Genomic DNA, 576,716 nt, shown 5'->3' with positions numbered 1-576,716 from the left:
CAATCTCTTCAGGAGGACGCCACGGTCAAGATTATATAAAGATAGTTCTCCTTTTTCAGAAATTCCCCATCTTTGCTCTCATAGGGTTGAACCTGATTCCCAATGAAACAGGGCTGGGAGTTGACATAGATCTCACAGGGCAGAAGCAAGAATTCTGAGTACACATGGCTCTCACATATATTTTCACAAAACACGCTGAGAGTCAGGATGCTGATAAACAAAGGGCTCATGTACCAGAGGACTATCTGATTGGCTTTCTTCCACATATACGTTAATAAAGTGGCTGGTCCTCAATGCATCAATAGTTTGCAGAACTCTCAGCCCTGCTTTCCTGTCCTCACCCTTGAGTTTTAATGGAAGCTTCTCATCCCCTAACAGAGCCCACCTCAACTACAGAACCAGCCACAGGAGTTCCAAGGGCACTCCTGAATGAGTGCTAATAGAAAACAAGACGTGACTATAACACCGATGCAAGGCACATAGAAAATGTGCCATCTGTCATTATCCTTCTGCCTTAAAACCAAAAGTTGTTTTATGGAATTGTAGAGGATGATCCTTGAGCCAGAAAGAGTTCATATGTAACTCACAAATCCTCACAATCCCTTTATGAAGCTGCTGTGATCATTTCCATTGCACAGGTGGAGAAGCAGAGAGAATAAGGGATTAGCAGATTGACCTGCTCTATTCAAAAGTGTGCTGGTAAACAGATGTCTCTGGACAAATCATTTCACTTCATCCTCTCCCCAGATCATTCTTTGTTTTTCTGTTAACATCATCAAGTGTTTTCTAGAGTCTGAGATGGTGCTGGCCTCAGCAATTGCCACATTTGGTGTGCACGTCTTTAGAGTCTTGCCTTTTTAGCTGGGATCATAGTAGGGGGTGCTACAAATCTGTTGAATGAATGGATAAATAAGTGTTGGAAAGTCTCTTGGGGTTAATTACTAAAGTATCATTCATCTCCTTTCCTCTCTGTCATATATATATACATATATACATATATATGTATACCTATATGTATTAACAAATATATAGATATAGTTATATAAATATAAATATGTATGTGTGTATATTAACTTTCAATGCCTTTCATATGCTCTGAACTAAGTTATCTATTTTGGAAGATAACTAAAAATACTATAATAGCTAACTTTTGTGGTGTGCTTACCACGTACCAAGAACTGTTCCAAGCTCTTTAAATGTTTTAGCTCACTTAATTCCCACAACAACCCTTTGTGGGATAAGCTATCATTTTTCCGTTTGACAGGTAAAGAAATTGAAACACAGAGAGTTTGAATACTTTGCTCAAGTTTTCACAGCTACTAAGTTGAAGAGAGAGGATCTGAACCTACAGGTAGGCTGGCTCTAATCCTGAATTCTTAAATTAAGAGATAGAGACAACTTTCGGAATTGCTGAATAAGAAAATTACATGAATTATATTCACCTCCATCATAGTTTGTCTCCCCGGGAGAGAAACCGGTCATTTACCCTGTAGCCCTGAGTAACCTGATTGTTTTAAGTGTAACCCAAATAAAATTGGGTTGCCTTGAGGCCAGCCCCTGTCTCAGCATATCCAAAAGAAACAAAAATCTAATTACCAAAAGCCTTTAAAAGCACTGAAGATCTCTTGAGATGACGGTGGGGGGGGGGTGATTTTATCATGAAACATACAGGAAGACTAATTAAAATCTAATTCACACGCTGTTCTTTCCAAAATCTGTCTTTTTATCTTTTCTCTCTCCCCCAGTCCTCCGGTCCCTGTCCCATCGCTGGTTTGTCTTACTCTCTTTCTCCCCGTTCTTCTCTCTACCTCATCTGTGTTCACAAATAGTGCTACCATTCTTCTTTCCATCCCTCCTCACCCTGAGTAGCCAGCAAAGACCTCAAAAGCCAAAGAAGCAATGGAGAACCCCCCTCTCTCCCCGCCACGGCCAGGAGACACTAAAGGAGGCATGCTGAAAATACCTATAATTCATTTATTCCTGACCTCAATTCCACAACATGGGCACTATTATTATTCTCTTTTTCAGCTATGTAAATTGAGGCTTAGAGAGGTTAACTTTCTTAAAATCACACAGCTGGTGAAGGCAGAAGCAGGACTCGACTCTTGACCTGTCTGAACCTGTAGCCCACGCTCTTAATCTCTTCGCTGTGCTGCAGGTGGTTCATGCCCACACACAATAATCAGGAACCTGCTGATCTGGGGGAAATTTTCTGGTTCCCTGAGCAAAGCTGGAGAAGGAAGCTATGACTGGATTCTGAAGAGTTTTACATGTTTGTTGAAGACTTCAGATTGTGTTTTAGGTTTTAGGAAATCACTAAAGGTTTTAAGCAGCGGAGATTTTCATCAGGGAAGTTGTAAACATGAGCTGTCTTGTTTTTTGGAACAATGACTCTGACAACAACCCACATGTTGTTTTTTTTTTTTCTGCTTGGTCAATAAGTTTATTGTCTTTAGCTGAAAAAAATCTTCACAGAAAATTGTGATTTGGTTTATTAGCTCTCAGCAGCCCACTCCTGAGCATACACTGTGTTCATGGTTCAGGCCTGTTTTCGTACAGGGCTGGTGGATGGGGTGGAACCGCTTGACATAGGATACGTCTGAGGGATTGAAGTGCATCCTGGGAAATAACTCTCTTTGAGGGAAAAAGAATAGATGTGCCATGTTTATTCAAGGGCAATAGGATAAAGCTGTAAGGGAAGGGTAATGATTCTAAAAAAGATCTGTTTATCACTAAGATTGCCTTCTGTCTCAGGCTTCATGGATTCATACCCAAGTCCTAAGGTGACAGGGCTACAATAAAGAACAAATAAAGTATTTTTAAAAAGGATGCAGTTCACTAACATAAATACCCATGAGGCAGCAAAAACGTGTCCTTCGGCAGCATCAGTTTCCACAGTCTCCACAGGGATGGGAAACAATGCCCTGGGCTCTGGCATCAGTAGGAAAATAGGAAAATGGCAACTCCTGGGGAGTAGCCAAGAAGACTGGTTCCCAAGGTGCATGTGAAACACTCCCTGGAGAATACCAAAAGTATTTAGAACCCATCTGAGGGGATCTGGAATTCCAGTAGATGGTTAGGGGCGGAGCAAAAGAAAGGCCGTGTTGTGATAGATATTCTGGCCCTGATTTTTACCCTCATACTGGGACTGTGTGGCCTAGGGAAGTCCAAGGGTCCTCTGCAGTGGTATAGGTCAGAGATTATAAGGGTTGAAAAAAAGAAGGAAGAGTGGGAGCTAAGGGGAGGTGACAGCTAAAAGAAATGGTTAAAAGGAAAATTGCCAGAATATGGTAACTGGGTGTAGAGAGTAAGGGAAAAGGAAGAGCCTTAGGTGACATCCTGGTCAATGATGGAGCCAGTAACCAAAATAGAGAAGTGAGGAAGAGGAGCTTGAATGGAAAGATGATGAATTCTGCTCTGGGACATGTTGGATTTGAGGAGCATGGAGCTGGTTAAAGTGGAGGTACAGTTTATGACAAAAGAGATACATTCAGTGGATATCTACATATAATATAGATTATAAATGAAACCTTGGGATAAAACAAGTCATGGAAGTATGCTGAGTGAAGAGAGAAGAGAAACAAGAATGAGTCCTGGAGTAATGTTAATAGTCTGATATCTGTTAACCAACTGAATATAGACACTGAAAGGCTTTTATAGATCTAAATATCAGGTGAGTATGGGCTGTATGTAGCGAGGTCAAAAAATTGAGGTGGAAAGTAAAATAGTATGATCATGAGTTGGTTTTATAAAGGAGCATGGATAATATATTATAAATATAATATAAAGAGGTTCAACAGACACTTCAACACAATCCCTGTGGAAGGACAGCTCATGTTGAGATCTGCTCATAGATTAGAGTCAAATTAAGAAGATACTTTGATAACTCAAAGCCTGGTGGACTGGATATTTTCAGCACCATCAGTCTCTTCCAAGTGACTCAGCACTTGAGAAATGCGGAGTCACTGGGGAGAGGCTGATTCCAGTTAATCTTTTCTTAGGACCAGGCTCAGCCGTCAGAACAGGGAAAGTTCCCTTTCGCTAAGCCAAACAAGAATGATATCAGGGTTGTATTAAAAGCACAGTTGGGGTGAATCCTCATCATCTAGTAATTTCAACTTACCCTGTAGCATCATCATTCAAGTTAATTATGAAGTTGTTCTCCAGTCAGCCCTCTTTCCTTTTAAAGAAACCTTCTAAATGGGTTTTCCTTCTGGCCTGAAATTTCCACCATAAGAGTCATTAAGTCATAAAACTTTAGGGCAGTCATAGACCATAAGGTCCAACTAGCCTAATCTCTTTATTTAGATGATGTTAGTTAAGTGCAGAGAGGTTAAATCAAATTCCCAATCAAATGCCTTCCGGGATGAGGTAGATAACATCAGTGAGTACAGCAGGCCTTGAATCTGCTTTTTAAACACCTAATTTTCACCAATATGAAATATGCCCCTCTTTTGTTTTTCCTGAAATCATGTGACCTTCATGTTCTAGCTCCCCTCCTCCCAACATTTTCGTTAGCAATATGGAAACAAAATAATATTTCTAGCTACAGGGAAAAGCAGCACCCATTATGAGCAGGATAAGAGATATGACTTCAGTGTCAGGGTCAGTAGGGAGCTAACTGGACAACTAACTGGACAAGTTCCATCCAGAAGGGTCAGCTTCTCCCCAGCTTCAGTCAATAGTTGTCTTCAGGGCTTCCCTGGTGGCACAGTGGTTAAGAATGCAGAGGACACGGGTTCGAGCCCTGGGTCGGGAAGATCCCACGTGCCTCAGAGCAACTAAGACCGTGTGCCACAACTACTGACTGCGCTCTACAGCCCGCGAGCCACAACTACTGAGCCTGCGCGCCACAACTACTGAAGCCCACACACCTAGAGCCCGTGCTCCACATCAAGAGAAGCCACTGCAATGAGAAGCCCACGCACCACAACAAAGAGTAGCCCCCGCTCGCCGCAACTAGAGAAAGCCCGCAAGCAGCAACGAAGACCCAACGCAGCCGAAAATAAATAAATAAAGAAAGAAATTTATTTTTTTTTAAATGGTTGTCTTCAAGACTGTGAAGCAATTGCTGCCAGACCTTCTAAATGTGTTTACTTTTCTTTTTCTCTCTTCCGCCTACAGGCTGCTCCATGCTCTTTCCACAGACCTTAACTCATCTCCTGAAAATAGGCTGTTGACCAGGATGAAGGCATAAATAACTTTCCTAGAGTTTCCCTGTTATTTGGGGGGCATCTGTTGGTTTTCCTGTGTTTCAGATGGATGTAGAATGTTCCAGATTTCTTCAGCCTAGGTCATTTGGTACACAACACTCATGTTTCATTTCTGTCTGCCTCTCCCTGTTTCTCTTCCTACAGACTTTTTTCTGCAACAATTTCAAACACCAAACCAAACAGATTTTAAACAATCATGTAGAAGTTTCTTCATAGTACACAATGGATTAGGTAACCAGAGCAGTATGATAGGGCAATTTTTCCAGAAGTTCATGGTTTAAAAATGCAAACAGGAGCCAGAAACACTTCAACATATATTTATCTCTAAGATTGCCTACTTGAAATTAGAAGGTTACCAGTGTTAATAGATTGTGGGTAAACCCGAGATTAAAACCCAAATATCTGAGTGTATTAGTTGTCTATTGCTACACAACAAATTACCCCAAATTTTAGAAACTTAAAACAATACATACACGTTCATATTTCCCAGTTTCTGTAGGTCAGGAATCTGGACAAAGCTTAGTTGAGTCCTCTGTCTCAGCGTCTCTCACAAGGCTGCAACTAAGATATTGACTGAGGCTATAGTCTCACCTCAAGGTTCAACTGTAGAAGGATCCATTTCCAAACTCATTTATGGAGTTCTTGGGAGGCTCCAGTTCCTTGAGGCTGTTGGACTGAGGGCCTCAGTTCCTCACTGGCTATTGGGTGGAACCCACCCTCAATGCCTTGCCACATGGGCCTCTCCAATATGGCAGTTTGCTTCATCAAAGCCAGGGAGAAAATCTGCTAGCACAAGGGAAGGCACAATCTTTTGTAATCTAATCATGGAAGTGACCTTCCATCATCTTTGAACTATTCTACCAATTAGAAACAAGTCATTAGGTCTGTCCACATCCAGGGGAAGAGGATTATATGAAGATGTGAGTTTCAAGAGGTGGGAATCATTGGGGGCCATTTAGAAGTCTGCCTACCCCAGTGTGATTCCAAATATACTTGTCACTATACCAACTAGAGCTTAAGAACATCAGTTATAAGGAATTTGAACTTCATTGTAGCCCTTGAAATGGTAGGAGGGTTGGGAGATAGAGATGTGTTAGTTCAGATAACACTAGCTTCTATAACAAATAAACCCCAAAATGTCACTGGCTTAACACAAACTAGGTTATTTATTGTTACTATAACCATGTAAATTGGGGGTTCCTGATCAGGTGGGTCTTCTGAAAGTGGTGATTCAGGGACCTAGGCTCCTTCCATCTTGTTGCTTAACTGTCTTCAAAACGTCACCCTGGAGATTGTCTCCATTCCAGGAATCTAGAAGGGGGAAAGGGCATGAAGGATACTGTCTGAGAAGTCTCTGTGGATCCAACTTGGAAATGGTGCTTCCACTGAATTTCCATCAGATAGAACTCACAGGCTATTCCTAAGCACAGGGAGGCTGGGGAGTGAGGTCTGTCTACGTGCCCAGGAAGAATATGAATCATTTTGATGAGTAACTAGCCAGGTTCTGCCACAGAAACTTTATCAAATTCATTCATTTAACAACCATTAACTAGAAGTCTCTTTGTGCAAGACTCTATTCTAAATGTTGGTGATATACACATGAATGTATGCCTATTTGTAGAGTATTCCTATTATATTCTTGAATTTTCTTTCTTCAATTTCTGTGTGTTTTTTTTTTTTTTATTTCCTTCACCATTCCCTTATATTTCGCCCTCCTTGCTGGTAAACTATCACTAAAGATGGCTACCAAAGATTCCTCCCACCCTTTATGTACATGCTGTTCCTTTTATTTAGAACTAGAATCTATTTCCCTCCCCTTGAATCTTACGCTGACTCGGTGACCTGTTGTGACCAATAACATGCTGTGGACTTGGTACAGTTTAATTTCACAGTACTGGGCTGAGACCTTAAGAGGCTGGCACCTTCTACTTTCCTGCTCTTGGAACCCTGAGACCACCTTTTTACAAGAAAGTCCAAGTTAATACCATGAAGAGGCCATGTGGAGAAGAACCAAGGCATCCAACTGACAACTCCCGCCCTGCCATTAGCTGAATGCAGCCACATGAGTGACTTCAGCCAACATCATGTAGAGGAGAACTGCCCAGCTAAGTCGAGCCAACCCACAGAATCACAAAATATAATAAATCATTGTTGTTTAAGCCACTAAATTTCGTAGTGGTTTACTACATAGCAAAAGATAATTGAAACACATTTTATTCATTTTCCTTTCCTTTCTTCCATGTTCTTCACATTTCTAGCATGTCTTCCAGATAATGTTCAGAAGAAATTACGTCAGATAATAGAAAACAGGTGAAACATATCACAGGATACAAATACACATGATACCACAGGAACCCTGAGCAATCACAATACTTCAAATCATTGATGCAGTGTGGGCAGAGTATTTATTTGCCTTGTAGAAAGTGTAACCTGTGAAAAAATGCCAAATGAACTTTGGATGCGAATTGCTCCCCTCCTAGGATATGACCTGTTACAGCCACATTCTGCAGGCATGTAAATATTGATGAATGATAAGTTCTGTAGTTCAAATAAAAGAAAGTTCCAAGCGATATGGTCGTGGATTCAAAATGTCAATAGTGAAAGTGAATAGGGATTGATATGCCAGCTCATGCCTGACAGTATGGAAAGATAGATTCCAATAAGTGCTGATATCCTGTTTCTATTTGCATATTTCTCCTACAATTAACCAGCATTTTTTTTACACAACTTTGAAAAAAATAATAGTTACATAAGAAGAAGTCTCAATTCCAAGAGAAAAACTGACAGTGAAACCTAGAGATGTTGCTACCTCACATCAAAGCCTAAAAGAAAAAGACACACCCTTAGTTTGCAGAAAGGAAAAATGGCTCTTCTCCAAAGAATGAGTACAAATGATTCTACCATTGGTTCCCATCCAGGCTTGGCTAAGTCTACCTTAGTTTCCTCTGTCCTTGAGTACTCTAGGGGCATTTGTCTGGCAGCCCATCAGCTATTTGCCTTGGAAGGGTGGAGGGGAAGTAGGGTGGGACCAGGGTGGAGCCCACAGGTACTCTGTTATTTGCCCTTCTCCCATGCCATTACACTTAACCTCATGAGAGTTGCCCCTGAGTCTCTGTGCAGAAGCCCGGCATCAACCAATAAGACTTGCCTCTTTGCTTCATCAGAGAAACATAGAATGGCCTCCATGCCAAAGCTCTGTAGATAAAATGAGAGTCAAGGCTTATCTGAGGAGGCAGAAGACATCTGGGGGAAATGAGAAAGGAGTTAGTGAGTAATTCAGCTCTAGGGAGTCACATTTCCTGCACTTAGATGAGTTGAAGGAGCTGGGGACCAAGGAGATTCTTTGCTTAAAGATCCAAGCGTGAGAATCTCATTTGTAGTCAGATGGCAGCTGAAGCAGGAGTCATCTGAAGGGTTCACTGGGCTGAACATCCAAGATCAGCTTCTTCACTCACATGTCTGGCATCCCAGTGCTCCTCTACAAGGCCTGTTTCTTCAGCAGAGTAGCCTGGACCTCTTTTATGGACACTCAGGGTCAAGGCTAGAATTAGAAAGTACCAGTCCTCTTAAAGACTCAGCCTACAACTGGCAAAGCATCATACCTGCCATATTCTATTGGTCTAAGTAGTCACAGACAAGCCCAGATTCAAGGGAATGTAAGAACGATTAATTCCTCTTAATGGAAACATAGCACTTCTTTACAGGAAGAGAAGGAGTTGATGGCAGCCATTTGGGGGACAAGGTACCACGTTGTCCTTCCACTCTCAAATTTTTCTTGGTTTGCAAAATAAATCTGTAGTCCTAGAAGTCAGGATAGTGGTTACCCCTGAGGGAAGGGTAGTGACTGGCAAGAACCCGAAGGGGCTAGCGGGTGTTCTGTTTTTGTTTTTGTTTTATCTATGTGTTAGTTACACAGGTATGCTCATTTTGTGAAAATTCTTCAAGCTGTACACTTGTGATTTGTCCATTTTGCTGGATGAATGTTACACTTCAATAAAAAGAAGTTTACAGAAGGTGAAAACAACCACAAATCAAAAAAAGGTGACCCTTTCTAGATGATAAATTACAAGGTCATCCTGCCCATTACCCAACTCCAGGCCATATGAGAAAAGCCAAGTGATTCATTAGAAGTTAAAGGTGGGGAGAGTGGTTGGAGTGCTGGTGCCCCTCGCCGTCATGAGTGAGAGGAATGGGGCTTTTTCTCTTTATCTTAAACCAGGTGATAAGGGCTTTATGAGAACCGTGAAGAGCCTGACCTATGCTCCCTGGAGCTTGAGGGACATAAAGGCAGCCATCTGACTCCCTCCTGGGGAAGTACTAAGGGGAGCCTGTGGCCGACCAGCTGCCCTGGAAGCAGCGTAAGGAGAGCTGACTGCCCTCGGAACCACCAGCACTTTCCGTGTCAAAAGGGTCTGAGATGCATGCATATTTCCCCTGAACCAGACGTGGCCCTTGGAAGGGATCTGGACTGAGTGGTCCTGAGAGGGCTCTGCCCACGAGGACCACTTATGAGGCAGTTGATCAGTTGATCCCATCAAGGGATGGACTGTACCAAAGCCAGGGGGCCGAGGGAGAAGCCAGCCAGAGGATGCTCACCCTCGCCAGAGGCCTTGCTGGGGAGAGATGCCCAGCAATGCAAAGTCCCTGAGGGACCATGAGAGCTGCCAAAATAAGAGTCAACACTGAACATTCTCCACACCTGGGAAGTTCCCTGGCCAGTAACAGCTGCACCTGTCTACTGAGGGGTGCCCTGTCCTGTCCTCAACCCCTTCCTCTGCACCAACTGTGGAAGGACTGGAAAGGGTAGCCAGAGACTGGGGGAGACAGTGAAAGGCGGAGAAGAGAGAACAGAGGACATCACTATGCGTCTCTCCCAGCCCCTTTGCACAGGTCCCAGTCAGAGGCAGGCTAGAGTGTGGGTGCAGGGCGTGGGGAGCAGAAAGTGCTTCAAATTGAATAAAAGATTGAAGTTCTCAGGTTAGACTGGATGGGACGTTTTATTTACTGAAACGAGATTGCGCTTGAGGCTGAAGGGGATTGAAAACCTCTGGCACCCGCCTGAGATTTCATCCAGGAGTGAGAAAGAGCTACCTGAGAAATCACGTCTGATAGGCCGGTGGAAGGAAGAATGAATAACTTTCTTCTTACATCCCCACACAAGTCGGATACAAGTAAAACACAAGTTATAATGTATGCCACGGGCCTTTGTTAGCTGGTGACTTCAAATGAGATTGCCGCCCCGCCTGGTACTCAATATTAAGGCACAGGCCTGTATCAATCCAATTGCTACCACGAGTGCCCTTGAAAGGGCTCCCCCTTTCCCAAGCTCTCTTGGCGAGTTCCCCATGGCACTGACTTGTGGGTGCTCCAGAAGCAGCCTCTCTGTTCCTTCCATCCACACGTCCTCATTTGCATCTTTATGCCACAAGAGTCATTGAGTTTAGTATGTATCGGGGCAAGAGGTACAATAACAAGAACAATAGAGTCCCACCTAATAGTGAGGGAGGTCAGAAGACTGTCCTCTGAGGGACCTGTGATTGAGGTGGGATCTGAAAAAGAGTAAGAGTTAACTAGGGCAAGGGGGAGACTATCCCAGGCAGAGGGACCAGAATGTGGACTGAGCAATAAAAATAGGGGCTGGACTAGAGAGCCTGAGGGGGAACACTGTACCAGCTGGAGAGGTGGGTAGGCGCCGGGCAGTCCTGTAGACCTTGTTCATAATTTTGGAGTTTATCTCAAGAGCGAGGGCGCTAGGAAGCCACCAAAGTGTTTTGAGTATGAAGGAGACATTATCGGAATTAACCCTACCCTCAAAATACAACTCAAATCTGACCACTTCCCCACCCTGACTGCCGCCAGCCTGTTCCAACGTATCACCACTTCTCACTTGATCTCTGAAATCACTTTCCAAGTGGCCTCCATGTTTCCTCCCTTGCCCCTCCCCCTATAGCCTGTTCTCCAAACAACAGCTACAGCGATCCTCCCAAAGTGTAAGACTGGTCATGCCCGCCCTCCGCTCCAACCCCTCCAGTGTCTTCCCATCATCCTCAGAACCCGATACAGAGTCTGCACCATGGTCTACGAGGTCCTTCAGGAAGCGGCCCCTGCCTGGCCCCTGCTCAATCTGCTCCAGCCCACTGGTCTCCTGGCTATTCCGGGCCCCAACCGAGCGTGTCTCCAGCGCAGAGTACTTGCACTTACTGTTCCCTCCGTCTTCCCAGATTGCCGTGTGGCTCTCAATCTCAACTCATTTGGGACTCAAATGTCACCTCATCAGCAAAGCCTTTTCTAAAATAGCACCCTGCCACCCTTACCCCTAGTCACTCTCTATCCCCTTTCCCTGCTTTATTTATTTTTCGGGGCACTCACCCGTACCTGACATATTTATTTTGTTTACCTCTGTTTCCCAACCACCTCCCTAGGATAAGCTCCAAGTGGGCAGGAACTTTCTCAGTCCTATATACTCCATTGCCGAGAACAGTGCCTGGCACACAGCGGTCTCTCAATAACTCCTTGTGTGCGGATGCACGCAGGGAAGGAATGAGATGAGCGAGGCGAGGGTAAGAGTGAACGTGCACGGCCCACCAGCTGCTAAGTTCCCCCATCCCGCCAAACGCGCAGCCAACACGCTGCGCCCCAGCCAGGGGCAGGGAACTGGTCTTCCTGTGAACCCGTCACCCCGACCCATAGCCTACCCCTACCCTCCAAACGTGCCATGACACTAATCTCAGAGCAGAGGCCGCTATAGCGATGCCCCACAGCAAGATGCGCAGGGCACATGCTCCCGGCCCCGACCCTTCCTACACCTGTACCCAGGCCCCCTGTGAAGGCAGAGCGCAGAAGGTGGCAGTGGTCACAGGGTGTGGGCAGGGCAGCAATCAGCCAAGAGCCCAACCTGGGGAAGCAGGGAGGCAGCAAGAGGCAGGACCACAGCGAGCTGATGCTCCACACCCCGGCACCGTTGTGTTGCATGATGCCTTTGGACCCCATTTACAAAATACAAACTCAAGGACAAAATTATGAAGAATTTCAAGATAACCGCAGAGCATTAAACCCCAAGCGTGAGACCTTTCTGAGCACGGGGCTCTGGGGTCCTCCTGTACTGGCCACAGGCCCATGAAGCCAGGGCTGCTGGCCCTCGTTGTATCCGGTGAGAGATCTGTGGCTTCTGAACTGGGATGGGATGGCAGCCTTGGCGTTCACCATCCTAGGGTAGGAGGACCCTGGTTGAGGCTCAGAACACAGCCCTCGGCCTTTTCTGCCCTCCTCCTCACTGTGAGCCTGTTTTCCCACATGCCGTGTGGAGCAAGAGCTTTGACCCCCCCCCCCCCCCCAGCCCTCTCCAGTGGAGCTTATCCACTCTTGCTTTCCTCTGACACTTTGGAACTGAACCAGCGGCCTCCTCCCTACACCCCACCCCCATCACACACTTCAACTTTTCCCGCCTCTCCAACTACTTTGATGGGAGGACGGCTTGCCCAACATTTTAGAGACTGAAGGGGAGGACTAGGTTTGGGCGACCAGATGGAAAGAATGAGGCGAGGGAAGGGGGGGCTCTCAGTGGGAGGACACACAGTGCTGAGAATGCTGAAGAGGTACTTTTTACCAAGATATGATGGGAATTCATGTTTCTATGCTATACTCAACCCAAACTTCCTGCAGCTCTCAAGAAGTTGCCTGGGGTGAGGGAGGGGAGCCACACAATGTCACTGAAGCAAGGAGAATTTCAGTACATTAAAGGTGAAGAGGGATCTTGGCTATTGTTAATTGCTAATTGCCTACTACTTAAGGACTTCCAAAACAGACACTCAGTTGATCAAAGGAAAAATGTAAGTGCAGATAAGACTCTCCCAAACACTCACCCAGATACTCAATGTGTGTGCACACATACTCACAGAGGGGAAAGAAGGCAACTTCAAGTAGAATAAAAGAATAATACTAATAGACAGCACTTAGATTGTCTATTACCATGTGCCTGGCACTCTTCGAAACATTTTACTTGTAGTAACCAATTTAATCCTCACACAAATCTATAAGGCATTACTGTTATCCCCATTTTACAGATGAGAAAACTGAGGCACAGAGGATGACGTAACTTTTTGTGTGCTGTCATCGTGTACACAGAACTAACTAAACCAGGCAGCGAGTCAGAATTCCTAGAATTAAAACATCAGTCTTCAGAGCAGTTCAAGAGAGAGTATTCAGTTGCACAGGTAAAGCTTAAGAGGAAAGTCAGTCCAACGCATAAAACTACAAGCCTGAAAATATATTCATAAGCACTTCTGTCCTGTTGCCTCTCTTCAATTACAGTTAGGGGCACAGTCTCTGACTTTGCGGAAGACTGGAGAGGAGATGATGTGACTACATAATCTGTTAGAGCAAAGACTAAGGCCTTCCCACAATTCCCATCTGTTCCTGCTCCCGAGAATAAACAGAAAGTTCCCACATGAACTCATTTTTTAAACATTGCGAGGAGCATGCCAAAGGCGTCCTGACTCATTGCTCACGGGTGGCCACCCCTGAGCCATGCTCAGCTGCTTCATCAGCATGGCCCTAAAAGTCCCTTCATACCAGAACAGCGACCTGCCAAATATAGCAAGCGCCCTATTTTTAAAAAGGTTCAAATGAGTTAGCAGAGAGCCATCAACACATGCCATCAGCGTAGTTTTATAAAAACCCGGGCCAGGCCATCTGCGCGGCATTCAAATAATGCTGAGGCAACACAGCCACAACAACAGCAACAGCCATGAGAGTAGCTCCTGCTCAGTGAGGGCCTCCATGGGTCAGACCCCTCTAAGCACTTTCTTACATCCACTCTCACTTCATGCTGGTGGCTGCCCTGCATGACACGTTTTATTATCCCCATTTTACAGATGAAAGTACAGTCTCAGCAAGGTCAAATGACTGGCCTGCATTCACCTAGCCAGCACTCCACACCGTTTCTGAGACACCTCATTAAATACCACTTGCAGTTGTACATTTCCAGGCATGTGACACTTGTGCTACTGGAGGTTGACTGACCCCAGATGTACCGAGGACCTAAGAGGAGACAAAACCTAGTGGCATGTTGTGGCCCCTGCACCCAACGGTCAGACCCTCAGCTATCACTGTGGAAATGCCCTCCAAGTTTTGAGAGGTTAGAGAGCTTCAAGAATGGATCATAGACCTAAGCATAAAAGCAAAAATGATAAAATGTCTAGAGAAAAATAAAAACATTTTGTGACATTGGGGTAGGCAAAAAATTCCTAGATAAACAAGCATGGACCATAAGAGAAAAACTAGATAATGGACTTCACTGAAATGTAAAACTTCGGCTCTTCAAAGGACACCTTTAAGAAAATGAAAAAGCAAGCCACAAACTGGGAGAAAAAAGTTGATATATACTTGACAGAGAACTGGCATCCAGAATGTAGAACTCTTACAGCTTAATAATAAAACAAACAAGTCAGTTAAAAAATGGACAAAATATTTTAACAGACACTTCCCCAAGGACAATTACAAATGGCCAAGAAGTGTTTGAAAAAGTACTCAACATCATTAGTCGAAATGGAAATTAAAACATGAGATGTTAGTACATACCCACTAGAATGGCTAAAAATGAAAAGTCTGACAATATCAAGTGTTGACAAGGATGCAGAGGAAGTAGAACTGGCCTACACTGCTGCTGAGACTGTGAAATAGTCTAGCCACTAAACCAGTTTGGCAGTTTCTTATAAAGTTAAACATATATTCACCATATGACTCAGCCATTCCACTTCTAAGTATTTACCCAAAAGAAATGAAGACATATGTCCACACAAAGACTTGTACAAGAACATACATAGCAGCTTTCTTCATAATAACCAAAAACTAGTAACAACCCAAATGTCCAACAACGGGGGAATGGATGAACACATTTTGGTACCTCCATACAATGAAATGCTACTAGCCATAAAAAAGAGCAAACTAATAACGCATACAACGCCATGGATGAATCTCAAAATAATTAGGCTAAAAGAAGGAAACTAAACAACAAAATATAAAAATCTCTGTATGAGTCTATTTATATGATATTTGAGTACATGCAAAATGAATCTATACTGACAGAAAGCAGATCAGTGTCTGCCTGGTACTGAGGGTTAGGGTGGGTTTGGCTGCAAATGGACACAAGGGAAATTTGGGGGGCATTAGAAATGTTCTACATCTTGACTGCAGTGAGTACACATACCACATGTCAGTATATAAATTAGACTAACTGGATGTTTAAAATTGGCACATTTTGCTTCATGTTTATTATACCTCAGTAAAGTTGATTTTGAAAAAAACTACTGAAAAAATGTGTTTTGAGAAAGGACAGGAATTCAGAGGACAAGGAAGGAGGTTTGGTGAATGGGTGGCAGTTAGTGATGGGGCAGGGAGGGGAAAAGGTGAGAGTTTCCAATCCTGAATGAGAACCCGGCCCTGCCATTTGTCACTCGGAGAGCTTCAGCCAGTCTGTGAGGCGTTGGGCAAGGAAATTAACTCCTTTCACCCTCATTGTTAAGTGCAACAATGAGTGAGGTGGCTTTATTTCCAACAGTCCCTTCCAGGGCTAATAGACCTTGGTTCCTGGCTGCCCTAAGACCTGAAGACCTCCAGAGCTATCTGTTGCTTTCTCGTTGTGAGGCCTGATGCTCCTGCTGTCTGCTGGCACCACACCTCTCTAGCTGGGAAAGTGAGACTTCTGTGAAACATGTGGTTGGCATGGAACATAAATCTCATTCCTCTCGGGTCCCTGCAAAAAAAGATCTTCTTTTTCTAAGTACGTAAGCACATTTCTCTCACAAGAAGGATAAATTATTTCCAAATGCAGGAAAACTGGACCTATGTGCTGGTGCTCTCACTGCAGAAGCTCCCTCAGAGATAGATGTTATTCAGCCCTCCGTTTAGTCATTCATCCACTCATTCATTCACTCAACAACCATCTAGTGAGCACCTGCTATGTGCTAGGCCAGCCATGGTGAACACATAGGCCCTGACAGCAAGGAGCTCACAGCCTGGCGGGGTGGGGCAGGGGGCTACAGGCAGTTAACAGGCCATTGCAGCCCAGTGAGGTAAAAGCCCCATAGCAGATGCTGCCAGTCTCTGCCCCTTGGACCGCTTTACCTCATGCCCTTGGACCTCTTTGCCAGTTGTGTGTATGCCTGCTCTAAAGGTACTTTCAGCCTACGGAGATCATCCATGCCCCTTTGTAAAAGGACTGCCCCCAGGCTGCTGGAGCCAGATTTGCCTGCATCAAAGAAAGCTAGAACTACCTGGGAACTTTCCTCTCCCCTCCCCTTAACCAATGACTGAGGGGTGTATAAATACTCCATGAGTATAAAGTATTGATAAATATAATTACTCCAGCTTCCTCATCCCCTGTTTGGGACAGCAGTGAGCTGTGGTCTTCACTGTGTCCAGAGCTCCCCTCCAGGACCAAGCCAAAGTCACCTACTGAGATATTGTGATTTATAATAAGAAATATATAGTTGGTCTTTGTTCTCATTTCTGGCACAGAGCTCCTAAAGCCCTTAGAATTTGTCTTTTGTTATGTTAATGAGGTGACTTTTAAAATAATTTTTATTGGAGTATAATTTCTTTACAATGTTGTGTTGGTTTCTACTGTGCAGCAAAGTGAATCAGCTATACGTATACATATATCCCCTCTTTTTTGGATTTCCTTCCCATTTAGGTCACCACAGAGCACTGAGTAGAGTTCCCTGAGCTATACAGTAGGTTCTCATTATTATCTATTTTATACATAGTATCAATAGTGTACATATGTCAATCTCAATCTCCCAATTCATCCCACCACCACCACCCCCTGCTTCCCCCTTTGGTGTCCATATGTTTGTTCTCTACATCTGTGTCTCTATTTCTGCCTTGCAAACCAGTTCATCTGTACCATTTTTCTAGATTCCACATATATGCATTAATATACGATATTTGTTTTTCTCTTTCTGACTTACTTCACTCTGTATGACAGTCTCTAGGTCCATCCACGTCTCTACAAATGACCCAATTTCGTTCCTTTTTATGGCTGAGTAATATTCCATTGTATATATGTACCACATCTTCTTTATCCATTCCTCTGTCGATGGACATTTAGGTTGCTTCCATGTCCTGGCTATTGTAAATAGTGCTGCAATGAACATTGGGGTGCACGTGTCTTTTTGAATTACGGTTTCCTTTGGGTATATGCCCAGGAGTGGGCTTGCTGGGTCATATGGTAGTTCTATTTTTAGTTTTTTAAGGAACCTCCATACTATTCTGCATAGTGGCTGTACCAATTTACATTCCCACCACCAGTGCAGGAGTGTTCCCTTTTCTCCACACCCTCTCCAGCATTTATTGTTTGTTTGTAGATTTTTTAATGATGGCCATTCTGACGGTGTGAGGTGATACCTCATTGTAGGTTTGATTTGCATTTCTCTAATAATTAGTGATGTTGAGCACCTTTTCATGTATTTGTTGGCCATCTGTATGTCTTCTTTGGAGAAGTGTCTATTTAGGTCTTCTGTCCATTTTTAGATCGGGTCTTTTGTTTTTTTGATATTGAGCTGCATGAGCTGTTTGTATATTTTGGAGATTAATCCTTTGTCAGTTGCTTCGTTTGCAAATATTTTCTCCCATTCTGAGGGCTGTCTTTTCATCTTGTTTATGGTTTCCTTTGCTGTGCAATGAGGTGACTTTTAGAAGGCTCCTAAGGATGGGGGCTAGTTGCCAGGGGAATGAACCCTGTGAGTGGAGGGTAAGAACTTTCATTCCCACTCCCTGGACCTCTGAGAAGGGGGAAAGGGCTGGAGATTTAATCACTCATGCCTGTGTAACAAAGCCCCTATAAACACCCAAAAGGACAGGGTTTGGAAAGCTTCCGGGCTGGTGAACATGTGGAGACATGGGGGGAGTGGTGAGCCCAGAGAGGGCATGGAAGCTCTTTGCCCTTTCCCCACACCTTGCCCTATGCATCAATTCCATCAGGCTGTTCCTGAGTTATAGCCTTTTATCATAAACTGGTGATCTAGTAAGTAAAATGTTTCTGAGTTCTGGGAGCTGCTCTAGCAAATTAATTGAACCCAAGGAGAGGGTCATGAGAATCTCCGATTTATAGCCGGTTATCAGAAGCACAGATGACAACCTGGACTTGCAATTGGCATCTGAAGTCTGGACAGTCTTGCAGGGCTGAGCCCTTAACCTGTGGGATCTGATGCTACCTCCAGGTAGATAGTTTTGGAATCGAGTTGAACTGTAGGACCTTCAGCTGGTGCTGGAGGACTGCTTGGTGGTGTGGGGGGAAAACCACACATTGGAATTGGTACTAGAATCATCTTACCCACCCTCTGGAGGACTTGACGTAATAATTCACCCTAGCTCAGCTTCCTTCACTCTATCTCCTGCTTCCCCAATTCCCTACTGGTTATTCCCAGAAACACTTCCTAGTAAGTTGCTTTCCCAGGAGTCCTTACTTCAGGGTTTACTTCTGGGAAATCCAACCTAAGACAGGCACCAATTGTAGAATACCAAAGTTGGGCTGTGGAGGCCCCTGGGAGGGGCACTGGGATCAGAGAAATCTTCTAAGAAGGAGCAACATTGGTATGTGCTTGTGTGTGTGCATGTATGTTGGGTGGGGTTGGGAAAGCAAAACTGTAAGTGGGGGAGGAGTCTGAACCAAGGCCCCAAGTTGTGGTGAACTTGGGAAACAGCAAGCAGTCTAGTTTGGCTGGAGCGCAGTGCATATATGACAGGTCATGGGGAGAAGTGAGGCTGGAGGGGCCCATAGGGATGGAGGTCATAAAAGTGTAAGTCCCGTTAAGAACTTGATCTTCAGGGTAATAGTGAACCATTGAAAGGTTATAGTGATGAGACCAGATTTACTCTTTAGAAAGATGGCTTTGTTTGAGAGGAGCAAAATGGGAGTCTGGGAGCAGTTAGGAGGCTGTCTCAGACATCCAGGCCATAACTGGAAAGAGGTCATCGGAATGGAGTGGGAGAACATGGGTGCATTCAAGAGATGTTCCAAAGTCACACTCAGTAAGACTCAAGTTTTGATTGAGTGAGTGAGTGATCATATAGGGATGGATAAGGAAAGAGAGGACACAGAGATGTTTCCTGGGTTATCACAGGTCTGGGTCCCTAGGAATCAGACTCTTATTTGGAAACTGGAATGCAGGAAGTCTATTGGAAAGTGCTCTCAGGATTGACCCTTGCTGGCAGAAAGGGAAGGAAGTTGGACTGTGATGAAGTCTCCACAAAGGCCTCAGCCAAACTCATGGGGGGGCTCTGGAGGTGGAAGAGCCCTGCAAGAGCTGTCCTGAGTTGGGACAAGGGATCCAGGCCCCTGTCCACCCACATCACCCAGCCATTGGATGCAGATTACCCTGGAGGACAGCATGGAACCTTGGGGGGTATGGCTCCCTTCAGCTGAAGGCAATTCCTGGAGAGGGCTGACAGCTGAGCCGTCAGCTAACAACCTTCCCAGCAGCTGAGGAGGTAGGTCCTTCTGTCCTAGCAGGGGTGCTGGGGAGTACAGCACAGCACCCACAGCTGACATGTAAGTGTGAGGTACTTGTGAGACCTGCAGTGGGGTACGTACAGAAAGCACCCGGTTCTTCGTGACTGGATTTCAGGAGTGGATGAGCCGATCTCGAGAAAAAGGGTCAGGTGTTGGTTCTTGGCCTCTTTAGGGTCATAGACCCTTTCGAAAAGTTGATGAAGGCCCTTAATATTCACAACTCCAAACAAAAATTTGCATAAAATTTCAGGAACTTGTCTTAGTTTGGGTTCCTCTACCAGCAGACCCCAGGACAAAGATTTGGGTTCAAGAGGTTCATTTGGGAGGTGATCTCGGGCAACTTGGAGAGGGCGTAGAGAAATGAGCAGGGAAGGGAGAAAAGCCAATAAAGGTACATTAATGGGAGGTGGCCAACTGGGGCTCAATCTTGCTGGAGCCCCTCTGAGAGACCCTGAGGGACACACCCTAGAATTGTCCCACCCACCCAGCAAGGAAGCTGGGGAGTTTGTCTATCATCTCCCATCTCTCACTGGTTGAGGATCGCCCCAGGGGCATTAACTCTCTGGCCCATCTAGTCACTTAGTACCCATTCTCCCCGCTGTCCCACCCCCTGCGGGACTAAGAACAACTTGGTTCAGTGGCCAGAGAACACACTCAGGCACAGAGGGTGCAGATGCGTACAGTAAGAAACCATTAGATTGCCGCTAATGGTTTGAGAGCCAGAAGACACAGCTAGGGCACCAACAGTATCTGCCACAGGACTCGTATATTCCTCGTTAAGAATTTTTGCCAGAGAGGACTGAGGAACACCGAGGAAGCAGAAGGCATAGCCAGCGAAGTAGGCGAAAAAGAAATCAAAACAGTATGGTGCCACGTCCAACAGTGGGAAGTGATGGAGACATCTAGGGTACACAGCTTCCTCCAACTGGGTCCCCACTGGAGCCACTGGGGAACGTACTGCTGTCAGTGAGCTTGGTTTTTCTGTTGTAACTCTGAGCTCCCCAGTTCTGACACTGCCTGCCCTGACAACTCAAAGACCAAATGGAAGGCTGGGATTGCCAACTGTCGGAGAGCAGCTTGGGAAATTAGGGTGCGGCTCTCAGGGGGCCAGGATTGAAGGGGATATTTAATCATTCGCGAGTTCAGTGACAGGTCTAGAAAGTATACAGAGGAGGCCAAGCCACTCGCCTTTGTGCCACAAGAATGCCTCAATTAAGATGCCATTCAGTTAGAAGAGGCAGAAAGAAAAACAAACCCTTTAGCTGTAATTGCACACTGGGTTTTTTTCTGTAAATCAAGGGGTGCAAGTGGCATTTTCCATCAGTGATAAGTGTCAAAAAGCCCAGAGGTCTGCAGCTGTTATTGTGCAGTATTACCCAGTGACCATTTAAACAGCCGATCAAGTTCCTTCCAGAAAAGAAGGTTCTGAGTCCACGTTCCTAGTTCAACCACTTGAAATGTTTGACTCGAGTGGAGCCATGAAGTCTCAAAAGTGGCCTTACAACGGGTTTCCTCAAGGTTGGGCTGTATTGGGCTTTGTGGTTGTTATTGCAGTTGGGGTTTGAGTTTGCTTGCTCCTCAGAACACCTCCTGCTACAAACGAATTGCCCTTGGACAAGGTGCTGTCGACCCAGGGGACAAAACACAGTGTACACAAAGCTAAGGAAAGGTTAAGAGGAACTTGGTAACCTTGGGATAGTCTGGAAACGAGCAATGTTAACAACAGCTCCTGCGCACAGTGGACACCCAGTTAGCAGTCCTCACACTTGGGAGAGATGATACAGCTATGCTTATTCATATCTTCACTAAATTATAAAACCCTTGAATGCGGAGATTGTAATCCCTATGCTCACCCCCACCAAACACCCTTGTGTTGACCGAATCACATACGTGTATATTCCAATTACACAGTGCCCACACCACTGTGCCCACACCATCTAGATGACTCTGTTGATCATTTTGCAAAGATTTGGGTAAAACAAGGAGGGAATCGCAGATCAAAAGGGCAGAGCTCCCGCATTATTCTCCTGCCTTTCTACCGCTGAATGATCTTGAATGAATTACTAAATTCCTCTGAGTTATGATTTTCCCAGCCAGAAAATGGATAAATCACCCCCTGTTTACAAAGTGCCCTGGTAAGACAACTGGAAATACAATCAAAAGTTTATCAAGTGAGATCTCTCAACTAGAATAAAAATTAGACCATGACATTTTGGATAAAACTCAATATTTTGTTAGTCAAGTTCCATCAAAATTATACTTAGGTACATTAACTTAATTTAAGAACTAGTGGTAAATTATATTAGTATTTGACACATTATTGCTCTGCATAATTATTCAATAAGAGCTCCCCTGAAACAAATTAATGCTGATGCAACCCAATTTTTTTTTCATTTTGAAATAGTTCAAGAATACAGAAAAGTATCAAGAATAATATAACGAGCACCCATACACCTACCATCCAGCTTTTTGGAAGACTCATATTTTGCCGTATTTTCTTAAGAAATAACACATTAAAGATCCAGTTGAAGTTCCCTGTATATCCCTTTCTCATCCCATTCCTTTCCCTCTTTTCCCAGGGGTAAGAACTTAAAATAGCATGCCCTCAGCCCACTTCTGGCTTCAGCCGTCAGCCATAGTGGCAGTATCCCACTTCCAGGGCCCACCTCGAGTCTCTGTTTCTTTACTCCAAGGCTTTCCTCCAAACCCCCAAGAGTGCACTCAACCCTCACAGGCACATCACAAATGCATGGGGGAATTAGCATCCCCAGGAGAACTATCAACCCAGGGGGACAGAGCCTTGTATAAATGCCCTTAGGACAGACAATTCTCAGAGGCGGGGTTGAGCCCTTTTCCCTAAAGCAATGACCTCAGTAACATACCCTTTCCTGGCTTTCCCCCTTTTCTTGTCTCACCCTCCCTGCTCCTTCACTCCTACTCCCTGGGATCGCCCCTCAGTAAATGCCCTGAACCCAAGTCCTGGTCTCAGGCTCTGTTGGAGGGGAACGTAATCTAAGACATGGCTCTCCTGTAATTGTCTACTGCTTACAGGCAGGTACGGTTCTATCACTGATGTGCTTGCATGCATTCTGAGACAATGGATAGCATTTTTTGCACCTTTTTGAATTCTATATAAATGGTATCATATTATACTTGCTTTTCGTCTTTGTGACTTACTTATGCATTCTGTAGCTCTCCAGAACATGGAAAGGCAACTAGACACAAAACACACTTGGTTTCCAAATGTTGAGCAATTCTATTATACCCAACACACTAAACTCTATGTAAAATCTTTCTCAATTCACATCACATTAACATCTAAAGGTGCTGCTGAGCTTGAAAAATCTCAGTAAATTTTCCAGTTAGATGCAAATGTTTGTATACACAGAAGCCTGAGAATAATATTTTGGCAAAAGTATTAATTTCCTGGGGTAAAGAATTACCTTATTGCATTGAATCAGGCATTCACCATAATTGTCATGTCTTAATAAATTCTTACGTTGCTGTAACTCTTTCTCTTTATAATGTGATTTTACATGGAGAGTCTCAGTTGAGTCTCTCATCTCTGAGTCTGATTCATCTGTTTCTCCCACACATCTACCCTTGCACATGGTAGGCATTTGATAAATATTTATTGAATGACTCTCCATTTTATTCACGAGAATACTGAGTCTTCCAAAGATAAAAACATTGAGTACACACAGCAAGTTAGTGGTGGACCTAGAAGTAAAACCCAAGTCTAGAAGCCAAAATTTGATTCAAAGCATTTTGAAATCTGTGTAATAACATTATATTATCTTCCATAATTAGTGGTTACAGTAGTACCAGCCCAATACTTCCTTTTTTTTAATGTTTTAGTGAATAATCTTTTTTTTTAATTTTATTTATTTATTTACTTACTTATTTTTGGCGGCGTTTGGTCTTCGTTGCTCCGCGCGGGCTTTCTCTAGTTGCGGCGAGCGGGGGCTACTCTTGGTTGTGGTGCACAGGCCTCTCATTGCTGTGGCTTCTCTTGTCACGGAGCACAGGCTCTAGGCACACGGGCTTCAGTAATTGTGGCATGCTGTCTCAGTAGTTGTGGCTCGCGGGCTCTAGAGTGCAGGCTCAGTAGTTGTGGTGCACAGGCTTAGTTGCTCCGCGGCATGTGGGATCTTCCCGGACCAGGGCTCGAACCCATGTCCCCTGCATTGGCAGGCAGATTCTTAACCACTGCACCACCAGGGAAGCCCCAATACTTCCTTTCGTTCAAGGATCAGTATACCAAAGCCACAAGATTGGATATTTTCCTTTAACATGGAATGCCAAAAGAATCCAGAATATAACCGAGTCTCCATGGGAAAGAAACTGCTCTCTTTTTTTTCCTTTTCCAGATATATCTATATCTATATCTCATCTATATCTATATCTCATCTATATCTATATCTTATCTATATCTATATATTGAGAGAGAGGGCACTTATATAGAGCAAAATGGAAAGATCACAGTTACATGAATTTTTGTACCCATTCACCATCAGATTAAGATATAGAACATTTCCAGCTATCTATCCCAAAAATGTCTTCATGTCCCATCTCATTTAATTACCACCCCTAACCCTGCCAAAGATAACTACTGTTCAGACTTCTCTCACTATAATTTTTTTGCCTATGTTGGGACTTCATATACTTGAAATCATACAGTCTGTATCTTTGACGTCTAACTTCTTTCACTCAATCTTATGTCTACGAGACACATCAGCGTTGCATGTATCTGGAGCCACCACTTCTTCATTGCCGCATGGTGTCCCACTGTATGAATACAGTATAATTTTCTTACCCATTTTACTGCTGATGTACATTGTAAGTTGTTTCTAGCTTGGGGACGTTATGAATAAAGCTGCTATGAACATTCTTAATGATGTCTTTTGGAGGATATAAAAGCCCAGATATATTCTATTGGCTATATACCCAGAAGTGGATTGCTAAATTACAGGACTGGCATAGAGTATGCTTTGTTAGATGCATTGCTTTGGCCAAAAGTGTGAAGGTTTCCCTCACCTGGAAAAGCTGGCAGGGAGCAGAGCTCCTTCCTGTTCCTAAATGGCTCCTCATTAAAAAACCATAGATTCTTTGATTAGAAGAGACCCTAAAGGCAACGACCTGGCCTCCCACACAATAGAGAGTCCTGCTCTAGCTCCAGTCTTAGCTGCCCTCACCTGGGCCACCCTCAGTAAGCAGAAGTCACTACCTCCAAAGGACTTGGACAGCCCTGCCGCCTGTGACATCCATCCACTCTTCCCTTTAAATCTCCCATGCCTCAAGTAGAACCATACATACTCCTTTGGCTTGGGTCTTACCCCTCACACCCTTTTTTTGGCACTGAAGAGTAGACCAGAGTTGACTCAGATAAGAATGAAATTTGTTTCAAATTGAAAATTGGTGCCATATGTCATGGATTCTCAGATCCTTAAAGGCTCTCAGAGACCTTCGTGGCCATTTAGCCAATGCCAAATCCACAAGGTGTTTCCAAACCTCTGTTTAAGCATGTCCAAGGCAGAGAACTTCGCTCATTCCAAAGCAACCCATCCCACAGTCACACGGATCCATTTGCTAGAAAGTTCTTCCTGTTAGCTTTGAAGCTACCTTCTTTTAATTCCCACCTACTGGTCCTTGTTTTGAACTCTGAGACTCTTGAAAACGAGTTTGTTTTTCTCATTCAGCCATACTGCAAAGATTATAGGAGCTCCTTCAATATTGGAGCAAACTGTCATCATTTAGTAGGTGAATTTAAGAAGGATGGAAACAGCAGCTAGGGCCTTAGGATGAGGCAAACACTGTCTCATGTCTTAGGTTTTATAATTTGTTATTCTTTAATAGTAACTTTTCTATTTTTAGTTTTTCTATGGCTTCACTGTTCACCAAAGAAGGAATGTGCAGGCTTCTATTATCTATCAAGGCCATGGTGATACCTCCCGTCTCATAACTCAGTGCCTCTGTCCTCTGGCAGTTGACCAGAGCAGCTCTGGCCTATCTCCTGAGCCCTCTGGGCTAATCTGGTTGGCAGTCTGGTGTGTGGTAATGTAGACTAACTATAGTCTTTATAGTCAAACTCATATGCCAAAAATCAGTGTGCTGGTCTAGCCACTTCTTTGAATCTTTGTTTCCTTTACTGCAAAATCTAGCTTTTAATACCCGCCTCAAGGGAACATTAAGAATTAGATATGCTCATGTATATGAGGTACTTGGCCCCATGCAAAGCATACAAAAGATGCTCAATAACATTTTCTTCCCTCATCTTCCTCCCACTGCTGCTTTTGAAATCATGAATATCCAGTCATGAAAAGGAACTGTCATGTGGTACCATGGAAAGACCTATGAAAGTGTCTTCCATTCTAAGCTCAGGTTGCTAATTTTAACCCTGTAAGGCCTAAACTATCAACTCCATAAGAGACAATTTTTTGCCCAGATTATCTGTTTATCTAAGTGTCTCCTAGTACACCCCTAGTGGCTTTTGATGCATCTTATATGATACAACATTTTACATCTTAAGAATATCCATGATATAGAGCCTTCTGAAATTCTCAGAGAGTGCCATGGAAATTCGGCAATCTTTAATACCTATCAGCTGAATTCATTCATGGGACGAGGGGTTTTCAAATACACACAGGCCTGATAACCGTGCTCAAGAGCTGAGCGGGATGGGGCTGGACTGCGAGGGCAGCTTAAGGTCATGCTCACCCCACGCTGCTGACACAGAGGCCCTGCCAACTGTCTCCCTGCGTGGAGCTGGCCCTGACCGCTGGCATGCAGTTGGTAATTTGAGATCTGGGAATGTGTGACCCAGGCACTGTTGGGGTGATAATCAGCCAGTCCTCAGAGTACCTTAAGACAGTTCATTGTACCCCTCACTGGAAAAAATACTCTAGTCAAATGCAACAACCTTGATGGTAAGTCCCAGAGTTTCATATGAATGCCAGCTCAGCTCATCACTCATTTATTTGAAATCAGCCAACATTTATTGAGGGGCCTCTCTGCTTCATCTCTTATATGGGAACTGGAAAATAAATCAGATTGTCTCCAGAGCCTGCAGTCTATATTTCCGCTCTGGGCCTCCTCAGGGAAGTGTCTATTTAAAAGCATGTGCCCCCTTTTCCAACCCCTCCCACCTGCCCCCCTGCCCCCCACCATGGGTTGAATTACTGAACTCCTTAGAGAGCAGAAATCCGGTTTCCTCCTCTGTACAATTCTCGTCTTTTTTCAGGTGCCATTTTTCTCCTAGAACTGGACAGAGGTACAAGGTAAACCTGGACTCTGTTAACATACGACAGCTTTGGTCCCCTCGTATCTTGTTCGTGCTGGGCCAGGTCTATCTACCTACGAGGTCCTTGATCAGGGCAACTCATTCATGGGGAGGACATTCGTTTACCTTGCTAATCCATGCATTTCCCAAGAAAGACAATAAGGATGAAACTAAACCAAATCATTTATCTGCCGGAGCTCAGAATGAACGAAGAGGCTGCAGGGAGGGGAGGGGCGGGGAGGGGAGAGGGCAGAGGAGGCAGTGCAGAGATCTAAGGCGGCATCCTAGCATCCTAACAAGAAGAGGAGCAGAATCAGAGTCCTATTGCCGACTTACAATCTCACTGATTTGAGACCGAGGTTAAGCAAGCCTGACAAAGTGGTTCATCAAATTGGAGGCAAACCCCACATCTATTGGATCTCATTAATTCCCAGACCGGCTTATCGTCAATCCCAATCAGTTCAGCCCGCCACGTGGCACTTTTGTCTCTCCGCGCTTGCTTCCACCATCCATTGGTGGCCTGACTCCGTTCCCCGAAATAATTTCACTGTTCCTGTCACGCCGGCTACTGGCTGTCTGCTGGGAATCCTAAAAGCCCTGTAGGTGGTGAGCGGCACAGCAACTGGCGACTCTCATTTACCAAAGCTTTTCTATTTTTAATTTTTTTTTTTAAATATTCCATGCTAAAGTTTCCTTTCTCTCCCTCCCACCCTTTGTGTTATTTTTAGGCCGTGCAGGCTCTTCAGAACTAGCGTCTCGCTTGCTGGGCTCTGCAAATAGCTTTTCCCCTTACCTGCCAGTCACAGTGTACTACAGGCGTGTGTCATGTGGAGAGCTGGTCCTTTCACTCCAGCCTTTTACGCAGGCTTCGCTTCTGTGTGCCGCTAATCTGTCGAGAAATCAAAGACACCAGCCTCAAAGGGGAGGCCCTGGCCCAACGGCTGCCTGCCAGGGTTATTATGAAGGCCCATCCATCCTGTACCAAGAGCTCACTGGGAGCAACTAGCAGCAGACAGGGGGAAGCCAGAGATCAGGGATCTGAGCAGGGCCAGGCGATTTGGGTGAGAGGAGGGTGGGAAGGGGCACTAGGGATCAGAACTTGAAAGATGAAAGCATCCTGGGGATGCTGTAGTCACGACTGCTTTCAGGCAAGGACAGACGTGAGAATCATCGGAGATGCTTGCGGGGGCGACCCAAGGTCCACCCAGCCCAGGGTCTCCTCTGTCAGGGGTAGCTCCAGAGTTTCTATGGGGAAGAGAGAGGGGTGGAGCAAGCTTGTGAGTCGTCCTCCTTTCTATCATCCTCCCCATCACTCCTGCAGGTCCAGAAAGAGGCCCTGCAGCTGCCCGGCCCTCCTCAAAAACTATTGGAAGAGACTACAAATAGAATCTCTTAGGGCAGCGGTTCTCAAAGTGTGTCTCCAGACTGGCGGCAGCAGCAGCACCTGGGAACTTGCCAGAAATGCAGAATCTCGGGAGCCCCACCCAAGACCTACAGAATCAGAAACTCTGCGGGTGGAGCCCAGCACTCTGTTTTTCGGGGGTTTTTTTGGCTGCGTTGGGTCTTCATTGCTGTGCACGGGCTTTCTCTAGTTGCGGTGAGCGGGGGCTACTCTTCGTTGCGGTGCGCAGGCTTCTCATTGCGCTGGCTTCTCTTGTTGAGGAGCACGGGCTCTAGGTGCTCGGGCTTCAGTAGTTGTGGCACACAGGCTCAGTAGTTGTGGTGCACGGACTTAGTTGCTCCGCGGCACATGGGATCTTCCCGGACCGGGGCTCGAACCCATGTCCCCTGCATTGGCAGGCGGACTCTTAACCACTGCGCCACCAGGGAAGCCCCCAGCGCTCTGTTTTAACTAACCCTCCCGGGGATTCTGATGCGCATTCAAGTTTGACAACCACTGTATTAGGAAAAACAAGGCAGGGTTATCTACTGAGGAGTCAACCAAAGGAGCAATTTTTCTGGATCAGAGAATGAGATAGAAACATTAGGATTCATAGTTGCTTCTCATATGACTTCTGAAATGAAATGAAAATGAATGAAATGAATGTTATCAATATCTAAAAAAAGCAAAATGGCCATAAACCAGAGAAAAAACAAAAATAACTTCTTCAAATTCATGTTATAATGTTAACAAGACCTTATCTGATGTTTCCTTGAGGGAGATGGGGGTGAATTTTCCGTTGAAAAACTAGTCAGTTGGGACCAGTGCACTGGGTTTTGATTATGAAGAGAACATCCCCAAAGACCATGCATACCTGAAATTGCTGAGTGCCCCCAAAAATTGTGCTTGAAAAGTCATAGAAATATGTTACAGTGATTACTGACGTTTCTAAAAGATAAACCTACAAGGACAACTTTTAAATTACAATTCTTGGCTGTTCCATATAGTAGAATAAGATAGAAGACTCCCTCCTTGCTCTCAGCTCAGGGCTTTCTTATTTACTGAGAAAACTGAAGTCATCAGAACTGAAATCTCACATGAGCTGACCACCAACGAGCCCCACCTCCCTGCAACTCTACGCTCTGCTCCACGTTCCCTTGTACGGGGTCTTCTCACAATGCTCTAAGGCCAACTCCTTCTGCTGTGCCCTGGAATCCCACCGGCTCTCAGCTCGTCAAAGATGCTTCTCCTGCAGTCACCAATTTCCCCTCCTGACTGGGTAGTACCATCTGCGCATAAACATTCTAAAGTGCGGCCCACCTTTAACAAGCTCTCTTGACCCCATTGTTACTGCCAGCTACCGCTTAATTTCCCTATTCCATTTTATGGTTAAACTAAAATGAAATCAGTCTAAGCTTGCTGTCTCCACTTTCTCTTCTCCTAGTTTTTCCCGATCCCTCTCCAATCAGGCTTCCGGCCTTATCCACGCCACTGAAATTATCCTCCTCCAGGCCACCAGCGACTTCTGTGTTGTCAAACACAGTGACCCATGCTCCATCTCATCTGGCTCAGCCTCGGCAGCCTCTGATATAGTTCTCACCTCACTGGCTCAATCTCACCTCCCTGAATCCCCCTCACTTCTCCCTATCCTAAACTTTGGAATGTCCCAGAACACTTCAGCTGCTCCGGCCTCCTTGATGGCCCTTAAACCTGCCCAAGCTGCTCCCACCTCAGGGTCTTTGCACTTGCTATTTTCGCTGCTTAGAATGCTCTTCCCCTATATCTATATTTCTTCCTTCCTGTCTTCATTCAGGTCTCTGCTCAAATGTCACCTTACCAGAGAGGTCTTTCCAAATCCCTCTATCTAAAGTCATCCACACATTCACCACTCCATCCCACCCCACCATCTATCCTTTCACCTGCATTATTGTTTTTCACAGCACTTATCACTACTCAGCCTGTTATATATTTATTTGCTTAGCATCTGCCTTCCTCATATAGAATATAAGCTCCATGTTCCCCAGGATCTAGAACAGCACCTGGCACATAGTAGGCTTCCAGTAACATTTTGTTGAGTGAATGAATAAATGAATGAACAAAGGTATATTCTCTGTCCCCCAGAAGGAGAAAGTAAGGGTGGGCTCCTCTCTGTCCTAGAAACTTGACACTTACAGGGCATTTACCAGCTCCCTGGAAAATTCTACATATTCTCTGCTGGCCAAGTATAAGAATTAGTTCTCATTATTTATGAAGACCCTCATCTTTTGGTTCACATTAGAGTCTCCTGTGAAGTTTTAAAAATAAATGTTTCTTGCTCCACTCCAAGGAGCTCTTGATTGGGAGGTCAGTATCAGGACTCTGAAAGGCAGACTCTTGAGAGTGGAGTGGAGTGGAGTGATCTAGAGCATGAACACTGAAGTCTCCATTTTGAATCTTGACGCCATCATAGCTATAGAACCTTGGGCAGGTGACTGCACCACTCTGAGCTTCAGTTTTCTAATCTGCAAAGTAGTGACAATAAGAGGAATCCTATTTCACAGGGTTGTTGTGAGAATTAATGAATATACATAAGCTCCTTAGAACAATACCCAGCATGTAATAAGCAGGAACTATTATCACCAACATTGTGTAAGTTTCTTGGGTGATTCAGGAATATAACCAGGTATGAAAATTGCTGATATAGACTGTATGCGACACCACTGCATGAGAGAGAAAGGAGATTTCAATGAGGAGTAGGGAAAGCCAGGGCTTGAGAAGAAACCAGAAGGCACACACTGGCTGGTTTCTGAAAGGTGACTAGGATTCAGCGGATCACACGACAGGCACCGCGCTCTCCTGAGGGCACTCAGGAACTCTGAGACTGGCAGAGAGGAATCAGCCCCTTCTGAATTCTCTTCTAGTTGGTTATGCTTACCAGCTAACCAGTTCAAAGGCAGATGATTTGTCTTCTCTAACCAAAGCTGGTGATAGAAAGACCCAGGTGCTGTACTCAGGGCTGCTAGGGCCTAGAGACTGTCGCAGGGGTACTGATCAGGCCCAGCTGCAATGGGGGTACAGTAGGCAGCAACAGCCCACCCTCCAAGACTCCCTCCTCATGCTCCTCACAAAAACCTTCCCAACCTGCTCCCTGACGAGCATGCTTAAAATGGAAACACCTCCCCAAGAAGCACAGATGTAAACTGACAACACGTTTGATCAGAAAAGCTTAGTCATTGAGCTAAGGAGGGTTTGATAGGAGAAGGGCACTATAGGCTCTCCGCTCCATCCCGCCCACACTCTACTTCCCACCTCTCTCAAGATCATGAGAGCTAGAGACTTCACCCACCTCAGGAGGTACAATATAAATAGCACAGTAACGCTTTCTATTTTTCTAAGTCACTTGTTTCTTGGGGCAGGGTTTCACTGAGCTCAAGTGAAACTGGCAGGGCTGGCCCAGCCTTTCATTCTACCTGTGAACCAAACCAAGGTTTTACCTGCCAACAGCCAGTGTGAGGTATGTATATAATTCATTGGTTCCACCAGCAATTATTTATTGGGTCCCTTCCATGAACCAGGGTGTAATAAGGACGACATCTTGACACAAGTTCAGGAACTGACTCCTTTCTGTGTGTATCTCCTTGGAAGGTCACCCTTTGCTTTCCTCAAACTAATCTCCACGCTCATCTTTTGAAGACTGCCTCCCTAGCCAGATTTAGGGTCATGCAGGAAAATCTGTTAAATTTTGTCTAAAGCTGATGAAAATATTACCACTTCTCCCTGCCTCTGAGACCTCTTCACCCCCTCCTCCCTCCTCCCACAGTTGTCTCCCTTCTAGCTCCTTCTCTGAATGCCTGCAGTCCCCAGAAAGCCCTCCAGAGTCTCACCTATCTCTCCAGAGCTGGGGCAGCCCCCTGCCCACTGCCCTGGCTGTCAGCATCCAAGTTCCTTCTTCATCTCCTCCTTGGTCTCCGTGAACTCTCTGCCCTTATGGATTTGTTATGTGAGCAGAATTGTAGCCACTACTTGGAAAGGGCTGGTGGAAAACAGTAGAACAGCCCTCAGTGGTTATTTTCTTTCTTAAAAGATAGTAAGGGGCTTCCCTGGTGGCGCAGTGGTTGAGAATCTGCCTGCCAATGCAGGGGACACGGGTTCGAGCCCTGGTCTGGGAGGATTCCACATGCCGCGGAGCAACTGGGCCCGTGAGCCACAACTACTGAGCCTGCGCGTCTGGAGCCTGTGCTCTGCAACAAGAGAGGCCGCGATAGTGAGAGGCCCGCGCACCGCGATGAAGAGTGGCCCCCACTTGCCGCAACTAGAGAAAGCCCTCGCACAGAAACGAAGACCCAACACAGCCATAAATAAATAAATAAATAAATAAACAAACAAACAAACCCAAAAGTTAAAAATTACTAGCACAGCACATATTTCTTAAAAAAAAAAAAAAAAAGATAGTAAGATTTTGTTCCAGAACAATCTTTCTTTTGTGAGGCAAGTCTCTCTCCATTAAATCTAGCCGGATAATTTTCCCAAGCCCTACTTTTGTATCCATTGCTCCCCATTTTGCCCTCATTAGCTTTTCCTCAAGGCTGCAGAAGGGGCTAAGATGGCCAAGCCCCAGGCCACAGCTGGTAACCTGAGCAGCTCAAGTCCCCCTGCCATGATCTGGGACCTAGAAGGAGAGCAGCCATCTTGGGTGGCCCTCCATGGGGTACTGCTTGTGTTGGCCACGGTGCGTTGTGCGCTCATAACAGGAAGGTCAGAGAGCCAGGGACTTTACACAAATGATTCCACTTAATCTTCTTAGCCTCCCTACAAAATAGGTATTATCCTCATTTTACAGGTAATGAGCTGAGGCAAAGGGAAGGGAGAGAACATGTCCAAATTCATATAGTAAGTCGATGCTTTTGGCTACTACCTTATCCTACACTTTGAGGGATGCTGAAAGGGCCATGGTTCAAAATTATCTTTGAATTGTCTCTTATCCAAAGTGCATGCACATACATACATACATATACACACACACCCCACTTCTATTTCACAACAATTAATAAGCAGAATTGTTAGCACATTAACCCAAAAGATCCTTTAGATTCTATAACTTGGGTTATGTAACCTGAAAGATATAAACTAAACAGACTCCCACAGGGGGCTGGTAAGAACCGCTGCCCTTATCCTTGGAAGAGGTTCTGGTACAGAAGAAGCACTGACTCAGAAGTCCTAAGTCCTGGGTTGTGGTTCTTGCATAGCCACTTACAAACCCTGTGACTTTGGCAATATTCCTTCCTCTCTCCAAGCCTCAGTTTCCTCATCTGTAAAAGGGAACTTTGATACCTGCTTTACCTGCCTCATGAGGAGAATCAAATCAGATAACAGAGGGGTGCTTTATCAATACACCTGTCAAGAGAGAAGACAATAAATGTTTTTGTGCATTCAAGCTATTATGGTTTGGACAGTATGAATCTTATAGTCACTGACTCAAGTATACAAAATTGAAACTTTAAAAAATTTCCTATAAACTGGACTTAAATTCTATCTGGTACTCCCATCTGTCTGAAGCAGAAAACATAGGCTGATCACTAATAGGCTGTCAGACATTTCAGTGATTTTCTCAGTCATCCAGATGAAAACTCAAACAAACTCAGAATTCCCTGTGCTGCCCCCTTTCCTTCTCCTGGGCTGCATCTCAGCTCATGTCTCACCCAAATGCTGTCTCACCATCAGCAGGAAGAGAGGCCCCCTCTCAGTCTCCATCTGTCTGTCTTTTGAGATGTGCCTATGTCCTCATTCTTCTCCTGGCTGGGTGGTCCATTCTTTGCTGAGAGGTCCCCCTGTTTGGCATTATATCTCCATCTCTCTGTCTCTCTGTCTCTGTCTCTGTCTCTCTCTCTTGACTTCTTGTAGCTTAGACCCTAAAAATGGGTTTATTTCAAGATTCAGTACTTGGTCCTGTATGAATTTTTTCCACGTTGTTTCTCTCAGGCAATTTATTCACCTTCTTGACTCCTCCAAACTCTCATCTAAGGCGAGATTCCCAGATTAAAGCTCTGGTCCCATTTTTTCCCCTAGTCATCATAGAACCACAATGTTGGGGCTGAAAGGAACCGTTTTCCTGCAGGACTCTGCATCTCTAACTGCTTGGTAGACATCCCCCCATCCTGGCTGCTTCCCAGCCACCCCAAATTCACTATGGCTACAGCCAAATTTATCATCTATTCCCCAGACAGCCAGCTCCCCTCTACACTACCTTACAGTTCCCAAGGGAAGTGCCATTACCTCGGCTGCTCAGCTTCGAAGCTGATAGCCTCTCTGAATTGTTCTTTATGTCTCTCTCCTTACATCCAGTTGGACCTCACGATGCTCAATTCTCACCATTTAAGGTCCCTGGAATCTGTTTTTCCTTTCCACATAGACGGGCACCACCAGAGTTCAGGCGATTATTGCTTCCTGCCTCAATTACTAAAATCGTATCTTGATTTGCTTCCAGTTAAAATGCATCCTACCCGACAAGTCTCTCATCTACTTCTCTGTGACCTCCCAGTCAATACTTGTTGAGACATAAGGGGTTTTTAATGGGTAGCACAGGGTTCACAGACGGGCTCCGGGGAAAACTGTGAACCCTCTGAAATTATACAAAACATTACTTAAACCGGATAATTAGAAATTTGATTTAAAATGCAAATGTTTCTCAGAAGAGGGGGCATGTCAACTTAAACTCACACCTAAAATTCAATGGCTAACATTAGGACCTCTCCTGAGACCAGATTTGAAGGGGAAAGAATGAAGGCCCTGGGGCCCAAAGACTGAGTCTTGGTTCTTCCTCGATTTCCACATGAACATACACGGTAGCCCTTGGATTGATTTCTTGGACTCTAATCAGTCATTCATTCTTTCTTCATTCATTCGTTCATTTTCTATGTATGGAACACATAGTATGAGCCAGAATATTCCATTTATCATTTCATTTCATCTCCACCACGAGCCTCTATTGAAGATTGTATTACACCTACTTTATAAATGAGGACATTGAGGCTTAGAGACGTTAAATCCCTGGCCTGAGTTTCACACAGCTGTACAGAAGGGCTGGGACCCAAACCCAGTCTAGCTTCAGTGCTCACATTCCTTCCAAAATACCTTATTTTTTTAACTCAACTTCCCGGGTGCCAGGCACTGGCCACACCCTAAGAATATAAAAATGAGTAGGGCTTCCCTGGTGGCGCAGTGGTTGAGAGTCTGCCTGCCAATGCAGGTGACACGGGTTCGAGCCCTGGTCTGGGAGGATCCCACATGCCGCGGAGCAACTGGCCCGTGAGCCACAATTACTGAGCCTGCGCGTCTGGAGCCTGTGCTCCGCAACAGGAGAGGCCGCGGTGGTGAGAGGCCCACGCACCGCGATGAAGAGTGGCCCCCGCTCGCCGCGACTAGAGAAAGCCCTAGCACAGAAACGAAGACCCAACACAGCCATAAATAAATAAATAAATAAATAATTTTTAAAAAAGAAACCACTAAAAATGAGTAGAACTAAATAAAATAATGTATGTTAAAGCACCTGGCATTGGGCCTGACCTAAAGCAGGAATTGAAAATTGTTGGTTAAAAGAATGATCTTTGAAAAAAATAGTACTGAGTGCTCAACTTAAAGAACTGGCAGTGTGATAAGAGACGCCATCCAAAGTGGCAAGGGGCACCAAGCAGGAGGGTCTAACTGCTTGGGGCAATCAAGTTACTCATCATCCAATGGGGGAAGACAGGCCAGAGACCAACTGTGTGATACAGTGAACCGTGAGCAACCTGAAGCCAAAGGCTTGACCTCTATCAGTTTCTCTTCCCTTCAACAAATAGCTTCAAATAAATCTAATCCAATCTATAATTTTATAGACAAAATTGAAACCAAGAAAAGAGAAGAAATAAAGAAGATAAGCTGTTAACAATGGGCAGTTCTGGGTGGTAAAACTAGAGGCTAAATTTTCCCTTTCTCTCTTCTTTTTTTTATGTACTTAATGATCTACAGTGAGGAAGTACAGCTTTTGCCCACAGAAAATAACAGTGTTAATTAAAGATACAGAAGTAGAGGAAAGATCCCAGTGTCAGGCGTACAGAATCTTCCCCTCCATTCTATCACAGAAGGCCCCCACTGTGGTTGTATAACATGTCCTTGACCAAGCGTAGCTTTAGTTATCGATAGAGAAAGCTTATTTTACAGATAAACACACTGACATTCCCAAAGGCCTGAAATTTGACGACATTATATAGTAAAAATCAGGCATAAGACTTCAGCCAAACTAGAAAAGTAAGAAGAGTAGCCTGATAGGGACCTTAATGCTGGTTCTAAGCATTTAGCATACTTTCTTTTCTACCAAGGAGGCTGATGGGATTCATTAGTACTCATTTGATCATTTCAGGGTCAACCTGTGTTTTTAATTAATAATCCTCTCATCCTTCTGTCCTCTTTTTACCCAGGGGCCTGGAACTGCTACTAACGCTTGGTGCCTTAGTGGGGGAAATCCTTTCCTCAGACAGAGATTGAAGCTGTCTAGCACACCATCTTTTCCTCCTCTACCTGCCAACAGCACTCTGCTCTCTCAGTGGACAGTTTCCACTGTTAATGTGATACATCAAGAAGCCACCTCAGGGAGTCCTTGCTCAGGCCTCTCGCTGGTGATTTCCAGTTCACCTCCAAAGCCAGCACAAAACTACACTTCTCTCCTTTCTCTGTTTTCAACTCCAAGCGACCTAGTTTCCTCCACACTTCTTTCCCAAAAGTGGCACAAGGGAGTTTGTGAAAACTTCAGCCAGTGGATACAGAAGTGGACATAATAACAGTAACTGCAAAGTTGCAAGGTTTGTGTTGTTTCTTAATCATTTCTTCTGTGCTGACGTGAGAGGCCAGTTTCCAAGCAGGAAAGGCCACGGTATTCTTTATCCTTATCAATGATAAAAGCAAGGAGACATTTTCTTCCAACTTTTGTGGCTTTTTTTTTTTCTGATGTAGGAACTAGGCTTTTATTTTCTTCTTGGATTCTTCATTTCTCTACCTCATTTGTTTCTACAGCCTGAGCAGAGACAAAAATCATGCTTCTACTCAGTTTTCCTGTCCCCCCGAACCTCCAGAGGAGGTCAGGAATGAAACGGCGCTTCCCCTGCATTTCCATCTGCCTGTTACATAGGGCCTGTGGTGAGCCTTTCTTTCCCAGCCTAGTTCACAGGCTACCTGCTTCTCTCGCCTGGCCTACCCATGGGTTGAAACTCTCCTTCCCGGCTAGGAACACCGGGGCCGGGGAAATTGACATGAAGAAACAGATGCCTTAACCGCGGGGGTGTTTATAAATAAAGTTCAGAGGACAAACAGCTTTTAACACAAGTGGCTACGGCTACATTAGAGTTTCCTCACAAGCAAGCCTGGCCATACACACATCCTCCATCAGCAAGCAGAGGCGCCTTATTTTGGACATTTCAAAGGTCTAAGCACACACAGGCCCCTCTGGCTCACGCCCTGGCACATCAAATATACAACGGAGGGGGACACAGGTGGCCTTAAGCCTTGCCTCCAGAATCCCCAGGTGAAGACAAACCCACGACGGCAGCTGCAGGGCAGAAAGTTCCTCAGCCATCACAGACAGGCTCTATTTAGTAACTTTCAGAGAAGGTGAGAGGCGTAGAAATGTTTGTATAAGTCAATGTTATTTAGAGGAGGGGTTTTAAACCTGGGCTCCATGGAGAGATTCGATGATAGCATTCACAGGTCTGTGAACTTAGATGGGAAAAGTCTGACATTTTTATACTCGCTAACCTCTAACTAAAATACAGTATCTTCTTTGTTTATGACTGTAGGAAACAGATCACAGTTTTATTAGTAATTGTTGTGGCTTTGCTACCAATAAACATCACAGGTTCATTGGTATCATTACAGTTGTTCAGAATATCTCAATATATCATTTATGCTCATCTCCACCTCAAAACTATGTAAGTTATTGGATCTGTCACTACATCTTGTCATTGAATATACCAACAGAACATATACATTACTATATCACAAATGTGATTACTAATATTTTGATAACTATATTTCAATATAATTGGCTCCCTTATTAAATCTGTGTATTTTTGTAGCATTTTTAAAACATTTTTTTAACATCTTTATTGGAGTATAACTGCTTTACAATGGTGTATGGTTTCTGATTTATAACAAAGTGAATCAGCTATACATATACATATATCCCCTTATCTCCTCCCTCTTGCGTCTCCCTCCCACCCTCCCTATCCCACCCCTCTAGGTGGTCACAAAGCACTGAGCTGATCTCCCTGTGCTATGCGGCTGCTTCCCACTAGCTATCTGTTTTACATTTGGTAGTGTATATATGTCAATGCCACGCTCTCACTTCGTCCCAGCTTACCCTTCCCCATCCCCGTGTCCTCAAGTCCATTCTCTACATCTGTGTCTTTATTCCTGTCCTGCCCCTAGGTTCTTCAGAACTTTTTTTTTTTTAGATTCCACATATATGTGTTAGCATACGGTATTTGTTTTCCTCTTTCTGACTTACTTCACTCTGTATGACAGACTCTAGGTCCATCCACCTCACTACAAATAACTCAATTTCATTTCTTTTTAAGGCTGAGTAATATTCCATTGCATATATGTGTCACATCTTCTTTATCCATTCATCTGTTGATGGACACTTAGGTTGCTTCCATGTCCTGGCTATTGTAAATAGAGCTGCAATGAACATTGTGGTACATGACTCTTTTTGAATTATGGTTTTCTCAGGGTATATGCCCAGGAGTGGGATTGCTGGGTCATATGGTAGTTCTATTTTTAGCATTATACAGAACCTCCATACTGTTCTCCATAGTGGCTGTATCAATTTCCATTCCCACCAACAGTGCAAGAGTGTTCCCTTTTCTCCACACCCTCTCCAGCATTTATTGTTTGCAGATTTTCTGATGATGGCCATTCTGACTGGTGTGAGGTAATACCTCAATGTAGTTTTGATTTGCATTTCTCTAATAAAAAGAAAGAAGAGAGCAACCACACCAAAAAACTAATCCACCAATGACAACAAGCACTAAAATATATACAAAAAAAAAAGAAAAAAAAACGGACAGACAGAACCCTGGGACAAATGGTAAAAGCAAAGCTATACAAACAAAATCACATAAAGAAGCATACACATACACACTCACAAAAAGAGAAAAAGGAAAAAATATATATAAAAGGAAGAGAGCAACCAAATCAATAAACAAATCTACTAATGATAATAAACTCTAAATACTAAACTAAGATAAACATAAAACCAGAAACAAATTAAATGCAGAAAGCAAACCCCAAGTCTACAGTTGTTCCCAAAGTCCACCGCCTCAATTTTGGGATGATTCGTTGTCTATTCAGGTATTCCACAGATGCAGGGTACATCAAGTTGATTGTGGAGATTTAATCCGCTGCTCCTGAGGCTGCTGGGAGAGATTTCCTTTCTCTTCTTTGTTCGCACAGCTCCTGGGGTTCAGCTTTGGATTTGGCCCCGCCTCTGTGTTTAGGTTGCCTGAGGGCAGCTATTCCCCGCCCAGACAGGACGGGCTTAACGGAGCAGCTGATTAGGGGGTTCTGACTCACTCAGGCCGGGGGAGGGAGGGGTACGGAACGCGGGGCGAGCCTGCGGCAGCAGAGGCCAGTGTGACGTTGCAGCAGCCTGAGGAGCACTGTATGTTCTCCTGGGTAAGTTGTCCCTGGATCACAGGACCCTGGCAGTGGCGGGCTGCACAGGCTCCTGGGAGGGGAGGTGTGGATAGTGAGCTGTGCTTGCACACAGGCTTCTTGGTGGTGGCAGCAGCAGCCTTAGTGTCTCATGCCTGTCTCTCGTGTCCACACTGATAGCTGCGGCTCGCGCCCCTCTATGGAGCTTGTTTAGGCAGTGCTCTGAATCCCCTCTCCTCGTGCACCCCGAAACAATGGTCTCTTGCCTCTTAGGCAGGTGCAGACTTTTTTCCAGACTCCCTCTGGGCTAGCTGTGGCGCACTAGCCCCTCTCAGGCTGTGTTCACGCAGCCAACCCCAGTCCTCTCCCTGGGATCTGACCTCCGAAGCCCGAGCCTCAGCTCCCAGCCCCCGCCCGCCCCGGCGGGTGAGCAGACAAGCCTCTCGGGCTGGTGAGTGCTGGTCGGCACCGATCCTCTGTGCGGGAATCTCTCCACTTTGCCCTCTGCACCCCTGTTGCTGCGCTCTCCTCCGTGGCTCCGAAGCTTCCCCACTCCGCCACCCGCAGTCTCCACCCACGAAGGGGCTTCCTGGTGTGTGGAAACCTTTCCTCCTTCACAGCTCCCTCCCACTGGTGCAGGTCCCGTCCCTATTCTTTTGTCTCTGTTTTTTTCTTTTTTCTTTTGCCCTGCCCCGGCATGTGGGGAGTTTCTTGCCTTTTGGGAAGTCTGAGGTCTTCTGCCAGTGTTCAGTAGGTGTTCTGTAGGAGCTGTTCCACATGTAGATGTATTTCTGATATATTTATAGAGAGGAAGGTGATCTCCACGTCTTACTCCTCCACCATCTTGAAGGTCTCCCTCTAAAACATTCTTTTGAGAAGGAATCCATTGGTTTCACAAGACTGTCAAGGGGGTCCATGGCACAAAAAAATAAGAAGCACCCCTGTCTTTGAGCATCTTATGTCAAGAGTCTATAATGAATGAATATGGACAACTTATTTTATATAATCACCACAAGTCCACAGGCAAATTTATCATCAATCCTATTGTATTAATGAGGAAACTGAGGCTAAAGCCAAATCTGTCTGATTTCAAAGGCCATGGTCTTTCTATTACATCACATATATACACACGTGTGCACACACTCACACAAATATGCATATCTTTTTATGATTCCCAAACATCCAGTCAAAAATTCAATTAGCACAGACACTACTGGCCATCAAACTAAATTAACTAATGATCTGTCTCTACAATGCCACAAGAACTGGTTGAAACAATGAAAAAAATCAATCTAACAGATGTTTTGTCTAATTGCAGTCATAATTTGATGGCCCTCTCCCCCCTTCCCAAAGTGGCTGAGTAGGCCAAGAGCTTCCTGTTATGGGACACAAGTTAAATGAGCCCACCCTTTGGTTGTATGCGGGCATGGATGCCCTCCTTCCCCTGCTAGGGCTCTAACATGTAGGTGTAGAACTCCACACCCGCTCCCCTTTTCACTGTGGACACGTATCCTGTTCTGCCCCACCTAATGGCTTTAGGACTAAATTATTTATGAAGAGAAGGGGAGAGAAGGGGAGAGAAGGGGAGGGGAGGGGAGGGGAGGGCTACAATTGCATTTTGCCCTGAGTGTTAAGGAGAAAGACAGAGAGGTCTCTATCTGTATGGAATTAACATTAAATACTTGAGGACCAATAAGAAATAATTAAATAATGGATTAATTTATGACAACACCAGTGAGTGCCACAAAGGAGGAATTCAGGGCATTATATAACAGAGGGTCCTCACCCAGTCTGGGGCATAAGAAAAGATTTCTCTGAGGAAATGATGTTTGCCAACTCTTCTTTTACAGTATTTATAGTTTTATTATCCTGCTGGCATGTAACCATCTTTTCATTATGATATGAAATACAAGTCAGGCCTCACCTCTGCAGTCTCCTCTGGAGTAGAAGCATGGTTTTCCCACCGTTTCTAGTTAAGATTCTACTGCAGGGAAGCCAGAGCCGGTGGCAAAAGTATCTGTCATACGTGGTTAGTGCATAGCCCCAGACAGCTTGCGCTGCCCCTGGCCTGTGTCACCACAGCTAAGCTGAGCGAGGTTGAGACGTGCAGGCTGCCTAAATTGGCCCAGCTCAGCCCCACCATGGCAGCTTGCTGCAGGGACTAGGGAACACCAGCCACACGCCTCGGTGGCATTCAGATGGCCTCCTACAAATCTGATCAATCAAACTTGACAGGCTGGTGTCCCATTTGCCCATGCCGTACAGCATAAATCCAGTGTCTTTTCAACTAGAAGCATAATAGTCACAGTTACGATGAGGGATGGTCTGGTGTGAGCAGACAGGATCACTGACCCACCCAGGAAGGGAAACCTCCTTTTCCCAGGAGACAGAGAATCACTCATTGAAGGTTTAAAATTCTTACTTGAGAGCAAAATTACAGTGTGCTCAGGAAGTACTCCTTCTGATAAATTATTCTGTGGTATTTTTTTGATCCTTTTTTTCCCTCCCTCCTGACATCACTGATAACGGGTGCTAAGCAACATGGGAAAGGGAAGAAGAAAGAGGAACAAAGACTTATTGTTAATCAAAATAAAAAATAATAACTTGAGTTTTAGATGGCATTTGTAACAAATAAGTACACAAACTCTTTATGTTCGGGATGAAATTTTGTACTCATTTTAAGATTTCTTCCTGAGACGTGTTCTGTTGATGCATAATCTTATGACTTTCGGGGAAAAAAATTTTCTACCCACATAAGAAATATACTTATTCTGGAAACTTCTGATTCTTACACCTTTATTTATTGTCTTGCTAACTACAGTCCAGGGGTCATCTTTGTTCTCTAGAGGAGGCCTTATTTAATGGTCATTTGCAAAACAGAATTTCTTTGGATATATCATACCTAACTCACGTTAATAATAACAAGAGCATCATACCCACAATTCCCTTCATGATACTTAGAAATTTATCCGCTGTTTTCTTAGCACAAGGAAAATAGGATTCCTTCTTTACGTGGATAGATTTTGATTTACTAGCTATTAAAATGGAAAACTAAAATTGCTATCAATCATATATCTTTTCTATAGCCCTCTAAATGATACAACTTAAAAATCTTCTAAGAGCAAAATAGAATTGTCTATCTTTTAAAGAAATCAAATTTACTTTACACATCATTGGGCTTTGCGTTTGCCACTTACAAGAAATCATTTGATTGTATTTAATCTAACTTAATGATTATTCTGATTCTTATTGGCAAATTCTTTCATATACTGATTTGAATCCTATCACTAAGGAAATTGATCAAAGTCCACACTTTTCTGTATTTTTCTAGTTTATTCTTTCTTCTATGCTTGTTTTGCTTGGACTTTCAGCTGAAATCCTGAAATAATGTGTTCTAATTGCATAGCATTTTATCTCTCAAATTAATTCTGCAGAACACCGGTCTTTCATGAATTGTTGACATGCTCATAAAAGGGGTTCAAAAGTTAAATGAGATCAGACACTGCAAACTGCATGTCCCAGGAAAGTTGCAAAGCCCCTTGGCATGACAAATGCTCTGAGGATCCTGTTATGAAGAAACCTGTATAATAATTTGATTCAGCACTCCCAAAGCTTATTTAACCATAGGCTGCCCCTCTCCTCCACTGCACCCGTACTTAGAGATCCCAGAACACTTCTGGTCCTCAGAACATGGTTTGGGAGACTTTTACAGCACAGGATGGTTGTGTCTATATGCATATATGGTTTTGCAGAATATAGCTTGATTCATCCAAACTCATATGCAGTCAGGAGTAGCTAACGGGTTGTCCTCAAAGGAACTGCACATTTGACTCAGCTCAAGAATTGCTGTATTGCTCCTTCAAAAAAATCAGTTTCCATAGATAAATACACTGAGTATCCCTAAACAAAGCTGAAACTCCAATCAAAATAAACTTCTCTGGAACTGTTCCATTATATCAAAAATTTGCCTTTTTTTTTTTTTCCAATTCTGCTATCTCACAGTCAGCAATTTCAAGACAAAATCTTGGGGTAGGAAACGAGAAACCCAGAATGTTCAAGCTTGACGAACTTTAGAAAACTCTAGTCCAACCCCTTCAGTTTACAGATGAAAGAACTGAGGCTCCAGATCCCATAACCATTAGTAGCTGATTGGCCCCAAAAGTCACACCCCCTCTCTAAGTAGGCCCCTCTGACCCAATATCATATTTCTCCTTTTTTTTTAAGCCAATAAGTCAATTATACTGTGCTGATCTCAATGCTGTTGGAAGATTCATGCTCACAAGGAAGACAGATATTTAGGTACACATAATCTATAAGCTGCCAGAGGTACTCTCTTAGGACAAACTCTCCTAGGGAAATTTCACATCACAGTGTGAGGCCTCAGAATCTCATGTATGGACTTATTTCTTTACTAGGGTCTTGTAATTAATTCTCATTAAAGAAAACATGAAGTAATGTCTTCCAATTAGCCCACAAACAGTTTTTGAACCATGGTAGAATGCACGTTTGTTCTTTGCTGGGACATTAATATTATTAAATGCTGATTTAAAAAAACACCATTTGCTGCCTGTATCTTGTGGCAGCTGCAGAATTGCTTTCTATAGAAAGGACAGAGATACACTGCTTTTTCTTGGCTTAAGCATTTATTTGGGGTAGCTGTGAGGGTTGGAGTAGGAGCAGCTAATGGAAATTATGAGGAAGCTCTAAAGCCTTGGGTGTCTGCCTCTCTCTTTCTCTCTCTCCCCCTTCCTCTTCCTGCTGTTGACCTAACCACACTTCCCTAAGCAGGTGATGCTCGCCCAAGTCAAATGCTACACCTGTGGCTAATTCTCAGGCAACACAAGGAAGGCTCTGTCACATTAGAAGCAATTGGCTGTTTGTAGGAAGCATGATGATCTGTAGTCACATCTCATTAGGGGTGCCTGGGCCCTGTGGTGCACGAGTGAAGCAAACTCTGTCAATGTAATTTGTTTTAGATGCCTAATTCTCTTCCTTATAATTAACATCTGAAATGCAAAAACAAAACTAGGGTGCTTTGCAGGCATGTGGGATCCATAGAACACTTTCAGGGAGCCTGAGATTTTAGAGCAGCGCTCACCCTTGCCTTGTCCTTTCCCACAACAAACAACAGTGTGAGCTGGACTGGGACATCCATAGGTTGTCCTGGAGGACTGATTCCTGGGGTACAATACGTGGAGGGAGGGAGGAGAGGACAGAGTAGCGAGAGCCAGCATTATCTGCCACCCCACGCATTTAACTGCTGTCATCTCTGCAATGAAGTGACCCTACAAAGATAACTCAGCAGTAGAACAGAGCCACCAGTCAGGACCTTGCTATACATCACCCTAGGCAGACTTTGCGGTCATTCCTCCACTGTGCGACCCTCCCACGACAGCTAGAAACAGTCAGACACAGAGGGACAGAGACGAAATGTGGCGTGATGGGGTTTCTGCCACCAGCCACGCTGGCAGACAGTCTGTGGAACCAGGAGAGAATGCCGTTCACAACATCTCTGCCACGTAAACGGGGCTGCGCAGAAAGGTTTTGGTTTGGCCATCAGATCTGGAGCCTGAACGTCTAAGATGAGCCAGAGGAGATGGAGTCTATATCCTGGGTGTACCAGGCAGCTCTCTTGGTTACAAACCGCAGAAACTGACCCTAGCGAATTGAAGTTGAAGAAGAATTTATTGGTAGGATATTGATTAGCTCGCAGACTTGACAAAAAAGCAAGAAGATGAGGGCTTCCCTGGTGGCACAGTGGTTGGGAATCCACCCGCCAATGCAGGGGACACGGGTTCAAGCCCTGGTCCGGGAAGATCCCACATGCCACAGAGCAACTAAGCCCGTGTGCCACAACTACTGAGCCTGCACTCTAGAGCCCGCGAGCCACAGCTACTGAGCCCGTGTGCTGCAACCACTGAAGCCCACGCGCCTAGAGCCCATGCTCCGCAGCAAGAGAAGCCACCGCAATGAGAAGCCCGCGCACCGCAACGAAGAGTAGCCCTCGCTCCCTGCAACTAGAGGAAGCCCGTGCGCAGCCATGAAGACCCAATGCAGCCAAAAATAAATAAATAAATAAATAAATAAAAATTTTTTTTTTAAAAAGCAAGAAGATGAGATGATTAAAAGAAGTTCGTGACCACCAGTGTATACGGGTTCATGCAGCAAGACCAGCCTGGTTAAAGAATCCCAGGCACTGCTGCCTCTGAATGCTGCCACTGCCACTGGAGGTCACCACTAAACACTGGGTGCCACCCAGCTCCTTGTCTCCCACGAAACTCCATCCAGAAATATAGGAAGGGGGCTCAGATGTGGGGTAGCAAAAATACAAGTATCTCCTAGCATTGGCCAGCACACTTGGCAGTATGTTGCTTGCTCTTTCAGTTAATGAGTTTCTGCTAAACCTCAGAAGAGTCAAAGATATGGTGGAAGACATGTAATAGCAGAAAAGGCTGTTTTCAACCTCTCTTGGTATCCCCATCTCCTAACTAGCTCATGGCTAATGCCTTTCCTTCACTCTCCTCCCTGTCTTCCTCCTCTTCCTCCTTCTTCCTATTTTTTCATAACAAAATCAATATTTATTGAGCCACAATGCAACTTGTTAGATGATTTACATTTAATCTCCATGGAAACCCATGAAGCAGGTATGATGATTCCCATTTTCAGGTAAGGGAATTAAGGTTTTCAAAGTTAAGCAACTTGCCCAAAGTCACCGAGCTAATATGTGACAGAGGTGGAATCTGAACCCAAGTTTGGCTGACTCCAAAGCCTGAGGTTTAGGCGGGATAAAGGACCCCCTTTCAACATCAAAAAATTCATAGACACCAACAAGATAATAGTGCTTATAGTATGTTTTGATTGAGAAATACATAATAACAAAAGCAATGTTAATTCATATATGTTAAGATATATTTTATGAATCCCAATGGTATCTACACATAATGTTTTATTAATCACAACAGGATCTACATGCATTTGAAAAACATATGTGAAGGACATGTTACTTATCTAGTCTTTCACACGACCCCTCATACATGCCCCTTACAATAACTATGTCCCTCAACCCACCAGCTAGGGGGCAGGCATGTGACCTGAGTTGAGCCAGTTGGTTCGGAACCGGAAGGCAGGAAAGACTGCGCTAAAACCTATAACTCCGTGGCTCCCATAGGACGCCCATGGTAAATGTTGAAGGAGGAAAGGGCAGAAGGAAGGGACGGAGAGAGGAAAGGAGGAAGGAAGAGGGGGGAGAGTCAGGGCAGGTTTAGTTAGGAAAAACTAGCAGGAGAAGCTAAGCCAACTTGAAGGTTAAGGCTAACAGGTCCCTTGTGTTCAAAGGCCAAGTCCAGAAAAGTCAGCTCCTGCTGGAGCAACAGGCTGGCTTCACAGGTCCTGGCAGGGGAACTAAAGCACTCTACAACCTTGAGGACAAAACCAGGAACCAAAGGAGCAGGGAGCAGGGAGCAGGGAAAGGGCTCAAATAATTAGACACGAGCTGGGTCACTGACAAAAAAAAAAGGCACTAAACATCAAACCCACCACCCGCCAGCCACCACCCATCACCCAACATCGGGCTTCCTTTACCATCCAGTCAAGGGGCAGAGCAGGCCTCAGGGTTCCAGCCAGCCTGAGCCCCTCCATGCCTCCTGGAAGACATCATTTCACAGACTGTGTTCTCTGGGACCCACTTGTTCTAGGAGATCTTCGTAGGGCTTTCTATGAAAGAAATTTGTACTCAGATTCCATTCCCCTCTTGGAGTTTCACAGTGTACATGAGTATGTGAAAGGGCCTTGCAAATCTGAAGTAAAGAAACCCATTTTCCTTTGTTGAGCCAAACATTTCCCAAACTTATTTGATCCTGGAACCCTATTTGTCAGAGGGCCCACTGTTGTCTCAGAGAGCACTAAGGTTCCAAGACAACAGCTGTGGAAATATGGGCCACAGCACTGCCATCACAGGGCAGTGTGGATCCTTCTTCCATGGCGTCATGGCCTGGAAGCTCTCTCTCTCCTTACCCTCAGTTTTCTGCCTTGCACACTGATTAGGTTTCCACACATATTCATGCTGACATGGCCAATGGAAGTATTTTTGAGGCTGTTATTTCTTCTGAAGAGCTTCCCTTGACTCTTGCCCATCCCAGGCCCACCTCAATCCCACCCAACCCCTAGTGTCAAGGGGAAGAGCACAGGCTTTTTTTTTTTTTTAATTTATTTATTTACCCATGTCTGGCTGCGTTGGGTCTTCGTTGCTGCCCGAGGGCCCTCTCTAGTTGCAGCGAGTGGGGGCCACTCCCTGCCGCGGTGCGCGGGCCTCTCATTGGGTGGCCTCTCCCGTTGCGGAGCACGGGCTCCAGGCGCGCAGGCCCAGCAGCTGTGGCTCACGGGCTCCAGAGCACAGGCTCAGCAGTTGTGGCGCACGGGCTGTGGGATCTTCCCGGACCAGGGCTCGAACCCATGTCCCCTGCATTGGCAGGCGGATTCTCAACCACTGCGCCACCAGGGAAGCCCCAGAGCACAGGCTTTGAATCTGTCTGACTGCCTTTGTATTCTGACTCTGTGCCTTTAGCTCTATGTTTCCTGTGTCTAGCATAGTACCTGACACTGGCTGGCTATACCATATAAATTGGTGAGTAAATAAATGATCTTTTGTCATTTTGAGAAAAACCAAATGGTGGCCAAAATTTGTTTTCTAGAAAATGATAGCAAATCGAGAGAAACCAGATGATGATTTTTAAAAAAAAGCTCAGGTGTGAAGCTACAGCTGAGAGATGTCTGGTTCATATCCCACTGCCAGTTTCATCTCTCCAAGTCCATAATTACAAAACAACTGGTATGCCTTGTTTACATTGAGCATCTTAGTTTAATGAAGAATTGATTTCCTCTCCCTTAGCAAAAATGTTCAGTGTCCTTACAAAGGGGGAAAATAAACTCTTACATTTGCATGCCAGATGTTTTAATTTTCGATTATGAAATCCCTGTCTTTCTAAGACATTCTAGAAATGGCAGCAGAATGGAAGCCTGGTTGTGGGCTCTAAAATGCTCTTAGCGGCCCAACTTTCCAAAGTTCCATTCCAGGGCAAGCATTTCTTGATTGGGTGGGAGTTCCTGACTACCCAGACGTTTATCTTTCTTCTTCGTTTTGGGGGGAAGAGAGCTGTTTTGATCCCTGAGCCTGGGTTTTCCTAACAAAATGATTGTCAGAAATGCCCTTCCACTCTCCTGCTCCAGCCACAAGAAGAGAGGTAACATTTAATGACTCTTACTTGTAAACGGAATAAAAATAAAAAGCAGAGAAAGTCGTAGAAGTGGGGAGATCTCCAAAAGTCATAGTTCCCATTACAGTGTGTTTCTAATTCTAGCCACAGATACAGCCGCAGACCCCAAAGAATTTGTTCTTAACAATGTAAGCAAGATTGTTTTAAGTTAATCATATACCGCAAACCCTTAAAACAGCCATTTCCAGTCAGCAAACCATTTTTACAGCTCTCTGCTTGTCTGTTTTGCCTTGCGGTGACAGACTTATCTTGCTCTGTCCTTGTCCTAAACTCAGATATGACAGTGGGAATGGACAAAGCTGCAAAGAGAATTATCAAATACCAAAGAAGACACTAAAGTCTGTGCTGGAGTTTGCAATTCACCTGGGAAGTGTTTTGTACTTTGGGGCATGTTTCAAGTTTAAAACCTGTGTGTGTGTGTGTGTGTGTGTGTGTGTGTGTGTGTGTGTGTGTGTTGCGTTTTGTGTTTTGGTTTTTGCAAGGTGTAAGGGAGGATGTTTAATGGCCTAGTTCACCACCTTCAGAAACACTGGCTCCGTTCTTAGCCTTGAAACGGACTTGGCTGTCATCTCTAAGCAAGTCACCCTAGTAATCTACCCTGCTGTTTTCCCAACTCTAGAAACAGAACATACTTGCATCCAGTCCCACAGATACGGCACAAGGACTATTTAAAAAGTTAGCCAATCTTTCACCTCCCAGGGGCTTTTTACAAGGTAGAGAACGTTAATATTCTAAATAGTTCTAGCCCTCTAGCCTGTGCATGTTTCGAGCTGCTTCATCATCCGTACAGAACCTTTCTTTAATCTTCCCCATGAGCGTGTGCGCAGGTTCAAATGGTGATAATTACCATAAAACAATTGTGTTGTCCTTCTCCCAATAAAAATCGCTCTGTTAATCGGCCAACTCGCAGCCCCCTTGTCTGAGGACCCTTATGCCAAACTGGCTGCAGATAAATTAGCCCACGTGTGATTGCATGCGAAAACACATTGATTTAGGGGTTTTTTTCTTCTCCCGTTCAACCTGACAACTTGTCTAAATAGGCTTCTGCCACGACCTGACAGTTCGTGGACAAGCTGTGTACAACAGGCCATTAAAACGAAATGCTCTGAATATGGAGAGTACAAAACACAGACAAAGGGATAAGATTGAAAGATAAAAGGATGAACAAAGGGAGTGGTGGGGCCGTTATGGGGGAGTGGAGCCTGAAGAGGTACCCTTTCATTGTGCTTTCAGTCTTTGTCATAGGCTGGATTCTTTGAAGCAGACCCTGAGATGGAGTTTGGGGTGACGGCTATTTATGAGGGATCCACAGCTATGGAAAGGAGGGGGAAGAAGCAGGATGGGGCAGAGGGAGAAGCTGAAATGCACTGCAGGCTGGACAAAATCTCTGTTAATCTCCCCTCTCCTGGGGAGCTTGGGAGTGGTCCTGTGTTGCACTGAAACAGTAGGGACTTTATTCCCCTCCTTTGGCTCCGTCATTATAAAGGCAAGGGTGTGTTCCTGCAGCTGAGGCAAACCCTGACCAAGGTGACAGCTAGAGTACAGAGACCTTCCTTGGAGTGGGATCTGGGCCTTACATCTCTGTATCTACCACAGAGGTGTTAACAATTGCCCACATGATCAGAGCCCAGCTCCCTATATCTGTAAAGTTGTTTCCCAGCCTTGATCATGTTATAAATCTCCACTGATCACAGCATAATAACAACTCTTTTGATTAAGCACTAATCAGCTCTATGCTATGAGCAATACCTACTTTATCTCATTTACTTCTCATAACAACCCTAGGAGGAAAGTATTCTTATAATCCTCATTTTGTAGATGAAGAAACCGAGGGTATGAAAGATGAATTGACAAAAGTTATATAACTGGTGAATGGCAAAGTTGATATCTGAACTCCGGGCTGTCTGATTCCAAAGTCCATCTGCTTACCTATGACACTGTACTGATTGGAACAGATATAGGTCTGATTGGAACAGATGTAGGCCAATACTGCAACTCCTTCCTTGACCTTCATCCATGACGATTTAACAGAAAACAATTTTATTAAGACTGTCAGAACTCATGAAAGAGCCCACATCTTGGGCTGGGAGAAACAGCCATGTAATTCTAGTGGATCCTTGCCTCTCTTTGACTGCCAGACCCAATAAGTGTTTTATTTAGCATATACTATGTTCCGTTTCTGGTTGGATTCTCTGGAAGCGGACACTGAGACTCAGACAGAAATTAGCGTGCGGGAGATTTATTAGGGCTTGCTCTTGGGATCAACACCTGGGGAAGGGAGGGGCAAGAAGCAGGATTGGGCAGACGAAGAAGTTGGACTACAATGCAGTGCCATTGAAGGCCTCAGCTGATCTCAGAGTGAGCTCTAGAGCTAAAATGGCTCATCAGAGTTATCCTGAGCTGGAGGAAGGGGGCTGAGCCTTCATATACTATGCCAGATAGGCACTGGGTGTGCGATGCCCTAGGAATGGGGCATGACCTTGGGCTAGGTGGCTCTCTGCAGCTGAGACAAATCACAAAGTGCGACTCAGCTGAGGGCTGTCAGCTGTCAAACTCCCAACAGCTGGGGGAATGAGTGCTTCATGATTTAAAAGGGATCCAGGGAGCTTCCCTCATGGCGCAGTGGTTAAGAATCCGCCTGCCAATGCAGGGGACACGGGTTCAAGCCCTGATCCGGGAAGATCCCACATGCCGCAGAGCAACTAAGCCTGTGCACCACAACTACTGAGCCTGCGCTCTAGAGCCCGTGAGCCACAACTACTGAGCCCACGTGCCACAACTACTGAAGCCCCCACACCTAGAGCCCGTGCTCCCAACAAGAGAAGCCACCGCAATGAAAAGCCTGCGCACCACAACGAAGAGCAGCCCCCGCTCGCTGCAACCAGAGAAAAGCCCGCATGCAGCAACGAAGACCCAACGCAACCAAAAATAAAATAAAATAAAATAAAATAAATGTATTAAAAAAAAAGGGATCCAGGACGCAAATCATAGCATCCACTACTGCTATTTTTTTTTTCAAATACCCCAAGGATTAAGTATTATTAGTCCCATATTTTAGAAGAGAAAATTGAGGGTGAGACAAATTAATGACTTATCCAGAGACATGTAGGTAGCACTTAATTATTCATTCATTTATTTAACAAATATTTATTGAGTACCTTCTGTGTGCCAGGCATTTTGCTTGGTCTTGAGAATTCAATAGTGAACAAAAAGGACCCTTGACTTCATCCAAATAACATTTTAGTGTTGACAACTGTCCCAGATACAGAAAAAAGTTTAGGAGTTTGTCCATTTCTTTAGATAGCTATATAAAATTCTAATTGATCCCATTTATACATATTGCCAAACTTCTTTTCAAGAGAGTTAAAAACTTGTAAACGTATATTCCTAAAATTTTGAGAATGGGGAAAGGGGAAACCAACCTGGTGATGAGATTTGTGGTTAGCATAATGGGGAAGTATTCAGTATAAATCAACCTTACACCAGCCAGCCAGTTTTCATCTGGAATCTCCAAAGGCACTGCAGATAGTAACACCTAATTCTTCATCATTTCATTGACAGCAATGAATAGCATCAACAACAAGAACCAACCAGTGAAGCACTAAACTTATTTTTTTAATTGGGATATAGTTGCTTTACAATGTTGTGTTAGTTTTTGCTGTACAGCAAAGTGAATCAGCTTTATGCATACATATATCCCCTCTTTTTTGAATTTCCTTCCCATTTAGGTCACCACACAGCATTAAGTAGAGTTCCCTGTGCTATACAGCAGGTTCTCATTAGTTATCTATTTTATACATATTAGTGTACATATGTCAATCCCAATCTCCCAGTTCATCCCACCCCCCCTTTCCCCCCTTGGTGTCCATACATTTGTTCTCTACGTCTGTGTCTCTATTTCTGCCTTGCAAACCGGTTCATCTGTACCATTTTTCTAGATTCCACATATATGCATTAATATACGATATTTGTTTTTCCCTTTCTGACTTACTTCACTGTGTATGACAGTCTCTAGGTCCATCCACGGCTCTACAAATGACCCAATTTCATTCCTTTTTATGGCTGAGTAATATTCCATTGTATATATGTACCACATCTTTTTTATCCAGTCATCTGTCGATGGACATTTAGGTAAGCACTAAACATTTATCAAGCACCTATTCTCTTTAGCATATTTCCTATTTAAGAAATTACTGTTTAAGAGAGTAAGTCAATTATTTTCAGAAACAGAGTGAATAAACAGTATAGCTGAACCAGGTCTCTTGTACCCAGGAATTTTCTTGTCCAATAATTTCACTCTTGACATCTGTTGAATCTTGGCACAATCAAAATGGTGCCAAACTTACCACCCACAGATGCCAGTGCCCTCAACCCACTCTGTTCTTTGGCTCCAAGGCTTTTTTGGATAGGAAAAGGAGAAGGAGAAGGGAAGAAGTACCTCTGCTCTGGGTTCTGATTCAGGAGGCCTAAGGTATAGCCTGGCATTTGCATTTGGAAAGTGTTTTCCCCACCTCCACACCCTCCAAATGAGAACCATGACTTTAGCATCTAGAATTTTCCCTCTCACTCACCTCTGTAGTGTCTTGTGGTCTATGCCATCAGGGCAGTCAAGGAGCTTGTTAGCCAATTCAAAAGGCTGGTTGGAGCTCAGGTTTTAATGGGTGACCCTAAATCACGTTGATACCCCTCTGAACTAACATTTGTAGGTCAAGTGTATTTGAGGCTTGATCAGTGACTGCATTGTGCAGACCTTAATGGCAGATTCAAGTCACAGTGGGTTTCCTATAGACAAAAAGACATCCGGATTCTGGGACTCCTAGGATGGTGGACATGATAATGGGCATAAAAAGGTAATTTTTCAAAAGACAGGCAGAATGGACTAGAAACACGTCTTATTCACCACTCAGCAGGGGAGAAGTGGTCTTCTCAAAAAGACCAATCAAGGGATGGACAAACGCATCTTTGTGTTGCAAGGATGGTGTTGACCTTGCACAGGGAGAAAAAGCCAGAGAGTTCTGCAACTTGTAGGTAAGTGTAGAACTGTCAGGATAGTAAGAGAAAGAATTCAAGCTGATGCAAATGTTTACTCTAAATAGACCAACAAGTTGTGCAGCTCTCTTATTTCACCTGAGCTGAGCAAGACTTGCTCAGGGCAAGAAGTCACGGATAAACCCTAAGATTTTAACTAACAGAGTAGAAATTATCACAGTGGCCCAGATCTCAGAACGAAACACATATACTTGTATTTTCCATTCTTTTGAATTCTTTTAGATAAATTCCTGCTTGCCAAAAAGCTGTGTACTTGGGAAAGGGTGGCCCCAGGGCCTTAATGATGGCCTTGGATTTTCAAGTCGGCCCTCCGAGAAAGTGTTTGGAATAGTGTTCTGGGACTTCCAACCACCGCGATGAGGTGACTTGTTACACTAAAGAATGATAAACTCAACAGTCATAACAACCAAAGCTCCCAGCAGAAGTCACTTCTGTTCACACCCCCAGGTAGACCTGGCCATGTCAACAAACTGCCCCGTATGGACACCCACCACCATTTTTTCGCCAAGAACCTCAATCATGTAAAGACTTAATAATAGCAGCTTGTGTTCAAATAGCTTTTAGGCTTACAAAGTATATTTAACATATATCTAAGCCACAAAACAACCCCTTGAGGTATGTCCCATATGCCTCTGTTTTACTAATGTGGAAACTAAGGCTTATCTAGGTCAAAGGACCATCCAAAATGTTCACCCAGGCATCTACTTCCGACAAGGCTGGAGTATATTTTTGCAGACTAGCCCTTTCATGAGAGCAACTAGAAGAGTGGGTCAAAAATACAAAGAACATGGGTGAAGACCTCAGAGAGTTTCCAAAGCAGCAAGGACTTGAAAGGCCAGAGTCTTAGTCCTCGCAGGCTGCTATAATAAAAATAGTGGCAGGTGGTTTGAATAACAAACATTTATTTCTCACAGCTCTAGAGGTGGTCAAGTCCAAGATCAAGGCACTGGCAGATTCAATGTCTGCCGAGGGCTTACTGTTTAGTTCACGGATGGCCATCTTCTTTTTTTTTTTTTTTTTTTTTTTTTTTACAGATGGCCGTCTTCTTGCTGTGTCCTCACATGATGGAAGGGGCAAGGGAGCTCTGTGGGATCTCTTTTATGTGGGCACTAACCCCATACATGAAGGCTCCGCCCTCAGGACATAATCATCTCTCAAAGGACCCACCTCCTAATACCATCACATTAGGGGTTAGGATTTGAATATATGAGTTGGGTGTGGGGGAGACACAAACATTCAGTCTACAGCAACCAGGATCCCAGAGAGAAGTGCATTGAGGGGAATCTGAATCTGGCATCTGTACCCAATTTCCCCACTGAGGTATCTGCTGATTCATAAGAAACTTGGGGCCAAGAGTCTAAGAAGCCAAGTATAATGTGACAACTAAGAGACTGGGAAGCCAAATGGGGCTTTTGGAAGTCTCACAGCATGGGGAGAAAAAAACTTGGAGTTCAGGGCTACCCAGGAGGCCAAGATTTCAGAGAGACAGGAAACCTCTTGAAGTGAGCCCAACATTCTCTGAGGCATTTGGCACAATGCCCTTCCTTTCTATAGAAAGATACAGCAAGGTTGAAAGTAAAAGGACGAAGAAAGTTATAGCATACAAACATCAACCAAAAGAAAGCTGGTGTAGCTATAATAATAGCAAACAAAGTAGACTTAAAGGCAAGAAGCATTATAAGAGATAAAGAAGAACATTTGATAAAAAGGGTCAGTCTACTAGGAAGATAAAAGAAGCCTATATGTGTATAATAACATAGCCTCAAAATACAAAGCAAGAATGGACTGAAATAAAGAGGAAACAGACAAATGCACAATCACAGGAAATTTTAATGTAACTCCCTTATTCTTGAAAACCCAAGACTATCAGCAAGACTTTGGACCAACCTTTCCCAAATAAACATCTTTCTGGCAAGCAGGGATTTATCTAAAATACTTCTAAGGAATGAAAAATGTAGGTATGTGTGCTTCATTCTGAGACTTGGATCATTTTTATAATTTCTGTCTTAGTAGTTATTTCCCTCCACAACTGCTAGAGAAAAAACAGGCAAAAAAATCAGGAACAATATGGAAGATCTGAACCACACAAATAAAGTCTCCCCCCACCTCTCTCTCTCACACACACACACACACAGACATCTCAAGTGTGCATGAAATATTTATCAAAATTAAACATGCTGGGCCATAGAACACATCAACACAAATTTTGAGCAACTGAAATCACTTATAATATGTTCCCTAACCACAGCTAAATTAAGCTAGAAATTAATTTTAAAATAGGCATAACTAAAAAATCATCAAATATTTGGAAATTAAATATTATGCTTCTAAATAACCTTTAGGTAAAAGAAGAAATCACAGTAAAACTTAGAAAATACTTTGAACTGAGTGGTAATGAAAATATAGCATAGCAAAACTTGTGGGATGCAGCTAAAGCCATGCTTACAGGGACATTTATACCCTCAATTTCATAAATTAGAAATTAATACTGAAAGTCAGTGATCTCAGTATTCATCTCAAGAACTAGGGAAAAACGCAACAAATTAAACTCAGAGAAAGTAGAAGGAATGAAATAGTAAAGACAAGCACAGGAAACATTTACATAAATAGAGAAATTCTACAAAGCCAAAGCTGGTTCTTTGAAAAGACTAAATACAGTCGGTGAGACTAAGGGGAGTTTCACCTATCCTGAGGCAGAGCCATGACTGAAACCCAGGCCTTGAACAAACACTCCCCAAGTGGCCTCTGTTGCAGGAAGCTCTCCGCAGGTTTGTTGGGATATGGCTGTGCCCTGGTTTGACAAGCTGGCAGGAAGGCAAGTTAGGGAGTGCCACTGGGGATGGGGTTGGGGGTGGGATGAGAGGTCACTGGGCTCGCTTTCTGGAAGCTTCAACAATCTATCAGGGAAGGAGTCTCTCAAACTGCCAGGAGCTCTTTTATCAAAAGTGAACATTTTCACTGGCTGGTAGTTTTCATTTTTTCGCTCTCTTCTCTCAAAGTAACTACAGTATCACATGATTACATTCTAAATCCTCAAATAGCAATATATGAGCTTATTTTCACATCAATTACTCCATTTAATGGAAATAGTCACCCACCACCATTTCCTGTGAAGGATCAGGGGTCAGGGCTTACTCAGAGGCAGGCACTCAGCTGAGGGCTACGATAATTCTCTAGCCTCCTTACCCAGCTGGGAAAACTCAGGCAGTGTTAGTTTCAGCCCTCTGGAAAGCTTTAATCTGAGCTAACACTTCCCTGATTTCCATCTTGCAGTGGAATCCAAATGGCTTTCACAGAGAGAAAGGGAACTGTCTGCCTACTGTGTGCCAGAATTTAAATTAATTAATCCACTTAATCCTCACAACCCCTCTGGGCTGTGTGCATTTTCCAAAGAAGAAAATCAAAGGACAAAGTGTTTAAATAGCCTCACCACAGTTGTAGAGCTTTAACTGGCAGTTTTATTTTTCTTTTATGCCAAAGCTCACTTTCTTGAGAGACGATCAACTGAACTAATTAAGAGAATGGGTTTTGCAGCTAGACAGACCTTGCTTCCAGTTCTGGGTCTGCCACTTAAATGGCTGTGACCCTGGGCAACTTAACTGACCTCTACTGGAGAATAAAGCCAGAACCCACATCCTCAGACTGTTGAGAGAATTAAATGAGATAATCCAGACAAGTGCTAAACACAGTGCTTGACACATACAATAAATGGTTACTGCTCCTACTCCTTTTTTGTTTTTTTGGCCGTGCAGCTTGCAGGATCTTAGTCCCCCGACCAGGGATCAAACCCGTGCCCCCTGCAGTGGAAGCGCGGAGTCTTAACCGCTGGACCGCCAGGGAAGTCCCCTCCTACTCCTACTATTACTATTGCTATTGCTATTACTACTACTGTTGCTCTGGCTGCTCTTCCTGCTGGCATGCCAGTATATCGCACTGCCTATCTCACCTGCATTATCTCCACTTAATTCTAATGCTGAACCCATGGCTGCACTAGCTTCATTGGATGCCATTCTAAAGAGCCAAATTCACCAGCCATAAAAAGTAATGAGGAAGTTACAGCTGATGGGGAAGCACAGGCCTCAGGAGTTAGGTCCCACGGGTTTTGTTTTGACCACTGAGTCACGTAGTGACCAACAATCACACGGAACATTGGCGAGCGCTCCTGTTGTTCCTCAGGGGTAGAGGCATAAACAAAACCTCCCGCTTAGCACATGAAAATTCACTACCTGCTTTAAAACGTCCCTGGGGGAAAGGTTTAGGAACCACAATTAGCAATTTTTCTTGACGGAATCATTTCAGGTTTCCATCAGGCTTTTCTTTTAACGTCTCACCTACGCAGCTGGTCTTCTGGTGTATCTGAGCAGAGCAGTCTCCAGAAGGATAGAAGAGAGGAATGATGCCACTACATAGATTATGAAAATAATCTTGAGGAATCCGAAATGAGTCTAGCTGGTATATCCTGGAGGTGTTCAGATATTTGTCACATGAATGTATAAATGAACCGGCAGGCATTTGTGTGGTCATTCCTTACATCCAAAGCATTAGAATGCAAAATCTAATTTTCTTTCCAGTGTGGCCTTCCATTTGGCCCATGGGCTTCCTGTGTGTCAGAAGCAGCTGTCCCTATGCTAGAAAAACTTCCCAACTCTGCTCCTGGTAGTAGTGAATGATGTGCTAGAGCTCCCAATTTTGGCTGGGTTTGGCTTTCTAACACTCATCACAATTACAGATTGTGTGTGTGTGTGTGTGTGTGTGTGTGTGTGTATGGCTGATTTCCTTGATCGATGCATCATGGAGCACAGAAACTGGCACATAGAGGATACTTGCTAAATACCAGTTGAAGGAAGGAAAGAACGAGCTACTTACTATCTAACAAACCAGTGCTTAGAAATGGTATATGTTGCAGATTTCAGTTTAGTGCTGCTGTACATTCTGTCTTCCTTCCCTAGATTTTACTTCCCAGGCAGGCAAGGTGCAACTCTCCCAGTTTGTTTGATTGAAATGAGGAAACGCATATGTTAGCGTGAGACTGGCTCTCATGTATTTTAAACCCCACGCCCATCGGCACCAGGGTGTTCACAGGCTACTCCTACATTCCCTGGGTGCAGAGTCAGGAAAGTAAGCGGCTTCCCATTTGTCCACACGATGACTCATCTTGCTTTGATGTTGCTTTGTCCTGTGTGAGTGAAAATGTGACTCCTGAGAGAACCATGGCCGACAGAGCCACTTTCTAGAAACCAAACACACACTTGGCACAGGTCATCTGCTTCCATCTCCCACAGAGAAGGGCAGATTATCTAAATGCTGATTAAGTCATGAGCTGTTGGTATGACGACATTTCACTATGAAGCACCACAGATCCAGTGGGTCTCAAATAGATGATGCCCTCTGTATATTTCTTTTCATTTCTCCCACAGGGACAGAGATGGCCAGAAGGCAGAGAAAAACTTAAAGTGGTGGTCTGGAAAGGTGAGTGTCCTGAGAGGGAGGGCTGAGGGAGGGACCAGCTGAGTGGAAGGGCCAGGATTACAAGGGAAGCCTTAATGCTTTAAGCCTGTACCAAGGCAGCTGCTCGTGTGGCAGTGCGTACACTCCCATGCTCATCACTCAGGAGGGCACAGACTACTAGGATTTTGGGTGCCCGTGGACATCTTGTTCCCGACAAAGAATGTCCAGGAAGCTAACCTGCCTTACCACTGAAAGACTTTCTTTAGACTCACTGGTCTTGTGGCTGTTCTGCCCTGACTACAAATAAAAGCCTGGTGAGGAACAATAGACTGTCTTGGTGTCCCCACTGAGATCCGCTTTTTGGCAGGTGCACCCAGCCCTCAGCTGCTGTGAGCGCTTGGCTGCTAAGAGCTCACAGCTGTCCCCTTCTCTGGAGGATTGGCCTCAGCTAACAGGAGCAGAGTCCCCAGTCCAAGAGTGCTCCACCCCCTGCAGCCCACAGCCAATGACAGACCGCAATGGGGGTATAAAAAGCCAACCCCCTTGTCTCAAGGTGGGGCAACTCTGGTGCCATTTATGCTCCAAGAGCCACCATAGGATACACTAAAGCTGGACTCCAGCTTTAGTGTATCCTATGGTGTACCACATCCTTGCTTAGGTCCTTCCCCTGTCCTGTCCTGCTTCTTGACCTTCCTTTCTCCAGAGAATATTCCCTCATTTGCACTTAAACAAGAATCTTCTTCTCAGGCACTGCTTCTAGGGTTCAAGACTTAAGATAGGTAGTAATACAGCTAACACTCACATGGCACATACCACATGCCAGGAGTTCTTCTAAGTGCTTCACATGTAGTCCCAGATTCAGCCCCCTATGAGGTAGATGTTGCTAATACCTTCTCTTGGCAGCCAAGGCAACTGAGACACAGACGTGTTAAGTAATTTGCTTAATGTCATACAGCAAGTGATGGAGCCAGAATCTGAACCCATGCAGTCCAACTCCAATTACAATTCAGACTGATTTACATAACTCTCTTTAATACCTGCTTATCTTCCTTTTCAGAAAGTAAGTTTAGCTTTCATTCATTCCTTCTATAAGCTTTAATATCCGGGGAATCAGGGACACTTTGAAACTATAATCCTGAAAAACAAATCTCAATAGCCAGAATGGTTTCCTCTAGTTTCACCCCCCTCCAATCCCAGCCAGCATCATGTAAAGTTAATTTCATACTTGAGCAGATGCTGAGCAGTATGCACTGCGGTGGCTACAGAAAGTACCCACTTAAGACAGAGTAGGCAAAACTGCTCCAGAGCACAGCCTTTTTCAAGTGAAGTCCTGTCAAACCACACTTTCAGATACTCACAGTGGCAGCAGCTGGAAGTTACTCAAGGGAGGGGGGGAAGGGAGGGATGATAGCAAAATGACAGAGGCCAGAGCTCTCCTGCACTGCTAATAGGAGTGTAAATTGGTGCAACCACCTTGGAGAACTGTTTGGCAGCATCTACTAAAGTGGGATATACACAAATCAGCAATTCCGCTCCTAGGAATATACCCAACAGAAATGGGTGCATAGGTTCACCAAGAGACGTTTAAAGCAGCACTGGCTGTAATAGTAAAAAACTGCAAACTCCCTAAATGCCCATCAAAAGTAGAAAGGAAAAATAAACTATGGTAGATGCACACAATGGATGACTATATGTCAGTGGGAATAATTGAACTATACCTATATATAAAAGTATGGATGAATTTCACAAACATGATGTTGAGCCAAAGAAGCCAGACACAAAAGAGTGTGAACTACAAGATTCCATTTACATTATGTTTTAAAACAGACAGAATGGATCTACTGTGTTTAAAGACAAAGCAGTGGTTACCTTTGGTGGGGGAGATGACTGGAAGCAGGCAGGAGGGGGATCTTCTAGAGTGCTGGTCATGTTCTGTTTCATGATCTGGGTGCTGGTTTCATCAGTGTGTTGACTTTATGCAAATCCATCAAATTGTACACTTAGGATTTGTGCATTTCCTGTATGAATACTATGCTTCAATAAAGAGCTCAGTAGCCAAGACATGGAAGCAACCTAAATGTCCATCGACAGATGAATAGATAAAAATGATGTGGGGCATATACACAATGGAATATTACTCAGTCACAAAAAAAGAATGAAACATTGCCATTTGCAGCAACATGGATGGACCTAGAGATTATCATAGTAAGTGAAGCAAGCCAGACAGAGAAAGGCAAATATCATATGATATCACTTATATGTGGAATCTGAAAAACAAGATACAAATCAACTTATTTACAAAACAGAAATAGACCCAGACATAGAAAACAAACTTATGGTTACCAAAGGGGAAGGTGGGGGAGGGATAAATTAAGAGGAGGGTATTAACATATACACACTGATATATATAAAATGAATAAACAACAAGGATCTACTGCATAGCACAGGGAAGTATACTCAATATTTTGTAATATCCTATAAGGGAAAAGAATCTGAAAAAGAACATATATATCTACACAGATATATATATATATATATATATATATATATATATATATAACTAAATCACTTTGCTGTACACCTGAAACTAACACAACATTGTAAATCAACTATACTTCAATTGAAAAAAGAGAGCCCAAAAAATGATAGAGGACAATTTTGCTAAAAGAGGCAGAAAGCCTCCCCACATAGACAGCCTACCTTTTTATTTTCCAGGAGGAAAATTATTTCAATGAAGACCAAAGCAGGTTTCTAACCCAGTGACCACCCTTAGGGTGGTCTGCTTCAAATGCCTTAGGGAGGTATTACGTTGATCTCTCAGAGATCTCCCCCTACTCGTCATATTCTGCCCTGCACTGCTTCCTGGAATGGTGTCTGTATTCCAAAGAATGGGGTCTAGGCCATTTACTCTGAAATTGGAAGACAGTTAAGAGAGGCCTTCATTAACCACCAGAATAAAATGTCTCTGTTTGCTTCATCCATGTTTACCCAGGGCATGGACTGATGATGGTGATGAGCAAGCAGGGCAGGAAAAGGCTGTGTTACATGGGGCCAGTCAGCGCCAAAGCAGCAGGAGCCCCTGGCAGGCAAAGGGCTGCCTTTGGCAGCTCCTCCAGTGCCCGTCCGTTTTGCTGGAGTTTCCCGCCACCCCTTCTTCAACACAATGAGCCAGTGACCTCAAAGAAACCAACAATCTAGCTTCCAATAACCTTGTCAACTTATTTCAATACACAACAGGGTCCCTGATGTGGAAAAATCAGATTCTCTAGGCCTCTTCAACATCTGTTTCTGGCAGTCGCAATGTGTTATCTTTTTTCATTGCAAAAAGCAGCTGGTGAGTCGTCATGCCATTTCATTTAAAAAAAAAAAAAGGCCAAGTAAAATAAATAATGTCTTCTGAGAGATTAGCTGTGACTTCACCAGAGAGGAGCTAAAGAAATACTCTCCCTTCACTACATGGAGGGCCTCTCTCCTCTGTTAGCATGAGGCTAGCAGGTCACACTTGAGAAAATGTAAATTTGTCACGAATTACCTCTGTCCTTTGCTTATGGGCCTGGGGGTGAGAGATGTCCATTTATTCACTTGTTTGCCTCACAGACATTTATTGAACACCGGCTATGGGTCAAGCATTGTGCTAGGTGCTGAGGACATGGAAGTGAATTAGACAAAGATCCTCTTTTCTGGGAGATTAAAATCCCCCATAAAAGACCTACTTGGGACAGAACAAGGTGCTGTGCCAGGGCCATGCTCCTCCAACAGAACTTGGATCTTCTTTAGCACAGAAGCCTTCCTCCAGAAAAACATGCCACTCTCTCAGTCTCCCTACCACCCAATGCTCCCTGCTCACAGCTGTTGCTGCTCAAGATGCTTCTCAAGCTTTTCCCTCAAGACATACCTGTGGATGTAAACAAAGATGGAGCATATTTGCAATAGAAGGTCCTGGATGATCTGACCCCTGCCAACCTTTTTAACCTCATCATCTGTGACCTTCCCTCTTCCACCTCGCTCACTTTTCTGGGGTTACACTGGCCATCCCCCTGATCCTGAAACATGCCAGGCTCTTGACCACCTTAGGCTCTTCCTGCTAGCTGTCCCCCCAGCCTAGATTCTCTTACCCCAGATCTTCTCAAGACGCAGTTCAACAATGTCTTCTTGGTACTGAAATACCAGCTTAAATGCCACCACTCTGAGAGGACTTTCCTGACCATCACCTAAAATAGCTCCTACTCCATCACTCCCCATCACATTATCTTGGTGTTTTCTGGTCTGTAGATATGTGTATTGCCTGTTTCCCTAGCCCCCATAGATTGTAAGTGCAGTAACATGGGGACCTCATCTGTCTAGTTTGCCACTATGTTCCCAGCACCTAGAACAGTGCCTGGTGCATAGTAGGCACTCCATACATATTTCCTGAACAATTTAATGAACAAAAGAATGAATGGCAAGCTATTAGAAAAAATATAAAAGTTCAACAATGGGAGATCTGTTAAATAATTATGGTATATCCCAAAAATCCTAGTGTTTTACAAACTACAAATTATGATCTATATGTGGGTCATATAATCAATTAGAAAATCATGAAATAGTGTATTCTATCTATTCTATACTATTTCATTTTAATACGGAATAGAAAATATCAAAGTACACCATATACACTAATGGCAAGTATCAGGCAATTATATGTACGAGTGTGTGCACGTCTGTGTGTGTTTACTGAGTAGCAAGGTAAATGTACTTTTTACTATGGATCATGGTCAAAACATTTAGAAGTCACTGTTGTACAAGATTTATGATAAGTAAATATATTCTTAATAAATTAAATGGAAAAAAAGTGGGTTGCAAAAGAGTAAAGACAGTGTATGTATGTAAGATAAAATATTAAACTGAAACATTATTAGGTTAAAAAAAAAGCATAGATAGGCATAGAAAATGAACTGAAAAAAATATTAACCAAAATGTTGAGTAGATTTTTCTGGGCAATTTTATTATTTTCTTCTTTTTACATTCATTTTTGTTTTTTAAATTACCTACATTGAATGTGTAATTTTTAAAATGTAAGTTATCTCTAGAAGATGCTGTATAATACTCTTTAGAAAAACAGGGTTTTCTTTAATAAAAGTACCTCAATGACAACGCCATAAATTATTGCAAATAAGCTTTTAAGTGCCTATAGAAAGCATAATTATGGCTGGGAGTTCTCTATACAAAGTGTTTCATCTCACATTATCTTGTCTCATCTCCATAATGATACAAGGGAGGCAAGGCACAGTCATCCTTATTTCACAGAAGAGGGAACTGAGGAACAGAGAGGTTAACTGACTTGCCCACAGTCACACTGTAATGTAGTGGTTAGCCTGGCGAAACACTGAGAGTTAATCCACTCCCTGCACTCCCTGACACTTCACCTATTATATAGCAACCTTGATACTTTATTGTGTTGTATGGGGTGTAATTACCTTCTTTTTATCCCTGTTGTGAAGAAATGAAGTTTCCTTCTTTCGTTCTTCTGTCCTTCTAAGTCCGCTGGGCTGCCAGCTCTAGAGAATGGCTCAGCCACTCCTTCAGCCATATTCCTGTCCCTGGAGCCACCAGGGTATTGCTATTTCTGTGTCTTCATTGTGGACACTATAATGTGGGTGTTAAGAGCTATCAGAGTTGGAATCCTAGTTGTGCCACTTACTAGCTCTGCAATCTTGGGCAAGTTGCTTAACTTCTCTGGGCTTTGATTTCCTCATCAGTAAAATGGAGACGATGATGATAATAATTGTTTTGACTTTATAGGGTTGTTATGCTGATGAAATGAGTTAATACATGTAAAGTACCTGGCTATCATCCAGCATTATGCTCAACATACATTATTGCAAAGTATTCCTGTTATTCTTATTGTTATTATCACTATTATATAGTTTTGGAGGATACTGTGGCCAAACCACTTTCACACTGTGTCCTCTGATTCTCCTCATTTTCCTCCTCTCCCACCACCCAGAGTGGAATTTCCCCTATCACCCTCCTTGTATTGGCACTGATTTCAAAACTCTCCTTGGTATTTTATTCCAAGAAAGCTCCTGATGTATCCTTCTTGTGTTTGAAGCTGCAGCTTCCGGTGCTAGCTGTTTCCTATGTATATGTATATATGAGTCGCGCTGAGGGGGCAGAATCACCCAAGAAGAAAATTGATAGCTGTCCCTGCTACAGACATGTTCAATCTGCCCCCCAGTATCTGTTATCCCCCTCTTCCAGCAAAGACCCAGATATGCTTGGACATAGATCCCTCCGTCGAGCCTAAGTCCAAATGGTCTGGGTGGGCTCAGCCTCTCACATCAGGGTGTAGAAAAGAGAAAGAGAGAGGGAGTCACTTGCTGAGAGCTCCTATCAAAGTCTCAAGCATCCCTCTGACTGGACTAGCAAGATTTGGAACTGAGAAAATAATGGGAAGCCACTGCCAGTGCCCTGCTACCTTGTGAAATCTGAGAAGCAAGGCAATGGATGGAGAAGAGCGAGGCCGAGCCTCCGGATGGAGAGAAATGCATCTTGGTGACAGCACTGGAACCTCTGAATCAAGCTTTACCTAAAGCCAGCCTCCACGCTGAACTTCTCCATCAGGTAAACCAGTACGTTCTTGAATTTTCCCTTAAGACAGTTGGAGTTGGGTTTTTTGACACTTGGAAAGAGTTCTAGCTGACAAATTTTGCAGCAGAAATGTCCTCAGAACCATCAGTGAAAAACAGCTGAGATAGCCTAGAGGCGAGGGGAGCAAAACAAATGCCTGAGGAAAATTAAACATAAAACATGGCAAATCGGTATTATAGTCTTGAAGTCTCTCTGGGAAAATCCAACTCGAATGTCCTTTGTATGACTCCAGCTTCCATCTGCCTTCATTTCATTTGAAAATGCACCTCTTATTCAGTTTCTACAAGATTTTCCGCCTGGGCCACTTGGACCCCAAGAAATACCAGGAGAACACCACTTTCAGCAAAAACGAGAAGCAAATGTGGTTGTAACAGAATGTAAAGCACGACAGAGTTGTTTACATGAAACACCCGAAGGCTACAGCATTAAGCTCCCGAAGAATTAACAGCTACCCGAGGCCAGTGGTGGGCCTGGAGGACAGCTAGGTTTACCACTTCATCTTAAGGGTCAAAGCCTTTTTAGTCCAAGCCTGTGCTCCTCAGAAAGGCTGGGTTGGCTGAGCTCACGACATTAAACCTATTGCCTACAAGTAGGGATCCGGGAGATTTGTATAGAGGACTGTAAGAAGCAACCTCACAAGAAAATGAGATCCCCATCATTGGAAGCACTTAAGCAGGGTCTGAATGGCCATCAACAAGGGGTACTGTGGAAAGAATTCTTGCCCCGGGAGTGTGTGTGTGTGTGTGTGTGTGTGTGTGTGTGTGTATGCAGATAACACACAGATTAGGAAAACGAGAGAGTGTAAAGTTGAGGGAGGAATAATTGGATTTTGTTGACTTTCGATTGGACCCTCTCCCACCCCCAAATCACACCCATCCCCCACTTACATGCCACATGGTTGTGTTACTTCTCAGAGAGGCGGCACTTAGTCCCAGAATCATTTTCATTCCCCCTCACCTCTGACGTGCAGAGAAGTCGCCCTTGCTCCAAGCTGTACACTTCCATTCTTGAGGGTAGCTGGAAGACCAAACTGGCAGCTGTCTGGAAGAAAATGCAAGTCACCAGGGGCGGGAAAAAGAGGAGAGCTGGGACAGCAGGCCCAGCCTGCTGCTTTTTTGCCTTTTGCTACTTCCCAAGCCACCCCCTAGGCTGCCTTGTTGGCAGGTGTGAACTGGAAAAGGCTGCTCGTGGTGCAAAGTGAAGATCAGTCACAGGCCGTTGTGCAGGAAGCTCACGTGCCCAGCCAGTGGCCTGACAATGGGATTTCCTGGCTCGAAAGCTTTGCTGCAACAGCGATCTCCTATCAATGAAAGAGCAGAGAAACGCCGGGCTTGGGACTGCTTTCAGGGCCCAACACTTGAAATCCCAGAGAATTTGGTGTGATAAGACACGTGCATTGCCCAGAGCGTTCAAAAGAGGGGCTGTCTGTAGAGGTGAGCGTCGGATGCGGTTGTACTGCACAGTCCCAAAAGCAAGATGATGCCCACGTCTGAAGTCTGCTTTGGGGGCCAGAATTTCAACGTAAGGCCACTTCGGTCTCTTCTGAGTGTTGAACAGAGGTAAGGAAAGTAGCAGGAGGAGAGGCAGAGAGTGGAGAACTGAGGGGTTAGGCAGTTCTCAGACAAGAGTGGAAAATTTTCCACAGTTTAGGTGCATTTCTGTAAATGAGAAATTTCTCCTCCTCCTCCTCCTAGTGAACACAGGCAGAATCCCTCCTCCCCAGACTTCAGCCTGGGAGGGGTTTTTAATCATTAGCTCCAGTTTGATAATAAATCACAAACTCACCTTTGATTTTTCGAGATAGAAGTTGGGGACGTGTGTGTGTGTGTGTGTGCGTGTGTGTGTGTGTGCGCGCGCGCGCGCGTGTAGTGGAGGGTGTGAAAAGAAAATATTCCATTAATTCCCCAAATATATCTTAAAAGCGGTCTCATTAAACCTTATGACTAAAAGGCATTTAATTAGCAAACCCTTCCTCAGAGGCTTACAGCTTCCACAGTGAGATATGTGAGAGAGACCCCGACAGCAGTGTCCAGGTGGGTTTCGGTGCTCTGTCCAGGGATGTCAGGCAGTGTGTTAGATTTCAGAAGCTATGCATGGAATTTAACAAAAAGGATATTGCTTACATCTCTAACTCCAAACTCAAGCTAGATCAAAGAAAGCCAAGGCCAAACGATTACCCTGAATTTGGCGGACAACAGAGATTGAGGAATGGCTAGAGAGAAATCTTTTTTAAAAAAAGGTTTCTTCCTTTATTCAGATAACACAGCCTAAATGGATATTTTCCCATTATCACATAATTATAGCTATACAGACTTCATCTTAGTAACAGGTCTTTTAAAAATTCTTTCACATGAGCTCAAAAGTTCATTTTTAGTGGCTTTTTTTTTCACTAGCCTTTAAATTGATGGTTTTTGATTAAGACAGATTTATTGTAATTGCATTTGGAATTGTTAGAATGTTTTATTTTGTAACTATAGTTACATTCAATACACTGTGCTTAACTAATAGATATTGCATCATTCCTCTGTATTCTGTTTCGTGCCTATTTTCTCTCCAACACAGGACTCTACCCATGAAACAAAACAGATACTTCTAAATTATATTAATGACAGTCCTGACTTTATGTAAATAGACAGAAGAGGCGGTCAAGATCCTTATAACTGGAGCCATATCTTATACTTTGGTGGGTTCCCAGTACCCATTACATTCCTCGCTACAGAGCTGATGCCTAATAAATATTTGTTAAATTGAGTGCAGGGGATTTCATGAGCTCCAAGCCACTTACGAGTCACCAGCATATGTACAGCTAATTGACAGCCATGACCTGGGATATAAATTGAACAAGGCCACGTAGGGATTGTGACACCACCTTCTTTCCATATCAAGATTTCTCCAAGTGTGGCCTGCCAACCACCAACATCAGAATCACCAGGGCGTTTGCTAAAAATTCAGACTACTGGGCCTCCCTGTTGACAAATAAGAATTTCGGGGGTGGAACCCAGGGTGCTGAGTGCTAAATTGGAGGACCTGTGCTCTACACCGTGCATTGGGCAGGCGCTTTTGAGAAAATGTTACTTCTGTTACGAGCTTGAATCCCCAAAAGAGTGAATCTCATTGAATCAAACACGCTGTGAGTTGCCGGACGCAGGGTGATTTTGTGAGACACCCTGAGAGGAAAAATAAAGCTGCCAACCACACTCTTTCTACCTTACTGGCTGTAAGAGGCACCCTTACTTCGTGGGGGGGGGGGGGAGGGGAGACGTCTTAAAATTGCTAAAACATGGAAACTGCCCCCTGCAAACTCCCCAAAGTTTATTCGCGTCTTACCTGTAGCCGAGGGTCGCTGTGAATGCGTGTGCGCATGCCCGCGCGCAAGTGGGCGGTGCCTGGATAGGTTCGGCTCCACGTCAGTGCGGCCCTTGGGCGCTTATTCTTATTAATTGGTTCTGATTTTTTTGGTTTGTTTTCTAAGGAACTGTAATAAACAAATGTTAGGATACCCAATGCCAAATAAAGATGTATTTATTTAAAAAAAAAAAGGGAGAACGAACTTGAGGAGAGGCCAAAGGAAGGCTTGATTTAAGGATGGACAAATAGCTCCTATAAGGACATCCTAAAGGAAATTCCCTAAATAGAAGGCCTCAAAGTTTAGGAGTCTCCAAGCACACAAAGGAATGCAGCTTTCAGGAGAGAGCGAAGCAGATGTGCCTCTGTAACTTTGTGTCTCCAGAAGACAAGCAGGGCGTGCTGTGCTGGCAAACCTCAGATGAACCCTCACCCCATCACGAGCAGGCTCGCCCCTAACATCTGCAGAACTGAGCCAATAATACAAAGGGGGGCCCACATACCGTATGCCTGAATGTTGGAAAGTTATATATCAAGCTAACAAATGTTTAAATGAAACAGCTTCTTTCCTCTTATCTTGACAAATAAACTGTCATAACAACTTGGAAGGCCAGGTGTGAATTTAGAATTTGGGCTTCACTGGAGTTCCACACTGGAATTCGGAGGAGCAGAGAGAGCTGGCACTCGACCACCTCCTCCATTTCCCACCCACAGAGCCATCCCGCACTGAGTGGCCAGGCTTCTTCCACAGACCTCCCTGCTTCCACCCTCCAAGCAGCCACATCTGGCTGCATCTCAGGCCCAGGGGAATGCATACTGGCTGTGCAATCAGCCCAGTGTAGGCCTTGGAAGCAGACTCACGACTTTTGGGTAGGGAATTTAGGGATCCAGGAACACAGAGAGTATTCTAGAAGGAGGGCAAGTTCTGAGTGGGCACATCCCCTTGGACTTTCAGAATCTTGCTTGGTGGGGAGGGGCATGGCCAAAGGAGAGGACCTCTAAAACAATGCTTCTCAAACATTAATGTGCACCTGAATCAACAGGGGAGCTGGTAAAATGTAGATTCTGATTCCTTAAGTCTGGAGTGGTCCTCGAGTCTCCATTTCTAACAAGCTCCCAGATGCTGCTGCTGATGCTTATTCATGGACCACACTTTCAGTAGCAAGGGTCTAAAGCCCCAGAACCCAGGGCAGATATCCCTTTAGCTCTGGTCTAAGGATGGACGGTACTTCCCATACCTCTAGGACCAAGAGATGTTTAATGAACTCTTGCTCAATTATTTGGGTTGCTTGATAAAAGAGAGGGGAGGGGAGGAGGGAGGGAGGGAGGAAAGAAGGAGATGAGGGATAAAGCGAGGAAAGGTGGAGGAGGGAAGGAGGGGAGAAGGGAAAGAGGAAGCTCTTTCTCCTAGAACTAGGCATCATTGGTGTGAAGTAAGCATCAGTTTGCATTCACTGTGACCTACTTGATACCACCAAACTTTCATACACTTATTTTTTCCTCTTTTCCCCTCTATGTTTGCCCTCTGGTTTTCTAAGTCCTCCAACGACAGCGAGTGACCAAATACTTTAGCTCTTTTCTTTGCACTAACTCACTTTCAACAAAGCCTAGACTGAAACCCAAGTATCCTGGCTTACAGTCCTGGATCCTCCCCCATCACCACTGTGCCTGCTCAATAGAGGAAACGGTAATTTGGAGAGGCTGTGAATCTTCTGGAAATTTCCATATCACTGAAGATTCACAAAGTCAGTTCGCATTCCCTCTGTACCCGTTAGTTATTAAATCATAAACTTTAATTTAAGGCATTTTAAAGGGCCCAAAGGAATTTTAATTTGATGTGAATGACTTTCAAATCTGAATAAAAATCAGATCATATAAAACTGCAATCTCTATTACTTTTAAATAATAGAACAAGTTTAAAAATAATCAACAGCCAATGTAAGACTCCTGTATAATTCAATGGAAACCTTATCTTCTGGACTAATGAAAGAGGCAGTGAGGGAAGTAATTCCAAATCATTTGTATGTGACTTTGCATAAGATGGACACTCCTACTTCTGTGTTAAGCCAAGTGTCTGTTTGAATTAATGACATTCTTTAAGGAAAGGATGGCTGTGATTGGATAGTCCAGGCAATTCCTGGGAGGCATCAGCCTATGGCTTTTAGCACTGAAATCCAAACCAAGAGGTGAATTGTTCATGAAGCTCCTCGGAAGGCAACCCCCTTGTTAAAATAAATGGTTTGCTGTATAGACATGTCAGAAGGCATTACCCTAGACCTGCTCTGAGAGTAAACAGGGGGTGACCACCCATGGAGGAGAGTTTAGGGTGCTTGGGGGAGGGGAAGAGCTGTCCCCTATGTAAACATCTTTGTCCCACTACCTATCACAGTGGTGTCAAACACACAGACGCCATTGCTGCCACACACCCTGGCATAGTTCATCAGAGCAAAGCACTTCTCCCACTCAAAACACCCCAGAGCACCAGAAAGAGGGAGCCATCGGATCCAGAGAGTGAGTGAGCTCAACCCACATGAAGCTCGTTCACGTGGGAAGGGGCACCCACTACCTTGGGCTCGCAGGCTGGAAGAGTGGCTTCCAAATGTGAGCGGGCATCAGAATCACCTGTCAGGTTTGTGAAAACACAGATGAAAAGCAGCCCCCAGGCTTTCTCATTCAGCAGGTCTGGAGTGAGGCTTGAGAATCTGCATCTCTCACAAGTTCCTAGGTGATCCTTCTGCGGCTGCTGGGGGAACCACGTGCTGAGAAGCATTAGACCATTGAAATCTGACTGCGTGTGGTAGCATCTCCTCCTGCACTTTATCTTGACTGGCAAAATTTGACAGCTACAGACTAGCCCTCTGCTTCTTGAGGATCCTGACAGGTGCCCCAAATTCCACCATTAGCAATCTGCTCCTTTGGACTCGAGAATGGTCTCCCATTAAAGAGGTCACTGTTAAAATATAAAAACACCTGGAAAAGGTCCAACCTTGCCAACCACCACTTTAGTGCAGGGCTTCTCAAATGTGAGCCACTGAAAAGCACCTGAGAAGCATCGGAAAAATGTTTTCTTGGGCCTTACCCCAATGATTCTGTTTTAATGAGGGTAAAGACCAGGAGTTAATAGTTTTCACAGTTCCCCCAGGTTACTGCCATTGCCTGACGTTTGAAACCCACTGCTTTAGCAGAAATTACACAAAGTGATACAGTGGTCAAATCCCAGGAGTGGGGAACAGGGTGCTGCAATTTGCTTGCAGTGAGACTGAAAATCAGCAGGGACAATGTTGACTGCTTCCCAGTTTTATTCAGGCTCAACCTTTGGTCCATACCTATGTTGATTTGAAGAAACTCTCTCTTCAGTTTGGACACCTGCATTGACTGAGCACTGAATATAACTGGTAACACGAGTTGACTTGGCTGCACTATCTTTAGAAGTGCAGTTGCTATGAGGGCTGAAGCACATCTGGACATATGTTTCAGAAATTCTAGAAGCCATCTGAGGAAAGAAGGTCCTGCTCTGTCTGTCAATCAAGCAACTAACACCTCTAGGCTAAGCACTAGCTTAGCTACAGAAATGACAGCAACATGGACCCTTCCTTCCATGAGCTCACAGCATCCTTAGTTGGGAACAGGATGGGAAGAGGTTGAAAAAAAAAATGTACAAAACGATGACCAGTACAGGTTAGGGTATGAAAAACGCCTTGTTGCTGTCATTTACACATCTTCTAGTCACCCATTTTTCCTTGAATTATTTAAGCATGTGGCTCCCCTCCCTCTCTGCCACTGTAACTATCATAATTCTTGGTGATTTCAGTATTCAACGTAGATGATCCTTCCAACTCTCTAGCTTCTCAGATTTTTGACCCTTTTTCCTCCAAGGATTATGTCCCTGCCCTATCTCAGCCATTCATTCCTATGGTCACATCCTAGACCGGGTCATTACCAATGACTCTGTCTTCAACATAATCTCAGTTTTACATGTTCCTCTCTCCAGCTACCACCTCCTACCTTTCCATGTCACTCTCTCTATCCCACAACTCTAATTAACAGTTCTTCTATCTTACTGGGAGTTCTTATTTATCCACTGATCCTACCAGCTTCCCACTCCCCTTAGTACCCTTCCTAGCCTCAGTTCCTTCCTCACCTGGCTTTGATCCCATCATGACACCCACTCCCTTTCCCACCACTTCAGCCACCTCCATCCCTCACAGATCTCTCCTTCCTTCACAGCCCCGTGCTGTTTAAATCCACCTCTCCACTTGCTTGGCTCCTGATGACTGGTCTCACTTTAAATTCATGACCACAAATTTCAAGCAGGTCTGTAATGCTGCCTAGTGTCTGACATTTCCCTAGTCAGTCTCTGCATTCAGTCTCTAAAACAACTATTCCACTCTGTCTCATCTCTCCTCACATCTCCAATACTCCACTTTTCATCTTCACCCTCAGCTGACCATCTTGCTTTTGTCACTGAGAAAACAGAAATCATCAGAAGAGAACTTCCATAACCCATGCCCCATCAAATGTCCCAGCCTCTCTGCATCTGTGATCATACACCCCACCTTCTCTCCTGTCACAGTAGATAAACTGTCCATGCTCCTGTCTAAAGCCAAAATAATCTGTATGTGAACTGGACCCCCTGCCCCACCTCCAGCCTACTCAAGACTTCCCTCTTGCCCCCTCCTACATCATTAAGTTAGCCTACCTTACTAGAGCTTCCCTATCAGCATGCAAACTTTCTCTGGTATCAGAAATCAGATAAAACAAAAACCTTTGATCCCCCCATCCCCCTCCAGGCACTGCCCCATTTCTACACTCCCTCCTACAGCAAAGCTCAAGTTACTTCTATTTGTTCTCCTTACGTCCTTCTCTTCCCTTTTTTGAGCTTGCTCTAACAAGGCTTTGATCCTCACTAACCCACTGAAACTGCTCTTTTCAAGGTCACCAATGACCCCTACAAGTAAGTTCAAGACTAATTCTCAGACCTCACCCTAACTCGACCCATCAGCCCCATTTCTCCTTCTGGAAACATTTTCTTCTTTAGGCCTTACGGACGCCACACCGCCTTGCATCTCTTCCTACCTTTCTTCTTCTTCTTCTTTTTTTTGTTTAATATTTGAACTTTATTAGGATGAAGCTGGAATAATCAACAACTCATTTTATTCTGAAGTTAATTTCATGGGGCTTGGAATTTAATTCAAGCTTGTACGATTTGGCCTTCCATCTTTTTCTTTAAGAAAAAGGCTGGTCTACTCAATTGAGTAAAAGATGATGCTATTGAGTGCCTGTTATCTTGGGCTAAACCTGATATATTTAGCTTTAATCAGTGATTAACATTTTTAGTCAGTCAAATGAACAGTCACTTATAATTTCAATATTCTTTTTGCCATTTTTAGACATAAGAAAAATAAACTAATTGTTTTGCTTTTTTTCTCGCTATTTCTTTGTTGCTTTAAATCTTTATAAGATAAAGTTTAAGTAATAATAAAAAATTTCCTTGATGGGGGTACTGATGAGAAATAAAATGGTCAAAGTTGGTATTTTTCATAGAAAGAAAGGGCCACAAGCAATGTTATTCAACTCTCTAATCAGATCTGGGTCCTACGCAGCCAGTTGTGCTTCTTTGTCCTAGGAACTTTAGCAGACCTGAAGGTCAAGGTAGCTTTTCTCAAATTTGTTGTTACACAAGGATTAGTCTCAGTGCAGCTTGGAGTTTCTTTCTCCTAGTTGGTGCAGCTTTGTACTCACAACCAGAACTGATAAGTATTTGCCTAAGTTATTAAGGTGAACGACAACACTTTAGAAATACATAAAGGCCGCTGGATCTATACGTGGGAGTGTATTACCATTGGCGTTGTTGGTGAATGATCGTTTTGGTTATGTAGATAACCTTACATACGTGTTCCCCTCCCCAGCCTCTCCATAGAACCACGTGAATTCTTCCTACCTTTCTTGATGTTCCTTTTCAGTCTCTTGTGCTGGTTACTCCTCATCTTCCTGACCTCTAAATGTTGGAGTGATCTAGCATTCAGTGCTGGGACCTCCTCTCTTCTCTGTCCACACTTACTCCCTACGTGCTCTCATCTTGGATCTCAGGACCTTAAGTATCATCTATTTGCTGAGTGCTCCCAAATTTAAATCTCTAGCCTTGATGACTCCCTGAAGCCCCTGCTTCTTTTTCCCATTGTTTCATCAACATCTCTTCTTGGATGTCAACTAGGCTTCTCAAAGCCAGAATCTCTATTCCCCTTACCCAAACCTGTTCTTCCTGGGGTCTTCCACAGGGCAGAAAAGAACACCATTCTTCAAATAGCTTCGGACAAAAATCTTGGTATCAGCTCTGAACCTTCTCCTTTTTCTTACATCCTGCATTCAATCCATCTTCAAATCCTGTCAGTTATACCTGCAAAATATATCCAGAATCTAACCACTTCTCAGCAGAAATTACCACTACCACCAGGGGTTCATCTACCATCATTTTTTACTTGTACAGTTGAACAGGCTCCTGACTATTCCCCTTCCTTCTACCATTGACCCCTACAATCTCATGGCAGCACAGTAGCCAGAGTTGTCCTTTTATTATTTTTTTAATTTATTTTATTGAAGTGTAGTTGATTTACAATGCTTTGTTAGTTTCTGGTATACAGCAAAGTGATTCAATTATACATATACATATATATTCTTTTCCATAGTCTTTTCCATTATGGTTTATTACAGGGTATTGAATATAGTTCCCTGTGTTATACAGTAGGACCTTGTTGTTTATCCAGCCTATATATAATAGTTTGCATCTACTAATCCCAAACTCCCAATCCTTCCCTCCCTCACCGCCCTCCTTGGCAACCACAAGTCTGTCCTCTAAGTCTGTGGGTCTATTTCTGCCTCGTAGATAAGTTCATTTGTGTCATATTTTAGATTCCACATATAATTGATATCATATGATATTTGTCTTTCTCTTTCTGACTTAACTTCACTTAGTATGATAATCTCTAGGTCCATCCATGTTGCTGCAAATGGCATTATTTCATTCTTTTTTATGGCTGAGTAATATTCCCTTGTGTATATGTACTACATCTTCTTTATCCATTCATCTGTTGATGGACATTTAGGTTGCTTCCATGTCTTGGCTATTGTGAATAGTGATGCTATGGACATAGGGGTGCATGTATCTTCCTGAATTATAGTTTTGTCCAGATATATGCCCAGGGGTGGGATTGCTGGATCATAGGGCATACAGTTGTCCTTTTAAATACATAAATCAGATCATTTTATTCCTCCGCTCAAAACCCCCCAATGGCCTCTTAGCTCATTCAGAATGAAATCCATATTCCTTTTTGTGACCTATGAGATCCTACATGATCTTGCCCTACTATCTCTAGGCCCTCATCTTTTGCTCACTGAGCTCCGGCTACAGTGAACTCCTTGCCATTTCTAGAATGTTCCATGTTTAGACTTACTGTATTCTCAGCCCCAAATTCTCTTCCCCTAACTAGCCACACAGCTCATTCCTTTGCTGAATTCAGGTTTCTACTCAGAGGTCCCTACTTCACAGAAATCTTTTCTAACCTTATCTGTAGTAGCACTCCTACGGCTCCATCCCTCTACTTGCTCTATTTTGCTTCATAGTGTCTGATATTATATTATGTCTTACCTTGAAAACAGAGCCTGAGACAAGGGCACTGGCACAGGTAGTTTATTTGGGAGATAATCCCATGAAGCAGGAGTGAGGAAATGGGGAGAGTGAGACATGGAAGGAGGAAAAGACAATGTAAGCGTGCTTTTTCAAGGTTGCCCATTGGGCCATTGTGGACTTGGGTCACTTGGGCTCCATTCCAGGGGAACTCTCTAAAAAATGTACAGAAGGCATCCCAGAAATTTTGGCCTGAAGTGTTGCGCTTACCCCTGAGAGTTAACTCATCCACACAGCCAGGTGACTTGCCTTCAGGCTGAACAGTCCCAAGGTATTAGAGAAGCTCCAGAACAGAAAGTGAAAAAACATAGAGTGCACACTTGAGGAGAGATGCTGTGACACGAGAGGGGTCTAAGTTTGCAGGGAACTGTGCCCTGGAGCAGCAGATGACATCAGAGGGGGACAGATGGGAAATGCTGTGGGGCACCAAATAGGTCTGCTCCATCTTCTATATATATTCATTAATATCCCCTACTAGACTAGAAGCTGGTGTTGTTTCTTAAAGTCAGGTTTATTAAGCTGCAAGTTACACACAGTAATATTCAGCCTTCTCAAGTGTAGAACTCAATGAGTTTGCTGAATGCATTCCATCATATAGCCGCCGCCACTATCAAGATGTAAAACATTTCCAGTACCCCCAAAAGTAACTCTGTGCCCCTTTAGCAGCCAATCCCCTATACCCACTGGCAACTACGGATCTGTTTTCTGTCCCTATAATATGGTCTTTTCCAGGATGATATGCCACAAATGAAACCGTACAGTGTGTGGACTTCTGTGGCTGGCTTCTTTCAATTGACATGATAATTTTGAGATTCAACCATGTGGTCGTGTGTATCAATATCTTGTTCCTTTTTATCAGAGTGGTACTCCATCACATGGACATACCATAGCTTGTTGATCCATTCTCCAGTTGATGGACATTTGGGTGATTTTTGTCTATTATGAAAAAAGCTGTGATGAACATTTGCATACCAGTCTTGGCATGGATGTATGCTTTCATTTCTTTTGGATAAATGTGTGATGTTAGCCCTGTTTTGTTCCCTGCTACATCCTTAGTGCTCAGCCCATTGCTTGGCACATAGTAAGATCTCAATAAATACTTGTTGAATGACTGAACATAGACATAGCATATTCAAAGTTATGAAGACCAGTCTTGATGCCTAGGAGGACTCAAGTATTAGTAAAAGCTGAGAATTAAACTACCTATACACTACACAGATGTTTATAAAAATCTTATCTGAATAACTTCGGGGACAGCATCGCTTTCCATTACGGAATTCATGGAACAGCACTCGTCTAGCTCATCAACTATTCCCCAGACCTCAGCAGGCTCATGCTTACTACACAGAGGTATGGGGGGGTGGTGTTAATGCACTGCCCTGTACACCACTCGTGCTTTGGTTTGCTTGATTTAAATTCCAATCCATCTCTCCACCACTTGATTTCTTTCCGGCCCTAGTCCGGTGGACTCATGCTGACTTTCCTGGCCACACTATCAACAGACACAAGAATGACACTGTTAAAACAAACTCATATCCCCCTCCCTCCTCCTGGCCAGTACAACTTCTCACGGGCTAATGGAATCCCATGGGTGGCTAGGCTATTCTAGGGGTTTCTGAACTTTTAAGTGATGTGCCCCATCCTTGGGTGCTTTGTTCATGACACGTTTTCTTGCAGATATTATTACTTGGGTTTCCTTTAGCCAAGCCAATAGTACTAACAGACTTATATCACATGTCATAGCAAAGGTTTCACTCACCCCTGCCTTTATCTGTAGTAGTTCTAGGAGGCCCCAGAGGTGTCTCACATGTGCTCCTGGACAAGTTTGCTCAGATATTCTGCTGGGAGCCATATTTTTCTATTACTTCCCACTGAGCACAACCATTAAAGGCTGGAACCTTGACATGCTGGTAGAGCCAGTTGTCTGGAGCAATAGATGGAGACTGCCTCTCAGACTTCCGAGGTACCCTCTATTAGAGGGATCCCATAGTAATGTGGCTTGTGTGCCACTGGGTTCCCAAATTGAGTGTCACAACTGTTAGTTTTTACTTACAGCCCTTGTGTGAACCAGTCACTTAGGAAGCACTTATTGAGCTCCTATGATGCACCAGGCACCCTTCTAGGGTCTGGGACAAGAAATTAAAAACAGACAGAATCCCAGTGTCAGGCACCTCCTATCCAGTCAGCCTCATTTCAGGTCCCAGTCATGAATATAGCAAACAATTTCACACAGGCGTCAACCCAGTTTAACCTGGGTACAGGTTAGAATTTGCCAGTGAGAGGAACCTAGGTGAGATTGGAAAGGAAGAAGTTAGAAGAGGCTTTTCTTGGGAAGTTACAGAAGGCAGGACAATTTCCCAGAGAACATTCAAGAACCATTTTGGTGCTTTGCTCCAGGCTGAGATCATCAGTGATAGTGTCCCTGACCTTCCAGCTTCAGTCTTCTTGACCTTCACTCTTCTGGGTCCTCCCATATTCAGGCAAGCCCTGATTCCTATATTAAACCTATTTATTTCCATAATACTTAGGGGAGCTCTGTCTTTGAACACAAAGTACATACACCTAACACTTGTCTCAGGCTTTGCTTCTGAAAGGGAAGGTAAAGTTAGACAGACCCTGTCCTCAAGAAGGAAGAAAAAGACAATAATTTAGCAACGAAACAAGATCATGTCAGCTTGTGATAAGGGCTAAGAATAAGATGAAAAGGGTGATGTGAGAGAGTTATGAGGCACGAGAAGGGCTGTCACTTATGGGGCTCAGAAAAGGACAATTTAAAGGAGGTGATATTTAAATTGAGACCTGGAGGGTGAGAAGAATCCTCCAGGGAAGAGTATTCAGGACAGAGGGAACAGCAAATATAAAGGCGGTAGGGTGAGAATGGGCCTAGCTAAGGATGAGAAAGAAGGCCTTGTGGTTGAAACAAACAAGGCAGAGGGGAAAGTGGTACAAGATGAGGTGGGAGAAGCAAACAGAAGCTGCTTAGGATCCTGTAGGCTCTCAGAAGGGGAGTTTTATTTACTACTACATGGAGGGGAAAGCCACAGAAGGTTTTTAAACAAAGGAGTGCCATGGTCTGATGTATGATTTGAAAATCTGGCTGCTGTGTGACATATGGAATACTGGGCAGGGGGGTGGGGGGAGAATGATAGCTCATCTCTCAACAGGACCCAGACTTGAGTTCAGAGGTACACAGGGGTCAGCTTAGAGTGCCATTGACCACGAAGCACGTGGTCATAAGCACACCTCCTTCTCAAGTCCAGAGCTCTCCTACAGGGTCAATCTTCTTAGGCCTGGCTGCTTCCTCCCTGGCTTGTCTTTCTCTTAGGGGTTGTGCCCTCTTAAGAGGCTCCTTAGTTCCTCAAACACAAAGACTTCTGATAGGCTTGTCCCTGGAGCGCCCCAGACATACCCAGGCCATCTGAATGCCAGCTCAGGTGCCACCGGCACCCCACCAGTGTTTCAGGAGGATTCAAGTCAGAGGCACCCATGTGAGCTAAAATTGGTCTGGCCTAGTTAAAAGAAACAAATGAGAAAAGCAGACACCTACGTTCAACAGAACTATAGCTTCTCAGACACTCCAACCATTTTGGCAAAAGGAGATGTGTGAAAATGGTCTTGAGATTGTTAATGGTGCAGAATCACAGAAAATATGATGGGATAGAAACGTCTCGAGTGATAATCTCAAAATGGAGTTTTCTATTCTGGGTTGAGAAACAAAATGAGGAGGGGCTGGCTTTCAGGAGACAGCCCCTATTTCCATAATTATGGGCAATTGCGCAAGTTACTTAGAAAACACACGAGTCATAAGGCTGGACTGTTTTGAGACCATAATTTAGATGTGTACATACGCTGTATTTCAATCTATCAGGAGCTCAAATTTGATCAGCTTTTTTTTTTCTTTCTTTTAAGAAATGTGCAGCAAATTGCTGCTCCTAATTAAGGTAGATGAAGACATAAGCACGCATACTACTTACCACTCTGGGATAAAATTGACTTTCAAATGATATTTAATGGACCAGCCTGATGGTAATGTTCTGCAGTTCCAGGCAGGAGGCCTGAATTTGACTCTCCTACGGCAGGAAGAGAGGAATAACTCTGTGTGTGTATGTTTGTATATGTGTGTGTGTGTACATGCATGTGTGTATATGTGTGTGTGTACATGCATGTGTGTATATGTCTGTGTGTGTATGTATGTGTGTGTATGTGGGGGGAGAGGGGTGTTTACAGCGATAGTAAGTGGGGGGCAAAGGGTGAGTATATGTTCTCAAGAAATCTTTCCCCCTTCTGAAAAACATTTCACCTGTGTCATTCCAAAGGAAGGTAAAGAGGAAAAAGTCAAGTGAAATGGTGGGGTGTATATGGATAGGAGGAAGAGTAGAGAGAAAGCATTATCGTGACTATTTAAAGTCTTTTGTGTAAGGGTTTTCTTAGTTGTTTACTAAAATTTTAAAAAATACTAAGACTGACCTCTCTTATGAGGGGAAGGTTAATATAATAATAATAACAACAACAACAATAATAGCTACATTGTTAATGTGCCACAAACTGCACTAAAAACTTTACACACATTGTTTAATCCTCACCAAGCCACATGAATCAGGTGTAGCTGCTTTCCTCATTTAACATAGGGAGGGTTGTTGCTTGCAGAGGTGAAGGAACTTGACCCAGGTAAGTAGCAGAGCCAGAGTTCAAATTCAGATCAGACGCCAAAGTGCGAGCTCTTATCCACTACACCACATCCCTCACTCAGGCCCTCAAATCCATGGCAGTGTGCCACTTGCGTTGTTACCATCTTGCTCGTACCCAGACATGTCTGCTATATGGCAGTAGCGGACAGCAAACAAATGGCAGTGGAGTGATTCAAGTACTGGGACAAGCAGTGACTTGTGTGTAGGGTCAGGGCAAGAAAGATGCTGCTACTCAGTTAGAATCCTAGTTTCTACCCCTCAGCTCAGCTCCAAAGCAGAAATCTGCTTCCAGACTTCAGAGGGCAGCTGAAGAGGGAGGGCTCTGGGTCCAAATGGGTCAGACTCACACCTCCCGTAGTTCTACTTATTCTATAGAAAACAAGTATAACTGTATATCGTCTGGGGCCCTCTGTTCCTTGGGGATCTAGATAAACCATGCCCCCAGTTCTATGTGCAGCAGGAGTCCAAGGCCGTCCCCAGGACTTTAGTGACTCCACAGAGGCCTGAGGTTCTTGGGGCTCCTACTTTTGCCCAGGTGGCCAGTAGCCTTCAATTCTCAAACGTGTACATCAGGCCCTTCTTCAAGGGCCACAAAAAGTCCACTGTCATAATGCATTCCAGAACGTATCAGACTTTAATGAAAAGTTCAGGGGGAGACAGAGAAGTAGTTGGTATCAAAAGTTGCAAACAACTGAGTTAGAGTACACATCACTGACTTTAGAATGCCCTGTGGCCACCTCACCACCATGACTGCACCGCCCTCACCTTGTGCATTCTTTCCAGACTGAGCCCCTCTTGGCTCCAAATGCTTCCCCCTCCCTCCCTATCTTAACAGAAGAATCTGCTTCCAAACTTAGATAACCAGACAAAAGAGGCTTGCATTTCCTGCAAGCAGTCTTAATCTGGAGCTAAGAGTTCAGAGGGTCCAAAAACTTGGATAGAAAAATGTTACTTTATTTTCAGTAACCTTTAACATTTAGTATTTGCTTCTATTATGAATCTAGGCAGCAAACCCCAGCAGTGTTAGCAATACCTGAGTCTGTTGCCACCATGAGAAATCACAGATATTTTCATGTCAGATTATAGTTGTTACAGCTAAATCATCATCTTTGTTCACCACCACTTTGAAACTGTACCAGTTATTAGTCTTGCCTGCTAGCTCTTGCTATTAATGCATTCATTAAGAAACATATATATTACTGTTTCACTACGTGATCCTTAAAAATTTGACAACAAAATTTCAAAGTAATTGGCTTCCTTTGAAATTCTATGTATTTTATTTTATGCATTTAAAAACATGGTTCTGAGAAGGGGTCCATGGATTTTACTACACTGCCAGTGGGATCCATGGCACAAAAACGATTAAGAAGCCCTGATTTAAAATAGAGAATTTTATGTCAGTTTTACCACAATAAAAAAAGAAGAAGAAGAAGCAGCGCTGGTTCTGGTTTAGTAAGACCCACCCTACTGAGAAGGCCATTGTGGTCATTAATGAACATTTTTTTTTTCTATAACTTGAGTTTGAAAATTTCCCCATAATTTTTTCTTTTTTTTTTCTTTTACTGCTTTTTTTTTTTTGAAGTATAGTCGATTTGTTGTGTTGTGTTACTTTTAGGTGCAAAACAGCGATTCAGTTATACATATATATTCTTTTTCAGATTCTCTTCCCTTATAGGTTATTACAAAATATTGAGTATAGTTCCCTGTGCTATACAGTAGGTCCTTGTTGGTTATGTACTTTATATACAGTAATATGTATATGTAAATCACAACCTCCTAATTTATACCTCCAGCCATCCCCATTCCCCTTTGGTAACCATAAGTTTGTTTTCTATGTCTATGAGTCTCTTTCTGGCTTGGAAATAAGTTTATTTGTAACTTTTTTTTAGATTCCACATATAAGCAATATTATATGATATTTGTCTTTCTCTGTGTGGCTTACTTCACTTAGTATGATAATCTCTAGGTCCATCCATGTTGCTGCAAATGGCAATGTTTCATTCTTTTTTGTGACTGAGTAATATTCCACTGTATGTATATACCACATCTTCTTTATCCATTCATCTGTCAATGGATGTTTAGGTTGTTTCCATGTCTTGGCTATTGTAAATAGTGCTGCAATGAATATTGGGGTGCATGTATCTTTTCAAATTATGCTTTTCTCCAGATATATGCCCAGAAGTGGGATTGCAGGATCATATGGTAGCTCTATTTTCAGTTTTTTAAGGAACCTCCATACTGTTTTCCACAGTGTCTGTACCAACTTACATTCCCACCAACAGTGTAGGACGGTTCCTTTTTCTCCACACCCTCTCCAGCATTTATTATTTGTAGACTTTTTGATGATGGCCATTCTGACTGGTGTGAGGTGATACTTCATGACAGTTTTGATTTGCATTTCTCTAATAATTAGCAATGATGAGCATCTTTTCATGTGCCTTTTGGCCATCTGTATATCTTCTTTGGAGAAATGTCTATTTAGATCTTCTGCCCATTTTTCAATTGGGTTGTTTGGTTTTTTGATATTGAGCTGTGTGAGCTGTTTGTATATTTTAGAGATTAATCCCTTGTCGGTAGCATTGTTTGCAAATATTTTCTCCCATTCTGTAGGTTGTCTTCACTTTGTTTATGGATTCCTTTGCTGTGCAAAAGCTTTTAATTAGGTCTCTTTTGTTTATTTTTGTTTTTATTTCCATTAATCTAGGAGAAGGATCCAAAAAGATATTGCTACCATTTATGTCAAAGAGTGTCCTGCCTATGTTTTCCTCTAGGAATTTTATAGTATCTGGTCTTACATTTAGGTCTTTAATCCATTTTGAGTTAATTTTTATGGATGGTATTAGAGAATGTTCTAATTTCATTCTTCTACACGTAGCTGTCCAGTTTTCCAGGCACCACTTATTGAAGACACTGTCTTTTCTCCATTGTATAGTCTTGCCTCCTTTGTCATAGATTAATTGACCATAGATGCATGCATTTATTTCTGGGCTTTCTATCCTGTTCCATTGATCTATATTTCTGCTTTTGTGCCAGTACCATATTGTTTTGATGACTGTAGCTTTGTAGTATAGTCTGAAGTCAGGGAGCCTGATTCCTCCAGCTCCATTTTTCTTTCTCAAGATTGCTTTGGCTATTCGGGCTCTTCTGTGTTTCCATAAAATTTTAAAGTTTTTTGTTCTAGTTCTGTGAAAAATGCCATTTGTAGTTTGATAGGGATTGCATTGAATCTGTAGATTGCCATGGGTAGTGTAGTCATTTTGACAATATTGATTCTTCCAATCCAAGAACATTATGTATCTTTCCATCGGTTTGTGTTGTCTTCGATTGCTTTCATTAGTGTCTTATAGTTTTTGGAGTACAAGTCTTTGTCTCCTTAGGTAGGTTTATTCCTAGGTATTTTATTCTTTTTGATGCAATGGTAAATGAGATTTTTTTCCTTAACTTCTCTTTCTGATCTTTCATTGTTAGTGTATAGAAATGCAATGGATTTCTGTTTATTAATTTTGTATCCTGCAACTTTACCAAATTCATTGATGAGCTCTAGTAGTTTTCTGGTAACATCTCTAGGATTTTCTATATATAGTATCATGTCATCTGCAAACAGTGCCAGTTTTACTTCTTCTTTTCCAATTTGGAATCCTTTTATTCGTTTTTCTTCTCTGAGTGCTGTAGCTAGGACTTCCAAAACTATGCTGAATAAAAGTAGTGAGAGTGGACATCCTTGTCTTGTTCCTGATCTTAGAGGAAATGCTTCCAGCTTTTCACCATGAAGTATGATATTAGCTGTGGGTTTGTCATATATGGCCTTTACTATGTGGATGTATGTTCCCTCTATGCTCACTTTCTGGAGAGTTTTTTTTATCATAAATGGATGTTGAATTTTATCAAAAGCTTTTTCTGCATCTATTAAGATGATCATATGGTTTTTATTCTTCAATTTGTTAATGTCGTGTATCACACTGATTGACTTGTGGATATTGAAAAATCCTTACATCCCTGGGTAAATCCCACCAGATCATGGTGTATGATCCTTTTAATGTATTATTGGATTCAGTTTGCTAGTATTTTGTTGAGGATTCTTGCATCTATGTTCATCAGTGATATTGGCCTGCAATTTTCTTTTTTTGTGGTATCTTTGTCTGGTTTTGGTATCAGGGTGATGGTGGCCTTACAGAATGAGTTTGTAAGTGTTCCTTCCTCTGCAGATTTTTGGAATAGTTTCAGAAGGATAGGTGTTAACTTTTCTCTAAATGCTTGATAGAATTCGCCTGTGAAGCCATCTGGTCCTGGACTTTTGTTTTTTGGGGAGTTTTTAAATCACAGATACAATTTCAGTACTTGTAATTGGTCTGTTCATATTTTCTATTTCTTCCTGGTTCAGTCTTGGGAGAGTGTACCTTTCTAAGAATTTGTCCATTTCTTTTAGGTTGTCCATTTTATTGGCATATAGTTTCCTATAGTCGTCTCTCATGGTCCTTTGTATTTCTGTTGTGTCAGTTGTAACCTCTCCTTTTTCATTTCTAATTTTATTGATTTGTGCCCTCTCCTTTATTTTCTGGATGATTCTGGCTAGTGGTTTATCAATTTTGTTTATCTTTTTAAAGAATCAGCTTTTAGTTTCAATGATCTTTTCTATTTTTGGGGGTTTTTTTTAGTCTCTATTTCATTTATTTCAGCTCTGATTTTTATGATATCTTTCCTTCTCCTAACTTTGGGTTTTGTTTGTTCTTCTTTCTCTAGTTGTTTTCGGTATATGGTTAGGTTGTTATTTGAGGTTTTTCTTGTTTCCTGAGGTAACCTTGTATCACTATAAACTTCCCTCTCAGAACTGCTTTTGCTGCATCCCTTAGCTTTTGGATTGTCATGTTTTCATTTTCATTTGTCTCTAGGTATTTTTTAATTTATTCTTTGATTTCTTCAGTGGTCCATTGGTTGTTTAGTAACATAATGTTTAGTCTCCATGTATTTATGTTTTTTTACAGTATTTTTCCTGTAATTGATTTCTAATCTCATAGCATTGTGGTCAGAAAAGACGCTTGATATGATTTCAGTTTTCTTAAATTTACCAACACTTGCTTTGTGGCCCAGCATTTGCTCTATCCTGGAGAATGTTCCATGTGCACTTGAAAAGAATGTGTATTTTTCTGCTTTTGGATGGAATGCTCTGTAAATACCAATAAAGTCCAGCTGGTCTGTGTTTATTTAAGGTCTGTGTTTCCTTATTGATTTTCTATCTGGATGATCTGTCTATTGAAGTAAGTGAGGTGTCAAAGTCCCCCACTATTATTGTGTTACTGTTAATTTTTCCTTTTATGTCTATTAACATTTGCCTTACATATTGAGGTGCTCCTGTGTTGGGTGCATATATATTTACAATTGTTATATCTTCTTCTTGGATTGATCCCTTGATCATTATGTAGTGTTCTTCTTTGTCTCTTATAACAGTCCTTATTTTAAAGTCTATTTTGTCTGATATGAGTATTGCTACTCCAGCTTTCTTTTGATTTCCATTTGCATGGAATAACTTTTTCCATCCCTTCACTTTCAGTCTGTATGTGTCTCTAGATCTGAAGTTGGTATCTTGTAAACAACATATATACAGGTCTTGTTTTTCTATCCATTCAGCCAGTCTATGTCTTTTGGGTGGAGCATTTACTCCATTTACATTTAAAGTAATTATCTTGAATTCCCTGACAGTCCAGTGGTTAGGACTCAGTGCTTTCACTGCCATCGGCCCTGGCTCAATCCCTGGTCGGGGAACTAAGATCCCACGAGCCATGTGGTATGGCCAAAAAATACAAAATAAAATGAAATAAAGTAAATCATCGATATATATGTTCTTATTGCCATTTTGTGAATTGTTTTGGATTTGTTTTTGCAGGTCATTTTTCTTCCTTTCCTCGTTTGTTCTCTTCTCTTGTAATTTGATGACTATCTTTAGTGTTGTGTTTGGATTTCTTTTTCCTTTTTGTGTGTATATCTATTACAGACTTTTTGTTTGCAGTTACCATGAAGTTTTGATATAGCAGTCTATATATATATATATACACACACACACACGATTGTTTTAAGTTGCTGATCTGTTAATTTCAAAAGCATTTCAAATATTCTGTACTTGTTTCATATTTGTGTGTAGATGATTTTCTACCTCTACTATACGTTTGCCTTTACCAGTGAGCTTTCCCATTTTGTAATTTTCTTCTTTCTGGTTGTGGCATTTTCTTTTCCACTTAGAGAAGTTCCTTTAGCATTTGTTGTAAAGCTGGTTTAGTGGTGCTGAATTATTTTAGCTTTTGATTTTCTGTAAAGCTTTTGATTTCTCCATCAAATCTGAACAGGAGCCTTACTGGGTAGAGTATTCTTGAGCCCAAACTCTTCCAAAGGAACCTAGAACAGTCTCGGTTCACTTGCACAGAGTGGCTTTATGTGTTAAAGTCTACTCACGGCACCAGAAAGGTTAGCTGATGGGAGAGGATTTGGCAAGACTCTTACCTTCTTTAGGCTACTAGATACTCAAGAACCTGTCTTTGGAGGTGCTGAATATTTGCATCCCCCCAAGTTCATATGTTGAAGCCCTAGTTCCCCAATATGATGGTATTTGGAGGTGGGGCCTTTGGGAGATAATTAGGTTTAGATGAGGTCATGAGGGTGGGGCCCCCATGATGAGATTAGTGTCCTTATAAGAAGAGGAAGAAACCAGAGCCCTTTCTCCACCATATGATGATATAGCAATAAGACAACTCATCTGCAAGCCAAGAAATGGGCCCTCACCAGGATGAGAAGAGCACCTTGATCTTGGACTTCCCAGCTTCCAGAACTGTGAGAAATAAATGTCTGTTGTTTAAGCCACCCAGCTTATGGTATTTTGTTATAGCAACCTGGACTAAGGGGGTTGCTTTCTTATTGACCATTTCCAGATGCTTCAGATACTGTAAACAAACTATGCAGATCACAAGCAAACCCTGTGCTCACCTACATTTCATTAACAGCGCATCCTCTGCCCTTCCAACACCACCTTCTTCATTTGAAATCTGGCTTAGTACTATATTTTAATTTACCTTTGTTTTGGCAACCACTGTGTCACTGCTCAAAACCTGTAGATCCTTCTGATCAAGGATCTAGGCTTAATTAGAAAAAAAATCTGTAATAAATTAAAATTTTAAATATAATGATTATTTCTGAACAAGCCATCAGAAAGTAATTGCTTACCATCTGTCTTCTGTTGACCAGCATTAAATGGTAAATAGCAATAACCCATGCTGGAGAGTCAATGCTGTGGTTATGCATGCCCGGGTGAGAGCCCACTCTAGCCCTGAGCTCAGCTGGCATTATGAAAGCCATCCTCCAAGTATTGAAGGGGGTGAATAAGAAGGGAGGAAAGGTCATTTATAATAACAGTGTGCTTAGTTTGGACACTAATGCTGTCACCAAATTTTTCTAGATTCTGTTATAATTACACTCATTGAACTCACCCAAATTTCCATGTTTAAATTATTTTTATACCAACTAAATTGCATTGCATTACTATTGAGTCCACTTCTTCAGTTTGCCTTTTTAAATTTCTTTTTAAAAATTTTGTTTGTTTGCTTCAAGAAAAGCCATATGAAATGTTGGAGACAATGGAACCATTAAGGCAGAATGTAGCAACCCTTGTCAATGACTGTCTTTGTGGGCCTGGGAAGGGAGAAAGCAGTGGGGTCCCAGTAGGGAATAATATAAATTTTCCATTGAGAAAAGGATACTTATGTGAACAGAAACAATCATCTGTAAAGGCCCTCTCCCACGGGCAGCACCAGAGGAGACCTCAAGAGATTTCAATGCATAACCATAGCAAGGAAACATGATTTGTGGATTCACATGTTATAAAAGCTACTTCTGTTGATTTTCTGTAAATGTCATGTGAAATAAATTGCTCTATATCTTGAAGATTGTTTTGCAAGTAAAAAATGTTTAAGGTGGCATTTTCCTTTAGAGGAATGAATTTATACTGAACTAAAAACCTTGAACAGCTTTTTTTTTTTTGCTTCTTTACTTTTTTTTTAATAAATTTATTTATTTTATTTATTTATCTTTGGCTGTGTTGGGTCTTCGTTGTTACACACAGGCTTTCTCTAGTTGTGGCGAGCGGGGGCTACTCTTTGTGGCTGTGCGTGGGCTTCTCATTGCAGTGGCTTCTCTTGTTGTGGAGCCCAGGCTCTAGGTGCGTGAGCTTTAGTAGTTGTGCCACATGGGCTCAGTAGTTGTAGCTTGCGGGCTCTAGAGCTCAGGCTCAGTAGTTGTGGCGCATGGGCTTAGTTGCTCCACGGCATGTGGGATCTTCCCGGACCAGGGCTCGAACCCGTGTCCCCTGCATTGGCAGGTGGATTCTTAACCACTGCACCATCAGGGAAGTCCCATGTTTACTTTTTTTTTCGTGCAGCAAATGCAGTTTCACAGACCACTGTAATACATACTGTATATGTTTTGCTGTCCATGTTGGAACATGATGGAAGTGACAAAGCTTATGGCCCATGAGCACAGGAGTTGCTTATATGTTACAATGCAGCCACCCCTTCTTCCTCCATTTTAGTATATATGAACATTTTTCTTTGGCTTCTAGCTATAGCCACTGTCCCAAAAGCCTATTTCTTACTGCTACAATAATTTGTGGTCATTTCCTATAAATGCAAAATTTGGCATGCATCTATTTGGCTTCACATGGTAAATATTCGGGTAGCGACAAGTAATGAATTTTGTGTCACTATCTTTTATGGCTCCACTTCCCGTGCTCAGCAGCGGGTAAGGCCAATGATATTTTCTCAGCTCTAGTTACTCAAAAAAGTAGACTCTGAGAAAGGATTTAGGTTCAGGCGGTTTACTTGGGAGGTCATCCCAGGAAACACAATTGAGAGGGTGGAGAAAGTGAGATAAGGGGAGAGAAGATAAGAAAAGGGTGCTTTAATGAATGAGCTTCTGCTATGGGCAATTGGAGCTTAATTCTGCCGGGGACACTGAGGAATCTTGTAGAACATGCCTCAGAATTGTCCCACCTAAGGACCAGGAAGCTGGGGTACTTATGTGCCAAGTCACACTTCTTATTGGTTGAGGATTTTCCTGGGTCCTTGTATGCCCCAGCATTTCTGGGCTGCCTTGCCAAGAAGTAAATAAGCTCCTGAGGTGCCTGAGGAGGCCCTTGGGCAGATAAACCAAGGAAGCCCAGCACTAAAGATGGGAACCCGCTGACTTGCATAGGAACTCAGAGGCAGCTGCAGGCAAACTCAGAGGTGGGCCAAAGCAATATGGGGCAGGATGGCAATAGCATCTACTACAATTGCCACCATTCATCGGGCACTTACTATGTTCCAGGCACTATTTCCTTTACACATATTAACATTTAATAAAAAGATTGTTTTAGTACCATGTCTCGAAGTACCTTTGACGTGGTTACTTACACAATCCATTAGCTTTCTTGAAGACAATTCACTATTGATGCCTTCATCAGGCAACAGAGAAAGCAAGTACTTAAGTCACTCAAAAGACTGGTCAAGATAGTCCAAGCTGCTTTCCCAAAGCCTAAATTAAGTCATTTCTTTTGAGTAGTGAGGGAGATATAGTAGTCAGAGAATTTCCAAAACACCACCTTACACTTTCTGATGGTTTCCTAAGCTTCCTCTGAAACTTTTCCCATTCCATTCTCTCTCTGCTTTGGATTCCCTTGCAAGGAAAATACGAGAATCTTTTCTAAAGGCCTGCTCCTCAAAGAAGACATATTCCTGTTTTTCCAGAGACAGTGAAACGTATCTTTGCCTAACATAGTCATTGTTACACGACACTTCATCAGGAACACTCAGTGCTTTCTATCAGTAGTTTCCCACCTCACGTTTCAGTAGTGTTGACAGGAAAGCCAATCCAAGTTTTTCTGGAATTTGTGTTTGTCTGTATCATCATTCGTGCTGCTGCCCTCTAAAGGGCCAGCTGCAATGGCACAGTGGTACTTATCGTTACCTCTGCTGGATACAGTGCAGAAGCTGAAATTGGGTAGAACTTCCTAGGCGGCAGTAAATCCCAATCTTAGATCAATAGGTATAGAGCCAGGCATCCCTTGCCAACTCTTCTGGGCTTAATTATATATATATGAAAGCCTGATCCTCAAAGTCAGTTAGGAATGAAGTTTTATTGATGATATCTGCTTACCATGATGGACTAGACAACAAGTCAGAAATGTTTCTTCCAAGGCCCCTTTCTCCATTTCCATTGGTGAGGGGAATCCTTGTTGGGCAAGAGAGAAGGTACGAATGTTCTTTGTTAATGTTTTGTTCCCTTCTTAATTATTCTAGTTTTATGCTTGTCTGATGTAAGCCCAAATCATAACTCAATAGTAGTCTCCTCAGAACAAATGTGGAAAGGAGATAGAACCCTTGACCTATATTAATTGCCATCTAACACTTCACCTTCTGGCAATAGGTCAGCAGGTTCCCAATTTTTAAATTCAGAAGGGAAATTGGAAAAACCAGGAAGTATTTGCCACTCTCAAATAGTGTTAGCTATTGACTACATGTGGCTGGTACCCTGGAATGTGGAGTTGACCTTGTGCTAAACATGGCTGCTTTGAGGCATACTGACCAGGTTGAGGTCGGTCAGCTGGTTTAACCATTTAGTCAGTCTTGGTCAAAACACGTCAAATAGTTATGATCAGAGAAGTCTCTGCTCTTGGCCACCTGTGGAGTGCGAACACAGACTTTTGTTTATTCATGATTCTCCCGGAAACTAAGATATCGGCACCTTCAGCTCTTGTTTAGATATTCAAATTCCATAAACAGCAGCAACAGCCTGATAAGAGTCTGCAGAGCTGAGATGCTTCCTTCCGTTCTGTAGTTTGGGAATTTCTCAGCTGAAATCGCCAGATCACATCACATGGGGAGAATACAATGAAACCCTCAAAGCAGAACCTCTTGGTTCATCCAAAGTAGATCTGTATGAAGCCCCAAGCAAACAGCCCAGAGAGGCAGGCAGCATCGGTATGTTTCCCATACACACAGGCAGATTGCTCTGCCCGCTGGTTCAGCAGAGCTCTGCACAGGGCAGGTGCCCCAGTCTCCGCCTCAGGCTGTCTTGGGGGTCTGCTCGGACTCTCCCCGGTCCTGAGGGCACTGTGCAGGCCTTAATCAGAGCCCACTCTCTGCTGGCAGGTTAAAAGGTGTGCTGCACAAATTCTCCAAGAAAAGACCATTGAGACAGAGGAGAACTTTCAAAATCCCCCAGAAGGGCACATTAAGACAGTCATGGCTGTTCCTATCTGCAGACGTCAGGTGACACAGATACTGTCAGCCCCTTGCACACACCTCCGCCACACTCTCCTCTATACACCCAAGCTGCTGTCAGCGATCTGTATCTGAGGGCTTTTGTTTCTTTTTTAATACTTTATTTTTTAGAACTTTTTTATTTTACTTTTTAATATTTATTTATTTGGTTGTACTGGGTCTTAGTTGCGGCACGTGGGATCTTCGTTGCGGCACACAGGATCTTTGTTTCAGCATGCAGGATCTTTAGTTGCGGCATGTGGAATCTTTGGTTGCAGCATGCAAACTCTTAGTTGTGGCATGTGGGATCTAGATCTAGTTCCCTGACCAGGGATTGAACCCAGGCCCCCTGCATTGGGAGCGTGGAGTCTTAGCCACTGGACCACCAGGGAAGTCCCTAGAACTATTTTAGATTTACAGAAAAACTATAGCCATTGAGTTACAGATAGTACACAGAATTCCCATATATCTCACACACAGTTTCCCCTATTGTTAATATCTTGCATTAGTGTGGTACATTTGTGTGGTTACAATTAATGAACCAATACTGATGAGCTATTATTAACAAGCATCCACACTTTATTCACATTTTGTTGGTTTTTACCTAATATCCCTTTTCTGTTCCAGGATCCCGTCCAGGAAACCACATTCCATGTAGTCATCATGAGTCCTTAAGCTCCTCTTGACTGTGACAATGTCTCAGGCTTTCCTTGTTTATATTGACCTTGAAGATTTTGAGGAGTATTGGTCATGTATTTTGTAGAATGCCCCTCAAGTGGAATTTGTCTGTTTTTCTTATGACTAGACTAGAGTTATGGGGAGAAAGACCACAGAGGCAAAGTGCAATTATCATCACATCATATCCAGGGTACATACCGTCAATGGGATTTATCACTGTTGATCTTGACCTTGTGACCACCTGGCAGAGACAGCGTTTGTCGGGTTTATCCACTGTAAACTTACTCTTTTTTCCCCTTTCCATCATCGCACTCTTTGAAAGGACGTTACTACCTGCAGCCCACGCTTAAGGTGAGGGGAGTTATGTACCACATCCTTGAGGGTGGAGCATCTACATAAATTATTTGGAATTCTTCTGCACTGGAGATTTGTCTATTCTCCTGCATTTATTTATTTACTCACTGACTTATTTATATCAGTATGGACGCATAGATATTTATTTTACACTTTTGTTACTAATCCAATACTACTTTATTATGTTGCTCAAATTTTTGCAGCTTTGGGCATTGGGAACTCTTTCAGTTGGCTCCTGTATCCTTTTGACATACTCATATCAACGGATTTTTTTTTTTTTTTTAGCATTTCCCTACTTTTTGGCACTAAAAGATGCTCCAGGCTCATTTGGTATACTTCCTGCCCCAGCCCTAGAATTAATTTGCCCCATTTTCTTTTATTAGAGTACTGTATTAGAAACTACAATCTTGATACTAGATGTGTTTTTGCTACTGGGGTGTCATTGCTTCTAGCCCCTTTCAGCTGGCAGAGCAAAGAAAGATATGTGTATAATAACTTGTGTATATACACATGTCTATAAATATTTCTATAGGTAATCTGTATTGATATAAGCTAAATAAGAGTTCATACCTATGTCTCCACCTGTAATCTGTTACCACATGGATCATTCTAGACTCCTCCCCTTGCTGACTTGTAGATTCCCACTGCAACAGTGAGAGACCTGGCTCCGACCATCCACCACCCATTTACTAAATTGTTCAGTTCCAGTATATATGCGTACCAGGGTCAGAATCGTTCATCTGGGCCCCCATGGGTACAGTGCTACTGTGCAGTCCCTTTTGCCTTTCATCTTAGAGAATCCAATCATTCCCTCAGTTACTTATGTCAGCGCCTCCTCGCCCATCCCCTTCAGTGAGGTTCCTTCATCCATTTGTAATACAGTTAAATTCTTTTTATCACAGTCTGCATTCTATCCTGGGATTCCTACCTGGGGACCTTTTTTTCTCCAATAGTGGGAAACCTGACTCCCATTATTCTCAACATATTTACTCATTTGCTCAAACTTAAAATGCACAAATAACTTCAAAATTGCTAACCCTTACAATTGTACAAAGAAAACCTATTAAGTAGGGTTCAATATTTGTTTGCAGTTTTTTTTTTATCTCGAGGTAAAATTTTCATAAAACCAACTGCACAGATAGTAAGTGTACAATTCGATGAGTGTTTGACAAATGCATATGCCTGTGTAACCCATACCCACATTAAAATGAGAATATCTGCATCACCCCAGAAAATTCTTCATGCCCCTTCACAGTCCAGTTACCTCCCCCGCCCCCAGAGGTAACGCCAACCTGATATTTTTCACCATAGATGAGTTTGCCTGTTCTAGAACGTCATATAAATGGAATCATATAGTATGTAATCTTCTGTGTCTGGCTTCTCTCACGCAGAATCATGCCTATGAGATTTATCCATGCTGCTCCGTAGCCTTTTAATTAGTTTAGTAGTTTCCAGGAATGGAGTCAAGACAGTAGTATGCTGGTAAATGTTTAACAACCAGGTCCCCGAAAGAAAAAAAAAAAAAAGCCCTGATTTGTAGCATTCGCTAATTTTTGTGGCATAAATACTGCCAACATTGCCAATTTCAAGATACTTTCCAAAATTTCACAAATGGCTCTGGTGAGCTGGTACAAGCAGGCTCCAGCACAGCACTGACAGCAGAAGCTAGAGGCCCCCTTCAGTGGTGGTCTACCAACAAACTAGTGAAACCCTTATTGTATTATCTTCTGTAGTGCCGTAGCGACCAAGTGGTTTGCGAGATCGGAAGTCTCTAAAAAGGCTTTTGATGAGAGTATATCCAGTCAGTCAAATATTGAGGACCTATTCTGTAACAGCCACTACTTGGATGCATGTTTATGAGAGGTCTGCTGTCCTTTGTTTCTTTGGCATCTAGGCAATAGAGGGTCCTGCCTAGCTCTCAGTAGGCTTATCACAAGGAATTGTGGTAGATTTGGCCCACTGAAGCTTTTTGGCCTTAAGTCTGTGGAATTCTGGGGGTCTTTTTAAAGCCATATTAGTCCACTTACGGTGACACTAATTCAAACAGCTGAAATTAGGAAGATGCATCTGCCAGCTTCTGCCTCTGGCAAGTTACAAAATAAGGGTCAGGTGCAGCCACATGTCACCTAAAAGAAAGAAGACACATTACGGTGTGGCAAGGAGATTTTCAAAGAAATGGTCTGGGGTGAAATCCTCAGCCACTTGAGCAAGCAAGAGCTCTTTCCGCACGGCCTGGCCCACTTAGCCCCTGCAGCTTCCACGAAGAACATTCAAGGCAGGCCTTTCTCCCGGCTGCTTTTATTTTACATTTTCTAAGTGCTTTTCTTAAAGATGTTTAGAATTAGGGCCAGGAAAAGGGAGGGAATTGGAATAGGGAAGGAAAATCCTTCAAGATCCTCCTCGGGGCTTCCCTTCAGGTGGAAGTCCCTTTATACTGCAGAGCTGTGGGTGAGAACCATTTGAGTTCATTAACACCCTCTTCAAAACAGCACGTGACACGTAAAATAGCTAGCTAGTGGGAAGCAACCGCATAGCACAGGGAGATCAGCTCCATGCTTTGTGACCACCTAGAGGGGTGGGATAGGGAGGGTAGGAGGGAGGGAGATGCAAGAGGGAAGAGATATGGGAACATATGTATATGTATAACTGATTCACTTTGTTATAAAGCAGAAACTAACACACCATTGTAAAGCAATTATACTCCAATAAAGATGTTTAAAAAAAAAAAAACACGTGAAAAGAAAAGCTTCTCTTCCCCATACCAATCCCTGAATTTGGCTTTTATAGGTTAGTGTGTGGCCAGGGCCTCTGAAGGCTGATAAAGCAGTATAATAAGCAGCTAATGCAATCCAAAGACCTTGAACATCTCATGTAGATGCTGCTTAATAAATATAAAACAATGGTTTTCTCTCTCTGCAATCCAGACTTCACTAGAAGCCCTATTTTTAATACAATCGCTCTCTGGGTATTTCATCACCATCGTTACTAAAACCACATGCCCTGGACTTCCCTGGTGGTGCAGTGGTTAAGAATCTGCCTGCCAATGCAGGGGACACGGGTTCGAGCCCTGGTACGGGAAGATCCCATATGCCGGCAAGCAACTAAGCCCGTGCGCCACAACTACGGAGCCCGCGTGCCTAGAGCCCGTGCTCCGCAGCAAGAGAAACCACCTCAATGAGAAGCCCGCGCACCGCAACGAAGAGTAGCCACCACTCACCGCAACTAGAGAAAGCCCGCGCGCAGCAACGAAAACCCAACGCAGCCAAAAATAAATAAATAAATAAATAATTTTTAAAAAACAAAAAAAATACAATAAAATCACATGCCCTGTCTACCCCACCTGTCTCTTTTATATTCCTCTTTGGATACAGTCTCTCATCAGATCACATGTCCCTGTTTCTGATTCAAGACCATGGTTATGATATCACTGTATCAGGTCTCAGCTTGGCACTCTCGGCTTCCCTCTCAGTAGTGCATCCCTGTTCTTGAACTTGCAGTCAAACCAGACTCGATGACTATCCAGTGCTCCTGCTGCCTTTAATCCTACGCTCCACCTGACCCCCATGCTTGGGCCAAGAACACTTCCTTCCCCCACTCATCCCTGCTAACCAGGGTTTCCTTCCTTGCCTCCACCAAAAAGGGGGGAAATCTATTCTTCTCCAACCAAGAAAGCAACTCACATCCCACCCACTGCAGAGTGTTCTTTTCTTGATCCAAAAGTGACACCATGTATTGTCCATGTAGGATATTTCCAAGTCCTCTCTGCCCCCAACCATACCTTACCCCACTCTATGCCCTAAAAGCCACCATAGATGAGCTATTCTGGACATCAAAGGCCAGTGCACATTCCAAGATTGAGGAAAATGATAACTCATGCTGGATGAGGAATCAGCCAACAAAAGGTACAGCAGACGTCCTCAAGATCAAAGATATGAAGTGAGTGGGTGAGGCTCCCTCCTCCCACCTCCCTTTGCTCCACATAGATGCTGATAGATAGTCCGATGGTCACACAGTCGTGTGTGCACATACACAGGCACAGTCTACAGATTACTGTTACTCTTTAGAGACACCCACACCCCACAACCCTCGTAACACAGCACACACCCTGCACCCTCTCTTTTCTTACTGTGGCACTGGGCTTACTAAAGAACTCAGTGCAGAAAAAGGCTTGACCAAGGCTTTCCACAATAGGTTACATAGGAAATTTTTAAATATATATTTCCTACATCAGCTTAATATATTGTGAACTTTTTTTTTTAATGATTATTCTATGTTTATTTTTATTTTTATTTTTATTTTTATGGCTGTGTTGGGTCTTCGTTTCTGTCCGAGGGCTTTCTCTAGTTGTGGCAAGTGGGGGCCCCTCTTCATCACGGTGCACGGGCCTCTCACTATCACGGCCTCTCTTGTAGCAGAGCACAGGCTCCAGACGCGCAGGCTCAGTAATTGTGGCTCACGGGCCCAGCCGCTCCACAGCATGTGGGATCTTCCCAGACCAGGGCTCGAACTCGTGTCCCCTGCATTGGCAGGCAGATTCTCAACCACTGCGCCACCAGGGAAGCCCCATATTGTGAACTTTTGACTGCAGTCTTTCCAGTGTATAAGCTGAATTTTCTTTCACCTGAGTTTTATAGCACTTTGAAATTCATCTCTCTGCCATAGTGCCACCGAGTCGTTGCAGAGCATTTTCTGCCGGACTTCGTTGAGGGTCCCACCTAGGCCTTACCTGTCTTGAATCATCGGTAGTTAGCACAGATCTTCTACATATCGGTTACATAAATGTTTGCCAAATCGCTGTTAACTGTTTTCACACGGCACACTGGCTGGATCAAGTGTGAGTCCTCAGGATGAGGGGACTGTATCTGTTTTATTTTTTGCACAGAACCTAGCCCATGCTATTTAATAAGTTCCTTTGAAAATCTAACTTGTATCAGCTTCCACTACCTGTCTTTCTTGTCTCTGCATTTTCCTTTGTCAGCCAGACACATTTGCAAAAAGGTAGGGAAACCAGGAAGGCAGAGATATCTTGTCCACTGCCTTTAAAAGCTAAACAGGAACAAATCGTTATCCGTGACCTCACTGTTATCGCCTTTGGAAATAAACATCAAGGACTATGGTTTTAGATAAGAAGTGAATGACATTAAGACCAGGAAAAGCCTTAATAGATGATTGAGCCCATTTCACCAGCTCCCTCAGGCCACCTGCCAGTTCGAGAACACGAAGTAACCCTATCAGCCAGCTTCACAATTAGAATGAATTCATAAGAAACAAAAGATCTTGTTTTCATGGGAAAATATCCTTTGTGATATCCAACAAAGGGAGAATAATTTTGAAAGCATGTGACTTGGGGTCCCATCCTGCAGTTCTTGCACAGACAAAACTCTCATTGACTTTATCAATAGAATTGTTGCTACATAAAAGTCTTTTGCAAAATTTCCATGATGCTTCAAAGCGCATTTTAAGTGCATCAACCCCAGCGGCCCCCCTCCCCCATTTTAATAAAGCCGGAGAAGGTTTCTCTTAGATTGCCCTATTGTGCAGCAAGAGACGAACGCAGCACAGGCTTGGAAGCTGATGGACACCCCTCACCCCCACCCCTGCAGACACCATCATACTAAAATCCATGACGATAGAGAGAAGGTCAAATTTCAACTGATCTCTGAGCTCAAATTTTCCATTTCAAATTGCTTTCGCCAGGTAGACAGAAAACGATTTCTTGCAGGCTTCCATAAAAACCACCTCCAAGTAAAATCCACATTTTTCAAATAGATAACAGTATAATGATCCGTATTGCTATTCCAGCTATGGTTGAATAGCAAGCAGTCCTATTCCTTTTTATGTAGTAGGCTCCTTAAGAGCCTCAAAAGACGAAATTGGGCCTTCAATACTGCTGGAATGAAGGACAATGGGCCTGATCTCTTCTTTTGAATTCTCTTAGCAAATGTACTGCATAAAATAGAATGCAATGCTAGGAAAGACTTCCCTTCTCAAAAAAAAAAAAAAAAGGCAGTATGTGTTCTAATAGATTATCCATTCTCACCCATATCTGTGTTGTTGTTCACTCAATTGATGCAATTTTTAGTGGGTAGCATTTTCTTAAACTAAGAAAAAATATTCTTACTTTAATTCATGAGTTTTTACCCTAAAATACTAAGTAATAGTTTCACAAATGGGCATAAAAATGGGGGAGTCTGTGGCCTCTCCCCTGGAACTTTTAAGAATCAGGAGGATGTTTCCCAGTCTGAGATGGCGTAGGCCAGCAGCCAGCTTCTCTGTATTATGCTTATCCTTAGTCATTAGGTGTGACAGAGACACCTATTAGCTTCCCAATATCCATTCTCTTCATTAGAAACAAAGCTCTGATTTCCTTCCCCAGAATTCCTTGCAGTTAGGTATGGCCTTATGGCTAAGTTCTCACCAATGAAATTTATATAGAAGTGTTGTCTGGTATTTCTGGGAAGATCTTTAAAATAAAGGAGACCAACCCGTCTTCTCCTTCCTCTTTCCTGCTGTTCGAAACACATATGTAATGCTGATATTCAGTGGCCTTTTTGAAGCATGAGGTGACCTTGGGAATTGAAGCCACATGCAGCTGAACAAGATAAGAAGGTGTTGGTGCCTGCCACAGTGACGCCATCATACCACCTCTGGTTGTCTACATATAAACTGCTTTTACATAAAAGAGAACGGGATTTCTAGCTTGTTTAAGCCACTGTTAATTTATTTCCTGTTATACGCAGCCAAACGTAGAGCAAATTAACAGTTGGCATATACACCAACAAAAATGTTTCTTTGATACCTGTAACAAAAGGTTATATTCATATTTGAAGGAGATCAAACATTCTTTTAAAAAGTAAACAGTTTTTGTGCTTACTCATAAAATTTTTTCTGATTATGAAAGTAATACATTTCTATTTTGGAAAGCTTAAAAAATACAGAAAAGCAGTAAGAAGAAAATTATACTTGTCTCTAATTCTACCAATCAGAACAAATGCTCTTAATACTTTGGATTTTACACAAATGTGTAAAATTAATATAGAAATCCTCAAATCTTAAAGCCAAAAGGAACCCTAGAAGTCATATTGTCTGGCATTATACCAGAACCCTCTCTGATGTCTACCCAGCTCCTCCTTCAATAGTCCCAATAGTGAAGAGCTTAAAGCTTTATGAAATAGTTTAGTCCACAGCTGGAGTCATTTTATTTTCAGTTCTATCTTATATTAATGAAAATTTGCCTCCCTAACATCTGAAACAACCAAAACTGAATGTTTTATCTCTAGAATATCATGTTCCTTTAAATTCTGAAGATAAACACAAAAGCTATATTTTCCGTAATCAGCCACAAACTATGTGTCAAGCATTACGGCACGAATGAACACATAGCTCATGCCTTAATCCAGGTGACAGATAGCGAAGGCAAACGAGGTGAGGACAGAAGTAAACATGTTCAACAGACTTTTTTTTTTTTAATGACAGGATTTGGTAACCAACTAAATATGGAGGGTCAAGGAGCCAAGGAATAAGGTGGGTGTTGATGTCTTCAATGAAACGGGTAATATTCAAATAGCAGCAGAAGTGCATTTGCAAATTAGTGGTAGTGGTGGGGAATCAGGGTAAGAGGGTTCAAAGAGATAAATTTTGAAAATAAATTTTTGACGTACCTATAGATCACTCAAATAGGGATTTGCTGTAGAGAGTCAAAAACATATGTCTGGAGTATAGGGGGACATTATCTGCTATATTGTCCTCTTAATTCAGCTCTTAGAGACAGTGGAGGGATTAGAGTGCTGTGCTCTTGAGTGCTATTACGGTCAAAGAATTGAAGAATATGGGGGGCTTCCCTGGTGCAGTGGTTAAGAATCCACCTGCTAATGCAGGGGACACGGGTTCTAGCCTTGGTCAGGGAAGATCCCACATGCAGTGGAACAACTAAGCCCGTGCACCACAACTACTGAGCCTGCACTCTAGAGCCCGCATGCCACAACTACTGAAGCCTGCGTGCCTAGAGCCCATGCTCTGCAACAAAGAGTAGCCCCTGCTCGCCACAACTAGGGAAAGCCTGCACACAGCAACAAAGACCCAATGCAACCAAAAATAAATAAATAAAAAATTAAAAATTTTTTGAAAATTAAAAAAATATATGTATGGCTTGCTCTAGACACTGCCATCCTCCCTTGAAAGGTTCATGAAAAAGACACAAACACACACACAAAAATAACAGAAAAGGAAAAATTAAATAAATCCTTATCACTTTATGGTCTTAGACCCCCCAACCCTGCTCCCCCAAAAGACACTCTGATGTTTAGGCTGGGTCATGTGGAACATGTGTTCATTTGGTGCATAACCTTTCCTATGTTACTTAGCCTACATGCCTTCAGCCCAAAGCAGATTGTGAGTGAGCCCTGCTAATGTTTCACCTGCCTCCAAGTTTGGGATCTTACCATGCTGCAGCCCCATGTAAAGAAAAAAGAAAAGTGAGTTAGTTGGTTGGCTATGATTCAAGATGATAGCCCTGAGTAAGCTTATCACTTCCGCCATATGGATGGCAGAGAACGAAGAGAGAGGAAGAAAGTCTCCCATGGCGGGGGGTAGCCCCTGACCCCTCCCACTTCAGCAGTGTTCCAGGGAAACTAGCAAGCCAGCCACACCCTAGTGCTGACCTGTTAACACACATTGACTGTGCCCACTGGCAAACATGGCATAATCATGTCCCAGAATCGGATGATTCCAAAACAATACTCCTCCTCCCCAGAGGTAGATTGAAGGAGGAGGGAAAACAGAATATTCCTCCTTCAGTAACTTATATAGCCAAAAGAATTATAACTTTGGGACAGTTTTCTAGACTTACTGGCTTATATTAAACTTGGGACCAATTAAATCCCCCTGGTTATTTTCATAAGAATCTCCTCCATCATGTACCCATGTAATTAAATTATGAACACTTCATGAGAAATTTGCATTTATCTCTGTTAGTTTTAATCTCATTGTTTTTGTTTCCTAATTCCAGTCTATGACAGTTATCTTTCAATCTTCATTTCATCATCTAACATGTTACCTAACACTCCCAGCCTATTTCTCCTAGCTTTGGTTCACTTCTAAATCTGCTTCATGTGGCTTTGGGCTCTTCATTCAAATAGCTGATAAAAGTGAAAAAAGAAAAGGCCAAGTTCAGGGGTCTGGAACCCACAACCAAAAACCTCATTCTAGGTTGACAGAGATGTAATATTTTTTAACATTCAAGTTACCTTGAAACTCCCCAACCGAAGAATATTTGGCCTTTACTTTTTCTATGTTGACCACAAAGGCAACATGACTACCAAATAGTGGTTTAAATCATGCTATTCCACCGGCCATTCCATTATTCTGTCAGTCTTGGGACTCTATTTTTAAAAAGGAAATGAAAATAGTTAACATTTTAATTATATATAAATGCAATACCAGAGAGATAGGTTTAACAAAATGCTCACTGTAGTCATTGCCTCTAAACATTCAATCTTTCATGTGTATATGTGACAGATTATATCCCTAATCTATTTGCATCAAGCCTGGAAGAAAGAAATTTTATAACTAGTAGCAATATTTCCTTATGTACACTTGCCACACAAAAGCTTATTTTATCTTATTTTTTATAAATTTATTTATTTTTTTATTTTTGGCTGCGTTGGGTCTTTGTTGCTGCGCAGGCTTTCTCTAGTTGCGGCGAGCGGGGGCTACTCTTCGTTGCGGTGTGCAGGCTTCTCATTGAAGGGGCTTCTCTTGTTGTGGAGCACGGGCTCTAGGCGTGCGGGCTTCAGTAGTTGTAGCACGTGGGCCCAGTAGTTGTGGCTCACGGGCTCCAGAGCGCAGGCTCAGTAGCTGTGGCCCACAGGCTTAGTTGCTCCGCGGCATGTGGGATCTTCCCGGACCAGGGCTCAAACCCATGTCCCCTGCATTGGCAGGCAGATTCTTAACCACTGCACCACCAGGGAAGCCTCAGAAGCTTACTTTAAAAAGAAGACATACAGATGGCCAAACAAGTACATGAAAAGATGTTCAACATCAGGGAACGGCAAATCAGAAATACAATGAGATACCACCTCGTACCTGTTTGAATGGCTATTTTCAAAAATGAAAGAAATAACAGTGTTGGCAAGGATGTGGAGAAAAGGGAACCCTCGTGCACTATTGGTGAGAATGTAAATTGGTGCAGCCACTATGGAAAAGTAAATGTACCCGTACATTCAAGGGACACTTAGGTTGACTCCATATCTTGGCCATTATAAATAATGCTGCAGGGCTTCCCTGGTGGCGCAGTGGTTGAGAATCCGCCTGCCAATGCAGGGGATACGGGTTCGAGCCCTGGACTGGGAAGATCCCACATGCCGCGGAGCAACTAGGCCCGTGAGCCACAATTACTGAGCCTGCGCGTCTGGAGCCTGTGCTCCGCAACAAGAGAGGCCACGATAGTGAGAGGCCTGTGCACCGCGATGAAGAGTGGCCCCCGCTCGCCGCAACTAGAGAAAGCCCTCGCACAGAAATGAAGACCCAACACAGCCATAAATAAATAAATAAATAAATAAATAAATAAATAAATAAATAAAATTAAAAAAATAAATAATGCTGCAAAAAATAATAATAATAATAATGCTGCAGTGAAACATGGGGGATTAGGAGGACAGAGAAGCCAGGGTGGTGAAAATAAAATAAAGAAAATCCAGATGTACATACCACAAATATGAGAAAGAGATAGAGATAGATAGAGAGAATAAGACCAACTGTCTCAATTTTTCCCTGTCTCTCCCTTCCTCCTTGGCTCCCACTTAAGGACATCCCTATGGGGACTTCCCTGGTGGTCCAGTGGTAAAGAATCTGCCTTACAATTCAGGGGACGTGGGTTCGATCCCTGGTCGGGGAACTAAGATCCCACATGCCACGGAGCAACTAAGCCCATACGCCACAACTATTGAGCTTGCATGCCTCAACTAGAGAGGCTGTGTGCCACAAACTACAGAGTCTACATGCTCTGGAATCTGTGCGCCACAACTACAGAGAAGCCCGCGCACCACGACAAAAGAGAAGCCTGTGTGCTGTGATGAAGAGCCCGCGTGCCACAACAAAAGATCCCACATGCATCAACGAAGATCCTGCGTGCCGCAACTAAGACCTGACGCAGCCAAAAATAAATAAAATAAATAATAAATAAATCTTTTTTTAAAAAAAACATCCCTATGAAAAAAATTAGAGCAAAACCAGTAAAGGATTTATGTCCCCTGCATGCTATCGACAGAGCAGCCAGTGCTGTATTAACGATTGCTATGTCACATCATACTTCAAAGTAAGGACGCAATTTCCTATTTTTCATCCATGAATTATCTTTGAAACTCTGTGTTTGGGTTTGTCCAGAGCCACTGGACAAACTCATTCTCAGCAAAGTATTTTATCATTTATTCAAGTAAGACTGTGTGGCTTAAACCTTAAGATCAATTGAAACTTCCTTTTGCTCTAGCAGCTCATCAATGCCCAAAGAGACTTTGAGACAAAGGGCAAGATGAACAGCGTTAAGAGGGAAAGTTCACAGTGGACAAGGTAAAAAAAAAAAAAAAGCTCAAGGGCTAGTTCTCTCTCTAGAACTAATTAGATGCGTGACCTTGGAAAGCCACTTAATTCCCCTGAGTCTCAGTTTTCTCATCTGTAAAATGGATATATGACCACTTTTCCTCTGAGAACCAAAACTGTCTACGCCACACTCAGCCTGGACACTGAGAACCCAAACCACACCTTACCGGCTACACTAACGTGACTTCGCTATTCCATTGTCTTCATTAGTATTACTTTACTTTTCCAGGATGGTTTGATTTTTTATTATGGGATCTTGCCAAGAGAACCATCAACTCTTCAATAGAAAGCATCAATAGATAATTTGTACTCTAGTATTCATTGAATCCCTCATCTCAAAAGCATCATCTTGCTGTTTTCACCAATCCAGGACATATGGTGATTCTCATCCAATCCTAGTCAAGCCTCCCTACATTGAAAGACTTGCCTTAAACCAAACTTCCAATTTGCAATAAACTCTAACCTTACCTTCGTCCCTCTGAGACAGTATCAAAGCAAGAAACTCAGCTTTGTCTTATCATGTGTTGGTGATGTTTGGGAAGCCAGCTTTCAACACCTCCCAGAATCATTGTGCTAATATATGTGAAAATTCTTTGAATGCTGTGAATTGGAATGAAAACATGAGTTGGGGACTTCCCTGGTGGCACAGTGGTTAAGAATCCGCCTGCCAATGCAGGGGACTCGGGTTTGAGCCCTGGTCCGGGAAGATCCCACATGCTGCAGAGCAACTAAGCCTGTGCGCCACAAATATTGAGTCCACATGCCACAACTACTGAAGCCCACGCGCCTAGAGCCTGTGCTCCGCAACAAGAGAAGCCACCGCAACGAGAAGCCCGCGCACCGCAACGAAGAGGAGCCCCCGCTCGCCGCAACTAGAGAAAGCCCGCGTGCAGCAACGAAGACCCAACGCAGCCAAAAATAAATAAATAAAAAATTTTAAGTCCCTTAAAAAAAATGAGTTAGTAGAACGACCATGGGCTAGCCTTTCCTCTCTCCTGTGTGATATCTTTGCAGTGGGCAGTAAATACTACCCTGCTAAATTGGAAGTGCCGGTATGCCAGAAGGGGATGTAAACATCCCTGTGAATGATGACTTGCTGAAAGTATTGTAAGATGTTGGGGGCTCCTGTACCCACCATTGGAAGGAGAAACTTTTTCACCGGTACCTGCCATTGGACTGTTCTAATTAACCTACGTAGGCAAGAAAGCTTCATGGTACAGTTGTCAAACCCAAGTTGACCTTTTAATCTAGGATATAACTAGACAATGGCTGTGCAGATGGGTGGGTGGTACCACTGATGCCTCCACTTGAGTTGCCAAATGTAGGACAGGCTTTTCAACCTGAGGATTCAAAGAATACCACTTTAATTTGGATTGAGTGCACAAACTTTACACATGCTAAAATTGTTTAGTTTGGTTTACATGGTTTATATATTTTTCAGACCCTTCTCGTCACCCAAATGTGATTAATTCATCACTATACATGTCTACACTTTTTGTAGTGAGTCCACCCACCCATCTCTGTTTCATGTATATGTATGAAATTTAACTTCATACCACAGCAGTTACTTAGTCCGAATTATAAACATAGCATCCTCAACTCTGAAGAATGTGGCCAAAATAAGGAAGTGGCAAAACAGAGTGTGAATTAGCCAAAGGAGGCTAATCATTAACCAGGAAACTCAAAGTGTTTCACATTATGGTCAAGTTAAGCATTCAGCCCAGTGCTTGACATGAAGAGCACCTTCAATAAATGGTGTGTGATCAAAGCTTGGTTCGGGTCTGTCTTGATACAAATATGTTCCCACGATATATCTAGCAATGTCTGGCACGAAAGAGGTATGATAATATGTGTTGATTGATGGGCAAGACAATTCTCAAAAAAAGAAAGATGTACAAAAAAATATTCAATGTCACTAGGTAACCAACAAGATTCATATTTAAATGAAGTATCATTATTTGCCTATTCATTAGCACAGCTACAAAAGATGGTACACAGTGATCTTAAGGGTGGAACCAGATGACCAGTGTTACACAACACTAGTGTGGGTACAAATAGATACAACTGGTCTAGAAAGGCATTCAGATCAAGCCTTTGAAATGTTTATGCCCTTTACTCCACTGCTAGGAGTTTATCCTGAGGAAATAATTTTGGATATAGGCAAACATCTGACATTACAAACAGCAAAAATATTGAGAACAGGTTCCATTTCCAGCAACTGAGCAATGATTCAGTACTAGCTAATGTATATTTCACATTTATTATCTACAGAGACTATGTAAGGGTTTTGCAGGTATCTCAGTTAATCCTTACAGAAATCATATGAAGTAGCTAATATTATACCCATTTTATAAAAGGTGAAACTGAGGTCAATTGTGCATTTACAGAACTGGAACCTGAAGGAATCAGGATCAGAGTTGGGATGTGTTTGACTCCACAGCATTTTCTCACACAGCACTTCCATACTATAAAATGTTATGCATTCAAATTAAATTTTACTGAGAGGGTAAAAATTTAATGTTGAGTGAAGACAGGATAGAAAAGCATACGTATTTCATCTTAATTTTGTAATACACACACACTGGAAAAACGTTTTCATGAAATGCACCAAATATTATTACCAGCGGTTATTTCCGAGGGGATGTTCTAATGTTCTAAGTGATTTTCTACTTTATAATTTAGGTATATTTCCTATTTCATGCTGTTATTAATAAATTACTTTTATAAAGAGAAAGACAGAAATGTTATTAAGAAAAAAGCAAAGTTGTGACAGGCATCCCTGTCCCACAGATAAGCATGGGCTTATACAGCAGTAAGGAGTCTTTGCCCTGGAGTCTGGTCATAGGAGCACCAGCATACTTTGCTGGGATCCCAAAGTAACGTAGGTTTCTTTGTTTTCATTTCTGTATCTCCATCTATGAGCTATGCATCTTGTGGATGGATCAAGGTGGATTTTCTATACAACCCTGCTTTGCTGTATGGGTTGTAAGAAGCAACCAGATGCCTCCTCTCCATCCCCTTCAAGCTAGCAGGTGTCACACACCTGGCGCTTGTGAAGGCGCTCAACCCTCTCCAATCATCACGTGACACAGATGCATGTGGTGACCTTACGGATGGGGTCAGATTAAGCAGATCATAATCTTCTGAGTCACAGCAGACGTGCCACATGGGAGACCCCCTGAAAATACAGAGCTTTTGGCACCTGTACCCTGAATACAGCCTGAGCTAAAGAAATGTGGACACATGGCAGAAGCCAAGTCCACACAGAAGCATACAGATCATTTTTATGGTTGTTGTCTCCTTGGTTGCTTGAGAGACTTGACCGGAACATGCCAGCAAAGGATAATTGTTAGGTAGAGGTCTGTGGTCCTGTTGTAATCGCATTGTCGTAGAAGCTTCTCCACTTGAGTCATAAAAATGAGATATTCTTTAAGCCATGGCAGAGGAAACATTCTCAACCAGTAGGAGGCTGAGCCACATAAAGTAGGAGGATTAAATTGATTCTTTTGCCATCTCTTTTTCTGTGACTCGATTGCAGAGTCACATTGAGCTCTGTGCCCAAACTATTTGTTCTTATTTACACACAGTTTCTATACTGATGGCAGAGCCATCAATTAAAGGTCTGTGACTGCGGCCTTATCAATTCACTACCCTTCCAGCTGCCAGTTGCCTATAAATTATCTCCCTTCTCATCCTGTTCCTAGTCCATGAACTGGAATTACTTTCAACCTCTATTGCTCTTACTGCTCAGCTTCACTGAACTTATTTTGATGCAAACCTAATTAACTACTTTTTCCCTACGTATTCATGAGATAGTCAAGTTGGGCATAAACCTGCCTTATGAAATTGTACAAAGAGAAAGAAGATGGAGAAAAACAGAATCAACTTTCATTACTATAACAACACCTACACGAGACAACAAAAATAAACACAGCAGCTATTAGAGCTTCTAGGTTCTCATACAAATGGGGAAGTACTATGTTATCTAGAGAAGAAACTATACCAGGTGGACTCTTCATGGAACCTTAGAGTTGGACCAAAGTATTTTTGAGATAATATGATCCAGTGTCCTACTTACAGGACAAGTAATGTAAACCAATCGGGAGAGATCACTGCTAATTCGCCTCTTAAGATACTTCTGGAGTGATAACACACCCCTAGCTCAGAAACCCATTGGGTTCTCTTGCCCCAGTTGACAAAAAGTTTGTGGACCTGATGAAATTAGCCCCTGTCCTATCAAAGTCTATTCTTGCTTGTCTCTCCATGAGCATGGTACAGAACTTCTTAGGACTCCTTTCCACCACCCTTGATCGCTTTATACCGAGGCAGTCATCAGCTTTTGAAAGCTCAGCCAGATGGACAGATGGGGAGTGAGGAAGTCCACAAGAAAATCCTCCTCCCTATGGTGTACACAACTGCCCCGGCTCTGATTAATTCTGAACCCTTAGAGAACCACTCATTTTGAAAAGTAACTTCTAAGAAAATCTAGGTGAGAAGTTCCTGACGTCCCTGCTAGAAACTTTCTCCAAGGCTGGTGGTCCAGTTGCCTATTCTCTCCACATGGCATCATTCTTCAAGGCCTGTCCATGTAGCCTGAACTACTCACAGCATGGTGGTCTCATGGTAGTGGCACTTCTTACATGGTGGCTGGCTTCCGAGAGACACAAAACGGAGTCTAGCACAACCTGATTTCTGCTATATTCTATTGGTCAAAGCAGTCATGAAGTCTGCCTGGATTCAAGAGGAGGGGACATGGACCCCACCTCTCTGTGGAAAGAGTGTGAAAAGCTTGTGGCATCCTCAGTCCATCACAACTGGGGAGTCTGAATGGATTATCTGCCTCCCTGAGACAATGGGACTATTGGGATATTAGAAACTTGCACAGATATCCTTGAGTGAGAGAGTTTTCTGTCTCTACCAGAGTGTCTTCCTTACTGCGTGTGGCAGACAGAGCCTAGAGTGAAGCCCACAGATTCCTTCATTCAACAAATATTTAATAAGTATCTTCCATATGCTAGATACTGTTCCACGTACTTGGAATATCAGTGAAAGACATAAACAAAAATTCTCCACAGGTGAATTCTATCATTTAGAGAAAAGCTAACACCCATCCTTCTAAAACTCTTCCAAAAAATTGCAGAGGGAGAAAACTCCCAAACTCATTCTACAAGGCCACCATCACCCTGATACCAAAACCAGACAAAGATACTACAAAAAAAGAAAATTACAGACCAATATCACTGATGCATATAGATGCAAAAATCCTCAACAAAACGCTAGCAAGCAGAATCCAACAACACATTAAAAGGATCATACACCATGATCAAGTGGGATTTATCCCAGGTATGCAAGGATTCTTCAATATACGCAAATCAATCAATGTGATACACCATATTAACAAATTGAAGAATAAAAACCAGATGATCATCTCAACAGATGCAGAAAAAGCTTTTGACAAAATTCACCACCCATGTATGATAAAAACTCTCCATAAAGTGGGCATAGAGGGAACTTACTTCAACATAATAAAGGCCATGTACGACAAACCCACAGCAAACATCATTCTCAATGGCGAAAAACTGAAAGCATTTCCTCTAAGATCAGGAACAAGACAAGGTGGTCCACTCTCGCCACTATTATTCAACATAGCTTTGGAAGTCCTAGCCACGGCAATCAGAGAAGAAAAAGAAATAAAAGGAATCCAAATTGGAAAAGAAGAAGTAAAACTGTCACTGTTTGCAGATGACATGATATTATACAAAGATAATCCTAAAGATGCCACCAGAAAACTACTAGAGCTAATCAATGAATTTGGTAAAATAGCAGGATACAAAATTAACACACAGAAGTCTCTTGCATTCCTATACACTAACAATGAAAGATCAGAAAGAGAAATTAAGGAAACAATCCCATTCACCATTGCAACAAAAAGAATAAAATACCTAGGAATAAACCTACCTAAGGAGGTAAAAGACCTGTACTCAGAAAACTATAAAACACTGATGAAAGAAATCAAAGATGACACAAACAGATGGAGAGATACACCATGTTCTTGGATTAGAAGAATCAATATTGTGAAAATGACTATACTACCCAAAGCAATCTACAGATTCAATGCAATCCCTATCAAATTACCAATGGCACTTTTTACATAACTAGAAGAAAAAAATCTTAAAATTTCTATGGAGACACAAAAAACCCCTAATAGCCAAAGCAATCTTGAGGGAAAAAAACGGAGCTGGAGGAATCAGGCTCCCTGACTTCAGACTATACTACAAAGCTACAGTAATCAAGACAATATGGTACTGGCACAAAAACAGAAACATAGATCAATGGAACAAGATAGAAAGCCCAGAGATAAACCCACAGACCTATGGTCAACTAATCTATGACACAGGAGGCAAGGATATACAACGGAGAAGAGACAGACTCTTCAATAAGTGGTGCTGGGAAAATTGGACAGCTACATGTAGAAGAATGAAATTAGAACACTCCCTAACACCATACACAAAAATAAACTCAAAATGGATTAAAGACCTAAATGTAAGGCCAGACACTGTAAAACTCTTAGAGGAAAACATAGGCAAACACTCTATGACATAAATCACAGCAAGATCCTTTTTGACCCACCTCCTAGAGGAACGGAAATAAAAACAAAAGTAAACAAATGGGACCTAATGAAACTCAAAAGCTTTTGCACAGCAAAGGAAACCATAAACAAGACCAAAAGACAACCATCAGAATGGGAGAAAATATTTGCCAATGAAGCAACTGACAAAGGATTCATCTCCAAGATTTACAAGCAGCTCATGCAGCTCAATAACAAAAAAACAAAGAACCCAATCCAAAAATGGGCAGAAGACCTAAATAGACATTTCTCCAAAGAAGATATACAGATTGCCAACAAACACATGAAAGGATGCTCATCATCACTAATCATTAGAGAAAAGCAAATCAAAACTACAATGAGGTATCACCTCACACCGGTCAGAATGGCCATCATCAAAAAATTTACAAACAATGAATGCTGGAGAGGGTGTGGAGAAAAGGGAACCCTCTTGCACTGTTGGTGGGAATGTAAATTGATACAGCCACTGTGGAGAACAGTATGAAGTTTCCTTAAAAAACTAAAAATAGAACTACCATATGACCCCGCAATCCCACTACTGGGCATATACCCTGAGAAAACCATAATTCAAAAAGAGACATGTACCACAATGTTCATTGCAGCTCTATTTACAGTAGCCAGGACATGGGAGCAACCAAAGTGTCCATCGACAGATGAATGGATAAAGAAGATGTGGCACATATATACAATGGAATATTACTCAGCCATAAAAAGAAATGAAATTGAGTTATTTGTAGTGAGGTGGATGGACCTAGAGTCTGTCATACAGAGTGAAGTAAGTCAGAAAGAGAAAAACAAATATCGTATATTAACGCATATATGTGGAATCTAGAAAAGTGGTACAGATGAACCAGTTTGCAAGGCAGAAATAGAGACACAGATGTAGAGAACAAACGTATGGACACCAAGGGGGGAAAGCGGTGGGGGTGGGGGTGGGGGTGGTGGGATGAGTTGGGAGATTGGGATTGACATGTATACACTAATATGTATAAAATAGATAACTAATAAGAACCTGCTGTATTAAAATAAATAAATAAAATAAAATTCAAAAAGAAAATTCCTGCCTGCGTAGAGCCTACATTCTAGCAGAATGTAGACTGAAAAAATGGGATAAAGTAACAACTTTCATGATCAGGTGCTTGCTGCCCGCCAGGCACTGTACTTGGCACTTAGCTGTACGTTAATTCATCTAATCCTCACAAGAGGCTCCAATGGAAACCCAGATTATATCCACACAGCTGGTAAATAGCCAAGCTGAGATTTAAACTCAGGGTCTCACTGAGTCCAAAGTCTGTGTTCTTAATGGCCATGCTACACCATCTCCCTCATGCTAATTATTTTCTAAAACTGCAAAGGAGCCTAGGATAAAAGTGCCCATGTAAGTCTCAGGTCAAAATAGGGATCTGGATAGGAAAAAGCACCAACGTTTGAGAAGCACCTACCACTTATAAAGAATTTTCATTTACCCTACCCCAACCATCCCATGAGGTTTGGAATTTTCTTTTCTTTGCAGATAAGAAAATGGAGATGCAGGAAATTTCAGGGAATTATCCAACATCTAATTTGAACCTTCCACAGATCTGTCCAGATGTGGAGACCTGGGCATAAGCACAGCCATCAGAAGACATGGAGGTCAGCTCACAATCAGTCAGAGAAGCCTATCTGGCAGAATACAATTCTTCTTCTTCTATCATACAGAAAGCAAGTGTCATGGCTCACAAAACTCTGTCAACTGCTCCCACAGGCCAACACTAAAAGAGTAATGAGAATGATAGGAGCATGTTGAAGAAATATTTCTACCTCCCATCGATTTGTATTTCTCTCTTCTTCAAAATAGCTTTTTACCACCTAATCCAGGCTTGGGCCCTCCCTCAGCCAGAATCACTACAATCTGTGTTGTGGGAAGGAAAAGGCTCTCCCATTATAAAATAATGTTTTCTACCTTGATGTTCCTGTAATAAATAATTTCACCATTACACCAAATGGTGCCCTTCTTCAAGACTCTGAGCTCCTGGAGAGCAGGGACCAGATAGTATCCATCTTCATGTCTCCAATAACCAGGTCAATGCGTGGCATATAGTAAGTGCTCAAAAATTTTTTATCCAATTTGATTAAATCTTATTTAGCTCCAACATGTCCTGAGCAGATTTTAAGGTCATTTATGACTTCAAAGGTCTAGGGGTAGATGGCAATGATTTAATAAAATGTCTTTGGCATGTTTGTGGGTAAGCAGTATTAAAAACAAAAAACAACAAAATAAACAACAAAAAACATAAATGTAGATTTCTGAACACTCTAAACTCAGTGTAAAGATTAAAAGGGCTTACTTTTAATAAAAGTTTTTTTAAGAAAAGTTTTAGGTTTATAGAAAAATTGCATAGATAGTACAGAGAGTTCCCACACACCCTACATGCAGTTTCCACTATTATTAACATCTTACATTAGTGTGGTACATTTGTCATAATGAACCAACATTGACATATTATTATTAACTAAAGTCCATACTCTATTCAGATTTCCTTAATTTTTATCTCCTGTCCCTTTTCTGTTACAGGATCCCACATTACATTTAGTTGTCATGTCTCCTTAGGCTCCTCTTGGCTGTGACAGTTTCTCAGACTTTCCTTGTTTTTGACAGTTTTGAGGAGTACTGGTCAGATATTTTATAGATTTCCCCTCTGTTGGAATTTTTCTGGTGTTTTTGTCATGATTAGACTGGGGTTATGTGTTTTTGGAAGGAAGATTGCCATTCTCATTATATCCAGTTTACATACTATCAACATGACTTATCACTGTTGATGTTGAGCTTGATCACCTGACTGAGGTAGTGTTTGTCAGGCTCCTCCATTGCAAACTTACTCTTTCTTCCCAAGGGGCTTATTTTTATTTATTTTAGGCAGTATGTTTTATATACAGTAAAATGAGTGCACCCATTTAAAGTGTACAGTTTGACAAGGATTGATGAACCACAGCAGTGGTTTTCAACCAGAGGTGATTTTGTCACCCAGAAGACATTTGACGATGTCCAAAGACATTTTTGGTGGTTTCATCTCAGATAAGGCATCTAGTGGGTGAAGGCCAGGGACACTGCTAAATATTCTATAATGCACAAGTCAGTCCTCCTCAAGAAAGAATTATACAGCCCCAAATGTCAGTAGTAACAAGGTTGAGAAACCCTGATATACACTCATGTAACCACTGTTCCCAATTTAGACCTGGCAGCACCCCAAAAATCTCTTGTGCTTCTTTGCAGTCAATCCCCCAATACCTGTCCCTGGAAAGCGCTATTCTGTTTTTCTACCATTGAGTAGTTTTGCTTGTTCTTGAACATCATATAGATGGAATAATTCTTTCTCTTTTTGTCTCTGGCTTCTTTCACTCAGCTTAATGTTGAGATTCATCCGTGTTGTTTTATGTATCAGTAGTTTGTTCCTTTTTATTGAACAGTACTCCATTGTATGGCTATACTGTACTTTATTAATGGGCATTTGGGCTGGTTCCAGTTTGGAGATTTTAGGAGTAAAAGGAAAACTGTTTAGAAGTCTTTGTGTGGACAGATGTTTTTAGTTCTTTTGGATGAATACCTAGGAATGGAATTGCTAGGTCATATGGTAAGTATACATTTAACTCAAAGGGCTTATATTTTTAAAATAAGAAAGACAAAATAAATCTTTCTTTCTCTTATTTTGGACTACATGGATTCTCTCACTACTTCTACTTTCTCATCTCAGCTAGGAAATAAGTTTTGAATTAAATAAGAAAGTGATGTCAGGGACATCCTCTTCTACTTTTTCCATCCCCAGGCAGAATTCCTTGGAATAGGTGATCAGACTTCATCAATTCCCTTCTCACTTGCACTTTGCCAAGCAAAAGTTGATGTCTCTTAAGATCAGAACCAGAAACAGCTGTGTCTCTGGCTCTTTGGGTAATGTGTGTTTGATTTCTTTTTTTTTTTTTTTTTTTGAGAAGATGTTTATAGAAAATGGCCTGCGGTATTGGCAGTTGTGAGAACAGATCTAACTTCTGCTTGGAACTGCTATAAATTTTTAAAACAAACCAAACCCTAACATCACAATATGGCTATGTAAGGTACCTCCAAGCCAAATCCATTAGATTGGGAATGAAATATTTATTATGATCTGAATGAGACAACGACAAAGAAAGGACTTTAGATTTTCCTTAAAGTTGTACTACCAAAACTTTGAACATTTATTTTCCTACAGTGAGTTGGGGGATTTAATCTTTGATTTAAATAAGGGCTCAATGTGATCATTAAGGAAGAAAAAGTTTGCAGAATAAAGAAAAAGGAAATCTTTTCAAGGTTAAAAGTAAAGACTTGTTTTGCTAATAAGCATTCCTAACCCATGTTTGAGGTAGAGAAAGCTATTTCTTAGGCTTAAAAATTGTCTATAATATACACTATCAAGTGATCCTTCCCCTTAGAAACTAGTAAGTGATAGCCCCCAAATTTTAGAAATTCATATCCAAAGACAGAATTTTAAAAGCGCCTTGGTAAAATTTTTACTTTTCTCAAAAAATTAAATAGTTTGAATAGGGACAATAGAGAACACAGTGTAATGAAAGGAACAAAGATCTAGAAGTTGAGAGACCTAAATTCTAGTCTTGCCTCTGTCGCAGACAATGGAAAATATACTAGATGATCCCTAAGGTTCATTTCAACTCTAACCTTTTATGAATTCCATTGTCTGATTTTCAATACACACATAAATAATAGACTACATGTATTTGTATAAGCAACCTTTTCATCCGAGGGTTTTAACTCCCTTCAAAATAATCCTGGAGATGGGGGGTGGGGGACCTTAGATTAGAAGCATTTGTTAAATTCTTTTCTTGTGTGGAGTTACTATCCTCTTTATAAGACTTAGAATACTAAAGTGTCTTCATCAATTTTTTTCAGTTACAATCTGATGAAAATTTAGCATTACCTTTTACACCTTTATTTTTGGGTAGATTTATGTCTCCTTGTTGTAAGGTTAAGTGCATCACATTACTCTTTTTAGATCTGACTTTTCAGTATTTGACACCTCCTTTCCCACACAATAGCCCTCAGTGAGGTACATCCCTTATTCAGGTGATCATCTCAAGGTCATAAAATCATCTGCTTTTCAACTAGGGAAAAACCTATTAGAGTGGACAGTTCTGATGTTAGCCTAATAGTATGAACCATAGTAACTCTCCTGGTGTGAAGATTTTTTTTAAGACCCCTAATTCACCTGAGGGACAAGTACAAATATACAGTAAGGTCATCTGCAAATTACATTCGCCATGAAAATGGAACCTTGACTTCTTTGACTTAAGTGATTAAAATATCAGATTCGAGTATCACAGTGGCTTATCTTTCTGCATTTTAATTTGCATGGTTTACAAACAAAAGACACTATCCTTTCAAGTTAAAGAAAATCCAAATATAATGGCTGCAAGCCTACGTGAATGAACCGTAGTCTGAAAACCATGATGTTCAGAATGAGTAGAGATAATTATATTGTTAAAATGACCAAAAAAAAAAAATTTGCCCTGCCATTGCCATAAAGGTAACATTATCACCTGAGCCCGGAAGAAAAATTTACCCACAGGGCTTCTTTCTGATATAACAGCGCTGATCATGATGCCATGAAGTGTCAGGGCATCGTGTCCATGAATGCATAGAGTCATAGGCTCACCTCGAAAAGGGAATTTCTACCACAATAAGAACTTACTCTTTTTAGATTAGATTGTTTTCTCAGCTGAAAGAAGAAATGGTTTCTTTGGACAAAATGTTTAAATGAACAAATGTTGACAATTATTTTTACCTTGCAATGATCATCAGATCTCTGTAACTCACTTTGGATAATAGTGTGTTTCCACGAGAGACGAATTGCTAGTAAGAAATTGACCTTTACGGAGACAAGGCTAGAACTCCTACCAGGCATCATATTAGAGAATTAGGCTGTTTCTACAGATTTACAAATACATCTTTGGGGAAGGAATTAGCTTGCTGAGGTGGGAATGTGTTGGATCCTAGATAGCAAGATGTTTATTTCTACCTCTCTGAGAGGCATCTTCCAGAGGAAACATGTTGAGATAGACTCCTGTCCTCTCTTCTCATAGACTTGGCTCTAACCTTGCATGTGGACGCCCCCTCTCGCTGAGGGACTCCCCCTCTTTCCTCAGCAGCAGGAGTGTCCTGCCCAGCTCTGCCGGGCTTCCTCGTGGTCTCCTTGCTATCAGCAGAACTGCCTTCCATGCCAGTCATGCTAGCTCATGTTCTTTGTCTCCATTTCTCCACGGTTCAGTATCCAAGCCCCCATCTTACACCTTCCTCTTTTGCTATCTATGCAACATACATTGAAATGTTTTGCCAAAAGTCCATATCACTGTTGGCATAAAAGTTTCGAACCATCTCCATTTCCCAGTGCTCCACACCTAAAAGATCCCTATTCTTTCCCCAATCTTCCCCCAAAGAAGATTGGTCAATCTTGATACGAGTTGGGCATTTTAGAACAAATCATTTGTGTTGGCTATGGTCTGATTATTGTGCCCTGGGTTTTTGAAGAGAGCCAATCCAGGGACCGCTTGGCTATTTGTCCTGCCTTGGGTTTCAGGGTGAAGTTTTTGTGCACATTAAAAAAAAATGATACAAATTGATCATTTTAAAAGGAGATAATAGGGCTTCCCTGGTGGCGCAGTGGTTGAGAATCTGCCTGCCAATGCAGCGGACACGGGTTCGAGCCCTGGTCTGGGAAGATCCCACACGCCACGGAGCAATTAGGCCCATGAGCCACAATTACTGAGCCTGCGCATCTGGAGCCTGTGCTCCGCAACAAGAGAGGCCACGATAGTGAGAGGCCCGCGCACCGCGATGAAGAGTGGCCCCCGCTCGCCGCAACTAGAGAAAGCCCTCGCACAGAAACGAAGACCCAACACAGCCATAAATAAATAAATAAAATTTTAAAAATTAAAAAAAAAAAGGAGATAATGAAACTAAAATTCCTCTTATCACTCCCGCAGAGATACCCAATGGTTGGAGAATATTGGTTATCCCTAAAGACTTTTTTCTATGGGATATACTAGTCTAAGATGTATACTTTGCCTGCCTTGATTTTAAAAGGTATTTGTGAACATGTCAAATTCTAGGAAATGATCTCTTGGTGTTTATTTTTTTTAACTCCCACAACCCCTCAGTTCTGCTAGTTTATTAAAAGAGATAAATTTATCTACACATTCCTTTTACAAAGAAGTTTACACCTCAGAAAATATATTATTATAATTTGTGGTAACATTAAGTCCTTTCTATCTCTTTGTAGCAAAGCTTCACTCACACTTGGGTCTCTTCTTACAAGTTGCACTAGATAATAGCACATGTGGCTAAAAAGCATTACCAATATCCTAGACTGAAATGAAAATGCAAAAAGAATGGGAAATATGAGAAACTCTGAACACAGACACATTTCAGACGTAGGCCCAGCAGAACACCTATGTCTTATGCCAGATCCCACACAGACCACCCTGAGTGTGAATGATTACAGCGGAAAGAGACACAAGGATAAACATCAACAGTAAGACTCAAACCTCAATTTAGCCTTAGATTCATCAAAGACCAGAACTCTGATTCCTGCGTGTATTTCCCCTCCCACTTCCTACATGTCCAGGGCTTCCACACCCTCTCTCTCAGCCTGTCTGTCCTTCTTACTACCTCACCAGTGTGGCTCGAAACCCAGGCTCCCCACTGCCCACCCACAATGAAGATGGGCAACATGGCATCAGGCCCTGTGGCTGTGCTGGCAGAGGATAAGGTAGCGGTGAAGTCATCAACATTAGAAACAAGATATCTGCGGCAAAGCCTGCTAGCTACCTATGCCAATATCCATTCTCCCCTTTCTCCTTAGGAACAGGAGTCTAATTTTTAGCTGGGCACGTTGCCACCTGAAATAAACAACTGTATTTTTCAGCATTCTTAGCAACTAAGTATGGTCTCTCAGTGTAAAAGCCATAGTCCTTCCAAAGGCTTTCAAATTGCAAGTTGTGAGTAAGATGTAACCAAAGAACTCTACACAGAATTATTTGTGGAAGGGCTAGGATTGCTGCTTATAATGGAACTGACTTGGTTGAGAGCTTCTTTCTGCCTACCCTCCTGCTGACAGTGTAAAATATGAACATGATATCCGGGGCTCCAGCCATCTACCTTGTGCCATGGAGTATCCTTAAGGATCGATGGCTGAAGCTATGGGAGCATAAATTTCTGAGCCTGGAGCCTGATGGCACACCATGGGGTCACAGTAGCATCCCTGGACACCTTGCCTTTATATTCCCTTTATGCAGAGAGAAACGATTCCAAGTCCTTGTAATTTCAGAGTTTTCTGTTATACTGATATCTGAGGAAAGAGTGTTCCAGAAGAGAGGACAGTAAGAGCAAGGGCCCCAAGGCTGGAGTGCATCTCGCAAGTTTAAGCAGAATCGAAGTGGCTGGTGTGGCTGGAAGAGAGTGAACAAGGGGGAGAGTGGAAGATGAGATCACAGCGGTACTGGGAGCCACTCCATGTAGTCTTAAAGGTCCTTGGAAGGACACTGCCTATTACACGGAGAGATGCTAGGAGTTATTGCAGAGTTTGGATCACAGAAGTAACATGATAGGACCTCTGTTTCAACAATATCCATCTGGTTATTGTACATAAAAATGCGTAGAGGCAGAGAAACCTGTTAAGAAGCTATGAAATGATCCAGATGGGATATCATGGTGGCTTGAACCAGCACAGTATCAGTACAGGTGGTGAGAAGTGGTTAGATATCTGGTATTTTATGAAGACAGAGCCAACAAGATTTCCTGATATGAGAGAAAGAGAAAAGTCAAGAGTATCTCCAGAGTTTTGGGCCTCAGCAACTGGAAGGGTGGAGTTGCCATCAACCTCATGAGGAAGGTTGTAGCTAGAGCTGGCTCACTGGTAAGGTAACTAAAATCATCCTCCCCCTAAAATCTGCTCCTTTGCTTCTGGTGCTTAGCTCACAAACTCAATGAAGACCTACTCAGTGACTCCAGGAAGAGTCCCAGAGGTCACCCTGATTCCTCCCTCTCCCTCCGTAACATCCCATCATGCCCTCTGATTTCTACTTCCTAGATATTCCATTTATCCATCCACTTCTCTCATCCATTGCCATCGCTTTATTCAAGGCCACCATCATCGCTCATCTGCATTTTCACAAGAGCCTCTGAACTGGCGATGAGTCCACTGCAGATTGCACCATTCACTGCACTGCACTTGAAAGCACCAATCCCTCCGATGGCCACCGTTTCTTGCTGTCCTTGGATATAGCCCAAAGTGCTAAGTGTATTTTTCTTTAACTTTTTGTTTTAAAATAATTTCTGACTCACAGAAAAGTTGGAAGAATAGTACAAAAGCTTTCCATATACCCCTCACCCAGATATACCATTTTACTACTCTCTCTATATATAGAGAGAGAGCTATAGTAGTAATATATATATATATATATATATATATCATTTGAGAATGCATTATAAACATAACACTCTTTTACGCCTAAATACTTCAGTGTATAGTTTCCTAGGAATGAGAACAATCACTTATATAACTGCAACACAATTATTATAACCAGAAAATTTACCTTGTTACAATACAATTATGTAATATACAGACTTTAGATTTTTTCCAGTTGAACAAACGGTGCCCTTTATAGCAAAAGAGATACAGATATAGATATAGATGTTGTTGACACTACTGGTCCAGGAGCTAATCCAGGATCACACGTGGCATTCAGTTTTCCTGTCTCTTTGGGCTCTTTTATTCTGGAACAGTTCCTCAGTCTTTGCCTTTTATGACATGGACACTTTTGAAGAGTATAAAGCAGCTATTTTGTAGAACGCCCCTCAGTTTGGATTTGTCTGATGTTTCCTCATGGTTAGATTTAGGTTGTGCCTGTGGGGCAGGATGAGCACAGAAGTGATGTGTCCTTCTCAGTGTATCATACCAGGAGGCAGATCCTTAGCATGTTTTGAAAAGTCTCTTCATAACGTTGCTTCTGTTTATGTGTCACCCTCATCGCTCACCCTCTGCCCATCCTCGCTCCAAGGTTCTCAGACATAGTCCCAGATAATCCATGCCAGCCCCGTTTTCACCTGGCTAATCCATGCTGTTCCATCAGATCCCAGCGTAGACAAGACTCGCCCTCGATCCCCAGACCTGGTTTAGGGTCTCTCCTCTGAGCTTGCATAGCACCTCGCACCCACCTATAATAGCGCTTATTAGGCTGCATAGTAATTGCCTGTTTACTCGTCTGTATCCTCCTCTGGACTGTACGCATTTAAGGCAGGGACTGCATGACGCTCACCATCATCACCAGCACACAGCCCAACGTCTGGCGCATAGTAAGTAGTCTCCCAACAAATATTTACTGAATGAAGCATTGCTTTCATGCAGGCTTCCTCCTGCACGTTCCCAGAGCCCTGCATGACTCCATCATGTCTTTCACAGTGTTGCTAGATTGTTTGTCTACGTTTGGTTTTCCCTGCTAGACTGGAAATTCCTGGAACCACATCTGAGCTCTTGCATTTGATTCCAGTACACCTTAACACCGAAGGAAAGAAAGAGGGAGGGAGGAAGGAAGAGATTGGGCCTTTTGTCTTAGAACATTGTTCCTTCTGAGTTTGTGTTGAGCAGGTGCAGAGCGTTTTGGAGCTTCTCTCCCAGCCACTCCTCCCCTCACACCCCACTTCCTGTTTATTCTGCCTTCCAGCATCGCACTGGGGAGGGGTGGGGCTGGGAACCATTCCAGTTGCTTTAGCCATCTTCTCACTCCCTGTCAGCCCCAATTCTGGAATGGTTGCTTTAAGGTTGAGTTTATGCTCTTTGTGAGAGTTATTAACAAGATTCTAAAGCTTTTCTAGGGTAAATTCTCATCAGTGTATATACTAATAAGCAGTGAAATAAATAAAGGAAGAAAACAGAGAAGAAAGAAAAAGAGGCCTGGAATACTCACAGATTAAATAGTCAGAATAATCCAGAACTTGGCTGTACTGTCTTATGAAGCCTAAATGAACAAATCAGGTGAGAGAAGGAGCTCCTTCCCCAAGGGTTTCCTTTTTCTCCTTTCCCTGGCCCTCATATTTAATTAACAACTAGCAAACACTTACTTCAAGATTTTACAAATTATAATTTAATCTTTGTAATATCTTGAAGGTTCGGTTTTCCTTATAACAACTTCTTTAAGCCCTTCTTTCAGTATTAGGATTAGATCTGGCCATGAGCAACAGACATGGCAGTGGCTTAAACAAGATAGCAGTTTATTTCTGGCTTTTGAAAGCAAAGTTCAGAGGTAGGCTCTCCATGAGAATCAGAAACCCAGGTTCCTTCTCTCCTGTTGTTTTGTTGTTCTGAACATGTTGCTGCTACCTTATTAGCTAAGATGGCTGCTGGAGCTCCAGCCATCCCATGTCATTCCATTCAACAAGAAGGAGAAAGGAACAAAGGTACACTTCTATCCTCTAAAGACACCTTTTGGAAGTCAGATGTGAAACTCCTGCTTTCAGCTCGTTGGCTACAGCCTTGTCACGTGGTCACTCCTAGCTGTAAGGGAAGCTGAGAATTATAGCTTTTATTTGGGGTGACCCAGTTCCCAGCTAAAGCTGGAGGAATAAGGAGAGAACAGATATTGGGAAACAACAAGCAGTCTTTGACACAATTTACTCATCTGTAAAATGAGAATAATATTAATACGTACTGCATAGAGTCCTTGTGAGTAGAAAATGAGATAACGCAGGAAGTTTGCATCACTCACAGTAATAATGACTTCCTTCATAATAAGAAGGAAGTATACACCATAAGTGTGCACTGAATGGTAGTTCACTGCTATTACTATGAAGCCTGTGAGCTAGTATCTCCATTTTGCAAAGGAGAAAACTGAAAATCCGAACAGTTAACTTCCCCAGGACACACAGAATCAACTGGCAGAACTGGGGCTAAATAGAGATTCTTTGACTCTAAATCCTGGTTTTCTTTCACCACTGGGTACCACCTTGCCTTCTACCTCACCTCACCACAACCACCTCTCTTAACATCTCTCATGTTCACCAAGACAACATCTAATTATGTTTCTCCATTGAAAAGCTTTTATGCTCCATCCCAGCACTAACTGATCACCATTCAATGAGAGCTAGGAGTACCAGATCCCAGTGGTGAAGACATCGCTAATCAGAAGGGGCTGCATAATTGTATCTCTCATATATTACTGGTGAGAGAGTATATGGTATAACCACTGTGGAAAACTCTTCGGCAGTTTCTTATAAAGTTAAATATATACCCATCTTATGAACTAGCAACTCCACCCTTATGTATTTATCCAAAAAAAAAAAAAAAAGACTTGAACTAGAATGTTATTTATAGATTTATTCATAAAAGCTAAAAGAAATAAGTTAAAAAATGGAAACAACCTAAATGTCCAGCAACAGGAAAACAGATAAATTGTGAAAATTTATAAAATGGAATACTGCTCAACAATAAAAAGGAATGAACTACTAACTTAGGCAAAAGTATGGGTGAACCTCAAAAATATGTTCGGTGAAAAAAGCCAGACCCTAGAGTACATACTGTATGATTCAATTTATATGAAGATCAATAACAGGCAAAACTAATATATGGGGATAGAAATCAGAATAGTGGTTGCCTGGGGGGGTGGGGGGGAGATGATCAGAAAGGAATATAAGGAAATTTCGTAGGGTGATGAGAATGGTCTGTACCTTTATCGAGGTGTCAGTTACATGGGTGTATGCATTTGCCAAAACTTAACAAACTACACACTTAAGATCTATACATTTTATTGCATGCAATATGTCAATAAAAAAGAAAATAATAATGAGATGGGGGCTGCAGAAATAAATGCTACACATAAAGATCCAAAAATATCTTCAGAAGGGAAAGAAGTGAGAATTAAAAAAAAAATTAAAGAGAGAGTGGATCTAAGATCTTAACGACAAAATATGTAATAAATAATGCCGCTATATTTGAATCAAGCCCTTTCAGTGCTACAGTGGCAGCCCCAGAAGTAGTGTCTGTTTATGCAGGGCTACTGTCAACAAGATTAGAGCTTAAAAGAAAAATAAAGTCTCTTTCACAAAAGAAGACTAAAAGTACCATTCAGTCCTATTTTCAACAAGTGGCTGTGTTTGAAATTCTCTATTTTAGCCAGCCCAAAAGCAATGAATGGATTAAGTGCCACAGGCTAGAGGCAGAGTGTTTTAGTGTCCTACTGCTTCCGTAACAAATTCCAACAAACTTGGTGACTTACAACAATGCAAACTTATTCTCTTACAGTTCTGGAAGTCAGAAGTCTACGATGGGTCTCGCTGGGCTAAAATCAAGGTGTTGGCAGGGCTGTATTCCTTCTGGAAACTTTAGGGAGAATCTGTTGCCCTGCCTTTTCCAGCTTCTAGAGTCTGCCTACCTCTTTTGGCTCACGGTGCTTTTCTCCATCTTCAAAGCCATCGAGGGCAAATCAAATCCTTGTCATGCTGCATCACTCTGACTCTGGCTCTTCTGCCTTCTACTTCCATTTTGAAAGACTCTTGTGATTACATTGGACCCATCTGGGTAATCAAGGATAATTTCTCCATCTGAAGGTCAGGTGATTAGCAACCTTAATTCCAGCTGCAGCCAACCTTAATCACCCCTTGCCACGTAGGCGATATATTCACAGGTTCCAAGGATTAGGACACAGACATCTTTGGGGGACCATTATTCCGCCTACCATGTCGAGCTTTAACAGAACTGTAAAATGTTACTTATAACATCTCTCTCATCATCCATCACTTCTAATCCTTCTATTCTCTACATCAGCCATCAGATGAATGTTTCCAAAGGTTCCGGATTTATTTTAAGCTGTTACTCAGGTACAGGCAATAAAATAGACCCTGTTTCATAGATTACATTCTACTTTCAATTGTTTTCACTTATTTCTACAATCTCCTGAAATTTGGAAAAAGGTCTCTGTTCCAATTATCTATTGCTGTGTAACAAACCACTTAGTGGCTTAAAAGAATGAAAATATTTTGCACACAAGTCTAAAATTTGGGCAGTGCTCGATGGGGACAGCTTGTCTCTGCTCCACTTGGCATCAGCTAGAGTAGCTCCAAGGCTGGGGGCTAGAATCAATTGAAGGCTTGCTCACGTGTTTGGCGGTTTGATGCTGGCTGGTGGCTGGGACCTCAGTGAGGCTGTCAGCAGGAACACCTACATGTGACCTCTACATGTGGCCTGGGCTTCCTCATAGCATTGCAGCTGGGTTCCAAGGATGAATATCTCTTAAGAGACAGCCATGTATCTCATACAAGAGGAAGATGTATCACCCTTTATGGTCTGGCCTTGGAAGTGATGGTCACATTGATTTTGTCAAGGCAGCAACAAAGCCCCACCTAAATTCAAGGTGAGGAGACAGAGATTCTACCTCTTGATGGAAGAGCATTTAGGGCCAGAAATAACTTTGCAATCTCTTTTAGAAAATACAACTGGCCACAACTTCTCTGCCACTTTCCCATTTCTTCTCTTCATTTTAAGTCTCCTCTTTCTTCCATTGTATGTGTCTCCCTTATATAGTTGCCCACCTTGGTCTTTTTTTTGTCCCTCACTCCTTCTATCTCAAAATCAGGTCAACCCTGAGTTGGCAAACAACAGTTTCATGAGGTGACGTAAGAAGACTATAGCATGTCCACAGAGGGACATCTAATTGCTGGAATCAGGGATCATTCAACCACTTTGGACTGACAAAAATGGCAATTTCATATGCTTCAACCTAACATTTGCTGCCTGTCTAGGGAGAGGAAAAGATACCACAAGCTACTATCAGAAGAGAAAGGATTACCTCCCCACTCCTCAGGTTTCCAATGGGTGGGAGGGTCCTGAGAGATACCTTGCACTTCTCCATCACTTCCCTTATCACATTGACCCAGGAATGGTGGAGTGACATCTGGTAAATTTGGAAAGGCAGGCGTGGCTTGGCTTTTCCACTTGGGGCCAAACTGGCTGCAGGTATCAGGCCTTTTCCTCTGCTCCCCAACCCACTAAAGGGAAAGGGCTGCTGGTTTCTGAGATTCCTCCTAGGCCCCAATAGCTGGGTTAAACATCTAAGTTTCTGGCACTTTGCCTTCAAACGTTTAAGCTATGAAAGCACTGTCAACAAGTATTTACCACAACAGAAACTAAATTATACCCCCAAAGCATCCATGAGTTTCAAGCTGCAATGTCAATCAGATGCCACAAAACACTACACCTTGTTTTGAATGACCGATGTACACTAGCTACACTCCTTGCATTCTACACATAGTTTGGCTGCTAGGGAACATATGCATGTTCTTTCACAATGTAGATGTTTCATCAAAAAGAGAACCAAAACAGGGCTTCAAATTAACATCACATTGTGAACAACTAGAAAAACTTAAATACCTCTGTCAGAATTAACAATGTGGTACTTTCGTTTTCCTCTTTCCTTGACTACCCAACAGGAAATCTCCTCAGTTAGACGTATGCTAAGTAGAAAAAAATGCCATTATCCAAGGACACAGCAAGTCCTGTCAGGTATTTCAACATGGCGGAAGAGTAGTCAGGTTTTAATTGGTCCTATTGAGCTCACCCACAAGCTACAACCTTCTTTACCTCAGCAGTGTGGTATTCAAAAGGAGAAAAAAAAACTACAAAGTTAGTTTCTACCTTTGAAAACATCAAATGAATCATGTTCAGTTTCATCCTGTTAACTGAATGCTTGTTGATAAAAGTGCACATACCAACACTAGTAAGCTTGGGATTGAAAAGTAAAATAGATTTGAGAAAACGCCCCACCTCCAACATTGTTTATTTCCTCACTAAAATAAAGAGCTGGGCTCTATGTTTTGCTAGTATTTTCCCAGTCTCCTTGTCTACTGGGTTTGAAGGCACTTTCTCTAGACAGTTCCAAGTCAGAAAGTGACCTTCTATAACTCTGTTCTTAACTAAATGATAAGAACTTTCTCCAGTCAAAATTCTTACCAGGGCTTCCCTGGTGGCGCAGTGGTTGAGAATCTGCCTGCCAACGCAGGGGACACGGGTTCGAGCCCTGGTCTGGGAAGATCCCACATGCCGCGGAGCAACTAGGCCCGTGAGCCACAACTACTGAGCCTGCGCGTCTGGAGCCTGTGCTCCGCAACAAGAGAGGCCGCGATAATGAGAAGCCTGCGCACCGCGATGAAGAGTGGCCCCCGCTTGCCGCAACTAGAGAAAGCCCTCGCACAGAAACGAAGACCCAACACAGACAAAAATAAATAAATAAATAAGTAAATAAATAAATAAATAAAAATTAAAAAAAAAATTCTTACCAGTTTGGGATTATTGAAGTTGGACACACCAGCAGATATATTTTTAAAACTGCTAGGCAAAGCGTTCTGAAACAATAGACAAAGAAGTAATAAAATATAAGAAAAAGAATGGGAAGATACACAAATTTTCCTCTTAAAAATAGAGAACGCCAAAACAGGAAGGGCTGATGAGATAATTGTGGTTTTAGCAGGCTTTGTTTAGACAGATGCACACATATTAGTTTTCTGCTTTAACCTGACCAAGACTTTTGACGCCAAAAAGAAAACAGCTAACTCAATAATAATAATAATAATAATAATAATAATAATAATAAAAACAAGATGAAAGAACATTTGAGGAGGCGAAATCGTCATGGTTTTATGGAAGATGTATCCATTTAGGTCTTTACCATAATCACCACCTTTCCAGCACTGAATAGCAAGCAGCTGGAAAAGGCCTGTATACAGATGTGGTTTTCCTTTTCCTTAACCAGCATTTCATTTATTAAATAACATTCTTTCAATGGAGCAAGGAGACTCATGAGGGATGTGGGAAATAGTGAGAAACACCATGGAATCCTCGTTTGTCAATACTGGAAGAGGCCTTAAAGCTTGAGCTGCTTTCACCTCTTATTTCCTTTCTGCAGGCTTTCAAAACGTTTGTTCACCCTGAAACCCAGGGAGGCCAAGACAAGAGAACAGGCGGGAACCTCCAGCCTACATTCTACCCCCTTATCTTTCCACCCAAGTTCCATCCTTGGACAGCCCAGTTTGCATGGCCAAGCCTTGTCCACCAACCAAGCCTGTCCGCTATCGGGAGGATAAACTCAGGGCAAATGCCTATGAAATCCCTGGAATGGGCTCGGGGCCATCTGGACAGGGAACTCTGGGGAGCCAGGAACCCAAGTGTGGCCTAGAAGGAAGGGCACAAGCTCTGGGCATTCCCTTGGCTCTGAAGATTCCTTGCCCAAGGGGAATTGCAAGGCCTTACAAAGAGTCAGTGTGGAGACCCTCTAAAGTGGGGTTCCCAGGGAAGGAGCCCTGGCCGCATGAGGCAAAGGACAGTACTGACTTCCAGATACCGAAATAGTTACATTGGTCATAGACTATCATTATCTCCACCACTTATCAGAAAGTTCTACATAGTTTCAGATGAACTAACTGGAGGCCTAATATTTAGAGTAACTCAAGAACAACCTTGAAATTTTCTTGAGTTATTAAAAAAAAAATGAAACATGGCCTTGAAAGAAAAAAAAGTTTAAAAAATAATTTTAAGCTTAAATTATCTTGCTAATTAAAGCAACTTAGCCTTGATCAGAAACTACATAAAGTTTGAAATTTTAAAACGATTAATGATATTTAATTTTTGAGACCAGTCCAATAGTCCACATGTTTAAATTTTTCATAAGCTTCTGATTCAGAATTTTTTATCTGTTGGGGGTAAAAATTACCTCTAGAATTTTAAAGAAAACATTCTTTCTGTCATTATTTTGTTCAAAACTCTTCAAAATAAATCACACAAGGATGTAATGATTGGTATAAATGTACTAGATGCCCCATAAAAAGATAATTACCTTTGGGCTTCCCTGGTGGCGCAGTGGTTGAGAATCTGCCTGCCAATGCAGGGGACACGGGTTCGAGCCCTGGTCTGGGAAGATCCCACATGCCGCGGAGCAACTAGGCCCGTGAGCCACAACTACTGAGCCTGCGCGTCTGGAGCCTGTGCTCCGCAACGAGAGGCCGCGGTGGTGAGAGGCCCGCGCACCGCGATGAAGCGTGGCCCCCGCTCGCCGCAGCTAGAGAAAGCCCTCGCACAGAAACGAAGACCCAACACAGCCAAAAATAAATTAATTAAAATAAAAAGATAATTACCTTTGAAAAAGAAAAAAGGTATATGAACTTCGAGCCCTCAGTCCACCAGAACTGTATCCAATTTGCAAACATCTGAGAACCACAGGAGTGCGGGGAGCGGGGGAGCGGGGGAGCGGGGGAGCGGGGGAGCGGGGGAGCGGGGGAGCGGGGGGGGGGGGGGGGCGGGGAGCGGGGGGCGGGGATTGGGGGGCGGGGAGCGGGGGCGGGGGCGGGGGCGGGGGCGGGGGCGGGGGAGGGGGCGGGTGGAGAAGAGGAGCCACTATCTGCCAAATGGTTTTTGTTCAGCAATTAAAAGTGAGGAGGCATATGCAAATGACAATAACTTTAATTTTTTTAAAAAACTGTTAACAGTAGACTAGTTTTCAAGTTGGTCCAAAGAAGGATAATCCCAGCAGCTGTGACATGCTAACAATGGGTTCAGGTTCAGAGCAAGAGTAAATCAGGCTAGACCACTAAGGAACACTGTGTAAATGTAAAACACGAAAAGCCCCATGTGAGCAAAGCAGAAAGCTGTTTTTAGAGGCAAACGCAGGCCTTCTCAAAGGCTTTCGTGAGAGGTTTTGATGTAGAAGATTCTTATCAAATGTAAATATCTGGAAGGTAATCAACTCCGATCTAAGCTGTTCCTTTTTGCCCAGCTCATCTATCCCTGCCTTCCCTTTAGTCCCAAATTGCCATGGAGATGGGCACTAGCAGACAACCATGATCCCCCGAGAGCTCTTTGAAGGAGGGGCCACACAATTTTGCAACTTTTAAAATCTATGAAGTACTTTGAGCTTCCTCAGGAAAGACCTAAAAATATGAAGTCACTTATCACTTTACCTCAGAAGTTAAGCCAAGTTTTAAATGGCTTGAGAAGTTTTAACAGGTAAATCTGGTCAGGGATCTGACTTTGCATTGTTGCATAAACTGAACTTGAATAAAATAGTTATATCAGTGGAATAACACTTACTGGGCCTGGGAAACGCTACTGGTTCATGAAAAAATCCAATCCTCTTTTAACAGTGATCATCACTACTCCTAGGTCAGAATCACTATTTATATATAAAAATACTCTCACATGAATATTTTCAAAAAATAAATAGCTTTATTTACAGTTTAGTTTTGCTATCAACATCTACCTTTCTGTATTCTATATACAAGAATGTTCTGAAAACATCGTGTTAACATGTCATAAAATTCTTGTTATCACTTGCCCAAACTATGACTATTTGATTTTAATTCAGCTTCTTCCCTGAGACTTTGAGAAAGGAAATAGTTTACCTGTGGTTTCATGTATGTAATTGAAACTATGCTTTTAAAGTGAACATATTGTCCTAAACTTCATATATTCCCGGAGAAAGGCAAGGAGGGAGATAAAGATACAAGCCACGTTCAGAGAGCTGGAGAGAACCTGTAGTGCCCTTCAGTAGTGCCTAAAGAAACTTCTAAGCATCAGACATTCTATACACCATCTCCTTTCACTCTCACTGCATCTCCACGAAGTAAGCCTTGTAGCTATTATTATGCCTAATTTCAAACGTGGCAACAAGCTTGGAGAGTTAAATTCTCACAGTTAATATGTAATAACAAGAGGACTTGAACACACAATTTTCTGGCTCCAAGTCTTGGTGTTTCTACCATGTGGCTTCTGTAGTTTCCTTTCTTTGTATTTTTTGCTTGCACTTTGGGATTTTCAAGGGCATACAGGGCACGAGGCCATACACCTTACCTCTGGTGCTGCCTAGCTTATCTTTATATATTAACTATTAACTTTCTCTGGGAGCACAGGCACCAGCCTTAACACTTCCCCATTTTTTCACTGCTGCTAAAAGCTGATAATAGGCTTGAGCTGCCCACAGCACAAAAAAAACTTTTTGCCTCTTTTTTTTTCTTAAACTGCAAAGTTATATGTATTTTCAATTCAAGCTCTACGAGCTTAGAGAATGTCTCAGGACTTCAAGATCGAAAACTGAAGTCGATCCAACACTTATCCCCCCTAAACGAATCATGAAATAGAGAAAATACAGAGCATTGTGTTTCACCTGTCCCACCGTCCCAGGAAAGCATCATAATGGCATCTAAGGAAGTGTTCCAAAGGGCCCTACTGCAGTCACGCTCAGATCTGCTGTCCACAGCGGCAGGCTGGGTCCCTGGAAAACTGGAAACATGGCTGGACACTGCTTAACAAAGCTTAGCACTTCACTGGGAACTAGTCAGAGACCACAGCACATGTTATAACACATTTAAGTCTCTCCTAAGATTAACACAAAAGACTTGTAAATAAAGACCTGCAAAATGTGTGCACTAGTATTAGCTGGTGTTTTTCCTCCGACTCTTTACTTCTCAGTAGCCAAGTGAAATTTCTGTCTTTAAAATAAGTTTCTAGGCCTCAAAATGCATAGGTCGTGCTTGAACCTCTTAAAAGATTCAAAATGTTAACTAAGCACTCCAATAAGCTAGTCAAGTTGGTTGAAAACTGTAATATATGTACCTTCCCAAATTCTTTGAATATTTATGAACTTTCTGTTGAGATGTATGTGCTTACCTTGGTACTGAATTATTAGAAATAAAAAGCTTGGTAGCTTCTTCCCAAACAAAACTGAACACTTACGGAGATGATTATCTACTACTTTGAAATACCAGAGAAAAATAAAATTGGCTTTTGCTAAAAAAAAAAAAATCAATTAACTGTATTTTATTTAACTACTAAGCCATCCATTGGTGGATTAGAAAGCAACAAACTTTTGTCAAATTTCGTTAACACATTTGCTTTTTTTTATTTTTTAGAATATAGTCTACATCTGGATTAAAAAAGTTTTAAATAAATTTAAGACATATAACAACAGTGGAACCCTTCATCATTCTATGTACAACACGGATAGAATGTCAGTTGGTTCCATTTCGGGTAAGTCCACTTTCTCATAATAACGTTATTACTTTCACTGAAGTGGCAAGCTTCGTACGAGCTGGCACAGTGCCAGCTTACACACTTTGGGGGGTGGTGGCGTGAAAGGGATGGGATAGGGGTACCACAGGACAACTCTACAGTGTAACAGGAACTCATTAATAAAGTAGTACCGGTTACCGACAGACAGTGCTGTTTGTGCGCTTATCACAATGGAATCGCCGAAGTTTCAGAGCAAGGAGGAGATTGGAAATACTTAAGACGGGGCCACGGTTACAAAAAGAAATAGTGCAAACAGGAAAACTGATGCAACCCTAGCAGCGCTGCGGCCTCCACCAGCCCAACGGCAGGGCGGCGGGAGGCTGTGCGCCCGCCCCGCCTTCCCCAGCGCCCAGCTCCGGGCGGCGCTCCCAAATGTGGCAACCCAGCGCCGCGCCCTGGAATGGCCCCTTCTCGGCCCTTCTCCTCCGGAAAGAACAGAAAAGAAACTCCAGGAAAAGCACAGACTGAATGCAGGGCGTCAACTCAGTCCTATTCCCACCAAAGTAGAACACAGCCCCCTCATTCCCTCTCCCCACCCCCGCGGGAGAGAGGGAAGTCCTTGAGCACTAGCTACCCCACTTCTTTTGCCACCGCTTTCCTCTCCTCTCCCCAAAGAAGCCCCCTCCTCCATGCAGCCCTGCCGCGTCCCCTGCACGTACGCAGCCCCCCAACTTTGCAGTCTGCCCATCGCGCCCTAGAGCCAGAAAGAAAATAGCTTTGAGGAAAGAGAGGGTGAGAGATGGGGCCGGGAAGGGTGCTGGGCAGCCGCGGGGAACCCGCCTCAGTGCCCCCAATTGCTGAAGCCGATCTCCTGCTTGTATCTATTAGTGAGGATGTTGGCTTTGCGCGTGAGTTTGGAGAGCACAGTGTGCAGCCCGCGCAGGTGGTAGTGGAACTGCTGTTCCAGGTCCTCCTCGCCGGCGTCCGCGCCCTCCAGGTGGCTCAGGTCCACCAGGATGTCCTTGGACTTCCAGGCGCTCCCCTCCTCGCTCCCCGCCGCCGGCGGCGGCTGCTGCAGGACCCCCCACTCGATGTCGTTGCGGATGGACTTGAGCAGCACGTAGTGGCTGTACATGTCCCGGGAGGGCGCGAAAAAGCTGCCGTTGCCGCTGCCCGGGCCGGGGGCCGGGGGCGTGCGCTCCTCCAGGCAGCCGCCACTGCCGCCTACCTCCACGCCGACGCCGTTGTCCAGCCCGGGCTCGGCCAGTGGCACGTCGCGCAGCAGGCTGGGCACCATCACCGTCTGGTCCATGTTGTTCACGGCGCCGATGAAGCGATTCATGGCGTTAAAGAGCGAGTGCTTCTGGTTGTAGGTGTCGCAAATCTGCATCATGGTGGCCGCGCGGGCGCCGAAGCACAAGGACGCAGGGGCACGGGATGGCCGGCCGGGGCGAGGTACTGTACGCCTTTCACGCGCTCTCTGAGGCCCGCGCCGGGGTCCTGGCTGCAGCCGGTGCGGCGGGATTCCCGGCTCCTCCTCCGCCCTCTCCAACTCTCGTCTAGATCGCAGCCCGGCCCTGCGGAAAGCACGACTTCTCCTGGCTCTGGCGTCCGGAAGCTCGCGATATCGGCGCGTGGTCTCTGGGTCGAGCCCTGGCCTGGTTGGGAGACGGGGACGAAAGAGCAGATTATTCACGCGGCTAGGGTGCCCGGCGCCCCCACCCGCGCGCACCTCCCTCCCTGGTTAGCTTGTCTGGGACGGCTCCCGGGTGACTCCCAGTAGCCGGACGGTCCCACCTCCTCGCCCCCCGCCCAGGGCCGCGGAGAAAAGGAAGGGGTGCTCCCCACTCCAGTCTCCCTCCGCAAAGCCTGAGTCCAAGCACCCACGCTGACGGGGCAGAGGTGGGGCGGGGGCACGCACTTCCTCCGGCGCCTCGAGATCCCCTGCTGCTGGGTAGCTCAGTGTTCCCGCTGCTGGCTGCTGCTGCCGGCGGACGCTGCTGCGGTCAGTGGCCGAACTGTGACTGCGGGCGGTGGTGGTGGCGTCGGCCCCCTACCCATCCCAGGTGCTCAATTTATAGAGCCCCGGAAAGGTGTCGCCGGCGCTCAAGGCCACCCCCCCGTGCCTCCTCCTCCCGCCTCCCCGGTAGCGCGGAGATAAAAGGCCCGAGCTGGGGATGACCGCGAGTAACACTCCAAGCCCTTTCTACAGCGGGGGCGGGGCGCGCCGGGCCAGCCCCGCCTCTCGCCTGATACCCGGGCGGAGGGAGGGCGCAGTGGCAGGGCAGGGCAGGGCAGAGGAGGGACAGAACAGCCGCACCCAGCCATCGCCGAGTGCAGAGCAGGCCAGCTTGGGGGGAGGGCCAGGCACAGTGCGGGTAAAGAAGGTGCCGGCGTCCGGTCTGGCAAGAGGGCGGGCTGGAGTGCGGGGGGATGGGTGCGCCTTGCTCACGCTCCCAGGGTGGGATGACCGAAGTGCAGGCGCCCAGGTTGTAAAGTGAGGCCCCCAACCCCGCATCTATGCTGGCAGTGGCCCGGAAACTACCGATCCGGTTTATTAATAGCCGTCGGGGAAGAGGGACCCGCAGCAGCAGCAACTCCATCCCGAGACTCTTACGTAAGAAGGGTGACTGGGCATGCCGGGTGCACGTGGACGCGTGGTGCTCCCGCCGTGGCCCTGGCCTTGGCCAGCTGCTGGGGGAGGGGGACCTCGGAGGCTTTTGCCTCCCTGCTGGCGAGGTCTTTCCCAATATTTCCTGTAACAGCCTTTGCCAGGGATGAAGAGCGACCCACCATCGGATCTGCACATTTTTCCAAGAGATCAGATGTGACAGTGCGGTGAAGCAGCCAAATTCCTGACTTTTGTCCAAGTCCCACTACTCAGAGATCCCAGGCCCCAGGCCGTGTGGCCTTTTGGCTGCCAAAGGGCCAGGAGAGAGTGACAGTAGGTAGGTCCGGTGTTGGGTGTCTTTCATCATTTAACAGAAAAGGGGGGAGGTGTCCAATATTTTTTTAGGAGGGGAGTTTGAAATGTACCTTTCCAAAAATAGTTCTTAAAACGCAAGGTCATTTAATAGGGCCTAAACTAGCTACCAAATCGCTGGATTTAACTTTTAAGAGCCTTGCACCTTCAATTTCACTTTGAGACTCCAAACCACAGCCTGTTTTCATTTTTGTTTCACCATCTCAATCCCCATGCCATGTCTGTCCTTCATACACCAGTCTTCTCCAACAGTCCTACAGATAATTCAAGAAGACTCAAGTTTCTAATTTTGAATCTCTTTTCTCTAAAACCTTTCAGGGGTGCTTTTAGTACACTGTTTTTTCACAGGACAAAAAGTGCCAAAAGGGAGAAGCAAATAATAAGAGGTTTATTTTTTCCCTGTTTCTTTCACCTTAATAATATATATTTAATTTTTTCCCACAGCAAACCATCTTTCTAATTGTCTTTTGAATGAAACTGTGACTTGGTGCGACAAGGGCTGGACAGGAGTCAGTGACTTCTGGAGACAGAGCTCAGCCTGGGGAGCCCCCTTCCCAGGGCTTATTAGCTCTGCCAGATCATAGCCCTTGTTTTCTTATCTAGAAAAACTGGAATCATGTTACCTGCTCAACCTATCAGGGGCTTTGGGAGAATCAATGGAAAGGAAAATATAGAGCAAAAAAGCATTATATAAATTTCAAGTATTAAAATAATCTCACCCCCCTCTTTACACACGTGGAGACTTGCAAACTCTTCCGGCCCCAGTTTCCTTATCAATAAAATGGAGCTTCTCCCATGGGCTGTGCCAGATTTGGGGTGAATAAGATAATAGATGTACAAATTATTATGTAAATACAAAGTACTTTACAAAGATGAAATTGTACTTTATGTAGGATCTTATCATGGTCTAAAGGTGTTTATGTGAAGAGTCAGAAACCTTAAAATGTGGAAATGGTCTATGATGATCCACAGACCCTTCCCCCCATTGCTTAGGCAACCGGCAAGTACAAAATAGTCCAGCTTGATTTTAAGCCCTTATGTGCAATGACATACAAAAAGCATTGCAAGAAGTAATCTCGAAAAAAACCCACACACACATCCAGTTTCCAACAACTGATCCTCTATAAATTAAAACGTATTTTGTCTCCCATGACAGACCCTCTGGATATTTTAAGTCCGTATACCTCTGATGAAAACTTAGTATTCAAATCTGAGTTACTAAATGCCGGGATCCTGCCTCTTTTCTTCCCAGTTTCAGCAAAGTGTGATAATGACTCGCAGAAAACGGAAATTCAAGTGATCTAGCAAACGGATCCCAGCAAAAAACGCCCAGCTTGGGAGAAAGCCCCTAATGCCTTCTTTTTGGCCTCCACTCCTCCCCGGTCTGTTTCCTTCCTTCTTCTGGTGTCGAGGTCACTCTCCATCCCCCAGTTTCTTGACTCCTGTTCTTTCACATTTCTTAAACACTATAAGAGAAAGATGGCTCATGCACCTGCTTGCAAAACTTCCCAAACCGGGCCTTCTCGGCTCCCGCAGGGCCAGAAGAACAACTCACGCCCACCCGGGTAACTCCTGAACGGAAAGGTCCAGAGCCAGAGCTCCCGGCCCTTGGAATCACCCCACCACCGCCCCTCCGGCTTCAGCCAATCAGGTGCCGTCAAGGAATATTATGCAAATAAGCCTTCGTGCCCCAGCCAGTCAGGAGCCACGGCCCCCTCCCCCCAGCGTCCTCTTTCACCCCAGCCGAGCCGAAGTGGCGGCGGCGTCCCCGGCAACCGGAGCGCCGCCAATTTTCCCCTCCACTTGCGCCTGGAAAAAAAAATTAAAATGGTTCCTTGGGGTCACCTGGGAGGGGAGCGGGCGGGTGTGGCCCGGCCGGAGGCGAAGAGCCTCTGCGGTTGCCCTAGGCGCTTTCCCGGTTGCAATCCGGAACAGGCTGGAGATGCTGAGCAACCTGCCCAGGCCTCATTTTGCCTCTGGAAAACAGAAGTCGTCTGGTGAGCAAACAACTTTTGAGTACTTTTTGCAGGCCAGCAGGCTCCAGGCCTCTGGTCTCTGCTTCCTCTCCAATACGCTAAATTCTCAGTAAAAGCTTTGTCTGGAGTCTGGCACCCACCCCACTTCTTGGTCCACAGCTCCAACTCCGGAGCTCAGTTCAGATTCTTAATTCCCACATTTCCCTTCTTACTTCAGCAACCATAACATCACGTTTTGCTGGTCCATCTCCCAAAAAGCGTTCACAAATGACCCCTTCTGTGTCCTTTGGATAGTTCCGGGAAAGATGGCATTCAAAGTAACCAGAAATTCATAAACAAAATACAGAACAACAATAAACTGGTCAAAGAAGGCACATTGGAGAAATAAGAGATTTGGCCTAGAGCTGGTGGGAGGGTGGTATCCTTGAAAAGCTAGAAACCAGCCCAACTCAAGATAGTGGAGACTCTGGATTACTTTGAGGTAGAAATTAGAAGGAACCACTTCATGCTAAGTGTCGTAGAAATATGACAATCAGACTGGCTTGTTAAAGGCCATCTAGTCCAGCCATCCACTTGTGCTGAAATTGCTCACAACATCCCCACCAAGTGGTCACCCTGGCCCACATTCTTGTAATTTCCATCTTCTAGGTTAGTTCTCCCATCTTGGAGCCCTCTGGGAGGCCATGCAGCCCACCGTCAGATATCAATAGATAGGGTCTCCAATCCACTCTTTTTCAAGCCAGCTATTCCAAGTTCCTGCAGCAGTTTTTCGTGGTCTCTCTGAAGTTGCTCATCCATCCTGCTCACCGTCTCTGGAAGTAGCTCCACTTTGCTTGTAAGTGTGGCATCTGGAATTCATTCAAGCACCATCTTTTCTAGGACAGAATGGAGTGACGTGGCCACCTATTTTACTATAAATGGTAACTTTTCTAGATCATATTGATTGCACACAAGTGCTTGGAACTTAGACATGTTAACACATTTTAACTTCACAACAACCCTGAGAAGGAAGTAAGGATCACAGAGCTTAAGTAGCCAAAGTAGCAGAACTGGGATTTGACCTAGTTTGCTGATGCCAGAACCAATGTTCCTTCTACTACCCAACAAATATCTATTTCTTACAATGCTGCCTACTATTTAAATGGACTTCTTTTAACTGCTACATCCATATGCAGCTGGTTAACAAAATTCTATGTATCCCGTTCTTTTTTTTTTTTTTTAATTGCAATATAGTTGATTTACAATGTGTCAGTTTCAGGTGTATAGCAAAGTGATTCAGTTATACATGTATATATGTTCCTTTTCAGGTTCTTTTCCCTTATAGGTTATTACAAAATATTGAGTAGAGTTCCCTGTGCTATACAGTAGGTCCTTGTTGGTTATCTGTTTTATATATAGTAGTGTGTATCTGTTAACTCCAAACCTCTAATTTATCCCTCCTCCCCCCTTTCCCCTTTGGTAACCATAAATTTGTTTTCTATGTCTGTGGGTCTATTTCTGTTTTGTAAATAAGTTCATTTGTATCATTTGTTTTTTAGATTCCACATATAAGCGATATAAGATATTTGTCTTCCTCTGGCTAACTTCACTTAGTATGATAATCTCTGGGTCCATCCATGTTGCTGCAAATGGCATTATTTCATTCTTTTTTAATGGCTGAGTAATATTCCATTGTATATATATACCACATCGTCTTTACCATTCATCTGCCAACGGATGTTTAGGTTGCTCCCATGTCTTGGCTATTGTCAGTAGTGCTGCAATGAAGATTGGGGTGCATGTATCTTTTCAAATTATGGTTTCCTCTGCTTATATGCCCAGGAGTGGGATTGCTGGATCATATGGTAGCTCTATTTTTAGTTTTTTAAGGAACCTCCATACTGTTCTCCATAGTGGCTGTACCAGTTTACATTCCCACCAACAGTGTAGGAGGGTTTCTGTTTTCCACATCCTCTCCAGCATTTATTATTTGTAGACTTTTTGATGATGGCCATTCTGACCAGTGTGAACTGATACCTCATTGTGGTTTTGATTTGCATTTCTCTAATAATTAGCGATGTTGAGCATTTTTTCATGTGCCTGTTAGCCATCTGTATGTCTTCTTTGGAGAAATGTCTGTTTAGATCTTGTGCCCATTTTTTGATTGGGTTGTTGGCTTTTTTGATATTGAGCTATATGAGTTGTTTGTATATTTTGGAAATTAATCCCTTGTCGGTCACATCGTTTGCAAATATTATCTCCCATCCTATAGGTTGTCTTTTCGCTTTGTTTATCATTTCCTTTGCTGTGCAAAAGCTTTTAAGTTTAATTAGGTCCCATTTGTTTATTTTTGTTTTTATTTCCATTACTCTAGGAGACGGATCCAAAAAGATATTGCTGCAATTTATGTCAAAGAGTGTTCTGCCTATGTTTTCCTCTAGGAGACGGATCCAAAAAGATATTGCTGCAATTTATGTCAAAGAGTGTTCTGCCTATGTTTTCCTCTAGGAGTTTTGTAGTATCCGGTCTTACTTTTAGGTCTTTAACCCCTTTTGAGTTTTTGTATATGGTGTTAGAGAATGTTCTAATTTCATTCTTTTACATGTAGTTGTCCAGTTCTCTGTATCCCATTCTTGAGCAGGGCAGATCTTTTTGGACCAAAGTACAGAACTTTTAATTATCTTACTTAAACTTTATCTCATTAGATTTAGCCCATTACTTCAGCCTGTTTCAATATTTTAGGTCCTAATTTGGTGCTCTAATGTGTTTGGGTCTTACCCATACATTTGATAACTATCCTACATATTCATCCAAGTTATTGATAATTTACAGGCAGCACTGGCTGGGCAAAGGGCAAAGTACTTTGGAACATTTGAAAAGCTTCTTCAGCTTGATATCAGCCCATTAATTAGCATCTTTAATTAATTAATTAATTAGCACCTTTTGGCGTATGTTGTTTCAGCCAGCTATGAATCATGTTAATTGTATAATCATCTAGCCTATATTTTTCTTCTTGACCACAGAATATTATGAGAGGCCTTGCTAAATGCCTTGCTAGAGTCCCAAGTTAATGGCCAGTTTTTCTTTTATGGAATCGGGAAGAAGGGCATTTTTGTCATCTGCCATGGAGGAGCCACTGTCACATGATACAAAAATGCAGAAATCGCATCATAATATTCCAAGTTAAAATTGTAGGGGGTGGTATTTAATCTCAATGTAATCGTCATTATAGGAAACACCCTCATGAAGATTTAGTTGGGAGAAGATAGGGAGATGCTAAAACCTGGAAACATGGCAGTAGTGAGTCTGCTGGCCTCCAACCTTAAGCTTTCAGGTTCTGGCATGTCTGAATATGTTGTGGTTAGCATTTTGTCCCAATATTATTTTTAAAAAGCCTCTTTATTATTTTTTTGACTTTTTATTTTATATTGGAGTATAGCCGATTAACAATGTTATGATAGTTTCAAGCGCACAGCAAAGCGACTCAGCCATACATATACATGTATCCATTCTCCCCCAAACTCCCCTCCCATCCAGGATGCCACATAACATTGAGCAGAGTTCCCTGTAAAATACAGTAGGTCCTTTTTAAATATAGCAGTGTGTACATGTCAATCCCAAACTCCCTAACTATCCCTTCCCTCCACCCTTCCCCCTCACGCCCCGTAACCATAAGATCATTCTCTAAGTCTGTGAGTCCGTTTCTGTCTTATAAATACGTTCATTTGTATCATTTCTTTTTAGATTCTGCATATAGGCGATATCATACGATATTTCTCTTTGTTTTACAATTAGTAGAAATTTGGAAACAAATTCATGTGTACACCATTAATAAGCGACTTTGTCATAATTATCATGGTTATAATTGTCGTTTTGTTCCTGGAAGAATATTAGACAGGGAAACGTTTTCCATCTTTAAGACACAGAACGTCTCGTGTAATTTCATTTTGTGCCAAGTGGGTGATTGCTTGGCTGGAAGTAGAAAGTGTTTGTTTGTGGCACAGAGTTCAGTCAGCAATATTTATCAAAAATGTTTATTTGGGACTACACAGTATCTTTAGAAACGACTTACTTGGTTTCTATTGGAGGGGCTCAAATATCATTGCAATCCTGATTTAAACTATAGATGAGGGACTTCCCTGGTGGCACAGTGGTTAAGAATCCGCCTGCCAATGCAGGGGACACAGGTTCCATCCCTGGTTGGGGAAGATCCCACATGCCGCAGAGCAACTAAGCCTGTGCCCCGCAACTACTGAGCCTGCGCTCTAGAGCCTGTGAGCCACAACTACTGAGCCCACGTGCCACAACTACTGAGCTCATGTGCCATGGCTACTGAAGCCCGTGCACCTAGAGCCCGTGCTCCGCAACAAGAGAAGCCACCGCAATGAGAGGCCCACGCACCGCAACTAGAGAACACCCACGCACAGCAATGAAGACACAACGCAGCCAAAAATAAATAAATAAATAAAATTTATTTTAAAAAAACTATAAGTGGAAATGCTGAGGTGATTCACATAGTAATTAGATTTGGGGTTTTAGAAAGAACAACCTTGATTTACTTAACGAAAAGTCTATAAGAGAAAAAATGAACAACGTTGCTGTGTATGAAAACTTCTCTCTCTCATTTAGTCTCCTTCACTAGCAGATTATCTAAATCATTGGGCTTTGGATTCAGAATCCAGAATATTACAAATTGAAGATTCCTAGGAATCTACTAAGTATTAAATTAAGAAATTCTAATGTGGGTTTAGGGTTTGTTCATTCCCTCCTGTTTTTTCATTTAGTTTCAGACACCATGTTCAGCTTTGTTAGCTCCAGATTGAAGCAAACTGATGCCGCTAAGAATGACCATTTCAGCTGCTTTTATAAATGTCACTCTTGACCTATTCTAGGGACCAGACCTCTGTACATTCAACCAATTGGTTCAAGTACTTTGCATTTCTTTGTACCATTTGTGTAATTCCTCCAAAGCTGGAAAATAGAGTGCTTGGGTTATTACTATCTAATGTCATGTTTACTCAAAATTCTATTTTTTATTTATTCAAGCATAAGGTATTAATTTGCCTTCCTTCTAGAACACAACTCTTAACCTATCTTCCAGACAGAAAGTCTCCTCTCCCCTCCCCTTGCCCCCGCTCCTCCCCCTCCCCCTCCCCTTTCCCCTCCGCCCACCACTGTCCCTCGCCTCCCCTCCCTCCCTGCTCCTACCCCCCTCCTCTCTCTCTGCCCACCACAGGGCCAGAAATTGAAATGGGAGGAATGCTTAATAGGAGTATGATGTACTCCCAAGTCTCGAACTATTTTGGAATCCTTCTATGATCCATTCCAAACAATGAGGTGTGCAAGGAGGTCAAGTTCACCTACAAGATACTGTATATGATGGTATAATATCAATAAGTTAACCACAGAAAAAATTAAACCCACCACACATTGCGAAGTAAGTGATTAATTCCAAAATTATGACAGCATTCTTATTAAGGCCATAGAAACATCCAAGTAAATTTGTGTTATAATACCAAAATTAGGTAGAAATAGGTTTTCTCTAACAAACATTCTATCTACTTGAGAGGGTGGAGGTGTCAGATCACATAGTGTAGTGGAAAGAGCAAAGCTTCTGGAGTCAGACCCATCCCCATCTCCCACCCCACAACCCCCAGGTGTAAATCACTCCTCTGCCACTTCCTAGCCTGTGGGCTCAGAGAAGACACATACCCTCTGTAAGCCTCAGTTTCCTCACCTTGCAGAGTTAATGGAAGCATTAAAGATGAAGTATGCACCTTACAGAATATCAAGCATATGGTAGGCTGTTAATGTGTCACCTGGCTATGATATATTTTCACTGTATATTGTATTAGTCTATATCATGAGGCTGTATATGAGAATTGTGAATGACAATAAATACCTGTATTTTCTTGTAGCTCATCTATCTTTTGTAGTGTGAAGAACTGTTTGGGGCCTTGGACCTCTTCCGCTTGCAAGTTTTTGGGATACATGATGTCTTGTTTTTTCTTTTCTCCTTCCTCCCCCCCTCCCCTCCCCCCTCCCCCCTCCCCCCTCCCCTCCCCTCCCCTCCCCTCCCCTCCCCTCACCCCTCCTCTCCCCCCCTCCCCTCCCCCCCTCCCCCCTCTCCTCCCCTCCCCCTCCCCTCCCCCTCCCCTCCCCTCCCCTCCCCCCTCCCCTCCCCTCCCCCTCCCCCCTCCCCTCCCCTCCCCCTCCCCTCCCCCTCCCCTCCCCCTCCCTCCTCCCCTCCCCCTCCCTCCTCCCCTCCCCCTCCCCCTCCCTCCCCCCTCTTTCTTTCTTTTTCTTTCCTTCTTTCTTTTCTTTTCTTTCCTTCCTTCCTTCCTTTCTTGTCCGTTCTGTCACTATGCTTTCTCTCAGCACACATTCCTTTTTTTCTTTTTTTTAAAGAAAGTTATTTATTTATTTGTTTTTATTTTTGGCTACATTAGGTTTTCGTTGCTGTGTGTGCGCTTTCTCTAGTTGTGGCGAGTGGGGGCTACTCTTCGTTGCAGTGCACAGACTTCTCATTGTCTTGGCTTCTCTTGTTGCAGAGCAGGGGCTCAAGGCGTGCAGGCTTCAGTAGTTGTGGCCCATGGGCTTAGTTGCTCTGTGGCATGTGGGATCTTCCCGGGCCAGGGCTCAAACCCGTGTCCCCTGCATTGGCAAGCGGATTCTCAACCACTGCGCCACCAGGGAAGCCCTCAGCACACATTCTTAAAACAGTTCACAAATTCCTCATCATACATAACGTGAACATTTACCACATTCATGGTTTAGATCTCTCAAACTTATTTAGCCAAGAAAGGTAGTATTTGAAGAACAAATAATTTAAAGAGAAATCGTAAGTGAAAGGAGGAGAGGAGGTTAGCCATGCAGATAGCTGGGGGGAAAGCAGGGCAAACAGGAAACAGCCAGTGCAAAGGCCTTGAGGCAGAGGCACGCTTGAAATATTCAAGGAATGACAAAGAGGCCAGTGTGGCAGTAGCAGATAGAGATAGTGATGAGATCCGAAAGGCAATGGGATCAGATCACAGAGGGATTTGTAAGCTGTTTTAAAGACTTTAGCTCTTACTGGAGGAAGAGGTGTCATTGGAGTGTTTTGAGCAAAAGCATGACATGCTTTGATTTACATATGAAAAGAACCCTGTATTATTCTCTGGGTTGAGAATAGTCTCCAGAGGAGCAAGGGTGGAAACTAGATGGGCAGTTAGAAGACCACTGAAATCATCCAGGAGAGAGATGAAAGTGGCTTAAACAAAGATGGCAGTGGTGAGAAGTGGTTGTGTTCTAGGTATATTTAAAAAGTTGAGCCAGTAAAATCTGCTGATGGATTGCATTTAGGTGTCAGAAAAAAAGATAATCAAGGAAGACAAGTTTTTGATCCAAGCAACCAAAAAGAGCTAACACTGAAATGGGAAAGAGTCCTGGCAGAGCATGTTTGAATGAGAGGATCAAGAATCCAATTTTAAACATGTTAATTTCAAGATACATATTATACATCAAGCAGAGACACTGCATAGGTGGTCAGATATCAGCATTGAATCATAGTATTTTTTAAGTGCTGCCCCAAATTCTAGTTTTCATAAGAGTGCAATGGATCAAAAAGGTTTTGATTATAAAAAACCCACCACCAGCAGTAACTATCCCTGACCCCCTCACCAGCACACCATCCCTCTTGTTCCCTTCACGGGCTACCGTCCCCAGAGTTGCCTAAGCATCTCTGTCACCTCCTTTTCAGTCCTCAGCCCACTCCACTCTGGCTTCCAGAGCCATCACTCCACAGAAGTTGCTTTTGCTGGTGCTACTAGTGACTGTCCATGGTGCAAATCAAGGTTTCAGTTCTGCTACTTGATGTTGTCAGCACTTGACACTGCCGACCACATCCTCACTGGACTGTGCTCTTTCCTCAGCTTCTATGTTTTCCTCCTTTCTCTCTTGCTCAGTCTCCATTGCTAGTTTATCCTCCTCTACCCAGTCTTTAAATGTTGGAGTTCATAAGGACTCCCTGTTAGACCCTGTTCTCTTCTCCCCTTGTTCTTTTACCCTGGGCAGTGCCATGGTGTCAAATGTCATCCATATGTGGTTGACTCAAAACTATGTGTCTCGGGGCTTCCCTGGTGGCGCAGTGATTAAGAATCCGCCTGCCAGTGCAGGGGACACGGGTTCGAGCCCTGGTCCGGGAGGATCCCACATGCCGCGGAGCAACTGAGCCTGTGCACCACAGCTACTGAGCCTGCACTCAAGAGCCCGTGCTCCTCAAAGAGAGAGGCCACCGCAGTGAGAGGCCCGCGCACCACAACGAAGGGTAGCCCCGGCTCGCCACAACTAGAGAAAGCCCGCATGCAGCAATGAAGACCCAACTCAGCCAGAAATAAATAAATAAAATAAATAAATTTAAAAAAATATGTGTCTCTAGCCGAGACCCCTCTTCTTAGCCTCTGACCCATATTTTCACCCCATTTCTCCACAGTCATGCCTCCCAGGTATCTCAATCTCAACATGTCCAAAACCATACTTTCACTGCTGCCAAGCCTGCTTCCCTTAAGTATCACATTTCTCATGAAATGGCACCATTATCCAGCCAGTTAGTTACATATGCCAGAAACTTGGAAGTCACCCTGGACATCTTTCTCTTCTTCATCCTTCACATCCAATTAGTCACAAAATCCTAAACGTATCTCAGATCTGTCACCTTCAGCTCCCTTGCTTTGTGTTTGGCTGGCTCATTCTTGTCTTTCAGATCTAGACTCAAGGGTCTTCTCTAATCACCCTACCTAAGACAAATCTCTCTCAGCTGCTCCATATCCCAGCCCTGTGGAGCTGCTCTTCTGAGCACTGGGACGCCAGCAGCAGCTGGCAGGACCCCTCTACAAAGGTCTGAGCAGCAACTTCTTGGAGCCTCTTGTCTGACCTCTTAGGTTTGAGTAATGCCAACCTCTCCTTTCTTGTTCCCCCAACCTTATGAGTGGCAGCTGCTTCTTACAGCTATTATCTCTGCACTGCCTCAATTTTGCCTTTTTGTTCTTTCAGCCCTCCACCACCTGTGTAATTAAATTCCAACATTAAAACCTCTCTGTTAAAATACCTAGGGCAGTTTCTGTTTTCTCGGATGGGCCTTACTGACACAACAACTTTGGTTATGAGTCCATTTGGGTTTTTTTAATCTTTCCTTAAGTCATTTTTAATACTTTTTATCTGCCTGGAAAATTATCCATTTTATCCACAGAGTTGTGTCAAGTATTTTCTTCTAGTTCTTTCAAGATCCTCTGTTTCTATGATAATAAACCTAATCTCATTCGTAGATTTTTGTATTCATTCTCATAGTCACACTTTTTTCTCATTTAGGCCATTTAGCTTTTTGTCCCCTTTCTGAAGAAACAACTGCTTTTGAATTGATTTATGAATTCTGTCATTTTTTCTAATTTACTATATATATATATTTTTAACATCTTTATTGGAGTATAATTGCTTTAAAATGGTGTGTTAGTTTCTGCTTTATAACAAAGTGAATCAGCTATACGTATACTTATATCCCCATATCCCCTCTCTCTTGTGTCTCCCTCCCACCCTCCCTATCCCACCCCTCTAGGTGGTCACAAACCACCGAGCTGATCTCCCTGTGCCATGCGGCTGCTTCCCACTACCTATCTATTTTACATTTGGTAGTGTATATATGTCCATGCCACTCTCTCACTTCGTCCCAGCTTACCCTTCCCCTCCCCATGTCCTCAAGTCCATTCTCTACACTTGCATCTTTATTCCTGTCCTGCCCCTAGGTTCTTCAGAACCATTTTCTTTTTAGATTCCATATATATGTGTTAGCATACGATATTTGTTTTTCTCCTTCTGACTTACTTCACTCTGTATGACAGTCTCTAGGTCCATCCACCTCACTACAAATAACTCAATTTCATTTCTTTTTATGGCTGAGTAATAGTCCATTGTATATATGTGCCACATCTTTTTTTTTTAACATCTTTATTGGAGTATAATTGCTTTACAATGTTGTGTTAGTTTCTGCTGTATAACAAAGTGAATCAGCTATATGTATACATATATCTTCATATCCCCTCCCTCTTGCATCTCGCTCCCACCCTCCCTATCCCACCCCTCTAGGTGGTCACAAAGCACCGAGCTGATCTCCCTGTGCTATGCGGCTGCTTCCCACTAGCTATCTATTTTACATTTGATTTTATTATATTTTTTACCTTATGAGTTTCTTCTTTCTGCTTTCCTTTGTTGTTTTGCCAGTTTTTTAAAACTTATTAACTATTTAATTCATTTGTTTTCATGTTTCCTATTTAGTAATGAAACTGCTTAAGGGTATGGATTTTTCTTTGATTACTGCTTTAGTTCTTTTAATTATTCTTCTTTAGATAGACTCTATTTGTGGCTTTGATATCTTCTTTGGCCCAAAAGTTACTTGAGATTTTTAAAATTTCTATACAATATAAGTTATTTTAGTTTCTATGCTTGTTATTAAGTTAAGTTTCATTATTTGGGGTCAACAAATATAATCTGCATGATTTCTACTCTGGGAATTTATTAAAGTTTTCTTTGGTTATGCCTTATTCCTTCAATTCTAATATAAACTTTAATTTTACTGCCCTTTTTATTGATTCTAAGACACATTTTAATGTTTATGAAATGGGACATCTTATCAACAATTAATGGTATCTTGCAGTTACATAATTGGCAGCGTTTTTACTTTCTTAGTGGAACATAAAATAATGTTAGATTTTATAATCTGATGACATCTTAAATTTGATGAACATGTTTTGTTTAAATCACTCTAAAATTGTAACATACCTCAAAATGTCTACTAAAAGAAAATTGACAATTGTTAAGGTTTTTTCCCTACAGCTATTTTTTTTTTTTTTTTGGTTGTGTTGGGTCTTCGTTGCTGCGCGTGGGCTTTCTGTAGTTGCGGCGAGCAGGGACTACGCTTTGTCGCATTGTGCGGGGCTTCTCATTGCGGTGGCTTCTCCTGTTGCGGAGTGCGGGCTCTAGGCACGCAGGCTTCAGTAGTTGTGGCATGCAGTGGCACGCAGGCTCAGTAGTTGTGGCTCGCGGGCTCTAGAGCGCAGGCTCAGTAGTTGTGGTGCATGGGCTTAGTTGCTCCGCAGCGTGTGGGATCTTCCAGGACCAGGGCTCGAACCCATGTCCCCTGCATTGGCAGGCACATTCTTAACCACTGTGCCACCAGGGAAGCCCTCTACTGCTATTCTTGAATCATTGGTGTATCTTATTGTTGATGAAATCTTAGAACTAAAGACAAAGTCTTTCTTATAGTTCTATGGATACATGAAAAAAAGGAAATATTACCTGTTTTCAGGGTATAAAGTTTAATATATATCTATTCAATCAATTATCTTAATTATGTTATTTAAATCCTCAATAAAACCTTACTTAGATTTTGATGATGGTGGGAGGTGGGGAGTTGGTATACTTGGTCTGTGTTACTGCAGAGTAAGTCAAAGTCTCCAATTTTTGGACATGTTATCAATTTCTCATTGTAGTTCCTTCAGGCTTTTAATGTATGCATGTTGAATATATATTACTTGTTGCACAAATAAGTGTTAGTTCATTATTTGAATTGTACCTTTTATCATTAAAAATTGATTCTCTTTGCCATTTTAATGTGTTTTTAAAAATTTAACCTTACAGGATATTAATTTTGCTGACTAATTTTTCACTTTTGTTCCATTTGCCTGATATTTTGCCCATTGTTTTAATTTAAATCTCTGTATATCAAGCTGTTTCTATGGTAATTAGATTTTACCAGCTTCCCCATTCCGTGGTTTTTTAATTTCAATTCATCTCTTGGTTGGCTTGATTTTGTCATCAGGTGATTTTTTTTTTTTCCCAAGAAGAGCTTGTGGGTGCAATATTCTGTGAGTTTTTGTAGGTTTTAAAATATATTTCTTTTTTTTTTAATCTGGACAACAGTTAGACTGACTATAACATTATTGGATCACACTCCCTGCCCCAGAACTCTGAATATACCCTACTATCTTCCATGGCTGAGTGTTGCTGTGGAGAAGTCTGAAGTCTCCCTGATTTATTCTAGCTTTTCTTATGGGTGCCCATAAGATTCTATGTATTCATTGAGGTTCAGTAACATTACTTGTATATGTCTATTTACTATTCTAAATCACTTTTTCCCTTGAATTTAGTATACACTCAATCCACAGATTCGTGTCTTCCTTAATTTCAAGCAAGTTTCCTTTAATTTTATCATTGAATATTTTTTCTCCTCTAGGTTTTCTACCCTTTTCTTCTGGAGCTTATCGGTATTCTTTTGTCTCCCTTTCATAGCTGTCACTTTTTTCCTATTTAGTTTCATTTATTTCCCCTTTTCCAATTCATATTGGACAATTTTTTCAAGTCTGTCTCCATATTACTTTCTTCTGATAGCACTAATACCTATTCTACTTTTTGCCTTTCAAATGTGGTGTTTTTTTCCAGCAATCTGAAATACTTCATTTAAAGAAGCATTTTTAAAAATCATGGTGAATAGGTCAATATCTGATAAAATTGGGTTGGGGGTACCTGGGTTGTTTATTAACATCTATATTTTTCTGTATGCTTGGTTTTTAAAAAATAGACTTTTTAATTTTTATTTATTTATTTATTTTTAAATTTACTTATTTTTTTATTTCTTTGGCTGCACCAGGTCTTAGTTGCGGCACGCAGGATCTTCGTTGTGGTGTGTGGGATCTTCAGTTGCGGTGTGTGAATTCTTAGTTGCGGCATACATGTAGGATCTAGTTCCCTGACCAGGGATCAAACCCAGGCCCCCTGCATGGGGAGCACAGAGTCTTAGCCACTGGACCACCAGGGAAGTCCCCGAAATAGACACACACCCACAGCCTCCTCCACTCTCAGCATCCCCCACCAGAGTGGTACATTTGTTACAATCAATGAACCTACATTGACCCATCATTATCACCCAAAGTCCATAGTTTACATTACAAATGTAGTTGTTATTTCTATAATTGTTTTGTTATTATCCATATTTCCTGATTCCTGTCAGTACATTTTATATCTCTTACTCAGCATCTTATCATCCCTTACTATCTCTTCCTTGAGCCCCTTTCCTTTTCCTTGTCAAAAACATATAACTTATTTTTTTTAACTTTTTACTGGCGTATAGTTGATTTACAATGTTGTGTGAGTTTCAGGTGTACAGCAAAGTGATTCAGTTATACATATACATATACATATACCCCCTCTTTTTTAAGATTCTTTTCCCATATAGGCCATTACAGTGTTGAGTAGAGTTCACTGTGCTATACAGTAGGTCCTTATTAGTTATCTATTGTATATATAGTAGTGTGTATGTGTTAATCCCAGTGTCCCAATTTATCTCTCCCCCCTTACCCCCCTGGTAACCATAAGTTTGTTTTCTACATCTGTGACTCTACTTCTGTTTTGTAAATAAGTTCATTTGTACCCTCTTTTTAGATTCCACATATAAGTGATATCATATGATATTTGTCTTTCTCTGTCTGGCTTACTTCACTCAGTATGACAATCTCTAGGTCCATCCATGTTGCTGCAAATGGCATTATTTTGTCCTTTTTTATGGCTGAGTAATATTCCATTGTATATATGTACCACATCTTCTTTATCCATTCCTCTGTTGATGGACATTTAGGTTGCTTCCATGTCCTGGCTATTGTAAATAGTGCTGCAATGAACATTGGGGTGCATGTATCTTTTCAAATTATGGTTTTCTCTGGGTATATGCCTAGGAGTGGGATTGCTTAGATCATATGGTAGTTCTATTTTTAGTTTCTTAAGGAACCTCCATACTGTTCTCCATAGTAGCTGTATCAATTTACATTCCCACCAACAGTGTAGGAGGGTTCCCTTTTCTCCACACCCTCTCCAGCATTTATTGTCTGTAGATTTTTTGATGATGGCCATTCTGACCAGTGTGAGGTGATACTTCATTGTAGTTAAACATGTAACTTATTTATAATTGTACATTTCTTCTTAATTGAGAGCAGTTTCATTTTTCCAGTTGTGTATTTTTTACTTCTTTACATCTCTCCTAACTTCACATTGAACTCATCAATAAATCACACTGGCTCAATCTTCAAAATATCTCTAGGATATGATTGCATTTTATGCCCCCTTGCAGCTAGGAGAGGTCAGGTCTGGCCAATGATGTGAAAGATGGAATTTCTCAGTGGCTCTCAGGAAAAACTTTTTAAAAGAGGACAGACCACACTGGCATCTGCCTTTCACCTTTTTCTATTTGCCCTTCCTCCCTTCCTACCATTGGAAAAGCAGCTTGGTGCCTCAGATGCAGCATCCATTTGTCACCATAAGGAAGATAACCATATATACCTATAATAAAGCATGAATCTATAAGAAAGTGGGTGTGGTCAGTTTTATGGTATTTGCAAGCTGAACACCATCTTGACTGATGAACACCATAGATAGAATATGTATTAGTTTCCTCTGGCTGCCACAACAAAGTACCACAAACTTGGTGTTTTAAAACAGAAATTTATTCTTTCACTGTCCTAGAGGCCAGAAGTCCAAAATCAAGGTGTCAGCAAGATCACTTCCTTCTGTATGCTCTGAGGGAGAATCTGTTCCAGGCTTCTCTCGTGGTGTCTACAAGCTGCTGGCAATCCTTGGCTTGTATATGCATTACTCTGATCTCTGCTTCTGTCTTCACATGGCCTTCCTCTCTGTTTCTATATATTGTCTTTTGTTGTCTCTTATATGGACACCAGTCTTTGGATTTAGGGTCCACCGTAATCCAGGATGATATCATCTACAGATCCTTACCTTAATTACATCTGCAAAGACCTTTATTCCAAATAAGGCCATATTCTGAGATATGGAGTGGGCATGTCTTTGGTGAGGGGCACTATCTAACCCACTGCGTGTGTGTGTGTGTGTGTGTGTGTGTGTGTGTGTGTGTGTATGTAGATACATGGGATAATATACATGTATTTTTGTTTTAGAGCAATCCTTTTATTTATGTATTTATTTCTTTATATTTTACTTTTTGCTTGATTCTTCTCCCTCTCTTCCCACATCAAACTACATGATACTAATAATCCATAATCCTGGTTAGCCTATTGTGAATACTTTTATTTTATTTTATTTTATTATTATTTTTTTAAAATTTATTTTTGGCTGTGCTGGGTCTTCGTTGCTGCACGCGGGCTTTCTCTAGTTGCAGCAAGCAGGGGCTTCTCTTGTTGTGGAATGCTTCTCTAGGCGCTTGGGCTTCAGTAGTTGTGGCTCACAGGCTCTAGAGCGCAGGCTCAGTAGTTGTGGCGCACAGGCTTAGTTGCTCCACGGCATGTGGGATCTTCCCGGACCAGGGCTCGAACCCGTGTGCCCTGCATTGGCAGGTGGATTCTTTTTTTTTTTTATAAATTTATTTATTTATTTTTGGATGTGTTGGGTCTTCGTTTCTGTGCGAGGGCTTTCTCCAGTTGTGGCAAGCGGGGGCCACTCTTCATCGCGGTGCGCGGGCCTCTCACTATCGCGGCCTCTCCCGTTGTGGAGCACAGGCTCCAGACGCGCAGGCTCAGCAGCTGTGGCTCACGGGCCTAGCTGCTCCGCGGCATGTGGGATCTTCCCAGACCAGGGCTCGAACCCGTGTCCCCTGCATTGGCAGGCAGACTCTCAACCACTGCGCCACCAGGGAAGCCCTGGCAGGTGGATTCTTAACCACTGCGCCCCGAGGGAAGTCCCGCGGATACTTTTATTTTATCTACAGACATTTAATCCTATGCAGACAGAATGTATATACACAGATAAACGCATACACATGCACACACACACAGTATTGGTTAGTTATTCTGCATAATGAACTACCCAAAACTCAGTAATTTAATATGGCAGTTACATAATATTATAGTTCATAAATAATGAGATTGGGGTTTGGTCACTCTTGGTTGCTCATACATCTCAGGATCTGCTAGGGGCTCTGCTCTAGATTGGGTTTGTCTGGAATAACTTTTATCTTTGCTAGAGTTGCTCTGATTCAAGGATCCCTCATCCTCCTCCTGGGATCAGTGAAGGAACCCAGGAATATCCTTCCCATGGAGATAGGAGAAATATAGGCAGGCAAGTCCAATCACCCAAGCACTTTTTCAAGAGTCTGCTTGTGTCACATCAGCTAACATCTCATTGGCTCACGTCATAATCAATGGGCAGGGAAATCTATTTCGTCTCTTGATGGAGGAAACTGTGAAGTTACATGGCAAAGGCATGAGTACAGAGAGGAGCACAAAATTGCAGCCATAATGCAATCTATCTTACAAACAGATATGATAAACAAACATACATGCCTTCATCTGGTGAGTGTTTAAAAACATAGGTTCATACTATGTAATTTGTTTGCATCTTCCTTTTCTCAGTGACACCTCATGGAAATACCTCTAAGTCATCTTATTTATCTCTGATTCAGTTTTTTTGGGGGAGGGGGGGCACGCCACACACATGGCTTGCGGGATCTTTGTTCCCAGACCAGAGAGCAAACCTGTTTCCCTGCAGTGGAAATGAGGAGTCCTAACCACTGGACCTCTAGGGAATTCCCTCTCTGATTCAATTTTTAAATGCTGCATATTATTCCATCTTGTAAATCTACTCTAATTATTTAACTGTTTTTCACCTGATGGGTGCTCAATTTGTTTCTTGTTTCTTTTTTGTCATTCATTTTGAACAGTACAGAAAAAAAAATCTCTCCTGGGTCAAAAGATATTTGTATTGTTAATTTTAATAGGAATTTCCAGGTTACTTTTTAAATAAGGCTGCAATGCTTCAGTTTAATCAACAATTTATGTCATTCTTCCCTAAATTACCGCTAAGAAGTGGTGGTGTTGTTCTTTATTAATCTTTGCCACTTTGTTGTATATAAAGTGGCTATTGCTTCTTCATTTTTAATTTCTCTAACTGCTTATGAATTTGAGCGTCTTTTCATATGATTTTGCCATTTAAATTTGCACTTCTGTTACTAGTCTGTTTATACCCTTTCCTCGGTTTTCTATTGAGTTGTTTTTCATTTTCTTGTCAATTTATAAGAGCTCTTTGTATATTACAGAAAGTATGCCTTTGATTGTCTTATGCGATACAATATCTTTCCAGCTCTTTGTTTATTCACTTTGTTTATGGTATCCTTTGTCATGCAAAAGTTTTGTTTGAGGCTGTTTTTACTGTTTAAATACTTATTGAATTAAAGGGTTTTAGAAACACTGCTGTGCTCACTAAGCCACTGTAATCATTAGGAGGCTGAGCGGGGGAGGTGGATCATCTCTTGACACTGCCCGGAGCTTCCCCCAAATTCTCAGTGCATGCAAAAGAGAAATGAAATAGGGCATTTCAATTATACCTCTACAAAATTGAAAAAGGAGAGAGATAAATGAGAAGTCACAGGCAAAGGACATGTGACGAAGCCCCAGCAACTGTTATTTAATAGAAGAAAGCCCACTTGGGTTAACTAGCACTGAAGGGGAGGCTCAGCTAGAGCATTGTATTCCTTTCCTAGGGCTGCTGTAACAAGGCACCACAATCTTGATGCTTTCAAGCAACAGAAATTTATTGTCTCACAATTCTAAACATCTGAAACCAAGGTGTTAACAAGGCTGTTTTTTGCTTTTTATAAATTTATTTATTTATTTTTTGCTGCGTTGGGTCTTCGTTGCTGCGTGCAGACTTTCTCTAGTTGCGGCGAGCGGGGGCCACTCTTCGTTGTGGTGCGTGGGCTTCTCACTGCGGTGGCTTCTCTTGTTGTGGAGCACGGGCTCTAGGGACGTGGGCTTCAGTAGTTGTGGGACGTGGGCTTCAGTAGTTGTAGCACGTGGGCTTCAGTAGTTGTGGCACGTGGGCTCTATAGCACAGGCTCGGTAGTTGTGGCGCATGGGCTTAGTTGCTCCGCGACATGTGGGATCTTCCTGGACCAGGGCTCGAACCCGTGTTCCCTGCATTGGCAGGTGGATTCTTAACCACTGTGCCACCAGGGAAACCCAAGGCTGTTTGTTTTTTGGAGGCTCTGAGGGAGAACCTGTCTCCTGCCTCTCTCCTAGCTTCTGGTGGCGGCTGGCCATCCTTGGCTTTCCTCAGCGTGTAGACACATGACTTCAGTCTCTGCCTCCATCATCACCTGGCCTTCTTCCCTGTGTGTCTTCACATGGCCTTCTTATAAAGACACTAGTCATTGGATTTAGGGCCCACTATAATCCGTTATGATCGCATATTAACCTAACAAATTACATCTGCAAAGACCATATTTCTCAATAAAGTCACATTCTGAGGTTCTGGGTGGAGATGAATTTTTTAGGGACACTATTCAACCCAGTACAGTCTGCCCTCTGCCTGCATCCTCCCCCCAAAAAATCACATCAATCTCATGTGCAAAATACACCCCCCAAAGTCTTGACTCATTTCAGCATTGACTCTGAATCCAAAATCTCATATAAACATCATCAACTCAAAAAGTTTAAAATCTCAAAAAGTTCAAAATCTCATCTGGTAAATGATCTAAATCAGGTATAGGTGAGGATTTGGATATGATCCATCTTGGGTCTAACTTCCTCTACATCTGTGGACCTGGGAAACTAGAAAATAAGTTATCTGCTTCCCAAAATACAATAATGGGTTGGGCATTGGATAGACATTCCCATTCCAAAAGAGAGAAATGGTCATAGAATCTAGTAGTCCCTCAGTGGAGAGCCTGATTCTGTAGCCCGCCCCCCTCCCCTAGCTTTCTGTCCCATATAGAGTGATGCAATCAGCCCCTACCAGCAACAAGTGTCCTTGCAAATTAGACACATTTTTTTATATGTAAAGCCAAATACATCTATCTTTTTCTTTATAGTTTCTGTGTTTTTAATCTTGGTTAAAAATGTTTCCTCTGACCCTATATTGTACATGTAGTCGCCTAATTTTCTCTGAAGATTCTAGTTGCTTAATTTTATATTTACATCTTTAACTCTTCTGAAATTTATTTTTTATATCATGGAAGTTGGAGTCCATTTTAATTTTTTCCATATGGATATCCAATTGTAATATACCACTTATTTGAACAAATTCATACTTTTCAAAAAAAGTGGTTTGAACTATGACTTGGTCATTTATTAATTTCTCATATACACGGGCTATAATTCTTGATTCTCTATCCTTTTATACTGATTACTTTGTCTCTTCTTATGTCAGTATCATATTGATTGGATAAAAGTGACTTTTCAGTATATTCTGATAACTGTTAAAACAAGTCTCTCACTGACTTGATTGTCTGAAAGTCTCCCTTTCTAAAAGTTCGTATGAGAGTATAGAGTGATACTAAACATTTGGTAACCACTAGCCAAAATTAATTAATATAAGATTAGTTAAAATTAAATGATATTTAAATTAAGTATCATTAAAAATTCAGTCCCGGGGCTTCCCTGGTGGCACAGTGGTTGAGAATCTGCCTGCCAATGCAGGGGACATGGGTTTGAGCCCTGGTCTGGGAAGATCCCACATGCCGTGGAGCAACTGGGCCTGTGAGCCACAAATACTGAGCCTGCGCGTCTGGAGCCTGTGCCCCGCAACAAGAGAGGCCGCGACAATGAAAGGCCCGCGTACCGCAATGAAGAGTAGCCCCCGCTTGCCGCAACTAGAGAAAGCCCTCGCACAGAAACGAAGACCCAACACAGCCATAAATAAATAAATTAAAAACAGTAAAAAAAAAAAAAAAGTTGTAGGACTCACACTATTCAATTTCAAGGATTATTATAAAGCTGTCAAATCAAGACAGAAATCAAGGCATAAAGACAAATAGATTAATGAAACAAAATATAATACATAAATAGATATAGACACACAGTCTATTTATTTATGATATAGAAGCCAAGACAATAGGAAAAAGGAAAGTCTTTTCAAAAAGTTTTGCTAGAACAACAAACCATCCATACATTAAAAGAAAAACTTACCTCATACACGAAAATTACTTCTAGATGAACCATAGACCTAAGCAGACAAGCTAAAATTATAAACTTCTAGAATTAAATGTAGGAAGCTATCTTTATGAATTTAAGAAGGCAAAGATTTCCTAATCAGGACACAAAAGAAACTAATCATTAAAAATTGTAAATTGGGCTGCATCAAAAGTAAAAACTTCTGCTCATCCAAAGTCAGTTAAGAAAATGAAAAGGCAAGCTATGGTCTAGATGAAAATATTCATAATGCATATGTCTCACAAAGGGTTTGTATCCAGAATTCATAAAGAATGCCTTCAGTAATAAAATAAGAAGCAGCCCAATTTTAAAATGCATAAAATACTTTTGAAAAGATGCTTTGCAAAAGAAAATATATGAAGGCCAATAAACATATGAAAAGGTATTCAACATTACCAGTCATCAGAGAAATGCAGATTAAAACCACAATGTGATACTTCTTCACACCCACTAAAATGGCTCAAATTTACAAGTCTGATAACACTAAATTTTGGTGAAGATGTGGAGTAACTGAAATCCAGCATTGCAGCTGGAGTATAAAATAGTACAACCACTTTGGAAAAGTGTCCGTTTCTTGTAATGTGAAACACACACCTGTACTATGACCATTAATTCTACTCCAGTTCATTCAAAGAAATAAAAACTTATGTCCACAGAAAGATTTGTACAAGAATGTTTACAGCCCTTTTATTCATAATAACCAAAAACTGGAAATCATACAAATGTCTGTTAACAGATGACTGTATAAATAAATGTGCTCTAGTCACACAATGGAATACTAGTCAGCAATGAAAGTGAATGAATTGCTTATACGTGGAACAACGTGGATGAATCTTAAGGACATTATGTTGAGCAAAAGGAGCCAAATACAAAGGAGTACGTACTCTATGATTACGTTGATATGAAGTTCAAGAATAGGCAAAACTAATCAATGGTGACAGAAATCAGAACAGTGATTGTGTTGGCGGGAGGAGAGAAGGGGAGTTAGAGTTTGACTGCAAGGGGCCACAAAAGAGCTTTCTTGGGTGATGGAAATGTTCTATTTTATTCTTGATCAGGATGGTAATTACCGAGGTGTATACATTTGCCGGAACTCATTGAATTGTAAACTTAAGATTTGTGCCTTTTATTGTAGGTAAATTTTGCTGCAAACAAACAAACAAAAGGAACACTGTGAGGAAGATGAAAGGAAGTATGCTGTGGTAGCCTGAAGCTTTAAGTCAGGTATGATGGCTTAGAAAACTGTATCCAAATCTGTATCTCTTCCGTGGGGGAAGGGGAAGGTATTGTTTCCTGGGGAGATTGGTTAGTTTAACTTTTCAGCTCATTGGAATTTTTTCTTTCATGGACTTATGTTTTTTGTCTGGTTTGGTTTGGCTTGGTTTGACTTCTCTTTGCTATCCGACTCTGGCTACCAGTTGCCTTACTTTCTAGAGAACATTTATCTGGGCTGGGGAAAACAAAAATGGCATATCCACGGTGTCTTTTCTTCACCATTGCTTTCCCTATAGTTTTTCAGGGTGGAAATAAGTCTATACAGCGATGGTCTCTATTCCACCATGGCCCACTCACACCCCCCCCTTCCCCAGCCCATTCTCAAGGAACCCATTGCCTGTAGATGCCTCAAAACCCTCTCACTTATGTGCAGAGATATTTACACCCTGCTTGAGATCTGGAGAGTTATTTGTTAGCTCTCCGCACCCCCCTACTCCCTGCCCCACATTGGCCCATAACTTCGCCCAGGGTTCACTTTGCTTGGCAAATATCCTTTGCTGTTTGGGGCATAGTAGCCATGTCTTAGTTTCAGTATGGATGGAATTTTCCTTTGTTTTCCTTCATTCAAATCTGTGGGCTTGGAACAAAAGAGTGTAACAAATATACCTTTACTTCACCATCTTTTGTTGGAAACCCTGAATCTAGTGTGAACCCTAACCCATGGTTAAAACCTTTGACTGGCCTTCCATTGCCATTCAAAGATAACGAGTCTCAAAGCCCCGAGGTAGCTTACAAGGCTCTACGTGGCCTGCCTTCTACTTAGCTCTCCAGTGTCATCTCACTTCTGGTTCCCCAAATCTAGGATGCCCCAGTCATTCTCACCTTCTTTTATCCTTTTAAGATAACATTTATTGTTCTTTTTCAAATTATTAAAGTAACTGCATTCAGTGGTAGAGAATTGGAAAATACAGAGAAGTATAAAAAAGAAAAGAAAATCACCTGTAATCATGCTTCCTAAAAGATATCACTGATAACATTTTGTCGTATTTTATTCCAGTATTTCTTCTTTTTTAGTATTTATTTATTTATTTTTATTTATTTATTTTGTCTGCGCCAGGTCTTAGTTGCAGCATGCGGACCTCCTAGTTGTGGCATGAGAACTCTTAGATGCAGCATGCATGCGGGATCTAGTTCCCTGACCAGGGATCGAACCCGGGCCCCCTGCCCTGGGAGAGCAGAATCTTACCCATTGGGCCACTAGGGAAGTCCCTATTCCAGCATTATTTCTATTCATAACATCCAGATATTATTTTTATGTTATATATACATGTGACATGTGTATGTGTGTGTGTGTGTGTGTGTATATATGTATATATATATATATATATATACATATAATTTTAAGGTAATTAGAGTCATTTGGACTTCTTCTTCTACTCCACATTTTATTATAAGCATGTTCCTGTGCTATCATTTCCCATCATCATTACATTTTAAGTTCTAGTGAATATTAATAAGCATTTACTATGCACCCAGTACTACTTGGCTAAGCACTTTACATGTATTTTCTCCTTTAATCCTTGCAACCATCTGTGAGGTACTAGGATGTTCCCATTTCACGGAGAAGGAAACCAAGCCTTAGAGAGGTTAAGTAACTTGCTCAAAGTCACACAGCTGGTAAGTATTGGAGCTGGGATTTGAACCCTGGTAAAGAAAATCTCAAAATTCTCCTGAGGTGTCAATAGAACAGTCTTTTAAACATTGATTGAATATTGAATAGATAGAAAGGAATAATTGTAACCTATATGTAAAGTATAAAGGATCATGATGCAATGAACAAAAATATTACCCACCACCCAGTTTAAGGCAAATACACTTGCTTTTGACAGTTCTTCAGAGTGGCCTTCACTGAAATGATCACAACTGGAATTAACTAACATTTGGGCCCTAGGATTAAAATTCCTCAGTGTAAAGAAGACAGTGGCAGACTTCCCTGGCAGTCCAGTGGTTAAGACTCTACGCTTCCAATGCAGGGGGCGCAGGTTCGATCCCTGGTCAGGGAACTAGGATCTTGCATAACGCGCAGCACGGCCAAAAAATTAAAAAAAAAAAAAAGTAGGCAGTGGCTCCCCCAATCCCTCAGAGTACAGCAGGCCCTTTGTCTCTCCAGACAGTCAAATCAGTTGGTTGCTGTGAGCCCAGTTCTGGTAGCTGCTGCTCGGGTGTTCCCTTCCCCAGCCTCAGGAAACTTGTGCACTGGGAGAGGCTGGAGAACTCAGAACGAGGCCACCTCACTGGGGTCGACTGAATAGGCTTGGGAGCAGTGGCATCAATGTGGGCAGTGACAAGGGGACACGCAGAGTCAGTGCTGGTGGCAGGATCAGCTCGTGATGGGTGCTCTGGAGGGACAAAGCAAAGCCCCAACATAACCAGTGACAGCCCCTGTGATGGCAGTGGGAAAAGTTGAGCAGCTAAGGTGAGGGGGTAACTTTCATTGCTACCTAATTGAGTGACTCTGAATCATTCTAGGAGAAGTGAAAGGACATTGAGGTTTTAGGAACCCTATGAAGTTCAGGGGGCTCAGCGCCAAAGGTATTTTTGTCACCACAGCCATTTTACCCACACCCGCATCTGTCCACCCTCCTGGCTAGTGAGGGCTGAGCAAGTAAGGATTAATCAATATTTCATAAAATACAAGTTTCACTTCCCAAACTACTTCCTTCATTCAACTATGGTGGCTCTCCCATTGCTCTCTATTGTACCCCTGGGGGTAAACTCTACAATTGCGTGAATTGTCTTCAATCAGACAGACACCTCCAGTAGACATGGGAAAGCAGCATTCAAAGGTGATGACTTTGCCACCACCAGTGTCTGCGCCTCTTCTCCACCTCCTGCCGCCCTTATCGTATATGGGCTGAATTCTTGCAATAACCTCTTAAGCAGCATTCTTGTTTCCAGTCTCTCGGCTATATTTGCCACCAATTTGTTTCCTTTTTAAATTGTTTTTAATTATCTAAAATATATCTCTATTTCCAAAGTCAAAATAATTTGACAAGCTGTGTCCAAAAAGTTTCACTTCAATTTTTGTCTCTTCCACCCTGCTTCCTTCCTCTCCTCTATAGGTATTTTTATTAGTTTCTCATTTGTCTTTCCAGTGTTTTCTTTTTTGGCAAGTACAGTCAAAATGTGTATCTGTACATGTGTTTAGTAGTATTTTCTCCCTTTTTAAAATATAAGATAGCATGGTAAATACACTGCTTGGTATCTTTATTCCTTAATGACAAATTCTGGAGATGTATTATGTATAGAAATTGTCCTCATTCCTTTTTATGGTGGCTTATTATCCCATTGTGGGGATGGACTATTCTTTTTCTAACCAGTCTCTGTAGTGAACATTTGGGTTATTTCAAATCCTCTTACTGACAACAAATTTAATAAAAATATATTTGGTGGTCATGTCACTCCCTGCTCAGAAACCTCTATGGCTTTCCATTGCCTACAAAAGCCAAATACCCTAGGAGTCCTTCTAAGGTCCATCACAAGCTACCTTCCCAAACTTGTTTCTCCCCCTATGCACCTTGTGCCCTGTGTGGCAGCTACAGTGGAACCTGCCTTCTCCATTCCCCAAAAGTACTGCACTGTGCATTGTTCATGCAGTGCCCTCAACTGAAATTACCCTTCCCTCCTGTTCCTCACTCTCCAACTCTTCCCTCCACATTGGTTGGAATTTTTCCTCAATCTCTAGAAGGAAAGCCATCTCTCCAGGACTCCTTCACTGATTCCTCCCCATTCACACCTTCCCCCAAGTGAAATTAATCACTTCACCATTGTCCTTCCAAAGCATTGTGCTTATATTTTTATATTTCACTTTTACAATTTATGTCATGCAGTGTTTTCTGGTTATTTATGTACATTTCTCCTCCCCCCCAACCCCCTTCCCAGTAGATTATGGAAAAAACAATTCCAGCACAGAGCTTTTACATGGTTAAGTGCTCAGTACATACTCGTTGAATTGTTTGTCTTTATTAAATGTCTGTAAAAATAAAGCACACATAATAACTAGGGCCAACATTGCTTATGGCTTTGAGAAACAAATGAATGTCACTCATCCTTTTACTTGCTTTGTTTTACTCCACTGGGTGGTAGGTGAGGGCCCAAAGCAATTCCTGAAGAAATAAGGATTCTCGGAAAACTGAAGGTTGTTATTTTTGTTTGTACAGCATATTTATGTAGTTTTAAAATTGCCACACTTTAACACATCAACCTTCCTCTTAATAGCTTTTTGCCAGCTACACTAAATTTCAAATTAAGTTAGTTAGGTTCTATCCAGAATGACTGCCAAGCACTTGTAGAGTTCAAATGGTTTACTGATAACTGAAAATCAACGCTTAAATTTAAGGACATGGATTATCATTTCCCAGTGAAATTGATATGGCACATTCAAACCATTTATGAGGCCTCTTTAAAAGGTATACAGATCTAATCTCTTGGAATCCATTAGAAAATCCTTGGAAATATTTGATTTACTTCTTTTCTGTTTTAAGAAAAGAACCCACAAATTTTATTAAGCATCATAAGACAGAGTTATAATGAGCTCTTTCAAGGGAATTTTATCAAAATTAAGACAATGCTGTACAGAGTTTCTGATTCTAGAGATAAAAGTCTTTTCAGAGTTTTTGGAAGACCTTAAAGATTACATCAACACTGATGGGATTCTGTCAAGTTCTAATTGACATGAATATTTCTGGTGGGTTAAATGTTAGTTGTGGTGTGTCACCTATTTAGTCCATGTATAGAACATAAAGTCTATACCTTAAAAGGCTTACAATCTCATTAGATATATAAAACCTCTCAATGGGAGAACTGTCAAGGAATGTGTGGCCATCTTTAATCCAGCACAGACTTGGTCCAGGATAATGACAATGAAAATAAGTAGATCTCAGGCCTAGCTCGAGCACAGAACCCCCATTTGTAGCTTGTTCCTGTCACTTAATACATATTTAGTGAATTAACAAATAGAAATTAGAGATATTGTGGAGGAAAAAAATAAACAGCTGGGCTTCATAGTAAATTGTATGTGGGAAGCAAAGGGGAAGAGGGAAACAAAGAGATGCAGTTCTGAATTTGGGAAGTTGATGGGCCCTTTGATGGTAATACTGATAGCAATCTCAAGAAAGGAATATTATCTCATTAATCATTGTGATGGATTAACTTTCAAAAACCACTGAGAGACCATCCCCAGAAATTTTAAGTTTCAAATAATAAAAATAATAATGTTAGATCATGTCTTCAAGATAAGGAGCATAGGGGAAGATTTGGAAATCCTAGAATTACCAGCAATGGTTAAAAATGAAACAAATGATTTCATGCATGGGAGAGATGGTAGCAGGAGCGATTTTAAACAGTCACTGAGCAGCGCTGTTAATGAACACTATTACAGGAACATTTGTGTTGACCTTATAGGGGCTGTTCTCCCATTAGCGGTAGTAGGGACTCCATAGAGATGGGTGGTAAAGATACCTCAATTCTGAGAAAGAACCATCTTCCTGCCAGAATTTCAGAGGCTTCCCCAGTTGTCTGTTAAATTTGTGATCAGATGAAATATGGGCGACTCGTATTCCATTCCACGTTTCAAGTTTACATTTTTCCGTAAACGTTGATCCGGCCGGCTCGAAGGCAGAGGAAGCAGAAACTTCATGTGAAGCGGGGCTGATCTGGCTGAGGTTTACGGAGGGGCCCTTCTAGCCTTGCATTTAAATCCCTCCCTGCCTAACTGGAGCGCAAGTTGTAAAGGGCTCCGTCACCCCGTGATCAGGAGAAATGAGAGGTTCTGCGGAGACCGTAATCTCGCTCTAAACAGGTCTCCGGTGAGGGCTGGTGAGCGGTGATACATCAGGCCAGTCGCTCTTCTGAAGGCGCCCAGTGTCACCTCCACGGCGCTCCTGCTCCCCTGAAAGATCGGAGAGCTTCTGGGGAGCGTCAGATTGGGGTCTCCCGGGGGCGGCACGCACAGGGCGTTAGCTTCTGAGCCGTGGGCCTGGCCTGCAGCCTAATTATTAACATCTGAAAGTCGGCTGCTGGGCGACTGCACGAATCGCTTTTATGACATTTAAAAATATGGATTTTTCTCCTCCTTCTTCCTGGACAGGCCTATCGCATATTAGACTCTGGATATACTGTCAGTGTGGCTGAGGAAGCCAAAGCCACCGTGACTTCCGTCACTACTGACCACAGCCAGGACGAGGCACGTTCTTCCAGAGACAATAAACACTAAACACATTTTGGAAAATAAATGAAAGAAATATTCATATTACTATCATTATTTAATACTAATACTAATATTATATTTATTTAACCATTTAGGTTCTAAGTTCTATAAAAAGCAAAACACTAGCAACACCCTATCACTATAGATAGTATGCCTGCCCAGAGGACATTTTCTATTCTGTTTAGATAAGGCAGACGGATGTATTAGAACTGTATCTCACACATTCAATCAATAGGCCATAATGATTCATAAATAGAGAGTTCACTGAAAATTAGGACCTCCCAGCCTCTGAAAACGCCTTCGGAGTTCCAAGGATTTGCAAGTATGCATCTAAGAGAGTATTTTGGACTGGACATACGATTGAATGCTAGAAAATGTGGGTTACCTTTCAGAAAAGGAATTTCCTCCACGCCCTGTCCGATAAATGAACCTAGACTGAACGTGGCTCTGGGGAGAGACAAGGGCTGAGTTACGCTCCATCCGACATTTCCCCTCAGTCACCGACAGATTCTGAGATAAGTCACATCCTGAATGTGGTTAGCGCTGTTGTGTCGCTGCTTTCTCCAGGGAAGGCAAGGACCAGTGTATCCACTGAGCGCTCAGCGGATCATGGGAAGGAAGCATCTGTTACAGAGATGCGCCCAGTGAGATGGTTTGGAGCCTCTCTTCTTAACCCTAGATCACCCTCTCATTAAGGGCTGGTGCTTGCCTGATCTCCGGCTCATCGATTTGAGAGTCATTTGTACTGTGGCTGCAAGAGGAAAATAGACATGTTCGAAGTTATTCACTTCATTATCCTATGTCTCAGCCGTTTCACCTAAAAAGCTAAAAGAATCAGAGGAAGAATACTCAGCCCAAAGTGGCTGTAAAAAAGTAATGAACACAAATATTTTTTAAAAAACACTTTTAAGTAAATAATAATAAAAATAATCATTTACATCTACAGAAAAATTTATACTAGGTCATGCTTTGTAAATCACTTTGTATACATTACACAGGACGTTAAAATCTCCAAGCCAACCTACATAGTGTACAAATACTTTATAAGTAATAAATAACTAATACCAAGAGCAGAGTAGCTTAAAAATTAACTTGATAGCTGACATTATTTTAAATGAATAGAAAATCATTCTTTTAGCAATTTAACATTGGCACCAATACCCCAGAAAGACAGACGATTTGACCTTAGCTTTAAAGTTGTCTTCATTGTTAATTTCCAAAAAAAACCTTAACATTTGTCTAATTATAGGGTTCTGCATTCATTGATCTCACTAATTCAACTGTTTTATCTGAGTGCCTCTCCTGAATTGATAAATCTAAATTGCACATTTTCTAAACTGCTAAGCTCAGGAGAAATCTTGAAGGTGGCCCAAATGGCTGTTGGATCTTTTGCACCCGTCTAGCACCATCTACTGTAACTTTGTAATATTGGACTTACCGTTCTTTTCTCAAAACCGTGATGTTCAGATTCCTTTACTCTGTCCTGGCAATACTCAGTCCACCAAAGTTGTATATTCATAGTTAAACTGAAAACCAAGCAATTTGGTGGCAAAACATATAAAAAGGAATGTTTTGCCATTAAAATGAGTTTTAATCATCCAACTGCATTTTATTATCAAGGAAAGTCAATATTGTATAATCATAATTTATAGCAAGGAATTTAAATTTCATGGCACTGTTCAGTTTTATCATCAAGGAATAGGTTTCTCAGATCTGGGTTGTCTTTAAGTCTATTGCGCCATGAGCTATATTTCCACTAGAAATCTTTCTAAAAGGAGTGAGTAGTTACCTATGAAAAAAACTGTGGAGCCCTGGCAATTGCTTTGTCCTGGGAGAATGTATTCACATGATTCACACAACTTATTGTTTTATCATTTATCTACCTCCCTGGAAATAGCAGGACATAAAGAGAATGAAATCAATATTCTTTTCTACTTACCTAGCACAAGTGGATACTTACTTGGGGTCAATAGTCGTTTTTGAGAGTTTTACGTAATGTTCAAAAATACCTCTACTCCAGGTAGGGAAAGGCTGGAGGATGGAACGATGGGGGAAAACATAGAGTGAGCTGTATTTATTACCAAGGTCCTGGCTTTCGTTTGGGGCTGTGGATTTGCAGGTGATCATTACATTTTTCAACCTAACCAAATAAACAGTAAAAAAAACTAATTGAAGTAGACCGGGAATGGACCAGTAATAGAGTCCATTGTGGACCAAGGATTATGATAAGTCCAATTTCTTGCTCCCACAATCCAAAAAGTGAAAGGAAAATATTCCTACTTTGGTTTGAATATTAGAAACCAAAGACCTTCTGCCTAGTGAGTTTTTGACAAGTGAGGCAACATCCTGAGTCAGATCCTCAAGACTAGTTAGGAGTTTCCTAACTAGTTTCTTAATCTTTAAAGGAGTTTCCTTGTCACTAGTCTCTGTGTAGTCCACTCCTTCTTTAGGTGGTGTTGTCATGCTGCCAACATTAGGAGATGGTATGTGCATCAAGACACAGGTACAAGAAGGTTCCTCGCAGCACTATTCATGATGGCCCCCAACTAGAAACAATCCAGATAGCCATCAACAATAGGATGGATAAATGGGATATATTCACAACACAGGCATACTCTAGAGCAGTGAAAATGAATGAACTACAGCTACCACAGCAACGTGGATGAGTCTCACAAATACAACACAATGTAAGAAGCCAGACACACAGAAGAATATATACGAAATTATAGCATTTATATAAAGTTCACAAAACAAGCAAAATCAAACTATGTTTAAGGAGTGCATGCCTAGGTAGTAAAATTATTTTAAAAAGCAATGGTGTCATTATCATAACAGTCAGGTTAGTGGTTACCCTTGAGGGGGTGATAGAGTGACTAGGAGGACACATGAGGAGAGGCCTCTGAGGCACTGGTAACATTCTGCTTCCCGGGTGCTGGTTTGACAGGTGTTTGCCTTATAATAATTCCCTTAGCTATACTTACGATTTATACACTTCTCTGAATTTGTTGTATTTCACAATTACAAAAAGAGTTTAAAGACAAATAATGAAAATCCTGCTATGTATCTCCATTGCCCACCCAATTCCTCATCTTATTAATTAGAGCTCCTCATATCTACTCCCAGATCCTGGCCTTGTCTGGTCCCCTCTTTTCCTCATCATGTAATTCATGTTCTGACCATATTTTTTTTAAATAAATTTATTTATCTATTTATTTATTTTTGGCTGCATTGGGTCTTCGTTGCTGCGCGTGGGCTTTTCTCTAGTTGTGGCGAGCGGGGGCTCCTCTTCGTTGCGGTGTGCGGGCTTCTCACTGCGGTGGCTTCTTTTGTTGCGGAGCGCGGGCTATAGGCACACGGGCTTCAGTAGCTGTGGCTCGCGGGCTCTAGAGTGCAGGCTCAGTAGTTGTGGCACACGGGCTTACTTGCTCCGCGGCATGTGGGATCTTTGCAGACCAGGGCTCGAACCCATGTCCCCTGCATTGGCAGGCGGATTCTCAACCACTGCACCACCAGGGAAGCCCATGTTCTGACCATATTATGCTCTTCAGTGACTTTGTACTTTTTCCACCTCTATGCCTAAATGCACCTCTTTTCCCAACCCCATTCCCACCCATTGAATTCACACCCATCTTTCAAGGCATAGCCAAACCAAGACTTCCTTTAGGAAAGCATCCCTGAACTCCTTAGTCAAAGTAGTATCTTCTGCCTCTGAATTCTCATTTCCATTTGAGCCTCTCTTACAGCAACTACTATATTCTTCTTGGCTTGTTAGGGTGTGTGTGTGTGTGTGTGTGTGTGTGTCTGTGTCCTCTTTGTTCATAAGCAAAACAGTTTTGAGGACAGTAGGTGCTCAATAAGTGTAGACTGACTAAATTCATTCTTCAATAGATGAATGAGAATGATTATCCGTTTAGCTGCTTGGAACCTAAAATACCTTTGCAGAAGCTTGTCTAAGGAAAAGGGGTCATTGTTTGTTATGGACACCTTGAAGAATAACTCAAGCCCTACAGTAGAGTTTATGAGAGTTGGGTTGCACCACTCTGGGAACTGGCCTGCAGCCCCCAACTAGGTTACACAGGTCATTCTGTGCTGTTGGCCCTGGGGTAAGGGACCCGAATCAGTTTTGTGGAACATATCTGGAAGGCTTGAGAAGCCACTGGGTAATCCCTAATGCATATATCAAGACACCCTGTCTGCACGTGAGTGAACATTTAGAGAGATCGCACATAGAGCCACGACTTTGTGAGCACGTGTATAAGCATGTGTACTGGGGTGGGCGTGTGTAATCACTTTGGTGGAATTCAGCATACCTCACCCCTTCCTCCTCTCCCCAAAGTCTGTGGATCAGTCTGAGGAGAGAATGAAAGTGGGCAACAGAGGAGACTCTTAAGGCTGCTAACAAAACAGTTGATGCCATCCCTGGTTAGCTGTTTGTATGTGTAGGAAATTCATAAGTTAGGCATTTCTGAGCCAAGAAATACCTACATTATGAGTATGTATGTTTATGTGTATGTGTTATGGCCTATATTTGAGAACCTGTTCACTAGCAAATCAGCATCTCTATTTTGGTTGCTTCAGAGAATCATGCAAAAATAACTTGAGTGTCACCAGATTTTGAAGGTGGGCTTGTAGTAATACAAATGTTGACTTCGGTAGAACTTAAAGCTATACAGAAAAAAACAAAACAATGAACCATTTAGAGAAGATTCTGGAGGACTTTCCTTGGGTGACTTTGAAAGGCACAGAAAGTATCTTTGGATGATAAACCCTGTTAATCTGTTTAGTTCCAGTCAGAACCAATTGTTCAGATTTGGGTGGGAGGGAGGGTCGACCTTAGTGGTTCTGGGCAGGGCCATTACTAGAGTTATAGGATCACAAATAAGTTAGTTTTGCATGTGGACTCCAAAATGCACATATGAAGTATTAGAGGCAAAATGTAGTTAATGGCTAACAAATGTTTGAAATTCAAAGCTATTCCAGGAAAGGAGGAGTGAAATGAGTCCATGTTATATTCATTAGGCAAACGGCCTCAAACACTGGTATGTTTCCCAAACATTCTCTGAATTGCTTGTCTTTAACATGTTGCAGTTTTGTTGGTTAAAAAATTAAGGAAATTCAATAGAAGTCATTGAAATGATACACGACACAATAATCTGTGAAGGAGTACTTTTAATTTAGAAGTGGTAGAATACTCCCTGCACTTTTTCTCAGGTCCTAGATGAAATGTAATCCAGGAAATGAAGTCATGCGATTAAAAAAATATCATTAACTTTCTTTGTTATTATGTCATGATAATTTTTTGTGGTTTGTATAATTTCTTTACAAGTCCCTTATGCAAACTATAAGCCAAATAATTATTTCTGTTTTGGAAAAATTTGGAACTGCCAGTGAATTTTATCTAGTTGTCCATAAGGAAACACAGAAAAAAAAATGGGTGGCTGTTTGATTTTATCTTGAATTTGTTAGTTTAAAAGTATTGCAGCTGCGGTGCTTTGTGACCACCTAGAGGGGTGGGATAGGGAGGGTGGGAGGGAGACGCCAGAGGGAGGGGATATGGGGATATATGTATACGTATAGCTGATTCACTTTGTTATACAGCAGAAACTAACACACCATTGTAAAGCAATTATACTCCAATAAAGATGTTAAAAATAAAATAATGTTATAAACAAAAACAAACAAACAAACAAAAAGTATTGCAGCTGCATTTTTCATTGGGGTTCTCTGAAGAAATGTGGAGTTTTGATTTTGAATTTCATGGTTGTTCATTCTTTCTCTCTCTCTCTCTCTCTTTCTTTCTTTCCTCTTTACCATTGTCATTGACTGTTTACAAGTGTTTTTCAGTTGTGGATGCTGGAGAAAATGAAATAAACCGTAATAAAAATAATTTTGTCCAGGTGGTACATAAATCAGTTGAGGAAATACAGTTCTTTGTGGCAAATAAAAAACATATGTATTACCTAGTGCACCAAAATGTTATTATTCATCAAATGAATGTTATAGATGCGTTAGGATTTAGAGACGTAGGAAGAAGAATATTAGGGTAAAACATAGCAATATTGCACATTTTTGCCTAATATGGAATAATCGGAAACAAATACGTGGGGAATTTTACAAGAATTTGGCAGAGCTGATGTTCATTTCAGGGGTATACAGGAATTTCCCCATTAGCAAGATTATCTGTTATTTCTTCTTAATTTACGATTTGTTGAATACTGCTGAATTACTATCAAACACCAACTAGAGAATTCAAAAATAGAAACTGCAGTGGATACAGTGTTAGCTAGAAAAATACCTGATTATCAGTGTAATCTGGAAGCAACAGGAATGTCTAATTATATGTATGTGCGTGTGTATGTGTGTATATTTAGAGTGTATGTGTATACAATACATCTTTTTTTATTTAACTAATTACTAGGGTTTGTGAATTCTTTTTCTAACCTGAAATCAGACATTTCCATCTATGTTCTTTCTGCATTTGTCTAGACAGATTATGCTATATTATTTTATGTTTCCTTATTAATGTATTATTTTATAATTTTCTGATTGTTTTATGTGTATTACTTCCCAATTTAGTTACAACTTAGAAATGATTTGAAACTTCTCTTGTAACCCTCCTTCAGCTATTCCCATAAAGTGCTTAATACGCAAGACATGCAGGTACTTACAACTGCTTTTAAACAAGGGAATTAATTAATTTTTTTTGGTATTATTTACCATCGAGTTATCTTAGTAGATTATACCGAGTTCAAGGAATTGATGCAGGAATATTAAAAAAAAAAACTTTAGAATGCTATAATTTCTTGGCTTTAGTTATAGCAATCATTTTCATATTTTAATATTTTCTTCAATTGTGTTTTTCTTATATTTTTATGCCAATTTTACACAAAAGCTAGATGTTTCAGACTTTACTGAAAATAAATGAAAATGTAATTTTGCTCCTTTTCTATGACATTTACTAAGCAGGAAGGAGTCATTTCAATTTTAATTTTTAAAATATTTTTCATGCATTATTTTTGTACTCAAAATATTCCTTGATTTAACCAGAATCATTATTGTGTATCACAAAGTCCAGCATCTGATAACTTTTTTAAAATGGGAATTTTTTAGTTATTTTTCTCTTAAGCCCAAATCTTTAAGTTATTTTGATGAATTTAATGTTGATTAAATGAATGCTACCATCATTTACTTTTTTAATGAACTTATGTATTTATCACTCAAAATTGACGGAGGTTTGACCTATGTCATTTGTTGATTGAATGCACATTTGTTATTCACAAATCGTTTCTTCTTTGATAATAAATTCCATCTCTTTAAATTTCACCCTCTTCCTCCCTCTCCTCCTCCCCATCCTCTTCCTCCTCCTCCTCCTCCTTTTTGACCTGCAAATCCTAAAGGGGGCAGAGGTAATAGAAATAAATCCTCAGAGGGTTATGAACATTTTGAAAAATAATATGAGTTAGAAAAGAGCTGTGTGAACAATGACCTAAAACAAAACCAGAATGTTCTTTCTGGTGTAAGAATGTTTTACATTAAGACACATGTTTATTCATCTCAGCACACAGGTCAGACTATGGTTAAAAAAATATTCCATGCTTTAATACAGTCAATTAATACAAGTTAAAATTATCACATGCACAAAATTATATCTTCCAGCGTCAGAGTTTTTGATGTAAACCTGTCATTGGGTGACAGTTCAGATCTGAGGAACATGTGTAGTCCCTGTGGTTGTCCCTTAAGTGTGTGAACATGTCACATGGTCAAATATCAAATGGGGACTTGGTTGAAATAAATAGTCTCACTTGACTTGTCACATAGTCAAACTTCATGTAACACGGGATTTAAAAGTGAAACCAGCCAAGGGGGTGGGGTGGGGGAGGGAAGGATTGGGAGTTTGGGATTAGCAAATGCAAACCATTATATACAGGATGGATAAACAACAAGGTCCTACTGTATAGCACAGGAAACTATATTCAATATCCTGTGATAATCCATAATGGAAAAGAATATGAAAAAGAATATATTTATGTATAACTGAGTCACTTTGCTGTGCAGTAGAAATTAACACAACGTTGTAAGTCAACTATACTTCAATAAAATATTTTTAAAAAGTGAAACCAACTGGTGATTAGGCTATGTTGGCAGGAGTACTGATCCTGATTCTATTTTAGTGCTTAAAACATGGTCAGACATGCTAAATGAATGAACTAATGTTTGGCCGAGGTGTGGATCATTTTTTAAAGAATTAAGATTGGCCTATTGCCCTTCCCAATTCTGCATCCTCATTTACAAATAGAGGAGAGTATCAATTTTCGAAGTGCTTTAGGAAGTTCACAGTTGGTGTGTATTGTGTCAGGTGTGTGGGAAGGGTAATCATGACCGGGCACATTCTCTACTCCGTTCTCTTTAGGAACCGGAAAAGGAACAACAAGTGCTTCAAGGAACTTGGGAGATCAAAGAGCTGATAGCTTCTTGGTGGTTCAGGGTGCTCAGATTTTATGACATTTTCAACATCCTCTAGTTAACATAAGAAATGTCATAACATGTGAGATCAGTGGTCCACCAATCTTGTGTTCTCTATCTGAAGGTGATACCACTCCTTTGTAAGAATGTGGCAGTTTGCATCCATGACATCAATCTCGGAGGCTAAGGATGTAACTTGAACTTCCCTAATTTCCCCTTAGTGAACTGTTATGGTTCTGTTATCCATGAATTGATCCAAATTCTCCTTGACCACATTTACCTTCTCATCTTGCCCAGCTCTGCAGATATAATGAGTTCCACGTGTTTACATGTCACTACAAAAACAAATTCTTCATGTTTGTTCCAAAACCATATCCCATAAGTTTTAGGGTACATTGCACATTCTAGACTTTCATCAGTAAGTTCATCTTCATGCTGGCCATACTTTCTTGGTGTCTTACATGTTGATCCTATTCCCTCTGTTTTAGGGGAGAATCATTGTACAAGGGAATTAAGATGTTCTAATACAATCTTTCACAGCTAAGCCCAAATAAAATACATCCATGTTTTTAAAGTTCGGAAAAATTCTTTCAGAATGGAAGTTTTTCAGTGTTAGATTTTCGAAACTCCCAACATGCTTACAATAGATTGGTTCTGTAACAAAGAAGAAGATTTGGTATGCAAACACTCCTAGCCAGAGCACATACAGACTTTCATAATTCACTCAGATATACCAGCCTAACCCTCAATATGTGATAAAAATTGATTATCCATTTAAAGTTGTTTCATGGTCCATGCATGTGTTTCCACTGGTGTTTTAAGTGGCTTTACACAGAGTGAAATAGCATTACTTAAACAGTAAAGTATAAACATAATATGGCTCGTTTATTAAAGTCCCAATGCTGCAGCTGGAAGGCATCCCAGGCAGTCCTGATGCATAGGAAATGTCAGTGTCCTTGGCTTCATAGCTGCTGAGACAAGTGAGGCACCTTGATGTGGACTAGGACCCTTCTCTCCTTCCTCTTCAGTAGTAGAGGAGACACTGTGCTTTCATCTTTCCTTCTAATCCAAGCCATTTCTTGTCTGTTGTGCATTGTTCACCTGAGTTGTTTGGTAATAAGTGTTTTCGTTAAAATTTCAGAGTGGGTTGAAATCCATTTCAATGTAAAAGGTTGGAGTTGTCATCTTTGTTGGTGGTTGTTGTCAAAGGATGGAGTGTGGTCAGCAAGATCATGGGGAAAAAAATGGTAAATAAAAACTATTGAGTTTTTACATAAAATCCTAGTGAGATTTCCCAAATCTGGTCTCTTGTGAGCCTTGGCTATATCCAAAACACCAGGATGCTTGTTGCAGCTGACACTGTTAGGGCCTACCTGTATCCCCTGGACATTCACCATCCCTGTGCAAGCCAATCAGCTGGCCTCCAACTGATCACATCTGCAACTCTTTGCCTTTGCCTTTGGGCAAGGGGGCCAGAGCCCCCTTGGTTCATCTGTCAGTCAGGCTGGCAGGGCCAGGTAATCAACGATGGAAATTGACTAATACCCCAGCTTATACCTACCTTGGGTGGAATATTTCTAAGATGTGATTTCCCACAGTGGTAACCTGCTCAATAACACGTCTTATTGGACTTCTCCCCTTCCTCACTTCCCTATCATTTCCCCCGGAATTACCTCTCAGATAAACTCCTTGCTCTCACATTTTTCTCAAGGTCTGATTCTGAGAGAATCCAACCTTAGACAACTTTTAAAAAAAATATATGTTCTCTGGCTCAACCTCAGATCAACTGAATCAGTATCTCAGGGAAGTCAGTCGCAGGAAATCTGTATTTTTAACACATATAAGTGATCCTTATGTGTAGCCCAGTTTGGGAAACAGTACATCCTTTCACCACAATCCCTGTCTCCCAGCAGATCTCAACAGTCAGAAAGGGAGCTAGGAATGTGTTCCAGAACATGGTAGCCATCAGTGGAGTGGTACTCACGGTGTTAAAATGTGGCTTTCACCACCTTCTTCCTGCTAGGAATCCCACAAACTCTAGGGAACTGTAGGTGAAGTTTGGACTGGGGCAACCTGCCCTCGTATTTTTAGACTTTCAGGAGGTCATTCTGTTTTATTTCCCGCTTGGATGCCATAGGTTAAGCAGAAGGTTCTCAGTTGCCTAAGGACCAAAATCACTGGGATGTATTTAAAACCAAACCACATAGCATATTTACAATTGACGCTGGTTGTTCTCAAGAAAAAGGTGGTCTTCTGCTCTGCCTTTCAAGACAAAAGCCCTTACTACTTAACAGTGAAGAGTAATGCTAATTGAAGTTAGGGGAAAGAACCTCATTGTACCTGTTAATATCTTTTAGTAACCAGAAGGAAAAGCTATCCAAAGCCAATCCCAAGCCTGTGCCAAACCAGGAGTAGAGAAGCATTGATGGTTCAGAACTCACTGAGGCCTTTTCTGACTCCATAACACTAAATGTTTAAGAATAATTTCAAGACCTCTGAACAAAATCACTTTGAAACCTAAAGAATGAAAATACATTTTCTGAGGAAAAAAGAAGGAATTATGTTTATTTAATCTGAAGAAGATACTACTAATGGGGCATGAGAATAAATTGCCATCGAACTGGGTCTTGAAGGATCAATAGGATTGTTTTAAGCATATACTTTCAACAGAGATTCATTCATTTAGTTCAACCTATGCCTTTGTGCTGCTAATTGGGGCCAGGTGCTATGTTAGACAGGGTTACAAAGGTGAGTCAGGTGCAACGCTGCCTTTTAATAAACTCACAGTCTAGTAGATAGAATGAACATCTAGTTTTTGGGGCATATGAACTGATAAAGTGTTACATTCCTGTAACGAACAGAGTGCTATATAACTACAGAGGAGAGAGTAGTTAATTAAGATAACGTATGTAAGAAAAGGTATGCGTGATTGCTTTTAAGCTGTAAAGCACTACATAAACGTTATTATTAATGAGAACAGCTGTGCCTGGGACGGGCGCCCAAGAAAGATTTCAGAGAGACAGTGGCTTTGGTCCTGGAGCTTGAAGAGGAGAAGGCTTCCAACAGGCAGGGGAGAAGCTGAGGCAATATAGGCAGTGGGCCCAGTGTGGACGAAGCTGGGAAGCTTGTGTTTGGGGCCTCTTGTTGGCTGCCAATCAAATTCTGCATGTTCCAAACATTTTCCATTCTCCCAAAGACCACCAACCTCTTCCTGCCTCCATTTTCCTCTCCTCAACATCACAGACATCTCTGTGAGCTTGCTGACTTTTCTTTCTCGCCACTTCAACATCTCTGGATCTTTTTCCACCTTCTCCTCACCAACCTCAGAGATGACATGCTCAGAAAGCGTCAATTCAGCCCACCTGCTGACACCATGGAGATGAATCCTCTGCTCCTAGACCAGCCCCTTCCTCTGTGTCCATGATGTCACCTATCCCGGTCTTTGTGATTTTTGAGCACTCCCTCAACCCTCTCTGACGTCTTAAGTCTTTCCTATTCCACCGAATTTTTTTTTTTGCTTTTTCTTGAATTGCATATTCAAAGTTTTCCCCTACCTTTTAAAACAAGACCCCCCAAACACCCTTCCCTTTCCCTTCCTTCTCCTATGAAACGCTAGCCCACCTCCCTTTCTTTCTTCCCTAGACTTCTAGAAAGCTTCATCTATACCTGCTGCCTCTGCTTCCATACCCACTCCCTCTGTAATTTCTTATAACTTCATCCCACTTCCTCATAACCGATCTTTCCCTCATACCCCCCAGCTGCACATGCTTCCAGGGCTTGCCAGGGACCCTCTATGGGTTTGCAATCCCCATACCAACTGGCATTACTCGCATCTCTCTGCCGTTCTCTGGTCTGTCTCCACCCTCAGCTTTAAGGGGTGGAATTCACTCCTTTGTTCAGTAAAAATCCTAGGTCCACCCTATCCAGCTTCTCTGCTGCGTGCCAGCTTGATACATATGCAAATGAGCTTGTTTTTCCCTTAAGATGCTCACCCTCAGACCCCGACACGCACGTCAATGTGTTGGAATAAAAGTATGTGCCGAGGGCTCCTGGAACACTGAATAGGCTGTGATTAAGTAAGTCTGGGGTTGAAAAAGCTTCGGGGATGACCCCCAGGGCAGCTGTTGCCTAAATGGCAGTATAGACGGTCTTGCCATTAACAGAAGTCGAGAAGGCAGGAGAGGAAGCTGTAGTTTGTGGATGGTGAGTTCAGATTCAGCTGTACTGAGTGTGAGATGGCAGCTGGACATCCAGGAAGTCAAGCCGGTCCGCCTGGTGCAAGATACAGCCTAAAGAGGTAGGTTTGGTAGTCTCCTGCCAAGGGGGCGGCTGACGCCAGGAAAGTGGGTGAGATCACCAGGAGACAAGGCTACAGAACAAGCAAAGAGAGCTGGGGCGGGGTTCGGGGGGGAGCTTTGTGGTGAAGGCAGAAGAGAAGCTAGAGATGCTCCGAAGAGGGGGTGCCTCCCCTCCTTCCACGTCCTCCTCCACACCGTCCTGAGAGTGATGGATTGGAAGCACAGATTCGTTCTGACCACTTCCTTCCTTAGAAACCCTCAGTGGCTCCCATACTGCCTACAAGATAAAACAAACAGGAAAAAACCAATCTCCTTAGCACAAAGCCCTTCAAGGTCTAACCCCTGTGTAGCTTCCCTTGTCTATCAACCCTCCCTGGCAGGGGCCATACTCTAACCCTGTGGTTCTGGACCTTAAGCGTGCATTAGAATCACGTGGGGGACTTGTTAACACACAGATAGCTAGGCCCCAGCCCCAAAGTTTCTCAGTCAGTAGATCTGGGGTGGAGCCTGAGAATTTACATTTCTAACAATTTCCTAGGGATGCTAAGGCTGCTGACCAGACCACACTTTTTATTTTTTAACACCTTTATTGGAGTATAATTGCTTTACAGAGGTGTGTGTGTTTCTGCTTTATAACAGAGTGTATCAGCTATACATATACACATATCCCCATATCTCTTCCCTCTGGCGTCTCCCTCCCACCCTCCCTATCCCACCCCTCTAGGGGGTCACAAAGCAACCCTGCAGGCTCCCCTGACCCGGACAGAGTTCTCTGCCTCGGTGTGGATAATATTCTGGGCCTGTAATTCCACCTCCTCTTCATTGCTCATGGCAGTGTTCTAGAAAACTTCCTGGATCAATTCTCCTCAATGTCTGTACACCATGATGCGTCCCTCCCTCCTGCTAATAGTTATTCTGCACTTCTGATAAGGCAGGGACTCTGCTAAATTTGATTTGCGCAGGCAAATCAGAGAGCAACACAAACTCAGCCCTGAGCCCCTGGATGGGGCTGCTCTTGATACGCTGATGTGCTGCCTGCCCGGGTCAGGACCCTGGGTGGTCCCAAGGCTTGCAGGGGGTGGGGGAGGAAGGGGGGACCAGCAGCTTTAACTGTGAGGCTCCGGAGAAAGAATGATTCAGGGGCTGATGGTTGACAGTAGCGGCACATTTGTCTTTTGTCCCCCTCTAGAACACAGATTTCTTAAAGGCCAGAATAGAATTCTCTTTGTATTCTGTGCTGCCTACAACTGCCTCGTACATAAGAGGTGCTTATTCTTGAATGAATGAAATGAGCACGAGCAGTGTGTCCAATTTGTTATTGGCTTCTATGTTTATTTAAACAAAAGAGGCCATGACAGATGACATCTGTGCCGTATACATTTGTCACATTTATGTCACATTTCTGTTAACATGCAGCTTTTGAAAGTACATTTCATACTATCTCCATTATCTTCTGTTATCCTCCCGTTTTTATCTGATCAATTAGGAGGTAGCTTTTGACCAGCTGGCCATTAGGCAAAGAGACATATATTTACCTACTTGATAGAGCCTAGGAGACTGAGACCATCCAAAATAGGGCATTTCTAAACAATGATTTTTAAAAGTTAAGATATTAACTCCACATAGAACTTTATTTTCCAAAAATAAACATTTTTTAAAACATTTTTTAAAAAAAGGACAGTTCAGCAGATTTGGATTTGGGGGGAAGACTTTTACAGCAGGCTTTTTCCGATAACAACACAGTAACATAGCACCATTTTGCCATCTAGTGTTGCAGGTCAGTATTACCTGTGATGGAAGCACCATGCAGTTTTCTTCAGCCTTTCTGAAAGCTCGCCAAGAAGTGGAGAAGGGTAAGCTGTGACAAAGTGAGAGAGTGGCATGGACATATATACACTACCAAATGTAAAATAGATAGCTAGTGGGAAGCAGCCGCATAGCACAGGGAGATCAGCTCGGTGCTTTGTGACCACCTATCAGGGTGGGATAGGGAGGGTGGGAGGGAGGGAGACGCAAGAGGGAAGAGATATGGGAACATATGTATGTGTATAACTGATTCACTTTGTTATAAAGCAGAAACTAACACACCATTGTAAAGCAATTATACTCCAATAAAGATGTTAAAAAAAAAAGAGTCTGAGTCTGCGGGGGGTAAATATATGTTAGAACCCCCAAGGATTCCGACCTCCAAAAAGTCAGTCTTCTTTCTCATCCTTCCCTTCTCAAAGTAAACCGGGTAAACAACCAGGCTGGGCTAACTTCAGACCGGATTGCAGTTGTGTCCTTAGAAATCACCCACATGCGTCTGCCAGATTTCCTTCTTGGTGGCAGTGGATGGTGGAGAGGACAGCGCAAACGGAAGCGGGTCTAAGTCACTCAGCTGCGGCAGCCATGGGAACTGAGCATGGCTTTGGAAGTGAACCTCAGTTGACGAGGAAGCCCAGAGTAAAGGTTTACTCAGGTTGCTTCCATGCGGTGCTACCAGGGTTCAAATCCTTGTTCTGCCATTTACTAGCTATGGAGCTTTGGGGAAGTCATTTGACCCTCATCTGTCAAGTGGGGACAATGATACTGGTTGTGATTAGTATCAAATGAGTTCATAAATATAAAGGATACATGTTTTCTGCTGACTGTACAATATTGTTTGAATCCTTGGTGTCTGACTTGCTACTTTTGTGAATTTCAGCAAATTTCTTCACCTCTTTGAGCCTCAGTTTCCTTATTTGTGGAGATGATACTTTTTGGTTACATGCAGTAGCATATCTATCGATATTTGACACCCAGAGCAGATTATTTGTAAAGCTCCCTTCCTCTATATGACAAAATCTTTTTCAGTAATAATTATGAAATAAAACAAATGATTATAACGGCCAACTAAGAAACACAGAGAGTGAAAATCTTTCTTTTGTTGAACTTTCCTTCTAGTAGAAATAGAAAATCAAATACAAATAAAAAATAAATACTTAAAATAAACGAATAAATAAACAAATAAAATAAATATAAAATAAAATAAAAATAAATAGTGCCAAAAAGGAAAAAGAAATTGGATTAATTGGATTAATACTTTTATTTATGTTAATGTATTTTTTAAAATTTTATTGTAGTGTAGTTGATCTACAACATTGTGTTAGTTTCAGGTGTACAGCAAAGTGATTCAGTTATACATATACATATATTCATTCTTTTTCAGATTCTTTTCTCATATAGGTTATCATATGTTAATATATTTTTGAAGGAGGGGGAACCACATGAAAAAACATGTCCAACAGAGTGAGCACCTCATGGTTCAAAGTCACTGCACCTAGAATGACAGATCAAAGCATCTCAAGTTCTGTTTCTTCGTTTTCACGGTCACCGTGCCATCGCTGTGTTTCCGAATCTACCACTTGAATGCAGGAATCTGTAGTACTGCCAGGACTGGAGACGCAAACTTCAGCCAAGGTGAGCCCAAATGATTCTGAACCAACACGAACTTACTCTAGGATCGAATGTGTGTAGCTGAGTCCACTGTGTGTGTGGCCTACTGTATAACTGGGGTGCTTTGCATCACCTTCCCATGCAGAAAACAGTGTTTCTTACAGGGTAAGTAATGAAAATGTGCTCATTTGAAGCTTACATATATATTATTTAAAACTCAGCTGTAACCTTGGCAATTTTAGAACTTAAACCAATATGACATTTGGAGTTTGAGGGGAGGAGTATTATCACTGACATCGTTTAGAATTATTTGGACATGTTGATAATAAAAGATACCAACTTTTAGTAGGTTTTATTATAGTTTTTAAGTTCTCCACAAACAATGCATCCACTTCTTGCCTGCACCTGGGGCTGACTGCTCCTGGGGCCCTGCCCTCGGTACTCCTTGCCTGCAAGAGTTAAATGAGGAAAGCTGCCAGGACAATACATCCGATACTGAATATTTAACACATCCAGTATTTTTCTTCCATGAGTTATCTCCTTGTTCCCTTCCTCCCTCCCACCCAAAGCCTGCTATCCATCCTCCCATACATATATATGCATGAATAAATGATTCTGAACCTTCAGCGCAAGTGAACCAACCAATCCAGTGTTCTATACTGTTTGATGATAAATAATCCATAGCTTAGGTCTTCATTTGGAAACGTGGGCCTTCTATGGATTTCCTCTCAAGACATCTCTCAACGCCAAAAGGTAGAGCTGGTCCAAGTTGCCTTGGCATTAGGGTGTGGAGGTAGCCCTGCAGGATGGGGCCCATGAGCCTGTCATTTGCCTCTTTGTTCTCAGATCTCCTCCCTGCCCTTCGTATCTCCACTCTGTATCACAAAGCACTCCATTTCCCTGGCTTCCGGACAGGTTAGGGCAATTGGAGGCCCAGGCAGAAGACTGGACGGAGAAAGGAGAGGAGAAGCCTGGTGATTGCCTTCTCTCCTCACCGCCTCAGGCAGTGTCTCTGCAATAGCTCTATCTTTTCCACGGAGACAAATTTTCTGAAAAGTTAATGAAGCCTCAGCTCCAGGGCCTCTCACTTGCACAGGTCCCTTCCAATGCCCTGTGTGTATAATTTTTTTAACAGCTTTATTGAAATATCATTTACAAACCATGAAAATCACCCATTGTAAGTGTATGGTTCGATGGTTTTTAGTAAATTTATTGAGTTGTACAACCATCACCACAATCCAGTTTTATAAAATTTCCATCACCCCAAATTTCCCTCATGTCTTTTCAGTCAATCCTGGCCCCCAAGCCCAGGCCCTGGTAACCACTAATGTGCTTCTTGTCTCTATGGATTTGCCTCTTCTGGACATTTTCATGTAAATGGAATCAAATAGTATGTGGTCTTTTGTGGCTGGTTTCCTTCACCGAGCAGCATGTTTTTGAGATTCATCCATGGTGTAGCATGAATCAATACTTCATTTTCATTGCCAAATAGTATTCCGTTGCATGGCTATTCCCCATTTTGTTTATACTTTCACCAGTTACTGGACCTGACTGTGATTTTTATATTTGTAATTTTACATGCTTTGTCTTCAAAGGGCTCCCCAGATTGCATAAGCTTTAGGCCCCCAAACCAAGAGCTGCCTCTGCCTCTGTGGCAGGCTACAGTCCTGTGGCAGGCAGCCTCTAAGATCTTGCTTCTTGCTATTCATGCCCTTTGTGATCCCTTCTTCTTGAGTGTGGCCTGTACCTAATGACTCTGTTCTAACAAATAGAATATGGCTAAAGTGTTGGGAAGTCACTTCCAAGATTGGGTCACAAGAAGACGGTGACTTCCATCTTGCTCTCCCTTTTTCACATGCTCTCTCTCTCAGAGCCCTTGCTTTATAGGCAGAAAGCCACCATCTTGTGATCAGCCCTAGGGAGAGGCCCACGTGACTAAGAACTGATGTCTTCAACCAACAGCCAGTGAAGACCTGAGGCCTGTCAACATCCATATGGGGAACAGATCCTTCCCAGTTGAGCCTTGAGCTAACTGCAGCCACAGCTGACACCTTGATCATAGCCTTGTGAGAGACCTGAACCGGAACGACCCAGCTCAGCTGATGGCTCCTGACCTGCAGCAACTGTAAGGTAATAAATTTATTGTTTACAGCTGCTAAGTTTGGGGATCATTTATTACACACCAGTAGACAAATACAAGCCCCCACCTGGTAGCCCCTCTTTCCTGGCAGCCTTCAGCATGTCTCTAGTTCCTGACATATGACCCTAGCTTCTGGTCTCTGATGACACCAGCTCTTCCCATGTGCCCCCCGTCCTAAGGGTACTAGCGCCTTTCTGCTGTGGCTGATCTCTGTGTTGCCTTATGGACCCCTCTTTGGCTTCTCACTCTTCTCTGACCCATGTAACCAGCTGCTGGTATTAACCCCCCCTCTGTTTGAAATACCTAGGGTGGTTTCTAGCATTGCAGGGGAAAACATTTCATCTTCTATGACATGTAGGCTCAGTTGAGCCTTCACAAGTCTGTTTAGAGAGAGAAAGAAATTAGTGTGGGACGGAGAGTCTTGTAGGTCCTGGAATCAGTCTTCATGAATAAAATAGGTTAAGACAGAAGGCCACCCGCTGCGCTACCAGATAGCACAGCAATAGCTCTGTAAGGTGATGACAGAGTGACAGAGCAGCCCTTCTCACCATTCCAGTCCACAGTGAGCATTCTCGGGTACGGAGGGAGGGTGCGTGAGCCAGAGTGTGTATTCCCCAACGGCAGCAGCCGTCCTGGGGCTTCCCCTTTGCAGGGTCTCCCTGAGGCTACAGCGGGGCTATGGGAGGTCTAAGGGCTGTGGACACGATCGTGATCATAGAGGGCTGAGCCCACCTGTCTGGGGCTCGGACGGCTTTGCTGAGGGCTCCATACTGCTTACGTCATGTTCTGGCTGCTCTGGGGATGGAGTTCAGCCCGCAGCGTGGTGAAGCAGTCTCTGCAGACTGCGGGCGGGCTGATGCACAGCAAAGGTACTGTTTCCTCTACCCCTGGTGGACAAAGAAGCCGCTCTTTCCTAGACCAACCTGGGAAAACAGAAGAGAAGCCTTTGGGCTTGCTTCCTCGTCTTTCAATCCCTAGCTTGTTCGAGAGCAGGGGATCTTGGCTGGGGAACTATTTTCCTGGGAAATTCTCTCTGCTTCCAGCCCCTAGCACTGTTACTGCCTCTTCTGGGTGGGAGCCCAAGAGTAAAGTGAGCAACAGATGCAGCCCCGGGCATCTTTTGGCCTCTCAGGGGCTCAGTGTCCTGCACAACCAGCTGTTATTCTCCATCACACCCTGCAGCCCGGGATTCGCTCTCCCCTGCTTCTGGAGGCTTCCCCCTCTCTCCCGTGCAGTTTCATGGACCAGCACCTTCAGACCCACCCTGCAGCTCTGACTGAGGAATTGGCAGGTTCTTCTGACACAGTGAGCTCGGCCACTCTCCCCACTCCGCAGAGGTGAGGAATTGCCTTGGACTCATCACGCGCCTCTCAATGGTGCAGACACCCAGCTGACAGAGGGACAGACAGAGTGTTGGCAATAGGCAAGTCTAATGTCAGAAACCCTATGTGGAGTTTGTTTCAGAGTGCACGGTCTGAACAGAAAGGGCGGACAAAGAGGGAAATTAGGAATACAATGGCTAGAAGGATTATAAGATTGATTTCACTCTAGCTGCAACTGTCAGCTGTTGGGGGAATCTGAGCCAAGGCCTCGGCTAGAGCTGGAGAGAAGTTACAAAGAACAATGGCTCGTAAGCAAGACAGTTCCCCGCCTCTACAGACCACTGCTGCTTTCTCTTGCTGGAATAGATTTCACCAAGCAATTCAGTATTGACTCTAATCATTTACATCTTCGTTAAATATTAATTTGGTACCCTGTAATTGTTGATTACTTTTCAGTCTGGGCTGGATTCTGTGAGGCACTGTGCTGATTTCTTCGGGATGTCATCACCACAGGCTGTTGGGCATGGGGCTTGGATCCAATGCAGGATACAAGCTCAGAAACAAGGGAGTCCCTCAGTACCCACCAGTGTGTTTGATGGTTATTACTCATGTGATGATGGGGAGGAACGGACATTATGCAGCCTCTCAGGACTCTGTCAGTGAATTACAGGTCACTTTGTCCTTTCGCCTGTTAGCACATCCATAAATTACAGCACAGCCTGGGCAGAGCTCATATGGCAAACTACCATTTAAAAAAAAATCTTTTCTAGTGCCTTTAATTTGGGAACCACAAATAAATTAGGTTACCAGTCATCATAAACACTTAATGAGTTGAGAAACAGGAACCATCTCCATTTTGTGGATGAAGAAGACTTGAGGACACACAGTACTGAATGTGGAAACGGATGGGGGTTTGGGAAGGACCTGTTCCCCTCAGTGGCAACTTATGCACATTTTGTCCGGCACATTAAAGAAAAACTGGGTTTAGGTTCTATTGAGGTATTTGAAAAGGAGAGCGCTCCTTCAGTGTATTAGTTATGCTTTTAGCTGCAACTAAAATTGCTTCAACACAAGGATCCTTCTTATTTAATATACCAAAAAAAAAAAAAAAATCCAGAGGTGGTTGGGATCAGGGTCAGTTCAGTGGCTCCACAATGGCACCAAGGACCCTGACTCCCTCCATCTTCTGCTCTGCCTTCCTTGGGGTATTAGCTAGGCACCTAGGCTCATCCCCTCAGGGTTGCAAAGTAGCTGTCACGGTCCCAAGCATTGAGTGCAAACACAACAATGTCCAACTGAAGAAAAGAGATGTTTCTACTCATGAAGTATTTCTTATTAGGGAGGAAGTCCTCCCCAGAAGTCCCCCTTCCTCACTTATCATTGGCCAGAATTGAGTCACATGTCTGTGCCTTAGCTACAAAGGAGGCTGGAAAGTGAGAAGCTGGCATTTTCAGTCTCTGGGTTGGGAGGTTCTCTGCCATCAAGAAAGGCGGAGGAGATGGCCTTTGTGCTTATAATCAGCAGTGCCTTCAACACTTAGATTCATCTTTCATTGAGTGCTTAGCACAGGCTTAGCACGCTGTTAGGCTCCTTCACCTGCATTACATTATTTACCTAATTAAGCTGTAATAAAGTTAGGATGGTCAATAAATTACCTGTTGGGGTCTTAGAAACCACTTGTTCATCTGTTTATCTCTGAAGCCCTGAGCTGTTCATTGGCAAATAAGAATACTACCCAACTGATTCTAATAACCAAGTGAACTGAAAATCAGTATTAGAAAGACTGAAAAATTCCATCAACATGGGTTCAAACAATCTGGATTGGTGAGACTTGGATTTTCTATGTTTCTAGCAGGGAGTTAACCTAAGGAGACTGAACAGGCCACTCCTAACATCCAGAGTAAAAGTCACAAGCTAAAAGTTCTTAATTCTAGTTCTTTTAAGTTGGGTAAGAACCAAAATTGGCCACAGATCTAGACCCACTACAAGGAATGGCTCAGAAATAAGGAGCCCAAGTACTGCTCTGTTCCAATTTATTAGCTTAGGCCAACCCCATTGGCTGGGCTTATTTATTCGAGCCCAGGGAGAATACATTGCTGTTCACCTGTGTTTTGCATTGGAGTTTCTGTCAACAAGTAATCAAGTCTCTCCAGATGTTTCACTTGCTATAACAAAGCTACTGTCACAAACAATAACACACAGATGTTCCCTTTGAAAAGCAGATTAAGAATGTTTTTGTTAATGTTTCAAATTATCAAATGAATTGTGAAGAATACAGACGCAAATTGGTTGCCAGAATATCTCCTTGAAACTGGATTTTTAAAAAGTTAATTAACTATAACCTCTTTGGGTAAGATTAATCAAACTTCAACAAATAAAGGAGAAAAATAAACTTAGTGTTTTTTGTCAAGTAGGATTCAAGTGGTTAGAGATTATGAAATTTGCTTTTCACAGAAGGATTTTATTTCTGTTTGTTTCATTTTCTTTTCCTATCCCGTTTCTCTTACTGTACTTCAACATGGAGTCTATTCACTCTTGTGTTACTGAGTCTTTGTTTCCGAAATGGTTTTTTTCTTTATTTGCTAATTCGCTCCTAAGTCCTGAAAGCTTTTTTCAGACCCTCATGTTAGTTAGCCATAGCATTTCAGAGATTTGCCTGTTTCCGATCCAATCGCTGCTTTTGTAAATGAGCAGGACCTTACGGGGCCTTCCCGGGACAGACCCCTCCCCCATACCCCCTGCTGTAGCTCCTCTCTGAAGTACCCAGATAATAGTATCTGATGCATATTCCCTGAGTTTTTCAGATGCTAAAACCACCACCAAATGGAAGAAATTAACTACTTGATGATCATGAGCACCTTGCCTTTAAAAATGTTTTGCTGAAACCCTTCAGGGATTTGCAATCAAAAGGGGAAATGATGGAAAAATCTCCACATTTTTGAGGTATGGGGAAGTCATTCTGGCTTATACCTGGTTTAACTTATCCTTTACTGACCAAAGCCGCCTGTTTTATGACCTTTTGAACATGCATTGTACATCTGCTTTGGCCTTGGGGAGGGGAATGCTTTTGAATATCAAAATGGAGTAGCTGTGGTTCAGACATCCAAGGTAAAACTAGGTTGCCATTGTGGACGTGATTTCAGACATGTTCCTGTATTGTTGAGAACTCGAATTTTCTGAGCTGTGTCACACTCAGGACGCCACCAGCCATTCTCAAAGCAGTGTCTGCTGGCAGATGGCAGCTGCAACCTTATAACCTCAAGGTCTCCTCTTGTAACTATTAGATTTTTAGACAATAAAATGGCTTTAGATCAGATGTTAGCAGAAAAAAGGAGACATATGTAGTGGCCAATAGCTCCTGTTATGTATATGTTAATACCACGTCAGAAGTGAAAATCGGCTTAGATAATAGGAGACAACTGGCTACCTGCCTACAAGTCTCCCCCAAATTGGCAGGTCCAGACTGGTTTTCAGACTTATTCTCTGAATTCCTCAGGAAATGACATCTCTCTTGGTATGTGGTCAGGCCACTCAAGATGGCTGTTCTCTTGCTCTCTGTACATCCCCTGCTCGACCAGTGCCTGCTTCACCTACACCCTACTCACAGAACTCACCTTCCTACCTACTCGCCCCAGGCCCCAGCTGGTGATTGTTCTTATCAAAGGGGCAGTGAGGGGCGTGCCCCTCTACTGGTTTCCCTGGTAACTGATGAGTCCACCTGATGTCAATTCCCCTCTAACTGGTAATCTCCCCTTCCCCCTAGGAGCAAAGCCTGCCACCATGTCCTGCCCGCCACCTGCCGTATATGGTGGGGTGTTGCTCCAGGACCTTGCTTCAGATGTGTAAGCTCCCCCATCCACTAGACCATTGATGTCTCTGTTGCTGACTCCAGGCTCTTTCTTAGGTCTTAAAACAGCAAGTACAGGCCTTGTAGGCCTGCGGGATGCAGCCCAATACTTGTCCATTAAAGTTCCAGTGGTCACTCCTCCAACTACTTCTAATTGGGTCGGCTGGCACCAAAAGGGTGGACTAAGTGACTGAGATCATACGAGACTTGGATCGGGACTTGAAACTCGGGAATATTTCCAATTCTGTGTCTATGTTACCGAACCAAACTTGGGTCTGCTCACCCGCGTGCAGTGAAGCCAATCTGTTCACACCGGGTTATGGTGAAGGAAAATGCAGCTTTTATTGTAAAGGTGCCAATACTAGGAGGACGGATGGCTGGTGCTCTAAACTCCCGAGCTCCCCGAAGGGTTTCAGCAAAGCATTTTTAAAGGCCGGGTGAGGAGGGGTGTCCCAGGGTATGTGATCAGCTCATTCTCAGTTCTCTGATTAGTTGATGGTGATCATTCCTTAGGCGCCAGAAGGTCTGGGTGCCACTGCTCAGATCATCAAGCAGTTAATTTCTTCCATTTGGTGGTGGTTTTAGCATCTGTAAAACTCAGGGAATATGCATCAGATACTATTATCCAGGTACTTCAGAGAGGAGCTACAGCAGAGGATATGGGGGAGGGGTCTGTCCCGGGAAGGCCCCATAGGGTCCTGCTCGGTTACATCCATTACCCAAATTGAGGCAGGACTATGCCCCATTTGAGCAGGAAGTAGCCAGCTGTTGTCACCCCATTCCCTGAAAGATTTGGGGAAGGATGAAACGGGATTGGAGATTGAAACCGAGTTCCTCTGCCGAGTTTATGATGAACCTCTATCCAAAACATTATTCCCTTTCTTGTCCAACACCTGTTTTCAAGATTGAGAGGTACCAAAGAAAAGGGGGGAATTGTAACCGAGCAGGACCCTACGGGGCCTTCCCGGGACAAACCCATCCCCCATATCCTCTGCTTTAGCTCCTCTCTGAAGTACCTGGATAATAGTACCTGATGCATATTCCCTGAGTTTGTCAGATGCTAAAACCACCACCAAATGGAAGGAATTAACTAGTTGATGATCCTGAGCCCGTGGCCCCCGCACCTTCTGGCGCCTAAGTGATCACCATCGACCAATCAGAGAATTGTGCACGGGCTGATCACGTACCTTGGGACGCCCCTCCCTCACCCGGCCTTTAAAAATGTTTTGCTGAAACCCTTCGGGAAGTTCGAGGTTTCTTGAGCGCTAGACGCTCAGTCTCCTTGCTCCGCCCGGCAATCAGTCTCCCTCTGTTCCAAACTCCGACGTTTCGGTTTGATGGGCCTCGCTGCGCGTCCGGCACAAGAACGTGCGTTCGGAAACACTTTTTCATAGCTTTATAATTTTCGTAGTTTCTTTTAACCTTATTTTGTATGATTGCATAATAGGTTTTGTATTATAATTTTCTGCTGCGCTTTCATTATCTGTTGGTATGTTGATTCATTCCTCTTTTTCCTTATAATATCCTTGTAAAGGGCTTGATCGACCTCTGTTTCTATTGCTCATGTTTAAATGATGTGGGTTTTCCTGTGCTTTTAGAAGGATCCTGAATAGGGAGAGAGCAAACCAGAGCTGCTTTCCTGGCTTCCCTGTTCAGGGGTTCCCTTTCTGCTTTGGCTCAGAAGCAGGGCTGGCTTCATGGGCATGTGGCCCGTATAGCCACACAGGGTCCTGCTCCGGGTTTCATGCTCTCCTGTTACCGTCTTGAAATTTTTAATCATTTGTGAACAAGGAGCTCTGGACTTTCACTTTACACTGTGCTCTGCGAATTACGTAACTGGTCCTGCTGGGGAGTATTAAAAAAACACAGCCTCTCTGTAGCCACCTACTCAGTGTGGAACTCTCTTGGCCAGTGTGAAACTTCTGTCTCCCACCAGCGTCTCTGGCTTGCTCAATTCAGAATCCACTCCCAACAAGACTCTTTTTCAGGGAGGCTCTCAGTTCTTCGGGATGGCAGATGTTATTGTGTATTTGTGAAGTTGTTACGGGCTTAATTCACCTTAGTACCCCATGACAGCCCCTTAGTGGGTTCTTGTGGTCCTTTCTAGACTTACTGGCAAATGGAAACTATGAAGATGTCTGTCAGGTTGTTCTCAGACTTGCCTACTGAACATTCCACTCAAAATGGAATACTTCTTTTGGAAGTATCTGGCAATTTCTGTGTCCTGGGTCTCCTAAGATGATCAGAACACCACTTTATCCCCCCTCTATTAACCTCCCACAGCTATTAAACCCATAGGGGTCCTGCTGATGTCAGGGTTTGGATCCACTCACCTGTGTTCTGGAGTTCATGGATGTACAGTCACTTGCTTTGGTTGAAGATGGTGCCTGTGGACTGTTTATTTTGCTATCCTAGTTGTTTTGAGGCGATTTGGAGAGATTAAAAAAACTACATTGCCATCATGATCTTGCCCCCAACTAGAAGCTATTATAAGAATGTTTAGGTTTGGTGTATTTATTACAGAATCATTAACCATTAGATAAGTACAACACCAAATTTCCAAAGACTGCTTTCTATAACCATCTTTATCCAGGCATATATTATCTAAGAGGCTGAAGTATACAATAGGAAAAGAAGTAGTATAAATATAATTGGCAGGGCACATGTGCTCTCATTTAAGTACTGAACATTACAATTTTAAATTTGGTTTAAAAAGTAAAAACCTTCATAAAAACTTCTACTTACAAGTCTTGTTAGCTGAGAACATAAATATGTCCATTACATTCTCCAAATCTGGCAAAGTAGTAAACCCTGGGATAAGGAAAGCATCTGAGAGGTACCCAATCAATACCTAGAAAAAGACACACCAGTGTTTTAATTTTTTTTATTAAAGTATAGTTGATTTACAGTATCATGTAAGTTTCAGGTATACAGCACAGTGATTCAGTTATATATGTGTATATATATATATATTCTTTCAGATTCTTTTCCCTTATAGGTTATTATATAATATTGAGTATAGTTCCCTGTGCTATACAGTGGGTCCTTATTGGTTATCATAGTAGTGTGTATATGTTAATCCCAGCCTCCTAATTTATCCCTCTCCCCATCCCCCTTTCCCCCCTGGTAACTGTAAGTTTGTTTTCTGTGTCTGAGTCTCTTTCTGTTTTGGAAATAAATTCATTTGTCTTTTCTTTTAGATTCCACGTATAAGCAATATCATATGATGTTTGTCTTTCTCTGTCTGGCTTATTTCACTTAGTATGATAATCTCTAGGTCCATCCATGTTGCTGCAAATGGCATTGTTTCATTCTTTTTAATGGCTGAGTAGTGTGTGTGTGTGTGTGTATGTGTATATATATATATATGTGTGTGCATATATATATATATATACACCACACCTTCTTTATCCATTCATCTGTCAATGGACATTTAGGTTGCTTCCATGTCTTGGCTATTGTAAATAGTGCTGCAATGAACATTGGGGTGCGTATATCTTTTTGAATTATGGTTTTCTCCAGATATATGCCCAGGTGGACACACCATTGTTTTTAAAAAGTCATTTATATCACAAAATGAGGCAGTAATATATAATTTTCACTCAGTATATGCAACAGTATTTTGGCAGAATAGGATTGCGGAATAGGTACCTGTCAAAAGTATTTAAAATCATAATATATGATATCACAACAAAGTCCTTCTTCATCCAAAATTCACCTGCCATTCATTCATTCACTAGACAAATGTGAAATGTACCATGTGCCAGAGATGCTTAGATGAGAAGACAGAGTCCCTGCTTATTAGAAACTAGGCAGGCAGCCTGGTAAGTTCTCAGGAAATGTGATGGATGCTCAGGCAGGGACCAAAAGAGGGAAACCTGTGTTAGTTTAGGGGGTCAGAGAGGGCTCGGGTCCACACTCTGACTTTGGTTCCTCCTATTTTCTAAAGCCAAGCTGCCCTCCAAGCTGAACTAAATCACACTCTTCTCAAGTCTTAATGATTCTACTTACCGGTTAAGCCTTACCTCCTCAATACCATTTTATAGTGACATTGCCCTTTCTTTGAATTCTAAAGTCCTTAACACACCATTTCATTTGTCTATATATGATTGTAGAACCAGTCTACAGTCTTTTTTTTTTTTTTGGCTGCATTGGGTCTTGGTTGCTGCACACTGGCTTTCTCTAGTTGTGGTGAGCGGGGGCTACTCTTTGTTGCGGTGCGCAGGCTTCTCATTGCAGTGGCTTCTCGTTGCGGAGCACAGGGTCTAGGGCGTGCGGGCTTCAGTAGTTGTGGCACACAGGCTCAGTAGTTGCGTCTCGCAGGCTCAGTACTTGTGGCACACGGGCTTAGTTGCTCCACAGCATGTGGGATCTTCCTGGACCAGGGCTCGAACCCGTGTCTCCTGCATTGGCAGGCGGATTCTTAACCACTGTGCCACCAGGGAAGCCCAGTTGTTTTGTTTTTTAAGTGTCTATTTGTATATTGCTTTTCTCCAGCTGAATTATAAGCATTTCCATGAGAAAAGGCAACTGAAGATATAACTTTTATCTTCTCTAACATTGAATGTGATACTGGGCACACAATAGACATCTAATAAATGCTTGTTTAAAAAGAGAACAAATAAGTAAACGAAGTTATAGAGCTCAATTGCTGCAAACTAAAAAATAAGATTTGTTTATGTTAAGTTTGGTTTGCTACATGAAATTTGATTAAATTGGTCATACATACTTCCAAATGTAGGAGAATGGAGCTGCTTCTGAGACTTAAATGATACAACCATATTGGCCCATTCTTTTGCAAGGTAAATAAGGATTCTGGTACTGATACAAAATGTACCTTCAAGTGAATTAAACTCTTAGCTCAAAATATACAGCTTGTGGAGCATATGGCAAGATCGTGTGGTGGGAAGAACATAAGCCTTGGAAGAAGGGACACCTTAGAGTCAAATGCTGAGATGTCATTCACCAGTTAGGTGGCCTTGGAGAAATTAATGAGCATCACCCAATCTGCCTCATGTCTGTATGTGTATTTTGTGTACAATTACAGGTCTGCATTCTTCATATACTCTCAACTCAGCCCAATATAATAGGTTTACGAGTCTCAACATTATGTATCAATTGATACTGTAAGCTTTGCATTGATGTTCTAAAATTGTGTCAGTGCCCCCAAAGTTTCTACAGTTATGGGACAGATTTAGAGAATAGGTCTTTAGCTTCCTGTCACATAGACGAGATCTTTCATCCCAAGCCCCAGTCATGTACCATTAGGATATTGTTTGGAAATTGTAACATCTGAAACTTTTTAAAAAGACAATCCTAATTCTTAAACTTGTCATACATGCAAGACAGTAATTATAGGCTTCAGAACTATAGAATTTTGTACTGAGTTTGATGTAAAAAGGAACAAAAATGTCTTTCTACCATATCAATACGGCAACTCATCCTTCGATAGAGAAAGAGGTCAGACTCAATTCATTATTTGTTTGTCATCATTCTGCCAATACAGGTTCTCTTAGGCTGTCAGGTTAACAGGCCTAAGATCAGGGGAGTGTTTAATAAAGCAATGAGTTTCTCTATTCCAGCTATTTTCTTCTCAGACTACAGAGCTAAAGAGACTGTTTAAATATGTTGACAAGAAAGAAAAAATATTTTTAAGAACTCATATTTTTGTCTGCTGTCCTCCATTTCATCCTTGCTACCAAAACTTTCAGTTGAGGTCCAACTGAGAGCTCACAAATTTCATTCATAGATAACGTAGAACAAATGTTGCCAACACCACCCTTCTGATGAACAGCTCAAAAACACAATGAAAATAGCAACACATGGGCAGTGAATCATATGAGACGGTATCTCGAGCAAACAGGGAAAAAAACCTTTATTTCTTTTTAGAAAACTTTCACTCTCCATCTGTTCTCCGAAGATATGTGCATTTGGTGTGCATACACATGCATGTGTGAGCAAACACTAAATAAGTCAAATGGTAGATGATGTAAGGTAGTGTAATGATTTCTCTATGAAAATTTTTGCCTGGTAGTGAGATACTATTTGAAATTTTAAAGACATTTTTATAATAAAGTACATAGTCAATTTTTGTAAGCATTCTCCGGTGTTTGAGAAAAGTATCTATTCACAAGTTGTTGGATTCAGTTCTACACATTCCATTAGCTCAAGCTTGTTAATTGTGTTGTTTGGCTCTTCTATACACTTAAGTTTTCCTCTTCTTGATCTGTATCTCTCTCAATGAGATGTGTTAAAATTCCTCACTAATTGAATAGGTTTAAAATTCTCTATGCAGTATTGTTTTTGGTTTTTTTGGCTTTGTATATTTGGAAGATCTGTTGGATGCATTCCAATTCATGACTGTTTTATATTCCTGTTATATTTTTCCTTTCATTACTATGTAAATGTAATGAGTTACTTAATCTCAAATAATGCCTTTTTGACTTGAAGATTATCCCATTTGACATACATATTGCTTTGTCTGATTTCTCTCTGTTCTTTGCCTCCTTTCTGTCATCATATTTAAGGAATTTTTCTGGATTAAAAAATCTGAGGTGAGAAACTATAGGTGAGTTGAATTCCTCCATATTTTTGTGGTTACTAATATATCTTCTTTTGCATTTTCTTTGTACCATACCTTCTCACGGTTTCTATTTTTTTAATTATTTTTTCTCTTTTTTCATTTTCTCACTTGGAAGTTATCATTCCATTTCTGTTCTTTTAGTGGGAAGCCTTAATTGCTTAACATACATACTTGACCTAAAAAGTTACTATCTTTACCCTCCACCTGAACAAGAGAAGACTTGGGAACACAAACTCCAAGCCTCATCCTCCCATCTTTCATGTTTTTGTTGTCTAATGTTTAGTCGCTCCTTGTTTTTAACCTCCCATCACTCATTTTCATTGTCACTGTTTTTATAGTTAATATTTATTTAGATTTTGAACTCTGTGTTGAGCAGTGACAACTCACATTGCCTCTCACATCCCACTTCTTCATTCTGGATTCAGTTTCCTTCTTATTGAAGTATATCCTTTAGAGTTTTTCCAGCAAAGTTCTATGCACGTCAACTCTCTCATTCTTTGTTTTTCTAAAAATGTCTTTGAGTTCCTTCAAGATCGAGTCAAAACAATCTAGCTGAGAATAGAATTGAGGTTAACAATTGAAGATAGTATTCAATTATCTTCTGACATTATTGTTGTTAAGTCCCAGTCTAATTTTTGTTCTTTGGTCTTCTCCCTGATTACTTTACAATTTTTTGGTATTTTGCAGTTTCACTGTGTTGATCTCTACCCCATACTCTCTCTACCCCATTCTCTCTAATCTTTCCTTCTGGAACTCTTATTAGATATATGTTGCTCATTCTTGCCTCCATATTTCTTAGATTTTTGGCTATATTTTCCACCTCTTCATTTCCCTTTGCTGAATTATAACTAATTTTCACAGGTTTTCAGCTGTGTCTAACATAGACATTGGATTTTAATTCTAATAACTCTATTTTTCATTTTCCTTCTTTAAATACTACTTTTTTCATGTCTTTTTTTTTTAATGGTTTTGTTTTTATTTATTTATTTTTGGCCGCATTGGGTCTTCATTGCTGCACACGGGCTTTCTCTAGTTGTGGCGAGTAGGGGCTACTCTTTTTGCGGAGTGTGGGCTTCTCACTGCGGTGGCTTCTCTTATTGCGGAGCACGGGCTCTAGGCGCACGGACTTCAGTAGTTGTGGCGCATGGGCTTCAGTAGTTGTGGCGCACGGGCTTAGTTGCTCTGCAGCAAGTGGGATCTTCCGCACTGAGGGATCGAACCTGTGTCCCCTTCATTGGCAGGCGGATTCTTAACCACTGTGCCACCAGGGAAGTCCTCATGTCTTTTTCTTTAACTCCTATTTTAAAATGTCTCATAGTCTCGTTTTATTTGTATGGCTTAGGGTTCAAAACAACACATTCCTCCCTCAATAAGTAACTTCATTTAATAGTTTCCTATGTATTCTCCCAATGTTTCTTTATACAAATATAAGGATTTTTGAATATATATTCTGATATTTTTTCTCCTTTGTTTACCATGAGGCAGCACCATATACTATATTAACAGTGGCCTGTTTTACTTTTTGCACATAAAAACACGACCTCATTCCTTTTTCCCATTACATAGCATTCCATTGTGTGGGTATATCATGGTTAGTTTAACCAGTACCCTACACTTGGGTTGTTTCCAGTTTTTTACTCTTCAAGATAATACTGTAGTGAATATATCATTTTACAAGCACTCGACTATATTTATGGGATAGAGTCACAGAGTGGGGTTGCTGGGTGAAAGGGTGACTATACTTGTAATTTTGATAGATATAACCCAATCGTTCTTCATAGCAGTTAGACCATTTTGTGCCCCACCAACAATCGTGAAAGTGCCTGATTCTCCACAATATCACTAACAAGAGTATGTGTGAAATTTCTTTAATCATTTAAAAAAATTTTTATTTTATATTGGAGTATAGTTGATTTACAATGTTGTGTTAGTTTGAGGTGCACAGCGAAGTGATTCAGTTATACATATATCAATTCTTTACCACCCTGATAGTGCCTGATCTTGTCTTTAATCATGTTTAACATACCTCACATAGTCTCTTTCAGATTATTACATTGTCTCCAGTTCTTGGTATCTTCCTGCATATTGTCCTTGGACTTCTCTCTCGTTGAGGATCCCTTCTTCTCATGTTCATAATTTGTGTTGGTGAGTATCTCTTCCCCAGAGATTTTCTTCCCCCCCTTTTCTGGTTATCTGTTGCTACAAACAAATTACTCCAAAGCGTATTGGTTTAAAATGACTATTTTATGTTGCTCACGATTTTGTGGGTCAGAAATTCAGGAAGGGCTTGACTGGGTAGTTCTTGCTTGAGTTCTTTCATGTTTTTTGCAGTCAGATGCCAACTGGGCCTAGAATCATCTGAAGGCTTTACTGGGTTACACATCCAAGATGGCTCACATACAGGGCTGGCAGTTGATTCTGGCTATCAGCCAACAGCTCAGCTGATGTGTAGGTGGAAACAACTACATGTAGGTGGAAATAACTACATGTGAACTCTCCAGCATGGCAGCCTCAGAGTGGTGATACTTCTTGACATGGAGGTTTAGGGCTCCAGCATGAATGATTCAGCAAACAAGGTGATAGGTTCAAGACCTCTTAAAGTCTAGCCTTAGAAATCATGTAGCATCACTTCAGCTGTACTCTGGTCAAAGCAGTCACAAACCTGCCTGGAATTAAGTGAAATAGCAGTGGAATATCAAGAATATTTTGGCCAATATTTTTAAAACCACCACATTTCTGAAGTCCTGTGTGTCTTGGATTGTAGAAGGATCCCTACAGGGTGTTTCCATTTCTCTCAGCCTGGTGGCTCAGATTTTATTGGTCTGGAACCAGTTTTTGTTTTTTTTTTTAATTTATTCATTTATTTATTTATGGCTGTGTTGGGTCTTCGTTTCTGTGCGAGGGCTTTCTCTAGTTGGAGCAAGCGGGGGCCACTCTTCATCGCGGTGCACGGGCCTCTCACTACCGCGGCCTCTCTTGTTGCGGAGCACAGGCTCCAGACGCGCAGGCTCAGTAATTATGGCTCACGGGCCTAGTCGCTCCGCGGCATGTGGGATCTTCCCAGATCAGCGCTCGAACCCGTGTCCCCTGCATTGGCAGGCAGATTCTCAACCACTGCGCCACCAGGGAAGCCCTGGAACCAGTTTTTATATTGATTTCTCAGCTTAGGGATTCTCATATCATATAGGTAGTAAAAATTCATACTACACATCTTCTTGTAGCATAAACCTGTGACTTTATATTCTTAGAAACTTTAAATCCATCTAAAGTTGTGGGTGGAGACCACCTCCTTGTTAAATCCTTGAGCCAGAGTTCTTCTAATCTACCTTCAATGAGGGGACAGCTCTTTTGGAAATCTGGTTTTACAAAACAAATACATGCCAACTCATTGTCTTGCATTGACCCAAGGCCTTATCTTCTGTCCCTATATGACCATTAAATCCCAATACTTGGCCACGAGGACCTATAGCTGGATCTGATGCTGCACCCTATCCCCACCCCAAACCCATGGAGCCTTGCTTTTGATTCCCTTTTAGTTTTGTACTTGTAAGGATTTGCTTTCCTTTATTTTGAACTAAGCTATATATTTACACGTTATTGTTAATTTATTCTATCCAGCGCCTCTATGTGTTTGTAGTAAGAGGGTTATCTGTAGTAACTCGGTCCAAGATGGTCCCAGAGGCCCTCAGTCCTCAAATTTTGAGGTTAAAAAACGGAGCATTGTTGAATGACTGTCCTTGAAGGTAAGTTTAAGAAGTCATCATTAGTGGACAAGAATAAATGTTTTCCCTCTACTGGCCTGCTTTTCTGTAAGGGCATCTCTTTCTTACTTTCTGATCTAGATCAACGGGCAGATGCTCTTTCAGCCAACCTCAAATGGCAGCTGAAGCATGTGTACTCACTGCCTTTCTGCCATCCAGCAAAGCTATTCTTCTTGTCATAGATTTGGCAGGATAATCAATAGGATCCAAATGGCAATCAATTTTATGTGATTGCACTTGGTTTCCCATTGATTTCAATGCTGACTCTATGGCAGAATAATGAGGGAAATCTGATGCCAGTCATTGCCTATGAATGCCACTGCACATGTTTCTAGGTGACTGAACAGCGTCAAAGAGATGGGGAGAGAGAGAGACATGCTGGCAAAAAGACAGAGTGAGGACGGAGCAAAGCCCCAATGCTTAAGATGAAGAAAAAGATGTTAATAGAGACGTGAAAAGGAAAGCCTGAATTATGATACTCCTCTGATCCAGAACGCCATTGAGAAACCTGGGTTGGTACAGTGGAGGATAAAATCAGCCTCAAGGCCACATAGCCTGAACAAGATTTCAAGGTATGTTTCCCCAGCAATCATGATGTTTAATGGCTTAATCTTAGTGAGGAAATCTTGGTTGTAAGTTCACACCTGGAAATGTTTAATCGCTTCTTGGCCATCAAATGTCACTTTCTTGAAGCCAAGAATCACATTTTTATTTACCCGCAGAGTACTCAACTATCCTCTACCATATGGATTCTCAATGGATAATTGATGGAAATATATGTTATACTTTTTATGGATAGATTTTTCTAATCTGTGGACCTAAGAATGTATTATAGTATTCTCCAGACTTATCCAGCCAATATTGACATCCTAGTTTTACATATGACAGAGCCATCACACCAAGCAAAGGATCACAGTAGATTCTAATAAGGAGGCAAAGTTAATAATACAATAAAACACATTTAACTTGGAGCTTATGCTTTAGAATAAATCTACTCCACCCTTGTGTTATTTAGCTCTGACTTTGGCAAAAGTTTTCTGCAGAGTATTTTTTTTAAAATTTATTTATTTTTGGCTGCATTGGGTCTTTGTTGCTATACACGGGCTTTCTCTAGTTGCGGCGAGTGGGGGCTACTCTTCATTGCAGTGCGTGGGCTTCTCATTGCAGTGGCTTCTCTTGTTGTGGAGCACGGGCTCTAGGCACGCAGGCTTCAGTAGTTGTGGCTCACAGGCTCTAGACTGCAGGCTCAGTAGTTGTGGCTCATGGGCTTAGTTGCTCCGTGGCATGTGGGATCTTCCCGGACCAGGGCTCGAACCCGTGTCCCCTGCATTGGCAGGCGGATTCTCAACCACTGTGCCACCAGGGAAGCCCCAGAGTATGTTTGTAAATGTTATTTCTATTTTTTGAAAAGGAAATGTATTCACAGTAGTCAAAAGTTAAAGTAATATGGAAAGACATATATTAAACCATGTCCCTTCTGTCTCCATCCACTCCTTTCTCTCCTGTCCCTTTTAGGCAATCAGTCATCCTACTTAATTGTGTCCCAGTGCCTCCTTATGCAATCACAAGCAAATATGAGTAATTATTCTTATAGTCTTCATTTCTTATACAAAAGGAAGCATACTATATATGTTGTCCTGCCTCTTTTTTCACACTATAACCTAGAGATTTTTTTCCATATTGGTACATAGAGAATAATACTTTCATTCGATTTGAACAACTGCATAGTATTCCATTGTATGGATGTGGCAAAGTTTATTTAACCAATACCCTATTAATGGGCAATTGGGTTGTCTCCAATCTTTTGCAATTACAAACAGTGCTGCAATGAATAATCATGAACATATGTCATTTCTTACATGGGCAAGTGCATCTGTGCAATAGGTTCAAAAGATAAACACGTTTGTAATTGTGATAGTGTCAATTTGCCCTCGATATGGGCTATGACATTTGCATTTCCACATGTAATGTGTGAGCATACCTGCTGCCCCACAACCTTACCAGTAGGATGTGTTGTCGAGCATTCAGACTTCTGCCAATCTGAGAGGTGAAAAAAAATACCTCGGTGTAATTTTAATTTGCATTTCTCTAACGATGACTGAGGTTGGGTATATTTTTACCTGTTTTAGGGGCCATTTATGTTGGGGTTTTTTTGGTGTGTGTTAACTGTCTGTATATTCTTTGTTTGTTTACCCATGTTTCTTGGCATGCTTTTATGGATTTCTTGTTTCTTTTTTACATTTAAATCTCCAATCCACTTGGAACTTGTTCCTTTGTACACTTGAACAGTTTGAGGTATAGAAACAACTTTGTATTTTTTTTTTTCAGCTCACAACCCAGTAGTATAAACTCCTTATGAGTCTACCAACTAGAGATGACATCTTTATCATATGCTAATGTCATGTACCTCGTTTAATTTCTGGACTTCTATTTCTCTTCCATTGGTCTCATTCTTTATTCAAGCACTTTCTCAATTGCTAAGACATCCCAGTATATTTTAATGTCTGGTAGGGTCAGTGTCCCTGTATTGTCTTTCTCTTTCAGAATTCCACTGGCTACTCTTGCTTATTTTGTAGTGAGTGTTTCTTATAGTTTTGTTATCGTTTAACCTTGGGTGTGAGGACATGAAGGATGAAGCAGAGTTCTGCATACATCATAGGAACTTCTTTCTATAGATTATTTTTCTCTCCTTGTTAAAAATGAGGCGGAATGTTTTGATGGAGTTTTCTTGTGAATCCAAGGTTAAGTTTGCATTGGCCAACATAACCCAATGGAAGCTTGCTCTGAAGAATGAACTTATCTCACCAAGTAAAATAAAATATGTGAACCCATGGTAGTCAGAGCCCAATCTTCCCTGGCCCTAGGATGGGCTAAGCCAATAAGACATAAGCCCCTGGCTTCAGGTCTAACAGCCTTAAGGGAAAGGGTTCAGGTAGCAGTTGTCTGGCTCTGAGTGAAAGCTGGGAGAGATGCCTTGACATATGTGAGTGAACACTGCACCCACATTGGGGCGGTTGTCACATGCATCCCATATCCTACTTTAAGCCATTCCTTCCTCCAATTGGAAAATGGTGACCCAAGCAGCTGGCTGACCTGGGAGGAGCCCTTCATAGCACATCAGCTGAATCACAAGCATTCATCCCAGGGAAAGCACTTCTGAGCGCATACCTGCCTGGGGAGGGATTGGGGTTTGGGGCGGTCAGGAAAGACATCCAATAGGAAGGTGCATTTGAACTAGAACTTGAAGGAAAAGAGGGAGTTTCTGACAGATGAGTTTGGAAAGGGCATTCCTGAGAGAGAGGAAACAAATAGCACAGAAATTCAGGGCTGCATAGTGCATTCTGGGAGCGGCAAGTGGTTTGGTGGGGCTCTAATGAGGCACACAGGGGCACGCGTGAGACCTGTGTGGCCAGATAGATCCTGCAGGGTCCTCTGCGTTCAGTGCCTGAACCCTAACTAACTCCTTTCTCCAGTCTGTGGAAAATCACTGAAGGATTCTTTATTTTGCTTGTTTTTTACTGTTAAAAAAAAAAAAAAATCGTACTTTCACATACTAAAAATAGTGCACCTAAGTCTTTCGTGTCCCTACTCCTCTCCTCCAAAAAGACCACTGCTACAGTTGCTTGTACATATTTTCAGAGTTTTCTCTCCAGAAACATGTATTATGGATATAAGTCCTTTTTAAAAGGAGATTGTACTATGTTGTCCTGCAACTTGCTTTTTCTTCTTCACTTAATTACTAATCTTTTCTCTAAGTGCTGTTAAAGTCGCACCATTTTGGGGGACAGTGCCTTCTTCCAATTGGTATAATGACTTTTCCTCCCCAAAACATCCTAAATAAATGCACTGTCATGAGAATTTGGACATTATGGTTTCAGACAAAGAGACACTTCCCAATTTGCTCGCATAACAATGGTTTCTAGTCAGAGATTATCAAATAGAACTAATTTAAACTGCACTGTGTTGGAAGCCCAAAGCGTCTGGTTTTGTATATGGAGACCCAGCAAGAGGGGTGAAGCAGTGGCACCTCCCACACATCTTCAGCGTGGAGTTCAGGTGTGCTGCTTCCACGGGATCAAAACACCCTGCGTCGTAGCCTTCACCTCCTCTCCACAATGTTTTTCTGTGCTATGACTTTATTTTTCAGAACAGTCTCAGGGCAAGGTAACTGTGAGCCACAGAAAAGTGAAGAAGATGGCGCAGAAAGCAGAATTCTTAAAAGGAACAGCACCCTTGCGCCCACTCCACCACCCACCATCCACTGGGGGTAAGAACAACGAAACGATTATGTGCACACTCGCAAACTGATGCGTATTACTTACACAAACTCGTTTGCATAGTTCAAGTCATTTCTCATTCTATCTGCGCAACGTTTTTGGGGTATTTGAAGTTGGATTAGAGCCCGACACAATTTACGCAGTAAGATTCATGTAGGTGTTCTTTCATGAAACAGCTTTTCACTTAGTGGCCAGGCTTTCAGGAACAAATGGGAGTCTATGAGGGAGGATGTAGTGGGTCTGAAAGGGTGTAGACGACGGCCAAGGCCACAACAGTGTCTGCAGATACCACAGTCTCTCTAACCACCCCCCCTCTTACTAGATGACCGAGATTTTATTTCTTAAAAAGAAAAGGAAAAAAAAACTCAACAGAAATGCTGCAGTGGAGATTCTTTTACACACATCTTGAAACCCTTGAGCAAGAATATCAGTGGGAGACATTTGGGAGTAGAATTGCTGGGTCAAGGAGTGTACAGATTTACAATGTGAAAGCCAATGTCAAATTGTCCTTCCCAGAAGACGCACCCATTTTACACTCTGCCATTAACATCGGACAAGGGTCCCTACACCCTCACCTATGGAGGAGGATAGCAGATACTTTCAGATGTGAAAGCGGTGATTCGTCTGTTTTTATATGCATGTCTAAATGTTAGTGAAGTATAAGAGTGAATGAGAAGCATTTTTCATGTGCTTATGGCTATTTGCAATTGTTTTCTTTGAACTGCCTTTTCATGCCCCTCACCCACTTTTCCATTAACTTGTTAGCCTTTCTTTTATTGAATTGTAAAACTTAAGGATTTTAAAATAAGGGTGAAATACAATCATATTTTAGAAAGTTCTTTTGCTATTCAGCACCACATTGATATCCCAGTTTATCATTCACTTGACTAAAGTACCCATATTTAGTGATTTCTGAAGATTCTGGGCATAGATTTCTCTGAGGCTCTCTGAAGGAGGAGAAACTACTATAAAAGTATGAAGTTTATAGAATCTCACAGGCTAAAGCTCACTGAAGTACAATTTTATTCTTTTTTTTTTTCCTCAAGTTTGAGAGTTAGGCAGAAAATAACAGTAACCAGGAAACTTGACAACTAAAAATAGCACAGGAATTATACCTTCTGAAAATAAAAATTTGATTTGTAAGACTATTTCAAAAGTAGAAAATAAGAGAGACACCAGCATTGAATTAATTTCTTAAACACTGCTTTCATTTGTCTCTGAAGGTCAGAAAGATTTCTTCTTACTCCCTCTGTGGAGAATACATACCTCGTAGCTGTTGTTAACGAAGGCAATCCTTTTCCTGCACTGAACTTTACATTTCCCCTTAAACACAATCTGCACTGCCCAGGTGGGCATTCAGGCCCTTTCAGTCCTAGCTTTGAGCTACGTTTCCAGTAGTACCTGTCTCTGTTCTCAGATGTGAAGTGGCTTCTCCATCCACAGTAGACATTACATTGTGCTCTTCTTGGCCTCTGTTGTCAAGTTCTCTTTCTTTGGAGAATCTCCACCTACGGCCCGTCTGGCCCCCAAGGTCAGCCAAGTCCTGCTCGTGGAAGCCTTGGTTCCCTCACTCCCACAGGGTCCTCTGGACCTTGCCCACCCGCCCCCCAGCTGTTTGGCTCTTCCTTACGCTTTCATTTAACCTCTTTTATGAAGTGAGTTTTGTTTTCCCAACTAGATTATAAGGCTCTTGAGGTCAAGAGTCCTGTGGTAGATTTCTTAGGTCCCACACAGGAGGGGGCCACTATCACACTGCTGAGCATTCAGATAATTCCTAACTGAATATTATGGGTAGGACCTTGGGTGCCCCTAACCTGTAATCTGAGGTCCTTGTCAGCACTTTCTTCCACAAGATGCTTGCTTCTGGCCGTTCCTTCTCTACCCCGGCCTGGTGACCCATGTCCTCCGCCTGTCCCTTCACCCTTGGGGTTCTCTGACCATTCAGTCCTTGCCTTTCTGCTCTACTCATCCTATGGCAAAAATCTCATCCACCCCGTCTCTTCTGCCACCAGTGACAAGAGGCCTAACCAACCTCTGCAGCTCAACTCAGACTCACCTGGCTGATAGTCACGTGTCTGTCAGACATCTGCACGTGGACAGCCCTGAGGCACCTCAAACTCAGCCTATCTAAAACTAGACCCCTTGCTGTCCCCCAACCCTGTTCCTGTGTTTCCCGTTTCTGCTGGTGGTCCCACTGCCCTCCTAGTCATCCAAGCTAGAAATCCAAGAGTATCCTTGATTCCTCCTCAAATGCCAACACCTGTCCATTTGAACCCCCCAATGTAACCCCTTTCCACCCCAACTCTCAGCGCCTTACCTAAGGTTGGCATCATCTCTGGATAACTGTAGCCTCCTCTTCACTAGTCTCTCTGACCTTAACCTCGTGCTTCTCAATTTCCTCCAGAACGATCAGTTTCCCCCATTCAAAACAATTCCCCAGGGCTTTGTTGCCTACACGGTGAAACCCCCAGCTCTCAACCTGTTGTATAAGGGCCCAGAGAGCTCTGTTCCTGGGTACTCCTCCTGCTCTGTCCCCAGCTCCCAGTGAACACAGAACTGATGATGGTACCTGCCCTCCCACGGACCACCACACCCATCCTATTCTTACCTCGTCTCTTGCTCCGAACGCCTGCCTTGGCTCCAACACTCTTCCACTTCCTCTTGACCTGGCCAGCTCTATTCATCCTTTAGCACTGGACTCCGGGTGTCCTTCCCCAGGAAGCGAAGCGTTTATTTATATCAGATCCCTCGCATTTCCGTCCCCCACTCCTAGCTAAGCAATACCCCATCCAAATCACTGGGATTTCACGTAGAATGCAATATTCTATTTATGCTATCTTTCCTTTTCTGTATCTGTCTTCCAACTCGACTGTGAGCTCTATGAGGACAGGGTTCATATTTTATACATCTTTAGTCTAACACATGTTAGGGGCCCAGTTTGCCGAACGGAAAAGCAACAGTGTTTACTTCTCCTCAGCATATAGACAATTACAGTGATATATGGATGCAGTTGTTTAGGGTGCTTTGTAATCCAGCTTTCTACTGCCTTATAAAACATATTTCTGTGGGTTTATGTGGGGTAAAGTTTTCAGAATTGACATCAATGCCATGTTTTACTACATATATTGGGTACTTGTTTATTTGTTCCTTTGCAACTTTTCCTGGCTAAATTTCAACACATTGTGACAGAGTGGGAGTGGGAGGCATGAACTCTATGCCTGTTGTGAAATGACTATGGTATACGTTAAACGTGTGTGGTAATGGGCTGCTTATATAATCAGATTTGTCTGGATGTTGCTTCTGGGCTGAGAGCACAAGTTGCCAAGTATTGAGGGGTAACCACACGCATAAGCCAGAATAAACCAAGTGGCTGTCAGGATAAAACGGACTGTAAAACTGGAGTTGGAGAGGAACAGAAAACAAAACAGTAGTGCCTTGTATTCATGTGGCTGCTCTCACGGCTCCTGGGTCAGTATTTCTTACCAAATGGTAACTCAAGCATCAGAACAGAAAAGAGAGAATTAGGCAATTTTATCTTGGTTTCTGGTTCTTAGTAAGAAAATATGATGAATTTTCAAATTCGACTTATATATAGGAGGCAATTATCAGCAGTCTTTCAAGTCACTCCAAGTGTGAATGGGGTCTGAGGTGAACCTGTTGGTCAGCTTCTGTCTGCTTCTGCCCCCTAGTGGTTCATTTGGAGTTGTTGACACTCTTAACCTTGAGCAGTTTGGGGCCCCTTGTGCAGGAAGACAATTTTGCCTAGAAATGAAGAAGAGAGTATCTTTGCGTATAGGCTCTTACATTTTTAAAATTAGGATTTATGGAGCATATTTCTTTTCTTTTGTAACTATCCAGAAATCACCCACTCCTGAAAGCCTAGTTTAACCTATAAAAAACAATATCAACTCTTAATTTACATAAGCCTGGCCATGCCCTCAAAAAATACTGTGTCTTGATTCTGGTAGAATGATTGACACATTGATTTGATTACCTTCATCCTGTCTAGTATTATTAATAGTTTGTTGTTCCTTTTTTTTGTTGTTGTTAGTTTCTGCTTTATAACAAAGTGAATCAGTTATACATATACATATGTTCCCATATCTCTTCCCTCTTGCATCTCCCTCCCTCCCACCCTCCCTATTCCACCCCTCTAGGTGGTCACAAAGCACCGAGCTGATCTCCCTGTGCTATGTGGCTGCTTCCCACTAGCTATCTATTTTACATTTGGTAGTGTATATATGTCTATGCCACTCTGTCACCCTGTCACATCTTACCCCTCCCCCTCCCCGTATCCTCAAGTCCATTCTCTAGTAGGTCTGTGTCTTTATTCCCGTCTTGTTGTTCTGCTTGATCTTCCTTCCCCGTTAATCTTTGTGAGATTTGTGGTTTGTAATCGCTTTGTAGCCAGAATTCTCAAACAACGTAGTTTTCATTTTACATTAGTCTGAAATGGAATGTTATTGGGTAAAATACCCCTTAGGAGTATAATGAAAAGGACCTATTAATTTTCAGGGCAAGAGGGCTAATTACTCCCCTCCCCCTTAATTCTGTATTAATTCCTAATAACTTTTAATAGAATTGAGTACATGAAGCTAATTTTGATTATTTCTTTTCAACATACACCATATCTGAAATGCTTGCCCAGAACAAGAAAAAAAGCTTTAGAAGGTCGAGTGCTTAATAAATATGCTTTATGATATTGCAGTTTGTAAATGAATCAAATTGAAAGAAATTTGGGGCCCCAAGAGGGAATGCTCATCTTTTTAATTAAAGGGGCGTGTAGTTGGGAGACCTGAACATTTTATGAGCACACATATGAGCAAAACTCCATAGGAGATACTTTATAGCATCATTACAGACAATAAAGAAGAGGCAATATAACATGGTGGTTAAGTGTGTGGTACTGGTGCCAGACTGATTCATTGAGAGTCCCAACTCCACTGGTGTGACCTTGGGAAAGTTGCTTAACCTCCTTGTTGCTCAGTTTATTAATCTGTAAAATGGGGATAATGAGAATGCTTCCTAATTCATATTATCACTGTGAAGATTAAATGGGATAAAGCCTTTAGAACGTTCCTGACATGACTGTCATCAATCAACGTTAGATACTTTTAGTACTAAAAGACATTCTCCTATCTGCACTCCCATGTTCATTGCAGCACTATTCACGATAGCCAGGAGGTGGACACAACCCAAATGTCCATCACTGGATGAATGGATAAACAAAATGTGGTCTATCCATACAGTAGAATACTATTCATCCTTAAAAAGGAAGGAAATCCTGTCACATGCTACAACATGGATGAACCTTGAGGGCATGATGCTAAGTGAAGTAAGCCAGTCACAAAAAGACAAATACTGTATGATTCCACTTACAAAGTATCAAAAATAATCAAATTTATAGAAACAGAAAGTAGAATGGTAGGGGAAGAAAAAAATGCAGAGATGTTGTTTAATGGGTATAGTGTTTCAAATTTGCAAGATAAAAATTTCTGCAGATTGCTTGCACTACAATGTGAATATACTTAGTACTACTGAAATGTGCACTTAATAGTTAAGATAATTTTCGTGTTTATGTGGTTTTCTACCACAGTTAATAAAAAGTGTTCTCTTCTGAACATGAGTGAGTTTCCAGGAAGCTGGGAATGTTCTATATTCTTGATCTTGGTGCTAGTGAAATGAGTGTGTTTACTTCGTGAAAAATCATCAAAAACACGTTTGTGATACGAGCACTTTCTGTTCACCTCTTACACTTCAATGAAAAGTTTCAAAACGAGGATACTCCCTTCAGTGACTTGAGCTTGCAATCTCATAGCCAGGTAAAGCACACAATTGCTTATGGAAACAGATTTTTAAAATATTAACATATACAGAAATGACTATTCTGTCAAATAGAAATGACTATTTGGCAAGCAAGTGACCTAAGAATTCAAGGAATTCAAACAATCTTTGTATAATGTTACAACCTGAAGAAACTTGACTTAAAAAATGTGACACAGGCAATGGTGAAAGAATTCTTGCTAACCTGCACAAGGATTTTATTTACTTTTTCAATCAACCATACTTAGGGGAGGACCCAGAAGAACTAAGTGACACGAAATACACCTTTTAAAAAATAATAATTGACATATATATTTTTATAACAGCTTTATCGAGATATAACGCACTTACCACAAAATTTGCCTATTTAAAGTGTACAATTCAGTGATTTTAGCATATTCAGAGTTGTGCAACCATTGCCACAATCAATTGTAGAACATTTTCTTCACCTCAAAAAGAAACCCTGTGTCCTTTAACGCTCTCCATTTCTCCCCAACATCCATGCCCCCGCCCGTCCACCCACAGGCAACCACTCATCTAATTTGTGTCTCTATAAATATGCCTATTTATATTCATATAAAGAGAATCATACAATATATGATCATTTCTGACTGGTTTGTTTCACTTAGTGTTAACGATCATCAGATTCAGCCATGTTGTAGGCGCATTTTATTTCTTTTTCTGGTGTGATTGTTCTGGCTAGAACTTTCAGTACAAGGTAGAAGAGAAGCGCTAATTCCTGGGATAAACCCTACAAATTAAAACATATTATTGTTTTTATATATTGTGGGATTCAATTTGCTACAATTTTGTTTAGAATTTTTCTATACATGTTCATTGGGATATTGGTCTGCAGTTTTCTTTAATATCTTTTTAAGGTTTTGGTATAAGAGTAATGCTCTCCTGGCAGAATGATTTGGGAATTATGCCTCCCTCACCTTTTTTTTTTTCTCAGTTTTCTGGAATACTTTGTGTAGAACTGATATTATCTCTTTCTTAAAAGTTTGGTAAAATTCACCAGTAAAGTCATCCAGACCTGGAGTTTTCTTTGTGGGAAGATATTTTTTCCCTCCTGCCCTATATTTATTTATTGATACTTACTGACTTGTTTACCTACTTACTTACTTAATTTTTGTGATAAGAACATTTAATGTAAGATCTACCCTTAGCAAATTTTTAAGTAGGCAATGTAGTATTGTCAACTGTAGGCTCTATGCTGTTATTCTAGGAGTTGTTCATCTCTTACAACTGAAACTTTTAATCCTTTGACTAATCCCTCCCTGTTTCCTTCCCCCCGCCCCGCCCCCAGATCCTGGCAACCACCATTCTATTCTGTTTCTATGAGTTTGACTATTTTAAATTCATAATGTCAGCAGTAGCATGTAGCCTTCGTCCTTCTGTGTCTGGCTTATGTCACTTAACATAGTGTCCTCCAGGTTCACCCATGTTGTTGCACATGGCAGGATTTCCTTCTATTTTAAGGCTAAATAATATTACACTGTTTGTGTATACTACGCTTTTAAATCCAGTCATCCAATGGTAGACATTTAGGTTGTTTCCATGAATTGGCTACTGTGAGTAAAGCTGCAATGAACATGAGAGTGCAGATATCTCTCTGAGATCCTGATTTCAATTCTTTTTGCTATACCTAGAAGTAGGACTGCTGGGTCATGGTAGTTCTATTTTTAAATTTTTTAGGAACGTTTGTACTTTTTTCCATAGTGGCTGCATTGCTACCAATAGTGTGCAATGGTTCATTTTCTCCACACCCCTGGCAAAAATTACTTTTTAAAAAATAATAGCCATCCTAACAGCTATGAGATGATATCTCATTGTAGTTTTGATTTGCATTTCTCTGGTGATCAGTGATATTGAGCACCTTCTCATATACCTGTTGGCTATGAGTATGTCTTCATTGGAAAAATGTCTATTCAGTTCCTCTGTCAATTTTTAAATCACATTATTTGTTTTTTTTGCTATTGAGTTGTAGGTGTTCCTTATATATTTTGGATATTAACCCTTTATCAGATTTATGGTTTGCAGACATTTTCTCCCATTTCATAGATTGCCTTTTCATTTTGTTGATTGTTTTGATGTAATCTCACTTGTTTATTTTTGCTTTTGTTGCCTGTGCTATTGGTATCATATCCAAGAAATTATTGCCAAAGCCAATGTCAAGAAGCTTTTTTCCCTGTGTTTTCTTCTAGGAGTTTTACTGTTTCAGGTCTTATATGTAAGTCTTTAACCCATTTTTAAAATTTGACTTTTGAGTAAACTATAAGAGTCCAATTTCATTCTTTTGCATGTGGATATCCAGTTTGCTCAACACCATTTATTGAAGAGACTATCCTTTCCCCATTGTATATACTTGGCACCTTTGTCAAATATTAGTTGACCATAAGTGTGTGAGTTTATTTCTTGGCTCTCTATTCTGTTCCATTGGTCTATGTGTCTATTTTTTTATGTCAGTTCCACACTATTTTGGTTACTGTAGCTTGTGCACATGTGTGTTTATATATATATATATATATAATATGAATATATATAGTATATACTTTATTGAGGCATAGCTGTTGTACAATATTATATAAGGTTCAAGTACACAACATAGTGATTCAGAATTTTAAAGGTTATACTTCATTTATAGTTATTATAAAATATTGGATATATTCCCTGTGTTGTACAATATATCCTTGTAGCTTATTTATTTTATACATAGTAGTTTGTACCTCTTAATCCCCTACCCCTGTCTTGCCCCTCCCACCTTCCCTCTCCCCCCTGGTAACCATAAGTTCGTTCTCTAAGTTTGTGAGTCTGTTTCTGTTTTGTTTGTTTAATATTTATTTATTTGTCTGTTTGTTATTTTATTTATTTTGGCTGTGCCGGGTCTTAGTTGTGGCATATGGGATCTTCGTTGCGGTCTTGGTTAGTATAGTAATTTTGACAATATTATTTCTTCCAATCCAAGAACATGGTACATCTTTCCATCTGTTTGTGTCATCTTCAGTTTCTTTCATCAGCATCTTATAGTTTTCAGAGCACAGGTCTTTTGCCTCCTTAGGTAGGTTTATTCCTAGGTATTTTATTCTTCTTGATGCTATGGTAAATGGGATTATTGCTTTAAATTTCTCTTTCTGATATTTCATTGTTAGTGTATAGAAATGCAACAGACTTCTGTGTATTAATTTTGTATCTTGTAACTTTACTGAATTCATTGACGAGCTCTTGTAGTTTTCTGGTAGCATCTTTAGGATTTTCTATGTACAGTATCATGTCATTTGCAAACAGTGACAGTTTTACTTCTTTTCCAATTTGGATTCCTTTTATTTCTTTTTCTTCTCTGATTGCCGTGGCTAGGACTTCCAAAACTATGTTGAATAAAAGTGGCGAGAGTGGACATCCTTGTCTAATTCTTGATCTTAGAGGAAATGCTTTCAGCTTTTCACCGTTGAGTATGATGTTGGCTGTAGGTTTGCCATATATGGCCTTTATAATGTTGAGGTATGTTCCCTCTATGCCCACTTTCTGGAGTGTGTTTGTATCATAAATGGGTGTTGAATTTTGTCAAAAGCTTTTTCTGCATCTATTGAGATGATTGTATGGTTTTTATTCTTCAATTTGTTGATATGATGTATCACACTGATTGACTTGCAGATATTGAAAAATCCTTGCATCCCTGGGATAAATCCCACTTGATCATGGTGAATGATCCTTTTAATGTATTTTTGGATTCGGTTTGCTAGTCTTTTGTTGAGGAATTTTGCATCTCTGTTCATCAGTGATATTGGCCTGTAGTTTTCTTGATTTGTGGTATCTTTGTCTGGTTTTGGTATCATGGTGATGGTGTCCTCATAAAATGAGTTTGGGAGTGTTCCTTCCTCTGCAATGTTTTGGAATAGTTTCAGAAGGATAGGTGTTAACTCTTCTCTAAATGTTTGGTAGAATTTCCCTGTGAAGCCATCTGGTCCTGGACTTTTGTTTGTTGGGAGTTTTTTAATCAAATTTTCAATTTCAGTACTGGTAATTGGTCTGTTCATATTTTCTATTTCTTCCTGGTTCAGTCTTGGGAGAGTGTACCTTTCTAAGAATTTGTCCATTTCTTCCAGATTGTCCATTTTATTGGTATATAGTTGTTAGTAGTAATCTTATGATCCTTTGTATTTCTGTGGTGTTGGTGGTAACTTCTTTTTCATTTCTGATTTTATCAATTTGGGCCCCCTCCATTTTTTTCTTGATGAGTCTGGCTAAAGGTTTATCAATTTTGTTTATCTTTTCAAAGAACCAGCTTTTAGTTTCATCAATCTTTTCTATTTTTTTAAAATCTCTGTTTCATTTATTTCTGCTCTGATCTTTATGATTTCTTTCCTTTTACTAACTTTGGGTTTTGTTTGTTTTTCTTTCTCTAGTTGCTTTAGGCATAAGCTTAGGTTGTTTATTTGAGATTTTTCTTGTTTCCTGAGGTAAGCTTGTATTGCTATAAACTTCCCTCTTAGAACAGCTTTGCTGTGTCCCATAAGTTTTGGATCATTGTGCTTTCGTTTTTATTTGTCTCTAGGTATTTTTTGATTTCTTCAGTGATCCATTAGTTGTTTAGTAGCATATTGTTTAGCCTCCACGTGTTGGTGTTTTTTGGAGTTTTTTTCTTGTAGTTGATTTCTAGCCTCATAGCATTGTGGTTGGAAAAGATGCTTGATATGATTTCAGTTTTCTTAAATGTACTGAACCTTGCTTTGTGACCCAGCACGTGATCTATCCTGGAGAATGTTCCATGTGCACTTGAAAAGAATGTGTATTCTGCTGCCTTTGGATGGAATGCTCTATAAATATCAATTAAGTCCATCTAGTCTAAGGTGTCATTTGAAGCCTGTATTCCTTATTGATTTTCTGTCTGGCTGATCTGTCCATTGATGTAAGTCGTGGGTTAAAGTCCCCCATTATTATTGTGTTACTGTCAATTTCTCCTTTTCTGTCTGTCAACATTTGCATTATATATTGAGGTGCTCCTACGTTGGGTGCATATATATTTACAATTGTTATATCTTATTGGATTGATCCTTTGATCACTATGTAGTGTTCTTCTTTGTCTCTTGTAACAGTCTATTTTAAAGTCAATTTTGTCTGATATGAGTATTGCCACTACAGCTTTCTTTTGATTTCCATTTGCATGGAATACCTTTTTCCATCCTTTCACTTTCAGTCTGTATGTGTCTAGATCTGAAGTGAATCTCTTTTAGGCAGCAAATATACAGGTCCTGTTTTTGTATCCATTCAACCTGTCTGTTTCTTTTGGTTGGAGCATTTAGTCCATTTACATTTAAGATAACATTGAAATTTGATTATTTTTTAATATAGGCATTTAGTGCTTTAAATGTACTCCTAAGTATTGCTTTTGCAATATCTCATAAATTTTAATATGATAAATCTATTTTCATTAAACTCAGGATACTTTATAATATTGTTTTTTACTTCTTCTTTGAACCACAGGTTATTTAGAAGTATGTTTAGTTTTGAAATATTTGAGGAATTTCCATAGGTCTTTCTGTTATTGATCCCTACTTAAATTCCACTGTGGTCATAGTATACTTTGTATAGGTTTGACTCTTTTTAAACTTATTGAGACTTATTTTATGGCCCATATGTTCTGTCTTGGTAAAGTTGGTTGATTTTGTTCTTCAAGTCTACTATATCCTTGCTGATTTTTTTTTTCTCTTTAAAAAATCGATTGTTGAGAGAGGGACATTGAAATCTCCAACTATTAACTGTAGATTAGATTTGTTTATTTCTCTTTGTAGTTCTGTCATGTTTGCATGATTTATTAGGTGCATAAACTTTCAAGATTGTTATTCTTCCTGATGATCCCTTTATTATTATGAAATTACATTCCTTAACACTGGAAATATTCTTTACTCTGCAATCTAATTTGCCTAATAGTGATATAGTCACTCCAGCTTTCTGTCAGTTAGTGTTAGCGTAGTGTATCTTTTTCCATCCTTTTATTTGTGCCTTTATAGTTAAAGTGTGTTCTTCTAGGCACCATATAGTTGGATCTTGGTTTTTTAATACAATCTGAAAATCTCTACCTTTTAATTGGGGCATTTAGACCATTAACATTTAACGTGATTATTGATATAGTTAGGTTTAAAAATTTCATCTTGCTACATGTTTTATTTTTGTCATATCTGTGATTTGTTCTTTTTTTCCTTTTTTCTACTTCCTTTTAAATCAAATACTTTAAAAATCCTATTTTATCCCACCTAATGACTTACTAATTATAACCTTTAAAATTTTATTGGTTGCTTTTGGATTTACAATGTATATCTTTAACTAATCACAGTCTAACCTTCAAGTGATATTATGCCACTTCACATATATAGAAGGAGCCTTACAATAGTGTTCTTCCATATTTCCCCTCCTAATCTTTTTGCTATTGTTATACATTTTGTTTTACATATATTATACAACCCATGCTACATTGCTATTATTTTTGTTTAAACAGTTATCTTTTAAATTTATTAAATAACAGAAAAAGTCTTTTTTTACATTCAATGGTATTTATTTTATTTATTTTTTATTGAAGTATAGTTGATTTACAATGTTTTGTAATGATATTAATTTTTAGTTGACTACAACTGGGTCATATATAAGTTTTGATATCTAGCATTCTCTCTATTGTTTATATTTAAATAGTCTATATTTAGTTTGTTTTTTTTGTTTGTTTGGTTCTTTTTGGCCACACCACACAGCATGTGGAATTTCCCCGACCAGGGATTGAACCCGTGCCCCCTGAAGTGGAAGCGTGGAGTCTTAACCACTGGACCATCGATGAAGCCCCAGAAAAAGTCTTATATTTACCCAGGTAGTTATCATTTCTGGTGCTCTTTATTATTTTGAATAGATACATATTTCCATCTAGTATCATTTTTCTTTTGCCTAAAGGACCTCCCTTAACATTTCTTACAGTGTGGGTCTACTGGTGGTGAATTCTTTCAGATTTTTTTATATCTGAAAATGTCTTTATTTCCCTGTGCCTTGAAAGATATTTTTGCTGAGTAAAGAATTCTAGGTTATTTGTTTGTTTCTTTTTTCCTTTCAGTACTTTAAAGATGCCATTCCATTGTTGGCTTAGTCTGCTCCAGCTGCTATAACAAAAATATCATACACTATGTGGCTTAAATACAAATACTTATTTCTCACAGTTCTGGAGGCTGGGATGTCCAAGATAAAGGTACCAGCTGATTCATTGTCTGATGAGTATCTGGCCCACTTTCTGCTTCATGGACAGCCATGTTTTCACTGCAACCTTACATGGTTGCAAGGGCTAGGGAGCTCTCTGAGGTGTCTTTTATAAGGGCACAATCCCATTCATGAGTGCTTCACCCTTATGACCTAATCACCTCCTAATACCATCACCTTGGGGGTAGGATTTCAACATAAGAATTTTGGAGGGACATAAACATTTGGTCATTTGCAGCTGTCTTCTTACTTTACATTTTTCTTTCCAAACAGAAGTCATCCTTATCTTTGTTTTCTGTGCATCACCTCTTTTTCCTCTGGTGAATTAAAATTTTTTCTTTTTATCACTGATTTTATACAATTTGCTTATGATATGTTCCTTAAAGTAGTTTTCTTCATGTTTTTTGTACTTGGGGTTTGTTAAGCTTCTTGGATCTGTCAGTTTATAGTTTTCAACAAACTTGGGCAATTGTATACTTATAGGAATACAGAAATATCCAGTACTTGCCTCAGTAGTGGGGAATAATTAGCCTTAGGATAAACAAGGCTCTGATCCCCCCAACAAATCTTAAAAAAAGACTTAAGGTTATTAAATGGTTTTGAAGTAACTGAACTATGTCTCAGACCCTTTTGAGTACTCTGCCCGATGCCCTGTGAAATTGTGAGTTTTTCTAGACTTGCTGATGTGTATAGGCACTATCCCTGTACCTGTATGAGCCCCAAGTACTGTTTCGCTGTAACATTTAGGATGTCTCTTCCACCAGTCTCTGGTAGTTTTCCCACATACATGCACCAATCCCTATTCTACTGAATATTTAAGGGAGTTCCTCTGTGATCTCTGGAGTTCTCTGTGCAGCTCTCCTCTCCAGTACTCTGTCCTGTAAACTCTAGCTGCTTTGGTCTCCCTGGACACTGAGGTTTGTCTGCTCAACTCAGGGATTCTGCCTCAGGATGTTTCCTCTCCCTATATCACAACCTGGAAACGCTCTCAAGTCGGTAAGCTGAGGGAACCACAGTGCTCACCTTCTTTGTTTCCTGTCTCTCAGGGATTACTATTCTTCTGTGTCTGATTTCAGTGTCTTCAAAACTGTTGTTTCATATATTTTGCCTGGTGTTTGGTTATTTGAGGCAAGAGGGTAAATCTGGCCCATTGTATTCCAATTTTGCTAAAATTGATAGTTCATTTTCTGTACCTATTAAATAATTTCTTCCCTGTTAATCCTTCCCTGGTAGAGGATGTGTTTCAATATTACTTTGTTGTATTTTATTTATCGTTTCCGTTATTCCTAATTCTACAAATTTATAATTCGTGTAGTCTGCATTTTGGTTCATGCTTTCAAAATTGCATGAATTTCTTCCTCAGGCAGTAACTCATGTAAAAAGGTAAAAATATTTAAATCTAAGAGATGACGTTCACTTAGAAATGTGATCTTCTATAAATTTTGCTGACAATGGTGTGTATGTGTGGCATCCCATAGATGCTGTGTGGATGTTGGTGGGATTGCCCTCTGGTTGGTGAGGTCTGACTTGACTCTGAACTGTCTTAGTTCCAACGAAACCTCAAAGTACTAGGGTGGTCATTGGACTGACCAATCATTGAGCTATAAGATAGCAAAGTGATTTTGAGAGTCTTTAGAAACATCTGTCCATTCTTATCATTTTGTAGATGAGGAAAAAGAATTGTTAAGCATTTTAGAGGCTTACACAAGTCTCCTAGGAAATTCTGAAGCCTAAGCTGAGACTTAGTCTCTGGACTCCCATCCTGGCAATGCTTCCACATGGCTCTTCTCACTAAATATGTCCCTGTTAGTGCAGTGGTAATATTAGCATTTATCAGGCCTTTCTGAGACACCGTTATTGTTGACTGGCACTTAATTTACCCTACTTTTTTTAAAATTAATTTTTATTGGACTATAGTTGATTTACAATGTTGTTAGTTTCTGCTGTACAGCAAAGTGAATCAGTTATACATATACATATATCCACTCTTTTAGATTCTTTTCCCATATAGGTCATCACAGAGTATTGAGAAGAGTTCCCTGTGCTATACAGTAGGTCCTTATTATCCATTTTATATATTGTAGTGTGTATATGTCAATCCCAATCTCCCAATTTATCCCTCCTCCCCCCTTCTCCTTTGGTAACCATAAGTTCGTTTTCTACATCTCTATTTCTGTTTTGTAAATAAGTTCATTTGTACCATTTTTTTTTAGATTCCACATATAAGCGATATCATATGATATTTGTCTGACTTACTTCACTCAGTATGACAATCTCTAGGTCCATCCATGTTGTTGCAAATGGCATTATTTCATTCTTTTTTATGGCTGAGTAATATTCCATTGTATATATGTACCACATCTTCTTTATCCATTCATCCACTGAAGGACATTTAGGTTGCTTCCATGTCTTAGCTATTGTAAGTACTGCTGCAATGAACGTTGGGGTGCATGTATCTTTTTGAAGTATGGTTTTCTCCGGATATATGCCCAGGAGTAGGATTGCTGGGTCATATGGTAGCTCTATTTTTAGTATAAGGAACCTCCATACTGTTCTCTGGAGTGGCTGTACCAATTTACATTCCCACCAACAGTGTAGGAGGGTTTCCTTTTCTCCACACTCTCTCCAGCATTTATTGTTTGTAGATATTTTGATGATGGCCATTCTGACTGATGTGAGGTGATACCTCATTGTAGTTTTGATTTGCATTTCTCTAATTTACCCTACTTCTTACTGTCACCCTACTTCTTGCTTATTAGCAATTTAAACTTCAGGGACTAGGATGGGTATGTCCAGTATGAAAGTAGAAGAATGAGGCACTTCCTGATACCAAGGCAGAGTAGTCTAGAAAACTACTTTCACCAAGTAGTAACTGGTGAAAAATGAGTTTGGAATATTTCACAGGAATTTAATTTGGGAACTAGAAGTTCTCATGATACGTTTTCTTTTCACCTTTTATTTCAAAAGTTCTATTGAGATTTAAAATACATAAAGTGTAAAAAAAAATTTAAGGCAGCTTGAAGTTTTACTATTTATATAATCTTTTGAAATGAAATGCTATTATGTTAAAGGAAGTGGGTAGCTATAGAATCCCTTGTAATTATCTCCAAGTGGATTGGCTACTCTACGTTTACCCGTTGATCACGTGTGCACTGGTAGACAAGCAATGGGTATTTCCATGATTAATTTGTGTGAAATGGTACTCATATATGGAGTAGAAATTCTAGCTTTGCAATGTAAGCACATTCTGGCATTTCAGCTGTCGTGGACACTGGGTTTGGAAGATCACAACTCTTAGAAGTCTTAGTACCTTCATCTATTAAATGAAAAGAATACCTACCCTCTCAAGGTACTGGCTTAGATTTCTTGCTCGTTATTATGAGCAGGCATGCTTGTCCTGTAACCAAAAGCTTAGAGTAGCCTACTTCTTGAGCAACAAAGCAGAACTTCACACACACCTTCAGCTAACTCAGCTCCACTTGTTCTGTTAAAGCAACTTGGGAACCACAGATAATGTAACATACGGGAATTTAAAAAATAGAGTCCAGAAAAAAACATAAAGGAAAAGATCCTTTACATTGGTCTTAGCAACGAATTTTTGGATACGAAACCAAAAGCACACAAAAAAGCAAAAATAAACAAGTGGGACTACATTAAAATAAAAAGCTTCTGCACAGCAAGAGATACAGTCACCAAAATGAGAAGGCAACCTACAGAGTGGGAGAAAATATTTGCAAACTACATATAAGGCGTTAATATCCAAAATATTGATATATAAGGAACTCCTACAACTCTATAGCAAATAAAATCCAATTAAAAAATGGGCAGAGGATCTGAATAGGCATTTTTCCCAAAGATGTACAAATGGCCAACAGGTACTTGAGAGAGTGCTCACCATCACTAATTATTAGGGAAATGCATATCAAAACCACAATGAGTTATCACCTCACACCTGTTAGAACAGCTATTATCAAAGAAACAAGAGCGAACACACATAAGGATGTGGAGAAGAGGGAACCCTTGTGCACTGTTGGTGGGAATGTAAATTGGTGAAGCCACTATGGAAAACAGTATGAAGGTTCCTCAAAAAACTAAAAATAGAGTTACCATATGATCCAGCAATCCCACTCCTGGGTATATATCTGAAGGAAACATAAACACTAATTCAAAAAGATACATGCACCCCAATGTTCATAGCAGCATTACTTAATTGCTAAGGTATGGAAGCAACCTAAGTGTCCATCAACAGATGAATGATTATAGAAGATGTGGTCCATATATACAATAGAATATTATTCAGCCATGAGAAAAAAAAGAAATCCTGCCATTTGTAACAACATGGATAGACCTGAGTGCACTATGCTATGTAAAATAAGTCAGAGAAAGATATACTGTATGATCCCACCTATATGTAGAATATAAAAAAACCAAACTCAGAGAAATAGAGTAGAATGGTGGTTACCAGTGGCTGGGAGGTGGGGGAAATGGGGAGATATCAAAGGGTTACCAACATCCAGTTATAAGATGCACAAGTTCTGGGGATCAGAACTATAGTTCAGCATGATGACTATAGTTAACAATACTGTATTATATACTTGAAAGTTGCTAAGAGAGTAGATCTTAAATGTTCTCACCACAAAAAAGAACTGGTAATTGAGTGAGGTGATGGAGGTGTTAACTAATCCTACTATGGTAATCATTTTGCAATGTATCAGTGGATCAAGTCATCACCTTGTACACCTCAAGCCTACACAATATTATATCAAATATTTCTCGGTAAAGCTGGAAAAAAAAGAATTGACTGTATGTGAAAAGTCAAATGACAGGCTGAGAGAAAATATTTGTAATAAATACATCCAAGTAAGGATTTGCATCATGAATACATAAAGAATTCCTACAAATCAATTAAGATAACTGAATTTTTAAAAACACACAAGACTTGAACACCTCATAAAAGAGGCTATTGGGACTTCCCTGGCAGTCTAATAGTTAAGACTCCATGCTTCCACTGCAGGGGGCACAGGTTCAATCCATGGCGTCGGGGAACTAAGATCCCACATTCCTCGTGGTGCGGCCAAAAAAACAAAGGAGGAGGATATCAAGGTGGTCAACGACAAACTGAGTGTTCGGTATCACTAATCGTAATGTGAAGGCAAATTGAGATACCACCATGCACACCGAATGGATAAAACGTAAGTCTGAGAATAACAAGTGTTGGTGAGGATGTGGAACAGCTAGAACTTTTCTACACTGTGGTGGGAGTATGAATTAGTATACGACTTTGGAATAATGTTCGGCAGTACTGTCTAAAGCTAAATATACCTTATTTCTGAGCAAGGTTGAAATGTCAATATTTTAAAGTTTTAAAGTCAAATCAACCTTAGTCAAAATGTTTCACATTGAAATTATATAATGGTGAGATCTGAATTCAATTTAGAAAGTGTATAGATTTCTTGTTTACCAAAGTATAACAATATTAGTATCAGTATACTAGTGAATGCATAGTTTGCAAAAAGGTGAACCATGGGTGGGGCTCTATGTAGGATTTTACAGAAAAGCCTCATTTTATTATATAATAGAAATTTAAATGAAACTTTGAAAAGTTTTGGGCTACATATGTTTCCATAGAAGAGATCTACTTAACTCTCTAAAAATGCTGACCTTTTGACGAGGCAGTATCTGAAGGTGTGGGTCACTAGCCTTCATAAGCCTTTTAGGGTTTACCTCATGCAGAGTTCAGGCTAATAAATGCATATAGTTAAAACACCATCTCCATCCTAATTACAGAGAAGAGGGAGGCTTTTTAGATCCACTTATTTGGGAACAGATCAATAAATGCTTTTACTAGTTTTTAAGGATGGTTCATTAAGAAGGAAAAAATAGATTGCAGATAATATATACTGCACCTATTGCTAAAATGCTCTTTAAATCAAGCGTAAGGATTTCATACTTTAGTACAAGCCAGGGCATTGGGACAACTGAATGGTATGATGTCATCTCTTCTCTAGACAAGAGTTTATTCAATCCAGAGAAGAAGGAAGGAAGAGTAGAATACATGCTCGTTAGGAACAATAAAAGGAAGAATACATGCTCATTTCCTTTTTTTAAAATGACATCCAGACTTTAAAAAAAAAAAACTCTGAAATCTTCCTCTAGCCTGAAATATGAAGGGTCTATTTTTGCAGCCAACAGTACATCCTGTTTATAAGTGATTCAAGTTCCTGGAATGTCCATTAAAAAAAATCTAACCCTTCAGTTTTTACACTGCCCCATGCTATTTCAGTGGAGTGGGAGCTTGTATGGGGGGATGTGTCATTGTGTAAGGTGGTCCACCTCCAAATCCCCTGTGGAACAAGATGGAATATAGTAGAAATGTGTTTAAAAACTTAACCAAAGAACAAAACCAGAACACAGCAATTTGTAATGACTATTTATTAACACATGTATCACAAATGTTCACAATATCAATGCATTCTTGTTGGCATGCGAGACAGAGGAATTGTTTTTTAGGATCTTTTAAAAATATTTTGACTTTTGTTCCCCCTTCACACTCATTTTTAAATTGATTTGATGAGGTCCTCGATGTCTGTAATGTCAATGCAAAGAAAAAATATAGAAAGAAGTAAAATAACAATAGCAGTTAATTGGGGAAAAACAGAAGTAATATTATTTCCTTCACAGGAAGCAACAATACAGCTTTGTAACAGGATTATACAGGTGCACTAAACTGTCTATAAGTTCCCAGGCATGTAACAGTAAGGAGCAAGGATGCCACCCAAAGCTCGACAACTTCCTTCGTGCATGACATGTGCCTTTTTCTCCTCATGGACAATTACCAATGTATCTCTTTACATGTCCTAGGCAGCCTGAAGAAGGTAGGAAAGAGCCTTAGTAAAAGGGAAAACCCAACCAAAGGAGATTAAGCCAAAAGGACAGATAGCTATCTGCTTATCTACATCTAGGGGGGTGCGGCATTTATCAATCATGATCAAGGGCTAACAGGAGCCTCCCACACTACATGCGGGGTCCCCTAGGACTAGATGCAGGGAACCTGGCTACACTCTGGCACAACAGGGCTTCACAAGATGGAATGCTACGCATGATGCAGGCTCAAAGGTGGAGCAGAGACTGTGTGGGAGTGTCAGTTGCACGGGGTGAGGGGGTTAGGACAGGTGTATTATGTACTGTGCTCTAACATTCTTTGGAAGTCTTTCAAAGATTGCTGCAGTTCCTTTCGAAAACAGGTCTCTTCCTCCATCATTCTTGAAAGACTAAGAGAAATTAAAACGTGTGAGTGACTCACCATTAATAAGGCCTTAAAATAAGGTAACAAGCTGAAGAGAGCGTTTCGACGTTTTCCAGAGCAGTGATCACATCTCCTCCCCAGCACCACAGAAATGAGGCTTTGGCCTGTGGCCAAGTGCCACCGAGATCAAAGGGTGAAGTGGCCAGGCAGCACTCTTGTCCCTTTAAAGGGGAGTATGTGCCCCAAAGGGAGAATCCTAGATTTAACCTCCCCCCACCATCACTCACCTTCTTACACCATCTCATACTGGTTGGCCGTGATGAACCGGGACAGACAGCAGGCCAGCAGCATGCCAATCAGCTGTTGGCAGAAGGAAAAAGAGAACGAGGCTCTGAAGTCACTGAGCTAACACATTTCTAACACACCCCCCCTCCGATGTAATTTTTAACAACTGAGGGCTTTTGTACGTGAATGGGGAAAGGGTGCTAGGGAAAACGATCAAACCTGATTTCAGTAGTGGGATCTAAGACTTAGGGAGTCTAAATGCTGGTGGAGGTCAGCTGGAGGTTCTCCAACTGACCATAAGGTTCCAACTCTAGCTCCCTCTGGCCATTAAAACCAACTTTTGACATGTAAGTAGTATTAAAATGTGTTCATGTGTTCTGAGAGTAATGAAAAAAATTAAGTACCCCAGAATTAGCAAGATAGTAACAAAATGCCAGAATTCAAAACCATAAGCGCATGCATTGGGAAGCTATCTATCTCAACATAGGATGATACCCCAGCCATAGCCGGCTGACAGGATAATAATAGTTCTTTCCTTGGGACAATGGGACGCTAATCCTTGACTGGGTGAGTTTGCCAGAGAAGTAAGTCATGGCTTGTGAGAAGTGGGGCGGAGGGGGGCTTTAATTTCTCTTTGTCTCTAAACCATGTAGATATTTTAGGCCCAAATGGGCCCACCTACACCCAAGGTCTACCCCTTGGTTTTTCAGGGGCCCCAGCACAACCAATATCTGGGTACCTACGCCTCCTCAGAAGACCTGTCTTCTGCCCACTTTGTGCCTTGACTTAACCTGTAACACAGGTGGATCTGATAAAAAGCTGTTGTAACACTAGCAAGACATCCTTAAGTGCAGATGCTTAAGGATCTGCTCATAGGAAACCAAAATTCCCATTCCTGCTGGAGAATCAGCACTCTTTGGACAGGACCCTGATTGTGCACTGGAGTGTAGAGGGCTGCAGCTTCTCTTGGCCATGTGGGGTCACTTCTCCTTAAGCAATTGGCCATGTTTTATCGGTTCAGAGGTGGCAATGAGCTTTAGAGATGATCTAGTACAGTGTCAAATGTGGCCCCAGGACCAGCAGAATCAGCATCATCTGGGCCCTTGTTAGAAACACATTCTCAGGCCCCACCCCAAACCTGCTGAATCAGACACTCTTGGGGATGGGGTCCAGCAACTGGTGTCTTAACAAGCCTTCCAGGTGAGAGAACCACTCATCCAGTCCATCTGTTCACCCTTATCTTATAGGTGACACATTGGGTCCCACCGTTGGTCAAGGCAACACCTCAACTCTGTTCTAGCTCTCCACTCAATCCTGCAGGTTCCAACCTGCCTCCCTTTCTTGGTGAAATACCAGAGTCTTATCTTCCTTTTTCAAATGGAAATCGTGCTGTGAAATCTGCAAACTATAATTTCTGTCAGGTAAGGAAAATCACCCTATTGGACTTACCCTATCTCCTACCAAGGCTCTGGCCACCATCATTTTGTGCCACAAAATACGTAGTATCGTGCACGTACCACCAAGTGGTCAGAGGAACCATGGCTGTAACCTCCAGAATATTGTGCCAAATGAGAAACTAAAATCCCCTCCGTGAGTGCAAGGACTTTGAACCTTACAGCTTGTCTCTTTTCATTAGAACTACCATTTTTTAGGACCAACATACACCAGATCACACTTGATACGCTCAAAATTCAGATGCCAGCCAAAACCCAAGTATTAGAGGCACATAACACAATCAGGAGTATCGAGTTATTTAATCCTTACTACATGCCTGGGCAGTATTACCATCCCAACTGTCCACAGAAGAAAATGGGTTCAGGAGAGGTTAAAGAATCTCCCCCAAACCATACAGGTAACCCACACAGAGTTTAAGGCTCCACCCTCTTCTAGCCATGGATAGCCCCTTTTCCAGCCCCCGCTCCCACCGTGGGGCCTAGACCCTTTTCCTCTCCAGAATAACTCCTCTGCCTCACGCCACCAAGGGTTCCTTCCTGCCTTACATTGCAGACTTCAGGGAGAGGACTGTCAGTGGGCATCTCTTTATTTGATCTCAAGTTCCTAGACCCTCCTTTCTTTGTAAAGCTTAGCGCTTTAGGTTTTTCTCGTTGACCTCATGTGTGTTTTAGCACTTAACAGTAGCCAGCATTCCATTTCACAGTTTGCAATGCTCCTGGCCCCTATGGCAATTCACGAGCCACACAGCCAGAAAATTCTGCAGTACGCTTCACTATTTCTTGCATCTGAGATGTCTGCTTGCAAGGGAATACAGCATGTCCCTCCACCTTTTTTCCCTCAAACAGAAACAGCATCATCCTTAAGCACCAGACAAACTTTCTCACAGAAATAATAACTTTAAAAAATATAAGTAAAAATAAAAGCTATTTGCTTTCAAACTAACTACGTTTTGTATTTCTAGGGCAAGAATATACCTCCTGTTTGCCCATGGGAGGAGACAGATTTTTTTAAAGTTATTTTTTAACATCACTGTGTGAAGTTGTTAGAGCTTAAAATTGATCAAGGGTTCATTATACAACTTATGATTGTCGTTATCACATTTTGATCCATTAGGTTTTTGTTCCAACCTTATGTATACTATGAACGCAATTTATTACCGTAAAATTTTTAAAAATGATGCATCATGAAATTTTGAGTGAAGAAGAATTTTTCGGTGAATTTTATGCAGATACTTTCTCTGATTGTCCAAGCGATATATATACTAGTGTCTCAGAAGATGACAGTTCTTCAGAATATAGTTCTGATTCAGACGATGTGAATATTAGACCAACAAAAAGACAAAAAACCTTAGTGATTAATTCTGATACGGAAAGTGAAAACGAAACTCATGGCGCTGGAGAATGCTCCTTTGCTTCTACATAAGAGTGGATTGAAGACAACATTTTATGAAAATTAGACTTTACAGGAGTGTCCGGTGTAACTATTGACTGTAATAACGCACAAAGTGTTAGTGAAATAACAGAATTAATTTTTGGTAACGACTTTTTCGAGTTGGTCGCTTCTCAAACGAACCTGTATCACCAACAGAATGAAAAATCGTATAAAAAGTATGAGGCTTTAAAATGGACTGATGTAACCAACAGTGACATGAAGAAGTTTCTTGGATTAATAATTTAGATGGGACAAATAAGAAAGTCACACTGGAAAGAATATTGGTCGACTGATCCCTTACTTGAAACACCTACCTTTCCAAAGATTATGACGAGAAGAAGCTTCAAACAAATAATGACATTTCTTCACTTAAACGATAACTCAGAAGCTCCACTTCCCACGGACAGAATTTCAAAAGTTAAACCTCTTTTGGATTATTTTCTACCAAAATTTCAATTGATCTATATACCTAAACAAGAGCTATCACTTGAGGAGGCAATGATAAAGTGGAGAGGACGACTCAGATTCAAAACCTATAATCCTGGAAAACTTACAAGATATGGAATTTTGGTCAGGATGGTTAGCGAAAGTGAAACTGGATATATATACAACCTTGAGATTTACACGGGTGAAGGGAAGAAACTGCAAGAAACAGTATTATTGGTCCTACAACCTTATCTTGGTTCATGGCACCATATTTACCAAGACAATTATTACAACAGTGTGTCCACATCTGAAATATTGTTGAAAAATAAAACCAGAGTTTGTGGGACTATAAGAGAGAGTCGTGGTCTACCAAACCAATTAAAGGAGAAATCTGAAAATCTACAGAGGGGAGAAATGACATTCTTCCAGAAGGGAGAAGTGACTCTTCTTATAAGGAAAGACAAGAGGCTAGTCCGCATGGCGACACTATTTATGACGCCTCCACAGCATCTACAGGAAAGGAAGACAGGAGGACTGGCCATCAGATAACTCAGCCCACTTGTATATTAGAGTATAATAAATATATGAAGGGAGTTGATCGATCTGATCAATATCTGGCAAACTTCAATATCCTCTGGAAAACTCGAAAATGGTATAAGAAAGTGGGTTTCTATTTGATTAATTGCGGTGTATACAATGTGTTTAAAATTTATTGTAGCCTTATTACACAGAATAAAATGTCTTACAAGCAATTTTTGTTAGCAGTAGCTACAGAATGGGTAACTGCATTCTGGTGAATGTAGTGGTAGTACCGTACCTCGTCCTTCTTGTGGCGTTTCTGAAAGAGCCCCCTGCAAAGACCCACGTTGTCGACCATCAGGTAAAATAAACGAACATCTTCTAGAGGAAATAATACCCACAGGACTAAAATAAAAAATGCCGCCAGAAAGTATAAAGTCTGCTCTTCCAGGGGAAAGCACAGTGAAACACAGTGTATTTGTAATAGATGTTCTGTTTCCCTGCACAGAGGTGCCTGCTATACAGCCTACCATGCTCTAACGAAATATTAGAATGCTTTAGTAAGACATGAACAAAGTTTCAAATAAATACATTCAGTGCAAAAAAAGTTGTTGATATTTACTCAAACGCGGGTGTTTCAATATTCACTTACAGAACAAATCGCCGGGCCACAGGCGTTAGTTTCTGCAAAAATCCCCCAGTCAATAATGTTAACGTCTACTCAGAAATTGTTCCGAAAAGAAGTCCTGAGCTGAGGCACATACAAGCTTTGTGAAAACAGCAGTTTACATATATTGGCTTTTATTTTAGTTAATTCTAGTGCAAGAAAAACTAGGATTTGGGATATGGTGGGTGTTTTGAATTGTTCGCAGGATTACTGACGTCAAATTTGCTACAGTGTTTCATCATATTCGAGAGAAAACTTTGATCTCTCATTTCCGTAAGCACCAAGTTAAGGGAAAGCGGGGAGGGGGGGAAACATCCTATACTTAATACCATTTACTACCAGATTATTTCCAGGTACATAACTGAAAGCCTGTTAAAGGTAAAGACATAGCCTCTTCCTCAGAGTCAGGACCAAACGCTCGCTTGCCACTAGACCCAATTAATCTGTACACAGAAAAATCCATCTTTATTTAGATAAAACCCTTTTTTGTTTTAGGTTAAATATATGTAAATAGCGCCTCAAAGGACAGAGGTATGCTCTGTGGGATTCCAGGCCGCCCCTCAGAAGCACACTGCTGATGTGTCTTAAGGCTGGAGTATGTGGGCACCGGAACAAACTTCTGCTTTAAACCCCGGAGGAAGACAGGAAAAGGAGAGCTTGCCTCTTATGCTAAACAGCCCTCAGGACGGAGACCCCAGAGCCACCTCTCCCTCTCCCCGTGGCTGGCGAAGTGTCAAATGCCGTACAGCCTAGGGAGTCTGAGATCAGATTATTTATATTTGGTCGTCTAAGACTTTGTAATTAGCCTTCATCTAATTGTTGGAAGTAACATTTTATTTTTACCACTCTTGGCCTTGTCCGTACTATATATTCTGCTTTCTTTTGGGTCATGAAAACCTCCGGGAGGCCCTTCGAGAACTGAGAAGCCAGAGAGGGAAGGAGAGACTTACAAAAGGTCTACTCTAACCTTCTCGAAGCATCCCCACAAAGAGAGCTCCAGTAACAGGGATCACATCGCTGGGGCTCTGCTAATTACCAGGAACAGGATGGACTCCGAAAGGTGGGAGAGGGGCTGAGAGAGGGGTGGGGTCCAGGTCAGCAAAGGCGACAGGGCAAGGCTGTCTTCTCCTGCGATCACCATGGGAGGTAAACGTGGCCGGGTCCCTGATTCCTGAGGGGCAGAGAGAGGCCAGCAAACAAAGCTGTAAAAGGCAACTTTCTTAACAAAGTGGCAAGCAATAGGTCGAAAATTTTGATCCTTATAATGCCTGTGGAGATTTTGTGCTGATGACCTAACTGGGAAAGTGCCAAGTTATCTGGTTTGAAATAAAACTGTATAAATGCTTTTAGGGACCGTTTCAGGGCCTGAAAATACTAGGGGAATAAGTAAAAAGTTCCGTTAGCCTTATTCAGCCATGTCTCATCAAGGCTATTGACAGCTTTGTCCCTGCCCTCTATGCAGAAAAGGTAAACAAGTCCCAGAAAAGAATCCTTGGTCCGTAAGGAATCATCTCAGTCGCCTGTGGGCCCTGGAGGAGGCCCTGCAGGGGTGAGGGTCAGGGGCTGGATGGGTAGGAAGAGGATCTGTATTTTTTTTATTTATTTATTTTTGGCTGCGTTGGGTCTTTGTTGGTGTGCGAGGGCTTTCTCTAGCTGTGGCGAGCGGGGGCTACTCTTCATTGCGGTGCGTGGGCTTCTCATTGCAGTGGCTTCTCTTGTTGCGGAGCACGGGCTCTAGGGGGGGGCCGGGCTTCAGTAGCTGTGGCGCACGGGCTTAGTTGCTCCGCGGCATGTGGGATCTTCCCAGACTAGGGCTTGAACCCGTGTCCCCCTGCATTGGCAGGCGGATTCTTAACCACTGCGCCACCAGGGAAGCCAGGATCTGTATTTTTTGATGAGTACCTTCGTCTTTGCAATTCCACAGACTCAAATCCTTTCATTATAAAGGCAGAAACTGAGTTCCATTTAGGTGCTACGTGAGGCAAGAGCAAGGGTTATCTCTGGCCTAAATGTTGAATACAGCAGACCAGATGAGATCATCAGAATTGTAATCCTGGATCTACAGTAGCCGCCCAACCTCAAGCAAACCACTCAACTCTCCCTTCTGGAAAACAGCTCCACTGTCCTTACTCAGGACTGTAACATTCTGTGCTTTGGGGGATTAATCCAGCCTAACAGTCTCCAAGTCTAGCGAAGCTATTTATGTTGGATACAGAAGTGCTAAATACAGAGACCCATAGCAGAAGGCCAACCAAGGCGGGAAGCAGTGTCACAAACTGAGCAATACAAGTGTCCAGACTCGGACGCTTGGCTTCCAGGTCATGTGAGGAACGAGGGAGGTGAGGACATTTCTCTGTGTGTGTGTTCCCAAGACGCCTCGGATAAAAGAGTAGCTGCCAAAGATGCAGGGAGGAGGTACCCTATAAAAACACACTCAACCACCTGCTATAAATTCATAGGGCAGCAGGACCTGCCCATCAAGTCCAGACAAATGGCCTTTTCCTTGAGAGGGCAAAGGCACCGGGACTTTGTGGAGAGAAATATTAAACACCTGCCAAAACCCTGCTATCCAAAAACAGCACTCAAGAGCTTTAAGTTAGCTAAATTAGGTAACAGGACAAAGTTCTCGCACAGTCTATTAAAAGGCTAGACTCAGCTTAGTTTTCCTTGTACTTTATACCACCTTTAATTTCTAAGACAACAGATGTGCAAGGCCGGTTTGTTCCAACAGAGGATAGCATGGACATCATGAGAGCAGGTGAGGAAAAGGGCAAGGAGAAGGTGGAGGGCAGGTGAGGAGTGGGGGCAGGGTGCTCTGTTCTTTCCTACCCACTTTGGCCTCTACTCAGTAGAGCTTGCTTCATTATAGGAAGGCTACCACATAGGCCACTGTGACTGATTTATCGGTATCAGCCAACATCTGCTAAGTTTTACTATAACACTTCTAGAATGTTCTAGAATTTTTGAACACCTGTGGCTAAAGCTTTGGTGGCAGGTGAGTAAGGCTGGTTCTTGAACAGGCATCTGGTAAGTGGCCACCATGGTCCCAGAGAGGCCCTGGATCTACTGACAAATGGAAGCCAGCTTCAGCTTCCAGGTACCCTGAGGCTGCTGGCTCCATTAAAAGCTGCAGTTCCTAGTGCGTCTGGCTAATAACAGCTGGCCGTGGCCATTCCTTTCCCTGCCCCAAGCTGAGCACAGCAGATCTCAAGTTTCTGCCCCACTGTGGTTGACCGGCCACGCGGGTGAATGGTACTGCCTCTGCGATGCTCCTGGGCTTTGGGTTTTGTTTTCTTATCCCAACAACTCTGTAGTACCTTGAAGAAACCTAAACTCTTTGAAGAGAGTCTGTCTGGGGCTTCCTTGGGGCCAAAGCCCCTTTCTCGTTGCCCCAGAGGGCCACAGAGCAAACTTGGCGAGCCCCATGTCAGGGGTTTCTTCCACGTAGCACACAGAGATGAATGCTCATCGGGCCAGATAACCACTGGTCTACACCTAAATCCCTCCACGGGGATGTGAGAAGTGCGAGAGGTATTAATCAGATTCTTTATGACCTGGTTCACCTCACTCATGAAAGTAGGACTGTCTTCCCAACCCCTCGTGGCCACATGGAAAGATTCTTGGATGAAAAGATGTTTCAGGGCTTCCCTGGTGGCGCAGTGGTTGAGAATCTGCCTGCCAGTGCGGGGGACACGGGTTCGAGCCCTGGTCTGGGAAGATCCCACATGCCGCGGAGCAAATAGGCCCGTGAGCCACAATTACTGAGCCTGCGCATCTGGAGCCTGTGCTCCGCAACAAGAGAGGCCGCGATAGTGAGAGGCCCACGCACTGCAATGAGGAGTGGCCCCCACTTGCCACAACTGGAGAAAGCCCTGGCACAGAAACGAAGACCCAACACAGCCAAAAATAAATAAATAAAATCAATTAATTAATTTTTAAAAAAAAAAGGTGTTTCATCCACGAGAGTCCTGGCTCTCTGAGGCTCTCTTTTCCCCAGGGAGAGTACCGGCTTCGTGTCCCTTCATGGGTCTAGGGTAGCCATTAGGGCCGACTGCAGCCATATTCCTTCCTCCAAGGGGACGGTCCTCCTCAAACGCAAGCACAAGCCTGTCCTGTAGGTGGTTAACCCAACACTGCACATACATGTGTAAAGTAAACCATATGTGCACCTGCCAGATGCCTCCTGCACGCTGCATCGGACACGCGGTCCGGAATCCTCTAAAATGTCCCCTGGCCATTACTGATATGTCACTGAAGTGTTATTACTGAAACAGGATAGCAACCAGAAGAAAGTTCAGGGCTGCAACTTCTTTTGATGTGTCTCTCGAGACCGAGTTAATCAGTACTGTCTGTGGCACCAATCTGGTTTGCGTGTGTTGGCGTGTTGAGGGTTTAAGCCCTTCCCGAGCCGCAAGAAAACAAAACGTGGTAAAAGATTTTTAAAACTGCCACGAGAAATACACACTCGTGCTGGCTGGGCCCACATGCCCTTGTGAGAGGAAATGTCACACACGGTTTGGTAACTGCTTAGGAAGGAAAGCTTTTTAGACTTATCTGAGGCCAAGCCCTCCATGTGCAAAAACTACCAGGCTAACATGCTATGCCTTGATCTAAGTGATGGTCAGTACACAGGTAAGCTCATTTTGTGATAACTTATTAAGCTGTATACTTACAAGGTGTGCACTTCTCTTTATATGCCATATTTCAATACAGATGTTTTAGGAACAAACTTAAATAAGATTAAAGTGCAACTGCATTGCTCAGCAAGAAGGAAAGCGGTATAGGGGCCGTGGAGGGAGGGGTAATTATAGTCCGGGAGAGCTGATACAGAATTCAGGCAGATAAAACCAGAGCCATGGCAACATTACTGAGGTAACGCTAATTGGGCTTTGTTGGAAAAATGATCTGTTGGCCTGAAAAAAATTCTGTGTTAAAGATAAATCGAGTTTTTTTTGGTTGTTAGGTATATATGCTGATCCTTCCACCCACAGCAATATTATAGCAACTGGCTGGGAGATCAGAAGCCTGTGGGACAACACACTGCCTGGTGCAGGTGGGCAAAATTTTAGATTTAGCTTAATCATGTTCCATCCTTGAGTATGTGTGGCTTGCTTAGTTTGCATAATGGCTTCTCCCATTCTTTTTTAGAGGCTGGGTGGAGATAAAGGCATATAACATTTCATATACACAAATTCAGTTTCCTCTTAAGAAACAATAATCAAACCTTGAGATCAAATAATGATGACAGGATGAAATGTGCTACATTTAGGCTTTCTTTAAAAGGGAGCGATCTCATGCACAATCCCCGGGGACTAAGAACCAAAAAGGGACAGGTCAACCAGGAAAAGAGCCCTACCCCCTCCCCGAATCCAAATCAGCCATTTGATGTTTGGAGTTGTTTAGGCTCCAATTAAGGCAGCACTTTGTTCAGCTAACCTCCATTTGACCTACAGAAGAAGGGAGTTGTTTTTCTGGAGCTAGTCATTAGTTGAACTATTAACCAATATTCCCTTGATGGCAAAACTTCATTTAAGTTGAAAAAGGAAAATCAATAAACAGATGACCTGAGGACTAATGAGCAAGGAGTTCTGACCCCATCCATCAGCCTTTCCCCAGGCACGGGGAGGCCGCCAGAGAATCTGGAGACCAGGGAAGGAAAGGAGAGCAGGAGACAGAGGAAAGGCTAGGTCGGACCGCAAGATTACCTGGGAGAATGCGATCCCAAAAGCCACTCCAGCGATGATTCCCATGTTGGTCTCCATGAAACTGGTCACCAGATCATAACAACCCTGAAAACACAGAGACACGGTCTCAGAGACATGTTTCACCCAGACCAGACCGGCTGGGTTACCTCGCGACACTCCCACATACACCCCAACCTTCATTCCGCAAACAGAATGAAAAATCTCAAACATACAAACGGTACAGAACCCCCAAGTGACCCTTCCTCTAAAATCACAGTGAACATATGGCCAATCTTGTTTCATTTAGATTTCTTCAACACTCATCCCCTGGCTGGATTATTTTAAAGCAAATCCCAGATATACACTTTCATCCACAAACGTTTCTGTTGTATGATGAAATTGAGCAAGGAGTCTGTAAGATCCATGAGGCGAATGCTGTAGGGATACAGAAGCAGACTTAAACACGTGAAAAGGCATTCTGCATCCTTGATCAGGAAAACTCAGAATCATAAACATAGTTACTAGCATTTTGACAACAAATGACAGAATCTTAGATAAATAAAGTGAAATCCTCTGGTTAGAAGGAGGTGTTTGAATACCTGCCAACTTTATGGCATTTTAGGGTTCTTCCTACGGAGACCATTAAGTTTTTTTTTTTAGTAGGGAAAAACCCATGTTCTAGAGTCATATTTTCCACAGATTTACTATGGGACCTTGAAGAAGTCACTTCCCCTCTCTCTATTATGATGTCAATAACCTCATTCGTGAAATGAAGTGAGTTTCCCTTTAACATCCTGTGAAATCTCCACATGTTGTGATTAAAACCAACACCAATTTTACCAATTTCAATGTTAGTTTAATACTGATAAAGTTTAATTTCTTTAAAAGAAATGGTCTGGTTGGAGTTCGACAATGTTGCTAAAATAGTTTTGTTGTTATCCTGGATTACATTTTATCAACCCAGTCCAGGTAGGACACCAAATTTTGTGCATCACTCGTAACGCAAAGGCAAAAGCTGACTCTTCCTGTTAAAACGCCTGACAGCTCAAACAGCAGGAATTAGCGAACATATATGTGTGTCAGTGTGTGAGTGTATTTTTATAGTTTGGAACTGGGCCAAATCAACCTAGACTTCTGAAGTGACGTATTCAGCTTTGGAAGACATGGTCTTTCTCCAGTTTTCTGAAAAAGGGCCTCAACTTGAATGTATGAAGTCTGTGAAAAATCAAGACAATTTCATAAACAGGGTAAAGAGGATTATTGTTTATCAAGAAAGGCCCACTAAATTGTAATAACATCTGAAGAACAAGAACAACCGAAAACATGTCTCCCATTTTTAAATTCAAAGTTTAACGATTTAACATTTCTCCTAGAGCTTGTGAAAATTCTGCCAATGCTGTATCTTCTAATAAATGATATTTTATGCATTCACAGTCTGTTTGCAAAGACAAAGATGCATTAATTTAGCAGCAGTGCTTTGATACATGTTTTCAATGCAATGGACAAACTATGCTCCTTAGTTACCTGATGCAAATTTGAAGGCCGGGGCAGGGGTGGGAAAGGAAATGCATTATTGCTCATGGGAAGTTTTGCAATTTGATTCTCTCTTTATAGGAGAAGCTTGCTCACTGATTTCATTTCTACTAGTGAAACTATATATCACACTATTTTCCAAAAGGTAGTGGAAAGAAAGTCAGTTCTGGTTAGGAAGAAGTCAAAGCCAGAAGAGAGGTGGATATTCTAGCACTTTCCCAAATGGCAGCAGCTAAGATAGAGTTTTTCTGTGCTGGTCATCGTTCACTGCTGTATCTCCTCCCCACAGCAATGCTCGGGCCAGGGAATGAAGTTCAGACCACCGCCAGTGTTACATCAGCTCAAAATATGGAAACACAAACCCAGTGATAAAAACCAGAGAGAAGTGAGGTGGGCTATTTTCTTACTCTGCAAAATAGTTTGGGATAGGTGTTTTTGTTTGTTTTGGGGGGGGGGGGGAATAGGGTTTTTTTTTCTGTTTTTTTGTTTTTGCTGTGAACTTTAATTCTACACATAAGGTGAATATGTTTTTCTAAAGTATGAAATCTCCTACAATGGAGTAGAAATCAGAGTCAGTCACATTTTTTTGGAAAAGCCCACTCCAACCAGTAAGAGAAAACAGAAAAATGAAGTAAGGGCCTGGCATTGGTACAACTGTGGCAAAATCGTTCTCTCTAAACCTTGCTCCCCGCAGTGGGGTTTTGCTAACAGCAGCAGCAGCAGCATTACTGGGGATTTTGTTAGAAACGCAGAATCTGAGACCTCACTCCAGACCTACTGAATCAGAATCTGCCAGGTCCCGGGGTTACCCATTTTTAATGAGTTTTAACGAATGTTAACAATATCTCCAGATGTTTCACGTGCCCATTAAAGTTTGAGAAGCACTCTTCGCTAAGAAAAGTTCCTCCACTCTTTTTCACTCTAAACAGAGAGCAAATTAATAAATTATAGCAGTAAGAGAGTTACTTAAGGTGAGAAGATGAAAGTGATTTAGCTTCTTCATTGTTGTTTAAACGATACAAGACCCAGGTTGCAATAAATGCTTTCCTTCTCCAGCTTTTTCTCTGTTATTCACTCTATGGACCCACAAGCCCATTTTCCAGGTCTCAGCCTAGCTCTGCAGACTGCCCGAACTGCTTTGATCCTACAACCCCAGTGCACATTTGTCTTCCACCTCAAATTCTCCCCGAAAATTCTCTTATCTACCCACAACGATCTCTTTTAATTTCCTAAAAGGAAAGCCTGATTGTCAGGTGTGAGATCAATCTACAGAGACCTGCTAAATGTCCTAGGAAACACCCAGAAACAGAACAGGTAATTCGCTCACCCTCTCAGCAAGTCTAAATCAACAGGGCCTCTGATGGGAAACACCTGCAAGTGGCAGGCTTTTCAGTAGCAGGAGTAGCATGGCTGCTTCCAGGCAGGTACTGGGAGGAGGTACCTCTGGAGCTGCCAACCAGAATAACTCTCTTCCTCTTGCCCTGGCTCTTTTAAAAAAAAGGCGAGGAATTCCTAGGCGGTAGGGGTCAGTCAATGCTATTAGCTAACTGAACCTGTGGACGTTTGATCATCGTGCTTAGCAAAACCAAAATCAAAGCTGTCCTCAAAACGAAGCGATAAATATCCTGCTTAACCGCTCTCACCTCCTTCCTGCTCTCTGCCAGCGATTGGTACAAGGTAGGTTTCTCAGGCTGCCAGGTAAGAGCCAAGAGCCACCTTTCTGTGCTATCGGGGCACAGGGTTCAAGACACTAAAAGATCTATGGGGATTTAGAATACATGTATTTTATATAACAGGATTCCACAGAACTAGGACATGGTGGGAGTTAATCTTCCTGGGGGAGGGAGTCAGTTTGGGGAGGCTAATCTTTATGAGCATCTACTATCACTACACATCTCCACCCCATCCGCCTTGCTTACCTTTTATAGATGAGGTGTCACAGACTCAGGCCTGGGAAATAATTTGTCTGTGAAGTTCAGGTGGGCATTAAATGAGAATATCTAATGAAACTTCCTAGGCAAATTTCAGTTTTCATTCACTTTCTCTCCACAGAGGGAGCCAGGCTGGAGGGTAAAAGGCAAGTGGGAGAGAAGTATCTCTTCCAGGTATTTGAGGTACCCAGGAAAATGTAAAGTACGATTGTCAGGGGGGAGGCTGGGAGTGAGGCCAATTTGTAGGTTATCAGTGAAGTGAAAAAATGCTCCCCTATCTTTCTGGAAATCACTATAGGATCTGCCTCTAAGCCTGCTTTTGAATACAAACAAAAGACCCTCCCTACAAGGACCTGCTGCATCATTTCTAATAAAAGGCACAGTGTGATAGGGTGGAAGACAAACATCACCGTTATTGTCGTGACATTTACACCACAGCTACCATTTAACATTACAGTTAACGTTCATCTTGTCCTTACTCTCTGCCATGCGCTGTGCTTTAGATACTTTATCTCATTCAATTCTCCTATCAATCCTAAGGGGCAAGAACTGTTATTCTCTCCATTTTACAGATGAGAAGAACAAGGCTGAGAAAGGTTAAGTAACTTGATCAAGATCACACAACCAGCAAGTGGCTGAGCCAGAATTTAAACTGCAGTCTGACTCCAGACCCTGTGGTCCTGACTTCGAAGCCCTCAACTTTCACAAAAGAAGTAGTTTGGGTGAAATTTTCTTTTAGAAAGAAGGCTTTTATCAAGGTTGATGATTGCTGCCTCTACAAAGGGCCTCCTGAGGCTCTGCTGTGCCAATATCTCACTCCATAAGGCACGTCTTGCCTTCTATACACCGGAGCATCCACTGAGCGCCAGGTCTGCTCAGCACTTCATAAAATGGCAGCATAATGACATATACGGATGCTCAGTGGAGGTGTCCGTGAAGAAACCAGAAGTCACCTTGCTGATGAGAGGCGAAGGAGGCCTCAAACTTTGGGTTCATAAAAAATTCCAGTCGGAACAGATGTTCTCTTAGCTCACACAAGAAGCTGTCTGTACTGAACATCTTATCTCACCACACCAACAGCCAAGTAATAAACCCAGAATGACAAAATGAGCTTCCAGAATGTGGCAACAATGCCTTGCAGGGGTTCTGCTACAAATACCAACATTACATGGGCAAAATATAGAAACCATCTTAACATTCTTGTCTTGAAAGGATGGCTATCTTCTGTGAATTATTCAGTAGTTGGCCCAGATCCCCTAGAATTTTGAAGACCTTAGAAAACTAGAACTTTGGGATTTCCCTGGTTAAGACTCCAGGGAAGTCCAACGGTTAAGACTCCAAGCTTCCACTGCAGGGGGCACGGGTTCGATCCCTGGTCAGGGAACTAAGATCCCACGTGCCGTGCAGCGTGGCCAGAAAAGAAAACTAGAACTTTACCTTAGTAAGAAAAGAAAATTTACCTGATGGCGGCATAACCACAGGTAAACTCAACAGTAGGGTTTTTTTTCTCCCTTTTGTTTCAGCAAGACATAGTTTCTATCTGGCATTTCCCTAAATGTTTAAGAATAGATAGCCCTCACACACAGCTGTATCATGTCTTCATCAGTTTCTCTGCAGAGTGGAATACAGAATTGATTTTCCTTTTCTCTACCTAAGTTTCATTTCCCTCATTTCTACTATGTACTAACTTTCAAATTTCTCTTGGCCAGTTTTTTTTTTTTCTCTAATTTCTTTGGGAGTCAGGATGTTGAGAGTGAGTTGAAGTTGTTGATTTCTTTTCCCAATGCAGTGAAGTCCCTAAAATCAAGGCCACCCTCCTCTCAGAAGCAGATGCTGTCTGTCAACTCGACTCCCTCTTTCCGCTGAGGACTGGCACCCAGCTGGGAATGATTTCATGTTTCGAAAGCATATTAAGCAGAAGACAGACACCCAGAAGGAAGAAAGGCCACATTCCCTGACATCAGCATCAGGGTCAACAGGAACCACTTGCTAACCCTTCCTAACTATGCCTCGTAGAGTCTCGCTGAGGCACGGCTTTCTCCTTCAGAAGTGGGCAGCCCAAGTGCCTCTCCCTGGCCAGAAAGAACCACAAGGGAAGATTCCTGACTCTCTCCAAGACTACCATTTCTAACCTATTTGTCATAATTTCACAGAGACACAAAAGCCCTCCCCAAACATTCACCACTGAGTCCCATCAGGGCCAAGAGGGAGCGAGTACCTTCTGGTTCACTTTAGTGGCGGCCACGGTCAGGTTGTGCAGATCCTGGGGATTACAATCGGTGTCGTTCATGCAGCAACTCGGGGGGATGCCGTGCTCCAGAAAGTAGGGGCTGGTGCTCCAGTTGGTGTAGTTCTGCACCCCACAGCAGCTCAGCTGTTAACGGGGAAAGGAAAAGAATTAAGTGTGGCAGATCAAAGGCACTGTGGTCTCTGCACTCAGCGCCTTGCAGCTTTTAAAAGAAAAACATGGGCCCAGGCCCTAAGTCGACAGGCACAGCTTTGGTGAGTCAAGATGAGCTGAAGCTCCACTAACAATTCTACTCACTGGCATACCCACGTGAACTCAGCGAACGAAGTGAGTCCTAGACGCCATATCGCGTTGGTTTCCACCTCCCAAAGCCAAGCAGCTGCTCTCTGGCCTGGCTAAGCATCAAAATCACGTGCGTGATTAGGTGCTGCTAAAGAGACAGACGTAGAGGTCTACTGAATCAGGACTGTCGATGGGGAGCTGAGGCCAAAATGGTTTTAGAAAGCTCTCCCCAAGATCTGTACTAATACGTACATAAATGGTTTAGGGGGAAAAAAAAGATGCACATGGAGGAAGAGAGAGAGTTGGTGTTGGTAAACTACAGCCCACCAGCTACCTGGTTTTGTAAATCAAGTATTACTGGGACACAGCTGTGCCTCTGTGTTACCTGTTGTCTAGGGCAGATTTTGTGCTACAAAGGCAGAGTTGAGTAGTTGTGACAGAGACTGCATGGCCTTCAAAGCCTCAAATAGTTACCACTTGATGCTTTACAGCAAAGATGTGTCAACTGCTGACATAGAGGATACTGAAGCAGATGGGGCAAAATATATCATTAATTGGTGAATCTGGGTAAAAGGGGTACAGCTCCTTGTACTATTCCTGCAGTTTTTCTGGGTAACTTTGAGATTCTACCAAAATAAATTACCAAAAACATAAAATTAAAAATACTGCTTCTGAAGTAAAAACGAAACAACACAACAATAAAAGATACCCCTCAACCGAAAACCTTTCCAGATGATCCTGACAGGCAGTCAGGCTTCCAGAGCACCTCCAGGCAGGAAACAACTACTTTCCTCATATCCTCTGCGAAGCACCAGGCAGCCTAGGCCATTCACACGCCTGCAGGATCCTCAGTTGCTCTGAGATCGGCTCTCCAACCCCACTGCACTGCCCAAGCCGGTGAACACAGCTCACCTGAGCTCTCCGCCCAGCCTCAAGACACCCTTTCCAGAAGGCTGGTCTTAGGGAGCCAACTCGAAGTCAGGCTGTCCTACACTCACTGTTCCAAGGCTTCAGGTTTTAAGGGCAAACTAGCTCTCCTTGGGATGCTCACATCCTTAAGGATGAAAAGCAAACCGGAGGGAGTGGTCCTTCTTGCCACTAATCACCTGGATCCCTGGACCCTGAAAAAGTACTGGATGTCCACTGTTGGAAAGGGAACTGGGCCAAGAGGCGGAGAGTGGGGATCAAGAGCAAACACTGCCAGTCTAGCGTCACTGGCAGCCCACAAGTCCAAGGCCCGACCTCGCAGGCCACTGCCAGCCCCATCTCCTTCCTGGCACTTACGCTGCGCTGCACGTGATCCACCGCCCGGCTCCTCTCGTCGTTGCCATTGTAATTCTGCATGGCGTCAGTGTAAGTCCTCAGGAAGGTGTCCTTGATCTAGGGAAGACAAGGAGCGATGTGGTTCTGGTCCACTGCAGCCCAGATGGACACAGATTCGTACCAACTTCCACCCCAAAATAGCCTCTTCTGAAAGTCTCCGAATAAATGTAGGCCAGGGAGGGCATGCCCTGTTTTCTGAGACAAAAGAGCTCAGAAGATTGGCCAAGGGGTTTGTTAGCGCAGGAGTTTAAAAAAATGTTCCCTTACCCCCAATCCAGAGGAACCCTGCCTAGTTAAATGAGCCACTGAGGTGGCTAGTCAGATTCGGAAAGGGCTGTGATGGTTTTCTAGTTATTTTCTTGGAATTGGTTACTGCCTTTCTTTCTATAACTTTTTCTGCCCTTACTCAAAGAATGCCAAAGGACAGGCCATTGTGTGTGGGGCGGGCAGGAAGACCAATGTTTTGACCAGAATCAGATCCCTAGTCTACCATACAGGAGTGGGGCAAAACCAGCTTTCACTTACCTGTCTTTATTGAGATGAAAAAAAGAGGGCAAAGGACATGGACTTTACTTGTTAATAAATGGTTAACAAAACCCTTTCTCCTTCTCTGTGAACACATTTGACCTTGGGTTATCTTTCAAGTTCTGTTTCCCTGGAAACCTGCTGAAGGCGGAGCATCAGGTATGTTACCAGGCAACCCCGCTTATGGTAAAAAGTGCCCCCTGATTGGTGAAATGACTCTGGCCTGGACTTCAGCAAATGACAGTAATTACCTGGTGGGAAGCTTAGGGCTAAATATGGTGACTCTTCTAACTAGGCGCGTTCCTTGCTGAGATACTGGACGCTATGCCCATCGGACAGTTACAAGAGATAAAGAGACACTATTTACATGGAGCTTCTAAGCCAAGGTGGTTGCCACACCCAGCTGTGTCCTCTCGTTTCATTGCACGTGCATCGTCTCTTAGGCATGGGCAGGCCTACACAGACTAGAGCCTGGACCACTTTGAGGACTCCCACTGAAGAAACAAGCCCACAGCTGCCCTGCCTGCAAGCTATGTTTCCTTTACTGTATCCTTCTCAGTCAATGCTGCTAGGTTGTGACCTCTTCTCATCATGTGTGTTTGACTCTTTAGCCAAACTCAAGACCGCTACTGGTGGCCAAAGAGTGGCACTGCAACCCCTAGCCACCACTTCCCTAAGTGGTTTTTCAGTGAAAAGAGGTTAGGCAGGTGAGGATGTTCAGGTCCTAGGTATCAGGAACCATGAAGAGAAAACCCCTACGTGGAGCCCGGTCCCAGCAGCACATGGGAAGGAAGTAGGCAAGGGCTCAGGTTGGAGCGAGCCAGGCTGGGCCTGGGGTTCACACATGCATCGGGGGCACCTCTAGGCCGTGACTTCATCAGGTTTTACCTCAGCTGAGAATAAGAATGGGGGATCTAACTCTGGATGCAGTGCCCACATGAAATGGTTCTAGAAGTCCGTCTTGGCATCTGAGAAGCCACATCTGGTAAAGGGGAAGAGGGGGCAGAAAGCGCCTAAGGCAGGCTCACTGGGAACTTGACTTGGCCAAGCACAAAGGCAGGGCCTGGAAACAGGTGATGCCAGACTTCAAGAGCCACAGTTATCACACTCGACCTCACTGACTTTCCCACCTCCATCTTGCTATTTCTTTCCATTCTAACACATGTGTAGCTGCTTCTATCTTTACTGTTATTTACAGGGAACAATAATGAATTTGGGGAGTGGGGAGTTAAACCAGAACTGTACTGTAGCGTATACACTTTCTGACCTATCATCAGTATACACATCTGAAAAGTGATACCACGGCAGCTACAGACAGCATGAGAGCAGCTTGTCCCTGCATTAGCATCTATACGTTGTCCAAATAGAGCAGCCTCAGTGACAGGACATGGAAGGATGGCCACATGTGACAAAGGACAGGTGGGAGTGTCCTTGAAACTAGCAGTTTTGATCGCAAAACCGGATTCAAAATAATTTTCCCCAGCTGTAGAAATCTCAAATTTTACATGTAAATAGAAAACAAAGCACAGCTTTGTAGGGGTTTTTTTTTTTTTAAAGATTTATTTATTGATTGATTGCTATGTTGGGTCTTCATTTCTGTGCTAGGGCTTTCTCTAGTTGCGGCAAGCGGGGGCCACTCCTCATCGCGGTGCGCGGGCCTCTCACTGTCACGGCCTCTCCCATTGTGGAGCACAGGCTCCAGACGCGCAGGCTCAACAGCCGTGGCTCACGGGCCCAGCCGCTCCGCGGCATGCGGGATCTTCCCAGACCAGGGCTCGAACCCGTGTCCCCTGCATTAGCAGGCAGATTCTCAACCACTGCGCCACCAGGGAAGCCCTGTAGGGGTTTTTGATCATGACTGTCTTCTCTCCTTTTCCCACACCACCAAGCGAAGCCACAGGGCTCCTCACCACTGGGGTGTGGATTTTACCCCCGGGCGGCAGGGGGCGCCCCGCAGGGCCTCTGGGGAAGAGACAGGAGAGCACAGGCTGCTTAGGGGAAATGTAGCACTTTGCCTTTGGCCAACGACTTGTTTGGCTTGCCTCTGGCCTCTGAGAAATCTTGATATACGGATATACACTTGTGCCTTGCTGAAGTGGCTACTTTTAAAGTATTTAATCTATATGGAAGGTCACTTTTTTAAAACAAGGAGGAAGGACTTCCCTGGTGGCGCAGTGGTTGAGAATCTGACTGCCAATGCAGGGGACACGGGTTCAAGCCCTGGTCTGGGAAGATCCCACATGCCGCGAAGCCACTAAGCCCATGCGCCACAGCTACTGAGCCTGCGCTCTAGAGCCCGTGAACCACAACTACTGAGCCCACGTGCCACACTACTGAAGCCCGTGCGCCTAGAGCCCGTGCTCCGCAACAAGAGAAGCCACCGCAATGAGAAGCCCGCGCACCGCAACGAAGAGTAGCCCCCGCTCGCCGCAACTAGAGAAAGTCCGCGCGCAGCAACGAAGACCCAACGCAGCCAAAAATAAATTAATTAATTTAAAAAAAAACCCAACAAGGCGGAGAATCCTTTCATGCAACAGCTATATAAAGAAATAGAGTGAGGGTCAACAGCTAAGGTTTCAGGTTTGGCGAAATTCCCGCCTGTAGAATTTTCTGGGCATTTCAGCTCATGGTCCATGGCATTTGGAAACTAGCAAATACCACTGGAGATGCCAGCTAGCTTCTCTGCATCCTTTACACATTCCAAGACGATGTTTAAAAAAAAATCCTCCTCCCAAAGACCCTTGAACTGAGTTCTCCACTTGGTGTATACTCACCTCGTGACGAAACACAAACCCGGAAATGCCAGCCACGAGTTCAGCCAGGAACACCAGAGACAGAAACATGGCATACTGCAAAGCAAGTGGACAGGGGCACAGTCAGATATGGCGGGGGGAAGAAGAGTGCTTCTTTGGGCTAGGTCCCTTCTTGTCAGGGGGAATTAGACAAGTCGTCATATTCCCTAGAAGGAAAAGTGGAAAAATCCTCTTCTCCAGATGTTCCCATACGAGCCTCCATAGAAGCATGTGTCTGTTTAACATGCGTAAGCATTTGGGGGCACACGGGCTGAGGACAGCGCATCCAGGGACCGGCATCGTGCCTGTCAGCTCAGCTCAACCAGGAGAAATCTGGAAGGGCTTTTTACAGCTAAGTATCCACTATTCTTAATGTTGGGCTCCTCGAGGTAGAAAGTAGTCTGGAGGGCACAGGACACAGTTCCACCCTGTCTGTGAGTCCTTTAGACCACTTTCCTCACCAGGGTCACCTGGCGTCTGCCAGCTGAGACCACCCCCTCCACCCGCCCATCCCTTGCAGCTCATTCGGGTTTTAAACTGTTCCGATTGCTAGAAAGGCTTCTTCCGCTTGGCCACAGTCTGCCTACTTGTAAATTCCACTTACTGGTGTTGGATCTGCTTTCAGGAGACGCCAGAACCAGACTGACCTCTCTTCCACGCCACGACCCTTCGTCTGTGTGAATACAGCCATGGAGGGACCCGGCTGCTTCTCTCAGTTCGGGCAACCCCTCCTGTTTCCTTAAGCACATCTCCTGTGAAGTGGCTTCAAACCCCCTTCCTTTGGAGTTGTATCCCTCGCATTCTGACAGGGCGGCCCAGATGTGCACAGGCCGACGTGATACCCTTCCTCACTAGGGCCTGAATGCGGCACCCGCAGAAGTGGGTCGCTTACCTCTCTTGTTCTGTGGAGTTGATAGCCTTTTGAAAAGCAAATCAGCTCTGTTGCTGACGAACAATGTTCGCAAGCATCTAAAACCCCCAGTGCTTCTTACACATTTCATGCTTCCTGTACTTTCCAAGTCGATTGTGTGTGTGTGTGCGCGTGCGTGCAAGTGCCTAAGTTCAGGGATATTATATGGTACTTCTGAGACATTAAGGGTTTCCATTTTTGTGACTGAAAAGCAGATAAAAGGAAAGAGAATTGATTCCTCTCCTACGAGGCATATGTCTTAGAATCTGCTTCTTCTCATCTCAAAATGAAATACAACGCTCCCGAATGTCGGGAATGGCCCTTGGTGATGCCCTGGAATTTGAGTACACTGCACGCGGCCACACTGCTTACTTGTAAAGTGTACATGTGTCTTGTAAAGTATATATGTGTGCATGGGATCATAAATTATTTTTCTCAGCCAGGGGCACATACATTCAAAGGAGGAAATACTGCCTTAAAATGCTGGTTTCGTTCAAAATATTAATAAAAGTCTCTCCGCACACTGAAAGCACAGACACTAAAGTATCAAACACACAGTTATGAATAGAAGGCTCCAAGTACACGACTTCTCTCTCTCAACTTGGTACAAAATGCAATTAGAAGCACAATTTACTCTAGGGAGGCTCTCACCCCAGGCCTAGACTCCACCAGAAAGTCCTGTGAGAAAGTAACCATCAGCAGGCAGGTGGGAGAAAGAACTTTTGATTCTGTGGTGTAGCTCTTAGGAAAGAGGCCACGGTTCTGGGCCTCCATAAAGTGAAAAGAGTTATTTTCAATTGTTTTGCAATTAATGAGGTTAAATGAGGACTGTAAGATTTTAGATGGACAGCTAATCAAGTGACTTCTGCTCTGTTCAGCTAGATCAGCAGTTTCACGTCCCTGGGAGGCTCTCTGCTTCTGGAAGCTTCCAGAGGAGAGTTGCTGCTCCTTCAGAAGGCCTGCTGGGGAGAGCCTGTATTAAATCCAGGTGGCAGGGTTCGAGTTTTCTCCAAATGAAAATACTGTAGTAGAAATAGTCCTGGCTTTGGAAAGAAACCTATCTGGTTTCCCGTCCCAGCTCTCAACATTAGTTGTGTGAACTTGGACAAGGTATTTCACCTCCAAGTCTTTATCACATAACATGAAAACACAACCTGAATTTTATGGCGGTGGTGAGGAATAAATAAAATGGAGTATGCACACAGGACAACATCGAGCGGGTAAAAGGAACTAAATGATAGCTTTTAGAAGACCAAAACCAACACCAAGCCCCCCAAACTTCTCTACTCGCCAAAAGGGTCACTTGCTAGTAAGCTCACAACTGTCAGGAGAAAATGGCAGCATGGTATGAAACCTTCAGAAGAAGCCAGAGATGACTGTTCCATTGTTGCATGCCCACTTCTGCCTGCTTCAGTCATAGTCTTTGGGCTGGAAGAAACCTTGGTGGGTTAGTCCAATACTGTACTTTCATAAATGGGGACAAAGGCCCAAAGAGGTTACATCCTTGCCCCTCAAGACTTAAGCCAGTGAGCATCAGGGTCAGTCAGGTCTCCAGGTCTCCTCCCTTCTTGTTTGGACAGATGGATTTTTAGCAGTCTTTGTTTTCCATGCCTCTGGAGTTAATTCTTCCCTTGCTACTCACTGTACTGAAGAAGAGGGTCTCAGCACTGGCTGTGCAATAGCACCCCTGGAGAGCTTTCAGAAAATGTGAAGCCAGATCCTGACCGCCATAGCTTCTGGTTCCATTGGCTGGGGGTGGACCTCTGGCAGAGGTGTTTTTAAAAAGCTGCCCAGGAGACTCAGGCACTGATCAAAGTTGAAAACTACAACACTAGACCAAAGGAAACACTAGCGCCTATGAGAAGTACTAGAAGGTAGACTCACAGTGCTAGTGGAGGTGACAGCAGCAGAAGTGCCTCCATATGGTCTCACTACGGCTTTTCCACCAACCTGGAAGGATTAGCTGTGGCCAGGGTATCAGCTTCCCGTATGGTCTTCAGGACAGAAAATGGCCAAATCAAGCACGACCTCCATCAGGTTGCCAACAAAGAGACTGACCAGTGCCTATTTGGAAGGTGCTTCCTTTGGAGTGAATCACCCTCACACCTGTATCTGTCACTAGATGGTATTATGGGTTACTGCAATCTAGGGCTAAACAAGAAAGGACGGACCACCCAGCACCGAGGGAATCTCTACTCTCCCCTTTCAGAGAACAAGACGTCTGAAAGAAATCCTTTTAAACAAAATTTTCTTTTGAGGAGAGGCTCTTGCTGCCTTTTATCTGTGAAAGTCTTCCACATAAACTCTTATTAATGAAAAGCATGGGCAAGAGACTAGAGAATTAGGCAACTGGTCTACCAGAAAGTTAAGACTTGCAGCAGCAGCCTTTCAACAGCCTATCCTTACCCTTTGGGAAACATCACTGCTGTGTCTGTCCTATTAGAGTAAAGGTACCCAGCACTGGTCCTTGGCCCCACAGCAACCCTCTGTTGAGTGGGGAAGCTCTGGCTTAGCTCAACTCCCACCGCACGGATCCAGGCTGTGCAGGCGTAGAGGAGAGCGTGCCCGCGCATCCCAGCACAGCCCAGCTCAAGGACGCAGAAAAGTATTTCTCCACTGGGAACTTGGACGTGAAAGGCTGCTTATGTTCGGGGTGCTGCCTCACCCACCAAGGCTGCACATCACATGCTTGAAAAGATTTCTAAGATAGAATTCAAAACTGGAACAGGGCATCTTGCCACGAGGCTATAAATGGCTTATTAGAACCGCTGGCCACTGCTTTGTCATCATCTACCTTGAGGGACCAGGACGGGATTGTTTTTGTGTCAGGCTGTATCTGGGGTTGTTTCTCCCTCTAGGGGATTAAAGGGTGGGTTAGGTAAAAGCCTGGACTAAAATTAGAGTCAATGACTATTAAGGACTCGTCTGTGGCTTCAAGAAGGGCCACTTTGCTTTCACGTGATTTCTATTTTTACAAAACAGAATCAGAAAGTAGTATTATATTGTGACCTACTCACCAGTTTCAGCATCCATGGGCTACCACGGCATGTGGCAAAGCATCCAAACAGGCCAAACACGACAATAGTGGTGCCAGTTCCGATGAGCACATAGGGAGCATTTGTGGAGTTCTCGGCAATAAGGGAAATATAGGTGCCCAGAGTGAGTTTGCCCCAGACTCCAACGGCCAGCAGGATCACTCCAGTGATCTGAAAAGAAGCAGGAGTGAGAAGTGTGAGACTGCTGCTGAGAGAGGTGAGAATCAACACAGAGCAATGTGGCCGGAATCTGAAGACTCCAGTTTCCGGGAGCAAGCAGGCACTTGCTGTAGGATTCCCTGAAGCAGTAGGAGAGGCCAGAGTCCATGAACTAAAGCCACCACACAGTAAAGACACTTTGATTTTGGACAACTAGATCTGTCCCTTACACAATCCCATATGCAGGTACCATATCAACTGTAAGTCAAGCCAACACTAAATAACTTTAAAAAAAAAAGCTGCTTAAAAAGTACATCCTAGGGACTTGCCTGGTGGTGCAGTGGTTAAGAATCCTCCTACCAATGCAGGGGACACGGGTTCGAGCCCTGGTCTGGGAAGATCCCACATGCCGTGGGGCAACTAAGCCCGTGCGCCACAACTACTGAGCCTGTGCTCTAGAGCCCGCGAGCCATAACTACTGAGCCCGTGTGCCACAACTACTGAAGCCCGCGTGCCTAGAGCCCGTGCTCTGCAACAAGAGAAGCCACCGCAATGAGAAGCCCGTGCACCGCAACGAGGAGTAGCCCCCACTCGCCGCAACTAGAGAAAGCCTGCGCACAGCAACGAAGACCCAACACAGCCATAAATAAATAAGTAAGTAAGTAAGTACATCCTAATACAGGTCTGAGAGCCTTCCCGGATCTGGTCTGGGAGCTGCTGCTCAACGCAGAGCTGGGCATGACTCCAGTAAGAATGTCAGCCGCCCTCTTCAATGGCATGTGTGTATATGGAATATTTTAAGGATATCCTACGTGATGTTTTCAAGAACAAGGTGATCTTCTTTGACTATCATGACGAAAATCTCTACAAAAGCAAAATATTGAAACTATTTTTGAATCCCTATTGATGTGCTGCCTTATTTACAATATTTTATTCACTGTAAAACGACAGAAGAATCTGAATAGTGCCTGGGATTAGCTGTACTACGATTTGTCAAGTCGCGCTGATCGGCCCGAAGGAAATCCCCACAGTGTGTCTGAACCACAGAGCCTTGCATCACTCGGGCCCTTACTTCAGGGCATAGACTTGGAGCTGCGCGCCATGCCTGACTCTCCATCCCCTGCAGGCCACACACCCCAGGAGCCTTAGCTGCTGAAGCCAGTGGCTGACTTTGTGTCTCTAGCTCCCCAGCCCGTCTCTCCCTAAGTTTACCAACAGCTGAGCAGCTCATTCGAACTGACATCCCTCCAGCTGCCACCACTTCTGACATCTTATGAGGCTCGAAAAAAGCTTGGATGTCCAAGGAAGCCCTTCCCCAGTTTCTCCCACCCTGTCCCCCGATGCCCCACACCAAATGCCTCGGCTCCCTGTGCGGCCTGCCTATTCGAGTGAGGAGGCAAATAAAAAAGAACGAAGTAATGCCATTTGCAGCAACATGGATGGACCTAGAGATGATCATACCGAGTGAAGTAAGTCAGACAGAGAAAGACAAATATCGTATGATATCACTTACATGTGGAATCTAAAGATGATACAAATGAACTTATTTACAAAACAGAAACAGACTGACAGATAGAGAAAGCAAACTTATGATACCAAAGGGGAAAATGGGGGATAAATTAGGAGTTTGGGATTAACAGATACACACCACTATATATAAAATAAACAACAAGGACCTACTGTATAACACAGGGAACTATATTCAATTATCTTGTAATAACCAATAATGGAAGAGAATGTAAGAAAATGATTTATTTATTTATTTATATGTAAAAAAAAAAAGTGAGGAGGCAAGATGAGAAACTGGTGAAAACCTATATGACACAAATCAATACCCGCCTCTCCAAGGTTTCCCCTGTCAGTCAACAAACACACTTCCTTAATGTCCGTACGTGAACACATACCACTACACGAGGAAGCAAATGGCTGGGCCAATGGAGATGCCTAGGAGCTTCTCTCTGTACACTTCCTTCTGCAGTTTGGAGCCATCAAGCTCCACCATCAGATTGTTTCTCTGTGCAGGAAAAAGAACAGACCCTCCACCTTTCCCCATATCAGCCGAGAGTGGGCTCCACCGGTTTGGGGGATGGGATCAGTGGAAGCAACAAGAGCTTCGTGAAACTCCCCTACCCCTATCCCGACAGCCTCCCTACTTTGTAGAACCATCACCGTGAAAGACAGAATTAAAAGCTTTAAAGCAGAAAAAGGTCGAGGAACTTGTGCTACTTTTACAAGGCAAAGGTGAAGGAATGTGATGCAGTCTTGAGGAGAAAGTGTTTGACACTAATATTTGGGAGAAAGTGGCCCAGTGGAGGTCTACCGCCTTTGAAAAGTCAAAATGGGCATGGCCTTAAGTGAGTTAGGAAAACCAAGAATGCATTTGTTGCCAAGAGCTCCAAGTCCTGTACTGACACCTGGTGGTTGCTAAAGAAAGTACCTTCCTTGAACACCTCTGCCATACTCCTCCAAATGGAAACAAAATGCTTTTCCTCCACTAAAATCAAAATTTAAGAGTCAACTCTCTACTCATTAGGGGTAAGAATGCAGTGAACATTAGGTAGAAAGGACAAAACTTCTCCATCAGGTAAATACTGAGAGGTAACTTAACATGAAACCAAAGAGAATCTTTCTCCCCTACTTCCCTCTCTGGCATTAACTGCCTAAAGCTGTAAATATTACAATGTAAGTGTACTGAACAAAACCAAAAAATTTAAACTACTCATTGTTTAGGCTGAATATGTCTCATCCAGACACCTGCAATTTCATATGACTGCCCCCAAAGATTCAGTAACCTTTCAGACATACACTGAGTAGCTGCATTCTATACTCTACTATTGTCAGTCATTATTGGAACACAATGGCTTTAATGAAAGTGTCTATTACTCACCAAGTATAAGAGTCCGATATTATATTTCTGTCACCAGTAATTTCATGAAGTTCACTTACTACCCTAACAAAGATTATATGCAGTATGTCAAAGTTAACACAAATCCTGCTTTTAAGGCAAACAATATTAACATTTTTATTCCTTTTCTTTCAAAAAATAATTTCTGCAAATGCAGTCATCGCTTTGTGTATAAAACCTCTCCTCATGGAAAGTACAAAGCCTATGATGTCAACTTGTTAGAATGTTCATATAATGTAAATTACACAAATATTCTTTTTTTTTTTTTTTGCAAAAAGACTATTTTTGCAGACCTCCAAGGGTGCCTCTTAAAGATTGCCAGTGGGTGCAAACAAACACAACACTGTGGGCACCATATTGCTTGGGAAAAAAGCCACCCAATGTTTTGACCTTGACCAACTCAGACATCCTCTAAGGAACTCCTCCTCTGAATGAGGTAGAGACTGGGATAGACCAGCCCCTTCCAGCACCTGTGTGCCAGGAATCTAAAAACCAGCCAGAGAGGAAAGTCCTTCTCCAATGTTGCTCTTCTTCTACTCAAACATTCCCGATGGGCCAGCTCTGTGTTTGGAAGCCTGAACTCCACAGAGGCAAGTCCTTCTGCACAGCCCAGACCCACCTCCTTAGCCTCATCTTCCTCACTAGTCTTTGTCAACTCTATGTACTTCCAGGAAAACGGAGTCGTCCTCTGTGTGCTTCCTGTACTTTACTGCTTCTCAACCTTTGCTCGTGATGATCCTCTGACCTAGAACCCTTACCCTTCCTATCACTACCTGTCTACATCCTAAACTCTTAGGGTACCCTGGACACCCTCCTCCCAGCCTCCTTAAACAGAACTTACTTGGAAATATGCCATCATCATGCTGCGCCCCATCCCCCTCCCATGCACGTCCAGGACCGCGAGCCCCTCAAAAGCAGGAGCTCTGGGCTTTGTGTACAGTCAATGCCCAGTACATGTCTGCTGCATGAATGAACCAGCATCTGATTGTAGAGTTAAAGGGGGAGAAGTTTCATGTTAGCCATCCACCTGCTATACCCTCCGGACATCTCTGAGGAAATGGTAGAATGCCCATCTGAGCAGGCATCATAATCTGGGGAAAATAACAGTGCTAAGGAGAAAGAAGAAGAAAATAAACAGACAAGGGAGGAAAAGGTTGGGCCACAGTGCACCCTGAAGTGAGGAAAGCCATATTTCGTGGTGGTACTGGTGGTGGACTTGGGGTGAGTCTTGGAAGAAATTGCCAGGCAGTTGGAGGAAAAAAACTACAAGCAAAGGGCTAAAGAGCCACAAAACACAATAAACAAGTACTTATTCACATTTTTCCTACTATAATAATGCTTCTTACCAAGGATAAGAAACATACAAAGACAAGCCAAAGACAAAAGTCATTGTGGTCTGCAGGATTTTTTTTCTTGGTTCCTGTTAACACACACAGCAACACTCACCCCTACATGTGCCTTGATGAGCACCCACGGAGTGCAAAGTAAAGGACAGGTTCTCTTGACCTCTCCTGCTCTGGGGTGCGATGAATGAGTGGGTTCAGAGCTCGCCAAAGCAATTTTGCGTCTCAGATCTTCAGAGACCTCAAATTCCGAAATCAAGCAGTGTGTCACCGATTTTGGCTTTCTCACGGAAGTTTTGCTTCCTTCTCAGAAGAACCAATTAGCAAGCAGCCAACAGTGTGGCCAAGGAGGAGACAGATCAGAGCCCGTAGATAAACCACGCAAGTGGCCTGGTGAAGGCCCTGCCACCTTACAGGCTCCCGCCTCAACCACAAGCCAGGAGGGCAGGCCTGGCGCCCACCAGCAGCAGCCAGGCTAAGTCTCTTGGTCTCTTTTAACTCCCAGCATCTCATGGTGGCTTGACATTTTCTTGCAACACAGCTCGAAATATATGGAAAGCAGAGTACCTCTGGCTACTACTAATTTAGGCTTGGTGAGGAGGCTGAAAAAACTAGAATCAGAGCTAGAAAAGGTTTGGTGTGATTGTTCACATTACTTGAAAATTACACTGAAAGAAAACTACAGGTGGGGTTGCCACTGTACCAAGATGTGTCTGAAACGCTCTGGAAGAGACTTACTGAGGTTGATGTTCATCCTGAAGTAGATACAGGAGGAGCAGGTAGCAAAGAGAAATAAGTCCCCTTGCCCCTGCCAGGTCAGCACCACAAATGCTGGGAAGTCTCCCTCCTGTCCTTACAGCTTCCTGATCCTCGGAGAGGAGCGAGGGATATAACACTTTCGTCCTTCTCACACTCCCAGAGGCGTTTTCCTGTTCCTTTGTTTGTTTATTTATTTATAAAATTTTTATTGAGGTATAGTTGATGTACAATATTGTGTTAGTTTCAGGTGTACAGCAAAGTGAATCACTTATACATATACATATAGCCACTCTTTTTTAAGATTCTTTTCCCATATAGGCCATTACAGAGTATGAGTAGAGTTCCCTGTGCCATACAGTAGGACCTTACTAGATATCTATTTTCTATATACTAGTGTGTATGTGTCAATCCCCATCTCCCAATTTATATAACTCCCCTACCCCTTACCCTGCCCCCATAACCATAAGTTTGTTTGCTACACCTGTAACTCTATTTCTTTTATAGATAAGTTCATTTGTAGCCTTTTCCTAAAATCTAATTTTATTATTTTTTATACAGCAGGTTCTTATTAGTCATCAGTTTTATACACATCAGTGTATACATGTCAATCCCAATCACCCAATTCATCCCACCACCAGCACCCCCCCCCACCGCTTTCCCCCCTTGGTGTCCATACATTTGTTCTCTACACCTGTGTCTCTATTTCTGCCCTGCAAACCGGTTCATCTGTACCATTTTTCTAGATTCCACATATATGCGTTAATATACGATATTTGTTTTTCTCATTCTGACTTACTTCACTCTGTATGACAGACTCAACAAATGACCCAATTTTGTTCCTTTTTAATGGCTGAGTAATATTCCATTGTATATATGTGCCATATCTCCTTTATCCATTCGTCTGTCGATGGACAGGTAGGTTGCTCCCATGTCCTGGCTATTGTAAATTGTGCTGCAATGAACATTGTGGTCCATGACTCTTTTTGAATTATGGTTTTCTCAGGGCATATGCCCAGTAGTGGGATTGCTGGGTCGTATGGGCATTCTATTTTTAGTTTTTTAAGGAACCTCCATACTGTTCTCCATAGTGGCTGTATCACTTTAAATTCCCACCAACAGTGCAAGAGGGTTCCCTTTTCTCCACACCCTCTCCAGCATTTACTGTTTGTAGATTTTTTGATGATGACCATTCTGACCAGTGTGAGGTGATACCTCATTGTAGTTTTGATTTGCATTTCTCTAATGATTAGTGATGTTGAGCATCCTTTCATGTGTTTGTTGGCAATCTGTATATCTTCTTTGGAGAAATGTCTATTTAGGTCTTCTGCCCATTTTTGGATTGGGTTCTTTGATTTTTTGATATTGAGCTGCATGAGCTGCTTGTAAACTTTGGAGATTAATCCTTTGTCAGTTGCTTCATTTGCAAATATTTTCTCCCATTCTGAGGGTTGTCTTTTCATCTTGTTTATGGTTTCCTTTGCTGTGCAAAAGTTTTTAAGTTTCATTAGGTCCCATTTGTTTATTTTTGTTTTTATATCCATTTCTCTAGGAGCTGGGTCAAAAAGGATCTTGCTGTGATTTATGTCATAGAGTGTTCTGCCTATGTTTTCCTCTAAGAGTTTTATAGTGTCCAGTGTTACGTTTAGGTCTTTAATCCATTTTGAGTTTATTTTTGTGTATGGTGTTAGGGAGTGTTCTAATTTCATTCTTTTACATGTAGCTGTCCAGTTTTCCCAGCACCACTTATTGAAGAGACTGTCTTTTCTCCATTGTGTATCCTTGCCTCCTTTGTCATAGATTAGTTGACCATAGGTGCGTGGGTTTATTTCTGGGCTTTCTGTCCTGGTCCATTGATCTATATTTCTGTTTTTGTGATTACTGTAGCTTTGTAATATAGTTTGAAGTCAGGGAGCCTGATTCCTCCAGCTCCGTTTTTCTCCCTCAAGATGGCTTTGTCTATTCGGGGTCTTTTGTGTCTCCATACAAATTTTAAGATTTTTTGCTCTAGTTCTGTAAACAATGCCATTGGTAATTTGATAGGGATTGCATTGAATCTGTAGATTGCTTTGGGGAGTATAGTCATTTTCATAGTATTGATTCTTCCAATCCAAGAACATGGTATATCTCTCCATCTGTTTGTGTCATCTTTGATTTCTTTCATCAGTGTCTTATAGTTTTCTGAGTACAGGTTTTTACCTCCTTAGGTAGGTTTATTACTAGGTATTTTATTCTTTTTGTTGCAATGGTGAATGGGATGGTTTCCTTAATTTCTCTTTCTGATCTTTCGTTGTTAGTGTATAAGAATACAAGAGATTTCTGTGTATTAATTTTGTATCCTGCAACTTTACCAAATTCATTGATTAGCTCTAGTAGTTTTCTGGTGGCATCTTTAGGATTATCTATATATAGTATGTCATCTGCAAGCAGTGATAGTTTCACTTCTTCTGTTCCAATTTGTATTCCATTTATTTCTTTTTCTTCTCTGATTGCCATGGCTAGGACTTTCAAAACTATGTTGAATAATAGTGGTGAGAGTGGACATCCTTGTCTTGTGCCTGATCTTAGAGGAAATGCTTTCAGTTTTGCACCATTGAGAATGATGTTTGCCGTGGGTTTGTCGTATATGGCCTTTATTATGTTGAGGTAGGTTCCCTCTATGCTCACTTTCTGTAGAGTTTTTATCATACATAGGTGTTGAATTTTGTCAAAAGCTTTTTCTGCATCTACGGAGATGATCATGTGGTTTTTATTCTTCAATTTGTTAATATGGTGTATCACTTTGATTGATTTGCGTATATTGAAGAATCCTTGCATCCCTGGGATAAATCCCACTTGATCATGGTGTATGACCTTTTAATGAGTTGTTGGATTCCGCTTGCTAGTATTTTGTTGAGGATTTTTGCATCTATATTCATCAGTGATACTGGTCTGTAATTTTCTTTTTTTGTAGTATCTTTGTCTGGTTTTGGTACCAGGGTGATGGTGGCCTCATAGAATGAGTTTGGGAGTGTTCCTTCCTCTGCAATTTTTTGGAAGAGTTTGAGAAGGATGGGTGTTAGCTCTTCTCTAAATGCTTGATAGAATTCACCTGTGAAGCCCTCTGGTCCTGGACTTTTGTTTGTTGGAAGATTTTTAATCACAGTTTCAATTTCATTACTTGTGATTGGTCTGTTCATATTTTCTACTTCTTCCTGGGTCAGTCTTGGAAGGTTATACCTTTCTAAGAATTTGTCCATTTCTTCCAGGTTGTCCACTTTATTGGCATAGAGTTGCTTGTAGTAGTCTCTTATGATGCTTTGTATTTCTGTGGTGTCCATTGTAACTTCTCCTTTTTCATTTCTAATTTTTTGATTTGAGTCCTCTTCTTCTTTTTCTTGATAAGTCTAGATAAAGGTTTATCCATTTTGTTTATCTACTCAAAGAACCAGCTTTTAGTTTTATTGATCTTTGCTACTGTTTTCTTTGTTTCTATTTCATTTATTTCTGCTCTGATCTTTACTATTTCTTTCCTTCTACTAACTTTGGGTTTTGTTTGTTCTTCTTTCTCTAGTTTCTTTAGGTGTAAGGTTAGATTGTTTATTTGAGATTTTTCTTATTTCTTGTGGTAGGATTTTATTGCTATAAACTTCCCTCTTAAAACTGCTTTTGCTGCATCCCATAGGTTTTGGATTGTCATGTTTTCGTTGTCACTTGTCTCTAGGTATTTTTTGATTTCCTCTTTGATTTCTTCAATGATCTCTTGGTTATTTAGTAACGTATTGTTTGGCCTCCATGTGTTTGTGCTTTTTACGGGTTTTTTTCCCTGTAATTTACTTCTAATCTCATAGCGTGGTGGTCAGAAAAGATGCTTGATATGATTTCAATTTTCTTAAATTTACTGAGGCTTGATTTGTGACCCAAAATGTGATCTATCCTGGACAATGTTCTGTGTGCACTTGAGACAGAAGTGTAATCTGCTGTTTTCGGATGCAATGTCCTATAAATATCAATTAAACCTATCTGGTCTATTGTGTCATTTAAAGCTTATGTTTCCTTATTAATTTTCTGTCTGGATGATCTGTCCATTGGTGTAAGTGAGGTGTTAAAGTCCCCCACTATTATTGTGTTACTGTTGATTTCCTCTTTTATAGCTGTTAGCATCTGCCTTATGTACTGAGGTGCTCCTATGTTGGGTGCATAAATATTTACAGTTGTTATATCTTCTTCTTGGATTGATCCCTTGATCATTATGTAGTGTCCTTCCTTGTCTCTTGTAACTTTCTTTATTTCAAAGTCTATTTTATCTGATATGAGTATAGCTATTCCAGCTTTCTTTTGATTTCCATTTGCATGGAATATCTTTTTCCATCCCCTCACTTTCAGTCTGTATGTTTCCCTAGGTCTGAAGTGGGTCTCTTGTAGACAGCATATATATGGGTCTTGCTTTTGTATCCATTCAGAGAGCCTGTGTTTTGGTTGGAGCATTCAATCCATTCACCTTTAAGGTAATTATTGATATGTATGTTCCTATTACCATTTTCTTAATTGTTTTGGGGGTTTTTTTGTAGGTCCTTTTCTTCTCTTGTGTTTCCCACTTAGAGAAGTTCCTTTAGCATTTGTTGTAGAGCTGGTTTGGTGGTGCTGAATTCTCTTAGCTTTTGCTTGCCTGTTTTGCTTGCTTGATTTCTCTGTTGAATCTAAATGAGATCTTTGCCGGGTAGAGTAATCTTGGTTGTAGGTTCTTCCCTTTCATCACTTTAAATATATCGTGCTACTCTCTTCTGGCTTGTAGAGTTTCTGCTGAAAGATCAGCTGTTAACCTTATGGGAGTTCCCTTGAATGTTATTTGTCATTTTTCCCTTGTTGCTTTTAATAATTTGTCTTTAATTTTTGTCAATTTGGTTACTATGTGTCTCGGCATGATTCTCCTTGGGTTTATCCTGACTGGGACTGTCTGCACTTCCTGGACTTGGGTGGCTATTTCCTTTCCCATGTTAGGGAAGTTTTTGACTATAATCTCTTCAAATATTTTCTCGGGTCCTTTCTCTCTCTCTTCTCCTTCTGGGACCCCTATAATGTGAATGCTGGTGCGTTTAATGTTGTCCCAGAGGTCTCTTAGGCTGTCTTCATTTGTTTTCATTCTTTTTTCTTTATTCTGTTCCATGGCAGTGAATGCCACCATTCTGTCTTCCAGGTCACTTACCCGTTCTTCTGCCTCGTTTATTCTGCTATTGATTCCTTCTAGTGTATTTTTCATTTCAGTTATTGTATTGTTCATCTCTGTTTGTTTGTTCTTTAATTCTTCTAGGTCTTTGTTAAACATTTCTTGCATCTTCTCGATCTTTGTCTCCATTCTTTTTCCAAGGTCCTGGATCATCTTCACTATCATTATTCTGAATTCTTTGTCTGGAAGGTTGCCTATCTCCACTTCATTTAGTTGTTTTTCTGGGGTTTTATCTTGTTCCTTCATCTGGTACATAGTCCTCTGCCTTTTCATTTTGTCTGTCTTTCTGTGAATGTGGTTTTCATTCCACAGGCTGCAGGATTGTAGTTCTTCTTGCTTCTGCTGTCTGCCCTCTGGTAGATGAGGCTATCTAAGAGGCTTGTGCAGGCTCCCTGATGGAAGGGACTGGCGGTGGGTAGAGCTGACTTTTGCTCTGGTGGGAAGAGCTCAGTAAAACTTTAATCTGCTTGTCTGCTGATGGGTGGCACTGAGTTCCCTCCCTGTTGGTTGTTTGGCCTGAGGAGACCCAGCACTGGAGCCTACAGGCCCTTTGGTGGGGCTAATGGCAGACTCTGGGAGGGCTCACGCCAAGGAGTACTTCCCAGAACTTCTGCTGCCAGTGTCCTTGTCCCCACAGTGAGCCACATCCACCCCCCCCTCTGCAGGAGACCCTCCACCACTAGCAGGTAGGTCTGGTTCAGTCTCCTATGGGGTCACTGTTCCCTCCCCCTGGGTCCTGATGTGCACACTAATTTGTGTGTGCCCTCCAAGAGTGGAGTCTCTGTTTCCCCCAGTCCTGTTGAAGTCCTGCATCAAATCCCGCTAGCCTTCAAAGTCTGATTCTCTGGGAATTCCTCCTTCCATTGCCAGACCCCCAGATTGGGAAGTCTGATGGGGGGCTCAGAACCTTCACTCCAGTGGGTGGACTTCTGTGGTATTACTGTTCTCCAGTTTGTGAGTCACCCACCCAGCGGTTATGGGATTTGATTTTATTGTGATTGCGCCCCTCCTACCATCTCATTGTGGCTTCTCCTTTGTCTTTGGATATGGGGTATCTTTTTTGGTGAGTTCCAGTGTCTTCCTTTCAATGACTGTTCAGCAGTTAGTTGTGATTCCGGTGCTCTCGCAAGAGGGAGTGAGACCATGTCCTTCTACTCCATCTTGAACCAATCTCTTAGTCTAAAGACTTGAAAATCTGTTAATAAACAGCAGCTTATCTGATTGTAGGATAAACCACTGACTCTGTAGCCTTTTTTAAGATTCCACACATAAGTGATATCATATGATATTTGTCTTTCTCTCTCTGACTTCACTCAGTATGACAATCTCTAGGTCCATCCATGTTGCTGCAAGTGGCATTATTTCATTCCTTTTTATAGCTCAGTAATATTCCATTGTATATATGTACCACATCTTCTTTATCCATTCCCCAGAGGCATTTTCTTGAGCCCACTCCCCTTTCTGCACTCAGACCACAGACCTTCTCATTAAACTGTAGCCGCTCCTCTTGTGCCCATGAAAGGCTGTGCCAGGTTTGGGTCTGACAGAGTAAAGCCCACATATATTTTTTTTCTTTAACTACATAATATACTAAATAGAAATCTGTGGCATCATTAGGATAATGTGCAGACGTTCATGTAGAAAGTGGGGCTCATGAGCCACGTATTATGAAACTAAGGGAAAAAAAGATAACAGAAAATTGAATTATAGAAGCACAAGCTATCTAGAAGATGCACTCTTCCCTAAGAAGCTATATGGGATAGAAAACACAGGATCTAAAACCAGCTGAAAGGAACATGCAGAAAAAACTGTAGGCAGAAATCTCAGCTAGACAGCCATTTTAGGTGAGAGCTACAATTCAATTATCCTAGAGGTTTACAGGTTAATTCACTCTCAGCAACTACACTGAGATATTGAGAAATGTTCTTCCCCCATTCCAGATGATTCTATAACTCAGGAAAAAATGCCCGACACAGAAACTCTACACACATCATCAATAATTAAAATCCAGGCCCTTGGAAGTTAGATTTTAAGAGGAAAAGCAGCCGACAGACTATGCTTTCAGCTCATTCTTACATGAGTGTCTGTGCTGAGGTGACGGCAGGGGAGAGCCAGTCTTTGCAGTGTTCTGACCTGATTTTAGAGAGATGGATAAAGCAACCAGAAGGCAGAGAAATCAGCAGCTTCCATAATCTCATGATCTTCTCTTTAAACTTGAAGTGTGAATCTGTCATATTTACAACTTAAGATTTTATTATGAATTGTTTGTGTAAATGCTTAATGTTTTAAAATAGACTAAGAACCAGGATTTATTGGGGTTTTTCAGTGGGCTTGAGAACTCACTCCAGATGAGTAGCAGAAAGGGATTCAGCATATTTAAAAGGCAGGTGAATGGAAGAGCGCTGGGCTGGGGGCTAGAATACCAGAGTTTCAGTTGTAGTTTTGTCATTAATAAGCTGTGTGACTTTGGGCAGATCACCTAACCTTTCTGGGCTTCAGTTCCCCCTTCAGTAAGATCAGGAGGTGGAAAAACCTGATTTCCAGTGCTTCCTCCAGCAACGACATTCTGATAGAACAAATCTGAATTTCAAACTTGACATGCTTATTCCCTCTGAAATATATTTATAGATGTGCCATTGGGCAAATAAGCACCAGGAAGTATATTAGGTCCTCCCTGTGACTGACAAACTGTCAGCAGTGGGAATAGGAAAGTCAGCTCATTTCTGGACTCGAGACCACTGTTCTGCCAGCTTTCCAAGGTGACAAGTGGTTGCTGGGAAAGAGAAAGGGGGTCATGCATTGTACTTGTACCCAGACATCTAAAAATACATAAGCTCACTGGCATATCAACAAGCTTTACTTTTTATATGAGGATGACACTGTCATCTTAAGAGCAGTAAGACATATGCTTTGCGCTGTTTCTTTCTAGGCAAGTATGTTAGCCAATTCAACCCTTTTGCTCTGTCATTTTTATGTCTATATGTGCGTGGGTGCATGTGTATATGTGCAGAAGAGGACACACATTCCATGGCGGGGAGGTTAGTGGTATCATTAAAAAGATTTAGGGAAGTTGAGAAGAGGAAGAGAGAGTATTGAGATGCTCTTAAATGCTGACTTCTTAAAACTGAGTTTGAGAACCAACAGGAAACCCAAAGACCATCTGGTCCAGGTTCTGTTTTCTGTTGTGTTTGAGGCGAGAAAAAGCCACAGAGGTAACAGGTTCAGAAGGCAGTTGTGGATGTGGGACTGGAGTTCGGGAGCAAGTCTGAGCTGCAGGCGAGGGCTGAGGCCAGAAGTGACAGCAAGGGTGGACCATGTCTCAGGAAGCGGAAGCAGAGAACAGTGGGAAGGATGAGGGCTAGAGCTTGAGGCAGGTGGTCACTACAATGCGGGAGGACGATGCTGGAAAATGGGAACAGTGAGGAGACACAGAACAGAGTGGACACATCTGTGAAGGTAGCAGCCAATAGAAGAAGTAGAAGACATGGAAGAAAGATACTTTTTTCTCCTCTAAAGAGAAAACAAAGGGAAACAAAACACCAGCACAGTTCCCTGACCCCAGGTGCGCCCATGAGCAGACATGGCACTCTTTATTTATGTACCCAGTAAAGCCTGCTGAGATTTTGTGTTTAAATATCATTTCATCCTATAGCCAATTCACAGAATTCAAGTTCCAGGAGCTAGGTGATGAGCCTGGAGTGATGTGTCACAAATGCTAGGTTCTATTTGGATTTTATCAGTGACCATATGGCCAGGGTCTGAAGTGCAGATTGTCTTACAGATCAGAGATGCTTGTGAAATATGAAAAGGGATTTGAACAGCAACATGAAAAGTCAGGAATTCCAGCTCTGGCTGTGGGCTCATCAAAGGTTCTTCTTCACTTGTGTAGTGAAGCAGCTGATCATTTCACAGGAAATGGCTGCAGGAATGTTGTCAGTCCAGCAAACAATGCTTCCTTCTCCCAGATGTCTTAAATATGCCTCCACCATCTTGAACCAGTCATGTTGCCTTAGTTCTTCATCTGTGAAATGACTGGACTGACCCCAGTGATGTCTACAGGAGTCCTTCTCAGCTAAAGTTTTACATGTTTCTTTGAGTTGCCCAGAGGTCCTCAGAGGGGCCAAGATCAAGCCCAACTGTTAGCTAGGGTGCAGACCACACTGGTCAATAGCTTTTACCAGGGGCCAGTGCTGGCTGGGCTTTGTGCTCAGCCTGGGGGAGTCGAACTGGGGAGTGGCTCGTGCAGGTGGCTGGCTGGAGACCAAATCATCTCTAATGTCCTAGAGGCCCAGGAAGTGATGGAAATGGATCAATATGGTGACAGTACTTTCTGAATTAAAAACTGGGTCTGAACACGGTAGAGACATCTGAAATAGGCCTATCACAGAAAATCAGGGCTGCGCAGCTACTAAAATCATAATAAAGCCCACTTTATCAAAATATAGCCTTTTACTACTTGAAAAACTCAACCCCTTCAAATGCAGCCTAAGCAGTTCCACCTTATACTTAATTCCATTATTCAACAAAGGGTCACAGGAAATTTCCAAACATGTTATTAGGGCCTCTGACTATCCCACTAGGAAATGAGAAAGAATGGGCAGCCCTGAATGAGTTTCACATTTCCTGGATATTATTCTAAAAGATTCTGGACTTTAGGTCTCTTCCCTCTTAAACAAATCCCTAAAGAAAGGCCCCAAAATTAAAAAAAAATAAAATCCCTCCATGTTTATTAGCACATTGAGAAACATTCTATTATAACAGGGAGAAATTTTAAGGGCAGCTTTTCCTGAGCCTCTTGGCATTGCTTTTCATTTGTAAGTATTGTTGAGTTCTCCTTGAAAATGTTTGAAACAGGACTTAGGTTTTGACTTACACTGGTAGAAAGCGTCTTACTCTGACTTCCGGTCTCCAGGAGCGTGTAAAAGGAAGAAGTGAGCAAACCAGAGGTTAAGACTGTCTGGATGTAGTTCACACCTCTGGTTTCACTGATGACCCAGATATTTAAATAGACAGCATAAAGGTGAACGCCTATTAGGAAATGGGGCCAGCAAAGCCACTTACAAGGAGATTTATGTACTTAGAAATCAGGATCGGCTGCAGTGGCTAAAGTGAGAGAAGCTCAATGTTTGGGGGATTCCCTCTATGACACACCTCCTCTGTGGAACCCCCAAGTTGATCTCACTCATATTTAAAATCCACTGGACCAGTTCATACACACAAAGGCGGATGAGTGGCAGAAGCCCCAAGCCTTAGCCTCCTTAACAGGGGCCGACCAACTGAAGGAAGAGCTGTGGGCAGAAACCACTTCCCTTACTTCCATTCCTCAGATGACCTAAGACTGGATCAGCGCTCTGAAAAGATGGATCAAATTCCACGCTAATAAGAAAAGATATTTTAAGAGAAGTTCAAGTCAGGGTAAGCTTATAAACAAGAGCTACAACTCTATTACTGATGCGTGTTGACAGACAGTTTGTGCTGACCACGCGTTAATCTTGCCCTGTATTGTTAACTGTGTGTCCATCAAGATTTGAAGGGTCTTGTGGGAGGAAATAAGGTCCTTTACTTCCTTTGTCTCCACCAAAGCCTCACCCACATCCTGTGCCTGATTTTCCCAGGCAACATGTCATTCAGACATTCTGTCCTGACACCCGTTTAAGTAGAATCAGCGCTTGTCTGACTATGAGCCCCAGTTTTTAATGTGAAAGCCAGTCATTGTGCCTAGGGTGAGCACACAGTGGGAGCTCAGTAGACGCACAGTGGACCTGAGTGGTGATCGCTTCTTTAAAGTCAGCTCCCCTACAGTGGCCATGGCCTTGGGAGTTACTGGATGGGAATGAACCTGGATAAACTAGTCCTAACAATGACTCCATAAACATGACCTGGAATGCCAATCTGACAGAGCAGCACATGTCTCTCTCAGGATTATGTTGTTGAACAGATTTAGCTTTCTGGGAGTTCCATTATTTTCAAAAGGGAAAATGTTCTTTCCATAATTTCTATATGAGATCATCATCTTCAAAACACCTACATATATACATATACCTTATACATACATGTGTAAAGGAAACAGAAGCTGGAACTCAGATGGTGAAGAAATCCCTGAAAGCCGGTTCTCTGTCTGGCTACGTGTTGATGGGGGGTGAGGGGGTGGGGTGTTTGGAGGAACTCATGCCTCTTGGCAGGTGAAATTGGAGCTGATAAGACATCATGCCAGAGGACCTATTATTAAATGAGTAAAAAAATAATCTGTGGAAGAAACATGCATGCGGTATTCAATAACAAGATTCTTACATGAACAGTGAGATGGTGTTGTCCTTTCAGTGGTCCTAACTTTCTCCTGAGACGATTCATGGGGGGAAAAACCCCACTTCTATTGGTGATTTAATTAACTTTCAACATTCAAATATCTACACTGCACACATATGTGATACTGCCACCAAATAAGACACACAGGGAAACTTCAGAAGTCTAATATTGGCAGGGTATTGTGGGGGAAAAAAATTAACTTTAGGTAACACATGTTCTTGGCCAAATAAACAAAAACAAAATAGTCATTTCAGAAAAGCACAAAGAAGACACTTTGCCATGTCTACCACTATTACTCAGGCTAAGCCGCCATCTCTGTCATCTCTCTCTGCCTCCACCTTTGACCTCACGCTCTCTTCTCAACCCAGCAGTCAGGGCGATCTGGTCAAACATATGTCCAATAATAGTACTCCTTTGCTCAAAACTCTTCCACACATTCCCTCTTTCAGACCAAAGCCAATGTTCTCGCGCTGGCCTGCAAGGCCCTACTTGACCTGCATCCCTTGCTAGTTCTTCCGATGGGCCCTCCACTGGCTCCTCTCGTGCTTACCAGGCTCCAGCTTCACAGGCCTCTTTGCAGCCCCCCAACCACTCTTGGCCTGGTTTCTGCCTCAGGGACTTTGCACTTGCTCTTCCCTCTGCCCGGACTTCAAAGATCTCTCATTTCTTCAAGTCTCTGCTCCTCCATGGGCCCTTCCCTGACGACCCTCTTTAAAACTTGAGCCCTGCCCCTCCAGCATTCCTTACTCCCTCCCTTCCCTGCTTTATTTTTCTCCACTGCACTTATCACCTTCGAACACTATTTAATTTACTTTCCTTTTTTTTTTTTTTTTTTTTGGCTGCAACATGTGGCATGCGGGATCTTAGTTCCCTGACCAGGGATCAAACCCATGTCCCCCTGCAGTGGAAGCACGGAGTCTTAACTGTTGGACCGCCAGGGAAGTCCCTTAATTTACTCTCTTAGTCTGTCTCCCAAAAATACATTCGAATGTAAGCTCTGTGAGGTGGAGAATTTGGCCTGTTTTACTGATGTAGCCCCGGAGCCAAGACAAATGCCCACACATAGTAGGTGCTCAGTAAATAGTTGTTAAGTGATTGAGTACCAGATGACAGGCAGGTGAGCAAGGGTGAGCTTCAGAGGCCATGAGATCCATCAGCGCCAGTGCTGCACTAAGGAAGCCAAATGGTGGACTTGACTCTTACAAGGCCCAGGCAGTTGCACTGAGATAAAAACCTAGTCTTTGGCCAATTCGCTTCTTATCCAGAACATTGCTTCATAAAGTGTCTGCTTTTGACCACAAGGGGGACTAAATGCGAAAGGATGGAATAGTTCCATCTAATCCATCACCACTAATGGAAACGTAATTCGAAGCTCTAACATCCTGTAACTCCATGAGGTCTATAATTGATGGTTAGGAGTTGAGAGAATGAGCAGTGCTTATACCAGCAAGATTTTTCTCTCTTTTAAAAAATGTACTACGGCAGGGGGCGGGGCAGGGGGTGGGGGCAGGGGGAGCTTACTATGTTCTAGGCACGATGCTAAGTGCTTTAATGCTTTGTCTAGCTCAATCCTCCTCATCAGCCTATGAAACTTGCCTGAGGTCATCACCACTAAGCGGCAGAATAGGTACTCAAAGCCCTAGCCGTCAACCACCGCCTTGGTTTCTGGCATGGATGCCAGCTGGATTCTCAACCCTGAGAAGCTGGCTGCCACAATTAAAAACTAAAATCTGCAGGCATGGTCTCTAATTTATTTATCTAAAAATGCTATCCACTATTTCTCCCATTTCCAGCATGAAAATCTATAGAAATGGACACATGTTCTGCTCCAAGCCACAGCTTGATACTTTAAGAACCAGGAATGAGAATAAATATTCTGATGTATATATTGGGATGGGCCAGAAATGTTAACTATCACAAACGTCCGACACAAGTCTACAAGAGGACCAATCTGAAGAATCAGTAAAGCCTGACATGCAAACAGAAAACTGTAGCATGTTCTGGGGAAAGTTTAGGCAGCTAAGGAACTCTGGGTTTGGCCCTGAGAAGAGGAATGAGAGGCCATGGCTGATATATATGAGGAGAACTCACTCTGAAGCTGTGGAGTCACCTGACTTTCAAAGTAGGTCTGACCCAAAGCAATGGGCTGAGTCACCAGCTGAGGCAGTGGCATCGTATCTGCCTGCCCCACAGCCCAGAAGGGGGATGTAATCAGTCCTTCGCAAACTAATGGCACAGTCCGGAAACACAGTTAACTGTGTGTGTATGGGCCTGTGATAAACGGCATTTGCTGAGCAGTACTGGGCTCTCTATATGCTTTGTCACATTTATTCTTCATCTGTTTTGCAGATGAAAAACAGGCTTTGAAAACTGAGGCTTTGAAAGGTTCAGCAATGTGCTCAAAGCCACAAAGCTAATAAATGGTACAGCCCAGAGGTAAATTCATCTCTGTCCTACCCCAAGGCTGTTTCCCCACCATCATGATCTCTGCTTCCTGTGGCAGTGTGAGCAAAGTGGGGCAGCTCTTGGAACTGGGGTCCTCTCTGCCCAATATTACCCAGTCCCTGGCCCTCCCCCCCTCCCCCGTGTCCCCTACTGGGCACGCTCCAGTGGATGAATGGGGTTGCACTCCAGAAGATTATTGATACACCACTGGTGTGGAACTCAGAATGCATTTTCTTTTGCAAACAGTGTTAGGCATGGTGCCTGTGTTTCTGGGCCAGTCCTCAAAGGTCTATATTTAAGCCAGTGATGGGGCAAGTTATAGGGAAACAGGTCGTTGTCTCAATACAAGGAAGAACTTTCTAATAGTAGGCATTGCCCAAAATGAACGTGTGACAACAGAAGGTAAACAGCTTTCTGGGCATTCCCACAGGGTCTCTAGAGGCAAGCATGAGACAGAAGTTCTACGGATGGGAAGCCAGCAGGAAAGCCAGAATTGCCTGAAAAGTCATTCTGAGCCTGACTAATACCCTGGAAGCCTCGTGCTTTTCCTGGCCAGTTATCTCCCTGGATTTTCATACATGAATGAATGGGACCTTCAGCAATGCAGGAACCAGGGCAACCATTTTCCCAGACTCCAAGCAACATTTCCTTTGATCTCCAAAAGGAAATGCTAGGTCACATAATTTTGTCACACGAAGAGCAAGAGAAATACTTGCTCAGTGAAATGACGTCACAACTAAAATGAGCTGTGTTCTTTAAAAGGAGGAAATGGCACTTGAAGGAATGTTTGCTCTGTTATTCTAATCCCTCCATTTTCCCCAGGCAAATGCGTACACTCTCCACCATTTCTCAGCTAGACTCAGAAAGGCTGACTGGCTTTCAGCATCAGTGAACCTGGTTAAAGATAAATGTACAGGGCTTCCCTGGTGGCGCAGTGGTTAAGAATCTGCCTGCCAATGCAGGGGACATGGGTTGGAGCCCTGGTCCAGGAAGATCCCACATGCTGCGGAGCAACTAAGCCCGTGCACCACAACTACTGAGCCTGCGCTCTAGAGCCCACGAGCCACAACTACTGAGCCCGCATGCCACAACTACTGAAGCCCACGCGCCTAGAGGCGATGCTCCGCAATAAGAGAAGCCACTGCAATGAGAAGCCCACGCACCGCAACGAAGAGTAGCCCCCGCTCGCCGCAACTAGAGAAAGCCCGCGTGCAACAACAAAGACCCAATGCAGCCAAAATAAATAAATAAATAAAAAATTTTAAAAATGCTTTAAAAAAATGAATCTTAAGAAAAAAACTCTAAAAAAGATAAATGTACAAAAGCTACAGAGGCAACCTTCATATTCTTCACATAGAGACAAAGATTCTTTCGAAAACCTGACATACACTGAAACTAAAAAAAGAAAGTGTCTAATAAGGCGCTATTAGTAACGGTATATTGCACCGGAAATTTGTTCTGAAACAAGTACATAGCTCCGCAGAAGAGCTGTGCGATTAGGACTTGGCTATGGGGACAAATACAGCTCCACTTTTTACCCCCGCGGTGACACAGCTGTCACAGCTGAGCTCGCCCCTGCATGGCGCACGCTGCTTCTATCTGCTCGGCCCTCCTGCCCCATTGCTGTCCAGCCAGGTCCTACGTGCCCTTCAAACACAACTAAATTGCCCTTTCCACCAAGAGGCCTTCCCTGATGCTCCAAGACAGTAATCATTTCCTTAACGTGCTTAGGATTTGCCACCTATGTCCTATGAATGGCATTTTGCCTCGCGCCCTAAGCCTTGTGAACGCCTTACTGCATCCCCGGGGACCGCCCCCCGCTGAAGGGGAGGGGCTGTGAGCAGGCGAGCTGGTCAGCCTCACTGTAAACACTGTGGACTGCAGCACCGGAATACTCTGCTGGCAGACCAAGTCACTGGCTCTTGAGGGAGCCCCGTTTCTAGCCCACCACAGATGAGTCCCTCGTGGGACTCTGCTATTAGCTATATGAATCCCGTGGCATCTAGCGCTTGCTTCTGATGACTAAACACGATCAGAGAGAGTGCTTTGATAGCATGCGCCTCATGGAGGACACATCAACAGGCACCCGACCTTGGCCCCTGAGGTTGCTGAGAGGGCCTGGGATGGGCGACATGGGTGGGGGAGCTTGACAGACTGGAGACACACCAACAATCAGGTGTGGCACCTGCATTAAAGGCTGTTGCATTGCTTCCACGGTGTGCTTAGAAACAAATACGACTGCTGTGGGCTCTGGCAAATTAGAAGTTCAGAAAAGTACAACTTGGTCACCAGGCACCTCCAACTCAGGGGCCACTAATGTAAGTCCCCTCCTTCCCTGACAGTCACCATCTACTTACTTTTAAAAATAGTCTTCCCAGCAAAAAGCAGAAATTCTTCCCCACTGACGACAGCATTGGCAGAAAGTGACTGCAAGGAGCGTGAAGGGCCCAGAAGAGCTGAGCCCCCCTGTACTCCACACAAGCTGATGACCAAGAACATGCTTTCCTGGGCACAGGGGAAGCCACCAGACCTTCTCATATGCTTGCACTCAACGGCAAGAGCCATCGAAGTCCTGGCACACACTGTGAGTGACTGACTTGCTGCCAGGGTGGACCCAGCAGGCACCACGGGTACATTCTGATCTCTGAAATCAACGGCTATCGTTAGTTTTGCTCAACTCTTCTTCCAACTCATTTGGTCTTGGGTTGTTCAACCAGAAAGTATTGCGACCCTGGACTGCGTGGCTGCAGGCAAAAGCCATATCAGCCACCTGGAGCAAAAGGGGGGTTTCCTGAAGGTCATGGGCACCTTGCGGGGGGGGGGGCAGCACAAGCAGCTGGCAGCTCCAGGGACAGGTGCCAGGGGGGCACCCTTTCCCTCCCCTGGAAGCAAGGGCTCTGGGATGTGCCTCCCTTGCACATTTGCCACAGTCTGGATCTCTACACAGTGACAAAAGCCGCCCCCATGAGAGCACCTGCCAATTCAAACACCCAACAGACACAGACGGACAGCCTTGGATGCTGATTTCAGGTTCACGGAGGAGAGGATCTGAGGGGCCCATGTCAGGTCAGGTGACCTCTCTGATACAATCGGCTGTGATGGGGGAAGCACCATGTCCCTATGCCTCATCTTATCCGCAAGAGCTGGGAGAACAGCTCAGAAAAAGCTGTAAGCAGGGCAACGCGCTGATCGGCTTGGCCCTCCCTTTCCTCCTGGAACAAAGGAGAGGGGCTGTGAAGCGGGCTACCTGCTCAGCCTCACCTTAAACGCTCTACAGTCTGTGTAGCACCAGAACATTCTGGGGGAAGACCAAGTCACTGCCCCTTGAGAGAGCGCCATCACCAGCACAAGCCTTTGTCCAGAAGAGGCCCTGGGGGAACCCCAGGTGGGCAGCCAGACCCAGCTTACAGGAGCGGAAGTCCTGGCCCCCTAACTGGGGTGCCTGGGGGGCAGGGTGAGGCACTGGCAACTCCCAGGAGGTCAGATCCTTCCCTCAGCTCCTCCCCCAAAATGCGGCTCAGGCCCTTGAACACATCTGAGGCCCTGTGCCAAGCGACCTCAAATAAATGTACACGTTCCACACTGTGCCTTTGGCCACATCGGGTTAAACACCAGCCCTCTTCTGACTTGCCAGCTCAGCGGACAGTGGCTTCTACTACTGCAGCAGGCATGCCACCGACATGAGGATGAGGGCTTGGGAGAGAAATGGGTAAATTATGGACAATACAGTACGGGAAGAGGTGTCCCACTGTGTCACAATCTGTTAACCATTTGGGGAGGGGCAAGAGCCTGAGGACCATGTACATATGAAACAAACACCTTCCAAAATGCTAGAGGGTATTAATTTTAAAAAATTTAATGATACAGTAAAAAAATTTAATGATATAGTCTCTCTCTTTTTTTTTTTTTGGTAGTTTGGCACTTGTTTATTCCGGCCCTTGTGGCCATTTGGGGGGTGAGGGGGGTGCAGGCCACAAGAGCCCACAGGGACAGGGGTCTCATGCCCTCTGTAGCTGCTGCCTGAGTGTCCTGGGAGGGTCAGGGCAAGGACTCAGGGAGCCCCTGGGTTCTGCCCGTGATGCAGGCTGTTCTGGAAGGGTTGGTTTCCACTGCTCCAGGGGGCTAAGAAGGGGGGGATGATATAGTTTAAAAAAAAAAAGGCAAACAGGTCTGGGATTGCACCAGGGGCCCTCATTACACCATGGGGATAACATAATATTGGCATCTGTTGATTCTTCAGTCATTTAAATTGCAGGAGCCTAAAATAACCTACAGTGATAGTAATCATAAGAGTGATTATCCATGGAGGGGATAATGGAAGACAGGCTGACAGGAGGGGGCACAAGGGGGTGATGGAGATGATCTTTATCTGGATTGAAGTGTGTTTTGAGAGAGAACCGGAAAACACAAGCAGAAGAAGAATGAGTGAAGAAATGTTATTATATAATCATTAGAGACAGCAGGAGGAAGAAAATGGCTCTCGGATTTTATGTAACAAGTAACATTAAAATATCATCTCACATCTGTAATGTGCTTTATAGTTTATAAAGTATTTTCATTCAGAAAATTCCATTTAATACTCACAATAACCCCGTGAAGTCCACACAATCCACATGCCCGTTTGCAAGATGAAGAAGCAGGTTCAGAGAATATTAAGTGTTAACCGAAGGCCCACGTTCTGTAAGTGACCAAGACAGAACTAAAAGCCAATGCCCTGGCTCACAGGCCGAGTCCTTTGGATTATACCACATTAGGAACTTTGATAAACTAGCTTGCCTGATACCTAGTTTAATTCATTTTATTTTGTGTATCCGACCTGTGCCTGACCTGCTTCTCCAAACTTTAAGTGCCCCTGAAAAGTGAGTTTATTAACAACATCATCCAAATGTACAGGAATCAGGGTTGACAATCTGCCGCAAACCTCAGGACTCCATCTGAGCCTGACATCCAGTGTCTAGGGCTCTTCAGTAATCAAACCCTGAGAATAAAGACCCCAAATCAAAGGGTTAAAAGAAAACCTATTCAATGAACACTGCTACAGTTATGTCATTTCACAGACTCTGGTTTCGATCTGCCTTGAAACTTTATGTGTCTACCTTGTCATTTTTCTTTTGTCATTCCTCATAATTTTTTTCTTTTTTTTCCTTTTTTTATATTGAAGTATAGTCGATTTACAATATCATGTTAGTTTCAGGTGTACAGTACAGTGATTCAGTTATATGTATGTATGTGTGTGTATGTATATATATATATATATATATTCCTTTTCAGATTCTTTTCCCTTGTAGGTCATTACAAAATATCGAGTAGAGTTCCCTGTGCTACACAGTAGGTCCCTGTTGGTTATCTATTTTATATATAGTAGTGTGTATATGTCAATCCCAACGTCTTGTCATCTTAATAGCATGAAAGCAGTGGAGGTCAGGAACTGAGCCGCTGTGTTTTACATTTCCAGTAGCCCCCAGTATGGTGCCCTACTTACAGCACCCATTGAAGGAATGCTTGTTTTCTCAGATTTGGTACCTTCTGGGATTTAATAGTGTTAAAAACAGAATCCTGTGACACAAAATTCTGTATCACAGAAATGTACTTCAGTAAAACTCAGGACAAATTTACTATGATGGTTTGTGTATTAACTGCATGTGTTCTATCCCTTTCATCCAAGTGGGGGAATAATTTACACAGCGTAACCAAAGGACCCTAGCTAGCAAAACCAACCTGTTGAAACTCTTATGTTAGAACAGCCGTGAGGATAATTTTTCAAATGTTTGCATTTCCAACCGAGTGTCATTAGAAGAAAATCTCTAGTCAGGACAGCCCTTTCCAAACTTCGATGCCTATCTTCTCCCCTGGAGCACGCTTGATTCTCTCCGAAGGTCAGATGGCTCTCAGGCTGAGTTATTTTTAAGATACACATCAGTGCTGTTCTTTCTAACTGGAGCGCAGGGGAATGTCAGTGACCTCAGTGAAGGACTCTGAGCTGCGACAACCTGCTCTCCCACGGGTACCCATCTCTAGCAACCTGAAGATACAAATATCCCAGATGTAAACATGAAAGCAATGAGGGTGTGTGCCTGCTCTCTCTCTGAAAGGTGGAATTTTAAAAATCAAGTAACACCCCAAATCACTTCCATGCAATTTTTAAAATTTAGGGACATTTCACTCCACAGAAATGTATATAATTACAGCATATAAATCACATCATTATGTGCTCGAACTGTGAAGCCACTGGAGCTTCTAACCTTTTAAACTTGTACTCCTTTTGGCAGGCACAGAAAAGCTCATGCCCTCCTTTAAGACAATCTGGAATTTCAAAAACTCTTCCAAGCAATGGTAAGTGTGAACTCCTTTTCCCCAGCTCCACCCATCTCTCTCATCCGGTTTCGGACATCTCCTGTTGAGGACTCCCATTTCACACACACCCATCCCTCCCAAACCTTCCACTCTAATCCACTGCCACCTCGGGGAAAGGGTAAGAACAAATGCCCTCTTCACAAAATCCCACAGCTCTATGTGTTCATTTGTATGAGCCGAACGGCCAAACAATTTCCTAGTGAAATCCAGAGCCACATCCCACCGGCCGCAAATCCTGCAGCTTTTCCTTTGTTTAGTGAACATGCAATACAAATGATATTATAGCAAAAGCTCTGCGGTTCTGTACCTATATTTTTTGCCAGAAGACTTTTCCCAAAGTTTTAATACCCTTACAGGCCTCATTCGAAATTCACCATCTATGGCTAGATTAAAGATCAGAGTTTTAAGCCGCATGAGCTGTTTGTAAATTTTGGAGACTAATCCCTTGTCGGTCACATCATTTGCAAATACTTTTTCCCATTCTGTGGGTTGTCTTTTTGTTTTGTTTATGGTATCCTTTGCTGTACAAAAGCTTTTGAGTTTAATTATGTCCCATTTGTTTATTTTTGGTTTTATTTCCATTGCTCTGGGAGGCGATCATAAAAGATATTGCTGCGATTTATGTCAGAGAGTGTTCTGCCAACATGTGGTACATGTACACACTGGAATATTACTCAGCCATAAAAAAGAAGGAAATACTGCCATGTGCATCAGCATGGATGGACCTAGAGATTGTCATACTGAGTGAAGTCAGACAGACAAAGAGAAATATCGTATGATATCACTTATATGTGGAATCTAAAATAAATGATCAAATGAACTTATTTACAAAACAGAAACAGACTCACAGCCTTAGAAAATGAACTTATGGTTACGGGAAGGGGGAAGGATGGGGGGAAGGGATAGTTAGGGAGTTTGGGATTGACATGTACACACTGCTATATTTAAAATAGATAACCAACAAGGACCTACTCCACAGCACAGGGAACTCTGCTCAATGTTATGTAACAACCTAAATGAGAAAAGAATTTGAAAAAGAATAGATACATGTATATGTATAACTGAATCACTTTACTGTACACCTGAGACTAATACAACACTGTTAATCAACTATACTCCAGTATAAAATAAAAAGTTAAAATAAAATAAAATAAAACAAAATTTTTTAAAAAGACCATAGTTTTAAGTCTGTTTGACCAATAAAAGTCTGGAACTTGTCAGGCCAGTAACTCGCTGCCAGGTGATTGACACATAGTACTCTAACTTGAACAAAAATTGGGCAGACACCAAAAAATACAACCCTATGCTTCCAAGTTCTTCACGTGTACAATGGCTCTACTCTACTATTTTGTAAGGTTGATGAGTGGTTGAAATAGATAATATGTCTAATGTACTCAGCAGCCATTCAGGCCTGATAAGCAGGAAATGTTAGACAAAAATCATGGTTATCCCATTGTTATTCTATTATTAATATTGATATTATTAAGCTCTTCCAAATATTTCCGCAGCCATGAATGCTACCGAGAACCTGTACTGCCTAGAATCCTTTTACGTTCTGAATTGCCTCTTGGAAGAGTCTTTCATTCTGTTAAGCATCTAGACAGTTATGAATCCAGAAGCCTGCTCTGGCTTTTAGGAAAAATAAACCATATGGTTTTGCAGCTAGAGAATACCCATCTCCTTACTTTTTGCACAGCCATTTCTGTGCAAAAGGCTTGTTTTCATTCATTTTCAAATCTGTGCTAACAAGTTGTTCTAACCTGCACTCTTGGAAGACGCATGAAGCCTGGCAGCTCCTTCACCTGCAGCTCTGCCTTGGGATTCCTCTGTGGGGACCCTGGTCAAGGGGGTGAGGCCCAGCCAGGCGGCAGTGGGCTTCTAGGGCAGCAGGACTAAAAGCTCCTGGGAACCAGCAAGGGCTCCAAGGTTGTCGCCTCCTCACCCCCAGCCACCTCAGGAGATTCCACACATCACAGAAGCAATGAGCTGCCTGAGTGGGTTCAACCTGGGATTGTCAGAGGATGAGTGCAGATGAGTGGGGTGATTTCACTACACAGCACTGAGGTCGTGACGTTTCCTAAACCCCCACTGGGTACCACATTAGAAGTCACCTACTGGGTCTTCCCTGGCGGCCCAGTGGGTAAGACTCCACGCTCCCCAATGCAGGAGGCCCGGTTTCGAGCCCTGGTCGGGGAACTAGATCCCACATGCCGCAACTAAAGATCCCACGTGCCGCAACTAAAGATCTCACATGCCGCAACTAAAGATCCCGCATGCCACAACGAAGATCCCGCATACCGCAGCTAAGACACGAAGCGGCCAAATAAATAAATAAATAAATATTTTTTTAAAAAAGAAGTCACCTACTGTCAGCAGGGAAAGAGTTAGAGGCAGGAGGAAGCAGTGGCCACGAGAACAGGCTCAGGGGCAGTCTTCCTGGGTTAGAATAATCGTGTCTACACCACTTACCATCTGAGAGATCTTTTGTAAGTTACCCAAGTGAGTGGCAAGTTACCTGTGGGGTCAGGGATGATAGTACCTCCTTGGCAGGGCTGATGGGAGGATTAAGTGAGTTAAGATGTGTAAAGTACTTGGCATACTACCTGGTGCATCAGAAGCATTCAATCGATGTTAGCCATTATCTTCATCAACATCATCACCTACTGCAACTCCCACAATTTTACAGACGAGAAGAATGAGGCCCAGAGAAGCAAAATATTTGCCCAAGATCACACAGCTAGTTAAAGACAGAGCCAGGACTAGAATCCAAGTCATTCATTCATCCATACAGACACTTTCAAAGTGACCCCTTTAATGGCCTCTAAACAATTTCTTTTATGGGGGGTGGGGAGGTGTAAAAGAGTTTCTGGAGAAAACTGGGTAGATTTATCAGGACTGTTTCTAGTGATAATAATTAATTTACTCTGAAACTCAAAAATCATTAAGAAATTGCAAAAGACATAAGTAAAAAGACCGCTTGTCAAATTACTGAAAAACCAAGCTACGGCATACTGTATGAAGATTTCTTTTGATGTTAGTGTGACTTTTCCCCATTCCCAATCACTGTCGAGCAGTCACAGAAGGTTGCAAAAAGAGATTATACATCACGAACACCACCAGAATAACAGTGCCGCTGTTTCTTAAACTCAAGGCCAGAAGCGTTAGCACTTCTCAGCAAAATGATCCCCCAAACAGGTGACTCAGAATAATTTTAACCTATACATCACCCTACTGAATCAAAATCTCTCTCCTGCTCATAGTTTACTGAGGTCAGCACAGTTTCGGAAGAAGGGGGTGGGCTGGGGCTCCACTAATTTTATCACACTCACAGGAGCCACACATCCTACACTGAGAGGAAAACTCATACCACTGGAGTGAGAGAAGCACAGAGCATTCCTGGGGTGCTATGAACTCTGGCGAGTTACCTCATTGGTCTCTTACAGCAAAGATACCAGCCTTTCTGCCCTTACTTCTAATCTTTCATTCATTACCACAAAAGCAAAGCTGGTTTAAATTCCCAATTTTCCCTCCTTAACCTACGCTTTGTCCCCTTGTCACCAAGTTTTTCCCTCTCACACACGGCTTCCATCCTGACAATTTTGCTTTCCTTAGTAAAACCGGGGCAACTCTAGTTTAGTATGGGCTAAATCTCAACCCCACATTTTAGTATGAAGTCCTTTCTCCTGAGTCTTAGCAATCAACCACATTGCTGAAAATGCCCCCCCTCGTGATCTTTTTTGCATGTTCTTTTGTAATCGTTTGAGCAAACAGCCTCAACTCTATACCTTTGCTCGTACATTCTCTCCAACCTGAAAAGCACACCTTCCCACCTACCAATAGTCTACCCATCCTTTGAAGCCCAACTTGGGTCATGTTTTCTCCTAGGATTTAAATCCCCTACATTTAAATCTGACCTTTCAAAAAATACCCAACCAACTGCAGCTCCCTACAATCCATCATGCCATTTTGCATCTTTGCTCATTTCCTGTCTAGACATCCCCTGGACATTCTAAAGACCCTGTGGTAAGGACCCCATCGTACAACTTTCCCCGACCTGCACTCTACCCTTTTCTAGAAGAGGAACTCTTCCCCTTCTGTACTGCTCTTCAGCATCACTCACATAGCATTGCCATGTACCAGGAACTCTTATTTGTGTGTTTGTGCACGCGTGCACGTGTGTGTGTACCAGCTTGGTTAATCCTGATAACAATCCCACCTCCCATGAGGTAGATACTATTACTACTACTCATGTTACAGATGAGGAAATGGAGGTACAGCGAGGTTAAATACGCTTCCCAAGATCGCCTGATCAGTAAGTGGCAGAGTCAAGACTTGAGCCCAAGCAGCATCGTTCCAGTCTAAGCTTTCATGGCTTCCCTCCAGCTGCCTACTCTTGTATCTGTTTCCATTACAGGATTACACTACAATTTAATCATTTACAGGTACACCTTCTCAGTAGAGGAAGGCTTCCTTAGCTTAGAGGTGGTATCTTATTGAACCTTTTATACTCTCAATGTTTGCTGCACTGAAGCCAACACCCTAGATCACAAAGACCACTCTGGTTGCACTTACAGTGAGATGATCCTTCTTTCTTCATCTGTTTTGTGTTTTAGGTCTTAGCTCTCCAAATAGATGATAGCTAGAAAATACAGACAACCTCCCAGCTTTTTCTGAGTCCACCACAGTACTCAGCACAGTGATGAGCAAAGCTTAATTGTCCTGTAAATATTCACAGAGAGATTGGGTGGCTTTTTCCCCCCATGATGGGATTGTCCACTTGCTCTTACTCAACATCATTCTGCCGACTTCTTTAATCAGTTGCCATGAATCCTAAGTCTAGGCTTGAGCTGTCCTTGCCACAGCTGCCCAATTTAATGGTCTTATATAACCTTGAGATGTGTCCCCTTTAATCCCCAGGCATCACTGCAGACACAGTTGAAGACAAGTTACAAATTCACTCTTGCAAAACAAATGCACACACCAGAGCATGCCAGAGAGAGAACAAAAGAAACTGCTAATGGCTTTCAGGAAACAAAATAGGACAAATCTCTACCGTAATAGGAGGAGGACTCTTCATACCCAGTGGAAATCAGTATCTTATACTTTGTAATGAAAATTAAGGGGCAGTAGCAGCATGAGGTGGCAGCTCATGGAGATGGACCTCACAAATCCCAAGATAAAATGGTAAGAAGACTTTCCCAAAGTCTACAGGAGATGATCCAGGGGAAAGGCATTTCTTCTTTTCTTTTCCGTTCCCTTTTTAACCTCTCCTTTCACATCCTATCTCTGCCATTTTGGGTCTATAAAATGGAGATAATATCTGCCCCATGGGGAAACGCTCTGAAACAAAATGGATAAGTTCACCAAGGAGATGGCATCACAGAGAGAGCTCTGCTGTTGGGATGAGCTGGCCAGAGAGCTGCTGCCTCCTTCAGAGAGGGTTTCTGGACTCCTTTCCTCATAGTTAACTCTGTCAATGTCACCCTGAAGGTAAAAATAAGCCAGAACCTGGATAAAGCAAGTTAAGAATGAAGTACAGGCCTTCACAAGGGCACTTGCCTCACTAGGTTCTTCCAATTTTCTTTGTTCTTCAACTCCAAACAAACGTCTGGAAGGAACAAACCTTCACCTGAGAAAGTTCGAAGCCTGTCTTCAGAACTGCAGGCAGAGAAAGTGCTCACAGAGAGGGGCTGTACTCTGAGCAGCAATTGTGCTGCCAACAAATCTGGGCCCTCTCCCTGGGAGCTTGTGCACTAGTCTCCAAGGCCGAGAATTGACACACAAATCCTGGAACATGAAGACTGAGCACGGGCTTTGCCTTGCATCTGACCAGACATAAAGCCCAGCTCCCGTGATTCCCTAATGTGTGGCCTTGGGCAAAGCCCCCCTTCTCTCATGTGTCAAATGGGGATCACAGACTTCCCTCACGGAGGGACAGTCAGGATTATGTGAAATACAGCTCACGTGCTTAGGACCCTGCCTAAAACCTAGAAAGCGCTCAAGAAATGTATTGCTCGCTGTTGTGACTTAACCTCCAAAGCAGAGTCAGCCTCGACTCCTGGGCAAATGTCTCCTATTTGAGAAGCATGAGGTGGGATCTTGCTCTAATCTTTCCTTCCCATATAAATGTCAGAGTCCCTGAAACGTCACTTTAAAACACATATTTCATAGTTAAATTTTGGCATTAAGAGAGAAAAAAAAATACCCTTAACAGGCAATAAAATAGCAATTCATCTCAAAGTGTAAGTGATTTGATCAAGTCGGCCTTGGCAAGGGGGTGGGGAGAACTCGTTCAGGAGACACTCACTGAAAGAGTCTCTCTCTTATGGCACAGCGAAAATTCCAGGGCTTCTCCTTGAACAGTAAATGCTGTGGACAAAAAGCTTTGGGGTAAGCTGGGCCTGGGGTCAATTCCGGCTTTATCAGACCAGGACTGTTGTATCCTTGAGCACCACCCCACTGGGCCTGCTTCCATCTCTAAAAAAAAAAGACAGTGATAAGATGCAATCTTGGGAATTGCCCATTTGTTCCCATATTCTGCTGTTATGTTACTTATGAGTTTTCAAAGGGGGCAGGGAGGAAACCAGGAGGAGCAGAAACACGTTGAATGTGGAGCCCAGCACAGAGCAGGGGCTCAAGAAATGATAGTTTTCCTTCCCCTACAAGGAAAGCTCTCTAGACATCCAATCCTCGTAAACCGAGTTTCAATTACCTTCAGACTTTCAAAATGCAAAGAAAATCCAATTTTGATACTAGCATATTTTATTTTAGTTTGTTATTATTTATTGCTGAATAGAATTCCATTGTATGGATATACCACAATTTGTTCATCCATTCATCTGTTAATGGAAATTTTGATTTTCTCCAGCTTTTGAAGATACTGGAGTATTTTAAACCTACTTCTATTTTTCCTGGCTTCCTCCCCATCCCCTTTCAAAACTCATGAAGGTGTGTAACAGCAAAAAATGGAACAGATCTGTTGTAGAATAAAAGCTGTCCATTTTTGCTTGTGTATATATTTTCAAAAAGCCTATCCCATTATGGCTGAAGTTCCGAAAAGAATCGCTCTGACAAATACAGTCACAATCAGAAAATCAATGACTGTCATGTAAAATTACTTCATAGTGATTCCTGTGAAGGGAAATATTCTCATCCCTCAAGAACAAGAATCACTGTGCACAGAAGAAGGAAAGGTTGAGCCTGAACTTGAAACTGCCAAAGCAGACCCCACTGATGAAGACAGTGGGTACTTCCTTACTGAAACCAAAGAAGAAGCAATAGAACCATCCACTGAGAACTGCACCCTAAGAGCGGGTAATACTCACATCTGACAACTATAAGCCAATACACAGCAGAATGTGACATGCCACAAGAGGGACAACCACGTGCCATGTGGGTACAGAGAACAGGAAATCATTTCACGACACTTAACATTCAGACTAGGGCCCTGCCAAATGTAATAGATTCTGATGGCTGGGGATGGGCAGGAGAGAACATTCCAGGCAGGAGGGACTATACAATCAGTGTAGAGAGGCCACCCCCCGCCCCCCATGGCATGTGAGTGCTGGGCTCACAGGTATCCCTTCTCTGCCACTCAGACGTGCAACCTTGGATAAGTTACTTAATTTCCATAAGACCCAGTTTTCTTTTTCCTCATATGGTGATGATGATAGCCACCTGGGAGGATTGTTAAGCGGATCAGATAAGATGATGTAAACTAAATCACTTAGGCCCATGCCTAACAATCAACGCCCAATCAACTGCGGCTGCCACTGTTCTCATTTCATTCTCCTTCTAAAGACTAAATAAATACATCTTAGAGGATACTTTCTAGGCGTGGCTCGGAGGAGCTTGCTAGAACAATTCCTTACCCATGCTGTGGGTCAGAGGCCAAGGGTATTTATTGTACAGATAGCTAAATGCATTCTCCACATCCACTAGTCAGGCCCACCTATTACAGCATGAAAACCAAAGGCACCAAAGCCTACTCTTTCCCCAGAAAAGGTCCCTGCCTGCTGTCCGCTTTACCTTCCTCCTGGATTCAAGGGAGAAGCGCCAGTTAACCAAAGTGCTTACAGCGTTGTGCTGGGGCTCAGTGAGTTTTCTTATTAACTGAGAATTAATAGAAAAGCGATTTGTTTTAACTCATAAAAAACAAAAATCTTAAGTCCATGAGTATATCCTTTGCCTCAGAGAGTGCTGTGTGGCCATAATTTAATGTCTTTGATGATTTAAGACCTAGCAGTGCCCCAGGTCCATATAATTAAGGATGGTTCCGCACAACTGAGGCTTTGCAGGGCAGAAGCTGGGCCAATTGGAAAAGCATGTTGATGGGAGTGGGACACAATTTGAGACTAGCCTCAAAGTCAAGGGTTTCAGACTTGACCACCATCAATCTACGTAAGAAATAAGATTTATACTGAAGCCTCGTATACACAATTTAGATGAGGGTTTCTTGAAACAATACTTACCCTCACTCCGAGCATGCATTCTAGTGTTTTCTACCCTACTGAAAAACCTTTTTATAGGTAGCACTCAGATTGTACCCTAGAGGGCCTCCTGCCCTGTGTTTTTGGAGAAAGTGCCACATAGAGTTAAGGCGATAAGTCAATACGATTTCAATTAAAAAAACAGAAGATCAGAGACTGCAGCATTTTGCCAGAAGTGGGGAGTTAGGGGGGAGGGAGGTCCATCTCCCGAAGGTGCAGTTCCAGGGAGCTGGCCTTTCTTCACGCTCAGAGTTATTAGCCAGGGCCCCACGCCATGTCCTACCAAGTCGGGTCACATAGTGGGGAATCCTTAATACTTTCCTTCAACAGGCCAATAGAGAGCGAGGGGGTTTCCTGAGGGGCTCCAGGTCTGATGTAACAGCCAGCTGGCCCACCTGGGGCTGGGGCAACCCATTACCTCTTGAGGGGCCTGCAGCATACCCTAATCTTGACACGTCCTCTGCCTCTTAATAAGCCCCAAATCACAGCAACGTGAAAACTTTTTTTTTTTTTTATCATTCAACTGTCACAAATGTCTGTGGGAACCCCAAGCACACCAGAGGCACTTCTCCACAAAGAAGCTTCTATCAGCGAAGAGCCTACTGTGCCGCGGGCCACCTGTGCAGCCCAGCACCGCCGTCCATGGAAAATCAACTCCTTGCAACTAGAGCAAACCATTGGCAGCCATCCATGCTGGCAAACTGCCGTGTGCACACAGAGAGATTTCCTATCAGCAGGGGCTTGCTCTCCTGCGGGGAAAGATGGCTGTGTTTCAAGAGTCAACCGGGAAGGAAAAACTGAGTTCAGCCTCCCCAACCACAACTAAGCAGTGCAGGAAGGAAAACAAGCTCTATTGAACTGGGCCACCCTAAGGAGCCGGTAGGGAAGCAAAGCAATGACTGCCATGACATTTCTAAGTCTAGGACCAAAGACGCAAGGTTACATATCTCTTAGATACAGCCATGGCCTTGAGCATGTAAAACGGAAGCCAACTGGGGAAGTCTTAGAGGAAGCAAATATGTGCCATAGTGTACAAGGTTAAAGCAACATCAGAAGAACAGTTTTCATGGGAACTCATAGGTCATAGGAATTAAAAATTGCACTTTTGGATTTTTTTTTTTTAGTTGAAGTATAATAGACTTATAAGCACTTTTGGAATTTGACAGGAAGGAGTTCTGCCCGTTAGAATACCCAAAGGCCAATTTGCCAGATACCAAAAGCAGCAGTAAGCTGAGATCCTAACCAGGACACAGGAACTTCCAGTGAGGCCAGCTAAGGAAAAACCTCTCGGAAAGTCAGGATGCAACAATGAACCTGAATTCTGAAGGGGTAATTTCTTACAGCCACATGCTTTGTGACAGCTTGGCAATTTGCCCTGTGATGTTTCTTCAATAAGACAGTAGTCTTACGAGAGAAGGCACGGGGAAGAAATCCCTGCCTGGCCCTCATACTGTTAGTCACAAGGAGCACAGGCCTACGGTTCCCCAGCCTGGCCCATCCCAGCAGGTGCCTCAGCACTGTATTTACTGCTGGTGTCATCTTTCACTTCTGCTCGACACAATGGCCTTGGGGCTAGAGTTCCAACTTTTCCATGATGTTCTACTCTTTGTGTTAATTCTCATCCAAAAATTACCTTGGAGATTTGCTTCGTGGCCTCACTGATCCTGAGTGTTAAGACATTTGATTGTGAACAGCGACAACTCTTTGGAACAGAGTGTAATCTGCAATTTTCAACGTTTCTCTACGAGGAAAGGGTGAATAATAGTTATTCACTCAAAGTCAGAGTAATGGTTATGAAACGATTTGAGCAAGGGGAAAGAAAATAATAAAAGAGCTTCTGTTTTATGGCTAAGTGGTTTGACTTATTCAAGAGTGGAGAGGGCAGATATTCTTAGCTATTCTAAGCATCAACAGCAAGAGGGGTTTTTGCACTATTTGGCTCAAATGTGGTCTGAGGCTGGAGTACAACCCATGTAAGTTTTGCAAAAGAACCTCCCTAATTAGCAAGTAGATATAAATAAATTAGTGGGGCTGCCAGTGAGGAATTTTAAAAGTTTTGTCTGGAAATGAGTAACTGAATCCTTTGCCAGAAATAGGAAGCTTGCAGTGCACTTTGTGGGGTACTAGTCACCATCTAAGGCCTGCATGGCCCCCGTCTGGAGTTTGCAGTGGGGTAGCCACACAGACCCACAGCCCCACTCACCTGGAAGCGATCACACAGGTAGTGTTAACAGTGTTTTGGAAAATGGGTTAGAGTCTCACTCTGCAATTTACTGCTGTGGGACTTTGGGCAAGTTACTTACTCTCTCCCTCAGTTTCCTTATCTGTTCACTGAAGACAATATTACTACCTAAAAAGGCAGTACAACGCAAGGTTTTACTAAGGACTAAATGAGGTAACACAGGGTGGAGCATATAGTAAGTGTTCAACAAACATTAAGTATCAGCATCACTTTTTTCGATTTTTCCAAAGCTTGCTTTATTTTTCTTCTCTTTCTGGCAAGGACATTTCTAAAAGTGAAATATCATTAATCCTCGTCAACAAAGGACGGGAAATAGTGTCTATTTCATAAGTGATTTAACCAGAGACCTACACCATCTTCCTCAGGAAATGGAAATAGTTCAGAAGCAAGATCTTTTTATGACATTGCCTCTGCCCCCAAAAGTTTTGCCAAAATGTAACAGAAGAGACATTCCATAACAGTTTTCTTCCTTCAAAGGCATCTCAGCCTCTGCTAGAAAACCCCACCCAAGGTAAAGTACAAAATTCAAACTAGGTCTTGGGGCACGTTTCCTTTAAAATTAACTTAAAAGTGATTTCATTGACTCGATTAATTAGCTCTTTTCTATTCCAACCTTCAGAGTTCAGAGTCATTTATTTTTGTGGTGGGAAGTCATAAATCATAGAAGTACCCCAAATAGACATCTGTGGAAGGCTGCTATCAAACAAGGAGAATCTGAGAGGGCAGCAATAGAGTCTGCATGGAATCTAGTCAGCAGATACTGAAGTTCCAGGGCCAGGCAGGGTTCACTGCCTGGAAGTTCACGGTGGAGTCAGAACCAGGGCTATAGCCCTGCCTGTTGGGCCACATCCTGCTTCTCTTGTGGCCTTTGTCCTAGATAAGTGTCCTCACATTTGTTCATGGCGGAAGGGCTAACTTCCCAGACCCCTCCTGACCATGGCTTCTTATCAGCCTGTGCAAACAGGCAGCCGAGGTTTAGCAGTATCAGGCAGCTGAGGTTCAAGTGCTAGTTCTTACATCTCTGAGTCTCCATTTTGTCATGTCCCTGGCCTATCTCACAAGGCACCAAGAGCCTGGAAAGAAGTTTTACGAGGACCCTCTGGATGCTGCAAAGAGCTGTGTCAATATATGTGAGTCCTCTCATGAAGGAAAGGGGGCAAGAAGGAAAAAAGTCTGGATGCTGAGAATAAAGTCCCTAAGTAGACGGAGGAATCAGGAATGCTGCTACCATGGCGACTCTCCCCTGCCCACTTCTATAACACAGCCAATCTGAGAGAGAGATGGGATAGAGCCAGGGGCTAGATCAGATTCACTGGATGGAAACTTGCCAGGTAAAACACAGACTAGGAGAGTCACAGCCCAAACATCGGAACAAGGCAAACACTAAGTCCCAGAAACACTGTTTCTGTTTTAAATCATCTTTAAAATGATATGGACAAACCTTTTACCAAATCCTACAATTATTCACATATGGACATGAGTGGTGGAATGACAGAGGAGTGCTTGATGGTGTTTATTTTCTAAAGGCTTACACAGGTCTCTCTGAGCTTTTAGGTGCTAAGAGTGTGTGCCAATTTGCCTTTTCCTCTCTCCCAAATCTTTGGATACCCCAGTAGCCTTTGCTATCAGCTACTCAATTCAAGGACCTTTCTGCCAGTTACTTCTTTGCATTAAGAACATCTGCATACATATTTAATATGCAAATCAATTTTAATTAAAAGTGAGAATGACTGCTTCTAAACATTTTGATTTGCATACTTTCAAGTATTAACCACCATGAACTAGGATAATAGTGCTCTCTGACATCAATCTTTTCCTAATGTGAATGAACTAGTTCTGACATAGGCATCTAGAAGTCATCTCAAATAAAATAAAATTTGAGGGCAGGAGTTAGGTAACAAAATTTTAAAGAAAAGTAAATTAGCAAAGTGGTGGATATCATCTAAAAACCCAGTATAAAAGATCATTAAAATGATAAGCATTTAAAAAACAAAACAGCAATACAATCTATAGGTATTACAAATATTAGGCTTTCTATGGTCTACTTTATCCAAATTGAGAAAGGATCTGGAAATGTAAAAGGAAAATAAAAACTAAGAAACCAAATGGCACTAACCCATAAATAAGAAATGCTCAATTACCTATATGACCCAATAATTAGTTCACATTGACATGAACAAAATATTAAAATTTCAAATTCCATAACAAATGGATAAAAAGAGAAATTTTTTTTTAAAAGTCAGAGAAAGTACTTTCTTCGTGAATGCATATGTTGAAGAAATTTCTCATGATGAAATTGACCAGCTAGATTTACCTGGAGAAGTAGCTATATCTCTACCACAGCCAACACTGTAAATTCTATACTAACCAGTTAACAAAAAAAGTTTTCTGATGTAACAATTATTTTGCTGAAAAAAATTAGAAGTACCTTTAAAATTTAAATTTATTTATTACCATCTATAAGTAGTGCTGGTCCACTTTGTAACTATCATTTGCATACATAGCTTCTATTATTGCATACTGCCCTTAAGGCCAAATTCAGGCATTACCTAACTTTGTAATAAGGCCTACAAAGTATATACTCAATAATGATCTGATGGTTGAATGAATGAGGATGACTGGCTTCTTAGAAAAACTAAAGTAAATCTTCTCCCTGACAAACAGTTTAAACTGAGTTGGCTTTAGCATCAGGAAAGCATTAAGGATCTATTTTTTAAATTTAAGGTTTATCACCTGCAAGTACAAGTGGACTTATTCTGCTTTGCTCCCCAAAGCAAAACCAAGACCAAAACAATAAATGTTTCAAGAAGGCATATTTTTAAAAAGTCTTTGCAAAACTCTAATTCGAAAAGATACATGCACCCCTATGTTCATAGCAGCGCTATTTACAATAGCCAAGACATGGAAACAACCTAAATGTCCATCGACAGAGAAATGGATATAGAAGATGTGGTACATATATACAATGGAATATTACTCAGCCATAAAAAAGAATGAAATGATGCCATTTGCAACAACATGGATGGACCTAGAGATTATTATACTAAGAGAAGTCAGAAAGAGAAAGACAAATACCATATGATATCACTTATATGTAGAATCTAAAATACGACACAAATGAACATATCTATGAAACAGAAACAGACTCACAGATACAGAGAACAGACTTGTGGTTGCCAAGGAGACGGAGGAGGAAGGATTGGGAGTTTGGGATTAGCAGATGCAAGCTATTATATATAGGATGGATAAACAACAAGGTCCTACTGTATAGCACAGGGAACTATATTCAATATCCTATGATAATCCATAATGGAAAAGAATATGAAAAAGAATATATAGGACTTCCCTGGTGGCACAGTGGTTAAGAATCCACCTGCCAATGCAGGGGACACGGGTTCGAGCCCTGGTCCGGGAAGATCCCACATGCCGTGGAGCAACTAAGTCCGTGTGCCACAACTACTGAGCCTGCGCTCTAGAGCCTGTGAGCCACAACTACTGAGCCCGTGTGCCACAACTACTGAGCCCACGTGCCATAACTACTGGAAGCCCGCATGCCTAGAGCCTGTGCTCTGCAACAAGAGAAGCCACCGCAATGAGAAGCCTGCGCACCGCAACAAAGAGTAGCCCCCGCTCACCACCGCAACTAGAGAAAGCCCGCGCACAATGAAAACCCAACACAGCCCAATAAATAAATAAATAAATAAAATTAATTTTAAAAACGTTAAAAAATTTAAAAAAGAATATATATGTGTATAACTGAATCACTTTGCCACACAGCAGAAATTAACACAACACTGTAAATCAACTATATACTTCAATAAAATTTAAAAAAAAAAGAAAATGTCTTTGTACATAAACCTATACCGGGCTTCCCTGGTGGCGCAGTGGTTGAGCGTCAGCTTGCCAATGCAGGGGACGCGGGTTCGAGCCCTACTCTGGGAGGATCCCACGTGCCGCAGAGCAACTGGATCCGTGAGCCACAACTACTGAGCTCTGTGCATCTGGAGCCTGTGCTCCGCAACAACAGAGGCCGCGATAGTGAGAGGCCCGCGCACCGCGATGAAGAGTGGCCCCCGCTTGCCGCAACTAGAGAAAGCCCTTGCACAGAAACGAAGACCCAACACAGCGAAAAATAAATAAATAATAAAAATAAAGGAATTCCTTTAAAAGAAAATCTATAAACCTATACCACATTGCCTTAGACTGTTTGGTGGGGTTGTATGTGCCCCACCTCTGGAGGTTGGATGTTCTTTGATCCAGGAAACAGCGGAAGAGACTTCTGCAGTTAAAAGAAAATCTAGACCCAATGACCTCTAGTCTTCTTTCCCTATGTGGCTGCATATCCCCCTAAGGTTTGCCCTCCTACAGATTATCTTTCTTCCTCTTTATCAGTTAATGATCTGGTTTATATTCTTGAATAGTAGAGCAAATTTTTTTCTTATTACTAGTGAAAACAATAATGAAATCATCACTCAATATTCAAGTCTTTAAAGTGTTCCCTCTCTGATAAGAACCATTTTGTAGATATTCACGTGTCACACTTGGAGGAGATACCTTCCTGACAGTGTAATGCTGACAAATGACAGTCAATGAATATTATGGCATTAAGTCATGAAATCAAACTAGACTTCAACCTTTTCCAAGATTAGTTAAATGCCAGAAGGCCAACCATTTCAAACCTTCCTTCTGGCTGCCGGCGGGCAAATGGAAGTGAACTCTTGAAACTACAGTAGCTCAACAGAATTAGTAGCTGAAATTAACTTTGGCTCTGTTTGTTAACACAATTTTCTTTGCCCCCATCTCAAACTTAATATTTTAATGATTCTACTCTTTAGATTATCTTATAACAGGGTTGCTCAGAAATAAAATGGTCTAAAAAGGGTTAATAGCCACTGATTTGGGAGCAGTTGGGTGCAAAAGGAGAGTTTTACACAAACCGACCAAAGAAATACTAACCTGGAATCCTACAACTCTGTGCAGTGCAGTGGAATTTTACCAATTAGCATCATCATTGCTACAGGTGCAAAATGAAGATCAATTGTCTGGGGTGACTTCACAATGCCAGACTGTTGAAACCTTAACGGCATTACCACAGTTAGAAGGCAAGCAGTTTACTCCAATTAAGGCAGGTGTAATTTTAGAACCAATTCACTAGAGAATCTTCTCTAAATGATGTGTCTTCTCTACAGTCATAAGACCTACAGATATCATTGCTTAAGGTATAGCAAAGATTTACCAGAGCTGAAAAAGCCTATGGAAGCTTAACACTTGTTGAAAGCGTTGTCCTGGAGAAGTAATGTCACAACACCATTGAAAGCTGAGAGTTTAGGTAAGTACATTCAACTTTACACTAAGGTATAGTAGATCATACAGCCAAGAAGTAACGGTTCTTTCTTCAATCCACATCTCCCAAGTTAGGGGAGCAATAGAGGAGATGTCTTGAAACTATAGCAATTTCTCCATTTCAAACTTGGGATTCTGGAGAAACTTCAATACAAAGAGTGAGACAATGCTTATTCGAACGGTCTCTATGCAAATAGGTGGGGAACTGAAATTCCCAAAAGGACTGAGGCAATTTAAAGACACATCCCTGCCGATCCTCACCAGTTCTCCTTTAAGTTGTCCCCAAACTTCCTGCCATAAAATGCACTGAGACCACCACCATTAGGAGACCAGAATAAAAAATAAACTCATAAATAATGTTTAAAGATTCAGATGGAAGATATTTACTTTCAAGGTCGGTAGATTAAAAAAAATAAGAAAATTTAAAGCAGTTCATGTTCAAAAAGTTCTTACACCTATGAATAATGAAGAATTCTAGCAAACTGATCACTTATTGTCTGATTTAAATGGAAAAAAATCTTAAAATTCAGAAGCAAAAAAAAAAAGGGTGGGGGGAAATCTACCCATCTTACTTTGCCCCGAAGAAATGTGTAAATGGGCAGCAGCACAGGCTAAAAGGCTAGTATTAAAGATGTATCCAGGGCTTCCCTGGTGGCGCAGTGGTTGAGAATCTGCCTGCCAATGCAGGGGACACGGGTTCGAGCCCTGGTCTGGGAGGATTCCACATGCCGCGGAGCAACTGGGCCCGTGAGCCACAACTACTGAGCCTGCGCGTCTGGAGCCTGTGCTCCGCAACAAGAGAGGCCGCGATAGTGAGAGGCCCGCGCACCGCGATGAAGAGTGGCCCCCACTTGCCGCAACTAGAGAAAGCCCTCGCACAGAAACGAAGACCCAACACAGCCATAAATAAATAAATTAATTTTAAAAAAAAAGATGTATCCAGTTCTTGGTTCTCCTGCTCTTGGACTGTGCAGATGTGGAAGGAGCAGTGCTCACTTGTCACAGATGGGGCATTTCTGCACCACTGTGGTGCTGTACTGTAGGGGTCTTCTCCAGATGACTCGGGAATAAAAAGAGATCATCTGACTCTATCCTAGACCACACCAGAAAGAAAGCTGTAAAAGTAGAAGAAAAAATAAAGGGGATGAATGAATCAATAAAGGAAGAAATGTTGGCCCCCTAAATGGTCTAAAGGTATATGATAAACATAAGATAATCATTAAATCAGAATAGTTGAGCTATGCACAAAAACTGCCCTACATATATTGGGCCACCATTTGTAGACATGTTTGGATTTTAAATCATGTTATATTAAGGATATTGCTATATCCAGAAACAGTCTTTACCTGGGCATACCACTGTGGCATAATCCTCATCATTGGGCCCAACTCTGAGTCTGAATGGGAGCAAATTCAGTCCTACCATGGGAAATGGAAACATAAACTAAAAAAATAAAAAGATCCAAACCCATTTATAATAATATTTGTTAGGGGAGGCCTGTGCATTTACCACCCTTTAAACCCAAGGCTTATTGATTTTCAAAAATCATTAATATAAAGACAGCTATAGACCAGAGAGGTATATCCGTTACCTATTTTCTCATAGAAACAAGTACACGCTTGGCAATAAGTCAAGATCATAAATGTAACAACGCATGGCAACACTTCTTAAACTACATGAAGGACAACCATTTTCTAAATTGACTTGGACACTTTGGATTGTAACTAAGCATAAAATAACTAAATTAAAATGATCATGTTTTGTTCTTTTCTCCTTTGTAACATTCCAAATTTTGAAAATGCCTCATTCTCCTTCTCAAGCACCACCACAAGAATCCTAAACCTACCACAGTACAATATTGTAAAAGCTGGAAGCCAGACTCATTTGGCCATAACTATATGATTAGGCCAATTCTTGAGTCCCTCTGTCCCCCTCTTCCTGTGCAAAAAAAAAGCCCATGCCATTTATTTTTTGTTTATAGTTCCCTGTGCTATCCAGCAGGTCTTTATTGTTTATTTTATATGTAGTAGTGTGTATATGTTAATCCCAAACTCCTAATTTATTCCTCCCCCCGCCAATGCCATTTAGATGAGAATGGCCTGGTTTCCAGCTATAAAGGCACTCTATCATTGTAGAACAACAAATACTAAATTGAGCAGAGACCAAAGGATGAAACAAGTCTGGGGAAAAAATGACCATGAGAACGGCCAGATTTCTGAAAGTCCTACCTGCACATGTAGTGCTGGCTTCAGAGCGTTGCATGCCCTCAGGTCAGAGCGGCATTAAGCTGCAACAAGCTCTAATGCTCTTAGATATTTTCACGCTGAGTATCACACCTCCCATCCAGTTTCCTAAGAGGAGTGACTGTAGCCTTGAGTCTTTAATCATGTATACGCGACCACATGAACTCGGTCTTGCAGCACAGTCAGGTTGAATTATTTCTGCTTAGCTTTGCCAATCCCCAGGCTCTTTCAGAAACAGCAGCGGTTCTCCACAAGGTCTCCCCCAGGCCTATTCAAAAAGCAACAAGGTGCTGAAGGATAATCAAGTGAACAGTGTGATGATTATGGATGCAATTTAGACACTGCAAATGTATCGTCCCAAATTTAATCAAAATGATGCAGCTAACAACAACAACAAAATGTGAGAACTGTGGCGAAAAGTTCTCCACACCACACCACACCACCCTCGTAATGCTGTCAGGTCTGTGCTATCCATTATAGGAACCACCAGCCACAGTGGCCATTGGGCACTTGAAACGTAGCTAGTGCAAATTGAGATGTGCCATAAGTGTAAGCTACACACTGGGTTTCAAAGACTTAGCCTGCAAAATAAGAATGAAAAATATTTCATGCATTTTACCTCTTTCTTTTTACTTTTCAATGTGGGCACCAGAAAATTTTAAATTACATATGAGGCTTACATTATATTTCTTTTTTTTTTTGACTTCTTTAAAATTGAAGTATAGTTGATTTACAATGTTGTGTTAGTTTCAGGTATACAGCACAGTGATTCAGATATATCTATATCTATCTATCTATCTATATCTTTTCCAGATCCTTTTCCCTTATAGGTTATTAGAAAATATTGAGTATAGTTCCCTGGGCTCTACAGTAGGCCCTTGTTGGTTTCTATTTTCACGTTATATTTCTATTGAACAAAACTGTTGTAAACTTTAATAAGACAAGAATATTAAAGGAGAAAAAGCATTTGAAATACATGGGATAGTTCTTGTCTATATTTATGCTACTTAGCCCAAGCCAAAGATTATCTAATTCCTAAAACGTAATGGCCATTAAAAATAGCTATAAAAATGCAAAACATCCTGCATTCCACTAATTTCCTTAGGTCAGAGGTTCTCATTTTTATTAGGCAACATGCATCAGGTGCTCTGGATCTCTCTCTTTATGACTATTATAACTCCCCTCTCCCTGCTGCAAGCCCTGCCTCCCAAGAAAGCCACTTAGGCAGGTGGTCTAGAAAAGCAGGCAGGGGCAAGCAACGGGGTACAGAATTTAGCAAGAAGAAACCACCCTGGGTCCAAGTCAAGCTAGGTCAGAGTTATCAATCTCAGCAGAGGATGGTGGCAGGAGACAAGAGGACTGACTCCCTATTTTGAGCTATAAAAGCCCCAACCAGAGGAGCCAGGGACAAGGCTTCAGTGTCTCACCAGAGCTGTGATCATTGTTCGCAACCCCTCAGAGCACTAAAATGACAGTCCTCGCCCAGATTCTGATAAATCCTGCACCAGGCACCAGTGCTCGGCGGCAGAGGCATTTTCCTTAAGTGGGCAGAGAACAAGCTGGTTATAATTTTTGAGCTTCTGCAACTGTGTGCCAAGTTTCTGTAATATATCTGTGTTCGAGTAAATTTGTAAACAAGTTGGCCTCCGGTCAAGATTTAAAACCTCATGGTAGGAATCCACGTTGTCAATGCTGGGCCAATCCAAGGCTCCATCAATGATTCCTAAAATAAATGAGCAGTAATTTCTCAATACCGATCTCAGTTTTTAGACATATCCCATGTGCCAGTTTTAGAAAACGAACCTAAATATACCCCAGTGAAGGAGTTACTTTTGATGATGATGCCATCAAATACAGAAACAAAACAAAAAACAAATATTCATTACATGTGAAATGAGAATCAAGTCAATAAATGGATAAATGTAAGTGCTTAGAAGAGCCCAGCTTTCCAAATTCACCAAGGAATGGTCAAGAGAGCAGAGGTGTTAGAAACAATGAGAACAGTTAGCTGACAGCGGAATATAAAACAAGAAGCTTTGACATTCAGCTCTAATACTGACTTGAGATGAAGCAAAGAGGAATAAGACCGACTATGAAACTTTGCATGCAGAGATTTTTACTGTGCAACTTAAGATTCGTGACATCCATCTGGAAGCCTCCACAGACAGGCATTATGCACCTGCCCACACCACATACAGATAAGGGCTGTTCCCCTGTTCAGTAAAAGAGGACTGCAAATTAGAAACAAACAAACAAAACAGAATTTCCGCTGCAAGTGCCCCCAGGATGAAAAGGCCATGTTTGGTGCGATCCCTCTGAAGCCATGCTCATAGTCACAAATGGGTCCTCATAGATGTCATCAGGATCACTCCAGGAGTCATTTGCATACCTGGCTTGGGACCCGCAGGTCACTCTTGAGAGTCCATTTACCAATACAGGCCCCCTTGCCCCATGGTGGGCATTGAGGCAGGGCATGGGAAGAGTACTTGGGATTAATGCCAATGGACCTCTCTTTCTGGACACAGCCCAGGAGGAGGCAACAGGGTCGAGACCCCTGCATCTGAAAAGCCTCCCCTAATCAGTAGGGAAGTTAACCTTTAGCCAAGGGGAGGTCAGAGGAAGCCACTCTTGGAGTCAAGCAAGTTTGTTTCCCAGATTCCAGTCCGGAGGGCTCTGAGCAGGTTCTCTCCAAGAGCTATGAAGTCCTACTGCGGCCACCAGAGGACTTAGCAGGGCCCGGGTAGAGGACACTGCCCTCTACAGGAGCCATGCATTATTCCTGATTCAGGGTCTGTCATCCATGCCATCCACCAGGGGCAAAAGCGACTCAGTTTGATAGTCTCCTAATGACAAAGGAAGAATACTTTTTTTCCCCAGGAGACCTGCAGTTGGAGTCACTGAAGCACTGGTAGGGGTTTGTTACGTCTGTACAGACTTTACATGATAATATGGCCCTGACATTCCTCCGTATGGCTCTGATGATCTTGGCTGGGTTTACTCACATGCAGGGGGTTATCTGGCTGTCAGCTGATCTACGTGTCCCTATCCCCACGTCATAAGTTCATCATTCACAAGATGTCCTCAACTGTATTACCTCATTGTGATTTTAACAATCTGAAAAATGTTAACATCCACATTTATAGATGGGGAAACTAAGGCCAAGAGGGTAAGTGGATCATACTTTTCCTGAGAGGGCTCAGATTGCCCACCCCCAATCCATCAGAGGTCTACTGGAACTAATGCTTCTACCAGCCATACACCATACCTGCTTTACCTAGAAGTCATCCTTGCTCACCCCTAGATGTACACCCTTCCAGTCAGAGCCTCTTCAGTCCCTCTCCTTATCCATTTTCCCAAAGTGTGGCAGATTACAAAAATGGCTCCAGTTTTTAATCCCTCCTTACATTCATACCCCTTGCCATACACTTTTATGACTTATTCTGAGCTTAGCTATGTGACTTGCTTGGACCAGTAGGATGTTAGCAAATATGACCCAAGCAGAGACTTGGAAAGCACCTGAGCAATTGTGCTTGCCTGCGTTCTTAGCCACTGTTATCACTATAATAAGGCTATGCCCAGCCTAATCTACTGGTCCCAGGAAGATGAGAGATACATGGAACAGAGCCAAGTTACCCCAGCCCGGATCAGCTGACGGCTAGCTAACCCCCAGACATAAACCCAACCAAGATCATTAGAGCCACCGAGGTGATACCCATCTGAGTCTAGAAACATGTGCAATAAATACTTACTGTTGTATGCCCCCTGAGGTTTTGTGGTTGATTGTTAAGCAGCATTAATATGGCAGAGATAACTGAAACACACTGCAAACTCCCTCCAAAGTCTTCCCATTGAAACTCAGTTCCTTTGTTGAGGAATAAGCTCCTCTCCTTGGAATGTCCCTTTCAACTCTTGGCCCTCTGCAGAACCCAGCTCTCCTCTGAGGATACCATGTCTTCTGTGGCCTTTTCTCCTATGCCCAACACACTCATGGCCACGAAGCATGCTAGAATTTTTCTTATGACCCAATGCCACTTCCGGGTCATTGTCCTTCCACTCGTAAACAGCTATCCCTTCTCCCCTGATGCTCAGACCATCTGGCTATAGCATATACCACACTCTACTTCTTCCTACTAAAGTACCAATCCATTTATGTTTTTAAAGACTGACAGGTGGTTGACAGTTTTATTCTCCATTCCACTGCTGCCATCTACTCCCGGGGCCACAACCCAAAATCTGTCAGCACCTAACACTCTACCTCCAGAATAGTAAATTAAAATCCCACTCTGTGCGGAATTCCCTGGTGGTCCAGTGGTTAGGACTCGGCGCCTTCACTGCCAGGGCCCGGGTTCAATCCCTGGTTGGGGGAACTATGATCCCGCAAGCCGCATGGCTCAGTCAAAAAAAAAAAAATCCCACTCTGTGCCCATACCTTTCCATTTTTCCAGCTCTCACTTCCTTAATGTTACTATATTTATTCTGCGATAAGTCAACCATTTATTCAAAACCTGCCATGTCTCAGGCACAATGCTGAGCACTGAAAAAAAAAATCGCAACGAACAAGAAACATAGTCTTTGCAGTGACAAATTCACATGATTCCCATCCTTCATGAATTCTTGACACTGAGTGCTATTATCTCCCTGGCATCTCTTTCCCACTCTCCACAAGGGCTTTTTCAAACATTATCCCCTCAAACCACCTACCCTGCCTCATGAAGTTCCCACAGATGACTTATTTCTTAATACATCACAAAGAAAATGGAAGCCATCGGAAAAAAAGCTCACCTTAACTTCCTGCCAGACCTCCAAAGGTACCTGTATCCACACTGCTCCTTCCTCCCTCCCAATCAAAGATGTGTCCTTCCACCTGTTCAAGACTAACACTTCCACCTGTGCTCTGGATCCCACGTCCCAGGATCTCTACTCCATTCTTTCCCCCTCTCCACTTCATCTTCAGCCTTTCACCCTCCACTGAGTCATTAACGCACAGCAGTTATCTTCATGTAGGCCTAGCTGCTCAGTTAACCCATTCCCCCAAATCTCCCTTTAACATTATTTTTCTTGTTCATGGAGAATTATACTGTGGGTATTTGCCAGGTAGCCATCCAAAGACGGTCCTCCCTTGTAGCCAGCAGATGGGAAAAGAATGGGAGATGATCTGGGATCCGGGTTCAAATGTCAGTCCTGCAACTTACTGGCTAGGCGATGTTGAGCTGGTCTCGGGGCTTACACACTTTAAGGGATACGCTAATAAGAATCTCCCACACTGAACAGGGCGTGAAATGTATCTGCTCCATTCCCTGGGAACTGGCTATGTACATGTAACCTAGTGCTCCAGATTCTACAACAGTATAATGTTTAAAGGCGAAGGGGAACTGGTTTTCATCTTCATATCTCCCACAAATAAGCAAAAGATATGGAAAATTCCAAGGAGGTTCTGGTCTCTTCCAGAAAACAGAAAATTAGGACAGAAGCCCACGAAGTATTTTCAAGTCCCTGTTATCAGAATTCTCAACCCTTGGCTGCACATTAGAATCACATGGGGGAGCTTTCAAAATTCCTGACGCCTGGGCCCCACCCAAAACCAAGTAAATTAGACTCTCTGTGGGGTGGAACCTAGGCAGCAGGGTTCCTTAAGCACCCAGGTGACGCCAGTGTGCAGCCAAGGTCGAGAACCACCACCTTCGATGACCGGATGCTCAATATTATATTTTTTTTGCTTTTTAATTCCAGTGAGCAAGCTACAGAAAGATTAAATATACTACTTATAATCAGGCCAGATTCTGCCTTGATCATTTGTTTCTTCCCGCCTTAATCTTTTAGGCTCTAGAAAATATTTCTAGGTGATGTTTCTTAGTTTAGAGGCCATTAATACTGAAACCTGTTTCTAAGGGCCTGTGAGCTGACTCAGCCCTATTAAGACCCTACGAAGAGCAGTCAATATTTATTAGTCGAAAAGCAGAGAAGTTCCTCCACTGCTAGCATACATAAATAATTTAATAGCCTGAAAATAAATACAATAATTTGCCTTTCCAAAGCACCTTTCATCATGAATCTGGTTTTAAGGGTCTCAAGAGATGTGCGTGGTCAGAAACAATCCGGCAGCAACATTTCCTCTAGCTGGTAGGCTTGATACAGCTTTATGATTCACAGTTTTAAATAACAGCACTCTTGAGGGCTTAGGATTGTGGCTGACTGGGTAGAAAATGGAAATGCTGAATGGAAAAGTATGGCTAATATATTATTTGGTTGCACCTCTTGCCTGGAGCCAGCCTGGGCTATTCCGACTTTATAAATGATTCCACCGGGATGGCTCTGAAAAGTACCACCCAAAAGTTCTCACAGCTGTTTGCCAAGAAAACAAGAATCCATGACACCTGGCTGGGAGACCGTGGACCTGTGGCCTCAGCCTTCAAATAAGTCGATGACAACGTGTTTCAGTTCTAACACTGGGATACTTATTTCTCCTTCATGGGACCCTACCACGGGCACTTGCTGAGGAGGGCGAAGAGCCTGGAGAAATACCTAGAACATAATTTGGGAGAGAAAGAAGTGGGAGCTTAAGGAAGGGTACAGCTTCAGGTAGAACTGGTTCTTGGTGGGATTTTTGTTTTTTGAAAGGAGAGGATCAATTCAGATTGGGGACACGTTGAGTTGGAGATATCAAAGTAGAGAAGGCAGCGGGATATGAGTTTGGACTTCAGGAGAAAGTCTGGGAGTTTTCAGGATTTAGTTGGTATTTAAAAAGCCGTGAGATGGAATGAGGTTACCGAGGGAGCTACTTTGGAGAAAAGAGGCACAGACTGAGACCTGGGGCCTGCCTATATTAAGAGATTGAGGAGAAGACCTAGTAAAGGAAGCAGAGCAAACCAGTGAGCTATCAGGAAAACCAAGGGAATGGGGTGCTTTGGAAGCCAAGTCAAGAGAAATTCTTAGAATGTATGGTGAGCTTTAAAATTCTCAGCGATTCAAGTTCAATCCTCTTCTTGCTTAATTGGAGGAACGGAAGCTGAGCTCCAGGAAGCCCTTTGATCTTACCACATGGCCTTAGCTTCAGTAGCTTATCTCGTCATTCCAACGAAAGCCAAGCTTCTCAGAAATCATAGGGTCTGCGAGTCACGCATACGAAGGGGAATAAATAAAACTGACCATGATCTTGTACAACACAGGGAATTTAGCCAATATTTTACAATGACGATAAATGGAATATAACCTTTAGAAATTGTGAAACACTGTGTTGGACACCTGAAACTTGTACCATACTGCAATTGAAAATTAATTAAAAAAAATAAAATCAAAAAAACAAAACAAAACTGACCACGATCACACTTCAGTGTTTACAAAAGCACTGCCTCACACGGGCTCTCCATAGAACTCTACAACCTCCCTGTGACATGAGGAGGGGTTGTCCCCAAATGTGCAGATTGAAATTAAAACAAACAAACAAATTTCAGCTCAGTTGAGACTTGTTCAAAGCCAGCCATCTAAGGTTGTAGAAAAGCTAGATGAGAATTTGGCTCTTCTGACCTCAGATCTTTGATTCTGTCTCTGACACCATATTGCTTGTTATGTAAATGAGGAAAAAACCAGCTTCTCCTAATCCTCAAGGCTCTCCCAAACACAGAGAAATAAGTGCACAACTAATACATACTGGTTTGTGGATGCTCATCACAAGGGAAAGAAAGAAAAGAACCAAGTCTGAACTAAATGAGTTATTCAAACCAAAATTAAACACAGGCGTAAGAAACAGGCATATTTTTCTTTGCCTCACCACCATCTTCCATTACACTCTACTGAAGGTGAATTGCCAACATGATTAATCAATTCCTCTGTATTTCCAAGTAGAACTTAATCCTGATCTAATGCAAGATATCACGTACCAGTCAGAGTCTTAACCGAAGATACAGCTTTTTATTTAGTGCCAAGGAAATTCAGTTACTTGGAGCCTTTCAATCCCAGGCAAATCAAAGAAAGCTTAGATCCTAGAACTAAGCATGAAAAATTTCAAATTCTTTTAAAGAACTAATTTCAAGACCGATAATCAATATACTGTGGTCTGGCCAAGGCCTGGCGGCCTGAAAATTTTTGGACGTGCTTCAGGGATCCAGAAGCAGAGTACTACATTAAATCGGTTCTTTTTGGCTTTATAAATGAGATGTTTATGGACTATTGGCTATAAAAAGCCAAGTGGCTGATTGTAAATGCAGAAGTTACTTATCTATACAGCATACCCTGCATTAATATTCTGCATCCGCATTTGTTTGTGAAATAAGCCTCGTTGGAAAAGTAATTACATCAGCAAAACCAAGCAGGATGGGTCAAAACAATCACCATCAGAGTTTGGATGCTACGTGCCTGAGAGATGAGTGACAAAACAATTATTCCCTCTGTCTCATCAGGAAGCTGTGGTTTCGTTTTTAACTAATTAATTTCTTAAAGGCCATAAATGAATGTAATACAAAATTTAAAAGACACAAAGGAATTAGATGGTGAAGAGAATCTGCCTTCCACCCAGAAACCCTAACCTCCCAGTTCCCTTTCCTGGAGCCAGCCACCAGTTGTGTGTTCAGGGGACTGTTTAAAATATCTTGATGAAAATTCCTCTGATCTCCCACTCTTCTCCTTATAGTTTAGACCTTATTACTTTACCCTTTGTCCTTTGGCTGGCTGGGGTTTTGTTGTGTTGCTCATTTAAGATATGTCATTCAAAAAAACACCGTGGGGGCTTCCCTGGTGGCGCAGTGGTTGAGAATCTGCCTGCCAATGCAGGGGACACGGGTTCGAGCGCTGGTCTGGGAGGATCCCACATGCCGCGGAGCAGCTGGGCCCGTGAGCCACAATTACTGAGCCTGCGTGTCTGGAGCCTGTGCTCCGCAACAAGAGAGGCCACGATAGTGAGAGGCCCGCGCACCGTGATGAAGAGTGGCCCCCGCTTGCCGCAACTAGAGAAAGCCCTCGCACAGAAATGAAGACCCAACACAGCCATAAATAAATAAATTAATTAATTAAAAAAAAAAAACCACCGTGAAAAGCTAGGTTCTACCAACTCTTCTCCTATAGCTACAATGGCAGACGATATCTTATTCAGAGGCTCTGGTGTGGTTTACTAGGATTATTTCCTAAAAGTTAAAAAGACTATTAATGACAGAATAACCAGGTACATCAGTCCAGGACTTTTAAAACTACTGTGTCAAATGAAGGTTAAAAAAATTATTGTCTTGAAAATAAAAAAATAAAATTCTATATGATGGGCTGATCTTGCTTTAAAACCAGCAAAGTAGTCTGTCCTAAGGGTAAATTAAAATGTCTAATGTCTTTCTCAACCCACGCTATCCTTGCTGATATCCAGTCCTCCTATCTTAACCCTTCTCACATCAGACCTGTCTGTTTCTTGGAATATAGACAGTAACTTTTTGGTACTTAACTGCCACAGAGTCCAACACCTTTAGTTGTCCATATCATGCCTCCCGGATCCAATAGGCTGTCCCAGTCTATCCAGAAGGGAAACCATCCCTCATAATGGCAGGCTCTAAGTACACATCGACTGGGCTTCTGGGTGCCAGGCATTCTGCTAAATGTCAGGAATAGAGCAATAAAAACCTAGGTCTTGTCCCCCTCCATGAGTCAGCAATTTCGGGACACCAAGGGGCAGAGGCCAGTCACAAGTTTTCCCACACTCTTTATTCCTTACCGAATGGCATGCCAAGACATACTCAGCCCACACCTGCCCTATGTCCAGTGCTCTGCCTGATGGTAGGTCTCTTCACTGCCCTGAGAGATTGTGGATTTCCGAGCTGGGGCTGTCCCCTGGAAGGGTGACGGTGAAGAGCAAGAGGAGCTGTCTGCACCTCACGGCCAAGTCCCCACAGGCCAGGCCGCTGCCAGAGCTGGGCAGGGAGGCTTCTGACTGCTTTCATAACTTTCCTCTAGACAGACACTGTAGGTCCATGGTGACAATGTCCTTGCTTCAACTGGGACACAGAGTTTTTAAAAATCTGGCTGTCGATCGCAAACAGAAAAGGCAAGCGATTTCCAAACCAAGGACTCTAAGAGAGGGGCTTGCAAATGCCAAGGGTTCTCCTGTGTCTCAGATTCAGGGCCTGTCACCCAGGAAAGGAGGCAAAGACCAAGGCAGGGCCTTGCTTGACAACGAGACAGGAGTTAGGTCTGCCGTCCCATCTGCTTCCATAAGGAGGGGAATTCTTTACTTGGTGGTGGTCAGGGTACTGAAACCCAGAAAGGGGATTTTCCAGGGGGCCTGTCATCACTGATGGGTTACAGCTGCAACTGAAAGGCAAGGAGAATGTCAGAATTGTGTTCTTGCAGAAGTGAGCCTACCCCTCTCACGGCTCCCCTACCTGCTTCTCCTCCACGTCTCATCACTTCTGTCCTAAAACACAGCCTCTGCCTTGCACGCAGGCAGACAAGTTCGCCTACCCTTACCACGTCCCCCAGAAACCTCCAAATGGGTCTGCATAACAATAAATACATCACGCTCATTTCCCTCACACAGAAGATACCACTGTCTTAGAGAAAAGGATGGGAAGATATACTATCTTTAAATTAGGAGAACCTGACTAGCTTCATTTTGGGTTTGGGTGGCTCACTGCTCTAGTTATTTTTCTTTTTCGTTACATGTCCCACTGTAGGTTTTTTTAAGCCTCTGTATCTATTGATATCTACAACCCCACAATAAAAAGATGACGTATACAATGCAGGAGAACCCCAAACAATCCTAAAACTCCATTCTTCAACTGTATACACTGTGCAGTTGAGTCTCGGCATGCTGAGCTGGCAATCCATGAATACAAAACAGATAATGTCAACACGGCAGGAGTCACAGAGCTGCTCGGATTTCCAGTCCAAACTAGGAACTAAGGGTTATGAGTCTCAAAGGACAACCTGTCCTGCCTGGAAACAGGCTCCTGCCTTTCACACAGCTATCAGCTCCCTCAAGGCTTCTGTGGTTAACTCTAAAATTAAGCAGCAAAGGATCATTTCAGAAACAACCCAAAGACCTTTTGGGTAGCTTCCCGAGAGGGACTCAAGGCTGAGGGCACGCCTTACTTAGCTGATTAACACTGATCACCTTCCCCATCCCAGGTGCCCTCTGGAGTATAAACAAGGTGAGGGCAGGAAGAATACCTCCTGCAAAAAGAGAACAGCACACTTGCTGGGTTCTTTCAGGAGGCACCAAATACTCTGAGCAGAGTGAACACAGCAGGGGCTGGGCCGCAGCCTGAGGTGCACACGTGGGCATCCCCGATCCCAGCAGGGCAGGCACTGGCGCTACATTTCTAGTGAAAGTGGGGCCCAAACAGCTGCCATGGCTGCTGCCACCTCTGCCTCCTGCTCAAGCAGGAGGCCTGGGATAGCCCAGGGGCAGCAGTGCCTACTGCCGGGGCATTCTTATCACTTAGGCTCTTGACACTAGCATTTCTGCCTAAGACTTCAGAATGAGTGGTAACTTGACATTGCCAGCAAAACAGGCAGGTTCTGAGATATACTCTCAAGGAAAAGACAAGATACGGATGGAATCCTCAGTAAGATGCAGGTGTCCAAGGAGCACAAGGTGCTCAAAGCCAGCATTTCGATGCCAGGAAGCAAAGCCAACCAGCTTTCAGTATCACCAATTCCTTGTCCACAGTCTCTGCCATCAGGCATACCTCCCACCTACCACCACCCACTCCCATTTCCACACAGCCATTTTCCCTTGTGTCCCCTGGTGTCCCTGCATCCATTTTCCCTGAAAGCCCCTGCATAGCATCTTTCAGAGAATTAGGTGATGGAAACATGTCTGCCCTTTAAATGCTGAACTCACTGAGCTAGGGAATTCACATGAAGGCTCTCCCGCTAGCATGAAATGGTACCATTTTCAAGGTAGCTCTGCGAGTAGGGGTCCAGTCTGAGAAGCTGGAACTATTTGGATGAAAGACTTAGGGAGGAATGAACTCTCTTCACTCTCCCACCCTCAGTCTCAGATACAAAGGACTGCTCCCACTGGAAAGCAAATCAGAGGGAAATTCCACCTCAACCACCCTGACTTGAAGATAATTTCCGGATACTCTGTATCAAGGACACCCACCCATCCATCCCTTTGCTTTTTCAGACAGAGAGAAAACTTAGCAAAAAGGAAGTCAGCTTGCTGACAGTCTGGGGATTTTCTGAACTTCCCCGTCCTCTGGAAACGCACAAGACAGGTTTGCTGTTCTGTCCAAAGAGGAATAGCATCTGATGGACCAGGACGGGGCCGGCGGTTAAAGATGTGCAGGATGGTAAATGTATAATGGATTGCCAACTTAATGAGTTCTGAGTTCCCTATTGTGTTTATTGAAGTCTTTGTACTCCTGATTGTTTAAAATTCATGCTTCCTGCTTTCCCGGTCTGTGCCCACCCTATAGCCCCTCCCAGCACTGGCCTAATTCTCCCAGTCTCCATCCACCTTCCTACAACTGCACCAAGAGCTTTCAAGGTTCACGCATCCTCTGTTGCAAGCATTCTTTCCTTAGTTCCTCTAAACTATTTTTTCTTTTTTCTTAGCTGGTCTGATTTTTTTTAATTAATTAATTAATTTAATTTTTTTTTTTTTGTCTGTGTTGGGTCTTCGTTTCTGTGCGAGGGCTTTCTCTAGTTGTGGCAAGTGGGGGCCACTCTTCATCGCGGTGCGTGGGCCTCTCACTATCGCGGCCTCTCTTGTTGCGGAGCACAGGCTCCAGTCGCGCAGGCTCAGTAGTTGTGGCTCACGGGCCTAGTTGCTCTGCGGCATGTGGGATCTTCCCAGACCAGGGCTTGAACCCGTGTCCCCTGCATTGGCAGGCAGATTCTCAACCACTGCGCCACCAGGGAAGCCCCCTCTAAACTATTTTTATCATTAATTCGGGTTAAGTCTCCCCTCCATCCTTTTGGTCCTTCTCCCTGACATGAGCAAACAAATAGTAAAGAGAGAAGATGAGGACAAGTGTTGCCCAATATCCAAACTTCCCCTGTCCCCACTGCACCCGACAACAAAGAAACTATCTGTGACCTGTCTGGTCCAATGTACGGGTGAACCTCCCAAGATAGGGTTGATTTCCCTAAATCAGGGGAGAGGAGCGCAGAGCAGAAAGGAGGAAAAAGAAGGGCAGGCAAACAATTAACCTTCATATGATGTTCCTCAAAGTGTGGTATGAAGCCTTCCCGCTGGACCAAAGCTTTGGAGATCTGTTCCAAATGCAGATTTCTGAGCATAACATCGGACCTACAGGACCAGTCCCTCGGGGGTGTATGAAATCTGTGTTTCAAAGGAAAGCTCTGCATTGTCTACATATGGCACATCCCTCCAGGTCATCAGGTTCCAAGCTTTCACTGCCTTTGAGCGCTTCTGCAACTTTTTAAATTATAGGTGACTGGTAGACACTACAACGGTCATTGTCCAATTATGATTGACTTCCCTCCCCCTCTGCAGGCAAAAAATCAGTTGTGCCGCCATATGCAATTCAACCCCTTCATTCAATATAAATGTATGCTTTTTGACTTTTTCCCTTTGAACTGCTTATAGCATCTGCTAGGTTCCCTAATCCGAGTAAAATAGAATCATTAACCCGTGCTCATTTTTATATCTGCGTAGAAGAAATAATTTTACTTTTTCTGAACATCAGCCTTTAACAGGGGTAGCACCCAGGCATCTCTATGTAAGAAGGCATGCCCTAGGTGATTCTTCAGCACTGCAAAGTGGGAAAAGCAGCGCTGTGTGGCAGGGTTGACAAAAGACAGCTCTCCCGCCAAACGTGGCCAGCCAGCGTCTTTCTGTAAATAAAGTCTTCTTGGAACACAGCCGCACCCATCCATCTATTTATTGTCTATGGCTGCTTTCAAGCTACAATAGGGAAGTTGTGACAGAGACCCTATCGTCTGCAAAGTCTAAAATCTTTACTGTCTGGCCCTTTATAGAAATGCTGTGCCAACTCCCACTCTAGGGGAATAGCTTTCAAAGATCTGTATTTACCAAGCGAATCTTTTCAGAGTCCCTTTGATGCAATTAGAGCCAGGTCAGCTACGGGGATCAGCCATGCTACAGAAAGCTCAGTAGAAATACTGACGCAGGGTCTGGCACCAGCCCTCTAAGGTGAAAGGAGGCACATAGGGGCTCAGGGAAATTGAGTTAGGGGGGCTCTGAAGAAAAACACATTTTGTGGAGGAAGAGTGGGCCTCCACAAAAACTTCCCATCTCGGTAAGTTATGGAAATTCCTTCACATACTCATTCAGCAAGCACTTATGGAGTACCTGCTACTGGGAACGGCATGCACTATGTGCCATGCAGGCGAAAAGCAGGAACTCTGCCCTACGGATGACCACAACCCAACACAGCATCATCAGCCACTACTGTGGAGCAGTTAATACATAGGGGTTAAGATGAAATCTCTGGAGTCAGACTGACTGGGTTTAAAGTCTGGCTCTACCACTTACTAGCTGTATAACCCAGAGCACACTAAACTCTCTGTGCCTTGGTTTTCTCATCTGTAAAATGGGGATATTAATATAGTACCTACCGTAAAAGGGTCTCACGAGGCTTCAGTGAGTTACACATAAAACCCTTAGAACAGAGGCTAATAGGCAGTAAACGCTGTCAATTAGTGCTGTTATAATTAGAGCCCCCAATTACACACCAGCTGCTATAAGTAGACCCCCACGTGCATTCTCTCTAAACCGTACAATAACCATGCAAGTTGTGAATTATTTTATTGCTGCAGAAACAAGCCCAGAGAGGTCAGATGACATTTCCCAGAATGCAAGGTGTGGGCAGAACTGAAACCTACATCCAATTCCAAAGTCCAGGCTTTCTCCAGTATAAGTCCCCTCATGCAAGGTCTAAAGGGACAGTGACCTCAGGATTGTAGGTCTGTGTTGACAAGGTCTTCTAAATTTCTCTTCTGATTCAAAATTTGGCTTTGGTATAGCAGATATTTCTGATATGAGACACCCAGATATTTTCCTTTGGGTAATAAGAACAGAGGAGATGATATCCTCATGATGAAAAATGTTTAAAAATAAATTAAAATATAAAGGTAAAACACTTTATTACTCCCAAAGAAAATACTCAAGGCCTATGTTATCTATCATTTCTCTCCTAGGTAAAGATCTACTTAAATTTGAAAGCCAATACTGTGAAGCAGTTTACAGAGTGCCCTAAATGTTCTTTTCTTTAGAACTTGCGGGAACATAAAAAGGCCCCAAATGTGCATTTTAAAGCAGCTGAAATTGGTCCAGCACTCTTTTAATCCCTTTAAATGAAAAGGGTTCTCTCCACAGAGACTAAAAATAATTTGGCTTGAAACGCTGTATTCAATTGGAACCCCAGCTAATTTCAAGGGTTCATAGGCAGAGGCAGGTTAATAGTACTTTGTATTTTTTCGAAAACCTATTTCCAACTATTTGTAAGTGTTTTATATTACATTCTTCTAGGCAAAGGACTAGCTATAGTCATGGGAAAGAATACAAACAGAATCTTATTCTTAACAAGCAAGCAGCCATGTTTAGAAAGCTCACGGAAGCTGAAACCTGTTATAAGAATGATAACATTCTCAACATTTGGAAAAAAAGGTCTCAGTGTTTACCAATATTTCTAATACTCTTAATATTCAAACCTATCTAGTCTCTCCTTAAAGCTAAGGCAACATTTTAGCTCTGAAGTACACTTTTTGAGGACACATAATTTGGTCTGAAAATTTTGGTTGCAAAAAGGTTTGCAAAAAACCGTAATAAATGATTAAATCTGTAAAGACTCTAAAGCTCCCATTTCTGGCTGCATTTCTTTTGCAAATCAATGCCTTCAAACTATTGCAGAGCAGAAGCAAAACTGTCAATAGGGAAATGAGACGCTGGTGCTCAGGACAGTGAATGGGCAATGAGTTACCCAGCTTTGTGGCCAGACAGCAAATAAGCCCTTCATCACAGCACAGTCTCACCAGTAGGACACACATTCTACTGGGTGGGCCAGAAAACCATGCGTGCTTTGTTCTACAGACAGACGGCACAACAGTGCCGACGAATGACCTTCAGTCACACACCAAGCTAGCCGGGAGGCGCGGGGCGCTGCAGCTGTGGAAGGCAGGTGCTTCTCACGCTTTGTGGGTACCCCATTCACTTTTCAAAAGCCCAGGCAAGCTTACTCAACCCCATACATGTCAGACTCTTTCGCTCCTTCAAAGTCCAATTAACTCAGAGATCCTCATAGAATTCACAGGCATCCGTTCAAATCAGCTCCTGGGATAAGGAAAGCACTGGGCTTGTTAAAAACTTTCACAGGGTTTCAAAACGCAGATCTTGGACTGGATTCAGATCCCAACACTGCCACTTTTTAGCAGTGATCTTGGGTGCACAGCTGAAGCTGAGTGTCAATTTTGTCTTTTGTAAACTAAGGATGACTGGATGTCAATCCATTCCTACTTGCATGTCTACACATGCCAAGGGCTGGACAGCACCTGGCACAAAGGTGTTGGATGAATGGTCAGAAACCTTGTTAATGGACTTGGCGTTTGGCTTCAAATAGTAAGATGTGTACTAGATCCAATGATGTAAAAAAAAGACAAGAAGTTCCAGCCTCCAGGTTAAGTTGGTAAACACACGCATCTAATTTCACTCTCTTGTAACCCCATTAAGACCAAATAAAGGAACTGGTTTTTTAAAATACAAGCCTAGGAGAAAAGAGGGGTAAACAGCAACAAAGTTTTGGAATCTGAAAAGCAGAGATGAGGGGTAACCAATTCAGGAGGCGAGGGGAGAAAATGATCTCAAGCCATCAGGGAGAAAAGCTGAAAATGGGCGCCAGGCTCCTTTGGAACTGGGGATACAGAGGATAGCAAAAGTGCAAAAGGCTGGAAAAAAAGCTGTTTTAGAAGCTGTTACTTCTAGCTTCTTGTTCCATTCCACTGAGTGACTGCCCCTTCGCCACCCAGGCAAACATCCAGAGATGTTTATTCCCTGAAGAGGATAAAATGCAGGGCATCTGGCCTGGGAGGCATCACTGGGCCATGGGTACTCTGGTGAAAACAGGGGCGTTAAGTGACCAGACAGATGGCACACTGAACCCTGAATACAGAGACAGCCCCCACCCCAGGCCTCTTCCCCCAGGAGCTGCCAGGCTGAACTCCAGATTGACCCCTCCCAGTGGGAGACTGGAAAGCTTCTCTAGGACATCTATGTAACCCAAGGGGAAAGACCTAAAGATACCAACATTGGGGTTTTCCATCAATTACCCCTGGATCACCCTATGGGGAAACAAATTTGACAAGGTCCACCCACCTGATCAGAACTCCACAACAGCTTTCTGGTCCCAAGCAACCAAGGATTACCAGACACCTGTGAAAAGCCTCTACAAAGATGACAGAGATCAAAACAAGCAAACAGAACAGAGCAAGCTGGAGGCAACAGAGACTACTGAGCTTGCAGCAAACATCAGCAAATGTATATCAATGATATCCTTGGAGAGATAAGATCGTGTATCCATGAAATAAAAAGATGATAAACAACAAAACGCAGATAATTAAGAAGTCAAAACCTTCTCAGAATTTAAAAATATTATGAGAAATTTAAAAATAGAAGTGTTAGACGAGATCTTCCAAAAATTCGAACATAAAAGAATTGAAAATAGGAGAAAATGAAATCAAATAACAGCTACAGAGAGTCCAGCTCCTGGATGCTACCTGCAGGATGAGAAGAGAAAAATGGAGAACAAAAAGAATATTCAACACAGCCTTGTAAATCAACTATACTTCAATTAAAAAAAAAATTCAAGAAAAATTTCCAAAACTGAAGGAATTGAGGTGTCAGAATGAAATGGCACATAGTATGTCACAGACCATCTAGCACAGTGGATGAAAAGAAACCCATGCCTTGGCCCATTAGTGTGACATTTCAGATCCTTGGGGACAAAAGGACATTATAAGCTTCCAGAGGAAAAAAATCAGGTCACGAGTAGCCTATCAGGAATCAGAATGGCTTCCCACTTCGTAACAGCAACAGTAGAAAGAGAAGACAAAGGAACAATGTGTTAATTTCCCTTCAGAACTTGGATTTCTAACTTGGAATGCTATTCCCAAACTGCCAATCAAGTGTGATGGTGGAATAGACATTTTTAGGCAAGCCAGGCTTCCAAAACATTTACTTCCCACGTACCTTTCCTCACAAAGTTACTGGAGGATGTGCATCACCAAAATAAGAGGAAGACAAGAGGGAAGGAAAAGCAGCTCTAACCCAGGAGAGGTCAAGGGAACTGGGGATGAGAGTGAAGGATGAGCCCAGGATGATAGCCCAGTCCAGACGGGAGCAAGGTGACTCCAGAGAGGGGCACACTGAGGGCTGTCATCACTAGACACTTGCTGCCATTAAACCTGAGGACAGAGTGACCGGGTCAGCAGGGCCCAGGTCCTTCCTGTGTTCCTTTTCCTGACCACGGGCTGACGGCTCTGTAGAGACCTCTCCCGTCCGCCCTCCCCCAGCTGCCTGGTACTCCTTCCCTCTAGAGATAACCACCACCCTGCCTTGTGTTGCTTGTTTTCCTACTTTTTAGTATCCTCATGTATGTATGTGTCCCTATACACTGTACTGTTTGGTTTTGAAAACCAAGCAGCAAGCACAAACCTAGCCGTGTAACGAAAGGGAGACAGCACTTCTAGTCAATGAAGGTCCCAAGGGAAGGTAAGTTGAGCCACGTCTCCAGGAGAAGTCTGGCTTTAGGTTCCATGAAGTTATTCTGGGGAAGTTGATGGGCAAGGCCACGAGTGGATCCAAGGAGAAATGGGGGTCCTCCCCCTCAGGATCTCTGACGGTGCTGTGGTGTACAACCACGTACTAGGTGCCCAGCAGGAAAGTTGGGGGGGGTGCACAGGCACCTCTGCATTTCCTTCTTTTTAGCTCACGGGGGCCTGTCCCCAGTGCGCAGGAATAGGTCAAAGCAGAATGCTGCCGGGGAGTGAAATGAGTCCTCTGCTGATGTAGGTGGCAGAGCAGGGCTGCCATCAGCCTGCTTTGTGCTTGCTGCTTGGTTTTCAAAACCAAACAAAAAGTAGGAAAACGAGCGACACAAGGCAGGGCGGTGGTTGTCTCTAGAGGGAAGGAGTACCAGGCAGCTGGGGGAGGGCAGAGGGGAGAGATCTCTACGGAGCTGCTATTGTCCCATTTCTTAAACTGGGGGGTGGGCATGTGGGTGGTTATTATTCTCTATACTCTATTCCAGTTACTAAACCTTCTTCTGTATTTAGGATACATCTTGCCATTTAAAAAATGATTTGGGTCATAGATTATATTACAAATCCCACTGAATCTGTACCATTTGTCTCTGCTGTCCCCCTAAACAGCGGTAGACAGAACCCAGTCATCACCATCCCTTTCATGTGCCCCGAGACAGCAGTCACAGAAATGCAATTCTAGAAGACACTCTGCCAACAGAAACAAACAGAAACAGGACCCTCTGTAATTAGCTTTCATGTACAGCCATAATGAGAAATACCCTAGTGCTCCTCTACCAGTGGGATCCCCGCGCACCCGACGGGCTTCTGAGACAAACTCAAGTGTCTAACAGAAGCGACTGTGCTCCCCGTTTCCCCGACATGTTTCAGTCTTGTTTGAACAGGCTGCCAATTCCAAAATAAATGCCCCCACCAACAGGTCCACTTTCCCAGCATGATTCAGATGAAACGGCAGGGAGGTTTACCATTAACTACTGACCCAGGTTTGGTAGATTTCCTTAAATGCTACAGATGCCCTGTTCACCCCGCCATGACTAGAAGTCATTATCCTAGAAAGGCATTTGGCTATTCAATTTCACAATGCCACTCCAGCAGAAAAACTCTTTCCAAATTCTCACCTTCCCTTCTCTGTCCAGTCAAAGAAAGAAACAGAGTACTCCAGCTTTCACAGAGGACAAAAGAGGCCGCAGCCCAAGCCTCTCGCTGTTCAGCCATCTATCTGAGACACGGCCTTCCTTCCCGACTGCCACTGATTTTGTTCCTTCTTGTGAGAATCACCTGGAGGTACAGATGGAGAAGATCAAAACCAACCAGGCTCTGATTCAAGTGAGGGCATCGATTCCACTCGCCCAGGTAATAAAGTGAAACAGCTGGCTAAATTATACGACCACAAATGGATTCACACCTCCGACTTGTCTCAAAGATTGTCAGAACCAGAATCTTCAGAAGGAATCATTCTTTCCCACGCTCAAACTGCCTCCGCTTGAAACAAGATTGCTCCTTTGTGAATAAGCTCACCTCCAGAGTGAATCGAGATGTGGCCGCAGTGCTCCTTTTCATCAGCTGTTTCAGATAAAGTCATGGCCATCAGTAATGTATCTTCTCCTAGACCCGAGCTTCCCAACCTTGGCTGCACATTGGAATCACCTGGAGCTTTAAAACTACTGGGCCTGGGTCCCACTGATTTACCGGGTCAGGGGTGTGGCCTGGACTCCTTGAAAAGCTCCGCAGGTGATTGTAATGTGCAGCCAAGGGTGAGAACTACGGGTCTATTAGAGAATATAATGGTGACCAATTTCTTCCTGTCAAAAATAGAAGCTAACATTTCCTAAAACCCATCACTGCTGTAACAAAGTGTGGATGCTTTTACCTGCCAGGCAACACAGCTCAGGGACCAGGCGTCAGGCTACCTGGGTTTGACTACTCGCTGTGTCACTTACCGGCTGAGTATTCTTGGGCAATTTATATAACTGCCCTGTGCCTCAGTCTCCTCATTTGTGAAATGGGCTGATATTAGTACCCAGACCTCACATGATGGTGGGTATTAAATTAGTTGATGTTTACAGAATGCTTACAATGCTAGTTGTGACACAGAACATGCCTTAGAAATGTTGGTTAAATAAAACACCCAGCCAGTTTCTGTCAAGGCCCCGAGAGAGTGAAGTAAGTCAGAAAGAGAAAAACAAATATCGTATATTAATGCACATATGTGGAACCTAGAAAAATGGTACAGATGAACCGGTTTGCAGGACAGAAACAGAGATACAGATTTAGAGAACAAACGTATGGACACCAAGGGGGGAAAGTGGCGGGGTAGGGGTGGTGGTGTGATGAACTGGGAGATTGGGATTGACATATATACACTAATATGTATAAAATGGATAACTAATAAGAACCTGCTGTATAAAAAAATAAATAAAATAAAATTTTAAAATTAAAAAAATAAAAAGGCCCCAAGAGAAACTAAAAAAGAAACTGTCTGTTAACTGAAATAATTTGGAATCAGATAAAACTTTCCTCGGGATGCCAATTGCACGTTTAGGGGACAAAAATTCCTCAAGTTTTCTGCACTACCTCTTACTTTTATAATGGAACTTTATCCAGCTCTGGCAAAAGGGGCATTTTTGAGGTCCGAGAGGGAACTTTAACATAACATGGCAACATTCTTTCTTGCCGTGTCCACCCTTCTCTTCATCATTTCAGACATCCATGTCTTTGTTAATAAACTGGTGTGAAATCTGAGCGCTGTATTTGCAGGAATTGGCAAGAAAGGCTTTAGAATTCCAAGTTTTTCTTTTCAAAAGGAATACGTCCCTGCCTCACTCAGGAGATAACGGAGTAGTTTTTCAAAGGGTCCTCTGCACTGTTGTAGGAAACAGAGGTCCCTGAATTCCGCTAACTTTAATTTTTTTAAAAGCTGTATGCCAAGCACCATGCACAGAAATCCATTACTTCTAAAAGATATTTAAAACAGGAGATCAAGACTGAATACAGTCTTGAAATGTATGTGTGAACAGATACTGGGCTGCACGAGCTTTTCAACTACACGAATAAATATAAAATAGTATTTGAGGAAAGATATTTTCATACATGCAGCTCCTAAATACAGAGGAAGCCCGATGGTAAACATTTGAGTCTCGCCCACTGTCTTCCACTAATAATAAAACTGGTTCATCAAGGCAGCGCAAAAATGCTGCAGAAAGGTTGTGTGAAGAGAAAGCTCCAAATAATATTCACCAGCAACACTTCAAACACATTCGCTAATGCTTTCATTCAAGAACCAATACTTAAATTCTCTAATGCCATGAAGTAGTTTCTTAAAAATAATAAAAACTCATTTTGAAACATGCAGATTATTAACCAGACACTGCTGAGAGTGTGTGTAAACAGGGCCAACATTTCTACAGGGCAATTTGGCACTGGGAATCAAAAGCATTGACAGACTGTATATCCTCTGACCCAGGATTCAGCTTCTAAGGATTTATCCTTGGGAATTAACTGGACACACATGTAAAAATGCACTTGCAAGGAAGGTTATCACGTTGTTCAATAGCAGAAAAGCGTGCAAAAGTATCATAGAGCACTGGTTATCTACAGAATGGTTTACTCATACAATGGAGTCTTGGGGCACAGAAATGTATTGAGCTAAACGGAAAAATATCTGCAATAAAGTTAGCAAAAGGAGGTGGTTAAATTATTTGAGTAGCAGGACTCCATTTTTGTAGAAAATAAAGAAACAAATCATAGGAAAAAAACATGGATGTACCTAGAGATTATCATACTAAGCGAAGTAAGTCAGAAAGAGAAAGACAAATACCATCTGACATCACTTATATGTGGAATCTAAAATATGACACAAATGAACTTATCTATGAAACAGAAAGAGACTCACAGACATAGAGAACAGACTTGTGGTTGCCAAGGGGTAAGGTGGGTGGGGGAGGGAAGGATTGGGAGTTTGGGATTAGCAGATGCAAACTATTACATATAGGATGGATAAACAACAAGGTCCTACCGTATAGCACAGGGAACTATATTCAGTATCCTGGGATAAACCATAATGGAAAAGAATATGAAAAAGCATATATATATATGTATAAAAACTGAGTCCCTTTGCTGTACAGCAGAAATTAATACAACATTGTAAATCAACTATACTTCAGTAAAATTAAAAAAAAAAAAGAAATTCTCTGCAAATTCAAAACAAAAGTATGAAAGGCTGCACACCAAAATGTTGAAGGAAGTTATCTCTGATTAATGGGATTGTGGGAATTTTTCTTTGGGGGAGTAATTTCTAATTATTTCATTATGTATGGCTTTACAATTAAATAAATGAATAGATTGTGAAAAAATAAAAATAAAATGTAATAAAGACATATTGAATAAAATACATATAATAGAGAAGAGAGCAGACCACTTTTTAACTTTTCCCCCATTTCACAAGAGCTCTATATGACAAGCCTGAGGAAGAATACCTAGGAAAGGAAAATATCACATGGCTCTTATCCACTACGAAATGGACAGAAAAGAAAGGCAGCTGGACTGAACATTTCAAACCAAATACTATCTTCTAACATTATATACTTGATACAAGTCCCTTTTCAGATATATGATTTGCAAAAATTTCTCCCATTCTGTGGGCTATGACAACCTGCTTTTTTACTTATCACACTGCGTCTGATTGCATCATTAGATATATATATCATTGTATTCTCTACTACTCCCCGGCTCAAGTAGTGCAGCCGGCTTTCCCATTGTTTGGTCTCAACTCAGGACCTTACCATGCTCTTACCTCAGCCTGAAATGCTTCTAGAACACATGGCCTGGGCCCTCACACTGGATTCTGCTGTTGGGGTGCTCAGCAGTCAAGTTTTTCTGGAATGTTAGGCTCTCAAGACCCTAACTGTGATAAATGCTAACAATTCAGTTACCCTTGCTTTGTTCTCTTTAAATGGCATCTCAAGAACTCTCCTGGGGGTGTGAATTGCCTATAAGAAACATATGTTTAAAGGAACTAAAAGCTTAGTGTCCTCTACTTACTTTGACATATTTCTTTTTTTTTTTCATTTTTATTGGAGTCTAGTTGATTTACAGTGTTGTGTTAGTTTCAGGTATACAGCAAAGTGATTCAGTTTGCTGTACAAATTCAGTGATTCAGTGGATATACACGTATCCACTCTTTTTTAGATTCTTTTCCCATATAGGTCATTACAGAGTACTGAGTAGAGTTCCCTGTGCTATACAGTAGGTACTTATTAGTTATCTATTTTATATACATAGTAGTGTGTATATGTCAATCCCAGTCTCCCAATTTGTCCCCCCCCCCACTTTGACTTATTTCTTACAACTCTCTGCCCTCTTCATCTTCTTCCCCTTTGCTTTATTTCTCCAATTCTCCCACATTTTCCTACAGGCTGGGATCCTTCCTCACCAGGGACCAGGAAGCTAAGTCAGGGAAGATTCAGGTAATGCCAGAATTTGGGGATGCCTGGGAAGCAAAAAGATAGAGCTTTGAAGCCATTCAAGACTCACATGGTAATCTTAATTCCAAGTCAGATTTGCCTTCTCCTCTTTCTCTTTTTCTCTCAAGGCTAAAATTAGACCGGAAACCAGTCTGTCTGTAGACACTAAGCATGGTCATGGTTTGGTTTCTGCAGGGTCAGCAAGCGAACCCTAAAGATTGTTGAGCAGTTCAATGATCAGTGTTCACGCCTCATGTGTCGGAACATGAACTTACAGAATTGTAGAGTTGAATGTGGCCTTCTCAATTTTACAGGTAAATGTTACTGAAAGTGTGATAGCTCAGCCGCATTGCTTGGGTACAAATTCTTGGGTTCCACCATGGACCTTCTGAACCAGAAGCTTTGGGGTGGGAGTCCGGGTATCTGCACGTTTACAAGCTCTCCACGTGCTTAAGGCTAACCTAGGGGAAAACTATTATTACAGAGTAAGAAACCGAAGCACAGTGAGGATATAATTGTTTCTCTTCGCAAAACTAGAGGGGGGAAAAAAAGGCAGTTGTTCTAAGTGAGACATCCAAATAAACGTACATTATTTTCCCGTTTCAAGATCTACAAATATTGTACCCACGGGTCTCTGGATTATCTTTCACTCCTAGCGATCTTTTCCTTTTTCCATCACTATACTTGGAGAAACTGCGGCAACCAAGACAGAGCAGCCCAATGCAGTCTCTGGAGCATGAAGAAGCGTTTAATTCAAACCCTTTTTACAAATCACTGCATTAATGAAATTCATCATACACAGGAGTTCGGGGATGTCGACTGCATGCAAATCACATTTAACAAGCTAAAGAGCCGACTTCTACATTAGCTCCCAGAACATCGGAGCAGCCAACAGTAGAATAGGAATTTGACTACGCATAAATCTATGAGAAGAACTGCAGCTCCTTATCTTATTTTCTCAGGCTGTCCTACTCTGTATCCACACCAAGACTCAGAGAGGAGTTCTGAACAGTAGGCGGTTCTATCTCAAGAAAAAAGCTGGGTTCCCAAAAGATCATTTCTATGTCATTTGAAGCCTGGACACATTTCCTCATACAAACAATGTTATAAATGGTCTTAGATGTCTAAGTACAATAGATTTACAATAAAACTGATACTATAAAAAACCTAATCATTTAAAAATGCTTCCATGAAGCAAAAAAAAAAAAGTTTCAAGCTCCAATTTAGGTGCATCTTCACAAAGGGAGCTTCTCTAGTGACAATGGCTCCCGAGTGTGGAGTCACAGCAGTAGCTTCTGGTGTGGCACAAAGGTTGGGGGCAGGTATCTTTTGTTGCATTCATCACTTCCAGGTTGCAGACTGCCAATATTATGAACTTCTGATTCAGAATCCCAGGGCCCAAAGACCTCACTTTAACACATCAGCTACTACACTTGAAAACTCTGAATTAATACCTTGAAGAAGGTTGTAGCTCTGGCTCTTGTAGGTACCAAGAGCAAAGTCAAGTGATGCTTTATCTTGCCCATTTTCCTGCTACCCCTTCTCCTCCTCATTTGGGCTAGGTGCTGCTTCTTTGTAATTACATTCTCCATTTATTACTGATTTTTCTGAAACATTCCTATATTTCCTTTTTAAAAAGTTTAAACACATAATAAGATACTGATATTTTTAAGTAACATTTTCAAAACCCCATACCCGTTAGCTGTTGCTCCCAAGTCCCCAAGTTCCCCCTCAACTCTAAGCAAATACGAATCTACTTTCTGTCTTTATAGATTTGCCTATTCTGGACCTTTTATAGAATAATACAATGCATGGTCTTTGATTACTGGCTTTTTTTTCACTTAGCATAATGTTTTCAAGGTTTGTCCATGTTGTAGCTTGAATCGGTACTGGATTCCTTTTAACTGCCAAATAATATTCCCGTGTGTGTGTGTGTAATATTTTATTTATCTGTTCATCAGCTGATGGACATTTAGGTTGTTTCCACTATTTGGCTATTATGAATAATGCTGCTATGAACTCCTGTGTACAAGTTTTTGTGTGGAAGTACGTTTTCCTTTCTCCTGGGTATATGTATATGAGTGGAATTGCCTGATCACACCGTAACTCTATGTTTAGTGTTTAAGGAACTGCCAGACTGTTTTCCAAAGCGACTGCACCATTTTACATTCCCACCAGCAATGTATGAGGGTTCCAATTTTTCCACATACTTGCCAACACTTCGTATTTCTGGTTTTTTATTATAGACATTCTAGTGGGTGTGAAGTGGTATCAGTGTAATTTTGATTTGCGTTTTCCTAATGATTAGTGATCTCAAGCCCTTTTCATGTACTTATTGGCCTTTTGGATATCTGCTTTGGAGTCTTGCCCATTTTTAAATTGTATTATTTGCCTTTTTTGTTATTAACTTTTAAGAGTTATTCATATATACTTGATACAAGTCCCTTTTCAGATATATGATTTGCAAAAATTTCTCCCATTCTGTGGGCTATGACAACCTGCTTTTTACTTATCACACTGTGTCTGATTGCATCACTAGATACATATATCATTGTATTCTCTACTACTCCCCAGCTCAAGTAGTGCAGCCGGCTTTCCCATTGCCTGGTCCCAACTCAGGACCTTACCATGCTCTTACCTCAGCCTGAAATGCTTCTAGAACACATGGCCTGGGCCCTCACTTCATTCAGTCCTCTGCTCCAATGGGACCACCTCAGAGAGGCCTTCCCAAAATTGCCACTCCCCCATCCACCTCTCTATTCCCTTACCCCTCCTTTATATAAGTGCTATGAAAATATATCAGGAATTGATATTTGTTTGTCAGAACCTTGTATTTGTTTGCCTTTCTTTGATTACTGGTTAACACGAATGTTTTCTTAAACATTTATTGCCAGCCATATGTATATTTATATTTCTTCTTTTGTAAACATACTCTTCATGACTTTGGTGATTTTTCTATGGACAGATCTGTCTTTCTTGTTCATTTTTAGGAATATTACCCCTTTGTCTACTGTCTATAATTTTCCCAGCTGTATTTTCCTTATTTATTCACAGCGTTTGCCATATAAGAGTTCTTCATTTTTATGTAGACAGTCTACTAGTCTTTACATTTATTCATTGCTTTTGGTGCCTTATTTCTCAAGAATAAGCAAAAGTGATTAGGTTTTATATTTCAGCTACTTTTCATATAAATCCCTTTGCCAGACCCTCCTATCATTTCTCATTCAGAAAGCATGTTCATCACACCACCCACTCAAGAAACTTGGTTTTCCTCTCTCCTCAGCTCTCATCCTTCATCCCAGCAACCAGATCTGCTTTCATTTCACTGAAAGCATTCGGCTCAAAATGCTTTCAAAACTCTACTGTGGGAGACGATTACATTCATACCCCCAACAAGTCACACCTCCCTTGTGTAGGGTCCCCTCCTCCCACAATGCCTCTGGGCTTGGCGATGTGATTTGCAGTGGTAAGTGTGACTCTGGCAAATGTTATGTAGATCGAGGTGTAAAGAGTGCAGGTGCGTTATTACTGGGAACTCTACGGCTAAGATATGAAAAAGCTTGGGCTGGCCTCCTGGAGGATGGCACAGAATATGGAGATAATACCTATTGTTATTAGAAAGAACACAGAGCAGCTTTCCTGCTAATTAGAAAAAAAGAACATCCTTTTTAGTTAGAAATTAGCCAAATTCAATCAGGCAATAAGTCTATGACACTTGCTGGCTGCAAAGACAAGAGAAATGCGGCTTGGAAAACACAAAAACATCGCTAAATTATACTTTCTTGAGCTTCCTATTTTTAGGTCGGCAAAAAGTAAGATTCCACTCTTAGCCGGGCTGGACAGACATGACAGAAAGAGCATAATATCTCTGGAAGTGACAAACAGCTGGCAGACCTTAAGAGCTTCCCTTACAAGAGGGAAGAAACAGAACAAAGGGCCAAAGAAGAGAAGGGCAGCCAGTAAGCCTTAAGTGAGGTGCTTTTCACAAGTGGGCCTTCCATTTCTGTGCTTTACAAAAAGAGAAGGTAGGGGGTTGGGGAGAAAAACAAGATCAAGGGAAACTTAAGACCCTTTGTCCGCTTAGGCTTCCCAGCTGGGTACACAGCTCACCCAAATATCTATCCTCTCCTGCTGTTACTAAAAATACATGGAATAGCTCTTCCAGGAGGAAAATGGTCACATGTCACCAAGGAGACAGGAAGACATTCATGATATAGTTTTTAAAATGATTTTGGAATCCAAGCAATGCTCAGTTCCTCTCTCTGGACCCTGCCAAGAGGGTAATGAAAGCTCTTGCCTAAAGAGAGAAAGAATTCAGAGAGAAATTTGCCTGTTCGCATCTGATACTGGGAATCAGCTGAAATCTAAAGTGCCTTAAAATGAGCTCGTTGTGAAGGCAGACATTCTGGCATGAAAACTAGAGAAGGCTGCCACCAAAATAAATGCACATTGTCTTGCACCAACTGCTACTAGAAAGAGAGTTCAAGGATTCTAGCAGAAAAGGGAATGTAGGATTGATGAGAAATGGAGCATGAGAGTGAGTGCTGGTGGCAGAAATGTAAAACCAAATCATTTTCAAATGAAGGGCATTTCTCAGAAAATTGGAAGACAAAGCTCTTTTTCTGTGGTATGCAACATGGAAAAGATATGATGCATGTTTTTCTTACAAGCCTCACGCAGTTGCTTTTCTTTGAACAGTGCCCTTTGCTTGCTTCCTGCTTCCAAGAAAATGTAGGACAAGCTAATAACGAGCACCACAAAATGAGGGACACCATTAAAGCTGATTGCAATTCATCTCCACATCTCCAGTACTTGATTGACTCAAATGAGACAGGCTATTTGTGCCTTGTTCCCATTACTTACTCATTTTCATAATGCTTATTGTCTTTGAATTCACCATTAATATTCCATTTTATATTTGGTCATTTTATTCACCTTCTTCCCCATATGGAGTACTTAAAATTCTTATATATGTGCTTGATTCACCTTCAAGAAAGGGTAAAAAGGTGGAGGCTCCCCTAACATTTCCAAACAGGGATTTTTTTTCAGCGTAGAGCTCAGGTAAAGAGAATTGGATAAGTCATTAATCAAAATCCTCGCTTCCTGACCACTCATCATGGCCTTCTTGTTTATTTGCGTTTATTATATTAACATGCACGCGCGCACACACACACGCACACGCGCGCACACACACGCACACAAACCCACTACTTAACACGGAAACTAGAACATGCACAATAACATATCTTTCTATGTGGCCATCCCTGTCCCCTCCCCACGCCTCCCTCCTCCCAAGGTAACCACTATCTGCAATCTCATGTTGAACGTTGATATATTTTGATCATGTAATCTTCAGGGACTTACTTTCATTTATTATATTTATAAGATTCATCCATAGTGTTCTATATTGCAGTAGTTCATTCATTTTGACTGCTGTATGTTACTCATTGTGTGAATCAGGGAAAGGAGGAATTAAAATCTAGAGTATCAATGCTCTGTTGCATTAATTTACTCTATGTTCTTTACCCCTTGAACAAATGCTACACTAAGCCTCAGATGTTTTAAAACAACTGACCATATAAAACAAGTTGCTACTGTTTTAATTGTGCTTCATAGCTAATCTCTTCACCCTCATTTCTTTTTCTTTCTTTTTTTTTTTTTTTGTATTTTCCAGGATTGAATGCTCATGGTGTATTTATTCTACACTGGGTTTCCTTGAAGATTAGTGATATGAGAACTGGTTCAGATCAGGGCTGTTGATACAAAACTAGTCTATTATGATACTAATCAGATCAGACTCACTCCTAAATTCTCATTTATTCAATACTTCGAGGGACCTCATGGCCAGATACTCCTATAAAAGGAAGAGTGACACCAAGCTGAACATTCCTTTCCATCAAGGCTCTAACAGAGGGGGGAAATTTTCTTTTAATTCTACAATCCCAATACAAGAAGTACTTTTCAGCATCTTAGACCCAGAGGCGACTTCCTGGTAGATGAAGAGGAAAGGGAAGTAGAGGGACAGATCACGCAAAGGCACAAAGGTGGGAGAGTATCACGTGATCAGGGACCTTTAAGCACAGTGGCAAGGAAGTCAGAGGTCAAATCTCAGAGAATCTTGAGCCTTACCCCAAGGTAACTGGGAGCCACTGACACATTTCACACAGAGGAGGGATAGGATCAGACTTACTACAGCAGAAAGTAGGCTGCATTGGAGACTGGGCTGTAGGTAAACGTATTTGGAAATTAGTCTAGGATCCAGGCAATAAATGATGTGGATCTGGACTGAGGCAGCCACATAGATCATGGATGCAGGAAGGGAAGACACGGATTTTGAAAAGAAAAACAAAAACACAGACACAAAAGAAAATGAGTTTAACATACAAATTGGTGGTCCAAAAGCAACTGTAGTACAACTGTTTCACATGCCATGCCTAAAAGAATGCAACCACACTCACAGGAAGACAAAAACCTCCTTATCATATTGCTTCAGTCCCAAGAAAGCCTCCAAATATCGGTGAAGTGGGTTTTTGTAAATTACCAGGTATCTTTATTTGAAGTTATGCTCACAGAACACAACTGAAAATTTCTTATAACACGTAAGTCTTGCCACCATCCATAAAAGAGAAAGTGATGCCCAGTTGGAAGCCTAGCCTGATTTTTCAACATACAGTTGATGCTCGTTATTTTCAGCAGTTATGTTCTGTTAAGTCTCCACAAACACTGAATTTAACAAATACTGACCTACTGCTCCTAGTGGAAATACAGAGTTCGGTTCCTGAGAACTTTGGGTCACAACAATTTTAATAACCAATCAACACATAACCTCGTTTTATGTGTGTTTCTGTTCAAAGACACTTATTTAATATATACTGTTAGTACACTAACATTAACTCATGGCCAAAATCACTACAGCTCATGCCTGAAGGAAGTTTATCTAACACACATATTTTCTCTGTAAGGCACATCACAGCCTTCTTACACTTTGGCAACTCTAGTCAGCACTTCAGCACTACACTTGGGGGCCATTTTTAAACAGTAAAGTCACCAACAAAAAGCACAAAAATGAGAACAAAGTGGCACTTAGTAGACTGCGGACAGGACACTTGTTAGTAGACTGCGGACAGGACATTTGTTTATACTATACTAGCTGAAACAAGGCAGAGCTTTGGTTCCTTCAGCCTCCAATGGGAATATGTGTGTCAGGTGACTCAAACTTTTTGCAACTCTGCATGTCTGTGAATGACTGTAAAAGCACTGCGAGTATTGATTTTGGGGTTACAAATGGATTTTAGCAAAGATTCGAAAATACAGAATCCATGAAAAATGAGGGTTGACTGTATCTCCAAGAGATCATTCTCTGCCTTAAGGCATCAACAGGTACTTTAGTAGGCAGGCAGAAGGAGTCAGTAACAATGCCAAATCTTTAGTTATGTGCTTTCCCCCAGTGAGTTCAAAAGTGTCTCTTTAGACATCATATCAAAAGGACCCCTTTGTTCATCTCCTGTGAGCCTGGAAAACCCCAGTTATAAATCAGTTTTCAAATGTGAGAAAAATCAAAGCTTTGGAGAATTAAGAAAGATGTTCTTATTTCAGAAAAAGAAAAATGAGAAGAACCAGGAATAAGTTCTAGATGTCCTGATTCCTCAACAAATTGTTCGTCTTCTACGTTAGTGCTTCTTGAACTTTACTGTGCTTATGAATCCCCTGGGACTCTTGTGGATAATGTAAATTTTGATTCAGGAATTCTGAATTTTTCATTTCTAACAACTCCCAGATTATGCCAAGGCTGCACATACTTTGAGCAGCAAAATTCCTTTCTATTCAAATTCATCAGCCCCAACATGGACCTACCTCCAATAGGCGACTATTACTTAGATTAAAAAAAAGAAACAAGCACTTCAGTTTAAGATTATGTATTAGATACTAAAAAGTAACTAAGCTTTCAGAATATCAGCAGTTCCACATGTAAAATGGTCTAAACAATGCCATTAAATTTCCTACCTAAGTCTATCAGTGTTGTAGAGAAATTAAAACAGAGTATGTTACGATCTCAATATTGCTTTCCAAATAAGACCTCAGATTTGAGAGTATTTTTGTCTTCTTCCAATGGACCATTAGCAGCATTAAGAAAGTAAAGGAACAATCATCTGAAAGGTACAGAATGCTTCATCTGCTGGCAGCTGACATAAGTGGGCAAAGCACCACTTGACCATTTTAACATGCAGATAAGGGCTAGGATTATTAGGAAGCTGTTATCTGCAGATAAAGGCACTTGCTTCTCCTTGCCTTTGAGCTCTTACCCCCAGATACACACTATCAATCAAAGATGACTTTGTGAAATAAAGGGCAGTAGAAGTGCATATCCGGTGACCTGTCATCGTGGAAGGAAATCTGGCACCAAAGAGCCTGTGAGCAGAGCAGTTTGATGCAAAAGCCCCAGTGGAAATTTGGCTTCCAAGATAGAATTCAGAGGAACATTCGTCTCCCACAAAGGTTTGCAGAGCTGCAAAAATAACAACAAAGCAGATAAAAAGAATAGTGCGTTCACTGGTGCTTCAGAGGGGCAGACATTTGTGGAAGGCAGAGAGTAAGAAATGCCTTTGGGAGGCTCAAGACTGATCCTTCCAGGCTACTGATTCCGGCTTGATAGTTTGTGTTTAACAAGTTAAAAATTTAAAGTTCCATTTGAGACCAAGCATAGGGTTCTCCACCATTAAGCAAGTCTGATTTTCCATGCCACTTGAAAACTATCCAGTCGTCTTTTTTCTTTAAACAAGTTTCTTTCGGCACACATGGCAACAGTTGCAGCTAAGAAGAAAAAATTACTGTCTTCAATTGACTATGTATCACTAATGTGACACCGGTTTTGCTGTATTTTTAAACTTGACAAGACAAAGACAAAATGCAGATAATTATATTTCAATGAGCAAATCTCAGCTCAAGCTCTCAGCTCAGAACATACGTAGGAGAGTTCTATGAAAGTTGATATTTAAAGAAAGGGGGGGGGATGACTATAGGAATCTAATGCGCAAGGGATGAAGATTAGATATTACGAGGAGTGTATTTGAAATACCAGACACATTAGAAAAAGTCCTCATATATATTCCCATACAAATTTATGTTTGCTTCACTCAAAACCATGGTAGGGGGCTTCCCTGGTGGTGCAGTGGTTGAGAATCTGCCTGCCAATGCAGGCGACACGGGTTCGAGCCCTGGTCTGGGAAGATCCCACATGCCGCGGAGCAACTGGGCCTGTGAGCCACAACTACTGAGCCTGCGCGTCTGGAGCCTGTGCTCCGCAACAGGAGAGGCCGCGATAGTGAGAGGCCCGCGCACCGCGATGAAGAGTGGCCCCCATTTGCCGCAACTAGAGAAAGCCCTTGCACAGAAACGAAGACCCAACACAGCCAAAAAATGTAAATAAATAAATTCCCTCTGAAATACCTGGTGGTTTCTGTTCAAAAAACAAAAACAAAAAAACAATACATTTAAAAAAAAAAAACCATGGTAGGAAGGAAATGCAAAGAAAGGCTACTATTTTCTGATATTAACCAGAAATTCTTCAAGCAAACAGAGGGACAAAAAGGTCTATTTGTCCCATGAATCCCACTTCTAGGAATCTACACTACGGAGACATCTCCAATACAAAAATAATTATGCACAGGATTACTCATTGCAAAATTGCTGCAATTACAACATATTGGAAACAATCTAAATATCAATATACAGGTGAGTAGTTAAATAAACTATGAAACAGCCATGCAGCAGAGTACTATGCTACCATAGAAAAGAACCAGGGAGATCTCTATGAACTGATATGGAATGGTTTGCAGGATAAACTATTAAGCGAAAAGGCAAAATGCAAAAAAATGTATCTATGATATGCTACCCTTCATGTAAGAAAAAGGGATATAAGAAAACACTCATGTAGCTTCTCATTTGTGCAAAAGAAATGCAGTAAGGTAAACCAGAAATTAAAGAAGTTGGTTATCTAATGGGGTGGATGGGAAGGGATGGAAAAGGGGGCAATGGGAGGGGATGGTAGGGATGAGGACGGACTAACACTTGTGAGTTCACCCTTTTGTGTAGCCCCGATTCTGAGAACCATGGTAATGTTTAACATACCAAAAATATAAATAGATAATTAAAATCAACCAGGATGTGTGTGTTTTAGGGGAAGAGAGCAAAATGGAATACAAACACTAACAATAGAACCCAATTGTATCACAAGTGAATAATGTAACCACACTGAAGAGGATGAGGAAAAAAATAATTAGCCTTAGTAACTGGAAAAGAGTATCTTCACTTGAAACTGTAAATTAAGACAAAAAAGAACGGTACCTAGAATTATACTCTAGCTAGTAAATGTGTTTCCCACAAGCGTTTGGGTTAGAAATTCTCAAACTACTTTTGTGTATACTAGGATTAAGGAAGTCAGTAAATATATTTACATATATTATACATAATGAGAGCCAGGTTTCTCATCATCAGAGAAAGAAGGCTAGAATGAACCATGGATTAGAATCAGAGGTATGAGTATGAGCTCATGATTTGATAATAGACAGATAGATAGACAGATAGAACAGACAGACAAAAGAACGAAAGGAGACAGACACAGACACATGTGTTTGCATGGTTAGTATATTTACATATATGTCCTAACCCCTGGCAGGGCCGAGAAGCAATAACATTCCAGTACCATAGGAGTACACCTAGGGCCCAGGCCCTAACTTCTAAATACCATTCTGCAATAAAAGGAAACAAGAAAGGGTGGGGACAGAAAAAAGATTTACAGAAATATTGGCCAGAATTTTCCAAGTGTTGTGCAAACAATAAGCCTGCATATTCAAGAAGCTCAACAAACCCCAAGCAAAACATGAAGAAAAGTATACCAAATCAAATTGCTCAAAACTAACAATAAAGAAAAAAATCTTAAAAACTGCCAGAGAAAACAGAAATATTACATATAAAGGAACAAAGAAAAGAATGACATATTTCTTATTAGAAATAATACAAGCAGGACAACAGATGAGCAACATCTTTAAAATACAGAAATTTTAAAGCTATCAACATAGAATTCTATACCAGTGAAGATAACTTTCAAAAACAAAGGTTAAATAAGTAATTCTTCAGACATACAAAAGCTGAAAGAATTCATCACCAGCAAATCTGTACCATGAAAAATGTTGGAATAAGTACTTCAGGAAGAAAGAAAATTATACCAGAGGGAAATATGGATCTACATTAAGGAATGAAACGTAACAGAAATAAACACTTGGGTAAATATAAGATTTCTCTTCTTATTTAAATTTCTTTAAAACATAATTGTTTAAACAAAAATAATGTAGTGTGGTGTTTAAAACATACATAAAATAAAATGTATAAAATAATAGAAGAAAGGCTAGAAATGGAGAAATGGAAGTACTGTATACTATTGCAAAGTTCTTATAATATAAGTGAGGTGGTAAACTATCACTTGAAGGTATACCATGATAAGTTAAAGATGTATATTATGAGCCCTAAAGCAGCCAATAAAATCACAAAACAAAGAATTATAGCTAATAAGCCAACAGATGAGATAAGACAGAATCATAAGAAATAATCAAAAGTAAGGCAAAATGGGGGAATAAAGAAGAGGTGGGACAAATAGGAAACCCTGCAATATAATAGATTTAAGCCTAATCATATGAATAATCATACTAAATGTAAGTAGTCTAAACACCCCAATAAAAAGGGAGAGATTGTCCATTTGGATAAAAAAGCAAGACCCAACTATATGCTGAATACAAGATACACACTTTACATATAAAGGCACAAATAGGTTAAAAGTAAAAGAATAGAAATATATATATCATACAAACACTAGTCAAGAGAGAACTGGAGTAGCTATATTAATATCAGACAAAGTACATTTCAGAGCAAAGACTATTACTAGAGATAAAAAATGTCCATCTCATAATGAAAAAGGGCTCAATTTATCACAAGGACACTTAAGAACAGAGCGTCAAAATACATGAAGCAAAACTGATAGACCTTCAAGAAGAATTAGACAAATCCAGAATTGAGATTTCAAAAAGAATATTTCAATTGATAGAACAAGTACTGAGAAAACTAGTTAAGGATACATTTGACCATTATCAATGTTGACATACATAGAACATTCCACACAAGAGAAAAATACATATTTTCTAGCACACATGGAACATTTGCCAAGACCACATTCTGGGCTATTAAACAACTCTCAATAAGTTTAAAATGGATTCAAGTCATATCAAGTATGTTCTTCCCACAAAGAAATTAATTTAGAAATCAATAAGAGAAAGATCTCTGGAAAAATTCCAACTATTTGGAAACAAAATAACACACTTCTAAATCACCCATGGGTTAAAGAAAAAAGTCAAAAGAGAAGTTAGAAAGAATTTTGAACTGAATGAAGATGAAAAGACAACATATTAAAAATTTGGGAATGCAGCTAAAACAGTATTTAGGGGAAAAGTTATAGCATTCAATGCCCATATTAGAAAGGAAGAAAGATCTCAAATCCATGACTTCATCTTCTATCTTAAGAAACTGGGAAAAAATTGAACCCAAAGCCAGTAGAAGACAAGAAATAAGATCAGAGCCAAAATCAATAAAATAAGAAAAATTTAAAAAGCAACAGAGAAAAATCTATAAAACAAAAAACTTGCCCTTTGAGAAGATCAATAAAGTTGATAAACCTCTAGCAGACTGATCTGGAAAAAGAGAGAGTAGATACAAATTACAACATAAAGACTGGAAAAGGAAACATCACTACATATTCTACAAATATTGAAAGCATAATCAGGGAATATTATTAAAAGCTTTATGCTAATAAATCTGATAACCGAGATGAAATGGACTAATTCCTTGAAAGATTCAAACCATCACAGCTCACTCAAGAAAAATTACATAACCTGAATAGATTTATATCTTTTAAAGAAATTGAATTTATAGTTTAAAACCTTCCCATAAAGAAAACTCCAGGCCCAGATGGCCTCACTGGTGAAATCTATCAAATATTTAAGGAGGAATTAATACCAATTCTGTACAATCACTTACAGAAAATGGAATAAAAGGAAGAACAACTAGGAGGACTAATACCGCTTGATTTCAAGAATTATTATAAAGCTTCAGCTGGAGTAAGTATAGACCAACAGATGGATCACAATAGAGAGTATAGACATAGACCCATACATATATAGAGAATTGATTTTCAACAAGGGTGCAAAGTCAGTTTAGTAGAAAAAAGAGTCTTTTCAATAAATGATGTTGGAACAGTTGGATATCCATATGCAAAAATATATATAAATGAACTTGGATCCACACTTTGTATTATACAAAAAAATCAAATCAAAATTGATTATAGACCTGAATATAGAACATGAAAGTATAAATCATCTGGAAGAAAACACAGGAGAAAACTTTTGTGACCTTGGGTTAGGCAAAGATTTCTTAGATATGAAACCAAACACATGATCCTTAGAGGAATAAACTGATAAATAGGACTTCATCAAGATCAAAAACTTAAGCTCTTTCAAAGACACTGTTAAGAGAATGAAAAATGAGCCACAGACTGGGAGAAAATATTTGTAATTCACATTGTCTAATAAAGGACTTGTATCCAAAAAATATAAAGAGCTCGTAATATTCAATTTTAAGAAAATAACCCTTCAAAAAATAATGGGAAAAATATTTGAATAGACACTTCACCAAAGAATATATGTAGATGCAAATAAGCACATGAAAAAATGCTCAACATTATTAATCACTAGGGAAATACAAATTAAAACTGCAATGAGATACCACTACACATCTATTAAAATATACACAAATTTTAAAACTTACCGTGCCAAGTGTTGGTGAGGATATGGAGAAACTGGAACTATAGGTGTGAATGTAAAACACTACAACCAATTTGGAGACCAGTTTGGCAGTTTCTAGAAAAGTTAAACAGATACCTACCATATGATACAGCCATTCCACTCCTAGGTATTTACCCAAGAGAAATGAAAGCATATGTCCACAGAAACACTTGTACATAAATATACATAGCAGCTTTACTGCTAACTGCCAAAAATTGGAAAAAACACAAATATCTGTCCATCAACAAACAAATGAGTAAACAAACTGAGATACAACCTTTTAACGAAAAACTACTCAGGAATAAAAATGAATAAATTTGAAATGAAATATGAAATGAAATGAAATTAAAAATGAAAGGAAATAAATGCACATTAAAATATAGATAAATCTCAAAATAATTGTGCTGAGTGAAAAAAGCCAGACAAAAAAGTACATACTGTATGTTCCAAGAATATAAAATTCTGGAAAATGCAAATTATAGTAATGGAAAACAGATCAGTAGTTGCCTGGGAATGGGGAATGGGAAGTGGCATGATAAATATGCTCACTTTCTTAATTGCAGTTATAGTTTCCCAGGTATATACATATGCCAAAATTTATTTATTTTTATATTTTTTTAATTGGGGTATAGTTGTTTCACAATGCTGTTAGTTTCTACTGTACAGCCAAGTGAATCAGGTATATGTTTCTAGTGTACAGCCAAGTGAATCAGCTATATGTATACATATATCCCCTCTCTTTTGGATTTCCTTCCCATTTAGGTCACCACAGAGCACTGAGTAGAGTTCCCTGTGCTATATAGCAGGTTCTCATTAGTTACCTATTTTATACATATTGGTGTATATATGTCAATCCCCATCTCCCAATTCATCCCACCCCCCATCCCCCCTTGGTGTTCATACGTTTGTTCTCTACGTCTGTGTCTCTACTTCTGCTTTGCAAACAGGTTCATCTGTACCATTTTTCTAGATTCCGCGTATACGTGTTAATATAGGATATTTGTTTTTCTCTTTCTGTCTTACTTCACTCTGTATGACAGTCTCTAGGTCCATCCACATCACTACAAATGACCCAATTTCGTTCCTTTTATGCATATGCCAAAATTTAAATTGTACTCTTTAAATATGTTCAGTTTACTATATGTCAATTATATCTCAATAAAACTGTTAAAAACAATCAAGCAAACAAAATCCTACTTTTTATTTCCATGTTTATTTCATGCCACCCACCACTGGAATATAAACTCCTTTAAGAGCAATGAGTATGTCAGACATTCATGTCCAGGCTAACAGACATGAACCATTCCCAATGCCCATGACATTGTAAAACTAAGGAGAAATTTCCTTTGAAATTAAAAGACAGTATTTATTAGGAAACTTTGATCAATGACTCAAGTAGCAAAGACTAACAACTTTATGCAATTAACAGTGATGACCTTAATACAATAAAGTAACATTTTAACCCAGCTCAGGAGGTGTGAGACAATTAGGAAAAAATGGGCGAGGGGGTCATGAAAGTGCTGGAGAAAAGGAGAATCCAGACCAGACCAGAAGTTCTCAGCCATAATGCCTTAGGACTACGACCAGTCGGGGCACAGAGAAGTAAATGGGCATTTATGCCAACATACTCTATAGCATTATAGCTATAGATGAATTTACTTTTTATTTTATCAAATTCATAATTTATATGGCTCCTACCTCATAAATTAGAAAGGAATGACAAATTAGGTAATCTGCAACAATAACAAAATGGATGGATAGCTTTAGTCTATGAACACTCTTATAAAACAATAAAACACCACTAACAGAAAAAAGGCCAGATAAAAGAACAGACAATTCATGAAATACAAATAGATCTTTAAAGTGTCACCTTACAATTAAATCTATATATAATTTACCATTTTTTAAATCTATGAATTCCAAATTTTTAAAAATCTCTGTCAATGGCAAGAGTGTGCTGTAATTGACATTTTCTTATACAATTAGCAGGGGGATCTTGGCAAACATCCTTTCTGAAAGCTCTTCTAGCAAAAGTTTTCAATATTTAAAAACATTCATACTTAATTCTACCATAAGTAAATTAGCTTAAGCAAGTAATGAAATGTAAAGCAAAGGATGTAAATGCAAAGCTACTAATCACAATCTTCTATTAGTGAAAAATTAGAAACAACCTATAAATGCAACAGCAGGGAACTGCTAAATAAATGAACCTCAGGATTCATTCATGGCCATTTAATGCTAAAATGAACCTCAGGATTCATTCATGGCCATTTAATGCTATTTTTAACCTCAGGAAAAATTCATGGCCATTTAATGCTATTTTTAAAGGATTTTTTAAAACATGGGAAAATTCTGATTGAACGAAAAATATCAGGACACAAATCTGTTTGGAACAGCATGACTCCAAATCTGTCTCACGCCTCCAGATTTTGAAAGTTTTGCACTGCTCTCTAAGTACTTTCACCAAATTGTGATCTCTTAGTGGCTCATTGCCAATCATATGGCTAACCAACTAAAGGCCTGAGCATCACCAAACGAAACTTCTGAACTGAGAAAATCCAATCCATCCTTCTAATGCTAAGCTGGCGTCAGCCTGGGGGTTAAATAACCACAAATCCGTTGACAAAACACTCTCCCTGTCAAGAGGGACAGTAAAAGTTGGCGGGTAGAGAAGAGTAAAAAAGCAGTGAAGAAAAGTAGGGGCAAATGGGGAATTCAAATGCTCGAGATTTTTGTCCATACTGTAGTCCATTATCAAGAATAATCTGGGGGACTTCCCTGGTGGCGCAGTGATTAAGAATCCGCCTGCCAATGCAGGGGACACAGGTTTGATCCCTGGTCCGGGAAGATCCCAAATGCCGCAGAATAACTAAGCCCGCGAGCCACAACTACTGAAGCCTGCACGCCTAGAGCCCGTGCTCCGCAGCAAGAGAAGCCACCGCAGTGAGAAGCCCACGCACCGCAATGAAGAGTAGCCCCCGCTCGCCACAACTAAAAGAAAGCCCGCGCGCAGCAACGAAGACACAACGCAGCCAAAAATAAAACAAATAAATAAATAAATTTATTTTAAAAAGGAAAAAAAAAAGAATAATCTGGGACCATTCTATTAATGCCTTCTTTCAAACAAAGATAACGTCATTCCAAAGTATCACTTCTTTTAGACAAGACACTCACTCTTGGAACTCAACTGCCAGTGGGTAAGATGGCACCTTGGGCTAAGAGGCCGAGGAAGAAGGGACTGAGGACAAACGTCCCCACAGAAAAATCTTCTTTTCTTAGCATTTGAAATGTTGTTCCCAAAGAGACCTGATTTTCTCAAGTTGGAAGACTGTTTTCATCCTGAGTGTTCTGAAATACTAAGGTTACCATAAGAGATGACAAAAATGATCCCAAGATTACATGGTGGAATTGGCAGAATCATTCAACATGACTTCTTTCTCCAGCAATTCTTGATTGGCGCATAAGACCAAGAAAGGAAAACCAGCAAACACAGCATTTTAAATTTGTGGGTACATTATTTTTTTCCTTTTCACAGAGTATCATTTCAGTACTGTTGACAGTTTGCCTAAAACAAACCCACACATAAAACCAGCAAGATTCCTATGGTTATTCTGAGCCATAGCCTATAGTATTAAAATATAGTTAAATGTTGCAATGCTCCAATCCTTACCTCATTTTTTGTTATTATACAAGAATTGTTACATTCTCATTATAGCACAAAAATATGAACATAAATCAAGAGTAACTGCTCATACCACCTTTCCACCTCACTTTTCCGTGTTTCTCTTTTGAGACACATTGATAAACTCCCCATGAAACCTGGAATATGAATAGCACCTTTACTAGAAAGGGAACTAAAGGGGGAAAGAGAAAACACCAGCCAAGCTCTCACACTCACTTATCACTCCAAGTCGCATCTCAAATCATTTCCCAAATTCCAATTACAGCAATTAGTGGTCAAGGCAAAGCTCCCCCTCTAAGGATGTGGTTCAGCAAAATAAGCAAGGGTTTTCCATTCACTTGACCCCAGAAAACTGCTACTACTTACCAAGGTTGAATTCAACCACCAAAGTAACCAACATCCTGGAAATTATCCTCTAGGAGAGAAGTACATTTTCTGTGTCTGCTTTCAAATACCCAGTTTTATTTTAACCTGCATGAACCAAAAGAAATGCCCTAGAAAGTGCAAAGGGAATCCAGAAATTTGTAGACAATAAAACTCGGTACTTTATGATAGAGGCTAACACAGGTTTTCTGTTTTACGATGCAGCAACTATCCTCTAAGCCAGTCTTTCAGAGGTCTAAAAGTGACCCGCCCCCCCCACCCCCCCGCCCTGCCACCAGTAAAAATAAAGCGTCCACTAGATTCATCTTAAATAGAGTGAAATTCAGAACTCAGCCCATGGGCATTATCCTTCATGAATTACCATATACATTCTACCTATCAGTCACAAGCTACCCATTAGTACTTGAATTACTTTGTCTCCTTCTGCCCTGGAGCATAATATCATTTGATAAGTGTATATTTGAAGCTACAGAATTAAAATTTAAACGTATTAAACATGATTATAGTGGTGGTTGCAACTATACACATTAGTCACAACTGTACAACTGTACACATTAGTCAAAATTCACCAAGTCTTACACTTAAAATTGGCGAATTTTATTGCATATATATATAATCTTTCCAACAATATCACAATATCAATCATATTAGAGCTCCATGGAACATGAATGTGAACTGATAATTCACTCCTAAAACATGGAAATGACAGTGACTGGGGAAGAAACAGAGGGAAAGAAAAAAACTTATTTATACTACAGCAGGATTTCTCAGCCTCACCACTACTGACATTTTGGGCCAGATGCTTCTTTGTTATGGGGGAGTAATCCTGGGCATTTTGTAGGATGTTTAACAGCATTACTGGCCTCCACCCACTGCATGCCAGTTGCATCTTCCCCCTTTGATTGTGACAACCGAAAACATTTCCAGACATTGCCAAATGTCCCCTGGTAGCAAAACCACCCCCTGGTTGAGAACCTCTGCATTAGGTCCTTATAACAAGATCTATTATGTAAATTCAGCTAAAGCCAGTGGTGAAAAGTAACAATCCCAGAGAAAGAAAAAAAATGGAGAATGTTGATGATTTAGGAGTTATACAGGACACTTTCAAATACAGGAAATCAATACAATCAATGCCTTCCTCCACAGCTAATGAACTCAGGTAAATCTGGAGACATCTCAAGTACACTTTTCCAGGAGTTGTGGTTAAACTTACGTGTTAGGTTTCATAGCCATAAATCATCACCATAGACCAACTCTCTGAATAACTTCATAAATTGGTCATTTGTTCTAGTGGAACACGAAGGAATTAAAAGAACTGATTATACACTTTGAGGACAGAATGCAAATAAGCCCCAGACTTTTAATAAACTGACGTTTTAAAACTCAAGTCCTTAAATTCAACACTTAGTCACATTAAAAGAAAAATTGATACCTCCTCTGCCTACAAATTAAACTAAATATATGCATATTAAATGGCCATATGTGAGACAGACTGTGAGTAAATAGCTAGTTTGATCTGTTCACCTCCTAATACATGAGATAACAGCTTAAAAGAAATAAACTGTTTAATAATTCCACATTTGGAAATATATTCCAAGGAAATAACCCCCAAAAGAAGTTAGATCACAAATATTCAAAGCATTGCTGATATCAGTTATTGCACAACTCCCAATGCTGCAAACTAAGGCAAAGAAATAGACATAATGCTTTACCAGACACACAGGTGATGGTTGAAAGAAACCTGAGTTTCTAGTCCAATGCCTGCTCTCCAAAGCACTGAGGGGACCTGAAAGTAGTAAAGAGGGCTCACTGGGCATTTTCAGAACTTTTTTAAAAAGTGCCTAGGCCAAGGCTCTAGGTAGTGCTGCTAAGCTGCAAGGTTCAGAAAAACAAAGAAACAAGCACAGATGAATAAATGACCTGGTTAACCATGACATATTTTTGTATTATATACAAATTATTATTTGTATGCAAATACTATATACAAATATATTGTATATAAATGCGAGCAATTACATTTATAAAAACATTCTTAAAAGTATAATTTGTTAGTCAAAAAATCTTTCAGATCACAGAAGTTAGGGAAAAAAATAAGATGCCTTTTTATGGGGAAATGAAATACGGCCCCAGAATTGATACAAGAATGCGCAACAAACATATTGAACTATACACTTTCTCATTATTAACCAAGGGAACACAAATTAAAGCACCATGATATTATTAAATATCCAGCAGATTGGAAAAATATTGAGAAGTTTAAGAAGATCAAGTGCTGGAGAAGATGTGAAATATTTAGAATTCTCACCAACTTACAACCACTTTTAAAAACAGTTTATTTTGTTTGGTTTGGTTTGGTTTATTTTATTTTTTTACACTCCACATATGAGTGAAAACCAGAGGGGAAGTGGGGTGGTGGGAGGGTGAAATGGGAGTGGGTCAACCCTACTGTGATGGCTGGAAGCTAAGCTTTTAGTGGTGAGTACACTGTAGTATTTACCGAAGTTGAAATACAAATTTATACACATAAAACTTATATAAAATATTATAAACCAATGTTACTTCAATTTTTTTTAAAGTTAGCAGTATCTTTTAAGCTAAAGATGCACCTACATCTTCACAAATGTTCAACAGGAAACGGAGTATTCATAGCAGCATTATTCAGAAAAGCAAAGTGGGGACCACCCAAATGTCATACAGTGGTATATATGGTATAGTCACACAGTGAAATACTATACAGCAATGAAAAAGAACAAATGTAACCCCAAAGCAGCAACATGGATGGATCTCATACAACATTAAGTGAAAGAAGTCACAGAATACATAGAGTATTATTCAATTTACATAATGTTTAAAGACAGGCAAAAACAAAAGAAAGAGAAGACAGATGGTAAAGCTATTAAGAAAAGCAAGGGGGGATTTCCCTGGTGGTCCAGTGGTTAAGACTCTGCACTCCCAATGCAGGGGGCCTGGGTTCAATCCCTGCTCAGTGAACTAGATCCCTCATGCCACAACTAAGAGCCCGCACGCAGCAACTAAGATCCTGCATGCCGCAACTAAGACCTGGCACAGAGAGAGAGAGAGAGAGAGAAGAAGGGAGGAAGGGAGGAAGGGAGGAAGGGAGGAAGGGAGGAAGGAAGGGAGGAAGGGAGGAAGGGAGGAAGGGAGGAAGGGAGGAAGGGAGGAAGGGAGGGAGGGCAGAAGGAAGAAAGAAAGAAAAGCAAGGTGGTGGTAAATACGCCTGTACAGAGTTTCCCTACAGAGGTGAGGGGGACAGAGGAAGACATATCAATAATAAAGAGGGTCCCTCAAGAGGCTTCTGGGGATACTGACAATGTTCTATGTCTTAACCTGGGAGGTTAACTACAATAAGTATCAGCTTTTTAATGACTCTAAACTGTACATAAGTACTTTCATAGTCCTTTATGTTTCTCTCACAATGTAAAGGCTTTATTTTTCAAACACAAAGCAATACACACAACAATTTTGACATATGCAAGTCCACATCTGAATAACATTAACTGGAGAAAGTGGAACTCAGTGTGTTTAAGATGATTACAATTGCATAGATCAGGGGTCCCCCACACCCCCCAGCCCCCCGGGGCCGCACAGCAGGAGGTGACTGGTGGGTGAGCAAGCGAAGCTTCATCTGCTGTGCCCCATCGCTCACATTACCGCCTGAACCATCCCCCCTATCGCTCACATTAACGCCTGAACCATCCCCCCCCACCCCCCCCCACTGTCCATGGAAAAATTGTCTTCCATGAAACTGGTCCCTGGTGCCAAAAAGGTTGGGGACCGCTGGCATAGATATACAGATACAACAACAAAGACCACAGGCTAGTTGGAAGTGATGAGATAAAGTCATGCTCATTGGGGCTTTTCTGGTAGGAGTGCTTGGGTTCATAATTTCAAACCTATTTGATTGATGTCACACAACGGATTAAATCTAGAGCTGGTGGTGTCAAAAAAAATCAATGTGCAAAAAGAGGTCCAGTTGACAATGGGTTTAGAATAACCACAAGTCTCTGAATTGATGTTTCATAGGCATTTTCAGAAGGCAAACATACAAGGTGGATTGCGTACCCAAGTCTAGATGTTGGCTGATTCTACAACTGATATTTATCAGCCACGGAAATTTTTTGGTTGACAATTATATTTCATGGCAAAAAATTTTTTTATTGTCATTACAAAGCAGGGTACTGTATTTTTTTAATCAGTGGTGATATAATCATAAAAGTAAAGAGAGTGATTATATGTGTGAATAAGCCATGAAGCCACATCAGATTGGTTAAAGGAAATGAGTGGAGAAATTTTCAAGGTTAGATGTGAGGAAAATGAGAGAGAAAGAAAGGATCAGGCAAGTTTCAGGAAATGGCAGAATGGCCCACCCTAATTTCATTTGCTCATTCCAATCACAATTATATTTAACACCAGAGTGCTTTATATCATGGCCATCTCTTAATCACCCCTATGTAAATTAACCAAGACAGTCCTTTTCCATTTCTACTCCACAGTTTATATACCTCCCTTAAAAAATAAATCAAAAAAAAATCAGGTTTGTGTTTTTTCATGCTAAAAGAATAATTAGGAAGGCAAATCTGGTGCTGCTGTCCATTGGCTTCTAAGTTACCTACTTCAGCACAGATAACTGGAATGATCAGATTAACAATAGTCAGCAAACAGCAAATAGCACACTGAATTCTGCACCATTCAAATTCAAAATTCTGGGTTCTCCTTTTTCTTCGGGTCTCAGCTCAAATGTCACCTGCTCAGGGAGGCTTTCTGCGATCACTGTACCAGGTAAGCCCCTATGCCACTGTCCCAGGAACTCTGTCCTTCAGAGAACTTATCACTGAAAGTGTCATATTTGTTTTCTTTTTTACTGTCTACTTTCCCCCCTTCCTAACAGAGCATCTTGTTCATTCTCTTCACTGTTGAATCCCAGAAACTGACATAGAACAGGCACTCGTATTCCTAGAAAATTCCTTGAGCAAATGCAACGAATAAGTAGGGCAGGCTGACAGGGAAGCAGGTAAATGATTACCATACGAGTACTATCAGCACACAGACACACAAATCTAACTCAGCTTTGTAGGTAACATGAAAGAACTACCAGTTTTTATCAGATTGCTTTGTTTCAGAACAATTGCTTCAACGGAATAGATGAGATGAAATGAGGAGGTAGGAAAAAGTTAGGAAAATGCTGTAATGGTGAGAGAGGTGAGAGAAAAGACAGTGGCAGTGAGATGGAGAAAAGGAAAGTGACATGTAAGCTATCTGAGAATTAGAATCAACAGAGCGTGGTGATTGATGGGATAAGAGTGAAGGTGAGGCCAAGCAAAAATCCAGCATTTATAACTTAGGAAACTGGATATAACAAATCCATATATGAGGAAAGGAGATGTGGGGGGCAGCAGGAATGAAAGGGGAAAAAAAGACTAACTCCATTAATTAATTGCTGGGGTGGGGGTGCTGGGGGCTCACATACAAAAGACAACATAACTTTGCACATTCTGCTCAACTTGGACTCAACCTGAATGGAGCTTTTTCTGTCTCTCTGACCAATGGCCTCATCTACAAATAGATTAAAAAAAAATTCTCTAAAATCTTTATTAAACTTTACAGTTATAGGGACCTGATGTGGAGGGAAGTCAGAGGCCCCAGAGCAGGGTTACAAAGTGTTGCCATGGATACACAGGAACACTAGATTTAAGACAGGTCCCTTGAAGCTATGCCCCAAGTCAACAGGCCCCAAGGTTCAAATCACTTCCTTCTGCCACCTGATTGATCTGGGACAGGAGAACGGTATCCCAGTTTGGATGATGGTAGAAGTAGGACACATGGGCATTAACTAATATAGTTTAAGGAATAATTTATGTTAATGATTTTTGTATTTGTAATGTATGATGGATTATTATCATTATTGTTTGTGTATGGTTGATCGTACAAGAAGAAAAGGAGGCCCATCTATTGGATGTGATTTTAACAGCCTGGAAGGGACTTCAGTTTTAAAACTAGACCTTTTCCAATGCACTCCAATGTCTTAAATTCTTTTCATCAGGGACTTCCCTGGTGGTGCAGTGGTTAAAAATCCACCTACCGATGCAGGGGACACGGATTCGATACCTGGTCCGGAAAGATCCCACATGCCGCGGAGCTACCAGGCCCATGCGCCACAACTACTGAGCCTGAGCTCTAGAGCCGCGAGCCACAACTACTGAGCCCACGTGCCACAATTACTGAAGCCCGCGTGCCTAGAGCCCACGCTCTGCAACAAGAGAAGCCACCGCAATGAGAAGCCTGCACGCCGCAACTAGAGAAAGCCTGCGTGCGGCAACGAAGACCCAACGCAGCCAAAAATAAATAAATAAATAAATAAATAAATAAAAATAAATAAAAATGAAAAAAAAATCTATAAAAAATATTCTTTTCATCAGAGCTAAGACAGCTAATTACCCTGATATAGACAAGAATTCCTTTTGCCATCCATAGGGAATATAAATGACTGGTCAGATTATTGTCTGAAAGCAAGTTCAGGGAGGAAGCAAGATCACTCTAGCTGACAAACTTTTACTGGGCAATTGTGCCAGTGAGCTTTATCTGTGTGTCCACTTGTGGATTAGATAACTGCATTTAAGCTAGTGTCAGCTCCATAGGAAAATGCTTGATGATTCCTGCTGCTTTCAGCTTTGTTTCTTTAAAGCAAAGAAAAAACTGCATCTCCAACAGTTTTTTTTTTAACATCTTTATTGGAGTATAATTGCTTTACAGTGTTGTGTTAGTTTCTGCTGTATAACAAAGTGAATCAGCTATAAGCATACGTATATCCCCATATCCCCTCCCTCTTGCGTCTCCCTCCCACCCTCCTTATCCCACCCCTCTAGGTGGTTGCAAAGCACCAAGCTGATCTCCCTGTGCCATGCGGCTGCTGCCCACTAGCTATCTATTTTACATCTGGTTGTGTATATATGTCAATGCTACTGTCTTACTTCATTCCAGCTTACCCTTCCCCCTCCCCGTGTCCTCAAGCCCATTCTCTATGTTTGCGTCTTTATTCCTGTCCTGCCCTTAGGTTCATTAGAACCATTTTTTTTTTAGATTCCATATATATGTGTTAGCATACGGTATTTGTTTTTCTCTTTCTGACTTACTTCACTCTGTATGACAGACTCTAAGTCCATCCACCTCACTACAAGTAACTCAATTTCGTTTCTTTTTTATGGCTGAGTAATATTCCATTGTATATATGTGCCACATCTTCTTTATCCATTCATCTGTCGATGGACACTTAGATTGCTTCCATGTCCTGGCTATTGTAAATAGAGCTGCAATGAACATTTTGGTACATGACTCTTTTTGAATTATGGTTTTCTCAGAGTATATGCCCAGTAGTGGGATTTCTGGGTTGTATGGTAGTTCTATTTTTAGTTTTTTAAGGAATGTCCATACTGTTCTCCATAGTGGCTGTATCCATTTACATTCCCACCAACAGTGCAGGAGGGTTACATTTTCTCCACACCCTCTCCAGCATTTATTGTTTGTAGATTTTTTCATGATGGCCATTTTGACTGGTGTGAGGTGATACCTCATTGTAGTTTTGATTTGCATTTCTCTAATGATTAGTGATGTTGAGCATCTTTTCATGTATTTGTTGGCAATCTGTATATCTTCTTTGGAGAAATGTCTATTTAGGTCTTCTGCCCATTTTTGGATTGGGTTGTTTGTTTTTTTGATATTGAGCTGCATGAGCTGCTTGTATATTTTGGAGATGAATCCTTTGTCAGTTGCTTCATTTGCAAATATTTTCTCCCATTCTGAGGGTTGTCTTTTCGTCTTGTTTATGGTATCCTTTGCTGTGCAAAAGCTTTTAAGTTTCATTAGGTCCCATTTGTCTCCAACAGATTTTAGTGCCTTGGCTTCTATCTTGTTCAAAGTGGTTGGGAGCTTATAGCCGTAAGAGACAAGTTCACGTCCTTACCATATTTAACAGCTTCAGGAGAAATAATACCCATGCAGTTTGAGCCAGTAATTTGGAGACTTTCAGGCATATGATTTTTTAAAATGAGAGTGGAAAGACTCTCAGGATTTCTTACGTCTTGCCCACACGAGCCACAAACTGAAAAGGAGAAAAGACATTTACAGATTCAAACCTTTGGAAGTGAATGGGCAGCTGCCCAGGCGTTCAGGACCAACCCTGAGCCTGACATTAGGATCCCTTAGACAGTCTTGAGCATCCACTGTCTGTGAAGCAGTATAGCTCTTGCTTGGGAAACTGGAGTTCTAAGGTGGGAGGACAGGAAAAAATGTGAAAAGATGGCCCTGGTTTCTGTTTTCTACAAAAGTGCCATGTGGGGTAATTACTCCCATTGAAGCTGTAAACTTTGACCTTTCTGGAAAACCTTTGTGTATGAAGCCTTGATATGCTTATAGGAGCCAAGGCTGGAACCAATGAGGACTCTGCTTCACGGCAGTGCGGAGTCTCAGAAAGTACTCTCTAAGCCATCTACCAAGGTCTACCACCTAGAACTGTGCTCCTGGACATTGAACATCAGGCCAGTGCAGGTGGAGAGGTCCAAACTGAAGCCTCACTTAAACATGACCTTGGGCTAAACTCTGGATCTCAGTTGCCTCTTCTCACCAACTTACAACCACTTTTAAAAACAGTTTATTTTGTTTTGTTTGGTTTGTTTATTTTATTTTTTTTACACTCCACATATGAGTGAAAACCAGAGGGGAAGAGAGGTGGTGGGAGGGTGAAATGGGAGCGGGTCAACTCTACTGTGATGGCTGGAAGGACCATATGTAACTCTTGCTTTGCTCCATGTGGACCACTCAGCGCTTTTCTCTCTTCCAGCAATAAAAATTCACTTTGAGAAAAACTATTTAAATCAAGAATAAAAATATCTTCTCTATCTCAAACTACTAAATAACACACCTATCAGCTAACGGGGCCCAAGTCTGCCTTAGATTTTTTTTTTTTTGGCTAAGTATGAAAAACACACCAAAATATATTAAAAGCTTAGTTGTTTCATGATCCATATGCTACACTAGAAACCCTCTCAATTCTGGTAAGCAGATATATATACCAATGTTCACCAAAATATTATTTCTTACAAGTAATCAGGAAATAAGTGTCCACGGGCAGGAAAATGGATAAATAATGATATATCCATACAAAGAATGGACTAGATCAGAGGTCAGCAAACTTTTTCTGTAAAGAGCCAGATGGTAAATATTTTAGGCTTTCCAGGCCATACAGTCTCTGTCACAGCTACTCAACTCTGCTGTTTGGTGTGAAAGTGGCCATCGAAAATACATAAAGTTTATTTACAAAAAGAGGTGGCTGGCTAGATTTGGCCCACAGGCCATAGTTTGTTAACCCCTGAAATCGATCCATATCCACCAACATGGAAACATGTCAAGCAATGTTGAGCCAAAAATGCAAGTTTCAAAACAATATGCATGGCATGATTCATTAACACAAAGTTTAAAAATCTGAAGGCAATACTTTATAATTGTGGATATGTACATATTAGTAAATGTATAAAAATAGGCTCAAGTGATAAACTCTGAATTCATGACAGACAGAAGATGTAGGAGAATCAACTGTAATTTTTTTACATTTCTTTAAAATCCAAATATCCAAATCCAAAGCAAATAAGGCATAATGCCAAGATCTAATAAAGCTGGGTGGTAGATACACAGATAATTATCACATTATTCCCTGTCTTAGTATTATATTTGAAACACATCTCAAAAATTTCTTTTTAAGTATTCAATAGAAACATGCATTTCCCTTTATTTTGAGGAGACAAGGCTTAAAAATCAAGTTAAATATGTTTTTGCTCTGCATTAATTTAATCTAATAGCTAAAATAGACTGGGCTAAAGAACTGCTATATTATAAATGAGACGAGGTGGTAAAAACAGGCACTCCATCTTTGATAAACAAAAGAAAACTATGTATTATAAAATGCCTAGAAAAAAATTGTTTTTAAAACAGCATTCGCTGTTTTCTTAATTACAAAGTAATTCATGGCTATGTGTAAGGAGAGAAGAAAAACCTTGGAAAATAAAGACAAACAAAAATAAAAATGTAACCCATGAATTATCCTATCACCCAACCATAACTATTAACATTCTGATGTGGGTCACTCTCTAGGATTTGTTATGTGCATTTTTTAACTTACAAAAATGGTATACCACATATACATATTGTTTTGTAGACAGCTTATTTGAACAGCCTTTTTATTTGAATACTCATTTATGCACCTCTCTTTTCCTGTATTTTTATCTCAAAATAATCTGCATGCTATATACACAGAGTTCACTCCTGACATCTTAGCTTAAAAGACTTTGATCCGAGTTGCCAACAAAGTGGCACTGAGACCAAATCGAAGCTCCCCCAAAGCCCTCACTGAGTCACCACTCAGAGCTGCCTGTTCTAAGCTGTTTATAAAACTTGTCAGGCTAGCTACCACCTCTGTAGACCAGGACTATCTAATGAAAACTACAACATACAAAGCTGTTACTTGTTTGTCCTTAAAACAACCCTGAAGGATATAAACTAAAACAACTGCCAATCTTCCTTCACAAACAGAGCAGCTGCTGTTAAGGAGATTAATAAGTAACTTACTTGAATAACTTGCTCCTACCCTATAGCAGAACCGTCATCCTATAAACAAGTCTTACTGGAAACTCAGGCTTCCATTAGTGCTGCTGGCTGAATGCTTTGCTACACCTATCACACCTATTATCAGCAAGCAATTTAGCATCAACTGCATTTAGAACGCTGGGCTTCCTGGGCAGCTGGAAAGAATACTGTTTACAATCTCATGCCTCTTGCATGAACAAATTGGGCTTTTCTCAACTTTGCATCTCCACACCAACCTCCTCTTTTAATTCCAAACCTACCTTTCTTACAACTTCGAGCATCCACCTAATCACCCTTCTTGGTTAGCCATGGAGCTTTACTGTTAGGAAAAAGGACGGAATAAGGAGGAAAGGAATCATGGCCACTTGACCATGCCTCACCAGAACCAAGAAAAGCCACTCTTCCAGGCCAGAAGGGAAAAGCATGGGCCGCTGTAGATCTGTCCAGGAACCTACATAGTCTAGTGGCCAGGAGTTCACTGGTCCCACTCACCTCTCCACCACTCCCCTTGACTTAGCTTTCCCCTTTCCCTGAGATTTCTCCCTGTATTCTTTCTCCTGTCCCTACGCCAGCTCTCTCTCTTGTATCTCAAGTTCAAATGCCTAAAAAAGAACTGCTCCATTCAGATCTTACAAGCCTGATCATCAAGTGCCACTGATCAGCCAACAAGCAAATATCCAAGGGTCAGATCCTTTCCCCTGATCAATTAACTGTGACCATGGTGGCTGGCGGGAAGGGTCAGGAAGTACAGAGACAACCAAAAGTAAAGAACTGCCCAGGGCCACTTTTGCCAGCAAAAGACTAAAGTGAGCAAGCTTCTGAGAGCTGGCCTGTCTTTTAAATCTACTGGTGTCTCAAACTAAACACATCATATTAGTCTCAAACCAACTTCTAAGGTCTGCATTTCCACCATTATCCAGGTTCGTCAAGCACACGACACTGGGGTTCTCACTCATTCACAAATATCCTTGCCACAATATAAAGTGGCTTTCCACTGTCTTCTATTCTCCATTCCCATTGTCACCCTATATTAGACCTTTGGTCTTTCCTAGTTAACCTGGTTTCACCGTTTATTGCCTTTCTTATTCCAACCCAATCAACTTATTCTTCCTAGATTAGACCTATAAACAGCTTTCAAAGTTACCACTCCCTGCTCAAAGCTATGGCCTAGTTATTCCCCCCTCCCCCACTTCCAGCCAAAATAGGTCCAAACCCTAACCCATGCACACAACCCACAATAAGGCCTATACCTACTTACCTAGACTCATCACGTGCTTTGTCCCTTATTACAGCTAAACTCACTCCTGTCCCAACACAGAAACCATTCTGTTGTCTCCAAACCTGTTTATGCCACTTCCTCCATCTGATAGACTTCATTATCCTCCCAGGGCACCACTTGCCAAATTCCTGTCATTCTCCAAGGTCAATTCTGTCTGCATGACCTTTCCAAACTCCCCAGCAAGATGAGTTCTCTCCCTTGGTCCCATAGCACTTAATTTAAACATCTAGCACTTCTAGTTCAGTGCTGTTCCATAGAGATATATTGACAAGCTACATATCTAAATTTCCTAGTAGCCATATTCAAATTGGAAAGAAACAGGTGAAATTCATTTTAATAATGTTTTATTGAACTCTTCATGTCGAAAATCTACTATTTCATGTAGTAATGTAATCAGCATAAAAATTGAGATACTTTACATTTTTGCATATTACATCTTCAAAATCTGATATGCATTTTACACTTAGAACACATCTCAATTTGTATAATCCATATTTGAAGTGCTCAAGTGGCTGCCTTATTGGATAGTGCATGACCAACTCTTTCAAGCTAAAAATGGTAAGGCTTCCTTCATTCCCTCTCCTATAAGCCCATGTAAAACTTTAAATTTTAATTTTTTTTTAATCCCAAGCTTCTAATTTATCCCTCCTCCTCTTTCCCCTTTGGTAACCATAAGTTTGTTTTCTAGGTCTATGAGTGTGTTTCTGTTTTGTAAATAAGTTCATTTGTATCACTTTTTTTAGATTCCACACATAAGTGATATCATGATATTTGTCTTTCTCTGTCTGACTTACTTCATTTAGTATGATAATCTCTAGGTCATCCATGTTGCTGCAAATGGCATTATTTCATTCTTTTTTATGGCTGAGTAATATTCCATTGTGCATGTATGTATATATATATATATATATATATATAAACACACACACACCACATCTTCTTTATCCATTCATCTGTAGATGGAAACTTAGGGTTGCTTCCATGTCTTGGCTATTGTAAATAGTGCTGTTATGAACGTTGGGGTGCATGTATCTTTTCGAATTGAAGTTTTCATCTTTTCTGGATATATGCCCAGGAGTGGGATTGCTGGATCATATGGTAGCTCTATTTTAGTTAAGGAACTTCCATGCTGTTCTCCACAGTGGCTGCACCAATTTACATTCCCACCAACAGTGCAGGAGGGTCCCCTTTTCACCACACCTTCTCCAGCATTTATTACTTGTAGATTTTTTGATGATGACCATTCTGACTGGTGTAAGGTGATACCTCAACGTAGTTTTGATTTGCATTCCTCTAATAATTAGAGATGTTGAGCACCTTTTCATGTGCCTGTTGGCCATCTAGATGCCTTCTAAACTTTAGTTTTTGAGGCTAAGTATTATACCTTCCTTATATTGGTATCCCCTAGAGCAAAAACTACAGCCCAAGGGTCAAATCTGGCTGGCCACCTCTTTTTTGTAAATAAAGTTTTATTTTAATATAGCCTTGCTTATTCATTTACATTTGTCTATGTTGCTTTCACAGGACAATGGCAGAGTTGAGTAGATGCAACAGAGACCATATGGCCCACAAAGCCTAAAATATTCACTATCTGGCCCTTTGCAGAAACAGTTTGCTGACTCCTTACCCAGAGCAGTAATACACTAAGTGTGGTCAGTAGGCCAGTGCTGGTCAGCAAACCATTATCAGTCTAAAATGAGAAGGAGCTTCCATCAGAATGTAAATAGATTTTTTTTTTGTAACAAGATTTTCTTAATGAAGAAAGCAGTATATTAGTTAACAATCTGGTACTGGCTCTGAATCTCACCATAACTGTTTAATTGACTTTATTGTAGTTATGCCATATAATTTTTAAAAATTTTATAGGCAAATATATTGATTTTTTAATTTAATTGCTTCTGAGTCTCCAGCTTGGATAAAGTAGTTTCTCTCATTCCTGTATTGTTCATATGATCACTATACTTTTATAGAATTTTGTTTTGTGTTTACATCTAAGCATTTAAACCAACTAGAAGTTTTAATAAAATTCAAGTAAGGGCTCCAATTTTATTTTTTCCATACATGCAGTAGTACCAGAATCATTTAAACCTAGCTTTCCCTAAAATGAATGTCCCTTTTCATATATTAAATCATATATACTAGAATTTATTTCTGGATTCTCTATTATTCCACTGACCTATTTATCTCTTTATAAGTCAACATCATATTGAATCAATTAGTGACTTTATCATTGTAGTAGTTATACATTGCTACATAACAATATTACCATAAATGTAGAGACTTAAAACAGCACACAATTATTATCTCACAGTTTCTTTGGGGTCAGGAGTCTGGGTACAACTTAACTCTGTCTTCTGTTTCAGGATCTCCTAAAGCTTCAATCAAGGTGTCAGGTGGTTGCAGTCTCATCTGAGGCCTAAATGGGGAAGGATCTGCTTCCAAGATCACTTGATTGTTGGCATCATTTTGTTGCTTGCAGGCTGCCAAACTGAGGGCCTCCGTTTCTGACTGTCAGTGGGAGACTGCCCTCAGTTCCTTGCCATGTGGTCCTCTCCATAGGGTAGATCACAACATAGAAGCTGGCTTCTTCAAAGCCAGCCAGGGACACAGTCTCTCAGGAAGACAGACATTACAATCTTACCTAATATAATCATGTACATGTATTCACACACATCGAAGCACCTTTGTTGTATTCTATTAGTTAGAAACAAGTCACAGGTCCTGCCTGAACCCGAGTGAGGGAGATTACACAAGAACATGATACCAGAAATGGGGATCATGGTGGCCATCTTATATACAATAGTATATTCTGATAACACTGGTAAGGCACATACTTCTTTCCCCCTGCCCCATATTTCTCATATATCTCTTGCCTTCTCAGGCATTTATTCTTCTATATAAACATTATTATTTTATCAAGTGCCACCCCCCTCAAAAAATCCCATTGGGAGTTTATTTGGAATTACATTAAGCACATTTTTAAAAATTTTTTTTTAAATTTATTTATTTATTTATTTATTTTTGGCTGTGTAGGGTCTTCATTTCTGAAGCACATTTTTTAAATTGACTTTTATTAGATGAAATCTCCCCACTCAAGAACACAATGTCCTTTAATCTCTTCAGATCTTATGACCCTCAATAAGATTTGTTTCCTTCATGTTCTTGTTAACTATTCTGAAATAGTTATGATTTCTGTTGCTACTGAGACTGAAATTTTTTCCTCCCTCTCCTTTTCTAAGGCTTATGCTAAAATAATGAAAAGCAATTAATTTTTGTATTTTTATCTTGTATCTAACCACTTTACCAAATTCTCATATTAGTTTATCTTTAAACTAGACTCTATTAGGTTTCTCAGGATACAACAATTGCATCTGTGAAGAGATAATTTTATCTCTACTTTTTCCAACATTGAGTTATTCTTTGTCTTTTTATATTTGTAGATAAGCCAAAATCATAAATAATATTGGTAACCAAGAATCTCTGTCTAGTTCCCAACTGAATCAAATATTTTTAGTATTTTACTATTTGAACAAATATTTACAGGTTTTTTTTAATAAATTTATTTATTTATTTATTTATTTATTTTTGGCTGCGTTGGGTCTTCGTTGCTGCGCAGGGGCTTTCTCTAGTTGTGGTGAGCGGGGGCTACTCTTTGTTGCAGTGCACAGGCTTCTCATTGCGGTGGTTTCTCTTGTTGCAGAGCACAGGCTCTAGGTGCATGGGCTTCAGTAGTTGTGGCTCGTGGGCTCTAGAGCACAGCTCAGTAGTTGTGGCACACGGGCTTAGTTGCTCTGTGGCATGTGGGATCTTCCTGTACCAGGGCTCAAACCCGTGTCCCCTGCATTGGCAGGTGGATTCTTAACCACTGCGCCACCAGGTAAACCCCTACAGTTGGTTTTAACAAGTGTTGAATGGAAATCATCTCTGCCAACAAAAGAAATAATGGTAGATACTCCACCCTCAATGAGGTAGAGCAAAACTCCCCACTCCTTAAGTGTGAGCTAGGCACAGTGACTTTCTTCCAAACGGTAGAGTATGGAAAGGGGGAAAAAGAGTAACTTTATAGTGAGAAATCTGACAAAGTATCTCAGCCAGGTAATCAAGGTCAGTATCAACAGTGATTAGTCATATTGACAGTATGTACTCTTCATATGATGTGATGAAAATGGCACTTAACCTCTTAGATCTTCCTCCCCAAAACACATAACTCTAGTGTAATCATGAGAAAAACATCAGACAAATCCCAATTGAGGGACATTGTACAAAGTACGTGACCTGTACTCTTCAAAACTGTCAAAGTCATCAAAAAAAGGAAAGTCTGAGAAACTGTCACAGTCCAATGAAGTCTAAGGAGACATGACTACTAAATGTAATGTGGTAGCCTTAATGAGATATTAGGTAAAAACTCAAAAATTCTGAATTAAGTATGGACTTTAGTTAATAATGTATCAATCTTGGTTCATTAACTATAACATACTAATGTACCATACTAAAGTAGGATGTTAGTAACAGGAAAAACTGGTTGTGTGGTATATGGGAACTCTATGTACTATCTCCACAATTTTTCTGTTCTAAAATTAAAAGTTTATTTTAAAAAAGAATAAGCCATCAATTTCTCATTTGATTTTTTATTTAGTTATAGTTAATGTTATATGTTACAGCTGTACAGCATAGTGATTCACAATTTTTAAAGGTCATACTCCGTTTATAGTTATTATAAAATATTGGCTATATTCCCTGTGTTGTACAATATATCCTTGTAGCTTATTTATTGTATACATTTTAAATGGCAGGTTTATATTTATTTATCCTAAATAGGAATACCCTTATCCCAATGACAGGGCTAAACTCAGCGACCTAAACTCATTATGTTTTTGGTTTCCATTCAAACCCTCCTGGAATACCAGCTCTCTTTGGTAGCAAACTATAAAGCCTGAAAAGTTAATCATCCCTAATTTCCAGGGTAGGGGGTGTTCTGATCAATTTATTCATTTAACAAATATTGACAATAGTACCTCCCATGTGCAAGAAATTAAGAAAAAAGAAATACTCTACACCATAAGAAATAATGTTGCCAAAAACCTACCTGTTACACTTTACAAAGTACTTGAATGTCATTTAACCTTCACCACTTGACTGAGGCAGATATCTTCAATTCTGAAGAGGAAACCGAGGCTCAGAGAGAGCATGTGAATTGCCTAAGGTCACACAGCAAGTGTCTAAGCCAAGACTTCACATAGGACTAATCTCAAATCCCCTGCAATAGAAGGCAATAGCTAAAAGAATAGCAAGAGAGTGATACAGTTTAGTATGAAACAGAAATTGGAAGAGGTGAAAAATCCTGAAAAGCTTCATCAGAAATAGAAATTGAACACAAATAGAGATGTGGATGTGGAAGGGATGTTTAGGAACATTTACCACCCAGCTTCATTATCAAGATTTGGGTTCCTTTTCAACCCAAAGGGGTCTACCCTAGAGAAGTCCTAGTATACTCCCTACAAATCATAAACTCCTAATGATTGTTTGTGGAATGATTAGATCAATGAACTCACCCAAGAATTCTATACATCTCCATGATGATGTTTGGAGAATGGGAATTGAGGTGCAGAGACAAACTCATTTCACTGAGAAATGAGAATTGGTAATTTGAGGCAAGAATAAAAGTCTCTATACTCCTGGGGAGAAGAAGATTGATTATTCAGTAGGCATGGTAACTAGTAACTACGAGCACCCACTTCTAAACCTATTTGATCAGTGGCAATTCACCTTAGTCTAATTATCAATAAAAACTCAACCTCTTTCAGGGAACATACTTCTAGAAGCTAATTACAGTGACAGCCTCACACAGTTCAAGAGCAACCAATCAGCAGCAGATGCATTGCAGTGACTATGCTTCTTAGAGGCCATCAACAACAGTCTCACCCAAATAGCCATGGTTCTAAGGCCAAGGTCAACCACTCTGCTTCTGTACCCAAAGCAACCATCAAACACCACCACACTTCCCAAAAAGACCAGCAAGCTGTTTCGCTCATAAACTGTGCTTGACTAGTACTGCTCTCTCTTACTTTAGTAAGAAATGAATTCAGGTTTTTGTTTTACATATTGGATGACAGTCTAATATTTTGAAAGAGGGAAAACCAAATCTCTTCCTAACTTCTCAGTGCAACTGTAAACAAATACATTCCCCCTAAGAAACGGAAACTACTCCAAACTCCAAGAGTTCAATTGCAGACACTTGCCAGAGACCAGTTCAGTGGGTGAGAAAAATACTAGATTGGCTACATCTTGCTTCTCCTCAAACTAGCTTTATGGTACTACAGATCATCACAGGAAAGCATTCATACGGTACGAATTCATTTATGACAAACTGCATCACAGACCAGAGTAACATCCCAGGAATCAGAATCACCTTGGGAGTGGTTTTTTTAAAAATACATACCTAGGCCCCTCTCCAAATCAATTAAAATGGAAACTTCATCAGATAGGACCAAAAGGCTGTGATTTTAAAAGCCCCTTAGTGATTCTGATGAGCACTCCTCTAGTTAGGAATGACTAGCAAGGTCTCCTAAGAGTGACAAGGCCATTTTGGTTTACTAAGAGAGACTGGAGACCTAGCCTAAGACTTTTGGGCAAAGCAGACCAAATCAGGCCCATGCTAGATATTCAATAGCTAGATATGCCCTAGCTGTCTCCAGATCCAAGAGAATCAAGATGAACCAGGCCTGCTATTATACAGAGTTCTCTCTGAATCAATGGTTCCCAATCCTACTTGCACAGCTGAATCACCTGGAAGATCATTTTAAAATTATGAAAGTTGGCATCCTCCTCCAGGCCAATTGAATCAGAATCTCTTAGGGTGAGGTCTAAGCTTACAGTATTTTAGGGCTCCTTAGGCAATCCTGATGAGTAAACAGGGTTGAGAACCACAGATCTAGATTGCTCACCTAGTACCTGCACCTGACCCAGCCCATCTTTCAGTACAAGGCAACTGCAATTTCTCCTAAAACAGATGATGATGAAAAAGCCTGTCATACCTTACAGAAAGCACAAAGAAAATCTTCCACAGTAGAACTGTGATCCTTAATTCTATCACCAAACTATTTCACATGCTTACATGTTCAAGTGATCAAATAACCTAAGGGAAAACAAGAAAAGCCCTCTCCTATCTTCCCCCCTCTAGTCCTCTTCTTGACGAATATTGGGGCTCTATATAAAAGGGGACAAAAATGTTCAGCCAAAAATGAAAAGCATTCAGTCAAGGCAAGTGGGATAACAGCCAAAAAAGGAAATTTAAGAGCAGTAATCCAACGATCTGCCTGTCATGAAGAGATAACCCAAACTGGAAGCTGCTGTAATGGGTCCAAAGGAGAAAAAGACATAAGAATATATTTCTAAAGTGCACTTCAAATTGGTTTAGTGGTGCATTAGTCACCTATGTCAAAGGTTTAACATGTTTAAACAGAGAAACACAGTCACAGATGACTTTCAATTCAAAGCACCTTCTGAAGTGCTTACTTAAAACAGGACATAATGCTGAACAGTCAACGAATCATAAGTAATGTAGTTCACGATAGGGTCAAATCAAGAACTTTAGCTATAATTAAAATTGAGAAAAGTATTTCAATACTTTTCACGGTAGGGTCAAATCAAGAACTTCAGCTATAATTAAAATTGAGAAAAGTATTTCAATCTATCTGGATAAAAAGTCAGCTAGTTTCTAAGCAACTACTAAGTGGAAAAGACTTAATGTTCTGCAAATGCTGTAAAAGGTAGTACCCATATCCTAACTGCATGTTGCATGGATGAAGTTGCTTAAATAAGGGAAAGAAAACTTTTCAAATTACAATGTACAAGTCTTGTAATAAACACAAAGGGTTATCATTGTAGTAACAGAAAAATAGCAGAGCGATGACTCGTCTAACATCAAGCACCCCACTCCCCACCATACTTTGAACTCTGCTGCTTCCACATTAAATTAATCCACCAAGATCTGAATTAGGTCAGAAGACACATGGGCCTCCACCTGGTGGGAAGAAATTCGATGAGCAGAGAAAATAGCAGCAACCTTCAGAGCTTCATTCCCATTTGTCCAACTCCAGTCCCTGATGACCAGATGACCTTAAAGAGGATGTGCTTTCATAAGCCTCTTCCAACCTAGAACATTCCCCTTGACATCCAAAAGCTTTTTAAAAACTGAAAAGTAGATACCAATATCTATTAGAATAGCCCAACTGTTGCCATCTCAGACACTCTATTCAATCACTCACAATCAACTACGTATTTAATTAGTACCATGCAATGTAGAGATACAGATATAAAGGACTTCCAGTTAGAGATGATGGATTGAACACATCCATTTACCTTGGCTATCTCCCAAAACTCCACTGAAATGACACTAAAAGGATTTTTTTAACCCACAATAACAATGAGAATGGAAGAGGAGACAACTGCAATGACATTTTGGGAGCTCAGAAAAAGCCAAATCCTATGGCAGCTGTGAGAAAAGTCAAGAATAAAATATTTGCACACAAGCACCCCCAGAAGGCAGCTCCATGCACTCTTGGAAGTAGGGATGAAAGGGGGCTAAAATAAGGAGAATCTGGGAAAAGCTTTTTGAAGAGCACTTAGATCTCCTCCAACTTCCAGTCTCTGCCTTCTCCCCCATTCCAGCATGGGTTCAGAGATTTATTTTCCAGGGAGAGTGAAGTGAACTGGGGAACCAAAGCATGGTGAACATTGGATTCTACACTTGAAACAGGAGCTTAAACAAAGGTGCATTTATACTGCATGTGGGGACATCCATATCCCTAACCTTCTTCATCCAGAGAGAAGATTGGAAGATTCTTCTATAGGAAATCTGATTAGACCAAAGGAAAAGACATAAAGAGATTGACCTTGGTTCCAAAACTCAACTGCCCAGCCAAATCACCCAACTTATAATCAACAACTCCCAGTAAGAGCTTCCAATCAGCGTTTTTAGTGCTCCACTCTTAAACAACAAAGAGCAAATGGGTACCAGAAATTTGAGGTAAGTCTGTAGTATGCCAGATAACAGAGAAGCTTGGAGGAAACAGCAAAAAGAAGCAAACTTAAAAAAAAAATCATTAATATTGTCAGAAGGATTTTTAAATATTACATTTATGAAACAGCAGGATGCTAGAAAAAGAAACGCTTAGGCCTCAACAGAGAGCTCCTAGATATCAACATATAAAACAAATGAAAAATGCAATAACAGGCAAGGTAAGCTGGGAGAGATCTCCCAGAAAGTAGAACAAAAAGACAAAGAGAATTAGAAAACAGAAGGGGAGACAGAGGATCTAAGAGGTCCAGCATCGAAACAGAGAGAACAGAGAAAATGAAGGGAAATTTAAAATAAAACAAAACAAAAAAACAATTCAAGAAAATTTCCCCAAACGGAAGGACATGAGTTTGCAGATTGAAAGGGTGCAGAGGAAAGAGATAAAAATAAACATACGCCAAGGGGTAGTATTGTGAAATTTCAGAGCACTAGGAACAAGACAGAGATTCCAGAAGCTTTCAAAGAACAGCAGAATTTAAGAAGAATCAAAATAACATTTGATTTCTCAACAGTAACAAGAGCAAGAGACCCGGGGAAAAGAGGAAGTGGCAGCAAAGTTCTGAGGGTAAATGATTTACAAACTAGAATTCTATACTCAGCCAAACTATCAAATTAAATTCAAGAGCACAGTAAGATCTGCACACCTGCAAGGTCTCAAAAAATTAACCTCCCATGCACTCTTCTCCAGAAAGTTACTAGAAGATTTGCTCCACCAAAATGGATGAACGACGAAGAAAGAGGAAGACTGGACATCTAGAAAACCAAGGATACAACATAAAAGGAGACAGGGGCTTCCCTGGTGGCGCAGTGGTTGAGAATCTGCCTGCCAATGCAGGGGACACGGGTTCGAGCCCTGGTCTGGGAAGATCCCACATGCCACAGAGCAACTGGGCCCGTGAGCCACAACTACTGAGCCTGCGCGTCTGGAGCTTATGCTCCGCAACAAGAGAGGCCGCGATAGTGAGAGGCCCGCGCACCGCGATGAAGAGTGGCCCCCGCTTGCCGCAACTAGAGAAAGCCCTCGCACAGAAACGAAGACCCAACACAGCCAAAAATAAATAAATAAATAAATTTAAAAAGGAGACAGGATTCCCCAGGATGATGGTAAAGGGCGATTATAATGATGTCAGCTGTTTCAAGGCCCGGAGAACACTAGCCCAGATTGAAGGTCAGAATGCTCTGGGACAAATGTCTCTAAGAATAGGAAATTGATAGGATACACAAAGTGTTTCAATACACTAAGTGAAGATATGCAGTTCTTGGGGAGAATACGGGGATAATTTAGTGATGAATGAAGAAAATTAACAAGCAAAGGATAAAACAAGGCAATTTTTAACTGAAGGGAAAACAAAAAGATGTGCAAGCAATCATAATAGACACACTACATGGTTCAGCTGTGAATAGGCTTACCTAATTGCATTAATGTGATCACTGACTACTGCTTTAACCAAGATGATATATGATAATGATAAACTGATAAAAGATATATTAGGGTCTACCCAATTTAGGAAAGATGGGAGTGAGGGAGAAGGTGGTAGGAGAGCTAGATCTTGATCTTCCATAGTAGGAAGACAATATATAACATCTAATACTGAAAAGTCCAGTAGTAGTAGATTAACTACATTACTTAGAAATGAAGGTAACATGCTAAAAGCAGCAGCTAGTAAAAGTTGGTTAACATTCTACTGAAATACCTGGCATATAAGACATTCAATGAATGTTTGTTGAATTTCACTGATATGCAAAGGAATAAGTATAAACTTTAGTATGTGCCCAAATTCAAACAGTGTAAAACATTAAGGGTTGTTCTTTAAGACTTTTTCCCCTGTATTTAACCCAAGTACCTAAACTTTCCTGGATGACAAAAGAGAAGAAACATTTTGACTATTATTTCTTTCAATCTTCCCCCAAAAAAGATTAGTGATGCTTCCCAAATTTTAAAAAAAATCACTAATATTTCACTATAAGAGAATTTGATAGCACTATTGATAAAGCTAACTGCCTCCCTGGATAATCAAAGAAACCAAATCCAATATACACTGGAATGAAGCAAGGATATTTCTCTTCACAGTATTATTTAGTGGATGTAGCTGTAGTGGATTTAAATCTAAGCTCAGAACACAGATGAATGTTTAAAATACATTAAAAAATTTCTAAATCAAAACAGAATTTACCTTATCTACTGTATAGCACAGGGAACTCTACTCAATACTCTATAATGGCCTATATGGGAATAAAATCTAAAAAAGAGTGAATATACGTATACGTATAACTGATTCACTTTGCTGTACACCTGAAACTAACACAACATTGTAAATCAACTACACTCCAACAAAATTTTTTCTAAAAATGGAATTTACCTTGTAAGCATCATATTGATAGTTTTCCTGTTTGTTGTTGAAAAAACTGTATTTGTCATGGAGAGATATTTTTGTATTAGGGTAAGATAGATATCTTTTTAATTCAAACATAGCAAGTTCAATTCCAATTAAAATTTTAGGTAACTAAAATGTCCGGCAAACTAGCTGATCATAAAAATATAATAATTGAACTATCATTAGGATAAGTAAGTCTTATACAGTCCTCTACTCCACCTTTCCACACATCACTGTCAGAAACACATTGAAACTACCACAGGTAGACCGGAAATATCATTTTAAAAAGCCTCCCAATTGAGATGAGTTGAAATAAATACATGAGCCCAAGAGTAGTCAATAAAATTTCATTTATTCATTCATTAAGTAAATACTTCCGGAGTAAACCTGTTATGTGCCAGGCACTGTTTGCTAGTCTTAAAGCACAGGATAACTTACTCCTAGGTGTGTTTTTTTCCTCCTCTTCTATAAACCTGAAAATGAAACATACAAATCAAAGAGAATAAGGGAGCCATTTACCTAACATTCAGGTGACGCTATCTAACCGGAGGACAGATCGTCCCATCCATTTCAACACTATTATATAAAGAACTACCTACCTTTGTCTTCAAGTAAAGAATTATGGTACACCATGGAGAATGTTTTTCTTCTTACTTGCGATTGTGTTGAGAATGCTCGGGTATGGTGGTTCCAAACAACAGTATATATTGGGAGTTTTGCATAAGACTCTCTTTTTCTACGTAGGACTTTATACTATGTAAAGTTCACTAGTGCAGAGGTTGTAGGCACTGTTGACATTTTGAGCCATAAAAATTTCTTGTGAGGGGCTGTCCCGTACCTTGTAGTATGCTTAGCCGCACCTGTGGCCTCTACCAGCTAGATGCCAATAGCACCCCACTCCCAGCAGTAACTAAAAAATGTCTCCAGACATTGCCAACTATTGGTGGGGGGAGGCAAAACTGTCCCCTGTTGAGAACCACTGCTTTAGAGGAACATCTCAGAGAGGGAGAGTGATTATAGATAGAAGAGGAGGCCAGATAAAACAAAGATCTCTCTTTCATAACTGCAGGTACATCAATCTCTTGATGCTACTGGTCTACCATCATTTTAAGCTCAAATGTCTTCTAGCCCTAAATCTAAACTGAGGTAAGGGAAGAGAAGCAGTCCCATTAAAATGATTCACCGAGAACAGGAAGGAAAAAAATTCTGCCTAATCTTTCCTCCATCTTCCACTTAAAAGAACACCAAGATCATCCACTTTGTTAATTACCTAACATAACTCCAGAAGTTTTGACAAATATATGAGTACCTACTATGGGCCAGACAGTTCGAGGTGCCAGAGAAAGATAAATTTATCAGCTGCATTTACTGAATTGTTGTCACTCTTATAGACAGTGTTTTCTTCATAGTTTTGCATTTGACGAAGGATTCTTAAATATGACACCAAAAGCACAAGCAACAAAAGAAAAATAGGTAGATTGGACTTTATCAAAATAAAAAACGTTTGTATTTCAAAGGACACCACCAAGAAAGTGAATAAACAACACACAGAATAGGAGAAAATATTTGCAAATGATATACCTGATAAGAGACTTGAGTCAAGAATACATAAAGGACATATACAACTCAATAATTTAAAAAAAAAACCAAAATAAAAATTGGGCAAAGGATATGAAGAGACATTTTTTCAAGGAAGATATACAAATGACCAATAAGCACATACAAAGATGCTCGACATCATTACTCATCAAGGAAATTCAAATCCAAACCACAATGAGATACCCATTAGGATGGCTAGAATTTTAAAAGTCAGATAATAACAAATGTTGGCAAGGATGTGGAGAAATCAACATACTCATACACTGCTGGCAGGAATGTAAAATGGTACAGTCACTTTGGAAAACAGTCTGGCAGTTCTTCAAATGATTCATCACAGAGTTACCATATGACCCAGCAATTCCACGCCTAGGTGTATACTCAAGAGGAATGAAGACATGTTCACACAAAAACCTGTACATAAATGTTTGTAGCACTGTTACTCATAATAGCCAAAAGACAGAAACAACCCAAATATCTAGCAGTGGACAAACGAATGAACAAAATGTGATATAGGCATACAGTGGAGTATTATTTGGCCATAAAAAGGAATAAACATGGATGAATTTTGAGAATGTTATGCTAAGCAAAAGTAGCCATTCACAAAAGACCACATACTATATGATTTCATTTAGATGAAATGTCCAAAAAAGGGAAATCTATAGATACAGAAAGTAGACTAGGGCTTCCCTGGTGGCTCAGTGGTTAAGAATCCGCCTGCCAATGCAGGGGACACAGGTTCGAGCCCTGGTCCGGGAAGATCCCATATGCCACGGAGCAACCAAGCCCGTGCGCCACAACTACTGAGCCTGCGCTCTAGAGCCCGCGAGCCACAACTACTTAAGCCCGCACGCCTAGAGCCGGTGCTCTGCAACAAGAGAAGCCACCGCAATGAGAAGCCCGCGCACCGCAACGAAGAGTAGCCCCTGCTCGCCGCAACTAGAGAAAGCCCACATGCAGCAACAAAGACCCAACTCAGCCAAAAATAAATAAATAAATTAATTAATTTTTTTAAAAGAAGAAAGATTAGTGATTGCTTGGGGTGGTGGGGCTTATTGGGAGGACAAGGGGAATAACAGCTAAAGGGTATGGGGTTTCTTTTTCAGGTAATAAAAATGTTCTAAAATTGGGGTGATGGTTGCACAAATCTGTGAATATACTAAACCCACTGAATTGTACACTTTAAAAAGGGTGAATTATATGTTATGTGAATTACTTCTCAATAAAGCTGTTTAAAAAGAAAAACAGCATTTAAGGTACAATGGAGAACACAGCATTTGGACCATGGTTTATTAATGAAAATGTCTTGCTTAAAATACCCTTGCATCTGGAGAGATCTCATTCTTTGGTTGTGAAGTATGAAATGATTATTGAAGGCTATTTAAACTACTGAAAATGCTTTAGGTAAACACTTTAAGACTATGGAAATCTTGGAAGTAGGAAAAAATTAAAATGCAGGCATCAAGGAACTTCAGAGGACATAAAATTCTGTGCTTAAGATGTATCAGGGTGCATTAAGTAATTAGATTCATGAGGTGGGGGGAAGGTAAGCCAAGAAGAGTTAAAGAGCTCATATGAAAAGGCTTCGTCTAGAAGACTCCCTTCTTTACCAGCCTGCAGTGATGCTGAAAGATTTTTCAGGAAGCTAAAAATAATCACCCATATGAGTTACTCCAGTAACAAATAGGAAGTCAAGTAAATACTAAAGGGCCAAACACAAAGAGATTTAATGAAACAAACAAAAATAGCTAAGCCAGTTCCGAGGAATGGCTACTGGGAAGTTTCAGCAACCAGCATGCGTTATTGCTTTTTCCAAGAAGAACATAATATAGGATCTGTGCAGAGCTCACAATTCCACTGCTGAAATTTTTCAACCTGTGCTGTTTTCAGTCCAAATAAAGTCCATTTCTGTGGTTGCCTTGTGTGATATACCTGTTATTCTATCTTATCTCACTGCAGAGTTCTTGGTATGCCTGGTCTCCAGAGTCCACAATTTCCCGACCTGAGGAATCACCAACGCCAGTGACAAGGAATGTCCGCGGGGGCGGGGGGCGCATTAGGGATTTATTTTTTTAATCCTAAATAAATCTCAGTTCCTGCCCTGGTCATTACAAACAGCCTGTTTCACCATCAAGCCGAGTCTGGGTACCTCATAAAGCACTGTGCCCCAGTTTCAAACCAAAATTAGGGCCAATTAGGGCTAATTGGCAAAGAAAAACAACCAAAGGCCAGATTGGCTTTTTCTGCAGAGCCTCAGGTTTCAAAATGACTGCCTTGAAAGCTGAAATGACCCAGATTATTTGTGTGTGTGTGTGTGGGGGGGGGGGGGGGGTGACAGACATTCATTCTCCTTCAGGGTGGCTGTGGCTTGGTGTAGGAAAGGAGAACTTGGGGAGAAGGGAGTCGTCGACATGGAAAGAGAAATACTGGGGAATGATCTTTAGGTACCACCTACTTCAAATGAATCACTGCAGTGTCAGCCCTGCACTGATTCCACGAATTGCCAAACAGGATGAGGTAAGGCACAAGCCTGGAGCACCCCCCGCACCCCACCGCCCGCCCCGCTCCTCCTCCTCCCGCGCGCAAAAGCGCGCATAGCTCCGCGAAGTGCACCACGCAGCCCCCGAAGGCTTCGGCTGAGGGGCTGACGTCATCCTTCTGCATTGAGCTTCAAGGACCAGTAGCAGCACCAGTTAGATGGGGAGCAGAGTTGAGGCGCTATTGCTGTCACCAAGTGGCTGGGGTCCTTCCCCAGGGCTCTGCGGATTGGGTTTACGCGATGACAGAAAGATAAGTGTAAGGGTGCAAGGGCGTGGGAAAAGGGTCCTAAGACCCATCTCCTGGGTCGCCGAGAAAGCGCAAAGATGCCCCTGGGTTACGTAAGACCCTCTCCCCTCTGTGCGTCTCCGCGCGGCAACGGCGCCCGCCCCCCATCACTGCGTTTGGAGGCCTTTGGTCGCCCTTGCCCAGCCAGGCAGCTCAGGGCTCCCAGCGCCTGCCTCTCGCAGCCCCGCGGGGTCGGGAATAACTGGGAATCTGGGATTAAACCCTGCGCTCTCGCGCCTGCTCCCAGCCGGCCACAGGTTAGCTCCAAGAGACACCGCGAACGGGCTGCTAAGGGAGGGTGGGGAGGGGTGTCCAGAGTGGAAAACAGACGAATAAACCCTCAACTTTCCCCAGAGGCTGACCCTAACCCGGGAGTTAAAAAAATAAGTCAATGCATTAAAATATTTTGGAAAGGTCGGCAACCTGCAGTCACCGCCACCACGCAGCCCCTTACACCCTGCACCGGGCGGGGTCCAGGGTCTGAGCAGCCCCAAGCCTGCACCCCGCCATCCTGCAGCCCCAGCCCTGCGCCTGTCTCCTGAAGGAGGGGACCGAGATTTGATTTTTGCTTTGGGTTTTTTCCTCCCCCTTCCCTTCCCGGAGCATCACTACACTGACCGATGGACGGCGGCCCAGCCGCCGGTCAGGCGTGGCCACTCACCCAGAAGACGAAGGAGTAGATGATGAGGAGGGTTTTGAGACAGGTTATCACAGGTTTGGTCTCCATTCTCCTCGATGCCATACTACAGAGCTCCGGCGGCGGCGGCGGCGGCGGCGGCGTCGGCGGCGGCGGCGGCGGCGGCGGCGTGCGGCGGGCCGGCGCGCGGGAGGGGGGAGGAGGCGGGGCGGGGCCGGGCGGGGCGGAGGCGCGTGCCGCGAGAGGCCCCGTGAGCGCGCAGACGAGACATTGCGTGTGCGTGAGCGCGCACTCGGCAGAGCCCCCGCTGAAGGAACAGGCCGGCAGAGACTGCGCATGCGGAGAAGGCCGCCCGCCTCCGCGAGCCCGCGCAGGCTCAGACCCCGAGCCGAGGAGCGGGGCAGGGCACCCAGGAGGGAGTAGGAGAACCTGGATGGAGGCCGGGTCGAAGGTCAGGGCCTTTTCGTGGCCGCCGTGGCACGTGAGTTTCTGCTTTGTACACAGTGGGGCTTTACATTTGCAGGGTTGTCTGCACCTGGTTTATTGCTGTCCCCGGAAAGCAATCAGGTTTCTGCATTTGGACGCCCCACTAGGCCTTCTCAGACGGAAGTGGCCCAGTAGTCATGTCCTTGGAACAAGCAGGCCTTGTCTGTGCCAGTAACAGACTGTGACAGGTGGCCGGAGATACAGCTGGAGGAATGGTCAGGAACCCGGGAACTCAGACAGACACCCCCAATCCTTGCCACCGCGGAAGCTCCATGTTTTAGATTTCCTCACATTTTGAAATGATGAAGCCGAATGACAAGAAGTTTCCATATGAAGGTACCATTCTTCCTGCACATAAAATGTATAACAGATAACAGAAAAAAAATGTTTAAAGTCCCTGAGACTCATTTTTCCCACCCTAATAAGTACAGACCACCTCACACTAAAAGAGAACTGTTTCAAGGTCAAAAAACACAGTTCAAAAACAATTCAGAAGTTGCTCAAAAAGCTAAACATAAAGTTACCATATGACCCAGCGATTCCACTCCTAGGTATAGACCCAAAAGCAATGACAACTTGTCCACACAAAAGCCTGTCCATGAATGTTCATAGCACCATTTACCGTAGCCAGAAAGCAGAAACAACCCCAATGACCATCAATTATGAATGGATGAACATAATGTAGTACATCCATACAATGGAAAATTATTTGGCCACAAAAAGGAATGAAGTACTGGTACATGCTTTAACATATATGAACCTTGAAAATATGCTAAGTGAAAGAAGCCAGACACAAAAGACTACATGTTGAACGGTCCATTTATAGGCAACGTCCAGAATAGACAGATCCATAGAGACAGAAATAGATTAGTGGTTGCAGGGGGCGGCAGGAATGAGGAGTGACTGTTAGTGAGTAGGGGGTTTCTTTGGGGAGTGACAAAAGTGTTCTAGAATTAGACTCTGGTGACGGTTGCACAATTTTGTGAATATACTAAAAACCACTGAATTGGACACTTTAAAAGGGTGAATTTTATGGCACGTGAATTATATCCCAATAAAAAAGTAATGTACACTCCACCCAGATTTCCTGTGGATGGTTTGTAGAGGAACACACAGTACAGATTCTGTGGGAGATTTCACTTGATTCCTGAGAGAGTCTGCAGTCAAAACAGCAACACTATCACAGGCTAACTCAGTTGTGGATGATGTTAAGGATACCTTTTGTGAAAGAGTGAAAAACAGTCAATAAAGCTTGAGGAAAGCCTGCCAAGGTCAGTTGCAGGAGTAATTATTACCGCCAATGGGTTGTACATGGTCCCAGGTCAGGGAGGTCATTGTATAAACAGGACACAAATATGAGGAAGAGGAGAACTTGCTTAAGGTAATGATCAACCATAACAAAGAGGTATGTGGGCATAGAGAGGAATAGAGAAGAATATGGGTGCAGGATTAGTCAAAAAAGATTAAGGAACAGATTGGCAAGGTTTCTCTTATAAAGGAAGACCTTGCACAATGATTCTCTACTCTGGTTGCTCGTTTGCATCACCTGGAGAACTTAAAACAACAAGAACAAAGCTATGACTGCCTGTGCCCAATCCCAGGTAGCCTGAGTCATTTGGTCCGGAGTGAGGGCTCAGCAGTTTTTAAAGGTCTTCAGGTGGTCCTAATAGGAATCAAGAGTGGACGGACGCTGTCCCTACTGCAGTGAGCTCAAACCCAGCTTCAGAAAGGAGCTTTCTCCTTCCTTTTTACAGTCCCTGGGCAGCAGCAAAAAAAGGATACTGAAGATTTCAAGCCCAGTGAGTACTCTTAGCCAAAAAAAAGTTCTTGCCCATGCATAATTACTCTGTAAAGGGGTCAGAAATCTCCATTTTCAACCCAACAGGGACACTGCTGAGCGTCATAGATAATTTCATGAGTTAATATATGATATTCACAGACGGCGTCCATCAGCTCAGCTAACTCACCATTTCACAGTTTGGAGCTTTTTGGGGTCCAGATTCTTGAAAACTTGGACTGTTCTAGCAAAAATAAGTTATTTAAATGTAAAGGTAGATATGAATAGTCAGCAATGTAATTAATGGGTAAATTACCATAGTTCATAGCTGGATCCTTGCTATTCAAATTGTGGTCTGTGATATAATAGGGTGACAAACCATGCCAGTTTTCCCAGGACTGAGGGGTTTCCTTTAACTCTGGATTTTTATTGCTAAAACCCAAACCAGTCAGCCACCCTATCAGTGAACTAGCAGCACTGGTATCAGCTGGGAGAGTTTACTGAAAATGCAGAACCTCAGGCCTCACCGCAAGCCCGTGTTAACAAGATCCCCAGGGGATTCAGATGCGCAGTAATGTTTGTCATGGATTGAATTGTGTCCTCCAAAATGAGATGTTGAAGTCCTAACCCCATTGCCTCAGGATGTGACCTTATTTGGAAATAGTGTTGTTGCAGATGTAATTATTTAAGTTAAGAGGAGGTCATCCTGGAGCAGGGTAAGCCCTTAATCCAATATAACTGGTATCCTTAAAAGAAGAAAAGACCCAGGAAGAGGGCCATGTGAAGACACAAACAGGGTAAATGCCGTGTGACTGATTGAAATGATGCAGCTGCAAGCCAAAAGCGCCAAGGATTGACTGTCACCACTAGAAGCTAGGAAGAGGCAAGCAAGAATTCTGCCTAGTCTCAGAGGAAGCATGGCCCTATTGACAATTTGATTTCAGACTTCTGGCCTTCAGAACTGTGAGAAAATAAATTGTTTAAGTTATTTTAAGCCACCCATTTGGGGGTATCTTGTTACAGCAGCCACAGGAAACTAATACATGTCTAAGATTCACTGATCTCCAGTTCCTCAAAATATGACCACAGCTACCATATCACCTAGCACTGTTAGGTGTATACCCTGCCTCCAAAATTGAAAGCAGGTGTTCTAACAAAAACGTGTACATGAGTGTTCACAGTAGCACTAATCACAACAGCTGAAGGGTGGAAACAACTTAAACAAATGTCTATCAACTAAGGAATGGATAAACTAACTATGGTAAATCCATACAATGGAATATTATTCAGTCATAAAAAGGAATGAAGTACTAACACATGCTACCACATGGATGAATCTTTTTTTTCTTTTTTTTTTAATTTATTTTTGGCTGCGTTGGGTCTTTATTGCTGCCCGTGGGCCTTCTCCAGTTGCGGTGAGTGGGGGCTATTCTTTGTTGCGGTGCGTGGGCTTCTCGTTGCAGTGGCTTCTCTTGTGGCAGAACATGGGCTCTAGGTGCCCAGGCTTCAGGAGTTGTGGCTCCCGGGCTCTGGAGCACAGGCTCAGTAGTTGTGGCACACAGGCTTAGTTGCTCTGCGGCATGTGGGATCTTCCCAGACCAGGGCTCGAACCCGTGTCCCCTGCATTGGCAGGTGGATTCTTAACCACTGCACCACTGGGGAAGCCATATGGATGAATCTTGGAAACTTTATACTGAGTGAAAGAAGCCATACAAATACCACATATTGTATTATTCCATTTTTGTGAACTATCCAGAACAGGCAAATCCATAGAGACAGAAAGCAGATTAATGGTCACCTGGGGCTGGGGGAGGAGGGAATGGGAAGTGACTGCTTAATAGGTCCAGTGTTTCCTGTTGAGGTGATGAAAAAGTTCTGCAGCTAGAGAGTGATGATGGTTGTACAACATTGTGAATGCACTTAATGCCTCTGAATTGTACACTTTTAAATGGTTAAAATAGTAAATTTTATGTTATGTATATTTTATCACATACGCAAATAACATATAACCACAGCAAGTCCAAAGGCCCTGTGGCCTGAAGGAATGATATATTTGAGGAGCTGACAAAAGGTCAGCAAGGCTCAATAGCAGGAGCAAAGATGGTGTACAGGAGGCCAGAGAGAGGTCAGCCCATCCAGGTCCTGTTAGATGATGATAAGAATTTTAATATTTTGCTTAAAAACAAGAGGAGCTTTTGATTTTTATTTGTCTTAAATGGAGCAAGTACTTCGAGGAGAACCAGACTGCCACCAAAGCACCTACGTGGTCCCTGCTCCTACTGTCACCCCTCAATCTGTTGTTCCCACAGCAACCAGAGTGATCTTGTTCAAACACAAACCATATCATGTCACCCTCTCACTTAAACCCCTCCAGTGGCTTCCCATCATTGCCCAAAGAATCAAATTTCGACTCTTTTCCCTGACTTAGAAAGCATACATGAGCTGACTCCAACTTCCTCTCCCGTGACTCCCCCTGTGCTTCAGCTGCTCTGGCCTTCTTTCAGCTCTTCAATCAGACTTCATTTTGCCTGAAAGCCTTCACACTAGCTGGTCCTATCTTTAGAATGCTTTGCCCCTTAAACTCTGAATGGCTAGTCCCTCACTTCCTGTCATTTAGATCTCAGTATAGATGTCACCTCCTCGGAAAGGCCATTTCAGATGAAAATAGCCACCCAGTCAAAAATAGCCACCTAGTCACTACGTATTCTAATTCTCTGCATCACACTTAGCTAACATTTTCTTATTTGTGTGCTTGTTTTGTTGTCCTTTCCACACAGGCAGGTAGTTTTGTCTGTCTTGTTCACTGTTGTATCCCCAGTACCTAGATACAACAGCAACTCAAAAAATGTTGAACAGATGGATGGTACATAGTAGTCATTCAATAGATGATTGTTGCCTGATTGAAGAAGGATGTGGTATTTGAAATGGACTTGGAAGTATGTATAAGATAATGGTGGTCTTTGAGCAATGGAGAAGGAGATCATTATGGGCTACGGAACAGCATGAACAAAAGCAGAAAGCTAACTCAGATGAGTGGTGAGGTGCACTAGAAGACCCAGAGTAGGAAAGGATGCAGAAATGTCGGTTGGAGGAGGGCCTTACTCAGGCCAAGTTTGACTCTCTTGTTTAGTAGGGGAGTGATGTGATCTGACCCATGTTTTTACCAAAGTAATTTGGGAGGCAGTATGCAGGATTAGAGGTTGCAGAAGAGAGAGACCAGAAACAGGAAAAGAGTTAGGAGGTAACTGCAATAACCTAATTGGGAGTTGATGAGGGCTGGGCCTTGGGAAGTGGAAGTGGGGCTGGAGGAGGGGCCGAGGCAGTGCATCTCAACTCTGGCTGCATTAAAATCTACTGGGGAGCATTTACACTTGTGGATGCCTGGGCTCTATCCCCCAGAGATTCCGGTTAACTTGGTCTCTGATGGGGCCCCAGCAATCAGTATTTTTAAAGGCTCCCTATATGCTCTAGCTGGGATTGAAATCCCTGGGACAGATAAAAGAAATTGTTCAGAAATAGAAGAGACAGCCCTCAGGGCTAAGTGGATTTGCGTAATGAAGGAAAAGGAGGAATTGAATATGACTTACTTCTAGTCTGAGTAAACTTGGAGGACAGCTTTTTAAATGCATAATCTCAGTATATGGTACATCTACAAGGGACTAGTTTACTGTTATTAGCAGGTATGTATATGAAGGGCTTTTTTAGTCACAAAAGGACATTTTTGTTATAACATTAAGGAAAAATAAAACAATAGAAAATTTTATGTGCACTATGACCTGAACTATGTAAGAACATATAGAAAAGAAATTGGAAGAAAATGTGTATAAAATGTTCACACTGGTAGCTCAGGGGTGGGGGTGGGATTATAGGTGATTTTATTTCCCATTTTTTATATTTACTCTATTTTCCCAAATTTCTAAATGATCATATATAACATAATAAAAGAGGATATTTTATAAAGGAAGCCCTCTACACAAAAGATTAAAATATTAAAGTTTTTAGGGCTTAAGGGGGGAAAACCTTGAACTGTTTTGAGAATTTGCTTAAGTGAACTTTGAGCATATGTCCATTCATCTAAATTTCTGTATTTATTAATATATCTGTGTGTTTCCAGGGATCCCTACCTGAACACTGCAGGTGACTTTTACCCTGGGATTCAGAAATGTCTACAGGACTGAGCCTGGGCCCGCTAAAGGTATGTTTGCAAAAGCCACTCAGGAAAGCACTCAACCAAAGGAACGAGAGAACTAAGGTTTGCAGATTTGGTCTAAGGAGCCTTGGTATAAGTATCAGAGAATTAGGGTTGTTCTGAGGACAGCTCGATATATATTATACATGGAATGAATGATGCAGGCCCTCGTGTTTCCTCATTAGGGATTTATCCCTGAGCCTTGGGGGAAAGCAGATGTTTTAAAAAAAAGCTAGATTAGAAAAAAAAAATTCATAGAGATATTGGGAGCATAAAGTTTTACAGCCAATATAGCCTGCTTAACAAAAAATTGCAGGGACAAAGGGTACTGTTCTCATTTCAACAGAATGACAGCTGAATGTCTCAGAACACAGAGTGGAAACATAAGCGTCTCAGACAACTTCCCCAGACAGCACAAATTAAAAAGAAGGAAAAGGCCAATGCCACTCTGTAACAGGACTACACTTGTGAGACTATAGTGGCAGGTCTAAGTGATAGCTAGGAGGACCAGACTTGTAAATACAAGTGCTACCTCCCTTCCCACTGGGGACTTTCTGAACATGTTGGGAGGAATTTGAGAGGGATTGAAGTTCTTGAATTTTGGTGTTTTTTCTTTTGACCCGGCAATTCCTCCTCTATGACTTTTCCTTACAAAAATAAATAAATGTACAACATGTATTTATAAGATTACTAATTGCAAAATTCATTATTGGAATAGTGAAAGATGGAAACAATACAAATATTCATCTAAAGTGTTTTGCCATTTAGTCATTCATTCTACAAAATTTTTGAACACCTGCTATTTGCCAGGTGCTTGTCTAAGCATTGGAGATACAGCTGTGACCAAACCAAACCAGGTCCCTATCCTCAGGGAGCTTGCACTCTTCTGGGGAAGACAATAAAATAAATTTTAGCGTATCCATACTATAGAATGCTATGATGTAGGTATATGTTATATGTTAGGTATATTTATATGTTATGTATATGTTAGGTATATTTATACTGAATTAAAACAAAAGATCTATCAAGATATATATATATATATATATACACATATATATAAAATATATAATTTTTACTTATAAAAACAAGTTACAGAAGAGAATTATAATATTCTTCTGTGACTATAATAATAAAGTGTATTAGATCATTCATAGGAAAACATCAGGATGAAAGATACATGACAAGCTTTGAATGATGGAATTTCGCCTCTGAAAATGCTCATTTGATTTTTTTTACAAGCAGTATTACATTTATAATAAAAATAAGTTATTAAAAAGAAACACTGTAGAGGCTAAACCCTAGAAATGCTTTTTGAAAAATTGTTATTGGGATTTTATATTTATCCTGTGGCTGTTGAACATAGGGAAATTCAGGTAAAAGTTTTGTATATATGGGGGTACAAAAATTATGACTTCAGAATAATTCCTTTTGACCTCAACCAAATGGGAATGCAATGTGAAGAAAATAATTTTTGAAGTAAACTATGTCATTATAGCTCCACATGGATAGAACAGTGTTGTTCCCGTCATGATGACACACATCTACTTTTGGAGGGACAGAGCAGAGCTGTTTAGAGCTGTTCTGTTTTACGTATCATTTGTTTACTGCTGAGCTCAAGGACGCATCCCTTTTTAAATGCCTTTCTTAGCAATTAAATATCATTGTCCATTAGGTTCAAAAACTGTCCCATTGATGGCTTTGCTTTCTACATTTATGTTGTATTTCCAAAGAAATAATCTAAATATCCAGCAACAGGGGATTAGTTAAATAAATGATGTTATTGTGCAGTCACTTTTCATTTGACTCTCAGCTATACTTTCGATGCTCTTTTCTGTATCACAGGTGGTTAGAAACCAGTAAACTACATTTTCCATATTCCCTTTCAGCTTGCATCGCATGAGGTTTGCTACTGGGAGGCACTGGTGGGGAGACTATAAGGTGGACAAGAGAGTAGCCTTTTTGTCTGTCTCTAGGGGTCCTTCCAATAGCAATAGAGGCAGCAACAATGACTACAGGCAACTATTTGTTCCCAAAACATCTGTGGCAGTTTTAACAGATTAGTAAGGCTATGGACTCCTGGGTTTCTACTCAGTGGTAGTGGAGGCAGCAGTAGTACCTCTCACAGATCAACATCGAGTGTCACAAGTGCAATGGCCCACATATGGGCTCCGGCCCCAGGAGTGGTGGCAGCTTTCAGGTTTCTAGGTAAGACACACTGTGATCAATTGTTTGCAGAACTGGCCAGAATTCTTACTCTCCCTGTTTCCACGCCCTTTTGCAATGTGACTTTGCAGTTTTTCACATGAAAAGTGGAATCTATTTCTCTACTCTTGGAATCTGGGCTGGCCTTGTTCCTTACCTTGAGCAATAGAAGGTAGAGAAAATGGCACTGTGATAGTCCCAAGCCTAGGTCCCAAGAGGACTCTCGGGCTTCTGCTCATTCTCTTGGAGCCACGTGACTGCCATGGAATAAGCCCACACTGGCCTGCTAGAGAGTGAGAAACCATGTGGGTCTGAGTCTAGCCAGTCCTCTTGTCCCAGCTGAGGTCCCCAAACATGTGAAGGAGCCCAGCCAAGATCAGCAAAGCCAACCCACAACCAACTGTAGATGCATGAGGGCCCTCAACTGAGACCAGAGAAATACCTAGATGAATCCAGCCTAAATTGTTAACCAAAGAATTTTTTCTTAAGTAAATTCTGGTTTTACACGAGTAAGTTTGAAGTGGTTTGTTACATAGTGATAGCTAACTAATATATACCTTTCTCTTTTTTTTTTTAGCATGTTTTATAACTTTGTAGCAAGTTACTAGCATTAAGTCTGTTGCTGCATTAAATGTATAGAGTGGTTTCTGTTTGCCTGCTGGATACTGACTGTTACAAATGCTATGTCCATAGAATGGAATTCTATACAGCCATCAGATTAATGTTGAAGTAGAATACTTTGACATAGGGAAATTCCCATCGTATGTTTTTAAGTGAAAAAATGAAATTATAAAAAGTACATATAGTATGATGCCAATTTGGAGATATATATACACACACACATAAATAGTGGTAATTATTACCTCATGATCTGATATCTAATCACTTTGTGATTTTTTTCCTTTACTCTTTACGTTTTCTGCATTTACTAAGTGCTTTGTGAAAGCATGTATTTCCTTTATCATTAGAAAAAATTTTATTTATTTTATTTTATTTTATTGAAGTATAGTTGATTTACAATGTTGTGTTAATTTCTGCTGTACAGCAGAGTGATTCAGTTAAATATATATATATATATATATATATATATATATATATATATACACATTCTTTTTCATATTCTTTTCCATTATGGTTTATCACAGGATATTGAATATAGTTCCCTGTGCTGTACAGTAGGCCCTTGTTGTTTATCCATTCTGTATATAATAGTTTGCATCTGCTAACCCCAAACTCCCAGTCCCTCCCTCCTCCACCCCCCCTCCCCCTTGGCAACCACAAGTCTGTTCTCTATGTCTCTGAGTCTGTTTCTGTTTCGTAGATAAGTTCATTTGTGTCATGTTTTAGATTCCACATATAAGTGATGTCATATGGTATTTGTCCTTCTCTTTCTGACTTCCTTCATTTAGTATGATAATCTCTAGGTCAGTCCATGTTGCTGCAAATGGCATTATTTCATTCTTTTTTATGGCTGAGTAGTATTCCATTGTATATATGTACCACATCTTCTTTATCCACTCATCTGTCAATGTATATTTAGGTTGTTTCCATGTCTTGACTATTGTGAATAGTGCTGCTATGAACATAAGGGTGCATATATCTTTTTGAATTATAGTTTTGTCTGGATATGTGCCCAGGAGTGGGATTGCTAGATCATATGGCAACTCTACTTTTGGTTTTCTGAGGAACCTCCATACTGTTTTCCATAGTGGCTGCACCAATTTACATTCCCACCAACAGTGTAGGAGGGTTCTCTTTTCTCCACACCCTCTCCAGCATTTGTTATTTGTAGATTTTTTTTTAATGATGGCCATTCTGACTGGTGTGAGGTGCTACCTCATTGTAGTTTTGATTTGCATTTCTCTAATAATTAGCAATGTTGAGCATCTTTTCATGTGCCTGTTGGCCATCTGTATGTCTTCTTTGGAAACATGTCTATTTAGGTCTTCTGCCCAGAAAAAAAAATTATTTTAAATTGTTAATTTTTCAGGATATCTAGATTGATATTTGGTTTGGGGGAGCCATGATGCTTTCTGTAACTCCCTCTTTAGCAATGTATACAAAATGAGTGGGTTGTTTTTTTTAAAAAAAAATAGGTGACGGGAACAGTGTCTTACATCTGCTAACAGTGTCCCAAGCTAGGTTGCAGTCACCCTTGTTGCCCTGTAATCCATAATCACACAGTAGCATATGAAGTGGGACATAAACCATCTTTTTCTTTCTTTCTACTTTCTAAATCCTTCAAGTCACCTGACAACAAAGCTGCTGAAATATCTTCCTGACATGTATCCCCTACATGTGTCCAGCTCTAGATAATTCACTCAGCAGGTATCTAAATCTTTGATTACTCATAATCTTCTATTAAAAGATGTTATGCTTTTATACTGACTTCACTACCTGCGTAAATGCTGTATTTATCCTGTGATATAAAAGATATAATTGATGGAAACGTGACTCAGAAGAATTCAGCCAAAAGGTAATAGTTCCAGGTATACAGGTTCTGTGCAGTTTTTCTTTTAATTAGTTAATTAATTTGTTTATTTTTGGCTGCATTGGGTCTTCCTTGCTGTGTGCGGGCTTTCTCTAGTTGCGGCGAGGGGAGGCTACACGTTGCGGTGCGCTGGCTTCTCATTGCAGTGGCTTCTCTTGTTGTGGAGCACCGGCTCTAGGGCACTCGGGCTCAGTAGTTGTGGCTCACGGGCTCTAGAGCACGGGCTCAGTAGTTGTGGCACATGGGTTTAGTTGCTCCGCAGCATGTGGGATCTTCCCAGACCAGGGCTCGAACCCGTGTCCCCTGCATTGGCAGGCGGGTTCTTAACCACTGCACCACCAGGGAAGTCCGTTTTTTAACCATTTTAGTCATTTATATCGTAATGTTTATTGACCCTGTTTTTCAAATCCAAAGATTGATTAGTGTTCGCTGACTTCAGTAGGAATATTCTCTACATAATGATGACTAATGTATTTTAGTTAGATTCATTTATTAGAGAAGTATCTTTGTACTTTAATAAAACAATACATAAAAATGAGTATGTTGAAATTCCTTCTATTTACAGTGAAATGTACTTTAGACATTCAACCATGCAGATGTTAAATAACCCAGGCCAGGGCCCCATCTTATTTAGATGTATAAGTGGCTAAATTTAAGGTGAAGACTGGGCCAGCATGGCTGAAGCAGAGTGGAACATTGAGCTGATTATCAATGAGTTAGCCTCTAAATTCAGTCCGTATGCATGACCCTGATCCTAAACTTCCTTTTGTTAGAACTGTCCCCGTCAGTGAGCTGATGGCTGCCAATAATTGGGTTATATCATGATCATAATTAGAAACATTTATTGATCGACCGTTGGCATCAGGGTTTGAACCCAAACAGTCGCATGTAGGTGCCTGCACTCTTGACAATGGGTTCTGAAGTCAGACTGACTGGGTTTCCTCCTGGCCTCTGCCACTTACCAGTCTTCACATCTGTAACATGGGGATATCAGTAGTTACTACCTTATTGTATTCACATGAAGCAATATGTGTGAAGTGCTTGGAATAGTTATGGCATAGTGGGTGTTCAATGAATATTAGTCGTTAATGTAATAGCACTGTGCCAACTCCTAATTACAAAAGCTTAGATCTAAAAGGAACCTCAAAGATGATTAAGTTCACTGTTTTTCAACTGCAGGTCACAACTTGTTAGTGAACTGTGAAATCAATTTAAGGGCTCACTCCCAGCACTTAATAAACCAAATAAGAGTATAATCAAATAGAAGTTATCAAAGTGCATTGCATGTAATAAGGGTAAGTGTTGTTTCATGAAACATTTGTTTTGGAGAGATAGCAGACATGATTGATGCTCTGCTCACATCACCTCAGGTCTCTTTTGCTGGTTCTGCCCATCCCCCAGTGTCTTTGTGCTTCTTTCCTAAAGAATCTTCCCTGTAGTTTTTCAGAAAACGTCCCTTCAGCTACTGGAGACATGGTAGCCCGATGTATTTGTATTATTTATCTGTTGTCGCATAATCAATTTTTCAAAAATCTGGTGACTTAAAATGACAACATTTATTATCTTACACAATTTCTGAGGGTCAGGAATCCAGAAGTAACTTAGCTGGGTGGTTCTAGCTTAGAGAGTATAATGAGATTTCAGTAAAGCTAATAGCTGGCGCTGCAGTCATCTCAAGGTTTGACTGGGGCTGGAGGATCTGCCTTCAGACTCACTCCTGTGGTTGTTGGCAGGCCTCAGTTCCTTGCTGGCTGTTGGCTGGAGGCCTCAGGCCCTTGTTATGAGAGTCCATGTCATGGACCTCTTTATAGGACTGCTCATAAAATGAGACCTTGCTTCCCACAGAGGCAGTGAAGAAAGAGAGAATCCAAGATGGAAGCCACAGTCTTTCATACCTTAATCTCAGAAGTGACATACCATTACTTCTGCTGTATTTCATTGGTTATAGTGACTAACCATGAAATAGCGTAGGCAGGAAGGTGTGAATACTACAAGGCCGGGACCATTGGAGGCCACCTTTGGGGACTGGCTACCATAGGTACCATGAACTTAAATGCCTGGGAGGTTACATCCTGCTGGGGTGGCCTGTAACCAGTGATTGACTAGGGATGAAATATGAAAGCCCAGCTTTCTTGTCTCAAAGCGAGTGAGTCTCTGGTGTATTTTATGCTCCAGAGCTTCCCATGGGATCAGGCTGAGGCTGAGACTTCACCTGAAATTTGATCCTTGGTTGATTTCTGCACCTTTCCTCCTCTGCCACCTCTATTCCCATACCACTTTCTCCCGAAAACATCCTTGATAAATCGTTTGCAATCAAATCCTTATCTCAAGGTCTGCTTCTGGGAAACCCAACCTAGGGCAAGGTGGTGTATGTGTGTGTGTGTGTGTACTGGGTCAATATAAAACATTTCTTACTGTAAGTCATGGTTAAAAATGTTGAATTTTTTAAAAAAATAGTTTGATCTATATCCATTCCTTCATTTTACAACTTAGTAAACTGCAGCCCAGGCAGGTAAAGTGATTAACGCAATATTACCCAACCCTTAGTGGTTAGATGACTCCTTGGTTTTATTTTGACTTCCTGTGCTTAGCCTCTGGTTATAAAATCACTTCCATTGGATTGAACTTCAACTCTGCCAGTTGATAATTGTGTGACTAAAGTCAATTCAGCCCTTCTGGGCTTTAGTCCCCTGATCTGTAACATGAGGATAATAACTGCTCTGAGTAGAAGGAAAAGGTTGGATCAAAATGAAATCAAATTCAGGCTTCACCACTCACTGGCTTTCCCTGCCACCCACCCCCAGTTTTTTTTTATTGTGATAAAATACACATAGCAGAAAATGTACCACCTTAACCATTTAAGTACAATTCAGTGGTATTAGGCACATTCATATTGTTGTGCAACTATCACCACCATCCATCTACAGAACTCTTCATCTTGCAAAACTAAAACTCTATACCCATTAAACAATAATTCCCCATCCCCCCTCGCCCTAGCCCCTGGGAACCACCATTCTACTTCCCGTCTCTATGATTTACCGCTCACTGGCTTTTTGTCCTTAAGCAAACAATGCATTTTCATTTCCCTCATCTTGGATGAAAAGAGACTAATACTTTCTAGTGTACAGTTTATCAAAATACCTGGTTTTTATAACCAACGGCAGCTGGAATTATTATCATGTACATGGAAGTGCTTTGTAAACTATAAAGCACCATAAATATGTGTCATTGTGGTTATTGTTATAACACTACACATTAATAGGACCCCAAATTCTGCTTATTTATATAGGGTTATATATCAAAGCATTATAAATTTTTGATCAACCTCATGTCATTATTTTAAAACAAACTATGTTAATAGTATCACCAAACTTGTTTTCCTCTGAAAAAAAATCAATTTTTCTTTATGGGAAAATTATCTGAAAAATCTTTTTCTAAATGAGTGATTTTGTATTTTAAGTAATTTTTAGTTATGTGGAAAAGCATACGAAAGATAAATTATAAATATGTGAGGTGTTTTAGTTCTTTGTATCTCTGGTAATATTTCTGACAGTAAGGGAGAATTTGATAATGTTTAGCTTCCAGGGACACTTCTTCTTTGAGTAAAGAAGTGGAGTGATTTTACAGTGTGTGTTGACATGAGCTTATATCTCCATTTGGAGCTACCACAACTCTGTCCTGATGGATCAGATATTTCAAAATTTTAAGGAGAAATAGTTAAATGGATCATATAAACAAAAATTTTAGCAGAAACCAGAAGAAAAGATGTTTTAAAATGTAATAACTTGAGGCCCATATTTAGAAAAGAACCTATTTGCACTTGGGTTCGCCTGTCTGCAAATTAGAAGAATGAATTTGCCTACACAGGGAAAAAATAAAGCCTGATTCTGGCTGAGGGTCTGTAAAACTAGTTTTTGGTTTTGGGGTTTTTTTTTTGTTTGTTTTTTAGTTAAACAACTGAGTTCATTGAAAACTACGGCCTTCTCTGTAAAGAAACAAGCACCCGTGTACATTTCTGGTGGAAAATAGTAAATGTATCTCTTATGAAAGGCAGTTTGGCAGTATTCATCAAAATTACACATGCAGTTTGGGCCCGGGAATTCTTCTGGACATGTACATGTGTGCACGTGCATGTCACTTATTCTGTCAAGTGTATCTTTTGTAGCTGAATAGATTATATAGATAATACAGGGTCTCTAAGCAGACCTAAGGAGACTTGGAAAACTTTTACAGGCATCAAAATGAACATTTATCTACCAAATGTGTGCTCACACATATATAAGAAAATTTATACGCAAGGTTGTTCATTGTAGTTTTTTTTAAAACTTTGATAATAGATAAAAATTTGGAAGCCACCCAATGTCCATCAATTTAGGATTGGTTTAAGAAATTATGATACATCCACACAATAAAATGCTCTGCAATTATGAAAAGATTGAGGCTGCTTTTTCTGTGCTGATGTGCTACAAACTCTAAAATATATTATTAAGTAAAAATGTCAAGATGTAATACAGTGCATATGCTAACTTTTATGTAAAAAGGGAGGAAATATTAATACTTATGTTCAAACACTGGTAGGATAAACAAGCAAACAAAATACCCACTTTCTCAAAAGTAGAGATAAAATAATAAAATGCACATGTTCAGTCCTTCCCTCTGCATAAGAAAATGTACTAATAATTGAAAAAAATTGTTCTCAGCATTTGAACTTGTCTCCGAGAGCATCAGGCATCAGTCTCCCAAACCCAGAGGTAGGTGTGAAGCTGAGTGGGCCCCTTGAAACCATTTATATGTCTTCAAAAAAGATGATGTGCTAAAGATTGAAAAACATTACTTTTGCAAGTCTTCGGGCACATGAATGTATTTGTAATGTACTGGTTTTTCTCCTCCTTTGGGGACTCAGACAAAACTGAGGCAGAAAGAGTTTCATTTTTATATCCTCCTATACAGTTTTACTCTTCACTAGCAGAACACAGAATTGAGCTTATCAGTAGCAACTCATAAAATTATTCTGCACATCTCCCCACTTAGGTTATCTGTTACCTTGTTTAGTAAACCACAATTGAACAGTTATTCTTGTCCTAATATTCCCTGCCTCACCTAGCACAGGGTCTCATTTAACAGATGCTCAGTAAATATTTGCTGAATTGAGCCACCTGCTTTATTTTACATTGATAAAATCATCCAGATGCAGATAAAATGTTAAAATGACTTACATTTCAGTTGTGAAATTAAAATCCAGAACTATGGCTTTCCTTTTGAAATAAGAAATGCTTATCTCAGAAAACCCTTAGTTTATCATTTTGGAAAATATGGTCTTATACTTTGATTTCCAATCCCTAGATAATTGAGGCAAAACGATTTTCAGTGCTTCTGGAATTTAAACCAGTGGTAGAGACATGTATTAAATGTACTGATTTGTTTTTTCAGGATATATTTAGTCCTCTTGTATATTGTTTCTTTATTTTTTCTCCTGGTCCAAGTTGGTGGTCAAGATTAATTTACAAGGTTTCTAAAGTAACTAAATTATTGCCAGCTCTTGGACAACTGCAATTGCCTTTTCAATTTCAAACCTTAGAAACAGAGCTCTACCAAAGCACACCTTCTCATTAATTCAATTTGCTTCAAATTTGGTGCATTCCATGGACAAAATCATACAATTGGTGATAATTATACTATTGAATGCATAAAATCTAGATTCCAGACTGGGAGAAAGTTTATAGACTAGAAAAAAATATTTGCAAATTATATATCTGATAAAAGTCTTATATACAGAATATATAAAGAAGTCTTACAGCTCAATAACCAGGCAAATAATAAACTTTAAAATGAGGAAAAGATTTTAATAAATGTTTCACCAAAGAAGACATACAACTGGCTAAGAAGTACATGAAAAGATGCTCAATATCATTAGTCATTAGGGAAATGCAAATAAAAAATAAAATGAAATGCCACCTTACATCCACAAGAATGGCTACAATCAGAAAGACAGACACTGAAAAGTGTTAGGGAAGATATGGAGAAATGGGAACTGGCAGATATGTAAAATGGTACAGCAACTTTGGAAAAAGTTTGGCAGTCTCTTGAAAAGGCAAACATGCATTTACCACATGACCCAGCAATTCTACTCCTGAGTATGTAGCCAAGAAAAATGAAAGCAGTGTTCACTAAAGGACTTACATGTGGATGTTTATAGCAGCATTATTTATAGTAGTCAAAAACTGAAACAGTCCAAATACCCATCAACTTGAGAGTAAATAAACAAATTGTGGCATATCTATACAATGGAATTTTATTCAGCAATAAAAAGGAACAAAGGACTGATACATGCTACAACATGGATGAACCTCAAGAACTCTTTGCTAAGGGAAAGAAACCAGACACAGACTACATGTTGTATGAGAACTGGCAAATCTATAAACATGGAAATTAGATAGTGGTTGCCTGGAGCTGGAAGTGAGAATCGAGATTGACTAAAAGTGGGTAGGAGGAATCTTTTTGGGGTGATAGAAATGTCCTAAAATTGGATTTTGGTGATGGTTACAAACTATAAAGTTACTAAAAAGTATTTAATTGTACAGTTAAAACAATTAAATTTTATGATATAAAATTACATCTCAATGAAGCTGTTAAATTTTTTTTTAATTTGGTTTACAAGGTATTCTATTTGACATTTTATCCTGAATTTTTTTTCTTACTTAATTATCAAACTTAGATTTGAGGATGTGTTTGCGTATCTATTTTTAATTAAGGAATATGTGTTCATTGAAGAAAATTCAGAAACTATATACAAGAAAAACCCTTCTATAATTCTACACTTTAATCTAAACACTGTCAATATTTGGATGTATACCTTTTGTAGAGGGCATCCATCATAGTCCTCCTATTCATGATTGCCCATTAGTTTTTGGATAGTCTTTCTTTTTTTTAATTGACATATAGTTGATTTACAATGTGTTAATTTCTGCTATACAGCAAAGTGATTTAGTTATATACACACACACACACACACACACACACACACAAACACACAAACAAACACACACACACACATACACATTCTTTTTCATATTATCTTCCATTATGGTTTATCAGAGGATATTGAATATAGTTCCCTGTGCTATACAGTAGGACCTTGTTGTTTATCCATTCTATATATAATAGTTTGCATCTACTAACCCCAAACTCCCACTCCATCCCTCTCCCACACCCCCTTACCCTTTGGTAACCAAAAGTTTGTTTTCTATGTCTGTGAGTCTGTTTCTGTCGTAGATAAGTTCTTTTGTGTCATATTTTGGATTCCACATGTAAGTGATATCATATGGTATTTGTCTTTCTCTTTCTGACTTCACTTAGTATGATAATCTCTAGGTCAGTCCATGTTGCTGCAAATGGCATTATTTCATTCTTTTTTTTAATAAATTTATTTATTTATATGTTTTTATTTTTGGCTGTGTTGGGTCTTCGTTGCGGTGTGCGGGCGTGGCTTCTCTTGTTGTGGAGCACGGGCTCTAGGCACGCAGGCTTCAGTAGCTGTGGCACGTGGGCTCTAGAGCGCGGGCTCAGTAGTTGTGGTGCACAGGCTTAGTTGCTCCGGGGCATGTGGGATCTTACCGGACCACGGCTCAAAACCATGTCCCCTGCATTGGCAGGCAGATTCTTAACCACTGCGCCACCAGGGAAGCCCTATTTCATTCTTTTTATGGCTGAGTAGTATTCCATTGTATATATGTACCATATCTTCTTTAGCCATTCATCTGTCAGTGGACATTTAGGTTGTTTCCATGTCTTGGCTATTGTAAATAGTGGTGCTGTGAACATGGGGGTGCATGTTGGATAGTCTTTCTATAGTCGGAGAATGTGATGGTTTTAAAACCCATCTGAAAATTTTTGATTCCTCCCTCCTATCAAAAGACGGAGTCTAGTCCCCTTTTTCTTGAACCTAGGTGAGCATTTGTGATTATCTCAGTGACTAGAATGTGGCAGAAATGATACTGTGTGACTTTGGACCCTAGGTTATAAAAGGCTATGCCACTTCTACATAGCTCCCTCTTTGGGGATGCTCACCCTTGAAACCTAATCATCATGTTGTAAAGAAGCCCAGGCCCCATGATATCAAATACTGGCTTCCCAAGTATCACCAGAATGGCACATTGATACGAGAAAGCTGAGTATATTGCTTAAAGCACTACCTCATGGAGTCTGAGAGAGTCTCAGAGAGGGAAGACAATATATCTGGTGCTATATGGAGAGTTGGGAGGTCGGATTAAAGTGGGTTTTTCAATATAGGGGCTCCATTCTGTTTGGGTAAGACTCTTAGGATTGGTGGCCATAAGCTGAGTATTTTGAGGTTACAGGCTCAAAGACTCTTGGTATGTAAACTCTTCTGTTGAAGAGTGATAGGTCTTTCAGGAAGTTCCTATAAAGAACAATAATTTTATTTGCAACTTTTGCTGGGCAGCAGTCTACTGGAATACTAAAGTTATGCTAACAATTACAATGGAATAGTAAAGTCACTTGAATGTAGAAAGTAAGCTGCGTAGGGGTAAATAGTATGACTCTTTATGGAGAGGACACATGTAGGTATCTGGCCGATAGCCCCAGGTAAAGTCACAGCCTGAAAACCATCATCAGTCACTAGACATGTGAGTGAGCTGTCAGAGGTTTCTAGCCTGCAGTTAAACTGAGTCAAACAGGCTAACTGTCCCCTCCAAACCTTGCACAAATTGTAGATTTGTGAGCAAAATTAATGTTGTTGTTGCTTTGAGCCGCTGAATTTTTTGGATGGTTTAGTACACACCAATAACATAACCAGAATGAAGAAATTTACATATCTGAGTCCAGCTTCTCCAACATGGGAGTAAAAACTCAAATTTACTGAGGAGCAGGGGTGGGAGCTTTGACACTAGGGCGGCGCGAAAGCTCGAGAGAGGGTAGAGTCATCTGTGTTAATCACTGCTGTGTTTCCTGAACATGCCTATAAAACATACTGAAGAATGGTGTCTGAAATTTGCTGTGTGGATGACAGGCTCTTGGTGCTCCAGCCAGGCGTCAGGGCTGTGCGTCTGAGGTGGGACAGCCAAGTTCAGGACATTGGTCCACCAGAGACCTCTCAGCTCCACATAATACCAAACGACGAAAATCTCCCAGAGATCTCCATCTCAACGCCAAGACCCAGCTCCACTCAACAAACAACAAGCTACAGTGCTGGACACCCTATGCAAAACAACTAGCAAGACAGGAACACAACCCCACCCATTAGCAGAGAGGCTGCCTAAAATCATAATAAGGTCACAGACACCCAAAAACACACCACCAGGCGTGGACCTGCCCACCAGAAAGACAAGATCCAGCCTCATCCACCAGAACACAGGCACTAGTCCCCTCCACCAGGAAGCCTACACAACCCACTGAACCAACCTTAGCCACTGGGGGCAGACACCAAAAACAACGGGAACTGCAAACCTGTGGCCTGCGAAAAGGAGACCCCAAACACAGTAAGTTAAGCAAAATGAGAAGACAGAGAAACACACAGCAGATGAAGGAGCAAGGTAAAAACCCACCAGGCCTAGCAAATGAAGAGGAAATAGGCAGTCTACCTGAAAAAGAATTCAGAATAATGATAGTAAAGATGATCCAAAATCTTGGAAATAGAATGGAGAAGATACCAAGAAACGTTTAACAAGAACCTAGAACTAAAGAGCAAACAAACAATCATGAACAACACAATAAATGAACTTAAAAATTCTCTAGAAGGGATCAATAGCAGAATAACTGAGGCAGAAGAACGGATAAGTGACCTGGAAGATAAAATAGTGGAAATAACTACCGCAGAGCAGAATAGAGAAAAAAGAATGAAAAGAATTGAGGACAGTCTCAGAGACCTCTGGGACAATATTAAGCACACCAACTTTCGAATTATAGGGGTCCCAGAAGAAGAAGAGAAAAAAAAAGGGACTGAGAAAGGGAAGAGATTATAGGTGAAAACTTCCCTAATATGGGTAAGGAAATAGTTAATCAAGTCCAGGAAGCACAGAGAGTTCCATACAGGATAAATCCAAGTTGAAACAGGCCAAGACACATATTAATCAAACAATCAAAAATTAAATACAAAGAACAAATATTAAAAGCAGCAAGGGAAGAACAACAAATAACATACAAGGGAATCCCCATAAGGTTAACAGTTGATCTTTCAGCAGAAACTCTGCAAGCCAGAAGGGAGTGGCAGGACATATTTAAAGTGATGAAAGGGAAAAACCTACAACCAAGATTACTCTATCCAGCAAGGATCTCATTCAGATTTGACGGTGAAATTAAAACCTTTACAGACAAGCAAAAGCTCAGAGAATTCAGCAAAACCAAACCAGCTTTACAACAAATGCTAAAGGAACTTCTCTAGACAGGAAACACAAGAGAAGGAAAACACCTACAATAACAAACCCAAAACAATTAAGAAAATGGTAATAGGAACACACATATGGATAATTACCTTAAAAGTAAATGGATTAAATGCTCCCACCAAAAGACATAGACTGGCTGAATGTATCCAAAAACAAGACCCATATATATGCTGTCTACAAGAGACCCACTTCAGATCTAGGGACACATACAGACTGAAAGTGAGGAGATGGAAAAAGATATTCCATGCAAATGGAAATCAAAAGAAAGCTAGAGTAGTAATTCTCATATAAGACAAAATAGACTTTAAAACAAAAACTATTACAAGAGACAAAAAAGGACACTACGTAATGATGAAGGGATCAATCCAAGAAGAAGATATAACAATTGTAAATAATTATGCCCCCAACATAGGAGCACCTCAACACATAAGGCAAATACTAACAGCCATAAAAGGGGAAATCGACAGTAACACAATCATAGTAGGGGACTTTAACACCCCACTTTCACCAATGGACAGATCATCCAAAATGAAAATAAATAAGGAAACACAAGCTTTAAATGATACATTAAACAAGATGGACTTAATTGATATTTATGGGACATTCCATCCAAAAGCAACATAATACACTTTCTTCCCAAGTGCTCAAGGAACATTCTCCAGGATAGATCATATCTTGGATCACAAGTCAAGCCTTGGTAAATTTAAGAAAATTGAAATCGTATCAAGTACATTTTGTGACCACAACGCTATGAGACTAGATATCAATTACAGGAAAAAATCTGTAAAAAATACAAACACATGGAGGCTAAACAATACACTACTTAATAACCAAGAGATCCCTGAAGAAATCAAAGAGGAAATCAAAAAATACCTAGAAACAAATGAAAATGAAAACACGACGACCCAAAACCTATGGGATGCAGCAAAAGCAGTTCTAAGAGGGAAGTGTATAGCAATACAATCCTACCTTAAGAAACAAGAAACATCTCAAATAAACAACCTAACCTTACACCTAAAGCAATTAGAGAAAGAAGAACAAAAAACCCCCAAAGGTAGCAGAAGGAAAGAAATCATAAAGATCAGATCAGAAATAAATGAAAAAGAAATGAAGGAAACAATAGCAAAGATCAGTAAAACTAAAAGCTGGTTCTTTGAGAAGATAAACAAAATTGATAAGCCATTAGCCAGACTCATCAAGAAAAAAAGGGAGAAGACTCAAATCAATAGAATTAGAAACGAAAAAGGGGAAGTAACAACTGACACTGCAGAAATACAAAGGATCATGAGAGATTACTACAAGAAACTCTATGCCAATAAAATGGACAACCTGGAAGAAATGGACAAAATCTTAGAAATGCACAACCTTCCAAGACTGAACCAGGAAGAAATAGAAAATATGAACAGACCAATCACAAGCACTGAAATTGAAACTGTGATTTAAAATCTTCCAACAAACAAAAGCCCAGGACCAAATGGCTTCACAGGCGAATTCTGTCAAACGTTTAGAGAAGAGCTAACACCTATCCTTCTCAAACTCTTCCAAAATATTGCAGAGGTTGGAACACTCCCAAACTCATTTTACGAGGCCACCATCACCCTGATACCAAAACCAGACAAAGATGTCACAAAGAAAGAAAACTACAGGCCGATATCACTGATGAACATAGATGCAAAAATGCTCAACAAAATACTAGCAAACAGAATCCAACAGCACATTAAGAGGATCATACACCATGACCAAGTGGGGTTTATCCCAGGAATGCAAGGATTCTTCAATATACGCAAATCAATCAATGTGATACACCATATTAACAAATTGAAGGAGAAAAACCATATGTTCATCTCAATAGATGCAGAGAAAGCTTTCGACAAAATTCAACACCCATTTATGATAAAAAGCCTCCAGAAAGTAGGCATAGAGGGAAGTTTCCTCTACATAATAAAGGCCATATATGACAAACCCACAGCCAACATCGTCCTCAGTGGTGAAAAACTGAAACCATTTCCACTAAGATCAGGAACAAGACAAGGATGCCCACTCTCACCACTATTATTCAACATAGTTCTGGAAGTTTTAGCCACAGCATTCAGAGAAGAAAAAGAAATAAAAGGAATCCAAGTCGGAAAAGAAGAAGTAAAGCTGTCAGTGTTTGCAGATGACATGATACTATACACAGATAATCCTAAAGATGCTACCAGAAAACTACTAGAGCTAATCAATGAATTTGGTAAAGTAGCAGGATACAAAATTAATGCACAGAAATCTCTTGCATTCCTATACACTAATGATGAAAAATCTGAAAGTGAAATTAAGAAAACACTCCCATTTACCATTGCAACAAAAAGAATAAAATAACTAGGAATAAGCCTACCTAAGGAGACGAAAGACTTGTATACAGAAAATTATAAGACACTGATGAAAGAAATTAAAGATGATACAAATAGATGGAGAGATATACCATGTTCTTGGATTGGAAGAATCAACATTGTGAAAATGACTATACTACCCAAAGCAATCTACAGATTCAATGCAATCCCTGTCAAACTACCACTGGCATTTTTCACAGAACTAGAACAAAAAATTTCACAATTTGTATGGAAATACAAAAGACTCCAAATAGCCAAAGCAATCTTGAGAAAGAAAAATGGAGCTGGGGGAATCAGGCTCCCTGACTTCAGACTATACTACAAAGCTACAGTAATCAAGACAGTATGGTGATGGCACAAAAGCAGAAATATAGATCAATGGAACAGGATAGAAAGCCCAGAGATAAACCCACGCACATATGGTCACCATATCTTTGATAAAGGAGACAAGAATATACAATGGAGAAAAGACAGTCTCTTCAATAAATGGTGCTGGGAAACCTCGACAGCTACATGTAAAAGAATGAAATTAGAACACTCCCTAACACCATACACAAAAATAAACTCCAAATGGATGAAAGACCTAAATGTAAGGCCAGACACTATCAAACTCTTAGAGGAAAATATAGGCAGAACACTCTATGACATAAATCACAGCAAGATCCTTTTTGACCCAGCTCCTAGAGAAATGGAAATAAAAACAAAAATAAACAAATGGGACCTAATGAAACTTAAAAGCTTTTGCACAGCAAAGGAAACCATAAACAAGACGAAAGACAACCCTCAGAATGGGAGAAAATATTTGCAAATGAAGCAACTGACGAAGGATTCATCTCCAAAATATACAAGCAGCTCATGCAGCTCAATATCAAAAAAACAAACAACCCAATCCAAAAATGGGCAGAAGACCTAAATAGACATTTCTCCAAAGAAGATATACAGATTGCCAACAAACACATGAAAGAATGGTCAACATCATTAATCATTAGAGAAATGCAAATCAAAACTACAATGCGATATCACCTCACACCAGTCAGAATGGCCATTATGAAAAAATCTACAAACAATAAATGCTGGAGAGGGTGTGGAGAAAAGGGAACCCTCTTGCACTGTTGGTGGGAATGTAAATTGATACAGCCACTATGGAGAACAGTATGCAGATTCCTTAAAAAATAAAAATAGAACTATCATACGACCCAGCTATCCCACTACTGGGCATATACCCTGAGAAAACCATAATTCAAAAAGAGTCATGTACCACAATGTTCATTGCAGCTCTATTTACAATAGCTAGGACATGGAAGCAACCTAGGTGTCCATTGACAGATGAATGGATAAAGAAGACGTGGCACATATGTGCAACGGAATATTACTCAGCCATGAAAAGAAACAAAATTGAGTTATTTGTAGTGAGGTGGATGGACCTAGAGTCTGTCATACAGAGTGAAGTAAGTCAGAAAGAGAAAAACAAATACCGTATGCTAACACATATATATGGAATCTAAAAAAAATTTTTTTTTAAATTGTCATGAAGAACCTAGGGGCAAGATGGGAATAAAGACGCAGACCTACTAGAGAATGGACTTGAGGACACGGAGAGCGGGAAGGGTAAGCTGGGACAAAGTGAGAGAGTTGTAGTGTATATATGGACATATATACACTACCAAATGTAAAATAGATAACTAGTGGGAAGCAGCCGCATAGCACAGGGAGATCAGCTTGGTGCTTTGTGACCACTTAGAGGGGTGGGATAGGGAGGGTGGGAGGGAGGGAGACACAAGAGGGAAGAGATATGGGGATATATGTATATGTATAACTGATTCACTTTGTTATAAAGCAGAAACTAGCACACCCTTGTAAAGCAATTATACTCCAATAAAAACGTTAAAAACAAAAAACTCATATTTACAGCCCTATTTGCATCTAGTGTATAGAGACAGGACCTAGACCCTGTCAATCAGATGCACCCATCTGAGACACCAGTTTAGAAGTGAGCAGTCAGTGATGCTTCCATTTCTTCTGGAGTTGTGTCTATCCTCTAGCAGTGGCAATGACAGTAGTTTCTCGGTGGTTGCAAAATTGGGTTCCTGCCCCACATCTGGCATCAGGATAGCAGCACTGAGGGCTTCCTCTAGTGATCAGTGGCAGTGGTTTATCAAGTCTGTTTTGAGGTATGGTTTCAAGTTCTGTTCCTGGAAGTTAAGTTTCCAACCCAGTTCTGCAGCCCTCTGAGCAGTTGTGAGAACTATGAATGAGTGACTTTTCTGCTTAATAATCAACTTGATCAAGAAAATGGTACCAGAAATGGTTGCAGGCAATGGATCCTCAGGAAAGTGGGGCGAAATCTCAGGTTGATTATCTCTTTTAGTTGTTGCTGATGTCTCTGAAAACCTGACTGGCACTGAATCAGTCCAAGACATGCATGAATCAAATAGCTAATTTAATTATTACCTGTGCTCACTAGGAATAACATGCTCATTTTGGGAAAGGTTCCAAGGTATGTAGGGACAGTTGTAATAGAATAATATGAAAAGCTTAAGAAATGTAATTTTTGCAGTGTAAGCTGGTTGCTTCCAGCTGAACTTCACAGTTTAAAAAAAGATGAGCGCTTGTATCAAAGCAAAAGCAGAAGTTTATAGAATTTCTATGATTTTATTCAAAGAATCTCTTATCACTTGCAGCCACTGGGCTGAGATAGCTAAAACAAAACTCAAATTTTGATTCTTAGGCTGTTTTATAAAAACATTGGTTTCCCAGATATTCTACACAGAAGTTATATTTGGATTGGGAGAGAATGAGATCCCAAGAATTGGAATGGAAACATGTAGGACTCAGGTGACTTAGTGCCCGAAACCCCATAGGGCGTTCCTTCCTCTCCTGGCTAATGAGGCTGTTCATTCCTTGAAGACTCTGTAGCAACCTTGCTGAGAGTGTTACCTTGAAAAGGAGAGAAAATTTCTTCTGACTTCTTAGCCCACTACTTCTAACTATTGCCACACCTAAACTAGCATCAAGTCATGGCAGGCTCCAGTTGGCAAATTGCGAATTTACCAACGTGTATTGGCAAAAATCAGAATAGGTTCACTGAGTGATATACCAAGGAAAGCAGAACAAAACACTAGATCAGACTGAATTCATTATTTAGGAAGCACTTATAAGGAAATTCTGATTTCATTGTGCCAGCTTAAGATGCTGGAAGGTAATCCAGTGGTTTGTTCAATTGGACTCAATAAGGGGGCCCAGAGTAAAGGAAGTTGAGATGCTAAAAGTTTCTAAGTATGACACAGATGAAGGAATCCAAAGACAGGAAGGTAGAAATTTTGTAGTGGATTCGTTGTATATTACCTATTCACTCATTCAGCTCACATGGTTTGGTACTTTATACTTAGAACTTCTGCCATAGTCTCCTCTAGTAGTGTGTGAGATACATAGGAAGTGAACCATATTCTCAGTTTAACATTCAGTTAAATCTGAAAAATGATTAGCAATAACCCAGCACTCATTTTCTGACCCTTTTCAGGCACAAAGTAACTAGCACACCCTTTCCAAGAACAGACTACAGGGCACTCTGAAGAAGTGTGCTTCATCAGTGACTAGGCGGCTATTGCCCACTGGTCTTGGAAGGTGGTGGGAAAAGTATTTGACACTGCTTTGCCCCCACTGACCACTTGGAGTACCAGCCAGTTGTGGTATGTATTAAGCCGCACCCTGCAAGATGCGTGAAACTGGCAGGTCCCAATCAGTGGGATCAGTGGGAAATTATAGGTGAGGTCAGTGGTTCTCAATTGGAGGTGATTTTGCCCACTAGGGGATATTTGGCAATGTCTGTAGACATTTTTGGTTGCTGCAAATGGGAGGGTGCTACTGGCATCCAGGGAGTAAAGATCAGGGATGCTGCTAAATATCCCACAATGCACAGGACAACCCCCACTTCCCCAACAAAGAATATCCAGCCACAAATAGCAGTAGTCCCAAGGTTGAGAAACTCTAGGTTAGGTATACATAAACTATGTACAGGAAATAGAGACTGACCAGCCCTGCTGTGTTGCATATGGAGCAGAGATTGGCAAACATTTTCTTTAATGGGCCAGGTAGTAAATATTTTAGGCTTTGTGGATCACAAAATCTCTGTTTCAACCATAGACAATATTCATAAATGAAAAAGAAAGTCTGTGTTCCAATACAGCTTTATTTCACAAACAGGTCATGGTCTGGATTTGGTCCACAGATATAGAGGAATAGCCTGAACATTATTACTACAGTTGTTCTGTCATTCATTTTATGATGCTGATCAACAACTATTTTATTGTTTAGCAATGCTTTTTATTTTGCAATAAACCCTTTAATTTCCAATGAGCTAAGAAAATGAAGTTTGTGATTATTAATGACAAATGAACTACTGAATTTCCACTTCTCAAGAAAGTTGATCATGGCATGTAAATTGCACAGAATTTTTGGAGACATTTACCATCCTCCCTGGGAGCCAAAATAATATAATTGACTATATAAGATCATGGGACATAAATCTGTGAGGAATACATAAACATCTATTTTGAAATTTGGTAATTTATTTAAGAAGCCTGAGCCTGAGATCAACAGTTTAACATGTGCATCGTCAGAAGGTGTATTTATATATCACGCTGTGAAGCATGACTTTTCATTTACATCAAACAATCGTTTTACTAAATTAATGCCATTCATTTTTATTCCAGCTTTTCATGTGCACATATTAAAAATGAAGTGATAGATGCTATTGTGTTAACTCGAAGAACTGCAAAAAAGAATTAAGTAAGGTCAGTTTTATATCAGTAATATTGGAAGTTTCAAATGGAAAATCTGTTAATCTCGATGATGGTTTAATTTTATTTTTACCCAATTCATGGAATCAAAGTGAAGTTTTTAGAAGTTCATTCTGTCAAAGGGAAAAGTATGACATTATTACTAATTCAATTGAAAATTCAGTTAAAAAGTTCAGCATTGAAGATACGGTTCTCTTTTGTGATACAATATGAAAACAATACTATGTGAAGCTCAGTGTCATGATAAAAAGGTTTTTACACAGTGAAGATGCCTAGGGAGCAGAAGTATACTTGGAATTGGTTGACATGCACAAATGATACAAAACTGAGTCTAAAAAGCTATGGTATTATAACAATCAAAATTTAAAAGGCAGTTGTCAAAATTCACAAAGACTTTATACAGGCACACATTAACTGAACTAAAAAACTATTGCAATTAAGTTCATATTGGATACAAAAAATATTTTAGCATGGCAGTACATGGTTTCTCTCAAGCTGAGGAAAATTCATATAGGAAAGCCTGGGAATTTTTTTTGAATTAAAATAAACTTTAGATATATTACAATTTTTCAAATTTATATTTTGGCCTCCTTCCCTAGAAGGCCATAGTGGGCAACACCAAAGTGATATTTCTGTGAAAGTAAAATATTCATTCCGGCGACATGTACATGAACTGAAAATTAAATTTCTCTGTATTTCTGTCTACTGATGACTACAGTGTGTATCTTACTAGTACAGTTGCTTTCCTCTGATTTGTGCAAGAAGTCACCCTAATTTTTTTAACTTTCATATGTGTAAGATATGTACCACAAAACGACAGTCTTCAACATTTGTTCTAGGCTTCTTGCTAACCTCCACAGAAAGCACTTGGGCTCTTAAGAAATACAGTGAGATACTGAACAGGTCACTAATAAGAAGATAAATTAATGGTCCTTTTCTGCTGCTCAGAGCTGTTGTTAAGATGAATTTAACAACAGGATCGCTGAAAAGGTCATTAAGCTCCAAATACAGTCAATTAAGAACCTGCCAAGAATGGAAAAGGGGGCCTCTTCTGGCCCTCTGCTACTCTGCCCTGTGTTCTCTCTGGTAGACATTTGCTGTTTTCAACTGCCCAGCATCCACTGCCACTTCCCAAGAGTTCCCCAATTTTCTTTTGGGGAATATCTCTCCCTAATTAAGGTGGTCTTGGTGTAACATAATTTTGGGTTCCTGCCTCACCCTTTGGAAGCCAAAGGCATTCAGTCCTTCCTTGCCTTGCCGACCTTAAGAGCCAGGATGGAGAAGTTGACCTGAGCTTGGCTAATATGATGCTGTCTCTTAAGACTGAATCTTGAGCAAATGATGCACAAAAACAATTGGAGGTCATGCACTAATTAGTCACTTCTTGCTTTGAGTTGCTGGCTAGGGAACGGGTGGCCTAGGTTGAGTTGGTGGCTAGGGAACGGGTGGCCTAGGTCTGTAGAGTGACCCTGGTTTCTACAGACTCTCAAATCTGACTTGCCAACCTACTATCTTCAGTTAAGCAGAGCTTGTTTGGGTTACTTGTCAGCAGAGGACCCTAACTGACACATCCTCCTTTAGCAGTGCTTTTCCTTTTATCTACCCCAAGTGAATTACTCTATAACCTGCCCATCCTGCTTGTCTCTGAGGAAGACATTTCTTGCTAAAGGTAATTTGCACTAAGGTGTTAAGGACTTGGTGTGTTACTCCTCCTAGTCATCTTAGAATGGTGAAAGGATCTTTAGGGAGAAGGCAGTAGACAAGCCTTGAAGGGTAGATGTTCAGGCATTTGGTTTCCATAAGTCTATAGAGTGAAATGCTACTCTTTATTGAATACTTTGCTATGTATGTGTCATTGTGCTAGGTAAACCCCTTATAAACAATCCCCATGACAACACCTCCAAGAAGGTGTTATTATGCCCATTTTATAGATGTGAAATGAAAGGCTTAGAACAGTAAAAGAATTTAAGGTCACCGAGGTAGTATCTGGGGGAGCCAGAATTTGAATCTATGCTATTTGTTTAAGGCTCCTTTCACTCAACCTAATGTTTTTGAGATTAATCCATGTTATTGGATCCATCCTAATTCGTTCTTTTATTGCTCATTAATTGTATGAATATACCACAAAGTTTTTTGCTTTTTCATTTTCCTGTTGGGATATTTCGTTAATGGCTGGTCTGAATAAAGCTGCTCTGAACATTCTTGTACAAGTCTTTCTATGGACTTTGTATGCATTCCTTTCTTATGTTTCATATATATTTGGAAGTGGAATGGCTGGGTCATGAGGAAGGAATATATTAAATTTTATTAGAAACAAGGGCGTACAATTGTACATTCTGTCAGTAATGTTTGAGAGTTCCAGTTGTTGCACATCTTCACCCACACTTAGTATTTTTGATATTTTCCATTCTGGTGGGTATATAGTTTTATCTCATTGTGGTTTTAATTTGTATTTCCCCAGTGATTAATGATGTTGAGCACCTTTTCATATGCTTGTTGGCAATTTGGATACCTTTTGTGAAGTGCCTGTTCAAGTCTTTTGTTCACTTTATTGTTGTTGGCTGACTGTGAAAATCTATGACACCATACTTGACCAACTACACAGACAATCTGCATTTTGTATGCATGTCAGAGAGCATAACCACCAACTCAGTGACATTCACGATTTACCCAAAGCTGAGCTTTGATAAAGAGAAAGGTCATATTTATAAGGATTGTCTTGCATTAGACGTTCCTGCCTACTTATCAAGGCCAGAGGTTTTCAACTGGCAGTGGTAGGCCAACCCTGGACTGCAGAAGTGTTTGTTCAGCTAGTATTTTAACTGATATAGTTGTTAATATATTATCAGAAGATAACCCCTACAAATCTGACTTTATAGCCTCTCTTAAGAAACTGGAAAAGCTGGATACATTGGGCCTACTTTACCCTCTTGGCAATCTCAGCTAAAACTGAGTAGTGGCTGCCCTCTTAGACTGTGCCTGTGCTTTTCAGTTTAGCACAGCCCTAGCACCATCCTCCCTTGTCATGTTAGTCCCAGTTTGTTTCACTCATTTACATTACCTACATGGCCTCTATAAACATGGGGGAATTTTCATTCTGGTCTCAGAATCAGGCTGGCCTTTTCTGAGTTACCAGTTTATTAATTCTTTATGAGTGTTATGAACTAGATAACTTCCTATATCTCCCTCTTAACCCTACAAATGCACAGACAAATCTGTGACTCAATTGCAAGAGGCCTTATGCACTTTATATATTTAACCTTATTCCAGATTTAATCTTTTCCCAAGCTTATCTTTCTTTAACTCCTCATTTACTTAAAATGTTTTGTTGTAGAAAATTTACTTAAATCTTTTTTTTTTGGAACAAAGCAATGAATTCTGCCTCTGCATATGTATTAGGGATGATTTCTAAGAAAATGAAACCAGCCATTAGCTACAGACCCCAAGTAACTAATTGTATTCTCCATTTCAAAGAGGATGATCAAGAGGGAAGAAGTGGTAGTGAAAAAAAAAAAAGAGCCTCCACTCACCATCCAACATGGGTGTAAACAAGAAAGGACAAGGGTTCATGGACATGTGGCCAAATCATATTACAAAATATGTTATTATATCACTATATCACACCTATCAGAATGGCTAAAATTCAAAATAGTGATAACACCAAATTCTAGTGAGGATGCAAAAGACTGGATCGCTCATACATTGCTGATGGGAATGTATGGTAGAGCCACTCTAGGAAAGAGTATGACAGTCTCTTACAAAACTAAACATATACTTACCGTACAACCCACCAGTTTCACTCTTGTACGTTCATCCCAGAGAAATGAAAATTTACATTCACACAAAAAACTGTATGCGAATGTTCATAGAGCTTTATTCATAATATCCCCAAACAGGAAACAACCCAGTTGTTCTTTAATGAGTGAATGCTCAAAGAACTATGTGACATCCATACCATGAAATATAACTCGGCTACAAAAAGGAACAAGCTAATGATATGCATAACAAGTTGGATGGATTTCCAGGGAATTATGCTGAGTGAAAAAAGATAATCTCAAAAGTTTACATACTATATGATTTCATTTATATAACATTCTTGAAATGACAAAATCATAGAAATGGAGAACAGATTAATGGTTGCCAGGGATTGGGGGTGGTGGTGGTATTGGGAGGGAGGTGGCTGTTGCTATAAAGGGTGCATAAGAGATCCTTGTGATGGAGTTGTTCTGTATCGTGATTCTAATGATTGTCACATGAAACTACACATGTGATAATATTGCATAGAACTAAATATATATACACACACAAATGATCACGTATAACTGGTGAAACCTGAATAAAATCAGTCAGTTGCATCAATCTCAATTTCCTGGTTGTGACATTGTACTCTAGTTAGGCAAGATGTTACCACCATGGGGGGAAACTAGATGAAAAGTATATGTGATCTCTCTGTATTATTTCTTAAAATTGCATGCAAATCTACAATTACTTCAGGATAAAAAGTTTAAAACATACCATTATTTATACAAAAGTACTGATTAAAAACTTAGCTTCAAGCCAATGGATCTAACATCATAGCAGAAGGATTTAGGATATAACAACATAACAATCATTATATCCCCTATCAGTCTGGCACAGAGTCTATTTCAGTTCCTATGGCTGTGTAACAAATCACCCCCTGACTTGGGTGGCTTGAAATAATGACAGCATTTATTTTGCTCTCAAATCTGTAATTTGAGTGAGACTCATCTCTCTGCCCCATTTTGGCATCAATTTTGGGGGGTGATACTTGAAGACTGGGGGCAGGAATCATTTGAAAACTCATTCACATATTTAGTGATTGATGCTAGCTGGTTGATGCTGAGATCTTAGCTGGAAATGTCAACTGGAACACGTACACATGACCTCTCCATGAGGGCTGAGCTTCTTTGTAACATGGGGACTAAGTCAGTGATGAGAGTCTCCAGAAATTCAATAACCTTTGTGACTTAGCCTCGGAAGTCGTGCAGTGTCACTTCAGCCATAGTCACAGTCCTGCCCAGAATTAAAGTGAGTGAACATAGACCACATCTCTTGATATAGGAGTTTCAAGATCACTGTGTAAGATAACATGCTGGAAGGGTTATATTGCTGTGGCCATCTTTGAAAAATAAAATTGAACACAGGGCCTGACACACGGTAAATGCTCAACACATGTTTTTAATGAGTGAAATGAAGGAGGGCAACTAGCCAAATATATACCTTCTTATCTCTCCTTGCAGCACCTTTGCCCTCTTCTCTGCCCTACTAGGCAAAGACCTTCAGTCCGAATTTTTTTACACTCAGAAATCTGTTCTCAGAAATCTGTTAACACTTCTCTTTTCTCCCTGAGTATGGTGACTAGTATGGTGGCTTTGCAATGTGTCAGCTTGACTAGGCTGAGCTACATATTCCAGCAATCCCTTTCCTATATGTCTCTGATTATGGTGGGCCACAAGAGAGATTCTTATTTGAGATTTGGAGGGAGAAGAGGACAGCAGCCATTTTGTAGCTCACACACATTGTCGCTGATCTGCTCACTTAGCTCGTGGGAGTGAGACAGCAGCTGGGTTTTCCACTGCCTCACCTTCCCCCGGCTCCTCCTTCAGCTGCTTCTCCTGGGCTAGGTGTGTGGGTTTAGCTCTGGGATGAAGGGTCCCCAGCTTCTACAGGACAACCATTCTACTAAGATCAGAGGCAACAGAAACTGACACGGGTTTCAGCCCATCCTTGTGGTCTTCAGCTGGTGCTTCTGGGTTCCAGCTCATTCTTGCTTTTCCTCATTTCATATCCATCTTCCCTTCCGCCACCGCCCCCCCTACCCGCTGCCTGCTCTGCAGACTTTAAACTCCAGCATCAGAAGCAAAGACAACAACCTTACAGAGACTGCTTAACTAGCTTCCACAATTGTGTAAGGTCAAATCCCTGTAACAAATCCCTTTTGTGTGTGTAGTGGTTTTGCTTCTCTGATTGAACCCTGTATGATACAGAATTTGACATCAGAAGTTCCCAGTTCAGATATGCAAGTTCCTATGAATTGATCTTTTAAACAGTATATTGAGGTGTAATTGACAAACATATTGATTAAATTTTCGCTCCTCCAACATTCAACAGATATTCTGTTGAGCCTCTTCTATATCTCTGTTCATCTCATCTTTTTCTATTCAACAAAGATTATTTCTTTAAAAGTATGAATAAGTGTAATTTGACTTTTGACATTTTGGAAAGACCTGTTAAATAAATAGATGAGAAAATAAATTCTTGTGAGAACCCAGATCCCATTTGTTTGTGGGGGAAAAGGTTACCAGAGATAGAAGTATTTATGGCTCTTCAGGAATAATTTTGTTTATTTGCGGAACTTTTTTTTTTTTTTTTAAAGAGATTGGAGTTTATTTATTTATTTATTTATTTATTTATTTATTTATTTATTTATTTATTTATTTTTGGCTGTGTTGGGTCTTCGTTTCTGTGCAAGGGCTTTCTCTAGTTGCGGCAAGTGGGGGCCACTCTTCATCGCGGTGCGCGGGCCTCTCACTATCGCGGCCTCTCTTGTTGCGGAGCACAGGCTCCAGACACGCAGGGCTCAGTAGTTGTGGCTCACGGGCCTAGTTGCTCCGCGGCATGTGGGATCTTCCCAGACCAGGGCTCGAACCCGCGTCCCCTGCATTGGCTGGCAGATTCTCAACCACTGCGCCACCAGGGAAGCCCCTATTTGGGCACTCTTAAAGACAAAATGGAATGTTGGGATTTCAGGCTGTGGGAGAGATGTTTTGGTGTTCGTGGTGGGGGAGGAACCTTTCTGTACATCGTATTGTTTAGCTTTCATGTATGCTCTGTCTCATGTAGTACCTCCTGAGGAGCTGGAGGGAGAAAACCAGAATAAGAGAAGAGCCTCTTCACACACACACACAGACCCCACCCATTTCTGGGGTTGGGTATTCCTTACTCTTCTGCTCTGAGGAAGGGGAATTGAGTTGATTAGGTAATTTGTACAAAGTGGTCTCCATCAAACGATCTCGTGAGAGTGTTACTGACAAGGTATACTTAGCTGCTTTTAAACTGCATAAATCACAATTTAAAATCTGTTGCACAGAGGGAAACACTACTGTGACTCATTTTGCTTGAACACAGATAAGCATCAGCTCATGCATTTTTAGAGAGCTCACATTTCTGTGTAGATATATCTATTTTGCAATTTAAATATTTCATTTTTACGACTGATATTAAAAGGCTGCGGTACTGTAATGCCACTGGAGGTGTGAGACCTCTAGAATTTGGTTAATTATGTGTAATGTTCAGAATACCTGGAAGTCATTTCATGATGTCTAAATTTTAAAAGATTTAAAGCATATCACTTTGCCAGCGACTCTGAGTCTTCACACATCAAAGCATTCCAATAAAGAAAGAAACTATATGTACGTTTTATCTAAATTAGACCAAAGAACTATATAAACGCAAGTGCTACACAAGTGGAACACACTTGGATGACTGTCCCAGTTGTTAACATATTAAAAAACTTCCATATTGGTTGGTGAAGAGATGCTGCTCTGAGCTCCACAAGCTCCCCCTACCCGCCACCCCTGTCACCTCTGTCCACCCCCTGGAACCCCACACACCACTCCTTGACCCAGCAAATAAAGAGTTATCATCCAGCACAGCAGGCTGCCTTCAGGACCGTACCCCAACACTTGGGTGGGTTTTCAGTCTGGTGCCTGAGGTATGTACAGCTATTAAATCTTTTTAATATTTCTCCTGCACACAGATGGAATGGAGAGGGGGCTGGCATGGAAGTTGGGAGATTTAAGTTGGAGTCCTTGCTTAACCTCTCTGGGCCTCAGTTTCCCCCATTTATGAAATGGGAGGTTTGGACAAGACTATAGCTAATGACCGTTTCAGTTCTATTCTGGGATTCCATGATTTAGAAACATCTGAATGTTTTCCATTTTCATCTTAGAGGTCTGGTGTCTTGCAGAGGGAGAAGACTGGCTAAAGGGAGTTGGATAGCTTGTTCCAAAAGGCTGGCCAAGCAGTGGGAACAATACAGGGAACACTGGATAGAATCCCTGCACAGCCATGCTGAGGAAACCATTTGCAATTCTGATTCTGAAACCTCTCAAAAATTCATATTGGAGCTGGAAAGGGCCCAGAAAAGGGCAGCTAAAATGACTGGAAAAACAGGAGGTCTCTCTATTTGAAGGCAGATGAAAAGATTTCTTACTCTTCTGCCTGGAAAGGCAAGTTTGAGTGGGAGATAGAGTCAAAAACTATACACTTTTGAAAGACATGGAGCAATGAACACCAAATTATTCATCAAAACTTATAAGCGGCTCTTGAAGATTGAAAGAACTAAATTTAGAGGCCTCTCCCCTCTGCATCCCTGATAGGAATATGAAGTGGGAGTGATGAGTTTATGAAACTTGTTACCCCCAAGCAGTGCTATGAGCAATTTATACTGATTCAAATATGATAGAGATTATTTCATGGTGACAAATCTATAACCTATGCAGGAACACTAATACTCAGGCCACATCCGGGAAGGCAGTTCTGACCTCTTCTAACCCAGTACTACAGCCACTGTCAAAGAGAGACTGTAGGCCCAAATGACACCTAGGTATGCTTCCAGAAGGATAATTCACTTTTACCTTTTTTCCCTTTTTTATTTTTCATTATTTTGTTGTTATTATTTTAGAGAAGTAATGAATGGGCACTTCCAAAAAGGAAATTCAAACAGTTCAGAAGACTATGAAATGTAAAGTAAAAATTTCTCCTGCCAACATCCTTCTCCTCAGAGGGAACCACATGAATAGGTGCCTGTCCATTTCTCCTTGTAATATATATACATATATATATATATGTATATATATGTGTGTGTGTGTGTGTATATATATATATATATATATATATATATATATATATATATATATATGAAGTGATAGTATACATACAGTTTACTTAATAAAATATCTTGGGTACCTTTCTCTATCAGTACATATAAACTTAATTTTTTAGTGGCTGCATAATATTCCATTGTGTGAATAAGCCATAGTTTATTTAACCTCCTAACAAACATTTAGGATGTTTCCAGCATTTGCCCCATTTACAATGAATATTTTTTATTGTCACATATATTTTATACCTTGGTTCACTTGTTTGTTAGGGTGCTTCTATACAATAACTTTCTGGAAAAAATACCACTACTTTAAATTATATCACATGATAGTTTGACAGAATGGTCAAATTTGTCCTTCAAGTTATGCTCTAACCAACTGTTGATGAGCGTTCCACATTCCCTACATGATCACAATATGACAGTTTTTTTTTTTTTTTGGTTGCGTTGGGTCTTCTTTGCTGTGCTCGGGCTTTCTCTAGTTGCGGTGAGCGGGGGCTACTCTTTGTTGCGGTGCACGGGCCTCTCATTGCGGTGGCTTCTCTTGTTGCAGAGCACGGGCTCTAGGCCTGTGGGCTTCAGTAGTTGCAGCGCGTGGACTCAGTAGCGGCATGTGGGCTCTAGAGTGCAGGCTCAGTAGTTGTGGCACACAGGCTTAGCTGCTCCGTGGCATGTGGGATCTTCCCAGACCAGGGCTCGAAGCCATGTCCCCTGCATTGGCAGGCGGATTCTTAACCACTGTGCCACCAGGGAAGTCCCAACAGTTCTTTTTTAACTTTAATTTTTTTAATTGAAATATAGTTGATTAATATGACAGTTTTTAGGTTTCCGCATTTTTATTGCTGCTTCTCCTGGCTACACAGAAAAGTATTCAATGAAGTATATTCCTACTCTCCTAAGAGCACAGATGTTATGAGGATAGCAAAGTGATATAAATAAGCTTGGGGAATTGGAGAAATGCCATATAATGATATCTCTACTGGCCAAATGGGATAAAATCATGAAGAGTTTTCTGATGAACTTCATTTCTAGGTCCCAAACAGGGTATTTAAGCTGAATCTTATTTTTTAAATGTATTTTATTATATATTGATATTTCATTCATAGAAAAGAGTATACCTTAGAAAGTATAAAAAATGAACACCTGTGTAGAATCTTCTTTCCTTATGGCAATGAGAGGTTGTGTTGAATAGAATAATGGCAGTTTTCATTTCCATTGACCTGATCATTATGGAGATCACAGAGTCTCCCCTTTTTGTATCCTTCTTTGCCTAATCCTCCCCCTACCTGTATTCAGTAACATGTAAGTGGTTAATAGACCTTATTCATTTTAATTTTGTGATTATTTTAAAGTAGTTAATTTCACTGAACATCGTGGGTTTGTTTAAATTCAAAAGCTAAGGGGTAAAGGTGTTATACATCCCAGGATTATGTGCATTTTACTAAGAAACCAGGCCTTACATCCAAGGAATAGATCCCTAGATGTGAACTTTTCAGCATTAAAAAGCAGATGGCAATGTATATGATAGAGTGGGCCTGGAGGGAGACCTAGGAGAAGGTATGTGTGTGATGGGGAAGTGGGACAGTGGTCCATATGTTTCTGAAATACACCTGCTGTTCCCGGTTATGCAAATTGATGAAAAAATGCCAGAGCTGGGAAGCTGGTTGATGGTAAGAAATAGCTCCTTTCTCTTCTCCGCCTCAGCCTGCAGCATGTGTACCCAGAGGCTGCTATGGGCAGGAAGAAGCCAGTTCTCTCTCTACTGTACCCTGGCTGCATCCTGCTACACCACAGAAACACAGGCCTTCATGTGTCCCATCAAGAAGGTGTGATGCTCAGTGTTTTAGATACATTAATTTATTTTAATTGAAATCTTTTAGGATAGATTTCTGATGGGGAACCTTTAAAGTAATCATTAAAATCTAGCTACTACCACCATTTAAAATTGTAATGCCTTGAATATCTGTGCTCCTTTAATTTGTTTCATTAATTTACTGTAAAGGTACCCTCTCAGGACATGTTTACATGGTAAGGAATATCAGAAAAAATGCTGCTAATTCTTCTTGGATATTTCTAAGTCTGGATATATTCACATATCTGAATAATTACTTGAGTCTTTTTAATGTAATCCTAAAACTTGAGATAAGATTTTTAAAAAAAGAAGAAGGTGTTTTTCAAGCAGGAATGTGGAGCCTAGGGTAGAAATTTCAGCTGGCTTACAGGTCCAGGCATTGGTTTACTACTCCCCGGCACTTTGGTTATTATTAGTATGGCTACACTTCCCACACCCTATGACCATCGGCATTTACTGGCTTCATGTTGCTTTTTCATTTGAACACCATACGGCATGTTTTAAAGCCCCAGTAGTCAGAGGTATTTGTTTGCAGAACTTAATTCCCATACAAAATAAATAAATAAATAAAAATCACTTCCTCTTTTGCAAGGCTGCCAATTTGTTTTCTTCAAGGGGCAATTATGTCACTGCCAAAACCACAGTGATAAATAACCTCCCTGTATTTGAATTTTAAAATGAAGCCCTCCAGAGGGTTAGGCTCAGAAAGAACCAGTGATAGCTAACATTGCTGGACTCAAGTTCAGTTTAAAATTCACATGTTAATAAAGAGAACTTCTTCCTTTCTATTTTGGACTGAAAGAGAGAAAATAATGATGAAAGTGAGTTAAGACTTACCTTAGTAATTAGGGAGTCCCAATGGATTAGACTTGCTAACAGAAACCGAATTAAAACACATTTTTTGAAGGATTTTGTTAGAACTTGTAAACACTCCAGAGCTAGTTCTGGAATGTCAGCTTTTTTTCCTTTTAAGTTTATAATTATATTTTTGTTGTATGTTGCATACCAAGTAGGACTAGGGGAAACCAGTGTCTATTAATCAACTTTTAGACAATGCACAAGTCCCTAGCACTTCAGAGCCAGATACGGCTACATAATTTCCTTGTAGTCCACATGCCATGGCCTATCCTTTTATTAGAAAAGCCTGTCATTAATAAAAGAATCTACTGTGCTTCATTTGTGTCTTAAGATCAGAAATTGCTGTACTTAATAAGTTCACAGCCTTACTGCCAATAGGCAGGCACCTGCCAGGTTGAGAGGGTACAGCCATCTGGAACAGCATAGAGCAGGGTGAGGAAAGCTTTTTCAACTTGCAAAGAAAGAAATTACTACATAAAATGAACAAGATGGGACCAAAAAAATGAACGCCCCGTCTACCCACCTACTGTTCTTGATCTAGAAATCGTTCAGTCCTTTGGTTATTGTCAGGGAGCTTTGGGAAGGAAACCCATTTCATAAATCCACATGGCTACAGAGATTGCTGCAGTGGTAATCATCACACCCAGTGCCTCTGGGTTCCTGTGGGCTGTTACATGGCTCGGTTGACTCTGACTCACACACATACTGCTGCAAAGCGTCTTGATGTCCTCACTGCGGATACAACCAGCATGAGGGTTTGAGAGCGATGGATCTGAGACAGAGTGGCTGCCTTGGGCTCATTGCCAGTGTTAACACTCTCAGTTTTACCTTGGGTGCAAATCAAAAGACTGGAATGGTTAAGTTTACCCATTTAACCTATTGCACTGTCAGTCTGAGAATATAATGAAAAGAGCCTTTTATTGAATCTACTCTTAGGATCCCAGGAGTCTTTCAACAGGATCTTCATGATGTCCAAGCAACGAATGTTCAGTTCAGTGATTAATCAGCCAAGCTGGTTGTCTTAGTTTGCTTCCCCCCAGAAGCAGACCTCAAGACCAGTATCCAAGTGCAAGTAGCTTATTTGGAGGTGATTCCTGGGAACACTGTTAAGTGAATGGGGAAATGAGACAGGGAAGATATGGAAAGCAATAAAGAAGGGTGAATTTTCTAGCAAGATACCACTGTAGAATCCCCAAGGGAAACTTCAAGAGATAACGTTAGAACACGGATTAGCACACACAGCCCATGTGGGTCAAATCCAGCCTGATTTTATACAGCCCATGAGCTACGAATGGTTTTTACGGGTTTTTTTTAACGGTTACAAACATCAAAAGAAGACGAGTATTTCGTGGCACATAAAAATGATGTGAAATTCATATTTCTGTGTCCATAAATAAAGTTTTAGTGGAACATAGCCATGCTCATTCATTTACGAATTGTTTATGGCTGCTTTCACTCTACAACAGCAGAGTTGAATAGTTGCAGTAGAAACCATGTGGTGTCAAAGTCTAAAACTTTACTCTCTGGCCCTTTACAGAAATGGTTTGCTATCCATGATGCAGACGGGCACCTCAGAGGTATCTCGTCCAAGAGGCTTGAGACCTGGCATCCTTATCCACCAAGTCCCAGCTATCAGTGTGCAAGGGCTGGTCCTGGAGGGCTTTCATTTCCCAGCACTTACAGCCTGCCCTGCAGAATATCTAGGTATTCTGAATTCTGTGAAAGTTCATTCTCAACTCCAAATGCCATAATTTCATGCTTCCCTAATTTTATAAATTCCTAGTTTTCTATATTCCTGAGAAAACGCAGTTCTATTTTGAGCCCAAGAGCACAGGATAAATTAAATGTTTCTACCTATGTTCCAATAATGGATTGAATTAAGCAATCTATATAGTCGAAATTATATAGACGAGCATTAGGTTCAAAATATGTTGCCTCTGTGGAGCAGAGCTGGTGGTATGAAGTAGTTTTCTCCGTCGACAGCAATCCATGATAATGGGTAAGTTGGAGCTGAGAATGTGTTTTTCTTCTGTACACCTTCACCAAGTAGATAGTTAAGTTATTTTAGTTAGAATAATATCCAAACCTAAATGGAGATTAAGTTACATATTTCATTCCATAATTAATAATATTTTGCTTATAAAATAACTGAAATTGATGAAACATAAAAGGCAGAAGCATTGTCCAAGTAATTTACTGTAAAGCAAAATTTGCTCTTGCCAAGGAAAAACTTGTTCTGCTATTGGATTCTAGGTACCACTGTTTCCCAAGACTGTATATCCTCTGCAGAGGTGCTTTTAAAATGAAGTCCAAACATAGCCAATTTCATACAGCCTTATGCACTAATTTTCTTTGATGATCAAACATCACCAAACTCTCCCTCTCTAAAAGTGACGATAGCAGCACAGCTTAACATCCAAAATGAACAATTCAGAAAAGATTAAATTGAAAACAAAAATTAATTTTTTATTCAGAAACTATTTCAAGTTCATCTCTGGTTACTAAAACTAAGCATAGTTGTTTCCTCCATTAAAGTTGTTAAAGGCTGCAGAGTTTTAAATGTTGTTTATCTCCCAACATACCAGTATATTGTTAAAGAGGAAAAAGTCTATTTGTCCATGTCCAGATTTGAAATTAGAACAAACTGTACACTTTAATGATCCTGTGCATGACCCTTTTACTTCATACTGTACATGCTAGAGAACTCCCAGATTAAGTGCCGCCAGATGTCAACATGCCTGCATAAACTTCCCCCTGCTAATTGGAAGTTTAACCTCCTGTCTTGGGATTCTCCCACTGACAGACAAGCCTTCTGTGCAAAGCTATCCTAGTTTTCCTGTCTTAGGGGGAGGGTGTTTGGTGATAGCAGGATAGGAAAGCAACGGCCTTATATACAGTGGCCTGCTTCTATTTTTCTGGCTTGCTATATTTGTTTTTCCAAGGCCAGAAGACACTTTTCCTCCCACTGTTTAAGGTAGTCCCCAGAATTCCACACATGCGTTGAACTATTTATTCATTTGTTAAATCTTTGAGTTCCAACAATATATCAGGCAATATCCCCTCAAATCACCCTGCCACATCACCCCCAACTACCACACACGGACCCCTTTGGCTCATCTCAGGGAAAGCTGATAGGAGGCTGGAGGAATGTATGCACTGTGCTAGGGTCTTCGACATCACCCCAGCAACCAGGCCATGTGACAGATCACCACGACTTTAGATGGTAGAGTGGGGATTGACTCCAAGGCTCGTGAAATTCTGGGTTGAATCCCTTGAAAGAGCTGGACTCTAAAGGCTGTTAGGCAGCTGAGTAGTTTGGCTATCAAAAGAAATAAAAGTTACTAAGCACAGCGAGGGATCAGAGTTCCAGCTAAGATTTAGGCAGTATAGCTTTGTGGTTAACAAGATGGCTCTGGAAGTGGATGACAATTGCAGTTCAGCTCTCTGCGTGTAAAATCAGTTTTGTAATCAATATTAGAAGAATATTATCTGTGCCTTCATTAGGCCAATCCACGTGGTATATGGTCATAACAGTATCAGTTCTGTTTCCTCTCTCCTTTAAATAACACCTAAATATTTTCCTTAGGGTTCTAACTTTAGGCCAGTGGATTTGAAAAAAAACCTACCTATTCTTAGTGCACCAGTATTATGTCTTTTTCTCTTCTGCCAGATCTTTTTGTTTTGAACAATAACTAGCCCCTTATTTCCATATTCTTGGAAGGAGTCCATTATATCAGGCACCAAATCTCATTGATACCTGTGAGATCATATATGCCTCAGAATATTAAAATATTAGATTACCTTTTTATTGCTTTTAATTATAAGTATTCCTTGGGTTGTTATATAGCAGGAGTAGCAAACACCCAGTGAGCATGCTCTAATCCCTGCTTCCTGCACAGGGCAGGCATTGCTAATCAGACATAGCCCTCTGAATGCAGCTTCAGAATATTTCTCAACACAAAGTTCAGGAAACCTCTATCAAGGTGAAGTCTGTTTGCCATTCTTGGTATATTAAGTTATGAATCCTGTTCTTAGGGGTTAATGTCAAGAAAATTACTTTTGAGATAGGTTTGAGCCAGTTTTTAATTTGGAAGGGATGAAAAGAAAGAAAGAGAAGAGCAAATAGAGCATTGCTCCTATAAAGCAATGTTTTTCCGAGGAGAATGCTTATCGGATTTAATTTCCATTCTGGCAGATGGATTCTAACGTTTAAACAGAATCTCTTGGGTTTGAAGAGACCTCTTGTGGGTCATTTAGCTCATATCTCAGCACTACCAGAAGATAGATCTCATTATTTTTCTTAAATCCTGTCTTAAAAATAAATGGGTGTCTAATGAGTCTTTAAATAGTGATTTTACTACCTCCTCTGGACGCGTGTGCCATAACTTCTGTATTCTAATAGCTTCTTAGCTTCTGTATTTTAATAACTACCAATTCTTCTCTAATATTTATTTAAAATTTCCCCACAAGTCCATTGCTGCATCTTCTATACTCACCCTGCCTTTAACCTTTTAAGCTAATCCAGTGGGCAGTCACAGCTGGCAGCCACTGAATAAGAAACATGAGCCATGGATGTTATGGATGGACTGGTCACCACAATCCCCTTGGACTTAACATTTGTTCCTGACCAGTTCCCATTTTGCACCCCACCTCCCTAACTCCCAAAGCTTGGAGGATAATTGGCAATCATACATCTGGCCTTTGGATTTAATACTGTTACTTTGAGGCTTGGCCTTTTTTCCCTTGCTTGCTCCTCCATTTCTTTGTCCCCAGCGCTATTTCTTTGTCCCCAGGGCTATATATAATATATTATTCAAGCCTGACATTCACATAAGGGTAATTCAGACAAATTCTTCTAGAGCCTCATTTAGAATGTTGACATTAAAGCATGATTATGTCTAGACTGTGCATGCCCAGGTCTATTAATTAGGGTCCTTATCACCCATAGATGGAGTGGGACGTTATCTTTGTGGTATGGTTTGAGTGGGTAGCCTCTGTAATCAAAAGTGTCTTCCCTACTCAGGAGAAGTGGTGGAAATTCAGTCACCGGAGAGCTTTTCTCTTGATTAATCATAAGACAATCCAAGATTCTCTTTTAAAATACCGATGACCTAGGAGGATTAACTCATTAGGTCAAAACCCCTTTAGTATGAATTGGATATTTTTTTAGCCTGCTTTCTTCCCAAATAGGTGATAGTTGAGCATAAATTGTATAATGGAGTCTTTGGAAGAAGTGATGCTGAAAGGGAAGGAAAGGCAGAAAAGTCATGTTGGAAAAGCACCAAAGGAAAATTTTGCCTACTTCACCATGTAGTCATGGGCTAACCTGAAGTCAACTCTCACACGCACACAAGACTTTCTCATTGTGTTTACTTAAGGCTAGGTTCCAAGTCAATATCTCTCCTACTTATCCAGTGTTCTTTATTCATTAATCCTACCTTTGGCTGCCTGAGACTTCAAAGATTATCTTCTTCCCATCTTATTACCAGGCCCTGGGAGGCCTTTCTTCTTTTTCACTGTCCATCAAACCTCAGCTTTCCCTCAAAGCCAAGATCATTACATACCCTCCATAAAGCCTACTCTGGAACTTCAAAGCTGACATGATATCTCCTTACTTTCAATTTCTTTAGCAAAAATAACTCTAGGGAATGAAAACGAATAATTAGCAAACTATGTTCATTGAGTACCCACTGTGTGCCAGGCACTACACTAAGACATCTCATAAGGTGTCTTTTTTTTTAATTTAATTGAAGTGTAGTTGATTTACAATGTTGTGTTCATTTCTGCTCTACAGCAAAGTGACTCTGTTATACATATATATTCTTTTTCTTATTCTTTTCCATTATGGTTTACCACAGGATATTGAATATAGTTCCCTGTGCTATACAGTTAATACCTTGTTGTTTATCCATCCTATATATACTAGTTTGCATCTTCATAAGGTATCTTAATATTCACAACAACCATATCACATAGGTGTTATTATCTCCATTATATAATGGAAAACTGAAGTCATAAAGGATCTGTAACTTTCCAAAATTTAGGAAACCAGGTCCCAAATCCCTATCATTTCTCTGCCTATCATTCCCATGGGAAGTTAGAATACATAGCTTTGTACTGATATTTTTTATGTATGAGGAAACCCCTGTATATAATGTTCGCTTTTACTTTAAATTTTTTTAACTTTTTATTTTGTATTAGAGTATAGCCGATTAACAATGTTGTAATAGTTTCAGGTTACAGCAGAGGGACTCAGCCATACATATACATGTATCCATTCTCCCCCAAACTCCCCTCCCATCCAGGCTGCCACATAACATTGAGCAGAGTTCCCTGTGCTATACAGTAGGTCCTGTTGGTTATCCATTTTAAATATAGCAGTAGGTACATGTCGATCCCAAACTCCCTGACTATCCCTTCCCCCTGGTAACCATAAGTTCGTTCTCTAAGTCTATGAGTCTACTTCTGTTTTATAAATAAGTTCACTTGTATCGTTTCTTTTTAGATTCTACATATAAGGGATATCATACAATATTTCTCTTTGTCTGACTTACTTCACTCAGTATGATAATCTCTAGGTCCATCCATGTTGCTGCAAATGGCATTACTTCATTCTTTTTAGTGGCTGAGTAATATTCCATTGTATATATATACCACATCTTCTTTATCCACTCCTGTTTCAATGGACATTTAGGTTGCTTCCATGTCCTGGCTATTGTAAATAGTGCTGCAATGAACACTGAAGTGCATGTATCTTTTCAAATTATAGTTTTCTCTGGATATATGCCCAGGAGTAGGATCGCTGGTTCATGTGGTAGTTCTATTTTTAGTTTTTTAAGGGACCTCCATACTTAAAGAACTATTCTTACAAAAAAGGGTTTCAGAGTCGTATCCCCTTACTTGTGGTGGCTACACATAACTTTCTTAACAGACAAATGAGACTCAAGGCAAGTGATGTTAGTTATATGGCCACCTTGTTTTCTTGTAGTTTTGAAGCATAAGGCTTTGTACTATGGAGGGGGTAAAATGAAAATAACTGGGAAAGTTAGGGATAAAGGTGTTATGTCCTGTGTTCTTACAGTAAATCATTAGAGTGCAACAGTCTGTAAGATTCTAATTCCAAACCCGTGAACATTCACAAAAGCTGTCCAGCTAGTGCTAGCAGCTTTTTAGTATCTGGATGCATGAAAGGTAAGACAGTAAAACCTTCCTAAGAACGTAAATAGTTTATTAAGGAATTAGTGGTGACAAGTAGCTTAGATTCAGCATCGTGCCACTTTGCCATAGTGTCTTCTTCTCTTTTTTTAAACTATAGTCACTCCAGCTTTCCTTTTATTTTTTAATTTTTTAATAAATTTTTATTTATTTTTAAATTTTTGGCTGCGTTGGGTCTTCGTTGGCTGCACACGGACTTTCTCTAGTTGTGGCGAGCGGGGGCTACTCTTTGTTACGGTGTGCAGGCTTCTCATTGTGGTGGCTTCTCTTGTTGCAGAGCACGGGCTCAGGCACATGGGGTTCAGTAGTTGTGGCACGCGGGCTCAGTAGTTGTGGTTCGTGGGCTCTAGAGCGCAGGCTCAGTAGTTGTGGCGCACGCGCTTAGTTGCTCCGTGGCATGTGGGATCTTCCCGGACCAGGGCTTGAACCCGTGTCGCCTGCATTGGCAGGCAGATTCTTAACCACTACGCCACCAAGGAAGTCCTCCTTTTATTATTGATAGTAGTTGCCTAAAGATATATCTTTTTACTTTTAATATACCTATATCATTATATTTGAAGTGAGTCTCTTATGAAGAACATATAGTTGGGTCTTATTTCTTTTTGATTTATTCTGACAATCTCTGACTTTTACATTTAATTATTGATGTTTTTATTTAAGCCTACTATTTCATTATTTCTTTTATTAGTTGTTCCTTCTATTTTTCATCTCTCTGTTTCCCTTTTTCTGCCTCTTTTTGGATTATTTAGACATGTTTTAATATTACATTAAAATTTTTCTCGTTTTTTTTTTAAACATCTTTATTGAAGTATAATTGCCTTACAATGGTGTGTTAGCTTCTGCTTTATAACAAAGTGAATCAGTTATACATATACAATATGTTCCCATTTCTCTTCCCTCATGCATCTCCCTCCCTCCCACCCTCCCCATCCCACCCCTCTAGGTGGTCACAAAGCACCGAGCTGATCTCCCTGTACTATGCGGCTGCTTCCCACTAGCTATCTATTTTACATTTGGTAGTGTATATATGTCCATGACACTCTCTTACCCTGTCACATCTCACCCCACCCCCTCCCCATATCCTCAAGTCCATTCTCTAGTAGGTCTGTGTCTTTATTCCCGTCTTGCCACTAGGTTCTTCATGGCCCTTTTTTTTTTTTTCCCTTAGATTCCGTATATATGTGTTAGCATACTGTATTTGTTTTTCTCTTTCTGACTTACTTCACTCTGTATGACAGACTCTAACTCCATCCACCTCATTACAAATACCTCCATTTCATTTCTTTTTATGGCTGAGTAATATTCCATTGTATATATGTGCCACATCTTCTTTATCCATTCATCTGTCGATGGACATTTAGGTTGCTTCCATGTCCTGGCTATTGTAAATAGAGCTGCAATGAACATTTTGGTACATGACTCTTTTTGACCTATGGTTTTCTCAGGGTATATGCCCAGTAGTGGGATTGCTGGGTCGTATGGTAGTTCTATTTGTAGTTTTTTAAGGAACCTCCATACTGTTCTCCATAGTGGCTGTATCAATTTACATTCCCACCAACAGTGCAAGAGTGTTCCCTTTCCTCCACACCCTCTCCAGCATTTATTGTTTCTAGATTTTTTGATGATGGCCATTCTGACCAGTGTGAGATGATATCTCACTGTAGTTTTGATTTGCATTTCTCTAATGATTAATGATGTTGACCATTCTTTCATGTGTCTGTAGGCCATCTGTATATCTTCTTTGGAGAAATGTCTATTTAGGTCTTCTGCCCATTTTTGGATTGGGTTGTTTGTTTTTTTGTTATTGAGCTGCATGAGCTGCTTGTAAATCTTGGAGATTAATCCTTTGTCAGTTGCTTCATTTGCAAATATTTTCTCCCATTCTGATGGTTGTCTTGGTCTTGTTTATGGTTTCCTTTGCTGTGCAAAAGCTTTTAAGTTTCATTAGGTCCCATTTGTTTATTTGTGTTCTTATTTCCATTTCTCTGGGAGCTGGGTCAAAAAGAATCTTGCTGTGATGTATGTCATAGAGTGTTCTGCCTATGTTTTCCTCTAAGAGTTTTATAGTGTCTGCCCTTACACTTAGGTCTTTAATCCATTTTGAGTTTATTTTTGTGCATGGTGTCAGGGAGTGTTCTAATTTCATACTTTTACATGTACCTGTCCAATTTTCCCAGCACCACTTATTGAAGAGGCTGTCTTTTCTCCACTGTATATGCTTGCCTCCTTTATCAAAGATAAGGTGACCATATGTGTGTGGGTTTATCTCTGGGCTTTCTATCCTGTTCCATTGATCTATATTTCTGTTTTTGTGCCAGTACCAAACTGTCTTGATTACTGAAGCTTTGTAATATAGTCTGAAGTCAGGGAGCCTGATTCCCCCAGCTCCATTTTTCGTTCTCAAGATTGCTTTGGCTATTCGGGGTCTTTTGTGTTTCCATACAAATTGTGAAATTTTTTGTTCTAGTTCTGTGAAAAATGCCAGTGGTAGTTTGATAGGGATTGCATTGAATCTGTAGATTGCTTTGCGTAGTATAGTCATTTTCACAATATTGATTCTTCCAATCCAGGAACATGGTATATCTCTCCATCTATTTGTATCATCTTTAATTTCTTTCTTCAGCGTCTTATAATTTTCTGCATACAGGTCTTTTGTCTCCTTAGGTAGGTTTATTCCTAGATATTTTATTCTTTTTGTTGTAATGGTAAACGGGAGTGTTTTCTTAATTTCACTTTCAGATTTTTCGTCATTAGTGTATAGAAATGCAAGAGATTTCTGTGCATTAATTTTGTATCCTGCTACTTTACCAAATTCATTGATTAGCTCTAGGAGTTTTCTGGTAGCATCTTTAGGATTCTCTATGTATAGTATCATGTCATCTGCAAATAGTGACAGCTTTACTTCTTCTTTTCCGATTTGGATTCCTTTTATTTCTTTGTCTTCTCTGATTGCTGTGGCTAACACTTCCAGAACTATGTTGAATAATAGTGGTGAGAGTGGGCAACTTTGTCTTCTTCCTTATCTTAGTGGAAATGGTTTCAGTTTTTCACCATTGAGGACAATGTTGGCTGTGGGTTTGTCATATATGGCCTTTATTATGTTGAGGAAAGTTCCCTCTATGCCTACTTTCTGCAGGGCTTTTATCATAAATGGGTGTTGAATTTTGTCGAAAGCTTTCTCTGCATCTATTGAGATGATCATATGGTTTTTCTCCTTCATTTTGTTAATATGGTGTATCACATTGATTGATTTGCATATGTTGAAGAATCCTTGCATTCCTGGGATAAACCCCACTTGATCATGGTGTATGATCCTTTTAATGTGCTGTTGGATTCTGTTTGCTAGTATTTTGTTGAGGATTTTTGCATCTATGTTCATCAGTGATATTGGCCTGTAGTTTTCTTTCTTTGTGACATCTTTGTCTGGTTTTGGTATCAGGGTGATGGTGGCCTCGTAGAATGAGTTTGGGAGTGTTCCTCCCTCTGCAATATTTTGGAAGAGTTTGAGAAGGATAGGTGTTAGCTCTTCTCTAAATGTTTGATAGAATTCGCCTGTGAGGCCATCTGGTCCTGGGCTTTTGTTTGTTGGAAGGTTTTTAATCACAGTTTCAATTTCAGTGCTTGTGATTGGTCTGTTCATATTTTCTATTTCTTCCTGGTTCAGTCTCGGCAGTTTGTGCATTTCTAAGAATCTGTCCATTTCTTCCAGGTTGTCCATTTTATTGACATAGAGTTGCTTGTAGTAATCTCTCATGATCTTTTGTATTTCTGCAGTGTCAGTGGTTACTTCCCCTTTTTCATTTCTAATTCTATTGATTTGAGTCTTCTCCCTTTTTCTCTTGATGAGTCTGGCTAATGGTTTATCAATTTTGTTTATCTTCTCAAAGAACCAGCTTTTAGTTTCAATGATTTTTGCTATTGTTTCCTTCATTTCTTTTTCATTTATTTCTGACTTAATCTTTATGATTTCTTTCCTTCTGCTGGCTTTGGGGTTTTTTTGTTCTTCTTTCTCTAATTGCTTTAGGTGCAAGGTTAGGTTGTTTATTCGAGATGTTTCCTGTTTCTTGAGGTAGGCTTGTATTGCTATAAACTTCCCTCTTAGCACTGCTTTTGCTGCGTCCCATAGGTTTTGGGTCGTCGTATCTCCATTGTCATTTGTTTCTAGGTATTTTTTGATTTCCCCTTTGATTTCTTCAGTGATCACTTCGTTATTAAGTAGTGTATTGTGTAGCCTCCATGTGTTTGTATTTTTTACAGATCTTTTCCTGTAATTGATATCTAGTCTCATAGCGTTGTGGTCGGAAAAGATACTTGATACGATTTCAATTTTCTTAAATTTACCAAGGCTTGATTTGTGACCCAAGATATGATCTATCCTGGAGAATGTTCCATGAGCACTTGAGAAAAATGTGTATTCTGTTGTTTTTGGGTGGAATGTCCTATAAGTATCAATTAAGTCCATCTTGTTTAATGTATCATTTAAAGCTTATGTTTCCTTATTTATTTTCATTTTGGATGATCTGTCCATTGGTGAAAGTGGGGTGTTAAAGTCCCCTACTATGATTGTATTGCTGTCGATTTCCCCTTTTATGGCTGTTAGTATTTGCCCTATGTATTGAGGTGCTCCTATGTTGGGTGCATAAATATTTACAATTGTTATACCTTCCTCTTGGATCGATCCCTTGATCATTATATGGTGTCCTTCTTTGTCTCTTGTAATAGTCTTTATTTTAAAGTCTATTTTGTCTGATATGAGAATTGCTACTCCAGCTTTCTTTTGATTTCCATTTGCATGGAATATCTTTTTCCATCCCCTCACTTTCAGTCTGTATGTGTCTCTAGGTCTGAAGTGGGTATCTTGTAGACAGCATATATATGGGTCTTGTTTTTGTATCCATTCAGCCAGCCTGTGTCTTTTGGTGGGAGCATTTAATCCATTTACATTCAAGGTAATTATCGATATGTATGTTCCTATTCCCATTTTCTTAACTGTTTTGGGTTTGTTATTGTAGGTGTTTTCCTTCTCTTGTGTTTCTTGCCTAGAGAAGTTCCTTTAGCATTGTTGTAAAGCTGGTTTGGTGGTGCTGAACTCTCTCAGCTTTTGCTTGTCTATAAAGGTTTTAATTTCTCCATCACATCTGAATGAGATCCTTGCTGGGTAGAGTAATCTTGGTTGTAGGTTTTTCTCCTTCATCACTTTAAGTATATCCTGCCACTCCCTTCTAGCTTGCAGAGTGTCTGCTGAAAGATCAGATGTTAACCTTATGGGGATTCCCTTGTGTGTTATTTGTTGTTTTTCCCTTGCTGCTTTTAATATGTTTTCCTTATATTTAATTTTTGACAGTTTGATTAATATGTGTCTTGGCGTGTTTCTCCTTGGGTTTATCCTGTATGGGACTCTCTGTGCTTCCAGGACTTGATTAAGTATTTCCTTTCCCATATTAGGGAAGTTTTCAACTATAATCTCTTCAAATATTTTCTCAGTCCCTTTCTTTTTCTCTTCTTCTTCTGGGACCCCTATAATTCGAATGTTGGTGCGTTTAATGTTGTCCCAGAGGTCTCTGAGACTGTCCTCAGTTCTTTTCATTCTTTTTTCTTTATTGTGCTCTGCAGTAGTTATTTCCACTATTTTATCTTCCAGGTCACTTATCCTTTCTTCTGCCTCAGTTATTCTGCTATTGATCCCATCTAGAGTATTTTTAATTTCATTTATTGTGTTTTTCATCATTGCTTGGTTCCTCTTTAGTTCTTCTACGTCCTTGTTAAATGTTTCTTGCATTTTGTCTATTCTATTTCCCAGATTTTGGATCATCCTTACTATCATTATTCTGAATTCTTTTTCAGGTAGACTACCTATTTCCTCTTCATTTGTTAAGTCTGGTGTGTTTTGACCCTGCTCCTTCATCTGCTGTGTGTTTTTCTGTCATCTCATTTTGCTTATCCTACTGTGTTTGGGGTCTCCTTTTCACAGGCTGCAGGTTCGTAGTTCCCGTTGTTTTTGGTGTCTGTCCCCAGTGGCTAAGGTTGGTTCAGCGGGTTGTGTGGGCTTCCTGGTGGAGGGAACTAGTGCCTGAGTTCTGGTGGATGAGGCTGGATCTTGTCTTTCTGGTGGGCACGTCCACGTCTGGTGGTGTATTTTGGGGTGTCTGTGGCCTTATTATGATTTTAGGCAGCCTCTCTGCTAATGGATGGGGCTGTGTTCCTGTCTTGCTAGTTGTTTGGCATAGGGTGTTCAGCACTGTAGCTTGCTGGTCATTGAGTGATGCTGGGTCTTGATGTTGAGATGGAGATCTCTGAGAGATTTTTGCCGTTTGCTATTACGTGGAGCTGGGAGGTCTCTTGTGGACCAGTGTCCTGAAGTTGGCTCTCCCACCTCAGAGGTACGGCCCTGATGCCTGGCTGGAGCACCAAGAGCCTTTCGTCCACACGGCTCAGAGTAAAAGGGAGAAAAAATAGAAAGAAAGAAAGAAAGAGGCTATAATATAGTGAAGTAAAATAAAGCTATTATAAAGCAAAGCTATACAGGCAAAATCTCACCCAGAAGCATATACGTATACACTCACAAAAAAAGGAAAATGGGAAAAATTAATATATCCTGCTCCCAAAGTCCACCTCCTGAATTTGGGATGATTCGTTGTCTATTCAGGTATTCAACAGATGCATCACATCAAGTTGTTTGTGGAGTTTTAATCCGCTGCTTCTGAGGCTGCTGGGAGAGATTTCCCCTTCTCTTCTCTGTTCGCACAGCTCCCGGGGTTCAGCTTTGGATTTGGACCCGCCTCTGCATGTAGGTCGCCTGAGGGTGTCTGTTCCCTGCCCAGACAGGACGGGGTTAAAGGAGCAGCTGCTTCGGGGGCTCTGGCTCACCCAGGCCACGGGGAGGGAGGGGTACAGAGGAGGCGGGGCGAGCCTGCGGCGTCAGAGGCCGGCGTGACCTTGCACCAGCCTGAGGTGCGCAGTGCGTTCTCCCGGGGAAGTTGTCCCTGGATCACGGGACCCTGGCAGTGGCGGGCGGCACAGGCTCCTGGGAGGGGCGGTGTGGAGAGTGACCTGTGCTCGCACACAGGATTTTTGGAGGCGGCAGCAGCAGCCCCAGCATCTCACGCCCGTCTCTGGGGTCCGCGCTGATAGCCGCTGCTCGCGCCCGTCTCTGGAGTTCGTTTAGGCGGCGTTCTGAATCCCCTCTCCTTGCGCGCCGCGAAACAAAGAGGTAAGAAAAAGTCTCTTGCCTCTTCGGCAGCTGCAGACTTTTTCCCGGTCTCCCTCCCAGCCAGCTGTGGTGCGCTAACCCCTTCAGGCTGTGTTCACGCCGCCAACCCCAGTCCTCTCCCTGCGATCCGACCGAAGCCGAGCCTCAGCTCCCAGCCCCGCCCGCCCCGGCGGGTGAGCAGACAAGCCTCTTGGGCTGGTGAGTGCTGGTCGGCACTGATCCTCTGTGCGGGAATCTCTCCGCTTTGCCCTCCGCACCCCTGTTGTTGCGCTCTCCTCTGTGGCTCCAAAGCTTCCCCCCTCTGCCACCCGCAGTCTCTGCCCGCGAAGGGGCTTCCTAGTGCGTGGAAATCTTCCCTCCTTCACAGCTCCCTCCCACTGGTGCAGGTGCCGTCCCTATTCTTTTGTCTCTGTTATTTCTTTTTTCTTTTGCCCTACCCAAGTACGGGGGGAGTTTCTTGCCTTTTGGGAGGTCTGACGTTTTCTGCCAGCGTTCAGTGGGTGTTCTGTAGGAGCAGTTCCACGTGTAGATGTATTTCTACTATATCTGTGGGAAGGAAGGTGATCTCCGCGTCTTACTCTTCCGCCATCTTCTCTCCTCCCCCCTTTTCTCGTGTTTTTTACTGTCTCTTTATATAGTATTTTTAGTGTTGGTTCTAGGGATTATAATATACATATTCAATTTTTCACAGTCCACTCAGAATCAATATTTTACTACTTTAAGTGGAAAAATATTACCACCATATAGGTCCCTTTACCCTCCCTCCTTTATATTGTAGTTGCTTTTTATATAATCTATCTACATACATCTAAAACTTCATCAGAAAATGTGATAAATTTTGCTTTTAATCATCAAACATATTTTAAAGAACTCAACAGGAGAGACTGTTCTATTTACCCAGATTGTTACCATTTTTTTTTGCTCTTCTTCCATTCCTAATGTTCCAGGTTTCTTTCTGGTAACATTTCCCTTTTATTTGAAGCACTTCTTTTAACGATTCTTTCAGAAAAGGTTTGCTGGTGAGGGACTTTCAGTTTCCAGTTCTGCATATAAGGAGCTTGGAAGCTGCCACTCCATCCTAACAAGTAAAAAGCTGAGCAGACTGAAAAATCAACAACTTTTCTTGGATCCATAACAGAGAAAACATAGGGCAAACCACTGCCCCCAATATTATAGAGACAGAAGGCAAATAAAGGGATTTGTAGCTTACCAGAGCAGAGACTCAATAGCAGAAACCACTGCAGGAAACCAGTGCTAGGGTAGGGAAACCTGCGTTGTAATTGACCATATACAAAAAATTCTACAGCTGACATCAAACTTAATGGTGAGAAACTCGAAGCTTTCCAACTAAGATCAGGTACCAGGCAAGGATGTCTCCCTACTGTACCATTTGTTTTCAACATCATACTGGAAGTTTGAGCTAATGCAGTAAAAAGTGAAATAAAAGGTATACAGATTGAGAAAGAAAAAACTGTCTTTGTTCACAGAAGACATGATTGTCTATGTAGAAAATCCAAAAGAATCAACCAAAAAACTCCTGTAACTAATAATCAATCATAGCAAGGTTGCAGGATACAAGGTTAATATTAAAAAGTCAGTCACTTTCCTATATACCAGCAATGAACAAGTAGAATTTGAAATTAAAAACACAATACCATTTACATTAGTATCCCCAAAATGAAATATGTATAAATCTAACAAAATATGTATAAGATCTATATGAGGAAAACTACAAAACTCTGATGAACAAAAATCAAAGAAAACTAAATAAATGGACACCTAGTCCATCTTCATGGATAGGAAAACTCAAAATTGTCACTATATCAGTTCTTCCCAATTTGATCTCTAGATTCAATGCAATGCCAATCAAAATCCCAGCAAGTATATTGCATGGATATTGACAATATGAATCTAAAGTTTATATGAAGAGGCAAAAGACCCAGAATAGCCAACATAATATTAAAGGAGAGCAAAGTTGGAGGACTCATGGTATCTGACTTCAAGACTTGCTGTAGAGCTACAGTAATCAAGACAGTGTGGTATTGGTGAAAGAACAGGCAAATAGATTGATGGAAGAGAATAGGGAGTTCAGAAATAGAACCCCATAAATATAGTCAACTGATCTTTGACAAAGGAACAGAGGCAGTACAATGGAGCAAAGATAGCCTATTTAACAAATGGTACTGGAAAACTGGACATCCACCTGCAAAAATAATGATAATAATCTAGACACAGATATTACACTCGTCACAGAAATCAGTCGATCACAGACCTACATGTAAAACACAAAACTGTAAATGGCCTAGAAGATAACATAGGAGCTTCCACAGTTTCTGAAGAGAATTTGCTGACATTCAAATTGTAATTCTCCTATAAGTAATGTGATATTTTCTCTGGCTACTCACAAGATTTTTTCTTTGTATTTAGTTTTTAGCAGTTTGATTGTGATGTGTCTAGGCATGGATTTCTTTGGGTTTATACTATACTATTTGAGATCCATTGAGCTTCTTAAACCTGTAAGTTTATGTCTTTCACCAAATTTGTGATGTTTTTAGCCATTATTTCCTCAAATATCTTTTCTACAGCATACCCTTTCTCATCTCCTTCTGGGCCTCCAATGACACAAATGTTACACCTTTAGTACTTCCCTACAGCTTCCAGGACTATCTTCATTAATTTTTCAATATTTTTTCACCCTGTTGTTTGGATTGAATAATTTCTATTGATCTACCAATAAATTCACTATTTACTCTATTATTTTCATTTTCCTTTTGGGCCCATCTTGTGAGTTTTTTACTTTGGTTATTGCATTTTTCCGTTCAGAATTTCCAACTTGATTCCCCTTTATATATTCTGTTTCTCTGCTGAGACTTTCTATCTTTCCCTTCATTTCCAAAGTGTTCTCCTTTACTTCTTGGAACATTTTAATAATAGTTACTTTAAAGTCTTCGATAATCCCAGCACCTGTCATCATGGCATTGGTGTCTGTTGGTTGTCTTTTCCAATGTGAGTTGAAGGTTTTTCCTGGTTCTCTGTATGCTGATTAATTTTAGATTCTATCTTGGATGTTTTGGGAGACTCCGAGTTACGAGATTCTGGGTCTTGTTTAAAGTCTATGGGGAACGTAGCTATTTTTAACGGGCCATCAACTTGTTTGGGTTCAGGCTGCACATTGCAGCCAGCCTTCTGTGGGTTTTGGCTCCGGGCTCAGTTCAGTTTCAAAGCCCCTGCAGTGCTATTCAGATCTGTCTCATGTGTGTGCCGCTCAGTGGCCAGTCTGGGACCTGGACAGCGTTCTATCCCATAATTCAGTTCTTGGAATCATTGGTATATTATTTAGGGTCAGATCCACATATGTACAGCTAGGGAGTGAGCCTAGGAGTTCAGAGACAATCTTATGGGGTGGTTTTCCCAAGCTATACTCTCTCCCCAAATTTCCGCATTACTATTTCTTCCCTGGGGCTCACCTTTTAGTCTCTGACCTCAGAAAGATGGGGCTTTAGCTATTGTGCTGTGCTGTGTACTTCCCACAGCTGTACCCATGTCTGGGACCAAGCAGCAGGAGGGAAGAGAGAGAAAACTAGCTATGGGGGTTCACCACATCCTCTTGGGACACAGCTCTTCTGATCAAAACATAACGGTTCCCCTTCTTCAGTTCTAGGCACCCATAGGCCCCCGTTGCTGCTTGCTGTCTCTGCTGCTACTGCAGGATTTCCTGGAGTGCAAGAAAACAGAAAAGGGGGAAAAACCCTGGAGATTTCCCCTATTCTCTTTGAGCATCAGGAGATCTCTTTCCTGCCCTTCCAGACAGAACTAGAGGGCTTCCCTTGGAGCTCTCTCTCTGTCCCTGCCCAGTATCTACTTCTAGGTTTGGGGCTGCCTTGATTCTAGGCGAGGGATAGCAGAGGAAAAATAAATGATAAACTGACCACCAGTTTGGTCGTACTTCGGGTTCAGGTGTGTCTTCTTTCCCAATCTGCATGCTGTTTACTTTTCAGAATCCTCATATAGCTGCCCTGTGCATTCTGTCCAGGTTTTATAGCTGCATTGAGTGAGATAAACAGGGTATAGTTACCCCATTTTACTTGGAACCAGACCTCCTATTTCTTTAATATCTTGCTACAAATATGTCTGTATTTATTCACAGAATCTCTCTTGTAATTTTTACAACTTTTTCTCTTTGGAAAATCCTCAACTGCTGAATAACAATTTTGCCGTAGGTAATGTAGAAGCAGAGAAGGAGACAGGGATTCTTACTGAGGGAGTGTTCTTGGGAGAAACCTCTAAGGAAGGAAAGGAAAGAAGCAGGAGAAGAAGCTAAGCAAAGAAGTGGTTTCAGCAGAGGTCTAGCCATCAGCCTTGATTCCACAGAGAGCTCTAGGGCAAAGATGGCACCACAGAGTTGTCTCCCTTGAGGCAAAGGGGCTGGTCTTTTGCTCCTTAATACCAGTCAGTCATTGGCTGTGTTGGCGGGTATATGACCTCTTAGGCATCTCTGAGTGAGGTGGGTTCTGTCAGCAGAGAACGCTTCTCCAGAGAAGAGTGCAGCTGTGAGCTGTTAGCAGCCAACAGTCACAGCTGCTAAATATAAAATAAACAGAGCCAATCTTGGTTCTGGGTGAGGTGGAGTCAGGAGCTGGGGGGCGGGTGCACTAGAGTGGTAAAGGAGCTCTGGGTGGGGCGTCAGCACCATCATTACAATGATTAATCATACGTTTCAGTGGTGATAGTCGCTAAATGCCCCATTTCCTTCCAAAACACAGAGGACCACTAACTAGTGGTGGTATTGAGGAACCATGCTCAGGCTGAAATAATCAGCCTCTAGGGCAATGGGTGTCAACATTCAGTGTGCATGAGAATCACTTGGGGAGCTTGTTAAAGATGCAGATTCCAACACCAGTGCTGAGATTTGTATTCAGTAGGTCTGCGTGAACTACATTTTAACAAGGAACTCCGTGATTCACTTTGAGATTTTGTGAGTGATCATACAACCCAACCTATTTCAATGATGGCAAACATCACTCTGTCTTAATTTTGTCTCCCCCAGTAAATCTGAAGCTTCTAAGGGCAGATGTTAAACTTCAGTAGTTTTTCCTGCAGTGATGTTCACAACCAACCATATATTTTTTTTAATACTGAATGTTTTTTAAAAGTCCTTTCAACTCACTGTTCCAGTGGTCCAAGTAACCACTTTCTGGGAGCCTGCTAAAGTGGTTATAAGTATCTGGGGCACAAAAACAAAATCTCAGAGCATGAGCCGTAGGAGTTACAGAATCCTCGAAGGCGATAGAGGCAAGTAGCCTCATCAGTGGTGAACCATAACTTCTAAAAAATAATCTTCAGACAGTCCAGGAGTATCAGAGGCTGACTGACACAAAATGCCCATCTCTGCCAAGTGCCCAGCACCAGGAATCAAAAACATATGGCTGGGGTGGGCCTGGGAGAGGAGCATCTGCTTTTACAGTTGTAATTGTCCCTACAGATTCGGGTCAGCATCAATCATAGCATTTTTCACACAAAGGACAGAATATTGATCAGTACCTAAGCCTGCCTAACAATATCAGCTCCATTTTGGATATCTAGACAGACTCTCAGATTAAAAATGAAACAATATTTCCAAAGGGACATAATAAAATAAAAGCTAATATGAGAAACCAATAGACTATCAAGTAGTCCTTTAATTCCTTTGTAAGAATTAGGCTGCACGCCGTGAGAGCAAAGGATTTACTTAGGAAGATCTGCTTAATAAGATAAAGTATCTTCCCACAGAAAATCTTAAAAAATAAGCAGTTATACTCTACTGCACTTTCATCCTTTATGATTTTATTAACTTATCAAACACACAGTACTACACACTTAAATAGGGGAGTTATTTTTTCTATTCTTGAAGACCAAATGGGAGGTTCATCCAGTTGTAGTTTAGAAAATCTGACATGTAAGGAAGCATGTTAAGATTTTTATGGACCATTAAAAGTACAGATATTTTAATGATTACTCAGATCAAAATGTCATGTATGGTCATAACAAATAAGTAGTTTGGGATCTGTTATTCCCAAAGGAGGTATCGTTGAGACTGACCCTTGCCCAAGGGCATGTTTATAAATATGTCAGCTTTAGAAAATGGATGAAGCACCTAATTGTTTATATTCCTTTAATGACTGACTCTTTGTCTGCTTCTGACGTATGTATAGTCAGACTAGCTTCTTGTTTGCTGATAATCATCCTAGGACTCAATAGGTCAAAGTAAAGAACCAGTGTTGTGTGACAACCCGTGATCATCTGTCTGACTTCCTTGAGGAAAGAGAAGCTCTGAGCTGAGGCGATGTATAGTAGGCAAGAAATTGATTAATAGGCATCAGGAAAGATCATTTTTCTGACTTCATTTATGTGCTTGTGTAAGCAGGCAAGCTACACTAGTCGTGCCTCTGAGAAAAAGTAAAAAATGATTGGGGATGAGTTGGGAAATTGTCCGGGGAGCTGTAATTCTGGAGCCATTTTGTCTCTTGGGTTTAATAGTTTCTGGAGGAATCCAGAGATCGTGACAGTGAGCGTGGGTGAATTGGGCTAGACCTTGTATTGTAGGCTGGGCTTTCTGAGAAGCTGACTCTGAGATAGAGCATAGAGGGTAGGATGCTTATTAGGGTGTACCCTTGGGATCCCCTTCTTGGGGAAAGGAGGGGAAGGAAGAAGGAATGGGCAGAAGGAGAAGCCGAGCTGTGATGCAGGCCCAACAATAGCTTCGGCCGACCCACAAGGAGCTCGGGAGCTAGAATGGTCCTTCAGAGTTGTCCTCAGTTGGGCCAAAATGGCTGGGAGTTTATATTTCCGCCTTGAACATTGGATATGGACAACCTCAGAAAGTACCAGGGAAACCACCTTTGGGTCAAGTTGGCTCTCTGCAGCTGAGGCAGTCCCTGAAGAGGCTGAGAGCTGAGGGTTGTCACCATCAGGACCCCTAGCAGCTAGGACAACAAGGGTTTCTTTGAAGGAGGAACTGGACAGTGCATGAGAGTGGCCACCACACCCGGTCAAGTTTGGGCTGTGGCTTATCTGAGTGATTATACCAGGTAATGGCAACCCCAAAGAACTGCAAGGCCAGTTGTCAAAGACAAGTCATGCTGCCTGAATTTTGTTGCTTCTGCCTCTAAGAATGATTTTTCTTTTGAGATTTGACAGGGAAGGGCAGAAGGGAAGGGTTCTGGACCTGGCCCTAGGTCTGTCACAGGGGTGAGGCAAGGTAGAGTGGAGTCAAGGGTGGAGGTGACACATGCTGGGGCTGCCCGTGGAGCATCAGAATGGTGAGTGGGTATATCATCCAAGGCCTTCAGCAAGGGTCAGGCCGTCAGTATAGGACATCCAAAATGAAACATAAGTCAGGTGGGGGTAATACTTGGAAGGCCGTGTAGCCTGTTAGGGTGTAGAGGAAGGCAAGGCACTGGGACAGAAATGGTAACAACTACTTTATTAAGTGCTTCTGTGGCTCAGGACCCTGCTAAGCACTTTCACACATCATCTCTCTTCCGGCTTACAACTCTGTGTGGTAAGCATTATTATCTCCATTTCCATTTTTATGGGCAAAGAAACCAATTCAGAGAGGAACTTACTCAAAATTACATGGCTGGTAAGTGGCAGAAATTCTGGAGACAGATTGCCTGGGTTCGAATTCTGGCTCCTACTAGATATGTGGCCTGGGGCAAATTACTTAACCTCTCTGTTGCTCAGTATCTTCATCTTTAAAATGGGAATAATAATAATACTTATCTCTTACAGCTGTTATGAGCATTAAATGCGTTAACAAGAGCTATGTAATTGTGTGTGAACTAAGTGAATAAGTCAGCCTAACTCCCAAGCCCATGTTCTTGACTATTATGCTACCCTGGCAGGACTCGGATTCTCAGGATATGGAGAGAGAGACCAAGGCAGCCGAAGTACTAGGAAGTAGCTAAGATATTAGGCAATTAATCATTCATTCATTCATTCACTTATTCACAGATATTTACTGAGTACCTCTATATATGTGCTAGGCATTTTTCTAGGTAGTGGAGATAAAGCAATGAACAAAACAGCTAAAGTCCCAGCTATCATATAGCTCATATTCTAGTGGGGAGACAGGCAGTAAACTAAATGATAGACAAATATCTAAATAGTGTCAGGTAGTGGTAGAGTTATGAAGAAAATGAAAGCAGGGTAAGGCACAGGAAGCTATGGAGGTGGGGCTCTGGGGAAAGGGTAAGCCTTTCTGACGAAGTGACATTTGAGCAGAGACCCAGATGAGTCAGGGAAGGAGTCAGGCAGTAATCTGGAAGACAAGCCCAGGCAGAGAAAATAGTGAGAAGAGCAGGCCCCTCAGAGCTGTCCTGAGTTGGGAGAGCTGGGCTGCCCTCAGAAGGAGATGAGATCTGGGGCAAAGCCGTTGTCTTCAGCGGAGGTGACCCCCAAAGCGGGCCGACAGCTGAAGGCCGCCTTCCAGCAGCATATGCCCAGCAGCAGGGGGAGTAAGTGTCTCATTCCTTAAGGGCCATCTGGGTGGCACATCCCAGCTTCCATCACCCTGTTCGTGCTTCAGCTGCTTGTCCTGCTGTTTGGCTTACTCCTGGAAAAATGAATCTTTGTCACCAAAAATATACGCTAAACATTGTGAAAAGTTCATTGACGTTCTTGTGCAGAAGTACCAAGGTTGAAATGTTACTTTGGATGTAAGTAGCTAGAAGGACAATGTAAATATTGGAACACTGATCTCTGACTAACACAGGGGGAAAGAGCAAAAGCCTAAATCTGAAAGTTCTCTGGAAGGGAGTACTTGGCAGATGGGTGATTTAAAAATGGGATACCATGGATCCTTTTGCAACTTGGTAACACATCAGCACTGCCCACATGCTCTAGAAACCATGTGAATGAAGAAGGCTGTCATTAGAGCTGGAAATTGCTTTGTGATTTTAGCAATGGTTTGCTCCTAGGCCAGGTTCAGATTTCCCAGTTTCTGAATTCTAACCAGTAATTGCTGTTATAGTGTGTTGGGGAGATGGCTGCTGGAGATTGTGGCAAGAAGATAGAATTCTCTGCCTTTTAAGGCATCTTAATCACGATTTGGGCAGCATAGGAGCCTTCAGCTGAGTAAACTGAACAGCCATTTCCATAGCAGAGAAATAAGCTACTGTTTGACCCAGAGAGGGAGCTTTCGGCTGTTGTTTGTTGACCTGAGCCAAGGGAAACAAGATGACAGATTGGACAAGCAAACACCATGCAATTTATGCCCTTCACGGACTGTCGAACATTAATTTAATTTAATTTTAATCATTACCATCTGGTGCTTATATAGAGCATCAGGCCCAGATATTTCCTTATCTTGAACTGGGGAACAGTGCTGCGCCTTGGCCTGCAGCCACATCCAGGCACCCCGAGGAGGGGGCAGGGGGACCGTGGGAGGGGAGGGGTACTGATGCCAGACGTGCAGTCACCCCCAGCCCCCGAAGCTGTAAGTGGGACCTGTTGTTGGTGCTGGTCCCATCATGGGTCAGTGGCCTCTTCTTCTGCCTCCAGTCATAGAGACATAAATGCTGAGTCACGTCTTTGAATTCCTGGACATTGGCAAAAGGGACTGGCTGGGGATGGTGTCTGGGTGAACTGGGGCATCTGACTCTGTGGCTCAAACCTCTTGAGCAGCTAAAGTGACCAGTAGCCACATCTAATCTGTTCATGAAGCAATTACTAAGCACTGACGATGGGGATAAGGACTGAGGTCAGCGGACGTTTGAGTTTTCATCACCCTTGAGAATCTGTGACTCTTTGTGTCAATCATGGTGCCAGGCCCAGCAGGGAATAAAGAAGAAGTATAAGGCAGCACCCCTGCCCTACAAGTCACCTCAGTCCCAGGAGGGATACTCCTTTCTTCCCAGTCCCCAGACTGAACCTCAGGTTACTGGTGGCTAGTGGGGGTAAAAGGACTGCCAGTGAAGTCCCAAGGGAGTAGGAGAGGGGACATGGAGCGAGACCTCCCTCATTTTCCTGAATTTTAATTTCTCAAATGCAAGGTACCTTGGTACCCACAAGGCTGGAGGAAGCCAACTCAGGCTTCAGGAGACAAATACTGAGCCCTGTTCATTGCTTTGTGGACCAAAATCACATGACCTACTTGAAAGAGGAGGAGAAAGTTTTCCCCATTTCTTTGAAAACAGAAACAGGTCTTTTTTTCCTGAGTTTTCGGAAGTAATTTTGTTTACTTTTAAATTTTTTTATTTTTTTTAAATTTTATTGATGTATGGTTGATTTACAGTGTTGTATTAATTTTTTCTGTACAGCCAAGTGACTCAGTTATACGTATATATACATTCTTTTTCATATTCTTTTCCATTATGGTTTGTCACAGAATATTGAATATAGTTCCTGTGCTATACCGTAGGACCTTGTTGTTTATCCATCCTATATATAATAGTTTGCCTCTGCTAATTCCAAACTCCCAATCCTTCCCTTCCCTACGCCCCCTCCCCCTTGGCAACCACAAGTCTGTTCTCTATATCTGTGAGTCTGTTTTTGTTTCATAGATATGTTGATTTGTATTTTAGATTCCATGTATAAGTGATATCACATGGTATTTGTCTTTCTTTTTCTGACTTACTTCACTTAGTATGATAATCTCTAGGTCCATCCATGTTGCTGCAAATGGCATTATTTCACTCTTTTTTATGGCTGAGTAATATTCCAGTGTGTGTGTGTGTGTGTGTGTGTGTGTGTATAAATATAAATATATATATATATATATATATATATATATATATATACACACCACATCTTCTTTATCCATTCGTCTCTTGATGGACTTTTAGGTCTTTTCCATGTCTTGGCTATTGTAAATAGTGCTGCTATGAACATAGGGGTGCATGTATCTTTTCAAATTATAGTTTTGTCTGGTTATATGCCCAGGAGTGGGATTGCAGGATCATATGGCAACTCTATTTTTAGTTTTTTGAGGAACCTCCATACTGTTTTCCATAGTCGCTGCACCAATTTTACATTCCCACCAACAGTGTAGGAAGGTTCCCTTTTCTCCACACCCTCTCCAGCATTTGTAATTTGTAGACTTTTTAATGATGGCCGTTCTAACTGGTGTGAGGTGGTACCTCATTGTAGTTTTGATTTGCATTTCTCTAATAATTAGTGATGCTGAGCAGCTTTTCATGTCGGCAGCAATTTTAAATACATGCCCATTGCCAAAATAATTCAGATAATATAGAAAAGTAGAAAGTAACAAATTGGTCACAGACAGATACAGAACCACTGTTAACATTTTGGGATATGTCTTTATGTCTTCACACACACACACACACACACACACACACACACACACACACACAAATGGGATCATGTTATAGATAATGAAAAGCACAATCTCTTGCTGGGTGATTCTCTTCTCCAGCCAGATGTCAGCATGACCAGAAGGAACATTCAGGGACGTCAAGCAGGGAAAGGGAGAGTGGCATTGCAAAAGTTGCCACTTCAAATTTCAAGGCTGGATGTTCCTTCCAGCTCAAGCTGTGTCTGTCCAACCCACCTCTTGGCAACCACCAAGGGCTGACTTGCCAGCCCTTCTGAAATGTGAGGCCACCTCTATTCAGAACGTGAATCTTGTTTCTTTCTAAGAAGCATTACATTTTTCCCTTTAAAAAGTAACAGAAAGCACTTTTCATCATGGAGGGCTAAGGGGCAAGTACAGGTTGGAAGAAACCAGTTTGCAAGAGTTAAAATGGAGCATGGTAAGGAAAGAAAAATTCATTTTGTGCCTTCCTTTCCTGACTGCACAGATTTTTTTCTTTATGTTAAAAGAGAACAGTATTCCATACAGAGCCCATTTTGATCCACATGCATCAAAATTAAAAGGATGTAATCTCCAACTGTATTTTGTCCCAGGTAAGGATGTGTTTGAAGCTGTCTCCCTGGGGGAGCTCAACTCCCTTCTGGAGAGTGACTAGAGAATAGAGGCCCACAGAGCCAGGCCTGTGGGAGAGGAGTGGTGAAGGAAGCCAGCCAGGCCTGTTTTGGTGGAGAAGGGAAGTCTTAGATCCATGGGAAGGTGGGCTGCACTTATTTTATATTCTTCTGGAAGTTGGAATCAGGATGGGAGGACCAAACTTATTGTGAGGCAGGGAGCTGACACATGAGATTTGAGAGGATGGAAAAGAAAAAGGAGTGAAGGCAGTTGATATTAATTTAGCACCTACTATCTGTCAGAAGTTGTGCTGAATTCCTTGTATTAGCTTATTTAATCTTCACAGTAATCTTAAGAGGTAGATAATACTACTGCTGGTATTTTATAGCTAAAGAGAGTAAGACTCAGAAAGGTTAAGTTATTTGCCTAAAGTTGCAAAGTGAGTCAGGTTCAGACTCATATCTGCTTGGCTCCAAGATGTGGACTCTATTTTCCCACATCACACTCTCTGAAAGTGGAATGGGTATCCCTCATGAGCTAATGTGTTCCTGGTAACCTGGGTGGATTTAAGCAAAGACTAGATGATCATTTGTCAGAGACATTCTTAAGAAGTAATTCATGCATTGGTACAGAACTGGAGCACGTGGTTTCTAAGAATCTTTCCAATTGCGTGTTCTAACAAGGTCTCTCTAACTAAAACGTGTCACTGTTGCTTGTCTTCTAGGACATCTACTGTGGTCATGATTAGAATTACTTTTTTTGGCTAAGGTATCATCCTCAGAGAAAGTACCTGAAGATACAGTCCCACGAATGTTTGCTTGGAGGACCAACTCCAGCACACATTGTTGGTACCCTACCCATTTCTGCGCAGCACTCACCATTCCCATGCATACCCATGCAACAAGCACCCAAAACTCTCTACCTGAGGGGGCTTTCTTTTGGTTCTTTAAGGGTAGGCCAGAAGTGCCAGAAAGTTAACATCCTTGGGAGTAGTCTTCAGCTAATAACAGATGGGATTTGGAAGAGAAGTATTCTGGTTTCCTTGTCCTTGTCTGAGATAACTCCAAGGTATGCCTCATAGAGTCTCCCAGAGTTCCCCAGCAGGATCGAGTCCTAGTTGCCTATAGGAGTAGCCTGCTCTTTAACACACTCTTGATTGATTTTCTTCCCCTTCTTGTCTCCTTTACCCTCTCGCTTACTGGTGCTTTCGGGAATCAAGTCTCAAATGAACTAGTTGTACTCAAATCCTTATCTCAGGGTCTGCTTTTGAGGGAACCCAAACGAAGATACCAACGTTATTTACCCATTAGCACGGGGTTTCTCAACCTCAGCACTGTTGACATTTTGGGCTAGAAAATTCTTTGTTGCGGAGAAGAGCGGCACTTCCTGTGCACTGTGGCATGTTCAGCGGCATCCTTGGCCTTCACCCACTAAATGCCGGTAGTGTCCTCCCCCTAGCTATGACAACCAAAAATGTCACCAGACATTGCCAAATGTCATCTGGGGGACCAACTCAGGTCCAGTTGGGAACCCACTGCTTGTCTGAGGTGCCCACAGGAAGCACAAGGAGGGGAGGCTGTGCAAGGCAGAGCTGTTGGGCTGGGCTGTTGGACAGGCTTCTTGGTGAGCTCTGGAGTTTAGTGGACAGTACAGGTGGAATGAAGAGGGTGTGTGTGTGTGTGTGTGTGTGTGTGTGTGTGTGTTTTGGAAGAGGAAAATGATGAACTAAATCTTTCTGTTTCATAAGTGTGCCTGGTGCCGGGTGTCCCTTGTCCAAAGTAGATGAACAGCTCAGAACTAAGTTGTCGCCCTTCACAGTTCCTTTTAGAAAAATGATAAGCACACGGAGACAGTTTTGCTGTTTGTGTACCATCAGTTTTCAGGTGAGTTGAGTTTGGATGACAGGTCCTTAAGCAGCCATTTCACAGCCTGGCAGTGTCTGGGTTGCTAGGAATGTTTTGACTTTTAAGTACTTTTGTGCAGCTATTAAAAAAAGCAATGTGCGGTTCCAACATGGAGAATGACGTCAATGAGAGTAGAGGGTTCGATAAACATGCAAATGATTTCATAGTTGGAGCTTTGGGTCTGATTTGGCCTGGTATATGTGCAAATGAGACCCCTGAAGAGAGTTACACATTTTCAGATCTGGTAAAAGGAGATTGCAGATATAGGCTCCAAAACCCCTATATTCCCTGTAAACAGAAGTAGCAAAGAGGTATAAATATAGGTTAAAAACTATGATAAAGTCTTCATTTTATCCACTGGATTCCTGGTTAAAGATACTAATTGGGGTTTCTCATTTCCACTGTACTCCAGTACCTTCCAAGGTCAAGTAGGGAAGCAAGCTGGTGGTGGAGACTGTATGTGCCCTGCCCAAATCCTATCGGATGTGCTCCGCACCCAGCTTCAGTGTGCTTTTCTCTTAATGACCAGCATCTGTGACCTTTTTCAGCTTTCCTTTGGGCTACTGGAGTTGCCTAACCTGTACACAGACCCTGGGAATCTATATCCACCCAGAGACGCCCATAGCCAATGGACAGGAATATAAAAGTCCAGTTCCCTTGCCTCATGTTGAAGTAAACTTTAGGTGTAATTTACACTCCAAAGCTACACCCTGGGATGATTATAAAGCTGAGACTTCCTAAAATTGCAACCTTGCTTCTTGACTTCCTTTCTTTCTCTGTCCTGCTTTCACCACTCTCTTTTGGTCTCTCTGGGAGCACTTTCCCAATAAATCACTTGCATAGGAATCCTCATCTCAAGGTCTGCTTCTGGGGAATCTGACCCAAGACAGAAGCATTCCAAAGTCTACATTTGAGTGGGAGAGGAGGTGAATTCTACCATTCACATGAGACGTTCTGTAATCTTATCCTCTCCTATAAGGTAGGCGTTCATTAGATGTTTCTTGCTGTAGTGATGATCTCAAGCTGGAGAACTGAGAAAAGAAATAGACCTCTGTCACCTATGCACTGCTCCCCTCCCTCCACAGCTGACAGGGCCACAGAGGACCTTAGGAGGTGTTGATGAATCTCACTTAGCCAAAGGAAGTAAGAGAAGCTGGCTTTGCTCATGCTTTAAATGAATTAGATCTTGGACACCCAAAGCTGTATCTCTGTGCTTTCATACTTGAAAGGACATTGCCACAGAAGATAGTGATTCAGCAAAACAGGTCTGCAGTGAGGAAACGTGGATCAAAAATATATTGGGGTATGCTTCTGATACTTAATAGGGTTTGACAGGGTCTCTACAATTTTATTGCAAAACTGATTGATGATACAGCACTATTTTTTTGAGTGCTTTCTACTTGTTTGGCAGTGTTTTCTCATGTATTATATCATTGAATCCTTGTGGTCTGCTTGTGAGATATTAACATTGCCATTTTACAGGCAAGAAAGCTGAGGCTCAGAGAGGTTATGCTCCTTGCCTAAGGGTTACACTTGTAACAAGTGGCAAAGCTGGGATTTGAGCCCACGTTATTCTGATTCTGACAACTATGTGCTTAACCACCCACCAGAGTACAGGTCCCACACTGGCTCTCTTCTCTCTAAAGTGATCGCGGAAAGATTTATCAACATTTGCACAAGGCAGAAAACTATCTCATCTGAGAAGGTTTATATAGACAGTTTTCTTTTCCAAGAATAAGTAAATGTATAGGAAATTGAAATATATTAAATGAGCCTGACATGCTGCAATACAGAGAGAATGTTATATGGTGAGGTTTTCTCTAAGCTTTGCATTTTCTTGTTACAAGGTCAATATGATGATTAATGGTTTATGCACAAGGTAGAAAATGATTATTTTATTTGCAGTTATTTGGAGGGTGTTGCATCTGTTATAATTTCTCTCCTATTTCGGGGCATGCTAGGATTGTCCTTGGATTTGAACTTTTGTTTTTCCCCCTCCTCTCCACTCCCAGCCTCTTTTTGGCCCTAGAACCAAGGCCAGAAAGGCTGCAGAACTACTCCTGTTTTACCCAGTTAATTCCCTCCAGGACTGAAAAAGGTGCTATTCCGTAATTCTAACAGTTTTTGCAAACCTCAAATGCAATATGAGAACACTTTGGGACGACAGCCTTTAATGAAAAAAAAAACAAAACGAACAATATACAATATATTCTGTATTTAGATACAGGATATGTGTTCATATTTTAGCTTAAGCAGTGAAGGGAGACTGCAGCTCTTTTTTTTAAATTTTAAGGTGTCAGTTTTCAACAACACAGAAAGTAAAATTTGAAAGTGGTTGCAAAACAGTGGGTTTTTATTTTTATTTAGAACTAGATCCAAAGTTTAGAGCAAAATTCTCTTCTCTGGGGTTCAAATATTGTTTACCCTGAATAGAATATGCCTTCCTGTTTGATAGAAAACACATGAAAGCATTCTAATTGTGAAACAGCCCCAGGCAAGTGGTATTTAGGAAAATAAAATGCTAAGCATGGAATCACGAAGCTGGAAAAGCCCCTATGAGAACATCTAGTTCTGCCCTCATCTTCTAACTGAGAATAACTAACTCATCCTGTATGGGTTTTTTCTGTTTTGGTAGGATTTATAAATGTACATTGTCATCTTTAGTGCCCATTCACATGACGTGTTTCAGTTAATGGTGGAATATCTGGGTAATCACAGGAAGCCACCAGTACCTAAGAAAACACCTGGCACATAAACAGTATTTAGGAGAACTTTTAGTAGAAGGAATAAATGCATCAACAAATGAAAAAAATGAAGGCTGAATAGTAGAACATTTATGATGGGACTCTTACTGGTCTGATTAATTAATAAAATAGAAAGGAATTATGCCCAAGTTCAATGTCTTGCAAACTCTACCATTTCACATTACATAGTGTGGATTTTATCCTTCTCAATCAGTAAGGTGACTATGTAATGTATATTCCAAACAAGGACCCTTTTGAGTGTGAAAGGGGGTGTTATTAATTAATTAATTAATTTAGGGGACACTATTAATAATTGCACCAGGACAAGACTGCTCTGAGCAAAGTGGAACCAATAGTCACCCTCTCCATAAGGGATCAGGAGCAGGGGAAAAATCTATTCATACAGGCTCTAAAATAAGAAACAACAGGGTGTTAAGTCACAATTGAAGATTGGAGGAGGTTCACTATCAATACTTCTGGCTTTCTTACCTTGGACATTTTTTTTTAATTTTTATTTATTTATTTATGGCTGTGTTGGGTCTTCGTTTCTGTGCGAGGGCTTTCTCTAGTTGCGGCAAGCAGGGGCCACTCTTCATCGCGGTGCGCGGACCTCTCACTATCGCGGCCTCTCGAGTTGCGTAGCACAGGCTCCAGACGCGCAGGCTCAGCAATTGTGGCTCACGGGCTGCATGTGGGATCCTCCCAGACCAGGGCTCGAACCCGTGTCCCCTGCATTGTCAGGCAGATTCTCAACCACTGCGCCACTAGGGAAGCCCAACCTTGGACATTCTTATCTCATCTTGGAATTATGGTAAGAAATGGGGCAAAATGATAAAGACTCCCTTCCAATAATTAGGAAAGAAAGAATTAAACTCTTACCAAAAGCTAGACTGAGAGACAGTGTGCCCAGCAACCCCCAAGGTCTCTCTCTTGCTTTACCAGCATTTGGATGGGACAAACGGGGTGCTCCCACCCCTGCCTTGCCTCTCCCTCCCCCTCCTCGTGCCTCTCACCACCCTCTAGCCCCGCCCCTTTAGTCACAACTTCCAGCAGAATCCTCGAGGCTTATCCTCCACTTCTGGGACCAGCCTAACGGACACTTTGTGGAGAAGTCCTCTTCACTGCTGCCTAACCATGAGCGCCCAGATCCCGCAGAGTTCCTCCGCCGAGGTGGAGGCTGCCGTCAGCCACCTGATCAACCTGCACTTGCAGGCCTCATCCACCTACCTCTCCCTGAGCTGTTACTTCGAAGGCGACAAGGTGGCTCTGACGGGCGTGGGCTGCTTCTTCCGGGAGTTGGCTGAGGAGAAGCGCGAGGGCTCCCAGCTCCTCTTGAAGATGCAGAAGCAGTGGGGCGGCTGCGCCCCAGTCCAGGACGGGCAGAAGCTGTCGCCGGATGAGTGGAGCACCAGCGTGGATGTCCTGGAGGCCGCCATGGCCCTGGAGAAGAGCCTGAACCAGGCCCTCTTGGATCTGCATGCCCTGGGTTCTGCGAGCGCAGACGCCCAGCTCTGCGAGTTCCTGGAGAGCCGCTTCCTGCAGGTGGAGATGAACATCCTCAAGAAGATGGGCGACCAGCTGACCAACCTGCGCAAGCTGGCCGGGCAGGGCGAGTATCTCTTGGAAAGGCTCTCCTGCCCGCGCGACTAGGAGCCTCGCGGCGGCCTCGGCGGGACCCCTCTGCCTCCCCCGGCGAGATCTCCGCCCCAGCCTCTTCTTCCACCAGGAGGCAACTCTTTAACCACCCTGGAACCTTCACCCGAGCCGAGGCACCAAATAGAAACAAAAAAGGTTCTTTTTGCAGAGGGGAAAAAAAAAGCTAGGTTGTAAGAAAGAAAAAAGTATCTGAATAGCATGAAAGATTTGTAGTCTGTTTAATTCTCTAGATTGTTTATAAAGAAACGGTTCCTAACTTTTGCGTTATCACCTGGGTACGTTGAATATCTGGTAAACTATGTTTTCTCTGTCAAGAAGAAGAAACCCACCTGTTCAGAAAATGTTGCGTAGAATTTTAGGGGTTTCATGACTTCTCTGGAGTCATTCTGGGTACTGGATTCAACTCTGTTGTTCTAAAATGTATCTTTGGCTTCTCCGAGCAGAGCAGAGAGCTGAGTACCTTGACCGTATCACATTGTGTTCCCCCCTCAACCCCCCAAACTCGTGATAAACTTGCTTTTCCTGATTTTCACGTTGGCGTGATGCTATCTGCCTGTATTGAAGGGAGAGCCCAGTGAAATTCATCTTTGTGTCTCCCATTAGGTTGCTACTGAGAACACTTTATTAACATCATACACTGACCTCTTTATGAAGCCTCTCAAGAGCAATTTCTTTCTGGTCTTAATATTAGGAATAACGGTGCTTCGCTTAGGTCATTGGTTTGTTTTTGTTTTACGGGCACTGTAAATGATGTAACTAATTAAGTTTCCTTATTTGACTGCCTGCTAAGAAGCTTAGAGCCAAATTTGTGGTCCACCCAGAGTAAACAAGTAAGATTGTATAAGCATTTTGCATACGCTTCGTTCCTGGTTCTTCTAAGTGCTTAGTGTATTTTACGGATTCTTTCAAGCCACCTTAAACCCCTTCTGGAACAGGTTATGTATTATCAGATAAATAAACTTTTAAAATGCACATTTTAAAATGCCTCTGTATTCATTTTAGAGAAAAGAGAAGATAACTTTAAGGAAGCACTAAGAGAGCCAAAATGATTAGAATTGAGGTAGGTCAGATGGAGGTTACATTCCAGAAGCCAAGAGAAGGAGAAGCAGCAGTAAAATATATCATTCTTTTAAAAAAATGTGTTTCATTTTTCTGGTGAGTTGTTTTCCTGCTAAATCCGTGCATTTGTGTCTCACAAATAGCAATCTAATAATTGTGCATTATTTTCCTTGCACTTGGAAAAGCTGGAGTTATAACTTGTTCTCAAACCACAGAAGTGGAAAAGAATCAGTTCTTTTCCTACAGCAACTTTCCTTCCCGGAGCAGGAAGACCAAAGGCATACTATCATTTCTTTTATCTTACCAGGGTTAGAGGCATAGAAGAATATTTTACAGAGATTGCGACACTTGTTTTGCTCAGTTAAGGAGAAAACCTTATCTTCCTGTTTTCGTGCAAAGTCCTTTGATAATAAAAAAGAATATACTGGAAAAATTACTCCTACAGAAAAGAGTTTTGCCCATTTGCTGATAGTTGGCAGTAAGAGATATAAGGAAGCAGTAAACAATTTTCACCTTTGGATTAAAACTTAAAATCAAAATTATTTTCAAATTAGCACTCATATAAACACATAAATCTGAATGAGAAAAAAACCACCTAATAACTATGAGACTAATTGAAAGACTATATTTGGTAGATTATTTAGGAAGAAGGATACAAACATTTGTTTCCAAACAATGACATATTTATCAGACCATATTTACTTATGAGTAATATTACTCATATTTACTTACGAGTGTCTTTTAATATCAAGAATGGGGCTGTAGGAGAAAGCTTTATTAAAGTCTCCCAAATAGGCTGAAATATTCTTTGGCAATCAAATAATTATTGAAAAACAGCAACTGGCTGGGCAGACAAACGATTCAAAGACATATGGATAAAATATTAGTTTAGCTTTTAAAAATGACTAAGTTTCTTGGCAAATATATTTGTGGAAAATGGGGATTTGATGACATTAAACTTCTAGAGATTAATTTGGAAACAAATACCACAGTGATTTTCTCTGTTGCTAACCACTGTACATATATGTGAGTGTGTGTGTGTGTGTGTGTGTGTGTGTGTGTGTGTTAGTGCACTCGCACAGAATTATAATAACTGATTCCTTTAGGCTATGACTAAATTCCTTATACCAGCCTTGAAGGCTCTCCTTGGTCTGTCATGTCTAATCTACTTTTTAAATCGAATTTTCCACTACTTCCCTATTGTTGGAAGTTTGGGGAATACCCATTGCTTTCCTTTCATCCAAGTTCAAATCAATTAGAACGGACACAGGAAGCCAGATGGAAATCAAGATAGCTTTATTGGTGGTAAAACCAAATTGGAGAATGTGTTAGGGCTTCCTATTGCCGCATTCTGAATTAAACTCAACCACCCAGTTTCAGGAACAAAAGTTGAAACAGAGCAGAAGCCAGGCTGGACTGGCTAGCCTTTTCTGCTAACCCCATGGAGACTGGAATCTAGAACAATGCTGGTGGCCCAAGGGAAGTGGGGAGGACATGGCAGGCCCCATTGCTTTATTATTACAGTGACCCTGTACTGTGGCTAGTGTGCACCAAAAAAAAAACCCATCAGGCTCTCACAGTTCTCCACATTCACTCCAGTAACCCCCTGTTAGGGACCAGAGTGGAAGTTTCCTCTCTTTTATAGAAGTGTGAGGCCTAGGAATCCTGCAGACAACTGCAGCAGCTCTCTGCCATAGCCAAAGTGCTCAGTTTGCTGTCCCAGTACCAGCAATTTTCATGGGGTTCCCTTCACCTGGAAAGCCCTTCATACTCCTCTTCACCAAATCAAACTCAGTCTACTTTTCAGCCTAGTTCCAATCTGCCTTCTTCTGTGAAATCTTCCCTGACCAACCCAAACCAGTCATCTGACATGGATTCATCTCCTTCTCTTAGTTGGAGTCTGAAAGGCAGAAAGCATAGTGGTTGAGCAATGGGCTCTGGGCCAGACTCCTTGTGTTCAGATCCTGCCTCTAACTCATTTGGTCTAGTCTCTTCACCTTTCTTGGTCCCAGCTTCCTCCTCTGAAAAAGTGGACATGATCATAATAAAGGCGATACTATCCAACTCATAGCTTTTAGGGAGGATTAAATGGGATGAGCCATGTAAGATACCTAAGTCATGGCCCAGCACATGCTAAATGCACAATAATTGTTAGCTTTTTTTTATCAGCTGATTTTATATCCCAGTAGAGCTTAGTAAAGAGCTATGATAGTAACATCTCAAAATAAGCTTGCTTCTCAGTTTCAGGAAAATAGATACCTTTAGATTGTAGAATCCTCCTTAATGATCATTCCTCCCTCTAAACAGGCCCTATGTGTAGAAGTGAAATGTAGGAATTTGCTCATTTCTTGGATGTGACATTCAGTATGCAGGAGGGGAAAAAAACATGAAGAAAGACCACTCTCTCTTTAGCCAAATAAGTGGAGCCACCTTATTTAGGACCTGGGATTAAATGTTTTAATTACCATCCTGCTAAAAGCAGGCATGACAGCATCTTAACCTCTCTCTCAGGAAGGACAAGCCACACAAAGGGGTCATTTCAGAAACTAATTAGCTGCTGCCAGCTGCTACTCTTTGCATAGTTTCCAATTCTTGGGAGTCTTCTCTGCCCACTCTTTTCGCCCACACATCCTCCTCCTTACACTTCGTGGTAGCCTTGGATATGTTAGCTTGAGGGAGTAGGGACTGAATAGGCACAGTCAAAACTCCAGGTGTCACTGAGGCCTTGAACTTCCTTACCGTCGGGCCTGTTTAAAGCTCTTACTTTTGGAGTACTATGTGGTTGACTCTCTCCAAAGAGATATACAGTCTTAGAGGGTTAGGTTAAAAATGCTACTTATTTAGAAAAAGACCACATTTTTACTACATTTATGTCATGTTATTTATCCCCATAAGCCATTTATCCACCTTGATGAATAATTTATTCTTCATAATAATAATGAAGCAGGCACTAATTCATGGGAGTGGGAGGAGGCACACATTAGGAAGCAGTTTTGAATTAATATAAGTTTTCAGCTGAGTATAAAGTCCCCAAGAAGCATATATACTCTTCAGGATTTTATCAATTCTGATGGCTAAATTAGGGATCATAAGAGGAAGCAGAGAAAAGTCTGGATTTCATCAGGAGACCTCAAAGGGCCCTCTCCTGCACGAGGTATCAGGTCAAAGTGTGGGAGACGTGGGTAGAGGCAGCTATTCTGGGATTTAAAATCAAGTACATATTCCTGCTAAAAATTCACACCCTGAATCTAATAATGAGAAAACATCAGAGCCAAATTGAATGGCATGCTACAAAATATCTAGCCTATAATTCTCAAAAGTGTGAAGGTCAAGAAATTAGGAGTTTGGGATTAACAGATACACACTACTGTATATGAAATAGATAATAAGAAACAACAAGGACCTACTGTATAGCACAGGGAACTATGTTCAATATCTTGTAATAACCTTGTAATAATCTATAATGGAAAAGATTTGGAAAAAGAAGATATATATAACTGAACCACTTTGATGTACACCTGAAACTAACACAACATTATAAATCAACTATGCTTTAATAAAAAAAGAAAGAAAAGCAGAGAAAGACTAAGGAATTGTCCCAGGTTAAAGAAGACTAAAAAGCATGACAACTAAATTCATGATCTCGGATGGGACCTGTGTAGGGGTAAAAATCTATAAAGGACATTGAGACAATTTATAAAATTTTAATATGGACCATGGATTAGATAATGGTATTGTATCAATGTTAAATTTCCTGATTTGGATAATTTCATGATAGTTCAGTAGGAGAATGTCCTTGCTTTCAGAAAACATACACCAAAGTATTTAGGGGTATAGCTGAGCACAATTTCTCTAACTTATTCAAAAATGGTTAGGAAGAACAATTGGTGAATCTGTATGAAGGGTAAACTATTGCTGCAACTTTCCTGTAAGTTTGAATTTATATCTAAATAAAAAGTTTTCCCTAAAAGTCAATCCAGATAATTTAGACCTGTAATTACTACATTTAGCATAGTACCTAAGTTATACTAAGTGCTCAAAAATAATTTATTGAATGAATATTGTAATGGCTTTCAAATGGCCCTGTGGACCTAGCTTTCTAGTCACAGGACTTCATAACCAATTTAACTACCAGAAAATTCCAAATTCTTTTTTTCTTCCTGAACATAAATTATATACTTTCAGATTTCTTATCTAACCCTCACCCCCATAAAGGATGTCAACAATATTTTTTTTCAAAAAGAGAGTAGCCAGAACAGGGAGGCAAGGAAAAGGAAATCCTATTACTTTATCACTACGCAAGTGATATTGCTGCTGGATTAAGTATTCTAATTTTCCAGACCTTATGGTTTTATATCTTCAAAGAAGAATCTGTGCTACTTGCTTTTCTGGTGAAAAAAATTCTTTGAGCCATTATATGCCTTTAATACTATGCAGTGCTTCAGAATTTAAAACTCCTGTCAACCTGAAAAGGTTATAGAGCAGGATTTTCACTTTTATTCCCCTTCTTTTCAGCTCTCATTCCACACTTGTGAACGCTATCAGCACATATACATACTATAAGCTTTCTTTTGGGCCTTTCTCTTTGCTCATCATCTCAAAAAATGCATTCCCTGATGTTCAAAACGTACCTGATGTTCACAACTAGACCTCGGTATTATTACAAGCTGGTCAGACATTCACAGCCAGGCCATTTTGTTCTGTTGGACATAAACAATCTCACAGAATACCAAACTCAGATAAAGTTACTCTGAGACCATAATAAAATGAAACAGAACAAGGTTACTTCATAATATTGTCTAAGCACAGACAGAATCAAAGTCACTGTGCCTCTTACAAAATACCCAATCATAGCATTGCCCCCACTTTCTGACAGCATCTAATCTAGAGCAGATCTCTGCTTCCTTGGTCCCTCCCCCAAATCATCTATCCAAAGCCCAAATCCTATAATAGTTTCTTTCTCCATACTCTTACTGAGACACCCCACAGTCCCTCATGATGTGTGTTCTTTGTCTGCAATGAGTAAAATTGCAACTTTTTAAACTACGGGTGTGTTCTTGGTTGTCTTTTTTTTTTTTTTTTTTTTCTTGGTTGTCTTTGACTGAAGGGCAAGGACATGCTGTTCTGGGGAATATTCTTCATTCAATCTACAAATACTTGATAGGTGTATTAGAAGTACCTAAAGCAGGTATGTTCAGCCTCTTGTTTCATCTAATCAGGAAGTATTTATTGGTCATGTTCATTTGTTCATTCAAAAATATTTATTAAGCATTTACTCTACACCAGGCACTGAGCTAAGTGCTGCAGATAAAGAAATATTTAAGACATAGTTTACTTTCTCAATGAGCTCACACTCTGGTAGGCAAGACTAACACAGAAAAACATAAGCTTCAGTACAGTATGTAAATTGTATGGTGGAAGTAAGAGCCAGGTAGTGGTTTGCAAAAAGGGCAGGATTACTCTACTTGGGTGGAACATGAAACACTTTTATGAAAGAAAAGTTATTTAGCTGATCTCGAAAGACGATCAGTGTTGACCCATTGGACAGGGGAAGAAGAGGTATTCTAGACAGAGAGGAGGCACGTGAAGTAAATCGAGTGACTGGAGCGCTTGGAATGAGAGAGTGGACTGCAAAGAGAAGTCTGGAGAGGGAGTCTGGGGAAGGCCCAGGTCATGGTGGGCTTAGTGGATTTAATCTCCCAGTAGCAAGGAGATTGCCAGAATTCATGGGGGAAGCAATATAAATACTATAAGCTGTGGCCCATGCATTCAACGAGTTTACATTCCTGTTGGTGAAATGAAACTCACACATAAAAAAACAACCAGAGAGTAGCACAAGCAATATAGAATTAAAGCACCCGCATCCTCTTCCTCTACCCTGGAAATTGCTTGTAAATAGTTCCCATACAACTCTTTGCCAGAGGGCACTCTCTGGGCAGAGGAGCTTGCTTGGTCTGCATGTGGGAGATTTCAGAAGTGCTGTGTTAACTTTCGCCCTTTCCTCATAGTGACCTTGAACTGATAAGGGGTGGGAATTAGTGTATAAATATCTCAGTGTCCTCAGCTCTCAGTAGGACAATTCTGAGACATGTTTTACACAATGTCTCAGAAAGTGCCCAGTGAGATGGAGCCCTGGGTTTCCCACAGCAGTAACACTTTCATTTATACACTTTTTATCAGTTTTCCTTCCTTCCTTCCTTCCCTCCTTCAGCATGTTTCTGGAGATCATACCTCCTCTCCCAATAAACTACTTGTGCCCAAATCCTTGCTGAGGGTCCACTTTTTCAAAACCCCAAACTAAGACAAAGATGAAGTAATAAATTATGTGTTACAGTCTCTATTGACTCTAGGAACTTCTGGAAGAACCCATCTGTTCTCCCTTTATCCTCCAAACAGTGTGCCTCACCCTTCTGCCCCTACAACCTTGTGCCATACATTGCTCATGACTTTGCCCCTAGGTAGGTAACAGTCTATATTCACAGTGTTGATGGTCCTCGGGAGACTCAGCCTGAAAAGCTCCCACTCCCATGTAAAGCTGCTTTTATTCTGGTATCCGCTAGGCGAGTGATTTGGCTGCCTTTCAACTTTCAGATAAAATCGTCACATTTTGGGGGCACTGAGACCATTGCCAGTCACTGTAGCTTCCTAAATATTCATAAGTATAACAGCTGGGGCTTGGTAAACACATTTTTCCAGACAGTGGTCGTTCGGAATTCTCTGAGTAATGACAACCTTAGTACTGGGATCAGCTATAAATTTATTCATCTAAACATCAAGGTCATGGACCCACTGAGACTCAAGAAGAACACTTGAGCCTGTTTCTCTGAAGCAAATATTAATGAGCCGGATGTCTATTCTTGAGCCAGCTCACATTCCAATTATTATTAGCGGCTTGCATCAGTAAACTTGTATTTAGCATGACACCTGTTGCAAAGAGGATCATGTTTCTTTATGCCTGTAACAACAATTTAAATCTCTAGGAGCAGTCAGACTTTGACATTGAATCTATTCCTATAACAGCATTGACTGGAAAATCTTTTTGGCATGGTCAGATAGAGTGAGAACTAAGACCAAAACAAGAAATTGGAATGTGATGCCTTTTCAAATGACTAGCCAAGAGCTAGTAAGAATTGTGAAAGTATGTATTAAAAATGGAATTTACTAAATTCCATTTATTTATTTATAAAATCAATACATAAATATAAAAATCAATAATGGGGATGGTGGTTAAGTGGGTATATACTTTTATTAAAACTCATTGAACTGTACACATAAAATCTGTGCATGTTGTTGCATGTAAATTATACCTTCATAAAGTTGATTAAAATTAATACACTTTATATATAGAAGCAATAACAAGTTAGAAAATATAATGGAAGACCCCATTTAAAACAGCAAATAATAAACCAAAATAAATAAAATATAATACCTAGTTGGAAACTTATTTTTAAAAACTCCAAAACCTATATGAGAAAAACTATAACACACTTCTGAAATACACAAAAATACACAGGAACAAATAAAAAGACGTACCATATTCTGGTTAGGAAAATGTATATCACTAAGATGTCAGTTCGCCTTAGGTTAATTTCTTAGTTCACATACTAACTGAATATTTAATAGTATTGAAGAATTATTGTTAATTTTTGGATGTGATAATGGTATTGCAAAAGAATCCTTATCTTTTAGCAATACATTTTGAAATATTTATGAATAAAATAATATGATTGTCTGGGTTTTGCTTCAAAAAACTCCAGTGGTGGGGAGAGGGGAGAAGTGGTTGAAGGTATAGATGAAACAAGATGACCATTTTCACGTCAAATAGTTAGATAAAAAAGTGTAAGTAGTCTGTTTTTAAATAAATCAAATTCTATTTACAGATATCATTATAATTTTCTATTTTCCCTCCTTACAGTGGTTGACCAGACAAACAAAACCTGAAAAATATATATCAGTATTTCCCAAAACCAAAAGGAAAGGAAAGGAAACAAAAAGGAAAGAAAGGGAAGGAAAATAAGGAAGGAAGGGTAAGGAAAGAAGGAGGAGTAAAGAAGGAAGGAAGGGATGAAGAGGAGGCGAGAGGGAAGAAAAAACATTTATATGATCAAGTAAGGTTGGAATATATTTCAGATATTTTCTTACTCTAATAGATTCACAGTGCACATTAGCCAGTGATTCTTAATCAGGTGAATATCAGAACTATCCAGAGAGTGATATTTTTTTTCTCTTATTCCGTAGATCTGGGTGGGGCCCAGTCATCTGTAGTTTTTTAAAGTTCCCCAGGTGACTCAAACATACATTTTTGAGTGGGAGTCACTATGAGCATATAAAATACCTAGAAAATTCCTGCAGTCAAGAAACTTGTTTGATATTACTTACCTTGATATTTCCAAAACTTATGTTACCAAGGAACCCTTTTATCGTATAACATTTATTAAGATCTCCCCAAACCAGTAGTCTGTAACAGGCAGTAAAACACAAGCTCAAGCTTCCTTGAATGCTATGTAAACAGCAGGAGCTTGGATTAGATTACCTCCAAGGTATCTTCTAGCTATAAAATTTGCAAATTGTAAGGCCCAGATCTCTAGGGGTGAAAAGTAACTACCAACATAATTAACTTGTACCTTTATATTCAGCCAAATGATTCCCCCAATCAATAATATACTGATGAATTTAGATGTACTTTTAGTCCATATTTTTGATAGCTTTGTGTCTTCCAAACTTGCTCCCCTATTTCATCCCCTACCTTTCAGCTTAAATATATCATCCGAGTAAGATTAGTAAAGTCTTTCCAATGTCTTTCTCACTTTTTAGTGGAAGAAATAGAATTTATGGCACTACCTTGAAAAATAAACCCTGCCAATAGGATGTTTATAGCTTTCAAAAAGAAAAGTTTAAGAAAGTAGCTTTTTATTGACCCCTCCAATTAAAAAGCAAACATCAATGGGAGCAGAGCCCTTTGGGAATTAATGGTTGTTGCTAGGGTGACCAGCCATTCTGGTTTGCCAGGGACCGAGCTGTTTCCCTGGATGCAGGACTTTCAGTGCTAAAACAAGAACAATCTCAGACAAATCAGGACAGTTGTTGCCAACTGCTGTTTGAAAAGGATGGAGAAGGTGTGCACTTTTCCCCGTGGTTCACTACGCAATTGCTTTTATCTTCTGGACTTTTTCTACTCCTACCATTATAGTGGCTGACTGTGGCTCAATGTCATTCATTCCATTATTACCTTTTTTTGCTGTGGGAGTTGAAGGGCTGCATGTTTTTCAGTTTTACTTCTATTTTCTCTGAGTTTTAATCTGTCGTCCCATGGCAACAAGAGGCATAGAGAGCTGGAGAAAGCATGCTTGGCTGATGTCCATTTACATGACAACTGTGCTATATGTGGGTGGGGATGCAGGGGCAGGGAGAGGCACACATTGGAAAACATGATGTTGACTGGGAGTCACCGAACATAACTTTACTTATCACTGCGCAATAAGCCAGCTGGTACCCAATTTGCATTGTCCCTTATTGATTGATTAATTGATTGAAACAAGCAGAAAGCCAAAAGCTTATTTTGGATGCATTAAAAAAATTCCTTACCCAATCCTCACTCCTAATTTATTTGTTGTTTACTTGGTTCTAAGGGCACCAAGTACCAATCACACTGGAAAGTTAATGCTTTTCTAGCGGTTTATTGCCACCATCCTAGCTAAGTTTATTGGACTGTAAAAGCACCAGAGGTGATAGATTATTGGTTAGAATTTTTATTGGTAAGTCACTGAGCCAGAAGTAGTTAAGTGTTACACAGAATAACAAGCCTGCCTCTGCTTTCCAGGTAGCAATTGTTTTTTGTTGTTGTTTTGGTTTGGGTTAGGTTGGGTTTAGGTTTTTTTTTAAATACCACACATTTATTATCTCCCAGTTTCTGTGAGTCAGGAATTCAGGCACAGGTTAACTGAGCCCTCTGGCTCAGGAACTCTCATAGGCTGCAATCAAGACGTGGACTGTGGCTGTAGTCTCGCTGGGGAAGGATTCACTTCCAAGCTCACTCACGTGGTTGTTGGCAGGATTCAGTTTCTTGCAAGTGTTTGGACTGAGGACCTCAATTGTTTGCTGGCTCTTGACTGGAGGCCACCAGGAATTTCTTGTCACATCGGCCTCCCCAGCATGGCAGCTTGCTTCATCAAAGCCAGCAAGAGGGTCTGCTAGCAAGAAGGAATTCACAGTCTTGGAACTATCATGAAAGTATCATCTCATCACCATATTCTATTTGTTAGAGGCAAGTCACTAGGTCCAGTTCACACTCAAGGAGAGAGGATTACATTCGGGTGTGAATACTAAGAAACAGTGATCATGGGGTGAGGGGCATCTTAGATGTAGTTGCTTCCATTTAGCAATTTTGGAAGCAGCATAGCAAAGTGGTTGTCTGAACTGCCTCTGAAGCCTTGTTTGGATTCCTGGCATTGCAACCTCATAGCTGTATGGCCTTGAAAAAGTTACTTAACCTCTCTAAGCTTCAGTTTCCCCATCTGTTAATTCAGAATAGTAACAGTACTTAGCTCTCAGAGCGGTTGTGAGGATTAAATTTAAATGAAATTACTCATGTACACGTTTAGCATGGTGCCTGGCATGCAGTAGGTACTCAGAAATGTCCCTTGTCTTAGCCAGGGTTTCCTAGCAGCACCCTGAGAGACAGGCAGATGGGTTAGGGAGCAGGGCAGAAGAGGAAGTCAAGCCAGGCTGATAGCTCAGCAAAAATCCTGCAAGGGTTAACTTCAGCCTGATCCTGCAGAGGAACTCTCAGTGTGAGTTAGCCCTCCGAGGTGTATCATCTTGAGGTCAGGCAGTTGTGCTTTCATACTCCCATGCTCGATATCAACAACTGGTCAACAACCACCCACCCCAAGGTAGAGTGGGGGGTGAAAGCTCCCAGCACTAGCCCTCTGACCCTCTACTGGCAAAGCAGCTCCAGTAGCCTGAGGGCAGCTCTCTGAAGACGAGCTGCCACAGGCACTGGCCTGGCAATTCAAAGAACACTGACATTGATGGAGGGAGGCCACAGAATAGGAAAATGGCAAAAAGGGATCTGGGTGGAGCGCTGATATTGCCCAATATGTTACCCAATTTAAAAAAGGAGGTTCCAGGCTGAGCAGGGGGATAAAACAAGTTCACAGAAAACTGTAATTAGATGCAAAATGTAATCATTGCTGTAATTGAAGTTTCAGATGGGGTCTTGGCAGAAGTTTCAGCCAGATTTTTACAAGAGAAGATAGGAGAGAAGGCATCCAAAATGATATTGAATATTGATCAAAATCTTAACAAGCAGAGATGAGGGTAGTGGTATGAACAAAGGCATGGAGATAGGGAATATGGGAACAGATTTAGGGAACAAGTAATTCAGTTTTCTTGTAGGGTATAGAGGGAGAGTAGGGGGGAAAAGCCAAGCATAGACGGGTTGGGGATAGATCACAAAGAAGCTTGAATGTGGGGATGATAAATTTGCACTTAACTGAGAAGGAACTGGGGAGCCATTAAAGGTTTTTGAACAAGGAAGCTATCATTGCTCTACTTTAGGAAATTAATTTGACTTTGCTGAATGTGATGGCTTAGAGTAAGAAAGGAAAGATAGGGGGAGAGAAATTAGAAGCTTATTACAAAAGCAATATGAGTGATTGTGAGGATTGGGAGTAGGGTAGTGAGAATGGAAACGGGGCAGACGCAGATGTTACAAAGGCAGAGAGCTTACAGATTTGGCAATTGACTGGATGAAGTGAGGAACAAAGAACAGGCTTCCAGCCTTTGAGAAAGGAGATAATTTGTGGGAGAACATAATGAATTTATCTCGGGGCCTGTTGAGTTTGAGATGTTGTTGGATTATGCAGGGAGTGATGTCCATCAGGAAGCTGTGAACATAGGGATAGAGCTTGAGGAAATAATTGAATTAAGAGATAGAGGTTTGGCAGATGAAAGCATGGACATTGATGAACTCTAGGTTCAAAAGTGAGAAAAAAATAACGACCAGTGGCAGTCTTGGAAAGCATTTAGGAGCAAGAGGGGGAAGAAAATCAGTGCAGAACACAGAGAAGGAGCATGCAGAAGTAGAATCAAGAGGCTTCAGTGTCATAAAAGTCAGGAGAAGAGAGAGGCTCAAAGAGAACAACATGAAAAAAATGGAGAGATGGAGAGGAATCGGGAGAAGGAGACAGCAGTAGGATTGACAATTAGCAGTTCATCTGTGACATTTGGTGAGTGGTTTCAGTGGGGCGGCAAAAATGGAATCCACACTTCAAAGGGATAAGCAATGAGCAGGTTATGAGAATTTTTTCAAGAAGTCTGATTGCAGTGAGTTTGGCAACTTGTGAGAGGTAGGGTATAATTATTTTTCATACAGGATAAACCTAAAAATGTAAGCAAGGGGAAGGGACAATAGAACAGGAGTAATTAAAATATAGATTGATGGAGCCAGATCTAAAGTATCACCAGAAGAGACTGAGGTCAAGAGAATATATGTATTCTTGCTGTCCTAGCCAGCACTGGTCAGGTAAACAACCCATTACAGCTTCCTGTGGTTGACGTAGTTGTCATCCCCCGCCCCCATCTCATTCCCTTTAAACTCCGAATCTTTCAAATTTTTACTCAAATAGTGTCTCTAGTAAAGTGTCTAATTTCAGATGAAGTTTGCCATTTGAGAGAGTAATTTGCAAAAGATGACTATAGCAGGGTGAGGAATAGCGGATGCGTGACTAGCAGTGAAAGCTCACAAATCCACCCACCACACTCATCATTATGGAGGAGAGCAATTACACTAGAACGAAATGCAATCTCCACGTCTAATTTTTGGTTTCTGTGTTAACTAAAGGTTACACCAGCACACAGATAAAATATCCTTCAGTTGAACTTCATATGCCCAGTCACTCGAGATAACTCTCAAGGTAAAGATCTGGGGACAAGTTTATTAGTCAGAGGCTCTAAATAGAGTCAAAACTGAAAGAATCTTAAAAGTAGTCACTATATGATCTTCAATATGTTTTTGTTGTTGTTGTTTGTGTTTCTTTTCTCAGATACTAGGAGAAGGGATTTGGGGTTCTAAAGGGAGCCTGGGAATGAAGAAAGTAAAGCTACCTCTGTGACATTATTACAGTTTTCCCAGAGTATCATCCTGAATTACAAACATGAAATTAAGCTTCTTAGATGAAGCAAGGCTCTGCCTCATGCATACAGTGACAGTGGCAGCTGTGTTCCCCTATTAAGGGATTAGTAGTGGTGGTGGTGATAGTGACCTCTGAAAGCTGTGCAGAGCCACGCTGCACTGTGTAGTCACTTTCCTGCTGCTAAATTTATATGTGCCATGGTTAAAAACTTGGAATTAATTTAGCCATATCGTATGTGCATGAGGTAGTTTCTTTTCACCAATCTGTAGCCTATAAGGAAAAAGACCTAAGGACCAAACAGTGCAACAGGAAAAAAAATTCACACATATAAGTTGAGAAAACATTGCTGAAATTAAAAAGCCTTTGAATATACAGATGGGAATGACATGATATATCCCAGGAAAATTTGATACTGAATGAGCGTGCCAGTTATTAATCTCTCAGCTCCAAATATACCCTTCTTTTATATTCCACTTGGTGATGCTGTGGCTGAGACTCTGGGAATCACATTTTTCATTTGCCAGATGGTTTCTTGTTAGGCTCTACCAATATTGGAAGGCAGGAGGAGGGAGCATCCTTCCTTCTCTTTGTATGATACTCCCCATCAGCATAGAACCAGCAAAGGTACTTTATTGGTTCCTGTCTCCAGCTTCTTTTGGTATTTCCCTTACTGACTGGTCTTGCCCCTTTGAGATAACAGCAGCAGCCAGAAGTGTACACTCTTCAGAGGTCTGAGGTTCAACTCTTCAGGGTCTCTTCAAGCTCCTGAAGTAACAACACCAGCCAACCAGCCAGGCAGCACCCCATTCTTGGAGACTGGAGTCCCCTCCTCCAAGCTTCTGGGTTCTGATCACCTCCTCCCTTTATTTTCCCAGTCTTAGAAGTGATCGCTGTTTTCCACAGGTATAACCTCTGGGTTCCCTCAGTGTTCTCCTTTTGTTCTTTCAGCCCTCTTACACCCATGCAAAGTTCCCTATATTAAATACCCTCTGTTGAAATACCTAGCATGATGTCTGTTTTAATGACTGGACCCTGACTGATAGAATGAGCAAGAACAAAGCATATCCCAGTAAATTTCCTAGACTTCAAAAACGAAGTGTCCTGTGGGCAGTAAAACATAAAGATAAAATCACCTACAAGGGAAAAAAAAAATAAGATTGACTTTTGACTTCTCAGTAATATTCAACCCTAGAAGATAGTAAATACAACAATGCCTATAAGCTTCTAAGAGAAAAAAGAGCCCTGAGAAGATTATAACCATCTAAAATGTTGTTCAAGTGTAGAGCCCACAGATAAATATTTTCAGACATATGAAAATTCAGGAAATATATTCCTTTAAAATATTCTTGATGAAACTAAAATAAGGAATTTTCTCAAACAAAAGATGGAGAGTCTATGACAAATGAACTGGCAACAGGCATTAACTTCTCTTAAATATATCCCTCAGAAACTAACACACCATTGTAAAGCAATTGTACTCCAATAAAGATGTTAAAAATATATATATATGTAGACTGCAAATGTAAAATATGGCAATAAGCCAAAAATTTACTAACAAAACTCAAGAAGTAGAGGAGATACATTTTCTAACAAATTGTCAACTGTTTGTAGAAATGCAGTAGACTTTTATACATTTTTTTAATTCAGGAAACCTGCCAAACTTTTAACTCTTATAAATTATAAATTCTGTCAGATTTTCTACATGTCACATCATCTGCTATAATGACAGCTTTTCCTTTTTTCAATACTTATACATTAAAATTGTTTTCTTGTTTGGTTGCACTGGCTAGGATGTCCAGTACAATTGAATAGAAGGGGTGATAGAAGGCCCCTTTGTCTTTTTTTTTTTTTTTTTTTGGATCTTAATGGTAATCCTTTCATTTTGTCACCATTAAGTGCAATAATTGCTATCAATATTGATAGATGTCTTTTATCAGGTAAGAGAAGGTCCCTTTTATTTCTAATTTGCTGACTGTTATGATCATGAGTATGTATTAACTTTATTATCAGACCAATTTTCTGTATCCATGTGGTTTTTCACCTTTAAATTGTCAGTGTGGTGAATTACATTGATCAGTTTTCTAATATTAAATTAATCTTGCATTTATGGAGTAAACTAAACATGGTCATCTTTTTAAACCTTACTAAATTCAGTTTGTTAATATAGTGTTTGGAGTTCCTATATCTATATTCTTCATTGAGAACAGCCTGTAATTTTCCTTTCTTGTACTATCCTTGATTTGTGTTTGGAGTCAAGGTTGTGCTAGCTTCATCAAATGAGTTGAGGTGCATCCCATCTTTCTCTGCTTATCTTATGGTCTACCATATAATAAGTTTTTATAAGTGTTCTCTATGTGCATGAAAAAAATGTGCTTTCTCCAGTTTGGGCCTGCAGTGTTCCATGAATGTCCACTGGACCAAGCTTCCTGATTGTCACATTAAAATCTTCCATATCATTACTGATTTTTCTGCTTAATTTGTCAATTCCTGAGAAAGATGTGTTAAAATTTCCCCATCAATGTAGTGGATTTCTTTATTTCACCTTGTTTCATATTCTTACATATATTAGGCACATATAAATTTAGAAGGTTTATACTATCTTGATGATACCCTCCTCCTGAACCCTAATATTATCTCTGATTGCCGCTCTTCATGCTTACATGTTTGTCCAGTATTTTATTTATTTATTTATTTATTTTTGGCTGTGTTGGGTCTTCGTTGCTGTGCGCAGGCTTTCTCTAGTTGCGGCGAGGGAGGGCTACTCTTCATTGTGGTGCGCAGGCTTCTCATTGCGGTGGCTTCTCTTGTTGTGGAGCACGGGCTCTAGGCGTGTGGGCTTCAGTAGTTGTGGCTCGCGGGCTCTAGAGCACAGGCTCAGTAGTTGTGGCACATGGGTTTAGTTGCTCCGTGGCATGTGGGATCTTCCTGGACCAGGGCTCGAACCCATGTCCCTTGCATTGGCAGGTGGATTCTTTTTTTTTTTTTAACATCTTTATTAGAGTATAATTGCTTTACAAGGTTGTGTTAGTTTCTACTGTATAACAAAGTGAATCAGCTATATGTATACATATGTCTCCATATCTCCTCCCTCTTGCGTCTCCCTCCCACCCTCCCTGTCTTGCCCCTCTAGGTGGACATAAAGCACCGAGCTGATCTCCCTGTGCCATGCGGCTGCTTCCCACTAGCTATCTATTTTACATTTGGTAGTGTATATATGTCCATGCCACTCTCTCACTTCATCACAGCTTACCCTTCCCCCTCCCTGTGTCCTCAAGTCCATTCTCTACGTCTGCGTCTTTATTCCTGTCCTGCCCCTAGGTTCATCAGAACCATTTTTTCTTTTTTAGATTCCATATATATGTGTTAGCATACAGTATTTGTTTTTCTCTTTCTGACTTACCTCACTCTGTATGACAGTCTCTACAAATGACCCAATTTGTTCCTTTTTATGGCTGAGTAATATTCCATTGTATACATGTACCACATCTTCTTTATCCATTCATCTGTCGATGGACACTTTGGTTGCTTCCATGTCCTGGCTATTGTAAATAGTGCTACAATGAACATTGTGGTACATGACTCGTTTTGAATTACGGTTTTCTCAGGGTATATGCCCAGTAGTGGGATTGCTGGGTCATATGGTAGTTCTATTTTTAGTTTTTTAAGGAACCTCTGTACTGTCCTCCATAGTGGCTGTATCAATTTACATCCCCACCAGCAGTGCAAGAGGGTTCCCTTTTCTCCACACCCTCTCCAGCATTTACTGTTTGTAGATTTTTTCATGATGGCCATTCTGACCAGTGTGAGGTGATACCTCATTGTAGTTTTGATTTGTGTTCGTCTAATGATTAGTGATGTTGAGCATCTTTTCATGTGTTTGTTGGCAATCTGTATATCTTCTTTGGAGAAATGTCTATTTAGGTCTTCTGGCAGGCAGATTCTTAACCACTGTGCCACCAAGGAAGTCCCTGTCCAGTACTTTAGTTCTATCTTATTTTTCATTTTAAATATTAGACATTACTCTCTATATATTCACTTGTTTTACTGTTTTATATACCCAATTTGGATTTTATCCATTATCTTTCCTTCTTTCATTTCAGATCTTATATCTGAGATTATTTTCTCCTACTTGAAGGACAATCCTTTAGACTTGACTTTACTGAGGATCTGTTGATCCAGATGTTTTAATTTTTGTTTTTCTGAAAAAGTTTTTTATTTCATTTTCATTCTTGAAATGTAGTTTCTGTGGGTACAGAATTCTAATCTGACAGTCATTGAATCTCAGAATATTAAAGATATTATTCCACTGCTTTCTGGCTTCAATTGTGGCTATTGATCTAATAGCCATTCCTTATAAGTGACTATTAGTCTTTTCTCTATGGCTAATTTTGATATTTTCTCTTTGTTAATCCACAGTTTCACTAGGATATATGAAGGTGTGGATTTCTTTTTAGTTATCCTGTTTGGGATTCATTAAGACTTCATAATGAGATTTAGTGTCTGTCACCTATTCTGGAAAAATCTCATCTGTGATCTCTTTAAATAGTTCCTTTCCTCCATGTCATTTAATCTTTCTTTTATAGTTTTTATCTCCTGTTTCTGGGCTACATTCTAGGGAGTTCCTTTAGGTCTCCCACCTGTTGCTGCTACAACATATTCTTCTGATGGCTAAGCCTGTTTCCTCCCATGCTGCAGTGGTGCAGCAGGACTGGAACTCCCAGTTGCATCTTCTCTCTGTTCACGTGGGATTCATCTTCTGTCCCTCTCAGGAAACGAACTTAATTGGGGTTTGTTCCTGGAACCGTCTCTGGTTGGTAGTCCCTCACCTTGCCATCTGTTCCCAATTTTTGTTCTCCTCCTCCAGTAGTACAGGGACAGGCCAGGAAGTCTCTGGCTAAGGAGACAGCCAATGAGAGAGTGGAATTCCAGTCACCTTTTCTAGTAGGCATCCATAACTTTATGAGTAATTCTCTTGAAACTCCCATCTTGGCTTTGAAAAAGGGGAACATCCTCCCTCAACCCAATCAGAGAAAGGATGTATGGTAATGGGTTAAAACTGCTCACTTTACAGATACTAAAGGGCAGTGGGCTCTCCCTTAGTTCTCCCTTTGTATTAACTACGAGAAGGATGGCGTAGGGTGGATGTGGTAGTGTCTGTTTTTTTGCTGTCCACTTCATACTCCTTGAAGGGGGTTGGCTAGCCCCAACTCTAAATGGCTTGATGAACTTAGATTTAGAGTAATTAGTCTTTTGTTATCAACTTTGGGCCTTACTATAACTCCAGGGCAACAGAAGAACCCACTCAATATCTGGTTATACATCAAAGCATTATTGTTGAGAAAGGTTGATCAATCATTAGGCTACTCAACTGTTACTGTCAGTTGTATTCCCAACTGTACTTCTTAATTTACTGTGTTTAACTCAGATAACTAAATGAATATGTGTTTAGAAGAATCACAATATCTTTCTGCACTCTTAGTTTTGATATAGTAATTTATCTTGTAATTTCTAAAATTGCATCTGCTCTAAGGAATAGTTTGTCAAACACTTCAGAATGCATGAAGTTTACACAATTCAGTACACCCTAGCCTCATCTTGGGTTTTCCCCCAAACAATAGCAAACCAAAACATCAACTTCTGGTTAGCTTTCCAAATTAGAGTATGTACAAGCACAGTCTATTGATTGTCTGGGATGAACACACACTGGCATCATCCATTAACAGCTCTAATTAGGGGAGCCATCAATTAAAGTAAAGCAGGCCTTGGGCTGAGAATAAACATGACAGAAAACAGGCATGATCTGCTAATTGTCTAATCACTAATGGACATTAGTGAATTGAAGGACATTATGACTCTCATAAAAACAGTGGAATTTTAAAATAAAAGGCCATATGCTTATTGTAAAACAAGTTAAATAAAACAGAAGAGATAAAAATCTCTACAAATCCCCTGACTTAGAGATAAACGCTATTAATATTTTGGTAAACAACCTTATAGACATATAGATGCTTGCCTTTTGAAGGAATCACATTGTCAGTGTTTTGGGTAACTATAACACACATTACTATTTCAGATGCTTCTCAGTAGTCTCCATAACCTCTTGACATTCTTTCATTTTATAGAAGTAAGATAAATGAGTAGCCAGCGTCCATTTACAGACACTCCTGAAGGGTGGTAATAGGGGCAATCTCCAGAAGCCTGGAATGTGAAGAAGCTATAGACAATATTGAGAAGCATCCAAAAATTCAGGAGTTGCCCATAATTTTGGAGAAATTCCCCAACTTTGATAAGGAAGACTGTATTTAAAGGCATGACATTAACAAGTTAGTTTTGCCCTGTTGATCCCATGCTGGTGTTAAATCAATGGTAATTTCTTTTCAGTTTTCTTCTGTGTGGATCTTCTTTATAATTGTCTTTCTGGTGTCTCCTTTAATTGCCTAAGCAGGACTGCCACCTAGCTTCAGTTGCTAAGCTTTCAGAATGTCAGAGCTTCCATCAAATAATGAGCGGCCAACTTGAAGTTCCCTTCAAATGCCTTTGTCACTTATCACTTCAAGTGCCTTTATCCCAGGACAAAGGAGCTCTTCATTTGGACTATTATAGTTCAAGCTTTGTTATATTATCACTGCAGGCATTGAAGTTTTCAGAGGAAAGAGTAGAATGATTTATCCTTGTGTGAACAGAGGATAACGAGAACGAGCAGGACCTTTGACCACCCAGAGGATGGAGCAAAAGGGATAATGCCATGGTCCTTGGTTCAGGGTGGGGGGCAGGGGTGTCATTCTTCCCCAAGGAGATTTTAAGTTTCGTATATCACTCAGAATATCAGGTGCTTGATAATAGAAATAATTACTTGATTACTGTCAGAATCAGTGATTCTCAACCCTGACTGCACATTAGAACTACCCTGGAGGCTTTGAGACAGTACCGATGACTAGGCGCCACTTCCCGAGACACTGATTAAATTGTTCCAAAGTGTTTCTCAGGCATCAGTATTTTTAGGCTTTTCAGTGATTCTGATGAGCACACAGGGTTGCAAAGCACTGGTCGAAATGAATAGACGAGAATGGAAGTCTCATTATATGTACAGTTTAGGTTCTGCAAGATGTCAGTTTGAGCATCTTTGAGAGAAGGAAAAATGGAAAAAAGGTAGGAAATTTTCCCATTTTGGTCATTTGTGCTTTAATGCTGTTTCCTTACAGCTAGGATAACCATATAGTTTATCATCCAAATCAGGACACTTGTGAAAGTGAAAGAGGGAGCTATTCACAATTATGCCAGGACAACAGTTGTTAACTGTAACTGTCTAGGCAAACTGGGACCAGTTGCCACTCTGCTTATAGCTGTGGCCTGCCTCTCCTCTTAGTCTCAGTAATGGCCCAAAGTTAAGCTATGCTGTTGTTGATGTTTTAATATTTGCCCATTGGAAGACTTTTAAGTCACTTTTTCAAAATGTGCTTTTATCATGTGAAATTTTGGCAATTGGTTTTTGGAAAGTCATTTTTTTGGGGGGGGGTGGTTAAAAAAATCTACTTTCCCAAGTTTCTTGTATCACTTCACCACCACTCTCTTGCACGATGAGGCAGGAAAGGAAACCCACATACATTGCATTTTTTCCCCCATTGTGGATACTTTTTAGGGCCTCCACCAAAGTTTTAATGAGCAAGAAGTTAGAAACTACTTGTTCTAATTAAGTTTTTAGTTGTGTGTGGATTTTGCACACACATACTGGGTCCATTTCCCATTAACAAGGATAATTAAATGTTAACTGAATTTAACACATTTGTGAATTCATAGTCTTAATTAATTGCCTTTATTGATTAAGTTTGTTCTTCTGGCCAAATGAAATGTCTATGAAAGCTCTATAAAGAAGTGTCATGTAAGTGGAAGACATTATTTTATCACGGAAAGTCTGTATTTTAAAATGGGGAGGGGGGGCTTCCCTGGTGGTGCAGTGGTTAAGAATCCTCCTGCCAATGCAGGGGACACGGGTTCGAGCCCTGGCCCGGGAAGATACCACATGCCGTGGAGCAACTAAGCCGGTGCGCCACAACTACTGAGCCTGCGCTCTAGAGCCCGTGAGCCACAACTACTGAGCCCACGTGCCACAACTACTGAAGCCCACGCACCACAACTACTGAAGCCCACGCACCTAGAGCCCGCGCTCCGCAACAAGAGAAGCCACCGCGATGACAAGCCCGCGCACCACAACGAAGAGTAGCCCCCGCTTGCCGCAACTAGAGAAAGCCTGTGTGCAGAAATGAAGGCCCAATGCAGCCAAAAATATAAATAAATAAATAAATAAATAAATAAAATTTTCTTTTTTAACCTCAGAACAATTTTAGCAAATGAAATCTTATGTGGAAATTCAATAGATAAAACAAGCTAAAGACCAGCTGCTTGGGTTGAGGTGAGGAGAGGTAATTGGGGTGAGGGTGAGGGGAAAGGGCCTGTGTTTGCCTGTTCAGTCCACACCCCTCATCCCCACCCTTTCAGGATAAGGGAGCAACAAGAGAATAGAGGAGGAACTTCGGGCTTGGGAAATCTATATTGTGTTCCCAATTTCAGTCCCGGATTTCTGCTACAGCTCAAGATATTAGTTTACTTCCAGAAGTTTCCTTTATATTTGAGGGAGGATAATTGATTCTGCCATCTGCCTGCCACTCAGGAATGATATGTGAGCCAAAGGTGATAAATATGACATGCTTTGATTTCTGCCAATGACAATTTACATGAATCTAAAGTATTTTAGGTTTGTATAATAAAATTATTACTAATTATTTAAAAAGCAACAGGCCCAGAGAGAAAAAAGGAGGCAGAAATTTAGTTGTCGAGGTAAAGAATATTTTTGCAAGAATCCCACTCTCTTTATATCTTCTGTTATTCATAAAGTCAAAGTGGCAGGCCTACAATTCTGTTTGTTTCAGATTTTCTTCTTTTACAACCATTTGTCCATCAATTCGTGTATGGAGAGGCAAATTGTGGTATATCCACACAGTGGAATATTATTCAGTAATAAAAAGAGATGGACTTTTGATACACACAAAAACATGGCTGAATTTCAACATCACATTCAAGTAAAGGAGCCCAACACAAAAGATCATATACTCTGTGTCTTTCAGGAAAGATAAATCTAATCTATAGTAACAGAAAGCAGATCAGCAGTTGCCTGGGGCTGGAGGTAGGGAGGATTGACTAGAACCACGTTCAAGGGCACATTTTGAGGTTTTGGAAATGTTTTGCATCCTGATTGTGGTGGTGGTTACACAGCTTTATAAATTCATCAAAACTCATCAAAATATACACTTAAAATAGATTAATTTTAGTGTAGGTAAACAACATGTCAATTTAGTTTATTAAAAAAGTTTCATTTTTTTAGGACAGTTTGTTCTTGGCACTGATGCTGGTGGAACAAGATGAAATATTACATTGAACTAGTTCCGTTCAAGATATATATCAGTTGGCTTGCTTTTATCTCTTGGACATTATATCGAATACTAGAAGCTTAAACTCTAGATATAAATATTATTGTTGTATCTACTTCTATTTTTTTTCCTAGTTCCACTTTATCCTCTGATTTATTTCTTCACCCCATTTTTAATGCTTGCTATTTTTTTTATGTTGAGATGCACCCATGCAAGTTATGTGAAATCCTTTCTAGTACAAGGTAGAATATATTTTTTTTAAAAAATAAAATAAACGTATTTGGGTTTCTTTTATTATAGACAAAAATAATGTATGTTTTCTCCTCACTATACTTATACACTTACTAGTATACACAAACACACATGCAGACAATTACTAACCATTAATAGATTTAGAAATCCAATAAAGTTGGTGGATTTGAGAGGATAGTCCTTAACTGTGTTAGGACTAATAAATGAAATGTTTGTTGTTTCTATGAATCCTCTCCTAAAATAGATAGAACCTTGACCAAATATGACTAATAGTGGACACCCTGTAGTTGAGAAAGTTGGCAAGAAATAATTCTAGACAATCCATTGGAAAAGTATGGTGTGGATTTAGATATTGTTTATCATGTTAATGGTGGCAATGGAGATTAATAGCCTTGCTGTGGTATTTTGGAATACTCAAAATCAGCTTTTCTTTCCTAAAATCAAAGCTGTCTCATGGCATTGATGAAGCGTGTTGTTCAAAGGAGGTTTGCCATTGGGAAATGTGCCCAAAGAAAAGTAAATAAATGAAGCTTTAGATAAGGAATTGATGAAATAAATCTACGAAGAAGCCTTATTAAGCACTTTCATGTCTTATATATGGAATATACAAGATTTATAAAGAAATATGTTACTATAAAGTAGGAATAAGGAAATCAGGCTGAAAAATACATAACTCCATTTGTAGGTACAGATGGTACCTGTATGTGATTGTGATAGGAATGGGCAATGCAGATATGTTAATGACTTTTAAATTATCTAAAAATATCAAGTTTAAAATTTGTTCAAAATCCAAAACCCAAAACTAAATAAAAGGAGAATAGTACAGTATAAAAAGTAGAGCAACAACCATCATCTGTAATTTTTGTATCAATTAAAATTTGCTTTGTTGTGGGACTTCCCTGGTGGTGCAGTGGATAAGACTCCACGCTCCCAGTGCAGGGGACCCAAGTTCGATCCCTGGTCAGGGAACTAGATCCCACATGCATGCCGCAACTAAGAGTTTGCATGCCACAACTAAGGAGCCCACATGCCACAACTAAGGAGCCGGTGAGTCTCAACTAAGACCTGGTGCAACCAAATAAATAAATAAATATTTTTAAAAAAATTTGCTCTGTTGTAAGTTGAGCACCCTTCCTTTAAACTGTTTTTCATAAACACAATTGAACTATTGGCAATTAATCTCTTTCTCTTCATTATGAATACTCATAAAGGAATAATATTATTACACAAATAATTTTCCTTCCTTAAGTTAAAAGAAGAGATGAACTACAATTAAGTTTCAAGTGTTGGAGATCTGCAGTAAAACTATGACATCAGTATTATGCCTGCCCTTGCCCCTTGCCCCTCAAAGTGTGTTACGTGGGTAGACCAGCAGCATCAGTATCACCTGTGAACTAGAAGTGCAGACTTGCAGGTTCTACCCCAGACCTCTTGAATCAGAATTGACATGTTAACAAAATGTCAGGGAATTTGGCTGCACTTTAGTTTGAGTAGCCCTATCCTAAGCCATCAATGTTGCTAGAATTATTCAAGATATTGCTAAGGTGGCCAACTCTCCCAATTTTCCCTGTACCAAGAGATTACCCTGGATTTAGGATATTCAGTGCTAAAGCCAAAAAAGTCCCAGGCAAATCAAGATGAATTGGTCACTCTAAAATTGACCAAACTTCAACTTTAGAATTGAAGAGAAAAAAAATAAGGATATGAGGAAATTATACTCTGGTTAGATATTTGTTAATGTTAGCTCTTTTATAGTCTATGCTTCCACTCACTAATTTCAAGCATTAAGAAAATAAATGAAATGTGGAACAGCTCTCTGTTCTCTGAGATGTTGAAATCTTACATCTCTTTATGTCCTCCTGTGACTCAAGACATGGAGTCCAGAGTGAAAGGTCTAAGAGGTAAAATCTTTTTGCTTTGTCTGTAAACTGCTTGCCACAGGGTTAATATGATAGTCTCAAGCAAGGCATTTTCTATTCCTTTCCTGGTTTCTCATTCAGGATTGTTGAACTGCACCTCTGGCCTGCATGTGATTATCCTACAGTTGCAAAACCTCTAAGGAAAGCCACCTGGGATAGAGCTGTTTGCTCTCATTAATTGGGAAAACAACCCTCTGTTTATTCCTCATGCTAGTGTCAGGGGGATCCTGCTTTAATTCCAACACAGGTCTAGGTGTTGATTTCACATAAAGGGATTAGCTTAGGCGTCTGTGAAAGTTCTAAGGCAGTCTCCTAGGAGCCATCTGACTCAACACAGTGTGACTAGGGAAAACTGGGTGTACAAAATACACCGTAATTTTCTTTTACCATGTGTGATTAGAAAATATTTATGAAGTCAAATCAAGTAAATAAAATGCCAGTGATGCTCTCTCATTTATCATAGACACCGGTGTTGCTTTTGAAATCATGCCTGATAAACGTCCCATTTGTACAGTGCTTACCACCCACCCCCCCATGAGTATGGGATGGATAGTCACTCATTGAAGTAGATGCTGCCAGTGTTCTTCCCATAACCACACCCCCCATCCCTTTACCATTTCCATGCGTCTTGGCTCTATGTGGGTTTTCATTCCCAACAGCCAGCACCTACATCTCTTAGTCGGCTGACTATCCTCAGGCAGTTGGAGCCCGATGTGCCTAGAGACATGGAAAGCTGGAAGTGCTTGGGAGTCTATATCTCCTGAGAGCAGCCCTTAACCAGTGATTGACAGTGAAGAGAATTAATATTCCAGCTCCCTTGCACCCTGATGGGGACAATTCTTAGATGTGTTTTCCACTGTCTCCATAACTCCCCTTTGAGACTGACTCAAAGGAATATTCCTTGGAACTTTGCTTCTGTCGCACCCTGGCTTGGCCTCCTTTCTTTCTTGTCCCATTTCTCCTTTTGCCTACTGCTTTCTCCTAGAAATACCTCCTAATAATTCACTTTCACATGAATCTTTGTCTCAAGATCTGCCTCTGGGCAACCTAACCTAAGACACTCAATGTTACATAATTTGAAGAACATCTAAATCTCTCCTGTCTCATAAAGACAGAGGTTTATACAAATAGACATGCAAATGGCTCTTAAGCATATGCAAAGATGCTCTACCTTGGTTATGATAAGAGAAATGAAAATTAAAACTACACTGAGATACTACTTCTCACCTATCAGAGGGGCAAAAATTTTCAAGGTTTAACAACATATTCCATTGGTGAGGCTGTGGGGAGACAGGCACCCTCATTACAGAGCTATTGGAACTCAATGACTAACTTAATAGTCTTATTCTTAATAATAATATTGTTATTTTTGAGACTATGGTATGCGAAGTAGGATAAATCAAATTATTAATTATGTTAATATAATAAAGAATAAATTTTTTCACTGTAAGAGAAAAAGGATACAAATATAAAGTCAAGTAAGTTAAGAGCTCTATAAATTTAAATTTGCCTTGGGAATCTCAGTATAAACGCATGATTTCTTTTGCACTTTCTAAAAATATACATATTTCTGGGACTTCCCTGGTGGTCCAGTGTTTAAGACTCCACGCTCCCACTGCACGGCGCCTGGGTTCAATCCCTGGTCAGGGAAATAGATCCCGCATGCCGCAACTAAGAGCTCTCATGCCACAACTAAAAGATCCTGCGTGCCGCAACTAAAGATCTCGCATGTGGCAACGAAGATCCTGCGTGCCGCAGGTAAAAAAAAAAAGATCCCACATGCCGCAACCAAAAAAAAAAAAAAAAAAAGATCCTGCGTGCCACAATGAAGATCCCACACGTGGCAAAGAAGGTCCTGTGTGCCACAACTAAGACCCAGTGCAGCCTAAATAAATAAATATTTTTAATAAATAAATCAATAAAAATATACATATTTCCTAATTCTGTTCACTGAAAAACTATAGAATCGATGAAAGCCCGGTAAGAATGAGGACCGTAACATCCCAATTATGGTTTCTAAATAGTATTTGCTACAAAAAGGAATCAGAGGTCCTTAGAGTAATGTTTAGTTCCAAGTCTGGAGCAGGGAGTATATAAAAGAAATCTGAGACATCATGTTATTCTAGAAAGCAAGGAAGCTATCAAAGTCTGTTGGAGTCATGACAGAAAGGTTCCTGCTGGTGAAAGATGGGACAATTTGAGCATCAAAAAGAAAAATGAAGCACACCAAATATATAAATATCCATGATTTTACAATATTTGAAAAAGAGCTTCTTTGGAAGTTACTAGAACGTCAATTCATTATTCTAAAAATTGATTACTAAAGAGAAAGAATCCAATATTCTGTTTCTTGTACAAACTATATTTTCAGGTAACTACATAGTTGATGCACAGCATTTCTAGCAGAAATCATCATTCGTTGTCAAAATCATTAGGTGGATGTCAATGGGGACCTTTATAATGGAAGGATCAGTCTGAAGACACCTGAAACCCGTGTCATCAGTCAAGTCACAAAAGGAAACAGTATGACCTTGTCATATAAGCCAAATAAGATAATTTAGGACAATTTAATTAAAGGACTATTTACCAAAGTGTGGACATGGTTACGGAAAACCAACATGGAATGATGAAGTACCCTGGGACTCACATGAGCCGGGGGCATTAACTCTAGGCCTGAAGGGGTAAAGAGAAGGAGCAGTTACCATAACCTTAAAAGAGAACTGTAGCTTTAAAAGAAGGTCACGCAATGGGATCTGTGGCCTCTGTTAGAGAAACGTAACCACTGCCAACCTGTGACAACTCAGCAGGGAAGCAACCACGGGGATATATACCTCAACTTTACTCTCTACCCATCCTATGATCTATGGGTGTCTATCATCGGAAAACCAGGAGCCAGAGGACAAAGAAGTCTGTTGATGGAGTCTATAAAAGTCAGCTCCTGGAGCAGAGAGCAGGATAGAGAAGGGTGGAGATAGAACTGGGGAGATAAATAGAGAATATCTGACACACAAGTAATACATCCTTTCAGCACCAGTCTAATTCTTTAACAGACCTGAACAAAAGACCAGACTTCATAAGGATGCGCCCAGCATTCAGAATTTCTCAGTTTCTCCCTGATGTTGAAAACCAATGAGAAGCAGGCTGGTGTTGCAATAAATTCCAACAGAGTCCTCAGGATGAAGGCTGTGGTGACCCTATTTGTTCATCCCATTTGCCAGCTGGCAGACTAAAACATCCATAGTGAGATTCAAGATTTGGTTTGGGCTCCAGCGACTCTAGAGAAAGATAAAATCTGCAACAAATCCGTCTCTCTGGCCCCTTGCAGTTTCTTTAAGTTGATTTTACACATTAATTTGCTTCAACAAAACCTTGTCAAAACTCCAGATCTTCCTTCCTCTCCCACTAATTCTTCCAGAGCTCCTACTCTTTCTATCCATGAAAAGACCTAATGATTTTTGTCACTTAGTAACTGGGGTGACCATAATATACAGTTGATCCTCATGGTTCACAGATACCATATTTGTGAACTTGCCTACTCACTAAAATTGATTTGTAACATGAAAATCAATACTCGTGGTGCTTTTGCTGTCATACACATACATGCGCAGAGTGGTAAAAAAAACTTGAGTTACTCATGCGTGTGCATGTTCCCACCTGAGGTTGAACGTGGCGATACTCTGCCTTCTTGCTTCAGCTCTCATACTGTAAACAAGTGTTCTTTCTGTGGTCTATTTAGTGCCACATTTTCCCAACTTTTGTGCTTTTTGTTGGTGATTTTTCTGTTTAAAATGGCCCCCAAACATGTAGCACTGGGGTGCTGCTTAGCATTCCTAAGCACATGAGGGCTGTGATGTGCTACATGGAGAAAACACCTGTATTAGGTAAGCTTCATTCAGGCATGAATTATAATGCTTTGGGCTGTCAGTTTAATGTTAATGAACCAACAGTGTATATGAAATCAGGTACCTTGAAACAGAAACGCAGATAAAACAAAGTTATATATTGACAGATTTATGAAAATGCTATGACTAAAAGTTTGCATGAACCTAATCCTGTATTTTCGCTAAGAGCACCGGTTCAATATTTGGTAATTCAGTGTTTGCACTGACTTTATAGAATGTAACTACTATGAATAGCAAGAATAGACTGTATTAAATAAAATACTTTAGGAAGTGGAAGATGGAATGCCTATAGAGAACAGACTTGTTGTTTCCAAGGGAGTGGAGGGTGGGGAAAGGATGGGTTGGGAGTTTGGGATTAGCAGATGCAAACTAGTGTATATAGGATAGATAAACAACAAGGTCCTACTGTATAGCACAGGAAACTATATTCAGTCTCCTGGGATAAACCATAATGGAAAAGAATATGAAAGAGAATGTGTATATATATAGATATAGATATAGATATCTGAATCACTTTGCTGTACAGCAGAAATTAACACTGTAAATCAACTATACCTCAATAAAAATAATAATAAAAAAGAAAGATGGAATGCCTAGACAACAGGTGAAAATCGGGACTCATAATACTATAGTGTGTTGCAGCCAGCCCCCACTAGCTTACAGAGCTGATCCTGTGCATCTCTTCCCAACTCCACATTCATTGATGCCACATCAATAGCTTGAAATTTACACATGGAAATTGGTAAATCCTACGAATCAAAGAGCCAGTTGTTAAACATTTACCAGCACACCACTGACTATAACTCTTCATTTCTGTAATTTTCCCCTTAAATTCCTTTTGTTGAAGTACAGGAATCACAGTGAAGCTGTCACCAATTACCTCAGCTGACTGTAGCCCTGGAGAAAATAATTCTTAGGTGGATGACCAGAGGTGTGTGGCGAAATCCTATGCTTACTGCCTCTTCCTTCATTCCGTCTTTAATTTCTCTCATAGCAAAATCTAACTGGAACCTTGATGATGAAGGAGTCTAGAAAGTATAGTATCCAGGCTTTAAAGGTGGAGATGATACTGAATATCAGTAAACCCTATATGACATGGAAGGAAAATAACTCTGATTATTAGTAAATACCAATAAACTATTCAATAAATATTTCCTATGTGCCATCTATATGCCATTCACTGTACTAGGGGATTTCAAGCAGTAATTTTCAAACTATGGGTAAAAATTTATAAAAGGTTATATTGTTAATTTATTATGTTGTATCCAATGTTATTTTTTTTTTTTTTTTTTTTAATAAATTTATTTATATATTTATTTATTTTTTGGCTGTGTTGAGTCTTCATTTCTGTGCGAGGGCTTTCTCCAGTTGTGGCGAGTGGGGGCCACTCTTCATTGCGTTGCGCAGGCCTCTCACTGTCGCGGCCTCTGGTTGCGGAGCACGGCTCCAGACGCGCAGGCTCAGTAGTTGTGGCTCATGGGCTCAGTTGCTCCTCGGCATGTGGGATCCTCCCAGACCAGGGCTCGAACCCGTGTCCCCTGCATTGGCAGGCAGACTCTCAACCACTGCGCCACCAGGGAAGCCCTCCAATGTTATTTTTTAATAAAATTGAACAAAGCAGAATAGAACAGAAATATCAGAATGCATCACATGTAATATGAGTAAATATTGTTTGTAAAACTTTCATCTCAGATAGATAGATACATATATGTCTATATATGTTTGCAAGGTGAAATGCATTTCTTACTGTTGATTACAGTCAAAGTTTTTTAAAAAAAACATAGCTTTTAGAGAAAGGATTAGCAAACCTTTACTTTAAAGGGTCAGATAGGAAATTTGTTACACTTTGAAGACCACGTGGTCTCTGCTACAACTACTCAACTCTGCCTCTGTAGGGTGAAAGCAGCATAGATAATAAGAAGATGAGTTGGACGTGGCTTGTTCCAATAAAACTTTATACACAGAAACAGGTGGATGGCGTGTAGGATTTGACTTACAGGCCATAGTCTGCCAACTCCTGATTTAGAGCAAATGTTTCTCAAACTATCTGTGGTAGAGCACCAGTTTTTTGTTTTGGTTTATTCCTGCCCAGGACAAGTATACAGCTCACGCCATATGTAACTCATCCCCGCGAGTTCAGCAACAGCCAATCTGACCTATGCCTTGCTCAACAACATAAGTACAGTGAGCATGCACTTAAACAATACAGTAATGTTAATTACATTTCTAGAAAAGATTATAAATACATACTCTCAGTTTGTGTACTTACCTTGTTGTGGACTGGCAACAAACAGTTCACAGACCAGGGACCAACCACATTTTGAGTAGCACTACTTTAGAGAATACAAAAAAATAAAAGATACTGCCATTGTATTCAAGAGGTTTATGAGCTAATGGAGACAGACCTGTTAACAAATAACAATAATACAAGGTAGAATGCAATAGGTGCTCTAATACAAAAACTAGTTCATAGCACATGAACATATTTTTCCCAAACTTGACCTATCTATCTGAAATGGCCAGTTGTGCTTGAGATATATAGATATAGATATTCCACATCCAAAGAAATTATTTAATGCATATCAACTGTTATTAAAACCTTTTTATTTGATAATAATCTGTGTGTATATGTGTATACATGTATATATACACACACATATATGTACATATATGTGTGTGTATATATGTATATATACAAAATTTTTCTATCTTTTCTTTGTTTTGAAAGGTGCTCTGTGAAATTTAGAGGACAGAGGTCCTCTCATAGACATCACTATGAACAATTCTTGGTGAATGAAGACTTAGAAAACATCCAACTCATTTACTGCTATAGCTGGGGCTGATCAACTAGAGACAGAGGCTATTGTTATTTTTTTTGTTAATAATTTTATTTTTTTTGTTTTATATATATATTTTTCATTTTTATTGGAGTATAGTTGTTTTACAATGTTGTGCTAGAGGCTGTTGTTATTTGCACGTTAAATAGTTTGCTTCTCTCTCCAATTTCTCCCCGGTTTTTTATATATATATATATATTTTAGAGTTGAGTTTTTATTTATTATTAAAAACAAAAATGCCCAGCCCTGCCGAGGCCCTGTGTCCCCTGGGGGAGCGTCCTCAGTCCAGTGGTCTCAGGGCCTGGGTAATGGAGGCCTGGCCACAGACTCTCGCTCTGACGCACGGACTCGAGAGATGACAACACTTTCTTTGTGTGAATAAAGTACGTATGGACACTTGAAAGAAAAATGTCAAATAGTTTGCTCCAATGTCAAATAGTTTACTTCTCCAATTTTTTTGTTTTTCACAGTGGTAACATTTATTAGGAAGGAGGGATTCAATTAGACTTCCACATCACACACACAAGAAACAGACTGTAACCATCGTTTCTAAAGAGGAAGGAGGGGAGGCAGAGGGCCCGGACTCCCAGGGGCAGCCCGCTTCAGCTGACAAGGAGGGGAGTATGGGCTGAGGACGGATAAGGCCACTGCTCACCACCCCTCCAGTGAAGTTTAGTGGCTAAAATACTCCTACACACCCCCTGCCCCCCAAAGCCAGCAGCCCAGTAGAAAGCTGTGTTCTCTAGCAGGCACCTGGGTTGTGGCTGGTGGCGGGGAGGAAGAATGTCTTGCTATCTCTTGCTGCTCCTCCAGGTTTCTTTGCCATTACTGACAGGGTTGCTGGAGGGGCCACGAGGGCCGGCAGGTGTGTGGTTGGGCTGCCTTCGGGTAATTTGGGTGCTGGGGGGTGTGGGCCACCACCAGAACCATTACTCTTTATAAGCGAGTCGTGAAAACCATTTCGGAAATACTTTAAGATGTATAAATACATAAGATGGTTGATGAGAGCCAGATCATAGTGTGATGGAGTAAAAATTCTTGCCACTTGAGAGTTTCTGGCCATTACCCTCCCCATGTGCTTTAAAATGAACTGTTTTCTTGCTCTTTCCTTTTTCTGCCCTCCAAGGAGGGACTTCTGATGACAAGCTGGTTTGAGAGCTTCTGTGCTAGAGAGTCAGAAGAAAATGGTGAAGCAGAGTGTGTGGACGAGGGTTTCATGGGATCAAGAGTTATTAGATGTGGACAAGACATCCATGTAAGCATGGGTTGCTAATGTCCAAGTGTTGACTGGAAGGAGAGGAATAAGGGAGCGCCCGTGGTGTGTGATGGGAGTGTGTGGGAGAGGACTAAAAGAGGGCATTTTAAGGCTTATTGCTGAGGACTGTTTCCCTTCATGGAGTTGCTGAAATATAAGAAAAAAATTAACCTATTTAAAACTTACCTTTAGTTCTATGAAATACATTCTTTCAAAAACAACACCATGTGAGGAATGGTTTTATAATATTAATATTGTTGTGTTTGAACTAGTAATATTAACTCCTGTAGTGATGTTTTGTGCCTTTCCTGGTCAAGGTACTCAAAGGATGTTTGAAGCTGCACCTTCAGAGTCTGTCAGAGCTACTAAGTTTTCTTTTGGTGAATGCAAAACTAACATGAATAATGTTGAAAGATTGCCATGAATCACACATTTGACACTTTATCTTGACCATTATAACCTGATTCAATTAAAATTGGATCATCTTTCCCCTTCATCAGAACCTATGGAATGAGGAAGAGATAAGTAATATTATCTTAGTTTTACAAATGGATGAATTTAGGTGCAAGAGATTAGATGCTTGCTCTAGGGTCACTTGGTGAATTGGGTCTCCTGATTAATTAAATGGCAGAGTTGGCATGGACGTCCAGTAAATTTTTGTGCTTAAAAGAATGCCCAGATGATTTTGGCAACTGGATCAGCTACGGATATAAGAATGAGGGGAATATCTGATCACCCTACTGATGTTCCAGCAGTTTCTTCATCTTAATACTGTTACCGAACCAAACTTGGGTCCACTTGCCTGTGTGCAGTAAAGCCAGTCTATTGACACCAGGTTGTGGTGAAGGAAAGTGCAGTGTTTATTGCAGGGCACCAAGCAAGGAGTCCAGAGCAGCTAGTGCTTAAAAGACCCCAACTCCCCAAACTCCCTGAAAGGCTTTCAGGGAAAGGTTTTTAAAGACAGGGTGAGGGAGGGGGGTTGTGTGGTATGTGATCAGCTCGTGAACATCCTTCTGATTGGTTGGTGGTGAGGTAATTGTGAGTCAACATCATCAACCTTCTGGTTCCAGCTGGTCTGGGGTCTGCGTGCTTGTGGGCAGCAGACAGTTAACTTCTTCCACCTGGGGGTTTCAGTATCTGCAAAACAGCTCAAAGGATTTGGCTCCGAAGATTATCTATAGCCCTTGAGGAGGAACTAAAGGTCCTTGACTTTGTTTAATGGCTAAATTATTATTCTTCCGTCTTGCTTTATTGTCTTCCTTTCTTTCTGCATTTTCTCACTTCTCTGATTCAACTTATTCTTTGTTTAATTTTAAATTAATTTTCATTGGCGTATAGTTGATTTACAATGTTGTTAGTGATTAAACTTATTCTTTGCCTAAAGCTTTTCTACAGACAAAAGGCAGGTGGAGGACGTGGAGCGGGAGGAGTCCTGCTCTGGGAAGGCTCCGTAGGGTCCTGCTCGGTTACACTATCTTGTGTGAATGCCAGAGTGCTCCCCAGAGACCTCACTCTCAAGGAAGGATAATTTGGACTTTCTGTGCTTTTAAAAAGGCTTCACTGCCACCTATATCCTGGGCTCCACCTCCAGCCTCTCCTCTCCCCACGCATAGGAGAGTCATACCTTCAGTTACTTTAAGTTAGGCTGACATCTGGTGGGATTTCAGACGTTGAAATTTTAGAAAATAAGGTTTCTATTTTGCTGTTTGGAGGAACAAAGACCCAGGAAATATTACCAGGACAAGAATGGGACAGAAGAGGACAGAGTATGAATTTAGCTCGAGTTTATTCTAAGCTGTGAAATAGAAAGCTTAAGATTATTCTTGATAACATACCCGTGAATAAATGGGTCAAAGAGGAGTACTCTGAATCAGTCCTGTCACCGATAAGAGAGGAGGATGTCGCCAGCCTCTGAAACACTCCCCCATGGGTAACAGATCTATTAGGTTGATACTGTCCCGCTCCCTGCCAGCAGAACACGGTTAATGTCATGGAGAAAGCTCCACAGTGGCTGGGAAATGCACATTTTATAAAAAAGCCTAACTGTCTAAAACCTGAAACGTATGTATTTCATTTTCTCCAGGAATGCTTTGCAATCATCTTCCCTCATCACTGCATTTTTCCTGATAGAGAAAGCCTTTGTGTTTGTGGTGCGCTTCAAGTTCTTGGAGTGAATGATAGCACTGCAACTTGGATGATTCAGAAGGATTTTTAATTCTCTTTAGTGTATTATTTTAGTAAGTAAATTTAAGGCAAACTATTTTTCCAGCCTAATTGCTTTTGTGACATTCCCATTGAGTCCCTGTCATTTATATAATAAGGCTGATTCTGTTAGAAAGGTGACCTGCCTGGCCAGAGGGAAGAGAAATCATTGTTGGGCCTAAACTTATTCCCAGGCTTGACACGTCTTCCCAGATGCATTAGCATGATCTTATTTGCCTCGATCAAGGATAGGGCAAGAATGAGACCATTGATCCGAGTCAAGAACTCTTCCAAATTCTGTTCTGGTTCTTCTAAGGCAGGAATGCAAACTCAGCATCTCACAAATGGGTCATAACCTTTTTTAGGTCACAGACCTTTTAGAGTATCTGATGAAAGCTGTGTTGATCCAGGTCCTCTAAGATGGGATTAGCCATGCAAGAAATGTATTGAAAGCTTGTGAGGAAAAATGAGGGGAGTGTGGAACTGGGGAGGCTAGGAGAGCCCTCAGACTGAGAAGGATATCTGATCTGACCCCCTGTAGAGGAGAGAGGGAAAGAAGGAAGGTTAGGTGGAAGCATCTTAGACTTCAGCGCTGTTTTAAGAGTTCAGTCAGGCTCTCAGGGAGTCCTCAAGCCAAAGTCGCCCATCAGGGCTTCCCTGGTGGCACAGTGGTTAAGAATCTGCCTGCCAATGCAGGAGACAAGGGTTCGAGCCCTCCGGGAGGATCCCACGTGCCGCGGAGCAACTGGGCCTGTGCGCCGCAGCTACTGAGCCTGCGCTCTGTAGCCCGCGCGCCACAACTGCTGAGGCCGCGTGCCTGGAGCCCATGCTCCGCAACAAGAGAGGCCACCGCAGTGAGAGGCCCGCGCACCACAATGAAGAGTGGCCCCCGCTCTCTGCAACTGGAGAGAGCCTGCGCGCAGCGGCGAAGACCCAACGCAGCCAAAAATAAATTAATTAATTAATTTTAAAAAAAGAGAAAAGAATCAAAATAAAATTAAAACAAAAACAAAAACAAAGTCGCCCATCAGAAGAGTCCCACGTCTCCCAGGAACACGCCTGCCTTAGTTTCCCTGACTTACTCGCTCACTGGCTGGAAGCCACTGGAGCTACTGGTCAGTTACACTCCCAAAAGTCAGAGGTCTCAGAGGGACATTTTCATGGCCACCAGTCTATTCCTTGCACTGCACAGAGCTACTTGACACAAATTCAGGGAATAGATCCTCTGTGGTTCCCATGGGCCACTCTTCCTGAGGGGAAATCTCATGAAAGAGGAGTCAGTGGGATGAACTACAACCCCTGTTGCTGCAGTTGCTCTTGGAGCTACAACTGGTGCTCGTCCTCTCTCTCCTCTCCTATTCATTCTAAATTTCTCTCACCTTCGGGTATCACCTCCGTAGGTCTTGCTGGCTTGACCTGATAGTGTTATATAACCCAAACCTTCATTCCTGAGAGGTCTGAGCCCTTGGCAGTCATACCCTTCTGAGGCTGGGGTGGCTACACTTGCCCATGCACAGTCATAATTGGGTCAGAGAGTACCAAGAGGTGCCCAAGTGTATCACCTGGGTAGCACACACATTCTCCATGCTGCCATAATGTAAAAGCAGCCCTATTACCTCCTGATGATCAGCGCCAATTACTCTTGTCACAATTGACTCGTCTTCTTGCCTGCTGGTCCCTGGGCTCAAGGAGTCCAAAGTGTCCTGGTGGTAGCCATAGCTTGTAGTTCAATGGGACCCTTTCCTGCATCCTCTGGCAAGAGTGTGCCCTCTTTGAGGACCATGACCACCATCCCTGTCATGCCCAGAGTTGATGGGACTGGAAGCACAGAGTCCTCCAGTGGTAAGTGGGGCCACTCATGCTTCCACCCCTTGGTCTCTGGATCCATGTATTCTTTCTACTAGGATACACAGCATCAGATACAGGTCTCTGATTTAATATATACACTGTGTCCTGAAGAGCACCCCCTTCTTTCAGAGTGTTGCCCCCAAACTGGCACGTTAATTATTCCTTTCAAAAGCCATTCCAGTGTTCTATGAGGCTGGGTACCTCTGGATGGTGTGGTGCATGATACAACCAGTGGAGCCCATGGTCATGGGCCCACTCCCTCACCTCCTTTGCTGTAAAATGGGTCCCCTGATCAGATGCCATGTTGAGTGGGATTCCATGCTTGTAGATCAGGCCTTCCATAATCCCCTGGATTGTGGTACTTGCTGAGGCTCTACAGGCAGGAAAAGTAAACCCAAGTCTAGAATAAGTATCTATACCTGCAAGGACAAACTACTGATGCTTCTCAGATGGAAGGGACTCATTGCTGTTGACTTGATACCAAGTAACCAAAAGATAGTGCCAGGTCTGGGAGCTCAGTTTGGGTCTCTGTTGCCAACATGTTGGACATTTGGAGGCACCAGTAAACTAGATCAGCTTTGGTAAGTGGGAGTCCATGTTATTGTGGCCATGTTGGCAACCATGGCCACTACGTGAATATGCCCATTGTGCCAATTCTGGGGTGGCTGCTGACAAAGGCTAGCTGATGTCAACTGGCTGAGTCATTTTGTCTACTTCGTTGTTAGGTGCCTCTTCTGTGATGGATGATTTCTGGTGGACATTTATGTGTGATACAAAGATCTTCACATTTTATACCCACTCCCATATTTCCATCCACATGCCTCTACCCCAGAACTCCTTGTATCTGATCTTCTAGTCTTCCCTTCCAGGCCATTGGCCACTGCCCATGAATCTAAATATTCTTACCTCAGACCACTGTTCCTTCCACGCAAAGTGGATGACCAGATGTACCACTTCAGCTCCACCCATTGGGAAGATTATCCCTCCCATTTTCATTCAGGGCCACTCTCGAATGTGATGTAATGTAACCACCATCCATTTTCAGCTTTCCCTCACACACTGAGCAAGAGCTTTATTTTCCTCCTTCAGCTGTTTGTATGAGAACCCTCCCCCCATGTGTCTACAGGTTCAAGCCTTGGTGGGACACTGGTACAACTCTTATGGGTGACATGGGGATCTGGGCTACCTGCTCATGCAGTTAACTTGTGTCCTCTGGTCTTGTTTGAGCCCCATCCTGGATGTAACATTTCCATGTTGTTATGGACGGATGCTAAGCCTGTCTTACTTTATGACTTGACAGTTCAGAAAGAACCCAACTCATAATGTGTAGCTCCAGCTGCATGTTGATGCTCATGATCAAACATTTTGTCTCTACCAGGGCCCACTAAGCTACCAGGACCTGTTTCTTAAAGGGCATATTATTTTCTGCTGTGGATGGCATGCCCTTGCTCCAGACTCCAAGGGCCTACATTGTTTTTCTCCCACTGGAGCTTGCCATAAGCTCCGCACTGTATCATTTTCCACCACTGATGCTTGTAACACCTTGGATTGTATCCAGAAGGTCAGCTGGATTGTATGGCCCACGTGGCAATGTTGCTTGTACCATAACCTGGACCTGCTGCAGAACCCTTTCCTACTCTGGCCCCTACTTAAAGCTGGAAGTCTTCCATGCCAGAGTAATATTCCAGGAGTAGAATGGGCTGCCTCTAGGACCCAAAGAGGCCTACAAGATGCTTTGCTTCCTCTCTGTGGTAGGGGATGTGAGATTCAGGTCCGTTTTTTACTTTGGAGGGGTATTCCAGCATGCCCCTGACCCCTGGACTCCTCCACTGGGATCACCACCAATGAAATCTTTAGCAAGTAAGTTGTTACTTTGTTCCAAGGACTATCTGTGTCTCACCTACCAACCAGGATAGTGTCATCTTCACCTGCAGGGAAGTGAATGATCAAGTTCCAACTCCACATCTTACTGCCTATATTCTGAGACCGCTCCTGGTGCCACTTATGTAGTCCAGGTCCTCTAAGAAGTAGGTGCCACAACAGAACTAGCCATGCAAGAGATTTCTTAGGGACAGTGCCGAAGACAGAAAATGGGGAGGGAATTGGGGGAGGCTGGATACTTCAAAGCAGGTCTGACTCTGGGTGAAGGAGAGAGAGAAGGGAGGAAGAAAGTAGGAAGGTTAGGTGGAAGCATCTTAGACTGCAACACAGTTCTGAAGGAGTCTGCAAGACCATCAGGGAGTCCTTGAGCCAGAGGTGCCATCAGAGAAGTCCTGCATCACTGGCTTGGAGCAGGCTGTGGGAAGCATGGCCTTGGTATCTACACAATGATACATTTCAGAGTGCAGCAGCTGGGACCATCAGTCACTTATGGTCCTTGCAGTAGGGGATCGGAGAGGTCTATTTTCATGGCTGCCAGGAAGGTTTGTTTCCCTTCACAAAAAAGAATACTAATATGCACATGTAAAAATGTGTGTAATTTCATAGGGTTCATGGGCCCTCATGGACCCGCTCAAGTCCATTCGTTGGATGGCATGGGTGGTTAAGAACACCTGTTTTCAGAATTTACTGCTGATGTCATTTAAGAAGAATAGACTGCTGTGGGTTTTTATCTGAAAGATAAACAACACATCTTCAAAAGACACATAAATTCCTTAAGGATGTATTATAGTCTCTTCATTAAAAGGGGGCCTATATCCTCTTAATATCATGTACAGTACTATATACATTGTAGATAATCTGAATATCTTGGATGGGTATACAATAAGGATCCCAGCCAAAATAGTCCCATTTTGGGGGGAGTTTTAACAGTAGGATTGGGAAGCAACAAAGGCTTTTCAATCTTGAAACCCTCTCTTGTCTCATAGTTTAGCAGAGCAGAAGTTTGGTGAATCCACCAATTTCAGAAGGCTCAGAACTTTGTTCTAATAAAGAAGATGCCCAATTTCTTTAATCAAATAAAATGTTTTCAATATGTTATTCCTCCTTGGTAAGCAGTGCAATTGAAGCAGTGTAGTGGAATACATTTCCAAATCCAGGCAAAGGATGATCTTGCACGACTCATGTGATCCCTGTGTGTTGGATTCCCCTACCTTTTTTAATGTTTAAAAATATAAGTACTTTATTTATAATTTTAATTGAGATGAAATTTACATAGTTCAAAGTGCACAAAGTTTGAAAGAACAGCTCAATAAATTTTTACATACACCCATGTGACCACCAATCAGGTCAAGATATAGAACATTTCCAGGGCTCCCAGAAGGCTCCCTTGTGTTCCTTCCCAGTCAGCACCCCACCCCCACACATAAAAGTAACCACTATTCTGACTTCTATAACCATACATGAATTTTGCCTGTCCTTAAACTTCATGGGCTCCTTTGTGTCTGGCTTCTTCCACTCTGCATTATGTCTGAGATTCATCCATGTTTTTGTGGGTGGCTGTACTTCATTTATTTGCACTGTTGTGTAGTATTCCATTGCATGGTTATCTTATCATTTACTGGCCCATTCTACTGTTGACGGATATTAGAGTTGTTGCCAGGTTGGGGCTATTATGAAAAAAGCTGCTATGGATTCTTGAAGATGTCTTTTAATGGACATAAGTACTCATTTCTCATTAGTGCATATCCAGGAGTGAAACTGCTGGGTCAGTGAAATATGTGTGTTCAGCTTTGCTAGATATTGCCCAATAGTTCTGCAGTGTGGTTGCACTACCAGTTTTCACTCCCATCAGTAAAGTGTCAGAGTTCTAGCTGTTCCCTATCCTATCCTGGCCTCACAGACAGTAGGTATCGTAATTCCTTTAAATTTTGGTCATTCTGGTGGGCATTTTCCACTTTTAAGTAAGACTAACTGAGCCATCATCAGTCAGGGAAAAGGCATGTCAGTGCTCTCAGAACCCCTTAAAAAGCTTGGGACGGTTTTACCCGACTGGATACACAAGGTTGTGATGTAGATTTTTTTTTACTGACTATTTATTACAGCATTCTTGGTTCTTTGGAAGCACACCTATAGAGATAACAAAAGAAGTTTTATAATTATAAAGGCCCTTAGAAAAGGCACTGGAAATGATTCTTGGAAACTGAAAGTCTAGTCTATGGCCCAAATTGAAGTGGTACAAAGAGGGAAATGGCCTCTTCAGGGACCAGAGAAGAGGTTAGCTCCAGAGGAAGGAATGGATCATGCATTTTATTACTGAGAATAACTGTCCATTCTTACTTAAATGTGTATAACTTCTCAGTGGTATTTAAAGGATTAATAATTTAATTATCAAACAACTTGGACTTTGTTAGGTCAGAGAAACAGCGATGTTTACATTGATAAGGTTCTGCTGTTTTTGGGCTTTTACTGATGAAAGAGGAAGGACAAGAAAGCCATTAATAATTATAACTAAGTAGTTTCCCTACTTTATTCTACTCTCAGATCCATGAACAGGAAATATGTCTGTTTGATCTTTTAATCTGTAAATCAGGATTTGAAGACAAGAATTATAGCTCCATCATCTCCTTTAATCCTTTCCCTTAACTATTCTTGCCCTATAAAACTGCCTTGATTTGTCTGTGGGGCTCTATTTCTAAATTATTTTAATTCACAATAATTAAAAATGAACAAATGTTTATTAATTGCTTTCCTTGTGCTAGGTAAATGGCTATGGGTCCTTGCATCTATTATCATTTATGCTTCACACCAAGTATCTTGCTTAAGTTCTTCTCACCCCTGTGAAGCTAAGAGATTATATTTTATTAACACTGCTTTAAAGATAAAACTATTAAGGCAAAGAGGTGAAATGACCTGCTTTTGTATGTTTCATTATAATTTCAAGTTCAAAGAGTTTATTCTCTTTCTTTCACTTTTAGAGTCAAGTTGCCAAGTCCTGTCAGTTTTCTCTTGGATGAAGTCTTCCATTTCCACAACTGCTGCTCTTGTTCAGGGAACAGAATAGCCACAAGACTGGTTTCCCAAATAAATCTACACAGTATCACCATATCAATCTTGATGAAACACTGCTTTCATTATGTTCCTCTCTCCTGCCACACTATTCAATGGCTCCCCAAAGCCTGCAGGGAAAATCCCAAACTTAGTAGCTTTTTGGTGAAGGCGCTCCTCAGTTTTACACCAACATACTTTTCCAAATACTTTCACACACAAATCCTCCATTTCAAACAATACAGACTATTTACTGACCATCAAATAAGAATTCCAATCTCACACATTTGCTCACAGACCTGCCAACCTGCCAACCTGCCTTCTATGATAGACATCCATCCACTGACCTGAGGGGTTCCCTTATCAGGTATTTTCTCCCTTCTCTGAACTCCTGTGGCATTTCATAGTTGTATTAAGGAGACAGCAAATTACCTATAGAGTAACAGCAGGATGAAAAGTGGCATGGTAGATTTGAAAATAAATTATATACTCCTTGAACTGAAAGAGCTCAAAATGTGAGATGACAATATAAATGGAAAATTTAATTAGGAACTTAAAGGTGTGTTAGTAGCGTTTCTGAGCATGTTCTATGTAGTAGGCCATGCACTATTTTCCCTGGACTTGCACATTTATTTCTATAAGTAGGCACTGTTATTATCCTCCATTTACTGTTGAGGAATCTGAGGCTCAGATATGTTATAGGACGTAGCCAAGATCATCCAACTAATAAGGGGAGAGGGAGCATTTGAATCGCCCATATTCTTTTTTTTTTTTTTTAACATCTTATCCCTTAGGATATAGTGCACTTAAGATGTGATCTCAAGTTCCACTTGCTCCAGGAAGAAGACAGGGAGATTGAGGGAATGTAAGACATTGGAAGACTAGTAGGAAGGTGAATACAGAGAAACAGAGGAGGGCAAGAATTAACAAAAGAGAAATAAAAAGATGGACTGAAACATGAGCCAATAAAATGGAGCTTAGGAATCTGGAGCTAGCTCTGTCAACATTTGTCTTCCAGGGTCCTCCTTTTATAAACAAGCTGAAGATTTGTAGATTCTTAAATGGCTCAAATTCAGTCAGCCATTTGGTTCTCAGATTTAAAGCTGTGGAAATGCCATTTTACTGGTTTGTCAGCAGTTGCAAAGACTTTGAGGACGAACTCATACCAACCAAATATCTAAGAGATTGATGAATAAACCAGCTAACAGAATATTCATGTACAATGACACTATTTTACAATACAGTCGACTCATAGCTGTCTTCACAGAACACTCCTAATGGATATGTCCTATCAATGGCTTCCCATTGTGCTTAGAATAAAAACCAAAATTCTTGCTTTGGCCTCAAAGGCCTACATGAGCTAACCCCTGTTGAACTTTCCAGACTTGTCTTGTGCTCCTCTCTCCCTTGCTCACTAAACTCTAGCTATACTCACCTTCTTCCAGTTCCTTGAAGAAGCCAAGCACTTTTTCACCTCAGGACCAACCTGTACGCTACTCCCTCTAGCTGGAATAATCTTCTCCATTCTTCACTTAATTATATGGGGATCAGAAATTAAAATACCTTAATTTCTTTTACTAACCTTAGTTAAAGAAATGTAATTTTTACAGTTATATTTAATGAAAAGTCTTGAGGGGAGCTAATCTTATTAGCATAAGCACTTTGAGAATTAATTCAAAATGTCATATTTGTACAACTCTCAGGAAGATAACTAAGTGAACTCAGAGGACATTTAAATTCTAGTGACCATGTGAAAAGGCACTGTTGGAAAAATAGCCAGTAAGAACATAAGTTTTTAGACATTAAGATATGTGCTCTGTTCCTTGTTAGTGAGATGAGATCTTCAGAGAGATGTTCTATGATAAGACTTGTAAACACAAAATGTCTAGTGTAATCACTTCTGCTCATAAAACAGGTTTGTTATAGGAACTTGTAGTTATTCACTTCAGGGATAAAATAATTTGGTAATAATAAATGGAATGGGCTCACTTAAGCAGTAAATGAACTTACCAGCCCTATGGCTCAACCTATAGCTGTAGAAGAACTGCCATCACCTCCGACAAATCTGCTCCAAATCCAATGAAAAGCCTGGCCACCCCCCCCCCCAATTATTCTCATCACTTAGGATTGAGCCTTCTCAGAAAGGCTTTCTCTGGGCACTGTATTTATAGCAGCACTACTTAAATTTTGGAAAATCACTTGGTAAAACTACAGATACCCGGCCCCTCCCTATTTCCATAAGCCAGGGCCTCTGTATTCTTTATTAGCTCTCCAGGTGATTCTGATACTCACTGAAGTCTGAGAACTACTGATCCAAATGTGTACTCTTCCTTTTGTCCCTTTTTTCTCTATTAGAGCGTCCTGTTTGTTTCCCTCCCAGCTCCTATCACAATATCTATTTCCATGTGGTTGTCTGTCTCCCCTACTAGACTATAAACACCATGAGGGCAGGGATCATGTCTTGTCAATTACTATACCCCCAGCATACAACACAGTGCCTGGCACAAAACTGGGGGTCAAAACAATAGATGGCTCAGTATGCATAGGATGAATGAAATGGATTTTTGTTCATAGTGCACCCAAGACTTGCTTTATAGAAGTGAGTCGTAAACTTTTTATTTTTCATGAGAATCTTTTGGGGGGATGCTACTAAATATTACAGATAAAATCAGAGTAGAGTCAGCTGTTCTGGTTAAATCAGGAATGGATGTTCCAGAGTTCTTCCCACTTGGCCTCGCTTGTATCCCTGAAGGCAGTATAGGACCTTCCTTCACAATGGGTGGTCCCTGGACCAGCAACATCAGCAAATGGTACAAAAGGAATGGTGGGTAAGACCGCTGACACCATAACACAAATCAAGGCAGTAGAACCAAAAGTCATTTTATTCTTCACTGTCACATCCAGACAGTTCTTTTAAAAAAGCCAGATTCACTTATTAATGTCCTTGATGAAGCAGTAAAAATTATTAATATTAAATTTCAACCCTTGAGTACATGTCTCTTTAATATTCTGTGTGATGACATGAGAAGTAAGCATTAAGCCTTTCTGTTGGATAACAAAATATGATGATATGTTGAAGATAAGAACATATGCAGTTCTTTCAGTTGTGTGTTGAACTAGCTGCCTTTTGCATGGTACACGAGTTTTTTGTTTGTTTGCTTGTTTACATTTATTTATTTTATTTATTTTCGGCTGTGTTGGGTCTTCGTTGCTGCGTGGTCTTTCTCTAGTTGCGGCGAGTGGGAGCTACTCTTAGTTGCAGTGCACAGGCTTCTCATTGCGGTGGCTTCTCTTGTGGAGCATGGGCTCTAGGCACGCGGGCTTCAGTAGCTGCAGCACGTGGGCTCAGTAGTTGCGGCTCGCGGGCTCTAGAGTACAGGCTCAGTAATTGTGGCGCACAGGCTTAGTTGCTCCATGGCATGTGGGATCTTCCCGGACCAGAGCTCGAACCTGTGTCCCCTGCATTGGCAGGCAGATTCTTAACCACTGCACCGCCAGGGAAGCCCCTTGCATGGTACACAAGTTTTAATTTTAAAAAAACTGACAAACTATGGTCATTTGGACTTGGGTATTTAGCAGACATCTTTTTTTTTTTTTTTTTAAACATCTTCATTGAAGTATAATTGCCTTACAATGGTGTGTTAGCTTCTGCTTTATAACAAAGTGAATCAGTTATACATATACAATATGTTCCCATTTCTCTTCCCTCTTGCATCTCCCTCCCTCCCACCCTCCCCATCTCCCCATCCCACCCCTCTAGGTGGTCACAAAGCACCGAGCTGATCTCCCTGTGCTATGCGGCTGCTTCCCACTAGTTATCTATTTTACATTTGGTAGTGTATATATGTCCATGACACTCTCTTACCCTGTCACATCTCACCCCACCCCCTCCCCATATCCTCAAGTCCATTCTCTAGTAGGTCTGTGTCTTTATTCCCGTCTTGCCACTAGGTTCTTCATGGCCTTTTTTTTTTTTCCCTTAGATTCCGTATATATGTGTTAGCATACTGTATTTGTTTTTCTCTTTCTGACTTACTTCACTCTGTATGACAGACTCTAACTCCATCCACCTCATTACACATACCTCCATTTCATTTCTTTTTATGGCTGAGTAATATTCCATTGTATATATGTGCCACATCTTCTTTATCCATTCATCTGTCGATGGACATTTAGGTTGCTTCCACGTCCTGGCTATTGTAAATAGAGCTGCAATGAACATTTTGGTACATGACTCTTTTTGACCTATGGTTTTCTCAGGGTATATGCCCAGTAGTGGGATTGCTGCGTCGTATGGTAGTTCTATTTGTAGTTTTTTAAGGAACCTCCATACTGTTCTCCATAGTGGCTGTATCAATTTACATTCCCACCAACAGTGCAAGAGTGTTCCCTTTCCTCCACACCCTCTCCAGCATTTATTGTTTCTAGATTTTTTGATGATGGCCATTCTGACCGGTGTGAGATGATATCTCATTGTAGTTTTGATTTGCATTTCTCTAATGATTAATGATGTTGAGCATTCTTTCATGTGTCTGTAGGCCATCTGTATATCTTCTTTGGAGAAATGTCTATTTAGGTCTTCTAGCAGACATCTTGAAAATGAACAAGGTGAACCTTTCACTTCAAGCAAAGTAACTGACAGAATTTGTTGCCAAAGATAAAATTTGAGCTTTCAAGAGAAAATTAGAATTGTGTAAAATTTTTATCTTCTTGGCAATACTTAAAGATTTTTCTAATGAGATAGGTGGTTGTCTTAGCCCATTCGGGCTGCCGTAAACAAAATACCATAGACTGGATGACTTATAAACAGCAGACATTTACTTCCCACAGTCCTGGAGGTTGGGAAGTTCAAGATTAAGGTGCCAGTACAGTTGTGTTCTGGTGAGGACCCTATTCCTGTTTCATAGCGTCTTCTAGCTGTGTCCTTACCTGGTGCAAGGGGCTAGGGAACTCTGGGCAGTCCCTTTTATAAGACACTAATCTCATTCATGACTTAAGTGCTTACCCTCATGACTTAAGTGCACCCTCATGACTTAAGTGCTTACCAAAGATCCCATGTCCTAATACCATAATCTTTGGGTGCTAGGATTTTAACATATGCATTCTGGGGGCACACAAACATTCAGACCATAGCAGTGGTGGTATTAACAAATGTGATTTTTAAATTTTACATAATGTAATGTGCCATCATTTGGAAGATCTGCATAATTCAGTGAACTAATATTTTCCAAATGACCAATGTAGAATCACACATGGGCAAAAGATTTATTCAAAGTGAAGTTTTATGTAACAGTGTAGAAAAGTTCTTGATGTGGTTTCAGATTCCACACTGCAACTAATCTTTAAGGAGCTATCACTTGTAGAGTTTCAGTGTAACATCCAAGAATATTCATGATTATTTGAAAAAGCTACTTCCCTTTTTAACTACTTACATCTGTGAGGCTGTATAGTCTTCCTGTACTTCAAACCAACATAGTACCACGGATGGAAAGCAGAAACAGATATGAGAACACAGCTGTCTTCTATTAAGGCAGGCATGCAAAAATACAAATCAATGTCATCCACTCTATTCATTAACTTTGTTTTGGAAAATATAGTTATTTTCATAAAATATTATAGGTTTACTATTGTTAGCTTTAAATAATATATAAATATTTTGAAAATTTCTCAGTTTTAATTTCTAATGTGATATATACTGATAGATATATACCATATAAACAAATATCTTTGAGATCTTTATAATTTATGAGAGTATAAAGAGGTCCTGAGAACAAAACATTTAAGAACTGCTGCCTTAAGAACAATTTGAAAATTTCTTCCTTTAAGCAGTTCTAGCCTCAAAGATAAATAAACCCTGATGGGTTCTTCCTAATCCCTTTCCCCTTTTATCAGCTAGACCCCAAGTCTGACAGTTGCCAAGTGCCTCAGATTTATTTCACATAAATGTACATTCCTGTCATGCTTTCCTAAGCAAAAGAGTTGTCACTTTAGGGATGCAAGGATTCTTCAATATATGCAAATCAATTAATGTGATATACCATATTAACAAATTGAAGAATAAAAACCTTATGATCATCTCAATAGATGCAGAAAAAGCTTTTGACAGAATTCAACACCCATTTATGATAAAAACTCTACAGAAAGTGGGCATAGAGGGAACCTACCTCAACATAATAAAGGCCATATATGACAAAACCACAGCAAACATCATTCTCAATGGTGAAAAACTGAAAGCATTTCCTCTAAGATCAGGAATAAGACAAGGATGTCCACTCTCGCCACTATTATTCAACATAGTTTTGAAATCCTTGCCACAGCAATCAGAGAAGAAAAAGAAATAAAAGGAATACAAATTGGAAAAGAAGAAGTAAAACTGTCACTGTTTGCAGATGACATGATACCATACATAGATAATCCTAAAATGCCACCAGAAAACTACTAGAGCTAATCAATGAATCTGGTAAAGTTGCAGGATACAAAATTAATGCACAGAAATCTCTTGCATTCCTATACACTGACAATGAAAGATCCGAAAGAGAAATTAAGGAAACAATCCCATTCACCATTGCAACAAAAAGTATAAAATACCTAGGGATAAACCTACCTAAGGAGGTAAAAGACCTGTACTCAGAAAACTATAAGGCACTGATGAAAGAAATCAAATATGACACAAACAGATGGAGAGATATACCATGTTTGTGGATTAGAAGAATCAATATTGTGAAAGTGACTATACTACCCAAAGCAATCTACAGATTCAATGCAATTCCTATCAAATAGCCAATGACATTTTTTTAACAGAACTAAAACAAAAAATCTTAAAATTTGTATGGAGACACAAAAGACCCCGAATAGCCAAAGCAATCTTGACGGAAAAAAACGGAGCTGGAGGAATCAGACTCCCTGACTTCAGACTATACTACAAAGCTACAGTAATCAAGACAATATGGTACTGGCACAAAAACAGAAATATAGATCAATGGAACAGGATAGAAAGCCCAGAGATAAACCCACGGACCTATGGTCAACTAATCTATGACAAAGGAGGCAAGGATGTACAATGGAGAAAAGACAGTCTCTTCAGTAAGTGGTGCTGGGAAAACTGGACAGCTACATGTAAAAGAATGAAATTAGAACACTCCCTAACACCATACACAAAAATAAACTCAAAATGGATTAAAGACCTAAATGTAAGACCAGACACTATTAAACTCTTAGAGGAAAACATAGGAAGAACACTCTTTGACGTAAATCACAGCAAGATCTTTTTTGACCCACCTCCTAGAGTAATGGAAATAAAAACAGAAATAAACAAATGGGACCTAATGAAACTTAAAAGCTTTTGCACAGCAAAGGAAACTACAAACAAGACGTAAAGACAACCCTCAGAATGGGAGAAAATATTTGCAAGCAAATCAACGGACAAAGGAGTAATCTCCAAAATATATAAACAGCACATGCAGCTCAATATGAAAACAACAAACAACCCAATCCAAAAATGGGCAGAAGACCTAATTAGACATCTCTCCAAAGAACACACACAGATGACCAAGAGACACATGAAAAGCTACTCAACATCACTAATTATTAGAGAAATGCAAATCAAAACTACAATGAGGTATCACCTCACACTGGTCAGAATGGCCATCATCAAAAAATCTACAAACAGTAAATGCTGGAGAGGGTGTGGAGAAAAGGAAACCCTCTTGCACTGTTGGTGGAAATGTAAATGGATACAGCCACTATGGAGAACAGTATGGAGGTTCCCTAAAAAACTAAAAATAGAACTACCATACAACCGAGCAATCCCACTACTGGGCATATACCCTGAGAAAACCATAATTCAAAACGAGTCATGTACCACAATGTTCATTGTAGCTCTATTTACAATAGTCAGGACATGGAAGCAACCAAAGTGTCCACTGACAGATGAATGGATAAAGAAGATGTGGCAATGGAATATTACTCAGGCATAAAAAAAAATTACTCAAGCATAAAAAGAAACGAAAGTGAGTTATGTGTAGTGAAGTGGATGGACCTAGAGTCTGTCATACAGAGTGAAGTAAGTCAGAAAGAGAAAAACAAATACCGTATGTTAACACATATATATGGAATCTAAAAAAGAAAAAAATGGTTCTGAAGAACCTAGGGGCAGGACAGGAATAAAGACGCAGACGTAGAGAATGGACTTGAGGACATGGGGAGGGGGAGGGTAAGCTGGGACGAAGTGAGAGAGTGGCATGGACATGTATGCACTACCAAATGTAAAATAGATAGCTAGTGGGAAGCAAACGCATAGCACAGAGAGATCAGCTCGGTGCTTTGTGTCCACCTAGAGGGGTGGGATAGGGAGGGTGGGAGGGAGACGCAAGAGGGAGGGGATATGGGGATATATGTATACGCATAGCTGATTCACTTTGTTATACAGCAGAAACTAACACAACGTCGTAAAGCGATTATACTCCAATAAAGATGTTAAAAAAATAAAATAAAATAAAATAAAATGATTGAATTAAAAAAAAACTACAATGAAGTATCACCTCACACCAGTTAGAATGGGCATCATCAGAAAATCTACAAACAACAAATTCTGGAGAGGGTGTGGAGAAAAGGGAACCCTCTTGCACTGCTGGTGTGAATGTAAATGGATACAGCCACTATGGAGAACAATATGGAGGTTCCTGAAAAAACTCAAAGTAGAATTACCATATGACCCAGCAATCCCACTACTGGGCATATACCCAGAGAAAACCATAATTCAAAAAGACACATGCACCCCAATGTTCATTGCAGCACTATTTACAATAGCCAGGTCATGGAAGCAACCTAAATGCCCATCAGCAGACAAATGGATAAAGAAGATGTGGTACATATATATACCATGGAATATTACTCAGCCATAAAACGGAACAAATTGGGTCATTTGTAGAGACTGTCATACAGAGTGAGGTAAGTCAGAAAGAGAAAAACAAATATCGTATATTAATGCATATATGTAGAATCTAGAAAAATGGTACAGATGAACTGGTTTGCAAGGCAGAAATAGACACACAGATGAAGAGAACAAATGTATGGACACCAAGGGGGGAAAGGGGGAGGGGGAGGGGGGGACGAATTGGGAGATTGGGATTGACATATATACAGTAATATGTGTAAAATAGATAACTAATAAGAACCTGCAGGGACTTCCCTGGTGGCGCAGTGGTTAAGAATCCGCCTGCCAATGCAGGGGACACGGGTTCGAGCCCGGGGACAGGAAGATCCCACATGCCGCAGAGTAACTAAGCCCGTGCGTCACAACACTGAGCCCGCGTTCTAGAGCCTGCAAGCCACAACTACTGAGCCCGTGCACCACAACTACTGAAGCCCGCGCGCCTAGAGCCCGTGCTCCGCAACAAGAGAAGCCACCCCAATGAGAAGCCTGCGCACCACAACAAAGAGTAGCCCCTGCTCACCACAACTAGAGAAAGCCTGCGTGCAGCAACAAAGACCCAATGCAGCCAAAAATAAATAAACTTAAAAAAAAACCCTGCTGTATAAAAAATAAATAAATAAAATTAAATTTGAAAAAAAAGGAGTTGTCACTTTGATTAGATTTTTGTACTTGTTTGCTTCCATGATTCGGTTTGGCAAGGAGCCAGGCCACTCACCTGGGTAGCATAGGTATTCACAAAGCGGCTTCTAGAAAGAGATGGCTCAACTGAAGCATCAGCTGCTGGGTTCTGCCAACTTCGGAAGACAAACTCATTCTTTGCCCTTTTTTGGACACCAGCTATTCTACTCAGTGTTTCTGATGGCGGGATATAATTTTGTTATAAAGGGCCAAAGAAAAAATATAAAGTATTAGAAACAATCAATCAAATAAAAGGGGGCTAATATTTATTTAGCACTTGCTTTAAGCCAAATACTCTTATATATGTTAATTCATTTAATCCTTTCAGCAACACTATGAGATGGGCATTATTATCCTCATTTTACAGATAAGGAAAGTAGGATTAGATGGCTGTTATATAGCAGAGGAGGGATAAAACCCAGGCCTCAGCGGCTCCAAAGACAGATTAATAGTCAGAGGATCTGGGTTATGTCAAATGCTTTATGGTGGTGCTTTATGGATGTGGGGATAAAGACACCTCAAATAATTCTTTAGAATTACCTCATACCAATGATTCTCCGAGTGTGGTCCCTGGGCTGGCAGCATTGGCATCCGTGGGAACGTGTTAAAAATGCAGATTTCCAGGCCCCAGTCCAGACCTGCTGAATAAGAAGCTTTGGGGGAAGTGAGGAAGGCAATGCAAAGGGCAGACCAGCTGCCAGAGTTGCCGACCTATAAAGGTGTTTAACTGTGACGGAAATAAACCCGCAATATTGTCAGTTAACTCAGGTGTACTCTTCTCTGGGGAAAGCAAATTGGTCTCCTATTCCATGTAGCTAATAAATTCCTCATTATGAATTTCAACATGTGACAGGAAAATAATGTTTGTTATTTATAATGTTCTGCTTCCTTCTTAAGGAAGACTGATCCTGGTAACCAGAAAAGTTTTTGCTTGCTTAAGCACGAGCTCTCCACCATTCGTCTAATGGCCTCTTATCTTCTTACTCCTCCCTTGGTGCCTGAAGAATCAGCAGTACAGTGCACACCTCTGAAAAATCTTATTCATGGATCTTCTTAGATCAGATTCCCTAGAAGCAGAGCCTGAGTTGGGGATTCCTGTGCAAATGATTTACTGAGGAAACACTCTCAGGAGAAGGGAAGCGAGGGAAGGAGGTTAAGCATCAGGGGAAGCTAACCAAGGATGTGGTCTCAAACAGATACTGGCTTCAGCCTAATCCCCAGAGAAACTCTGGAGCATGAATTTCACCACAGGGTTGGTCCTGCCTAGAGGGATGAGAGCCAAGTTTTTGTACACCTCTCTATCAGTTACTCATTGACTGTAGACTGACAGTAGTGTGGGATGAGGGTTGAGAGTGTAACCTCCTGGGCTAAGTGGTTCCTGATGGCTGAGGGTAGCAAAAGGGGCAGCTGTGAGCCATTAGTATCCAACCCTGACAGCAGCTGGGGGGTAGGCGAACTCCGGATAATAGACATCTGGATGAGACACCAACAGCGTCTACTACATGAATGCTTTTTGGATCACTGTTCACATCCCTGAAATCTGTATCGATCTCTGCTTAGGTGTGAACTCTCCTCTCATCTGTTGGCCTCATAGAATCCAAGTCCTGGACCAGCCAGTTTCCTATTCCCCATTCAGCCACTGAAGTAAATCAAGTCAAGTGGCTACATTTGTAGGATCCCAGATAGTTTGCAGAGGGGTGTTGAACACATGCATTATCCCTCCCTGTAGAATATCTTTCTGTCCTAGGAACATTTTGTTGTTATTTCCTGTTTCCTTCTTTTGTAAAATGAAGGGATGATCTGGATCGTTTCTAAGCCTCATTCCAGTTTAAGAATTCACTTGCCTAACGATTTTGCTCCAGAAGGCAGCTGTTGTACTTGCATTGTCTCTGGGAATGAGTTTCACAAAAACATGGATTAGAAACTAAGTCCAGTGTCATTGATACAATTCAGGCACTGTTCAAACTGTGAAAAGATTTAGTCCATATAAAGGAATGCACTTCCATTTGTTCTGACCACGATTCTTTTATCAATAATTGATATTAAATTTACTGGATAATTATTAGGGATGAATTACTTTAAAATATTAAAGAACTGCAGAGTTGGTTGCAAATTCCTGCCTCAGTGATCTGTGTCATGTGTTTGCCACACAAAAGTGCAGATACTTTCATTTCCATTCCCAATATTACAGTGCATCAGCACTTAAATTAAGGGCTTCAGGAAGGTTTCACAATGGCAAAGCAATATATCATTGAAACTGTGGCAGAAACTGAGGCAAAACTGCAAAAGTATCACTGAAGTGTCCCTATGTGTCTCCTTTTAATCAAGTACAAGCTGATATTGAAAAAAATTCCTGATGTAAATAACTGAAAGTAGGTCTACCCCTACCAGATACTGGCCCTTTGTGTGACTTAAAACAAAGCACCTATTCAGGTTTATAAAACACTGAAAAGCGTCCCCTCTTGCTGGACAACTTACAAAAATGTCATTCCTTCCCTCTGGCTGTAAGGCCTATAAGGAGGCAGAAGCCTTGGTATCTGAAGAGCAGACCAGGTTTTAACCCTTACTCACACCTTTTACCTGAGACCTTTGCACAGAGTACAACTTGCATGTCAGTATATAGTGTTCCTGGTTGTAGGTGTCCAATCGTTGTGACTTGACCGGTTTTCCATTCTTTGATATGACCTTTCATATTTGTCATCAATCCTGCAAAATTGCTGAGTAGCACCATGTCTGAAGACATGCTGCAGCGCATCTCCATTGATGAGAATTGTCCAAGACAAAAATGCCCAAAAATGAATGTGTTCTGGACACCCTCTCTGTATGTATTCTTCATTCCTTTTTATCATATGAGAAGATTTGCCTTGGAACTTTGGCATTGGACCAAGAGGCCCTCACCATTTTAACTGAAGTTCTAGGGTCACTTACTTGTGTAGGAGCTCTAATGTGGCATTGCCATGCTAATCTGCGCAGATCTTTCTGCCTGGGGGTGTTACGATAGTCAAATTGTTAGCACAATATTTGTTCGAAATATCTGACATTGAATTATTTTTCTAAAGTTCCTAGAAACATCACTGCAGAAAAAAAGAAAACAAATGATAATTCTTCCCCTACATGGAAATCATTGCAGTGTAATCACATGGTGTTTTTACTTCCAGTGTTACAGTGGAGAAAGCCTGGAAGAAAGGAACTCTTTGACTAGTTATATTAATTAAGTCGATAGGATCTACTACACCAGCAACCCAAGGGTCATTGCTGGAGTTTTTGTTAATCTCTGTCATTACAGTAGTTACATAGGAAAGGGAGTGAGGGAGGAAAGGGTAAAAAGAAACAGGAGATAAAATAGCTTTGGAAAAATTAATATCAATACTAAATCTTCCTTCCCTGTTTTCTTTATTCCTGACAATATAAATAATGTCTTCTTAAGATGAAAAGTTGGGGGCTTCCCTGGTGGCGCAGTGGTTGAGAATCTGCCTGCCAATGCAGGGGACACGGGTTCGAGCCCTGGTCTGGGAAGATGCCACATGCCGCGGAGCAACTGGGGCCGTGAGCCACAATTACTGAGCCTGCGCGTCTGGAGCCTGTGCCCCGCAACAAGAGAGGCCGCGATAGAGAGAGGCCTGCGCACTGCGATGAAGAGTGGCCCCCGCTTGCCACAACTAGAGAAAGCCCTCGCACAGAAACGAAGACCCAACACAGCCATTAATAAATAAATAAATAAATAAATAAAATAGGTAAAATGCTGAAACAGTACATAAAAAAAAAAGATGAAAAGTTAAGAAAGCAAATAAATTCCTACAGGCTTAGGTTGAGAGCAGTGTTAATTTGTGTGTTCATAAAAAAGAAAGCTTTGGGGCGTTTTGAGGTAAGGTGACTACATTTTGGCAAGAAAATGATACAAGTTCTTTCTGATTGAGGGAAGAAGATTATACCTTCTATTTGGTTTAGAGAATAGCCAGTAAAGAGATGAGAGCTCATTACCATAGGAGACTATTTAGAAAGTGGAGTGATACTCAGGATTATGTCCTTTGTGTGTAGACACATGGCACCTCCTAGTTAAATTGTTCTTATACCCTCTGCTGAAAGAAGATAGTTCATGAAACTCCACTCTTTCTTTCTTTTTTTTCTTAAATTAATTAATTAATTAATTTATTTTTGGCTGTGTTGGGTTTTCGTTTCTGTGCGAGGGCTTTCTCTAGTTGCGGCAAGCGGGGGGCCACTCTTCATCGCGGTGCGCGGGCCTCTCACTATCGCGGCCTCTCTTGTTGGGAGCACAGGCTCCAGACGTGCAGGGTCAGTAGTTGTGGCTCACGGGCCCAGTTGCTCCGCGGCATGTGGGATCTTCCCAGACCAGGGCTCGAACCCGTGTCCCCTGCATTGGCAGGCAGACTCTCAACCACTGCGCCACCAGGGAAGCCCCACTCTTTCTTTCTTAAGTGCTCCCAATAAATTACCATAAACATGAAAGTCACCTTTGATATTTACTAGAAAAATTGATTTTTTTCCTGTAATATTATGAACCTTCCCCCATCTCCCTACTAAATATGTTTTATTGCGTCTTCATTGCACATCTGATTTGTAATTCATCTCATACTCCCTCATTTAAGTCATAGCTATCTGCTGCAGACTATCAGTCAACCAGCCTGGAAGCATTCTTCCAATAGTAGAAATGGAATATAAAGGTAATTACTTTTCTTGTCCTCTGTAAAATATGTTACCTTTTTAAAGTTTCAGTTATTTAACATTTGAACTAAAGATTTCAAATTATATCGTAATAATTCAACAATACACATTGTGTTCACCCACAAGAGACATCTAGCTTTAATTACATAATAATCCAGTAATGAAAAATTTTATTATCTTGAAGAAAAATTAGAGGAAAAAAATGGACTAAAATGTAGCAAGTAGTAGATTTATGGAACTACCCAGTGTGTGGTGTGATTAGATGCATGACAGGCACAAACATGAAAAAGTTAAATTGGTCCTGCTGGAGAATTTGAACCTACAGAAATGTCACTAATGGATGTTATATTCCTAGCTAGGTATTCATGGTTTTACCACTTGTTCCCAAAGGCTTCTGTAGGCTTGTAACATTAAGTATTTATTACAGAAAAGAGATGTGTGCTCTTGAAGGACCCTCCTTCCACAAATGACTAGAAAAAACTCCAGAGTTTGGACATAATTATAGCTGTTTTTCTAAGAATTTCATCATTTGCCTCCGTAAGTGAATGTCTGTCTACCTGATTTGCCTGAAAATTGTATTACATAAGCAAAATGGATCATCTGGCTCCCTTGTTGGTCCTAGGGGATATGGGCACAGCCCACAAATCTACCAGCAGCTGACTGTCTGGTAAGTGTTTACTTATAAATTAGTGTGGGTGATAATTTATTAAGGTAATAAGCATAGATTACATTTAATGGCTTAGGCATTATGTGTAATGAACACAGTATTTTATGTTTAGTTGAAGCAAATGTATATGATTATGAATATGGTACCCAAATGTAACTCAGAAATTGTGAATTAGAAAGTTTAAACCAAGTTAAGCCACGTGTTACAGTGCATCAGCACTTAAATTAAGGGCTTCAGGAAGGTTTCACAATGGCAAAGCAATATACCATTCACCTATACCCTGTATCAAGATTTGTTTATTTCTTAGATTCTCTTCTCCTTCCCTCATAAACTGACTCATTCTGTTACTGAAGAACATGGTTTCTCTCTTGAGAAGCATCACGGCATTAAAACTTTGGCTTCTGGAGCTGAGGCGAGTAATCTGTCAGCAGGGACACCATGACAGCCTGGGATGACACACAGAGAAAGAGAAAGAAAGAAATGGGTAAACATTAGCAAGAGTCTGTTTAGGGACCTACGGAAGAGGATCCAGGTTGCAGCTTTGAAGGCCTATGGTTGAAATGTGTTTTCCCGAGGAAATGATAAGGGGACGGTTCTGAACTAATATTTATTTTTATTTGGATAAAGGGAGGTCAGGAGAGATCAGGGTGACCCAAATACATACACAAACACCATGCTTATTTAGGCCTCATTCCAGGACTAGTGGGGGAGAGAGCTGAAGTGAGATTCCAAGGTGGAAGCCATGATTGGATTTTCTAGTCATAAGTGAAACCTAGGTATTGCCTGGTTTTAGAGAAATAGAATCCCTCCCATCCTTGTGTTTACACTGTGGTTTGGCTACTTGTAACCTAGAGAAGTTTAGAATAAATCAGATGTAGAGTAGTTAAGGTAAATCATTTAGGTTAATGAATAATGAATTTCCGAATCTGGGTCCTCATGAAAGAGTATTTATAACCAAGAGTACAGCTTCCCATTAGGCTGCCAGCTACAAATGGGAATTTTCACTTTTACTCTTCCCAACTTCCACAATAATGACAATAGTAATGAGACCAGAAACAGTGATGACAAATGTTGATTGCGTGCTTACTATGTACCAGACTAAGTGCCTCATCATGTGTTAGTAGGTTAAGAAGTATTTGCCAGGCACTGTGCTAGGTGCTACAGTGAGGTAGAGAGAACTGTTTGTGCATTATCTCATGTAATGCAACAACCTTCTAAGGTAGCTTGTGTTATTATCACTTATAGATGAGAAACTCAATCCTGGAAACGACACAGAGTACAGAATTGGGTTTGGACCCAGGTTTCTCTGACTCCACTCTTAAGAGGCAGTTTTACTGCCGTTCAGGTACTTGCTCTTGCTTTTTGACCAAGCAAGAGCAGGTCTTGTCTTTCAAATGTGCCCTTTGAACGTATTTATTGAAGAGTTACCATGTGCTGGGCCCTGTGCTGACTGCTTTATGTGCATCGTACTATTTATTATCCATTCCTACTATGTGAGGTAGGAAGAGATATAAAATACAGATGAGGAAACTGAAGCATAGGTATTTTCCTGAGTGGTGGTAGTAAGGGGTGGATCTGGACTTGCCTGTCCTGGACATTGACCACCATTTTCATATGAATAAACTGGGCTTAGAGGAGTTATGGTACTTTCCCAAGATCACACAGAGAGCCAGAATATTAACCTGATTTCCAAAGCCTATGTTCTAGAGCCAACCAGTACTCTGTATTGCCTTCAGGCTACAAAAATGTATTGAGCACATATTTAGGGTATTTGTCAGGTACCCTTCTAGGTATAATGAAGGACATTACAGACAAGATCAATGCTCTTATGAAAGAGTTTTCATTATAGGGAGGGGACAGGCAAGAAACAAAAAAGAAAATATCAAGGAGTGATAAATGTCATTAGAAAATAAAAAACAGGATAAAGGAGGCTGGGGAGCCATTTAAGAGAGGGTGGCCAGGGAAGATCTTGTTAAAGAATGACATTTAAGTTGAGATCTGAATGACAAGGAGAAAATAGAAAGGTCAAACACTGGGATAAGAACATGTTCCAGGAAAATATTTTAAGCTTTTTTATGGGTTCCTGGGATCACATCTCAGGTTTGGTTTTGTTTTTAATGGTCACTGCATATGTCAAATTTATTTTCAAATATTAAATCTTAGAAAGTCAGTTAGGAATGGAGTTGCCAGATTTAGTTAGACACATACATACATATATACATACATAAATAAATAAATAGGCATTTCAGATAAACAACAATTTTTCTTAAACTATAAATATGTTCCAAATATTGCATGGGACACATCTATACTAAACAATTATTTATTGTTTATTTGAAACTCCAATTTAGCTGGGTATCCTGTAATTTATCTGGCACCCCTAACTTGGAGAGAAGAGATGATAAAATACTATGAACTACGTTCGCAATCGTGTTGTGTATCTAAGGGTCATCACGATAGCAGTGCTTTGAAGTGGCAGATTTTTTGCAGGATCCCTTTAGGTTACTTCAGCTCCACAGTAAAATTTGTAGACAGAGGAAGAAACCCACCTGACTCTTCATGAGTCCTACAGCCTTAGTAATTATTGAAAAATACAAAATACAAAAGGTAGCTTTGTGGGAAGGAGAGGGTGCATGTCCGTGTGTGTGCGTGCGTGCGTGCGTGTGTGTGTGTGTGTTTTAAACAAAGAGATCAAAAGGCCTGTGCCCTATGGAGAGAATGATGTGATTACTGGAGTGTTCTGAACAGCACTGCTGGAAATCACCCAGCATGAAGGCCTTAAAAAGCTACTGTGAGTGCTGAAAGAGTACACTTTTGCTTTAAATATGTTATATGCTTTTAGAACAAGCCCTTCACCTTACTTAGTTATTACATTAGTCATTATGGGCACCTCAGAACTTGAGGATAGATTGTATCTTTCCTTCCTTCTTCTATCCTGATTGTAAATGAAATTGTGTGTGCGGAAATCATTCTCTAGACAGTAGTGCTATCCAATAGGACTTTCTGCCATGATGGAAATGTTCTGTGTCTGTGCTGTCCAATACAAATAGTGTAGACACCAGCCATATGTGGCTTTTGAGCACTTAAAATGTGGTTAGTATGTCTGAGGAATTGAATCTTATATTTTATTATCTTTTAATTAGCTTAAGTCTAAATTTAGGGACTACCCTGGCGGTCCAGTGGTTAAGACTCCACGCTTCCACTGCAGGGGGCGCCGGTTCGACCCCTGGTCAGGGAACCAAGATCACACATGCTGCACAGCACAGCCAAAAAAAAAAAAAAATTAAATAGCCACATGCGCCTAGTGGTTACTGTATTGGATAGGGAAATTCTAGAGGAAAACAAGTATTGTGCCTTTAGAACATCCCAGAAGACACTATCACAGCAATGCTGAGCCTAAATGCCATTCTAAATAAGCTGTCTAAGAATAATTTCTTTGCCTATGAAATAGGAATTTAGACTAGCCAATCTCTAAGGTCTCATCCCTCTTGAAAATGCCATGCTTCTATGAATTGTACAGGCTATGTGGGGACTGCACAGTATTCATTTTTTTATCTCCAGTGCCTGCCAGAGGGCCTGGCACACAGTAGATGCTCAGTATATGATTGCTGAAATGAACTTAATTCAATGGGACTGCCAAATCATCTGGCTCAGAGACATAAAGAGGACAGCATGTGTGTCACCAACCCCCTTCCAGAATCCATGTCAGGTCTCACTAGTCAGTTATGCCACTCTTTCCTTCCAAGACCACAGGCAGGCTTAGAACCTTCTGAACATAGGACTCTAAGTAGCCTGTTAATGAGATTGAGGACCTAAGATTAAAAATCATTTGCCATCTATATGGCTTGATCTGCTTATTTTATATGTGAGGAAACTGGGACCCAGAGAGATAACACTTATCCAAGATGACACAGCTGACAGTTGTGACATCAAAGACAGTTATAGAATTCAAGTCTCCTCACTCCCAGTCGAGTATTCTTTCTATTTTAGATTCTCTACTTTCATTTTAATATGACTCTGCTTCTTATTTTCTTTAAAATATATTTTCCCATTAGGGAAAGGAAGATGGGAGATGGAGAGATGGTGGTAGGACTTAGATGGTGGAAAATAGGTGGGCATAAGATTTCACTGTGTGTATGTATAATATATACACCCTTGTAAACATTTCAACTATGTGAATGCATTAAGTACTTAAATTTTTAAGTAAATTCAATTGAAAGGTGTGCATAATAAGCTCTTTAAAAATTCAGATGTGCAGAGAATCTTCGTAAATGATATTTTAGAAAGCTTACTTTTAGTTTCCCCCTCTGAATTTCGACAAAGGACCTATTTTAACAGATTTGGGTTGAAAAAAATTTATCTTTGTAACTTCAGTCATCTTCTGGTAAAGAATAGAGCCTGAGGAAAATTCTTTGCTATGTTTCTTCCTGAGGTATATGGTTGGAGAGCTCACATTTCCTTTTTCGTCATCTGGATCTTTGCTCCTCAAAGTGTGGTCCACAGGACAGCAGCATCTGCATTACCTGGTTGCTTGTTAGAAATGCTGAATCTTGGGCCCCATCTCAGACCAAATCCAAATCTGCACTTTAACAAGATCCCTAGGTGATTCAAATGGACATTAAAGCTTCAGAGGCACTGGTCTAAATGACATGACAATTGCCATTTTGGCCAAAGTTAGTGTCCTGAGGTGGCAAGCTGGAAGGTACAGTAAAAAAAAAACAAAAAACATCCCTCTTGTTAGATATGACAAATTTAGGCCTGCTACACAACTTTTCATTGCAAAGGGAGTCATGATTGTCTTCCAGTCAGCTATAGTAGAGCTCAAATCTCTGCTGGTCACTGCATTAGATCAACAATGAAGATGATAATGGTGATGATAATTATAATAACAATATTTACAGTACATTAGATAACATATTAAATGTTTTACATGCATTATTTAATGCTCACAATAACCCTATCTATATCCATTTATAGATTACATAAATAATTAGCAGATAGTCCTTTCCAGCTTGTTTTTATCAACTCCGTATACTGAAAGCTATAAACTACATTTCCCAGACTTCCTTGTAGCTGGGGTGCAGGCATGCCACTCAGCTGCATCTTGCAGCCATAAGTGAACAACATGCAGTGGAAGCCACCTCTGGGAGATTGGATCTTCTGGTTCATATGCAGGTGGGGGAAACTATAATGGACTATCTGACATTTAGTTTCCAGGGCATTAGGTACCAGGCTATGGGTGGCTGTGTCAGTGGTGTTTTGGTTACAAAAGAACCACAGTGTTGCTGGGCAATTTTCCTGCCTGTGTTGTTTCTGAATATGTATGTGGTATACAAGAATGATTCGCTGCACCCTCTTTCCCCAGAGATTCTGGGAGGTGCCTAATGTCTTTTAACAAATTCCTTTTTATTTCTCTACCTGAAGGGGACTCTGTTGTTTGCCAGTAAGACCCTGGCTGGTATAGTAATTGAGATCAGTTAAATCACTAAAAGCTAAAAGATGGTGGTACTAAATTATGGCACTGGAGTATTCCATTTTCCAGAAAAGACAGTGGTGTTTGGGATATCGTAAAGCAGAGGTGTGAGGTTAATATTTCCTAGAATAGTGGTGATGAAGATGAAACTAGTGGCATTTTGTTAAAGGGACTAATAATTTTTAAGATTAGTCTTGCTGCAATTTTGGAAATGTTCTATACCTAAAAACAAACGTGTCTGTGGGGCTAAAGCCAATAGAGAACCAAAACAATTATCTAGGCAAGGAATGAAAGGAAGAAAGAGAGGAGAAAGGAAATAAGATTTCTTTGAATGCCTACTTTGTGCCAGGCACTGAATTAGGGGCTTCTGTAAGTATTAACAAGGGGATTTTAAAATTATTGTATAAGAATTATACAACTTATCATGGTTGGCAGGTAATGGTGGCTGGTGCTCACACTGATCGAGAACACTAAGAATTTTGACTAAAATAGATATATTTTGATGGGGGTCAGTTTTACTCCATTGAAAATACACTATAAATGCTTTAAGCAATAATAATCTATTATGAACTTGCTGAAAAAAAAGTAGATGCCATCTGAGCAAGTAATGTATGTGGGTAATCCCAGCTGCTTATTATTTACCAAAAGGCATGAGTGGCCAAGTAGGGGCCACACAGAGAATTCCCTATCCTCCAGTCCCCATTTCTTGCTTACCATGATTGTCCACTTTCTGTTTTCGGCCTCTGGGAATACAAGTGATCGTGGAGAATAAAACACTTCATCGTCCACTTCTTCTGGCTTTCTGGGCAAGCAGTGTAAAAATGTCCAGTCAGAAGCAGCAACTTTAGCCGTCTAAAGAAGAGATGGGGTTAAGACTGTGTTTTGACTCTTGTATGTGACTATCACATTTGTCTTCTTCACAGTCAGAGTCTCTGACTCTGACCCGGGGTCAAAGGTCAATGCAAAGGGAGAGATAAAGGGGCAGAGTGAGGGTTTAAGCTCAAGGCACCCAGCGGAAATGTGTATGGTACTTTCAACTTATGGAACTTTCTAGTCATTTTTTTTGATTTGGGAGATCACCACTCCAAATTAAACCACTAACTCAGTTTTCTGGTACTCTTGTCTAGTGAGATAATGGACACTTCAGTAAAGAACTCTACTAGGGTAATATGTGGCTGATAGCAAAAGTCACCAGTTATACCCCAATGTATTTTAAAGGTTGCCTTTACGTGATAGTGTTATATTTTTAGCTTATCTCCAAATTATGGTCTTCAGCGCTTGAAGCATACTTCATTACTAGTTAAAACAATTTTGAAAAAGAGCTCTGAGTTAGGAGTGCATTAAACAGGATGACAGGCACTATGCCGTAGGTGGTTCATTCTTCATGCAAATGTCCTATTAAGTTTAATTTTCTCTAACAGTTAATTCCTGAAAATTACATTTTCCCATCCATTTTCATCATTCACTTACAGATTCAAAACTACATTCCCTCATAAATTATTACCTCAAAATTACTGCCTTTGTACTAAATTGTTTTTGTTTTTGTTAAAAAATACAATAGAAAATAGGCAAAGGATAATATGATAGAATATGAAAGAATATTATAGTTTATAGGAAAAGATATGGAAATGACCAATAAACATGAAAAGATGTTTAACTTCATTAGTAATCAGAGAAATACAAATTTTAAAAAGCATGAGATATAGATTTTTAAAAATTAAAAATGTAAATTGCAACTAAGAACGGAGAGAGTGTGGAGGGAGTATAAATTGTCAGTCCTTTTTGGATGGGCAGCATTTCTCATATTTTCAAAAGTATATATCACTTCACCCAGAAATGCTTCTCCCTAGAAGAATTCTATTCTCTAGTAATACCTGCACAAAGAAATATATATGAAATGACCTTCATTGCAGCATTGTTTGTAATTGGGATAATTGGAAATAGCCTAATTTTTCAACAGGAAACATTTTAGGTAAAGTATGTTCCACTCATACTTTGGAATTCTATGCAGCCATTAAAAAGAATGAAAAATATCTGAATGAATGGACAAGAAAATCTAAGATTTGTTAGGTGGAAAAAATAAGTCACAATAATATGTCTAATCTACCATTTATGATAAATCATTAGGGGTGGATGTGTGTGTGTGTGTGTGTGTGTGTCTGTATGTGTGTGTGTAGGACTATGTAAATACACAGAAAAGGTCTGCAAAGAGACACAAAGGGCAAAGAATTCTGATGCCTCCACCATTGTGAGAGGGAAAAGCTTGCTTCTCTCTTCTGCCTGGGTTTCAATTCCTTCATTCCAGACAAAAGTGTCTTTCCAAAGGACAGAGCTAATCTTCAGGAGGAGAGAAATCACTGGGGGATACAGTCAGCGAGTCCTTTATAGGGAATGAAGGGACAGTCTGTTCTCCCCGCAGTGAATGAGTGATTAGATGCTTCTGGCCTTTATGAATGGAATTAATGAACCTTCAGAGAGGCATCAGTTTGTACCTTCATTGTAACCTGGTAACCCTGGAAAGCCTGGAGCCGCTTTTTCTTCTCCTCTTCTTGCCCCATACTTATCCAAGTGTCTGTAATTAATGCATTGCCTCCACGAGCCGCTTCCAATGGATCATTCATCAGTGACAGCTTGGTACCGTTCTGGCATACACGAGCAAGCCGGTTAAAGAACTTCACGGGACAGGGAAAGACAATTACACCTTTACATATAAGGAGCATACCTCCTTGGCATACTGCTCTGCCAACTTGGTTATGCTGGGATCAGGCTCATAACCCTGCAGGGGGAAGAATGAACGGTTATTTAGGTAGTTTTCTTATAAATGCCTTCTTCTACATGCATTCTTTTCCTTTCAACAATATCCCTGCTCTCCTTCCTGCTTTTGCTCTAAGTTGTAGCTCAACCATGTTCAGTAGAATATGATGTTGACATCTAGAATTTCAAACCTTAATGGTGCTTTTGGGAATTTAAAAAGGTAATCAATTGCCCCATTTGTCTTTTATTATCTTTGACCTCTTTCGTCATAAAGACAAATGGGGTGTGGTACTTTCCAGCTCTTGGTAGCACCTCTTCTTGTCCTCTAATAGTTTAAGAGGATTATATACATAATTCTACAACTTAATGCATTTTTGTTGCAGAGTCTCTCCACAAGCTGTTTTTTTTTTAATGCTCTTTTTTTTTTTTGTCTGAAATGCTTTTTCCCAGCCACGCCACGTGGATAATGCTTTCGGGTCTCAGCTCAAATGTTTCCTCCTCAGAGAAACCTTCCCTCACCACGTGAGCTAAATACTCAGAGCCCACATGCACACATCTTACTCTTGTGCGCTCACTGGCCAGGGTTCTGTGTGCAGGGAGCTTGCTTTGAAATGGCCTTTACACAGCAAGTATACTGTTTTTGTTGAAATATGTTCGTTTGGGTTGGTTTGGTGAGGGCAGGGTTGGGACTTGGGTGAGGCAAGCGCTCACTGTCAGTCGTGCAAACACAAATTTTGCACCCTAGGTACCTCGCTTGCTCACTCTGGTCTGAATCCTAGGTGGGGGGCGACACTGTGGGAACAGCTAAAGTCCCCCAAGCTATTCCATACCCCACAGGTAACCCCTCTGCCTCCATCCTCCCCCTCCAATCTGCCCTATACGCAGCAGAAAGAATTGTTTTCTCCGAAGCCTTCAATGTTTACTACTTGTTTCTTAAGTCGAAGCCGATTAAGAGTATCAAGGCTCCCCGCCGACATCTCCTGCTTCTGTCTCTTTTAATTTTGCTCAACATCTTGCTGCAGGAAAGCCAATCTCATTGTCATCCTTGTACACGTCTTGCCCTTTTCTGCCATCACAGCCTTTCACCCTTGCACATCTCCCCCTTTGTCCACTTCTGGGCGTCTTCACTGGAACATGTCAACTCCTCCTTTATCAAAACTCTAGGCCAGCCTCACCTCTGGACCCTCCATGTGGAAGGCTTGTCAGTCCAAACACCATAATTATTCTCATCATCCTCCATCCTTCTTGTCTTTCTGAATTCTTAGAATTTATTTTTGACTCGGTTTTATAAATTCTCAGTAGGACATTGCGATGGGTGCTGTGATGTGTCACCCAGATCCCCCTTCATGAATAAAAGACTTACTGTCCCAGCTGCTGCGTGTGCGCCGGAAGATGGCTTTCAGCTGTCAGCCCTCTTCGGGCACTGCCTCAGCTGCAGAGAAGCCGACTCACCCAGGGTCACGTACCCTTCCAAGGCCACCTGCATCCAGTGACTGATTGACAGGAGGGCATAAAAACCTGACTCCATCCTCCCAACTTGGGACAGCCCTTAATGGCCATCTCAGATCTAGAATTCTCCATAAGGTCAGCTGAGGTTGCTCTTGGGCCTGCATCGCAGTTCGGTTTCTCCCTCTGCCCACTCCTGCTTCCTTCCCCTCCCTTCTCAAGGGCACGCTGTCATAAACATCCTGCACATCCTGCATGCCAAACTCTCAGAATCTGCTTCCCAGGAAACTCAACCCACAACAGGCATGTTCAGATTTATTCATTTGAAATTGTGTTTATTTGCACATAATTATCTATAATAGTTCCTTCTCTCATTAAAAAATTCTTGAGGAAAGAAACTATCAGATGACGATGATACCTGCAGACATTTTAGCAGCTTTATCATCCTCAAATAGCCATAAATTCTGGAGCTTTGTTTACTGAGATTTGGGGAAGGTATTTAATTTGGTAAGGCTTGCTAATTTAGTAACTAATGTTGTGACCATTCATACTGGTAAACATAAATGCAGAGGCTTGGCTATTACCCCATGTGCCTCCTGCCCTGAAAATTTAGCTTTCCCTTTGGAAAGCAGGTTTTATACTCACTAAGTATAATCATTCTTAGAGAAGGAATCAATAAGCACTTAGAGAACCAACAGAGAGGTTTGGAAATTAGAAAATCACCCAACCTTGCATGCGCTGGGCCATGACTGAGAATACAAAGAGGAATTCTTTACTCACAGCTCAGCTTTCAATACTAAATCACTCATTGGCTTTTACATAAATCTTAAAACCAGACGAAGAAGGTGATTAACAGACCCAGTTCAGTCTAAATATTCACTTAGAACAATGTTAAAATCATTACCATCAATAGTTTATGGAACAATTTTACAATCAAGGACAAAATTATGTTTTCTTGAACATGTAAGTTATTCTTGGTTGAAGAATGGGGAAATAGATTAACTATGGCCTTGGAAACTTTTCAGTGCTTCTTAAGTTTACACTAAGTCTCCTAGCTTTATCTTTAAAGGAAATAGGTCTACTTATAAATTGATGGAACAACTTCTACACTTCAGACTTTCCAGAAGACTTTTTTTTTTTAAATTAAACATTTCTTACAACACTTCTTAATTTTATTTATTTATTTATTTTTGCTGTGTTGGGTCTTCGTTTCTGTGCGAGGGCTTTCTCCAGTTGTGGCAAGCGGGGGCCACTCTTCATCGCGGTGCACGGGCCTCTCACTATCGCAGCCTCTCTTGTTGCGCAGCACAGGCTCCAGACGCGCAGGCTCAGTAGTTGTGGCTCACGGGCCTAGTTGCTCCGCGGCATGTGGGATCTTCCCAGACCAGGGCTCGAACCCGTGTCCCCTGCACTGGCAGGCAGATTCTCAACCGCTGCGCCACCAGGGAAGCCCCCCAGAAGACTTTTTAAAACTGTTACTCCCACCAAAATTTAACCAGGTTTTAGTACTCTTTATCATTTAAATGAGTTTCTGCATAAGAACAATACTGAAATTACTCTGTAATATTGGGATTTTTTCCTTTGATGTTAATAAAACATCTTTGACATGCAATAAAATGTTTCAATCGTGTATTTCTCCAACAGAATAAAACCTTTCCAAAAACACCTTATAGGGGGGCTTCCCTGGTGGTGCTGTGGTTGAGAATCCACCTGCCAATGCAGGGGACATGGGTTCGAGCCCTGGTCTGGGAAGATCCCACATGCCGCGGAGCAACTAGGCCCGTGAGCCACAACTACTGAGCCTGCGCATCTGGAGCCTGTGCTCCGCAACAAGAGAGGCCGCGACGGTGAGAGGCCCGCACACCGCGATGAAGAGTGGCCCCCGCTTGCCACAACTGGAGAAAGCCCTCGCACAGAAACGAAGACCCAACACAGCAAAAATAAAATAAATAAATAAACACCTTATAGCAGGGAACAACTATTGTTAATGTATGTTTTATCTGTAAAACCCAAATGCAGTTAATAGTTTGCATTAATATAGAGCCCTTCTTCAAGCTAGATTTGTAGTAAGAGTGTGCTAACTCTTCCCATAAAATGAAGAAGAACTACCTTATTCACATGTCAGATCCGACCCTTTATTCCAGTTCATGCTGAATGAAAGAGGATTATCTATTGTAAGGGTTAGCTCTCTGCATCCCCAAAGTTTACTATAATAGGGTGGCTTCCAATATATGCTGCTGCCTATGCCTGACATTTCTTCTATGGCAAGTGTATTAGGTAGAATAGTGTCCTCCAAAAATTCCTTCCCCACCAGAACCTCAGAATGTGACCTTTTTAGAAGTAGGGTTTTTGCAGATGTAATTAGTTAAAAGGAGGTCATTACTGGATTAAGGTTGGCCTAAATTTAATATGACTGCTATCCTCGTAAGAAGAGGAACATTTGAACAAGAAACACGGACATAAAGGGAAGAAGATGGAGGCAGAGATTGGAGTGATGCCGCCACAAGCCAAGGAATGCCTGGGGCGACCAGAAGTAGGAAGAGACAAGGACGGATCCTCCCCTAGAGGCTTTGGAGGGGGTGTGGCCTTGCCAGCACCTTGACTTTGGATTTCTAGTCTCCAGAGCTGTGGGATAATACATTTCTGTTGTTTTAAGCCACCCAGTTTGTAGGAATTTGTTATGGCAGTCCTGGGAAACTAAGGCAGCAGGGTGCATTGACTCAAACTGGTTCAGCAAGAACACTAGGGAAAAGCGTTTTGTTTTGTCTTATTTGTTTTATTTGGTTTTGGCAGGATGCAGCAATGCTGGTGCTCTACCCAGATGCCCTCAGAGGACCCCGTTTTACTTCTTTTGCCCCCCTCCCCATTTCAGTGTGCTTTTTAAAATTTTATTTTATTTTATTTTATTTATTTATTTATTTATTTATTTATTTATGGCCATGTTGGGTCTTCGTTTCTGTGCGAGGGCTTTCTCTAGTTGCAGCAAGTGGGGGCCGCTCTTCATTGTGGTGCGCGGGCCTCTCATTATCTTGGCCTCTTTTGTTGCGGAGCATAGGCTCCAGACGCGCAGGCTCAGTAATTGTGGCTCACGGGCCCAGTTGCTCTGCGGCATGTGGGATCCTCCCAGACCAGGGCTCGAACCCTCATCCCCTGCATTGGCAGGCAGACTCTCAACCACTGTGCCACCAGGGAAGCCCCTCAGTGTGCTTTTAACACCTAACAGTCACAGCTCTTCTTCAGAAGATGGCCCTCTGGCCACCGACTGCTTTTCCTGCCAAACGTCCCAGGGGATTCACCACCCTACCTCCCACGCTGCCCTTGGGCAATGACTGGTTCCAAGGATAAAAGCCCATCTTCCTTGCCTTGGGTTGGGACAACTCTGGGGTATAACCTACACTCCAGAGCTCACTTGTTGGATCAGGCTGAAGCCCCCTTCTGTGGGACAGTGCCTGACATGGCACTTGGGTGACCAAATCACCCTAGCTTGCCTGGGACCATCCCAGTTTTAGCACTGATAGTCCCATGTCCCCAGAAAGCCCTGGGTCCCTCTTAAACTCAAGAAGCAGAAGCAAGGAGGAATTTTTAGGCCTCACATATTCACCTCTGAATGTCTTAGCTTATCAGAGTGAACCACAGCAGCGACTACTGAGATAACAGCAAACACATGCTCGGTCAGAAACACTGGTGGACAATTTTGTGAATCATCATCCCTTAATGAGAAGATCAGTTCTATCTTTTACTTCGTTTCTGAAATGGCTTCTATTTAGGGGAGCTTTCCCTTCAAAAGACTCCTGATAGGAAGTTGTAACTAATGAGAAACATAATGGTGAAAAGAATTCAGTAGAGAGGGGGTATGTAAAAGGTTCGGTGGAGATCCTTCAGGACTGATTTGTGTATGAGTCTCTTGTAGAATTAGTTTTTATCCTCTAAAAGGCCTACTTATTTTGTATGAGGCTGGGAGTATCTTTTTGTTTTAAATTTTATTGAAGTATAGTTGATTTACAATGTTGTGTTAATTTCAGCTGTACAGCAAAGTGACTCAGTTATTCATATGTATTGATACATTCCTTTTCATATTCTTTTCCCTTATAGTTTATCACAGGATATTGAATATAGTTCCCTGTGCTATACAGTAGGACCTTGTTGTTTATCCATCCTATATATAATAGTTTGCATCTGTTAATCCCAAACTCGAGGCTGGGAGTATCTTAACATAGGGCTTCTCCTAGGGGGATCTGCACTTTTTTATTTTGGTGTATTTATTTACGGACTTAATATGTAGGTAGAACATTTACATGTTAAGAAATTCAAACCACATAAAAGGATATACTGTGGAAATAAAGTCTCCCTCCTACCTCTATCCTTGAATCTCCCAGTTTCACTTCTCACAGACAACAATTATTACCAGTTTCTCGTGTATCAAAAGGGTTACTTTGGACCTATAAAAGAAGTCACGCTTCCCATACATCCTGTGAGAGATTAATAGCAGGGTAGGAAGTAAGTGGGGGTAGCTTCACAGCCAGGACTCAGATTTAAAAGGCTGAAGGGCCCCTGGATTTGAGTTTTGAAACACTAAGCTGGTGTACATGCCACTGCTGTGTCCTTCACATTAGAGTGAATTTTTTTTTTTTTTTTTTTTTTACCAAATCGTAGTACTCAAAAAATGACAGCGTCTTCCCCATGCCTTTTGGGATTTCTACGCTGCCTGGATTTCATTACTTTCTTCAGCCTTTGTGGTAGCAATGCACAAGAATGCCAGTCATCATAATGGCTGGTTTCAGGGTACTCAAAGGGATAATTCAGACATGCTTTTAACACAGACTTACAGGGTGAAAGGCATCAGGCAAGACTATCTCTTTTTGTAGAGATGGGAAATTGGAAACTCAAGAGGCCGGGTAGCTATAATAGTAGAGCTAGTAACATAACCTAAATTTTGTGGCCTCACCTGTCCTCTCCTTGAATGGAAGAGACGTTTGTTTTTCACTAGGTAATTGCATCTGGGAATGATTTCAAAGGGGGTTAGTTTCAAGGCAGAAAGTTTCCCTACCTTTGGAGTAGCCACCTGAAGGTGCATGCCGAATTTCGCTGCACTCATCATGATGGAGTGCAGGATGTTATTCCCATCCCCAATCCAGCTGAGGGTAAGGCCTTTCAGAGAGCCATAGTGTTCCTGAAAGGCAAGAGATGGAGGAGATTACATCTGGGAGGAAATCCACTTATGTGAAACAATTATTAGGGTTACAATAAAGGAAACAGTCTACATCTCAATTTTAAATGGTTTCTTGGAAAGAATAAGCTACTAATTTTTTTTTTGCATTATACAGAGCAATTCAATAACATGAAGGTACAATCACAAAAGAATAGCAATATGTCCTAATATCTTAAGCCAAGATATCATATGAACTCATATGGAGACTCATTTTCATATATTTCAAATCTGAATCTTTGTTGTATTTATTCTTTCATTCAACAAATTGAGAACCATCAATGTCCAGACACTGTCCTTGGCCCTGGAGATATAACAATGAACAAAGGAGACAAAAATCACTGCCCTTATGAATCTTACACTTGTTGGTATAAGAAAGGGGAAATACAATGCACCTAGAACAGTGTAGCATGGTAGTTGAGTAAGTTCCCATTTATATAAAGTTTAAAAACCATTAATACATTTGGTTTTTTAATAGATACTGACATGTACAGTTAAAGTATTAAAACATGCTTGGAAATTATAAATACAAATACCAGGATAAAAATTTCTTTGCGAGGTTGGAGGAAATGGGATCAGGAAGAGTTACACAGTGGACTTCAACTCTATCTGTAATATTTTATTTAAAAACAACAAAAAATTCTAAAGTAAGATTTGACAAAACTGTGTAATGGGCACATGGATATTTGTTTTACTTTCCTTGAAGTGTCTGTAGGTTTCGTATATTTTATACGTTTATATATTTATAAAGATAAGATTTTAAAAAGAGAAAGGCTAACTAATTTGAAGATCACAGAACTACTGGGTGGCTAAGCTTGCATGTAAATCCAGGTTCATCTGATTTAGATTCCACGCCCTTAATAAGCTGCTATTTATTCATTCAGCTCCTACTTTGAGAATTTCCTTGATGAAGGCATTGCACCAGGTCCTGCAGGGGACAATATGATGAATAGAACATTTCACTATCCCTGATGAATGTATAATCTAGTAATGATAAAGCCCCAAGGGGAAGCATTAAATTATCTGGCGTATATGTAAAGCCACAACTACAAACAGCCACTTGGTATCTAACATCGTTGTGTCATCCTCTCTGCATTAATCTTACCTTCATCACCAAAGAGTTTCATTTTGAGTTTAACCTCACATGTACATGTGTGTAGCTTATTCAAATGAGGAGGAAGATAGACCTACCTATCCAGTTTGCCCTGTCTCCCCAGAATAGTCCATAGACGCAGAAACCATGGTTGTTAGGATTCCCAGTGGCAAGACTGTGTAGATTGGCTGCGGCAAACCCAATGGGATGAATCTTTCAAAGTTATTCAAGTTTTTAATTTGAAGGGACATGGCTAAATTTGAGCCTCAGTTCTATAAATTCTGCATGCTCTTAACTCCAGTCTTAAGCAGTTTATTAAAATGATAGAAAATGGCCTCCTTCTCAGAAAGTCATTTAGTAATTGACCATTTTGAATGTTCAAAGCACACTCCCCCAGTCTTCACTGCCAAGTCACAGAGCCTGATGTATATGGATTACATAATGATTTTTCTATTTTCTGTGCTCCAGCATTCCCTATTCATCCACTGTGTTAAATATGGCACCAGAAAAGCAAAGGTTTGAGAACAGAAGTATCTGTAATCTGTTTTTAGCAATGCCCTGTCTTCCTTGGATATCTAGTTGTACACATATGCTATAATTCTTTGCCAAGATATTATTTGAAAACAAAACACCAGTACCACAATTTAAATGCTTCCGTTTAGAGCTAGTTAGGAATTATTGATTTTGCTCTTGTGTGAGGCAAAGAAATAAGCCAACCTGGAGAGTGAGGTAATCAGCCAGGATCTGGATAGGATGGTACAAATCTGACAGCCCATTGATGATTGGGATGGATGCTTCTTTAGCCAGGATGTCCAGATCTGATTGTTTATACACTCGCGCCAACACTGCATCTGTCATGCTAGACAACACACTGTGACAAACCAAGAAAAAATCATCTAAGTTGATTATGCTTAATAATTCCTTCTGAATATAGGGTCTTAGACAGTAATAAGAAATGCTAATACATTAGAATTTTTACTGTTAAAACTACCTATCAACATGACGGATTTAGAAGCTAATAATAAACATGTAATCATTCCAGAAGCCAGATGTTGTTCCACTGATGTCTTAGCCAATGACCGTTGATTTTACTATTTTTTACGGAGATAAGAAACCAATTTGTGAGCCTAGCAGTTGTGATAATGAATTATAATTGATATGTGGCAGTTGGTAAAGTTAAAAGAGACAAGACCAAAAACAAGATATACAGAGAAAAATTAATGAACTGGATTGTGGCATTTTGTGAGGGGGACATCATCCCACAAATATACACTTTCACTATAAAATTGAAGGTAGCAGTGTGGCAGCCAAAGAGGTGCACACAAAGATTGTTTTGCAAGAGAGAACCTTCTGGAAGGAGTGCTATTAGCTGACAGCCCCCAGCTGCTGTACCTTTGGAGTCTACTGCAGCATTCCTACTGAGGCCACACCCTCCCCAGGCTGTTCCCACCAAGGACGGAGCACGGGAGGGCCCCAGAGCTGGGCCATTCTGCCTGACACGGGACGTCTCTGATGGGCAGCAAAGATGGATATAACTATTCTCATTTTATAGCTGAAGGACCTGAGACACAAAGAAGTTTAGTAACTTGCCCCAGATCACACAGCTAAGTAAGTTGGAGGAGCTCATATTCAAACCAAAGTCAGTTTAAACTCAAAAGACCACGTTCTTATCATTACAACACATTGCCTCAAATTTGCAGATGATAAAAACCTGGAATGAGAAACTGGGATCCAGATTTTAAGCTCTCTCTATGTGTCAGAGTGATGGTGGTCCCTCAGCTAAAGCTTCAGCCTTACAAAAATAACAGGGATGGCCTTTTGTTTAAAATCTTGGTTTCTTCTTATTTAAAGGGAAACCCCACAGCAGAGGCTTCTAACCATTTTAGTTTTAAGGAACTCTTTTTAATGGCAAAAAAAAAAAATTGGAAAGCCTCCCATAATAGTAGTTATATTAAATATATAAAGTCATTATTATAAGGTATCCAGTTAGCCTTTGTAATTTGGGTTCTATAACTTACTAGCTGTGTGACCTTGGACATGTTATTTAATTTCTCTATGACTTAGTTGCTTCATCTGTAAAACCATAATAACAATATCTATCCCATTGCGTTATTGTGAGGATTCATGAGATAACCTATATAAGATGCATAGTATGATGCCTTGTTCATAGTAAAAGATCAAAAAGTAATAGATGATATTACCATGTCAAAAGAAAATGTATAAAAACTAGAGCTAGTATTTAGTAAGGATTTCATAGATTTGTATTTTAATCATCATATATTTGGAAAATTAGTCCTTCTTATATGTCTGAGGCATATTATTTACTCAGTCTGTAGAAAACTGTTGCTCTTTATAAAATTCAACGACCACTAAAAAAATTCCTTGCTCCCAGGGATTAGAGAATCAAAGATTGAAAACCATATTCCTGTAACAATATTTTCTAGACTCAGGTTTTTTTCAAATTTTCACAGATTTCTCATACCCATAGTTTCCAGATTTTCAGATTTCATGGATCAGCAAAATTTCTAAAAACATATGGAGATCAACATATGATTCCCAGCTTTTTGTTTAGAAGATTAAGAGCATGAGAAACAAGCAAATAAACACATATAGTATGTTAATATCTTCATTTAGTAAGAGAGGACATTTTAACAACAAAAAAGGTGTGAATGACCTAATCTCAAAAATGATCCTTGAACTAATTTAGCTTTATGAAATTCACTATATTGTCTTTATTTTTCTTATTTTACAACTTCCGATGAAAACTTCCCATGGCAGGGCATCAGTGGAGGGGTCAAGATTTGGAAACCAGTGCTCTGAACTGTCTAAGCACATTGTACATTGTAGTTTGAAAGAGGTGAATAAAAGAGCCGCTTTAGAGTTTCTCTTGTAAAACAGGTGACGTTTGATGGTTGACTAAGACCAGGGTTTTCAATTTTTGCTGCATATGAAAGTCACCTGGAGAACTTTTAAAACTCTTGAGGCCCAGGCCATAATCTCTATCAATTTCATCAGAAAAATAGAATCTCTAGGGGTGCGACCTAGAGCTCAGCATTTTAAAAAACTTTCCAGGAAATTCCAATGTGCAGCCAAGGTTGAGAACCAAAGCTAGAACCTCACTCCTCAAATCAACAGCATCAGCATCACCTGGGAGCTTATTAGAACTGCAGAATCACAGGCCCCACCCAGATTTACTGAATCAGAATCTGTATTTTGACAAGGTTTCCAGGTGATTTATTTGCATATTGAAGTTTGAGACTCCTAATAAAGTGAAAATTGACGCCACCATATTTTTGAAAGTATCATCCATTCTTCAAAACCTAACCAGCCCCACTCCCCTCCTCCGCAAAAATCAAGAGATCAAGAGATGGCAGCCCACAAAGACAGAGGACTTTGTCCACAGTCTCATTGGCAAGGAGTGCTTTCTAGTTCAGTTGAAAGAAAACGGCATCTCAAATCCTGAAAAATGAATAATTTACTCCCTTCCATTAAGGCCCGCATCTTTACAGTAACCAGCTAGCCTGACCTATCTGATGTCCTAAGGCAATGGGTCCCAAACTTGGGTGTATATCAGAACTAAGTGAATAACTAATAAACAACAGAGGTCCAAGCTCCTGAAATAGGGTAGACTGGGTCTTTGTACTTTTACCAAGTTTCCCAAATAACTCAGATAACCTTCCAAAATTTGAGAACCACTGTCCTTGGACATAGGCTATTATGTTAAAAGAATTTTAGATCTTCTCCCCTTTTTTCAAAATCACAATACAGATTCCCTTCACCGTACAGATATACTGATGTTTCATACTACAGAATGCAGGCTTTTAACTCCACCTTGAGGAAGTTATGTAGATGACGGTAGATATCCCAATAAGATCTATAATTATAATCAATTTCCTATTTCAGAAGAATTGGTTAATTTTATGATACCTAAAATCCTATGAGAGAGAGAGAGGTAGAGGGGTGTTTGACCCCAAAGGATTTCTTTAAATATGCATCACTTCCTACAGTGTGTAGAGATAGAATAAAAAAAAATTCTGGATTAAGCATTACAGTTGACTTTCTGGAATCTCCCAGTCAGAAAAACAGATCTGACTTCAGTTGTAGCCTCTCAAATAATTTTAGGGAGCTAGGACCATGGGCTGCCAACCTCTTAGGGTTTTTATGAACTTTACGATGTGTTGTTAAGTTTTGCTATGTGTGTCACAGATAAATGTTATCTTAACCTCATAGATGAGAAAACCAAGGCTTTTGAAAGCCTTGAAGTAATTAGAGCAAGGTTAGGAAAGAATAAAGAAGGATGAGGCTGAAAGAGGGAGACACTAGGAGAGCAACTGGGGAAGTCAATGCCCGATACACTTGAGTTTTTCAAGAATATTGAAAAAGGGCAGTTGTCGTCATTCCCCCCCTTGAACAATCCCAAGAGCTCTGGAACAAAGCAGCCAAAATCAAGCATGCATTTACTTGCCCTGTTCATAATGTGGAGTTGGTATCCCTGGAACCTCTATGGTATAATCTCATGGAATAGTGACTGGTCTGCTTTACTGAGGTTGCCCAACACCTCCTAGAACAGAGGTTCTTGACCTTGGCTGCACATTAGTATCACCTATGAAGCTGTAAAAACCCTGTTGCCATATTCTGCCCTTTGGAAGTTTAAATTAGAAGCTATGGTGGGGGAGTCACATCAATATTTTTTTATAATTGCTTTACATACTTTATAAGATTTAATCATCACAGTAATTTTAAAGGTTAAGTATACATACTTTTTTTTTACATATACATGTATCTATTCTTTTTCAAATTCTTTTCCCATTTAGGTTGTTACATAATATTGAGCAGAGTTCCCTGTGCTATACCCAGTAGGTCCTTGTTGGTTATCCATTTTAAATATAGCAGTGTGTACATGTCAATCCCAGACTCCCTAACTATCCCTCCCCACCACCCTTCCCTGCTGGTAACCGTAAGTTCATTCTCTAAGTCCGTGAGTCTGTTTCTGTTTTGTAAATAAGTTCATTTGTAACATTTTTTTTAGATTCTGCATATAAGTGATAGCATACGATATTTCTCTTTCTCTGTCTGACTTACTTCACTCAGTATGATAATCTCTAGGTCCATCCATGTTGCTGCAAATGGCATTAGTTCATTCTTGTTAATGGCTTAGTAATATTCCGTTGTATATATGTACCACATCTTCTTTATCCATTCATCTATCGATGGACACTTAGGTTGCTTACATGTCCTGGCTATTGCAAACAGTGCTGCAATGAACATTGGGGTGCATGTATCCTTTCAGACCATGTTCTTCTCTGGATATATGCCCTGGAGTGGGGTTGCAGGATCATATGGTAGCTCTTTTTAGTTTTTAAGGAGCCTCCATACTGTTCTCCACAGTGGCTGTACCAATTTACATTTCCACCAACAGTGTAGGAGGGTTCCCTTCTCTCCACATCCTCTCCAGCATTTATTGTTTGTGGATTTTTTTATGATAGCCATTCTGACTGGTGTGAGGTGATATCTCTTCGTAGTTTTGATTTGCATTTCTCTAATAATTAGTGATCACATCAATATTTTTAAACCTCCCCATGTTATTCCAGTCTGAAGACAAGTCTGAGAACTATTATCCTAGAAAATAGAGTGAGGAGGTGGGAGGAGAGTGGGATACTCTGCTGCTGGGTGGAACAATAGATCAGTGTAGAGGAGGAAAGTCTTAGTAGTTGCTGCAATCTCATACTATAGGCAAAGTGAGGGATAACAACACGATATGTTGTACTGGAAAGAACAAGATTTCATACACTTATAAAAGAGGTACAGTTGACCCGTGAACAATGTGGATTTGAACTGCACAGGTCCACCTAAACGTGGATATATTTCAATAGTAAATACTACAGGACTACATGCTCCATGGTTGGTTGAATCCATGGATGCTGAGGAACTGCAGATACGGAGGGTGGATTGTAAGTTATATGTGGCTTAACCCCTGTGTTGTTCAAGGGTCAACTGTATTTTCCTTTCAGCTCAGTCACTACCAAGAGCAGTCCTGTGGCAGCAGCAGTAGCTATAATCTTCTCTTCCCTCAACACTTGTAAGCATCCCTAGTGCCCAAATTTTGGTCTTAATATTGTTCTATACCTAAAAAAGGAACCAGAAACTATTAGAGGATAGTTAATTCCATGTCCTTGGGCAGGATAAAATCAGTATAGGTCTGTAACACCCTGTTGTTGCTAGGAAGCAAAAATGATTTTAAAAATAGTAGGGGCAGTGCTAAAAGGAAAAAGAACTAGCTTAACCATTTGTCAGGTTGTGATCATTTATAGTAAAAATTATTAAGTAAAACATGTGCTTATAAAAGGCCATGATGCTCATAAGAAAAGAGTTAATATAAAGAAAATGTACAAAAATATAATTGTAATATCTAAGAAGGATGAATATTACCATGTACATTTAAATTTATTTACTTAAGTAGGAAAGTGCTTATATATAACTGTATAGATACAGATAGATATTTCGTGGGTTTTTGTTAAGTATATTTCTGTTCATAAAGTATAGATATGTGCCATTTTTAATGTGTGTAAGCCACAAATAATTAACACAACTTAGATACCAAATAGACCTAGAAATAGTAGAAACTATAACATGAATGGACAGGCCCCATCAGCATTTGTGGTCTTATGTAAAGTGAAGTAGAAGAGGAATCCTGCAGCTAACTAGCACCCGTTGCCACACACAATTTCCAATTAGAAAGATGATACAACCATTTATTCTAAAACAATAAGTTAACTGTCCTGAAGAAGAAATCTAAATTTTCAAACTCACGTTCCTGTCGCTCTAGTAGTGAAACCTCTTGGTGACCCAACTTATTATAAAACAATGCCAATCAGAAAGGCATATATTTCAAAATATGGAAACCAGGCCAGGTTAATATATCATAAAAATATTACAATGGGTCATGTACTGCCAGAGATTGAAAACAAATAAAAATTGAAGGATACCCCATCTTTTAACTTCTTTAATCAAAATCCATATGAAAAACAGAAACAAGGATCCTATGGTAGACAGAATAATGCCCCTCCCCCAAGGATGTTCCTGTCCTAATATCCAAAACCTGTGTATATGTTACCTTATGTGGCAAAGGAAATTTTGCAGATGTGATTAAATTAAGGATCTTGAGATGGGGAGATTATCCTGAGCTGGGTCCAATCTAAGAGAGAGGATCCTTATAAGAGAGCCGCAGGAGGGGGGATTCCCTGGTGGTCTAGTGGTTAGGGCTCCGTGCTTCCACTGAAGGGGGCACGGGTTCAATCCTTGGTCAGGGAACTAAGATCTCACAAGCCGTGCAGTGCAGCCAAAAAAAAAAAAAAGAGAGAGCGAGCGAGCGAGGCAGGTCAGAAGTGAGAGAAGATGCTGGCTATGTTGCTGGCTTTGAAGATGGAGGAAGGGAACCATGTGCCAAAGGATGTAGGCAGCCTCTGGAGGCTGGAAAGGCCAAGGAGTTGGATTCTTCCCCAGAGCCTCCAGAAGGGGCACAGCTCTATGGGCTCATTTTAGACCTCTGACTTGCAGAAGTGTAAGATAATAAATTTGTGTTGTTTTAAGTCACTAAATTTATGGTAATTTGTTAAAGCAGCAATAGGAAACCAATATCAGATCCCATGATTAAAAGTGAAAACTAGGTTATAAAAATATATTCAAGCTAGAGGATGGCAGCTTGAATTTAATTCATCTTGAACTTAGCAAGCAGTTCCCAAACCCAACCAAAATTAAGTGGTCAGCAATCCACTAAACCTACATTCCTAGCCTCTTGAGATGATTTTTCTTCTTTCCAGTCTGGTAAAATTATACACACACATATTTAAATTCCAGGACCATGTAAGGATAAGAATAAAAGTAGGGGTAAGAATGTAAACAAAATTAAATCTATGATATTAATAGCATTGTGCTCAGTTTTATTGTTAAAATATTAATCAGCTCTCTAATCAGTGTGGTGTTTTATGTATATATTTTCCTTTTTAAAATATTTAGAGCATTCAAGAAAATCTGAAATGCTAGGCTTGTGATTAAGTTAAGTGTTTTAAAGCATTTGATTAAATTGCAATCAATGTTTAAATGGTTGACGAGACTTGTTTTGTTCATTTAATATGTATTTGATTTAGTGGTTGTATAAGTAGTGTGTGAATGTTTAAAGCAATCGTTCTGAAACTTAAACACGCATCAGAATCACCAGGAGGGCTTATTAGAACACAGCCAGTTGTGTTTCTGATTCAGTAGGTCTGGGTTGGGGCCCAGAAGAATTTGCATTTCTAACAAGCTGTCGGTACTGCTTATGCTGCTGATTTGGGGACCACACTTTGAGAACCACTGAGGAATGTTTGCTCTTTTTTTTTTTTATGTTTGCTCTTTTATGTTTATAGAAATACTAAATTCAGAAGATTAAGATATTGGACTGTAAACAAAGTACAACGAGTAGGGAGTATTTCTATAGCACAAAATGCCTCTTGGACATTAAAGCATCTATGAGCAAAGGGGAGTATGACAAAGCTTGATAGAAAATGTCACTTCAGTCGTTCAGCCACAGAAGCTGCAGGTGAAATGAATCGATATGGGGGAAGGAACAACTCCTAAGCTGTTTTCACATTGGAATCACTTGGGGAAGCAAAGATATTAAAGACCTTTAAATAGACAATATTATTTTGTCAATAATGTTGCTTTCTGCTTTATGTTTATAAGTCATAGAGAAATCACCATTCTTATTTTTCTTCTTCCAGTCTACTAAAGATCTTAAAAAACAACGACTTTTCACTAGAAACAATGACAGACCTGTAACTCGGGCTGGACTTACAGGCCCATTAACAGTAATCTGGGCTTTCTGTAGCTCTCCAGCAATTTGACATCCCAGCTTTAAACATTGTAAGAGCTGTGTTATATGTGTTACAAATGAAAGGTTGACAAGTTAAAAATACTTTCTGGCTCTGTAATGACTTTTCATTTTGGTCTCTTTTCATTTCCATTGAATATATAAGAGTGCTGTTTGCCATCCGGTGGATTCCTGCAGCTTTGCAGACAATCTTAGGCATCTGTCAACAATGGTAGCAAAACAGCTTTTGCAAAATCCAAAGTATCCAAATTTAAAGTTTCTCACACATATCAATTTGCTCTGGATGTTTAATTACCAATATGAGGGTTTAAAAAAAATAGTTAACAAGTTAAAATATTTATTCAACTTGATTTTGCCTAAGTGTTTAAAATGTCATCTATTTTTCCCCCATCATCTCTTTTCCTACTCTTTAGAAAAAGGAGAAGCATGACATAGGACTTTAAATGGAAAGACAGTTCAAGAGATAAAATGTTAACACTGATTATTTCTGGATGATGGCAGTATTGGTGGTTCCAGCTATTTTTTAAATCTCTGTAGTATTTTCTACCAAAAGGAATATGACTGTAATAACCAGAAAAAAAACATATCATTCAAAAAAGGAAATTTCTCCCAAACATGATTTGGAAAGTAATTGAAAATGAAATAGGGCTTCTTAGAGTAATGGCTAATCCTTGGCCTTAATGAAGAAATGTGCAAGATGAGCCTGGAACATCTTGCCATATCAAAAGGCAATGGAGTTATAAAGACGAATAGAGTTATGTCAAAATGACCCAGTAGCCAACTTGAAGACAGATCACATTGGCCAAATATGGGACAATTTGAGCACCAATAAGAGTAATAACTGCAATGAATTGAAACCTTCAAATATATTAAAATGCATGAGTTTATGAAGATACTAAAAAACAGAGGGACATTGAGAAGGGTCATAGCAAGATCAATTTTCACTCAATTTAAAAGAGAACTTTCAATCAGTTTCTATGAACTCTGGTCAGAAAAGTCAGACTGTATAAAAATGGAACAAGAACTGCAATGAACATACAATGGAATATTACTCAGGCATAAAAAGAAATGAAATTGAGTTATTTGTAGTGAGGTGAATGGACCTAGAGACTGTCATACAGAGTGAAGTAAGTCAGAAAGAGAAAAACAAGTACCATATGCTAACACATATATATGGAATCTAAAAAAAAAAAATGGTTCTTAAGAACCTAGGGGCAGGACAGGAATAAAAACACAGACGTTTTAGAGAATGGACTTGAGGACACGGGGAAGGGGAAGGGGAAGCTGGAACGAAGTGAGAGAGTGGCATGGACATATATACACTACCAAATGTAAAATGGATAGCTAGTGGGAAGCAGCCACATAGCACAGGGAGATCAGCTCAGTGCTTTGTGTCCACCTAGAGGGGTGGGAGGGAGACGCAAGAGGAAGGAGATATGGGGATATATGTTTATGTATAGCTGATTCACTTTGTTATACAGCAGAAACTAACATACCATTGTAAAGCAATTATACTCTAATAAAGATGTTAAAAAAAAATGGAACAAGATAGCTCTGTATATAAAGAGCGCCCTGATACTGGATATTTTCATGCAGGCTCAAGAATGATTTTGAAGGAATGGTGTGGAAGAGGCATGAAAAGGATGGTTGATCTAAATAGCTCATAAAGATCTTTCAAACCTCAAGTTTCTATTATTCTTTAATATTTTTTCCCTTTGGTATGAAATCACAACTTGTTTAGGAATTAACTAAAACACCCAGAAAGCCAAAAGAAAACAAAGCAAAACATAACAATAAATACCATAAACAAAGTCTCCCATGGCTCCAGGAAGGTCTGACGCAGAGTCTGTGGTTGGGTAAACAGATACTAAAAACAAAGAAACAAACAAAACCCAAAACCCCAAACCCCAATAGTGTGCTGGGCCAGATCTTAAGAGCAAACATGGATATTGATGAGATGGGCAATCACAAAACAATCCTGATAATCTTAGAAAGAGTTGAGTAGTTCCTAAAATATTGGAACATGGTAGATGTGTTGCAAAAGCCAAAAGCAAACAGAAGTTGTATTCTCATAGGGTCCTCCCATTCATTCTTCCTTTTGTCCCCATCCTGCCTTGAATCACTGTGTGCCCCCTAAATTCCAGTTGGTTATCAATGACATCTCCAACCAGTTGAATAGCTAATTGGAAAACAGTGGGAGGAATTTCTGGTTGTGCACAACGACACCATTGAGAACCCTGTAATCATTTAAAAATGGGCATTTCCTATTTTTACTTTTTATGGAAGCAGGCCAAGGCCCTAGAGGAGACATAGACTTTATCCCCAACGTAAATTGGCCAAGGAATAAACTTGCTGACTGAGTCTCCCTCCGGGAGGGAGAATATTCCAGTGCTCTGATATCTCTACACAGGTTATAATTTTAGTTATATCAATATAAGAATGATGAGGAAACAAGATAATACCTTCAGCACACCTAAGTAGGCTCCTCTCAAATGGGCTAAGGTTGGAAGAAGCCCAGGGATGTTGAATGAAATTGCCACATGCAAGTTATTTAGGAAGGCAGAAGCCTTTTGACTTATATGTTAGTTCCTAGTTTTGAAGACCTCAGAGATAAATGGGTAGGGCATAATGGCATTCAGAATGACCTCCTCAAAACGTGCCATATGAATTTCAGTGTTGGGTCAGCATAAGCTGACTAGGAGATCACAAAGATGGCCAGAATTGAATCAGAGCTTGTCCTGAGATTGAGTTAGGCCATAACTTGATTCAACTAACATTACTTGAATTTCTTCTGTGGGCCTGTCCTTTAAAAGCACTGTCTGATTTATCCTCATATAAACTCATTGAGATACGTATTTGTATCTCCAATTTACAACTGAGAAACCTAAGTTTCAGAAGCAACTGGTCCAAACCACAGGGCCAATGTGGTATGAGCTGTGACTTGAATTGAAGCCCAACCCTGCTTCAAAGCCCCTACTCTTTACGCTGTGGCAAACTGCCTCTGAACTATGACTGTATCATATTTCATGTTGTGAACAACTGGCTTTTGTTACCATTTACCCAAGGACCTACAACTGCCATGCTGCTAGTTTCTTGGTGGCCTCTGTAAAGATTCTTGGAGATATCGTATTTCCTATTAGATACAAATTTATTAGTACCTAATCAGGTACGTATTTCCCATTAGGTGCCAATATTTTACAACATTTTACCAAGAAACCTAAGTAGGATTACCTTTTTTAGTCTTAATATCATTGGTATAAATATCTTAAGAACTGTATTCCAGCTTTTCAAAACATTCCTTTCAATATAACAATAGTTCACTCCTAGTCTTTTTTTTTTTTCCCACTGCTACTCTTAAGAACTGTGTTTCATCCAGAAATCCCTTTATAACTTCCATTATTTGAGCTATCAGAATGACAATGATTTGAAACCCTTCCATGTTGCTTCAGGGGCATGTGGATATGTGCTTGTGTAGTGGGTTGAATGGTGTCCCCCAAATTCTTATCTACTGGGAAACTCAGAATGAGGCCTTGTTTGGAAGTAGGGTCTTTGCAGATGTAATTAGTCAAGATGAGGTCATACTGGAGTAGGGTGGGCCCCTAATCCAATGACCGTTGTTCTTCTTAGAAGAGGAGAGGATACACAGAGATATACAGAGAAGGTAAAGGTGGAGGCAGAGATTGGAGTGATGCAGCTACAAACCAAGGAATGCCGAAGATTGCTGAGAGCCACCAGAAGCTAGGAAGGAGCAAGGAAGGATTCTTTCCTAGAGCCTTCAGGGAGAGCATGGCCTTGCTGACACATGGATTTGGGGCTTCTAGCCGCCAGAACTTTGAGAGAATAGATCTGTGTTGTTTTTAAGCTACCAAGTTTGTGGTAATATGTATGGCAGCCCTAGGAAACTAACACAGTGGTTTATGCTGATTTTCTTTTCTACTGGTTTTACACTGGCGGAAAACACTTCAGCGATCAGTCCCATAAGTAAGTTACATCTATAGGGGACGTAATTAGAGTAGAACAATGTTACATTATTTGGTTTTATATGGTGCCTTTCATGCACATGGTTCCTGAAGCTGTTTTACTAAGTACTGTATTAAAGTGAAAATGACTGTGAAGCTATTATGCACCTTTCAATAGTGGACTCAGAGCATTAGGCATGAACAGCTGTCATTATGGAAGAAACAGAAAGCCTTGAAACTGGAGTGAAAATGTCCCACTACTGTTGCTAAGTTTCATCCTTTTTTTTTTTCTTAATGGTAATACTTTTTTTTTTTACATCTTTATTGGAGTATAATTGCTTTACAATGGTGTGTTAGTTTCTGCTTTATAACAAAGTGAATCAGCTATACATATACATATATCCCCATATGTCCTCCCTCTTGCGTCTCCCTCCCACCCTCCCTATCCCACGCCGCTAGGTGGTCACAAAGCACCGAGCTGATCTCCCTGTGCTATGCGGCTGGTTCCCACTAGCTATCTATTTTACATTTGGTAGTGTATATATGTCCATGCCACTCTCTCACTTTGTCCCAGCTTACCGTTCCCCCTCCCCATGTCCTCAAGTCCATTCTCTAGTAGGTCTGCGTCTTTATTCCCGCCTTGCCCCTAGGTTCTTCATGACCATTTTTTTTTTTTTAGATTCCATATATATGTGTTAGCATACATCCGTTTTTAAACTTCCAAAGAATAAGTGATCTGAGTCATGCTAAACTGTCACTTCTGGTGTCACATCTAAAAAGACAAGCCCAGAGTGAGGAAAAAAATAGAATATCCAACTCTTAACCCCAGTAGAGCACCGGAGAATTGACAAAATCTGAAAACACCCTCAAATCTGAAGTAAATTTAACTGAATATATATGTATGTCTTTTGTGTCTTCTGATATGTTAGGGTGTGGAAAAGATTCGCCGAGAGAGACTTTTCTAAAGAGGGAAGCGAGCAATGGTTCATTTTCTCCAATGGGAGCCTGGCCCTACAGGGATCCACAGTGAACTGAGGAAACAATTCAAATCTTAGGGCTGTCTTCCCATGACTGTAGGATACACTCCCTTACTAGTTACATTATATCTAGCAAAATCCAGAAGAGAGATGATAGCCCAGTTGTGCAAAAAAAGAGCTAACATAGCAGTCCTGAGATGGCTATCTTCAAAAGGCCTGCTTACAAGGTTGGCCCTTAGCTGGCGCTTGGACTTTGGGAGGGTCTCCGCCACTCCTAGAAATAAGGATGGCTCACTACCTAAACTGTTTGTATAAACGCTACGGATTATGCTGAACACCCGCTTTCCTTCTGGGAGCCTAGAATTTGGCTTCACGCTAGGCAGAGGGTGCCTATGTGAGCAGCTCCCAGTAAAAATCTTATGCACTGAGTCTCTAATGGGCTTCCCTGGAAGACAACATTTCACACATGTTGCCACAACTGATTGCTGGAGGAATTAAGCATGTCCTGTGTGATCCCACAGGGAGAAGACCCTTGCAAGCTTGTGCCTGGTCTCCCCTGGACTTGGCCCCCTGTGCCTTTTCTCTTTGCTGGTTTTGCTTTGTATCCTTTTTTTATAATGAATCTTAGCCATGACCATATGCTGAGTCCTGTGAATCCTCCTAATGAATCATCATTGAACCGGGGGTGGTCTTGGGGGCCCTGACATACCAACTCCTCCACAATATCAGTTGACAGCTCCATCTCAGTGCTCCCCTTCACTCCCCACCAGTACCCTCAGATTACACGATACTCAACTGAGACTTAGCTAAGGAGAATTCCCCTACTATATTTTGAAGAGTGAACAGGTTTTATTATCGTAATCAAGTAAGAAAAGCGAATACCTTTTATTTTGAATGTGTATTTAGGTCTTTTACTCCTTGATCTGGTTTTTCCTTCCTTTGGTGGCCAAGACAGGACCAACTTGTAAGCGTACATTGTTTTTTTTTTTTTTTTTTTTGGCCGTGTTGGGTCTTCATTTCTGTGCGAGGGCTTTCTCTAGTTGCGGCAAGCGGGTGACACTCTTAATCGCGGTGCGCGGGCCTTTCACTGTCGCGGCCTCTCTTGTTGCGGAGCACAGGCTCCAGACGCTCAGGCTCAGTAGTTTTGGCTCACGGGCCTAGTTGCTCCGTGGCATGTGGGATCTTCCCAGACCAGGGCACGAACCCGTGTCCCCTGCATTGGCAGGCAGATTCTCAACCACTGCGCCACCAGGGAAGCCCACGTACATTTTTTTTTAATTTGCAAGTTTAAAGTATGTTTCTTTGCAGATGTAAAAACATTGCCGGCTGTCCTTCTGTTCCTGAGTGCATCAAGTTTGCTCTTGCCTTAAGCTTTTTTTTTTTTTATAAATTTATTTATTTTATTTTATTTATTTTTTATTTTTGGCTGCGTTGGGTCTTCGTTGCTGCGTGCGGGCTTTCTCTAGTTGCGGCGAGTGGGGGCTACTCTTCATTGTGGTGCATGGGCCTCTCACTGCAGTGGCTTCTCTTGTTGCGGAGCATGGGCTCTAGGTGCACAGGCTTCAGTAGTTGTGGCACATGGGCTCAGTAGTTGTGGCTCATGGGCTCTAGAGCGCAGGCTCAGTAGTTGTGGTGCACGGGCTTAGTTGCTCCGCGGCATGTGGGATCTTCCTGGACCAGGGCTTGAACCCGTGTCCCCTGCATTGGCAGGCAGATTCTTAACCACTGCGCCACTGGGGAAGCCCACCTTAAGCTTTTGTACCAGCAGCTCTTTTTGTCTGAGATGCTTTTCCCATAGCTTGGCATTCCTGGCTCTGTATTTTCAGTGAGCTCTCCACTTCACTGTCACCTCCTCAGAGAGGCCTTCCCTGACCACCCAATCTAAAGGCGCCCCCAACTCCACCCACAGATCACCCTGCTTTGACTTCATCATAACACTTATTTCAACCTCCTATTGTATTCCTGCTTTATTTTTTGTTTAGTCAAAGTCTCCTCCCTCTAGAATATAATTTCCACTTGAAAAAGTATTTTGTTTGATTTGATCACCGTTTTATTCTCAGTGCTAAAATCCTGGAAGAAAAACTAGGCATTCAGTAAATATTTTTGAATAAATGAATAATTAAGTCATTTGACTAAATAAGTGACATTTTGGAAACTGCATTTAACAGGTTTCAGGAGAATGGCCCAATTTGGTTTTTTTGTTTTTTTTCTGTTGCCACATTCAGTGTATTCCCCATCCAGTTCTTTTTTCACCAATGGGTAGTCGCTTTTTTTTAAAATTAATTAATTAATTTATTTATTTATTTTGGCAATGCCACGCGGCATGTGAGATCTTAGTTCCCCAACCAGGGATCGAACCCGTGCCCCCTGCATTGGAAGCACGGCATCTTAACCACTGGACCACCAGGGAAGCCTTGGGTAGTCACTTTTCTTTTTCCACCACGCCCCCAAAGCAGCGAGACAGGCAGACAGAGAAGCAACGCCGTCAATCAGTGTCAAGTGTGCACTTTTCTCTTGATTCAAAAGGGCCAGCACTATCATTTAAACATCATCCAATCTCTTTGCATCTTACAGAGTTTAAGGTCTACAAAAAGCAAGGAGGCAATTGCTATGGATTGTACCGTACATATCGGCAGAGTAGATGTCATTAAGATTCACTTCCTTGCTTCTCCTGTTCAATTACTTCTGTGCAAGGCAGTGGATTTCTCTTGTCTTCTTCAGTTTAGATTTACTGAATTTCTGAATCTCAGCCATATCTTGTTTGTCAGAGATTTTGGCATATTAAGCAGGAATGGGATGCACAAAAGAAAGTCATGTTTCCACAATAGCTACTCTAACCCCTTTTCTGACATCCCCATCTACCATTCCAGCCTCTTCTGATATTGTACTAACCTTATTTACCTTGTACCCTAACGATTTCCTCCTGTCCCTCCCTAACTGCACCTGTCCTCAAGGTTCAGCCTTCTGGAATTCTCACACAGTGAGACTCTGCAGCTCATTTTCTACCACTGAGTTTATACTTCTATTTCTCCAGCTATCAACTTTACCCAAATTCTACCCAAAATCTCCAGTGGCTCATGGACATTTGTACATGGAGGTTCAACGTTTAATGCAATATGTCCAATACCTAGTCTATCACCTTCTTCCCGAAGCAGAAACTCCTTTCATTTTCCTGCTTCTTCTAATATATACATATATTTTAAGAATAACAAATCTGAAACCATTTTGCCTGCACTATCAGTGTACCCTTCACATTCAGTCATCATGAAACCATATACATATCTTACTAGCTGTCCCTTCTTTACTAACACACTAGCATAGATTGACAGCACAACAGCCAGGATTACGACACAACCTCCCAATTCGGGGTCTCTCAAAGTGTGGTCCAGCCCCCCTTGCAGCAGAATCACTTGAGGAGCTTGTTAAAATATAGATTCCCAGACACCAACTGAACCCTAACCTGCAAAATTAGAATTCCTGAGTGTGGGGCGTAGAATTTTGCATTTTAACAGGTTCCTCAACATAATTCTCAATCTAGCTTTAGAACCCTTGGAATTCTCTCTCTACCTCCTATCTCTACCCACATCCAAATTACTGTGCATCTGTCTACACATAGTTTACACTGGGACACACCTCTGTTTAAGGACTATGACTTTAATACGTTTGCTTACATTTGAGAATATAAAGTGGACCTTCGACCTTGGAACTCCCTCATTTTATAGAAAAGGAAACTAAGATCCAGAGAAATTTTCACCCATGGAGGTCACAGAGTAGGTAAGTGGCAAAGCTTGGACTAGATCTCAAGTCTTTTGATTTCCAAGCCACGCAGAAAAGAGTTAACATAGCAGTCCTGTCCGCTGTCCTTTGAAAGGCCTGAGCGTAAGATTGGCCCTTGTATGGTGTCTGGGAGCTTCAGTTTGGGGAGGGTTTCCACCATTCCCAGGACTGATAAGAGTAACTCCCTGTGCCTAAAATGTTTTTTGTAAACAATATGGTTTAAAATGAACACCTGCTTTCCTTCTGGGAGTCTGGAATTTGGGTACACGTCAAACAGAGCATGCTATGTGACCATCCCCCAATAAAAAGCCTGGGTACTGAGTCTCTAAGGAGCATCCCTGATGGATAACATTTTACACATGTTGTCACAACTCCTTACTAAGGGAATTAAGTGCATCCTGAGTGACTCCACTGGGAGAGGACTCTTGGGAGCTTGTACCTGGTTTCCTTCAGATTTCTCCTCACGTGCCTTTTCCCTGTGTTGATTGTGCTTCGTATACTTTCACTGTAATGAATCATAGCCACGAGTCTGACTATATGCTGAGTCCTGTGAACCGTCCTAGTGAATCATCAAACATGGGGGTGATCTTGGGCACCTTGCAGCACACAAGCCAATGTTTTCCATAACTCATTTCACTGCCACTCTCATTGACTGTATAAAAGAGACGGTAGGGGTAAACCAAAACAGCATGGCCTTAAAAAAACAGCATGATTTAAATGCTGACTTAGCCACTAAGCTCCATTACTTCTCTGAGTCATGGTTTCATCATCTATAAAATAATTGGGCCAATAATACTTGCTTTGTAAGTTTTCTTTTTTTTTTGGCTGCGCTGCATGGCTTGTGGGATCTTAGTTCCCCTACCAGGGGTTGAGCCTGTGCCCCCTGCAGTGGAAGCACAGAATCTTAACCTCTGGACTGCCAGGGACGTCCCTTGTAAGGTTTTTACAAAGATTTAGTGATAATAGTACAAGAGGTCCATAGTATACACCCTTTAAGAAGGAGCTATGATTATTTTCCTTCGAGTCTTTTGGATAAGATGGAATGACCAGAAGGAATTCTATGGATCCAATTTTATGTATCCATGTAACAATGGAATTAATTATATGGACTAAAAAGTCCCAATCATATTGGGACTTGTGAGCAGATTATTTTTCCTAGGATCTGTGTAGAGCTCCTCTAACTAAGGACTTGCAGTGCGAATTGTGTGGAGAGCAAGCATGGAAAAGAATATGTTTTTACTCATCCTCGGCTTTCAACCCGTGCTTGGCTATTCGTCTCTTGCTTTTGGGGTCCTGCCTACTCCACGGATTTCTGGGCCCTGACCTCTTTCTGGCTGCCAGTGCGCACTCCTTAGCTCTTTGTTGGATGTTCATCTGTTCCTCCAGCTGTACCTTCTTCCAACCACGAGTTCACACATGACTCATTCACCATCATTCACTTAGTCCTATATAGAGGATCCCCACTGAAACTTCCTTCCTGGCTGTGGCCCTGGCTTCAACCCCTAACCAGCTTGTAATATTTGCTCTTGAATAAAGTATATTTCACTTTTGTGGAAACAGTTATTAGGCAAATATAATTCCAGCCAGTGGCAGCATATTTGGAAGAAAAACTCATTTATGTTTATTTATTCTTTTTGTCCCTTGCATCCAGAAGATGAACACAACACTTCTTAATACTAACATTGTCCCATCTGAAATAACGTAACTAAAAGGTTTAAAGATGAGTTATTTCAAATCTCTTCAGCAATTCAAATGAGGTGGATTCTTTAGTATATACTAGGGTACCTGCCATAAAAAGCAGCCAGTGTCTGCAAGGAGTTGCTTTATGGCACATCGTTTTCAGAAAATAATCATTAGTCTTAGATAGCAAAGGCGAAATATTTAAACAGACATTTGCTCTATATTTCTCAATCAGACATGATACAATAGTGAGGGCACTGCATGGGGAGTCAGGGGGCCTATGTTTCAGTCTCTAACTATAGTTTAGTGGTTAAGAGCCTTTTCCCACCTCCACTTTCATCTAGGTAGGGCTGAGCTAATAGTACTTGCCGATAGAATGTGAGTGGAAGTGATTGTGCCACTTCCCTGCTAATGTGGCTTTAAAGCAAGCATCCTGTCTCCATGCTCTCTTCCCCTAGCTCCTGGCTGGATGCTGACACCCAGGATAACCTTGGAGGCCACATGTTGAAGATGGTAGAGCCATTCTCATCCAGAGTTCCTGAATGACCACACAAATAATCAGTCCTTCCGTCTTATCAGTCAGGAACATTTGCACTATGTTAAGCCATTGACATTTTGAGATTTTTGTGTTATAGAAGCTAGTATGTCCCTAATTAAGTTGTTTCACTTCTTTATGCCAATATATTTGGGTTGTTATAAGGATTAAATGAGTGAGAACAATGCCTGACACAGAATAAATGTTCAATAAATGTTAGCTATTATTATCACTACCTGCTCTGATGCTAGCAGGTTATGGGTCATTGAACATGTTAGTTTCCCTGGACTTCCATTTCTTCAACTGTAAAACATAAGAGTCATGCTTGGACTTCCCTGGTGGCGCAGTGGTTAAGAATCCGCCTGCCAACACAGGGGACACGGGTTTGAGTCCTGGTCCGGGAAGATCCCACATGCCGCGGAGCAACTAAGCCCGTGCACCACAACTACTGAGCCTGCGCTCTAGAGCCCGCAAGCCACAACTACTGAGCCCGCATGCCACAACTACTGAAGCCTGCGCGCCTAGAGCCCGTGCTCCGCAGCAAGAGAAACCACCGCAATGAGAAGCCTGCACACCGCAACGAAGAGTAGCCCCTGCTCGCCACAACTAGAGAAAGCCTGCGTGCAGCAACGAAGACCCAACACAGCCAAAAATAAATAAATAATTGATTAATTAATTTTTTAAAATGTCATGCTTGATGACCAAATTTCCCAAAGTTTGAAATTTTATAATCAGAAACCTCTTCAAATTGCTAAGAAAAAAAATTATCTTAACGCATGGAAAGTGGCCAGAGGATGAGGGAGAGGCATTCAGAACATCAGGTAAAGAGGGAAAGAAGGAAAACAGAGAACAGTCCAAAGGATGCCGAGAGGGAAAACCACTATTTAAAGAGAAGCATATTTTCTTTTTGACATTTATCCATCAATTCTGAAATAAGCTTCAAAGAGAAGATTTACAAACCGTGCTGTGTCCATGAGACTTTCATTCACACCCAAATGAATATCTTGTGTGGTAAGAAAACAAGGGTGTCCTCCCAGAAGTGCAAAGCCTACAGTAAAAGAGAGAGGAAAAAGGCATTTTGAAAAAAAGAAAGTAGCAAACAAAATTATGAGCAATCAGCACCATCTCAATTGAAAAGTCAAAATCTTTCAATCTCACCAGCCTCTCTGATAGGGAGTTCCCAGGGAAAGCATAATGAGGAACGGAGAGAAGTAGATGAAATTTTCTGTACCAGCACTTAACTCTCCTTCAGATGTGTGCCCATTTCTCCACCCTCTTGTTCAGATCTGGGCAATATGGGGCATGTTCTCATTTGGAGACTATACCTCATTTTTATTCTTTAAAATATATAATGATGTCCACCAGGAAAATGGGAAAATAAACTGTAGTATGGGATATCATGGATTACAATGGAATACTATTCAGTAATTCAGTATTCAGTAATACTATTCAGTAATACTATTCAGTAATACTATTCAGTAATACTATTCAGTAGTAATACTATTCAGTAATAAACTGTAGTATGGGATATCATGGATTACAATGGAATACTATTCAGTATTCAGTAATAAAAAGGAATGCACTACTATACACACAACATGGATGAATCTCACAAACATTATGCTGAATGAAAGAAGCTGGACACAAAAGAGTACATAATGTATAATTCCATTTATATGAAGTTCTAGAATGGGCAAAACTAACATAGAGTGGCTGAAATTAAAACACTAGTTGCTTCTGGAGAGGCTGATTGGCTGGGAAGGAGCATTGGTGAACTTTCTGGGGTTACAGGAATACTTTATACCTTGACAGAGTTTGTACGTTACATACCCATATACATGAGTATATGTATTCTTCAACACTTATTGAACTGTACACTTAAGATCTGTGCATCTTCCTGTATATAGATTATGGGTTAATTTTTTTAAATAAATTAATTTTATTTATTTATTTTTGGCTGCATTGGGTCTTCGTTGCTGTGCGTGGGCTTTCTCTAGTTGTGGCGAGCAGGGGCTTCTCTTCATTGCGGTGCATGGGCTTCTCATTGCAGTGACTTCTCTTGTTGCGGAGCACAGGCTCTAGGTGCGCGGGCTTCAGTACTTGTGGCACGTGGGCTCAGTAGTTGTGGCTCGTGGGCTCTAGAGCGCAGGCTCAGTAGTTGTGGCGCACGGGCTTAGCTGCTCCGTGGCATGTGGGATCTTCCCGGACCAGGGCTTGAACCCGCGTCCCCTGCATTGGCAGGCAGATTCTTAAGCACTGCACCACCAGGGAAGCCCAAGCCCTTAATTTTTTAAAAATTGAAAATAAAGTGAGTATTGAAATGGCAATTTCAGGTCACTAAAAGTCAGCAAGATCAGAAGGTCATTCAACTGTTGTGTTTATCCTCCAACCAAGACAGGGCTAAGCACCACTCGCATATTGCCCTCACCACTTTTCAACCCTCCATGGGATGTGAGATTATTGCAGACATCTGAGCAGATGAGGATGGCTCCTTCCCCACCCTCATAGCACACTCCATTGGTCTGGGGAGGATGACACAGAGAGGGGCCTGCCCCAAGCCATAGCTAAACTCTGTGGTAACAAGGAGAGCCCTTATACCACATACCCTGAGTCAAAATTATGGGAAATGGTGACATCCAATCAGAACTTTACTTTCTCATTTGAGACAGGTTCAATAGGCAGGCTTTCTTAGATATACAATGTAAAGGCAAATAAGTATAATTACAAGATAGAGACTTGTCTGAGGAATTTTGCAAACATTACTTTTTTCCTCATTGTAATATACCTACTTTGTCTTTTGGGAAATATGCAACAGTCACAATTTTCTAATCCTACTTGTTTCCCATGAGAAAGGAGGAAATCATTAATCTCATGGTGAGTTGGGGGACAAAGAGTTTTAGACTCATGAAGGGGAATTTGACCCAAAGTCTCATGAAACAGCCCACTGAAAGCTTAATGCAATTTGAATAATGCAGTTTGAATATGGATAGGTGATATTAACAAATGATATTAACAAATCATTTTTATTAGGTGTGATAATGATATTGTAGCTATACAGAAAATATTCTTATTTATTTGAACTATGCATACTGATATATTTTGAGGTAAAATTTCATTGTAGCTTTAATTTACTTTAAAGTATTTCACTAACTGGGACTTCTCTGGCAGTCCAGTGATTAAGACTCCACGCTTCCACTGCAGGGGGCACGGGTTCGATCCCTGATTGGGGAACTAAGATCCCGCATGCCATGCTGCGTGGCCAAAAAAAAAAAAAATTTCACTAACAAAAATGAACATATAAATCAAAGAAGGCAACATATTAACAGTTGATTGATGTAAGGGGTATTGGGGTGCTCATTATGCTAATCTTTCTACTTTCTGTTCATTTGAAAACTTTCCTAAGTAAAACAACAACAAAAAATCCACGACAAAACAATTGTTCTCATTTCTGTTACTACATTTAAAAAATAATTATATTCTACCTATTTCATACTTAAAAGTATTCTCTTAAAAACTGCCCCGACCAAATGGTTTTTTAGCTACAGGCCACTATGTTCTGACTCTAGCAATGACTAGTCACAGAGCACTACCAGGTGCTGGCACTTCAGAAACTTTCTTCCATTGAATCCTTCACTCTGACAAAGAGCATATTAGATATTATTATAAGAATTTTATAGACAGGAGTTTTGAGAGTCAAAGAGTCCAAAAACTTGTTCAAGATTGTTTTTAAGAACCTAGAGCTTTCTCCTAGGAGAGCCAGCCCCTAAGCCAACTTACATTGGGATCTACAGAGACAGGACAACATAGTGGAACTGGATTCAGTCTTCATCTGAAAATCAGGCAGTTTGCCTAGAGCCCTAAGATCCCTTGCAGATCTGATGTGCAACATCCCAGGTAGAATGAGAGAACATGAAACACACAAACAGTCCTACTTGCTATGGGCCTTGTAATAAAGAATCTGACTCAATTTATGATGTTTGATTGCTACCCACCATCACTCTCCCTTCTCCTCCTGCCCTGTGCACGGGCATCTTCACCCCAGCCTCACCCCACAACCACAATAAAAGCACAAGCCATATAATTTTCCTGCTCTCTAATGCCACTTTGGGACCAATTTTGGAGCTAGCCCTACTCTCCTCAGAAAGCCACATTATGTGAATAATAAACCTTTTCATACCCTCTTGGTACAAGTATGTTATCCTCACTGTCAACAATCAAACCAGATTTTGGTGGGAGGCACATCTTGTCTCTGTGGAGTGACCACAACAGGTCCTAGCCTCATGGTATGGTTCTAAAATTTATTCATTCATTCTAAAAGTATGTGCCTGGTGCTGTTCTAGGCACTGTGAAAAGCATTGTAAACAACAAGGTACAAGTCCCTGCCTACTTGGAACTTTCATTCTAATGGGGGAGAGATAGATAATAAACTGAATGAGTAAATTAAATATCTTGTGTGTTAGATGTTGACAAGTGCTACATGAAAAATAGAGCAGGGAGGGAGGATAGGGAATGTAAGGAATAGGAGTTATAATTTTAACGTGGTCAAGGAAGCCGCGTTGAAACATACAAGACAGTGGGAAGAGCATGTCTTGAGGTCCTGAGGAAGGGTCATGACTGGTGGATTCACGGCACAACAACAAAGTTAGTGTGGAAGGTATAGAGTGTGCGAGGAGGAGAGTAATAGTTGGTGAGGCTGCAGAAGGAAGGTGGAGAGGAAGCAACAGCTTTGACTTTTGTCTGAGTAAGATGGGAAGCCATCAGAGGGTTGGAGCAGAGGATGACATGATTGGACGTATGTTTTAATAGAACATCCATAGTGGGGCAAGGGCAGAAGCAGGGAGACCAGTCAGGAGACTTGCAAAAATCTGGCTGAGAATTGATAGCTTGGACCAGCATAGTAACCACTGAAGCAATGAGAAAATGATTGGATTCTTGATATATTTTGAAAGTAGAGCCAGCACTCGGTTGATAACCTTACTTCCCACCTCAATGAAAAAAAATGGTAACAGAGAACTTCCAGATTCCATCACCCCATTTCCGTACTTGTCAGCATCTGTACCCATATATTCTGCTTCCCTTCCTGTTCAGCATAGATGAACTTTCCATACCCCATGTATGAACTAGAAGCCATGCCCCCTCACCTACTCAAGAATGTTGCTCTACCAACTCTTCCCTTTCTCTCTTACATTACCTGCATCTTGAATAGGCTATTCTAATTTTTTCACTCATTAATTTAAAAAATGCAAACTTTCTCTTGTCCCTATTTCCCCTGCCGGTATCCATTTAATTCTTTGCTCTCTTTGCAGCCAAACTCTTGTTTTTTCTTTCTCTCTCCAGTTCCTCTTGTCTCATTTCCTTCAAATCTATTCCCATAAGTCTTTGGCCCCCCAACATGGCACCAAAACTCCCCTCACCAGGGTTACCAATGACTTTCACATTGGTACATCTAGTGGCCATTTCAGTTCTTATTTTTCTTGACCTTGGAGCAATTAACAAAGTTGTTCACCGCCTTGTCCTTGATAAACTTTCTTCGCACACCATCCAGGACACCACACACTCTTGCTTTTACGTCTACCTTGGCAGTTGCTCGTTCTCAATCGCCATTGCTGGTTCTTTCTCTTTTCCTTTACCTCTTAATGTCGATGTTCCCCAGGGCTAGTCCTTGGTCCTCTCCTCTCCATCTACACTCATTTCCATTATAATTGTATCTGGTCCCATAGCCTTAAATACCATCTGTATGCTGATGACTCCCAAGTATTCTAGGTCAAATTTCACTCCCCTACTCCACACTAATATCCAGCTGCCTCTTCAACATCTTTGCTTGTGTGTCTAAAAGACATCTCAAACTCAATACTTCCAAAACTGGACTCTTGATTTTCCCTTCCATCCTGCCTGACCTGCTCTTTCCTGCTCCATCTTGCTCACAGTTGCTCAGACAGAAACCTTGAAGTCATCCTTGATGCCTCTCTCTTACCTGATACATCAGGAATCTTGTTGGCTCTCCCTTCGAAACATATCCCTAATCTGGCCCTCCTACCCCTTCCTCTGCCACCACCCTGGCCCCAGCCTCTATGTACTATAGCTACCTAGTGACAGCTTTCCCTGCTTCTATCTCATCTGCACCCCCAGCCCCGAAGTTTATTTTCAACAGAGCAGTCAGAGAGATCCATTTAAAATGCAAGTTAGATCACATTCCTCCTCTGTTCAAAACCCTCCAAAGATTTCCCTATTGTACTCAGAGTAAAAGGCAAAGTCCAAATAATGGAGTACATGTTTCTCCCTCACTTTCAGGCAGTCTTCTCCTTGCTGAGAGCGCTTATCACCTTCCAACGTGATATATCATCCACTTAAAATGTATTATGTCTATTGTTTATTGTCTGTGTACCAACTAGAATGTCAGCTCCATGAAGGCAGGGATTTACCTCTCTTTTTTTCACTGATATATCAATCTCAGGAACCTAGAATAAATACTGGTACATAGTAAGTATTCAACAAATACTTACTGAACAAATGCAGGAAGGATTTTGACTCTGGAGAGAGGACCCATTCTTTTCACTTGCAAACATCTCCTAATTTTGTTAATGGAATTTTCTATTACGTGTGAAGTGAGCTAATGCGATTTAGTGACGATTATAGTCACTAATCACTCTTGAGCCCCTAATCTATTTCTAAACAGGGAAAGTCACCTAAACAAAAATGAATACTGCACATTCATCAAGAAAGTATTTGCGGTGCACCTACTATGTGCCTGGCACAGGGATGAATGCCATTGAGGGTTGGGGACTGTGGAGGAAGATTTCAGAGAAAGTTTAAGGCCTCCTGGCAAGTCTGCTTGAAGTCATACTCTTACTTTGACTAGAAGTCATTTTGCTGTGACAACCCAGGATTTGTCTGTTGCCTTTTCATTTTTCTCTTTGTGCTATAACGAAGATTCACGTCAAGCCTGGACTTAATGAGGTAGGGGTAGGAAGAGAGGTTACAGAAAGTGTTAAGAAATAGCAGTGGAAGCTGTGAATGAAAAATGTTGCCTGCCCTATCAGCACACAAATGATGCTGTGGGCTATCATCAGCCACTACCACCGCCCTGAGGGTGAGTCCTGAGGGAACTCCGGATGGAGACAAAAGGGCTGCCCACTGCCAAGCCCTCAGTCACTACAGCCACCCCAGCAGTGCACCCTGAGGGGACTCAGGATGGGAAAGAACGGGATACTGGCCCTAGATAGTTAAGGTGCACATCAAAGGAATGATTTCCATGAGCCCAGATTCTTGCTTCTTCCCATACATAGAGAAGTGCTAAATTCAGTAACTTGAGATGTCTGGTTTTCTTTCATTAATGGTAATTTTTTGATGTTCCGACTACCTGGATTTTGTTGCAAACATTCCTATATATCCTGGTTCCTCCCTCACCTCTTCAGAACAGTCCCTCAGAGCTACCCGAGAGGCTGCCTCCCGGGCTTAAGCCCTCAGCAAGTCCACCGAATAAAACATAATTCTCAACTTTTAGGTTGTGCAATTTTTTTCAGTCGACAAAGCCTTCAGCAGTTATTGAAGGAGATTAAACGGGAGGACATTGCTTCTAAGAAGGAATTGCCTCTGCAATTTTTGGTCACCGATCGAAAAGAAGCCTCAGACCCCAGTCCAAAAGTACAGGTCAAGCATTCACCAGTTTATCAGACGTGGATGGCATTAAGTGTTTCTGGAAGGTGTCAGAGGTTCTGAGAAGCCACCAGGAGCTGCCATTGCTGAGGAGAGGAGGACAGCTGGACGGGTCTCTACTCTCTCTTCACTCTTCATCCAGAGGAGTTTGTTTTTATCTGTTTCATTTGTTTATGCGTACACATCAGATATTTTTGAACAAAGGATTTCACCTGTTAATACCTTAATTTCTGTCTGGGAAAATAAAAGTACATCTTATTTTACTGTTTCTTTTCCTCACGGATCTCTGCAAGCTTTGGAAGAAGGGGTATAAATAGAATTCACACTCTGGGAATGTAAAGGCTCTGAGAGCTCTTGCTGGTGGAACTAAGGCAGCTATTACCCTCTCTGTGCTTCACTTTCATTCCTGCAGCATAGTATCACGTTTTTTATATTGCCACCTCTGTAAAGATGATGAATTTGAAACAGCTTGGAAAGCACTAGCTTCTATTTCACCTTGAAAGTCAAATACCAGTGTTAAATAATGAAAAGAACCATCTCGTAGGATGCCCTGTGCATTTTTCCATCAGCTACTGCACTTACCAAGATTAATAAATGTATCCACCTATCTGCTCAATTAATTTGCAATAAAAGAGTATAATCATCAGTAGACACACAGGAGAATTGTGCAGCTTGGCAGGCAGGCATACACAAAGAGTGGGTGAGGAATGAATAAGCTACAACTACACACACAGCAACATCGATACAGCTCCCAAACATAATGCTGAGCAAAAGAAGCCAGACACAAAAGAGCATATGCTGAATGACTCCATTTCTATAAAGTTCGAAAACAGCAAAACTAATCTGTGAGGTTAGAAGCCAGGATGATGGTTACCCTTTGGGGCAGAGCAGGGGTTGGGCGGGGGGAGTAGCAACTGGAAGAAGATACAAGGGAGGGCTTCTGGGTGCTATTCACATCCTGTTTCTCTATCTGGGTATTAGTTACAAGGATGTGTTTACTGTAATAATTCATTGAACTGTACACTTAATGATTTGCACACTTTAGGTGTCTTACATTTTAATAAAAATATTACATGGGCAATTAATATGGCTTGATTTGGGTGAAGAATTTTTTTTAATTAATTTTTATTGGAGTGTAGTTGATTTACAATGTTGTGTTAGTTTCTGCTCTACAGCAAAGTGAATCAGTTATACATATACGTATATTCACTCTTTTTTAGATTCTGTTCCCATATAGGTCATTACAGAGTACTGAGTAGAGTTCCCCGTGCTATACAGTAGGTTCTTATTAGTTATCTATTTTATTGGGTGGAGAATTTTATTTTGTCCCCCGAGATAAGTATAAATGCTGCTGTATCTTTGCAAGTCAGGCTTGGGATGGAAGCCTCAAGGACTGTCCTGTGAGGATCACCCCATCCCAGAGGCTGACACAAATCTGGGGTAGCAATTGACAGTTTTAATTACATCCTGTTTTCATTCTAAATAGCAAGGTAACAGGTTTTGATGAAAAATTGTGCTAACCGACAACCATTAAGATGCACATGTACACAGTAGAAATGCTCTGCCATGTTGGGGGTTGAGGTTTACCATTTCTGTACGGGTATTTATTGAGGAAAGTGATGAATACTCTGTGAACCATAACTTTTTATGGTCATATGTTCCTTTTCTCATATATTTGTTTTGTTGTTATAGTTTGTAATTTTGTGCAGATTTCAGAGCTTTTTTTTTTTTTTTTTGGCTGTGCCGCACAGCATGCAGGATCTTAGTTCCCTGACCAGGGATCAGACCTGTGCCCCCTGCAGTGGAAGCGTGGAGTCTTAACCACTGGACCGCCAAGGAAGTCCCAGAACATTTCTCTATAGAAAACCATCATTTAACAAAATGCTTAATGCCACCCGTAGAAACAACTTTATTGGAATAAAACATGGCTAATAAATGTCTGAATTAAATTAGACACTTAAGAAACACATTTAATGATAGCTTCTAATCCTGGGTCTGCCATTTATTAGCTATATGTCTGTGGGCCTTTTGCTGAACCTATTTCAGCCTGTTTTCCTCAGTGGTCTCACCCTCATGGAGTTGTCATGAGGATTAAGTGAGATAATCCATGTAATTAATGTAGAGCACTTAGCACAGGGTCTGTACCCAAAAGCTTATTAAATCTTCACTCTTAGTTTTATTAGTAGCTTAACTACCACGTGATATGTGCATGGTAAAACTGATCACTTATTCAGGGGTATTTAAATCGAAAATAACATTTGAACAGAGAAACGTGGTAGACAACACTAACAACCAAGAAAAAATAATCTGAAAAAAACTTAAAATTGAGAAATTTCTATATATTAATCGATTCTTTTGATGACTTCAAAAAAGAACACCTCTCTTAAGTACTAATGATTTTAAAAGATGATAACCAATGTTGAAAAGGAGCAGAATTTCAGAATTACTGACTGGCTTATGCAATATTCATTTTTCCTTTACTAAACGTCAGATGTCAATGTGACCTTTTAAAGAACCCAGCTTTAAAGAGCAAAATGTTCTCAGCAGTTTTCTTCCTAGGACTTTAAAGATTAGATGACACCTTATATGTTTCATTTCTTCCTCCTTCCTTCTCTCAAAGGGCAAGGGGAGTGCATTAGTAAGAACAGTAAACTTGAGATCTGAATCCTGGTGCCAATTTGTATTAATTGCATGAACTTAGCAAGTCACTTGATCACTCTGAACTCCATTTTGTTATGTATTTGAGGTACCTCATTGCTGATCATTACAAGGCAAGAATTACATGAAGTAGTTCTTTGCTTCTGAACCCTAGAAAGCTCTGATGCTTGTAAGTAGGATAAGATATGCAAAGGATCAACCAACATGTTTTTGTTTGTGGTACCTTTTCCTCAGTCCTATCTATTTGCCCATTTGGGCAGTCATATTATTGATTCAAGGGAGGTCTGGTGGAGCAGAAATGCAGGGAGAAACAAGGGGTGATGTATGGCTTATGAGTTTCAAAACAGACTTTTTGAAACTCATTACAGAGATCATAGTTTGAGAAAAAAGAAATTTTGAGTTTCAACAGCTTAGGATTTCAGGCACAAACAACAGACTTGAAAGAATACATGGATAGTCAGAGCCAGTTTTTCCTCTTGCTTTATCACCTGGGAACTGGAAGGGGAAGAAAAGGAGCAAGAGCGAAGAAGCAACAGAAATAGACATTGATGGACTTTTGACACTGTACCCAGCCGTCTGTCCCCCAGGCCAAGGACTGAAGGGTGGGGAGCATGATGGAAATTTCAGATGAGTTTGGGGAACCCCAGAGCTGAGAACACCTGTGTCTTGCTTTTAAGACAGCGTTCTAGGAGGGAGCAAATGTTCTAGAACCCCCTAGCGCCCAGAAAGAGGAAGGAACGATAGAGTAGAGAGAGCCTTGCAATATCTCTGTGCCCACTGTGGCGTGCAGAGCTGCCAAGAGGTTGAGAGAGCCAAACCAAGAGATATCTCAGATCCTGTGATCAAAGTAAAGCAAACTCCACAGTAAATGGGAGCCAGTCAAGGTCAAATAGGTCTGGTCCAAGGTCCAGAGGTCTCAGCAGATTTCAGCATAGACACGTGATGATGATGTCCTGATGACCAGTGACCAGATCCCCATAGCTCTAGATGCCTGGACATTGAGATACTCTCCAGGACTTAACCATGACTGTGGAGAAATGTTAAAGAGACCCTAAATTGACACAGTAAACACTTAAACAACTGAGGATTGCCTAGTGTTGCAGAGATTGTTTCCATCATCCAGCAAAATTGATACAAACAAGGAAAAGTTCTTTACATGTTAGAAAAATACACATTTCTTGCTTACATGAGTTGGAGGCCTGAGAATTGATGCCCACTGACATTCTGTACTGAACATGAAGAATTATTTGGGACTTCTACCCAAGTCCTCATGGAATCCCTACAGATGAGACTCATCCTTCTGCTTGCAGCTTCTATGAGAATTGGAAAGCATTCAGAGGCTTGCACTGCTAACTCTCAGTGACAATGTTTGCCCTTTGTTGTTGCCAAAGAGACAAACAAATCCCCCCGCTGGGCTACTCCTCCCAGGTCCTCACCCTCTGGCCCCCTCTTCAACACAAGTCCAAGTTTGTCTGTGGACTCACCTGTTTCTGTGGACAATCTTGTTCGAGTACTTCTTTTTTCAAAAATCATGCCTAAGGACTTTCCTTGCAGTAAAGGCAAATACTGAAAGTCAAGGACAAGAATACAATTAAAATGAAATATACATTTTATATCCAATAGCAAGGATTATGTTTCAAAACTTATTCTTTACATTATCAGAAAATGTAGAATAATTAACACTGTTCCCAAACAAGTGTTCAGATGTTATTTAAAAAGTGAATTTAAAGTGTTTTTTTCATGTTGTATACAAATGGGGGAAGGGAACAGGAACTCCCACAGCTTACTGACACGTAATGAGAAAGTAGTATTAGTTGCTCTGGGTTCAACCTGAACATTTGTTCCAAAGTTTATTAATATTTCATACTGGAGCCATCTTCTTACTTAAATCCGTGGAAACCTCTACCAGTGTTCGATGACCTTGAAGATGCTTGGTTCAGAAGTGTTTTCTCAGCTAGGAATGTGCTTCTCTGTCACACGTGGGGTACTCAGACTCCTAAAGATGAAGCTCCAGAGTTTCAGCTACACTTTCATCATGCATCCTTGTGAGAGTGCAAAGACTTTGTTTCTAGAAGTCATATGGAAACAATCTGCAGAGTTTGGGTGTGGGGTGGAGCTCTACCTCCTTCCTCTTCTGTAGATGGACTTCCCGATAGGATGAGTTCTAGAACAAACACATTCCTGCCAGCTAACCTTCCTCACCACGAAGTGTGAAGAACAAAAAGCCTGGGATCTCGGGGGACATTTTCTCCTTATTTCAAGGTCTTCTATAGGAACCCATAGCAGTTGGAGTCACTCCTATTTTCAGTTCGTTCTTAGGAACTTGGAGAGCTAGTGAACTAGATAAGAAAATCAAGGTTGTGTAAAACTTTCTCAACCTGAAACCAGCTCTTTCAAATGCTTCTGAACAAGCTTGGAATACGAAAACGCTTTCACAATTAAGCAGTCTAAATGAAGCTGCTGCATTAGTTAAGCGTGTTTCAAACATAAATTGCTCAAAATGCAGAATAATGCTTCCAGCAAGGCACCATATCCCATCTCTTCTCCTACTTGGTTACCATTTAATTGTTTCTTTGCTAATCTGAATTTTTTAACACTGTCACATCATCCTGAATTTTTTGAAATTATCCTAATGATGATATATCTGATATTCATCCACAATTGAAATTTGTTGCTAGAAAAAATGTATCATCCTTATTTTTCATTTGATAGAAAACACACAGAGAAAAGAAAGAAGGTATAAAAATAAAATCTTTCCAGAGAAATAATTCCTTAGGTTCTGATTCAGTTAATAATGACTTTCAACATTCCACATGAAAGAAATGCAATGACTTGTCATTGAATAACTGATTTTTATGCTTTTTATATGCCTGTACACTCAGTGATAATCAATTACCTTGCCTGTGTAGTTTCATTACTTAGCTACTGTTTAGGAATTTTAATGTATTTTCTTTTCCCTCTTTCTCTGGAAAGGCTGTCTTTAAAAAGGCTGATTGGTAGCAGTGGAAGGTAATGTGGAAATGCTACATACCTCTCCTTTCTGTTTTATCCTGAATTTCAGATCTGCTGATAGCCATAGCATATACTTAATTTCTTCTCCTGTAAAGTTCTTTAGAGTGAGGAGGTCACGACCCTTTAGCTGTACTTTATTTTGTAGTGGTTGTCCACATCTACAAAAAAGAAAAAAAGAAAAAGAGAACTATATATTTAAGAAAACAAAATCTATGTCCTATGGTAATTCATTGTTTAATTCTTGACACAAAACATAGCAAACACATAGCAACATAGCAAATGTGTAGCCTCATGTGTCTCTGCAAAGTGCTAATGCCTTAAAATTGATGTGGCTGTGGTTTACATTTTAGATAGCCAGTATTCTGAATGTTGAGAGAAAAGAAAAATTTGAGGAAAGAGGCTGAATTCTTCTCTGCTGGAAATAACCATATGAGTGGCTTTGTTATATATTAGTTAGGCAAGTTACCTAAACTCTCTCTGCACCTAAATTTCTCACCTAGAAGATGAGTATAATAATCTTATAGGGTTGTTGTAAGGATGAAATGATTTAATACATGGAAATCAGACAGTGTCTGGCATATAATAAGTATTTGATAAATTTTAGCTATTATCATTGAAATCATTCAGTGGTACAAACAGAATTTGTTATGTACATACAATAGAAAACAATTTCATTCTTTTCCCTCTACTGCCCTTCAGATCTATTCTTGAAGATTTGTTCTTTATTGTCCCTGGTCAGATACAATGGACCCTGTAGCTTTTCTATTAACTTTCAGGGGAAAAAAAATGTCCTCTGCTTATTTTATTCCCTCAAAGAGTCTCAGTAAAAGCATGTGTAATAATAACGATGATTTTTTTTTTAACCTTAAGAAATGTACTGCAGGGCTTCCCTGGTGGCACAGTGGTTAAAAATCCACCTGCCAGTGCAGGGGACACGGGTTCGAGCCCTGGTCCGGAAAGATCCCACATGCCGCGGAGCAACTAAGCCCATACACCACAACTACTGAGCCTGCGCTCTAGAGCCCACGCTCTAGAGCCCGCGAGCCACAACTACTGAGCCCGCGCGCCACAACTACTGAGCCCTTGTGCCACAACTACTGAAGCCCGCGCACCTAGAGCCCATGCTCCGCAACAAGAGAAGCCACCACAATGAGAAGCCCGTGCGCCGCAATGAAGAGTAGCCCCCGCTCGCCGCAACTAGAGAAAAGCCCATGCCCAGCAACGAAGACCCAACGCAGCCAAAAATAAAATAAATAAATAAATATTTTTTAAAAAGAAATTCAGCAGATTTCTGGGAATAAATTTAGAGAGATCCACCGTGATGGATTTTCAATGCCATGACTAAAGTCTGAAGACAAAAAAGATACCGAGAGCCCCCCCAAACAGAATTAATGTTGAGGCAAGAGCAAGTATGGCCTGTGGCCTAGGCTGAACACAAGACCTAAGAGTCATGGAGGAGACTTGACTGTGGTCTAGTATGTTGCTAAAGCTGAAATCCTCTAGGGCTCAACCACTCCAGTATTGTATTTGCACTACTAGGAACAATGGTTGGACATATGCATGTGAAACAAAAGCATTATAACCTTGGATCCTATGTATAGCAGCCTGTGTCAAGTGCAAAAACCTGGAAAACTGGTGAGAGGACCTGGTGGGATAAGTTTTTGCCCATAGCACTATGAGGGCCAAATCCGAAGTACATTAATAATGAACTATACCAATATTTTGGTTACCTCTTTCCGTGAACCCCTTTTGGACAGAGTAAGTCCCCTGGGTTCTTGGGGACAAAAAGAGTGGAAAGGTAGATCCTGTAAATCTGTCATACTAGCCTGTGAGGGTTGGAGTAATTAACTGGAAAATTTTTTAAAAACTGTATCTCACCTGGTGAAGGGGGTCGTACTGTTTACACCACTGAAAAATCATTAGAGCAGCCCCCACCTTTCTCAATTCTGTCCAGGAGGCGGGGCAGGAAATGTTGTCTTGGGAAAAAGAGTTGTTTTTCATAGATATCAAGAACTAACCAGGAAAATTTATCACTGGAAGGAAAGCAAACACAATGGTTCCAGTTTAAATTCCTATCCTGTTTACTGTCTCCTCATAGACCTCCCCTTGGCTCCAAAATGGAGTTGCCACACCTCTTTCCTAAGCTACTTAAAAATTAGAGAAAAGTAGAAAACCTCCACAATTGTACCATGTTGAAATGCCTCCTCCACAGACCCCTTTTTTTCTGTCTGTATCAAGCATTTCTTGCTTTCTGGTGATAAACTCACTCGCGAGTTAACTAGGTAAAACCGCTAGCCTAAAGGGCTATTAAGTTCTCAGAGAGACCTGGTGCTTCAGTTGGAAGCAGCCTACTCTAGTTCACGAGCCAGACCAAGGCCAGAATCACTATTTTAGTGTTCCCATAAAATGCTTGGTCTCTTTGTACTCAAGTGTGTCTCCTTGGTAAACCAGACCTAAACCACATTATCATCCTTCAGCCAACACATAACGGGGAGAATACAATATTGGAGAAAACAATGGGAACCACATACAGATTTTCTGTCAAAACTGTCATGGCAGTCGGTTATAGCCAGAGCTTTTGAAAAAGGCAAGACTCGTTCGTTACATTAATTTTATCCCTTGAAAAAATAATTACAGAGATTTCTTGACCCCAAATCACTGAATGCTAAGAAGTTAGGCCAAGGTAATAGTAGACCCTTGTGTTAGCTTTACCCAAATATCTTCCTAGCTAGAAAATGGAAGAGTATTCTCTATTGGCAGAATGAAACCTTTCATTGCTATAGCCTGCATTTTCCAACTCTAGTAAATTGTTTGGAGTAGCGGGGGCGACCTGGATGTGTTCCCTTGTATAATTGTATTTTGTTGGAAGAGAAAATGCTTAATTCGAGTAAAATGTGGTCAGTCAGAAACTGACTTTGCCAGAGTAGGAAAAAATTCAGTGATAAATGATATTTTGATCCTCATGGAGAGTTTGAGATCAAGACTTTAGCTTCTGGAGGCATAAGAGAGGGCCAATGGGCCTTATGGCAGAGATTTTGGTGTTTCTTTAACATTGCAGACTGATACAAAAGGCATATTTTCTTGGTGTTTTTTTCTTCTTTACTGAGATATTTTGGCTATATCTTTTAAAAGAAGGGGGGGAGGATGGGGGGATATTGAGCAAGGGTAGATTGGCCAGTTTGATCAATTTGGAAGGATCGAAGTCATCAAAGCAGTGGAATGAAAAGAGCAGTGGTTTTAAATATTCAAATTTGAGTCCTAGTTCAACTATGACCTTGGGAAGATCATTTCCCATTTTTGGCATTAATTCCTCATCTGAAAAAGTAAGAAAATGAACTACAAATCAGTGATCCTTCATGTCTTTGTCTTCCACAACACTCATGAAGTTCATAAATACAAGATTTCCCACAGGCCATAGTGGAGCCATCTGAATTCTCAGTGGCCTAAATTTAATTTCATCCCTTTCTTTCCATCTCAGAAAGGTATATTGCAACGCATGGCAGGGAGAGTGACTCTTTTCACAAAACCCTTGAATATGATCCTATTGACTTGGAAAATAAAAGCACAAATCATTTCCAAATTTCTCTATTATTAAAAATAATAATAACTTATTAATAAAAATATACTTGCAACCTTTGTCACTGTTGCCACATGTTCATATGTGGTATAAATTACTATTGATAACTGGGTGACTAGATGGTTTCTAAGATACCTTAGATAGTCAATATTCTAAAACTGTGAAACTTTGCCCTCATCTGAAAATTGAAGAGTGGGATGAGGATTCGTGCAGACCTACTATTAAAGGACTGGAAACGCGAAACTGTCGAAAATCTGTGGCCGCCTCTACTTCTTTTATCTTAGTTAAATTACTAAAAATAACAAACTAGAAATAAAACCCCAATTCTACTGTTGGCCAAGGGAAATATCATGACCCCATTCCATTCCTGGTCTCATGCCTTGTATAATTTTCTGAAGTGAAGAAATATGTTTTGTTGTTGTTTTGTTTTAATTAATTAATTATTTTTTGGCCGCATTGGGTCTTCGTTGCTGGGCACGGGCTTTCTCTACTTGTGGCGAGCGGGGGCTACTCTTCGTTGCAGTGCGCGGGCTTCTCATTGCTGTGGCTTCTCTTGTTGTGGAGCACAGGCTCTAGGCAGGCGGGCTTCAGTAGTTGTGGCACGTGGGCTTCAGTAGTTGTGACTTGCGGGCTCTAGAGCACAGGCTCAGTAGTTGTGGCGCACGGGCTTAGTTGCTCAGCGGCATGTGGGATCTTCCCGGACCAGGGCTCGAACCCATGTCCGTTGCATTGGCAGGTGGATTCTTAACCACTGCACCACCAGGGAAGCCCCAAGAAATATGTTTTTTAAAAGGCACTCATTTTCAATTATGATGGAAAATGTGAATAATCAAAGAGGACTGTTTTGTCTCCTCTACACAAGAGCGTGGGTGGCCTGTAATTGCTTCGTCTGCATGTCCACGTATGTATAGATTGGCATGTGTGTGGGATGAAGGGAACTTAATGAGTTCTGTAAGCCCTTAGAGAGGCCTGGAATGAAATACCTGAAAACCAGTCACCTCCGGCTCCAATCCATAACCTCCACAGAATTGGGTGGCTTAGCTCAATATTCTCTGAAGAAATTTCTATTTGTGAGATGAAATTGAACAGCACTTACAAATTGGTCTTGTCTGATAAAGAAAGATATTATTTTAGTGGTTTCTTTAAAAGCTATAAGTGGTTTCCTTAATAGGAACAAATCATAGGACACTGTCTATTATCCAAACACAGCCAGGCTCTAGAGCCTTGTTTGTGAGCTGAAAAGCCTATGGATTGGGTGTTCTTGGCAGTCTTGGTGTCTGATCCTATTGATTTTGTAAAAAAAAAAAAAAAAAGAAAAGAAAAAAAACTGACTAAAAATGATTGATCCGGGAGCCTGTGTAGATGGCTTCAGCCTCACCTGAGCAGTCATTTTATCATGCCCATGAGATACGGCTGCTCGCTTCAAAACTGTGCAGTCCCTATTTTGTGGCATTGCCAAACCCTAACCACATATTTCCTGCTACTCTCTAGTGCTACACTCACGTGGTATGTAACAAGCGCCCTCCGCCTTTCCCAAGAGAGACAGGGGTGGGGAGGGGGGAATGGGGGAGTGGGGGGATGCAGAAGAACCCGAATCTCTGCAGAAAGCTGAAAATCAAAGTGAAAGTACCATACAGGCAGAGATAATGGGGAGATTTTCTCTACTGTTAAGGGGTCGTCAAAGATTATAGGTCTTATTGGAGATCAGCAACTCTGAAATCATCTAGCTGGCAGGTTAGGGTGGCTAACGAAAAGAGCAGGAAAGAAAAATACTCACGCCACCTGAAAAGGACACCATTTCAGTGTTATGCCATTTTTCTATAGAGACTCATGCTTTGTAGTTTCTAATGACATGGGTGATTCGAGGCTTTCATATTTTCAAATAGCAGGTATGGATTTGGGCTGATTTAGCCATGCTTTTGCCTCAGTCCCCATTCACTGTAAGAGATGGCTAGCCGGGATTTTCAGAATCATAGTCTGGCTACTGGATAGAGAAAATAGAATCTTAGTAAATAACCAAAAAATGCCTAAATATTTAGAAGAGGTTTTACTTGCAAAAATTTAACCTGTAATAATGGTAAAAAAAAAAAAAATCAGTCATCACTGTGATTTTCAAAGAAGAGTGCAAGTTTAAGCTCCAAGCTTTGGTTATTCATTCAGTTGATTATTTCCAGCTCAGTGATGAGTCTTTGTTAAAAACTGTGGAATGAAATTTCATCGCACTTTTATCTGATGTAACTCAGCGGGATGGAATGATAAAATAATGAACATTTGCCTGTCACTTGACAGTTTTCACACACATTATCTCACTGATTATTGCTAGACTGTGACTTCATGTGTCTGGAATGAAATAACTTATTTACCTTATTTACCACTGTATCTCCAACACCTTGCTTAGGGCGTGGCACAAAGTAGGTGCTCAATAAGTATTTATTAAATAAATGATTGAACCACCCTGTGATGTAGGCAGAACAGGTATTACTCTTCCTCCCATTTTATAAGTGAAGCAACATCACAGAAAAGTTTAGTGACTTGCTCAAGGTTATATAGCCAGCGAGTGGTAGTGCCAGGCCTTGAACCCAGTTCTTTAGACTCTAAACCTGAGCTTTCCTCCAGATTCTTGGTTTATATAGTCTAACTCTGGCACTAACTAGTAAACCCCATAATCTCTCTGGGCCTCATTTACCTTATCTGTAAAATAGGAGAAGGCATTATTCTGTGGCTCTGAGGTCCCAACTTTACAATATCATTTACAATGTTGTTCTGGCTTCTGAGTGGTGCTAATGGTAGAGTCCAGAGAGTCCAGAGCTGTCAGGCGACCCAGAGAAGGGAGGCCCAGGGCCACAATCACAGGGCCACTTCCTAACAGTGGGAGAAAACTTCAGACTAGAAGCTTCTAACTTTAGGAGTCATTGAGGTCATTTTGAGGTTGGTTTCGGTTGTCAAGAGGCACTGGGAAAATTCTGATTGTTAACAGGCAGTTACTCTAGAAGCTTTCTGGCAACAATGTCCAGATTTGATGGCCTTGCTTCCCCGATTAACCCATCACCCTTGTCCTCTTCCCCAGGGACACACTCCACACCACCTTCGACCGCAGGCATGGCCAATTGGCTGTGAGGAGGATGCAGCTTTGTAAATATTTATGTAGTTGTTCTTTTGGGCTTTTTTTAAAGATCGAATCAATCCCCATGCCCCAGAATGATGTATTGTTTTCAGGCAAACCCAAATACAAGCTGAAGGCCCTGTGGAAATTAGTTCCTCTCATTTCCTTCAGCCAGTTGCTCCTTTAGAATGTACACAAATGGAAGATGTCCAGAACATTTAGTCTGTTATATGTGCCACGGTTAGTCGCCCCCCACTCCGCCGTCACCTCCCAGCACCCCATGAAATCTGATTATAGAGGACTGAGAAATGAAAGCTCAGCTGGAATTAGAGACAGCTGTCTCCAACAAGGGTAGAACCTGGCACTATACCTTGCAGAAAGAGGCCTTAGGAGGCTGCACTTCTCTGCAGAATAGAGTTTCATTTATCACCACGGTTCCTAAGTCAGACTCAAATCTCTGACCATCACTTACCGATAATTTCGAACCGCGAAACTGTGACCGTTTCTAAGAGCTGCCTTGTTCAACAGGATCCTCAAATTAAACAGCATATTCTTTCGATAGTGAAAAGGATGATTCTGTGCTCTTGAAAACGCCGCACCAAGGTAGCCAGTGGGGTCCACCTGAAAGCTAAGAGTCCTTTTGATTACAGTGAGAGAGCAAAGGTAATATCACCCTTCAACTACCTTATCAAATTCCCCTGGTTAGAGATAGTGCGGGGCAGGGTCCAGGAGCATTTGAACTTTAAGCCAAGCTCCATCCACCACTGTGGGGTTTTTTTGTTTGTTTTGGTTTTTGTTTTGTTTTTCTTGGAGAAGGAATCCTGACTCTTTTGGTGCTCAGACTCCTCATTTTTCATAATATATTTATGCTGTCACATACTTGTACAAAATCAATTGACAAGTACTCGTTGGGTGTGTAATATATGCAAGACACTGCAGTGCTGGCTGCTGTGAAGGTACACAGAAATAACTCATTCCAAAAACCCGAACTGGCAGTGCAAAACCCCAGATGTAGACGTGACATCCCTGAGTATTTCCAGTGATATCACTTTCCTCCAAGTCCCAGCCTTTCTACAAAAACAAATAGAAAGATGTGCCCTGGAAGGTACTTGTGTGTGTGGCAAAAAGCTGGAGTGGGGATGGAGATGGAGTAAAAAGATCTCTGTCCTGGAGCTCCCATTGTGCCTTGCACATAGTAGGTCTTCAGTAAATAAGGGGTTGCCTATTAATTCCAGCAGAAACCCATACTCAGCAGAAGCGGGGAGGTGGGGTACCAAATGTTCCTCCCCTGGCAGCCTCTCCGGATCACGAAGGGGCCATCCAAAGCTTCACACTCATTCATTCATCCACAGTTAGAGATCAGATATTTTCAAAATCTATTCTGTGTCGGATACTGGGCTAGGCTGGAATTTCAGGGAAGGAAGATGATCTCACCTTTGCAGAGTTTACAGTTCAGTAAGGGTCATAGACCTGTAAATAAATATCCATAATACAAGCCCGTAGGGGAGGTCCAGATAAAGTGCTTCCACATCACAGGGAAGGGAGAGAACTCTAAGTGGGGAGGGTGGGAGGGCAAGGTAAGCACTTGCTAGATGTTTGTGGAATGCAAAAAAAAAAAGTGTCATTTAAAAGCCAACTATGGCCACTTCAGGGACAGGGATGGTCGTGATGTCATAATATCAGCAGGGAAATTTATTGACACGATTCCCTTCTACTCACAGAGGATGAGGTGGGATAAAGAGAGGGAAAGACTGTGATTTCCAAACCTCTGGCAAATCTGTTCTGGAAAGACTGTTCCAGGCAGACTGCTTGCAGAGGTGCAGGGGTGAGAAGGTGGAGAATGAATGCTCCACGTGGGAGAAGAGATGGCAGCTTTGTTTGAGAAGATCACCTTAAAGCATCGTTGAAGAGGCAAAACGGGCCAGTTGTTGGATAGGTTTTAGAGAGCAAATCTGCTCTACCTAATACAGGGAAGGAAACTGGATGTTTGCAGGGAGACTAGAAGAGAAGAGGATAAACTGCATTCAACTGAATGCTAATAATAAAGCCCACATCTTCAGTCAAATGTGCTACCCACACAAACAACTCACCTGAACAACACTCGGGGAAAAATCAAGAAGTGTCTGCCGTGGTGTGGTGGGGAATGTGGGCAGCACTGCTGAGATGCCAAAGTGACTCATAAACCCTTGTCATTCTATGGAGGTGAGAGCTCAGTTCCCCAGAAGGGACTAAGAAAAACTTACCCCCCCCTTAACCCCCAGAAAGATTGCAAGAGAGGCACCGTACCACAAGTGGGATGAGCGTAAAGGTAATTTCACTAAATCTCAAAAGACAAACTATCTCAATGGACATCTGGGTTACAGGTGGAAAACACCATACAGGGTTTTCCATTAGTCCTCAGAATTTGTCCAGGTGCTCTTATGGACCCGCCCCATGACTCCTTTAATTCCACTTCAACTGCCTGCTTTGGCTCCCAACCTACTTTCCTTTGTTCACCCAGCCCTTCATTTACTCATTTTTGTCTGCCACCAACAACAGTAGGATGGGGCTTTGTGCTGGGCAGGCTCTGGGGGATAGAGTGATAACCAGGAATGGTGAGTCCTCTCTCACATGGAGTTCACCATTTGGAATGACTCTGGAGCACAACTTCTGTCTCTGTCCCCTGACCCTGTGCATCCTAACCAAGAGGGTAGGGCTTGTTCCCTGCTCCCTTGCTTCAGGCCCTATGGGACCTCCAGCTTGGAGTGTCCATCATCCAGCTTCCATCAATGGGGGTTGGGGATTAGATGGGGTTCCTGAAGGAAGTGGCACTGGTCCTTGATGAATTGGGAAGAATTAGGGAATTGTCAAAACTGGAGGGGATTACAAACAATATTACAGCAAAGGATGGAAGCTGTGAGTAGACCCAGAGGAAGGAACAAATAAGGTGTGTGGGGTAACAACATTTGGAGGGGTGGATTCACTCTATCATTGACCATTTAAATGAAGCCCTGCCACCACCAAGACCACTATGAAAATCACAAAACCACGAGTGTCCATGTACTGTCTGTATCCCCTTGGCATTCGGTCTTCACCTACATACCTGCCACTTTTTTTTTTTTTTAATTTCCTACATAAGGGATTTCCCGGGTGGTGCAGTGGTTAAGAATCCACCTGCCAACGCAGGGGACACAGGCTCAAGCCCTGGTCTGGGAAGATCCCACATGCCGCAGAGCAACTAAGCCCGTGCGCCACAACTACTGAGCCTGCACTCTAGAGCCCACGAGCCACAACTACTGAGCCTGTGTGCAACAACTACTGAAGCCCGCACACCTAGAGCCCATGCTCCGCAACAAGAGAAGCCACCGCAATGAGAAGCCCGCACGCCGCAACGAAGAGTAGCCACTCGCCGCAACTAGAGAAAGCCCACGCGCAGCAACAAAGACCCAATACAGCCAAAAATAAATAATAAATAAATAAATATTTTTAAAAAAATTTCCTGACATAACACTTTATTCAAAATAAGTCTACAATTGGAATATGATGTTTTTGTTTTGCTTTTTATACCATAAATAATGATTATTATTTTTTATTACATTTACATACAGTAAGTGATTATTATTATGGTGTGATTTTAGGTACAAAATCCTTCCTGCCCAAAAAGATTTTCTTCTACCTAAAAGTTTCATCCATAGTATCATTGTTTGGGATTAAGCATTATTTCAGATGAAGTTTATTATGTAAAATACATAAAACAGCAACTGGCTAGGATTCGCAATAAGACTGGCATAGAAATAAGTTTAACAGATCATTTTTCAGTGTTTCCTAGGACAGAAATCATGGTGAGAGGGTAATGACTTTTGTTGTTGGGGAAGCATACCTGCTACTTCTTAATGCCCGTGCCCACAGCTGTCTGGCTGAGGGTAAACTCCACATACTCCTCACTCCTGTGTGGGCGACCATGAGGCATGTTTTACACGCTCCTCCGAAGGTCCCCAGTGGGACTGAGCCTCGATTGCCCACGGTAGTAAACTGTCTATAAATTCATCCTCTATTAGCTGCCTTCCCTTCCCTGTCTCACTTCCCTCACACCCCTACCAGTGCTTCCTGGGATCATCTCCCAAATAAACCACTTGAACCCAAATACCTTTCTCAATGTCTGCTTCTGTGGGAACCCAATCTTTGCCCAGGTCTACCTTCTCAAATATTTTTCAATACTCTGCTTCTTATTCGTTTCCCCCAGGCCCTCCCATCTCTGATTTGGGCTTTTAGTGTCAACATCTTTGTATCCTGTATACCATATCAAACACTCACTCTTAGATTTGGTCCTGGTTACCCTGCAACTGGTGGTGTTCTGGTAAATATTTAATGACCAGCTCTTCAAAAAGAGAAAAAAGCTCTGATCTGTGGCATTGACCAATTTGTGTGGTATAAATGCTCCCACCATGGACAGCTTCAAGCTACCAAAGTGACATCGCTGAACACAGAGTTGGGAAGAGAGGCGTAAGATTGGCTCTTGCAAGCCGTTGTGAGCTGGCTCAGGTACACCACTGCCAACGACTCCCACCCAGAAAGGAGGATTCTCTCAAGATTGGAAATGAATAATGGAACCAGATTGTTGAGGGCCTTGAAATCCAGATTATGGAGTTAAGAATTTAATCTATAGTCAAAGGAAGATTATTAAAGTTTTAGAGCTGGGGCAGACAAAGGGACATATGTCATTATCTGCATTGTGTCTTGAAAACCTTAATCCAGCACCACTGTGTAAGAAGTGCAGTGGGGAGAAAATGGAGGCAAAGAGGCAGAAGTTACTGTGTTATAATAAGGGCCTGAGAGCATACTGGGGCTGTGGAAATAGAAAAGTAGGGATGGATGCAAGAGAGATTTAGGAATTAGAATCCACCTATTGGGACAATTGGTTGGATGGTGAGGGAAGGGAGATGGAAAAGTTAATGATTTCAAGTTTATTCTATCACACTTGAGTCTAAAATTCCAAATAGCCAAATGTCACCATTGGGGATATAGAAAAATGTTCATTTTCTGACATTTAGAGCTTGTAAACATCATATATGAACTTGCAATATTTCTTTGAAATTGCTACTGTGGTTCCCTAGTGAAATCTAAGCACTGAAGAGGGAATCAATGTTACGTAAAGGAAATGGGAAGGACGTTTGAAGATCAAATGGGATCTCCGGCTGAGTCGCTAACTGATGGTGAATTGGCCAAGTGACTTGACTCCTCTAAGACCCTCAGAGTCCTCGTCTGTCCAACTAAAGGTTTTATAAAAATGGGCTAATACACTGCTTGGGAAACTTTAACATGCTAACCAAACATGAGGTACAGTGTCTAAGAGCCTTGGCATAGCTATTGCCAAGGATCTAATGCAAATTTGAGCTCTGTACAAATAAGACATATGGCTGTTACTGCAGTGAGAAGCTCTGTTTATTTCAGAGTGTTACTAATTACATAAATACTTCTTATAGCTGGTTGTCTGGAGTCTTTAAGATCCTAAGAAACCACAGCATTTGCATGCAGTACACACATTAGTTACAAGCTCTGTGGGATTGTTGCCGGTAGTCTATCTTCCACTGGATATGAATAAAGAAGCATGTGTCTCTGTCTGAGACCAGTAGCCGTCCTGTGACCGTGAGGAGAAGCAGCCTTAGAATGGAACTGTGGTTTGGCAGAGTGAAAGAAGGAAGGAATGTTGGTCATTTATTACATAATTGAGTTGTAAAATCAACGAACCTCATGACCCTCCCTACCACTGGACACCTTGTTATGTAAAATAATAAATGTTCTTTTTGTTTAAGTCACTCTGAATTGGGATTTTTGTTACTTGCAACCAAATGCATGCTAACTAATACAAAATTTGGCTTAGGTTTTTGAAGGTTTATTTCTCCTGTAACAACAGGGAAAGAATGATGTATTTCAAAGGTGTGGGTTCTACTTCAGAACCTATCATTTATTGGTTGAATGACCTTGGGCAAGTCAGCTTCCTTATCTGCAAATGAAAACAATATTCTTTTTCTTCCTTTATTTTTTTTCTTTTGGTTAAATGAATACATATGATATGCTTTGTTGTTTTTAAATTTTTTAAATTAGCATACAGTAAATAACTTTTTTGTGTGTATGGTGCTATGAGTTATAACACATGTATAGATTCGTGTAACCACCACCACAATCAGGATACAAAACAGTTCCATGTCCCCCCAGAACTCTCCCTTAAATCCTTTTGTAGTCACACCCTCCTGTCACCCCTAATTCCTGGCATATTGATCTTTCTCCTTATACTTTTGCCACTTCCAGAATGTAACATGAATGGAATCGTACATTATGTAATCTTTTGAGACGGGTTTCTTTCATTCAGCATAATGCCTTTGAGAGTCATCTGTATTGCTGTGTTTATCATTAGTTTGTTTCTTTTTATTGCTGACTAGTATTTCATTGTGTGGATATGTCAGTTTGTTTATCCATTCCCCATTAAGGGACATTTGGGTTGTTTCCTGGTTTGGGAACTTATACACAGAGTTGCCTTTTTCATTATGGCTTATCACAGGATACTGAATATAGTTCCCTGTGCTATACAATAGGACCTTGTTGTTTATCCATTCTATATATAATCCGCTAATCCCAAACTCCCAATCCATTCCTCCCCCACCCCACCTCCCCCTTGGCAACCAAAAGTCTGTTCTCTCTATCTGTGAGTCTGTTTCTGTTTTGTAAATATGTTCGTTTGTAACATTTTTTTTAGATTCTGCATATAAGCGATATCATACGATATTTCTCTTTCTCTGTCTGACTTACTTCACTCAGTATGACAATCTCTAGGTCCATCCATGTTGCTGCAAATGGCATTATTTCATTCTTTTTAATGGCTGAGAAGTATTCCATTGTATATATGTACCACATCTTCTTTATCCATTCATCTGTTAATGGACATTTAAGATGTTTCCATGTCTTGGCTATTGTAAATAGTGCTGCTATGAACATTGGGGTGCATGTATCTTTTCGAATTAGAGTTTTGTCTGCGTATATGCCCAGGAGTGGGATTGCTGGATCATATGGCAACTCTATTTTTAGTTTCTTGAGGAACCTCCATACTGTTTTCCATAGTAGCTGCACCAATTCACATTCCCACCAACAGTGTAAGAGGGTTCCCTTTTCTCCATACCCTCTCCAGGGTTTATTATTTGTAGACTTTTTAATGATGGCCATTCTGACTGGTGTGAGGTAGTTTTGATTTGTATTTCTCTAAAAATTAGCGAAATGAGCATCTTTTCATATGCCTATTTGACCTACTTTATTTTTTAAGTGGGTTGTTTGTTTTCTTATTTTTTTAGTTTTGAGAGTTCTTTATATGTTCTGGATATAAGACCTTTATTGGATATGTGATTTGCAAATATTTTCTCCCAGACTATAACTTGTCTCTTCATCCTCTTGCAGAGCAGAAGTTTTAAATTTTGATCAAGTTCTTTTTGTGGATTACACTGTTGATGTTATATCTATGAACTCTTTGCTAACCCAAGGTCACAAAGAGTTTCTCCTATGTTTTCTGAAAATTTTATAGCCTTACAAGTTACATTTAGATCTATGATCCATTTTGAGTTAAGTTCTGTCTAAGGTATGAGGTTTAGGTTTAGGTTTTTGGGGGGCGGTTGGGGCATAAGAATGTCCAATTTCCTTTTTCTTAAGAGCTCTCTATGTCCTAGGTCATATCTAATTTGCTGAAAACTCAAAAAAATCCTTTTGTATTAATGTCCCTGGAGTGCTTCATAAGCTATAAACCTGCATCCTGTTGTAAGAATGTATTCTTATGTGGCTTGGATCTGCATGGGAATTGGCAAAAGAAAATAAATTAGAATTATGATAGTGAAGTAAATCACCCATCAGCTGGCTACTATTATATTCCTCTCCACTTGTAAATATGTCAACTACAGAGCTCCTGATAATCTGAAAATTACTTTTTAATTAACAGATGGTGATGGGACTTTGTCAAAATATTGATTCGGGGGTGTTTTCTTGCTATGTCACTGCTAAGTATTAGTTCAAACATTCAGGCCCTAGGGGAAATTGTGAAATCAGTGAAGACTACCTCTGATCCCCTCTCCACCCCCTTTCCCACCCTACCCTTTCAACTGAGGCATATGAAGAAGGTAGACGGGGTCCTACATGAAGACCAAAATCTGAACTAGAGCGTGAAATGCTGATCATCACATTCAAGGGTAATCTTTCTTCTCTCTTGTCTTATAAACCACGTTTCCATCTAAGTCATTCTTCTGTTAATCATTTACTCTGCCAGCTGTTGATTTTAAGCAGAGCCTAGAATTTTTCAGAGCTTAGATAGGGACAGAAATCTCAAGTTTTCAAACCTGAGGCTTTTTATTTTGTGTTCTGGTAAATGTCAGCGTTAGAAAACAAGATTGGAAAATTCACACACAATTTAGGAGGTAGAAAAGGGGTAAATAAATATGATCCAACCTTTATGTCAGAGGCAGATGAGTTGCAAAAGGCGAGGTTATCTTTCTTGAGTACACTTTTGTTTGCTCAAGCTCCCACCCAGAATCCTACAGCCATCTCTTCCCCCATAGGCTGATTCCAATCCCTCCCCTTGGAAGCACAGAGGTCAAGCTGTGCATAAAGGAGATTTATTAGCAGATCAGAGGCTATCAGGCATTAAGCAAACAGGGAAATCACAGAGGTTCAAAGTTCACCACTGTCTCAACAATCATCCCTGATGCTCCCTAGGACTGCCAGATACTTCTAGAGTCTGAGTGACGTGAGGGCCCTGTGAGGCTGTGGGCATCGTTTACTGCTGCCCAGGGCTTGGTTTAGAAGCACTGTCCCAATAATAATTTCCATAGCAATATTTTCCCCTTGAACTTAGGACACATATACTGTATGTTCTCAAAAATCACAGTTTAGTGAATGCCTTTCCTGCTCGTTTCTAGTTCTTGGTGAAAGCTACAGTCATCTTTGTGGTGGGTACCTCTCTCTAGATACTACTTGGAAAGTCCTCTTGACCTGCTTATGATTGTTGTATTTGACCACATCTGCTAAGCAAGGGCTTTACCCTCACCTTAAGCAAATAGGAAAACACAACCTTCTTCTCTTAAGGCTGCTCCACTGGTAACAGTTCTATGGCTTATAAAGATGGGACCTACTTAGGGTCCAGAAGATAAACTATGGGAATCTTGTCTCCAAAACAAGAGAGAAACAAGCCCTTTTCCTGGAACTTTTCTGAGTATTTGGAGTCTGGGTCGTGCGGACTGGGCATTCACCATTACCAATTTCATCCTCCGGCATTCTTTAACTGGAGTTCGGCATCCTTTCTTCAAGAGAACCAGGGAGTTCATGGATTCCCAGGTCATCCTCAATTGTTACACAGTGTGTTACTATTAAGGAATACGCAAATCACCTGGAAAGCAATAGAAGAATGAATCCAGCGATGTGGGAGTCACTCCATTACTGTTTATTGTGAGCAAATTCCTCAGCCTCTCTAAGCCTCAGTTTCCTCTTCTTTTAAATGGTGGTACTAGCAGCCCCTATCTCATGGCTTTGTTGTTTAGATGCAGTGTGGTAATGGATATAGAGTGCTGTAGCACCGTACCTGGCTCAGTGTTCAATAAACGTTAGCTTTTATTAGTTACTAGCATCAGTACACGTGGTGAGAGCCCCCATGCTTGTCCCGGTTGTTGGCTTATTATAGTCACTTTCCTAGAAATAGAAGTGTTGAGGTGCCCTGCTTTTTTCATCATTGTCCTCTAATCAGAAATAAGAAAGAAACAAAAACAATGTTTCTCAGTGAGGACCTATGATGTGTTTTCTTCTCTCTTTTCCTTTTCCCCCTAAATGATGGAAAAACCAGGGACTTATTCACCCTCAGTACTTCAACTGCCTAACTTTTCAAGTTTCTAATCTTTTGTTGTCTGATTGTATTTTCCTTCTGAAACCCTGCCATGCTAACCAACCTATCTCATTTGAGATGGAAACGAGATAAAGAAATTAATGATTACTAAGTGCTTTGAAAATACAAAGGACTCTATAAATGCCAAATGTCATTATTGCCTTTCAGTATGACAAAACAGTATAATAAAAATTGATCATAAAATCTCTCTGCTACTATGGTCCCTACTCTTTTTGCAAGTTAAAATTTACAACTATAGCCTGTTTGTTCAAAGCCACGAGGGACATGAAAACAATCCAATCATTTTCTAAAGTAGGTGTCCCTAATCAATTGAACATAAAACGACTCCGGAGACATGAGCAAATCCATTTTGCAGAGTCCATATGAGAATAACACATCATGATCATCTTCTAATGATCATGATGATATTAGTAATGACATTACTGACTCTTCCCTCACCTGCAAGCTCTTTGTCTGCAATGAATGTGCTGTTCACATCTCTTCTGCATGTATTTGTTAGTTTATATCACTACCCAGTGTTTGTTCCTATGCACCCTGCGTCATAGCAGCAGGACACTGGACAGAGAGGATAAATAACCCGGGTAACCTTGGGTTAGGGAGAGGCCAAAGAGTAAATGCATTATTGAGTTTAGAAGAAACTGTTTAATCAACTTAAAGCAAAAGCTATTTGCTAGGACTTCCCTGGTGGTGCAGTGGTTAAGAATCCACCTGCCAATGCAGGGTACATGGGATCGGTCCCTGGTCCGGGAAGATCCCACATGCCGCGGAGCAACTAAGCCACCACAACTACTGAGCCTGCATGCCACAACTACTGAGCCCACGTGCCACAACTACTGAGCCCACATGCCACAGCCCACATGAATCCCGTGTGCCTAGAGCCCGTGCTCCTCAACAAGAGAAGCCACCACAATGAGAAGCCCATGCACCGCAACGAAGAGTAACCCCCGCTCGCTGCAACTGGAGAAAGCCCGTGCGCAGCAAAGAAGACCGAACGCAGCCAAAAGAAAAAAAAGCTGTTTGCTAGTTTTCCTATTATGATTCCATATAGGACAGCATTATTTTTTTAATTTATTGAAGTATAGTTGATTTATAATGTTGTGTTAGTTTCAGGTGTACAGCAAAGTGATTCATATACATATATATATTCTTTTTCAGATTCTTTTCCATTACAGGTTATTACAAGATATTGAATATAGTTCCCTATGCTCTACAGTAGGTCCTTCTTGGTTACCTATTTTATACATAGTAGTTTAAACTAGCCAGGTATAACTGCCATACCTGGAAGCCCACCTATTTCTTTGTGTTTGGGGAAGCCTGGGGACTTTAGTAGGATTCTACAAATGAGTAATACATATGGAGTGATTCAAAGAATTGGGTTTCCGTTAGAGGGTCTGAACATATTCACAACCCAGGATACAGGGTTGTTTTGAAACCAAATTCATATAAAAGTGTTTAACAATTTTGAAATTGACTACAATTTTCAAAACATTCTGTGATTTTTTGTTTTTATCCCGACACTGCCCTTTGATTTGACAAAGTAATGTTGGCACCTGACACTATTCCTTAACTTTATTAAGTAAGGATAATTAAAAGTTATTTGTGTTCAGTTATTTGCTTATCTGCTTCTTTGATTGTACTTTCTCTTTTCATCAATACCAATTTTAGTTTCATTTAATCAAAGTGGTGAAATAATTAGATAGATAAGAGATTTAAAGTAAAACTGATGCATCAACCTTGATAAGACCCTAAGGCCTCTTGGAATATTAACTTCCTTTATCACTGTTCTCCCTATGGTTCACCTTGATTTTTATATGCATTTTAACTTAGTGGGCGTGGGTACTGAGGGAGCTGTTGAAATCAACATGAAATGTCAAAAGGCAAGTAAGGTCAAAATACTTGAATATCTAATATTATGGGAGGAATTCCATAAATATTATAATTTGCTGACATATGTAGAAATTTCATATACAATGAGAAACTGGGTCAAAAATGATCATTTAAAATTACTCATTAGAGAAGAGGAAAGATGTTAGATTCTGCATTTATTAAACTTTTAATGTAAGCATAATACCTTTCTTACTAGATTCTTGAGAGGTCTGAGATCATAGAGTGTTAGACATAGATGAACCGTGAATATCTTAGTCCAACTCTCTCCTCCAGAGGACCAGAGAGGTACACTGATTTTCTCAAAATCTGGTAAGGGAGGGAGTAAAGAGAGAGAAAGCAAGTGAGGGAGTGAGAGAAAATAGCTTCTGGACTCTTAGTGAAAGCTCCTTCCATGACTGATTGTCAGACAAGGAGGGATTTTCACTACTCAGCATCCCAAACCCTCTCCAGTTCTCATTGTGAGTATTAGTGTAGAGCCTTAGTGTAAAAACCTTCCCTCCCTCTCTCCACCCCCTGCAAAAGCCAGGTCATGGGCACATGATCCAGAAGATGCTCTCACCTGGGGCTTTGAATCTTGAAGGACTAAAGAAAAAGAGCCTGGGAGGTGAGATTTATAGTGCTGTAATCTACCAGCATTTCTGGCTGTGTCCAGTGACTAGTACACTCTTGCCATGGTGACTAGGCCCAACGGTGGCTGCCTTGCCTCCCTACTTTCCCTACCTTATCCAAGCATTCCTCTCCAGACTGTCAATTCTATGAGTTTCCTGATGATTTCCCACTGTCTTTTTTTTTTTTACCCCAAGAACTCTGACTGATTCAGAAATTGGTACCACAAAGTGAGCTGCAGGCAACTGACCCTCAGGAAAAGTGATAAAATTGGGAATGGTTGAATGACATTAAAACTCCCCCTTAGAAACACAGTGGCAAAACAGCTGCTTAAACCATTGCTTATGGTCACCTCGAATGCTGATTGAGAATATGATTTAAGGAGAACAGTATGAAGGGCATTAAGAGTTCAGTGATGGCCAATGAGATGGCTGCTTCTTATAATGAATAGCTTAATGGTGAAAAAAGTCACCTGCCTCAGCTGATCTGAGACGGTCAAAGATAAACTCAGACTTTGGTCTGATCCTGTGCGCTGATGAATTACAGTATCAGTGGTATTCACAACCCTGACAGGTTTTTTAGGTGCATATTGTGGCATTATTGGGTTAGACTGAATGCTGGAAAATTGACATGGAAATATATGAGAGGATTTAAAGGACCCTAAGAATACTGAACCCTTAAATCTCATTGAATCTCCCTTGCCAGCTCAAGAAATCTTTCCTAGCTTGTCTAATGAAACTGTCCTTTTCTTGATTGAAGATGCTTTTTCACTTGAGGGAGTTGCCTTGCCAGATGAAGCCAGTTCTCTTCATCCTTCCCCACCAATCCCCAAGATTGTCAGATTTCAGCATGACCCTAGGAGGGGGCTGGCAATGACAAAGTCAAAAGCCAGAGAAGGCCAAAGAACTCCTGGATTTCTAGTTTATATTGGAAAAACTCTGGGAAGTCTGTGTGTGAACAGAGTATAAGGATGCTTGATCAAGGATGAGAAATGTAATTTTGGATTGGTCTGGATCCAGTAATGCAAGATTCACTGTAGATTGAGCAGCTATACTGAATCCAAGGGGTGAAGAAGGGAAATGCTCCCAGGAGGCAAAACTTCAAGCCTTACACCTCCCTGGCATTTGACCTGGAGGGAGAGAAGCCCTGAGGCATGGGTCTACACCAATTCATGAGCAGTAGTTAATGGTACGGCCAGATGATTAGGGGCATGGAAGGAACAAGATTAAAGACTGGAGGGCTTCCCTGGTGGCGCAGTGGTTGAGAATCTGCCTGCCAATGCAGGGGACACGGGTTCGAGCCCTGGTCTGGGAGGATCCCACATGCCGCGGAGCAACTAGGCCCGTGAGCCACAATTACCGAGCCTGCGCGTCTGGAGCCTGTGCTCCGCAACAAGAGAGGCCGCGACAGTGAGAGGCCCGCGCACCGCGATGAAGAGTGGCCCCCGCTTGCCGCAATTAGAGAAAGCCCTAGCACAGCAACGAAGACCCAACACAGCCATAAATAAATAAATTAATTAATTAATTAATTTAAAAAAATAAAGACTGGAGACAAGGAGGTTTTGAGAAAAATGTGAGTGGGATTCTCAGAGGAAATATTGATGTTCTTTGTGAATGCACACCAAAAAGCACAGTGTGCAGAGGCTTCTTATGTCTGTCTCATTTATTAATCTATCCATTAAAAAATGCTACACTGCATTTTATGGACATAAATATAAACACTTCCTATATAAATAGCAGCTGCAAAAAACAAAAAAACAAACAAAAAAAACCACCCAACATTGTATTGAGAGAAATACATGCTCAATGAAGTTTAGGTATTAACAGCCCAAGGGGTTCTATCGGGAAGACATTGATTAGGGCCTTCTCTTGGATGGGCTGATTATATTATTTGGCGGCCCAACAGTTGAACCCCCGACTAGAGTTGAGAATCTTAGTCCTGCTTTCTTGTATAAGGATCTAGAGAGGGACTTCCTTGGTGGTCCAGTGGTACAGAATCCGCCTTCCAATGCAGGGAATGCGGGTTCGATCCCTGGTCGGGGAACTAAGATCCCACATGCCGCAGGGCAACTAAGCCCGTGTGCCACAACTACTGAGCTCGCACGCCTCAACGAGAGAGCCCACGTGCTGCAACTTAAGACCCGACGCAGCCAAAAATATAAAGAAAATAAATAAACAAGTTAAAAGAAAACTTAAAAATAAAAAAGATCTAGAGAGATAAAGGGACCTTCCTAAGATCAGGAAATGGGGAAGGAAGGAAATGAGAGAGAAAAGACAGAGAACTGGAAATAAAAACCAAATCTCTGTACTCTTGTCTGACGGTCTTGCTGTTGCAGATTATAAAGGATATTTAGGAGGTTACTTGTTAATGGAGGTTTGTCTTTTTTTAGAGGAGACAGAAAACTGCCTTGTCTTTTTTTTTTAATTTATTTGTTTTTTGGCTGCGTTGTGTCTTCGCTGCTGCGCGTGGGCTTTCTCACGTTGCGGCGAACAGGGGCTTCTCTTTGTTGTGGTGCACTTCTCATTGCAGTAAAACTGCCTTGCTTTTGAGCTCTTTCTGAATATCTAGAAATCCCCAAATGTGCGAGTCTTAAAAGAAGGTAGCAGCCCAGTTCCCATCAGGGAAGCCAAAGGAGGCAATATTTCCTGTCCCCACCCCTTGGCAAAGAGGGTAAACTAGTAAGTGAACTAGCCTCAGCCAATTGGATGCTCCCACCCAGGACTTTGCTGCCAAGAATGTAACCGATGTGGCATGGACATATATACACTACCAAATGTAAAATAGCTAGCTAGTAGAAGCAGCCGCATAGCATAGGGAGATCAGCTCGGTGCTTTGTGACCACCTAGAGGGGTGGGGTGTGGGGGGAGGGAGACGCAAGAGGGGATATATGTATATGTATAGCTGATTCACTTTGTTATAAGGCAGAAACTAACACACCATTGTAAAGCAATTATACTCCAATAAAGATGTTAAAAAGAAAAAAAAAGAATGCAACCGAAAGATGAAGGCACGAGATTAGAAGCATAGTGAAAGCAGGGCTTTCATCCAGCAGTGGCGTCCTGGTCAGATTGCTCCTGCTGGGTAGCTTTCCTTGATCTCTGCCTTTTTTTTTTTTTTTTAACATCTTTATTAGAGTATAATTGCTTTACAATGGTGTGTTAGTTTCTGCTTTATAACAAAGTGAATCAGCTATACGTATACATATATCCCCATATCTCTTCCCTTTTGTGTCTCCCTCCCTCCCACCCTCCCTATCCCACCCCTCTAGGGGGTCATAAAGCACCGAGCTAATCTCCCTGTGCTATGCGGCTGCTTCCCACTAGCTATCTATTTTACGTTTGGTAGTGTATATATGTCCATGCCACTCTCTCACTTTGTCCCAGCTTATCCTTCCCCCTCCCCATGTCCTCAATCTCTAGTGGGTCTGCCTTTTTTAATGAGCCTCATTCCCCAATCTTCCCACTGATTCTCTGCACCAGCTGATAGCCTCTAGTGTGAGATATCTACCCAGGAAAGTTGCTGTGCATGGGCTTCATCAATGAGCTCCCATGTTTTCTAGCTTCTGGTTGGATTTGGCCATTGGAATCCCAGCTGGAGAATGGAGGGAGGGAGTAGAGTGAAGTCAGAAGATCTATTCTCCTGGTTTCCCATGAGGTTGCCTTGGGCTGGCTGTTCTTTGATAGAAATTCACTGTCCCTGTCAAGATGGCCTACTTTACACAACTCTCCTTCCAAGTTGTAATGAACCCTTCATCTCTTTGGACCAAGGGAGAGCAGCAGTTCCCCTGCTGTTAGCCCTGGGTCCTTGCACTATGCCTTGTGGTTGTGCCCCAACCCCCTTCCAACCGTTTGAAATTTGTTACTTTGTAAACAAACCCTTTTCAAATTATCCTAATAAGAAGATGTCGTCTGTTTGTCAGAAATCTGACTGATATGCCTTCAAGTACATTTATTTTCTGGTTAGCTTTGTGCCAAAGAAACCCAACGGTCTTAGCATTCTGAGAGGAGGGGAAAGAAGAAACAAAAGCCCAAAGTTGGGGTCAAAGGTGAAATTTTCAGTCACTGGCAGTAAATGAGGCTGAATGTAGCCAAGGAACCCTGTTAGGAAAAAGTTACCCGTGGAAAGACACAGATAAAAATAGTTCAAAATACACTTAGAGTCTTCAAGCCCAATTCCAATCACAAAGGGCAATGGCAAACAGCTCATGTAAAAGGGAACTTTTGTTCACAGACATACGATTGCTGAACAGTCAGGCCATTCATTTTTTAAGTGTCTGGACAGTTATTAAGTCCTCCCTTCCTCCCAGTTCCTATAGTGTTTTGCACAAAGGAAAATGTACATTGGTTCTTCCCCGTGTCTCCACAGTTTTCTTTGCTGTCAGAGACACACAGCTGCACCATGTTTGGAATGATGCAGCATGAAAAAGCTATTAATCTAGCGCCACCTAGATGCACCAAGTCAAACTGCAGGGATGCCTTCAGCTTCATTATAGGAGTACGTAGTGAAATTTTAAAAACACAGACCAAGGGACTTCCCTGGTGGTCCAGTGGTTAAGACTCCACGCTCCCAATGCAGGGGGCCCGGGTCCGATCCCTGGTTGGGGAACTAGATCCCACGTGCTGCAACTAAAAGATCCCGTAGGCAGCAACTAAGACCCGGCGCAGCCTAATTAATTAATTAATTAATTAAAAAAAAAAAAAAACAGACCATGAAGCAAATAACGGGAATTTTAAATTATGAGGGAAAGTAAATCATCTGGAAAAAGATTGCTGAAAGCCAGGCACTACAGGTTCTGTACACATCATCTCATTTAAACTGCACAATCCTGCAAGTTAGGGGTTATTATCCTGATTTAACAGATGGAGAATCAGAGGCAAAGAATAAACAACTTGCCCAGATGACTCAGGTGACAAGTGGTAAAGCCAGAATTCAAAACCATGTTATCCCAAGCCTATTTTCTAAATTGAGGTGTGTGACACACGCCCCCAGGGGATGCTCAAGACAATCCATCTTGTTAGTTATGTTTATTCTTTATCTCATCATTTTACATCTTCTTTTTGTGTATATTTTACAATATGCATAATACATTGGTACAGTAGTACATGCATACAGACATGTACGCACACACATACTGCTTCTGCTGGGTAGCTTTTCTCCATCTCTGCCTTTATTTTTTTCTGAACCTCATTCCTCCAACTTCTCACTGATTCTGTCACCAGCTGAGAGCTTCAAGTGCTAGATATCTACCCAGGAAAGTTGACGTGCATCTGCTTCATCAGTGAGCTCTTATGTCTTCTGGCTTCTGGTTGGTTATGAATGAGGATATGTGATCTACAAGTTTGAAGACCACTGCTCGATGCTCTTTCAAAAGGCAGTATAGTGTAGTGATTTGGAGCATAGATTCTGGAACTAGACAGCACGTATTCCAACCTCAGCCCTAACACGTTTTAGCTAACTTTGGGTAACAACTTCTCTGTACCTCAGTTTTCTCTTCTGTAATAGGCAAATTTAAATAATTAAGACATAGAATGCTTGACCAATGTCTGGCACAAACAAGAGTATAATAATATAAGCCATTATCATCACATAACATGAGCCTTAAAAGTAGTCATCTAGGAAATTACCTAGTCATACAAATACTGCCAAATACCCCTCACAACTCTTCTTTTGGAATTGTCTCCTGAGTTAGTGAGTCACCGGAGATCATCAAATCCGTGTCTTTATAGTCAACTCTTTGTCACCCCAAATCATATTTTTTTCTTGAAATTCTTTCATATTTTTCATCAATTTGAGTTCCAAATTATTCTTCAAAACAAATCTATTTTCTAAATCTAATACAAGTACAAAGATGTAGGATTTTCCCTTCCATGGTTTTTTACAAGAACATACCTCAAGCTTTGGAGTCTCTTCCAAAAGAGTCAAAGCACTTTCCCAGCGATTTCAGCAGTGCTAGACTAAGTGACCTCCCAAAGAAGGAGAAATTTCATTTGGATGTCAAAGTTTTGTCTCACAAAAATAATGCTCATATTCCTGCAAAAATAACCATTTTGTTAGAACATAGTGTAACGTAGGGATTCCAGTCACCAGTGTCAAATAAAACTAAGTTTGATTCCTGGTTCAATATTTGCTAATAGAATCACTTACAGATCAATAACATCTAAAAAGTGATTTAATGATTCCTTGTTTGTAGGTTTGGGATGGGAGATGAGCTCCGTGAGGTAGAGAGCCAGATGATGTAGGCTATTGTTAGGACTTTGGCTTTTATTTTGAAAGAGAAGGGAAGCCATTGGAGAGTCTTGAAAAGGGGAAGGCATATTATGCCCTTAAAAGGATCATTCTGTTGTGAAAACTGTTAGAATTGAAGCAGGGACACCAATTGAGAAGTGATGGAAGTACTCCAGGTGAGAGGTGATGGTGTTTTGGAGCAGGGAGGTAATAATGGAGGTGATGAGACATGAGGAGTTTGCAGATATATTTTATAGCCAAAAGGGATAATGTAGGTAAAAGGCCTCAATCAGGTATCTGGTATACAATAAAACCAATAAAGAGACACAATCATTACTACTTTATGCTTAAAACTTATATGGATAGCCAGTTTGTTCAGGAATGTTATGAACTAGGATCTTCTAACATATACTCTTCCTTCCTAACATATTTTAATTTTTCCTAAATAGGCAGATGGCATAGTCCCAAGAGTTAGGGTCTTGTAGCCAGACAGGACGGGTTCAAATCTTGACTCCACCACTTACTAACTGACCATAAGCACGTTACTTAATCTCTCTGTACCTCAGTGTCTTCATCTGTAAAATGGAGAGACTCAATAAAATATACCGCAGAGAGTTTTGTGAGGATTCAATAAGTTATTGTATGTACTTAGAAATATGCCTGCCACATCATAAATACTCATTATATGTTAGCTATTATGGTTGTCAGCTTCTATTAGTTTTTCTGTTTATTATTTTTCATTTCAAACCTTTTTGTTTTGATTGAAAAAGCAAATTGTGTTTATTATTAAAAAATTAAAGCCATATAGATATGTATGAATTAGAAATTACAAGGCCCCTGTAATTCCACACCCCAGAGGTAACTACTACTGCATAGCACAGTAAAGGTTAGTCCATATTTTTACCTATGTGTATATCAAACCTATCCATGTATTCATATCTATTAATTTACTTTTATATAGTAGAAAAATGCTCTGCATATTATTTTGCAACTTATTTTTATCACTTAAAATTTGATCTTAGAAATCTTCCCATACAAGTACACGTAAAACTATTGTACTGATTTTCATGGTTGCATAGTATTCTGTTGTATGTAAGGGTGATAATTTACTTATTCGTTAGCTTACTGAAGTCATTTAGGTGTCTTTAATTTTTTCTTAAACAATGCTGCAATAAACATCCTTGTACATATTTTTGGTGCAAATCTGTGTATTTCTGTAAATTCTGTAAAAAAAATTTCTGTAAAAAAATTCTGGAAGCACTTATCTACAGAGGTGGTTATGATGAGTAAGAATTATATGCCTTTTAAATATATATATATACATAATTTATACTGCCAAATTGCCTTTTGAAAAGGTCATACCTTTTCGAATTCCCACAGACTGTAAATAAATGTGCTTTTTTCTCCTGCTGACTAGATACTGGCAATCTTCTTGATCCTTGCCAGCCTAATAGGCAAAATAAATAAATAAATTTTATTCTTTTATTTGCACTTTTAATAGTAAATTGCCTTTTCATATGTTTAAAATTTGGATTTTTTTTTGTACAAGCTCCCTACTTTTGTCCATTGAGGGGGGTCTTTTTTTTTTTTTCTTTTTCTTATCTTTCAAATTTGAAAAAGACAAGCCATAGGCGGAGAAAAAATATCTGCAATACATAAACTGACAAAGGACACTAGATGTTTACCCAAAAGAAGTTTGAGCATTTGTCCGCAAAAACCCCACGAATATCCATAGCAGCTTTGTTTTTTAGAGCCCCAAACTGGAAATGACCCAAATGTCCATCAATAGGTAAATGGATAAATAAAGGTATATCCATAAAAATGAACAAATTACCGATACACACAACATGAAATAATCTCAAAAACATTATGCTGAGTGAGAGAAACCAGATACAAAAGAAATTGTACAAAAGACAATACTAATCTATGACCGATGAAAAATCAGAATGGTGGTATTTTTCTAGAAGGTGGAAGTGGGGGAGGGAAATACATATCTGGCTTAAGGCGGTGGTTAAATGGTATAAGGGTATATACATCTGTCAAAGCCCATCAAAGTGTACACTTAAAATGTGTGCATCTATTTTATGTAAATTATGCCCCACTCAAGTTGACTTAGAGATAAAAAAATTGTTTTGTTTCTAATTAAAAACATTTTCATTGTGTATTAAAGTACAGAAAATAGTATAATAGTCACTCACGCACCACCACTCATTGAAAAGATGTTAACATTTTGCCATATTTGTTTGAGATCTCTGTTCTTTTGAAAGAAGCAAACCATTACTGATACTTATGAAGTTTCACTGTTCATCCCTCACCCTTCCTTCCTGTTCCAGAGGAAATGACTCTCCCTAATATGATGTTCATCATTCCCATGAATGATCAAATTGTATATGTGTATGTCTTTATACAAATATTTTATTTATCATGTATTTAAAACTTTTAAGATAAAATAGTATCATAGAGTACATTTTTCATTTTTCTCAACATTAAGTTGTTGAGAATTCCTCATGTCCATACATGTAAAACTGGTTCATTTATTATAACTGCTATATGATATTCCTCTGTGTGAATAAACAGTCTATCTATTCCTCTACTGATGGACATTTAGGTTATTTCCACTTTTTTCTTTGGGACAGGTTATCTTTTCAACTTTAGTTTTGGCAATTTTTTTTTTTTTTTGGCCACACTGCGCAGCTTGTGGGATCTTAGTTCCCTGACCAGGGATTGAACCTGGGCCACGGCAGTGAAAGCACCAAGTCCTAACCACTGGACTGCCAGGAAACTCCCTGGCAAATTATTTTCTAATGTGATTGTGCTAATTTACACTCTCAGTAGCAAGTTCCCTGTATTCCTAAATACACTTATTAATGTTATTATTTTTGCCAATAATGTGAATATAAAATGTTATATCATTATTGCTTATTTTGCATTCTCCTCATTTCCAGTAAGATTAAACATCTTTTTATATGTTTACTGGCCATTTGAATTTTTATCTCTGTTAATGCAATACCCTTTGCTCATTTTTTATTTCTTATATTTTTGTCTTTTTCTTATTGATTTGTTGGTATTCTGTGCATGTCCTGAATACTAGATCCTTTATCCATTAAATTGTCCATAATTACATTTACCAGTCTTTTCCTTTACTGCTTCTATAAACTACTTATGCTTTTCCATGAGTTAATCCCTTGCTACACAGAGTGTGAGCCATGCACCAGTAGCAGCATCAGTATCATCTGGGAACTTGTTTTAAAAATGCAGATTCATAGGGCCCCCTCTAGATCACTAAATTAGAATCTGAATTTTAACAAGACCAGTAGATGATTTGTATGTGCATGAAAGATGTTTAAATACTAGATTAAATGATTAAGAAAAATGCAAATTTTCTTCCTGGGGTAATAGCCCAGTAATCCCCACCTGCCTTCTGCTTCTTCTTAATAGATAAAACTTCCGCTTTGGACCTGTATGTCCTCAATTCATATATCCTGGAGCTGCACTACAAAATTTCAGAAATCAAAGAAGCTATTAGAATCTGATTTGTAAATTTGGATGTTTATGGGATTTCATAGAGAGGTTTTCAAAGTGGATAGACATACCTGTTTATCTGATTCCAAAGAGAGAAATAAACAGCGATGGCAGCCGCTTTATGATACAATTCAAAATGCAAGCCTTGGAAATTTTGCTGAATGCTGTCAAGAAAGGAACTAGTTCAGCTAGGATGCATAATCCATCAAATGTCTTCCTTGTTCATAGATGCCTCTATTTTTAGTTGACACAAAATGCTCCAGAAATGAGTAACAACAAGAATTAATAGGGGAAATTGCCAAGAGTTGTATGTGTTGTCAGACTGTGATGATTTCTGTATATCAACATGATTTCCTGAGGCATGTATGAGTGGTTGGCTATGTACGAAGGGGACACCAAAGAGCACATGACCGCAGTCATAAAATTTTACTTTCGATTTCCCTGCCTTCAACACGAGGGAGGTAACTCCACAGGTTGAAACCATCTGGCTACAGGGATGTGGCAGAGGTATTTCCTACTCACTGAATGTCAGGGGCGTTCTCACATTCCACTACCACCCTGCAGTGCTCAGGAGCACAGAACACTAGATCTGGCCAATGGGTTGTAAGAAGGAGAAACGTGTCCCCGCTGGTCTGAAACATTTAATTCCCTGCTTCCGCTCCCTCTTGACCTGCTACAGCCACTGAAGAGGCCAGGAGTCACATAGGGTGCAGCTACAAGACAGTTGAATTAGTAGCCTGGGTCCCTGAATGACCAGCTGGAGCAGACCCCCCCCCCCCACCCCGGCCACTGACCCACATTGGACATAACCCATGAGTGAGAAAGAAACTCGTTTGTGTTAAGCCACTGAGACTTGGGTGTTTTTTGCATTGCAGCATAGCCTGGATTACAGTAAGCATAGCCTGACTGATACAGTAAGCATAGCAGACTCTGCCTTATTAACATTGTTGCATGTTACTCTATACCAGGCACCAAGCAGTAAGTTCTACCTGTAACCGAGCCAAGCTTGCTCTGCTCGCTGCACAACAGGCCAATAAATCGGAGACAAGGTGTTGAGGCAAGGAATACAACTTTATTAAGAAAGCTAGCAGACCGAGAAGATGGCAGACTAAAGTCTCAAAATAACCATCTTATTGGGGTTTGGATGTCAGTTTCTTTTATAGCACAGAGAGGGGGAGGAGATGAGGAAGTAAAGTAAAAAGGCCATAAATTTTGCAAATATCCCCTGGAATCGCCAGCCTCAGGGAGAGGATGTGTTAATTTCTTCTTTCTTGCAGCCATCCACAGGTGGAGCAGGGTCCAGATGTTTTCCTGAACAAAGGCACTTTGGTTTAACATTCAGGCAGAGGGGCAGGGTTCCCCGAGGCAGGCCATTATGTATAGACAGTATCCTTTTAGTGAACAAAAGCAATGGGAAGCAGAGGTTAAAGTAAAAGAAACAGATCCAACATGGAGTCCGATTTGGCTCTTCCCTGTTACATACCTAGTATCTCACAACAACCTTCTGAGATAGACAATAGTATTATCCTATATTACATGACATATATGATAGATAGCTATATCGTATGTATCAATAATATGTAGATTATTGTCTCTATGTAGATGTATGTATGTATATATATATATATATATATATATATATATATATATAGCAGTAGTATATTGTGAAAGGACGCTTTCTTCCTTTCCTCTTGTTATGCTGGAAGTAGTGTCTCTTCTTGCTAAGGCCAGTCCCTCCACATGGGATCTGGATGCCATCTCTTCCTCCCTTACGTTAGTTATTCCTTCACTCTCCTGAATCTGTGTTTTCTCCTCTTCTATTCAGTTTGCCCCTCAGCATTCCCAAGTCTCTCCAGGCTTTGTGAAGGCCTTCCATCTGCCTCCCTTCCTCCTCCAACTGCTCTCTCCCTCTCTCCTGTCCCACCTCTATCTCCTGTCTCTAAAATGTTCACCCGCACTTCTTTCCCTCAGCATTCCCCACTCTGCAACTACTATCCATACAATACGGTTCTTCCTCCATCAATCTACCAAACAGCTATTTTCAACACCACTGATGATCTCTGTGTTGCTAAATTCAGTGGACAGTTTTCACCTTTACTTCATTTCTCAGCATCACTTGACTAGATTGCCCGCACCGTCCTGTTGAAACCTCATGCTATAGGCTTTTCCCCTCTGGTCACTGTCTCCTTTTCAGCTTCATCATCTGTTCCTGGGTGATTACATTTTAGCCTTCATCACAACTCATCCTAGCCTCTCTTTTCTTCTCATCCTATAGTCACTTTGCCGTCTTTCACCTAGCAGTCTTTGCCAAAGCTGCTATCACTATGTACACCCAGACATCCTCCAAATGGATCCCTCCACCTGGAGTTTCTGCTCACCAATTGCCTGCTCAGTTCCGTGCCTCCACTTTGATGTCTTAGTGTGGGCAAGGCTGGACTGTCAAGTTCTCTCCCCTCTACTTACTTAACTTCAACCCCTCCTGCTCCTTCCTCTGCGTTCCCCGTCTCAGTAGACAGGGCCACCGTCCGCCTATTTGCTTAGTTTGGAACCTGGGAATAGGGTTGCATTAATCCCTCTGGGAGTCCTCAGCAGGAAAATGTGCTTAACTATATTTTGAAATAAAAAACAAACTAAAGCATATCATAACTAAAGTAAGTCTTTTAAATTCTGATTTTCCCACAGTGACTATTATGATGCTTTTAAAAAGAATATCAAATCCTCTCCAAAATAATTTAGGGCCCCTTCTTTTGCTGTTGCTCCAAGAGCTCCTGCCCTGCGTAGGAGTCAATAGTCAGACACCATTTCCTGTTGATTCTCCCTCCCAAAATATTTTCAAATCTGTCTGCTCCTCTTGGGCACCAATGCACTGTGTCTAAAGCCAGCGTGATGCTTGTCTGAATTTCTGCAATAGACTCTGAACCCTCCTCCCTGCTCCAAACTCTTTTCCACAAAGCAGTCACACAGAATGATTGCAGGAATACACATAACTGTTCCCATCAATCCACTGCTTAAAAACCCTCAGTGGCTTCCCATTGTCCTCAGGATAAAATCTCAGATTTGTCACAGGCCCAAGATCCTGCCACTTTGCCATGAGCCAGTGCCACCTCTTTGAGCGCCTGGAAAGAGCCAAGCTCCTTATGTGCCTTTGCAGGTGATTTACTCTTTGCTCAGAGCTCTCTCACATCTTCTAGCTTCTGTCTCCTCAGTTCTTAGATTTAATGTCCTCTCTTCAGATAAGCTTTTCTTAACCTCTCACGTCAGGTCTATGCTCCTTGTTAAAACACTTTCTTAGTAACCCTCACTTGCTTTGTAAGTAAACGATTATTTGTATATTATTGGATAGTTTAATCTCCCCTCCTAATTTGAATGTAAATTCCCTGAGGAAGTCAGTACACACTCTAGTACACACAGGAATTCAGGGATCCTTGAATCCAGCTTTGTCTGATTTTAGAGCCCATGCCCACAACTACCACGTGTACATATATCTACTCATCCTGGAAGATGGCATTTTGCCTCTGTTTTATGACGGCCAAGTGTTGATGCACGGGAAACTAAGTGTCAACTGAAAAAATAAATAAATAAATAAAGCACAACCTAAAAGTTGAGAATTCTGTTTTATTTGGCGGACAAAACTGAGGACTTAAACCCAGAAGACAACCTCTCAGGTAGCTCTGAGGGACGGCTCCGAAGAGATACTGGAGGAGCCACGATATATAGGAGTTTTGCAATGAAAATCAAAAGATTAAGTGGACATCTCAAGTTACTGAATTTAGCTCTTTTCTGTGTACGGGAAGATGCAAGAATCTGGGTTCATTGAAATCATTCCTTTGATTTGCACCTTAGCTACCTAGGGCCAGCTATTTAGGGGCCTTTTCTTTCCCATCTTGAGTCCCGTCGGGGTGCACCTTTGGGGGTGGCTGCAGTGGCTGAGAGCTTGGCAGCTGGCGTCCCCTTTGTCTCCATTCTGAGTTCCCTCAGGACTCACTATCGGTGCCTGCGGGGGCTGGTAGTGCCTGATGGCTTAATGGCCATCCTTTGTTTGTTAATATGGCAGGCAATTTTTCCTTCACGTAAGAAACTAGAAAAATGTAACATCT

General features: G+C 41.3%; 4 protein-coding genes, 2 long non-coding RNA genes and 1 pseudogene across 8 annotated transcripts; 3 read left to right on the top strand and 4 right to left on the bottom strand.

The window, feature by feature from the left end:
- Window positions 1-133,632: 133,632 nt before the first annotated feature.
- On the bottom strand, window positions 133,633-135,938 carry MID1IP1 (MID1 interacting protein 1). 2 transcript variants are annotated; one of them, XM_059911314.1, is made up of 2 exons: window positions 135,689-135,938; window positions 133,633-135,425 (listed from the first exon to the last, which is right to left on the bottom strand). In XM_059911314.1, exon 2 carries the CDS (start codon window positions 135,158-135,160, stop codon window positions 134,609-134,611), a length of 552 nt encoding a protein of 183 aa, XP_059767297.1. In that variant the 5' UTR covers window positions 135,161-135,425; window positions 135,689-135,938; the 3' UTR covers window positions 133,633-134,608. The 2 variants fall into 2 exon arrangements, with proteins under 2 accessions (XP_059767297.1, XP_059767298.1); XM_059911315.1 differs by lacking the exon at window positions 135,689-135,938 and adding an exon at window positions 135,565-135,650.
- A 46,197-nt stretch (window positions 135,939-182,135) lies between these two features.
- On the top strand, window positions 182,136-185,785 carry LOC132358003 (uncharacterized). The gene is made up of 3 exons (XR_009500381.1): window positions 182,136-182,363; window positions 184,302-184,469; window positions 185,715-185,785. It is a non-coding gene; the product is annotated as an uncharacterized LOC132358003 (long non-coding RNA).
- A 37,957-nt stretch (window positions 185,786-223,742) lies between these two features.
- Window positions 223,743-364,147, bottom strand: TSPAN7 (tetraspanin 7). 2 transcript variants are annotated; one of them, XM_059911752.1, is made up of 8 exons: window positions 364,015-364,147; window positions 249,600-249,788; window positions 245,655-245,729; window positions 242,317-242,412; window positions 240,721-240,876; window positions 235,060-235,143; window positions 224,859-224,931; window positions 223,743-224,596 (listed from the first exon to the last, which is right to left on the bottom strand). In XM_059911752.1, the coding sequence occupies exons 1-7, from the start codon at window positions 364,093-364,095 to the stop codon at window positions 224,863-224,865; spliced, it is 750 nt and encodes a 249-aa protein (XP_059767735.1). In that variant the 5' UTR covers window positions 364,096-364,147; the 3' UTR covers window positions 223,743-224,596; window positions 224,859-224,862. The 2 variants fall into 2 exon arrangements, with proteins under 2 accessions (XP_059767735.1, XP_059767734.1); XM_059911751.1 differs by lacking the exons at window positions 223,743-224,596; window positions 224,859-224,931 and adding an exon at window positions 230,349-230,525.
- A 42-nt stretch (window positions 364,148-364,189) lies between these two features.
- Window positions 364,190-479,771, top strand: LOC132357920 (uncharacterized). The gene is made up of 3 exons (XR_009500355.1): window positions 364,190-364,471; window positions 370,368-370,448; window positions 479,665-479,771. It is a non-coding gene; the product is annotated as an uncharacterized LOC132357920 (long non-coding RNA).
- On the top strand, window positions 436,452-436,967 carry LOC132357829 (ferritin light chain-like). The gene has a single exon (XM_059911655.1). It carries the CDS (start codon window positions 436,452-436,454, stop codon window positions 436,965-436,967), a length of 516 nt encoding a protein of 171 aa, XP_059767638.1.
- Window positions 479,772-495,083: 15,312 nt separating the features above from the next.
- Window positions 495,084-551,021, bottom strand: OTC (ornithine transcarbamylase). Its single transcript, XM_059910834.1, has 10 exons — window positions 550,945-551,021; window positions 543,812-543,950; window positions 542,265-542,346; window positions 531,427-531,514; window positions 511,387-511,540; window positions 509,418-509,540; window positions 502,893-502,946; window positions 502,663-502,812; window positions 500,885-501,022; window positions 495,084-495,143 (listed from the first exon to the last, which is right to left on the bottom strand). Exons 1-10 carry the CDS (start codon window positions 551,019-551,021, stop codon window positions 495,084-495,086), a joined length of 1,065 nt encoding a protein of 354 aa, XP_059766817.1.
- LOC132357414 (thymosin beta-4-like) lies at window positions 527,122-527,240 on the bottom strand (annotated as a pseudogene).
- Window positions 551,022-576,716: the final 25,695 nt, after the last annotated feature.

Source organism: Balaenoptera ricei, chromosome X, assembly GCF_028023285.1.
Source record: "Balaenoptera ricei isolate mBalRic1 chromosome X, mBalRic1.hap2, whole genome shotgun sequence".
Classification (NCBI taxonomy): Eukaryota; Metazoa; Chordata; class Mammalia; order Artiodactyla; family Balaenopteridae; genus Balaenoptera; species Balaenoptera ricei.
Note: the sequence above shows the minus strand (reverse complement) of the source record. Positions and strands in the feature narration are given on the sequence as shown.

What these genes read in the sequence shown, in the direction of transcription:
- MID1IP1 (XM_059911314.1), bottom strand. Translation starts at nt 135,160, where the DNA reads ATGATGCAGATTTGCGACACCTACAACCAGAAGCACTCGCTCTTTAAC.
- TSPAN7 (XM_059911751.1), bottom strand. Translation starts at nt 364,095, where the DNA reads ATGGCATCGAGGAGAATGGAGACCAAACCTGTGATAACCTGTCTCAAA. An exon ending in TGGATCACGTGCAGCGCAGC is followed by an intron (nt 240,877 to 242,316) that starts GTAAGTGCCAGG and finishes CCCCGTTAACAG; the next exon opens with CTGAGCTGCTGTGGGGTGCA. An exon ending in TTGGGATCGCATTCTCCCAG is followed by an intron (nt 230,526 to 235,059) that starts GTAATCTTGCGG and finishes TCTGCCCCTCAG; the next exon opens with GAATCAGGGACCCGGCCACG.
- LOC132357829 (XM_059911655.1), top strand. Translation starts at nt 436,452, where the DNA reads ATGAGCGCCCAGATCCCGCAGAGTTCCTCCGCCGAGGTGGAGGCTGCC.
- OTC (XM_059910834.1), bottom strand. Translation starts at nt 551,021, where the DNA reads ATGCTGTTTAATTTGAGGATCCTGTTGAACAAGGCAGCTCTTAGAAAC. An exon ending in CTGATTACCTCACTCTCCAG is followed by an intron (nt 509,541 to 511,386) that starts GTTGGCTTATTT and finishes CTTGCCTTTCAG; the next exon opens with GAACACTATGGCTCTCTGAA. An exon ending in ACAGAAAGTGGACAATCATG is followed by an intron (nt 495,144 to 500,884) that starts GTAAGCAAGAAA and finishes GTGTCATCCCAG; the next exon opens with GCTGTCATGGTGTCCCTGCT.